General features: G+C 41.8%; 3 protein-coding genes, 1 long non-coding RNA gene and 1 pseudogene across 9 annotated transcripts in view; 2 read left to right on the forward strand and 3 right to left on the reverse strand.

Moving 5' to 3' along the window:
* Positions 1-64562: 64562 nt before the first annotated feature.
* Positions 64563-66267, reverse strand: LOC141995223 (uncharacterized). The gene is made up of 2 exons (XM_074966654.1): positions 65684-66267; positions 64563-65104 (listed from the first exon to the last, which is right to left on the reverse strand). The coding sequence occupies exons 1-2, from the start codon at positions 66264-66266 to the stop codon at positions 64563-64565; spliced, it is 1125 nt and encodes a 374-aa protein (XP_074822755.1). The 5' UTR covers position 66267.
* A 2290-nt stretch (positions 66268-68557) lies between these two features.
* On the reverse strand, positions 68558-420496 carry KLF12 (KLF transcription factor 12). Of its 5 annotated transcripts, XM_074961996.1 has the most exons (8): positions 419704-419785; positions 319001-319064; positions 267977-268066; positions 193970-194513; positions 175187-175322; positions 160148-160207; positions 97698-97855; positions 68558-77780 (listed from the first exon to the last, which is right to left on the reverse strand). In XM_074961996.1, exons 2-8 carry the CDS (start codon positions 319019-319021, stop codon positions 77599-77601), a joined length of 1191 nt encoding a protein of 396 aa, XP_074818097.1. In that variant the 5' UTR covers positions 319022-319064; positions 419704-419785; the 3' UTR covers positions 68558-77598. The 5 variants fall into 5 exon arrangements, with proteins under 5 accessions (XP_074818097.1, XP_074818109.1, XP_074818114.1 ...); XM_074962008.1 differs by lacking the exons at positions 319001-319064; positions 419704-419785 and adding an exon at positions 420378-420496; XM_074962013.1 differs by lacking the exons at positions 319001-319064; positions 419704-419785 and adding an exon at positions 419933-419951.
* Positions 83042-83376, reverse strand: LOC141992695 (calmodulin-like; annotated as a pseudogene).
* A 67323-nt stretch (positions 420497-487819) lies between the features above and the next one.
* Positions 487820-496086, forward strand: LOC141982268 (uncharacterized). Of its 2 annotated transcripts, none has more exons than XR_012638002.1 (6): positions 487820-488854; positions 490652-490760; positions 492184-492269; positions 493019-493170; positions 493700-493730; positions 495740-496086. It is a non-coding gene; the product is annotated as an uncharacterized LOC141982268 (long non-coding RNA). The 2 variants fall into 2 exon arrangements; XR_012638001.1 differs by having other exon boundaries at positions 487821-488854; positions 490649-490760.
* Positions 496087-572508: 76422 nt separating this feature from the next.
* LOC141982264 (endogenous retrovirus group K member 5 Gag polyprotein-like) overlaps positions 572509-576716 on the forward strand; it is a 12118-nt gene continuing 7910 nt past the window's right edge. Inside the window, exon 1 of the mRNA XM_074944179.1 lies at positions 572509-572591. The gene's annotated coding sequence lies outside the window, so the exon portion shown is untranslated. The remainder of the gene's footprint in view (positions 572592-576716) is intronic.

The raw sequence follows: 576716 nt of genomic DNA on the forward strand, positions 1-576716 counted from the left end.
TACCGGAAGCTGGGAATGGGGACGGATCACAGTGATGACTGTCCTAGAAATAGCTACACAGTTATATTAGCAGGCACATAGGTAGGCAGATAGAGATAACAGCAAGCTCCAAACAGCCAAAACCGTAGATCATGTTTTCTTCAATTATAGAAGTTTCTCACAACAATTAGAGTATCAAAGGGTTATCTCCTTAACTGTATGTGCATAAAACAGGATCAAGAGCAGATTCTTCTGTCTGCAATCAATAAACATTAGCTCAGATGTGATCTTTTGGCTGCATAGGATGTAATAGGATAGCATTATTTGGTCGGCCCATCTGACTAGAGCCTAGGTGCCAAGGATCAGGAGTTTAGATGAGCAGCCTGGTCCAAGAGGCAGTGGGATTCAGTGGGTTGGGCAGTGCAGTAGAAGCCAGGATATGCGGGTTCTTTTCCTAGCTCTGCAATTGACCCAGGCAAGTCACTTCAATTCTCTGCACCTCTGCTTCCTCATCCACCCTTTGCTTTTTTGTTTATTTAGATCATGGGGATTGTCTCGTACTATGTGTTTGTTTAGGGCCTAGCACAATGGAGACTCAGTCTTAGCTGGCGCCTTACTGGCCTGACAGTAATACAAATAGTAAATAGCAACAAGAACACTGCAATTGCCATTTCTCCTGAAGGAAGTTCATACCTTGCTGCAGTTTCTAACACAGTGATGCCTTCTAGCACCGTCCCTTGATGCCAGACATCCTTGAGCAAACTATGCAATATTTGTGCAATACATATTGAAGACAGAACATAGAGCCTGATTTATTGTCAAGTAGCTTGTAAAAACCAGCCTATAAATAGCTGTGCAATAGCTGATTGTACAACAGAGGTGGGAAAACTACGGTCCGTGGGCCACATCCGGCCTGCGGAACCCTCCTGCCCAGCCCCTGAGCTCCTGGCCCGGGAGGCTAGCGCCCAGCCCCTCCCCTGCTGTTCCCCCTCCCCCACAGACTCAGTGCTCCACACCACCGGCGCAATGCTCTGGGCGACCGGGCAGTGCAGATGCACAGCCGCGGCCTGACCCGGTGTTCTGGGTGGTGCAGCTGTAGCACCACTAGCCACCGGTGCTCCAGGCAGCGCGGTAAGGGGGCAGGGAGCAGTGGGGGTGGGATAGAGGTCAGGGGCTGGGGGTGTGGATTGGGGTCAGGGTGGTCAGAGGGCAGAGAACAGGGAGGTTGGATGGGGCAGGGGTCCTGGGGGGCAAGTCAGGAATGAGGGGGGTGGTGGATGGGGTGGCAGGGGGCAGTCAGGTGTGCGGGGTGGTGGATGGGGTAAGAGTTCTGGGGGGGGGGGGGCAGGCCACGCCTGGCTGTCTGGGGAGACACAGCCTTCCCTAACCAGCCCTCCATACAATTTTGGAAACCCAATGTGGCCCTCAGGCCAAAAAGTTTGCCCGCCCCTGTTGTACAAGATAAGCAGTGATACATACAGTGCATCTGAAATCAGACTGATCCAATGTTGTTCGTGATCCAATAACCTGTGTCTACCTGAAAAATTGAGATTATACAGAGTATCCAGGAAATTCATAAAGACAACCAGGACTGTCAGCTTTATTTAGTCAAGTGCTTTGCTATAGGCAAGCACATAACTTTGTTGATTGGAGGCTAGGGTTAGGAAGTGTTCCTTCAAAATGAGTTAATTCATCTTTACTTAATTTCTGTCGCAGAAGTAAGACTGTTCATAATCTAAAGGAAGAGGGGAGATTTTTAGCAGCAATTTAACCCCTTGGATCTGAAAGGCTCTCTTGCAGATACTGGCTTTCAGCATAGACCTGTGCTAGTAGTCCAATGTTCCATTCTGGCCTTAAACGCTGTAACAGTAGAGTTAACCTAAGAGCAAACAAAAGTAATTTTCATAGTTTTCTTTGCAAATTAAAAACCAAACTTCTGTTAAATGTCTAAATTCCACCGTCAGAGATTTTCAGTATGCTTAATGTGTCACCTACTGAAAAGTGCATTAAGTAGGTTGTTTGCAAAGTAGCACCCAAACAGCTGCTGTACTTCCTTCCACCATAAAAACAGATCTTCAGAACCTCACATTAGATAAGAAGAGACGATTGAAAAAGCTTTTCAGCTCAAGTATCCCAGACAACTCTGAATCTGTTTCATATTCAGAGAGATCTGGACATTGGGCTGGACTTGGAACATTTGTTACTGAACAAAGTCTGGTTTATGAATTCATGTAACTCTGATTCTTTTAATCTAATTAGAGCCAAATGGCCTTTAGAAAGAAAAGGCATCTCCCATATTTATTGCTTGTATCTCATGGGACATTTTTCCTTTCTCTCTTTGCCATTTCTGGCCTTTCCCACTCCTACTCAAGATTCTGGAGAAGGGAGACTAATCTCTCACTAGGTTTCTGAAACTCTTCGGCCACATTCTCGTGTGGATTACAACATATTACAGTGTCAGCTTTAGTAGGGCTGCACTGGCGTAACTGACAGCAGAATTTGGGCTAGATTGTGAATGCCTTACTCACAATGAGTTAGGACCTTACTCCACAAGGAATAAGATGCTACTCACAGTGAATAAATGTATCAGAATCTGACCCTAAAGAGAAATAATATTGGTAATGACAGGCTAATGCAGTTCAAGATTTTATTTGAGACACAAAATGAAGCTTGGAAAATTGGAGAACCTCAGTGGTTTCAGATACTTAGCAGGTCTAAACAGATTTGTGTAGTAGTCATGGGCATTTTAAATTAGAAATCATGGTTTATTTAAATCCTAATAAATATCTTCTGCTGAACTATGTCAAAACAAAGTGCCAAATACCTTTACTGGATTCTTTAAACAAATAACATTAAACTTACTTAAATAATGCCCTCCAGGTATTGTACTGAAACACCTGTTTTCTTGAGCAACATCTACTCCCATGGGAAATAAGTTCAAAGCAAGTATGGTAACATGCGAAGTGTTTTTGCCAAGATACTGCAAGCCAAATCCCAGAGTCAGTACTGCAAATGGGGGGGAAATGCCATACTCACTTTTTCCTTAATAACTCAAGGTCAATTATACAATATGGCGACTTTTGTTTCCAAAGAAAGATCATCAGCTGGAACTTTTAACTTTAAACCTGATTTTTTAAAGGACTGAATTTAAAATAAAGAAAGAAAAACAAGCAAACCCTCATCCAGATATTTAAAAATGTTTAATGTGAATTGAGACAGGAAAATGTATATGTAGATTTCTCTTTGGTATTCAGTAAGAATTTGACCCAAAGCCCATTGAAGTCAATGAAAATATTCCCACTGTCTGCTCCTTCTCCCATTGATTTATATGATGCAGGATCTGGCTCCACCGAAAGAAACACTCCTCATTCTGATCTGTACCTCAAATGTAATGCCACAGAAATCAAGAGTAGGTGTAAAACTGATGAAGGTGCGATTATATTCAAGTTGTGTTAATTCAGTATCACTATTACTTCAGAATTATATTTTCATTTACAATGTGCATTAGTCCTGGGACAGGAGGAAGTAAGACCTTGTCTACACTGGAATGTTTCTGCACAGTAAAGCAGCTTTCTGCGTTGTAACTCCCGAAGTGTACACACTGCCAAGCCACTTAGTGCACAGAAACTGCACGGTTGCAGCGCTGCAAAACAAAAAAAAAAAAAAAAACCCCACCCTGACAAGACGTGTACAGCTTTCTGGACCTGCTGGACCTCATCAGCATTTGCAGAGAGAAGGCTGTCCAGTCCCAGCTGCGCTCCAGCCATACGAATTATGATACCTATGGACAGATGTCACAATGCATGACAGAAAGAGGCCATGACCGAGACCCACTGCAGTGCAGGGTCAAAGTGAAGGAGCTGCGGAATGCCTACCACAAGGCGCAGGAGGCAAACCGCTGCTCCGGTGCTGTGCCCACAAGCTGCTGGTTCTACAAAGAGCTGGACGCGATACTCTGTGGTGACCCCACCTCCACTGCGAAGGCCACTGTGGCTACTTCAGTGGCTCACATGCCAGTCGAGGGTGGACCAAGCCAGAAGGAGGAAATCTTGGATGAGGATGTGGAGGGGGACCCAGAGGCAGAGGATGACTCAGAGGCCAGAGATGCAAGCAGCCAGGAGCTCTTCTCTACCCCGGAGGAGTCTAGCCAGTCACAGCTGTTGGAGCTTGGCAAAGTGCAAACAGGAGAGGAGGCCCCTGATAAGTACCTTTAATTTTGGGAATCATTGCAGCGAGTTGTTGGGGGCAGGAGGGTTGCAGAAAGCATGCTTGCGTCTGTATGATGCACGTACCATCACATGCCTAGTCTGAGTGGTGGAATAGGGTGTTGATTGATTCCCTCACTTCACAGGAATCTGCCTCAGAGATCTCCACAAAACTGCCCACGATACTGCCCATGATACTTGGCAATCCGCTGCCACAGGTTCTTTGGCAGAGTTGCTTTGTTTCTTGCCCCATTAAGGGTAACTTTCCCTCGCCAATCTGCTGTCATGGGGGGAGGGAACCATTGCTGCACAGAGGCAAGCTGCATAAGGGCCAGGGCAGAAGCTGCAGTCTTAGAGAAGACCCTCCCTTGATTCCCTGATCACTCTCAGCAGCGAGGTATCTTCCAGAATGAACACAGCCTGTGGAAAATGTGGGGACAGTAATGATTATAAGGCCCCCGCTACAGTGCCGGCTCTCCCAAGACCCACATGCCCAGTGTACTGTACAGTCCTGGAACACTGATTTCCCCTGCCCCTGCGGTTACTCACCATTTTGGGGGTCTTGTGGCTCATGACATCTGTAGTATGCAAGGTCTTGGAAAAAATTTTGAAGGAGAAGGTAGTTAAGGACATTGAAGTCAATGGTATATGGGACAAAATACAACATGGTTTTACAAAAGGTAGATCGTGCCAAACCAACCTGATCTCCTTCTTTGAGAAAGTAACAGATTTTTTTAGACAAAGGAAACGCAGTGCATCTAATTTACCTAGATTTTAGTAAGGCATTTGATACCGTGCCACATGGGGAATTAGTTAAATTGGAAAAGATGGGGAGCAATAGGAAAATTGAAACGTGGATAAGGAATTGGTCAAAGGGGAGACTACAACGGGTCCTACTGAAAGGTGAATTGTCAGGCTGGAGGGGGGTTACCAGTGGAGTTCCTCAAGGATCGGTTTTGGGACCAATCTTTTCATTACTGACCTTGGCACAAAAAGTGGGAGTGTGCTAATAAAGTTTGTGGATGATACAAAGCTGGGAGGTATTGCCAATTTAGAGAAGGACAGAGATACAAGGTCATCCAGATCCTCCTGTAGGGTAAACTGGAGTAATAGGATGAAATTTAATAGTGAGAAGTGTAAGGTCATGCATTTAGGGATTAATAACAAGAATTTTAGTTATAAGCTAGGGGAGCATCAATTAGAAGTAACGGAGGAGGAAAGGGACCTTGGAGTATTGGTTGATCATAGGATGACTATGAGCCGCCAATGTGATATGGCTGTGAAAAAAGCTAATGCAGTCTTGGGATGCATCAGGAGAGGTATTTCCAGTAGGGATATGGAGGTTTTAGTACCGTTATACAAGGCACTGGTGAGACCTCACCTGGAATACTGTGTGCAGTTCTGGTCTCCCATGTTTAAGAAGGATGAATTCAAACTGGAACAGGTCCAGAGAAGGGCTACTAGGATGATCCAAGGAATGGAAAACTTGTCTTATGAAAGGAGACTCAGGGAGCTTGGCTTGTTTAGCCTAACTAAAAGAAGGTTGAGGGGAGATAGGATTGCTCTCTATAAATATATCAGAGGGATAAATATCAGAGAGGGAGAGGAATTATTTAAGCTCAGTACCAATGTGGACACAAGAACAAATGGATATAAACTGGCCACTAGGAAATTTAGACTAGAAATCAGACGAAGGTTTTTAACCATCAGAGGAGTGAAGTTTTGGAATAGCCTTCCAAGGGAAGCAGTGGGGGCAAAAGATCTATCTGGCTTTAAGATTAAACTCGATAAGTTTATGGAGGAGATGGTATGATGGGATAACATGGTTTTGGTAATTAAATATTCATGGTAAATAGGCCCAATGGCCTGTGATGGGCTATTAGATGGGGTGAGATCCGAGTTACCCAGGAAAGAATTTTCTGTAGTATCTGGCTGATGAATCTTGCCCATATGCTCAGGGTTTAGCTGATCGCCATATTTGGGATCGGGAAGGAATTTTCCTCCAGGGCAGATTGGAAGAGGCCCTGGAGGTTTTTCGCCTTCCTCTGTAGTATGGGGCACGGGTCACTTGCTGGAGGATTCTCTGCTCCTTGAAGTCTTTAAACTACGATTTGAGGACTTCAATAGCACAGATATAGGTGTGAGGTTTTGTAGGAGTGGTGGGTGAAGTTCTGTGGCCTGCATTGTGCAGGAGGTCGGACTAGATGATCATAATGGTCCCGTCTGACCTAAATATCTATAAATCTATGAATCATGTGTGCTTGCCTGGGGTTGGCCATTTAGTGGCTATGTGAATAGTGGCTGTGTTTTAAATCACTGAATCAGTGGTCTCTGTCTTGCAAACAATACTGCTTTTGTAAATTGTTGCATGTTGTCTTCTCAGATATGACCTTGGAAGCTCAGCCTTCCTCTTCGTTATCACCGGCTGAACAGCTGCGCAGAATTAGAAAGCAGCCACGAAGAACTAAAGAGGACTTTCTGCATGAAGTCATGACGCACTCCGCAGCTGAAAAACAAGAATTGAAGGAGTGGCGGGACAGCGAGAAGAGGGACCGAAAGGAGAACACGGCACCCCAGAATGAAGCCACGGAGTGGCTCTTAAACGTTATGGAGAGCCAAGTGGATACGTTCCAGACGCTACTAGCACTGCAAACCAAGCAGCTCCACGCCTGCCCTCCCCTGCAGCCGCTGTCGCAAAACACTTTCTCATGAACCCCCCCACACACTCTTATCAACTCCCTGGCTCCAGTCTGTACCCGCTGCATTCCAGTTCTCCCTCGTCACAGTCCAGCCCTGCGGACTCCCAGTACCCACTGCACTCAATACACATCCCTCTGCAGTTTACCCCTGCTGAAGTACAGTACCCACGGCACTATACTCCAAAGGAGAAGGTTAGATAGGATACCTGGCCATACACAAATATTTACACCGCTTCCTGGCACCCTCCCTTCCCCCATCCCACTCAGTGCTGATGTGTTTTTTTGTTTGTCTCTCTCCTCCGGTTGTTGTTTTTTAATAAAATAATTGTTTAGGTTTGAAAGCGATCTTCATTCTATTAATTGAAAGCTAAATGAGCCCTGCAAAGCAACAGGCAATTTTCTTAAACTTTCATACCGCATCGTCTGCACCAATCACAATCACCTCCCAGCATTACAAGCACTGCGCTCCCAAGCATAGCAACAAATATTCGTGGCTTTCAGCTTCATATTTCTTCCTCAAGGCATCCCTGATCCTTATGGCCCCCTGCTGCACACCTCTAATAGCCCTGGTCTCTGGCTGTTCAAATTCAGCCTCCAGGTGCTGAGCCTCAGCAGTCCAGCCCTGAGTGAAGCTTTCACCCTTCCCTTCACAAATTTATGGAGCGCACAGCATGCGGCTATAAGCATAGGAATATCATCATCAGCCAGGTCCAGCCTCCCATCTAGGCAATGCCAGCGGGGCTTTAAATGGCGAAAAGCACAGTCATTCTGCACTTGCTCAGCCTGTTGTTGAACCACTCCTTGCTGCTGTCAAGTTGCCCTGTGTATGGCTTCATAAGCCATGGTATTAAGGGGTAGGCAGGGTCTCCCAGGATCACAGTGGTCATTTCGACTTCCCCTACGGTGATCTTCTGGTCCATGAAGAAAGTCCCTGCTTGCAGCTTCCTGATCAGGCCAGTGTTCTGAAAGATGCGTGTGTCATGCACCTTTCCAGACCAGCCAGCGTTAAAGTCTGTGAAACGCCCCTGGTGATCCACATGCACCTGGAGAACCACTGAGAAATTCCCCTTGCGATTAATGTACTCAGTGGCTAGGTGGTCTGGTCCCAGAATTGGAATATGCGTCCCATCTATCGCCCCTCCGCAGTTAGGGAAGCCCATTTGTGCAAAGCCATCCAAATGTCACTCACGTTGCCCAGAGTCACGGTATTTCGGAGCTGGATGCGATTAATGGCCCTGCACACTTCCATCAACACGAGTCCAACGATTGACTTTCCCACTCCGAACTGGTTAGTGACTGATTGGTAGCAGCCTGGAGTAGCCAGCTTCCACAGTGCAATCGCCACCATAGCTGCTGACTCCGTGGGTGCTCCGGGGCTGGAGCACCCACAGGGAAAAATTAGCGGGTGCTTTGCACCCACTGGCAGCCAAGTTCCCCCCACCCTCACCTCCCCCTCCCTCCCGGAAAGTCCTAAGTGCCGCCAAACAGCTGTTAGGCAGTGGGGGGGGGGGGCGGGAAGCACAACAGCTGTTTGGCGGCACTTAGGACTTTCCGGGAGGGAGGGGGAGGAGTGGGGACATGGCGCACTCAGGGGAGGAGGCGGAGAAGAGGTAGGGCAGGGGTGTGGACTTGGGGGAAGGGGGCTGAATGGGGGCAGGAAGGCAGCAGGGCTGGGGTGGGAAAAGGCAGGGTGGGGCGGGGACTTTGAGGAAGGGGTGGAATGGGAGTGGGGCGAGGGCGGTGCAGGGGCGGGAAGAGGCGGTGCAGGGCCAGGAGAGGGGGGTTGAGCAGCCACCGGACAGAGGGGAAGTCGGTGCCTATGATGGCCATGCACTTATCCAATGGCATGGCAGCTCTCATTCTCGTGTCCTTGCGCCACAGGGCGGGGGCGAGCTCACCACACGGTCCCATGAATGCGGTTTTCCTCATCTGAAAGTTCTGCAGCCAGTGCTCATCATCCTAGACATGCACGGTGATGTGATCCCACCACTCAGTGCTTGTTTCCCAAGCCCAAAAGTGGCATTCCACTGTGGTCAGCACCTCTGTAAATACCATAAGCAACCTCGTGTCATAGCTACTACGCATGGTGAGATCAATATTGAACTCCTCTTGACTTTATAGTTTAGGGAATAACTCCACTACCACTCGTGACGTGTTAGTGAGAGCGAGCAGCATATTGGTCAACAGTGCGGGATCCATTCCAGCAGACCGTAGAGGCAGAGCATGCAGTACACAAACTGTTGAAAGATGGCGCCAAACGCGGACAGAAGCACTGGGATTGCTGGGATGCAAAACAATGCATCACTGGGCATTGGGACAGGACCCAGGATGCCCCGTGACCCCCTCCGCCTTCCCACAACTCTTAGCAGCAGAAGAGATAGAGCTGCTCTGTGGGTTAGCTGCCCAGACTGCACCACTCTGAATACCTCTGCAAGTGCCACAACTGTGACCATGCTATTGCACAGGCAGCTGGCAGTGTGATCACACAACAGCAGTTTCCCTTCAGCGCTCTCTGAGCGGCGCTGTAACTCTGCCAGTGTAGACATATCCTAAGAGAAAAAGGTAATTGGGGCCAGGGAAAGATATGTGGCATATTTTAATTTATGCCCTTTAGGTGAAATCCTTATCTTATTAAAGTCAATGACAAAGCACCTTTAGTTTGTGCTTCATCTTGAGAATATTACAGTCAGCCCTCTGAGCACCTAAGAAAGCACAGTGCACATTCAAGGAGGACACATTTTATTATGCTGGGGAAAGACTACTCTAATTAGCCCAGATTTTTCATCTTCAGTGGGAGTTAGATTAAGTCCTTTGTGAACACGGCAACCTCCTGAGGGCTGAGTGATAACATTTCCAGCATTAATGGCAGAGTACAGGTTTGCAAAACCACTATACTCACAAAAGACAATTTCCTAGTAAAGTATGTAATCTGACTTTTGCAAAATAACCTAATCACTAATTACATTTTACAGCCAACTGGAAAAAAGCAGCCTAAGTTTCGGAACATCTTTTAAAAAGAAATCCCCCTACATTCTAAGCAAAGAGTCTTTCCTCCTCCAGGAATGAGTCTTGCTTGGCAGCTATCAGTTCAATTTGCATTTCTCCAAAAACAGGATGGAATGGGAATGTGCACGTTTGACTGTAGATGATGATCTCACAGGAACTAAACTGTGAAATGCTACCATAAGCACAACAGCAGCAAAGAAGTGAAATCTCTTGCCTGGCTGACTTTGCATAAAGAAAAGCAAATTGTCAGAAGAGGGCAGCCATTTTTAAAGGACAATCTCTCAAGCTTCCTACTGACCAGGGCTTTCACTTTAAATACAAGTGAGAGAAGTGACTGTTTGGGATGGGGTTTGGATCTCTGTCGACAGCAATTTATGGCCCAATATCTGTCACCCCATTTGAGAGTGGAGCTGGCAAAGGAGGACACGAGTCCCCTTCCAGAAGGGAGACTGCCAGAAGAGACATATGCTTTTGGGGTCCTATGTTCACTTTATTGCTTGTGGCTAAAACTATGTAAAACCCAGGGGTTTTTTGCCTGCCATGCTACAGGGTAGGCCCAAAGGAACTGAAACATTCCGGGTGCATCTACACTGCAATAAAAGACCCACGGCATGGCAGTGGCTACATTGAATGTTTCGGTTCATTTGGGCCTACCCTGAAGAGTGGCAGCCCTGGGCTCTGAGACTCAGTGCCGCAGGTTGTTTTTAATCACAGTGTAGACATACCCTTAAAGTAAACCTCAGCTGAAACTAGCGAGTTTCACCTGGGTTTCCAATGAAACCACATAAAATGATTGGTTCCATACAGCACACACTAGAGCTTGATTGTCATAGCCATTACTGAAGTGCACAGTGGGGTAAGTATGACCTCCCCCCCCCCCATATTTTGACTGGTTGTGGTGGGGAGAATGAAGGCAACACACTGACTCTGCCTGCCCCTGTTCTCGTCCTGCTAAATAGAGTAACTGGCTCAGTGCACAGGAAGGATAAATCTCTCCTTTAAATGAAGTGAAATAACTTATACCTTCCCAGGGCAAGTAGGAAGCAGAAGAATTGCAATTCTCAGATGAGTTAGCATTCATCCTTTTGGTCTGTACCTAGGGTGAAGAAAAGCAATAAGCTGAACTTGACTCAGGACAGACTGTGAAGTTACAATCTAGACAGAGGAGCCTTTATTTCTGCAATTTAAAGAAGAAGTCAGAGAGAATCCTTACACCAGTTTGTAGCATAATATGATGAGTATGTTTCTTGCGAGTTTCAGGAAAGGCTGAAAACTTGATAGCATCCAGACTCAAAGAATACGGATGGAAAAAGAAAATAGAATGGGGGGGGAGGGAAGCAGGAGGAGGAGGATAGCTCCAGCCAGCCCTACAGCAGTTTGACCCCAAGATAGCCCTAGAAGCAGTTCCAGAGCCACCAATGCAGCTGTTGGTAGAGTCTTCAATAGCCAGATGTTGTTGCTGAAAATTACATTCCAGCATTCATCCGTGTAACTTATAGTCCTGACCCCGTTTAACCAAGGGAGCTGGTCTGTTGCTAAAACAGGTAAAAGAGAACAAAGCAGAATGTCAAACTATGGAATGATATGGTATTTTACTACCAAGAATGTACTATCTGGACATATAGATCTGCCCATTTACTTTGTAACAGCAACTTTCTAAAAAGCATTAGGAGTGGTGTGCTACACAACAAGCCAATCTTATCCCCCAAACAATGGGCAGCATTCGTATCTTTTCACATTGTCTCAGCATTATACTCATTTGCAGACTTGCCCCTTTAAAATTCCCTGTCCTGTGAGAAATTACTTGTCCTGCTGGGTGAGTTCTGTAGGAGAACTGTACAAATTTTTCTGCATAAAAATATACACTCAGTTTCTGCAGGATAAGAGGAATTTTAAAGGGCTGGGAATATACTTGCTCCGAAGCCACCCACAGGATAAGTGGCAAAATTAAATACATCTTTCCTGTTACAGTACATTCTGTCATGTCCACTGATGTGATCCAGTGCATTACTGAGTATGCAAGACTCTTGGAAATTTAAAAGAAGCTATTGACTTATAGTATTATTTTTATTTTTGGCATAAGAATGTATTGAATTTTGAAATGGGTAAATAACTGCCCCTAAAATGCCGAGTATTTTCTCTGCTTGCTGTGTGTAAAATAAAGTTTTATTACTGGCTGTCTTGACCCCAGGTTTCCTGCAAAACTAGTCTTGGTTACTTGCTGCTACCACCAAGATTCACTCTTGGAAATTTTACCTCAGGGCACCCCTCTCTGCTCCCTTGTTAAAATGACCTTGGCCCCAGGAGTGGGCGTCCTTTGATAAGTATGGTAAGTGATTTTGATGGATGCTCCAGAAATCCCTATTTATCACAGCTCCATTCCGAATTGAATTAACTAACTTGTAATTTATTTTTGAAAATTAAAAGCTATGAATGAACTCCATTGCCAATCATCTGATCGCTGTCCTTTTCAAGCCTCAGACAATTTTATTTCCTGCCCCAGTTCAGGCTTCTTTTTCATAAGCCCCAGAGTCTGATGTTCTCCTATCTGGTCTCATGCTACCCTTTCTGCAGCCCAGGCTTCTATCACCCCTGATGGACCAGTCTCTGGAGAGACCTTTTTTAGCAACTTCAGCCAACCCCGGCCAAACCAACTCCAACTGGCAAGTCTCCGGACTCCCTCTCCCAAGGGTCTTCCTCCCACTGCTGATTTTTAAGTAAACATTCGAGGGTGGCTCTTAGCAACCCAATGGGCTGTCACTGAGTCCTTAGGTTTCAAACCTCGATCTCACTTCTACCCATATCCGTCTCCCTCAGACCGAACATAACAGAGACAACACATACCCTCAGATTCTCCACACTGGGACTTAGTTTTCAATGCATTGAATATGCTCATAGGCACTTGAAGTTACAGTGGTTTGTAGAACTACCCCCTCTTATTTGATTCTGAACCAATACCTCAGAACAACAGTAGGAGAGCTGTGCCTATAATGTATGCTGTCTTTTGGATAAGCCATAAAAATGAGACCCCTACTACTTGCTAGCATTAAAAAAATCAGTAGTAAATTTTACTAATAGGGTTGTTCAGCCAATGTCACCTCTGATTTCCAACACAGGTAATTGTAATCTATGAAAACTCCCCACCTTGTTTCAGTTAGATAAGACCGTATTCTTCAATTCCTGTTTTAAGCTGTTGGATAACATTGTTGTGGGCTGTTAATAAAATAATAGCTCTTATACAGCACTTATCAGTATATCTGAAAGTACTTTACAAAGGCAGATAGAATCATCATCCCCCATTTTACACATGGGGAAACAAAGGCACAGAACGTTGAAGTAGCTTTTCTAAGATCATCCTGCAGTCTAGTAGCAGAGCTGGGAATAAAACCTAGTTCTCCTGAATCCCAGTCCAGTGCTCTGTTCTCTAGGCATGTTAAACATTTGCCATCTTCTACCTCAGCAGTGGCTGTACTGTGGTGATGGCCAAAGTGATTCCCACATAGCATCTACATTTTATAGTTTTTAAACAGCATTTGTAAAGCACCAGAAGATTCATTTAGATGAAAGGTGATATCATCAAGAGAATCTTTTAAGGAGCAATATGCCAAAGATTCAGATTTGCATTTTCTAATTACTTACAGAAAACGTTTTCCATTATCTAGGACATCTGATAAGATCAAGTGTTAAGTAAAGAGAAGAGGAATGGTAAGTAGGAGAAAGAAGAAAATTGTTCTATGTCATGGAAAATTATCTTCTCTCATTGCATAATGCAGATATTCTTCACAAGAAACCTCTTTTTTGACTGACTGTATCTAGTTATTATTAGCAGTAATCATTTCACCAGTTGTTCATCGAGAGAACAAAAACAAATTTATGGATCATCCAGCCTAAAAAGAACTTTCATTTGACTCTGCAATTAGTTCCAAGAGCTAATTCTGGACCTATATATATTTTTCACATTTTGAAAATATACTGTAGATTAAATATGTACTGCTTGCGACGTCTTTGAAATTCAACAAGCTCTGTCTAAATCAAATGGCCAGGGGTAAGGCTGGGAACTGGAAAGGTGGGTTTTCTGGAGACAATATTGTTTAAAAAAAAAAAAAAAAAAAAAAGAGAACTGTGATGGCTCTGTATTTTTTTCGTAGACTTTGCTTACCTTGCAGAATCCTGTATGACAGTTAGGGACTGAGTTTGTGAAATTACCTGTCCATATAAGATCTCCTCTACATACCTGAGGTGAACAACATGCAGGGGGCATCAGCCATTATAGGAACCCACAGTTACATAGGTATAAACATGTGCAGGACTGTTAAAATTGCATTTGAAAAGTAATTTGTTGGAAATGGTGGATTACTGGATTTAAAAAGTAATCATTTAGTACTATGGGACTCTATAGCAGAAAAGGGATTGAAGTTAGTGGGAGTTCACGGTGCTGGGCACCCATCAACAGTGGACAGATAGGATTCAATCCTAATAGATTAATAATTACTTTTCATCATGTATGCAAGCAGAACTGTTGCTGTATTGGGCAGCTAGACTTCTGCTTGGGATAGGAATGGCAAGATTGCTAAACCAGGAGCTTAACACATGTTAATGGACAGTAACCAGATTTCTTCTCAAGACAAAAGTTTTATTTTATAAAATTATTGAAGCCACTTATTTTAATATATGTTCTCTTGGGAATGAAGCAAACACCCAGATACCTTCCAACTTTTGGGCAGCATGAGAATTCATACCCAGTTCTAGATCTAAATTTCATAGCTGACCCTTCTTTATATGATGGACCAGTTAAAAAACACTGGATAGGAGCATTCCCATCATGGGTATCATTTTAGGAAGGGATGGGGGGCAGCAGAGAGCCATACTTCCCCAACTTTCAGATGGGACAACAGGGAAACAACATGTCCCATCCCACCCCCTCTCCACACTCAACTTTCAGCCCCCACCTGGGCGGGGGGAGTGGGAAGACAACAAAGTGAGCAGGAAATGGTGTATATGGAGTGAAGAAAGATGTACCGTGTGGACAGCATACTTGCTGCATGAATGCTACCTACTGAACTTACATTTCTATAAGGGTGTTAGAATATAATAGCAACTGCTCTCTATCTCTCCCCACCATGCTGAGTTGTGCCTTACTGAACTCACATTTGTATAATGTAAGATATGAATAATATTCAGAATTTCCTCTTCTTTTGCCCCTTGCTCAGCATAGGGATTGCCATGATTTTCTTTGTCTTTTTTTCTTACTTCACACGTTTAATTATTTTCAGAAATGAAAAAATAAAACAGTAACATGGGAGAGGGAATCTAATGCAGCTACTATAGTACAATGAATATATGTATGAATGAGGTAGGAAGGAAGGAAATCAAAATAAATTCACAAGCAACCATGGAACCTATTGATATACATTGAGAGGGGAAAAAAGTACTTGAAACAAAGAGAAGCAGTCATGTTCATCAAGTATCCTGACTGATTCCTTACTCTTTACTTCATAATCTAAGAAGGGAAACCAGACCATCTGGAAGTCACTTGGGTGCTTTAAAATTATTTTCAATAATAAATGTATCCTTCTAAACATGTCTCTATCAAAGACAATCACTACGCTACCGTGTTCTAATGACAACATTCCTACTATTTTAAGTAGTTCTAATGCTCGTTGGAAGGAGCATGGAAGAAAAGGTACGTTCTTGCACAGCTGGCAAGAATTCTGGTTTATCTTAGATTTCATTTTTTAACTTACGGAAGCCAAACGGCCCTTAGACCTTTTGCTGATACTTTTAGACTATGCTATGAAAGGAGCCTACCAGCTGAAAAATTCAGGACTTTTTCCTCATCTTGCTGCCACCAGGATATAGGGGCAGCCCAAAATTCATTTTCTCTCTCTCTCTCTAGGTACTTATACAGTCTTCCATCACCATAGTATTCTGCCATCTTGAGACATTTCTGCCAGATGTGCTAACAGCTACGTCTTCCTCCAACCTCCACCATGCATCTGAAGTACTTATAAAACCTGCTAACTATGTAAAAGATATGATTGTCTATCTCAACCACTTAGCTCTTTGGTGAATGGACTCTGATTTTGTTTTGTTTGTATAGTGCCTAATGGAATGGGGATTTGCTCTATGACTGGAGTTCCCAGGCACTGCAATAATGCAAATAAATAAATAAAAGAATAAAAACAAGTGTCTAGCTAGAAGCAGGAATCTTTGGTGAAATCCTATGGCCTGTGTTGTACAGCTCAAACTAGAGGATCATAATGGCCCTTTCTGATCTTAAAAAAAAATCTGTTCAATCATTGAAAAATAATAGTACGTGAGAGAGGAAGGGAGGTACCCCTGGAACAATATCTTTGATGTAGGCATCCAAATGGTTATCTGATCAGGCACTATACAAAATCGAGGGACATTCTCTTTGTCTGGTCCTCAGGGGCAGAGAGCAACTTTGTTCTTCCTGATTTTATTTATTTTTAGCTTTTTTATGAACATCGATACAGGGGTGAGGCTTTATTAAAAGGTGTGTTTTACATCTTGACCATAAGGCTTTCAGGGTTGGCTCCTTTTACTTCTCTGATGGTTAGAAACCTTCATCAAATTTCTAGCCTAAACTTGTTGATGGCCAGTTTGTATCCTTTTGTACTTGTGCCAACATTGGCCCTTAATGTAAATAACTCCTCTTTCTCCATGATATTTAGCCCTCTGGTGTATTTATATGTAACCCTTCTGCCAGTCAGTCAGTGTTGGCAGGAACAACGGCCAGGTTCAGTATCTAGGAGTTCCTTTTCAACTATACAACATAAAACCAGTTCAAGGCCCCACCCAGTGACCTGGGACAATTACACACCACCCCTCAGTCACCTCTAAGAGGCAATATTTCCCCTCTCCCAAGCACAGAGTCTGAGTGTAGCAAAGAACTTTTAATAAAATAACACAGCTCTCAGTGATTTCAGCTGTTAGTGGGAGAGTCTCACCACTGGTGCACACTGGGCAGTCTCTTGCATCAGAGCAGGTCTTGTCCCAAAGCAGGGCTAATGCTTCGACCTACGTATCAGTGATTTCAGCTCTGCAGTGTGTACCAAGACTCTCAGTTGAGTCTAAATTAGCTCCTTTATTACACAGTGGAAAAAGGAAGGGTCAAATGGTGTCTAAGACCCTTAAGCAGGGCCCACCAGATACGGTGATATGTCCTCAGGTTATAGCAAAAATTCTTGTTGTCAGTCCCTAAGTGCATGACCTTACACCTTGCACTATTAAATTTAATCTAATTTAAGACCATAAGAATGGCCCTCCTGGGTCAGACCAAAGGTCCATCTAGCCCAGTATTCTGTCTTCTGACAGTGACCAATGCCAGGTGCCCCAAAGGGAATGAACAGAACAGGTAATCATCAAGTGATCCATCCCTTGTTGCTCATTCCCAGCTTCTGGCAAACAGAGGCTAGGGGCACCATTCCTGCCCATCTTGGCTAACAGCCATTGATGGACCTACCCTCCATGAATTTATCTAGTTATTTTTTTGAACCCTGTTATGGTCTTGGCCTTCACAACATCTTCTGCCAAGGAGTTCCACAGTTGACTGTGCATCGTGTGAAGAAATAGTTCCTTTTATTTGTTTTAAACCTGCTGCCTATTAATTTAATTTGGTGTCCCCTAGTTCTTGTGTTACGAGAAGTAGTAAACAACACTTCCTTATCTATTTTCTCTACACCAGTCATGATTTTATAGACCTCTATCATATCCCCCCTAAGATGTTTCCTTTCCAAGCTGAAAAGTCCCAGTCTTATTAACCTCTCCTCATACGGAAGCCATTCCATACCCTAATCATTTTTGTTGCCCTTTTCTATTTCTATTATTCCAGTTTTCAAGGTCCTCCAAATCTTCTTATATCACATTCTGGTCCTCCCTTCTATTGGCAATAGCTCCCAACTTTGTGTCATCCAGAAATATTATTAGCACACTCCCACTTTTTGTGCCAAGATCATTAAGGTAAAATATTAAATAAGATTGGCCCCAAGACCGATCCTTGAGGAACTCCACAAGTAACCTCCCTCCAGCCTGACAGTTCACCTTTCAGCATGACCCTGTTGTAGTCTCCCCTTTTACCAGTTCCTTATCAACCTTTTGATTCTCAAATTAATTGCCATCTTATCCAATTTAACAAATAATTTTCCATATGAAACCAAAATGTTTTACTGAAATTCAACTAGATTATCTCAACTACATTTGCAAAAAGAAAAGGAGTACTTGTGGCACCTTAGAGTAACCAATTTATTTGAGCATAAGCTAAATTAGTTAGTCTCTAAGGTGCCACAAGTACTCCTTTTCTTTTTGTGAATACAGACTAACGCGGCTGTTACTCTGAAGCCTGTCAACTACATTTGCTTTGTCTAGAAAATTGATTATCTTCTCAAAGACAGAGATCAGGTTTGTCTGGCACAATCTACCTTTTGTGAACCGTGCTGTATTTTATCCCATCACTTAATGGGTTTTGCTCATTTCCTACACAGAGCATTTTCAGAGCATGAGCACATTGAATAGTGTTCAGATCCACATCCAGATCAAGGCAAACTAACAACTGGGATCTGAGTTCAGGTTTGACAGCTTGGAAATCTTGGGGGCAGATTTGTTGGGAGATATTTGCCATGTGGGACTGAAATTTCATGAGGACAGATGTAGCCCTGAGGTTCTGGGATCATTCAAAACAGAACTGGAAAACAGGACCCTGCTGGTTTTGAATCCAGTCTGGAACCAAAACAAAAATTTATGATGCCAGTGTCGGTTCATTTATTGTCCTCCACTACAAAATAGTATATACATAAAACAACAACAACACATCATACCATATATATACTAAGGATGCTAGGTATCTCAAAACAGTCTTAATATTTGGATATCACTTCTACTAATTTTTGGAGAGAGAAAAACCTTGAAGGCGAGCTAGTTCACCTGAAAGCAACCTAGAAAAGGATTCTTTATTATGTGATAGCTTCAATAGCACTGACACACTTTGAATAAACTCCGGCACAATGAAAACACATGTAATTGTCATTCATTGTATTGCAAACCATCTCCCCATCAAAATGTACAAATTCGTCTGCCAGAAGATTATGCTCTTATGGCAAAGATGAGCAGTTTTTCCATCTTTTTCAGACTGAAAGTGTACTTCTCAGTCTTCCCCTTTCATCCCCTGCCCCTAGTACTTTTTGTAGTCTTGAAAAAATGATGAGCAACCCTTTGCACTGAAAATTCCTGCACAATGTTGAAATGCAAAACAAGAGAACTTTTCTCTGAACAAATATAAACACATTCCACTTGAAGGTACAATTATAAAATAGCAAAGATGTGATTAATGAATTCCACAGGGATTCATTACAAGCTTTCATTTCTGGTAAACTAATAAATGTTTCCAGCTCATTTAAAAAAAATCTCCCAACATTAAAGAAAATATTACTGTTTGGGTCTCTGATAGGATATCACCAGAGAGGCAAACTATCATCTATGCCAGATATGCAAGCCAACATAGTAGAGAAACCCATAAAGTATATCAATTCCAGGCAAAAATATAACAAGGAAAAGAAGAAAATCACTTGAACTATAGCAAACCAATGGTACACCCATAAATATAACTGCTGTGCTACAAGCCAAGGCAAAAACCTCAAACACATTTTCAGAGATCTACTATTAAGATTGAAAAAAAAAAAAAGAAAAGAAAATTAACAATAAACCAGAAAGCTTTTTACAGAACCCTAATGAAGAAAGAAAGAAAAAAAAGAACAGAAGGGCACAGTAAAAAGTCAGATGAGGTAACACTGTAATTTTAAAAAATGGGCAGAATCATCCCTGGTGCAATTCAATATATAGTAAAAACATCTAATGTACATATTTCACCAATCTTTAAGAGAATGTTAACCAGTGTGTGTGTGTGTGTGTGCACGCACACGCACGAGAAAGAGAGAGGGAGAGAGATTGAACCTTGCCTCTGACAAAAAAAAAGTCTTGCACCTGTCCAGGACACTTGAATTTGTCCATTACACTCTGATGCTGTGTTTCAGTATGTGACAGGATAAGGAAGTGCTTTTGTTGGTTGAGAATTTCCATAACTATTTAGAAAAGGGAACCAATTCCCGTCATACTATGTGAATTTGTAATTGTTGATGTTGTGGGAGCATATTGCAATCATGGATACTTTATATGCAACTATAGCATATGTAGGTATCAGTAATTTAACTAATTTAATGCACAGGTCTTAATCTCAAAGAAAACACAAGCTAGCATTTCAGGGAATGCATTTGAAACTCCTGAGATGTTTCAAGTTGTGTCCAAAAAGTTGCTTTTGAAATCAGTGCCTACTATATTATGATTATTTTTGCTCCTATTTGCATTAATAGAGCAAGACTGAACCTTTAAGATTAAAAGACAAAAACCAAAGGGTTCCCAGAGCAGGAGAAGAAAAGCATCTTTTTCCATGGGTTTATTTTCAAATAAGTCAGAAATCTGGAAGCCACTGGAGGAGTGTTTACATTTGGGGGGGATTTTTAGGTTGCAGCTCTGCCTTTTGTCTCACCATTCTAAGAGGAAAATTATATCATGTTCTCCAGGATGAACGCAAGGCCATTCAGTGACATCCCAGCCCCAGGAGCATGGTGGCTCTCTGCTCACTTGTAAAATTGTCCCTGGCATAATTCTTGGCATGTTGGCCACTATGTGTTTTTCTTGTTTTCTTCCATTGCAAGTTACAATTTTGATTCCTAAAGTTTTTGAAATGTGCATTGTTAAAATTAGTACCAGAAAAATAAATGGTTTTAAGCTTCTCTTTGTACTATTTTCCTTGTTTCCCTCCTTTAGGGTCTGTAATGAAGTGCACTCACCTCTCCTGATCACCCCATCTCAGTGCATGTGCTTGCACTCTCTCTCTGTTTGTGGTGGGTCTTCGCTGATTCAGCCTTCCGGCCAAGTCACACACAGTCTGTCTGTGAGGTAAAAGCAAAGTGAACCCCTTTCAGGGTACAAGTCCAACAGGTGCCTCTCTCAGTGCCCTCTGTAACAGCTCTCTCAAGCTGTCCCTGCTCTGATATAGAGTGGTGCCTCAGGGCTCCCTCCCTGGAGGCAACATCTTCGCCTTCTCAGGGCCTTTCTGGCCGCAGCTCTGCCTCTGGGCCACTACAGTTCCATTCCCCTTCTGGGGTGCCTCAACTTCCAGGCCACTTTCCCAGTGGCTGGTGCAGGGGACCCAAGCCCACCCTCTACTCCAGGTTGCAGCCCAGGGACCCTATAGATAGCAGCCATCTGCCATGTCCCTTTAAATAAATGGTGTTGCTGCTACAAATTCCCTGGGCCACTTCCCTGTGGCTCCAGCACATTCTTTACTCTTATCTCAGGGGCTTGTCCTGGTGGAGCCCAAGCAGGCAGCCTGGAGTTCCTTCACATTCCCTGCAATGCAATGCAATAGTTGAGGTCTTGTAGGTCCCTCAACCAGCCAAGCTCACCCTCCAAGCTCCTCCAGGTCTAGCAAGGAACTGAACTCACTCTGGCCTGCAGTTCTTCTTTTACTAGCCTGCTGATTGGCTACTTCCCATATAGCCACTCTAGGCAGCTTGGAGGACCTCTCTACTGCCCTTTTCTACAGTGGTGTGTGGCAGGGCTATGAGGCCTCCAGCAGGGGGCCTCCTGACCTAGTCCACCCCGTCACAAGGTCTTTGACTCTTATTATTCTCCACAGTGGGTCTAAAGGAGATAGATTCACTTGGTGGGACACTAGATAATAAAGTATTACACAATACACTGTAATTTTGTGGAGAAACCATTGGGGATAAGGCACTTCGTGGTAACCAGACTGAAAGATTCAACTTTGTAGAAAGAGAGTTATGTTTGTAGCCTTTGTAATCCTAGAAGAGTGGTGGGCAACCTGCGGGCAAACTGTGGCCACTGGGAGTTGTGGAGGGGCGTGCCTGCGGATGATCAACGGCAGCAAAATGTCTCGCAGCCTGCAATCAGATTATCCTGATGGGCCGCAGGTTGCCCACCACTGTCTTAGAATGTTCCCTAGTCTCTGAAGTTTCCAGCTGTCATCTTCCTTCACACTTGTTTTTTGCTTTGTTTATTCTTCCATATGATATGGGTAGGGGATACATTCTGATATGCTGTAATGCTATGCAGCTGATGTTTGTGTTGTTTTAAAATCCCACGTAATCTACTGCCCAATTTGAATTTGTGTGTTTGTCATTCCACTGCCCTAAGTGTACACACTTCCTGTTCTTGAGTATGCACTAGAGCAAAGCTCATTCAACACACAACCCTGTCCCAAATTAAAATAGGAGTTGTGCTGAGAGATCCTTGGTCATTAAGGCTCTCCTCAGAACTGCTTCTCCCTTTCTGAGATTGAGAAAATAGAGGCTGCTCAAGGTGCCTTCATTTCCTGTGGTTGGGAGTCAGTCTAATATGGGCCATCAGATTCATTATTGAAGTCAACTCTCTGCTGTTAGCATAGGGAAGGAGAGCTGGGCTATCAGAGGCTCACTCTGAGTAACTTAATACCACTCTAAGAGGGTTTGGGCAATGGAGGGTGCTTGAAACTGTTTCACCCTCATTGCAGATGATGGGTGGGGCCATGGAATGCTGCCTTTGGATGATCTTGCTACCAGTGGAGGAAAAGTCATAGATTTTAAGGACAGAAGGGACCACTTTTGTCTGATCGCCTGTATAACACAGGCCAAAGAATTCCACCCAAACAGAGTCGCAGAAAAACAAAGAGACTTGCCCAAAGTTGAACAGTAGATTAGTCGCCCAGCCAGGACTAGGTCACAGGTCTTATGAGTTCTAGTCCACTGGACTATGTAGCTGTCACAGCTGATAAAATGTATCTGTTTATGTCTTGTGTTGGACTAAACTTTAATTCTGGTTCCTAACTTTAAGCACCCAAATGTGAACATGTTAGTCAATGTTGATTAATTTGGGAATATTTAGGTATGAGATTCTGGTATGGTTCCATTGCTGTTTATGAAAATTGACATACATTCCAGCAGCCTTGTGCTCATGCGCCAGCTGACAAGTCTGTGTGGAGATAGGAAAACATCCATTTTCATCTTTCAAGGATTCATTTTTTATACACAAGAAAACAGATTTTTGTAAGTTAAGGAAATACCAGTCACTGTGTCACATCTCAATTTACTTTTGCCTCAAGATGTAAGAAAATAAATACTCCTTAAAAAGTAAATGCTACAACACACCCTTATGGCCATCCTGGAAAACATGCTGATAGATGGAACTTTAATCAATCTACTTAAAGACCAACCCCTAGTAACTACAATGACTGCAATTCCAGCTATGAGTGTTTTTTCTTTAGGACATTCTCCACTGTTTTCATATCTATTTGCTTAACAGACACATCTCTCATTTCACTTCCTGGAACATATCTGATAGATTGATGTACACTTTCATAGAGAGAAACTCTGCTTTCCTCCTGTTGACTTAGTCTCTGATGAAAAACAATATGAAGGTGCAGATATGCCACATGACACCAGTGAAGGATATGGCCCAAACTGAAGACCATTTTAAAGATGGTATTGAATTTATCTGTACTATTTTTAGTTCAGTGTCCTGTATCATGCTATTAAAAATTATCTAGATAGTCAGAGCTGGGTAAATATTGCCAAAAATATATTCTGCAAATATGTAAAACAAAATGTAAATTTTAATCTGCGTCCATGCCCCTTTCTGCAAATATTCTAGTGAATGAATTTACTGAAAGAAGTGGTCAACAAAACAGTACATTTTCAGTGATCTTGAAGAATATTAATGGCAAGTGAATTTTGAATTCATAAATGTGAATAACTGCTGGCAATCTCTTATGATCATCCAAACAGTCCACAGAAATTTACCATGTGAAATAGCCAATGAAAACTAATGAGCGCTGTCCACAAATTGACTATTTAATGTGTATAATCACATTTTTTGTATGAATTGACAGATTTTCAAAGGGGCAGAGCACATGCCGTTCCAACTGACTTGGGCTGGAGCTGGAGTAGATCAGCACCTTTTGCTATCAGGCTGTTATACTGCAAAAATCTCTGGTCAAATAATTTTGATTAAATTAATACATTTGAGAAAATCGTAAATTGCTCATGAACAATTTGAATAAAAGAAAAAGAGGCAACATTCATTGGTTAAATTATTCAGAGGAAATTATTTAGTTAGTCTATAGGTAAGGTACAGGCACAGAAGCTTTATTAGAAGGAAAACCATATTCTCCCGAAATCTATACATTCACTCCTTTCTTCACTGCAAAGCTTCTTCCTGGAACATTACTTAGTACAACCCCTGTTTGGTTTCCTGATAAAAGTGTAAAGAAACAGTACGCATGCTTACAGCCATCTCAACAGACGTTGGGTCGATGAGTTGTGGTAAGATTATATGCTGGCATAATAGGGGAAGATTATATGTCTAAACTTAGTATGATAACTAAGAGGAAAGAAACAGTTATGGGAGTAAATCAGTGGGAGGGTTTATAATGGTTGAGGAAATAGGTGCTGTAAAAATACGTAAATAAAAGTAGAAATCAGGACAGCATAAAAAAAATGAAGAGGAGTTAAGATAGCTTTTTCCATCATCACCCTAACTGCCTGGCTTGTACGTTTTATTCCTTTCCCCCTTCTTTGTGTGTATTTTATCTGTTAGGTCAATATCCCGCATTGGCTTCAATGGGGCTCAGCAAGGGCAAAAAAGTCTGCATGAGCAGACCACAGTTCAGATCAGGGACTTAGATTGTAAATGCTGTGAATCAAGATCCATGTTTTAGTGTTCAGGCTCCATGTTCTGTGTGTACATTTTCAGCACGAGTGCAATCTAAAATAATAATACTAAGAATTATAATAATAGGCAGATCATTGTTGGGGAAATTAAAAACCTTATTCACCGTTAAGAAATTGACAAAAATGACTATGTTCAGAATGAATTGTCTGCATCTGTGGAGGTAGGACAGTATGAGAAGGGTGATGGACAGCGGCACGAAACCTTGATATGCACTCTGCTAGATTTTCTACCCAGATAGAGTAGTAATTAAAAACACTGGAGGCTGAAAATCACATTCACTGCTCTTAATACCTTCTCTTTTGCTAAATGTATGCTCTTTAGACCATATCTATGCTGATAAGATGTATCATGTTAGAAAACACATTAAGTAGCACAACCACTTAGCAATGAGCGTAGAAAGGGCAAATTTGTTTTATAAAAATGCATCATAGTCAAACATCATATTAGATAGAAACCATGTTAATTAACATACGGTCATAAAGTATTTTCCCTAGTTTAAACACGGTTTTAGAGAAAAAGTGTGTTCCCCTTATGATGTGGTCTCAGATGAGTTCGGATAGATGAGAGGCTGTTGTTGAAGGGCCAGAGGTCTCAGTTCATTGTGTAAGAGTGTCGATCCAAAAACATGCCCAGAAGAGTAGAGGAAATTAGATTGCACCTGAAATCTGAAGGAGTTTTAGCAATTCAAGAATGGCTCTATAAATCTATAAATATAAGGTGGGTGAGGTAATATCTTTTACTGGACCAACTTCTGTTGGTGAGAGAGACAAGATTTTGAACCACACAGAACTCTTCTTCAGGTCTTCTTCAAAAGCTTGCCTCAATCACCAACAGAAGTTGGTTCACTAAAAGATATTTACTCGACCACTTTGTCTAACAGATAATCCCCATCCTTTCTGTTAGTAACCAGGCTACATCACAACCGGGTACTATAATCTACAGCATATTGCAGCTGCATGAACAACTTTTGACCTAAAAGAGAGATTAATGATCAAATGCACAGTCTTGCATTGCCAGCAGACAAGGGCTAGATGATCTAGTAGAACTCTCCTGTCTTTAACCTTTGTGATAATTATAATATTTAATATTAATAGAGATACATAAATGCAGCAAACTTGGTGTGGTCCAGTGCAAAACCAAAAAACCAAATTCTGAGTTCGATCCTTCACCCTTTTTAAGTGAGCTTCATGTTACTCCAGCAGCTGTAGAGTCCCCCTGGAGCACAAAGGATCTTCTCCAGGCTGCTGCTTCTGTTTGTTTTTGATCCATTTGTAGTCAAGATCTACTGAGTGTCCAACCACTGGCATCATCCTCTGCCAAAGACACATGAAAGTAATTAAATAGTGAGGCTGACTTTCTACCTGCAAATGTAAAGACAAATTACCTGGGGCTTCAAAACAAGTGAATCTATCTAATTAGTCAATCATGGGTTTTTTAAAGTCATCTCATGCCTTGGTATCTAAGGGCTAAATTACTATTAAAACAATGCTTTTAAAAATGACAAAGATTGGTCATTAGCAAGGTATTTAAGCACCTGCCTAACTTTAGGCCATTCCATTGAAGTCACATGCTTAAGTACCTTGCTTGATTGAGGCTTTACTCACTCTGAACCTCTCTTTTATGAGTAATAAGATTGGGGAGTATAGCAGCTCCTTAGACACAAGGAAAAATTAGGGTGCCTATCAAGAAAATATGTTTATGGAAAGAGAAATCAGGTTCCCCAAAGACTGCCATTACAGAAGGAACTTTAGTAGACCACAAAGGGAAAAATCCTTTTTTGACATGTGGGTGGACAAAATGGCCGAATACAGTAGATCTTTTTCATCTCTAATGTTAGCAATTCTGTGCCCTCCTTAGCAAGCAGTATTTCTAGGAATGGCATTGCAGCTGTACTACTGGAATGGCATTTCCAGATGCATTCTTTTCTGGAGGGGTACTTTTCAGGAATGATATCTGAGAACATGACAGCACCCACCATGGAGGCAAAAGCCGGCATATCGAATGACCCCGAACTGTTAGTCAACAGCTAAGCAGTTGCCCCAGGGTTCACAGGTGTCCAAATATTTACAGGATTAAGTGCATCTATTGTCTGAAAGCATCAGGACACTGTAATAGGAGTGATTAGATATGCAGAGCACACTTGCACATTTTAAATAAAGGTTCTTAACCAATTGTTTTGACGGGTGCAGAACCTTGTTATGACCTGAAGCACCCTTTGCTTCCTGGAAGTCAGTGCACTCTGATTACAAGCCTGTGTAAATAATAACCAGGCTCTTCTATGGTTCTTTTAATCTGTATCTCTCAAAGAGCTTTACAAAGGGGTGTAAGTATCATTATTCACAGCAGGGACATTACTTGCCCCAGGTAATCAGCAGGCCTGTGGTAGAGGTGGGAATACAATCCAGTTCTCCCAAATCCCAGTCCAGTGAGCTGTGCATTAGGGACTAAATCCACAAAGGTACTTTGGTGTTGTATCACCTAATCCCTTGGAATCCTGCCATCTAGTGGAATTCTCAGCCCTGAGGAGAGATTAATAAAACTGGGACTTTTCAGTTCGGAAAAGAGATGACTAAGGGGGGATATGATAGAGGCCTATAAAATCATGTGGAGAAAGTAAACAAGGAAGTGTTATTTACTCCTTCTCATAACACAAGAACTAAGGGTAACCAAATGCAATTAATAGGCAGCAGGTTTAAAACAAATAAAAGGAAGTATTTTTTCACACAACACATAGTCAACCTGTGGAACTATTTGCCAGAGGATGCTGTGAAGGCCAAGACTATAACAGGGTTAAAAAAAGAACTAGATTAGTTTATGGAGGATAGGTCCACCAATGGCTATTAGCCAGAATGGGCAAGGATGGTGTCCCTAGCCTCTGTTTGCCAGAAACTGGGAATGGGTGACAGGGGATGGATCACTTGATGCGTACCTGTTCTGCTCATTCCTTTTGAAGCACCTGGCACTGGCCACTGTCAGAAGACAGGATACTGGACTAGATCGCCCTTTGGTCTGACCCAGTATGGTCGTTCTGATGTTCTTATGAGTTAGGCACTAGCTGTGGAGTGTTTCTGAGTGAGTCTTATTGGTGCCTAACTGTTGGATTTAGGAACCTAAGTACCTGTGTGAATCTAGTCCTCGATCACATATACTTCAAGATGGTTCTAGTTTATGGTCTGGAATATCGAAAGCAACTCTTCAGTAAGACTGCTACCTGAGATTTTAGGAGGGATGTTAATGAAGTAGTGCAGCAAACAGATGCTATGGTGATGTCATCCATATAAATCTGGAGGGAGAGAAAAAGTTAGAGAAAGAACAAACAGGTTTGGGCATTCCAAACGCAAGGGGAATGGAAGGAGGAAGAGGACAGAAGGAGAGAGAGAAGTTGAAAGTCACAGGCCTGGATGGGAGGCAGAATAGTTATGTTACCTGTTCATCCACCCATCACCATAGTACCTGAGCATCTTGATACAGACTTAAGGTAGGGAAGAGGTTTTGGGAGGAGTGAGGGCAAGCTCTAGTTTGGCCATGTGGAGACTGAGATGCTGTTCTTCTATTAACCCCTTTACAGTTCCTCTTCAGGCCAGAGCATGTTTCTGGAGAATAGCCAGATGTCCAATTATCAATGTAAACAGAAGAGTAAATATGGCAGTCCCACCTAACCCAAAGAAAGACAAAATTTGTGATTCATCCTAATAATCATAGTGTCTTGGAAAATATTTTATAAAGAAATATATTCAGCACTTTGGAAATAAATATATTGCATGCATTTTCATTTTTAAGCTGCCACGGAATGCTAATGGTGACAAAATATTTGTGTTATACAGCCAATATGTGAATACAAATATTTTCTTAGTGACTTTATACAGTTTTATGGTATTTGGGAACTTTTACATGAAATTAAATATATGTTTAGTTCTGGTCTTCAGAAATCCTAATAAAAAGTGTTTTCTGAAATGGAAAAATCAAAACACACTAATTCTAAAAGATCATTTTGACATGTAAACATTGCTGAATAAGCACATTTTGATGCTACTGATGTTGAAAAGTGAAATATAGTAAAGCACATGTAAGTTCAGAAGAATTTTGCTTACCCAGTCAAGCAAGAAGCCCTCTGGTGAATTTGGTATCCCTTTTCATGAAACATTTACATATAAAGGTACAATTTTACACCAATATAATAATGATACTGTGATGATTAAAAAAAAAACCCTAAAAAGATGTTGGCTAAAAACAACAACCTCTTACTTGGTCCTTTTCATCCTAATGTATCCCAAAACACCTTACAAAGGTAGGACCCAATCCTATGAACACTTACACCTGGGTGTAATTTTGCTCATGGGATTATTCCCATTTAATTTAATGGGACTACTCATACAGGTAAAATTGCATACGTATGTAAGTATTGGCAGGATCAAGAACTTCTAGCAGAGACTCTGTACAGGTGTAGAACCTGATAAAAGACTGGAACATTAACTGTTAAGTAGATGAGAGATCGCTTCGGCCCAGATCTTCAAAGGCACATAAGCACCTATCTCCCATTGATTTCAATTTTTTACAACTAAGCCCAACTTCCTGCCCACACACAATTTTTCACCTGCAATTAAATACAGGCACAGTTTTGTACTCTCAGATAATTGCCAGTGAAAATATTAGCTTTTAGACATCTAACCAATCAGGAAGTGAGATATTTAAATGCCATCATTTACACGCACAGTTATTTGAAGCTGCAAAATTAAAGGTACAAAATTGGAAGCCGGTTTGATGACCCTTTTTAAAATTATCCCTTAATGTCCAAAAACAGTCAGAGCTTTACTTTTTAAATGAGATGCAAAACCAACACATTATCATAGATCTATTTGTTATATTATTTCTGCTTTGCATTTGTGCTGTATGCTATCTGGGTAGGTTTGTTTGAGTCAGTTCTCACTGAGGTCAGAATTTTTAAGAGCAATGAATTGATTTTACAATGTAGTGGACATTTGATTTGAAGAGGTTCACATATTTTGACAAAAATAAATGCACTTTATGTTGGTGTTTGAGAAAGATTTGAAAATCTCAAGCCCTTGCACACGTCATTAGTGTCCTTGTGTGATTATCTAGGAGCTATGGAGAATTTCCACCTCCTGATTTTTTGTGGGGGTTGCAGACCTTCCGCTAAATGTTGGGGTTCATCACTTTGATGAGGAGTTATACTTTGAGCAGTGGAAAAACGGTGCTCCGATATCTAGTAAAGGCCTCTGACAGAAAACTACCGTGTGTATGTGGTGGGAACGGGTGGAGGAATCCTTCTCAAATCATAGAATCATAGAATCTCAGGGTTGGAAGGGACCTAAGGAAGTCACCTAGGCCAACCCCCTGCTCAAAGCAGGACCAATCCCCAACTAAATCATCCCAGACAGGGCTTTGTCAAGCCGAGCCTTAAAAACCTCTAAGGAAGGAGATTCCACCACCTCCCTAGGTAACCCATTCCAGTGCTTCACCACCCTCCTAGTGAAAAAGTTTTTCCTAATATCCAGCCTAAACCTCCCACACTGCAACTTGAGACCATTACTTCTCGTTCTGTCAACTGCTACCACTGAGAACAGTCTAGATCCATCCTCTTTGGAACCCCTTTCAGGTAGTTAAAAGCAGCTATCAAATCCCCCCTCATTCTTCTTCTTTTCTGCAGACTAAACAATCCCAGTTCCCTCAGCCTCTCCTCCTAAGTCATGTGTTCCAGTCCCCTAATCATTTTTGTTGCCCTCCGCTGGACTCTCTCCAATTTTTTCACATCCTTCTTGTAGTGTGGGGCCCAAAACTGGACACAGTACTCCAGATGAGGCCTCACCAATGTTGAATAGAGGGGAACGATCACGTCCCTCGATCTGCTGGCAATGCCCCTACTTATACATCCCAAAATGCCATTGGCCTTCTTGGCAACAAGGGCACACTGTTGACTCATATCCAGCTTCTTGTCCACTGTAACCCCTAGGTCCTTTTCTGCAGAACTGCTGCCGAGCCATTCGATCCCTAGTCTGTAGCAGCTCATGGGATTTTTCTGTCTAAAGTGCAGGACTCTGCACTTGTCCTTGTTAAACCTCATCAGATTTCTTTTGGCCCAATCCTCTAATTTGTCTAGGTCCCTCTATATCCTATCCCTACCCTCCAGCGTATCTACCTCTCCTCCCAGTTTAGTGTCATCTGCAAACTTGCTGAGGGGTGCAATCCATGGGAGCCAAGGTGGATTCATAACCAGGGCCAGGCTTAGGGGGCGGATGATCAAGGCAGGTGCCCGCACATTAACACAGGGATGGGGAAACTTTTTGGTTTGAGGGCCACATCGGATTTCTAAAATTGTATGGAGAGCCTGTTAGGGGAGGCTGTGTCTCCCCAAACAGCCAGGCGTGGCCCTACCCCCATCTCCTATCTGAACCCCCGCCCCCCACTTCTCACCCCCTGACGGCTCCCCTGGGACTCCTGCCCCATCCAACTCACCTGTTCCCTGACGGCCCCCTGCCACCCCATCCAACTCCCCTGTTAGCCGATGGCCAGGGATGTTTGGTGAGGTGCCAGCTATGCCCGTTTATACCATCCGTGACTTTAACCGCTAGGACGCACTGTCCCTTCGCGGCGGGCAGCCCGGGCTAGGCTGACGGATGCCCCAAGGTCCTAACCACCAGTGACTTTAACTGCTAGAGCTCAGAGCTCCTTCGCAGCGGGCAGTCAACACTGACTGACAGGTGCCCCAATGGCAGCACTAAGAGCCTCTCCACACCCGTGACTTTAACTGCTAGAGCTCAGAGCTCCTTCGCAGCGGGCAGTCAGGATTGACTGACAGGTGCCCCAAGAGTTTGCCCCGTGGAGGCGGCACAACTCAACGCTAGGCTCTTAGTACTCTCACCTAATGGCCAGGCTTTATAGCCAAAACGGCTGAGGTTCTTTAATTGTGTTGGCTGCTTTACAGTAAACCAGAGAAACAAGTCAGGCTTATGCACAAATGGTTACCAAAATTTATTAAACTAGATTCTAATCATGTGGTTACAAAATTGCTAGTGCCTACTTATTTAAATGTAGAGATGTTACACACACAAACAAGTTACAAAACTGAAGCTACAATCCCAAAGAAAGAAAACAAAGTATAGAGCTCTATTTCAAAATATGTGTACACTAAAGATAGGAGATCAGGTGTGGGTGCTTCTTACCCTCCTTGCATCTCTCGATTCCAGCGGTGCCAAGCCAGGCTCGGTCACTCAATTCCGCGGAAAGACGAATAAGGGACAAGGCTCAGGGACCCTCTTAGCTGCAGAAGCCTTGGGAGGCTGTCACTTATCTGACCAGCAGATAGATAGTGAAAAGCACTCAAAAATCATGGTGCAGTAGGTCCCCTAATTATACCTCTGTACTCCTTTATTCTTTTTCTCCTTTCTATGCTAAATTGGGGCTGGTCTGTCAGGGTGACGCCAGCTCTCGCAAGAGTAGTTCACACTTGCAAGGGAGAAACAATAAGTTTCGACTACTGGACATTTCTTTTATCAGGGTAAATATTTTCCCACCTAGGATGTTGGTGTGTGTGCATCATGCTGTTTTAGTAGGGGCTAAGAGCCATGTCTGTCACAGCGCCTCTGCCTGCTGTGAGCCCAATTGCTGTATATGTTCCCAGTGGCACATTGTAGCAGCACACCTGTGCTTCTCTCAGCTTCAAAGGCTGTGCTGGAATTCATGTTAAGTGCCCTGTGGTTTTTGGCTCCCGTGTGTTTCCAGCAATGCTGGTCTGAGGGGGGGGGCTGGCTGTCTGGCTACACCCCCCCATTCCTGACTTGACCCCTGGGACCCCTGCTCTATTCAACCTCCCTGTTCCCCACCCTCTGACCGCCCCGACCCCTATCCACACCCCTGGCCCCTGACCTCTATCCAACCCCCCCTGCTCCCTGCCCCCTGCCCCCTTACCGCGCTGCCTGGAGCACTGGGTCATGCCACGGCTCTGGAACTGCGCTGCCTGGTCACCCAGAGCGTTGCACCCGTGGCGCGGCACGCTGAGGCTCCGGGGGAGGGGGAACAGCAGGGGAGAGGCCAGGGCTTAGCCTCCTGGGCCAGGAGCTCGGGGGCTGGGCAGGAGGGTCCCGTGGGCCGGATGTGGCCCGTGTGCCATAGTTTGCCCACCTCTGCACACAAACCCATTGCATCCATGGGTGCTAAATTGCTCCCCAGTTTTTTGCTTGCACCTTTTGGGGGGATGGGAGTGGGAGGTGGAGGGTGTTTTCCATCCTGGCTGACAAAACTCCAAGTGCTGGCCCTGTCCATAACACTTAAGGCCTCCGGGTATCTCGCAGTTTCAAAAACCTATGACGTTTCACACTTGTATCTACACCAGGGATGGTATGATTGACCATTCTACATATGTGCTTGGAGCATACAGCACCAAGGAATTAGTTATATGAATACTGATGGGTGAATCTGAAAAGGATCTATTTAGATAAGCATCTTAAAATCCTTTGGCCAGAGCCTCAGAAGGTATACACTGGTGCAGCTCCATGGACTTCAGGAGAACTTCTCTGTCACAGTAGCTGTGGATCTGCCCCTTGATTCTTTTCTGACTGCTTTGCTCTGGAAATTTGGCTGAAAGCATCACCAATACAGATTTTGTAAAAAGAGATTTCCAGTACTTCAGGATGTCAGTGAAACAGCTTCTTAGCTAGGGTCATAGAGAAAATTAGATAAATACTAAATACTAGAAGGGCCTGTACTAAAATCTCGGATCTGAATTCATGTAAATTTTGGTATGTTTGATCTCTGTGTCTCAATTTCACAGAACCTGCCCATCTCTAATAATGGCTAACAACAGAAGTGTATGTAGTTTAAACAATACAGCATTTAGATGTGCCAGGAGGAGAGGAAAGAAATTAAATTATGAGGAATTCAGGGAATAGATTCTTTGGGCTTGTGGAATGGGTAATCAAGTTGCAAATGATAACCTTCTGATTGCAAGAATGATTCAGACCTACTCAGGTGTATGAAGTGGGTGAGATAAACTAATGCTGACATACGGGTCATGCAGTATAGCGTGACAAATGGAGTATTAGCCTTCAGTCATGATTAGTAATGTTTAACCATTACACAGAGACTTACATCAGAATCCCTGGTGAGCCAAAATATTCAAAATGACACAACGTATTTATCAAAGTGACACCCAGGGGATTCCAACAGTAGTAGCTTGAATTCAGATTATTTGACCCTCCAAAAACTGTAATTGAAATGGCTAACTTTAAAAATATATATATTTCAATAGGCTCTTACACTTAAGAAGCAGCTTTGCATTCTGGCAGTTATGTCAGGTTGCTCCTGTTTTCTGCAGCTTTCCTTAAACAAGTAAGCCTTTATGGAAAAAGTCCTATAAAATGTAATAGAGATAAATCCAAAAGTTATAAAGAAATTAATCTCTCAGTCCAGGGAGTTTAACAGAGAATGATATTCTTTCTATGGGTTTTCTGAATCCTACAATAAAATTTAATAAAAAGGATACAATTCTCTATACAATGGTTCAAAATATACCTGTAGAAAAATGATAATTTTCTATTAAATTCCATAGGAACTTTCCGATAAAGGAGACTGCAGAACTGGGGCCAAATTGAGCACATTCATTGGCCTCACTCTATTTCTCAGGGTAAAACTGAATAAGGGAGCTGCATGAGACAGCTTAATATGGAAAACACAAATGCAGTAATCTGATATTTCCTGGTTAATCTTATTTACTTTCATCAGGCCTTTTCTAGAAAATCCCCATTTAAATGCTCAATCAGAAACACTATATAGCACTAGAGCTGCGCAAAACTATTCTGACTGCCAGTGAGTGGGTGTTGTCTTCCAGTTGACACATTAAATTAAGGTCCCTTCTTCCCAATCTCATGTGGCTGATGAGCTGGACATCAAAGATCTCATGGCCCATTTTAAGCGAACAGCGGGTAATTTCATGGTTCTAACAAATATTCCCCCTCTCAATAAAATGGATCAAATGTACAGAGTTGGGGGTGAGCTACTGTGGGATGGAATAATGAGACTTCTGCAGTTACCTATGTAGTCAATGCATGACCAGTTAGGGAAGAACAAACTGCTTTGGAACAATTAAGAAACAGTCCATTCTTTTGACCAGTACTTGAACAAAACCTTTATTGACATTAAAAGAATATAATAATACAATATATTACAATCACAGAGTCCAATACTGCAAACTCTTAACCCTTTTATAACATCAGGAAGCCTTACTCACACAGGTGGTCCCACTGGAAATCAGTAAGACTCTTTGTATGGCAAAGGTCTACTCACAGAAACAAGAGTTTGCAGGCTCAGTGCCCTCATTTCATATACCAACTTTAATTACAAAAATTATGCACCAAAACACTTCAAAGCACTTGGCTGCTTTGTTTAAACAAAAATTGGCCCACATTAGGTGCACTACCCTTGCTTCCTGGTCTTGGATAAAATACCTGGAAAAGGAGCAATCTTGTGTGGTTTTTGACCTGGATTAAACCAGGAAGTGCTGGAAATGTCAGGGAAAAGCAAGTTAATGTACTATAGCAAAGGACACTTATTCAAATCTCTAATTATTATAATTAATAATAGGGCTATTGACAAAAGGCCTTTTTCTGGCAAGTGCTTGGGGCATTCATCAGGTAATTAAAACAAATCACAATAATTACATAGGAAAAACAGATGAAACGATGCAGTCTCAGTGAAATCTTAGTTGGAGGATAGCTATTATAGCTATCCTGCTTCCACCATCACAGAGTTGTCATGTTAATTAAAAATTCACCTTGAAATATCTGGGAATGGGTTTTAAACTGCTAAAACTGCTAAACCTGTTGGCTGCCTGGACCACAGTCTGAGGGTTGGTCCAGGAGGCCAAACTTTTATAGTCTCTTCTGTAGTTCAATAAAACCGCTTCGATTTCTATTTTTCCTGTTGCATTTGCTCCCTAGCCAGTAGTCCCGTACAAGGGATAGAATTTTGCCTACTGTGTTGCAAAATGTTGAATCTTTATATTATCCAGCAAACTTATTTTAACGTGTAATTAGACAAAACTTTAGATTTTCTCACTTCAGCTCCTGGCAAGTTGTCTGAATGAACCATCAGTACAGACCATTTGTCTAAATATGACATTTTCTAATTTCATAGACATTTTATAAGTGATGCTCTTTTGGCCAAATTCTCCTTCCATTTACAGTGGCTCAAAGTCACTGAAGTGACCAGGGTAGTGATGGTATAACTAGGAAGAGAATATGGCCATTCTAAGCAGTCAGTTCTCAGTAGTCAGGAAAGAGAGGCAGGCAGTGGAATTCTCTGGTAGGTTGAATGCCAATAGCAGACTGCAGGCTGGATCCAGTTAATGTGGAAGAAGGTGAAGGAATAGAAGTCTGCTCCAAATGTCTTTTAAAAGAGGTTTCTTTCTTCTCTGTCCCCTCCCAACATTGGCATAGTTCACCTCTATTGCACAGATAATTCTCATAAAACCTTTCAATCCCCAGAGCACAGTTCTAAATCACTTCCAGTTTGTTTGATTTGGAAGGTACCACAGAGGCCCAATTTGCTGATGGGCATAAGCTTATGTGTCACTTTATTTGGTTCTTGTTTTTGTTGTCTTGTTAAAAAACATCTCACTGTGCCACAAGTCTTCTCCAGAGACTCTGTGTGAGTGTGCGTCACTTCCATCAGACATTCAGCTTTCAACTGCCAAACCCTTAAGATCCTTTCTCCATTCCTGTACTTGTACAGTCATGCAATATCCTCTGTCAAAAAGAGAGAGAATAGGATTCAACTACAACCATCATAGGAGCTGATATTGATCTAAGCTGACTACAAAGGAAAGTGATTAAAAGCCTATTTATTGCTCCACTCATGCAATTATTAATCACCAGCACAATAAATTCTCCACCCTGATTATATGTCTACATTCAAATAAATGAACTTCAGAGGCTTTTGGAGTTGTTTAGTTCTGAGTTTCATGCAGCATAAAGCTTTTGAATTAGCTCATGTGTGTAAGGTTTGTAAGAACCAGTTTGTAAGGTTTTTGCTTTTGCAATTTTTGCCCTTATTCATGAGGTTTGCCCTGCCCGCTGCAGCGGCTCACAAACTAAAAAAACCACCACACTATTCAAATCACTCTCACAGGTAAAGAGGTGAATGCAGCACCACAAGATAAATTGCAGAAACAACTTTCAGTCATTTTCTATTAAGACTCCGGACAGAAAAAAGTCAGTACTTAAAACAGGACATATTTAAAGATCTTCTGATTTTAACATAATGCAGTGTGATTATTTTAATTCCAGTTATAGAGAATTGGCCTACTTCTGCTTCCACCAAAGTCAACGGTGAAACTCCAACTGACTTTAATGGAAGCATTTAGGTCAACCATGAGCACTTCTGAAAATCCCACTCTAAATATCCTATCACACATTTTCTATGAGTAGTGGTTTACTCTCTACACAACCATAACCCCACAACAGTTCCTCTCCACACACTGACAAACAGCAGGCTGTAACTCAGTTATTTCCTCTGTCTGCTGCATTTCGGTAGTGCTGGAATCATGCACCCCAATCCTACACATAAGCACCTACACATATGGCGGACTTTAAACACACATGTAGTCCCCATTCAATGGATCACCAACATGCTTAAGATTACATATGGGCTTAAAGTTACACACATGCCAAGTGCTTTGCTGAATCAGGGTCGTGCTTTGTAAAACATGCTATAAATGTAAGATATTGTTATTGTTAAAAAGTGAAGATTTTATCTAAGTTTTTAACACCAGGAACTGAATTAAAGTTATGTGCAAATCTCTGCTTTATTTTCACTCCTTTCTTACGACACGTTATTGCACATACCTGTAAAAGATTTTTAAAAATACAAATAAGCTATAAGAAAATTACTATGTAAGTATATGAATTCTTATAGCTACTTTACATCACACCTGAGGGCCTCCGTCGAGTTTTACTGGCTCTGAGACATGATAGCACCATACTGTTTTGGTTATGCACGGTGACCAGTGCAATTTACTGTACATATTGTAACCTGCCTCAGGACTCCTTCCTATAAAATAGTTCCACGTAAAAAACAACCTCCCCCTCCCAAAACTGCCAAAATCTAACACTCCTGGCCACAGCATTTTATAATATGCGTCAAATTGTTACCTGGGGTTCTTTCAACCCAAAGCTCTTGGTCACTTTTACTCTGTGTGAGGTGGTGTCAGTAAATAAATCAAGGGGAGACACGGCCGTCTGACCGATAGATGGCTGGCACAAACAGGACAACGCAAAAGTGCTTTCACTTAAAGCTAAACTTTACTTAGTCTCAAGCACTTACACACATCCGCAAAAGGTTAGTAAAACACCCCCAACCCTTGATAATTACCAAAGTTGAGTAGGGCTCTCGAGTGGCACAGCGGGCAGGCTTCCGGTGGCCAAATCTTCCGTCTGCCGGTGGGGACTGCAAGATGTATCCAGAGGGAGAGTCCAAAAGGAGTCCAACTACCTCAGACTTTTCCCCCTTATTTATACATTAGACATGTCCCTTAAAGAAAGCTTGTTACAAGCAGTTTCAGCGATCCAGCAAAATGTTCCTTCTGATTATTGATTAACCAGGCGTGGGTGTTTCCAGAGTTTGCAGCCTTGAGGCCCCCAATCGACATTCCTGGGGCACATCCTGCTCTTCTAAAATGCATGTATCAGCCACTTCAACACAATTCTTAACAGGAAGGACGTGGGGTCAAGCTGCCCTCTCTGTGGCACCCAAAGACCCCCTTTCCCCTCCTGCCCTGGTTAAGCTAAGCCTGCTGACTGGGCTAATTTACAGCCTGCTGACTTGGCTGCTTTTAGCAAGAAGCCATAGTGGTTTCAGGCACTTTACTGGTTTGCCAAAGTCTCCCCGTACAAAATCCCAGACACCGAGATGAAACATTGAGCCAAAGTTTCCTTATTATTTGCTTCATATTCGTTTTTAAATTGATTCCAAATCAGAATGAGGCTGACAGTGAGAGGCCTGTCCTATGATGTGGAAAGAAGAAAGTCCTGTCAGGAGAGTGATCTGGAAGGTTCTGTTATTAATGTGTGTATGGAGGGACAGGGAGAAAGAGTTAGTGGGTCATAAATCACCTCCTCTCATTAGAAATCCTGCTGGCTTTGGAAAGAGAAGTGGATTGTCATAAGGTTTGTCTCACGATACCTGCACTCATACCAGTCTTTTTTTTTACTGTAACTCTTTCTCACCTCTTTTCCCAATTGCAGCATCTTGCAACCCTATACCTCTGTGCATTTCCCTCCTTAAAATCTAACTCATGAAGAAATACTTCCAAACTTCCTCAAGTCAATAACCCCACAACTATCTTCTCCTGAATTCAGTCCTGGCTTTGCCTCGTTCTATTTAAACCATAAGCTCTCCAGGACAGGGAATTTTGCAAAGCCCTGTATAAATTAACAGTATAATTTTAATAATAATTAGCTCTTGCATCTGTGGAGGTTAAGCTAGCTGCAGCAACCTTCTCCCAAAGGTTTCATGACTGTCTTGCACTTGAAGTTACATTTTTGTGATACTCTAAAGACAAATCTTCATGGTCTATTACATTTAGCTATCCTGTAGTAAAATGGATTTAGATGTTTGTAGGATAATGGAATTTCCAGTATTTGATGCTCAGATGCTATGGTGATTAGTGCCTGTTATCTGCTTTAAAGTGTTATTGTGCCATTCATCACTGTAGTTTCTGAGGGCAGGGGGCATGAGATGATGCCATCATATATGGTCTTACAAGGTCTTTTTCATAGCAAGTGAGCGGTTCTTGAGGCAGAGAGTTTTGTGGGAATTATGCTGCGCTAAGTGTTGCGCTAAGATCCCTGAAAGAAGGATGCATGCTGCATGCTGTTTGTGAACACCTCTGTTCTGGGAGTGATAAAGAAAACAAGTTACTCTCAAAATATACCCAGATTCTGCATCACTGATTTCTCCTCCAAAGGGAAGCTGACATACAAGGTCCCAATCTCTGTTACTTCTTGTCGGAGGAGCAATAATACCTAAAATAATAAGTCTGGGAAAGAAGCTAGGTCAATAAGCAAGGACATGTCTTACAGCTATTTTAGCTCCTCGGAAAAATGTTGAAAAACAGTGCAAGGTGGAAACGGTAGGATTTACAGTTAGCTTTGAAACCCTCAGTTTTTAGTCCTGTATGCGCACACACAACAAGGCCTCACATTAACTTTATCACAAACAACTTCTATTATTTCATAACTTTACATTAAGTCATGTATGAAGACTCAAGTAGCAGTGAAGAGCCTTTTGGCAAAAAAAAAAAACCCTTAAAGTGTTTACCTACTCATAATTAATGGTTTCAGATTGTTCCTTACTAAGCTAGGCAGCCAATTAAAGCACAATTAAAAGAGTCTTGACATTTGCTATGAGTTCCAATTCACCTTTACTAATGGATACAGTTCAGTCTCCTTTTTGTGTCTTACAATGCCACAAATGCAGTTCAGAATAATGAAGACTTCCAAGAGTGGACATGGAATAATTACACAAAAGGTCAAAAGCCTCTTGCTCTGCAATAAGTACCATTTCTGATGGACCTGCTAGTTTGTTTAGAAAGACTGTTGCTACCTAAAGGCTGTAGGAAAAGATTCTTCTCCCAGACCCTGAGAGAGTTATGTCCACACAAAATGTAGACACTCTCACAAAGGAAAATATGTCGTATATCTCAGCTCTTTTATTTCCCAACGTAAATTATCCTTCAAAAGCTCATACAAATGTTCACCATGAGATACAGGGCCCTTTGAGTCATAGGCACACCTCCAGATGAAGTCACTGGGAGTTGCACCCCTGCATCCAAAAGCAGAATCCAAAGTATTGTAGCACTCGCTATAATCCTTGCAGTTCAACAATAGGCTCAAAGCCAGGCTTAGGGCAAGCAGGTTGCATGGCACAGCAATTAATTCAACTAGACTTGTATACGTAAAGAGTGATCCATTTGTAAATGAAGCAGTAGGACTGGCCAGGCAGAAGCACAGACTCTTTTCCTGCCATTGCCCTAGAGAGAAAGGAGGGGAAATGGAATGCTGAGTAGAGCTGGGCAAACCATACAGACTGTGATTCTTTTGTGTGTACAGACTGGCCCCCTCCAGTTTGTTGGTTCATTAAGATACAGAAAACCTAGACCCCTACATTCCCCCAATAGCATCTTTCAGTGGCATATTACTACCAGTCTGTCCAGACAGGGCTGTACTAACCTCATTATATGGACAGGTAATAGCTTTTGAACCAGAACCCAAGAGCATAATGAAATGTTTACTTAATTCCAAGAAAAGCTGGAGAGTCGGTACCAGTTTAGTGTGAACATACACCTGGATTCTCCAACAGGACCCTCTAGGGCTGATGCCAGGCCTGAACAGAGCCTTGTTGCAGGACAAGGGCCTTAGAGCTTTATGCCACATAATGCAGATGAGCACTAAACACCTAGGGTATTGAGGTATCTGGGAGAGAATTTTTGGACAAAAGCAACTTTTCTCAATACAGTGAGTGGCATTTCTATTCCCTTATATTAGGCACCAGTCACCATAGTATCTGGGAATACTTCACATAGCTTACATTAAAAGCAGTATAATTCCCAGATTCAGGAAATAAGTACCCCATTAACTTCTGCAGCACTGTACCTTTAAAGAAACCACATGAGGAAAATGTTGCCAATATGCTGTATACTACGAAAGTGTTAAGTATTACGTTTACTATTAGTTGTTATTATTATCAGAGCTGGAAGTTGGCAAAAAGCCTGGACAATGGGCTGGGTCTACAGAGCTTTCTGAATGTATCAAGGCTCGGGCTTAGATATATTTCTAGCAGGAGTGAGAATTCCAGAGGTGAAGACCTGCCACCAAAAACACCACACCTTACGCCTTGTCCAGTTCAGCATTCTGGATGAATACTGATGGCATAGCAGATCTAAAAGGGAGGGGCAATCCTGGAGTAGCTGGGCCATAGGCCATATGACAGCATCTTAAATTTCAGCTGGCAGTTGACTGGCAGCTAGTGCAGAGTGTGGAACACTGTTAAATATGCTCTCATTGCTCCTCTGTGCTCAGAAGACAGGTAGTCACTGGCCAGAGCTTCCAGTGACTTTGATGTTTAGTCCCAGATGGAGCATGTAGAAGTAGTCCAACCAAGAGATAAAGACTTGGATGACAGTGGTTATATCTGCACATGAGTGGTTAGATCTGCACAACCTCTCGATCACAAGACCAGATCCACTCCAACAAGATATTCTTCCATTCTTCCATGTGTCATATCTGTGAACTGTGTAGCCCGAGAATCAACAGGTTTGGTCTTGTCTGTATCTATTCATGAGCCGTCTGCTGAAAGGCTGTCAAAACTTCCTCCACCTCTTTTGTCTAAACAGACTCCACCTCTTTTGTTCACAATGGATTATGAGGAAGTTTCTACACTTTTATTTGCTCCTTAAAGTGGCCTTTTAAAGATCATAAATGCATTTTGTACATTAGATAAATAAGGAGTTTTCCTTTCGATTCTCACAAACCATGAACTGTTTCCTGGCATGCATGCTGTATATGTATGATCTATCAGACACGGGCTGAAGTGGTAGTGTTCAGATCCTGATCTGACCAGGGTTCAGCATTTGCTTACAATACCAAATCAGAGCTAGGGTTTAGTTTGGATCTAATGATGCTGGACTTTTAAAATACTGTTCTCAGTAAGTTTTGGCCCCACATGCTAGAAATCTTACCAAATCAACTGTTCTTGTCATTCTGTCCACTTTGGAACTTGAATGAGAACCAGAAAATAGGCCCTTTTCAGTTTTGGATCCAACACAGACCCAAAATCTTAAAGGTGGGTAGATAGTTACCAGGCATATCTAGGGGCAGGTGGGATCTTCCCTCTTCAGAAGAAACCCTTACTTACTGTAACTGGTTCTTCAAGATGTGATGCAGAGGTGTATTCCACTTACGAGTGTGCACACCCAGTGCACAGGAGCTGGAGAAATTTTCCTAACAGTACCTGTAGAGGGGCAGTGTTTGTGCTTTGTGGCCATAACCCCTCACTTTGCCACCCCAATCCTCCTAAGTTCCTTCACACTGAACACTCTGAAATGAGACTCAGATGCAGAGGGGACGGAGGGTGGATTGTGGAATATGTGTCTGTGTCTCATCTCAAAGAACCACAGTTACTGTAAGTAACCATTTTTCTTCTTCAAGGACTCCAGCTGAGAAACCACTTTAGACCAAAATTCTGTATGGGGCCATAAAGTTACTTTGCCTTTGGAGACTTGTGTAGGAGGAGAATCTGCCAACAGAGCCCGCAACTCACACACTGTCCTTGAAGATATTATCACTACAAAGAGTGCAGTTTTCTGAGACAAAAGTACAAAGAGACAAGATGCCAGGGTCTCAGAGATCCCATAAAGGCTGATAGACTGCTTTAAGGTCCCACAGGGGAACCAGCTCTCAGACCGGAGGATGCACACATAAGAACATAAGAACAGCCATACTGGGTCAGACCAAAGGTCCATCTAGCCCCCTATTCTGTCTTCCAACAGTGGCCAATGCCAGGTGCTTCAGAGGGAACGAACAGACGAGGTAATCATCAAGTGATCTGCTCCCTGTTGTCCATTCCGGAAAACGGAGGCTAGGGACATTCAGAGCATGGTACTGCATCCCTGCCCATCGTGGCTAATAGCCATTGATGGACCTATCCTCCAGGAACTTACCTAGTTCTTTTTTTAACCCTGTTATGGTGTTGCCCTTCACAACATTCCCTGGCAAAGAGTTCTACCGGTTGACTGTGCATTGGGTGAAGAAGTACTTCCATTTGTTTGTTTTAAACCTGCTGCCTATTAATTTCATTGGGTGACCCCTGGTTCTTGTGTTATGTGAAGGAATAAATAACACTTTCCTATTACCTCTCTCCACACCAGTCAATATTTTATAGATCTCTATCATATCCCCCTTACTCATCTCTTTTCCAAGCTGAAAAGTCTTTTTAATCTCTCCTCATACAGAAGCTGTTCTATATCCCTAATCATTTTGTTGTCCTTTGTACCTTTTCCAATTCGCATATATCTTTTTTGAGATGGGGCAACCATATCTGCATATGGTATTGAGGATGTGGGCATACCATGTATTTAGATAGCGGCATTATGATAGTTTCAGTCTTACTATCTATCCCTTTCCTAATGGTTCCTAACATTCTCTTAGCTTTTTTGACTGCCATTTTACATTGAGTGTATGTTTTCAGAGAACTATTACAATGACTCCAACATCTCTTTCTTGAGTAGTAATAGCTAATTTAAACCCCAACATTTTGTATGTATAGTTGGGATTATGTTTTCCAATCTGCATTACTTTGCATTTATCAACATTGAAATTCATATGCCATTTTATTGCCCACTCACCCAGTTTGCTACCATGGGATTGGAGAAGACTGATTTCCTGGTGCAAGTGCTGGAGGAACCAACTAGGGGCAGAGCTCTTCTTGACCTGCTGCTCATAAACCGGGAAGAATTAGTAGGGGAAGCAAAAGTGGATGGGAACCTGGGAGGCAGTGACCATGAGATGGTCGAGTTCAGGATTCTGACACAAGGAGGAAAGGAAAAGCAGCAGAATACAGACCCTGGACTTCAGAAAAGCAGACTTTGACTCCCTTAGGGAACTGATGGGCAAGATCCCCTGCGAGAATAACATGAGGGGGAAAGGAGTCCAGGAGAGCTGGCTTTATTTTAAAGAATCCTTATTGAGGTTACAGGGACAAACCATCCCTATGTGTAGAAAGAATAGTAAATATGGCAGGTGACCAGCTTGGCTTAACAGTGAAATCCTTGCTGATCTTAAACACAAAAAAGAAGCTTACAAGAAATGGAAGATTGGACAAATGACCAGGGATGAGTATAAAAATATTGTTCGGGCATGCAGGAGTGAAATCAGGAAGGCCAAATCACATCTGGAGTTGCAGCTAGCAAGAGACGTTAAGAGTAACAAGAAGGGTTTCTTCAGGTATGTTGGCAACAAGAAGAAAGTCAAGGAAAGTGTGAATGAGGGAAGCAACCTTACTGAATGAGGCAGGCAAAACCTAGTGACAGAGGATGTGGAAAAAATGAATGTACTCAATACTTTTTTTGCCTCTGTCTTCAAGAACAAGGTCAGCTCCCAGACTACTGCACTGGGCAGCACAGCATGGGGAGGAGGTGACCAGCCCTCTGTGGAGAAAGAAGTGGTTCGGGACTATTTAGAAAAGCTGGACGTGCACAAGTCCATGGGGCCGGATGCGTTGCATCCGAGAGTGCTAAAGGAGTTGGCGGATGTGATTGCAGAGCCATTGTCCATTATCTTTGAAAACTCATGGCGATTGGGGGAAGTCCCGGACGACTGGAAAAAGGCTAATGTAGTGCCCATCTTTAAAAAAGGGAAGAAGGAGGATCCTGGGAACTACAGGCCAGTCAGCCTCACCTCAGTCCCTGGAAAAATCATGGAGCAGGTCCTCAAGGAATCAATTCTGAAGCACGTAGAGGAGAGGAAAGTGATCAGGAACAGTCAGCATGGATTCACCAAGGGCAAGTCATGCCTGACTAATCTAATTGCCTTCTATGACGAGATAACTGGTTCTGTGGATGAAGGGAAAGCAGTGGACGGGTTGTTCCTTGACTTTAGCAAAGCTTTTGACACTGTCTCCCACAGTATTCTTGTCAGCAAGTTAAAGAAGTATGCACTATAGTAAAGAAGAATGCACTATAAGGTGGGTAGAAAGTTGGCTAGATTGTCGGGCTCAACGGGTAGTGATCAATGGCTCCATGTCTAGTTGGCAGCCAGTATCAAGCAGAGTGCCCCAAGGTTGGGTCCTGGGGCCGGTTTTGTTCAATATCTTCAATATCTGGAGGATGGTGTGGATTGCACCCTCAGCAAGTTTGCAGATGACACTAAACTGGGAGGAGAGGTAGATACGCTGGAGGGTAGGGATAGGATATAGAGGGACCTAGACAAATTGGAGGATTGGGCCAAAAGAAATCTGATGAGGTTCAACAAGGACAAGTGCAGAGTCCTGCACTTAGGACGGAGGAATCCAATGCACCGCTACAGACTAGGGACCGAATGGCTCTGCAGCAGTTCTGCTGAAAAGGACCTAGGGGTTACAGTGGACGAGAAGCTGGATATGAGTCAACAGTGTGCCCTTGTTGCCAAGAAGGCCAATGGCATTTTGGAATGTATAAGTAGGGGCATTGCCGGCAGATCAAGGGACGTGATCGTTCCCCTCTATTCGGCATTGGAGAGGCCTCATCTGGAGTACTGTGTCCAGTTTTGGGCCCCACAGTGGGGGAGATTTAGGTTGGATATTAGGAAAAACTTTTTCACTAGGAGGGTGGTGAAACACTGGAATGCGTTACCTAGGGTGGTGGTGGAATCTCCTTCCTTAGAAGTTTTTAAGGTCAGGCTTGACAAAGCCCTGTCTGGGATGATTTAATTGGGGTTCGGTCCTGCTTTGAGCAGGGGGTTGGACTAGATGACCTCCTGAGGTCCTTTCCAACCCTAGTATTCTATGATATTCTATGATCTTCTCTGAATGGGAATGTGACAGGGTGCAACTCACCACACTAGCGCATCCTGCTGGTCATCTTGCAGATCATCTCCACAGGTCAGTACGCCCACTCTCAGTGGTGTCTTGCCTGCTGTCACTTCTACCCCTTGGCTCATGCCATTCCAAGGACCGCAGCATCCTCTTCAGTACACAGCCCTCTGGCTGTGCCACACTCTGTGCTCCCCCATTCTGGGGAACAGTATTACAGTCCAATGGCCCAGCCACTTCCTCAGTGGTAAGTGGCGGGGGGTGGAGGGAAACCAGAGCCCACCCACTAATATGGGTCCCAGCCCAGGGACCCTGTAGATGGCAACCCCGTGCTGCGACCCTTCCAAACTCTCAGTCTAAATCCTTGGGCCACTTCCCTGCCGCTTCAGTACCTTCTTCCCCCTTGCCTCAGAGCCTCAGCCTTGCCTCAGCGCCTTAGCCATGCCTCAGAGCCTCAGCCACTATCCAGGAGCTCTTCCCTAGCTCCCCTGGTTCCCACTAGAATCACTGCTCTGCCCCGGAGTGCCAGCTTTCTTCCACCTGCAAGGCAGCCAGTTCTCCGTCCTTGAGCTCCAGGGAGCAACTGAACCTGCTCTGCCCTGCAGCTCTTCTTATATGGGCCTGCCAGGCCCTGACTGCTCCTCACAGCCCTTCTCCTATTGGCTGCTTTCTGCACAACCTCCCAAGGGCTCCATTAATCCCTTAGAGGCCAATATGAAGCAGACGCCGCATCACAGGGGGGATGAAATGCCAATATAGCTGCCAGATGCACTTTCAATGAACTAAATGAAGCCCCAGCTACTGAAGGTGCATCAGGTACTTCAAAATGTCCTGGGTTGTATTCCATGGGCTACACCAAAAATTGCTTCCATTTTGCTGAATAGGTCATACTAGTGGAAGGTTTTCTACTGTTTGTGACAAAGTTCCTGCTCTACCTTGGTGGGTCTTGGGCTTATTGGCGGATTTGCTCACCTTGGAGCTTCACGACAGCCCTCAGCTTGGCCATTTTTCTGAATTCACAGTCCAGGTCGACTCCTCCTGTGTCTGACCAGGAGCTGGGATGATTTGGGGGGAACCCGGGCCCGCCCTCTACTCCGGGTTCCAGCCAAGGGCCCTGTGGAATGCAGCTGTCTAGAGTGCCTCTTGAACAGCTGTGCGACAGCTACAACTCCCTGGGCTATTTCCCCATGGCGCCCTCCCAACACCTTCTTTATCCTCACCATAGGACCTTCCTCCTGGTGTCTGATAATGCTTGTACACCTCAGTCCTCCAACAGTATGCATTCTCACTCTCAGCTCCTAGTGTTTCTTGCTCCCAGCTCCTCACACGCACACCACAAACTGAAGTGAGCTCCTTTTTAAAAAACAGGTGCCCTGCTTAGCCTGCCTTAATTGATTCTAGCAGCTTCTTGATTGGCTGCAGGTGTTCTTATCAGTCTGTGTTAATTGTCTCCAGAAGGTTCCTGATTGTTCTGGAACCTTCCCTGTTACCTTATCCAGGGAAAAGGGACCTACTTAGCCTGGGGCTAATATATCTGCCTTCTATTACTCTCCTATAGCCATCTGGCCCGACCCTGTCACATGTTAAAGAGGACTTGTTGGACAGCCATTGAACACTGCTCTTCCTCTTCATTCAGCCATGCAGCAGCCACACCCTGAGATGCATGGAGCTGAGCACAGGATGCAAGGTGGGTCTTGGTTCTGAGTAAGTCAGGATAGGGAGGCAGCAGTATGGGAGGCTGAATAGACTGTGAGAGAAGGTCAGAGAACCAGCACTGTCTTGGCCATGCCAAGAATGAGCTTATCCACCTTGAGCTTGAGGATGAGCTGAAGGATGATTGGGATCGGGGGGGCAATCTCCAACCCGAGAAGGGCCTCGGTGCCAAAGCAGGCCACATGGCCTGTACGAGAAGCTGCTGTTTCAGGTGACGGTCCTGACCCACTTGAGTCCATTTCTCAATGATCTGCAGATCACACAACACTCTCTAATATGGACGTCACCAATACAGAGCATGCACTGCATGTGGGGATCACTGTTGCGACTCTCTCCTCCACATGAAACCTAGGAGAGGGCATCACCGAGGAAAGTAAACTAATACAACTAACACGACTCTAACTAACACTAAGGGTACTGCTAACTATATACAATAAGAGAAAAACTAAACTACTTGAGGGGTTGTGAGGTTAAGACCACACAGAGCTCTGACTCCAGCCACTGGCGGTCAGAAGGAACTGAGGGAGAATCAAGGTGGTGCAGCCTCATGTAGCCAAAGGAGAGGCTCTGGCAACGAGCTGTGAACATTGCCTGCTAGGCAAACTTCTCTGGCTCTAGTGTGCTGGGCGTACACACACTTAAGTGGAATACATGGCTGCATCTAGTCGAAGATGTCGTACACAAACTACTGTACTGTACGTCAAACAAATATGTCAAACCCTTTTAGCACCCTTCTAGTGCTACAATGCAGCGGCCTTTGTACTAAATAGGAGACAAAATAGATGCCCCTTTATTATGGTGTTTTATTTAGTGGGTGTTTAGGTGGGCTGGGTGTGCATCTGCTTAGAGGGCAAGATTTTGTTTCGGTTCTGCTCCAGTTTTAATATTTAATTACATACTAAGGCATTGCTATTGATTTTTGCAATATTTGTTTTTTTGTTATATGTGTAGGCTCTCGGAAGCCCTTGGCTATGCGGCACTTTGTCAGTACTATTCTGTATTATTACTAAGAAGAATGCTCCATCAGTCTGTGAACTGTAAATAGCAAATATGTGTCAGTCAAGCATACATCAGTAGGGAAATAGTTATAGTTATTCCTTGAATGTTTGTTTTATAAAATCCAACTACTGGAAAACCAAATACTCTTTGTCATTACAGTGTATACATTGTAAAAATCAAGAAAAAGAACACGGAATAAGTACATTGTCATACAACTGACTTATGTGAGTGCAATTTTTACCACTGTCATAAACAGTTATCTGGATAGAGTCATAAGAGAAATATTTACAGAAATCGTTCTCTGTAACATGTTAACATACAGACTGAAAACGGAACAAATTAGAACAATGGAAGAATGCAAACTAACTCACACATCCCATGTAGCCCTTGACATATTGCATTGTACTAATGTTTCTGGATTTGGGGTCAGGAAGGAATTTCCCCCCAGGTCAGATTGGCAGAAGGGAGATTTTTCACTTTCCTCTGTAGCATAAGAAATGGGTCACTTGCAAGTTTAAACTAGAGTAAACTGTGGATTCTCTGTAATTTGAAGTCTTTAAATCATGATTTGAGGACTTTAGTAACTCAGTCAGAGGTTGTCGGTCTATTACAGGAGTGGGTGGATGAGGTTCTGTAGCTGCAATGTGCAGGAGGTCAGACTAGATGATTGTGATGGTCTCTTCTGGCCTTAAAGTCTCCGAGTCTATGAGAAGCTGCAGGAGAAAATGTATTTAATACAGTTTGAAGAAGAAACTGTAAACTTCTGGCCCAGCTAGGCCTTAATCTCTGTGTAATATGTACACAGAAGTCCTATTAGCATTAATGGAAGACGATCTGTGGAAGTAAATATCTTCTCTAATGTAAAGGACAGAAATCATAGCTGCTTTAGTATGTCATTTAACAAGGCATTCACTGTTCTCCCGTCTCATATAATCATGGAAATATCATTGCCTCCCTCTGGATTTTTCCCCTTTACATGCTTATGCAGACAGTTTGCTTGGCTTTACTCACTAATGTGGTTAAATTTGTAGCCTTCTTGATGACTGCCACTGTTACAGAGCACATCTCTTTCAATGTGTTCCTTTTTCCTGGCAATAATACAATGTCTCTGATTCAGAGACTGCAGGATAGTGGTTGTAAAGTTGCTGGAGCTTACTGCCTCTTGGCACGAGGGATCAAGTTCAGCCACCATGTAAGCATTGCTATTGAGGAGAACACACCAAGCTTCAATTTGGCCCTTGGGGTCTAGGTCCTCTCACTATTTTTCTCTTTCACTACATTTCAGGGCTAGAAGAAAAATGCAAGTGTTTCCGTATCACACTGTATAATTTAACAGAAGCAGGAAGACTAATATTTTGCCTAGCAGGTTTTGTAGCTTGTATAGATGGATTTTTTATACTCACTCTCCTCCCACTGCCTCCGCTACTGCAATGTGGAACGTTTTGAAAAGCCAGGATTACAGGCCTTTTTGCTACAGGGACACTGCTAATCTTTTATAAATTAGAGCTGGATGAATCCTGCCAAGATCTTCTCTAAACATTCTTCCCTTGTTTTCACTATAAAGCAAATATGATTCAATTCTGTTTTCACCCTTTTTGTGTTCATTAAGGCTGGCTGAATATTTTCTCTTGAAACTGATTTTCAGGGGGAAATTTGTTCTTTTGACTAAATAACATCTTTTGTGAAAAGGGTCTGGTTTCTGCAGAAAATTTTGACTTTTCATCAAAAAATACAAACACCTAAAAGAACTTTTTTTTTCAGTTTTCAGTCAAAAATTCTGCTGTGGTGCCTCATTCCCCAGATTTTATCGGTGGGCTGGGTTCCATAGCCTGATTACAGCTCTCCTCATGTGCCATGGCCAGGGAGTCCCATGATGCATTGCAGCAGTTTGGCAAGAGGAGAGACTGTGTTGGCTCATGGGAGATGTAGTTCAGCCAGGGAGCCAGGCTCATAGATGAGAATGAGCTTACAAGGTTCCCAAATTACAACTCCTATGAGATACTGCAGTGGCATTTCAAATAGCAATCTTCAGTTTCTGGCCAAAAGATTTTGGTTTATTAAATGTTGCTGAAATTTCAATTTTTTGTGTGGAAAATTTCAATGAATACTTAATTTTTTTTCTTTTCCTAAGAAATGTCCATGGGAAAAAAAACTCCACTTTCTAACCAGCTTTAGGGTTCACATTACAATGAACAAGCTTATTGGCAGGAAAGTTCACAGAAAAGATGTATTTTAAGTGAATATGGAAGAATCTGAGCATTCATACTAGAAATTTGCTTCTAGGAATTCTGTTAATCAAATCAATGAACAGACGCATACCATGTGGCCTGTGTGTTTTTTCAAACTTTAGCAGCAGAGCTCCAATTTTGAATACTGAATACTTGCAGCTAATTGCTCTAGCACAATCTACAGAATTAACTTGGTTTTGCCATACAGTACCATAATCCTATTGGTTTTAAAGTCATATTCAGATTATGGTCTCTTTGTTTCTATGCCATAGCCAAAACTTCCATTGGCTTAAAATATCAGATGGGAATGAAAATGGTGCTGCCATGGGACAGATGTTTAATATGTGTACTGCACTGTTCTGTTCTTACCTCTTTGTGTTTATCACTGCATTATTTTTTCTGTTGTGCCGGTGTATTTAAAAGAAATGCACAAATTATCGCATGTGAGCTCCATAATATAATTATTTTTCATTGGCTGGCAGTTGGTCATATCCTTTAAATAAGGAATGCACGGCAGTCAGCTATGAATTACAAGGGTGAAATGCCCCGATGGGTTTTAATGATGACATTATAAATCCTAAGATGCTTTTATTGGTCTGGATGCAGAAACTACTATGTACTATTGCCAATACATGGCATAATGGCACAAACCAAAATGTCTCTCTTGGCATGATGCCATATAAACTGAAGTCACTGTGAAATAAAACATCAGCTATGTAAATTTCAATTCAGTTTAAAATACAGGAATAAAATCTGTTTGTTAAATGGGGGAAATATGCCTATATAAAAAAAGAAGAGATTTTTTCATACACATAAAGTGCATTGCAAACCACAATCAGTTGAATGAAAGCTAAAGGATAAAAAATATTTTTAAAGGGCTTGGCAATGTCTTTTTAGTTATTTCATCTTGGATAAAAAGATTATAAAAGAGCATTGGGCCAGAACCTAAGTTCAGAGAACCCCTCACAGTGGGATGAAGGTCTGCATGACAGCTGCTCCTCCCAAGTTCAGCAGAGGGTATTCTGGGATGTGCTGGAAACATGGTGTATCAGGCTGACAGCGCATCAGCGGTTGCTCCATGAGGTGCACTGGCTGCCTATGAGTGTCAGGATGTAATTCAAAGTGGGTGATACTCTACGTAGCAAGAGAACTGGCACATTCTACACTAGCCTGAATTTTCTTTTAGAATGTAGCCCCACCTGCAGCACATTGCACTAGTCTAGTGTGGATGTGACAAAGACACTGATAAGCATAGCATGGTCTGGATCCAAAATAAAACGTTGCACACTCACCTTGTCAGGCATAGGTTGAATAAACCTTTGAGAGTCACAGTTGCCATTTGAGCATCCATCAGAAACCTTAGCTCTAATCAAACTCATTCTGAACCTAAATTGCTAAGGACAGTGAACGCCCTCAATCAGAGCCACCACCATGACATTGACTTAAAAGTCATGCAATTAAAAAAAAATTAAGTGAATGTTATTTTAATTTCTCTTCTGGGTTCTGAGCCTTTAGGATTCAAGTTTTCACATGTTTCTCTGCAACCACGAGGGCTGGAAACTTACCTTTTTTTTTTTTCAAATGAAAGTTAAGATTCTCTCATAATCACGTAACTCCAGGAGCTGTGGCTTTAAAAAAACACCCAAATATCATGAGACTCACAAAAAAAAATCCCTTCCATTTACAAAACACAGTCACTATTCAAGTCTCTGTATATAAAATAAGCTTTATACTGTATTTGCAAGAAATACATCTGTGCATTGTAACCAGGTACAGTTTTGACTTCCTTATTCTGTAATATGCTATAATTATGCCAGTTAGTGTGGTTTTCATATAATTTACATGAAAAAATATAACTTATGCATCTGACATTCTGACCTATATCCCAGGAAATGTAATGCCTAATCCTACCTGTACTAAGTGTACCACATATATTTGTATTTACTTCAAGCTTGCTGGGACCTTTCAGCACTTCCATTCTTCTTAGCTGGCAAAGCACAGATCTGATATTTGTGAATGTTGCCAAATCACTCAGGGGGCTGGGGTGTCTGGATCTGATGCATAATTCAAACATTAAAACATTCAAGCTCTTTGAAGTAGTAGCAGGATTTGTAGTCCAGAATTAACATAATTCATGTATTAATTTATGTCAGTAGTTGAGCCTACTTTATACATCCTGTCACTGAAAGTATATTTATACCTTTAGCGATTTACAAATACCCTTGCTGGAACTGATCAAACAAGACAAGATTCCTTTTGGCTATTGCCTCTGAAATGAACTACACAACACAAATATTCCTTTTCATAGTGGAAATTGCATTTCTTCTCAATTAAATAATAAACCTTCTGTTCCTCTGCCACTGACAGAGGTAAATATTCCGAGGAATCTTTTCATCTGCTTGAAATACCAGATGGGTTTCAAAATTATGGTGCCAAGAGGCAATGCATTTGATGCACTGGATTGCATTGCTGTTCTTACTGCTTTATATTTAGATTATCAGTGAACTAACCTCACTGGTCTTCCATAAGTTAAAAGTAGATCACCCTTTCTTTTATTTCTGATCCCAACAGCTAAGATCTGAAATAAACTGATGGAAGCTTGAACCTTTTGAATAAACATAGTATGCCAAATTCAGACCTGAAATAAATCCATCAAGTCAACAGAATTACTCCAGCAATGAATTTGGTCCACAGTGTATTGGTTAGCAAAAAAGTCAAAGCTAATGTCAGTTAGGGGAATCATTTAACCTGCTTAGATTAAGCCTTATTACAAAACCTTCTTTGCATATTGTAAAGAGCACATGCAGCTCCAGGTATGGAGTGCATTTGTGGTCATAATAAAATCATGGCGAATTGAACGGAAAAATATGTGTTTGAGCACTTAGAGCTAGACTTGTAGACCACAAAACAGACTTCACAAGTAGAGGTCAAGGTGGCACTAATTGAGACAAGATTATACTTAATGGAGAGTCACCTGGATTGAATTAAGTGCATTTTCTTGGACACAGCAGGCTGAAATCAGGATAAACAAACTATTACAGAATTCCTAGGTGACCTCCTACTAATTATGACCAAATTTGAATTTTAAGCCTTCAGAACCCCAAAATTAGATGTTATATAACAGTGCTCATTGCTACTCGGGAGGTCTGTTTGTTATGATGAACAGAACATAAAGTAAATCCCTCACACACAATACTGCAGGTGGAGACTGCGTTAGCAATTTCTCCACCCAATACAGCTAATGAGCCTCCACCGTAAAAACATTTCTGTAACTCTCCGTTTTCAGACGTTCTTCTCTTGTGAAGAATTTGATACCAAAAGAAGCCTAACTGTCTTGTTTTCAGTTCCATAAACTGCTGACATGCCACTTGTGCTTTGGTTAGCCACATATGGTAAGTCCACTCGTGAGTTCATTCCCACTCTGCACGTAAACTTTTGGGGCCACCAATTTTGTTTTCCTTGTAAACTTTCTTTTCATTGCATTTTAACCATGAAAGTATATCTCTGCCTGAAAATACTGTCTAAGCTACTGACGATAGTGTGCGCACAGCTCACTGTCTATAGCTCCATCTAGAGTGTAGAATGTATGCCCTGTATGCTGGGGTGATATCCAAGAGATAAACTAATAGTCATGTAATAAATTTCATTTAATCTTGCACAGTTGACTGTCTCTACTGAACTACAATTTCTAATTATTTTCCCTCAGGACTTTGTCTGAGATTCCAACTCTCTCAGCAGCTTTGAACAGCTGCCATTTAAAAATAATCAGCCTGCCAGTGTTTACCTTTATTTCACTGGGTGTTGGAACAGGCCCCTAAAATCCAATATTTCACAATATAGCCTAGTAGGGCTAGACATAGATATTTCATGCCGCTAAAAATGGGAGAATCTAGATTTTCAGGGGGACACAAAACACTTGCTTTATAGGTCTGGTAAATTCTGAAATACTGTACCTGCTATTATTCTGGATAAAAGTATTTTAGGTAAGTTTGAAACGTTTCTAAAATGTTAATTATATTTTTCCTTTCCCTCCCAGGCTTGTGCCGTTGGACTTGTGAGACTAAGAGATGCACAAGCTCAATCACACAAAAGGAAAGAGTGCCAGCCAGTGTATTATTAGCATACTAATAAATAAGCAAACTAATACTTTGCTTTTCTGGAGTGCCTTCTAGCCAAGGATCTCCAAGTGCTTTACACACATTAATTAAACCTTACAACATCCCACCCAGCTGGCAGTGAGTACATTTACATGCCAATATCACATCAGATAGAGGATACACAGAGAAAGCACAGCCCACCCTGGGGCCCTCTAAACACAGTTTGGCTGCTGGCATGAATGGGGCCAAATTGTGTTTAGTACCTGATGCTTGAAGTGGACTGATCCTTTTAGAGTGAGGAGCGGAGCTCACTTTCAGCGGGAGGTTCTTGAGACAAGTTGGTCCTATTTATGTCAGCAGACAAACCTGAGTGTTCAGCCATGGTTGATGGAAGGTGGGCAGGTATGTCTGATATTGGGCATCCTTTGTTTAATTTAATGCTAGTACTGACTAGCATTTAGAGTACACATCTGTATATAGAGTATACACTGTATACAGTCTGCCCATGCTATCTCTTCCTATGCACACGCATAACCTTCTCTGCAAGGAATAAAGGCTTGATCTTACACGATTGAAATCAATGGGAGCTTTGATATAGTCTTCAATGAGAGCAGGAGCAGGCCTCAGAAGAGACACACTCAACATGGGCAGTGCGTGAGCCCCCACTTCAGGGAGGCTAGCTCCGTGGACCTGCCCCTTCTGCCCGAGGCCCCGCCCCTACCATCCCGCCCTCGTCCACTGGAGACCTGAGCACCCCCTCGTCCACAGCCAGAGGACCCCTATTTGAACTGCTCCGGGTTGCCCAGCCCCAGCGCCAGCCCCAATGCCGGGCCGCCTGCCAGCCCCAATGCCGGCCTGCAGATCACTGCATCCTTCCTTCCCCCTCCCCGCTCTGCCCAGACCCCCCTTTCCTCTACACCTCCTTTCCCCTGAGCCAAGCACTCTCACACCCATCGCAGAACTTGAACAAGTAAAAAAACTTGGGGGGAGCATTCGCTACCCTCCAGGTACCTCTAATTGCTGCTGAACGGCTGCTTACCTGGGTGGAGTGCTGGAGAGCGGCAGCCAGGAAGGGACGGGTGGAGGACACTGAGCTTTTATATGCACCATGCAGGTTCCCAGGTGGCTGAGGAGGCAGTAACTGCTAGTCAGCTTCCCAGGCTCATCAGTAATCTCCCTGGGAAGTCCAAGGGACCTGGGAAGCTGAACAGTGGATCTCACATCTTCAGCTGCCTGGGAACCTGGATGGCACAGAAATAATAAGCTAAGACTTCTGACGGAAGCCCACTTCCAGCAGGGAGGGGAAGAAAATGGGGCCACCATGTTCCAGCCATCTGGTGGAGGGTTGGCAGCAGCGGCGCTGGGAAGGCTTAACTTCCCCTGGCCTATTATACCCACTGCCCATGGTGCCCAAGTTCCATATTAGTTTTAAAGCTGTGGTCAAAAACAGAAAGAGAAAAGAAATGGCAAAGAGAGGCGTCATTTTTATTATTGACTCTTTGGTGCTGTTTCTAAGGCTGCCAGAGAAGTGGAGAGAAGACAACAGCAAAGATAGAAAATACAGTTCCAATCTTTGCTTTTGCCCCCATTTGCAGTCTCACCACTGAGAAAACACAGGCAGGGCACATGGTCTTATCAGCCACTTTGAGACATGGCAAACTTCTATCAGCACTGGGCAGATTAGGGCATTACTTTTAGCTGCCTTCTTTTGGTCACAGGCTCACAGCAGTGTTGCAAAATATACAAGCCAGACTCTTATTAAACAGAAGGCAAAAGGAGAGAGATAGGAGAGAAAAGGAATAAGGCAGTGAAGGAACAGAACACTCAAAGAGGGGGCGAGTGACAAAGTCTTACATCCCAGGTAGTGGTTAGTATTCAGCTGGATCCAGTGGAGGAGATGATGTCATCTGGGTCCCTCTCTTGTTCTGGTCTGGTGAGGATCCCTCAGCATCACGACAATAAGGGCCCCATGATGTTACGAGGTCCTAAGAGATGGTGGGGGTGGCAGCCATGACAGTGAAGCTTGCTCCTTCCTCTTCTTTTAGTCTGCCAGTGACCACTTGTCTCTGAAGACCTTTCTTTTAAGACTCCCAGAAGGGAGTGATAGGTGGAATTCTCTCATTGTTTTGTCCACCAATTAGGCTTAGTCACCGACATACTAATTTTGGTTCATTGATTGAACCACCCACTGCTGCGGTTCACCGTTCCAGGCCAATGGGGGCTGCGGGAAGTGGCGCGGGCCGAGAGATGTGCTGGCCGCCGCTTCCCACAGCCCCCATTGGCCTGGAACAGCAAACTGTGGCCAGTGGGAGCTGCAATTGGCCAAACCTGCAGATGCTTCAGGTAAACAAACCATCCCGGCCCGCCAGTGGATTTCCCTGATGGGCCACGTGCCAAAGGTTGCCGGTCCCTGTTATAGGTTATTGTGACATTTAATGAACTTTCACTCACTTTTTACAAGTAAGCTTACAATTAGGATAAATTTGTTGGCCCTAATTATTACAACAGTTCCCAACTGGTAAATTTACTTACAATTAGATTTTTCCCTAAAACATCAATGTAGCAACTCCAGCCCCCATTTTACTGTTTATTAATTGATTTTAATATGAAGTAACAGTGTCCGAGTTGCATTCATCTTTCAAAAATGTTTTGTAGATGATGGAAACTCAAGAAATCAGACTTTCCTCGTTTATGAACTAAATGGCAAACCAAATTTTGAGCCCCGGGCTCCCATTGTACCTTTCTTGTAGTTGCAGTACTGCCTTTGGATAAATGGCAGATTTCAGATTTACACCTAGTGTGGTACAAGACTGAGCATTTTGTTTGGGGAGTGGCCAAAGCTGGAGGCCAGAAACTTGTATCTCATATACACGTGCAATGCCCCATGTATTTTGTTTAACTAAAACAAAGGTGCTAAGGCTTTGATTTGCAGACATCAAATAAAACTAAAAACAGAGCAGCTTTAGAGAAAGAAAACAGCTGGCTCCCTACATTGCTGACTATTAGGGCTTGTCTACACTTGAAATGCTACAGCTGCGCCACTGTAGTGCTTCAGTGTAGACACTACTTAAACTGATGGGAGTGGTCCTCCTGTTTCTGTAGGTAATCTACCTCCAATGATTTTCTAGGTGCCTAAAAGTCAGGTGTGGTGAGACCGAACATCACTATGCCTCAGTTCCTTTGTGAATTTAGCCCAAAGTGATTTGTCCAAGTGGGATTCATAAAAGTGAAATCCATGGGAGTTAGGTATCTAAGTACCTTGGTGGGATTCACAAAGGTGAAGTCAATTGGAGGACCTAAGTATCTGAGTGAGGATCACAAAGTTATTTAGGCACCTAACTTCCATTGATTTCAATGGGGAGTTAGACACCAAAACATCTTTGTGAATCCCACCGGGCCAAGCTCACACAGAAATCTGTGGTGGAGAAGAGAATTGAACCTAGTTTGCGACTTAGCCACTGGACAATCATTCCTCTCAAAGGTCAAGCAGCAAGTCTGGAGCTGGAAACGTATGCCATTTCTCAGCTCCAGACATGCGATGATTTCGTGCAAGGACTGTACCAATGGCCCTTACTGACGCAGCTTGATATTTCTGAGCTGCATGGGACTCCGGGTGCCTATGACATAGAACCATATAGACTCGTAGGACGGAAGAAACTTCAAGAGGTCCAGTCCCCTGCACTCGTGGCAGGACATGGTTCTCATTTTGCAATGTAATGGTGTATTTTATGAAAACTTTCCTCAGAAAGAGGAAAATTAAGACAGAAAAGACAAGAAACCATTTTAACTCTTAATTGCCCTATAGTTGTGCAATCTATAGCCTGCAAAATGACATCTGAATGCCCCGACTCACATAATTAGAGCCCTGCACAAATACAAAATGTGTATCTGCATCCAACCTATGATCCGCAGACATGGTACATGGATATAAAGGAGATATTCACAATTTGCAGGACACAATTTGCAGGAGGATAACCCGTTTATCCTCCTCTTCCTTTCAGATAAAGGGGGCACAATGGCAACAGCATTCCCCCACTGCGCAATGGGAGTGTGCATTACAAAGTAAAAGGTGTTTTATCCTCCACCAGCACACTATTTACAACATATTAAACATGGGCAAAGATGGGGAGAAATTGAGTTATCTACCTACCCTCCTCTGGTTCCAGCTCCAGTCACAGGGAGCAGTGATGTTTGCAACAGAGTGCATGGGAGTGAGGCTGTTTGCAACAGAGTGCATGGGAGTTGGGCACACTGAGCAGGACCAGTGGTTGTGTGGGACCCTGCATGAAAAACAGCAGCAATATAAGGTACGTGAACATTAGAATTGGGCTGAAATGTCCTTTAATCTGTTTTTTTTTGGGGGGGGGGCAACACTCAGCTCTCAACCGTTTTATAAAGTGATGTTAAAAATATCATATGCTAATTACATTTAAGGGTGCCTCCACAAAATAGTGTTCAACCATCCCAAGACCCCAGTGTGGTACTGGAACCCAAAATTACAATATACTAGCAGTGAAGGAAGCATCAAATAATTTGAGAATAAGTTTTCTAAGCAAGGGTAACATTGGGTCTGACTTCCTAACAAATGAGATCCATCCACCTCAATAGGTTCTGCAGTGCTCAGCACCTCTTAGAGTCAGGCCCATTGCCTGACCCAGTATTTTTAATGTACATAATTGACAATAAGTAGAGAGAGAGAGAGAACAACAAATTAGTATCGGACAGAGCTCAGTCTGTGTCTAAAATGTGGCTGTCCCAAATTAAGGGGAACAATCCCGGTTCCTAGCATGTAAGTACTGGGCTGGCCTCTGGCTATCTTTTCACAGGGATGGGTGTAAAAGGAACTTCTCCTACCAGGCCAAGGAATAGCTATGGAGCAGTTCCACAGGCTATATCAGCCCAATGGCTGATGTCTCCTTCTGTGACTCCACCGTGTTCCCTCCATGAGGTAGAGGTAAGAGTGGAGGATGTGCTGCTGATGGATCCTCTGGCCTCTGCTGGGCTCTGACCTTTGTAGGTATGAGGTGAGTCCTGAGCACTCCTTGCAGAGGTACCCTGGCCTCTCAACCAGGGAACTCTCTGTTGCTGCAGGGCTGAGGTCTGGATTTGCCTCAGTTAGAATAAACCAATATAAGAACCGCTGTAGGATATTTAACGCTGTCTAGTGGAAGAGGCTGTTAATGCTGGTGTGGAAGGTTAACGTTGTTCTGGTTCAAAACACAGCACACCCAATGGATTGATTTTCCATAGTAGCACATATGAGCTTATGTTCTTCAATGTGCATTTTAGGGATGCTGTGTAATTTCTACAGTAACTTTTAGGGTTGACATATTTCACCAAAACCTTGTCTCCTAGTGACATGGGTTGCCAGGGGGGAAAAGAGCACACTTCTTTGGAGATGCAAATTTGGAGATGAGACAAAGTATTTCAGAAAATACAACACATACACAGTCTGTCAACCAGTGGCAGAGGCTACTTGTCAACTGTTGCATACATCCATTAAACTGAACATGACACATTTATGAACTGGTTGATCAAGAGCTAGATGGAAACATAATGACTCCTTCCATTCAGTGTAGGAGAATCCCATACCCACATAGCATTCATGAGAAACACATAATACAGATGACAATAAATGTTACAAGAGGAAATGCCTTTAACTGATAAGAAACGGGGCAGATGACAAGTCACAAAAGCCCCCAGTGAGCTTCACAGAAGTAGATGTACCTGATTATAAAGATTAAACATGAAACCTATGTTCAGCAGAGATTTGTAGAGCTTTGCAAATACCTTGGTTTCACTATTTGCATTTGTATCCATTTCTGCACTTTATTGTTAGTTTCTGTCTGTTAACATTTTGTACAGACACAGAAACATACACAATAAAAAAATCACCCCAGAAAAAAGTGGTTATTTGAAACGTTTTACAGGGGATTTTATATATCAATCTCCCCAGGGACCCAGAAAGGTAACGAAGAAAGGGCACAGTAAAGCCGCATATGGGGCTATGCAAAATTTAGAAACAAAAACATGAAGGATCAAAAACATTGATGTATTTGAGCTTATTGGCCAAATCTGGTTACTCATTACTTTGTAAGTGGCAGCCCTGACTATTGTGGGCTGGATACCCATGCTAAGACAAATATGTGAGACAATAAATGCCTTCTTTAGTCTGCCTCAAGAGCAAGGATAGGGGTTACTGTTGCAATCCAGGGCCCTCTAGGTCTCTGGGGAAAGTATCCAACAGGAGAATACATGGTCAGCAATTGAGTGGGTAAAAGCTTTAAGTGATGGAAGCCACGCAGACTAATGGCTTAAGCAGGGGAATGGAGGCCCAGAAATTTTAGGGTTAATTTCCAGCTTTACTGTTGTCTCTTTGTGTCAAGTTAAGACCACTCAAACTTCTGTTAATTGTCTTTATTTCTTCATATATAAAATGGGTAAAATACCTGATGCTGGTGTTCTGAGGGTTGGTTAACAAGGGAAAAAATTATTTTCCAGTGCAGAGCCTGAGTATCTGGACAATACAGTGGGAATTCCACCGTGCGTGGGAAAGGAATCCTACCTATCAAGTAGCAGTGTGCTCTGTGGCTCTAACTTCTTAGGGTATGTCTACACTACGGAATAAGGTCGAATTTATAGAAGTCGGTTTTTTAGAAATCGGTTTTATATATTCGAGTGTGTGTGTCCCCACAGAAGTGCATTAAGTGCATTAACTCGGCGGAGTGCTTCCACAGTACCGAGGCTAGAGTCGACTTCCGGAGCGTTGCACTGTGGGTAGCTATCCCACAGTTCCCGCAGTCTCCGCTGCCCATTGGAATTCTGGGTTGAGATCCCAATGCCTGATGGGGCTGAAACATTGTCGCGGGTGGTTCTGGGTACATATCGTCAGTCCCCCCCTTCCCTCCCTCCCTCCGTGAAAGCAAGGGCAGACAGTTGTTTCGCGCCTTTTTTCCTGAGTTACCTGTGCGGACGCCATACCACCGCAAGCATGGAGCCCGCTCAGGTAACCGTCACCGTATGTCTCCTGGGTGCTGGCAGACGCGGCACGGCATTGCTACACAGTAGCAGCAACCCATTGCCTTGTGGCAGCAGACGGTACAATACGACTGGTAGCCGTCCTCGTCATGTCCGAGGTACTCCTGGTCGCCTGTGTGAGGTCGATCAGGAGCGCCTGGGCAGACATGGGCGCAGGGACTAAATTTTTAGTGACTTGACCAGGTCATTTTTTTTAGTCCGGCAGTCAGTCCTATTGAACCGTCTTATGGTGAGCAGGCAGGCAATATGTCCTTCTGCACCGTCTGCTGCCAGCCAAAGATGTAAAAGATAGATGGAGTGGATCAAAACAAGAAATAGACCAGATTTGTTTGTACTCATTTGCCTCCTCCCCTGTCTAGGGGAATCATTCCTCTAGGTCACACTGCAGTCACTCACAGAGAAGGTGCAGCGAGGTAGATCTAGCCATGTATCAATCAGAGGCCAGGCTAACCTCCTTGTTCCAATAAGAACAATAACTTAGGTGCACCATTTCTTATTGGAACCCTCCCTGAAGTCCTGCCTGAACTACTTCTTGATGTAAAGCCACCCCCTTTGTGGATTTTAGCCTCCTGAAGCCAACCCTGTAAGCCGTGTCGTCAGTCGCCCCTCCCTCCGTCAGAGCAACAGCAGACAATCATTCCGCGCCTTTTTTCTGTGCGGACGCCATACCAAGGCAAGCATGGAGTCCGCTCAGCTCACTTTGGCAATTAGGAGCACATTAAACACCACACGCATTATCCAGCAGTATATGCAGCACCAGAACCTGGCAAAGCGCTACCGGGCGAGGAGGCGACGTCAGCGCGGTCACGTGAGTGATCAGGACATGGACACAGATTTCTCTGAAAGCATGGGCCCTGCCAATGCATGCATAATGGTGCTAATGGGGCAGGTTCATGCTGTGGAACGCCGATTCTGGGCTCGGGAAACAAGCACAGACTGGTGGGACCGCATAGTGTTGCAGGTCTGGGACGATTCCCAGTGGCTGCGAAACTTTCGCATGCATAAGGGCACTTTCATGGAACTTTGTGACTTGCTTTCCCCTGCCCTGAAGCGCATGAATACCAAGATGAGAGCAGCCCTCACAGTTGAGAAACGAGTGGCGATAGCCCTGTGGAAGCTTGCAACGCCAGACAGCTACCGGTCAGTTGGGAATCAATTTGGAGTGGGCAAATCTACTGTGGGGGCTGCTGTGATGCAAGTAGCCCACGCAATCAAAGATCTGCTGATATCAAGGGTAGTGACCTTGGGAAATGTGCAGGTCATAGTGGATGGCTTTGCTGCAATGGGATTCCCTAACTGTGGTGGGGCCATAGACGGAACCCATATCCCTATCTTGGCACCGGAGCACCAAGCCGGCGAGTACATAAACCGCAAGGGGTACTTTTCAATAGTGCTGCAAGCTCTGGTGGATCACAAGGGACGTTTCACCAACATCAACGTGGGATGGCCGGGAAAGGTACATGACGCTCGCATCTTCAGGAACTCTGGTCTGTTTCAAAAGCTTCAAGAAGGGACTTTATTCCCAGACCAGAAAATAACTGTTGGTGATGTTGAAATGCCTATATGTATCCTTGAGGACCCAGCCTACCCCTTAATGCCATGGCTCATGAAGCCGTACACAGGCAGCCTGGACAGCAGTCAGGAGCTGTTCAACTACAGGCTGAGCAAGTGCAGAATGGTGGTAGAATGTGCATTTGGACGTTTAAAGGCGCGCTGGCGCAGTTTACTGACTCGGTTAGACCTCAGCGAAACCAATATTCCCACTGTTATTACTGCTTGCTGTGTGCTCCACAATATCTGTGAGAGTAAGGGGGAGACGTTTATGGTGGGGTGGGAGGTTGAGGCAAATCGCCTGGCTGCTGGTTATGTGCAGCCAGACACCAGGGCGGTTAGAAGAGCACAGGAGGGTGTGGTACGCATCAGAGAGGCTTTGAAAACCAGTTTCATGACTGGCCAGGCTACGGTGTGAAAGTTCTGTTTGTTTCTCCTTGATGAAACCCCCCGCCCCTTGGTTCACTCTACTTCCTTGTAAGCTAACCACCCTCTCCTCCTCCCTTTGATCACCTCTTGCAGAGGCAATAAAGTCATTGTTGCTTCACATTCATGCATTCTTTATTCATTCATCACACAAATAGGGGGATGACTACCAAGGTAGCCCAGGAGGGGTGGTGGAGGAGGGAAGGAAAATGCCACACAGCACTTTAAAAGTTTACAACTTTAAAATTTATTGAATGACAGCCTTCTTTTTTTGGGGCAATCCTCTGTGGTGGAGTGGCTGGTTGGCCGGTGGCCACCCCACCGCGTTCTTGGGCGTCTGGGTGTGGAGGCTATGGAACTTGGGGAGGAGGGCGGTTGGTTACACAGGGGCTGTAGTGGCAGTCTGTGCTCCAGCTGCCTTTGCTGCAGCTCAACCATACACTGGAGCATACTGGTTTGGTCCTCCAGCAGCCTCAGCATTGAATCCTGCCTCCTCTCATCACGCTGTCGCCACATTCGAGCTTCAGCCCTCTCTTCAGCCCGCCACTTACTCTCTTCAGCCCGCCACTTACTCTCTTCAGCCCGCCACCTCTCCTCCTGGTCATTTTGTGCTTTCCTGCAGTCTGACATTATTTGCCTCCACGCATTCGTCTGTGCTCTGTCAGTGTGGGAGGACAGCATGAGCTCGGAGAACATTTCATCTCGAGTGCGTTTTTTTTTCTTTCTAATCTTCACTAGCCTCTGGGAAGGAGAAGATCCTGTGATCATTGAAACACATGCAGCTGGTGGAGAAAAGAAAAGGGACAGCGGTATTTAAAAAGACACATTTTATAAAACAGTGGCTACAGTCTTTCAGGGTAAACCTTGCTGTTAACATTACATACATAGCACATGTGCTTTCGTTACAAGGTCGCATTTTGCCTCCCCCCACCGCGTGGCTACCCCCTCAACCCTCCCCCCTCCCTGTGGCTAACAGCGGGGAACATTTCTGTTCAGCCGCAGGCAAACAGCCCAGCAGGAATGGGCTCCTCTGAGTGTCCCCTGAAGAAAAGCACCCTATTTCAACCAGGTGACCATGGATTATATCTCACTCTCCTGAGGATAACACATGAACGGATGTTGCTTGAACGCCAGCAAACATACACTGCAATGCTTTGTTGTACAATGATTCCCGAGTACGTGTTACTGGCCTGGAGTGGTATAGTGTCCTACCATGAAGGACGCAATAAGTCTGCCCTCCCCAGAAACCTTTTGCAAAGGCTTTGGGAGTATATCCAGGAGAGCCGCGAATGCCAGGGCAGAGTAATCCTTTCACATGCTTGCTTTTAAACCATGTATAGTATTTTAAAAGGTACACTCACCGGAGGTCCCTTCTCCGCCTGCTGGGTCCAGGAGGCAGCCTTGGGTGGGTTCAGGGGGTACTGGCTCCAGGTCCAGGGTGAGAAACAGTTCCTGGCTGTCGGGAAAACCGGTTTCTCCGCTTGCTTGCTGTGAGCTATCTACAACCTCCTCCTCCTCATCATCTTCTTCGTCCCCAAAACCTGCTTCCGTATTGCCTCCATCTCCATTGAAGGAGTCAAACAACACGGCTGGGGTAGTGGTGGCTGAACCCCCTAAAATGGCATGCAGCTCATCATAGAAGCGGCATGTTTGGGGCTCTGACCCGGAGCGGCCGTTCGCCTCTCTGGTTTTCTGGTAGGCTTGCCTCAGCTCCTTCAGTTTCACGCGGCACTGCTTCGGGTCCCTGTTATGGCCTCTGTCCTTCATGCCCTGGGAGATCTTGACAAAGGTTTTGGCATTTCGAAAACTGGAACGGAGTTCTGATAGCACGGATTCCTCTCCCCATACAGCGATCAGATCCCGTACCTCCCGTTCGGTCCATGCTGGAGCTCTTTTGCGATTCTGAGACTCCATCATGGTCACCTCTGCTGATGAGCTCTGCATGGTCACCTGCAGCTTGCCACGCTGGCCAAACAGGAAATGAGATTCAGAAGTTCGCGGTTCTTTTCCTGTCTACCTGGCCAGTGCATCTGAGTTGAGAGTGCTGTCCAGAGCGGTCAAAATGGAGCACTCTGGGATAGCTCCCGGAGGCCAATACCGTCGAATTGTGTCCACAGTACCCCAAATTCGACCCGGCAAGGCCGATTTAAGCGCTAATCCGCTTGTCAGGGGTGGAGTAAGGAAATCGATTTTAAGAGCCCTTTAAGTCGAAATAAAGGGCTTCATCGTGTGGACGGGTGCAGGTTTACATCGATTTAATGCTGCTAAATTCGACCTAAAGTCCTAGTGTAGACCAGGGCTTAGCTTTGTGGGGGGACAAAGGCTCGTAGATCTGCAGAGAGGTAGATGTAGTAACCCCGCTCTATTACTTCCCAGACCGCTACCACTTGCTCTGCAGCAACAGTGCATTGGGAGAGCATGCACCCTGGCTCAGTTTTCTCAAATCTACCCTGCACAGTGGAACCAGACCACACATCCACAAATACAGGTTTGAGTGAACAGACCTCTAGTTGTGATGTGTAATGAATCACAAGGATCAAGGATGCTGCCTTTCGAATCTATCGTCAGATAACAAATGGCTCACAGTTGTCTGATTAAGTTTCTATATGATCAGAGATGAATGTTGCTGCTCACATTAATGGAAAATCACTTTGCAGGAATATACTAATTAGTATAAACAGACTCAGCACTTCAAATAACACGTTGAGCCAAAAAAACAAAAGGGAAAAGTAGATGACAATTAGCCTATTGTTCATGCAAATGGAAGAAATAACTTCAGAATCAGACAATAGGTCAAGAGGGTGTATTGTGTAGGCGTTCATTGGAGAACAGACTAAACAGGAAGTGATGTATTTTATACTTATAGCCCTGCTGGGAGAGAAAGATATTAAATCCAGGCAGAGCACTAAAAGGGAACAAACAATATATTGTGTGGGAGACAACAGTAATAACTTTGAGCAGGGGGAGATACAGGACTATATGGTTCAAAATACGTCAGTGGTTTAAGAGACTGTAATTATGTTTTACTGGGTATGGCTTTGGTTTATGCACATTTTTTGATAAAGCCCAGAGGTCTCCAAATCTAAAGCACATTGTTTATTTGTTTCTGTGCCTTAATCACGTAAAGCTCTGGTTTCAATTAGAAAAATAATTATACCAGTTAAAAGTGAACAAATGGAAATGTGAAGGAAAGGGAAATGTTCATATTTAGGAACAAATTTCACCAAAGAATACAGAGTCCAGTTCAAGTCTCTGTCCTGTATTCACAGTCATCCTTGGGACTGGCCCAAATTGACGTAGAACTTGCCTGTCCACTGGAACCATGGAAAAGCCAGGCACTAGAGAGAGAGACTCATGAGTCCAGGAGACAGAACTTTCTCAGGGCCGGGCCCTGGACTACGGAATGATGCTGAAACCCACCAATTTCTAAACTAAATACAAAACCTAATTTTTTTGACTTACCACAGCTTTCCTTCAAGAATTGATTCTCTTTCCCCCACTCATGTCTGTGCACCCCTCTCCCCATACACACAATGCATCCATTCACATAGATACCTGTCACACACACACCTTTATTCAGAGAAACTATAAATTAGTCTATAAGCTATTTCCCCTACAGGCTAGAAGGGGAGAGACAGAGAGAGAGATAGAGAGAGACTGATATATTTGCATTTTTAAATACTTAGTAGGCACTCAGATACCATACAGTAGTGGTAACCCAGGAATAGATAGAAGATATTACGCTAACCTTTTTAAAGAAAAGTATTCAACTCGTTTTCATAGAATCATAGCATATCAGGTTTGGAAGGGATCTCAGGAGGTCATCTAGTCCAACCCCCTGCTCAAAGCAGGACCAATCCCCAATTTTTGCCCCTGATCCCTAAATGGCCCCCTCAAGGATTGAACTCACAACCCTGGGTTTAGCAGGCCAAGGCTCAAACCACTGAGCTATCCCTCCCCCCATAAGAACATTACTGGAAATGTGTGGAAAATTTGGCCTTAAATAATCATATTTAAGCAAATTATTTTTATCATCCTAGGACTTTCCCATTTATATCACTGAGTGCTACTCTGATTTGCCCCCGCACGTTACATAGATGCAAACATGTCTATACTTTGTATGGTAGCTTTTAGAGAAGCAAATAAAATCCATTTCTTAACAAATCTATTAAAAATCACTATATGTTTACAGAAAAGATTTTTGTAACAAAGGTTTAATTTAAAAAGTGAATAACTGTATTTCAGAAGATCTGAGTCACCCATAGTAAGAATTAGGGGGGTTGTTCTATACAAAATGCTTTATTTAACCTTCATGCCTCCATTCAGATAATTATACAAATGCATACATTTAAAGGTTTAAACTCTATTTCAGTTCACAGCTCAATTCATAGGAAAGTTGAATACAGAAAAGCAATGCACCAACAGAATATGTCTGAGACACCATTAAAAACAATAACACTTCTTCATTTAAATCTTTGAGAATAGACTGGAATAGTCATCCTCTGACAGAATTTCATGAGGGGACTCCCTTTACATTATCATAGGGCAAAAATCACCATTTTACAGTAAGAGGAAAAAAGCTCTGAGTATATTTACAGTACATACACTATACATAAATACAAGAACAACACTTACATAATATTAATAAACTTATAACATAGGTGTTGCCTAAACACTACATAGTATATAAATGCAGAGGAAACTATTGGGAAATTAGATCTTTAGATGATTTTTTTTTTAAAGAAATATTTTTCAGTTAAAACCCTTTGAAAAGAAAGCAAAAGAAAGATTTAAGGAATTAATACATCTGCTTGCTAGCACTGGTAGTTTTAATTCTTTTCAGTACAGGACTTTCTATTGACACACTTATCTCTGTCGGGTTATGGACTAGTGACCCTTTCACATCATATTCTAGGAAAGAGAATCAGATACTGTATGTACTATTCCACTGCTGTGAAGCTTCAGTCCCGAATCTGTAGTTTTGTAAATTAGGGATGTTTTTGTATTTTTACACAAGAGGATCATACAAACAATTACTGGCACTTACAAAAATAATGACCTAACTGAAGGGAAAAATATGGGGCCAAATTCAACCCTGGCCTCAATGTTACACCTAATATCATGGTGGAATTTGCTCCATCCATGTTTGGCTTGGCCAAGAATGATATTTTTTATTATTCTTTTGTTTCTTCACAAACACAGCTGACGGAACACTTCAAGTTAATATTATTTTTTACCTCACATGTAGATAGTGTCTCAACTCTTCAGTCACTTTGAGAGATTTTGTGTGTGTGTGTGTGGAGGGTGGGGAGTGGTGGTGGGGTGTGTTGAAGACCTGATGTCTGAAGTTTAATCAATTTAGCCATTTATAACTGTGTATGTACTCTTGTGGATGCAAATGGAAGATATAATTTTTCAGGAACAGACAACAGGTAAAGAGAATGTGTTGTGTAGGTGTTCGTTGGAGAGTTTACACTAAACAAGAAGTGAATTTATACTTACAGAACTATTGGGAGAGAAAGAAGTTGTCTTTAGAAGTATATATATATGGCAATTAGAAATGGGCTTGAATCAGAACCAAAGATACAACCTAGTCTGAATTTTGGACAAGTTCAGACACAATCGAAAGACTGTGTCTCAGACCTGTTTCTTTGATAAGGCCAACCTCAAATCTGACAGGCATGGATTTAGAGAATGTTGGTACCTAAATCTGATTCCAAACTGTATGGCTCAGGTCTTTGTCTCAATACAGTCCATAAAAATCACATCACATACCAGTGTGACGCAATGCTGAACACTACATATGTTTGTAAATGTATTTTAAAGGTAAAAATACAAAGATATATCTCATGAAACAAATCAATGTGTCCAACAATACACAAAGATCAAGCATTTTTACAGTCACTAGTATTTCAGCTTGCTAAAATTTTTTGACAGACTAAACTCTGGAAAACATTGAAGATCATGAATTCACACAACAGTGCCCCAGAGAATCCCTACCAGTAGGAGCTCTATCTTGTATTCTTATAGTAGCCAGAATTCCCACTGAATTTTTGCCTGTGCTGAGGAGCAAGAGTGTGTCCATAATATTCTACAATGACACTACAAGGCTAATATAGTTTATTTTATAGTCCAACGTCAATGAAAACAACAACTACTACAGAGATATGCTGGCAATCAGTTCAACTAAAAGCACGTATGTGTGTGTGTGTATTTCAGAATGAAGCAAGAAGAACTGCACATTTTTGCATAATGAAAACTATACTGCCTTTCTTATGAATGGCCAACTGACACATACTGCTGCAGCAAACCAATACCCCTAAAGGAGTTTTCTCTGGGGGCCAGTTTCCAGCAGTGTTCCATCAGGAAACACACACACACACACACACACACACACACACACACACAAAACAGGAGCCATTCAGCCTTCTGTTGACATATTCTGTGATGCTCTACTACCATCCCCAGTGTGCCCTGAGTTCTTTTATGTGCTTAATGTCTGGACATTAAATTCAGGATGACACAGAGTAAATATGTGCATGTCCTGATGTGATTATATCCACTAACGGCTGATATGATTTAAAAAACATGTGTTACTAAACTAGTGGTACTGAAACATGTTTAACTGACACGCATGAATGTCTGCAGTAGTTTTTGCACACATAGACCCATATTTTCAAAAGCAGTATCTACATTTGCACCTGCTGTTTTTCTCTGAACAACTATTTTTGCGTACACAGAATCCTGCCTCAGTTTGTGCAAATCAAGCAGATGATATACCATTCAAACAGCACACACAAATGTGGATTTTTGCATACACAAAATGTAGTATGGACAAAACTGCAGTTACAAATTGAGAAGCTATTTTTAAAATATGCTCTGCATTGTATTCTTTAAGCATAGAACGCAATGTTCTTCAGTTTAAATTCTGATCTTCAGGAGGTTCGTTTTAAGAAGCAGAAAAAGCCTGAGAAATGACACCACTGAGATATTTTAAAAGTCCATTAGTACATCAATTAATCAACTTTCTGTCAGAAACGTATAAGATTATATGTAAAAAGAGAGACAGCGTGAAAAAGCCCTGGTTGTCATGGCTGGCCATTTTCTATAATAAAATCAATTCGTTTATTAATGTAATTGTCAAGGACAGTTGATTAGTAAGATCATTTAACATAAAAAACTCTCTCTAGAGCATTTAAAAAATATCTGCAAATGTTATTTAAATATGCTCCAGGCTCCCATCCGCTTATCACAAAATGTAAAAAAGGGAGTGACCCATTCTTTGCCGACTGTTAAACTATTTCAGCTAGTTCCCTGGTGATTCTAAATTTTTCATAAAAGGGTTATTACACAAGAGGTCAAAAAAGGAGAGAGAAGTAATGCGTGAAATCTAAGTTTCAAGAGTTGAAAGCTGACGGAGAGGATTTTCAAAGGAATTTCCATTGAAAAACAATGCATTGCATTATTCTTCTAGAAACAGTTGCTAGGGTTAGACTGGTTTTATTGCTGTTTTCTGGATTATTTCACTTGGCAATACCGTGGATGCCCAGATGATTCTCAAGCAAATTGGACATAAATGGATCCCCAAAACAGTGCTGGGCAATGACCTCCACCTATAATTTAGACTAGGTGTGCGTGTCTGATTCACCTGTAAATTAGAATCCATTTCCTTCCTGCAGACTTGTGAAAAGACCAGACCAGAGAAAGAAGATAAAAGCTCTAGCACATCACCTCAATAAATGAAAAAACAAACGGCACTTTGTGTTTGTTTCTGTGTTGCATCATTGTAGTCCAAGTGTAATTTTATTTTTGTTTTATTGATAACAGGCTCCTAGTTATTGCTGTGTAAAAGTATAAGAACATCCCATCAGTTCTAATATTCATGAACAGGCACTTTCAGTTTCTGTTTCATGTCTGTAAATGGACTTTGGGTGGTCCTTGTTACAAGCATATGTACACTAGAAATGTCATAATCTTCCTATAGCGCTTCATCTTGACATGCAACTGTACCTAAAAGACTACATTCCCTGGAATCAGCAAAGAGTTGACCATCTGTTTAAATGTGCAATATTTCATTCAAAATGCATTTTTCTAGGGGAAGATAAACACAACAAATAAATTAAATGAGAGTCTGTTGCTACTGTATCTTTCGTCCACTTTAGTGACTAGAAAAAAAGCACCAATGCAGTTGCTCTTGTTTTTTGTTTGTTTTTCACCTTGTTCAGACTATGGCATTTTGAGTTTGGACTTTTTCAGCTTCCAAGGACTCAAAATGGCTTAATTGTCTCTAACACTGTTGGCAATAAACCAAGACAAATGGCCACTCCATTTTTGCACAGACTGAACATGCTCTGACAAAGTGTAACAATTTAGTTCCTATACTTTAACTGTGTGTAAGTTTTACAAGGCATATCTGTGCAGGTTTTAATTTTATTTTTTGTGATGAAAACTAAAAGTTTTTTTTAAACATACTTCATTTAAACTATTTACAACCTGTGTAAAATTGTAAGTTTGAAAATACTTTTCGACTATCACATATATTACAGAATATTTAAACTGTTACAAGTACAGTAAAATACCTTGATTCTATTATTTTTAAAGATGCAGTATCCTTATAGTTAGGTTTCATACTAAAAACTGAATTGCTACTGAAATTGATTAGGATTTTACATATTTAAAAGTACCAATGGGCATGACTTGCTAAGCATACATTGCACAGTTACTGTTACTCTGTAATGAAACTGTGAAAATATAGCAGTTTTGAAATTTCTTTATGTACATCTTCAGTTATAAAACACAGGCAAAGGCATAATACAGTAATACAAGCTGGTTTCTTAATAAGGTGAAGGTATTTTCTTTTACAGTACGAAACATTTCCAATTCTTCATCTGGTTTTGAAATCATGGTTAAATCTGTGTTTCTGATTACATATGTGATGAGGTATGTGAACCTGTGAGTGTTTGTATGCAGGTGTGGATGTGTGCGTGTATTGGGGCAGAGAGGACATGTTGAATGGGCTCTATTTTTCTATGCTGTAGAAGATGCACTTTACCTCACTGACCTCTTTAAAAAAAAGATTTTAAAGGTGGTAAACTCATTTCCATATTGAGGCAGCCACCCTCTATAAAGCAGAAAGAGAATTTTTCCATTAAAGAATATTTATTATCAGAAGATACATTTATCAATGACAACCTGGGGTACTTTTTCTATGCAGTTAATGGAAAATGAGATGTGTGGTTGTTATTATTCCATTATTATTTCTGGGTTGTTGCCCAGCTATTTGTCCATTCTCTGCATAGTGAATTTACCCCAAATACCGATATTACTGATGGCATTTTTAACACTGTTAATTTCATTATACATTATTTCAGCAAACAATTTCACACGCACCTTAGTTTAAACCTATTTTACTTTTAATGGTGCTAAGTATAAGAAAGTGGAGAATAAGGAATACTGCATCTTCATGTCCTTTATAAACTGCCATTGCAATGAGCTGATTTCAAAGTGCTGGATCGTACAGGTGTTTAAAAAAAGTAATGAAAATGTAAAGTTTAAAAAATCCTGTATCAAAGAGAACACTTGTTCAATATGTTTTCAGATACTATTGATGACTGGGCTTTAAGGTCCAGACCAAAAGCAGCCTTTTAAAATCACTTGGAGCGTAGCACTTTGTAGCATAGGTGCACATGCAAGCTGTAACGCATACAGTGTACTTCCTGTCTACTATTTATTCACACTGAGGAGGATAAAAATTTGCTCTTATTGCAAGAATGGGATGGTTCACATTTGTGTTTTACAACTGCATGTGTACAGATCTAGTGTGTTGTGCAAAGATGACACCAGATATTCCTGCATGCTGTTTATATTGTAAGCCATTCAAGTTGCACATTTGCAACAGAACTTGGCATTTTAGAGGAAATTATAATAGGCAATATCAGACTTTACATGAATGCAAAAGATTGGAGGTAGCTCTGAACCAAAACCCTTGGTTTGAGAACACTGCTGGAGTCAGAGGAAGTTCAGATCTGGATCTGAACATTGTGGGTTGCCGACATTCTCTCTTCAAAGATAACTTCTCTTAAATCATTTCAGACCAAGAACAGAAGCATTAAAAATGGTCTCACTAAACATACTGGGCCAAATTCTGTGCGCTCAAATACACATGTGAAGCTCCCCATTAATTTCAGTGGGCACCTACAAACCCCAAAAGCAGACATAGCTGATTGGAGAGGTTGTCTGCATAGAATAGCAATATGAAAGCTCTTTCACACACATATGTTTTATTTTAATCTTCCTAACTGGAGAATGCGTCAAGAGGGATTGTCTGAAAACTCCAGTATTTGATACTTCTGTCTCTGGACCTGTTTCTGATGTCCCTTATGCTAGCTTTACGCTGGTGTAACTCCACTGAATTTAATGGCTTTACCCATTTCACATTGCTCTAATCCAGAGTACAACCAGGCCCTTTCTGTTATCTGCTGCAGTGTTTTTAATATGTAAATGAATAGGTAACCAGATGAGAGAAATGATGACATCCCTTACTGCTGTTCCTGAAAACTACCCAGACTGGCTTATCAATCTCCTTCTGGACAATAAACTTTGTTTTCTAAAGATAAACTAGCTCCAAAAAAAAAAAAAAAAGAAAGAAAAAAGAGAAAAAAAAAGAAGAGACACCACATTATTTGCTGAAGGGAATTTTTTTGTGCACCAGTAAAGACCAGCCAAAAATAAATTCTGGTTCCTTATGTTTAATTACTGCTACTTGAGTAATTGCTGATTGTGCATTAAAGGAAATCTCATACATTGACTTGTGCTTGAACCCTGTTCCGAAGTTTTTAGAAGGAGTGGTACATTTAAGAGGACTCTGAAGTTAATACAGGTGGGTCCAAAATGTAACCTACAGACAATGCTAATGATATCTCACATACACTGAAAAAATCAATCCTTTATATGAGGGATGCAACACTGGTAGTAAAAGCTCAGCTGTATAGTCAGGAGACCCCATGACAACCCACCCACCTATTGTGTGCTCTAGGTTTGTTTCAGTCACAGCCTGTTACACTGTCCCTTTCACTCTCAATGCTGGGGTCTCCAGTGCTGGTTACGAGAAGGCTAGATATTGAAATTTTATTTTTTATTTGGATGACCTACCTGATCATGAGAGTAGGACAGGAAACGAGACATGGAAGAGGCAAGCTCATGAAGTGACAATAAAGACTTTTTTTTGGTGCTGCTCTTTTAGTTGGGGAGCTGGAGTTAAACACTCTTGAAGCCCTTATTTGGGAGAGCTGATCAATTGTTCAGTATAAGGAAAACATTTACAAATATATTTAGGGATGATCAAAGTTTGGGCCTGTCAATCTTTATACAGTTATTCTTCAATTATTTGCACTTGTTTTAGTGTTTACAGTTATGCCTTCCTCAGCTATTGGTTGAACTTTTCTTAAAGATTGTTTTGATTTAAGAAGCTCTGTAACATAATAATTGTTATTTCAGGAATCAGAAGTTAATTCAGACTGGTCAAACATCATGGCATCAAGTGGCATCATGAATTTGTGCCGTTCCTGGAACCAAGTGTTCATAATTAAATGTACTGCAGAAGATGTTATGTGTCTTTTGTCTTTTATGTGTTATGTATCTTTACTTTTTGTCTCTAAACTATAAACATCTCAACAAACACAACATCTCACCAAGCCTCTTTGTCACTTTGACCTGAACAACAGATCCTCACGAAGAAGAAAAAAAACCTGTTCTGTCTTAAAGAACAATTGCTTGCTAAGAGTTCCTCCTCTCTTTACCATATAATTTAATTAATACAGACTGGTTCACAATTATAGGGCTGCATGGGAATGATAAACAATTTGCTTTCATGTAAACTAAGGAGGTTTGGGTGGAACCTGCTGCGGCAACCTCTGGATCCCATGTGAAGGGCTATTTATAGCATACTGGAGGGTTGACTAATGTCTCCTTATCCTGTACTTCCAAGTGAGGAAACTAGCACCCTGTTGATCATCTCTTTCAGAGAACATCTCTTCTACTTTATTAACCCATTAACAGTGGGGGTTTCCCAACACCCTCACCTATCTCACCTTTCCAGCCACAAAATAACTATTACATTTGATGGGAATGAAAATATTTAACTGTGGTACCTAGCAGGCCAACAAACATCAGAAAGAATAGTTTAAGCTGTCAACATAACACAAAAAATCCAATGTGCTATTTCTTTACGACCACCTTAGTTGGTACAAAGATTGGGTTTTGGAAGTCCTCAATATGTTTTTGTCTGGAAAGCCATTTCATTCATTATTGCTTTCATCTGTTCGAGATTTGGCTGTTTCTTTTCTGCTTTTCCTCACTAGCAGTGGTACATTCAATTCCATTTTATGGACGGCCACGCCACTAATCTTGGTGCAAGTGGATATAAGATTTGTTTCACTGTTTCCTTGTAATCAAATACATGGATGTAGAAGGGGAGGATGCCTGGGTGACAAAAAACTGCACTTTGAGAACAGAGCAGTAGCTTGTAGATGGGGTCTTTCTATACAAACTGTTCTAAACAAATCCACAGCAGAGCACAGATGCTTATACTGTACTTCAGCTGAAATGCTGCTACCTCATTTCGTTTTACAGACTTCAACAACAAAAAAATCTAAGAAAAAGAAAAGGTTACATGTCCTTTAGGTCATAATGACAAACTGTGGTGAAATAGTAAAACACCACCATCATTATTGCAAAAGTTTGCTTAAGTGCCCCTACACTTCAGAAAGTGGAACCTCTCCAGCAAAATCTTCTCGCTGACGTTCATGCAGCGTGTTTGTAGCACAGATGAGGGATATTTTATATACTGATTAGACGGTACTCAAAAAAAAAGGGGAGACAATGGAATACTAAAGGTCTAGAGGTCTTGTTCTTGTCATTGGTTTCTGTTATCTGATCATCAAAATAGCAATAACTGTCAAGAATAAAATGTCCAACAGCTGAGAACATGTACAGGCCAAAAATGTTGTTAAAGGACACAGTATGGAAAATAATGCCCATTTTTGTAGCATTTAGGTTGCTATCTCCCAGGTGAACATGATGACATTTTGGGGGGTTGCCATGCTGGGGGGCTTTAACTTCAGATGGAAAGGAGAAGAGTGGCACTTCTTTTCCTGCTTTTTTGTATGGACATCATGGAATGTCCTTTGTGTCAACACTGTAGAAGAGGATTCAGCCCTGCTGAATGCACGTAGTTAAGAGACCCAGCTCTTATATTCTGCTTGACAAGTAGCGTTTCTCACACCAGCATGTGCCTACGGCGGTGCAGCGCCAAGTGATCTGAACGGGAAAAGCTGCGGTCACAGTCTGCACACTTGAATGGCTTCACTCCTGTGTGCTTGCGATAGTGCCTTGTCAGTTCATCTGAGCGAGCAAACTTCCAGGTGCACCCTTCCCAGGTACATTTGTATGGTTTTTCTCCTAGGATAGACAAGAGAGAGAAAAAAAACACGTAGTGACTTTCTATTCAGTTGATCCCAGCCACTTCAAGCCCATGCGTCCCACTCCCATGGCCTCTGGGCGGTTTAAGGAAAATTTTCAAAATTTGTACTTTCTGAATCTGTACCAAAAGATAAAATATTTTGGTCCAGATTTCTTCAGTCCTAGAGGAGTCACATGACTAAGAGAATCAACTGGATTAAGGCAACAGCAATCTGAGGACAGAGCTTTGTGCAAGCACTGCCATTATAATAGTGCAATCCTTTTAGCCTGCACTTCCTCAGTCCATGCCTGCTCTCAAAATAGCAGACTCTCCTCAGTTTTCATTCAAAGGCAGAATGCTACAGGGAAGTCTCTCGTTAGAAAGGCTCCATCATTTTTACAAACCACACAACAGAACATTTACTAGCACATTATAAAGTCTATAAAAATAAAATATATTTCTCAAAATAAACAGAAAAAGAGCAACCAGCGGGGCTCTTTCCTTGTTCTTGTTCAGTTAGGGTGAATTCAATGAGATCAGAGTGAGACCAATTCTGAATGCTCTGGAAAATGTTGTACTTAAAAAAGTAAAGTTGCACTGCATAATACAGGTTCTATATAAGTCAATACAATACCAGCAGAATAATTCAAAACAACCCTATTTTATTCATTTACAAATTAATAATTTTGTTATGCAAACCCATTTCTATTCCTCTTATAGGCCACAAAGTTAGGTAATTTCATCACCACCCCAGCACTCTGTGGTGACATGTTAACTGCTCTTGGGTATCTCCCATATTCAGCAGTCTAGTGTGCATCAAAAACTGATAAAGAAATCCATCTTGGGTGGTTTTGTGCACATAAATGTGTGCTTTAAGGAACTCCACTGGCAAATTGAATTAGAATTTTGAAACTCATCAGGTATACTGTGGTTGCAGTTGCTAAATCAGCCAGCCACAAGCAGTGTTATGAGGAAAAAAGCATCTCTACCTCAATGATTTCTTTATTAGAAACCATCTGCCACTCTTGTTCTGGTTCATATTTAGGCTCCCTGGAATCCTGAGCAAAATGAGTAGCAAAATACTACTTCAATTACATAAAACAGTGAGAGAACGCTTACCTTGGCCCCCTACACCACCTCCCTGCAGGTGTCTCTCCAAAAGTCAACAAACACTTGTTGAGCACATTATAATTTCAAAGGAAAAATCTCACTGATTTCCCAGTTTAGAAAATTGTTGCCATGTTTTAGAGGGATAAGACCTGAAACCTCTAGATGAAATGGCAGCATGTGACTTTATAAAGAATTCATATGCTGCACACATATATAGGTATAGCAGTAGCAACATTTGAGCTAATTAGAGTTTACCTATTGCAAACCATCTAGGATATACTATACCTATATGCCAGCTAACACACGACAATTTCACTGCTTCTTACGTCTGATGGTGAAGTAAAACAATTACTGCAAAGACAATCCAGTATTCTGCGTTTTGACTTGGTTACAATACATAGCTGGAAGCAACAATGAGGATACGAACTCTGTCAATCTAATTCTGTGATCCTCCATTGCATGCAAAATGCTGAATATTTACTGTCTTCTGGATGTCCATGGCATCTGACTCTGGAAATTCTGCACCAAAATGAGGTGTATGAGCATGAGCTAAATGGCAGATGGCTGGCTACTTGTTCTTGCCAATGACAAAGTGCTACAAAACGTACTCAGATTTGCCACGGAATTCTCTTAAACCCCCTTACCACAAACAGTTGGTGTGGAATGCTGTACAAATGTACAATATTCCATCTGACTTGGCAGATCTATACCAATGATCTCCTCATGTCATATGAATGATTTCTAACTACAGCATGTGTCACTCCATCACTGTGCCCCCATCCTCAACACATTGTACATCTCTTTTCATTCAGACTAACTGAAACAGACCTTTTTGGTTCCCGTGGTAGTAGAGGCTTCCAAGGCAAAGTGGGGATACAGTAGTCTAAGTGCAGTACATTAAGCCAGAGTGTGGGTGATTTTCTGAATCATATTCAGATTACCTGAAGCTCCTGAGAGCTCTGTAAGACTCAGGGCCTTCCCCCCATCACAGCCTCCCTCCCACAAAAGGGCCCCAATGTCTCTTGACTTGGACGAAGGAGGAAGGCCAGGGGAAGTGGCTTCTGCCCTCAACTAGGAAGGAGACATACCAGAGATAAGTAGTGAACCACTCCCACTGGGGCATTCCCTAAGGTGACAACCCTGCAGGTAAGAAGTATGTGGAAGATGTGGAAGGAGGTGGGTCTGTGGCACTGAGCTGGAGTACTCCGGCTGCAGCAGCCAGTCTTCCTTCCTGTTAAATTCGGCCTGCTCAGCCCTGGAAAAACAGGTACTGGGAATGAGCCTGGAATCACCCCGTTCCTCTTTGACTAACTGTGGGTAGGAATGGGAAAAAAAAGAGAGGATAGGAAAAGGAGGAAGAAACCTGAGCCACAGAGGGTATGTTGCTGCAACCCTGTGAATCAATGGAGTTTAAAAAAAACAATGAAGCTACAAAATTTTTCCCTTACTGGGCTGGGATGACCTGGCCCCTAATGTCCTGTTCCACCTTCGGGCTTCCTGGTTTTTGTATTGAAATCTGATAGGTAAGAAAATATGAGCAAAAGTAAGGCACCTCGATGAGAGTACACTTTTAGTCCTAGAGAAGTGGCTGGTGGAGTTCTGCAGCATGACTACTATCGTGCAATGCATGGTTTAAATGGATTAGGTAGGACTGAAAAAGGACCATTGTGGGAGGAGAAGCCTCTAGTCAGTAATGTCGATTTTCTTGTCCAAAATAACTCTACTGTTGTTTGGAAAGGTTAATTACGTTTAATAAGTTGCGGGTATGACTCAAAACCAAAATGGAATTAGTCATTTCTACTTTCTATTAATAACACAAATATTTTTAATATCTGTCCAAAACATCCCTTGCCCTAGTCCAGATGCTACCCTCCCAAGTACCTTAATTATTGTTATTAAATGATTTATCTCCCCACCCATCTTACCTCTCAGAGCAAAGCACTTCAGAACATACTTAACGTTAAGCACATGCTTAAGTCCCACTGACTTCATGTTAAGCATGTACTGAATAAGGACCACAATGCTCAATCAATTAGCCAAAATCTAGCTTTTACCTTTTCACAACCTATCTCCTATCCTCAGCTATTTCCCAGCCCCCGGAATTCCTAAACAATCACTTTCCTCCATCTAACCTGACCACTTCCATAAGATCAATCACCTAAGGAAAGTGCTCCCCCACTCTCCCCATTCACAGACACTCAGATACCCTAAAATAGTTATTTCATGAAATTCTGTAAACAGGGGAGAGCCCCTGGCATCAAAAGGGATCTCTTTGTCATATGGACTCTCCCCTGCAATACTGATGTGATTTTCTACTGAAGCGTTTCCCAGGAACAGGGATTGCTGTCAAATGTTTCAATTCCCCTGTAGATGATTATGGAATAACCTGCCTTTGGGGAAATTTCTTTCTACCCTCAGGCAGTTAGTGGTTGGCTTATGTCCTGTAAAAAGAGGTTTTATGTATTTTAATTGTGACTGTTCTAATAATCCCTATGAATTTATATATATTAGGGCTGACAATTGATCACCTGTGATTAACTGAAAACAAAATTAACGTGTTAATTACCTCTGGGTGGGGAGGGAGGCATCGGCGGCAAGGGGGCTGAAGCTCCAGCCTGGAGCTCCAAAGGTGGTGGTGTTGATGGAGGGGACATTGAAGTCCCAGCCCAGAGCTCCGTGGGCAGCCCGAAGCCCCAGCATGCAGCTCCAGAGGCAGCAGGGAGGCTGAAGCCCAAAGCCCAGAGCTCCATGGGCAGCAGGGGGCCTGAAGTCCTAGCTCTGGAGATGGTAGGAGGAGTGAAACCCCAGCCCGGAGCGCCATGAGGAGCTGAAGACCCAGCCCAGAGTGCCATGAGGAGCTGAAGACCCAGCCCAGAGCTCTGTGGGAAGGAGGGGGACTGAAGCCCCAACAGCTTTGTAGGTGGTAGGAGGGCTGAAACCCCAGCCTGGAGCGCTGCGGGCAGAGTGGGGGCTGAAGACTGGAGGCTGGTGCCCTGCGGGAGGCTGAAACCCCGAACAAGTCTGAAGCCCAGCACCAAGCTTATATTTGAAAATACAGAAAACATCAAAAATATTTAAGTAAATGGCATTCTATTATTATTTAACAATGAGATTAAAACTGCGATTAATCAAAATTAATTTTTAAATCACTTGACAGCCCTAATATATCAACTTCCTGTGCTTTTTGAATCAATGATAAACTGCGTCAATGAGTTCTACAGAGTAATTCCATTGTGGGGGGGAAAAGTCCCAATTTTCAATTTAAACATGTTGCCTTTCAGTGTCATTGGATTTCCTTTGTTCTTATATGATAAGAAAGGATAAGCCAGGATTCCTGGATGGAATTCTCTATCCTATTCATCGTTTTATACACTGGTCTCATGTCCTGTCTTATTTGCCTCTCTACACTAAACAGCCCCAATTTTTTCAATCTCTTGCCGCATGGAAATCTTCCCATGCTTCTCATCCTTTTCACCATTCTTCTGCGGACCCTTCTTACAACAGTAGTCATAATTTTGAAAGACTGATGATAGTGTACATTTTAAAAATTAGACTGAATGCACTAGAAAATATGCTGTAGGGAATAATATGAACTGGCAGTAAGATGGGCTGCATCACCTAGGTCTTTTCCACCTCTAACTTTTATGATTTGTGAAATAGCCAAATGATAAAATTCTGTTTTTGATAAGAAAAAAATAAATAATCAAAACACCTGAAAATTGAGTCTGATTTGAAAGAGAAGAGTTTTAAAACAGGGGACTAAATGCTGCCCTCCTATACCCACGTAACCTAACTGGCTTGAGTAGAGTTGCACAGATTTAATTGAGGCCTAAATTTACTGCAGAGAACATAATCTGTTGTGTAGAATGATGCAACTGAAGTAGGTCTACTACCAATTTATCTCAGAAGTGGTGGCAGAATCTCCACATGCCCAGTCCCACTAAACTAAAGCAATCTCTTGGAATATTTATGCAGTTCTTACTCAGACAGTACTTTAACAGCTATCAGCAGGAGTATTCCCTTGGTAAGAACCTAAGGATCTAGCCCCTAGAAAGTTAAAAAAAACCCCAGACAAACATGTACCTAAGTCCTACAAACATGCATATCTGTAACATTGCTGATCTATATATGCATGTTCTATATGATGTATTCACTTTGCTGTCATCATTTCTACAAATTGTTCATCATTTACTTGACCATCATCATCTATGTCGGCTTCCCTAATTATCTCATCATCTGCTAGCTTCTCTCCAAAATTTGTCATCACATGATGAAGTTTTGCAGCGGTAATATAACCATTGACATCCTTATCAAACACACAGAATGCTTCTCTAATGTCTTCTTCACACGCTGTATCTTTCATTTTTCTTGCCTTCGTTGTCAGAAATTCTGGAACATCAATTGTTGCATTGCCATCAGGGCATCTAATTCAAGGATCATATCCTGTAATTCAGCTTCTGTTAGGTTTTGACCAAATGACCACATCACTGCCACCAATTCCTTTGCTGTTATAGCACCATTGCCATTTTTGTCAAATAGTGAAAAGGCTTCTTTGAATTCTCAATCTGCTCTTCTGTCAGTTGATCAGCAAGCCCACAGGCCTCAGATGAGACAGCATCAAACATACGACTGCAGGAAGATTCCTCTTGGGAATGGTGGGAAGGGGCCAAATGCAGGATTGTTTCCCCTGGCTTACTCATGTGAATAAAGTTACACGTGTGTAAGTGTTTGCAGGATCGGGGCCATATTGAAAATCCATGGCAAAGGCTTACAATTACTTCTCACTGTTTAGGAAGTTATTGCTGCAGTGTAATTGTAACAAAATGCCCAGTGTGGAGTACCTGTGTCATCCAGCAGCAGTGCCTATATCACCATCAAATTAATTCCGAAAGGGAGAGTACAGTCCCACCACACCCACACTGATACAGCGGTTGGGCTGGGATTCACAAATTGACAGTGACAACAGATGACTAAGTTTGGGAGTGACCCCAACAAATGTAAAGTGTTTGAACAGTTCAAGAATCTCTTTACAACAAAATGGCCATTATAGAATTTGCTGCCTTAGGCACTCCCAGAGGACGACAACAGATTGTAGAAGCAGTATAAAGGCAAAAAAATGACATCGTTTAAGTTTTATTCAAATTAATTTTAAACAGCAGCGTCAAAAAGTTTTGAATTTTTAATGAAAAGCAACAGCACTTAAAGCATTTTCCCTCTTCAAAGTGCTTTATAAACCTATTTTTAAAAATGATTATTGCTTTACAATAATCAGGCTTCATCACAGACCTGGGAGGTCAGTATTATTAAGTGAGTGAGTATTATCTTTATTTTGCAGATAAGGAAACTGAGGCAGAGAGTGACTTTCTCAAGGCCCCAGAAAGAGTGAATGGTAGAATTAAACTTACAGATCTCAGATCCTGATTCCCTGTGCTCAGACCTTCACTCACTTACTCACTTTGATAAGGATTGGTAAGATCTAGGGTACCAATCTAGGGTAAGTGTCTGGTATCCTGCGACTGGAAGCAACCTGACCATTGTTTCAGAGTAGCAGCCATGTTAGTCTGTATCCGCAAAAAGAAAAGGAGGACTTGTGGCACCTTAGAGATTAACCAATTTATTTGAGCATAAGCTGTCGTGAGCTGTCGGGAGCATAAGCTGTCGTGAGAAAAAACAACAAACACCTTTTGTAGTGATAATCAAGGTGGGCCACATTGGTAGATGATATATGCCATCATGTGCCAGCAATGCCAGCAATGCCCCTCAGCCATGTACATTGGCCAAACCGGACAGTCTCTACATAAAAGAATAAATGGACACAAATCAGACGTCAAGAATTATAACATTCAAAAACCAGTCAGAGAACACTTCAATCTCTCTGGTCACTTGATTACAGACCTAAAAGTGGCAATTCTTCAACAAAAAAACTTCAAAAACAGACTCCAATGAGAGACTGTTGAACTGGAATTAATTTGCAAACTGGACACCATTAAATTAGGCTTGAATAAAGACTGGGAGTGGATGGGTCATTACACAAAGTCAAACTATTTCCCCATGTTTATTTCCGCCACCTACTATTCCTCACACGTTCTTATCAACTGCTGGAAACGGCCTATTTTAATTATCATTACAAAAGGTTTTTTTTTTTCTCTCTCCTGCTGGTAATAGCTCACCTTACCTGATCACTCTTGTTACAGTGTGTATGGTAACACTCATTGTTTCATGTTCTCTGTGTATATAAAATCTCCCCCCTGTATTTTCCACTGCATGCATCCGATGAAGTGAGCTGTAGCTCATGAAAGCTTATGCTCAAATAAATTTGTTAGTTTCTAAGGTGCCACAAGTACGACTTTTCTTTTTCCTGACCACTGTGTGATTTCAGAGTAAATAACCATTTATCACGAAGTCCGGTTTGTCCTGGTGGTAAGATAGACTGGAGAGTCTAAGGGGACTGTCTGTGACTTCATGGTAGGATTGTTATAGTGATTCGGGAGTTCACATTTTTTACTGGCTTGGTGAAATCTAATTACAGAACACACCACTAGTTTGGGGTATCTGTCCTGTTTTTGACAGTCTGCCCTGAGGTAGGCACTCATGGTTGTGAGCCACTCCAGACAGCATGACAACAGCATCTCTCTTGGACAAGGGGCGTGTGTTTTATATCAGCTGAGCAAGTTTGGGAAACTAAATTATAAGACTGAGATGGAGCATAATCTACCATAATTGATTGGGGCATACGACTTAGTATTCAGGGTTCTATTCCTTGTTCTGACACTAACTCAGTGTGTGACCTTGGGAAAGGGAATCAGTTTCTCCATGTGCAAATTGGGATAAAACAGTTTCCCCAATTAAAAGTAAGTATAAAATCTACATCCAATAGAACAGAGGGAATTTCATGATGCTTTTGACAATTCTTAATGCTATTATTTATATTCTCAGTCACTGATAATTCAATTCAAAGTCAATTACTTTTATGTTTCCTTATCTTTACATGTTCCCTCTACATATAGCTCTTGCTCTCACCTGTATTACTCTGCCCCGGTCTATAGCATGGCTCTTACTTGTTATTATATCCACTGTGTCCCCTCCACTTCACAATCATTCATATTTATTGCCTCCTGTCTTTGTGCATGGTTTCACACTATCCTCTATGCATACGATGACCAGCTTGTTCTCATTTGCCAACTCACCACCCTTCTCTCCTTCAAACTGTCCTAAAAAATCTCTTCTTCTGCCTTGCCCACAAGAAGCCATTAATAATGTGGGGAAATAAACGCACAAAGTTATACCCAACTTACTGTGTCTGTATCAGAAGAATGGAGAGGAGAATAAAACCAAAACCCTGCACCATCACTGCTTTACTTTGACTCTTCAGGTTTTTGACTCACTATGTTGATAGGACCTATATAATACTCTAAGACAGACAGATAGACTTAACTCTTTGGGACAGAGATTCTTTATCTTTTACCTATTGCACAGTGCCAATCACATTGCTGATGCTTAACACATAGTTAACACTAATGTGAGTGATAATAATTATTAAATCAAAGGTAATAATAAAGTTATAAAGGTTTCAAAAGTTTTGCAGAAGAAAATACACTTTTCTAGAGAATCCAAGGTGTTCACAGAATGGAAGTGGTACTTCTGCCTGGCAATAAATGCAATCTTGTAAAATTTACAAGGGCTTGATCTTGCAACACTCCCAGTAGTATTTGCAGGATCAGATCCCAGCCAGGCAAGTCTCTTCAAGATGTTAAACTACAATACTTATTATATATGTTGTGGTAGCACCTAGGAGCTCTAGCCATGGATCAGGACCCCACTTTGCTAGGTGCTGTACAAACACAGAACAATGAGATGGGCGCTGTCCCAAGTTATTCACAGTCTCATTAAATAGGCCAGTGGCAGACACCACCAATTTGAATGACTAAGTGTACTCACTCTACACACATGCACATCATGCATCATCTGAAAGCTTATTACATCTACTTCAAGATGAGGAATCCTGTGGAGCTGTCAAGTGGTGCCATTACCTTAGAAATGGGAATAAACAATGACACCACTAACACATTAAAATGACTACTTTGAAATATTTGCATTCATTTGTTATGTTAATGACCCTATGTATTATTTCAAGACATAAAAGTTAATTTCTCTGTGACCTCCATGCACCACAACAACAAACTCTAATAATAAATTTGTACAGGTATTACTGAAATGTAACAGCACCGGTGACATTTCTAGTCAACATCATTATCATCACTGTGTTCATCTTTATGATCTCTGTTGAGAGTTACCGTAGTCTTCATTGCCTTGGATGCACACTGTGTGCAGGGAAGATTGTTCCAACTACAGACTCAGTTTCTTGTGCAGTGACACTTACTGGTATAGGCCCAAATATGATCTTGTAGACGTTAAGGTACCATTGGACCCTAAAGGAACACAGGCGGTAATTCATCATCCACATTTTGCCATCCATATTGCAATGGTGATCCCATATCTGGTTCACCTGTGTGCAAAGGCATTTAAATCTTGGCTTGCTCATGATGCTCTTTTGACATGTTCTTCAACTGTCATCACATGGGGGGGAGTTTGGCCAGTGACTTGTCCCTTTTGATGGAGAGATTGAGAGGCAAGCAATTCTGGCCTCTGTGGGTCTCCTTTTCTTTCTCGCTCTTGTCATACAGCACGGCTACCAACTTCCTTGCTGCAGAAATTGCAGTTTGTCCATCACTCTCTCCCAATTTTGCAAGATCTCGGAAGTGGTAAGATACCTTTGTTTTGACAACATTAAACACACATTCCTTCCCCCTGCCCCCAAAATCCAATAGGGATGACACAGAGTCATATCCTGTTAATGTGTGTACAGCAGGAAGTAAGCTGCTGAAGTCACGAGTGCGCACATCACAAATTGCACACACAGATATAAAGCGACCCTTGTCAGTTGTGCTGGTAATAATGGTGCCTGTTTCAATCCACATGCTACCTATGTGTTCCATTTTTGGAAAGTAGTGAACAGCAAGGACCAAAATATCTCTATCAGGTGACCTAATTACTATGATTCCTTTGACACCAAAAGACCCAAAAGCCAGGTTGCACATACAACATTCAGAAGCATCCTTGTGTCCACTTCCTCCTGAGTACTATGCAAGTCTTGGGCTTCTTCAGCACCTCTACTGGTGATGGACTTTGCTATTTCCCCACTGGAAAAGCCTCCAGCAAGGAGTGTTTGTGTTGGGTGTGTTCCTACACTCTCAGGTGCATTTGGAATGATATATTCACAGAGGAATTTTACAAGTGACTTCTTGTTGGACACCACGTTTAGAAACTTTTTCCATGGAGGCACAAGGGCATCCACCAATCATCTAGTATTTCTTGCATCCAACCTTATATCCTGTCCGGCATTGTCTTTCTGCAGTTTTCACAGAGTTACTATTCTCATATCTGTCAAAGACTTCACTTACAGAATTAGCTTTATCAGGTCCTTTCAGGACCTGCCCCTAGTACATCAGAGGTTTGGAATTTGTCTCCAACCATCATTTGTATGACAGCCATGGCATCTCTGATGTACACTGTGTGAGGGGGAAGGGTTCCAGAGCCCGGGCTCCAGCTGGAGCTCAAATGTCTACATAACAATTAAACAGCCCTGTAGCCCAAGCCCAGTGAGTCAGAGTCAGCAGACATGTGTCAGCCGCAAGTGTTTAATTATAGTGTAGACATACCCATGGGTGTGTGTAAGAGTGGAGGGGTTTTACTGTCCTTTATGCTGCTTTGTGGCTGTGCATCCTGGACTACAATCTGTCCATAAGAATTTGTAAGAACTGTAGTTCTGGAAGGTAAAATATTAAGTGATAAATCAGAGAAGATTTTATTCTGCATAACAAAAATCAGTATTTCCTTGTGCCATGCACAGACAAAACCCCTATGCATTTCATATTTACAAAGTCAAGAGGCATTGCTGCAAATATTTTTCATAACCTAGAGACAAGAGCAATCACAGATAAAATTAGACTCACTTTCCTACATCATTCCCAACAAAGTGCTTTGGAGTAAGTGTGGGCACTTTTCCATGTTGGCACCGTATCAGACTTACAATGCAGAATAATTATTCCCTTGCTCTGTGTGTGCTTAAGGTGAATTTAGTGCTCACAAACAGCTCCAGATCAATGAAATAATTTAATTGTCTGCAGAGAGGTTGTATGATGAGAATTGGAAGTACTAGCTTTTTGTAATGTGGACTGCTGCCCATGAGGAACTGGACTAAGAGATCCATCTCATTACACCCAGGCTATGGGTATGTCTACGCTTCAGTAAAAGACCTACAGATGGCCTGGGTCAGCTGACTCAAGTTTGCGGGGCTCAGGCTGCAGGGCTATAAAGCTGCAGTGAAGATGTTCAGACTTGGGCTGAGCCCAGGTTCTGAGACCCTGCGTGGGGGGGAGGGTCCCAAAGCCGGAGTTCCCGCCTGAGCCTGAATGTCTACACTGCAATTTCATAGTCCAGCAGCCTGAGCCCTATCAGTACAAGTCAGCTGACCCAGGCCAGCCATGGCTGTCACATGAGTCTTTTATTGCAGTGTAGATGTACCCTATCAGGCTATTAGATGCTATCTACCCGGGATGCAGTAGAACTGGGAAGTCAATCCCCATAGCCCACTGTCAATTTCATGAGCTATCTGATGCCTAATTTTTAAATATTATGGGCCCTATCCTGTGACACTGAAGCCACTGACACCAATAGGAACAGGATCAGGCTCTAAGTTCAATAAAAGAATTTGGCTATCTTCCATGCTGCAGCAGCCTGAAGAAAGAACCAGAAGCCTACAAGTGGGGACTTCCATGAGATGCACTGGTTTCCACAGTGAAAAACTCTACTGATTATTGAATCTGGCACTAAATTTTAGAAAGTCTTTCTTAGAAAATAAAAGTGAACCCAAGACAAATATAACTTCCTATTTTATTTAAAATACAGTAATTTATAAATTGGTTTTGTTTATTTAAATTTCCAGTTTTCTAGCCCAGGATATGGGCCTGGTCTTGCAGCCCTTTAAACCCATTGTTATATTCACATGAAGGGCTGCAGGACTGGAGCTAAGGGAGCAGGCAAGACATGCATGGGGGAGGGAGTGGGAAAAGAGATGTGTTAATTTTAGACTAGGCCAAAACTATACAAAACTAAAACCAAATCCAAACGGATTATCTAAAGGATAATGCTTCCTCTTAATATTTGTCTAAAGAAGGGATTACAAGCCAATAAATATATTTCTGTCATGTACAGCTGGCAAAAGGCATTTACAATTCTTAAAAAAAAAAAAAGAAAGAAACAGGTAGTAAATGGAGTTTTAAAACCTACAGAGCAAAAATAACTTTTTTGGTACCTCCTATTTCTTAAGTCTGCTCTGAAACGCTGAAAGGAAAATCTGAACAAAGACTAATGACAGGTGTCCTTTCATATTAAAATAATATATGGAGCAACAGTGAGTGAGAGGAATGCAAAGTTTGAAAAAGCACAGACTAAACAAAACACCCATGTATTCACTAGCCCTCTCTCTACTTGGCTGGCATTTCAAACCAGCTGAAAAGGAACAACTTCTGTCACAGGAAATACTGGCACTTTCTCAGGTACACAAATGCATAGCTGAAAAGTTTAGTGTCTCCACATAACACTGGTGAAGAGCCCAACACTGAAAAATGGCCTTCATTATGTCTAAGGCTATAAGTATTTACTCTCAAATCTGAGTGATGCTATTGATCAATGACACACCCTCACCCCCCGCCCTCCAAGGTTCAGACACCTATTTGACCTTATTGCTCATTGCTATTATATTAATGAAAAATAAAAAAAATAAAAAATCTGTAAAGTTAAATATTAGCCAGTGTAAACTGAAAATTTCTCCATCAAAGTACTGTAAGATTTACCTGAAATGAAGGCAAAAATTATGAGCACAGTGTCTCTGACCCAGTGACTTCTTGATGACAACTGACAGAGGGCACAGAGGGTGCACAGGATTTTACAGAGGTCCCCTGTGTCAGATATATGTGTAATAACTCATGAAAGGGTGGCTTGTGAGATCTCTGCCAAGAGCCAGTAGCCTACTGCTCCTCACAGTCATTGTGAAATGTATGTACTGATAATATTTAATATTTATTTGTCTGTACTGATAATTACGTTCTTAAGGCAGGTAACCAGGAGGTGACATACCTTGGACAGGTTCCTTTCAAGCAGGGGGTAACAGATGCTTATCTACCTCTCTGGACAATGTAGTCTCATTTGCATAGCGAGCCAGCTGCTGACTAAGAGACTGAAATCTACAAGAAAGGAGTACTCAGGAAAAAACAACCAGCAGGGGGATGTCTTGCTTATGAATAAGGACAATGGACTGTTCTGATATATCTGGGGATGCAAAGACACCCGGGATCTTTCATCAAGGAGGCAAGCTGACATGAATGTCTCATGAATGGATCACAGCCAAGCCGGGCTGTAAATGGCTGGAAGAACTTTGGGTGAGCAGGGCTCTATAAAACAGGAAAGCATCTAGTTAAGTCAGTCTAGGTTCTAGAATGTGTGTTCTGATTTTATTTTATATGTAACCATTTGTTTCCAATACTTCTACTTGCTGTCACTTGTCTCTCTAAACTTGGTTAAATAAACTTTTACTTGCTTTCACTAGAAACCTATCTAAGTGCTGTGTGTCAAGCAGAACGGTGATCTGATGTGAAACTGTAAGCTGGGTGTACTGCTCCTTTGTAAGCAGCAAAGCTTTGTCCAGTAGACCTGAGGCTGGACACTCCAGGTCAACAGTCAGAGGGCTCAGCGTCTGGAGTGTGCCTATCGCTAACCTGTATGGAGAGTGGGGCCTGAACAGGCCTAGAAGGGAGTGCTCGTGTTGCCCGGGACTAGTGGACCCACAGCAGACACAGACAAGACTTCCTTGCGCTAAGGGCCAGTGGTAGCGAGGTGCCTCATAGGGTGACCAGGTGTCCGGTTTTCGACCAGAACACACGGTTGAAAAGGGATCCTGGCAGCTCTGGTCAGCAACTGGGCCGTTGACTGTCTGCTTGAGGTAAGCGCCGCTCAGAGCCTGCATCCCTCCCCAATCCCCTGCCCCAGCCCTAATCCCCCTCCCATCCTCCGAACCCCTTGGTTCCAGACCGGAGCATCCTCCCGCACCCCTGACCTCTCATACCCAGCCCCACCCCAGAACCCGCACCCCCAGCCAGAGCCCTCACACCCCCCGCACCTCAACCCCCTGCCCCAGCCCAGTGCCCCCTCCTGAACTCTGAACCCCTCATTTCTGGCCCCACCCCAGAACTGCACCCCCAGACCAGAGCCCATGCCTCCTCCCACACCCCAACCTGCTGCCTCAGCCCGGAGCCCCCTCCCATACTCTGAACTCCTCATTTCTGGCCTCACCCCAGAGCCTGCACCCCTAGCTGGAGCCTCACCCCCTCCAGCACCCCAGCCCCCTGAGCCAGCCCGGTGAAAATGAGCGAGTGAGGGTTGGGAGAGCGAGCAATGGGGGGAGGAATGGAGTGAGCAGGGGGTGGGGCCTTGGCGAAAGGGCAGGGCATGGGCAGGGCCTTGGAGGAGGGACAGGGCATGGGGTGGGGCAAGGGTGTTCGGTTTTGTGCAAGTAGAAAGTTGGCAACCCTAGTGCCTCACAACCCTGGGTACTCTCAGGAAGCATCAAAGGGCCATGCCTAAGACCTTACTTTGTGGGAAAAACCCACCAGCTCTGCATGGCTCACTCCACTTTATCCCTTGGTGTGTGGGGTGGGAAGCTGTGGCCATAAGCCGTGCTTTCATGGAACAGATGAGCCAAAGAATCATGGAAAAATCCAGTCTGAATCCTGTATTTTCTGGGCCATGTGTGAAAAAATCAGCTCCATTTCCTGAGCCGTTAGCACCTGTATCAGCCTTGCTGCCATTGGCTCCTCAGTGCACTGTTCCATATCCTGATTTTCACATGTACCCCCACATTTGGCCCATTTTGAGTCCTGAGGATTATTTGAGTCTTAAATTCATAAAATATATGAGATTTACATTCTCTCTCACTCTCTCTGTTTAATCAATGTTGCCTGTGAAGATTATAGGCCCTGATAAGCAAAGACCAACTTTGATATAGGTGGAGTGGCTGTTTAAATCAAGATGGAGCATTGTATGCTGGCAAGTGTAGTTTTTACAGATCACACCTCTCAGTTACAGGGGAGAGTAGTTGCCAGCCACATTGTAAACAGCAGTACACAAACTTTGTCCACATTTGAGATAAAGAGTCTACCAGTGCAGAAAGGCTGCTAAAGCACATTAGATTTCCAAAGATGCCAATATACAGGATTGCTCCCCTAGACTAGCACAACAACCAACCAGGAAAACCTGCAGCGATACGAACAGTGCCTCTTTTGATATTCCTATATTTCATTATTTATTCCATACATATTAAAACAAAATTAAGTGAAGCTGCTGTGGGTGAAAAAGAACCTCAGTGTTTCTTCATCTCACAACTCCCTCCATCCCAAAGGCCCCAATACATGTAACATCTCCTCTGCCATGCTATGGCAGCTAGCCTAAACAACCCTGAAGATACTTACATACTTATTTAAATTTGTAAATGGAGGATAATTTAAAGTCTTGGATTTGTCCTGACAAAAACAACCCTTCCCAAGTATATAGCTTTTGTCTTAACACTTTAAAAATATCAGCTTCATGTTCCTTGGGACACAGCTAGATTTTAGTTAGAGCTGTTTGGAAAAGAATGTGAAGATGGATGATACACTCTGAACATTTTTGCAATATTTTCCTGCTTTTCTCTGAAATTTCAAAATTTCCATCCTTCTACAGAGGAGATAAATACATACTCACACAAAAGTGAAACACTTTGCACAATTCCCCCCTCACACACAATTTTTTTGGTCAAAAATTTGTAACATTTGACATTTGCGCCCCGTTCTAGTTACAGAGAAAGATCTAAAAACTAGGGCTGACTGAAAAATGAAGCAAAATTTTCCTGAAAATATGTTTTTTCCTGAAAAATTTCATCAACATTTCTAATTTTGAAATGTCTAACCAACTCTGCGGAAGACTTTGAAGAAGTAAAGGAAATTTAATTCTGTAGGACCTATTAAAACGTTTTAAAAATAATGACTCCCCCCCCTCCTTCCCCATATCAAGTTACTTTATATCTCCAGGTGTTTGCCTCCTTAGGAGGTTCTAATAAAATAACACTACTACCACCACCACAGTTAACCACCCCTCACAACTTTATGTGATTAAATTCCACAGTAGGTATGAATGATGATGCTCAGTTATTGCACGGATTAGGACCATACAAGTACAAAGGTAGAATGCAATGAATACATACTTTGGGTATGAATACAATAGAGTGCTTTCACCCTTCTGATCTCCAAAGATTACTCATTTGAAGAGTCACATATTACCAGTTTTCTGTGAGTTCAGTGAGACAGAAACTAGCCTGAGAAAACCCAGGTCATCTGATTTCTCATAGTTTCTTCTTCTTCTTAAGGGAGATGATAAATCTGAGCACACGCTGACTGCAAGCCCTTCAGGCTCCCATCATACCTGATATTTTCTAACCTTTTTAGATGATTTGGCAAAATAACAATAAAAACCTGATACTGAAAAGATAAATTTGATGGCTGGTACTGGTGACTTATGAAATGTTCTAATTTAATAGCGAGATCAGTTTGAATGTTTTCTGGTTTTCTAATTGCAGAAACAATTTGTTATTCAAGCTCACCACCTAGTGGATTCAATAGCCAAGAATGAGAGTTAATTGTTTACACTAGCATTTGAAGTAACATTGGTGAACAGTACTTGCTACTGATGGCATCTTCAAGTATCCAGGTCACACAGGGAAAAGATGATATGATATTACTGTCTACAGTTCCTTTTTAAAAATTAAATTGAAAAGAACTATAGTTTAATGTCAAAATTCCTTAATAAAATATTTTTAAAAGTTTACTGTATCAAAATGATTATGTATCTATTTCATTTGCTGTAAATATATATCAACAGTACAAATAAATATTAAGGAGCTTTCACACCAATTCTGCTCAGCTAAATTATTTGTAGCAAGATCAAATGGCGCAACACATACAGCATGAAAAATTAAAATTATACAATGCCAAGTTTCTGTGATCTTTTATCAGAAAGAACTTGCTCACCCTTGTGTACATGGCTGTCAGAATTCATTTATACCTGTCCAATACTGCACACTAATTACTATGGGTCATACATAAATAATTGACTCAGCTTGCCTGAGGCAAAGGTAAAGACTAAGATATAAATGCAAGATGAGATTAATACCTACTGTAAATTCACAGTCAATGCTGCATTTAAGGAAGACTATGTGAGCTTCTCACAGAGACCGGAAAGGTGTTTTGTAAACCTGTTCAGTTTTAACAACACATTGCAGAATTTCTTATCTGATAAACTAGTTGCCTAAATTTGACACTCACCTTCTTTCTGTTTAATTTTTATTGTGTAAATGGAAGCAGAGATAGAAGCATAACAGTATAAAGCAGTCAACATGTGTACATGCTGTGAGTTTTTTTGTGGTACTTTTCTTTGAGATATTTTCAGAAGGAACAAACCAGCAAAAAAGATCACTACAAGATCCCCAAAGCAGTTGTCATTTGATATAGTTACAAAGACTCCATTACGCCCTAAACACTACTGAAAAGTAATTCTAGATACTAATGCCATTTTCAAACTTGGGGGCCTAGCTTTAGGTCCCTAAATATGTGATCAGCCTGACTTTCAGAAGTGCTGGCCACCTCCATCAACTTGGAATCAGATTGAAGGGGGATCAGAGTGTGTGTGTATGTGCGGAGGGGGAGGAGGGAGCGGAATTAAGAGAGGACAGCAAACAAGAGTAAACTGAGAGGGACGACAGTCAAACAATATATAAGGAATGTGGCTAGGGATGGGCAGTTACAGGAAGCTGAGAAGAGCACAGCCCGCCTAGAAGAAAAGCTGATTACAATTAACAGGCCACTGGAGCTTTTCTTCCATTTTGGGAGGGGATTCTTTCCTTAAGAAGTATTTTTTAGTAGGGGGGATAAGGATGGAGACTGATTCAGTATTGCTTTCAACAAAAGGTGGCAATCCCACCCACCAAATAGACCTATTGGGAAAACTGATGCAGACGTGTTAATGACTTCACTTCTCTAACAAGTTTGAACTGGTCCCCAGATTTTACCTGGAAAATGGAAATTTGTTATTCTTTTCCACAATAAATTTTTCCAACACATACAAATGCTGAGATAGTTTGTGCCAGATACATCAAGTCTAAATTAACACAAGACTTTTCCATGTCAAAAGTGTACTGTAGTATCATCTTATCATTAGATCATAACTTCCCATTTCCCAACTAGCTGCATCTGTCACAAGATGAACTGAAAGAAATATAAGTACTGAAAGTGGACATGGTCTAGTCGTCTGATCATGGGACTGTGAGCCAGAGATTCATAAGTTCTAACTAAGGAGTTGTATTTACTGCTAATTTAAGTAGTTACAATAACTTTATAATAACTGCTTGGCCCCTGAGCTCCTGGCCTGGGAAGCTTGCCCCCAGCCCCTCCCCTGCTGTTCCCCCTTCCCCGCAGCCATGCCACCGTGCAGGCAGGGGGCTGCAAGCTCCTGCTGCTCTGAGTGGCATGGTAAAGGGGTGGCGGCGGCGCGTGTGGCGGTGGAGGGGTTGGGTAGGGGGTTCCGGGGGGCAGTCAGGGGACAGGGGGCGGTTGGATGGGGCAGTCAGGGGTCGGGGAACAGGTGGGGTTGGATAGGCGTGGGAGTCCCCGGGGGCCTGTTAGGGGGCAGGGGTGTGGATGGGGTCAGGGCAGTCAGGGGACAGGGAGCAGGGGGGGTTGGATAGGGAGTGGGATCCCGGAGGGGGCGGTTTGGGGCGGGGGGTCCCAGGAGGGAGCAGTTAGGGGACAAGGAGCAGGGGGGGTTGGATGGGTTGGGGGTTCTGACGGGGACAGTCAGGGGGCAGGAAGTGAGAAGGGGAGGATAGGGGGCTGGGGCCAGGTTGTTTGGGGGGCACAGCCTTCCCTACCCGGTCTTCCATACAGTTTTGCACCCCAATGTGGCCCTCGGGCCAAAAAGTTTGCCCACCCCTGCCCTAGACACATTGAGAGATTAAACAGAAAAGAGCAGATGCTTTGGCAGTCAACTTCGTTTTAATGCTTAGATCTGAAGTTATAAGACATTAAAAATGTTGCTGAAAAAATTCTATCCCGAGTTCTTTAGTATCACAACATTCAGCTTTGACACTGACTACCTCCACGGCCTTTGCAAAGTCATTTCATTATTATTGTTATTACTGTATATTATGTTTTATCTATATTAAAGTAATGCCTACAACCCTCGACTGACATTGATGCCTCCCTGTACAAACACAGAGTAAAAGACACTCCCTACTCCTGAGAGCCTATAATCTGAAGAGACAAAAAAAACCCCAAAGGGTAGAAGGGAAACAAAGGCAGAGTCTCGTGCCCACTGGCAGAGCTGGGGGAACAGAAATCAGGTCTCCTGACTCCTAGCCTAATGCCCTATTCAACAGTCGACACTTCCCCTCTGTTTCTGTCTCTGGCCACTTCAGCAACCTGTTTCTGAGTGTACCTGTCCGTAAAATTATAACATTCACTTACTTCAAACCATTACATTCACTTACTGGTACTGTATCTTCCCTCACAACACTGTCATGAGGAACTCTGTAAAGAGTTTTGAGGATATAAAATGCTGTATAAGTACTAAGCATTATTATTATATTCTCCTCAAAGTACTACCTGTGTGTGTCCGCCGGTGAGCCTTCAGATGAGAACTTTTTGTGTATACTTTGTTGCATCCTTCAAAATCACACCTATGGATGCGCCGCTTCCTGGAGTCTGGGGACTCAGACCTTCTCTGGCGCCTTGTGCTCTCAATACTGAATGGTGAAATTGAACTGTAAAATACAACAGAAGCAAAAAATTAAGACAAAGGAATATCATGCAACTTAGACACAAACTTATGAAATAGCAGAATACAATAGTTTGGTATGCAATTTGGTTTGTTACTGACATGTAATTACAGGTCATAGAAAAGGAAATCAAATTCATTTATAAAAAGAAACCATCTAGAATATTTTGGAACTTAAGGAACCTAAAGTACTAAAAAAGGAATTGTTATGATCTGTAGTCATTCTCCACCAGAGTACCATTAAGACTACCTTTGAAAATCTTGTTACATAATATGTAATATAATAGGATAATAATATACAGAACAAGTATCATTTTTATTTCAACAGGTGTGGTGGTACTAGCACTTCCGAAACAAAGCATTTTTAGGGGTTTTAGAAATTTGGCTGTAAATAGTCTGGGTTAAAACTATGCATAAAAGTTTTCAGTCCATGATCATACTTTTATGGCTGCCTTAAACTGGGATTTTACCAGTTTTAAAGCCATAGTGGCCTGATCTATAGAGTTCTTTTTGTTTAAATATTATTTTTAAGCATTATCATAATTTAGAGTTTCCCAGTGTGTGTGTGACCTGCATCCATATTCTAGGGAGTTTGTGAAAATGGACAGAGTCCTTGAAATCAAAACCGAGTAACTATAAAACAATTCCTAGGAGAATACTGTCCATCAGTTACTGGATTATGTGACATGAATAGAAACAAATCTAGCTGGCAAGAAAATGGTTTAGGAATTGCATTTTGGTATCTGCAGCAGGTTAGAGAGTTGGGCTATGTAATTCATGGAGATAAATCATACTACCCCAGAAACTATTTAAAAAAAATTCCCAACAGCAAAGATAAAAGCTGAATGTGTAAAAAACAAAAACAAACCCAATCAAACACAAACCCCTAAAACCTAAACATTATATGTACAGAAGATACTCTGAGCAAAAGCCACAAGACCAGAAAATCTTGATCTTGAATGAAGCATTCAAGTTGCAGATAGTACAGCTTGTTTAAATGTCTGGTCGATGGAAGGAGGATCAAGCCCATTATACAGTTGTGATGTCTTAACAGTGAGAAAAATGAGTGGCAAGCATAATCAGCAGGTACCATTAAGTCATTTGTTACATCACGTGCAGACCAGTGACCTCAGTGCTACAAGCTGCCCTGTGTTTATAGCAACATTCATATAGGGGAGAAAGAAAGTGAAACGGTATTGCAACTGTGGCAGAGGACCTGATCCTGGTGCCCCACTGAAATACTCAGTAGCTTCAATGGGGTGAGAATCAGGCCCACACATCCAAAGCTAGAAACAGCAGTTGAGAAATGATGCAGTCACGGTACCTTGCCTTTTTGTGTTAGTAGGGAATCACACACAAGTAATAAATATTGTCATTCTGTTGAGCACACTGAGGTGGAGGTGTCAAAATAATGCTAAGCACGAATCACAAGTATCAATCCAAACCATTCTCTTTACTTCAGCAACATGAATTAAATAATCCACTAACCAACCCAAAAGCCACATAACACAGCTATTAACTAACCTCCCAGTAGGAGGTGATCTTCCTCTGTCCTTCACTTACTTGGTGGTGTAAGTTATTGCAACTATATAGATCCTGCAGTACTACGGCAGGAATTGGCTCAATTTTCTATAAGAAGGACCTCAGAGTAATGACCATTGTTCACCATGAGACCTAAAATATGGAGGTACCAAAGTAACAGTTAAAGACAGCATAAGGTCACATTACTGAGGTTCCTCTGATAGAGGCCACTCCTGTATTAATTTTAAATTCAGCTGTAAATGTGCTTTGAATCAGACCCTTAGAGGTGAACGGACAACACAACGTTCTGTTTACTTGAGCAAGTTGTATACAATATCCCACTAACCAGCCTATGACGAAATTACAAAGTAACCTACTCAAAACCTCTTTTTAGGGCCATAAAGGTCTCACTGCCTGGCTCTGCTCAGCTCTAATGCTCCAGGGGAAGCATAGTTTAGGGGTAACACATCATCCAAGGAAGCCCTGTTGGAGAAGGAAGCCAACTGGGTATTCATGTAAGTGGTATTTTTTTTTTTATGTAGAAAAGATTCGATTTTTTTTTAAACTAAGATTTGATAGTCACTGTCAAGGTTCCTTCCCCACTCTGAACTCTAGGGTACAGATGTGGGGACCTGCATGAAAACCTCCTAAGCTTACTTTTACCAGCTTAGGTTAAAACTTCCCCAAGGTACAAACTATTTTACCCTTTGCCCTTGGACTTCCACTTCTTTGTCCTTTGCCCCCATTTCCATCCGCATGAGTTCTATCTGTCTTTCATGTTCCTTTTGTTTTTCCTCAGCCTCAAATCTGGCTAATTCCAGCTTTTGTTGAGCCGTGGAGTCTGTCATCCTAACCTCTCTGTTTTTAACTAACTTTACACCCGAGAGTTAGACAGAAAACCAAAACAAACAAACAAAAAGACTTGGCTTGTAAAATTTTGCTGTGCTGAATACGATACCTATATTCTCTGATAGTGATTGTCAGCCTACAGAGAAATCCTAAAAAAAACCAAACAACCCATAACACCTTTGTCTCTAGGCAAATAGGCAGAAAACCCCTCAAGTTACTTTTAGGTAAAAAAAAACTTCAGGTCTGTGAAGACTTTTGAATTTCCCTGCAGGAGTTTAACTACCCTGCCTTTAGGTAGAGAAAACTGCAATTCACAAAAGATAATTCCTTTTTGTCTCTGCTCTGGCCCCAAAGCAAAGCAAAAAAAAACTTCCAGCTATTTCCAGTTGGAGACCTGCTTTCTAGCAGCCCAAAGGATTTTAAAAATTTCCTTTTAAAATCTGTTTTTCTGGTTCAAAAAATCTCAAATTAATCTCCAAATGATTTTAAGTTAATCCCACCGCTCTGCCACCATGTCAAAGTTCCCTCTCCACTCTGAACTCTAGGGTACAGATGTGGGGACCTGCATGAAAACCTCCTTTTTCCAGCTTAGGTTAAAACTTCAGGCAGAACACCACCAAGCGGCTGCTCACAGGAGAGCTATGGAGGCAAAGGAAAGAGAACTGGAGGCAAGGGTCAAAGAACTGGAGGAGAAGGAAAAAGAGAGGAAGCATGAAGTGGAGATGGAGAAAGCAAGGGCTCAGCAGAATATACCAACAAACCCTAGCAATCCTTCTCCAGGTACCACTTCCCATCCCAGAAAGTTCCCCACCTACAAGGCAGGCGATGATACCGAGGCCTTCTTAGAAAACTTCGAAAGGGCCTGCCTTGGGTACAGCATCTCTACAGACCAATACATGGTAGAGCTGAGGCCGCAGCTCAGTGGACCCTTAGCTGAGGTGGCGGCTGAAATGCCTAAGGCATAAATGAACCAGTATGAACTGTTTAAAACCAAGGCGAGAGTCATAATGGGGCTAACACCCGAGCATTCCCATCGGCAATTAAGAGCCCTAAGGTGGAAACCAGACGTGTCATTTACCCAACATGCCTACCACATTGTGAAACATTGGGATGCCTGGATATCAGGAGCAAGTGTTGAATCTCCAGTAGATTTGCCCTTCCTAATGCAAATGGAACAGTTCTTAGAGGGTGTTCCTGAGGAAATAGAAAGATACATCCTAGATGGGAAACCCAAAACTGTAATCGAGGCGGGGGAGATTGGAGCCAAATGGGTGGAGGTGGCAGAGAAGAAAAAAACTGGTCGCAGTTGGAGCGGAGACCAGAAGGGACAACCTCAGACCACACCCTATTACCGAGGGCCGCCCAAGGCCCCACCTACCCCCCAAGGAACCCTCCAGCCACCTTATCATCCCACCACCCCATTCTCCAGCAACCCACCTCGCCCCAGTGATCCGTCAGCTGGACGACGTTTTAAATGTAATGAGCCGGGGCATGTAAAGGCCAACTGCCCCAAGAACCCCAACAGATTACAGTTCATTGCACCGGAATCACACCAGAGGTCCTCAGGCCCAGATACCTCCCAGATACCCTTGGAGTGGAGGGAAACTGTGAGTGTGGGTAGGAAGAAGGTCACCGCGTGGAGGGACACCGGAGCACAAGTGTCAGCTATCCATGCTTCCTTAGTGGACCCCAATTTAAACAACCCAGAGATCCAAGTGACGATTCAACCCTTCAAGTCCAACTCTTTCAATTTGCCTACAGCCAAGTTGCCTGTCCAGTACAAGGGCTGGTCAGGAACGTGGACTTTTGCAGTCTATTATGATTATCCCATCCCCATGCTGTTGGGGGAAGACTTGGCCAATCATGTGAAGTCAGCCACGAGGGTGCGAATGGTCACCCGCAGCCAGACTAAACCAGCCGTCACGCCTAGCGCTGTTCCGGAAACTTCTACTAGGACCCGGTCAGAGGTGATGGACCCAGATCCCAGGCCAATGTCTGCAACAGCAGTAGTGGATCCAGTCCCAGAGACCCAGATGGAACCAGTCCCAGAACTGGAACCGGCGGAACAACCAGCACCAGACCCATTGCCAGCACTGAATCCATTACTTGCAACCCCAACACCAGAGGGCCCCACTGAACCTGAACCAATAGCAGCCCATAACCCTACACAAGAGGCTCAGCCGGAGCCTGAACCCCAACATAGTGCCCCAGCGGAGAGCAGTTCACAGTCAACGGAAACAGCCCCATCCCCTACATCGTTTCCAGAGGGACCAAGCATAGGTCCACAATCCAATGAGGAACTGATGTCTCCAGCATCAAGGGAACAGTTCCAGACCGAACAGGAAGCACATGAAAGCCTCCAGAGAGTTTGGACGGCGGCATGGAGCAACCCACCACCTCTCAGTTCTTCTAATCGATTCAGGTTTGTTGTAGAAAGAGGACTTTTATACAAGGAAACTCTTTCTGGTGGACACCAGGAAGACTGGCATCCTCAGAGACAGTTGGTAGTTCCAACTAAGTACTGGGTAAAGCTATTAAGCTTAGCCCACGATCATCCTAGTGGCCATGCTGGGGTGAACAGAACCAAAGATCATTTGGGGGGGTCATTCCATTGGGAGGGAATGGGCAAGGATGTTTCTACCTATGTCCGCTCTTTTGAGGTAAACCAAAAAGTGGGAAAACCCCAAGACCAGGTCAAAGCCCCTCTCCAGCCACTCCTCATCATTGAAGTTCCATTTCAGCGAGTAGCTGTGGATATTCTGGGTCCTTTTCCGAAAAAGACACCCAGAGGAAAGCAGTACATACTGACTTTCATGGATTTTGCCACCTGATGGCCGGAAGCAGTAGCTCTAAGCAACACCAGGGCTAAAAGCGTATGCCAGGCACTAGCGGACATTTTTGCCAGGGTCGGTTGGCCCTCCGACATCCTCACAGATGCAGGGACTAATTTCCTGGCAGGAACTATGGAAAACCTTTGGGAAGCTCATGAGGTAAATCACTTGGTTGCCACTCCTTACCACCATCAAACAAATGGCATGGTGGAGAAGTTTAATGGAACTTTGGGGGCCATGATACGTAAATTTGTAAATGAGCACTCCAATGATTGGGACCTAGTGTTGCAGCAGTTACTCTTTGCCTACAGAGCTGTACCACATCCCAGTTTAGGGTTTTCACCATTTGAACTTGTATATGACCGCGAGGTTAAGGGGCCATTACAGTTGGTGAAGCAGCAATGGGAGGGATTTACACCTTCTCCAGGAACTAACATTCTGGACTTTGTAACCAACCTACAAAACACCCTCCGAACCTCTTTAGCCCTTGCTAAAGAAAACCTAAAGGATGCTCAAAAAGAGCAAAAAGCCTGGTATGATAAACATGCCAGAGAGCGTTCCTTCAAAGTAGGAGACCAGGTCATGGTCTTAAAGGCGCTCCAGGCCCATAAAATGGAAGCATCATGGGAAGGGCCATTCACGGTCCAGGAGCGCCTGGGAGCTGTTAATTATCTAATAGCATTCCCCACCTCCAACCGAAAGCCTAAGGTGTACCACATTAATTCTCTAAAGCCCTTTTATTCCAGAGAGTTAAAAGTTTGTCAGTTTACAGCCCAGGGAGGAGATGAAGCTGAGTGGCCTGAAGGTGTCTACTATGAAGGGAAAAGTGCTGGTGGCGTGGAAGAGGTGAACCTCTCTATGACCCTTGGGCGTATGCAGCGACAGCCGATCAAGGAGCTGTGCCCTAGCTACGCACCGACGTTCTCAGCCACCCCAGGACTGACTGAACGGGCATACCACTCCATTGACACAGGTAATGCTCACCCAATGAAAGTCCAACCTTACCAGGTGTCTCCTCAAGCTAAAACTGCTAGAGAACACGAGATCCAGGATATGTTACAGATGGGTGTAATCCGCCCCCCTGGAAGTGCATGGGCATCTCCCTTGGTTCTAGTTCCCAAATCAGATGGGGAGATATGTTTTTGCGTGGACTACCGTAAGCTAAATGCTGTAACTCGCCCAGATAACTATCCAATGCCACGCACAGATGAACTATTGGAGAAACTGGGACGGGCCCAGTTCATCTCTACCTTGGTCTTAACCAAGGGGTACTGGCAGGTACCACTAGATGAATCCGCCAAGGAAAGGTCAGCCTTCACCACACATGTCGGGCTGTATGAATTTAATGTACTCCCTTTTGGGCTGCGAAATGCACCCGCCACCTTCCAAAGACTTGTAGATGGTCTCCTAGCGGGATTAGGAGAATATGCAGTCACCTACCTTGACGATGTGGCCATATTTTCGGATTCCTGGGCAGAACATCTGGAACATCTAAAAAAAGTCTTTGAGCGCATAAGGGAGGCAGGACTAACTGTTAAGGCTAAGAAGTGTCAAATAGGCCTAAACACAGTAACTTACCTTGGACACCAGGCAGGTCAAGGAACTATCAACCCCTTACAGGCCAAAGTGGATGCTATCCAAAAGTGGCCTGTCCCAAGGTCAAAGAAACAGGTTCAATCCTTCTTAGGATTGGCCGGTTATTACAGACGATTTGTACCGCAATACAGCCAAATCGCCGCCCCACTGACAGACCTAACCAAAAAGAAACAGCCAAATGCCGTTCAGTGGACCGAAGAGTGTCAGAAGGCCTTTAACCAGCTTAAAGCAACACTCAAGTCTGACCCTGTGCTAAGGGCCCCAGACTTTGACAAACCGTTCCTAGTAACCACAGATGCGTCCGAGCGTGGTGTGGGAGCAGTTTTAATGCAGGAAGGACCGGATCAAGAATTCCACCCTGTAGTGTTTCTCAGCAAAAAACTGTCTGAGAGGGAAAGCAACTGGTCAGTCAGTGAAAAAGAATGTTACGCCATTGTCTACTCTCTGGAAAAGCTACGCCCATATGTTTGGGGACGGCATTTCCATCTGCAAACTGCACCATGCTGCGCTACGGTGGCTTCATACCGCCATGGGAAATAACAAAAAACGTATTTGGTGGAGTTTAGCTCTCTAAGATTTTGATTTTGACATCCAACACATCTCAGGAGCTTCTAACAAAGTGGCTGATGCACTCTCCCGTGAAAGTTTCCCAGAATCTACTGGTTAAAATCTTCCTTGAGATGTGGAAAATATTGTTAGTCTCTATGTACTTGGTAGTATATTTAGAGGTGCATGTGTCTTAGTAAGTCTGTTTTTTCCTAGAGCTCCAGGAAGAAATCCCAGCCAGTGTTTCACCCTAGCTGTGATTTGGGGGGTGTGTCATAACTATAAAGGGAAGGGTAAATACCTTTACAATCCCTCCTGGCCAGAGGTAAAATCCTCTCACCTGTAAAGGGTTAAGAAGCTAGGATAACCTCGCTGGCACCTGACCAAAATGACCAATGAGTAGACAAGATACTTTAAAAAGCTGGGGGGAGAGAAAAACAAAGGGTCTGTCTGTGTGATGCTTTTGCCAGGGACAGAACAGGAATGGAGTCTTAGAACTTAGTAAGTAATCTAGCTAGATATGCGTTAGATTATGATTTCTTTAAATGGCTGAGAGAATAAGCTGTGCTGAATGGAATGGATATTCCGTTTTTTTTGTCTTTTTGTAACTTAAGGTTTTGCCTAGAGGGATTCTCTATGTTTTGAATCTAATTACCCTGTAAGGTATTTACCATCCTGATTTTACAGAGGTGATTCTTTTTATTGTTACTTCTTTTTTACTGTTACTTCTACTAAAATTCTTCTTTTCAAGAACTGAATGCTTTTTTTCATTGTTCTTAAGATCCAAGGGTTTGGGTCTGTGGTCACCTATGCAAAATGGTGAGGATTTTTATCAAACCTTCCCCAGGAAGTGGGGTGCAAGGGTTGAGAGGATTTTGGGGAGAAAGACGTTTCCAAACAACGCTTTCCTAATAAAATAAACCCAGATAAACGTTTGGTGGTGGCAGTGGAAGTCCAATGGCAAAAGATAAAATAGTTTGTACTTTGGGGAAGTTTGAACCTAAGCTGGTAAAAGTAAGCTTAGGAGGTTTTCATGCAGGTCCCCACATCTGTACCCTAGAGTTCAGAGTGGGGAAGGAACCTTGACAGACACGTAAAATGACTTTTTTTTTTGACGTTTGAGAACTGTGCCATATTCTAAAAACGTGCCAGTCATGACTCCCTTCCCCAAAATAGTACAACAGTTTGCTTGGTAGCAGTGATGGCTTAGAATGGGGAGTATGTGTGAACCAGGAAAGGGTTAAACCCCTTTCCCAGGCAACAAGGAGAAAACTGACTCTTACCTAAACTGCCAGACCTGGAGATTAAAACTGGTAGCTGTGACTTGTTAGGCTGCTAGAAGGCACAGCTGTGTGTGTGTTGCTCCAGGTCTATCAGCTCAGTCAGTCTTTAAGTGTCATTTTCCTCCGTTCTACCTAGTGAAGGGATTTAACTCCTTCCTGTTTCACACCAGGATGGGCACATACAACCCATCACAGATGGATTCTGGAGGAGCCCAGCTGAGCCAACCTGGCCTGCCCAGTGCAAACCCAACATAGTTATTCCATATTCAACCCTGTTTAAGAGCAGAATTTGGCTCTCAATGTCAATTTGACACATGCTTAATTTTAATTAATTATATTAACAGCTGTGTAATTTGTGTAAAAGTTATTTTACTGCTGTTCTTCTCAGATAAGCAGCAACAATAACTATATTCATTATTGCTTAATGAAACTTGAGGTAAAACAAACACAATCAAACATTGTTTAGACTTAAATGTTTTGAATAGTCTATAAACCTTCAGCCACAAAGTGACTTGAATGGCTAAAATCCATGTCCAGAATCCTGAACATTTCTCTCTTACACTAGAGGCAAAAAAAGACCTTTGCAATATAATGAAAATTTAGACTCAACCAGCAGATGGCCTTCTTGTTCTCTAAAATGGCCCATGCGCTTCAGCTCTCATTACAAAGGCATTAGAACAGCACTGCTAGTGCAATATTATCTTTTCTTTGCTGCCAAAGTACCTATTTTAATTCCCATGTGTTTTGCTTCCCACTCTTTGCATACACTGAAAAACACTTCTGCTTTTGGTCCATGCAGCAACAGACAACTTCAGACTATTAAGGACAAGCGTCATCTTACAGTAGCTACTTTATGTATTTGGTCTTCAGTTTTCTTTTTAAATAGGCAGAATTTAGGTGGTTGGAAATACAATTCACAGGAGTTGGACCTACACTGTGGAATTCACTATATAGTCAAAGGCCTCATCACATTCAGAACCAAATGTAAAACCCAACTCTTTAACATAGCTTTTCCTCAGCAAGGTCTTTTCTACCCCTGTTTCTACCTTCTCTCTCACACAACAAAATATATATAGGTAGACAGACAGATATCACAGATCCCATGCTGGTGAGTGAGCATGTGGAAATTCAGCTATTAAACACTGTGCTGCTTTTTAGAGGAAAGGAAATGGTTTTAAATCTTCTAATTATTAACAAAAGGAAACAATTATAAAATGATAAATCTATTACTGTAATTATAGCATGTTTCTGGGTGCTACATAGAAGGAATGGCACATGAATTTAGCAATGAGAATAGGTAATTTATGAAAAATGTACACCTTCTCGGCCAAATTCTCCCTTGTACGTGCACACATATGAAATAAAAGCAGAACCTTCTGACATAATAAGCCTGCATTTAGGATTCTAAATTACAGAAACTGAGAATGTGCAGTTGAAGAAAATCCTTGGGTCTCTGGAATACCTTCCTAGTTCAAAGTGATACCCGGGCCCCAGAGACATAGCTGCTTATGGGCGCTTAGCATTTACGAAAATCAGGCCAAGTACTTAACTGTCTAAATATAGATTTAAAATCCTAACTTTCAGTTGTTTGTTTTTTAAATCTTGGCCTTCGGGTCCAGTGATAAGTGACACCTCCAGAGCAGACTAACTCAGCATGACAGGACTGGAGGCCCTGTCCTCCCCTCGCTATGGTTCATGACTTCAACAAAGGGTCAGCCCAGAGTGGAGAAAAAGTGGCCCCACCATACATGCTGATTTATTCTAGTTTGTTTCTGAAAAAGTTCTGCCCGTGAGGATGTAATGTTTTTGCTGGTTTGTGAACTCAGCACTGATGGAGTTGGCCTGTGAGCATACCATGCATACTGCTCCAAAGATGAAAGACCCTTTCTCTTTTTGTGCTCCGAGGAGCCACAGATTACAGATTGATATAGGCATCCACTGGTTTTTCCTGCAGGGTGAACTGAAGTGTGCTTCCAGGTCTGAAAATATGCTCCTTTTCAATAAAACTTCACACACAGTCAAAATTTGGCCCCCTGAAAACAAAAGTATTTTTTCTACCCCTCTGATATATTGTTCTTAGCATGCTCTCATTTAGAGTAATGTCTAAAAGTACTCTAGTACACACCATACATTCAACTGCAACAATGAACGGTTATATAAGCTATGTATTAAATTTATTTCATTATAATTTATGTTACTTACAAAACTCTAACCATTGTCATATGGAGCCACCAAACTACTCATTGTACAGTAATGCAATGATTTTGATACCTTCAATTTGTTTTATAGGTTAGATTCAATCTCCTCTTTTAATTTAAAGTAAAACCTATAACTCTTATTTCTATTTTCTACAATCTTCTTAACAGTATCTTATTCATAGTGTGTATATATATATTATTATATTTCCCCCTCTGAGTCTTATCTATTAGGTACCGTTTTGTGCATGGTTAATATAAATGTTAGGAATATTAGATCCTAAAACATGTCAAACATGGTTTAAGATAATCAGAAAAGGAAGATGTGCATTACTCATTTTATTAGTGGTAATTACTGTAATTAATACATTTTTAAGGTGATTTTACACTGGGAATTTAAGAAGAGAAAATTTTTCAACAGAGAAAGAAGGCATCTGGCTGTATACACAAATGAAGCAAAAACTACATACATGCAGTATAGTATACAGAGATATGGATGATTTGATTACATTCATTGTAGCCAGCAAACAAAAGAACCTGCATATTTGTGACTATGGCTTTATCCATAACACTTTCTATCGGCAGAGACAAAATGCAGCTGACCTGAATTGTTGATTTGCCCTGTTGGAACATAGTGAATTACATAATTTTTCATGCTGTGATGTAACTGAACGTGCAACGATGTGCAAAACAAACTCTTTCCTGTCAGCTGGAAGGAAACTGGGTTCAGAAGGGAAGAGAGTGCAGCGTGACAATGTACAAGAACCATAAGATATGTCTTATCAAAACTACCATAAACTACATTATTAGACACATTTTATACATGTATGAGAACAATACAGTTAGTTAATGACACTGTATGTTCCCCCTAACTCAAGCATATAATGAAAGACCTTCAACTATTTTATGCTGATCATTAACCAGGAAGATTTTGCATTAGAGACTTGTTTTGTTAAAGAGCACAGAAATTTTATCAGTTAACTATCTTGCACTTAAGCATTGCATGAATTATTGAAATGCTTATACCTGGTTTAGGGAAACAATAACTTTAATGGAGCTATGACAATTTACATCAGCCAAGGATCTGGCCCCAGGAATCTATATCTGGATCAGCAGAGAAATGTTTCTTTTTTTAAAATTATATGTGGAAATCCTGCCCCCCATTCAAAAAAAATTCTACCACACCCCAACCCAGGATGGGCAATAATCAGTCCTGGAACAGTGACAGATTTAAAATCCAGCACTAGTGAACCATCAGAATAGGATTGTTGTACAACTGGAAAGGGCAGATTCCAATGGAATATACAGCATGTGCTTCTATCCCTGGGAGGTTCCAAAATATCAGACTTCACAATCATGACATTCTTATGTATAAAAAAGGTATCTTTAAGGCATTTGTACATGTTTTTAAAAATTCTGTATTTCTAATTCTCCTTCCTACCCACCTAACCCCCATTCTCCATGACCTGTGCAGCTGGACTCTTTGTAGCTAAGGCAGCTGGCGTCAAAGGTTGAGGGATATGACAAACAATTCCACTATAACGTTTTAAAACTCTGAAAACATTTCTAAAATAGTTTCTCTCTAATATATGTGCCCTATATAAAATGCATGACCGAGTGGTGTGATATAAACTCTTCGTTGGCATTCATTTAGAATGACTTGTATAACTCCTTCCTTGCTCTGCCACCCTGAGTATTGCAGGTCAGTCCAAACTCATTCAGTATAAACACTTATATTACATCACACTACCATGAAATCTCTTTCTAAATAGTGCAGATACAGACTTTTGATTATATATACTTCACAATTCAAAACAAGAAAGTGATCAGAAACCAATACGAGCTTGAATTAAATTTTTCTTTTCTATTCTTTTTTGAATTAACTTAGTTCACTTCAGGCAATGAAGTTCTTGCCTAATGTGTGTTAAAGAGTAAAATCCATGGAGAAAAGGAAACCTCTGCTAACTAACTTCATCACAATGAACTCACGCTTGCAGAAAAGTACATGAAGGCATTTCTTTAGATCTGAACTAAAGATAAGCAATTGAATGTTTTCCCAGTGGCAAGGAGTAGCTCCTTACATACATCATCTCATCCTCATCTGACCTTTGCTGGCTCAGCTATAATGAATGCACACAGCATGTGGCCCAGAAGAGGAAGTACAGCTACGTCATCTCTTCATTGGGCTGGTGGAAGAAGAGCAGGGGTCAAGCACAGGGCACTAGGTTTACTAAAAGCACTGAGATCCCCTGCAAAAGGAGATTATGCTGGATTAGTTTTTTTTCCTTTTGTGTTTCCTTCTAAATGGAACACAAAAAACTGGAAAAGTTAACCAATGTGCCTCAAACTCTACTTTGAGAGGCTGAGAATCTTCTCTTCATGGTCCCTGTTATCACAGAAGAATAGAAATGTAGGGCTACAGTCAGTCCCCTGTGCTGAGGCAGGATCAAGCACACTTAGACCATCTCTGACAGGTGATCTAACCTGTTCTTAAAAACCTCTACTGTTGGGGATTCCATAACCTCCCTTGGAAGCCTATTCCAATGCTTAACTACCCTTATAGTTAGAAAGTTTTTCTTCATATCTAACCTAAATCTCCCTTGCTGAAGATTAAGGCAATTATTTCTTGTCCTACCTTGGAGAACAACTGATCACTGTCCTCTTTGCAACACCCCTTAGTATATTTGAAGACTATCTGATCCCACCTCAGCCTCCTTTTCTCAGACTAACTGTCACCAGATTTTTTGACCTTTCCTCATTCATCAAGTTTTCTAAACCTTTTATCATTTTTGTTACTGTCCTCTGGAGACTGTCCAATTTGTCCACATATTTCTTAAAGGCTACATCTAAACTATGAGCTAGGGGTGTGATTCCCCTGTTTGTGTACACATACTCGTGCTATCATGGGTAGCAGCAGTGGAAGAATGGCTTAGCCCTGCTGAGTACAAACCCGCCTGAAACCAGTGGGCATGAACTCAGCATGGCTAATCTGTGCCTTCACTGTTGCTACCCGTGCTACACTGCCATTGGAAACCCCCCCCAGATCCTTTTCAGCAGTATTTCCCCATTTTGTAGCTGTGCTTTTGATTTTTCCTTCTTAAGTATAGTACTTTGCATTTCTCTTTATTGAATTTCATCTTGCTGATTTCAGACCAGTTCTCCATTTTGTCAAGGTCGTTTTGAATTCTAATCCTGTCCTTCAAAATGCTAGCAACCCCCATCCACCAGTTTGGTGTCATCTGCAAATTTTATCAGTATACTCTCCACTCCATTATGCAAGTCATAAACGAAAATATTGAATATTACAGGATCCAGGACAGACCCCTGCAGGACCCCAGTAGCTATGTCCTCCCAGTTGACAGCAAACTACTGATAACTACTCTTTGAGTAAAAAGAAAAGGAGTACTAGTGGCACCTTAGAGACTAACCAATTTATTTGAGCATGCATCCGATAAGTGAGCTGTAGCTCACGAAAGCTTATGCTCAAATAAATTGGTTAGTCTCTAAGGTGCCACTAGTACTCCTTTTCTTTTTGCGAATACAGACTAACACGGCTGCTACTCTGAAACCTACTCTTTGAGTAGGGTCTTTCAGCCAGTTCTGCACCCACTGAACAGTAATTTCATCTAGACCACATTTCTCTCGTTTGCTTACAAGAATGTCATGTATGACTGTGTCAAAAGCCTTACTAAAATCAAGATATACGATGTCTACAGCTTCCCTCCTATACACTTGGCCAGTAACACTGTCAAAGAAGGAAATAAGATTGGTTTGGCATGATTTGTTCTTGACAAATCCATGCTGGCTATTCCTTATAACCCTATTATCCACTAGGTGCTTAGAAACTAATTGTTTAATAATTTGTTCCAATATCTTTCCAGGTGTCAAAGCTAGGCAGGCTGATCTATAATTCCTCATGTACCTTTTTGTTTCTCCTTTTAAAGACAGGTGCTATATTTACCCTTTTCTAGTCTTCTGGGACTTCACCTATCCTCTCTGAACTCTCAAAGATAATCACTAACAGTTCCAAGATTGCTTCAGCTAGTTCCTTAAAATACCCTGTGGTAAATTTCAGCAGGCTCTGCTGACTTGAATATATCTAATTTATCTAAATATTCTTTAACCTGTTCTTTCCCTATTCTGTCTCATGTTCTTTTTTCCTTGTTGTTAATATTAGTTGTGTTAAGCATCTGGTCTCAATTTACTTTTTAGTGAAGATATAAGCAAAATAGCTATTAAATACCTCAGTCTTCTTGATGCCATCCATTTTTAGCTCTCCTTCCCCCTAAGTAGTGGACATACACCTTCCGTCATTCTTCTTGCTCCTAATATATTTCTAGAACCTCTTCTTATTGCCTTTTATGTCATTGGCTAGTTGTTACTTGTCTTGTGCTTTAACCTTTCCAGTTTTGTCCCTACATGCTTGTTATTCTGTTGTACTCCTTATCAATTTGTCCACGTTTCCATTTTTTGTAGATTCCTTTTTCTTTTCAGGTCATTAAAGTGCTTCTGGTGGAGGAGCTATATTGGCCTCCTACTATTCTTCCTATCTTTCCTTCACATCAGGATAGTTTGCTGTTCCACCTTTAATATTGTCTTTCAGAAACTGCTAGCTCTCCTGAACTCCTTTATCCCCTAGACTTCCCATAGAACCTTACCTACCAGTTCTCTGAGATGGTTGCAGTCTGCTTTTTGAAGTCCTGTTTCTCATTCTTCTGCTCTCACTCCTTCCCTTCCTAAGAATCAAGAAATCTATTGCTGTATATATTCATTTAATTTCTTATTTATCCATATTAATTTCTAATTCATATTTTCCTGGCATGCTAGTTGAGTCATCGTGGCAACATATATGAAAATAAATCATAGCTAGACCAGTACTCTCAAGGGCACAAAGGTAGGGCAAAGAACAGATGCATCTGAGACGTGAGCTTATGCGAGAATCTCAACGTGAAAATGAGGTGGTTAGCTACCTTATGCCTGAAATTACTATTTGATCTTACTCCTGCTGCTAGGAGGGTTATGAAATAGCACTCTTGTAAAAGAAGGGTCAAGGTCCCCTGCCCTCTGTGTTCTGCTCATGACATTGTGCTTACGCATCCAACACTTTGCACCCGTGAAAGTGTGAGACTCAGTCCAGATGCCTCATGGAATGGTAAAATGTTCAATTGTGCAGTCACTTAAATCCATCACTCAGTCCTTCCTTTCATTGTTTAGACCGGCAGAGATGTGGGATTGGACCCTTGGATCCTTACTGGTCATTCCAAAACACCTCCTAACACTAGTTATTTAAGACAAACTAACTTTTCATCTGAGGCTGTATATGTTAAGGTGACAACACTTTGTCACAATGTCTGGCTAGGTCAGGAACATTACTTTAGGCCATTGTCTCCACAGACACTGAAGTTCACAAGAATGACCCTTTCTTCGTTCCTGCTCAGAGGATTTATCATCAATATGCTAAATATTTGATTGCTTTAGATACCTATGTGTAATGCAATTCTTGGTGGCCATCTGTCATACTTTGTGTTGTCAATCAGATTTTGATAACAGGCTAAAGAGTCACTTATACCAGTTTCAATATGAATCTGTACTTCTCCCCCAATAGAGTCTGTTTCCTCAAAATATACCTCATAATCACCACAGGCCCCACACAATGCCACAGTCTGTGAGTGTATATACTGCAAAGAGTACATCTACTACTGTTACAAACTAATGGCCATATCCATTTGGCCTGTAAATGAACAAGGGATTAAATGTTTTTCTTGTTCTACTTTGAGTACATTTCATCCCTTATTCATTTTAAAGGAAAGTACCTACTGAAGAAGACCGTACATAATTGATTTTTTGAAATTCTCTCTCCAACACTCTTATCTAATCAATAAAGTTTCAGTTTTTTTCTCTGCCTTCGTCTCTCCCATTGAAAGGAAGTTCTTATCATTAGAGAATAAATCATAAAGCTGATATATTAATAAACCTAAGAAGTCAATATAAATACTGCTAAACTGTATGCATTATCAAGTAATGCTAGAAAATCCTGACATGTTTACGTTTGATCAGAATCTGGCCTTTGTTTTTTGTGTGGTAATTTTTATTTAGCTCTACATATTTTCAGTCTGATCATAGAATCATAGAATATCAGGGCTGGAAGGGATCTCAGGAGGTCATCTAGTCCAACCCCCTGCTCAAAGCAGGACCAATCCTCAATTTCTGCCCCAGATCCCTAAATTTCCCCCTCGAGGATTGAACTCATAACCCTGAGTTTAACAGGCCAATACTCAAACCACTGAGCTATCCCTCCCCACCTTGAGTATTTCTTTACTCAGATTGTATTACTTAGATTGTAAACTCTAAGGGAAAAGGACCATCTGTGTGTTCTGTGTTTGTACAATGAGATTCTGGACCATGACTAGGACTCCTAGATGCTACCACAATACAAATAAATAATAATACTTCAACTCTCCCCCCGACTTTCTCTAGATATTTATGCATCCAGCTTTTGCCATCTGGTAAGATGAATGTGTATATACATTTTAAATGGTAGTTTACTATCTGAAATATTCCTAACAGCCTGACTTGTGTACCCTTTAAAATTTGTGAGCCAGATGCTACTTCAAACTTAAAAGGACCATTCATAGGGCAATGCACAGATAAAAAACAACAGCTTTGAATAATGCTTGAATATGACCAGTGGCACAGCGGCCAGCAGAGCTGAAAACAGGGGGAGTCTGAGTGGGAGTTTGGTGGAGGGTGTGCGTAGTGTTTTTGTTTTGTTTTTGTTTCCTTCTTGATAGGCACTTAGGAGGGATGGCTATGACAGCTACAAAGGCAGTAGTATGGAAGACTGGAAGAGACAATGAAGACGACTGGATGCAGAAGCTATGGGATGTACATTATTCTGGAGAGGATACCTAAAAGATGCTTCATTTGTATGAAGTGCTGCCTGATAGATCTGATCATACTGCCTTATATTGAGAAAGAGGGACGATCAGCGAGTTATCTTAAGTGCCTATACACAAATGCACGAAGCCTGGGAAACAAGCAGGGAGAACTGGAAGTCATGGCACAGTCAAGGAATTATGATGTGATTGGAACAACAGAGACTTGGTGGGATAACTCACATGACTGGAGTACTGTCATGGACGGATATAAACTGTTCAGGAAGGACAGGCAGGGCAGAAAAGGTGGGGGAGTTGCACTGTATGTAAGGGAGCAGTATGACTGCTCAGAGCTCTGGTATGAAACTGCAGAAAAACCTGAGAGTCTCTGGATTAAGTTTAGAAGTTTGAGGAACAAGGGTGATGTCGTGATGGGAGTCTGCTATAGACCACCAGACCCGAGGGATGAGGTGGACAAGACTTTTTTCCGGCAACTAACAGAAGTTACAAGATCACAGACCCTGGTTCTCATGGGAGACTTCAATCACCCTGATATCTGCTGGGAGAGCAAGACAGCAGTGCACAGACAATCCAGGAAGTTTTTGGCAAGTGTAGGGGACAATTTCCTGGTGCAAGTGCTGGAGGAACCAACGAGGGGCAGAGTTCTTCTTGACCTGCTGCTCACAAACCGGGAAGAATTAGTAGGGGAAGCAAAAGTGGGTGGGAATCTGGGAGGCAGTGACCATAAGATGGTTGAGTTCAGGATCCTGAAACAAGGAAGAAAGGAGAGCAGCAGAATATGGACCCTGGACTTCAGAAAAGCAGACTTTGACTCCCTCAGGGAACTGATGGGCAGGATCCCCTGGGAGAATAACATGAGGGGGAAAGGAGTCCAGGATAGCTAGCTGTATTTTAAAGAATCCTTATTGAGGTTGCAGGAACAAACCATCCCTATGTGTAGAAAGAATAGTAAATATGGCAGGCGACCAGTCTGGCTTAACAGTGAAATCCTTGCTGATCTTAAACACAAAAAAGAAGCTTACAAGAAGTGGAAGATTGGACAAATGACCAGGGAAGAGTATAAAAATATTGCTCGGGCATGCAGGAGCGAAATCAGGAAGGCCAGATCACATTTGGAGTTGCAGCTAGCAAGAGATGTTAGGAGTAACAAGAAGGGTTTCTTCAGGTATGTGAGCAACAAGAAGAAAGTCAAGGAAAGTGTGGGCCCCTTACTGAATGAGGGAGGCAACCTAGTGACAGAGGATGTGGAAAAAGCTAATGTACTCAATGCTTTTTTTGCCTCTGTCTTCACAAACAAGGTCAGCTCCCACACTGCTGCACTAGGCAGCACAGCATAGGGAGGAGGTGACCAGCCCTCTGTGGAGAAAGAAGTGGTTTGGGACTATTTAGAAAAGCTGGACGAGCACAAGTCCATGGGACCGGATGCACTGCATCGAGGGTGCTAAAGGAGTTAGCGGATGTGATTGCAGAGCCACTGGCCATTATCTTTGAAAACTCATGGCGATCGGGGGAGGTCCCGGAAGACTGGAAAAAGGCTAAAGTAGTGCCCATCTTTTAAAAAGGGAAGGAGGAGGATCCGGGGAACTACAGGCCAGTCAGCCTCACCTCAGTCCCTGGAAAAATCATGAAGCAGGTCCTCAAGGAATCAATTCTGAAGCACTTAGAGGAGAGGAAAGTGATCAGAAACAGTCAGCATGGATTCACCAAGGGCAAGTCATGCCTGACTAACCTAATTGCCTTCTATGATGAGATAACTGGCTCTGTGGATGAGAGGAAAGCAGTGGATGTGTTATTCCTTGACTTTAGCAAAGCTTTTGACACGGTCTCCCACAGTATTCTTGTCAGCAAGTTAAAGAAATATGGGCTGGATGAATGGACTATACGGCGGACAGAAAGCTGGCTAGATCGTCGCGCTCAACGGGTAGTGATCAATGGCTCCATGTCTAGTTGGCAACCGGTATCAAGTGGAGTGCCCCAAGGGTCGGTCCTGGGGCCAGTTTTGTTTAATATCCTCATTAATGATCTGGAGGATGGCGTGGACTGCACCCTCAGCAAGTTTGCAGATGACACTAAACTGGGAGGAGTGGTAGATACACTGGAGGGTAGGGATAGGATACAGAGGGACCTAGACAAATTAGAGGATTGGGCTAAAAGAAATCTGATGAGGTTCAACAATGACAAGTGCAGAGTCCTGCAGTTAGGACGGAAGAATCCCATGCACTGTTACAGACTAGGGACCGAATGGCTAGGCAGCAGTTCTGCAGAAAAGGACCTAGGGGTTACAGTGGACGAGAAGCTGAATATGAGTCAACAGTGTGCCCTTGTTGCCAAGAAGGCCAATGGCATTTTGGGATGTATAAGTAGGGGCATTGCCAGCAGATCAAGGGATGTGATCATTCCCCTCTATTCGGCATTGGAGAGGCCTCATCTGGAGTACTGTGTCTAGTTTTGGACCCCACACTACAAGAAGGAAGTGGAAAAATTAGAGAGAGTCCAGCGGAGGGCAACAAAAATGATTAGGGGGCTGGAGCACATGACTTATGAGGAGAGTCTGAGGGAACTGGGATTGTTTAGTCTGCAGAAGAGAAGAATGAGGCGGGATTTGATAGTTGCTTTCAACTACCTAAAGGGGGTTCCAAAGAGGATAGATCTAGACTGTTCTCAGTGGTACCAGGAGGGTGTTCTCAGTGGTACCAGGAGGTACTAGGAGGGTGTTGAAGCACTGGAATGGGTTACCTAGGGAGGTGGTGGAATCTCCTTCCTTTGAGGTTTTCAAGGTCAGGCTTGACAAAGCCCTGGCTGGGATGATTTAGTTGGGGATTGGTTCAGTTTCAAAGATGATTTGAGCAGATGATGGAGCAGAGGAGAGAGGAGATGGTAGGGAAATTTCAAAACTTCCAGATGCAAGACCCAAGAACTGTGAGGGTAGACTGCTGGATGAAGAAAGTGGCCAGTGGAAGCATGTGACTATGAGGACAAGGTGGAGGAAAAGACCAGCTAGTGAAGGAGAAACAGAGCTGAGCAACAGGTTTGCTGAGGTGGAAATGGAGGGGGAGAGGCAGACAGTAACAGAAGATGGGAGAGCAGGGGAGAAGAAGAGCAGCTAGTCCTACAACAAGAGGGGAAGAGACAATGGAGATTGAGTTTGGAGCAACAGGAGGACAGAGGATGACTCGCAGAAGATTGAAAGGAAGAATAGAACATGAGAACACTTGCAGCCAGAAAGAACATAATTGCACCAACACCAGGGAAAGGCAAGCCTACATGATTGGAAATGCTCTACTATGAAGAATAGACAGGTCTACCATCAGAGCTGATCTGGAGGACAGAAGGGTGTTCGATCTGCTGGGAGCTAAGATACAGGATGTGGACATGAGGCTCGAGAGGATACTAATGTGAGCAGGAAAGAATCCACTCATTGTCCTTCACGTGGGAACAAATGATTCTCACTGGGATGCATCAAGGAATGATTCTCACTGGGATGCATCAAGGAAGACTATGCCAGGCTGGGGAAGACACTTAAAGAAATGGAGGCTCAAGGTTCTGTGGCCTGCGATGTGCAGGAGGTTGTCTGAGATGATCATGATGGTCCCTCAGGCCTTAAAGTCTAGAAGTCTATGAATGTGCTTTACAATTTCAAAGCAAAAGAAAATAATGCGACACATTCACATTCCTATTCAGGCAAAGATCCTATCTAAAAAAATCCTAAGGTGAAATCCTGGCCTCATGAAGTGAAGAAGAGCTTTGTCATTGGCTTCAATGGGGCCCTAGCTTACACCATGCTTCTTGAGACAAAAACTGAGTAAGGATCCAAGATTTGCCTCATTGCATTAACTATGATTTTCCAAGTGAGTTTATAAGTAGGTTCTCATGAGATGAGTTAATAAGATTCCCTCTTTATCTGCCTTGTTGAAATATAATGCAATGTGTTTTCACGATAAGCAGTTTCCCTCTAGCTCTAGAGCATATGTCTCCCTTTTGGACATGAACCATTCAGTTATTTGACTTATATTGTTCAACTATTTCCAACTGACACTGAGTACTTTGTGCAGAAAGAGGCAGAAATGTACCAAGTCCTGAAATCTTCATTTTAGTCCAAGCAAGCCAGACACTAAATGCTAGCAAAATATTATATTTATAAGCTTCTGGAAGTATTTTTTTTTGAAGATTTAACCCACAAGAATTAATTAGAGAAAATATTTAAAGGTAATGCTGCACTAAGGTGGCATTATATTCAGATAATTTAGTCTTTGATATATTGCTGTGGTACATGAACACCGTATTTCACAGCAGGGTTTAACAGTCACAGTTACCAGATTAGTGCACTTTCTTCTTTGATTTGAAAGTGTCAGGAGGAAAAAAAATCCATTTCTATAGACTCAGAAATGTAACCTGTTCCTAAACTGGATTCCCTTCTAGTGCTGCCTTTTGTCCTTAGAAATGAATATCAGGCTTTTCTTTCCTCCACACCTGTCATGCAATTAGTCCTCTTTTCAGAGTTAAAATACAGGATTTGTATGGCCTGGCTATTATTTTAGTGTTTATTCTTGCAACATCATTGCTAGTGTTCCTTTTCAAATATTCCACTACATAAGCATAATACAAAGAAGGATGTAAAAAAAAAGAAAAAAAGAGAAACCTCTATTTATCCATCCTACAGCATCCTTTTTTGTACCTGAGCTCCTATGATTCTATCCGAGGATCAAAGAAGGTAGAGATATGGCACAGACCTATTTGATCATCTAGCTTATCTCCTTGCTAGTTTAGGACTGTTGCCTTTAGTACATTTTCTAGCGCAGTTTTAATTATTCCAAGTGGTGGGCTGAGGACGGGTGTGATTCAGAGTGTTTTTGATGCTGAAAGCATCTTAATATTGTGGTTTCAGGGCACTGGATTGTGACTCAGAGGATCCTGACTTTGCCGCAGATATTCCGTGTAACTTTGGGCAAATAACCTAATCTCTCTCAATTCCCCATTTGCAAAGTGGGGATAACAACACTTCTCTCATAGGGGTATAGTGCAGACAAAATCCATTAATGATTGCAAAATCAGATACTACGGTGATGAGTGCCAGCTAAGTACTTATTGAGACTAATTGGGTGAAGTAATATCTTTTATTAGACCACCTTCTGTTGGTGAGAGATACAAGCTTTTGAGTTTACATAGAGCTCTTGTTCAGGTCTCGGAAACATACTCAGGCCATGTCTACAATTACCAGGGATCGACACTGCTGCGATCAATGCCTAGGGGGTTGATTTAGCAGGTCTAGTGAAGACCCGCTAAAATCAACTGCTGAGCACTCTTCAGTTGACTCCGGTACTCCACCAGAACGGGATGATTAAGGTAAGTCAATGGGAGAGCCTCTCCCATTTATGCAGCGCAGTGTAGACACCGCAGTAAGTTGACCTAAGCTACATCGACTCCAGATATGTTATTCGCGAAGCTGGAGTAGCGTAACTTAGGCCGACTTACCCCGGTAGTATAGACAAGGTCTCAGAGTAAAAGGCGGAACAGATTGTTTAGCATAAGCAGTTAACACATATTCCAAGGAACCGTTTAAGGGGAAGTGGCCAGTTAACACCCCTCCAGTCATGGGGGAGGAAGTGAAATTGGGGAAGGAGGAAGGTAAGTGTGGGGATGGGATTGTTCGTGGGTTATAGATGTTGTAATAAGCCACAAATCCAATGTTTCTATTCAGTCAATGATTTTTAGTGTATAGCAAAGTTATAAATTTAAGCTCCCAGGCTTATGTTTTGAAAGTGTTGTGCAGGTTTCCTTTGAGGATGAGGACCAATAGGTCAGATATAGAGTGATCGCTTTGTGAAAAGTCCCACAGGTTATAGGGTGTTTTTGTCTTTTATCACTTCCTGTGTGAGTTCATTTGAGAATGCAGTGATTGTCTGGTTTCACCCACATAGTCGTTGTTGTTGTTGGGGCATTTAGTGCACTGGAGGAGATATACCACATGTTGTGATAGGTATGTGTAGGATCCATGGATCTTGAAAGGTGTGTTGTGGGGGGGTGTTGATCATAGTAGCAGTGGAGACACGTCTGCAGGTTTTGCATCTGTCATTTTGGAAGGGTCTGGTGCTGCTTTGAGTTGGTGTGTCCTGGTCTGTTGGGAGTTTGCATCTGATGATGAACTTGGAGAGGTTGGGGGGTTGTTTGAAGGCCAGAAGAGGGGGTTCACAAAACATTCTTTAAGGATAAGGTACCCATCAAGTACGGGTGGAAGGTGTTTGATTATACCCAGTGCATAGATGGACTCTCAAGCACATAGATGGACATTATCCCTCACATCACTACACAGAAGCAATGCTGAGATTAAGGTATTTGTTGGCCTGCATTAGGGTAAAGAAGGAAGGAGATGATGATTGTTTGCCTGAACTGGAGGAAAAGGAGGTAAGAGGCCTGAAATAAAAATGATTTGTGCTGAGAGAGGGTATAGGGTGAGGCAGTGTGAACTGGGCAGAATATGTCATGTGGAAAAAAAGGTCAATGGAGTTTAATGGGGAGATCTATTCTGTGGAAGTGGGTGGTTGGGTATCTGCAATAATGGGGAGGATGAGGAGGAGACATATACTGTGTGGTATCTGTGCTTGTAGCAAAAGAACCTTGATCAGTCCACTTCCAACACCTCCCTTAAAAGTTTGTGCCACCACCCAACAGACCTGCTGACCGGATGTCTTCCCTGACAGCTTAAATTTCTATCTCATAATTTCATCAGATTTTCAGATTTATACCCCCTTTACATGTAACAACTATGGCCCTTGCTACTGGGAAATGTACTACAAAATTGAAGCGTTGACTAAAGAACCACCCAAAAAGGCCTGTAACACAGCATTCTGCCATGCAGAGAAAACAATGAGTGGGTCTTTTTATCATCAATATCAGACTTAAAACTTTTTGAAAAATAACTTTTCCAGTGAATCACAACAGGTACCTTAATAGTTGTACTCCTCTTCAAGATAACCATCATATCCCATAGGATAGATCAACACATTTCCTCTTCATTCCACCATAATGTTTACTTGCTTACTGTCTGGAATTTTACAAACTGTACCAGTCATTGACTACAGCAATCACTACTGCCACCAATGTATTTTTTCAAGAGCAGATACACATATCGACAACAGCTTTTCTAATGGACCCATATTTCTCCACTAATTATAGCATACAATCCTATATTTTTAAACACACACACACACACGATGGGGAACTGAGGAGAAAAAGAATGTACTGGACCTTAAAAGATGAGAAAATATATCATTTTGTAACATTTTGGGGCCTTAACAGTACAAAAGCACATAGTTACAGTTACCAAAGCACACTGGTGTCTGGGTAGATCACTGCAAAGGTGCATGGAAACAAAACCTTCAGCTGTGCAATACCACAGTAACTACAGTAAAAATGAAGGAAAATATTCAAAGTCAGGGGAATCACGTGAAGAAATCAGTCATACATTTCAAGGTCAGAAGGGACCATTATGATCATCTGGTGTGATCTCCTGCATAACACAGGCTACAAATTTAACGTGATGACAACTGCAACCCACGTATGAAATAGTGCACATCATGTAGAAAGTCATCCAGTCTTGATTTAAAGACTCTTGTTAAACGGCTTTCTCCAAGTGAGGATCAAACTCTCCACTAAATTTTTTTAATGGATCCTGTCATACTAGTCTTAACTATTTCTTCCACAGCAGTGTTTTCTGACCCTGTTATTTGCTAAGAGGATTTTATTTGTGTACACTATAAAGCTTCAAGCAGGTTTGGCATAGGTTGCTATTTAGAATGAGTGAAATTCTTCCAGGTGTGGAAGGTCTACTCAGGGTACTTTGAATCTCCTAAGCCTTGGAGAAGGACTGCGTTTGGGGGCTTCCACACCTTCTGCAGACTGCAGAATGGGTCTCCATGCAGGCTCCTAACAGGATAGAGTGAAAAGGCTGTTGGGTGCAGAATGGCTGAAGCTATAAAGCCATAAAATCCACAAGTAGGGGTGTGGTAGCTATTCCAATTCCTCAAACTGAAGCAGCAGCTGGAGAGTGGCTACAACTTGCTTAATGTTGCAGAGGGTGAGGGCTCCATCAGCTGCCCAGACAAAGCTCAATTACTCTGGCTTTGTGTGGAGAGAAGAGACTTTCACGCATTTGACTTTTTGCTTCCTGGTAGAAGAATTATTCCTAAAACAGCACGAGGAAAAGAGACACATCAGGAGTGCAGTGAGGACTACTACCTCCAACTGTTTGCAGTACAATGAGAATGGGCTAACATACCCTTAAATAACTTTAAGGGCACTAAAAGAAAAGGAGTACTTGTGGTTAGTCTCTAAGGTGCCACAAGTACTCCTTTTCTTTTTGCGAATACAGAATAACATGGCTGCTACTCTGAAACCTGTCTTTAAGGGCACTATGCTGCAATTGTATTTATTAAAGTAGTTGTCTTGTCTTATGATCTGAGGATCAAATCTCGGTCTCAGTGAAATCAATGACAAAAATTCCCATTGACTTTGATGCCATCACCAACTGGATCTAAGGAGAACTTCATATTTTAATATATGGCTTGCCAGGAGTTCAGTTCTTTTAGGAGTGTTTGCACACTTCAAACATTTCTCATACTACTACTTAGAAGTTCTGATTTCCAGTTCTAACATCTCCCCTAACATAAGAACAGCAGATTAACTATTTTATGTCACTGCTTTTACCACTGCTGCAGTAACCTGGGTATCCTGTCTCCAAGGTCTTTGTTATACTTTTGAAAATAAATTAAATCAAGTATCTCAGTTCTAAGTACCATGGATAGCATCTTCTCCTCCTCAAAAAAAGCTCTCCCTTATTTGAGCCTCATACCTTGGCTGCTCAAACATAGGGTGGTACTTGTTACAGAAAGGAAATGAAAGAAAACTTGAATATTGATATCATGGATTTTTTTGTAAAAAGATTAATTAAATGTCATGTAGAATTGTCATGTGGCCCGGTGAAGTCCCACTCCTGACATAATGGAGGTACAGCATATGAAGAGGGCCATCCAATAATATAGGTGTCAGACTGCAGTAAGAATTGAATAAGCATAGACTGCATCTGACACTGTATTCATTACAATCAGTGTCAAAAGACTGGGTTCTTGCTCCTGTTACAATCTTTTCTACAAAAATGAGATGTCAGAATTTCAGTGTTTCTTATACACAGTAAATTATAGTTGTTTTCAGTACATCGTTGACCTTTTCGGTGTTCTGTAGCTTGAGTGACAGACCATTCCCATTCCTTCATGTTAAAAGCCTGACTAACCTGTTTTGGAAAAGGTGCAGCAGGAAGATTATTGGTACCAAAGATCATAGAATACCAGTAAGGATAAAGAGGCCCAACATAGTATTCTACCCTTTATCCGACATATGAGGATTAAATTCTGCTATTTCATTTTTGTGAAAAAGATTCAAGTCAGAACAGAAAATGGCCCAACATTAATCTACTTCAGCAACAAATTGCTTTAGCTTCAGCCTCTGCTGTTCAAAGGGGAAAGATATTGATTCTGCATGTCCTGATATTCTTTATGCACTTTTGATTTGGCTCTTTTTTGATATGCCACAGCCTAGCTCTTCCCTACCAACAAGCGCTGCATTTAAGATCCATTTAAAAATATAGTACTACTTAGCAGATACAAACCAAGGGCAGCAAACACATTGAATTACAAAGCCTCACAGTATCTCAGATTCATCATAATACAATAAAACAAAAATGGGTGTTAGGAATGTTACTTAAATAAAACACACAATTTAATGACGTGTTAAGGTTGCATATTCAGTCACCACAAAAAGTCAGGAAAGGGTAGTCTTGTGGTTAAGACACTGGCTTGGAACTCAAGAGATCTGGGTCAGTTCCTGTATCTGCTAAGGACTTCCTATATGGCCTTGGGTAAATCACTTAATCTCTCTGTGCCTCAGTTCTTTAATTCTAAAACAGGGATACTACTCCGTCCTCTCTCCTACTTTTTGTCTACCTAGATTATAAACTTGTGTAGTGATTGAGGGCAGGTCTACACTAGGAGTACTACACTGGCACTGCTGTGCCACTGTAGTGGGTCTGGTGAAGGTGCTGCATGTCAACAGGACAGCGCTCTCCCACTCGCACTCTGCGAGAGGCAGAAGCTATGTCAGCGGGAAAGCATCTCCCGCCGACATAGTGCTGGTGTGGACAGCCCTTAGGTCGCCGTAACTTGTGTTACGGGGGGTCGTAGTGTCTTTTTCACACCCCTGAGGGATGTCAATTAGATCGACTTAAGCAGTAGTGTAGACCTGCCCTGACTCTTACTATGTTACTTGTACACTACCTAGTTCTACGAGGCTCCATTCTCATGTGGGACACCTAGGCATTAAAATAACACAAAAGCTTACGCCCCAAAAGCAATGCTAAATCTCACCTCTAAGCCCTGCATGTTCTCACAAGATGTGTACCACAGAACATGCAGAATACACCAGGCCAAGTTACACCTGGAAATGGAACTTGAAAATATGGCCAACTTATACACACTTATGTAGCTGGTAAGTGCTAGTGACCTAGACATTAGTGAATGCTACATGTTGCCTACAATAAGGTTTAGAGACAGATTTCATCTTTGCGTTAGATGCATATTTTCGGGTTTGCCATAGATTAATTTTTTAAAAAGTTTGAATTCCTTAATTGTGAGAGATGGTGAATTGATAGAGTGGAGACTGATGTCCTCGCTTTATCCACTGAACAGGAACAGCATGGGCACTGCTTCTGAAAGTTTCCCCACATTGCTCTGCCAATGCTCATCCAGATGTTAGAGGGCAGTTCAAGCACTGGGTGAAATCCTCACCCCACCGCAGGTAACTGCAAAACTCCCACAAATGTCAATGGGGCCAGGATTTCACCTTTGTTCTTTGGGCGGAGACTGCCAGAAAGGTGACGTTCAGTGCCAGATATGAGATTTTTTTTGTGAAGTGCACATCCACCTGTCCGGTGGGACCTGGGCTGAGACCAGCAAGCTCATTTCATACATGCCACTGAAAAAGCAGTGTAGCATATGTAGGCTCTGCAGGTTTGTGCTTGGCCCCATATCCTGCTGTTTTGCCTAGTAAAAAGCACACAATTGCAGATCCACTTCTCAGAGGTACAGAATCCAGTGCATTTCCTTCTGAAATCTCAATATGGTCAGGGAGAAACTCCTACTTATCCTATTACAGGGTCAGGGCTATAGTCTTGTTGCATGTTTTATATAAGCACATACCCTTCCTTCATGTCATAATCAAAGAGCTCCAGCAAAATGTTATGAATTTTATTTATTATTATACAAAGGAAAAAATAATAACAATAATAATAATCCTTGAGTAGAACAAGTGTGCAGTCAGGGTCTGCTTGAATACTACTGGCAGACCTACCAGCCACTAGAGGCCCCCAAACCTGGAACAAGGAAACCATTATTGACCAAGACTAGTAGGAAAGCCAAGCCTCTATTTTATATTCTGGCAAATATCCCTGCAAAAGGTGGTACTGTGATTTAAATGCCATTCATCGTTGTTTTCAAGACATCCACTGAGCTGAAGAAGAGCGATTACAATACATCAAGCACATGTCAAATCCCATCTAAATCAATTGGGGCTGCAAATACATCATTTGCTTGACATACAGTAATTGATATGTCATATTATATTTGACATTTCAAGGACAATAGCGGCCATTTAAATGGAGACATGTTAAATAAATAGTTTCTCCTGAGCTGAGCGAAATCAAGCAGGAATGCAACCATGAGCTTTTCAATGGTTATCTGAAAGGAATAAAACTTTGCAAAAGAAAAAAACTTCTTCTGCACACAAATATTAAAAGCAACAGAAGAGTCAACTCAATAAAGGGATAGATCTGCTAACCTGAAAAGAAGCGTGGTGTGAAATCCTGACCCCACTGATGTCAATAACCAAACTCCCATTGAGGTCAATGGGGTCAGGATTTCACCCTCAGAGTAAAAACATTTATGTAGCAAATTACAGTATACTTCCTAAGCAGAAAGCATGATCTTAATTTGATACGTGCAAAAGAAAGACAAGTATTAAGAGGAGAATAGTACAAGATTAACTATGAGAAGTCTTATTGTGTGTATTGTAACTTTTTAGGAATAAAATGACAACAACTTTGGCCTGGTAAGGACTCTCCTAGTGCAGAGCTGCCTGCTTCGAAGGAAAAGTGGGGAAATTATGTCTCTGTGAACCATCCTCTCTCCCCTTGGGACCACCTCTGCAGAACTCAGTGGGGTTAGGGATAACACAGGATAGCAACATTAAGGAGTCTTAGAAATATGACAGGCAGACAGATACATACAAACAGCTTAGAAGACAGAATATGGGTAGGAGTGAGCACACCAGGGGTCATACCACTTTCCCCACACAGAAATCCAGTAACAAATAGAGTCCTACAGGGCAGCTTCAGAGGGATCCAGCCAACAACAACAAGGGTCCTGCAAAAGCCATGCTGCCAGGAGGAAGGAAAAGCTAGTGTAGCCGCAGAGGAGCAGTAGCCTATGCAGGCTGCTCCTGCCTTGACTGAACTTCAAGGAGGGGCTGGGATGCCTCAACGCCAGCAAAGGCAGCTCACCAAATTCCAGAATACACAGCCCCACCCTCATGACAGCTGTGTTCTCCTGGCCCCACCCACAGGAGGAAGAATCTGACACTTCTTATTTTATGTGCATTTTAAATATGTTAACAGATTTTTCCTCTGTGCATTGTGGTGTGGGGTAGAGAGCAGGCTGGCAGAGTCTGTAAATGTAGAATCTGAGAGGCAAACCTAACCAAATCCATTTTCTTCTTGTGTTTCTAATTTCTACATCCATGCACGCTCCTGAATTATCCCTCCTTTGCCATCGTTGGTGCCTGTACATTTCAAATATTTATATGCTGTTTATATGCCCCTTAATTGTTGCTTTGCCAGGCTATACATATTTAACTCTGAATCTTTCCTTGTAGTCAATTCTTCCAGCCACCTATACAGTTTGCTACTCTTCTTGGAACTTTGCAAATTTGTAAATATCTTATTGGCACTGAAGTGCTCTGATCTAAATCTAATATTCCAAGGTTTGGTCACATGAGAGGCATATACAGCAGTGTTTTCAAGATTGTAATCTAAGAATAAGTTATAGCATTTAGATATAATGGTGATAAAAACCTAAGATATATAGGACAGATTGCCTTTATCTCAAGGAAATGAACTAGGAATTCAGAAAGTTATTGGCATAATACATTTCTTTGGTATAAAATGTTTTTTCCACCTGTGCTTCATTGTGAAAGCCCCTCTTTAAAGGATGCTGTGAAATTATTAATGATCAAGAGTTTCATCCAGCAAACATTTACACACATTACTGATGGTTAAGAACATGAAAGCACCACTGTATTTTTTGAAAATTTGGTTAACCGAGTTTTATACTTTACTACTGCAAAGTTATTAGAGTACAAATGAGTGAAACTACCTTATTCTCAGAACTATGCTGATATATCTGAAGGTAAACAAGAAGGTAAATAGAAATGCTGTGTTTGTTTCTAGCTTGTTAAACCAGAGGGAAAAATAAGGACATGAAAGTAGTAATCATATTAGACCAGCAGGCAGAGAATATTAATCCTCCAAAATCCCAAAAAGTTGTAGGTGACCCCTTCAATTGGAATAACTACAAAGAAAAATAATATGGATGAGCTTTCAAGAGCCCCAGTCTATCCTTGGTACGATGGAAAATTGAACAAGGTTGAAAAAGAGATACGGCGTCAGGGTTTTATTTTAAACCTCAGAATTAAATAGAGAGATCAAGTAAATCAAAGGAAATGAAGGAAAAAAGAACTCAGGTAAAGGTGTGAATTTAGGTGCTTAATAGCTCAGTCTGGACTGCAAGGACGAGAAGGGAGCATAGGTGAAAAACAGGGAAAAGAACAATATTGCTAACGAATGTGAAGTTATTTTTAAGGTTCCAACAGAATAATGCAAACCACAAAGAACAAAAAGAAAAATTAAAACTATAAAGCACGTCTTTGACGGCATTCTTTTAAAAATATGGCTGAGCAGATTTTGTCAAAATGTATAAAATGTTTTGATCCTGGGCTGAGATTTCCATGAAAATAGAACAGTGTTCCTCAGTTCTTTGAGAAGAAAGAGACATAGCAGAGCAACAGAAAGGGGTGAAGAAAACCATGCACCATTAAACAGAGAGGCCTGCGTGCGCATGCACAAATGTATGTACGTACGTGCATATGATGGAATTCACAGACTTGAATAATTTGTATCCATTTATTTCAGCATTTGACAAAGATGTTTTGGCAGCTCAGAATTAAACAGCATTTTGGTTGTTTTGTTTTTTAAAAAGTATATTGGAAATGCTGCCAGATATGTGAATGAAAAGATGTGAAACCTGCCACTACAATTAATAATTTTCATATTCAGAATGATAATATTGCCAAATCACTAACATTGCTGCAGGGAAGAGCCTAAAAAAAGCAGCTATATAACATGTTTTGCAAGTAAGTGAATTATTATTTCCAGATTTTGGAGGTAAATGTTCACACTCAGCATTAACAGGAGCAACACCCACATAATGAGTGTGAGAGTACATATACGTATCATATATTTGTCTGAATTCAAGATGATAGATAGATTTTGTCCAACTTTGAGAAAAAAAGCAGAGGGCGCTCCTCCAGACCCTGATCCTACAAGCACATATGCATATTCGTAAATGAGAATGAATATTTTCACTGAAATCAACGTGGCTACTTGCAAGGTATAGCTATGCATAAGTTCAAGTGTTTTCAAAATTGGAGTTCAAGTTTGTTAAACATGCCAGAAACTTGGTGAAAGATGCACGTCTAACCACAAAATATTTAATTAGTCAATGAATTGATTTTTGTGATGTACAAAATAAGTACACTTGGAAGGTATATCAAAGGACATTGTCAAGTTCAGAAAGCATATTTAAAAACACCATCTCCCTCCATGACTGGAACTGAGAATTTTAAAATATAATTTATTTTTACTCAATCTGCAATTTGTTTCCTTTTCTGCATTTTTCTCAGGTTCAAGCAATAAAACCAATTGGTTTCATTTTTGATTATACAGCTTCTAAACAACTATATTTTCAGGTTGCCTTTCGTGCTGCAATGTTTGTGCTTCAATACATTAATATTTTTAAAAGGACATTGAGAGGGCAAATTTGGTCCCTTGGTAATATTATGTTAAAAGGAAGATTTTATAAGACCAATTCAGTAAGTTGTTTCTTTAAATTCAGGTAAAAGCAGTTTTGAAAAATGTACAGACATTGCAGTGTTTCAACTGCAACACTGCAAAGAATGTCTACTTTTCATTCAATACCTATTATGAATAGCCAGCTTTGTTACAATTTTTATTATTATCTGAATATGACTACTTATTTGTACATCATTTTCTTTGTATTCTAGTTTTTTGTGTTTCAATTTCATATTTACTTCTGTATGATTGGAATACTAGCTTCTGTTTGCTATTTATCCATGACAATATTGTATTTAAAATACCCAAATGACCTTCACCAACTGTTCCCATTGGAATTAAAAACATCATGAAAGCATTTCTGTTAGGTTAAGATTCTGTCTGATACTGTTTTCACAATACATTGATTTGGAGCCAAATAGCCCACTTTAAAATATGACTAATATCAATTCTTGACTCTAGATGGCAGCATCCACCTTTAGTTCTTTTATGAATTTTAACCTGCCTTTCCAGGTCTTTGTTCTTTAACCCTCCAGATAATTCCATACTTCCTTCTTTCCCCCCAAAATAAAGACTTCACCTGCCCTGTGCAGTTTGGTGAAGATTACTGCAAGGCATTTTCACTAGAAGAAATCAGAGCATTCCTGTAGTTAAGCTACAGGGTTCTTCAACGAGTACAAAATAATTGAGGTCTGAAGTAAACATTAAGACAGAAAGGTGATATTTTTTCTGTTCCATATCAGTCAATTACAAGTGTTAGAGAAATGGTTCTTTTCCTCCAAAGACTCTCCCTCCCAAATAAAAAAAGAGGGGCAAAGACTATAGGAAGAAAGCGTGACAGAGGAAAAAGAATAGAAAGGATCCATTTCATAATGGAGGGAACAAATTTCATAATGATTTTGGTGTTAAAAACAATATCTTTCTTTAAAGAATATGGGTTTAAAGCACTGCACAGTTTTAAAATTCTCTCTTCAGGCATAGTGCACTGATAATACATTGTTTAGATTTATTAAATTATACATAACTACTTTATACGTATTGTTAAACTTAACAACACAGAAAGGAAATTTAAAGTTCAGGCTGAAATATTTTATTTGGGTTTCCAGACCTATTTTTCAAAATTTTTACATTTAGGTTCATTAATCTCTCACCATTGTTTGGCTCAGGTCTTGCGTTCTGATATTTCTGTTTCCTTCCTTTCCCCTTTGTATTCTGCCCACAAGCATCTCTTTATGTTGCTCTATGCTGCCTCCCTTACACCTGAAATCTCCTCCATCGTCACGTTCACCGTACAGTCTCCCTTACCTCCTCCAAATTCACTACTTAAGAACATAAGAACAGCTATACTGGGTCAGACCAAAGGTCCATCTAGCCCAGTATCCTGTCTTCTGACAGTGGCCAATGCCAGGTGCCCCAGAAGGAATGAACAGAACCAAGTGATCCATCCCCTGTCACCCATTCCCTGCTTCTGGCAAACAGAGGCTAGAGATACCATCCCTGCCCATCCTGGTTAATAGCCATTGATGGACCTATCCTCCATGAATTTATCTAGCTCTTTTTTTTAACCCTGTGATAGTCTTGGTCTTCACAACATCCTCTGGCAATGAGTTCCACAGGTTGACTGTGTGTTGTGTGAAAAAATACTTCCTTTTATTTGTTTTAAACCTGCTGCCAATTAATTTCATTTGCTGACCCCTAGTTCTTGTGTTATGGGAAGAAGTAAATAATACTTCCTTATTTACTTTCTGCACACCAGTCTGATTTTATAGATCTCTATCATATCCCCCCTTAGTCATCTCTTTTCCAAGCTGAAAAGTCCCAATCTTTTTAATCTCTCCTCATACAGAAGCTGTTTCTTTCCCTTAATCATTTTTGTTGCCCTTTCTGAACCTTTTTCCAATTCCAATATACCTTTTTTTGAGATGGGACGGCCACATCTACATGCAGTATTCAAGATGTGGCCATACCATGGATTTATATAGAGGAGATATGATATTTTCTGTCTTATTATCTATCCCGGGGTGGGCAAACTTTTTGGCCTGAGGGCCACATCGGGGTTCCGAAACTGTATGGAGGGCGGGGTAGGGAAGGCTGTGCCTCCCCAAACAGCCTGGCCCCCACCCCCTATCGGTCCCCTCCCACTTCCTACCCCCTAACAGCCCCCTTCAGAACCCACTACCCATCCAACCAACCCTCCCTGCTCCTTGTCCCCTGACCGCCCCCTCCCGGGACCCCTCGCCCCTAACCGCCACCCCGGGACCCCACCCCCAATCCAACCCCCCTTGATCCCTGTCCCCTGACTGCCCTGACCCCTATCCACACCCCTGCCCCCTGCAGGCCTCCCGGGACTCCCACGCCTATCCAAACCCCCCTGTTCCCTGTCCCCTGACCACCCCCGAACCTCCGCCATATCCAACCACCCCCTGTTCCCTGACTGCCCCCCAGGACCCTCTGCCCCTTATCCAACCCCCCTGCTCCCAGCTCCCTTACCATGCCACTCAGAGCAGCAGGACTGGCTGCCGCGCCGCCTGGCCAGAGCCAGCCACACTGCCATGCTGGCCGGCAGGAGCTCACAGCCCCACCACCCAGAACGTTGGCAGCACGGCGAGCTGAGGCTGCGGAGGAGGGGGGACAACGGGGGAGGGGCCGGGGGCTAGCCTCCCTGTCAGAGAGCTCAAGGGCCGGGCAGGACGGACCCGTGGGCCAGATGTGGCCCACAGGCTGTAGTTTGCCCACCTCTGATCTATCCCTTTCTTAATGATTCCTAACATTCTGTTAGCTTTTTTCACTGCTGCTGCAAATTAAGTGGATGTTTTCAGAGAACTATCCACAATGACTCCAAGATCTCTTTTGAGTGGTAACAGCTAATTTAGACCACATCATTTTATATGTATAGTTGGGATTATGTTTTCCAATGTGCATTACTTTGCATTTATCAACACTGAATTTCATTTGCCATTTTGTTGCCCAGGCACACAGTTTTGTGAGATCCCTTTATAGCTCTTTGCAGTCTGCTTTGGACTTAACTATCTACAGTAGTTTAGTATCATCTGCAAATTTTGCCCCCTCACCGTTTACTCCTTTTTCCAGATCATTTATGAATATGCTGAATAGTACTGGTCCCAATACAGACCCCTGGGGGACGCCACTATTTACCTCTCTCCATTCTGAAAACTGACCATTTATTCCTACCCTTTGTTTCCTATCTTTTAATCAGTTACCGATCCATGAGAGGACCTTCCTTCTTATCCCATGACAGCTTACTTTGCTTAAGAGCCTTTGGTGAGGGACCTTTTCATAGCCCCTTCAACACCGACCCCTCTTACACCAAACCAATCAAATGGAAAGACACAAATATCTTTTCACAGAAACATAAAAATGTAGGACTGGAAGGGACCTCAACAGATCATTTAGTCCAGTCCCCTACACTCAAGGCAGGACTAGACCATCCCTGACAGGTGATTGTCTAACCTGCTCTTAAAAACCTCCTATGATGGGGATTCCACAACCTCCTTAGGTAATTTGTTCCAGTGCTTAACTACCCTGACTGTTACTATGTCCCCCCTCAGTCTTATTTTCTTCAGACTAAACAAACCCAGTTTTTCTTCATACAGTAGAACCTCAGAGTTATGAACACCAGAGTTACGGACTGACTGGTCAACCGCACACCTCATTTGGAACCGGAAGTACACAATCAGGCAGCAGAGCCGCCCCCCCCCAAAACATAGTACAGTACTGTGTTAAACATAAACTACGAAAAAATTAAAAGGAAGGTTTAAAAAAAGATTTGACAAGGTAAGGAAGCAGTTTCTGAGCTTGTTTTGTTTAAATTAGACTGTTAAAAGAAGCATTTTTCTTCTCCATAATAAACTTTCAAAGCTGTATTAAGTCAATGCTCAGTTGTAAACTTTTGAAAGAACAACCACAACATTTTGTGTGGAGTTATCAACATTTCAGAATTATGAAAAACCTCCATTCCTGAGGTGTTTGTAACTCTGAGGTTCTACTGCAGATCATGTTTTCTAGACCTTTAATATTTTTTGTTGCTGTCCCTCTGGACTTTCTCCAATTTGTCCACATCTTTCCTGAAATGTGGTGCCCAGAACTGGACACAATACTCCAGTAGAGGCCTTATCAGCATGGAGTAGAGTGGAAGAATTACTGCTTGTGTCTTGCTTACAACACTCCTGCTAATACATCCCAGAACAATGTTTGCTTTTTTGCCACAGTGTTACACTGTGACTCATATTTAGTTTGTGATCCACTATAACCTCCAGATCCCCTTCCGCAGTACTCCTTCCTAGGAAGTCATTTCTCTGTGTGTGTGTGTGTGTGTGTGTGCGCGCGCGCGCATGCGCACACACACACGCAATTGATTCTTCCTTCCTAAGTAGAGTACTTTGCATTTGTCCTTATTGAATTTCATCCTATTTACTTCAGACCATTGCTCCAGTTTGTCCAGATAACTTTGAATTTTCATCCTGTCCTCCAAAGCACTTGCAACCCTTCCCAGCTTGGTATCATCTGCAAACTTTATAACTGTACTCTCTATGCCATTATCTAAATCATTTATAAAGAAATTAAACATAATCGGACCCAGGACCAACTGGTGTGGGACAGGACCCCACTCATTACGCCCTTCCAGCTTGATTGTGAACCACTGATAACTATTCTCTGGGAACAGTTTTCCAACCAGTTATGCACCTACCTTATAGTAGCTCCAGCTAGGCTATATTTCCCTAGTTAGTTTATGAGAAAACAAAACAGAAACAAAACAAAAAACCAAACAGACATAATGCAGGCTTTATAACCCCACAAACTTATTTTGTCCATCCCTGCAAATAGATCCTGATTCTCTGAGCACCTATACATGTCACTACCTTTATCCAGGTTCATAGTACCAACACTATGAAATGGCTGTGTGAAGTAGCTCACATCACATATGTGTTTTGGGCCTCACATTGTAAACATATCCAAACAGTAACACTGTCTTTGATTTTTCTGGGCATATATATCTGTATGGCTCTGGTAAATAATAGATAATGATATCTAGGCACAGTGGGACCTACTTCAGTATATAAGAACAACATACTGTCCTAAGATATTTAAAGGCAGGATTGTATTCTTGGAACATGTCACTCTTATAGCATTCCACCATTAGTGTCACAACTGTGCTGACTTAGCGCTTTATGGGTTTACTCGATCTCCTTCCCCAGCTGAGGGAGGAAACTTATATCCCTGCTCTGGCAGTTTGGGGATCCACAGATTGTAAAGCTGGTCAGGCTGATAGTAAGGCCTATCTAATCCTATGAAGCACAATCTACTTCAGTATCTAGTTGTGCAGTATATACATGATCTCCCGAAAAGATGTAGGGAATAAAAACACAGGTGGTCATTATAGGTCTCTTTCATCCTGGACTCTGCTCCTACTGTAAACAGAAAGTGTGTTTTGCGCATGCACAAGGTGCAAACTGATTATCTATGGGCTAGCTCTATATGCAGCATGGTGGCTAGAGAATGGACTGTGACAGCCTGTCACAAGTGTATAGTGAATTTCACATTTCAGTCTGGAATTTCTTCTTTCGTGGGCTATTTTAGATCAGAGGAAAACTGAATCGCTTAAGAGTCTGGAATACAGAGTTCACCATTAGTTTGAATCTAGTCCAGGTCACTAGCTACTACATGTTCTGACCATATCAGAGCTTCAAGAGCATTCTGATAAATTAACTATCAGGCAGTCCTTAGTGAACGGATGTCCACCTTATCAAAATCATTAATCACATCTAGCACTCAGATATGCAGCTTTGACAGACAGGAAAGAATTAGGACCAAAATTTCCAAAAGTGATTAATTTTGGGTGTCTCCATTTTTGGGTGTCTAACTTCAGGCAGAATAGACACAATTGAAAAATTTGGCCTTTGTGTGCATTGCAACTGAACTGCCTTTTCCCCCCTAGAATTGGTCTCCTGTCAGAGCTGAGGCATACTGGAGGGGGTGGTATTAGTAGTACTGTGTTGCCACTGGAGAGATGTCACTCAAGAAAGGGGCCTGGAGACCCAACATTCTTGCCTGTAGCTATGGTCTCTATGGTGTGCCTGGTGGTAGACTAGTGGTTGCCAACTCAATTCACAAGTGTATAAAACAGAAGTCTCTTCAGTACACGATGTAAAGTGCTCTCACTAATATTGTAGTTGCTGAAACAATCTCAAGTGAATCCTGTTAGATATCCTGACAGCTCAGATTCATAGATTCCAAGGTCAGGAGAAACCATTGTGATAATCTAGTCTGACCTCCTGTAAAACACAGGCCTTAGAACTTCCCAAAATTATTCCTAGGGCATATCTTTTACAAAAACATCCAATCTTGATTTAAAATTGTCAGTGATGGATGACCCTTGGTAAATTGTTCCAATGGTTAATTATCCTCACTGTTAAAAAAAAAAAAAAGACCCCTTGTTTCCAGTCTGAATTTTTTCTGCTTAAACTTCTAGCCATTGGATCAGATTATATCTTTTTTTGGCTAAATTGAAGAGCCCATTATTATATATTTGTTTCCCGTGTAGATACTTAAATATTTTAATGAAGTAACCTTTTAACCTTCTCTGTTTGGCTAAACAGATTGAGCTCTTTGAGTCTATCACTGTAAGGCATATTTTCTAACCCTTTAATCATTCTTATAGATACTCTATGAACCCTCTCTAATTTATCAACATCCTTCTTGAGTTTTGGATAGAGAACTGGATAGAGAATTCCAGCAGCTGTCCCACCAGTGCCAAATACAGAGGTAAAATAACCTTTAGTCCAACACAAGAGTCCCCTGTTTATGCATCCCAGATCTCACCAGCTCTTTTGGCCACATCACATTGGGATGTACACATTTACATTTAACTATATTCAAATGCATATTGTTTGCTTGTGCCTAGTTTACCAAGCGATCTAGATCACTCTAAATCAGTAACCTGTCCTTTTCATTATTTACCACTCCCCAAAGTTTTGTGTCATCTGCAAACTATATCAGTGATGATTTTATGCTTTCTTACAGGTCACTGATAAAAATGCTAAATAGCATAGGGCCAAGAAGTAATCCCTGAATGACCCCACTGGAAACACACCTGCTCGATGACAATTCCCTAAATTTTGAGAACTATCAATTAGCCAGGTTTTAATCCATTTAATATGTGCCATGATAATTTTATATCATTCTAGATTTTTAGTCAAAATGTGATGCAGTGCCATGTGATGCATGTGATCTCCTGAGATGTGATGTGATGCATGTGATGCAGTGATCTCCTGAGATCAGCTGAACTTTGGGTATGTCTACACTGCAATCAGGAGGTGTGATAGCAGTATGTGTAAGCACATCCAAACTAGCTTTCTTTGAGCTAGCTTGCTAAACATAGCAGTGCAGCTGCATCAGCACAGATAGGATTGTACTTGGGCACCTAGCCATGCCACCCCTGTGCCAATACGTCTACGCTGCCATTTTTAGCTTGATCAAAGCTAGCTTGGGTATGCCTACATGTGCTGCAATCACATCTCCTGATTGCTATGTGAACATACCCTAAAAACTAAATTCTGTACTGGATCCATGTTGGATTGTTGGACCTGTATCTGCATAAAACCTTACTGACATTACTGAAGTTATTGTTCATGCTACTAGACAGTGCAAAAAACAGAGTATCTGAAACAGTAAGCCGTTTTGCCCTTCTTTCCCCTGTCTCCTCAAATATTACCACCTGGATTTATCATTTATAGGCTTTACTATGAGGCTCAGCACAGTATCCGAGCAGAGTACAGATTAATTAATTTATCCTCATAATACCCCTAGAAGGTTGGTAGGTAGTAGTATTACCATTTTACAGACAAGGAATGACCCATAGAGTAAACAGACTAATTTTTACAAGAGCTCTTAACTTCAATGGAAATTGTGAGTACTCAACACTTCTAAAAACCAGGTTGGTTGTAAGTGACTTGTCCAAGGTAAGACAGGATGTCTGTGGCATAGCCAGGAACAGAACCAGAGTCCAGGACCAATGTCCCTCAGTTACAAAACCTATGCTGCCCAGTTTCCTCTCTTCCCCACCTACCAGTAAAAAACCTCAAAAACTGCTCAACTGTTTTTCTCACAACTTAGAAATATCCACATCTTGCATTAGACCTTGCATACCAAATTTCAAGCCAGAAGGAACTTTTCTCCACTGTGTTATCTTTCTCTCACCCTGCCCTCTGCACTTGGAATGGCTTCCCTTCCTGTATAACATTCAACCTTCTTCTCCTTCACAGCCATTTTCAGAGCCTATGGTTCCTCAGACCCTTGCCAATAATAACCCACACTGTCACCCCAAACCCAGGAAGATCTAAAGACAAAAATAAATACACAGAATTCACATTGTGTAATGTAAGCAACCCCATAATCATATTTGGTAAATCATATCTACTGTAGGCCTGGATCCTGCAAAGGCTTATGCAAGTGCTTAATGTGAAGCACAGGTAGCCTCACTGAGCTCAACGGGGCTACACACGTTCTTAGTATTAAGGATGTTCTTAAGTGTTTGTAGGATCAGAGCCTTAGACTGTAAACTCCTCAGACCAGGTACCATGTTTGAAGCTCTCTGTTCAGTGTATATATATCTCTATGGCCCTATACACAAACGTGAGTCTGCAAAATCAGGGGTAAAATGGGAAAAAGCAACGGAACCTTTTCTACATAAGAGACAAAGAGGAGCAGGCTCAGGAGATAAGGTAAATGACAGAGAAAAACAATTCGAGTTTTAGCTGTGCTGGCCCCATGGTATTAGAGAAACAAGGTGGGTGAGGTTATATGTTCTACTAGACCAAGTTCCGCTGGTGAGAGAGACCAAGCTCTCAAGCCACACAGAGATGAGCTCTAAGATATTACCTCATCCACCTTGTCTCTCTAGAGAAAAACCAGGCTTCCGCTTTTACAGATTGTTTGATTATTCAACTCTCCTCTGCTGGTTTTGTTATCTAATACATCCTCATGTTGATAAAACTGCAGTCTGAGTAAGGGTCCACGCAGGATGTCTAGAGACAACAAAGAGCATGTTGATACACCCTGGATATCAGACATGCCATGAGGAACTAATTTGGTTCAAAGTAGTAGTTTGGCAGAAACAACATACTTATAGACTATTAATAGAGAAAATTTTCACAGAAGCTGTGACCTTTATGCCTCGTCCTGGGCTTATAGTCCTGTCTCTGTTACATTTAAGCAAATCATTGCAGCAAGAGATCTTATTTGTATCTTTTTTAAAAAAATCACAATTATAAGGCTTGAACTCCTACTACAGAGCTATTGTCTATTACAAATATTGATGCAGCACAGAGGTCTACCATTGAAACATGACAGGGAAAAAGGCAGCCTTTATGGACAACTAAACCACAATGTCCCCCTGGCTCCACCACAAATATTCAGTCAACCTTAAGAACCACTGATTTTAGCTGCAGGCCTCAGGTAGATTTGGGGAAAGTCGGCACTCTAGATGTTATAAACTGTAAATGTGACCTGATAGGTATGAAGTAATTAATAGCAGAGAGACACACAAAACAAAGGAGGGGGTTAAAAACCCCAAACCAAAGGATTTTAGGATCTCTATGCTGCTTGGATTCTGGGGGCAAGGATTTTCTGGGCATAATCAAGAGATTCCCAGCAGATTAGCCTGAATTAGCCCTATAAAACATATAGAACTTGCTTATTATAGGAACTTCTATTATCTTTTGAAACTTAAGACTGTAACTCATTTGTGGATATATGTTTACCTGCTTTGACCTGGTAATAACTCTCGTTTCCTTTTTCTATGCAATTAATCTTCATATAGTTTATTATAGGATTAACTACAAGCATTGTCTTTGGTGCGAGATCTAAGGTGCAGCTGACCCGGGGTAAGGGACTGGGAGTAAACTGAATATTGCTGTGATTCTTGGAGTAAAGGACCATCTAACACAAAGGTACACTTACCTGGATGGCCAAACAGACCAGAGTCGCCAAGGAAATTGTCTGTGACTCCATGTTTAGGCTGTTACACTGTCTGAAGAATTTACACTTAATAAATGGTTGGTGAAATCTAAGTATAGAACTCACAGCTAATTCCAGCTTTGTGCTCTGGTTCCTAACACTATGCCCTGAGGTTTGTACTCATGCTCTTCAGTCACTGCAGGCAGTGTTACCCAGAGAAATCCAGAGGGGAAGATAATTTATGTTTACAATATTTGATAGTATAATCCCATTCTTTTTGACACTGGAGAATTAAGTTCATCTCAAGCAGAAGAACCAATTTGGATCATTTTGTGAGACTTCAGTTCAGTGTAACTCTGGGCTGACCTTTCAAAAAATTAGTCTTCTTACTAATTAGAAGCAACCATTGCATGTATGAAAGTCCATAGTATTTCAGCATGTCTGTGCTTCCAAAATGTTTGCACTGTGAAATAGTGATGTGCTGAATTTAAAATATGATAAACGGATTACATGTTTGAATAGAATGCAGTTAGTCTTAATGATGGGTGTCCCGCTGTCTGGAGTGGCTCACGACCATCATTGCCTATCCCAGGGCAGACTGTCAAAAACAGGGCAGAAACCCCAAACTGATGGTATGTTCTATAATTAGATTTCCCCAAGACAGTAAGAAATGTGAACTCCTGGATCACTATACATTGAATCACAGCCAGTCCTCTTAGACTCTCCTGTCAATCTTGCCACCCAGACAAACCGGACTTAGTGATAAATGGTCACTTATATCAAAATCACATTCAGGTTGGTCCCAGTCCCAGTCACGTGTCCCAGATCAACTGGTACCCTAGATCTTGCACCAAAGACAACACCTGTATCCAATCCTGTAATAAACCATCTAAAGGTTTATTAACTAGGAACTAGAAATAAAATAGTTATTTACAGGTTACAGCAAGCAAACATAGACACAAATGAATTATCATCTACGTTCTAAGAGTGACAGAGTTATAGTGATCTGTCAATTCGAAGTGTCTTTCAGGGTGGACCCAGGGGTAACCCCTAGGGATCTCTGCCTCAGTTTAGAGTCTCTGGCTCTGTCAGAGTAAAAACAGCAAAGAGAGAGATGGGGAAATTTTCCCGTAACTTTCCCCAGATCTACACTATAAACTTACATCAGTATAATTATGTAACTCAGGAGTGTGAAAAACCCACACCCCTGAGCGAAACAGTTATCCTGATCTAACCCCCAGTGCAGATAGCATTATGTCGATGGGAGGCCTTCGTCGGTGTAGTAGCGTCTTCACTGAAGTGCTATCGAGGTGCAGCTGCACCGCTGCAGCATTGTAAGTGTAGACCTGCCCTTTGTTTTATTTCCTTCATTCAGCTTCCAAGTCCACAGGATGAGGCTCCTTAAATATAGCATTTTCAAGGTGTGATAGGGCCATTAACCAATCCTTTGCGTTGTGATGCTCCTTAATGGCTCATGCAATTTTGATCATTCTGGATGGGCGGGAAGAGGGGACAATTCCTGTGCCTAGGTTCACAAGTTCAAAGCAAACATTTTCAAAGTTATAAAGCAAAACTTACATATTTCCTTATAGCATGGAATACAGACATTACAAATGAGATTAATGCATGGAGCAACTTACAAGCATTTCATAGAGTCTAAACATTAAATACATTCTTATAAGACTAATACCTATTTTGAGCAAAATTAACATACAGGTGAACTGGTCTGGTGTCCAGCTATGAGTTTGTCAGTTCTTAGAAAATGCCTGCAGCCTAGGCAAGAGCTGGCATCTGGCCTGCCAGCATCACAATAGGTTGGTATTAATGGACTCCTTGCCCACAAAAAAAGGGCAGAGTTACAGAACCCCTGGAAAATTATTAAATGACCATCCTTGACAGATATGACCTTGATGATTCCATATTTGTTTCTGCTTTTAGATCATTTATTGTTTCAGTGAAATATATACATTTACATGTACAAACATATGCGTGCCACAAAGTAAACCAACTGGTATAGGTGTGCTGTCTTCTACAACAGTATAGCTATAAAGACTTCCAAATTGGTGTACTGTATTTCAGACATTTAAAATATATATTGCATGTCATAAGAAAGGACAGCTTTAAAATGCAAAATTCATAGGATCACAGACATTAGAAATGGAAACGTCCTTTTGCGTCCTTTAGGCCATCTCCCTAACAATATACAGTTGTTCTCTGCAATATATTCCCCAGTGTCTTGTTGACTCCTATCTTAAATGGCTAGATAGTGGGGTTAGTGCCACTTCCTGTTGGAGACCATTCTCTAGCCGCATAGATCTCATGGTTAGGACATTATTCTTGAAAAACTCTTCACTTCACATTGTGTCACCTAGTAATAACCCTTTGTAATCATCATTGCCCCTGGTGGTGGAAGTTACATGGAGCCTATTTTATTTTAACTTCCATCATTGGCTTAAGCTCTAACTGCTTATGCCAATGGAGGATCAGCATAGTGCTCATCTCCAGCACACCTTCTGTCATCCCCGCCCTACCCATACCATGCCACCTTGACCCTCTTAGACTAAGGCTGGGACACCGCTATCATAAAACCATCTCCACCAAAACCCCTGGCCAGTCATTTACGTGACATGAAAAAGAATTCATACAATAGCTTTAAAAAAAAGCAGAATTACAGAATTATTGGCACTGTAACATAATGTAGAAAATATAAGCTAAGACATATACTTAGATGACCGGTAATGTCATAGCTTGTGGAAGGCAGTAGCAACTAAAAGCGAAATACTATAATGATTGTGAAATTAAATTATTTACATTTAACGCCCCCATACACAATCCCATATCTAGTGCTATCTGTAAAAGGTAGGGAAATTTCCAATGCTGTCTTGGATGGATATAAAACAAAACCAAGGAGCATGATCTGAACATAACCAGACTGTCAATGTATTTCTGAACTACTGTATACAACCTCAATATTCAGTGGTCTGCTAGAGAATTAAAGCCAGTTTTCACTTCCCTCAAGTTACTTCTGGTTCAAGTAAGGTTTCTTCCTCTAATGGTCATAGCAGCCAATCAATTTTCTTTGCATTGCCTTATGTACCTTTCAAACACTAGAGCCGGATGGCTGTCTATTGCCACATTAATCGTGGAGAAACAAGTGAAAAGTTAAACAACATTGAATTAACAACGAAAATGATGATCAGTGTAATGAGATCATATAATTACTTTGTGATGTAAGCAATGTAGGCTTGATTTTTACTGACCTCTGATGATTCTGAGCATAAGTGAAATGTACAATCCTAGAAAAAGCATATGTGTATTAAAAGTCACATGTTATTTATGTGCATAATCATAAATAATCAATTTACATTTCTCCTTTCCCTGCCTCAGTGGGTCTACTTTATGGCTCTGTCATAAATATAAAGGGAAGGGTAAGCACCTTTAAAATCCCTCCTGGCCAGAGGAAAACCCCTTTCACCTGTAAAGGGTTAAGAAGCTAGGATAACCTCGCTGGCACCTGACCACAATGATCAATGAGGAGACAAGATACTTTCAAAGCTGGAGGGGGGGAAAAACAAAGGGTCTGTCTGGGTGATGCTTTTGCCGGGGACAGAACAGGAATGGAGTCTTAGAACTTAGTAAGTAATCTAGTTAGATATGCGTTAGATTATGATTTCTTTAAATGGCTGAGGAAATAAGCTGTGCTGAAAGGAATGGATATTCCTGTCTTTGTGTCTTTTTGTAACTTAAGGTTTTGCCTTGAGGGATTCTCTATGTTTTGAATCTAATTACCCTGTAAGGTATTTACCATCCTGATTTTACAGAGGTGATTCTTTTTACTTCTATTAAAATTCTTCTTTTCAGAAACTGAATGCTTTTTCATTGTTCTTAAGATCCAAGGGTTTGGGTCTGTGGTCATCTATGCAAATTGGCGAGGATTTTTACCAAACCTTCCCCAGGAAGTGGGGTGCAAGGGTTGGGAGGATTTTGGGGGGGGAAAGACTTTTCCAAACGGCTCTTTCCCAATCATATACCCGGTTAGACGTTTGGTGGTGGCAATGAACGTCCAAGGGCAAAGTGTAAAATAGTTTGTACCTTGGGGAAGTTTTAACCTAAGCCGGTAAAAGTAAGCTTAGGAGGCTTTCATGCAGGTCCCCACATCTGTACCCTAGAGTTCAGAGTGGGGAAGAAACCTTGACAGGCTCAGTTATCAACATTTAGCAATCATCTTTATTTTGTCTCTGTGTACCAAAAGCAAGCAAACACAAAGTTTGACATAATGCACATGCCAAATTATTAATATCATCATTTTTATAGTACCTGAAAAGGGAATTGGTGCTTTACAGAACAATTATAAAGACAAATTCTGTACTCCAATGAGCCTGTCTAGTGTGAGACAAGACAACTAGTGGGGATTAATAAAAAACAGCAAGGAGGTTACAGAGAGAGAAAGGACATGGGTTATGGCAATAAGATTAGGCAATTACTCAGTTTAGGCATGTATACTTGTTGAGGCTTTAATTAAAGTTATCTATTATTATTATTATTATTAACTGACTTTTTCAAATGAGGCTCAGTGAGTATGGACATTCAGTAAGTATGCTTTCAGGAGCATAGTTTACTTGTACTCTAAAGGATATCTTATTTCACTTACGTTTTGCAGCCTACAGACAGAAGATATATTTGAAGGACTTGCAGATTCCAAAGTAAATATGACTATGAAGGATTTACAGTTCAGCAAATAACAGCCACAGATTTTGAAGCTTTCATTGATTTCACAATGATGGAATGATAAAATCTGTGACTGAGCCAAGATATACCACACTAAACAGCCTACCTCACTGTACTGAATGTAAAGCAGCATGGACAAGTAATACAGTGGCTCCCTGTTAAGATCACCTTTTATAACATTATGATAGTGAACTCGCTTTCAGCTGAGCTAGGAGAAGGTGTGATAGACTTGTTTCCCTTAATGACCCTTTTTTTTAATGGACTCATTATTCAGAAACTGAATAGCCTTCTCTTGTTAGTGTAGGCAACATGGTCTAGTGGACAGGGACTAGACTCAGAGCGAGGACTGGGCGTAGGTCCCAGCTCCCACACAATCTCTGACATTACTTCCTTTTCCTGTGCTGAAGGGATTATGAATAGGGCCCTACCAATTTCATGGCCCTGAAAAACATGCGACGAACTGTGAAATAAGCCCTTCCCTGTGAAATATGATATCCCCAAAATCAGCTGGGATGGGGAAGGACAGGACTTGTCCTTCCCCTGCACAGCTGTTATAGGGGGAGATCACACCCACCTCCAAAGGCAGCGCAGAAGCTCTCAGGGCACACAGGCTTGGGGCTGCCGCCCTCCCCCTGTGGCTCCTGCCCAGGTTCGGGGAACCCTAGTGCCAGGGCTTCTACCCACTGCTGCCACCCCCCTGCTGCCACTCCCCACAGTTCCTGCCGGGGCTCAGGGCTGCTGATGCCCCCACCCCTTGCAGCTCCTGACTGGGGGCTGCCATCCCCCACAGCTCCAGCCTCTGCAGCTCCTGCCTGGCTCGGGGCTGGGGGTGCCTGGCTTGGGGCTGCCCCGCCTTGGCTCCTGCCCTGGCTCAGGACATCCAAGCTCCAGGGCTGCCGCTGCCCTCCCTTGCAGTTACTGCTCAGGTTCTGGGCACTCGAGCTCCGGGGATTCTGTTCTCTTGCCCCTGTGGCTCCTGTCTGGGCTCTGGGCACCCAGCTCGGTGTTGCTGTCCCCACCCCCCATGGCTCCAGCTGAGACTTGAGGCTTCCACCCTCTGTGACTCCTGCCAAGGGTTCAATGGACCTGGGCTGGGAGCTGCCAACCCCCTCATAGCTCCAGCCAGGACAAGGGGTTCCACCCCCCCACCCCCCAGCTCTTGCTTGAACTCCAGGCTTCCCTCCCACTGTGGCTCCAATGAGGGCTCAGGGTGCCCAGCTCAGGGCTGCTGCCCCCCATGACTCCTGCCCGGGCTGCCCAGGCTCGGGGCTTCTGCCTCTCCTCCTGGCTCCTGCCTAGGCTCGGGGAGCCTGAGCTCAGGGCTTCAGCCCCAACAGCTCCTGCCAGTGCTGGGGCACCCGTTTTTCAAATTGTCCAGAGCCCTTGGGAAAAGGCCCCATAGGCCTATATATTAATCCACCACCGGCCCTGACTAGCAGCTTGGAGCTCCCATCTGGGGCACTCCCAGCAGCACTGGGGAGATCGGATCTACCTTCACCTCCGGGAACCTGCTCCAGATGCAGGAAACTCCACACCTGCTGCCTTCAGAACTGGGCTCTGAAGGCAGCACAGACATGAGTATGGCAATCCTGCAACCTCCATATAACAGCTTTGGGACCCCCACGCCCAATCCCCTTTTGGATCAGGAATCCTACTGTTGCAACACCTTGAAATTTCAGATGTAAACATCTGAAATTGTGAAACTGACCAATTTTAAGACCAGGAGGCTGTGAAATTGACCAAAGTGAATCATGAATTTCATAGGGTCCCAATTATGAAGCCTTTTCTAGGCTCTGTGTTGCACTGGTCATTAACAGAGTACCCAGTAAAGAGCCAGCAGTTCAGCAGAAAATACTTCCAACAGTACAAGAATCCTGGCCATCCTCTGCTCTTTGGGATAGGGACCCTTTGCATTTTGCGTATTATTCAGAGCCAAGTACATTGTTGACTCTTTAAATAAATAACCATAACAACAAAGCCAGGGTCTATATCAGTGGAGTACTGGTGCACTCCTTTGCTGGTGGAACTAAGCTGTGTGCTAGCAGCCTACTAATGCACAACCTGTTGTGGAGTATTGCTATAGTTACTGATCACCTTTTAACTTTAGAAAGAAAAGGAGGACTTGTGGCACCTTAGAGACTAACCAATTTATTAGAGCATAAGTTTCGTGAGCTACAGCTTACTTGATAGGATGCTTACAGTGGAAAATATAGTGGGGAGATTTTATATACACAGAGAACATGAAACAATGGGTGTTACTATACAGACTGTAACAAGAGTGATCAGGAAAGGTGAGATATTACCAGCAGAGAGCAGGGGGACGGGGGGGGGGGGGGAGGATGGGACCTTTTGTACTGATAATCAAGCTGGGCCATTTCCAGAAGTTTACAAGAACAGTAGGAGGGGAAATAAACAAGGGGAAAGAGTTTTACTTTGTGTAATGACACATCCACTACCCGTCTTTATTCAAGCCTAAGTTAATTGTATCCAGTTTGCAAATTAATTCCAATTCAGCAGTCTCTCGTTGGAGTCTGTTTTTGAAGTTTTTTTGTTGAAGAATTGCAACTTTTAGGTCTGTAATCGAGTGACCAGAGAGATTGAAGTGTTCTCCGACTGGTTTTTGAATGTTATAATTCTTGACGTCTGATTTGTGTCCATTTATTCTGTTATGTAGAGACTGTCCAGTTTGGCCAATGTACATGGCAGGGGGGCATTGCTGGCACATGATGGCATATATCACATTGGTAGATGTGCAGGTGAACGAGCCTTTGATGGTGTGGCTGATGTGATTTAGGCCCTATGATGGTGTCCTCTGAATAGATATGTGGACACAGTTGGCAATAGGCTTTGTTGCAAGGATAGGTTCCTGGGTTAGTGTTTTTGTTGTGTGGTTGCTGGCGAGTATTTGCTTCAGGTTGGGGGGTCCTCCCCCCGCTCTCCTGCTGGTAATAGCTCACCTTTCCTGATCACTCGTGTTACAGTGTGTATGGTAACACCCATTGTTTCATGTTCTCTGTTTATATAAAATCTCCCCACTATATTTTCCACTGTATGCATCCTATCAAGTGAGCTGTAGCTCACGGAACTTATGCTCTAATAAATTGGTTAGTCTCTAAGGTGCCACAAGTCCTCCTTTTCTTTTTATGGATACAGACTAACACGGCTCCTACTCTGAAACCTTTTAACTTTAGGTTTCTCCAGTTGCCTGACAAACTACAGAACTACATACCTTTCACAGGCAGATGGAGTTCCAAACTCCTGGCTTAGTTAATGAGGCTAGAGCCTGCTAAGCTGCACAATCATTACTAAATATGTTAATGTATCACATTCCACTTTACTCTCATTACTATGTGCATTCTTGGTTTCCGTACAGCAAGAGAATGTTCAGCCATTACAAATGCTTTGTTTGTGCAGCTCTGTTGCAACATTTCATTTCTACCGCATGAATTGATATAGGCTTCCCAGTCAATTTCTTCAGACAGCCAACTCTTGTTGAGGTGTGTTGCAAGGCTACACTACTGTCACAGAGTCCAGTTTTCAACAAAAGGTTAAATGGAAAAATCTACCTTCCAGTCACTTTAGTTGTCAAACTGGCAGCCTAGAGCCCCCAAGTCCAACCTGTACCTCATTGTGGTACGGGGTGTAACATCTGAAGTAGGGGATTGCTTGTGAGACCTATGCCATCAGTGATGAAGGCTGGTCCAAAATATCACTTTGGGCATTATGCAAGGTGAACAGGTCCAGTGAGAACCCTGAAAATGATTGCTAATACAGGCAGGGAAGACGCAGGGCACAAGCCGCACCTAACTATCTGAGGTGAAGGAAATTGCTGAGAAAGACTCAACAACTTGGATCGCATTGTGTGAAACCAGTACTGGTAGATCAGGAAAAGGTTTTCATTACTGGGCCTCCGTCTCAATACCTGGGGCGAGGTATTCTTTGGGACAATCGTTCACTATTGGTTTTGATCAGCATGAGTAACTCAGCACTCAGTACCAGGGTTAAAACCACTGCTCTACTCTCAGCTGCTAATGCCCTGTCGATGCCATCTTCCCCTAGTGCACTTGTGATGGGCTTGCAACAAAGCCCCCCTGGGGACATGTCCTGTGATGTCAGCAGGCGCATCTGCAGTATACCGTGACAACGTATTCAATTGTAGCTGGGATCGCCACCAATCCATCAAAATTGCAACCTGGAATATTGCAATTCTTTACAGGTGTGGTCATCAGGTCATTACCTCATGCAAAATGGACCATCTTGGCATATCAACTGCAGGCCTAACAGGAGCAAGGCTGATAGACCATGGACACCACAAGGTGGGAGATTCATTAATTCTGTATTTTGGCGGTCCTAACCACTTACAAGGGGTAGCATTACTACTGTGAGGCAAGGCCAAGTCCTTCTTGATAACGTGGATGCCCATGTCTTCTCAACTACTTATTGTACTACTTATTGTTCATCTTAAACATTGGCATGGTCACTTCACTGTCATAGTAACCCATACGTGGTTTAGTCAGAGATCACTTCTATGATCAATTGGAACCTCCAGTACGTACTGCCCCTCCACATGATAATCTCGTGATCCTGAGCGACCTAAATGCAGTTACTGGCACTCTCTGAATTGGGCTTGAACAGGTTATTGGCCATTAAGGTTCAGGTATACCCAACAATAACTCCTGCCACTTGCTCACGTTCTGTGCCTCCCAGAGTCTTTCCATTCTTGGGTCATGGTTCAAGTGGCAACGCATATACCGGATGTCCTGGATCTCGCATGGCGGCATCACTCAGAAGGAGTTGCACCACATCATCACACGTCACAGGTGCTCTTCACCTCTTGCAGAGTATATTGCGGTGTGGAATGTGCCGTGAACACGGATCACCACCTAGTGGTTGCCCGCATGGTGCTGCTGCTGTTTCAATGAGCAAATACATCCTCTGCAATGATGAAGAAGTTTGACTTCGATGCACTTCTCCACGTGCTGGGTTTAGCCAACAGGTTTTTTATTGACATCATCAATAGACTCTCAGTCCTAGCTGACCTGCCAGACAACGTCGAGGTCGCCTGTTCTCTTCCATCCTCGACCAATCTGCCAAGCAGATAATCAGCTACAGGAGCCCAGCACATCAACTATGGCCATCAAAGGAGTCTGCCAGACAATTAAATTGAAGGCAACAGCCCTCCAGCGTGGCGATAAGTGCACCCATAATCAGCTGAAGTGAAAGTTCAACACCCTGGCACTTCATGATCGCGAGGAATATTATAACCAAGTAGCAGATGATGTTGAACTCAGAGTAGCCAGGAGATACTTAAAGGCAGCATTCTGCACAATCCGCAGTTTCAGCGATCAAATAGTAGTTGCTATGAATGCCATCTTGAACGACAGACCATGTTTTGTGGTCAAAGACAAAGCTATAAAATCTAGGATCAGGTCCACCCACAACCCCAATCTCTTTGAATAATGAAACTGTCAAAGAAGTTCCAGATTTTGCTATTTGGGTTTTATACTCACCAGTTCCTCCAACTCTCACATAGAGGGTCTCCACCAGATTGCCATCGCAGCATCTGCCATGGGTTGTTGACAACACTGGTTCTCAAAGCCGGTCCGCCGCTTGTTCAGGGAAAGCCCCTGGTGCGCCGGACCGGTTTGTTTACCTGCCGCGTCCGCAGGTTCGGCTGATCGCGGCTCCCACTGGCTGCGGTTCACCGCTCCAGGCCAATAGGGGCTGTGGGAAGCGGCGCGGGCCAAGGGATGTGCTGGCCGCCCTTCCCACAGCCCCCATTGGCCTGGAGTGGTGAACAGCGGCCAGTGGGAGCCGCGATCGGCCGAACCTGTGGGCGTGGCAGGTAAACAAACCGGTCCGGCGCTCCAGGGGCTTTCCCTGAACAAGCAGCAGACCGGCTTTGAGAACCACTGGTTTACAACAGATATGGAATCATCATCATCTTGGCATGACAACCAAATTCAGGATCTATTCAAGCTGTACCCTGTCCATACTGCTGTTCAATTGTGAAACTTGGATACTATGTCGCTCAGACTGGGCAAACCTGGAGGTTTTCCACACAAAATGCCAACGTTATATATTGGACATAAAGTGAAATGATTTCATTTTGCATATGTTTACTGTCGCTCTGGTCTACAGTCTCCTGGGGCCATTGTCTGTAGACGGCATCTTATGCTTTTCAGACATATCGCGAGAATGCTACAAGACTTTCCAGTGAACGCCGTTCTCTGGGTGGCTTGTAACATCCGGGATAAAATTTCACTGACTGAGGGGTAGAGGCAGCTCAGAGGCAGACCCCATAGTACATGGATGAATCAAGTCTGTTCCGAAATTGGACTCTCGGTCCTTTGCAGCTGCACGGGAATGGATCAAATGGCGAATGCTCGCTACGGCCAACTGTTTGGCTAAGCACTGAAGAAGAGAAGAAGAAGAGCACAGAGTCTGTTGTCCATGAGAGGTAATGTAGCTTCCATTTTTATAAAGCACAAATGGAGTTTGGCATATCGTCAGTTTTGTAAAGGATTAAGGCTATCAAGTACCTAAACCAAGGACTCAGGCTGCACCCTAACATGCAGTTAGGGTTTCTGAGAACACAACATATCACAATAATGTGATATGCTGACAGGTATTAAGGGGTTAATCTAAGTCCTGGAGGTAATGATTTGGAACTGTCTTCCTTAAGCCATTGTGGTCTTTTAAATACAGCTTATTTTACATTAAAATATCTTTTTAAATTTGCCTCCTCCATTGAAACCTTTTTGAGGATTCCTGGAAGGTTTGTGTGTCTTCTAAAACTGCTTCTGCAATTATCTGTTCAGGCTGCACCTCTTGCTGCAATAGCTAGTTATGACAGTATTTTGCCTTGCTGCTGCAGCATCCGCCCCTTGTTCCAGAACTCCAGAAGATCCTAGTTCAAGGGAGCCACGTTACTTTCAGTCTGGCTAAGTACACCACTCTTTATGTCACAAATAAGCCCCTTATTTTAAAGAAAAAAGTTAAAATGAATTGCTATATTGCTGTAAACTAATCTTTAAGTATAAGAGACTTAGTGTGTTAGGTCAGCAATTTACTTAAATCCCTATTTTCCACAATGTTTAGACTGGATATTATTTTATAGCAGATAGTATAATTTTGTTCTAGCTCCTTAAAAGGACCAACCACGGTCTCCCTTTAAGACCAAAGTGCACCTTTGCACTTGTGCAGCCTGTATTCTTCTTGGACCCTTTATTAACATTCTTCCCCTTATATGCTGTTCAATGGCTGCCACAGCTGAGCTGTTCTGCACAGATTTTCAGCTCAGATGGGGGGAGGGTGTGTTAATTACAAAGAAAGATGGAGACAGGCCAGACAGCCCCTCTGGTGAACTGTCTCATACATGCGCAGCCTACTTCCTGCTGTTTTGCAGCTACAAAGATCACCTGTTGGTGTTGGCATTCACCCAAGCTGGGGCCTAGCGGAAATGACAGAATCAGCTAGAAATGAGAGCCAGCTCATATTCCAGCTACCCAAATGAGGGAAATACAAAAACAGATGATTGCAATGTGACCTAGCTGCTTCATATAGGAGCCAAGAGGGGAAAATGTAGAAAACAATCATTTAAAAGAAAGCTCTGCTTATACTGGGTCTCTGACTGCTGCTATTTTCTCTCTACATTAACAACAGAAAAACACATCTCCACAGAGAACTCACTCTCTCCCTTCTGCCCCTGCTTGAGATGTTGGATGCTCCCAACCCTAAATAAAGTATTATAAACAAAGATCCATATATTTTACTTAAATAATCAGCCAACTCCACTGGTTACACATGCCTGGTCACACATGCTTATTTAAAGAAAGCCTACAAAATGGAGTCTGGAAAAACAATATGCAAACCTACCTCTGACTGAAATTCACACCTGTACAGGAGAAAGACTATGCACCATTTAAGTTTCATTTCATCCTTCTAGTCAGAAAGGCAGATTAACAGTAATTAAATCAAAAAGATAACTGATAGAGGCTGTCTTTTAAAATATAGGAATGTTGCCTTTTAAATGATAAAATACTTCTATACAAGATTCTGGTCATATACTATACTTCCAGAAGATACAGACTTCAAATGAGGCATTGCAAGCTATTTACAATCTGTATTTACCCAAAGCAGCAACATTCGTGACATTCAAAATGTTTAGTGGAATATCTCTGACCCTGGGTTCAAACATGTTTTGACATAATAAATACACATTCTCTAGTATGGCTTAACTGTCTTTAAAAGAGTTCCAAAGAGGTTCTTTTTTTGCCCAGTAATTCTTTTTTTAAAAAAGTAAGTGAATATTAATTTTTGACAAGGCAGGTTTTTCTTTTCCAAGCAATGGAATGAGCCCCAGAGCCTATTTCTTGCTGAGAAAACACTTCATGAATAATCAAGGCATATTTCAGTTCCTCAATAAGCACCAATTCTTCAAACCCTCAGAGTATCAGGCAGCTCTTGTGACTTTGGCCTTTCAACTGTGACACTTCTTGCCACACCCTCCTCTATTTTCACACATAGCTTCTGGCAGCTAGACAGGTAACCAGAAACCAAACCCTAGTAGTGAGAGCAAGCATGGCCTAATTTGCACATTATGAATTATTCAGGAGTTCCTGATTCCTGCACCTGCACAGAGGCAGGAAACTTGCAAGGAATGAGCATTACTCTTCTCTTGGGTTTACACAAGCTCAGTTACTGCTCAGCCACTTTGTTCTGTAACTAAGGGGTTTGGGTCTTGTACTAACCAATGAAAATGGAAAAAAAATTCTCACAGAGTCAAAAAACAGGGCAATTATTCAACTCTGTGAGAATTTTTTTCCCATTTTCATTGGTTAGTACAAGACCCAAAACCAGCTTGTCTTTGGTCTGAGATCTGAGGTACAGATTGACTCAGGGTAAGTGACTGGTCTCTTGGGCCTGGGAGCAGCCTGAATCTTTTGTGATCTTTGGTGTAAGTGATCATTTATCACTTAGTCCAAACACACAGATGTAAAAGCATTAAGTCAATGCTAAGCAAAAACTTCTACACTGCATCTCCTGTTCCTACTCCCATTGCATATCTGTGTGTTTTGTTCTTTAATGCACCATCACCAACAGAGTCCTCAGTTAAAAGCTGTGCTCATTAATCACAGGCAGCTAAGCATCCTGCTTTGACTGGTTCAGTAAAAGAGATCTGCAGCAACTGATAACACAACCTTTTTAATCCTCTGTTTCAATGGAACAAGTCTAACAGAAGTGTTAAGTATTCAGGAAGGTACAGTCAATCTTTTCAAACCTTCACTCTTCTTCTTTCAGTGCCTAAATAAGTTAATTTAGACTTCTTTCAATGCAGAATGCATGATTGGTCCTACATTGCCACTATCTCATTCCTAGCCAATAACAGGTTCTCTGGGTCTTTTAAAAGTTATTTTAATTAGGCATGTAAACACGTTGTAGTCTTTGATGCTCTTTCATTCAGCATCATTAATCCCCAGCATGAAATCAATAGACTTAAAACATTTAATCATGTAGAAATGCAACCTACAAATCCACAAATGACTTTCATTCATCACGTGCATGGACAAATACCCTATAAGTTAGAGGCTATGCCTTCTTTTGCTGCCTTGGGGATCAGGCTAGTCTCTCATAGAAATAAATAAAAGGAGTACTTGTGGCACCTTAGAGACTAACCAATTTATTTGAGCATAAGGTTTCATGAGCTACAGCTTCCGATGAAGTGAGCTGTAGCTCACGAAAGCTTATGCTCAAATAAACTGGTTAGTCTCTAAGGTGCCACAAGTACTCCTTTTCTTTTTGTGAATACAGACTAACACGGCTGTTACTCTGAAACCTGTCATAGAAATAAATAGATCCTCTCTTTGTAGATATCTGTCAATAAGAAAGAATAGTCATTAATGAGGGGGAAATGTGATTGTTTGCTAAGTCATCATGTCCCCTGTCCTGGAGTAACGTTGGTCTGATGAGACGGTCCCCTACTTATACTAATGTAGATATTTTTTTAAAACTTTTTTTGTGGTAACTAGGTCACAGAGTCTACTACATGTGTAGTAAATGACAGTATCTTCCTCCCTACAGTGATTTAACCCTTAGCACATCACTAATTATACACATAAAAACAACACATATGGACAACAAGAACCGCTATTTTTGTTTTGTTTTGTTAAAAGAGAATTTGCCCCCAGGTCATTCCCGCTAACATGTGAAGTCCGGGGCAAAGGTGCGTTTTGCTGGGAAAATTTTGCCAATGTCTCAATGCGTACTACAACACAAAGAACCTTTAGAGGATTTCCTATGTGTAAGATCCTCCAAACCCATCAGGTTATAGAGAGCAACTAAAAATCTCACCAACAAGGCAGAAACCTATGGCTGGAGTGTAAACATGAAGAGCCATTGATTTCTATCTGTGGGGTGTTAAAAGGAATGGAAGATGTAAACAGGGAAGAAGGATAAAAGTAAGAGTAGTTGAATTTGGTCATATTAATCACAATTAAAAGATTAACATGAATAAGGTTTTTTAAAAAGTGCAGTATGAGACAGGCAGTGAGATGAATATCCTATGTCTCCAATGTAGTAAAACCCATTCTCCTACTGTAAGTGACTGAAGGAATGAAAACTTTATAACAAGTATGACTAATCTGTACTTTACTGTAGGTATTTTGAGCCTTAGTGAGCATTCTTGATTGGTTCTTTTGCAGTTATTCCCACTGACAAAAAGGTTTATGTGCTGAGCAGCATGGAGGGAAAGGCATAGTTTAGGGAATTACTTCAAATGCCTTGGCTGTCCCTAGCTGCATTAATTTTTCATTGCCTCATTTAGGCTAAAAAAATGAGCTAAGTCTAAACTATGTAATGAGGGCATTCAAAATTGGGCAAAAAGAAGATCAAGCATTTTCTTGTGGAGGCGCTTCAAATTATTATCAGTAGCACCCTGTATTGCTGTTTATTAACATTAGAAGGAACTATTTTTAAACTTTTTTAAAACACATGGTTCAGGCTAACTGAAAAAAAGTATTACTTTTCTACTTGACAGAGGCTGGGGCGGACTCTTGATTCAAAATGACAATTCAAATCCAGACATAGGGTCAGGTTTTCAAAAAGGGGTGCTCTGCCCTGAAGCTGAGCGGCTGGAGCAATCTGAGTCCTTGCACTTCTAACTACCTAACAGCATGAGTTAAGGGTGCAACGATATATCTCAAAACGCCGAATTTAATTAAAATGTGCTAGCTTATCACAATCACTGCTTTCAGTTAGCCCTGTAAATAGCTGAAACAAAAAAGAAAAGTGCAAGTTTTTGTCTTTGAATAGTCTATGAGTCAAAGCAAATCAAGGTGAAAATAGAGTCCAGCAGGATAATTCAGACCAAGGAAATCATCCAGCTCCACAGCAGTTTGACCCTAGCTTGGCCCCAGAGGCAGCTCTACAGCTGCCAGCTAGAGATCCTGCCAAGAAGCTAGCAGAGGTGCAAGCCAAAAAGCCAGCAACAAACCCTCATGCCAGTACAGGAAAGCTATATTCCAGAATTTGGCATCTGGGTCCTGCAGCTGCCAACCACTTCCCATCTGACCAAAGCTGTGCAGTGTGCTCCTAATAGAACAGCAAGAGTGAACTGTACAGGAGCAAAAGAAGTACTGTCTGTAGGACACAGAGGATGAAGGAGCATCCTGTACCTACCAACCTCTGAAGTATACAAATAATGCTGCTGTATCACCAATATAATAACCTGGACCGGGAGACATATTTTCAAGGATATAGTGGGAACTGATAAATGTTTTGCTGGAAAAGAAGCAGGAGCAACACTGTGGGTATTCACGTCAATGGGAGTTTTGTTACTGACTTCCCTAGGTACAGAATTTTTGTGTTACTAAATCTGAATAAATCCATCTTTTACACTGAAAGGGCAAATAAATTTGCCTGTGTTTGGCTGCAGAACCAGTGGATTGATTTGAGCACGAATGGCCTTCAGCAGATTTCCTGAGCATGATAAGCCAGAAAAGCTTCAAGGGGCACACAGAAAATGCTTTTCCTGTGCTCCCTGAGTTATTCTGCATGACTCTCCCTACACAGAGCTCTTCTGCAAACCCACTACAGCACTGTAACCATCCCACCTGTGCGCCTCATAGGAATGAACCCACAATTTATCCCTGTGTTTCAAAATTACAAAGACACAGTACACAGAGGGGAAAAATCTTGACCCCATTGAAATCAGTGGTAAAGATTCTCTTGGCTTGGGGCCAGAATTTTACTGGAAATATTTAGAAATCAGATGCTCTTTAATTAGTCGTCATGAGTTTAGTTCAGGGTTCTGGGCTTCCTCAGTGACAACTGACGATGGTACCACTTAGTCTTAAATGTAAAGAATGCATCTCTCTGAACAATTTAAAAATAAATAATACAGTGACTTTCAGTATTTAAAAGACAATGCCTCAGATATCAAAATACAAAACTTGAGCATCACAGAAAAGAAAGGCTCCATATTTTTAAATGATGGTGATGTTGTTTAAAAAAGAAATTAGATGAGATTTTAAAAAATGCGTAAGAGTAAGTGTTTAGCTGTCATTGAAACTGAACGAGCATGTAGAGCTCTTGGAAACTTTTAAAAAACTTCATCCGTTGCCCCTAATTTATATTTGTGCAACCCCACTATTTCAAAGTGGTTCTACCCTATTGGGCTTCATTAATCCTTATGACCTAAATGAAAGTGCAGAATGAAATGACAGTCAGGAAGTAGAAAATAACTGTGGAATGATTGCCTATAAGAAAACAAGGGAGTACTTTTTAAAAGCCACCTTAGACAGAAGCCACATTAAGCTCCATCTTAAGAATTAATGCTGGGAAACCCTGAAGTGATACGGAATGATTTCTGTCTCAAGTTACACATCTGTAAAATAATAATAATAATACAAATTACTTAAAAAGGGATGTTTGTTATATTACTTTACAGCTGTACAAAATTTTGTAAGCCCAAAACTTAATAGTAAGAGCAAGAATGTACTTTTATATTAAAATAATGAATATATTACAATTTTAAACATGATATGATGCAAATATACCAATTTCCCTGAAATTTCATGAAAAAAGCATAATTTCAGTGATATGAAATTGTCCAAAACAAAACAAACTTCTTGAATGAAATTTCATGAAAATAAATTATTTATACAAATAGTTGCATTTAATTTATAATAAAATTCATTGTTTCTGAAGACTGTTGGTATCCTGTTATTTTCCCTAACTGCAATAATCCATAACTCCAGTAAGCAAATTAAACCAACTGTGATGAGTTTTCCTTGCAGTATGATGAAGATTTAAGTGAACTGTAGGAGTTAACAATTTCATATGACATATTGAGATTATCCCATTATCCCAAATTATACCCTTGGTTACATCTGTGCAACCACATTGATGATTCCCCATTGCTTAAGTGAGGTTGCTCTTTCAACTGGCTCGAAGAAAGGTATTAGGGTTGGGGTTTTCATATGAGAGCAGATATGCCAGCGATCACTGATCAGGTTCAAATACTTACTTAAAATCAATGAGTTTATATAATTTTTTTCTTCCCAAGCAATTTTAGTGCCTTGAGCTGGCCTGAGAAGGTGAGTTACCACTGCCATTTTGTAAATGTTGGAGAAATGGGAGTTTGAAGTTTCTGTAATATAAATTTCTTTAACTGTATATTAATGGATTAGGAGAATCATTTATCTATTTGACTGTTAATTTATGAATGACAAAATATAATTTCTTTCAAATGTTCTCCCTCTCTTAATTTACTGATGAAACTGAGGTCTAATTATAAATTTGAGGAATGAGATTTTTCTATAACATATTTGTTTACACTAAACATATACTGCTATGATCTAAAATAATCTAGGACATTTCATTGTATATGTTTTAAAATTTGATAAAACAAAGACAAACCAACACAAACAGTTAATCCCCATGAACATGTTATACACAATATCAATGTCATATGCATACTGGACTGCACATATGTAAGTGCTCTTTGTGCAAGCCAGACATTTACTGGAGCTCCCAATGACTTCACACCATTTGCTGGAATATCCCACATTTTACTTCAGTGGAAATATCTAGGAGCTCAGCACTTGAAAAAGCAGGGTATTTATGTAGAGGCCAATATATGGAATTAGGAACCTAAGTTTAAACACACATTTTTGATCATTTTAGCCTCATTCCCCCCCCCCCACCCCCACCCCGAAAAAGGTATGTTGCTCTTTTGTGACAGTTGTTCTATCACACTATAACCTTGTGAACCTTGGGATCACTGGCAGTGATTAAAACCTATTTTCAATTGTGGAACCTTGTGTAAAATGACGTTGTTACTTAATTTCAAACAGTTTACTTTGGCTGTACTCTATATCTTATCAAGCATCAGAAGAGCCATGATTGTTTGTTCTATTTTCATATTTTATTTACCAGGAGTTGAAAATACTGAAACTTAACCCTTTCCCAACCCAAAACCTCTGTATCTAAGACTTGGCACAGCCCCACATGCTGTCTCTTACAAGAGCCAGCCAAAGAAAGACAGAAAGAAAGCTTAACATGAACTGCCACTAAACTTTGTCAAACACACAGAACATTATATAATACACAATAAAATACTTCATACCTGGAGTTGAAAAAACGAAAAGTGTTAACAGCTGACCTGGCACAGCCCCACATGCTCTCTCTGGAAATTGAACACAGACAATTAGGAATTTTAAGACACCCCAAACATTTCATGGGGCCTAGACAAACTGGAGGAATACCTACTGAAAAGGCAGATGGCTCAGAAATGGAAGGGAATTATAATTTTTCCCAAAACTCACTTAATACTTCTAAAAAGTCAAATGGGAGTTTTGCCATTGACTTAAATGGGAGCAGAGGCCAGCCTTAAGGTCCCAAATCTCAACAACTGATAATTCTTGTTCACTTTGACTATTTTCTCATTAAACAAGCTATCATCCGCAAAAGAATACAATGTTAATAGGAATTTACATGAGGCAACCATTGCAAAAAGAGGGAGAGAAATTGGAAGTGAATTTCCACTTCCAGAATTCTTGCTGCTAAAGTTATATAGTTCTCAATATGCCAAAAAGAAAATCTAGCTGTTAACCCTTTTTTATCAAAACTCTAACTCCAGGGACAATACATCATTTTCTACAATATTATTTGAAATTTAGCACCACTTATAAATAATAACTATATAAATTCTTATGCTGTAATTTGTAATGCATGGAATATTCCTTTACACCAGAAGTGGGCAAACTACGGCCCGTGGGACCCTCCTGCCCGGTCCCTGAGCTCCTGGCCCGGGAGGCTTGCTCCCGGCCCCTCCCCTGCTGTTCCCCCTCCCCTTCAGCCTCAGTGGGCCGCACCACGCTCTGGGCAGCTGGGCAGCACAGCTGCTGAGCCGCAGCCTAAGCCGGTGCTCTGGGCGGTGCGGCTGTAGCGCCGCCAGCCACCGGTGCTCCAGGCAGCGCAGTAAGGGGGGTTGGATAGAGGGCAGGGGAATTCGGAAGGGTGGTCAGGGGTTGGGGGTGTGGATAGGGGTCGGGGAGTCAGAGGGCAGGGAACAGGGGGGTTTGATGGGGATGGGTCCTGGGGGGACAGTCAGGAATGAGTGGAGGGGTTGGATAGGGCAGCAGGAGGCAGTCAGGGGTGGGAGGTCCGGAGGTGGTCAGGGGACAGAGAGCAGGGGGTGGTGGATGGGGCAGGAGTCCCGAGGGGGTGGGGGGCTGGCAGGGGACAGGGAACAGGGGAGGGTTGGATGGGGCAGGAGTCCCAGGAAGCCATCAGGGGGCGAGAAGCGGGGGGGGGAGGGTCGGATAGGACGCAGGGGCCGGGCCACACCTGGCTGTTTGGGAAGACACAGCCTCCCCTAACTGGCCCTCCATACAATCTTGGAAACCCGATGTTTGCCTGCCCCTGCTTTACACTAATGAATTCTGATCTATTACATATGCTTGAAAAAGGAGCACTATACAGCTGGATTTCTAAACAGTTTCACCACATAAAAAAAAAAGAATCTAAGGAAAGCAAAGTCCATGAATAACTCTCTTCAGTCTTGCTACCTGTGGTTCAGACCTCAAATGTTCCATGAAACTTGTCTGAGACCAACACCCAAAGAACTAGCAAAAATTAAGAAAAAAACCTTATTTCTCTAGCACACTAATAATTGAACAAAATTTCACTGGAAGCCTTAGAATGGGCCAGGCTACTGGAGGAGCTCCTTTATACAGATGTCATTGATAACATTAACATGTCCAGTGGGAGATTTTCAAAAGACACAGAGAGACACCTCCCATTGATTGTCATCATTTTCACCCCACTGATGTCCTTTTAGGCCTTTGAAAATCTCTCTCTTATTTCACACCTTAATATTTCCAAAATTGGGAAAAAAATCCAAAATATAAAAACCTCAAACATTTTTTTTCTGAGATATTGCAACACTCCTTTAAATTATCCTTAATTTGTTTGTCATAAGCACATAACAAACATTATTTATCTTTTCTATTGCATGTTTCTTTGGTTTTGCCTTAATCAAGTAATAAAGATTTCATAACAGGAAAAAATCTGCTAGAGTGATGAGACAGAAAAGAACGTAATGAATTTTAAGCACAAGTAAAAGACATTAGTTCCAATGTGCCTGCCATATTGGCTTTATCTTAATGACATCTACCTATTTTCTACCATAAATCCTCTTCTCCAATCCTTTTCTTCTACAGTAAACATCTCCTGATCTTATTAGTTGCTTATCAGGCACAAAGTGATGCATAATTTTTCTCAGAGTTGAATCAGCATATAATCAAAAGGCATTGGGATAAATACTCCTCTCAGAGGTACTCAAGTGGCTTTCATTTGAAATCCATGGAAGCTGCACACAAGCCTCCTACAGCAGAAACTGGATTCTAGTTTACACTGGCAAAATGAAACCTGGAAGTTATAATACAGAATGACACTCTCAAGCTGCACTCACCTTCCCATCTTATGCTTCACCCTGTTTCACCACTTTGGCCCAGATAACAGAAAAATAACTACTCATTAAAGATAATACAACAACGCAGGCAAAAAACAGGTTTGTGAGAAAGGAAAATATTTGTCATATTGAATTTTACACAAACACAAAAGGCAGTTTTTGCATGCAGCTAAAAACTACTATTTGCTCTCTCAAAAACATTTTTTTTTGCTGTGAAAATGGTGAATTTCCACTAGTGACTAATTCAATTAAAACAAAAAACAACCCCACAATTCTGCACAACATTGTGAAATTTGCCATTTTTATTGGAAAATGCTATCATTCTCTGACAGAAATGACATCATTTTGCCATGAGTTTAAATCTTAGAAATATGAGTATCTACATATGAATATTCACTAAGTGGTACTTATACCCTGCACCAGCAATTTAAATCAAGGCAGCAGGTACTAAGATACCACCTCCAGCTGCAGATAATGGAAACTCCACAAAGAACCAGCTAACAATGTTCTAGCCACTCAGCTCAATGAATTGGCTAAAAATTCGACCACCGTCTTTAATCAAAATGGAGGGATAGGATATTTACTTGCTGTGTAACAGCCACAGAATTATCACTGTGGTGATGGGGTATTTAAATAGCTCAACATTTTGACCAATGTTGACAAAATTTCAAATGTAAATTTCCTTGCCTTTAGTCTTCCCTTGCCTTTAGTCTTTTTTTTTTGCTCTTGCTGAAGTTAAATAGGTGATAGCACTTCAGTTCAAAGAATCCATCTGCTGTATGCATAACACAATAGTGGATTTACTCATAAGTACTATTCATTTTACAAAATGTTTCACAAATTACAAAAGAGCTGAGATCACGTTTCTAAGACAATATGGTTTGACTCCTATGTTTATATCCATGCTCAGAGGTCCAAACTGTGGTCTTAAACTGTAGTATATGAAATATGATGTTGGCATACAGAGACACTACACAATACGTTGGTGTGCTTATTCTGTATGGAAATTGCATATACATAGAACTTTATAAGCAATGTTACTAAGATTAAAATACATACTGTGGCAAGGGGAATACCACATTCTATTTTGAATATTAAAGGCTTAGAAAGCCAATGAATATATGTTGTAAACCAGGTAGCAATTGCAGGATATGAAAACTGCTTGGTAAAGAGGACAATCTCTGTCTCAATGAAGTGAACGATTGAGAACAGATAATTTATTTGACAATAGCCTGTTTATTTTTCTGATGCTGGAATGTTCATGAGGAGATTGCGATTTTCTTGAATTTATTCACTTTTCTAATTTTCTCTATGGATTTTGAAACAAAGTTTAACACTATGGATTGATCAGGTACAGTTCGGACTCAGTGGTGAGGCTGCACACAGCCCTGACACAGCACCAGGCCTGGGTAGGCTCAACCAGGCAGGATACAAATGTGGAGGGGCTTAGTGTGGAGGGATCCAGGTATGGGGTGAGAGGATTCTGTGTGGGACAATCTGGGTGCAGGCAGCTCAGTCAACGGTCTAGGTGTGGGGGGATCTGGATGCACAGAGGCTCGTTGGGGGGGATCCAAGTGCAGGGGCAATGGGACTCTGCAAGGGCTTCCAGATGAAAACGGTTGGGGCTCAGTTTAGAGGTCTGGGTGTGGGCGTCTCAGCGGGGGGGGAGTCTGGGTACTAGGGGAGTGGGGCTTTGTGGGGTGGGGATCTGGGTGCAGCTAGTTGGGGGTCAGTGGCATGGGAGGCTGGATGTCAGGGGCTCAGGGTGGTGCAGGGATGTGGGCCTCATCAGGGTGGGGGTTTCACTGCAGGGGGTTCAGTGGGGGTTGGTCTGGGCGCAGGGGTGGGGTTCCGGAGGCAGGGGTTATGGGTGCAGGGGGGCTCCAGATGCAAGGGTTGAGGTTCAGTGGGGTGGGGTTTGGGTATGGAGGGTTAAGAGCTAAGGGTGTATGGGGTGAGGCTTGGTGGGGGTGTCTGGGTAGGGGAGGTCCAGATGCCCAGGGGTTGGGTGGATGGGGCAGCAGCTCCTTGTACAGTAACCCCTGCCCCCACAGCTGAGGAGTGATGGGGGCAGGAAGCAGGGGAGGATGCTGAGCTTCCTGCAGCTGGGGGAGGTTTCTGGGGGTGAGCCTGACATAGCCCCTGCCACTCCTTGCAGGAGAAGAGGAAGTCCCATCCTCTCCTGCCTCCAGCCCAGCCGGGACTAGCAGCTGATTCTGGCTCAGGGTAGGAGCCACTGGTTGGGGTGTCCCAGCCCTAAAGTGATTTACCTCTCCACTGGCTGCTCCTGGTGCCTGAAAGGATGTACCTGTGCAGCTAGGGAGTGGTGTGTGAGTGCTCTTGCAGCTTCCCTGTCAGAAAGTCATTTTTTTGCAGGGAAGCAAAGAAATCTGCGGGGGACATGAATTCTATGCACACACAATGGCGCTGAATTCCCCCAGGAGTAGCTTCAGCCAAAACTTCAATCTTGACTCACCTATTTGTTCTTACTACAGAGATTCAGGTATTCCGTTTGACTCCAAAATCTTTGACTATTATCACCAGCCACATCTCTACTATTAGTCACTTTCTTAAACACTGCTCTGCTAAAATTCTTATTTCAGTCTTCAGCTCCTTTCATCATGACTATTGTAATTTCCTTCTGTGTGGTTTCTTTAAACACCAACTAGCCATATTTTAATGTGTCCAAAATTCTCATGTTCAACTCCACAGCCACACACCTCATCATCTTCTTGCAGGTTCACAACTGTATGTATCATCATCAGCCTGAGATAGGGTGACCATATTTCCGTATGCTGAATACGGGACATGAGTAAAATTACTCGTACTCAAGCAAGTTCAACAGCAATCAAGCTGAACTATGCAGTACAAACGTTCAAATTAACATCAAGTTGACTGAGCCCTAGGTTAAATATAAAGACTGTGTAGCTGGATTATTTTTATTTACCTTCTTATGTTTAAGGCTTTAGGGTTCACATGGCGAGGGGTGATACACACACCCCTACTCCCCCCACATACACACACAGGCAGACCTGACACACACCCACACCCACATACACACTGACCAACCCTCCCCTCCCTGCCCTGCCCTCTCTGCCCTCCATGCCTGGCTGGGCCCCTGGGATGGACCTGCTTCTCCTGCTACCTGGTGCCGTGTCCTCCTGAGGCAACACGTGTGTGTGCACGCAGGATCACATGCCCCTCCCCCCCAATTTCTGCCAGGGAACCTGACTGCAGAGACTTCAGCGAACCAAGCCAGAGAGGTAGCTCAGCAGGGGAGGGTGCCTAGGGGAAGAATCATAGAATATCAGGGTTGGAAGGGACCTCAGGGGTCATCTAGTCCAACCCCCTGCTCAAAGCAGGACCAATCCCCAACTAAATCATCCCCGTGCTCCCTGCGGGCAGGACCCAGGGTGGGGTGGAGTAGGGTGGGAGAAGAGGGTGCTAAGCCCCTACCCCTGGGGCTGCTGTGTACCCTGCAGGTTCGGGGTGTGAACAGTCTGGAAATTGCTCCCCTCTCCCGCCATTCCAGAGCTTAGCTGAGGGGCAGAGAGGCTTCCCTGTGCCAGGGCTGTGCAGGGCTTTGGCACATGCCGGGCTTGGCTCCTCCTGGCCAGCACCCCGCTCTGGAGGATCTTGGGCTTTCCTGGGGTGCCAGAGGCAGCGGGAGCAGGGGAAGGAAGGAGCCTGCCAGCCAGGCTGTTGGTGAGCTGAGCGCTCCCACCAGGGGCTGGCTCTCCGCACAGCGCTGGGAGTGGGGCGCACCACGCCAGGGGGGATATGGAGGAGCAGTGGGGCTGAGCGGGGTGGGGTGAAGGGGCTAAACAGGGAGAGGATAGCAGGAGGGGGAGCACATAAAGGGCAGATAGGTGGGCAGCAGGGGTGACACGTAACTGCCCACCACCTGCCCACACTCACCAGCCACCGCAGCTCACAGCACACAGCCAGGGCCCGGTGGAAAAAGGACGGGGATTGGGGCCCTGCTGGCCAAGAGCCGGCATGCAGCAGGGACTGCGCTGATGGACCACCGTGGGGAGTGGCTGGCCCCACCCGCTGCATCTTCACCCCACACCAGCCTTGCACATCCATCCCCATTGTCGGCCACTGGACCCCACCCCCCTCACCGCTGGTGGTGCGGGCGGCTGGTGAGCCGGGATCGGCCAGCAGCAGGACCCACCAGTACTGATGGTGGGGAGATAGAAAATATGGGACAATTTGCCCATTTTAAGAAACAGTTAGGACACCTGTAGAAGGGCTTAAATATGGGACTGTCCTTTTAAAAACGGGAGGTCTGGTCACCCTAGCCTGAGACTCCAGTTGGTAGGAACAGAAGCAGCCAAAGTCGGGATGGTTGCACCGGGGTTGAGCAGGTAAAATGGGGCCCAGCCAAGGCCACACCTCCCCCTAGCATCTGCCCTAGATCCAGTACTGTGGGAGGAGAGACCACCCTCGCTCTGGAGGCATTAAGACCCAGGTGGTCCCCACCTCCCACCACATGGGCTTGGGAGAATACTGCAAAGAGGAGCTAGCCAGACCCCAGCCAGTAGACGGGACCTTTGGTCCTTTGAACATCCAGAGAACTTTCCACAGTTTTGACTGGACTTTCTCTGACTTGTGCTGATTGACTGTTTGCTCCAGCTCTTCAAGTTCCGGCTGCTCTTTCTAACAATTTCTTCACCTCATTTTCACTCCACACCATCCTTCCTTGTGCTGTTCCACTCATCCTCTTCCTTTCAGCTTACTCCTTCCTAGCTACCCCTCCCTCAAAAACTGTAGAACTAACAAGTCGTTTGGTGCCATCACACTGTTCACTCTGCTTGTGTGTTGGCCCTCTTTCCCGATTCTGTGTCTGTCTTGTCTATGCTTATCTAAGCTCTTTGGGGCAGGGACTTTCTACTGCTTTGTTCAGGGGTAGAAGACAGGCATTCCTGATTCCAGCTCTTCTCTGATTTGTTCTGTGGCCTTGGGCAAGTCACTAACCTGAGGATAATAAGTCTTATTTTCCTACCACACCAGGGACCTATAAGCTTTAATTAGCTAAAGTTTGAAAATCACTTTGAAGAGGAAAACTGCTATGTAAATGCCTATTATATAAATTAATAAGCTACAAAATCAGTAGTGTGCAATAGTTTAAAAATGCAAATTTAGGTAAACATCTTTAGGAATATAAAATCCCAATATGCTATAGTTTAATGACTAACATAAAGTAACAGGCAATGCTTAGATCAAAACTAAAACCTTACAGGAGACAATTAAACGGTGACCCAAGATGTAGAACTTTATAGAGTCTAGGAAACAGGATCTTTAAAAGTTATTTTGTTTGTGGCGGGTGGAAGATATGAAAGGGAGTGAGACACACACACACAGAGAATCCTCATTAACTACACAGTATTTCTGCAGATTCTCTAAAAGTTGTTGTTCTTTTGTAAACATCCAAACTTTGATTAAAGTTTTGTGGTTGAATCCTGGCCCCAATAAATTCAGTGGCAAAACTTCCGTGGGCTTCAAGAGGCACAGGATTTAACCTATAACGGTTTTATTAAACTCAGTTCTTTCTCCCAACTTATTTAGCACACAATTTAAATATTTTCCTTTTAAAGAAAATATTACTACTTGTAATGGTATGGTATAAATATGTACTCAAGCTTAATGTCTAGCATTTGAAAGTGATGCAGAAGCAGAGAATACACACCTTAACGTCACTGTTCTTTGCTACATCCTAATTTATTCAACAGTTATGCGTCACTAACCCTTGTAGTGGAGACAGGAAAAAATAATTTATTGTAGACCAAGCTAAAAGGGTGTTTTTGTTTGTTTGCTTTTTCAAATTAGCTTTCTTCCAGGAACAATTTGACAGTATCTCAGTTTCCTAATATATCATCATTTAAACAATACTATATCCTTTCAAAACAGACAGTTATGTCAATTTTGCATGAACTTGCTTTTGATTTATAGCTTTTGATTTATAGCTTCAACCTGGCACTTGTTCAAGGAAATCACTGAGTGATGTGAAATCTGTTATCCTGGCAAGAGGTTCTTTCAGATACACTAGCAAATTTCCACACCAATGCCCCGAACCGATGTGCATGCGCCAAACAATACTGTTTGATTGTACTGACCAACCTGCAAATTAAACTAATTTTTTTGTTTTGCACAAATTGTCCAAAAGTATTGCAACGTGCAAGAGGTACTTTATCACCTTTATAAAGAGAACAGATGGGGTTAAATCATCAAGAAATCTATTCTTAAACAGCAGGCATGGTCATTTAGCATTGCTAGAGCCTATGAAGCATACCAAGTACACTAAGAGCTGTTCTATAAATATGTACAGGCCCTGAAAGTTCTGATGCTGTTGTGTTAGGATCCTTTAATATAGCTTTAGGAACACATATGATTATGAGAATTACAATTCTGTGATCTATTATGTGTTGTAAATGGCCACAGTAAATATACTGAATGAAATTAAATGACAGGCATATTAAATGCATATTAAATGATGAACAATCTTGTTCAGAGAAAGAATGGCCCAGAGTTAGGACACCAGCCTAAGATTTGAGAGACCCAGGGTCAGTTCCCTGCTCTGCTACAGACTTACTGTGTGAACCTAGATAAGTCACTTAGCCTCTCTATGCTTCACTTCCCCAACTATAAAATCATCCCATCAAATCTATGCAAATTTTCAAAGTGAGCAGCAACAAGTGGTTATGGTTTCACAGAGGATAGACGTACTGCCTGAGGAAGCAATGCTCCTGCAAATGTTGAAAAACACCTTCATTTACAGCGCCTGGAGACTCAAGACAAAGCCCTTTGTAACTAGAGCAACAAACTGAAGTGAAAGATCTCTAATATGCACAGGGCAGAAGTAGTAATGGCATTGGCTGAAGCAGGGAAAGAGACAGTACAAGTGTGAGAAATGAATGGATGACGGGAAGACAACTGTAAATCTCAGGATTAAAAAACATCCATATGTTTATTTAAGTTAGGGGGGAATAAGGAGACTCTGATCTGAACTTTACACACTATGTCTAACGGTGCTACACATACACTATTACTGGTCCCAGACCCAAGCTGCCTATTAGGTCTACAGTGGTATTCCTTTCCCATTGATATATTATTAGAAATACAGTGTGCATTGCAATCATAAACATTCAACAAAGCAGGATCATCATAATGATGGGACCCATCCAGAGAAGAATCTATAGTAGAGACAGTGCCTCTATACTCAGCTTCATACATCTGAGCACCTAACAACATCCAGCCCAATGCATCAAGCTCCCGCTATCTGGATAATCAGTATGCTACGATATCCCAAATGAGTCTCCTATTAAATTCACCACTGGTACATCCACAGGTATCCAGAGTCTCCTCCACCCCAAAGGCTCCACATCAGCACCAAAATTTTCTGTGATCCTAAGAGCCAGAAGGCAAAGGCGAAAAGCTTCCTTGTGCAGCATTACTTTGCTTACCTCTCCACTTTTTAATTATTTTAAAAAAATTCTTCCCTCAATGGTGATCTCTCACCTTAAACTCATTAAGCCAAGGGATCAGCCACATGGGGCAGGAATCTCACACCTACACAAACACCTTGGGGGTGTGGTCAGATAGGCTCTCCCACCTCTTGGGAGCCAGACATGGCCTCAGCTGCCTAAACTTCCCATAAAAGACCAAAGAGATGGTATAGGGGAAAAATTAAAATTCCAGTTTGCTTTTCCAAAATTTACAATTTTAACACTGCACTAACACAGACTTTGTACTAAGGACAAATCTGGCCTCCAACTTGTGCAGCAAAACCACTGTAATTTCACTGGAAAGGGGACGCAGGATTCCAGCACCTCATGCAATGATCTGCACCCCATGCACCACAGTAACCAATTCTTGGGGGCCACATGGGCATAAGCTGGTTGGGCCAGGGAAAGAGACCAGGCTGAGGGAGAGGGATGACACGCTGCATGAAATGGGGGGAGGGGAACAGTGGGCAATGCACTGTATCTTTAGGTGCTCTACTGCTTTTCTCTGGCCTGGTGCATGAGTCTTACCACAGGCCTCACAGAGATCCCTAGTGCACATCTAATATCCAGCTCTTAATAGAGGTTGCTGTCCTATGAAGCTCAGTGCTAAGCTATCAATGGTGATAAGATTCAGTGTCAAACTTCCTCTTTCTTATTAGAAATATTTATACATCAATACTAGGGCCCGGCCAAATTCAAGGTCCATTTTGGTCAATTCCATGGTCATAGGATTTAAAAAAACTTAAATTTCATGATTTCAGCCATTTCAATCTGACATTTCACGGTGTTGTAACTGTAGGGATCCTGTCCCAAAAAGGCGTTGTGGGGGGTCACAAAGTTATTGTGTGGGGGTTGAGGAACTGCTACCCTTACTTCTGCACTGCTGCTGGTGGCGGCCTTGACTTCAGAGCTGGGCAGCTGGAGAGCGGCGGCTCCTGGCCAGGATCCCAGCCGTGAAGGCAGAGCCACCGCCAGCAGCAGCACAGCAGTAAGGATGGCATGATATGGTATTGCCACTCTTACTTCTGCACTGCTGACTGGGCCCTCAGCCAGCAGCTGCCACTCTCCGGCCACCTAGCTCTGAAGGCAGCGCAGAAGTAAGGGTGGCAGTACCGTGGCCCCCCCCTAAAATAACCTTGTGACCTTCCTGCAACTCCCTTTTGGGAAGGACCCTCAATCTGGGAAACACTGGTCTCCTCTGTGAAATCTGTATAGTATAGGGTAAAAGCACACAAAAGACCAGATTTCACAGGGGGACATCAGATTTCACGGTCCGTGATGCATTATTCATGGCCATGAATTTGGTAGGGCCCTAATCAATACAAATATGCATGGGACTCTACCAACATAGATGTGACATGTTGCTCACAACCTAGAGACCTCTATCATCTACACACTTAAGGCAACTAAGCCCAACAACTGTTAGCAGCTGGAACAAATCTTCAAATTACACTGCCTTAATTTTGTAATATATATTATAACTATTGCCATAGGGCAGCAGAGACTAACATTAGAACCTTGTATACAGAAAACTCCTAAAATACTGCAATGTATTCTGTCAAATAATACACTGTACCTTTAGAGCTAGGCTATTTGGATTAGCTTTGCTGAATTAAACAATGGCTATGAAAAGTGTCAAAATAAGAGTGCCAAAAAGTTTCAACCTGTCTGTTTTTCAAACAAAACAGGCAGGCAGAAAAACAAGTTTTCTGGCAAAAATAACTACTTGACTGTTTTTAAAATATTATAAAAGCCCTCAGTGTGCTACATAATAGCAAACAAGTAGTTTTTAGCATTTAGATTAGTACCTGGTTTTTGGGTGGTCATTTTTTATTTTAGGATTAATATGGACATGGAACATAGCATCCACACAGGAAGATTAAATGCAGTATTTAATTAGTGGACAGATGAAGAACAAGGCTTTCATACCGACCTTCCAAATAGTTATGGAAGAGTAATTTCCAAAGATAACAATCTAAAAACACAGCTATTTGTAAAAAATACTTATTTAATTCTTAGATCATCAAAATGAAAGTCTAATAAAAAGCAAAGCCCCTTCTTACACATACTGTTTCTTTAGCTAGTGAATTTCCTTTCAAACTTTCATTGAATTTCCCCATAGTTAACTCCACCTGGTGGATTTAGTTACTCCAGGTGAGTTGGCAGCCATTCACTTCACGTCACTTGGGGTTAACATAGAGGACGGCTGTTTTCTATAATTCACTGTTTCATCAAAATTAATTCATGCCAAACAAATGTTTTGAGCAAATATGTTAAACTAAGCAACCATATTTTGCATACAAACTCACCAGCGATCACAATGAAAGACAAATTATGGTAGATATAGCAGCGAAAGACATATATATTCCTTATAAAGTTTAATTTCTGAAAGTGGAGTAGGAAAAGGCCCATTTCTGTCTAGCACCATGTACTATTCATAGTACCTGCTGGCCAATTTTTCTTTTCTTAAAAAAGTCAAGATTGCACAATATCAGACCCATAAAGCACAGAAAAATGTCATTGGCATGCAGATCCCACCATGCCTTTGGGGGTGTGGTCTGTCCTCTCAACGCCTGTCCCACAATCTGGCACTTACAGGCATGGCAGGATCCCCTTACTACTTTAGTCAAACACAAGTTATTGGCCTTGAAACACGGGAAATTGGGTGAAATTTAAGGGACTGTGACAGACTGGAGATCAGACTAGATGACCTAATGTTCCCTTCTGGCCTGAAACTCTATGACTATCTTAAATATTACATTAATTCTCTATTTAATTTTCAGAAGAAACTTAATATCTCACTTGTGAAACAACATGTTCTACAAGACCTATGGCACCAGGCAATCACCTGTATATCCAAGGATGGAAACAGATTGATTGAGATAGGTACAATATACTGACACTTCTTTCTAGATTTGTAGAATCTGCATATGTGGTGTATTTGACAAGAGATATATGAAGGAAATATGATAAATTTACAAATCACAGTCAAATTAGATTTCCTTAGTGTGGCTTTTGACGCAAACTAACAGATTACTATTTAAATAAAAACTGTAGCAAGAATGTGTTGATTTTAGGTAACTGAATGTCTTAATTCAATTCTTAATCTCGAGATCTGGTCAAACAATATTCAACACATTTCTCCCCTACATCCCCAAAAATAAATCATGGAATACATTATTAGCAAAAAAAAAAAAAAAAAAAAAGCTTTTCATTGTTTGACCAGTTTTATAGATGTTCAAATAACATTAATCAATTAAAATAACTAACATTTGCCTGCCAATCACACATTAAAATATTTGCAATCCAACCTCTCTTCCATCGGCACTATTTAGCACAAAATAGATTCATTTTGGGTTACTTTTATTTTTCTGTCTTACTACACGTTCTATAAACTGAAAGGCGCTTCTGGTCCTGGGATTTGTAACCAGTAAATCCAGAATGTTGTGCTAAATCATCAAGCAAACAGAGCCATCAACAGTGAGACATCTTTCCCCCACCTTGCCCTGCTGAGAACTTCCTCAGCGTATTGAAAGAGGCCAATTAAAGCAACAGAGAGAACACAATGTCCTCTCCATAATTTAATCCCTCTTTGCCTGAATGGGATATAAATTGGTGCTTGGTTGTTATTGTGGTTGACTGGAATCTGAGCGAATCAAAATCTTTCTCTCCACAATGAGCTAGGGGTGTGATTTCCCTGCTTGTGGACACATACTTGTGCTAGCTCTCATCAAGCTAGTGTGAATATCAATACCAGTGTAGCCACCACAAAGGCATGGCACGTACAGGTTTCAGGTAGGTTTGTACTCAGCACGGCTCTCCGGTGCTTCTGCTGCCAGTGCTACTGGGGCTATGCTGCTATCTATACTCGGGATAGCTAGAAGGGAGCTAGCTTGATATGTGTACACTAGCCGATGAATCACAATGCTAACTCATAGTGTAAACATAGCCAAAGTCTCATTGGTGAATCCCATGCTGGGTTATTCAGTTCTGAGAGGCAGGCCCGCCCTGGGATGTGATGACTTATGAGGTTAGCCATATCCTCACACACTATCAGCCATCAATTCTCCATGCAGGATAATCTATCCTGCCAATGCACAGACTCTCTTTTTTGGGTGGTATCAGGGACATAAAGTAAAAAAAAAAAATTCTGGGGTTGGATCAGATGCACCCCACCTGCCTAAATTATGCAAAAAATGCATTGACCCAATATGTAATGCCTCAGACTTGTTTGAGCAAATAACGTATCACTTTGCAACAACCAACTTTTTGGCTGATTCTAGTAAGTAAAAAAAGTCAGAGTTATCTAATTGTTCTAGTGCCTTTAAACCCAAAGTGAAGTTTCTCGATGCATTCACGACAAGCATTGTTTAGTATTTTAATCTCAATTCCAAAACTTCCATCCTTTGATTTATTCAGCTGAAAGAATATATTAATTTTGAGCCTGGAGACTCAAATTCTATTTCTGGCTCTGCTTCACACTTCCAGCTTGATCTTTATACTTTATCTCATTTTCCTCACCTATAAAATGGGGCTGGTAATACTTATTTACCTCACAGTGGGTTACCTTCTAGCTGCCTTGGTGATGGAGCAAGCTCATGCATCAATAAATTTAATAAATACAATTCAAGCAAACTTTTTATGAAAAAAACCCACAATAACGAAAGAAAAATTGAATTAAAGAGTTATAATTTGCCTAAAAATAAACAGAAAAATAAAAGTAATGGAAAAACCTGACTGGAGTCTTTTACTAATTTTCTTTCATATAAGATCTTCCTTCAGAAAACTGTAGATAGTTCTCTCTAGAAAGCAACCGTGAGAGACCTCCCAATTCTGCCATGAGCCAAGGAAATTTTTTTAGACAAACCGAATAATTTAACAAGGTATCCCCCTTAAACAAAAACACCAAAACTTTGCAGTTGTATAAAGGAGAAGAAAGAATTTCACTCTGAAATTTGTTCAAACAATGATTCAGGACCACCACCAAAAAAAAAAAATTAAAAAAAAGAGAGAGAGACAACAATCTCCTCCTGAAGGGACTGAAGCTGAACAGAAAGATGCTGCCATGTATGCTGGCTCAGAGCTCGGATGACATATCTGCAGAAAAGCTGATGACTGGTGTTTCCGTTAGCCCTTGAACACCTTGGCAATACTTATCTCATCCTGAGAACGTGATACTTACTCTTGTACAGCTCTGGCTATGGAGAGGGCCGTGGATCCAGTTTCATTAACACTATCTAAGGTCACATTTGGCAGGTCATCATCGTCACTGTCACTTTTAATTTGCCTGGGAGATATGCCTCGGGGGTCCATTTGTGCTGGAAAAGAGACATATAATGGATTAAAGTTAGTGTGATGACACGAATCTTGTCCCAGAACAGCATTAGGGTGCACCACACTTCCATACTGTTATACTGTATATAGCACCTTTCTCCTTTAGCTTCACAAGTCAGATGATGAATATATGAAATCAGGTAATGTATCTATAGCTTCTGTTAGCTACAGATACACACAAACATATTTGTAAATGCATACAATCATAGAATCATAGAATATCAGGGTTGGAAGGGACCTCAGGAGGTCATCTAGTCCAACCCCCTGCTCAAAGCAGGACCTAATCCCCAATGTCAATATATGTATTTTATATATATGGATACTGCATACCCAAGAACCATTAAAATGAAATAAAACTGCACACGTATTACTCTTTAAACATGCATTTTACCTTTAAGTCATTAATTGTTGTTGTCTTTTGGGGATGTTTTTTGGTTTCATTTGTATGATTCTTCCAGATGGAGATTTAGGGTAAAAATTTAGTGGTCACTTTTGCCAGTCTTGAGACATCTAAGACCTGATTTTTCAGAAAAGCAGAGCACTCGCAGCTAGGGTGACCAGATGTCCCGATTTTATAGGGACAGTCCCGATTTTTGGGTCTTTTTCTTATATAGGCTCCTATTACCCTCCACCCCATGTCCCGATTTTTCACATTTGCTGTCTGGTCACCCTACTTGTAGCTTTCACTCAAAATCAAACAGTGATCTCTCAAGTGCTCCTTGGAGAGGAAGAACGGCCCAGTGGTTAGGGTGCTATCCTGGGTCTGTGTAGAGACCCAAGTCCAATTCCCTGCTCTATTGCAGATTGTACATGTGACCCTGTATTTCAGTTCCCAACTTTAAAATGGGGACAAAGTACTTTACTACTTCACAATGGTATTATGATACATTAAAGATTGCGAGGCATTCAGATACTCCTGTGATATGGGCCCCATAAATAGATCGAATTCCCAAGAATCAGTTGCCACTTGAGAACGTCGGTCTTAATGTTTAGTTTATCAATGCACTGTGCACAGCCTTTGGGCACAGTTGTCATTTCTATTTTTTTGTTAAAGATCTTAATAAAGACGATATTTTAAAAAAAACATTCAGTAGGCTAACATAGTAAGTCAGATATTTACATATCAAGAAATACAGTAGTGGGTGCTCTTACAGAGGGATTGTTGACACTGACAACGATAACATCTATACCATATAACTGCACTGAGACATATATTGACTGTATTTCAATTTTTGAAAAGTCATTGGTAACATGCTTCATTGTTCCAAAACTACAAGCACCATATTCTAGTCACACGTTGCATACTGTAGTATACAACGTGTGTTTAAACAGCAGTTACCAACTTAAGCTGGCAACTTGATTTAAAAGTTATTGATTGCTCATCACATCTGACTTTACCAGAGAGAAAATCAATCAGAAAGAAATGTGATGTTTGAGAATTCCTGATCGCCAAATGGCTATGGGGTATTAGAAGCAATTGTAAAATGTGAAATAATTACCATCAACGTTAACTATTTTTGCTAATTTTTAAAAGTGAAACTTGTTGCTTGTTACACTAGTTATATAATTATAAGAAGCAGATAGTTACATCGTTACGTGTGCGAAAAATAAATATGTGAAGTTAATGAAGTTTAAATTAAAAAGAACAAAACATATTGCACTTGCTATTTTCAGCTAACAGCAGCTTAGTCTTTCTCCCCTGTAACATGAAGGCCAAATTAGAAGCCTCCTGGCTGTTTACACTCAAATGTAGCTTTGTGAAAGATGTTTAACTGTTAGTTTATGATGCAACTGCCATTATATATTAGTTTTGTACATTTAACTTTGCTTATTCTTAAATTAAAGGAGCTGGGTTAAATAAAGAAGAAAACTGTCTTAGGTATGTTTATTCATTACACAACATGCCGTCTAGTCATTTTATGATTTGGTATTGCCGACTCTTGAGATTTTGTCGCATGTCTCAATATTTGATGTTTTTTCTTAAAGCACCAGGTACTTGAGGCATGTGATGAGGTGAAAATCTCATTTAATTTTAAAAACTAAGTTTCTAGCCCTTATGGTTGCAGAAAAATGCTTGAAAATGTGACCCAAGTGTCCCTAAAGACTCAAATACCAGAAAGCAAATAAAAGAATCAAAATGTATTATCTTTCAAAAATCTCATTATTTTAAAGCCAATTTCATGATTTTGAGACTTGAATCGTGATTTTTTTTTAATGTTTGCGGTTGGCAATACTGATTATGTTGCATACTTAATAGGACAAATGCTCCTCCATGTTATGCTGCTGCAGCCTTGCTGAAGTTAAAGGGATTGCATTGTGGTAAGAGCATAATTTGGCCCACTGGGCACAGCTTGCATAACTGCGAGTCTATGATCATGACAACACCTGGTGTCTTGAGTTGCGTATTCTCGGCAAAGTGTAGGATCTTCCACGCTTTCAAAATAGTGGAAATCAAAATGCTGTGGTGGGGGAATTCAGAACTGTTAGCACAGAGGAGTGATTTTTCAATCTAATTTATGGTGATGGCTAATTGGATTGATGCCAAATTGTATAAAATCCACACTTTAGCATTAAGGAATTTATTTCTATTCCCTCTCATTTTTTTCTAATCTGTCAGACCCCATACCCATCATCTCAGCATTCTTCTTAGTTCCCCCTCTCCATATGTGGCCTCTGCTCCTCCCCGTTACCACATAACTGCAGATCTCTTATGTCTCCTTATAGCGGTCACCCCCTTTTTTGCTCTTCTCTCTCCCTTTGTGCCCACTTTCCTATTCCTAAACAGACGTGCAGCCACTAGGATGGCTTTCACAAGTCTCTGGAGAAGAAGCTGGCTCCTTGCCTTGTAAACTGTCACACAATGGCCTAATGTTTTCAAAGAACTCAGTGAGGCTCTCAGCAGGGTGGATTCTACCCCTCTTCTTCAGGTTTTATTACACAAGTTGGTGACAATTGGTTGAGAGCATGGTGAGCCCAGAAGGCTGAGCTCCGACTTTTCCATCCCATTGTTTCTCAGAGCAGCTGCAACTGCTGTGGGGAAATGCAGCAACTAAATCTATTCTTCTCCCCATAAGACTCTTACAGGTAACTGATTAGTTGACGCCCGTATAGAGAGATCTCCTGCTCACCTGTGACTACAGTGTCCAAGCTGCACAGCAGAATTCTTCTGCTTGGGGCTGTGGGTGGGAAGTAGATATGCAAGAGTACCTGCAAAGCGGCTCCACAGCCTGTGAATTTGGAATCCCATAAAACAATACAATTTTTGGCTCCACTCCAGCAATTAACTGCTGGGGTACAGTTAATTGAGGATTAAGGCCTTTTTCTTTATAGTTTCTTCCACATAAACTGTAACCAAAAATATTTTGCAGAGTTAAGAATACAGGCCAAATTGTTCAAATTCAGATGGCCTACAGTTAAATTTCAAAATCTGTATTTTGGAAAAAGTGGCCTGATTTTCAGTTGATGAGCATGTCCCACTGAAGTCAGCAGCTGTGAAAATAAGGCCACTTTCATTTAGAATTCTAAATATAGTTTTAAGAGATTTTTGCTTCCAGGTTTGTATATGCTGGCCACAGTTATTAAATAACTATTTGTAGTTATTATTGGAATAACAAACAACAGAATGTGAGAGAGAATAAAAAGATTTAGACAAGGGAGAAAAGATATGTTAGCAAATGGGATATGAAAAGCGATGAAGAGCCAGTGATGAAACTGGCAGACAACATGCAGCTTTATCCACACAGTGCATCTTAACCTTAACTTGTGTTGCACCTTTCCGGATCTCGCCCTCCTTTGAGCAGAGACTCTCGGTTGTGCTGAGCTATCTGGTGGTTTTGTAAAGTCCGAAGGAGGCTGGTGCTAGGCAGAGGGAATGAGTGAGTGTTAAGGGGACAACGTAAATGCTGAGGGTGAGTGTTGAGGGGACAACGTATATGCTGAGGGTGAGTGCTGAGGGGACAACACATATGCTGGTAAAGATCCAAGGAGAGTTATAAAAATAAGCATTTTGTACTGGAAGGAGAGGCAAGAGAGGAATTATGTGCCCCCATTACCAAAATTAATCAAAAAAGTGCTTCCTTTTAGAAGCCAATCTTTCAACAGAAGAACAACCCAGCAAAAGCCTGTTCCAACCACTCCAGCACTAGGGCTATTACTTCAAAACCACAATTCTAATATTTTGACCTTTCATTTAAAATATACAATTAAAACAATGGCACTGTAATCAAATAAAATTAAACATATAGACAAAATTAATTGTTATGTTTGCTCATATTAGAACAGCTATTGAAGTTTCATTTTCATAAAGACTCACACATACCACCATTCTCCCCATTTGTAGGAAAAGAATACAATCATCAAGTTTAACATAAGTTCCATTAATAAAAAATATAAATAATTAAACATTTAGAATAATATATGTTGACTAATATATATTACATGAAATTATATAGACAATTTTTAACCATGATCTTAAAAACATTTTATCGCTGTGCCGTTGGACAATCACTGACATTTAACCATTCTACCTCTCTGCACTAAATAGCATGCCCCACATTCCAATTATGTTAAAAAGAGACTAGGTGAGTTTGATATTCAGGAAACTGACAGATTAACAGCATTGCCTTGGAATCACATTATAGTGGAGGAACTGGCAGACATTACGCAAGCTTACTCAGTGCAGCTCTGCCAATGCACCTCAACCTTGACTCATGCTATACATTGCTTTTCAAGTCTTCGCCCTGCACAGAGATGAGACTCTTAATTGTGCTGAGCTGTCTAGTGGTTTAGTGATGTGCACAAACATAGGATGAGCCCACCAGACTCACTATGACCTAATATAAGATATGCAGAAAATCTTTAGAGAGGAAAAGTATGGTACACCAATGCACTGCTATTGCTCCTGACACTTTCCAATTATAACCTGATTTTTATTTTCTGATCAAGTTTTCTGGAAGCTGATGCGACAGACAGTCATCCCACCAATAGGAAGGCTGAGACCCACAAGAAGTAATTTCACATAAATACACTATTTTAGATTTAAATCAAATCCTGGCCCTGGAGGTTTAAGATGAACGCAATATTTAAGAGCAGTAGAAAGCTAGGTAATCATCAGGAGTTTTACCTCCCTTGTTAGTTAAGCCATACAGAGTTAGCTAAGGCTTAAATGACTTATTAGGGGACCAATGCTTGCCGGTGTGAAAATAAAGAGACAAAATAGAATATCAGCATTCTGAAATACTGAGGACTGTGGTACTGTATGTTTAACCTCAATACTTTCTTCTGAATTAAATAATCTCTTTGCTAATAGCCTTGAAAATATGTATATACACAGACATATGCTGAAGTATCATGATATAATACTAACTAAATCATGTTTTTAGTTGCACTCTTAGAATGATTAAAAATCAATTTCTGCCTTCTGAATGAGTGTATGATATTAGCAGACAGTTTATTTTTGTTTCATATGTGAACCTTCACACTGTGCTTTCTATGATGAATGTACAGTATCCTGCATGCTAATTTAACAAATAGAATCACTGTTCAATATAAAGTGATTGCTTTTAACAGGCATTGAAAATGTACCAGATACCTACTAGCTGTAGCATCGAACCTGCCAGCCAGAAAAATGAAGCTCTCTGCCCTTCCCTCATCAGTGAGATCCAGGAAAATGCACTGAGTGAGAAGTTTGATGCAGGAATCAATGAATGAAATCCTATGGCCTCCTACGCAGGAGGGTACTGGGATCTCTGTTAGTGTGCTGTCCAGAGTCCCTGCTTGGAGATCTAGTTTTCACATCAGTCTCTGGCCTGTAGGTTAATAAATTTGAAATTTCAACCCTCTATAGCTACCATAAGGGAGAAGCTTTGCTTCCGTTGCTTTCCTTGCAAATTTAATATGTAAAAGTTAAATATCAGCTAACAGAAAATTATTTCTAGTAGTAAACTTTATTTTTGCAGCCAGGAATCTCTTCCAGGAATAGGAAAACAATTCCCCTGAATACCAATGATTTCACATTCACAAGACTCTCAACAATACTGTTATTATTCTGGATGTGGGCTTGCTGCACTAACAATAAAGTACTGGAAAATATAATTTAATAAATTATTCAGCCTATAGGTCTTTAGATCAATGTTTTATGACTTGCCAGGGCACAGAAACATTGTCAGAACCCGCTCAAATACTAACAGGATCAGTGAACTGGTAAGCTCAGGTCCTGGACCATGTTAAAAAAAGAATATGTATTCCTGAATCCCAAAAACTCTACCTACACAGCAGCACCACCAACGTGCACACCTCATCCAATAGCCACAGCCCGCCACAACCCCTCATTTTATCACCCATTTGCCTGGGGACTAGAAGCATCAACTAATGTTCACATATGTCTGCCTTGGGAGGAGAAAGAGTATAGTTGTCTTCCTCCCACAAGGTGGAGAAGAATGTGGGTGTCTGCCTGAACTAGCATTAATGGCTGCCAATGTTTCAAAAACCCCTGAATAATCCCAAATCCAGGAAATTCAAATACTAAATAGAGGGACTTGTGCTCATCTCCCCATGAAGTTAATGCCAGGAAATAGGTTAGAATTACAAATGTCTGGTCACATGCCATAACTTGAAGTCTATTCCCAGAGTGAGGGTGGGCGTGACCGCTATATCAAGACTGGGCATTTCCTTTGAAGTTACGTCCCTCAAAGGCCTAGAGATCGTGGCTTAGGATAGCCAAGTGACACACTGGATGTTGGTCTCTAAAGTTCAGTGAACACCACCTTGACATATTTTTTATTATGCCTGGGCACACCATTGTCATAGAACTGGGTGCCGTCAGCTGTGGACACTGCAGAATGCTAGAGGGCAGGATGCCCTGCTGCAACATCCTGTCTTAGCTGAGAGGATCAAGCTCACCACCATGAATAATGACAGGAAGGGAAAAGTACACAAATATCAATATTGCTCTTTGTGATGAGAGTTATCTATTAGATTTCCAGCCACATAAGGTAAAAAGATAGTCTATCTATAATCCACACCCAACAATTTGATACTAACCATTTCTGAATATTGCCATCCATGACAGGTTTAGGAATCCAGCAGCCAGTCACTAGGGAGGGAAATACTGGAGCAGAATGTCATATATCCTGCTACATATTTCCAACAATGGAAGCAGCACCTCCAGATACAGATGCACACGAAGCATTTCAAAGAAAACCCTTTGAGACTGGATATTGTGCTCTAGTTTATGTAATATACTTTTGGACAGCTGTATTGGGAAACCAAATCCTTGCTTTATAGACATAACAAATGTACTCATTGTGGGAAAGATGTCATTTACTTCCCCCCGCCCCCCCACCTCACAAGCAGATAACTACTACATGGAACACATATCAGATATTGTCCCTCCTATTTAACGTTCATTATCTTCATTTTTTGCTTTTGAAAATACTCCGAGAACACTAATCAGATTTTAAATTAAAACAGCTTGCTGTCTGGTAGGGCCAACAGAACTGGTCGATGTATTTAATAAAACTTTATGTACAAAGCAGCAGTATCCATGAACTTAATGGTCAGAATATAGAGTCTACAGGGGTAATTTTTATTACAATTTATAGTGAGATTATCCATACTCTACAGTTTTCAGATTTTATTGAGATTTTTATGAGTCTATGTGGCTGCAGCAGTTAACTGCACTAGGCATAGCAATGGTTCATGGTGAATGGGAACTGGCATCCTCATACATATTATGTTACTAATCTACCATAAGATATTAATTGTCATTGTCCAATCTAAGGCATTATTTAAAATCATTTCACAAGTAAAATAATTTGCTGTAGCTTAATAGCGGTGTGTATATACAACTATGGATGGATGTAATGTATGCACATATTTATGTATCTCCGTCCATCTGTGTGTACATATATAAACATGAACATTGATTTTTCTTTAAACAACCGACTTCTTTTCACTTTAAACTGTCTGAATGTCATAAAACTCTCTCTCATGTATATGAAACCGAACTACTGAAGCTATTAAAATCTAAATCACACCAATCATCTAATATACAAATACTCCATCACCAACATAAAACAAACCAGGGAAAACAACAAGAAAAAATATATTCAGGGAATAACTTGAACAACATATGGCAGAGGAACTATAAGGCAGTAAGAGATTCAAGTTTACAACTAACACACTTCAAGAATCCATCGGTATATAAGTTACTTTGGCCCCCCCAGAAAATTTTCAGTAATTTGGCCCAAATGACACTAAAATTTAGAGGTGTATCAAACAAATAGGAGCTTAAGGGAGCAGAAGGCAGATCAATTGTACCAGGGCCCTCAGTCTGTAACATCTGTGTAAATAAAGTGAAATGGGAGAGGGTGGGACTCCAGCAAACATGAGGTACTGGGCCCCCAAATTTCTCTTGATGGGCCTGGTTACATATATGTTTTGTTCATATCCTAAACTGTATCACTTATATCAAAATAACAACTTTGGGGCTCAGTTCTAGCTTTTTTTACTATGATGTGCGCTGATGGGGATGCAAAGTTGTAGTAATTCTTTATGCACAAAGCAGGCAACGGCCAAATGCCTCAGGGCATACTCAGCAGCCCTCCTTATACTTGCTACAGAAAGATTTAGAGCAGAGATGGGCAAACTACAGCGGGCCTGATCCTCCTGCCCAGCCCCTGAGCTCCTGGCCCAGGAGGCTAGCCCCCGGCCCCTCCCCTGCTGTTCCCCCTTCCCCGCAGCCTCAGCTCACTGCCTCGGCGCAATGCTCTGGGCAGCGGGGCTACGAGCTCCTGGGGCAGCGCAGCTGCAGAGCCCGGCCTGATCCAGTGCTCTGTGCTGCGTGGTGGTGTGGCTGGCTCCAGCCGGGCGGCGTGGCTGTAGCGCTGCCAGCCACCGGTGCTCCAGGTAGCGTGGTAAGGGGGAAGTGGGTTTGGATAGAGGGGGCAGTTCAAGAGGGTGGTCTGGGCGGGGGTGTGGATAGGGGGCAGGGCGGTCAGAGAGTGGGGAACAGGGGGCTTGAGTGGGGGCAGGGGTCCCGGGGGGACAGTCAGGAAGGAGAGGGGGCATTGGAAGGGGTGGCGGGGGGCAGTCAGGGGCAGGGGTTCCGGGGGGTGGTCAGGGGACAGAGAGCAATGGATGGGCAGGAGTCTCGGGGGGGGGCATCAGGGGACAGGGAGCAGGAGGGGGTGGATGGGGCAGAGGTCCCAGGGGGGCTATCAGGGGGCGAGAAGCGGGGGGGTGGATAGGGGCTGTTTGGGGAGGCACAACCTCGCCTAACCGGTCCTCCATACAATTTTGGAAACCCGATGTGGCCCTCAGGCCAAAAAGTTTGCCCGTCCCTGATTTAGAGTGTATCCCTCCCTGCCACCCCCCCAAAACAGCAGCAACAAACTATCTCCAGGTGCTAGCAAATATGGTATAGGAAGGAATGAGATGTAGACATGTCTCCTCTCTTTCAGACGTGTGAGGAGGAACTGGAAAGCCAGGTGGGCTCAAGTAGGGAGAAGCATCCAGCATCTTCACTCCTCCTACTGAGATCTGTGTGTGGTTTGAACATTCTGGTGCCAGCCTCCCTGCAGGACTGGTGCAGCACCAAACACTCTATTGGTGCCAAACAAACAATACATTTAAGAATGAAATATAGTCTTTTAAGAGGTCAAAATGTTTTGAACAAATGAATCAGTAGTTCCAGATGGGACAAAACTGAATTAGACATTGGCAAGTCTTTAGTATTTATTTTAAAATTAAAATAAAAGTCTTGTTCTGTAGGAGTCATCATACATAAGCACTATTATTTTATTCTGCTTTCCTTAAAAACAGCCTCTGTCTCAAATGCATGATAAAACATTTTATCCTACCAATGTTTTAATTCCTTCATTCTAGAAGAATTGCTATTCCCCCAGATTCTTAAATAAATGAAGCGCCTACAGCAATGTGAATTCCACCCTAGGACGTAAGTCTCTTCTCTTTCTGTTTCACTCTCTGGCTACTCACTGCCATTCATTTGCTCCTTTCCCAGAACCACTGATGGTTCTGCAAAACAAAGCAGCGGGTGTATTCAGCTTGCAAATGTTTTAGATATCCAGTGAATGCATAGGAGGAAGCTTGGGTGGAGTGTGTTCAGCCTCAATGGATTTTTGTGCACACCCAAAAGAAAAAAAAATAGCAGAGAAACTCCACAGGTCAAAACTAACAGTGAATGGAGATGCAGAGGGATGGAAAAATCAACCTTTCCACATAAAACAACAAACACAGTTTATACAGACCCATATTACTAGACCTTTAGAGTCATGGTACAACTTAAATAGTCTTTATTGTTGAGTTTCTAACTTTATAGTATAAACTGCTACTTAAGACAAACGGTCTCCTATGGAGTGCATCCTTAACAGCTAAAAAGACTCTATTACCAACTTACGGGGGAGTAAAAATAGTCTAGTAATGGGGTATTTCCTACTGTAAATATTGGGAATACCTACCCAAACTAGTAATGTTTTTCTTACTGATTAATATCTTAGCTACTGGAGAACATATAAAAGAACTTTTTAAATATATGTGGAATATGATGTAATAGGATGCAACAGAGGTACTCCTGAGATGGGCCTAAAATACACTATACACACACACACACACAATTACATTAAAACAAGTATGTGATCATATGCTAAAGTGGTCTGAATTAAGGTTACATGAGCAACCTTAATTCAGGTATTTCCCAACTTTTGAGTGCTTACCTTTGTTACCTTAATGTTTTCTAAACATTGGTTTTTTGGGATGAAATTTCCTAAGTTTTAAAAAACTTTAAACACTGAAAAAACAAATATATCATTGTGTGAAACACCACCTCCCCACCACCACTTGAGTAATGGAGTGAGTGGTAGCATTAGAAGGCTGTTATCTTCCATGAGGACCTGCCACTAGAGGTGGATGGAGAGCCATAATTTGCCAGTGGGTTTCACATGTATTTTCTGACAGTAAATGAATGGTGATACAAATAATGGGATCAGTTTCAGGTTCTGTGAGGGAATGGTGCTCTGCTGGTTACCAACCCTTCTGCCCCTCTCTCCCAGAGCTTCTCCTCTGTCTTCTTCTGCTGCTGTCACCATCTCCTGTATGTCTCCTCTCTTCCCCCCCGCCCCCCAGCCCAACTCCTTCCTCCTTCCCATCCCCAGCTCTTATCCTCTCCAGTTCTTCTCCTGCACCTCCTGCTCCTGTCCAAAGCTCTTGCTTCTATCCTCCCCCTTCCCTGCCCCTTTACACTCCTATTCTCCTCCCCAGTTCCCACCTTGCGTCTCTTCCCCTTCTCCCACCCTCCATCCTTCCCTCCTCACACATCTGGATTTAAGCCAGGCTGTTTCCTCCTTTCCCTTTCATATTGCCTAGTTACCAGCAGGGGGATCATTGAGAGCAGAGGAGGAAGTCTCCCTATCCTGAGTTCTTGGGCTCAGCACCAGTTTCCCACCACAGCCAGGAAAAGCATTTTCAGTCCCAGATGGAGTCCCAGATGGAGCATGCTCAGTTGCTCTCCCGGGATGATGTGCACCAATCAGTTGACGTGTAGGAGCTAGGAGGGGTTGAAGCTCAGTGCAGATAGAATCTTCCGTGAATTTAGCTGTCTGACTATAACATGACCATCTATTTGAGCATGTGTGAACTGAGATTTTTTTCAGAGGCTCATAAGTTGGCTACATTTGTGCAAATTTCCACAGGGAGGGCAAAAGGCACATCCCTGATGAAAAGGTGACACCTTCAGCCATATTTCAAGTTCCTGAGCCAGGGTGGAGGTGCTAGAACTTCTCAACAAAACAGTTGTACAACTTTTTTAACATTACAAATCAATGTATTTTCCCTTAATCTTGCTTTCCTAAACTGCTGAACTGTTTTAGCTGAAACTCCCAAACACCAAAATCAGCCTGAAGCAAACACCTGGCATGGAAAATTTCAGCCCAAATGGTTAAAGTCTGACAAAGTGATGAGCAAGTGAATAAAATATCAGGCAAACTTAAGTATAGGTCAACTACAGGTGCTACCTGCACCTTTACTTATCTCTTATAGCAGGGGTGCCCAAACTTCCTGTCACAAGCCCCCTTACCAGTTATGGAATCTGTCTACGTCCCCCCTCCATTACTGCACAGTTGGCTCAGCAGAGGAGTTTCGGCTGAAGGCAGAGCTGGGGGCTACCCTGGGGATGGGGGAGGAGCTTGGGCTAGAGGCAGAGCTGGGTTGGGGGTGGAGAGGGAATGAGGGAGGAACTGGGCTGAGGCGGAGCAAGGGTGGAGTGGAGCTGGGGCTGGAGCTGGGTTGGGGGCGGAGTGGAGCTGGGGCTGGGGTTAGGGGGCACTCCACCTCTGCTTTCTGTGGGGGCTGTCCCAGGCCCCTCCACATAATCCCCCGAATGTTCCTCCTCTGTGCTCCTTAAGGGGTGTGCTCCACAGTTTGGGGACCACTGCCTTATATCAACGGTCATCATTGCTGAACAGAAATATTTTACTCAAGTCTCTCAGGAGTCTTTAACATGTTGGAATGCTTTATATACTCCTGAGGGAATTCTGCGCTAAAAAATTAAAAATTCAGCACCAAAATAATAACAATTCTGCACACAATATTTACAATTTTACAAAATTCTGCAAATTTTATATGTCAATAAATAAATATGGAGGCTCCAGCATGGCAGTGGGGAGCACAGGCCACTGGCTGCATGGAGGAGGGAGATCACCCTGCAGGCCCCTACCCCAGTATACAGACTTGATGGTGAGGCTGCACCTGACCCTGACATAGTGCAAGGGCTGAGCCTGCCCCAAAAACACCCTGGGGCCGTGCCCCTCCGTGCTAGGTGCACCAGATGTGGGCAGACAGGTTTAGTCAGGCAGGATCCATGTGTGGAGGGGCTTAGTGTGGGGGGATCCAGGTGTGTGGTGAGAGGGTTCCGTGTGGGGCAATCTGGGTACAAGTGGCTCAGTGGGGGATCTGGGGTGTGGGGGTGACTTGGATGCACAGGGGCTTATTCTGGGGGAGTTCCAGGTGCTGGGGCAATGGGACTCTGCAGCGGGGTTCAGGTGAAGGTGACTGGGGCTCAGCAGAGGGGCCTGGGTGCCGGGTGGGGGTCCAGATGCAAGGGGTGGAGCTCGGCAGGGGATCCAGATACAGGAGGATGGGGATCCGTAGGGGGGGTCCAGGTGTGGGGAGTCCAGCGGGTGAGTCCAGGTGTGTACAGGGTGGGGCTTTTCGGGATGGGGTTCAAGTGCGGGAGGCTCACTGGGGGGTAGTCTGGGTGCAGGGGTGGAGGTCTGGATGCAGGAGTGAGGGGCTTGGCAGGGGTCCGGAGGCAGGGGTGGTGGGGCTCGGCAAGGTGGTGGTTTGGGTGCGGGGAGCTTGTCGGGGGCATCTGGGTATGGGGGGCTCTGGATGCACAGGGGTTGGGCAAATGGGGGAGCAGCTCCCTGAGGCTGAGGAGTGATCAGGGAGGGAAGTAGAGGAGGGGGTGTGGAGCAAATGGGGGAGTAGCTCCCCATGGCTGAAGAGTGATGGAGGCTCGGCAGAGTGGGGGCTCAGGTGTGGGGCACTTGGTGGGGAGGGGTTCTGGGTGGAGGGGTGAGGCACATCGAGGGGTCTGGGTATGTGGGGAGTCCGGATACACTGGGGTTGGGTGGATGGGGGTGGATGTGATCCTGCACCATCTGGGGCATTGCCAGTCTCGCCCCCACCGCCCCAGCAGTGCTTTACCTCTCCGTTGGCTGCTCCAGATGTCCGAAATCTCATACCCATGCTACTGGGGAGGGGCACGTGACTGCTCTTGCGGCTTCCCTTTGCTCCCCCCATCATTTTCTGCAGGGACGCAAAGAAATCTGGGGGCGGGGGTAGAGGATGACATGAATTCTGCAAGAGCAGCGGTGCAGAATTCTCCCAGGAATATTTATTGCAGTAACCAGTAATAATGGTCACCACTTACCACACAAAAAGCATTTCCCAAAGTTGTTGATAAACCACAATGTAGTTGTCCTAATCCTGCAGCGCTTACTGCGGTAAAACACCAGTTGAAGTAAAGAGGAGCTTTGCCTGAGAAAGGACTGTGGGGTAGGACCCATTGGAAATAATATTCCTAACTCTATGTCTATACCTTCTTTTACTATATATAGAAAAATAGAAGTAAATTATTCAGACCTTTTAGCCAGGCCACTTCACTGTGAGTGGTCCCTTGAAATATGCGTTATGCTAAACAGTCTGTTCCACCTTGTATTTAGCTGTGACACTCCGAGTAAGTTTTCTTGACCTGAAAAAGAGCTCTGTGTAGCTCAAAAGCTTATCTCTCACCAACAGAAGCTGGTTCAATAAAAGATATTACCTCACCCACCTTGTCTTTCCCTGCATTAACATTGGAAGGTCGCTCCTTACCCCTCAGTTTATCCAGGTTCCATCAAATATTTTTATGCATCCTTATTAAGCCAACATTTTTGTTAAATAAGATTTTTTTCTGAAACTACCTATTAATAATAGTGTCGTTCCGTAACAGTCTGCAAAGTCCCACTGATGCCAACGGCAGGTGTTGATGCACAGCATGACTGGGTCTAAGTCAGTGTGGGTTTGATGGTGCTGAGCAGCCTCAACTCCCACTGACTGCAGTAAGAGCTCAGGGCTCTAAGCACCTCTCAGGCTCAGGCTCTGCTTGCAGACTGGGACTTTTCTTCTTTGTTATAGGTAATTACTCCATGTCCCCCCCCCCAAAAAGCATGTAAATGCATAAGATAAGAGCTGAAAGTTTAAAGGAGATATAGTCCTAAAATGCTATATTAACACTTTTGGTGTGACAGTCAGAATACGGCAGACACAGAAATGAGAATGCAACTTTGTTTGTATACTGTATACATTTTCAAATTTCTGTGTACTGGTCAGTAACCAGTAAAATGAATGAGTAAGTGTTGGAGCAGCTCCTGTATAATGAAAACGTAAAAAAAGTTTGAATTTTAAAATTGTTTTTCAAAGGGGAATTCACGAGTTTTGTACACACACACGCGCATGCGCGCTCACGCTCATTAAGTCTGTGGACAAACTATGTTTCTTTGCATTCACACCTGGCCCTCAGTTTTGGAGAAAGAGTTTGAAATAATGGAGGAACATGCAAATGGGGCATTTCAGACATGAGTTGAGATGGAAGATAGTCAAGATGACACTCAAACAGTAATCAGCAAGATAAGGAGGAGAATCAGGACAGTAAATAAGAGGAATAAAGCAGAGGAGGAGATCCTGAAGGTATTGAAGGGAAAAGAGAATTCAAGCAGAATAAGAACAGAGAAGTGTCCTCTTGACTTAGCTAGAAGGCAGCAATTAGGGATCAGGGAAGTTTTGTTGGAGAGAAGAGAATCCAGATTGTATGGTTCAAGGAAAGAGATAGGGGAAGAAATGTAGGTGGTAGGAGCAGAGAGCACATTTCAGTGCTTGGGCAAAAGGATCGTTTGGAGATGAGATTTTAGAGATCAAGGGAATGTTTTCTTAATATATGTTTTTAGTCAAAACAAAAGTAGCTGGATGGATGGCTGGGCAAGGAGACAGAAGAAGAGGAAAACACACTCAACAATAAAACCTATGGCACTGATAGAGAAAAGTATTTATTCTGCAAAGCACTTAAACAAGTGCTTAACTTTAAGCATATGCTTAAGTGTCAATGAAGTCAACAGGACTTAAGCATGTGCTTAAGCACTTTCCTGAATTGGGCCTACTAACACAAATACTACTTTTGACTTGGATAAAAGCAAGGCACAAAGAATGCACAGATTAAGAGCTAAATTCTGCCATTGACAATTGCTCATGTTAACTGAAGGCAGAACTGGTCTCTAAACATTTCTTTTTACATTTATATAAATTGTCAACCATCAGGTGAAAGTTGAAGGCACACACAGATTTACATAGTTCTGAATCTGCATGTGTCATTCATTTGACTGGAGGATATTGGCACCAGTTTAAATTTCAGAGCAATGCCCTTTTATTATCCGTATATATTTATTACTTACGGTATGTTAACCAAAAAAGCTCATCATTGAATTTAAACTGTGATGTGCATATATGAAATTAAGGTTTAGCTGTTAATTTATGCAAAATATTTGGTTTATTGCCTTTCTTATTTGTATTGGTTTACATAACAAAGAAAGAAAACACATGCCAGAAAGAGCTAACAAAGGATGGCTACCTATTGTGGATTGTTACCAGTATCAGGGGGTAGCCGTGTTAGTCTGTATCCACAGTTTTTGTGGATTGTTACCATTATCCTTTTATTATAATTATTCAGATTAACTTGTACATTTCTATCAGAAATATCAGTGACAGCAGAAAGGGTGCAGCTGAAGAGAAAAAATTAAAGGACAGCTTAATCCCTTCTTTTTCTCTAGCTGTACATTTAAGAGGTGCAGTGGTGCTGGGTAACGATCTCTGCCAATAATAGCACAAAGGAGAGGTTGTTTGGGTAGCTCAGTATGTCTGCATCTGAAGCTTGTGGGCTGAAATCCCTACAGTACACTAAATTCTGGAATTTTGCTGGTGAACGGGGGTAGTGAGTTTCCACTCTCACAAACTGGGAAAGTACTGACTACAGATGTAGTTGTAACCATTGCCAGTTATCACCTTTGAAAAGTAAACCAACAGTTTCTGTACCTCAGGACAATACTTGTCAAGCTCAAGGTCAGATTCAGCTCAATCCCAATGCAAAACTCCAAAACCAAACATCAAGTCAAGATTATTTATTTTACAACTGTTTGACAGTATGTTGCACCATGCTGCTTTCATTTATCATGTTTTACATAATGGCATAGGGCCCTAAAATTATGTCATTGTGTAAAGCGTAATAAAATGTCCTAAACCATCATCATTTCCAGTCTCAGAACAAAAACCAGATATATTCTGAGTTAGTTTTGCATGTTCTGAGCCTATAAAGAGGATAAGTTCCATTTTTAGAAGAGGCTTGGCTAGTTGACTTCCATACTAAAGCTAGGGGACTGAGGCAATGGGAGGGGAAAAGCAAAGATTTATGTACAACATGATGCTACTAAAAAACATAAAACCGCACTACTGCCATCAAACATAATAATATTACACCAGAAATAGACAGAAGAGTCAAAAGAAACAATCCTTTGGGACTGACTGCATGAATCTCTTAATTAAGCAATAAGAAACTCTAGGGATATTATAAAGCATAATGCTAAATGCTTTTCTGTCTCATGAGCCCTAAAAGTGAGATTAAACTATTAATACTCTCCCCTTCAGCTTGGAGCAACAGCTCATTTGGGGGGGGGGTGCGGAAATGTGTCCATGTTCTACTTAGCAACATTCAATGATCCTTGATTCTAGCCTCCCTCATGTTCCCACCATTACCACTAATACCTTATGAAGCACCAAACACCATAGTATCTAGACCAGAGGTGGGCAACCTGTGGCCTGCATGCAGCCCATCAGGGTAATCGGATTCCAGGCCGTGAGACATCTTGCTGACATTGACCGTCCACAGGCACGGCCCACCGTAGCTCCCAGTGGCCGCGGTTCGCCGTTCCTGGCCAATGGGAGCTGTGGGAAGCAGCAGCTAGCACTTCCCTGCGGCCCGCGCTGCTTCCCAAAGCTCCCATTGGCCAGGAACGGTGAACTGCGGCCACTGGGAGCTGCGGGGGGGCCATGCCTGAGGACAGTTAACGTCAGCAAAATGTTTCACGGCCTGCAAGCATATTACCCTGATGGGCCACCCTTCTCCTGTCTCCCTTCCTCCCCACATCTCATCAAAACTACTCCTCTTCTGCTCTTCCAATTCCTTACATTTCCACCTCACCTATAACTTCTGTGTCATTTTCTTGCTCTCTCCCTTTGCCCTTACAAATCTTCAGCTCTTCTCCACTCTCATTTTCCCCCTCTTTGGAGATCTTTCTCAGTGCAGGCCCACTGTTCAGCCCGCACTCTCCTCATGCATTCTCTCATACTTTCATGCATGCATCTTGGGTTCTATTTCCGTAAAACTGATTTGCACTATTCACATTCCCTGTTTTCTCCTTCCATTCTACTGTTCATTCTAACAGAAACAACCTGAGGCAGGGTCTCCCACTGGCCCTCCTTAAGCTGAATGAAACCTGGCTCTATACCTTCCACTCCGCATCTGTCACTGGTTTTTGCTTTGGAGACCTTTCCTTCTCATACTCCTGCAAAAGGGCTGTTCTCAAATTGAATCTCTCTTTGCCTCACTCCTTTGGTCCATTCCAACTATCTGTTTTCTCCCTGTCCTTCTGAGTGGCTTTTTACTACTTTCCCGTCCTCCTATTCCCTAATTTCAGTGCCAGGCACTCAAATACCAAAGTGATGATTATTAGTCATGATAGAAAAAATGTATCTCTGGTGCCACTCTATTGACTCCAATTAAGTTACACCTGGGATGAATCTGGCCCCATCTGTTCTTTAGTTTTAAGGTTTTTTAAATTTTGTGGTAAAATAAGCTTCAGCAGATGAAAAAAATAGGTTTATAAAGTTAACAATGTTTTAAAAAAGAATATTATTCAGCTCCCACAGGTTAATTTATGCTTTACAATGTTGACCAGCCAACTTTACATCTCCTGATATGCAAGTGGTTTCAAATGAGCCTGGGATATGCAAATCCAGTTTGTCTTACCTTTAACATGGCTTCTCCCATCCTCCAACAGCGGTACCACTATAGTGTTATTCATATTTCCCGGTGATCTCACAGCTGTGTAGACTACAGGTACCGACTGCACCACCACTGGAATGCGGTGCACGTGACTCATTTTGTTGGACTGTAAATTCATGGGGCTTGAAGGTGGTACTGGATGGATTATGTGCAAAAACTGCTGGCCTCCAACACCAGATGCAGAGGCCACAAGAGGGCCTGGAGTTAATACTGATGGCACAGATGCCGCTGAAGATACTGATGTTATTACCGTAGGGGAGGAAGCTGGCCGACTAGAAGAAGAAGAAGTTGAAGTAGAAGAAGGAGAGGAGGCTGATGCTGTCATGGAAACCGGTGAAGATGAGGCTGCTGTAGGGGATGACCTGGCTTTGTTTATTGACAAGTCCACTGGTTCAGTTTGTGTCTGGAAATGGTCTGTAGATAATGAATCCTCTGGGGGATCTGCCTTCATGTTATTGAGCAACAAGGGTACAGCTTCCATGTCTGGATAGTTGTGGACGTTTGGAGACTGTGGGGGGAAAAAAAGAAACATGTTTATATTTTTAGTCGCTGATATTAAATATTTGGCTAAGACAATTTAAACATTTAATTGACAATGCACATTTAACATGCAGTTCACACTTGGTTCTTAAGGCGACTGGAGTTTTGTTTCTGTTCAATGTGGCAGCTCATGGCTGAAGGGGCAAAACATCACAGTATAAGTTGAAAAATATGTGTACTTCATCAGCAATATAAAATCCAACTAATATTTCCACATCATTGAATCGGAACAACATTTCTCTACTGGCTTACCATTAATAGTAGACAGGATTTGATTCCAGATTGCAACACTGCAAAATAACCTGTAAAAAGCAATTGCTGGGCTTTTTCAGACCTCAGTTAATCTAATAAAACTCTTTCATACAAAGATACAATTAGTAACCTTTCTGTGTGTTTCTTCTACATCTAGGCAGCTCAGAATATAGCCTCATAATCTCTAGAATGCTAGATATCTCAGAATATCATTGCTGATGAGCTAATAAGAAATGCCCAAAATCCATTGCTTCAGACATACTAACTAAGCCATTTTTGGCTGTGACATATGTTTCTTGTTTGATTTTAACTTAGCCTCTAGGTGTCTGAATTCCCCATCCATAAAATGGGGATAACAATTCTTTTTTTTTTTTTTTTGCCCTCCCCATGCTCCCTTCACATATTTTTAAATGGTAAGATCTTTGGGTCAGGGATAGTCTCTCTATATATGTATGAATGATATGTACTTATGTATAAATGTACACCCATCTCTGTTGGGGCCTCCACATGCTATTGTAGTACAAATAATCAAAACAATATTATATGGATAATGAGAATAATGCACACTTCAACAGATAATTCTACACACACATACAGGATAGAAAATACCATGCTTCAGGGCATACACCAATCACTGACTAACGTGGTTATAAAGAAATATTCTTAATGAGAAAATTATTCCATAATTGTCCACTACTTACTCTTGTGCCTTCCTTTGAAGCATCATCTGAACTACGTGGACCACTGGTCTGAGAATTTCTATGTTGATTTTGCGGTAAAGTGGTAAGTAGTTATAAGAATGGGACAGAGGAAAATGTATCTTTTTGACCATACAATTTACCACATTGAATCAAACACTCATAGATTTTAAGGTCAGAAGGGACCATCATGATCATCTAGTCTGACCTCCTGTACATTGCAGGCCACAGAACCTCACCCATTCCTGACAGTGAACACTTTTTAGCTCTTTTACTTTAAAAAAAAAAATGAAAATTACATACATGATGTAGCGCAGATTGGTTGCTACCACAATCATGTCACACCATTTGGTTAATCTCAAGATCTTAATAAGATCATAATCTTAATGACAAGGTTAATCTCAGAACAGGGCTCTACATTTTATTGTGGTAGTTCTGACTAGTGTTTTGAAATAGCTGGCATGCTGAGACCCCTGCCTATCATATTGACCAGTACTGTCTCATTGTACTACCCCACTTGTCTCCACCTGTTATTTCTTGTCTTATACTTAGTCTGTAAATGCCTTTGGGCAGGTATTGTCCTTTTGTTCTGTGTTTATACAGTGCCTTGCACTAATGGGGTCCTAGTTCCTGTCTTTGTCTCCTAGTGCTACAGTAATACAAATAAGAAGTAACAATAGTAACAACAATAATTTCCACACAATTATACTGAACTAAGCTTCAACTGTGAAACTGCATTTGAAAATTTAACAAACCCCACAAGAATTTCCTAAAACAGAAATGAAAATCCTCAAAAATCAAGAGGGTTTAACCACATCTGTACTTCAGTCAATTCAGGATTCCGATAATTCATTTTAGCATTCATTGTAAGAGACAGCAGGATGCATTTGAAGCCACTGATGCTTTGGAAATCTTGTACGTAAAATAAAAATGGTACAGTCTCAAAAAGTACCCCCTATTTTGTTCGGGTGGATGGGACCACATAGTTCTGCACCACTGCTCCCTGCTTGACACTGACCTACTCCAGAAAGAATCTGCCATTTTGTATGGATCTCTGTCTGCCATCGAGGACATTAATTGAGGTTGCAAAAAGCTCATATATCAGTTGTGTTTGAATTCAAATTCTAAACATTAGATCATCATTATTTTCTGGAAATGTATGGTATGAACAAACATTTTCCACCAAGAAGTACTATTCTAGCCTTAAAAAAGCAGGAACTCTTTGAATGAGAAAATATATTAACCCACATTCTTAAACAAGGTGGGGGGATAGCTGAATTCTCAGCATGTTATTTTTTAGCATCGCCCTAGAAATGTAATTAACTATTGCCTTCCTGTCACTGAACAATGACTTTTACAGTTAAATTTAATTAATCTACCCACTTTTTATTCAGCAATGCAAACCGGAAGGGTCAGAATACCATCGCTAAAGGGATCAGAGGAAAATATAGTTTTAGCTGTCCATTCAGCTTATGAAGAATGTTGAATGAAAAGCCAATGGGGCTCTGTTCCAGCCCTGCCCTTAGCCACCTTTATCACATGAGCTGGTGATGTTGGGACCTAGCACTGAAAAACTGTTTGACATCTGGAAAGGACTTTTGCCATATGGCTACACTGCCAAATTGCTGGCTGGATTTTTTCACCTCTCATCAGGCATCCAGGGAGGTCTGGTTGGAGGGAGCGGGGAGTGTTCACTTAATGGTCACAACTGTGGCAGGTTCCAGTGCAGTTGGTGGGCTAAAAAAGGGTCTGATTACAGATCACTGTAACTCAGTGGGCTGCCTGGGTCTGACCCAGAGTACAGCATGACATGGTGATGGGTGTGCCTCTTTGTCTCACACAGCATTTGGCTGCGCTTATCTCATAGTTCCAGCCTCCAACGTGGGGGTTCTTGGGTATGCTTCATGGTGTAGAACGGGCATTTCTTTCATACTCACCATCAGGGTTTGTAGAGCTTGGGGCCTTGGTGCTCAGTTAACACTGGCACTGGAACAGTCCAGTTGGGTAGTTGGAGGAGTGGGTCCACATTGGTTAAGGGTTTTTACTAAAGTTACTGCCTCTGCATTTAACAATATTCTAATGTACGTCTTGTCTCCCTTTTAAAACTTGAAATCAATACTTCCTATAGTGCTCTGCTTATAAATTTGCCAGTAACAAATACTACCAGGATCTCTATATGTATCAGCCCACTGCTACTAGATTGGAAAAGAAAGTGAATCTGACACATCATAAAAACAAAACAAACAAAAACACCCAAAAATCAAAAACATTATTCTGCATTTCAAGACTATTGTATAAATATGCTGGATGACACCTCATATCATGCTTTTCAAGCCTATCTACACAGAGTTCTACTTTGTCACCTTCCCACTGTTTCCCTGAATTTCACCTTTCCTTGCCATACTTTAGTCTATATTCTAAAGCTGTCTCCCATGTCTATTCTGGTCATGTCACCACTCCTTTGAATCTTTTCCTTGGTTCTTGTCTATATCTAAATGATGTAGGGCTTATAATTTCTGCACACCAAAGACACCTAACAGATCTGGGGAACCAGCAGAGGCTATAAACTCTACAGGACCAGAGAGATTCTTGGCTTCAGCAACCCTTCTGGTGCTGTACAACTTACAAGCTTCACAGGTTACTCAGCCCCAGTAAGACTGTCTACTCTTGTGGAGTTTTTTTGCCCTGCCTGATGGAATTTATAAACTCCAGCAAAGAGCTGTCAGAATCTAAATTCCTCTTGCTCCCTGGCAATGTTCTCACCAGGACAAACGCGTTGTTATAATCTGCATCAAAAGTCCTTGATGAGGACAATGGAATAAACTAAGTTTAGAATTCACACACTGGCTTTGAGACAAGAAGTTAAAAAAAAAAACAAGTCAGAAAACCTCCAATGATTTAGAATAGAATATCAGGGTTGGAAGCATAGAATATCAGGGTTGGAAGGGACCTCAGGAGATCATCTAGTCCAACCCCCTGCTCAAAGCAGGACCAATCCCCAATTTTTGCCCCAATCCCTAAATGGCCCCCTCAAGGATTGAACTCACAACCCTGGGTTTAGCAGGCCAATGCTCAAACCACTGAGCTATTGAATGATCCCATATCACAAACACCTTGTCTGATTACCATCAAACTGTCCCATGTTATTTTCCACATGCAGTGGAACTTAGCAGTTTCAGATAAAATTACTTTGTTCTGGCAAAGTTAAAGGGGAGTAAAAATCAAACTTGTCCTGAAAAACAAGCCACAATCAACCACAATTGCTCCCTCAAAATGGGGCTCAGCCCTCTGTGCTGTCAGAATTAGGGTGGGCTTAAGTGCCATAGCTTTCACCTCTGATTTTCATGCTTGGTGAGCAAGATTTAAGTGACCAAGAATATCTTACTAAGGTTTTCCTAATGCTTCACTTTCAAAAGAAAAACATACTAGATTCCAAATAATGAAAATTACTTAGCATAGCACAAATAATTCTGCTTTAAGTAACACAATGATATACTTGGAACTCTTGTACAAGAAAAAAATGCATGTAGAAAGATTGGATTTAAGGATGTTTAATCTGATAGCTCCGTTTTCCCTCATTAAAATGGAAATTTTTCCTACTTCTTCATACCTTTGGCAACAGCTCAGACTTGGAAATGGGAGAAGTGGTTTAAAAGGAAAAGAGATCCCTTTCCAAATAGCATTAATTTTTAAACACAAGTTTAACAGTGGACACAAATACATTTCATTTTCAAATCACTTATGTTTAAATAATGTAGTTCCAAAGACTGAGTAAGCATTAAAGTTAGTTGTTAATTCCACCTCCATTCCCAAGACTCACAGAAGAAGTACAAAAGAACTTCTCCACTGGCACTGAAGGAAGGCTGGTGACTACTTCTTTCGAAAGCCAATGTTATTTACGGCTTGGCTACACTTGCAAGTTAGAGCGCATTAAAGCAGCCTCAGACACTCTAACTCCCGATGTGTCCACACTGGCAAGGTACAGAGAGCGCCTGGACTCTGCAGCTGGAGCGCTCCTGGTAATCCACTTCCACGAGAAGCATAAAGCTTGCTGTGCCCCAGTGAATAAGGTGTTGCATTACAGTGCTATGATTGGCCTCTGGAAACGTCCCATAATCCCCTGAAGTCAAGTGGCCACTCTTCTCATTGTTTTGAAATTGGCTACATGAATGTGAATACCCCTTTCAAAGCTCCGTTTCTGACAGCCGGCATGCTTATCTGCTCCAGGACAAAGCCAGCCACTAGTGTGGAATGCTGCTGTTGTGAGTGGGTGGGTGGGTGTGTGCGGGGTGAGAGGGGGGAAGGGAGGTCTGCTACTGTCTGAACTTACAAGACAGCATGCTGACATGCTCTCAGCTCCCCAAAACACACTCCCTGTCACACTCCACCCCACCCCCATTTGAAAAGCATGTTGCAGCCACTTGGACACTGGGATAGCTACCACAATGCACTGCTCTTTGTGGCACTGCAAGAGCTGCTAATGTGGCCACGCCAGTGCGCTTGCAGCTAACAGTGTAAACACACGGCAGCGCTTTCCCTGCTGCAGTCTCCAAAGACTGGTTTAACTCCCAGCGCTGTACATCTGCAAGTGTAGCCAGACCCTTAGACTAGGGGTTCTCAAACTGGGAGTCAGGACCCCTCGCGGGGTCACGAGGTTACATGGGGGGTGGGGGTTGCAAGCTGTCAGCCTCCACTCAAAACCCCGCTTTGCTTCCAGTGTTTATAATGGTGTTAAATATATAAAAAATTTTTTTTTTTAATTTATAAGGGGGGGTCACACTCAGAGACTTGCTATGTGAAAGGGCTCACCAGTACAAAAGTTTGAGAACCACTGCCTTAGACCATGGGTTGTCTGGCAGATGAAAGGCAAAAGTGATACATTTCTTGAATGTGAAGCCTAATTCTCTTTGGCATTACTAAGGTCATATCTACACTAGAAAGCTTACAGTGGCACAGCTGTACTGATGCAGCTGTGCTGCTGTAAAATCGCTTGTGTAGCTGCTCCATGCTGACTGGAGAGAGCTCTTCTGTCGATATACTGAAACCACCCCCAACGAGCTATGGTAGCTATGTCAATGGGAGAACTCTTCCGCTGACATAGCACTGTCCACACTGGCGCTTCTGTCACTGTATCTTACGTGGCTTAGAGGAGTGTTTTTTCCACACCCCTGAGTGACACAAGTTTTATACTGAGAAAAGTGCCAGTGTAGACATAGCCTAACTCTACCTGCTGTCATTAATCCTTCCCCCCAAACCTGAATCAATAATGTATTCAAAAAACTAGATGTATCATTTATGTTTTAGTAGTATTATTAGATTGCTCCATTAAAGGGAGAAGCTGAGAGAAATTCAATGCATGGCACAGTAATTTATAGGTAGGGAACAAGGCAATACTTCAAGAGAAACAAGAATCTACAAAAAGCATAAAACAATAATGGTGTTTGGCCTAGACTAGAATATTGTTTATCTACAGTACACAAAGCATATTTATAATATATTTCTGGACCCTGTACCTATACTTCAGTTTCAGGATAAAAGATAAAAACTTATAAATAAGTGGCAGAAAATATCATAGAATCATACCCATTACTTCAGTGGGATTATTTGTGTAAGTAAGTACTATTGACATGAATGAAAGCTGCAAGGCTGGACAGTTAGTTCTTTTAATATTTCCTCATTACTCAGTGCCTCCAGCTTCTGATCACCTTTGTTGTTCTTTTCTGAACTTCCTCGAACCTGTCTAGATCTGTCTAGTACTGCAGTGCCCACAAATGACAATAATATTCAATGTGAAGTTTTAGTTGTGCTATATAGAGGGAAAACAATTACCTCTTGCTCTATTTTGTAAAGACTCTGTAGGTAGTCCAAAACTTTGGGTTGTGGGTTTTTTGGTTTTTTTTGTACCACTGGAAACTCATGTGTTCCAGTCCATTTCCACCCCAACATCTCTTTCAGCATTACTGGTTTTCAAGTTTCTCTTTCCAATTATATATATTGATGTTTCAATTTATTTTCCAACAGGTGTATTCATTTTCCCAAGCTTAATCTGAGCCTATAATTTACTGCCCTTAATTCTAAACTCTCCAAGTTCCTTTTTATTTTTCGGACCTTAATGATATTTGCAAAACCTCCCAATTTAGAGCATTTCTGAAACTCAAAATGTTGTTTATCTTCTGAGAAAGAACTGCAATAAATATGTTGGACAGTAGTGGACCTAATGTTGATCCTTGGGGCACCTCACCAGAACCTCCCACAGTATCATACAGTGTCATTTATTGTTACCTTTATTTGAAATTTCCAGATATTTTTCAGTCCACATGAAAATGTTCCTAGACCAACCAATTCAAATTAATTCTGATGGCAAGATTTCATGATGCCTTCTATCAAATGGCATACTAAACTCCAAATAGTTTGCATCTACTACATTTTATCATCCACTACGTACAGGCAGGGCTGGTTGCAGCCCCTACTATGAAGGTTGTTCAACATTTCCCATTATATTATTATTTATGTTACTGTAACACCTAGAAGCTCCAGTCCTGGACCAGGACCCCATTAAATCTGGCTGAAATTTTCCAGGCTGCATTGTCTACCTCTGGCTGAATTTTATGGGAAAATTTCATCCAAAATTGGTGAGTCATTTCTGAGAATGAGGCTACTGAAAAATATCTTGTTCTGTCTATTAAAAAATTCTGGAAACCTTTACTTTGAGAAGCTCTGGTACTTCCATTATTTGGAGCAGGGACTTGAAAGTTGGCAGAATGATAGCCTTTGTGTCAAGCATGTGCCTTTTGACCTCCCCATGAAAATCTCCCCAGTTCTGGGAAACACGCAATATCTTGTGGTTGAACTACACAGAAAGGTTTTAAAAAACTCTGTTGTATTTCATATAATACAACCAATTCATTGTGTGACCTGAGAAAAGTCTCTTTGCCTCAGTTTTCAGTCAGCAAAACAGTATCACTAATATTCATCTACATTAAACATTACATGATTAATCCACATGAATCCCGTTTTATGTAGGTAAAGGCATATTCACCCCATTTCACACGTAGGCAAAGAATTTTAAGGAGTTTTCCCAAGATCACAAAGGGGATAAGTGTCAGAGCCAGAATCAGAACACCTTAATTCTTTGCTCTGTGCTCTTGTCATAAGACCATGCTTCTATTCTCTATTTTTTCCAGTTTTATTTTTGAATAGTCAGTTAAATAAAAACAATCTAAAACAAAATCAATCAACACTCATAATAAATATTTTAATATTAGAATCTGATTTTACATAATTGTAATCTAATTTTGATTGTATTAAAATATCACATTTATAATCTATGGTAGTCAGCAGTGAGTTCTTATTTCTTAGCATTTTCACTGCAAAGTATAATATCCAGCTAAGCAACGGAACTAAAATTATCCTAAATATAAATGTTTTAAAATATATGTTTAAAATATCCATCTTTATTACTGGGCGTGTTACAAAAGAGAGGACTAAAGTGGCTTGGGTCATTTATCTGTTTTGCTTCGAACAGAGTAGCAGGGAACTCAAATAATCACCATAATGCTAGTCATGGATGAGTTTTGTTTCAGAGGATTGCTTTTAAGACAGGAAACATCACTTTATAAGAAGCTCTTCTTAATATCAACAACTGTTCAATAACTTCTCATTTCCTAACCCTACCTTAGCCCACTGACCAGCTTCAAAGTAAATCAAATTTCCTAAAATTAATTTAAACTTCGCCAAAGAACTTGTCAATAACAAAGCATTACACATAAATACCAGATAAGCTGTCCAAAATTATAAGGGATATAAGATGATTGTCTGGTTGTATTCTGCGGCGTGCAAGTGTTAATTTAATAGTTAGTTCTTTTATACTCCCCCATGGTAACATGCCAGACTACTGCTAAGTCATATACAATAAGGTATCACTATCTGTCCCAAAGCTGAATATGCATAGGGTTACTAGATAGCAACTGTGAAAAAACGGGACGGGGGTGGGGGGTAATAGGCGCCTATATAAGAAAAGGTCCCAAAAAACGGGACTGTCCCTTTAAAAACAGGACATCTGGTCACCCTAAACATGCACATAGGCCCTGATTCAGCAAGGTACTTAATCACATATCTAACTTTAAGCATGAGTAATCCAGTGGGAATAAGCACATGCTTAACTTCCATGTAGATGCCAATCAGGAACATAGCACCTGATCCAAAGCGCATTGAAGATGGGAAAGGCTTTGGATCAGGCCCACCGACATCTTCTGCAAACATGGGGATATTGAAAGAAAAAGAGTTTATACTTTTGATCTTCAATAAATATTCTATAAAGTATTTATTTAGTTATTTAATAAAATATTTGACAAATAGATCCTATATTCTGAGACACGCATATATATGTAATGCCCATGTATAGTGCTAGGGCACAGTGAAATACAGGTAAATAGTTTTGCTTGCATGATTAGTATCTTGAGCTATTTACTAACTAGTGCACATAGAAGAGAAGTTCTGCAGCTTTACTGCAGTCATTCACCACACCCTAACCAAAATACTTTGCAGTATCATGTAATAGGTCAGAGAAAATGGGGCCTTTTATTCAGTGTTTATGCCATTTCTAGGAAACTAGGGCCAGATGGTCACAAGAGCCAAAGTTCCCACGTATGCATCAGCTGCAGCTCCCATTAGGGCCCTAAATGTGAGCAGCTGAAGTCTTTCAAAAGTTTGGCCCTTAAATGTTTAAGGAACATTCAAGTGTCAGATGTAAAGTTGGTCCAAACTCGCAGCTCTGCTGTTTTACTTACCTGTCTTGAGAGGATTCTATGTTATGCTAAAAGCCTTTATATGTTTGTTTAGTATTCTTGAGTATAATGTAGCTTCAAAAGAAGCAGAAAAGGCCAGTAAGTTATTATTATTATTTTAATTAATTATTAATAAATTATTATTATTATAAGGACAAAAAAATCAAGACAAGCACATCAAATACATCGGTCTCTGGACAGATTTAAGAGTGGTTCCCCTGAGATACAGCTACTGCTAGTCTTCTTGTTGACCTGTGGTTCCTGTTCCTAAGCTACTTTACAGCATTAATTAGTATAGGAAAATCAGACTATATTACGCATTAAATGGTAGAATTCATGCTTAGTTCTGCCCCCACTTGAGCTAAAAATAATATCTTTAGTTTTAGTATATATGTAACCTTGAAGTCTGAATGTGAAAACTAAAAGCTGTAGATTACAGCTGTTTTACAAACGATTTGCTGTCTCATGAATTTGATTCAATAAGTCGAGCTCTTTAAATTCTAACGAAACAGAGTAAGACTGTTGCTGACAAAAAACAATGTGTGAAAGCAGGCAAGGCTATGACTCCCCAGTGTTGCCACTTGGGGCAGGGCCACATGCAGATTGTGTCTATTAGGTCTTGCATTCATTTGAGAATTCTGATGTGATAATCACCCTTTGTTCCCTCTATCTTGCCTGTAACACACCTCACAACCATACGCAAATGTGCTCCCAATGGTGCACAGGTGTTATGACTGTTTGGATTACACTTGATTTCAAACAAGACTAATCGCCATCTCCCTCCCTGTAAATTACTATCAGCACAACAACAATGTGGATAGGAATTGCTCCTCAATGGTGCAAATAATCCTCCTAATATCATTCCACAGCACGGCTTGCTGCTTAGATGGTTCATTTGATCTACTTTCTGCACTCCACTGCACAGGGGCAAATTCAATAGGTGCCGCTTATCTGCACAAACAGTGGTGGGCACAGTGAGGAACTCATTTGTGTTATTTCCCAAGCAATCGATTTAGGAACACAGGAACTGCCACACGAGCAAAGAGCAGTGGTACATTATTTAGTATTCTGTCTCCAACAGTGACCAGTACCAGATGTTTCAGAGAAAGGTCAAAGTAACCACAAAATGGACAATTATGGTATAATCTGACTGTACGGGAAGTTTCATCCTAATCCCATTAGTTAGAAATTGGCTTTTACCCTGAGGCATGGAGGGTTTGTCTCCTCTTAATTTGAGGACTTTTTTTTAAAAAAATGTAACTGTGGATGCTCTCAATCATATGAATATCATATCTTCTTGAATCCTGGCAAGCTCTTGGCTTCAATAACATGTAGCAACGAATTCCAGGGGCTAATTGTGCATGGTTGAACAAAAAAGTATTTTCTTCTGTTTTGCTGCCTTTCACTTTCCTTTAATATCCCCTTATTATTGTAGTATGAGAAAAAGAAAACATGAATACTCTATCAAGCTTTTATTATTTTGTACACCTCTATCACATCACTTCTTACTCATCTCCTCTCTCACTAAACAATACAGATCTTCTCCTGGTCACTTCAGAGCAAAGCCTTTCCATGTCTCCAATCATTTTCATCACCCATCTCTATATTTTTTTATGAGATACAATGGTCAGCTTACCGACCTGGGTCTCTAAGCCTCTATTGTTTGAGCTAATACGTCTAAAGCCAGGGATATGGGGTTCATTCCTCACTGCTGACAGTCCAACAAGTGACCACAACTTCATACTGTTTCAGGCGGTAGCATGTCTCAGAGGAGACCGCCCTATGAGTGAAGTTCCAACTGGACTGAGGCAGATGTGCTGGTGAACATGAGCCTGGTCCTGCATCTACTGAAGCCAGTGGATAAATTCCCATTTTCTTCAATGCATACAAGATGTGGCCCCGTCTGAGGAGAGGAGGAGGTCTAGGCCCAACTGAATTCAGTCAGAAGGATCACTTGAGTATAACCAAGTGACCAAGTATCTAGCTGAAATGGAGCGACAAGCTGTGAAAAGATTGTTTGTAGTCCCTAACAAGACCTTAAATAGAATGGTTCATAGTTTATATATACTCTGGTGGTCTTCGCAGACAGAAGATGTACATCATCCTATTACATGGTAACAAGGTATTTGAAATACAAAGGCCTTTTCTTGGACTTCAATAAGTGGTTCTGAAAAAAACTTATTCCAGCTCAAACCAAATGATTTTGCAGCTTTAAACTGTAATTTATATTCAACTAATAACTAACTCATGAAATATAATAGATAGCTTTAGATTAGAATGTGATGGTGGGTTTATCACAATTCTCCTTCCATCCTTATTAATAAAATGACTTTGCCACATACAACATAGAACAATGGTGCCATTTTATTGGCCAAGGTCTATACCTTAGCTGGATATTACTATTTTATTATATTTAAAATCAGTTAAAAATCATGTAAAAATATCATTATCTGGACTCTACAAATCTAGTAACTGAATTCAGTGCTGGCCTAAGTGGATACAACTCTAATAAAGTAAATGGAAATGCACCCTCTTTCGTAGTAGTCAATTTTGCACAGTGGAGTCTAACTTCATGAAGTGAGAGTGTAACATTTTCTATAATTTGCTTATATTCTTTTATGAACACTTAAGGCCATATTCTCCAGGCTACCTGAGCTCAATGAAAGATCGAAGGGGGTGGTGATGGGGGGGGGGAGGGTGGAATATGCCTAAAAAGCTGTTCTAATATGTGCTACTGTCCTCGGCCCCCAGGGGTTATCAGCCAAGTTTAGGTGTGACCCTGCCATATCCCCTGCAACACGTGCTGAGAGAGATATTGCCGAGACATTATGGTGGCTCACTGGCACGTGATGACTCCCTACACAGGGAATGGATCTTCAAATAGTTGGTTAAGACAAAGCTGCCCCCTAATAAAAAGCTGTTCTAAGATAACTGACAGCTGAAATAGTGGGACAGTTTGAAGTTGTCAAAGATTACTGCACATATGAAATCTGGTGATGAATGGTTCGATTTTTGTCTCATAGGAAGTGCAAACAAAGGAAGATTATTTGTTTAAACCAAACTTTGCACCTTATACTAATTACCTATCACTGAAAACATTGTATGCAGGTATTTTATAAGCTATATAAACCTTAATTTGAAATAACAAGCAACTTGCATAACATAAGACATAAATTTAGGAGAAACCACAAATTTGGTATGTAAAACATAACTTGTGCTTTGCTTTCAGTTTACTTGAGTTCAAAGGGTTCACAGTGTATGTAACCATATTAATATTGTGATCATGGAAATACTGATTATACACTCAAAGCATGATATCTGCAATCATATCACATGCATTCCAAAGGAACAGAATGATTGTCAAAGATGGTCATGTTTATCATCGTGAGACGAAGCCAGTTATCCAGGGTATATGGGTTCACTCTATAGCTCTTCAAAGATATAGAATATGTCTCAAGAAATAAATGCAGGGCTTGCTATAGCAATCGTGTATCAAAATGACAACAAATATGATGACAGGGTCTTTTTGAAGTGGTGCTCTTAAGTTCAGTAAGCCTGTTGCTTGAAAGGTTATGAATGATGTGAGATTTTTCCAGTAAAGCCCTTTCCATATTAGTCCTTTCTAGTAAAAAAGCTAGCTCAGCAATTCTCAGTGGGCCAGAGCTCTTTGGGGATGGGTGTCTGTGACAATTGTTCTGGGGTCTGCAAATAACATGTTCTTATGTGGCAAAAAGGGCTAATGTAATCCTTGGATGTATAAACTAGTGAATAGTGAGTAGGAGTAGGGAGTGATTTTACCTTTGTACATGGCATTCATGAGACCAATACTGGAGTACTGCATACAGTTCTGGTGTCTGCATTTTAAGAGAGGATGTTGAAAAATAGGAGAGAGTGCAGAAAAGAGCCACAAATATTACTCAAGGGCTGAAGGAAATGCCTTACAGTGAGAGACAAAGAGCTCAATCTTTGTAGTTTATGACAAGGAATATTGAGAGGTGACTTGATTACAGTCTAAAAGCACCTTCACAGGGAGAAAACACCAGGTATTAAAGGGCTCTTTAATGTAGCGGAGAAAGGCTTCAGAAGAAGCAATGCATAGAATTGGAAGCCAGACAAATTCAAATCAGAAAATCAGACACAAATTTTTAAAAGCGAGGATGATTAACCATTGGATCAAACTATTAATGGAAGCAATGATTTTCTATCTCTTGAAGTCTTCGAATTGTGACTGGATGCCTTTCCAGAAGATATGTTTTAGCCAAATACAAATTATGCTATAGTTAAACACAAATTATTGAGCTCAGTACAGGGGTAACTGGGCAAAATTTAATGGCTTATGATATGCAGGAGGTCAGATTAGATGCAGGGGGAGGGATAGCTCAATGGTTTGAGCATTGGCCTGCTAAACCCAGGATTGTGAGTTCAATCCTTGAGGGGGCCATTTAGGGATCTGGGGCAAATATTGGGGCTTGGTCCTGCTTTGAGCAGGGGGTTGAACTAGATGACCTCCTGAGGTCCCTTCCAAACCTGATATTCTATGATCTACTGGTCCCTTCTGGCCTTAAACTCTATGTATCTATATATTTCTCCAAACAAAAATATTTATGTAAATAAGCTCACAATAACAAGTAAGAAAACAAAAGCCTAAAAGTCTTTATATGTCTGTGTTGCTCATCTGTTCAAAGTGCCATGAAACTATAGTATGTTACTATTATTTATTATCTATGAAATCAACACAGGCAAAAATAAAACCTGACTGAATTGAAAAGTGGCTAGTTTGAGAGCCACTTGACTCATGTCTTTCTACAAGATGGGTCAATGTGCTTCTGAATTATTATTGTGAGGTTTGAGAGAAGCCCTCAGTTTAACCTAATCTCATGTGGGATGCTCACAAATAAATAGGATAAAATACTACATCTGAAGCCACTGGACCATAATAGATGGTACTGTGCATATAAAACAAATCAGCCAGAAAATATACTGATCAGGAAAGGGCTATAGCTGTCAATATATTTATTTTAATAAATCAAAACAAATAAAATAGAAATAAAGGTTCCTGTCCCAGACTCTAAGCAGTTTTGGCAATTATTTAACAAAAAGCACAAACAATGCAACAAATCATATGACAACAAATATGACAACAAATCATCCACAAGATTTTCCATACACTGGCTGTAACTAGCCAATTAGTAAGAAAAAACCCACACAGCCTGCCCTCAAACAACAACCCTTCTTCAAAAGCTCTGGTGGGTTTGGCAAGATTTCCTGAAGGTGAACAAGCTATTTCCAACACAAATAGAGGTGAGCTCCAAAGCTGATGGGCTCTCACTGAGAATGCCCTACCAGCAGCCTCCTCTCTCATGAACAGAGAGGTCCAGTGGCTGGGCTTACAGCTCTGGCTTTATTGAACTGAGAGAAAAAAAGACCATCACTGTGGTAGGCAGGTGCCCAGCCATGTAGGTTTATAGGTCAAAATCAAGACAACTTACGTTCTACCTGGAAACCTACAAGCAACCAACACAAATCATAGAACCCTTGTATCATTTACTTGCAGTGAGATACCTCATTGAACACGTAGGCTGTCATATTCTGCATCAGTCTCCGAAAGGATTGAAGTATACGCCCAGTGTATAAGCACACCGAAGTGGACTAATCTTGAGGCACCAACGGCATACATGATGGAAGCGAAGTCAGCATCACATAAGAAACAGCCACAATCTCCAACCACAAATAAAGAAAGAAGGGCATCCTTGTTACTGCTGAAACCTGATCATCCAGCAACTGGGTTCTAACTCACCTAACTCATAAGCTGCACCACAAATAACAAATGAGGAGGGGGCAAACACCCTCAGTCAGGGGGACAGGCATAATCTTTGTCATATCTTTTGGTTGCTTCCCTAAATCCACCAACATCACCACTGTTTTGGTTGGATTAAGCTTCAGCCAACAGTGCAGAAAAGCAACTCAGAATATGGGTTTACTAAAAGATAAAGAAGGAGGGGGAAATTGCATGATCCTATCATTTAAAAGAGAGTAAGAACACACACCAAATGAAGGAATAGTAATGTGACAAGCACTACTTAGGAGCTTTTACAAGGCTCTAGAGTTAGAGCATATCAGGAATGCTGAATTTGAGCTTTAACTTGCTTTTTGCAGGAAAGATATATGGAGGTTACTTTGTGACCCTAAGAGCACCCAATCCCAGATGACAAAGTGTTTCCTTGTATGTAACAGTAAAACTCAGCTGACCTGACCTCACACACTGTTGTCATAGCTATTTAAAAGGAGTCTTGTAATGTATCATCTAAAAACTGGTAATACTAGGGTTATTAATATCACTGTGAAATGTACGTTACAATCCTGTATGTGAAATTAGGGATATTCTCTGGTATGTTTTTGAGAGGGTTAAAAAAGGAGGCAAAAGAGTTTTTTTCCAGACAAAGAGGAACACAAACACCTCTTTGGCTCAATGGCAAACTAAGCCAGGTGTAACCATAGACAAGGACAACAGGCTATTTATTTGCATCAGAGATTGCAGAAGATCATTTGCACTGTAAAATCATAGGAGACTGCAATATTAACATGACATCAGCTCCCTGGTGGCCACAGCAAGCTGAGCTGAGCTGAGCCGAGCCCCCAGGAGGGCTTCCTGACTTTGAAGTCAAAGACTTTGGGACTATGAGGAATTGTGAAAAAATGTTGAGGTATCCATCTCCCAAGGGAACAAAGAAACCAGCACTTTGTTTCTGTGAGAGTTGGATCCTGGTCTAAGTCCTTAAGAACTGCACATGAGGACTCACCCCGACTTGGACTAGTCGGAGAGGGATCTTTCTTCAGGGAGTAAATTTTGAAGAGGATCCGGTCCTTATGTTTGTGAGTGTCTCTCTTATTCTCACAAGAAGTCCTGGAAAAGAAACCTTTAGGCTCAAGTGTTGTAACCTTGGCTCCTGAGCTTGTGCTCAGAAAGGTTCTGCCCACCAACTGAATTCATTTTCTAAGGGCTGATAAATGAAGTGGGAGGAGCAACAGCATCCACTCCCAGTCTCTATTCAAGCCTAAGTTAATTGTATCCAGTTTGCAAATCACATCAGCCACACTATCAGAGGCTCATTCACCTGCACATGTACCAATGTGATATATGCCATCATGTGCCAGCAATGCCCCTCTGCCATGTCCCTGGAAAAATCATGGAGCAGGTCCTCAAGGAATCAATTCTGAAGCACTTAGAGGAGAGAAAAGTGATCAGGAACAGTCAGCATGGATTCACCAAGGGCAAGTCATGCCTGACTAATCTAATTGCCTTCTATGACGAGATAACTGGCACTGTGGATGAGGGGAAAGCAGTGGACGTGTTGTTCCTTGACTTTAGCAAAGCTTTTGATACGGTCTCCCACAGTATTCTTGCCAGCAAGTTAAAGAAGTATGGGCTGGATGAATGGACTATAAGGTGGATAGAAAGTTGGCTAGATTGTCGGGCTCAAGGGGTAGTGATCAATGGCTTCATATCTAGTTGGCAGCCGGTATCAGGTGGAGTGCCCCAAGGGTCGGTCCTGGGGCCGGTTTTGTTCAATATCGTCATAAATGATCTGGAGGATGGTGTGGATTGCACCCTCAGCAAGTTTGCAGATGACACTAAACTGGGAGGAGAGGTAGATATGATGGAGGGTAGGGATAGAATACAGAGGGACCTAGACAAATTAGAGGATTGGGCCAAAAGAAATCTGATGAGGTTCAATAAGGACAAGTGCAGAGTTCTGCACTTAGGACAGAAGAATCCCATGCACCGCTACAGACTAGGGACCAAATGGCTCGGCAGCAGTTCTGCAGAAAAGGACCTAGGGGTTACAGTGGACGAGAAGCTGGATATGAGTCAACAGTGTGCCCTTGTTGCCAAGAAGGCCAATGGCATTTTGGGATGTATATGTAGGGGCATTGCCAGCAGATTGAGGGACGTGATCATTCCCCTCTATTCGACATTGGTGAGGCCTCATCTGGAGTACTGTGTCCAGTTTTGGGCTCCACACTACAAGAAGGATGTGGAAAAATTGGAAAGAGTCCAGCGGAGGGCAACAAAAATGATTAGGGGACTGGAACATATGACTTATGAGGAGAGGCTGAGGGAACTGGGATTGTTTAGTCTGCGGAAGAGAAGAATGAGGGGGGATTTGATAGCGGCTTTCAATACCTGAAAGGGGGTTCCAAAGAGGATGGATCTAGACTGTTCTCAGTGGTAGCTGATGACAGAACAAGGAGTAATGGTCTCAAGTTGCAGTGGGAGAGGTTTAGGTTGGATATTAGGAAAAACTTTTTCACTAGGAGGGTGGTGAAACACTGGAATGCGTTACCTAGGGACGTGGTGGAATCTCCTTCCTTCGAAGTTTTTAAGGTCAGGCTTGACAAAGCCCTGGCTGGGATGATTTAGCTGGGGATTGGTCCTGCTTTGAGCAGGGGGTTGGACTAGATGACCTCCTGAGGTCCCTTCCAACCCTGATATTCTATGATTCTATGTACACTGGTCAAACTGGACAGTCTCTACGTAAAAGAATAAATGGACACAAATCAGATGTCAAGAATTATAACATTCAAAAACCAGTCGGAAAACACTTCAATCTCTTTGGTCACTCGATTACAGACCTAAAAGTTGCAATTCTTCAACAAAAAAACTTCAAAAACAGACTCCAATGAGAGACTGCTCACTTGGAATTAATTTGCAAACTGGATACAATTAACATAGGCTTGAATAGAGACTGGGAGTGGATGGGTCATTACACAAAGTAAAACTATTTCCCCATGTTTATTCCACCCCCCACCGTTCCTCAGATGTTCTTGTCAACTGCTGGAAATGGCCCACCTTGATTATCACTACAAAAGCTTCACCCGACCCCTGCTCTCCTGCTGGTAATATCTCACCTTAAGTGATCACTCTCGTTACAGTGTGTATGGTAACACCTATTGTTTCATGTTCTCTATGTATATAAATCTCCCCACTGTATTTTCCACTGAATGCATCTGATGAAGTGAGCTGTAGCTCACAAAAGCATATGCTCAAATAAATTTATTAGTTTCTAAGGTGCCACAAGTACTCCTTTTCTTTTTGCCAAGTATTGTATTCTATTCTGTTTTTATGTCTCACCCATCATTGTGGAATCTCAGAGCCTTCCAAAAGTGTGTTTAATGGTGTGATTAACATCTGACATATGTGGCTATTTCTCCCTTCCCTCTTCCTGAAGGGAAATTGTGATAGTTTAATTTTTTTTTTTTGAGGTCTGCTTTGCTATTTGTCCATGAAGGAACTAAGTCATAAAAAAGGAAAATTATGTAATTCATAATGTAACCCCAAGCCAGAATTGGGTGCTATCATCATATAAACAACAAAAAACTGAGAAAAACAACAACATTGGCATGGTTATGAAGTGAGCAGAGTGGATAATGTAATAATTCACAAAAATGGGATTGAGTGCAATGCAAAGGAGAAATGTATTGAGTCAAACATTAATTCCTGAACAATTCCTTATTTATGCATTATATTACATACATATTAAGGGCCAAATTCTGTTTTCAGTTACTTGTGCTTAAATTCATGCCAAGTTAAAACAAAAACTGAGAGCAGAATATGTCCCTAAGAAAGTATCACCACAACTTTTTGGACATGCTGGTGGTGCGTGTGTGTTTTCTTATTTAAGAGAACGTTACGGCTAATATACTTACGTGTTGCTTGCAGAGCTGCCCATGACATTATGAAAAAGTGAAGTTCTTTTCAGGAAAAACCTTCAAAAATGTTTAAATATGAAATGTAACAAAATATCCTTATTCCATAAAACACTATGGTTTTGCTCAATAACTGCTATTCATTTTAAATTGCAACATTAGAAAGGTTATCTGATCCATCTTTAATCCATGCAAAGTATGGCTAGAATCCACAATGATGGGAGCCCTGGAATTGTGTGTGATAAGACCAAACCAGTTAGCCGGGTTTTCTGTTTGTTTTGTGAATGCTCTGCCACAAAATGATCTCATGCTGTGTTTTGCCATTTAATTATGCTATGACCCATTGTTTAGTAATTGTTACTTACTGTACATTCTGTAAGATTATTTCCCCCAAAGCCTTTGTGGTACCACACTATAATTTTTAGTTTATTCATTCATTTCCATATGCTGTTGGCACTTGAAATATTAACTTCAGAGGTTCTTGCAGGGTTTTAGCAATTCTACTGAAACCATTAACAGTGAACTATGTACATAAGTGTTGATTCTGTGTCATAGATTTTCTAGTGGAGAGTTCAAGTAGGACATTGTGCCCTATACCTTCTTCCTCCCTATATCTTCCCCCCTCCCCCCTTCAGAATGACTGGGTGGTGTTTTGCCCCCTTTATCCTCACCCTACATCATGATGCTGCAAGAAAAGAATGATAATATGGCCCCCTGTCTGGAGCTACCTCATCCCTGGTCAGAGGGTATGCCACTTAACCACTGCAATGATTAACTCATCTCCTCTTTCTCTTGACACCAGCTGCTTTTTGAAGAGTGAGGGAAGCAGCAAATGCTTAATATGGGAGAAAACTAATGACTCAGTATTTGGCAGTTACAATAAGCACAGTACTTATGTGAATGATGAGTCACCACTTTTCATCCCTGCCACATAGTGCTGGTACATTCACTTTGCAGAAAATCTCTTTTCCAGATGGCACTGGTGGCAGGACAACAAACATCCTTTTTGCTAGAATCAAGTCAAGAGATTATTACAACTAAACTTGAAAATATTACGATAGAGGTGGGTGTCTCATGGTCATCCATGGGTGCATAACATCCATATAGTAAGAAGTATAGTATATAATATTCACATATTCAATAGTAAGAAGAATACTAAGCATATATATAGTGCTTTTCATCTGGAGATCTCAAAGTGTTTGATAATGAACTATATTTATCATTACTTCTATTTTACAGAGGGTGAAATTGAGAGACAGAGGTCCAGGGAACTGCCCAAAGTTATACAATGTGTCAATGATAGAACTACGAGTGGAACCCAGGTCTATCAAATACCAGTCCAGTCCCTTTCCCATTAGACCACACTGCCTCCCTTAGGGCTCCTCTTGATTACATCTTTTCTTCCTAGTTATGGTGTTATTCTGTAAGTACACAACAGTACAGTATGGTGGCTGCTGACCCCACGTTTCCTTTCCCACGTGTTATTCTGATCAAAGGATAGATTCCAAGCTCAGTCAAAAGCTTAAATGAACCATCCACTATTGCTTAAAAAAAATCAAACGTGTATGTTGTACAGAATATTTGGAGACTTGAATAAGCAAAAAGACATTTATACATACTTATGTAACCCATCTGAGCTTCAGCTGTCCATGACTTTCTTTGCACTTCCACAGGATACTATTTGAATGAAACAGGACTATGGGAGGTTACAGTACCAGAATGCGCTATATGCTACCATATATAAAACTTTCATTCAGATTAGCACCAGAGTCCAACAGAAAAGTTTCCATGGCTGCAGGCCACGCAGTTTTAGCGATAAACGTAAAAGAGCTTTTCGGTGGCGCTGGAGATTATTAGATTTTTCCTCCCTGTTCTTAAAAGTTCAGGTTTGTTTCAGAATCTAGGATTAGTTTAAGGTTTCAGCTAGCTCTTATTCGAGTCAATCTGAAAACAGATTTTTATTGCAGAGGTACCCACCATAAGAGCTACAATATAGTTATATGCAGGCCAGTAACTCTTTCCCATAGTATTTTAACTGTGTCACAAATGATATCCCAGTAAAATAGTGACAGTTCCATTGATATTTTATCTTGATCTTTAGAACTGCAAAAATGTCAATGGACACATCCTATACGCTTTAGGGTAGTTAATGGGTCATAACTGTTCTACTTGACTTTGCATTCAGTTTGAATGAACCAAGGATCCCATTCAAGGTCAATGGAAGATTCCCCTTCACCATGCCAAAAGAGACATCTCATATTTCAAACATCTGCTTTGAATCAGAACTGAACTGTTACAGTAACAATCAATTCAATATTTTCTTTTTCATTCTTCCTTTAAATGGGACACTACCAAGGTTAGTAGGCTTTAGTTTTAACTTCAGTCAACAGTGGTCCCATCTATACAGGAATATCTTTAGGATAGGTTACATGTGTTTCCAGCCTAAACCATTCATTCTAGGCTGCAAGGAATATTGAAGAAAAGTCCCTTTAGACCAGTGGTTCTTAACCTGGGGTGCATGCATCCCTTGGGGGTGTGAGATGCTCTTTCTGGGGGTGCGAGACATGCCAGATTTTTTGAGAAGGTAAATCACTGAAAACACAAATTAAGCACAGGCATGTAAGTACAACTACTTCATTTAATCAAACCTATATATTTATTAACATTATACATTTTGTAACAATTACTGTAATATACAAACAAAAAATATATCTAGGTTTAAAGAACTGACCTACTTCAGCGATTTTTGATAAGGGGTGTGAGAATATATTTTGATTTTTGATAAGGGGTGCGAGAACATATTTTGAGAACCAAAGGGGTGCAGGCTGCAGTAAAGATTAAGAACCACTGATTTAGACTAACAGTAAATAAACAAATAGCGCACATGACCCTGCTGTCAGGCTGCCATTGGGAGTCCCGTTGTTACTTGCAACCATGTGACCTCTGCATTGGAGTACATTAGGAGTGCAGGACACTTAATTTTCATTCTTGAACTTATGGATAGCCTGGGGATAGCCAAAGAACTAAATATGATACTTCATATCATGTGTGGTACAAAGATTAAGTAAGCTCTATGCGGCGGGAACTATCCTTTAGTATATGTTTGTATAGCATTAAGTACAATGGGGCGACAAGCTGGTTGCCTCTAGAGGTATGTCTACATTGCAGCTGAGAAGTGTGATTCCCAACAAGGGTAGACGGACTCACGCTAGTTCCTACAAATATCAGTGTGGATGTTGTGGCACAAGGGGCAGTTTGGGCTAGCCACCTGAGCTTGGATTCATAGCATCTGGAGGGCTTGGACCCAGGTGGCTAGCCCAAGCTGCCACCCAGGCCGCAATGTCCACACTGCTGTTTTTAGCATACTAGCTTAAATTGAGGTAGCGCAAGTCTGTCTACCTGCATTGGGAATCACACCTCCCAGCTTCAATGTAGACTTACCTAGGGAAACTGTAATATAAAGATTAAAGCACAATGATGCCTCAAAGTCTCCCCCCCGCCCCCGCCTTTTAAAACTAACTCTTCCTCTTACATTTTCAATGTGGTAGAAAAAGATTTAGTCACGGAACTCCTATTAAAATCCCCTCATCCCTTTCAAAATCTCTAATTGAAGAAGTTCCACTGCTTTCTTCTTGTCCTAGCTGGCAGCTAGGTTTTGAATCAGAGTAACTATTCTGTTGGTTTACTGGCTTTTGGAACTATCAGAAGAAACCAGTGGAAATTCTAATGGAATCAACGGGACTTTCCAGTAGCATTTCAAGCAATGCTTTCAATTTTACCTCTTAAGATAATTAAAATGCATTTCTGTGTGCCTATATACTGCATGTAGTATATTTTATTTTTGATTTACTTATGATTACCCTTACTTTTCATACCTTCTCTAGAAATTCAATAGCTCATCACGGTCTACAAAACATTCAGAAGTACTTATCATTCTTTATAGTTTATATTCAACATTCTGAAGTCATCATTGAGACAGTATTTGTGACTTGAAAAAACGTCTAATCCAATAATGTCTACGCAGTTGCTGATTTTAACTTGAAGCCCTTCAGTACTCAAAGCATATGTAAAGCCAGAAAACTATTTCTACACTTCTTTTTCATCACCACCTCCAGAGCAGGATTGTAATTGATCATTTGTAATTCATGCATTATTTAAAGGATGCCTCAGCATTGTGCCACATATCACTCCTCTGTAAAGTAATCATGTCTACATAGAATTCTGTTTTTCAATTATAATGAGCCTGCATTAAAGCTGTATTCTTATTTTTCAATTTATCATGGATAACAGTAGTAAATTTTTGTTTTCCAAAGAAATGAATAATGGGTTTTCCATGATGTCATGAGATGCACTGTTTTCTAGAGTAAACTAATATAGAATATCTTTACTTCAGACAGTATAAATAAGAAATGTCAGGTATTCCATACTGAAAACAATTGCTTAAACAACATAATATCACTTTCTGACAAAAGAACTTAATCAATATTCTTTTGCCACATTTTATTATTAGAGCAAGACAGTCACAATTAAAGTTGCATTATGGTGATGTATCAAGAGCCCTGAACAGGATTCAGCAGTCTTGCATATACGTACAACACCGTAGAAAACTTCTACAGTATTTAATAGGGATGAAACTAACCCTATGTTAAATCCTAAAGGACTTTTCTGTAAGTGTTGTAATTTTGCTTAGGGTAATTGATATAAAATTAACATATATGTTCATCCTTGAGTACATCACACTTAACTTACTATTTATTTATTTTTTACAAACCTTGCACACAAACCTGAGGGGTACTGGGCACCCTCAAATCTGGTTGGTAGGAATGATACCAACGTTGAAGGTGTTCAGCAACTTGTCCACTCAGCCCCAAGAACTTTCAAAAGAAGAGCAGGGCACAAGGTTAAGGTTGGCTGAACTGCAAGATTTGTTATTATAAAAAAATGCTGCCAGGAACAGCAGATTCTAAGTCTATTTCCATGAAGAAGAGTTTTTCCTTCACATTCTATCCATTTTTTTTCCTGTTCTTTCCCCCTACTTCTTTGCCCTCAGCTGTTATGATTGAACCAAAAGTGATCACTCCTCTGCAGATCTGATCATTTCTCAAACAACTCACCAAAAGCAACATTACACTAGAGCTGATTAATCAAATGCACCCCCTTTGAAATGTACACACTGGTATATTATCTACCATGGCAAATTAGCAAATTCAAAATATCAGGTCCATTTGCAAACCACAGATTGTCCCAATTCATTATCATATGACACTTGGTCAGCTGACAGATTGTAAATTAACATTTTATTTTCTGTTGTACCCTTCTTGTCATAGTAATTACTATAGGAACTCTAATCAGCAAAGTCATAAAATAACTAAGACTGATGTCTTTTATTTGAAAAAGACCTTGTAATACACATTATATTCCCAGCTGTAAAAAAAAAATATCTCAGGATTTGCTCAGCTTCCAAAAGCTACCAAGGCAGGAAACTTTCTTATATTCAAACAGTGATCAGCTATCCAAATTCCTTACTGATTCTTTGCTTCTTACTATTATTAAACTGGAGTAATCAAAGTGCTTTATATTTACGTACAATTGTAAGTGTTTTGTTAAAATGATCTCTGAAATACCTGCAGATGACCTTAAAAAGAAAGACACTTTCTGGTAACATCATTTTCCACAATGTTCCAGGCTGTATTTTCCGCAGGGCTTATAATTAAGAATGAGTTTGATTGCGAAATTGGGCCTCTGTTGTGTTGAGTGTAAGGGGACTGTTGCCCCCTTACTAACATTCAGTGGGGGTGTTTTGGTTGGCGAGCTCCCAGTACTAAAAGGGGAAGAGTCTACGGGAAACCAGGACCCTGAGACTGACAGTCCCCAGGAACAATGGGGAGAAGCCAATGCTCCAGGTCAGCCTGAATGACAGGGCGGGCAGGCTAATCAGGCAATCAGGAGGCCAGGGAGGTCCCATCCTCCGTGTGAGCTTGATTTGCCTGGGTCAGAAAGAGTGGGGCCGAACTAAGGAGAAAGCAGGGGCCCAAGGTAAGCTGGGGAGCAGAGCTGGGCCAGATCCAGAGAGAGCAGACCCTGTCCTGGGAGCAGAGCTGCAGCCCCAAAGCCAGAGGCACAGCCCAGAGAGAGCAGACTTGCCCTGGGAGCAGAGCTGCAGCAACCAGAGGCAGAGGGGCCAGAAAAGCAGCCCACGAAGCAGGTCAGTGCTGGGAGCAGAGTCACAGAAGCAGCCTGCAGAGCAGACCTGTCCTGGGAGCAGAGCTGGAGCAACCAGAGGCAGAGGGGCCAAAGAAGCAGCCCAGGGAGCTGGAGGCAGAGCAGCAGCAGTGCTGAGACAGTGGTGGAGCTGGGGCTGGAGCAGTCTGGAGCTGGGTGGGGTGAGCAGCTGGGGAGAGCGAGGGGGACCATGGGCAGCGGGCCCAGCACAGGGAGACACCTCAGCCAAGAGGCTCTGCAGGCCAGGCTTGGACTGTAACCCCGACAGGGCGGGGGCAACACTGGAAAGAAGGGTCCTACCACTTAGAGCCTGAGAGCGTGTGGCCACAACCAGAGCAAGTGTCCAACCCACAGCATCCCTGCAGCACAGCCAGGGCCTGAGAAAAAGGCCTGGGACTTACAAGGAACAGACTGTGAACTGCCCTGACATTCCAGAGACACTGTTTGTGATGTTCCCTGCCACAGAGCGGGCTGATGTGTTTCCTTTAACCTTTCCCATTTTTCCTTTTTAAAATTAATTGTTGTTTAAATAACTTACATTTGCTTTAACTTGTATGTAATGGTCAGTGGGTCAGAGAAGTGCCCAGTGCAGAGAGAGAGTATCCCGGAGTGGGGACACCCTAGCCCCTGTCCTAGGTGACCACAGCAGGGTTGGGGGTCGAGCCCCCCAGGAATCCTGGGCCCAGCCTTGTTGGGGTTACAAGGACTCTGCCAGACAGGAGAGTGGAAGGGGAGTCCTCAAGGGCAGGGAGGACTCTGGGTAAAGGAAGTGGGAGCGAGGACTCAGATCCTTTCGCTAGCCCACTTCACTGGGATAGTGCAGAAGCCAGGAAAGTTCCCCACAATAGCGGGACTATTCCCCCGCTTACATGAGTTAAGCTGCCAATGAATACACCTACTGGATCAGGCCCCATGGGCAAGATAGGAACAGGAGCACTTATCTACCCCTGGTTTTGGATAGCACTGGGGCATAGCATGAACTGGGTGTCTAGGTGCCTAGACTGAGGCAGCTGTACGCGTACCCAGAGACAGAAACTTGGGCACCTAGAGAGCTTTTATAGTGCAAGATTAGGTGCTCAGAGAGTTAGACTACAGCTGAGATATAGTCTACTTTTATTATCTGTATATTTCTCTCCATGGTCCAATTTGCTATTAAAAGCTGCCATATAGAAGTGACTGCCATATTTAATTTATTTTGAGGGAAGGTACATGAGGGTTCTGGAGAGAACGTTGCCCCTGTCTTCTTATCAGAGACAAGTCAAATTTGTGTGAGTGACAGCTTGGTTGTTGGTTGTGAGTTCAAAGAGAGGTTGCAGTTTCTGCTCATAGGAGATGCCACAGAAGATATAATAAGACAGTGTGTGCTTAGAGAGCAAAGTGACCTGGAGGTAACCAGTAATGTGTTACATATGATTTAAAATAACAGTAAATGGAGACGGTCATATTTAACAGGATCATTTTGCTTTTACCATGCAGTTTTGAACACCAGTTCTTAACACGGATACACTACAGAATGTACAATGGTTCATAGAAAGGCTGGCTCTAATCTTATAGATGTAAGTCAGATAACCAGATAAGGATGTTGTCCCAAAAGGCCATTCCCATGCACTAAACATTATCTTCTGCCTCCCACAGAGATCATGGGAGCATGGCCTTCCCAAGCTCTACTTTAGGCAGCATAACAGAGATCACCACAAAAAAAAGCACCCTCAAAATATACAAAAAACATACAACAAAAACCCACCCTGAGTTATAGTTATTATAGAATGTCTTCTTGCTTGCTTTGACATTCTGCCGAGTAACACCAAACAGTCCATCGACTAGAACTACAGGAAGAGATTAAATTTGATATCAGAATTTCTCCACAAAGCAGAATTCCTTTCTCTCAATTAGGGGTTGCTTTTTAATCACTACCAACACTCTGTGAGCAGAATGGTTTTATTCTGATCTTAGCTACATTCCTGGCTAGGAAAAAGAATGATCAGTTCACTAGAAAGCGGGTCTTTAAAAAAACTAAAAGTGATATGCATTCTTCATGTTTTCTTTCTATCCCTCACCTAATGTTCTCTCCTCACACCATGAACAGGGCTACAGCTAATAATTTTACACGTTAACACCTGTATTTATGCAATGTAAGTACTGAAGATGCAAGCACAAACAACTTCAGACTTGCCAACTTGTGGATGGATCTGACCAAGTTTACACACCGACAATCCAGATGTTTGACAGAAAAGACATCAAGTGAAGACAAAGATTTTCTTGGGCTATTTTTAGTTTAGTTTCTCACAATTTTGTCAGGGACATTGTGTGCTGAAAAAGAGGTAGAGATAGTTCATGCAACAGGAAGTGCAAGGGAATGGAACGGTTTAAAAACAGCCCACTTAAAAAGAAGGAGGACATAAAAAATCATGCATGCTATATCAAGTGATGTGTCTTTCAAAACCCAAACATTGTAACATCACTTGCCCCTCTAGTTGCAGGACATCAGCTAATTTTTGCACATGGTGTAAAGCAGTAAGGGAGTGCAAGATCAAACAGAGGATTCTACTTTAATTGCTGTATATGCCTATAATATTAGTAAAAAGCACAGGAGTACTTGTGGCACCTTAGAGACTAACACATTTATTTGAGCATAAGCTTTTGTGGGCTACAGCCCACTTCATCGGATGCATAGAATGGAACATATAGTAAGAAGATTATATATATATATATATATAAGTTGGAAGTTGCCATACAAACTGTGAGAGGCTAATTAGTTAAGATGAGCTATCATCAGCAGGAGAAAAAAACTTTTGTAGTGATAATCAAGATGGCCCATTTACACAGTTGACAAGAAGGTGCGAGGATACTTAACTTAGGGAAATAGATTCAATATGTGTAATGACCCAGCCACTCGCAGTCTCTATTCAAACCCAAGTTAATGGTATCTAGTTTGCATATTAATTCAAGCTCAGCAGTTTCTCCTTGGAGTCTGTTTTTGAAGCTTTTCTGTTCCAAAATTGCCACCCTTAAATCTTTTACTGAGTGGCCAGAGAGGTTGAAGTGTTCTCCTACCGGTTTTTGAATGTTATGATTCCTGAGGTCAGATTTGTGTCCATTTATTCTTTTGCTAAGCGTGCCACTGATTTTTTTCTAGACTTCACACAACCACTATTGCTAGAACAGCTCTCTCTTTAACAAGTGGGATAGGGAAAGTTTACTCATCCTCAGCATTCTCTATGGAGGACTGCTGACTACCAAACAGTAGGTGTGACCACTGTACTTAGGACAGGTTGCATTTTAGCACTCTGTTTTCCATCACTCGTAACTTTCTGAAATTTGCATCTTTCAGAACAAAATTTGCCTAGATTGGTCTCTGCCCAGTGGTGAGTGTCTCTGGACAGCTTGAGCAAACATAGTTTGACAGTTTTGAGAATAAAAGAATTAAAAACAAACAAACCAACCCCCATGCTCTCCCAAACAATAATTTCTTTCAAAGGGCAACTCCAGAGTTGAAATGATTATGTTTTGGGTCTTTTTATGTGTTTGTATGGAGCCTAGCACAAGGGGCTTCTATTCTATGATGAAGTCCCTCTATCTTAACACAGTAGAAATCTCAGATCCAAACAGACATAGCTAAGGAAAACTGAGTGTGCACACAGCTAAGAAAATCCAGACGGCAATTATGCCTGGCTATACTTACCTGCACAGTGAAATACTGGAGGTTTAACTGGAATCTTTCATCTACTTTATCTTGTAAAGAGAGCACTGACTGAGGCAAGGGCTCTCTTGCCTCATTCCCTGTATAGTTTAAAAGAAAACATGCCTGTGAAAAATTGGAAGGCCATTCAATAGCTAGGGAAAAGGTGAAATATACTGTACGTGGAATACTGCTAAATAAATAAGAACCTCAATTCTTCATCCAGTTCTGACACTGATTTGCTATGTGCCATGAACCGGTAACTTTGAACCTCTGTTTCTTCCATTTGTGTAACAGGGCAACAATATTTGCCTAATTTATACTGAAGGTTTTTGAAATGCCTATTTAAACAGCCTTTGTAAATTGCCATATAAATGTAAAGCATTATTAAGGTTTAGACACTGGCATACGTGAAATCAGACTCCAAAGCTCAAAGGAGTGAAAAACAGGAGCACTATTGGTGTCAATGCCACCACCTTTCTTCGGCTTTTAGGAACTCTACATCGTCCAGATCTTCTGAACCACGCATAACTACCTCATGCCTTTAGAAATGCCGCACAGTGCTTAAACGCTAACTGCATGGATAAATTATTGCAAAAGTCTGCACAAATTGGCATGTGCTGTTTGGACATTTGTGGGACTCAGAATGTACACAAACATGCTGTGACACTGCCAGACCAGGTGCTGCCTGCTCTTACCAAGGCTGCAGGTGTCAGTTGAGCACAGACAAATGTATAGCTTGAAACCAGACCAGCTCACCTGTATGTTAGTATTGTTCAAGGTAGGTATTAGACTTATAACAATGTGTTAGGGTTTAGACATTATGAAATTCTTGTAAGTTGCAACCATGTATTAATCCCACTTAGAATGTCCGTATCCAATGCTATACAGTAATACTTAAGTGTTTGCTTTATAACTGTAAAAATGCTTGTTCTGAACCTATGAACCCAGTCAGAAGGAATGGTCTCCTGACCATCAAGAAGGACTCTAAAAACTAAATGGACCATTGTGGAATATCACAATACAAAGACTTGGTTAATGGCCCTCTCACATGGAGGTGCTACATGCAAGAAAGCTCATCCCATCAGCTTGAATTCTGGAAGAAGGAAATAAAGATAGCCGACATGAAATTTTCTTCATTTCTTTTGCTATTGGGAGTCTCACAGGGCCGGAACTAGGAAACAGAAGGAGAGATCCCCAGGATCAACCTGGGTTAGCCCTAAAAGACATTCAGTGCTGACAGATTACAACAACTCTGTCACCTTTTGCAACCACAGACTGTAACTCATTTGTGTATTTATGTTGCTTGCTTTAACCTGTACATAACTCAGGACTGGTCTACAATACACAGTTAGGTTGATGTAAGGCAGCTGATTGCAGAGCCTGCTATTGCAGAGCCATTGGCCGTTATCTTTGAAAACTCATGGTGATCGCGGGAGGTTCTGGGTGACTGGAAAAAGGCTAATGTAGTGCCCATCTTTTAAAAAGGGAAGACGGAAGATCCGGGGAACTACAGGCCAGTCAGCCTCACCTCAGTCCCTGGAAAAATCATGGAATCAATTCTGAAGCACTTAGAGGAGAGGAAAGTGATCAGGAACAGTCGGCATGGATTCACCAAGGGCAAGTCATGCCTGACTAATCTAATTGCCTTCTATGATGAGATAACTGGCTCTGTGGATGAGGGGAAAGCAGTGGACGTGTTATTCCTTGACTTTAGCAAAGCTTTTGATATGATCTCCCACAGTATTCTTCCCAGCAAGTTAAAGAAGTATGGGCTGGATGAACGGACTATAAGGTGGATAGAAAGCTGGCTAGATCATCGGGCTCAAGAGGTAGTGATCAATGGCTCCATGTCTAGTTGGCAGCCGGTGTCAAGTGGAGTGCCCCAAGGGTCGGTCCTGGGGCCGGTTTTGTTCAATATCTTCATTAATGATCTGGAGGATGGCATGGAGTGCACACTCAGCAAGTTTGCAGATGACACTAAACTGGGAGGAGTGGTAGATACGCTGAAGGGTAGGGACAGGATACTGAGGGACCTAGACAAATTAGAGGATTGGGCCAAAAGAAATCTGATGAGGTTCAATAAGGACAAGTGCAGAGTCCTGCACTTAGGACGGAAGAATCCCATGCACTGCTACAGACTAGGGACCGAATGCCTAGGCAGCAGTTCTGCGGAAAAGGACCTACGGGTTACAGTGGACGAGAAGCTGGATATGAGTCAACAGTGTGCCCTTTTTGCAAAGAAGGCTAGCAGCATTTATAAGTAGGAGCATTGCCAGCAGATCAAGGGATGTGTCATTCCCCTCTATTTGGCATTGGTGAGGCCTCATCTGGAGTACTGTGTCCAGTTTTGGGCCCACACTACAAGAAGGATGTGGAAAAATTGGAAAGAGTCCAGCGGAGGGCAACAAAGATGATTAGGTGGCTGGAGCACATGACTTATGAGGAGAGGCTGAGGGAACTGGGATTATTTAGTCTGCAGAAGAGAAGAATTGGGGGGTGATTTGATAGCTGCTTTCAACTACCTGAAAGGGGGTTCCAAAGTGGATGGATCTAGACTGTTCTCAGAGGTAGCAGATGACAGAACGAGGAGTAACATGGTCTCAAGTTTCAGTGTAGGAGGTTTAGGTTGGATATTAGGAAAAACTTTTTCACTAGGAGGGTGCTGAAGCACTGGAATCAGTTACCTAGGGGTGGTGGTGGAATCTCCTTCCTTAGAGGTTTTTAAGGTCAGGCTTGACAAAGCCCTGGCTGGGATGATTTAGTTGGGGACTCGTCCTGCTTTGAGCAGGGGGTTGGACTAGGTGACCTCCTGAGGTCCCTTCCAACCCTGATAGTCTATGATTCTGTGAACCTATGTCAGGGGTTCCCAAACTTGGTTCGTGGCTTGTTCAGGGTAAGCCCCTAGTGGGCCGTGAGATGCTTTGTTTACCTGAGCGTGGAGCTGAGAGCGGTTGTACCTGCAGATGCTCAGGTAAACAGAGTGTCTCGCAGCCCGCCAGGGGCCTACCCTGAACAAGCCCTGAACCAAGTTTGGGAACCCCAGACTTATGCCAGTGTACACACTACAGCAGTGATGGGCAACGTGCGGCCCATCAGGGTAAGCTGATTGCGGGCCCGAGACATTTTACGGACATTAACCATCCACAGGCTCGGCCCCCCGCAGCTCCCAGTGGCCGTGGTTTGCCTGCACAGCTGTCTCCCCCCTGCTCCCAGCCAGGAGGCGAGAAGCCCAGGTGGCTGCCCTCCCTCTGGGATCAGGGAGCTGAGAGCCCCGGGGGATGGGGGGTGTCAAGGTTCCTCCCCCACTCTGAACTCTAGGGTACAGATGTGGGGACCTGCATGAAAAACCTCCTAAGCTTATCTTTACCAGCTTAGGTCAAAACTTCCCCAAGGTACAAAATATTCCACCCTTTTGTCCTTGGATTGGCCGCTACCACCACCAAACAAATACTGGTTACTGGGGAAGAGCTGTTTGGACACGTCTTTCCCCCCAAAATACTTCCCCAAAACCTTGCACCCTACTTCCTGGACAAGGTTTGGTAAAAAGCCTCACCAATTTGCCTAGGTGACTACAGACCCAGACCCTTGGATCTTAAGAACAATGAACAATCCTCCCAACACTTGCACCCTCCCTTTCCTGGGAAATGTTGGATAAAAAGCCTCACCAATTTGCATAGGTGACCACAGACCCAAACCCCTGGATCTGAGAACAATGAAAAAGCATTCAGTTTTCTTACAAGAAGACTTTTAATAAAAATAGAATTAGAAATAAGAAATCCCCCCTGTAAAATCAGGATGGTAAATACCTTACAGGGTAATTAGATTCAAAACATAGAGAACCCCTCTAGGCAAAAACCTTAAGTTACAAAAAAGATACACAGACAGAAATAGTTATTCTATTCAGCACAATTCTTTTCTCAGCCATTTAAAGAAATCATAATCTAACACGTACCTAGCTAGATTACTTACTAAAAGTTCTAAGGCTTCATTCCTGGTCTATCCCCGGCAAAGACAAAATGTAGACAGACACACAAACCCTTTGTTTCTCTCCCTCCTACCAGCTTTTGAAAGTATCTTGTCTCCTCATTGGTCATTTTGGTCAGGTGCCAGCGAGGTTACCTTTAGCTTCTTAACCCTTTACAGGTGAGAGGAGATTTCCTCTGGCCAGGAGGGATTTTAAAGGGGTTTACCCTTCCCTTTCTATTTATGACAGGGGGGCAGTTGGGCTCCTGGCAGGGAGTTGAGAGCCCGGGCTCTCAGCCCCCAGACTGCCCCTCTTCAGTCAGTGGAAGCCCTCCTGGTGAGGACGCAAAACACCGACAGAAGGAGGTAGCGTGGACATCAGCCATGCAGTAATTACCGCTGTGGCTGAAAGTCGATGTAACATAGGTCAACTTAGGGCTGTAGTGTAGACATGCCCTCACTCATTTCTTTTCCTAATTAATAACTCTCTAGTTAGTTTACTATAGGACTGGCTACAAGCATTGTCTTTGGTATGAGATCTGAGGTACAAACTGACCTGGGGTAAGAGACTGGTCTTTTGGGACTGGAAGCAATCTGAATATTTTGTGATCTTTGGTGCATGGCAACCAACTTTCACTAAGTCCAGCTTTACTGGGTAGCAATATAACTGGAGTGCCCAAAGGAACGGTTTGTGACTCCATGGTCAGACTGTTCTTGTGCTTCAAGTGTTCACATTTGTTACTGGGTTGGTGAAATCTAATCACAGAACATAGACATAGTTTGGGGTGTCTGTCCTGCTTTTTGACAGTCTGTCCTGAGATTGGCACTAATGCTCATAAACCATTCCGGACAGCATGACACATGCCTCAGAACTAAGGGATGCATTCTAAAAGGGGTAAACAATGAGGTGGCAAAATTTGCAGATGATACAAAACTACTCAAGATAGTTAAGTCCCAGGCAGACTGCAAAGGGCTACAAAAGGATCTCTCAAAACTGGGTGACTGGGCAACAAAATGGCAGATGAAATTCAATGTTGATAAATGCAAAGTAATGCACATTGGAAAACATAATCCCAACTATACATATAGAACGATGGGGTCTAAATTAGCTGTTATCACTCAAGAAAGATTTTGGCATCATTTTGGATAGTTCTCTGAAAACATCCACTCAATGTGCAGTGGCAGTCAAAAAAAGTGAACAGAATGTTGGGCATCATTAAGGGATAGATAATAAGACAGAAAATATCATATTTCCTCTATATAAATCCATGATATGCCCACATCTTGAATACTGCGTGCAGCTGTGGTTGCCCCATCTCAAAAAAGATATATTGGAACTGGAAAAGGTTCAGAAAAGGGCAACAAAAATGATTAAAGGTATGGAACGGCTTCCATATGAGGAGAGATGAATAAGACTGGGACTGCTTAGCTTGGAAAAGAGATGACTAAGGAGGGATATGATAGCTGTCTATAAAATCATGACTGGTGTGGATAAAGTAAATAAGGAAGTGTATTCCTTCTCCTAACACAAGAACTAGGGGTCACCAAATGAAATTAATAGGCAGCAGGTTTAAAACAAACAAAAGAAGTATTTCTGCACACAACGCACAGTCAACCTGTGGAACTCTTTGCCAGAGGATGTTGTGAAGGCCAAGGCGATAACAGGGTTCAAAAAATAACTATATAAATTCATGGAGGATAGGTCATCAATGGCTCTTAGCCAAGCTGGGCAGGGATGGTGTCCTTAGCTTCTGTTTGCCAGAAGCTGAGAATGACCGACAGGGAATGGATCACTGGATGATTACCTGTTCTGTTCATTCCCTCTGAGGCACCTGGCATTGGCCACTGTCAGAAGACAGGACACTGGGCTAGATGGAACTTTGATCTGACCCAGTATGCCCGTTCTTATGTTCTCCTAGCGTTAATTACACTAAACAGTACCATACTCTCCAATCTATTTTAGGATTTTATACTGCTGCCTATCTCTGTAGTATCTGAGCACCTTTCACATGAAATTGATAGCAATAATTAAGTCTCTAGGAGAGTCTTTGGCTCTCATCCCTCTCTGGGGTAAAAACTCAGATTTTGTTGTTGCTGTTCTTGGTTTGTCAATTGTATGGTTTGTTTAAAAAAATTCTAGGGGTATTAGGATGGACGGGGAATCAATGTTGTGAGTGTCAAAGTGAGTGGAAAGGATTTCTCAAAAAGACAGTAAAACCGCTTGTACATTAAAGTGCTGCTCAGTGTGAATAAGTTTATCTGATCTCTAGTAATTCCATCAGATAGTACAGTTACTCAAATCTAGAAAATGTCCCAGTCTACAGCAGGAACAACAGATTAAACCACATGTGACACTTCTACAGTAAGTCATTGTAAATTGGGATGCTTAAAAAAAAATTAGGAAAACATTCAAGAGAGGTTAGCTCACTTTGTAAAACCTTCCTGTTCCCTCCTAAACACATTTTCAGACCAGCATAACACATTCTAAAAAAATTCTACCATGGCTTAAAATCACATGTGTAATGATTGAGGCAGTTTGGCTATTTTTTGTCAAAGTTCTGAGAAAAGAGTTTAAAAAACTGGATTATAAGTGAAGGCTTGTTTTCTCTCAGCATATGGTACAGAGTAATACTTCTGACACGTCCTGGAGATATCCTGGGTTGTGAAGCACCTTACTACTACCTGGTCTTAGTGTCAGCTCCCTTAGTGGTCTTAGTGTCAGCTCCCTTAGTGGTCTTAGTGTCAGCTCCCTAACTCCTCCAGCCACAGGCAACACAAACACTCCCGTGTAGGCCTACGCAGGGCTTGCTCTCTCTCTTTCCAGGTTAGCAAAAGGCATAGTCCAACCCCTGAGCCTTCTGAGCATCTCCCTGGAGTGTTTAGCCCCTGGTCTACTGGACACTCACAGTATTTACAGATTCACTACTTCCAAAGAAGGAGTACACACCAGCTCACTAGTTTTACCTCAGATCACCACTCTGCTTGACTCACAGCATTTAGATATATTTATAGTGAAAACAAGTAAAAGTAAAGTATAGAGCAAGTACAAGTATAGGAAACAAATCATTACATATAAAATAAAATCAGACCATCCATGAAAGGAACCTGCCTATGACATGTTATCTCCTGGTTATCTCCCGTGAGAATGTAATTTTCAGTATAGACATAGCTCCTTAAACATTATCTGTACAAACATTTCACAGTGAGAATGACGGCCAGGGGGCTACTGGCTCTTGGTAAAGACTTCACATGCCACCCCTTAGTGAATTATTTTGCATATACTCAACCCAGGAGATCCTTGTAAAATCTTATGCAGCCCCTGTGTCCTCTGCCAGTAGGCAATAAGTGGTCCCTGGGTCACAACATCTCTTCATAATAACATTTTTATTAGACTCTCCATTATTAGGCTAATGTAGCCTGGCTCTTGTTTCAACGGAGATCATGTACAATGCTGTAACATGCAAAATGCTTAACTTCCAATATCAGCTTAACAAAAGAGGAGCACTGTACCATATTATTCATACAATATGTTATAAAGACATTATTTTCCAAATTCATTTGCCACATTTCTCTTCTACTCTTGCTAGTTGTTTGTTTAGCTGACAAAATCACTAAATTTCAAATGAATAAGTGGACTTAAATATGAACACTAACATCTTCTGACTGAACTACAATTTGAAATGTCAGTTCCAGACAAATAAACAAGTAAAACTCATAAGGGCATAATTTATTAACACTGCCAAATTCATTACTCCTGAATTGCTTCTTCTAATAATGACATAGAGTTGATCCTCAAAAGCTTAGACTAATCAGACACATACACTACTAAGAACAGAAGGATCACTCAAGCTCTGCCGACTGATTCTAGTTTTCACATCTGTTCTGAATTTGCTGCTGAAAGCCTAGTAAAACCTTGGAGAAACTGAAATCCTATTGTAAAGTATTTTCTTTGGTTTAGACTGTAATAAGCACAAGACTAAGGTAAAAAGAAAAGGAGTACTTGTGGCACCTTAGAGACTAACAAATTTATTTGAGCGTAAGCTTTCGTGAGCTACAGCTCACTTCATCGGATGCATGCATGCAGATCATATCCTCAGAGAGATTCACAGGACCTCCCTTTCTCCTAACATGGAAGAGAGGAGCTTTCTGTAAGGTCTTGGAGAGTTATGCTGAAATTACTTGAAAACAAATATTTTCCCCCACATTGTTGATGAGACATTTCACTCTTATTAGGCCACCAGTCTAGAATTAGAAGTAGATTCACCTATGGAGCGGAACAGCAACATGATCTCGGGTTCTTAATATTCCTTTGAAATTATATTTCAAAGCTGTGCTAAACAAATCAGTCAGCAAGCATCATCCAAGAAGTACACCCACGTTCACAACCTTCTTTACCTAATGATAATTATAGACTGACTACAGACAGCCTTTAATAAACACCATCAAGTTTAGAAGAAAGACAGCTGTAGGGACCATTCTGTTGCCATGGAAATATCTTCAAGCCACACTGTCCTCTGCTCTAAACATTACCTTCACATTAACCTATTATTACGCTTTTCTGTGTATATTAGTACAAATTATGGGCTAACTCACCCCAATCGGATTGTTATAAATGACATTGAATCCCAGGCTATAAAACATTCCAAAAAACAGTGAACACATATTTTACAGATAGCACTAGCTATTGACTAACACACTTTCCATAATCCCAGCTCAGCTGAGCTCTTCCCTCAATGTAGTATATGGGCTTGATTCTGCAAGCTGCTGCATGCTCTCAAATTCATTGGCATCAATGCTCTCAGCACCACACAGGATTAAGTCCCAGAAAGATTGTTTCAGAACTCTCCACCTGCATTTCCTTCAAGGTTAGTGAGCAATTTACTAAACACAAACAAACAAAACCAACCAAACAAAACACCCAGTTCATTCAGTGCACAGGATAAATGGCGATCAATGAATGAGACAGTGGTTCAATGTTTAGATATATTATCTTCACTGTTCAGTGCCTGATTCTGTTTCATTCATTACACATCATACAACTACTTCACGGAATGAGGCTTGGGTGTTTGAAATCTCTAACTCATTCACAACCTACACACTGAGGATCAGATGCTCAGCTGGTGTAAATTGGCATAGCTCCACTGAAGTCCATCACTCAGCATAGCACTATAGATGTCAATGGACCTATGCTGACTGACACCAACTGAGGATCTGGCCCTGAGTGAAGTAGCAGTTATGTGGGCTAAAAACATCAGGGGCACACTATATTGGGGCAGCCTGAACTCCATTTCCATTCCCTGCCAGGAGAGCTTAATGGAATTGCATTGCTATGGCTTATCCTTCTGGGCCCTGACCCTAGAAACTCTCCTTTCCTATGAAAGTTCCACATCCTGGTGCTCCATGGAAAACCTTTACAAAGACAGTCTGGATTACCAAATTAGCAAATTCTGCAATAATCTGAGAGACACCAAACCCCACTCTAACCCTGTCCTCTTCTCAGAAGTTTGCACCAGCAGACTGAATATAGAAGAAAGTCAGTTACAAAGTTTAATTTAAGTGTAAATTTGCTCAGCATCACTACCTAACAGTGATACCTGATAAGCAGCAGAAACAAGACGGTGAGGGGAGCTGTACACTAAAATATTATTTCTGAATTTAAAAAGAACAACAAAGTGCTCTCAATATCCCAACTTCAATCTAGTTAATTAACATCAATCTGATAAATGCAAAGAAACAATCCAGCAGCATCTGAATGTACCTCTGGTTGCATTTTTGGCCATCTCAAACTTAAATTGTATTTTGCCAAGAACAATGAACCTATTTAAGAAAACAACCATAGTTCCACTAGCACTATACATATATATGAAAAATATCCCTCTGATTTGTTAGGGTTTTTTATTTTAAAGTACACACAGAAGCAGAGTTTTAAAACAATATATTTTCCATGTAATCATACCTTGAGGCAATGAAAAACTTTGTAAATGGATAATGGCCAAAACAATAAATGTATAAAAATAATACACTTCCTAGGCTTGAGGGCTTCACATTCAGCATCTTACCACTGAAACAAAACTTGCTGCATGACATGCAATAAATGCATAACAAGGAAGACCTGTATTGATTACGTAAAGATGGTGATTATAGACAATGCCTTCATTTGATACCTAACATTCTTGGATCTTTGTTTTTAAAACATCTAGCATTTAAAATGTTTAAAAAATATTTAAAAAAATCAAATTTTTTTCCACTGTCCTTCCATGCTTTCTTGTCTATCCGTAATACAAGCACATAGGCTAACTTCAATTACGATCCACATAGACAACTTTAGAGCCACAAACCGCTCTACTTGCACAGTATCTTTCTCTGTACACCAAATGAGAAAAGCGTCAGTTCAGATATTCTGTCACACTGAGGATCATATCACATTAATATTACACCTGGGAATAAGGTACAGATTCCATTCCAGCACAAATCTAGTTAACAGACTGTATAAATATTAGAATGTTCATGTTTCAAGAGCTGGTTTGATCAAAGAAAGAAGAACATTTTTTGCTTTTATGCAAGTTTATATTTTTTTCTGATCAAAACAAAAGTTCTGCTCATCTTTGCTCCCATCAGGTAGGGGTTGGGCTTCGTACATTTTGTCAGCCCTCAACGATCATTACGCATCACCATCAGTATTAACAATATGCAGGTCATCCTCTCACTCCCACCTGTTCAGCCTCACAGTCTACAGATGAGGTAATTAGTTACATCTATACAACTTGAAGACCATTCCGAATACTTTGGCAGTAACCTGGGATTGTTCAAACTGATGATGATACTTGAAGAGAGGGCTTGCACAAGTGTGAGGACAAAAGGGGCATCCGCAATCTTTATAACTTGACATGATGTGTTAAAAGGAAAGAACTGTAGTCTAGGTTGAATGCACAGGGTTCATGGTTAGCAACTGAACATATTTCATTTGTAGATTGAACACGTTTGATATGACGTCAATAAGGCACTATAAATATGCACAATGCCATATTTAGTCACTTTTCAGAGCAGAACTGCATTAAGTCCACTTAAACTTCAGCTAGCGCAGCATGTGTCTTCCAGTTTATTTAACAGTTTCTCACAGGGAGCAAACACATGTCTGTGCTTTGTACAATGGAATGACTTCTAATTCAGTTCTGGATGCAATTTAAAGTGGTGTTTTCACTCTATACATTCTTCAATGAGTGGATGACTGGTTACTTTAGACAAACACTCTCCTCATGTTCTTCCAGGACAGTTAAGACCAGATAAGGTTCTCAGGCTAAAAACTGACCAGGTGACTGCTGGCAGCGTATTTGGGAGAAGGATCCTTTCACTGGTTAATAGAGCCCAAGATTTTTAGCCTTCAGGGCATGATGCAAAATTCTTCTATTTAGAGTGGGTTTGTGTGTGGGGGGGAAGGGGGGGAGAGAGAACCTGGATTTGTGCTGGAAATGGCCCAACTTGATTATCATACACATTGTAGGGAGAGTGATCACTTTAGATAAGCTATTACCAGCAGGAGAGTGGGGTGGGGGGAGGTATCTTTTCATGCTTTGTGTGTATAAAAAGATCTTCTACACTTTCCACAGTATGCATCCGATGATAGCTCTGTAGCTCACGAAAGCTTATGCTCAAATAAATTGGTTAGTCTCTAAGGTGCCACAAGTACTCCTTTTCTTTTTGCGAATACAGACTAACACGGCTGTTACTCTGAAACCTTTAGCATCTCAATCATCCAGTCACTCAACTGATTATTTGGCAGATTTCCTGCTTCTAGTGCTGTTAGTTTTTGTAGCTTTTGCTAGTTGCTCTTCAAATTCTTTTTTGGCCTGCCTAATTATACTTTTACACTTAACTTGCCAGAGTTTATGCTCCTTTCTATTTTATTCAGTAGGATTTGACTTCCAATTTTTAATGAATTCCTTTTTGCCTCTGACCTCCTCTTTTATTCTGTTGTTTAGCCATGGTGGCACTTTTTTGGTCCACTTACTACTTTTTTATTTTTGGGGTCTACATTAATTTGAGGCTCTATTATGGTGTTTTTAAAAAGTTTCCAGGGAACTTGCATGCATTTCACTCTTGTGACTGTTCCTTTTAATTTCTGTTTAATTAGCTTCCTCATTTTTGTATAGTTCCCTCTTTTCAAGTTAAATGCTACTGTGGTGGGCTTCTTTGGTATCCCCCCAACCCCACCCCCCAAGCATGTAAAATTTAATTGCATTATGGTCACTATTACCAAGCAGTTCCACTATATTCACCTCTTGGACCAGATCCTGTGTGATACACAGGCCTAACTCAAGAATTGCCTCTCCCCCTTGTTGGTTCCAGAACTAGCTGCTCCAAGAAGGTGTCCAGGAATTTTATATCTGCATCTCATCCTGAGGTGACATGTACCCAATCAATATGCATTATTTTTACTTTTGTTGTGATTTTTGTTTGTTTGTTTGTTTTTTGGTGTATCTGTGTAAGTGTTGGCCTAAAAGTTAGAGAATGTTAGGTATATCTCCCTCTCTAAACTCCCTCACAAAAGAAAAAAAGTTACCTACCTTCTGTAACTGTTGTTCTTCGAGATGTGTTGCTCATGTCCATTCCGTTCTAGGAGTGTACACACCTAGAATGAAATAATATGAGCAAGCACTCGAGGAACTCCCCTGCCTGTTTGCTGCGCCTGTTCGCTAGCTCCTCTGGTTGCTTAGGAGCTGGCTTTTTCAAACCCTGTTCTTCCTGAGTAGCCCCGCCCCCTAGTTAAGGGCTCCTAAAGGGATTAGGAATCAAAGCCTCATTAAATATTTTTCAGCCTTGCCTACCAGGTGACTAGGCTCAGCACACATCCCTCCAAACATAGCACATTATAAACTTCAATCAAGCAGGCACATGGCAAGCAGTAAACACACAAACTCACAGATAACACTCTCATGCCAAGGCTCACATGGTCCGTCTTTCTTCACCTGGAGAACTCCTCACAAAACAACCCTGCCTGTTTGCTGCTCACTTTGGCTAGCTGGAGACCTGATGCTGAGGAAATGCAGCCAGAGGACCAGATCTGTGCTGTGCACTGTACTACGCAGGTGCTAATGGAAGGAGAAATGGGGTAGGAGTGATGGTTTATGAAAAACTGAATAAAAGTGTTTGGGAAGTCATCAGGGTGAATCACTATTTAATGGCTGTCCGAACGCAAGTGAAGGAGTCAGTTATTTCTGTTATCTGTATATAACCCAAAACAAGGTTGCATTGCGGAATAGAAGGAAGATGTCAGGCAGCACCTGAACAACCTAGCAGATATGGTTAGAGCAGAGAAATTACTGCTCATCCTGGGAGATTTCAATGCTCATTTAGGCTCAATACAGAACGCAGAAGGTGCTGCATTGTTTAATTAGGGGTGATTGCCAAAACGTGGTTTAAGAAAAGAGAAAATAATCTTTATACATATCAAAGCAGCAGAGTAAGCATGCAAATAGATTTCTTGCTAACCTGAATGAACCAGAGGAAAATGGTTACGGATTGTAATGTTATCCTGAGAGAAACAGCTGCACCCCAACACACGCCATTTGTGGTGATGTCATGATTGGCAAATGGACCCAGAGTGAGCTTTGCTCCAACAAGACATGCATCAGGATGTGGCGACTGCTTGGCATGACTGCAGACAAGTTTAGGGAGACAGTTGCAAGGTTTGAGCCAAAAGATATACAAACTGAAACAGCAGAAGAGGAGTGGTGTATCTTCATGAACGTATTGATTTGAGAAGCTGAGATGCTATGTGAAAGTGCTAAGCTGGGTAGACATGATCTAGTGAAGAATGGTGGTAGAAGAAGGAGGTGCAGAAAGCAGTAAGAAATAAGAAACAAGATGGGGCAGTAAGAAACAAGCAGTAAGAAATAAGAAACAAGATGGGGCAGTAAGTAACAAGCAGTAAGAAATAAGAAACACCATTCATAAAGGATGCTGGGGGCAGACTGCTTGTGACAGAATACACGGTATGTAACCGATGGTGAGAATACTATGAGAGTCTGTTTAATGAGGAGAACTTTTATATACTACAGTACCGTCATATGAACCAATAATTACAAATGTTGATGAGCTTCCAAAGGCAGACATCGAGGCAGCACTGCTGAAGATGGCACCTGGAAAAGCAGCAGTTCTGAATGAAACCATAGCAGAAATCAGGGTAGATAAAAATCAATGATTTAAAAAAATGGATTTTTTTAATTTAAATCAGATTTTTTGGATAAAATAGTTTTTGAGGAAAAAACTTATCTAAAGATCATTTTAATTAAGATACGTTATAGCTCAAAGATATCTCATCATGCAATAGGGATTATAAATTCTAATTCTATAGTATGAGACAATATATTCATGTAACATTTAAAAAACGTTTTGTAAATGAGTTCCAATAGTTCATGGATTACGGACCCAAGCTTATAGGGTTCCAGGGGCTTCTGTATAGATTATTTAGGTTAATCTTTCTATCTACCCAACAGGACTCAGTGCTCAGTCTAGAAGATACCATCAGAGATGCTTAGTTTTTCAGTTCTCAAACTGTGGATAAATGCTTGTTAACAGCAAAAAATGTTTTTAAATTAATAAATAATAATAATATAGAGAGCTGAGAAATAACAGATCTCAACCCTATTGTCCCTCTGAAAATTTGTGTACACACAGTCAGTCTCTTACCTCTCTCTAAAAGTGGAAAGTTTCAAAAAGTTCAATGAATAAAAGATCGTTGGAGGCGGAATAGATCTGGACAAGGAGAAGAAGTCTGGGGATAAATGTGAGAAGGGAGGGACAGGAAGTAGAAACAAAAGTGAAACTGCTGGAGCAGCATATTCCAGAAGTCTTGAGGTCTCTCTGAGTATAGCCTTCATTGATCTGAGATCTACCATACCATTCTCCCACTAGAAGGGAAAACCTATAATGGCAGCAGGCCGTAAAAGAGACCAAGTTTGGGAATATTTTAATGAAGTTCCTCTACCTGTGGGTAAGACAGGCATGCGTGCAAAATGCAAACAGTGCAACAAAGAAATGCAAGGCCTGGTTGCCTGAATGAAACAACATCATGAGAAGTGTTCCTTCTCAGGAGGAAGATGATGAAAGGAACAAGTCTGAACATGGAGGATCTTCAGGTTGGTAAACTTTTTTATTTCATACTGCTTTCTTAAGGACTGCCTGTCTTCCTTCTGGACTATTCTTGAATTCTCATGTTTGAACAAAAAAATATAGTTGTTACTCTATGGTACTATCATTTTAGATGCAATTGTGATAAAAAATAAATAGCTGAAATAGGCAGATCTTCCTTTTACAATTTCATCTTTAAAATAGTATTGAGTGTCAGTGAATGCAATGAGTAATACTAAATGAGCAATATGGTAATAATAATTAGATAACTGCATTGACTTATTTTGTTTAGGAGAATCCAGCCTCAACATACAGGATTCTGAAAACTATCCACCTTCAAGATCATCATCATTTTCTATAGTTTCAGAGTTATCTGACAATGATAGTGTTTCAGTCACATCGTGTATGTCACATAGCCACAGTATATCACCTGCAGCAAAAAGAAAAAAAAATATCCATCATCCAGAAACAACCATAGATAAGTTTGTGATAAGAACCGGCAGACTACAAAAAGAGGTAATTGATGAAAATATTGCCCGGTTTGTTTATGCAAACAACTCTCCTTTCCGTATGATTGAGAACCCACACTTCCTTAACTTGGTTCAGTCATTAAGACCAGTATACAGTCCACCCAACAGAGCAGAGCAGATGTCACAGGCAAATTGCTGGATAAAGTGTATGAAAGAGAAACTGAGCAGTGTGCAAAAGATCTAGAGGGTGAAATTGTTAACCTGAGTCTTGATCTGTGGAACAAGGTCCACAATGATCCTGTTGTATGTGCTTGTGTGACAACAGAAGAAGGGAATGTATTCCTTACAGAAACAATTGATACATCAGGAAATGCACACACAGCAGAATACTTACAAGAAGTAGCAGTAAAAGCTATAACGAACTGAAAAAAAAATTCAAATGTCTAGTACGCAGCTTGGTCACAGACCATGCTGCAAATGTATCCAAGGTGAGAAGAAATTTAGAAGAGAGTCCCAAGCTAATAAAATATGGTTGCAGTGCTCATTTGATGCACCTCCTAGCCAAAGACTTCAGTGTTACAGAAATAAAGGTTAATGTTGAAATTGCAAAATACTTCTGTAACAATCACTTTGCAACAGCTGCTCTGAAAAAAGTGGGAGGAACCAAGCTAACTCTCCCTCAAGACATGTGATGGAACTCAGTAGTGGACTGTTTTGAGCAGTATATCAAGAACTGGCCTAATCTGATGAGAGTTTGTGAACAAAATCATGAAAAAATAGATCTCAACATTGGGCTTAAGAGAAATGTTGAACACATGCTGAGTACCCTGAAGCTTACTTCTGTAACCTTGAACAAAATGCAGAGAAATAGCTGTTTTATTGCTGACGCTGTTGAAATTTGGAAGGAACTGAGTGAGATCTTAAAAAAAGAAATATGCAATGACAGAGTTAAATTACAAGCATTAAAAAAACCGAATAGGACAAGCACTATCTCCAGCTCATTTTCTTGCAAATATTCTCAATACTCGGTACCAGGGTCAAACCTTAACTGCTGAAGAAGAGGAGTTGGCTATGACATGGACATCCAGCAATCATCCTTCCAAAATGCCAACTATAATAAACTTCAGAGCTAAGGGTGAACCATTCAAGAAATATGTTTGCTGATGATGTTTTGAAGAATGTCACACCAGTGAACTGGTGGAAGTCACTTAAGCACTTGGATTCAGAGACTGTTGAAGTATAGAAAGAATATTTTCTTCCCTTGGACTAATTCATTCCAAATTGAGAAATCGTTTGGGACCCGAAAAACCAGGAAATCTTGTTTTTCTTTTCCAGATTATGAACAAACAGGAAACTGATGGTGAACATGACTGAGTTAGCTGCAGAAGCCAATATTTTAAGTTTCTCATGTTGACCTGGCTGACATGGTCAATTTAATTTGTGTTTTTTTAAAAAAATATTTCATTTAACTATTTTAGTTAAAAACAATTTTAACAAAACCAAACCTGATTTTAAAAAACTTGAATGTTTAAATAAATTCAAAAATTCATATGGTTGTTTTGTTAAAATATTATATGTTTGCTGTTGAAGAAAAAAATCCTGAATATATAACGTTGTTGTTTTAGTTAAATAAAACCATTTAAATGTCTGTCTGGTGATGTTCTCCTCCTACTACAGCATGGCAAGAAAATCCTCCAAATATAAATGATTAACCTGTTGAATTGGAGATAGTTCACCTCCCAATGACTTCATAAATATCTGCTTCAGTTACCTTTGGTAAATGAAATAACCAAACAATCGTTCATTTTCTGATATAGCTGTAAACCTAATCTGAAAAGTTTTCAAAATAAATCAATTTGATTTAAATCAAATCCACCCTGTCTATGGGTATTAATTAGTATTACTAACATGTTGCTCCAATAAATGATCAAATATAATACATGTGACTATTTCGTTTATTGTTCATTTTTAGCCATATTCACTCATTGCACCTAACTGGGACCCTCTCAACTTACTAAACTTCAAGCAGATAGCTGTAGCAGCCCGGTACAATTTCTAAGAGTCTAGAAAATAGAATAAAATGGGATTTTGTTCCACATTTGTAATGAAAGGGATCAGACTCTTTTCTTCAGCAACTTTACTCAAGGTCACAGTTATGTTTCATGTTAGAAAACAGAGTTCAACAACAAAAGCCAGGTGAAGATTTAAATCATTCCTACCTACAGAATCACACTCACTCACATCTGAACATGTACTTCCAAACCACAGAACATATCAAAGAGAGATGGATTCTTTTTAAGTTAAGTCCCATTCCCTGCCCCCAGCAACACTATATTTGAAGCCATCTGATAAAAAAGATTATCCCCACTCCAAATGTTTCAGCTTACTGAAATTTCTAGAGATAATCAGTAGGGCATCAGAATAAATAATGTGCTCATACATTGTTTTTGCTCAGTCATGCCAGGATGATCTTAACTGTTTCATGTGAGATAACGATGCAATAAATCTTAACAGATCTGTACCACTGAACTCTTTTTTCCCATGGCATACTCTGAAGTTTCTAACATACAGATATATCATCCTCATAAACAAAGGCCTTGGTCATGCAAGTCCTTATATAGCATAAAAGGTTGACATACTCCATCACAAGTGAGAGTGGAGGCTATCCATAGATAACACCAGTAAGGTTAAGGACTTGGTATAGTACTTCATGCTGTTCATGACCCTTAAGCCTTAAAAATAAAAAAAAGAGGCATGCTGTTGATAGAGCATCAGGGTATCTGAGAGGACATGGGTTTTAGAGCCATAGAATCATAAAATATCAAGGTTGGAAGAGACCTCAGGAAGTCATCTAGTCCAACCCCCTGCTCAAAGCAGGACCAATCCCCACTTTTTGCCCCAAATCTCTAAATGGCCCCCTCAAGGATTGAACTTACAACCCTGGGTTTAGCAGGCCAATGCTCAAACCACTGAGCTATCCCTCCCCCCATCTTTATTATTAATGACGTCCTTACTTTTGCAGGCTGCCCTTTGGTCAGGCTTTACTATTAGACAAGAGTACCTTGTCAGACATGGCGCTTACAAATACAGGATTGGTTCCCTGTCCTGCTCACCAGTTTTTACCATTTAACATACAATACCCCGTGGTGCACAACCAAGCCCAGAGAGTAACTATTTAATGTATGCAGTTTTACCAGGATGACTCCACAGTTACTGCACCTGATCTACTGCCTGACTCAGCTCCCACTGAAATTAATGGCAAGATTACCATTGACTATACTGAGAGCTGAATCAGGCCCTTAACAATCCTCAACATACCACATTCTCTACAAGCTCAGCATCTAAAATCATTATCCCACTACCTAAAGTTTCTCATTTATTCATCAGATGAAACAAAAATCCAGTATTTCAGATTAACAAAATGTTAATATTTTTTAAACCTAGAGCTTTTTATAGAGAATACCAACAAATAGTACACCTCTTACTTTCAGGGCTCTTTTGTAATGTGGGCTTTAAAAAGTGTTAAAACTGGTTTGCATTTTAAAATCACTTCTTCTCAGAAACTTCTCATGTTGTACCACAACAGATACGAGAAAAAGAAAACACTGTAATAAATTATGTGTAGGAAATGTTCAAAATATTATGGAATAAAGAATTTTGACATTCTTTTTTTACTTTTCAGAGTAGCAGCCGTGTTAGCCTGTATTCGCAAAAAGAAAAGGAGTACTTGTGGCACCTTAGAGACTAACCAATTTATTTTAGCATAAGCTTTCATGAGCTACAGCTTACTTCATCGGATGCATAAAAGTGGAAACTGCAGTGAGGATGTTTTTATACACACAGACCATGAAAAAATGGGTGTTTATCACTTCAAAAGGTTTTCTCCCCCCACCCCACTCTCCTGCTGGTAATAGCTTATCTAAAGTGATCACTCTCCTTACAATATGTATGATAATCAAGGTGGGCCATTTCCAGCACAAATCCAGGTTTTCTCTCCCCCGACCCCACTCTCCTGCTGGTACTCAGCAGCTCTCCAACACCACTTTCTACAAGCCATTACCCTCTGATCCAACTGAGGGTTACCAAAAGAAACTACAGAATTTGCTCAAGAAACTCCCTGAAAAAGCACAAGATCAAATCCGCACAGACATACCCCTGGAACCCCGACCTGGGATATTCTATCTACTACCCAAGATCCATAAACCTGGAAATCCTGGGCGCCCCATCATCTCAGGCATTGGCACCCTGACAGCAGGATTGTCTGGCTATGTAGACTCCCTCCTCAAGCCCTATGCTACCTGCACTCCCAGCTATCTTCGAGACACCACTGACGTCCTCAGGAAACTACAATCCATCGGTGATCTTCCTGAAAATACCATCCTGGCCATTATGGATGTAGAAGCCCTCTATACCAACATTCCACACAAAGATGGAATACAAGCCGTCAAGAACACTATCCCCGATAATGTCACGGCAAACCTGGCTGGCTAAACTTTGTGACTTTGTCCTCACTGATAACTATTTCACATTTGGGGACAATGTATACCTTCAAATCAGCAGCACTGCTATGGGTACCCGCATGGCCCCACGGTATGCCAACATTTTTATGGCTGACTTAGAACAACGCTTCCTCAGCTCTCGTCCCCTAAAACCCCTACTCTACTTGCGCTATATTGATGACATCTTCATCATCTGGACCCATGGAAAAGAAGCCCTTGAGGAATTCCACCATGATTTCAACAATTTCCATCCCACCATCAACCTCAGCCTAGACCAGTCCACACAAGAGATCCACTTCCTGGACACTACGGTGCTAATAAGCAATGGTCACATAAACACCACCCTATACCGGAAACCTACTGACCGCTATACCTACCTACATGCCTCCAGCTTTCACCCAGACCACACCACATGGTCCATTGTCTACAGCCAAGCTCTACAATTCAACCGCATTTGCTCCAACCCCTCAGACAGAGACAAACACCTACAAGATCTCTATCAAGCATTCTTAAAACTACAATACCCACCTGCTGAAGTGAAGAAACAGATTGACAGAGCCAGAAGAGTACCCAGAAGTCACCTACTACAGGACAGGCCTAACAAAGAAAATAACAGAACGCCACTAGCTGTCACCTTCAGCCCCCAACTAAAACCTCTCCAACACATTATCAAGGATCTACAACCTATCCTGAAGGACGACCCATCACTCTCACAAATTTTGGGAGACAGGCCAGTCCTTGCCTACAGACAGCCCCCCAACCTGAAGCAAATACTCACCAGCAACCACACACCACACAACAGAACCACTAACCCAGGAACCTATCCTTGCAACAAAGCCCGTTGCCAACTGTGCCCACATATCTATTCAGGGTACACCATCACAGGGCCTAATAACATCAGCCACACTATCAGAGGCTCATTCACCTGCACATCCACCAATGTGATATATGCCACCATGTGCCAGCAATGCCCCTCTGCCATGTACATTGGTCAAACTGGACAGTCTCTACGTAAACGAATAAATGGACACAAATCAGATGTCAAGAATTATAACATTCATAAACCAGTCGGAGAACACTTCAATCTCTCTGGTCACGCAATTACAGACATGAAAGTTGCGATATTACAACAGAAAAACTTCAAAACCAGACTCCAGCGAGAGACTGCTGAATTGGAATTCATTTGCAAATTGGATACAATTAACTTAGGCTTGAATAGAGACTGGGAGTGGCTAAGTCACTATGAAAGGTAACCTATTTCCCCTTGTTTTTTCCTACCCCCTCCCCCCCCCGTTCCTCAGACGTTCTTGGTAAACCCTGGATTTGTGCTGGAAATGGCTCACCTTGATTATCATACACATTGTAAGGAGAGTGATCACTTTAGATAAGCTATTACCAGCAGGAGAGTGGGGTGGGGGGAGAAAACCTTTTGAAGTGATAAACACCCATTTTTTCATGGTCTGTGTGTATAAAAACATCCTCACTGCATTTTCCACTTTTATGCATCCGATGAAGTGAGCTGTAGCTCACAAAAGCTTATGCTCAAATAAATTGGTTAGTCTCTAAGGTGCCACAAGTACTCCTTTTCTTTTTTTTACTTTCTCAATTGCTCCTTAATTTGTGGTGTCCTCAATTAATTTTCTGTAGCTTTCATACCAACCTGAGGATTTTATACTGGCAGCCATTACCATAGTACGGGAGCATGGCAAGCTTCTGTAATGGATTGCATGGAGTATTCAGCTCCTACAGCAATATTCCAGGTTAACATATTCAAAGGGGAAGGGTGAGAGTAGATTATTAAAAATAATGTATCATTTCATTTTTACTGCATATTTCCCTTTAAAATTCCACTCAGCAGTTCTTCATTGCAGATTTTGTCGTTAGAGAAATTACTTTGTTGCCATGGCAACATATTCCCACCCTGAAGTTCTGTCCTGGTGCCTTTTCTTTCAGTTTCTGAAGACTGCAACTATCCCCATTCCCGTCCCACTTCTTCAAACTGCTACTGTCTGTACCTCATTACTCCACACAGGTTTTTAATTATTTTGCATCTGGCTTCAAACTTCAGTCATCTTGTTCTTAGGTGAAAGCACCCTATGTTATAGTTTGGAACTAGTTGCACTTCACTGAGAACATGTTCACATAAAGACCTATACCACCAAATATAAGGGTTTATAGTCAATACTGTTAATAAATATTATTGAAAATCAACAAAATAGCCCAAGAATCTATGTTGGAAAAAATATATTTTTTACATATTTATGACAGTAAGGTAAATCTATCTACTGACATTGCAGAAGTGATAGTTAGGTCTGTTGCTTTTAATTATATTGGCAAAATTATTTTGGCATAATATGTGCTTAAATACAGTAGATCTTCATCATAAACACCCTCATTGTAATTAGCATTCCTCTTTCTCTATCAGCACTAACTGTCTGAAAAGAAGAACATGCCTTCTCTTAGAGATTACTTAATTCAATAAAGAATTTAAATGGAACCAAGAAATACATTAATAAATATCCCCAACCCAATACATGCCCTCGTAGTCCAGGAAAGATTCTTAAAATCCACCCCCCCAAAAAAAATTTTTCTTTTTTTGCCGATTTCTATGGAAAGACATTAGTTTTAATAATAGGTTTGAAACTATTTAACAGTATGGTGACCAGACATCCCAATATTAATGGGAACATCCCAATATTAGAGGCTTTGTCTTATATAGGCAACTATAGCCCCCAACATGGAAAAAAAAAGTGTCCCAATTTTTCACACTTGCTATCTGGTCACCCTATTTACAGGCAACCATCTTCTTAGACATGCATCATATTGCTTTTGTTTTGGGAAGTCATGAAGTTTAAACAATTGGAAAAACTTGACCAGTTTGGACAATTTTATACACCTTCATGGATCTCTCCCTCACTCTTGATTTTAGTACTCTTTTGCAATTGATTTAGATTTAGTTCAGGTAAAATTTCATTCATTTACAATTCAATTGTGCGAACTGCTCTGGCCCCAATGCAAATGAAACTTGGATTTACTTCTTTGGGAGTTTAGCCCCTGTCAGGACAGCAGGTAGGGTATTACAGTGCCATTATTTGGAAAGAAACAAGTTATTTTCTATAATCTACTTAGACTATCAAATTTCCAGAGAAACCAGCTGTTTTCGTCTTAAATCCTCTGGGAAATGTGTGATTGTTTACTCCCAAGATTAATGTCCTAATCCAACTGCCCTTGAAGGAGGCTCAAACCCTAAGAACTCTCTTGGGCTGGTTAGAAAAAAATTAGGTAAGTTTAAACCAGAAGTAATTGAACACTTAAAAGACTGAGTACTAACAGCATACATGTTTATTTTATGATTACAACTGTCTTAAATTACAGTCACTTATCACATCAGTAGTCTAAATGATTACTCAGAAATACTTTCGAGTGCATTTCATGCTCCAAACAAGTCAGATTAAATCCATTTTGAAAAAATAAATCTGTACAGAAGAAGCAGAAATATGAACTCCAGTTTCACTGAACCACAAACTATGAATTGCTTCTTTAAAGCAAAGATGAATAACACACAGTTAAATGATCAATTTTTAGTTTACAGTTTCACTTAAAGTAAAATTCTACAGCAATCCATCAATAATATATTTTTGGCTCTTAATGTCTCTCTAAATACTACTTTTGGGGTTTCCTGCCACAAGTATAAGTAGAACTTTTGGTGTCACATTACATACTTTATTATTAACGTGCTGATTGCAATTTTTGGATATGCAGCATTTGTTCAGTAATATGGCACCTGCATCGTAGATTCATGGCTATTCAAGTTCTAGTATGTTATCCGGTCCATCACTCTGCCTGTGCAGGATTTTTCCTAAATATATTTTCTAGTGCTTTGTCCCTGACATGGCTGCCCCCAATGCTCTGTGGTGGAAACAGAACTATGGATATCCTTTTGCGGATCTAAACTACGAGTATCTCATCAATGAACTATGATGAGAGACATTACATATGAAAACACTATGACAGATATATGCTAGGTAAATAGCAATACTTACACTGTTTGAAAATGAGTAGGGGCAACAATAGTCAAATGGTTAATCACTCTGGGCCTGAACCTGAAAAACTTTATTCATGAGTGGCTCTTCTCCAGCAGAGAAATCCTGTTGAAGTTAACTTTGTCAATTTTGATTTAGCAATACAAAAGAGCCACCTATGTTCAAACTCTAGGTGTCCTAACAATCATTAGATTCATGGCCACATAATGATATCACGCAGCACCATAACACAATAAAGATAATCATACTAGCCAATAAATACTGCAACAAAACATACTTCCATTTCACTCTAACCAAAATTCCCCAGTTCGCTTTTGCAGTGCTCCCCAAAGGTCCATAAATCCAGGTTATTTTGGACTAAGCCAGGGGTCTCAAACACACGGCCTGCAGGCCTCCTGCGGCCCGCCATAGGCTGTTTGGCGGCGCTTAGGACTTTCCAGGATGGAGGTGGGAGGTGCAGGGATGCAGCACACTCAGGGGAGGAGGCGGAGAAGAGGTGGGGCTGGGGCGGGGATTTAGGGAAGGGGTTGGAATAGGGGCAGGGAGTGGGCGGAGTTGGGGCAGGGACTTTGGGGAAAGATTGGAATGGGGGCAGGGAAGGGGTGGGAAGAGAGGGTGGGGTAAGGGAGGGGCCTCATGGAAGGGGTGGAGTGGGAGTGGGGGTGGGGGCAGAGGGGTGGCTTTTGTATCTTGGTATGAAAAGGTTTCAGTGATGCGGCCCTCGGGCTAATGTACTAGTCCTCATGTGGCCCTCGTGGTGATTTGAGTTTGAGATCCCTGGACTAAGGTGAGCAGGAGTAAGTTTTGGAATTAAGGGGCCTCTACTCACTTCTTTTATAATGAGGGAAGTTGCCTCCTCCGAACTCAGTGTAGAACACGGATCTGTCAAGTAGGCAGGTACCAGATAATTTAAGGTTCTATAAGTCAAAATTAACAAGTTAACTCTACCAGAAGACCAACAGACAACCAGTGCAGATCCCAGAGAACTGGGGCCATGTGTTCCCAGGGAGCTACACTGCTTACCAAGCTGGATGTGGTACTCTGCAAAAGTCTATGAATGGATTTAAAATGCAGTCTCATGTAGATTAATTTTGAAATTCCAAAGGCACATAACAGTAGCGATTTCAAGTACAAATGGAATAAAGCCATCCATGTTGTACCAATAAATTAAAAACCAGCAGGATCTTATTAAAGGGAAAAAGGCAAAATACCACATTTATTGTGAATACAGAAAGAATCATAGTAAGCAGTTAGTTACAGCTGTAACATTCCATTCAATCTCATCTTTATTCACTCATTCATTCATACAAACACACACACACACACACACAGGTTCTGCAAGGTTGTTATCATAGTAAGCAGTTAGTTATAGCTATAACATTCCATTCAATCTCATATTTATTCACACATTCACACACACACACACACACACACACACAGGTTCTGCAAGGTTGTTATCATAGTTACCAGCCTTAGAGTTGCTCATGCCAAGCCACTGGCCAGGTGGCCTGGACATGAGGAGGGAGCAGGGCCTTGTCAGATGCTCATCTGATGCTCCTGGAAGTTGGTTTGCAGAATCAGACCCCAAAGTTCTCACTTTTTTAGAGTCTATTTTTATAGGAATTTCTTCCTATGCCAGTCTATGGGAATTGCTTCATCATGCTGTTGCTGAATCAATCAGCAGATAGCACATTCCTGACGGCTCCGTGCTGCTAGATGTTATCTTGTTCTTTGGTTCTCCCATTCTTGAGGCTGTTGGGTGGATTCCAGTCTGCCCTCCGGGGTCCTCTGGTTATTTCCACTTGACGCCTTCTTCAGCCGATGGACACTGGATTCTTAGGCTGGCACCTCCCTGATCATTCAGTTCTTATCCACACCAAGCATCCATCCACATCCATCCTCTATCTCTATTTTAATCACAGTTGTTAATACAACAAAAGGGCGGGGAGTCTCTGGGTGCTGTGTCTGTTGTTAGAGTATTGCTTTGAGTCTCTCTCTGTGAATTGCTTTGAGAACAGACTCTGTCTTAGAATGTACTAATGCAATTAGCAGCTTGCAAGTTTCACATACAGAGGGAGAGAAACAGTACCAAAAACCAAGAGACCTCTTAATTAGTAATACCCTGGAATTTAAACTATGGGGAATCAAACTCATTTGTGATTTTAATACAGAACTTCTTTAATATGATCCAACATAATCCCCCTTTTGACACTAAGATTTATAATCGTCAGTGTCACTTTCTATGTAGCCAATTCAAGAGAAGGTACTGTGAGGCAATTTGAGTTTGTGATTCCAATTCATGCCACATACATGATCCTAGTGATGTATCTTTACTACAAGGTTCTGGGGCAACAGGCAAGGTGAGGCACACCCACTTTTGAGGAGTCCATTCGGTACAACCTCTAGTGTCCAATAGCTTCCCTCCCTCCCCAGCCCACTGGCTCAAGGTCCAGGGTAGCCAGAAGGATCCCATGTGTAATATGGGGAGTGGGCTAACCTTCAATACCTTTGCCTCCAGGGACTGTTGGTGTGCAATTTTGACAACAATTTCTCCCATTAACAAGTCTGGTTTTACAATACTGGAAACATATTGAATCCATTCATATTGATAAGTGTCAAACAATGATCTCTTTCTTTTTTAACAAATGCATCAAACCTTAATATTTCCCAATATGACCCAGAACATTTTGTGTTCCAAAGTAGCTAGTGCAAGTTTCTGCATTTCAGTGCATCCCATAGCTATGGCTGTGTAGTTTCCTATTTCTAATTTTTTTTTTCTTATGCATAAGCCATGTGGTAGTATTAAGCCATTGCCAAAGATTCCATCGGGCTTTTAGGTTACCCAGACCAATTTGGACCAAGTCTACGTTGGCATGTACTTGTTTTTGTATCAGGCTGTCCTGTAGCTGGGACAGAAAGCTTAATTTATTTTTAAGTTCCTGCAGGTCTTCAGTATTTTTTTTTTTTTTTAAACACACAACAGTGCTAGCAACAAGACAAAACACAAGACAAAACATAGAACACAAAACACAATTTCTATTGTGACAGTAGATTCATGGTTTTGGGTTGCTTTTCAGCTGGCATTAGCTTTTCCTGATTTTCTGAAAGACAAAAAGAACATGTTTCTACCCCTTTTGGGGTGGCAGATTATTGCTTAAAATATTTCTTTTACAAATACCCTTGCTGATTGCAGGCAAAACAGAGGAATTGCCCCCACATTTTCCTGTTTTTGTTCTATAGGCAGGCCAGGTTTCAATGGCTTTTATCTTTTAAGGGTTATGGGGAAATTATCCCACTGTTTAGTCATTAAATCCCTGAGTTTTCCTTCTTATACTGCAGACCAAGTTTATAATGTTTTTCCTGCTGTGTTAAGCTTTAAGTTTTATTTACAGGTAATAACTGAGAAGCATCATTACCATACGACCTTAAAGGGTTTTTCCAAAAATCATACACACTATATGTTGTTACAGGGATACTTATTATCATTAAATTTATTAAAATTATCTTGTTATCCCATGTCTTTTATTTAGACAATTTGTTTGCTGACCAGGTGTGTCCTTTATCTGCAGCTCCTTTGTGCTGCTAGTTCTTTCCTTCCTTTATCATTTAGGTAATTTGCATTTTCACAGACACTTCCTGCTTTTGGATTTAAAGCCATCAGCAGCTCAGAGACTCTATCTTAAAAGGGACACAATCAACTTTCACCAGAGTTTTGATTACTTTTAACTTCTGCTTCCAAAACACACAGCAATCTGAAAAAGAAAACCCAACCTATTGTGGCTCCCTTTGGAGCCCTAATAGCATTTTAATTAAGTAGCATGGTACGTTTGCATTTCTTTTGCCCCTTCTACAATATACCCTGCGCATGTTCTGGGGCAAATGCACATTCCTTCCATAGTTTAACTTCTATAACATTATCCATATCAATTTTTACATAAGGTGTAACTATTTCTTTTTTTTGCTTACAGAGTTTTCATGTACCTTTATCAAAGTGACAGTCTGATTACTCAGAGCCATTTTAAGACTCAGTGTTTCTAACATTGCTTCTTTTTGTTTTGTGCACCTCACCCCTGCTGTTGCTTCAGAGGGCCACTGTTTTTTTTAAATTTCGTATTTATTTATTTTTTTTACTACAGCTCTCATCTGCTATTTTGTTACAAAATCAAACAAACAAACAAAAACCAACCAACCAAACAAAAATAATCCAATTTTTTTTCTATTCTCCAGATTTTGACTGCCCTGCTGCAGCCACAACTTAAAAACATTTTAAATTTTGTAAAGCATTGAGTTACCTTTTAAGGGTTAAATGCCAAATCCCAAAGCCAAACAGCACTAATTACCTGTGTCTAGCAAAAAGGTCTGTCAGTTTTGCAACTTTGAATTAAAGAGTCAAATGGATTTTTAGTGGCATTATTTAAAACAAAAACAAAACCAACTGGTCCTTAGAACTTTACATATTTACACACACACAGATAGATACATACACATTTTCTTTTCTTTAACATCCCTTTCACGTTGCTCTGTTTTTTTACATCTTACATTCCCTTTATACATTTGAGGCAGTTAAGTTCCAATAGAACCCCCTTATGTTCTTTTAGCAAATTTGACTAAATTGTCCAGTCAAATGATTTTAATCAGTTTCTTTTGCCTGGCTAATTTACAGACATTCCTTTGGAAAAGGGCCCATTTTTCCCTCAGAATGGCTGCAAAGAAACCAAGAATGCTCTTTCTCTAACACTTTTTTTTTTCCTTTTTAACATTTTCACAAAGTTTAGCTGCTTAATTCCCTCCAGCCTCTGCAGAGTTAACTTTTTTTTTTTACTCTTTCTCTTTGTAATTATGCCTGGGGGTGCCATACATAGGACCTTCTCCCCCTTTACCTGCCTCCCTCCAGCCTCTGCAGAGTTAACTTTTTCACTCTTTTTGTATTCCTGGAGTGCCTCTTTCACTATTTTCAGCTGGCTTTGGGTATTTGTAGCCAGCACCTTCCAATTGTCTGCTCCCTTTTCCGTTTGTGCCTTTTCCTCTTTACATGAAGACAAGCGGAGGGAAGAATCCTTACATGCCTCCCACAACAACCAAATTGCTGCTGCATCTCTTTTGGCAGCACTAGAAGGTTTGTATATGAGGATATACTGAGCCAATCTATCCTCTAGGTCCGAAATAGTGCAGAGATCAGCTAGGGCTTGTTTAGTCCAAGGACTGTGCCCAAATTTTTGAAGGTTTTGTTTAAAAGCTGTAATTTCTTTAACAAAAGGTGAGGTTGGAGTTCCTTCTGACTCCATTCCTCCCTCTGGTACTGGCTTACCCTGTTTTCTTTTAAACATCTTAACATGGATATTTCAATCTCTTTGTCACTGCTGGTATTACTTAGCAAGTGACACAGCCTAGATTCTGAAATCATAGCTTAATCTATGCGTTTTTCCCCTGCTACCTTCCCGGAGGCCAGCAGGTCCCCTGCTACCTTCCCGGAGGCCAGCAGGTCTGGTTAACCTATTTCTCCCTGCTACCTTCTCGGAGGCCAGCCGGTCCGGTTAACCTGTTCTTCCCTGCTACCTTCTCGGAGGCCAGCAGGTCCCCTGCTACCTTCTCGGAGGCCAGCAGGTCTGGTTTAATCTGTTTTCCCTGCTACCTTCTCGGAGGCCAGCAGGTCTAGTTTAATCTGTTCTTCCCTGCTACCTTCTCGGAGGCCAGCAGGTCCCCTGCTACCTTCTCGGAGGCCAGCAGGTCTAGTTTAATCTGTTCTTCCCTGCTACCTTCTTGGAGGCCAGCAGGTCCCCTGCTACCTTCTCGGAGGCCAGCAGGTCTGGTTTAATCTGTTTTTCCTGCTACCTTCTCGGAGGCCAGCAGGTCCCCTGCTACCTTCTCGGAGGCCAGCAGGTCTGGTTAACCTAATAGAAATGCCTAGCTCACTAGAGCTGGCGGTGTGCACACCAATATTTACAATAACTGAGGTTTTTTACCAATATTCCCCCTTTCGCAATTCTCCACCAAAATGTTATACCAATAAATTAAAAACCAGCAGGATCTTATTAAAGGGAAAAAGGCAAAATACCACATTTATTGTGAATACAGAAAGAATCATAGTAAGCAGTTAGTTACAGCTGTAACATTCCATTCAATCTCATCTTTATTCACTCATTCATTCATACAAACACACACACACACACACACAGGTTCTGCAAGGTTGTTATCATAGTAAGCAGTTAGTTATAGCTATAACATTCCATTCAATCTCATATTTATTCACACATTCACACACACACACACACACACACACACAGGTTCTGCAAGGTTGTTATCATAGTTACCAGCCTTAGAGTTGCTCATGCCAAGCCACTGGCCAGGTGGCCTGGACATGAGGAGGGAGCAGGGCCTTGTCAGATGCTCATCTGATGCTCCTGGAAGTTGGTTTGCAGAATCAGACCCCAAAGTTCTCACTTTTTTAGAGTCTATTTTTATAGGAATTTCTTCCTATGCCAGTCTATGGGAATTGCTTCATCATGCTGTTGCTGAATCAATCAGCAGATAGCACATTCCTGACGGCTCCGTGCTGCTAGATGTTATCTTGTTCTTTGGTTCTCCCATTCTTGAGGCTGTTGGGTGGATTCCAGTCTGCCCTCCGGGGTCCTCTGGTTATTTCCACTTGACGCCTTCTTCAGCCGATGGACACTGGATTCTTAGGCTGGCACCTCCCTGATCATTCAGTTCTTATCCACACCAAGCATCCATCCACATCCATCCTCTATCTCTATTTTAATCACAGTTGTTAATACAACAAAAGGGCGGGGAGTCTCTGGGTGCTGTGTCTGTTGTTAGAGTATTGCTTTGAGTCTCTCTCTGTGAATTGCTTTGAGAACAGACTCTGTCTTAGAATGTACTAATGCAATTAGCAGCTTGCAAGTTTCACATACAGAGGGAGAGAAACAGTACCAAAAACCAAGAGACCTCTTAATTAGTAATACCCTGGAATTTAAACTATGGGGAATCAAACTCATTTGTGATTTTAATACAGAACTTCTTTAATATGATCCAACATCCACAGCACTGGTGTAATATCAGCATCCAACAATAACTGGAAGTTCAAAACCACCCACAAGATGTGAACCTGAGTAACCAATTTTGTAGAATGGGTCAGTCTGATCACAGTTACACCAGTGTCAACCAGAAGAAACTGCATAGCCTTTAATAGAGTTCTGCTGGAGTGACTCTGAAATAACTGAAAACAGAATCTGGAATAGAAGAGGAAGAACCTAAAACAGCAGTAGCAGGAAGCAAAATTGTAATTTGTGTCACATTTCTTTTTCCTATCAGAGCAAGGTAAAATGCAAACATGTTTGGTAGTTTTTGAAAAGTCCATTGTTTAATTTAAGTAAAAGTTGCAGAATATTTTTAAGTCCCTTTGTTTTCAATTTAAGCAGATTTTTACCAAAAATTCCCATGTTTTACAAAAAGTATTATTTCTTAAACTCAGAGCTGTTTTGAGTTCTGTTTTAGTTTTGCAGCCAACCACACTGATGAACGGAATTCAAAGCATTAATCTACTGAATACCTTTCCCCCCGTCTTTCCGTCAACTAAAATAAATCCATCCCACCATCAACCTCAGCCTGGACCAGTCCACACAAGAGATCCACTTCCTGGACACTACGGTGCTAATAAGCGATAGTCACATAAACACCACCCTATACCGGAAACCTACTGACTGCTATTCCTACCTACATGCCTCCAACTTTCATCCAGACCACACCACACGATCCATTGTCTACAGCCAAGCTCTACACTTCAACCGCATTTGCTCCAACCCCTCAGACAGAGACAAACACCTATGAGATCTCTATCAAGCATTCTCACAACTACAATACCCACCTGCTGAAGTGAAGAAACAGATGGACAGAGCCAGAACAGTACCCAGAAGTTACCTACTACAGGACAGGCCCAACAAAGAAAATAGAGAATGCCACTAGCTGTCACCTTCAGCCCCCAACTAAAACCTCTCCAATGCATCATCAAGGATCTACAACCTATCCTGAAGGACGACCCATCACTCTCACAGATCTTGGGAGACAGGCCAGTCCTTGCTTACAGACAGCCCCCCAACCTGAAGCAAATACTCACCAGCAACCACACACCACACAACAGAACCACTAACCCAGGAACCTATCCTTGCAACAAAGCCCGTTCCCAACTGTGTCCACATATCTATTCACGGGACACCATCATAGGGCCTAATCACATCAGCCACACTATCAGAGGCTCGTTCACCTGCACATCTACCAATGTGATATATGCCATCGTGTGCCAGCAATGCCCCTCTGCCATGTATATTGGTCAAACTGTACAGGCTCTACATAAAAGAATAAATGGACACAAATCAGACATCAAAACTTATAACATTCAAAAACCAGTCGGAGAACACTTCAATCTCTCTGGTCACTTGATTACAGACCTAAAAGTTGCAATTCTTCAACAAAAAAAACTTCAAAAACAGACTCCAACGAGAGACTGCTGAATTGGAATTAATTTGCAAACTGGATACAATTAACTTAGGCTTGAATAGAGACTGGGAGCAGATGGGTCATTACACAAAGTAAAACTATTTCCCCATGTTTATTCCCCCCCCTCCACCCCCCACTGTTCCTCAGACGTTCTTGTTAACTGCTGGAAATGGCCCACCTTGATTATCACTACAAAAGGTTTTTTCCCCCTGTTCTCCTGCTGGTAATATCTCACCTTAAGTGATCACTCTCGTTACACTGTGTATGGTAACACCCATTGTTTCATGTTCTCTATGTATATAAATCTCCCCACTGTATTTTCCACTGAATCCATCCAATGAAGTGAGCTGTAGCTCATGAAAGCTTATGCTCAAATAAATTTGTTAGTCTCCTAAGGTGTCACAAGTACTCCTTTTCTTTTTTTAAAATAAACCCTGATATTTACCCAGAAAAAATAATAGGTTTTTTGCACTGATTTTCACCTGTGTTTGTTGTGGTGATAATAAACACTGATAAATTCTTGGGGAAAATTAAATAAAATAAAAACTGAAAACAAAGGGCCCTAAATATTTCAAATGCTACAGCAACTTTTCGTAACACTATACTTTAAAGTTCTGTATTGGCAACTTTTTAAATGTTCCAAAAACTATTCCTATACAACCCTTTTATCATTATTTACATAAAATTAACTATAAAACGATAATTTGGAAAACTGCCAATATTGCAAATTATTGATACTTTTTTTGTACCTGTTCCAACACTCCTCCCCCCCCCATCACTGCAGTTTCTGGGTTCCCTGGACTGCGTTAGGGGTTCCTAACTGGGTTCGTCTTCCACCTCTTGACATTTGGTTAAGAATCAAGATACTATATTATTATATTATATTGTAATATACTATATTATAATTGTATATAATATATTATATTATATTGTAATATAATATATTACAATATTAACATTATTGTAAGTGCTTTCCACCCGCGGAACTCATATGTTATTCTCCTGTGTTTAAAGAGGCTGTTTTCTCAATCATATACATCATGCATTCAGACCAGTTTCATCCTGGGCAAAAGTCTAAGAACATATCATTATAATTAATCTTATAATACAGGTATTTTAAGTAAAATGTACGGGGATGCATGCTCCATAATACAATCATATAACATTCCATGATCATATGAACAAGTCTAGCAGTGTAGATTCCCAGTCCTCTCACCATGCAGAAGAAAAAAAACTACACCAGAATTCTCTGCTCCACAGTACTAAATAGAGGCAATGTTCATATTAAACTCTTATCAGTGCACATCTAAATAATCAGGCATTGCTTTTCAGTACAAGAACAGCAAAACAGTATCAGATAACCTAAAGGAAAGGCACAAGGGAAACATGTGGAGCCATTCAACCTACACTAACAATAGATATTCAGACATTGTCAAGCCAGAGTGTGATGACACTGTGACAAAGCACAGGGCAGACAGCAAACAAATCAACCATCAAAAGCAATACAATGCAATGAACTCTCCAGAGAGGAAGAGGCAAGTGATCTCAAATGGTGACTCTGAAGTAAAAAATATCCAGGCCATTCATAATCCAAAGAACACTGCATAGTATGCTATCTTTTGGGAGAGAGGACAAATTTGGAAGAATGATAGGAAATTCTCAGTCATTGCAGTCTAGAACAATGACAAGAGTTCCATTTATATTGAGTAGATAAAATCAAGTATGAAGACTGAAGCTGAGGTCAATGTAGTCAGTTTTAGTTCTGATGTTTATCGTGAACAGAGAAATTAGGAGATTGATGTTGGAGACCAGCCAGTGAATGTAAGTGGTGTAGAGATGGGGGGTTTGGATTCATGTAAGAGTAAAACGCTTTCTAGAATGATGAAGTTGGTGACCACTAGAGGAAGTGGGAAACTATCAAACTCATGTGTTCAAAAAAGGCAAGATTTGTTATAGATGGACTTGAATCTACTCTAGAGAATGATGTGCTAATGGGGGCGGGGGATAGTCAAAGGTCTTTTTACTTCTCTAGTGTCTATGAAATCTCAGCCAAACAACAAGATGTACAGAAGAATGAATGTGAAAGCAGACTTCTTTAAATAATAGTTCATTAAATACTCATCCTCACAGCATGAAATAAAGGAAAAAATCCAGTAAAGCAGAATCCTTAAAATAATTTACGAAAGCACTCATCTCCACAGAGAGAGAGAAGGAAAAATGCCTATAATGCTAACACATACACACACACACATATATATACACACACATACAGAGAGAGAGAGAGAAAGAGAGAGAGAGTACTTTCAGTACTTCCCAGCAGGATAGAAAGTAAAATATTCATTAAAAATACTATTTATAAAACCACCTCAGACAGGGAAAAGAGAATTAAAGAACAGCAATAAACAAGAGAAAAATAAAAACGATCCCTTTCCTATAATAAACCAACAAGATTAAAATAATTTTAGCACTACTGCAAGATGGTGGAGTTTATATCACACTGCTGAGACACACTATAGTGCTATAAATTACTATATTGTATTGCTTAACATTTGTTTTATTTCTGTTAAGCTGCACTGTATATAATAAAACAATTTGTATTTGTAGAGCACTTTTCATCTGAAGATCTCAAAATGCTTTACAAAAGCGGGTAAGTATAATACCGCCAGTTTACAAAAGGTAAACAGACACAGAAACAAAAGAGTTTGTTTGTTTGTGACCACATTCACACAGCAAGTCAGTGGCAAGCACAGGAAAAGAACCACGGTGATTTGATTCACTATTCAATGTTCTAACTGCACTGCCATGTTTTCCTGCTCAAAATACAGACCTTCTATCTGATTCGTAATGCAGTGACTACCCTGAAGCATGGAAAACTGAGGATTTCACTTAACTGTGCATCTAATCTGCTTCCCCCAGTTTTCCCCTTTTCCTGGCTCTGCTTGTATCCCCAATTTCCTTAAGTATTAATCAACTTTTCCTCAGCCACTCTCCCCCCAGCCCACTTATACACAATCTATTTTTATTGAACATAAAGTTAGTACTCAAGAAATGGGCCAGAACTGCAACCATGGAAAGTGAAGTTTTCAGTTTATCCACAGAACACATACAGCATGGGCAGTAGCTGTGCAAGCCTCAAGCTTCCTCACACTGCCTCCGATCAACTTGATCCAACTTGACAGAGAGACCTCAACAAAGTGTGAGAGATCAGTTCCACCCGAATCAGGTTTGCTTGATTGTTGACCTCTCCTGGACCAGTTAATGCTGTTTTGGGCATACAAATACTTATTCTATAGGAGATGCACTCAGTCTGAATAAATTTTATTTTAAGTCACCTTGCTGTACACTGACCTAAAGTTGGGATGTCAACTGTAGCACAATACACACAACTAGGATGGTTTCAGAGTAGCAGCCGTGTTAGTCTGTATCCGCAAAAAGAAAAGGAGGACTTGTGGCACCTTAGAGACTAACCAATTTATCTGAGCATAAGCTTTCGTGAGCTACAGCTCACTTCATCAATGGAATGCATCCGATGAAGTGAGCTGTAGCTCACGAAAGCTTATGCTCAAATACATTTGTTAGTCTCTAAGGTGCCACAAGTCCTCCTTTTCTTTTTACAACTAGAATGGGTACCCAATTTTTAATTCCAATATGTAAAGGAATTACTGGCATCAAAAATTGGGAACTGCATTATATTATATCATGCCTGTGTTTACACTGAAGGTGGAACTGTAACAGATTATATTGCTATGTAGTAAGTTCAAATGGCTTAGTGAATGTACTACATTCATTATCGTATTATATAACCTCACATCAGACAGATACCAAAGTTCAGAAATAGGCAGATGTCAGGGCTGATCGACAATTTTCCATTTGAACTGTTTTGACAGAAAAGTCTTCAAATTAAATAATTTTTTGGGAGGTGTCTGCTTGCCACAGAAAATTTTTACGTTTCATACAAAAACCAGACACTCAAAAACCCAGAAGTTTTCAGTGAAAAACTGTGATTCAGAAATGCTGCCACAGTGCCCTATGGGAGTTGTAGTTTACATGCCTTATGCACCCATTCTCTTCTCTGGCTTGTGCTTCCCAGCCACACTACATCTCCCAGGATGCAATCTGGCAGCTCAGCAAGAAGGGAGACTGTGGTGCATCATGCAACATGTAGTCTGGTCAGGGACCCAAGCCCAGAGAGGAGAACTGAGATTCAAGTCACTTGAACTGAAACTTCCATGAGGGACTGCACTGACATTTATTTTAGGAGGAAATGTTTTGGTTTAGGTTTTTTTCTGTCCAGAAAGTCAAAATTAGTTCTAGTAGATGAGAATGCCACAGTCATTTTATGACAATATTGTGACACTAACTGGAAATCAACTGAACAGCTGTATAATGGCACCCTGAATGCGTGGAACAGCCCCCGCTCCCATGTATCAAACACTGTCCCTCTTCTCCTTCAGATCTATCCATAAAGCCCATTACTTATGCCAACTCTTCCTCCATTGAACCCCTCTCCGTTGATGCCATTTTGCTTTCTTACATTTGTACTGGTCATTTTTACCTGTCACACTAGTCCGCAAGTAAGACTGCAAGCTGCTTGGGGATCGGACCTTGCCTTTTTGTGTGTTTTATACTGTGCCATATGTGCCTAGTGCACACAATAAAATAAAATAAATAAAAATAATATTGCAGGTATTTGGAACAATCCCATCACAATGGCAGCTAAGCATACTTTTAGCCAGATAAAAACAGAACCAAACTCAATCACAGGAATGGAGATCAAGTTCTCCGCAATGCTTCACAACAGCTGATTCGGCTACCTTGGAAAGGTGAGCAATGGCAGATAACAGTCAATAAATTACATCTCAGAGGATCCCAGGTCCTTGTGTTAGCTGAAATTCTGGACAGCATGATGCATCTTACAGCATACAATATCCCACCTGCTTTTTTTTTTTTACCTGTAAACTTGGCTAACTTGACAAAGTGACTGTACGGTCATTGATATTATTGTCATTATAGACAGTTCAAACAGACCCATTCTACAATTAGGAAAGCAAAAATCTTATAATTAAAAGTTGTAAAAAGGCTGGGCATGTTTGAATATTAGGGGCCTGCATCTGATCCCTGAGAAATTCATGTAAAATCCCATTGGCTTCAAGACGAACAGGATCTGGCCATAGGCGGGGACATATCCAGCCTTTTTAGGCCATCACTTTAATATTAGTCTTGAATACATTACTTTTATAGACTATATTAGGGCCTGAACCTGCAAACCCTTAATACGACTGCTGTCCTGGATCAGGTCCGCAGTCTGACTGATTCCCACTGGAATCAGAAAAATGCTCAACAGTAAGGGTGTTCAGGTTCAGGATCAGGGTCAGGACCTTAAATGGGGGGAGAGATAGCTCAGTGGTTTGAGCATTGGCCTGCTAAACCCAGGGTTGTGAGTTCAATCCTTGAGGGGGCCATTTAGGGATCTGGGGCAAAAACTGGGGATTGATCCTGCTTTGAGCAGGGAGTTGGACTAGATGATCTCCTGAGGTCCCTGCCAACCCTGATATTCTATGAATGGCCTTTAGTGCAGGATTTGCTCTGTTTATGAGGGACCATGTAAATGTATGGTTCTGTATTAATGAATCATAATCATATCAGTATTTTAATAATACACAATAATATTTCCAGTATTTTAATGGTATTCCTGGAAGTACGGCAGAATGAAAATGACAAAGTAAACAGATGCAATTTTCTGTGCAGGATGGGAGGATACACACAACACCAATATGTTGGTGGATCCCTATTTGTGAAGTAGCCATATCACCATGCTAAACCTGCCATATCATTTCAAGAATAAAAAAGGAACACCATTCACTATCTGGCTGGAGGAAAGAGTGACAAATTATAAATAAAAAGTAGCAGTAATTTTTTTTTCTGTTACCAACACAGAGAACTCACAAACACTACACTAAAATCAGCTACATGGTATTAAAAAAGCTTTACCATATAATCAACTAAAGGAAATTTGATTGGAAAGTCAAACAGGATATCACAGTATTCAGTCACTTTGAACCTACCAGGTTGCTATTTGCAATAATTAATATTTCAGTCTATTTTCCCTCACTTTCAATATTAACTTACGTATATAGTTTACATGTTTTTGTTCCCAAAAGTCAGATATGCAGCAAAGGAAAAGACCCCACATGCTACTCCACCATCGGAATAAAGAGCTGGTGCTGCTATCAACTTTAAAATTTTGGAAATAAGATGGAATACCAGGCTGGTGGGGGTTGGGCTGGGTTATGAACAGATGGATTCCTCTTCTTTCTTTCTTAACAAGGGCAAGGGTCACGGTGGATTTTCCATCACTGACCATTTTTAAATCAAGATTTGATGTTTTCCTGAAAGATCTGCTCTAGGGATTTTTGCGAGGACGTTCTACAGCCTGTGGTATACAGAAGGACAGACTAGACCAGTGGTTCTCAAACTAGGGCTGCCGCTTGTTCAGGAAAAGCCCTTGGCGGGCTGGGCCGGCTTGTGTACCTGCCGCATCCGCAGGTTCAGCCGATCGCGGCTCCCACTGGCCACAGTTCACCGCTCCAGGCCAATGGGGGCTGCGGAAAGGGCGGCCAGCACATCCCTCGCCCCGCGCCGCTTCCCGCAGCCCCCATTGGCCTGGAGCGGCAAACCGCGGCCAGTGGGAGCTGCCATCGGCCGAACCTGCGGACGCGGCAGGTAAGCAAACCAGGGGCTTTGCCTGAACAAGCAGTGGCCCTAGTTTGAGAACCACTGGACTAGATGATAACAGTGCTCCCTTCTGGCCTTGGAATCTCTAAATCATATTAGAAGGCTAGATTGCAGGCTGCGTGATTCCCAAAGTAACCTAACAGCAGTCATTGCTATCAATACTATCCCGAACTATGATTCAATACACATTTTGGAGATCTATGAATTGAAAAGGGGCTGTTTTGTTTAAAGCATTATTGTCATCACAAAGGCCATGCCTCCAGAACTATATAGCACTTCAGTGAGGCAACTGTTGCAATTATCCTGGCTGTGGTAGAACTGTCACATTTGTTATTATGTATATAGCATCATAGCTGTGCATGATATTAGACACATAAGACGAGCAGATCATATGGAAAGAGGAGAAATAGACTTGGGAGAGCAATATTAGCCTTTTCGTAGGTTTTGTCATTGTAGTCATTCTTTTCAACATCCAGTCACTGTCAGCACCGGGAATGGAAATGGATGAAGCAGAAACTATGGGGTGAATTGAGGATGACAGAAATGATCTTTGAAGAGAGATTTGACGAAAGAGAGTGAAGTGGTGAGAATGGAGGAGATTAAAAGATTTGAAAGTTGATGAAAATTGAGAGTACTTTATTCTGTCTCTCTGAAAAACACTGATGTGGCCCTCCTTTACAGCTACTCCAGTAAGAAAGGACAAATAATATTTATTGCCCCCAATATTTTGCTTTGGGTTTTCAAATATACCCATATAAAACAGCTGCCATATGGGTACATGTGATACATATTACCAAAGTGATTCAGATCAATCAGATAATGATACATAGCTTTCAAGCATCATCTAATTTGCGATGCATTTGTTCCAATTTTGCATCTACAAATGCAAAAAAATAAAATCCTTTTAGCAAAACTAGGGCCTGCAAACACTTATGCAAATGTATAACTTAACTTATATGAATATAGTTATGCATGTTCTTAAATGTTTTCAGGATCTGAGCCTTATAAACCACAATTCGTATAGGGCTTTTATACTTCACATTCAAGCCACTTAGCACATTACATTTTAGTCCATTGTTTAACATTACTTCTGTTAATGAATTCATTGGCAATTCTCTGTCACTGAAAGGTATCTAACTTTTGCATGTCTCTTTAGTGCAGGGTTTGGGTTTTTTAAAACTACTTCCTGGTACAGCATGAACGTGAACATTTTTCCTGCTGAAATGCCTCATTTTCTCCTGTAAAGAAGCTGGGTTGCTTCTTATATGTTTCTCTCTGAAGCTGGGTACTGCCAGACAAAGATTTTACTGATGATCAAAAGATCTCAAACAGTAGAACACCAGAGAATATTAAATGATAAGCAAATTCAGATTTCTAAGGTAATTCTACCAAGTTATTAGTAATGCTAACTCTTGTTCCACAGTAGGAGAGGTAATAATGAATCTTTGTTAAAGGGCAATGCAGTAGCTTTTATGTAATGCCTTTTCTTCTCTTATGATAAAGTCATTAAAACAGCACTGTCTTCTTGAGACCTCAGACAATAGTCTGCACTAAATCTCCCATGCAAAATTAAGGATAGCATTTCACTGGAAAAATAAGTATCCACTCTCGCTAATGCTGATGCTTTCCAAAAATTATAAATTTACACTAAATCAGTAAAGCTTTTCAGAGTGCAACTGCTTAACATTTTTCAAAGCAAATAGAAAATCCATTCCCCTTGCAACTCCTCTATTCCATATTTGTCTAGTGATCTCCATCTCCCAGGTCTTGTCTTCATTGCAGTGTTAGCTCGAGATATCACTCAAGTGTTGTCCTTAACCTAACTCCCATCCACATATTTAACTCAAGTTAAATAGTGCTTTAAACTCAAGTAAGCTGGCCTGTTGGGGAGGGCTGGGGTAGGTTGACTTCAAGTGTTGCTAGAGCTAGTAATACAGTGGGGATACGCAACTCTGTGAGGCTAACACAATCACTCTGTGCAGCTCAAGTGTTGTTTTGCAGTGTGACCATTCATGCGAACTATGGTAACTCAAGAGGAATTAATTCACATGTAAACAACTCGACTTAACACTGCAATGAAGACAAGACCCCACAAAAACCTACTTCCAAAAGTGGAATTGAAGTCAAGATAGGAGTGGCAACTAAAATTGGGTGCATCTTAACTGATTCAAATATGATACATTTTCCAACACACAACTATCAGAAGGCACAGAAATTAATACATCACCAGAATTTTCCATGCTAATTTTGAGAGTCTTTTGTGCTCAGGTAATCTGTATTATCATTGCAGCTGGTATACTGGGGGAGAAATTTTTAGATTTGTGTTGTGCAAGTCTATGGCAAGCAATATCTTCAACAAATAGGATTACAGCCTTTTATGCTAACCAGTAGTCAGACACCATTATTTGATTCATGCAGTAATTCACAAATCTTGTTGTTGTTTAAAAAAAAAAAACCAACAATCTTCTGACTAAGTCTGGAACCTATCCTTCAAAACCCAAAGCAGATTGGAAAACTCTAGTGACTCTGTTGCAGTTTAAATTTAAAGCCCTCCTCCTCCCCCGCCCCGCCCCAGCTCTGCCTTCTTCAAATCTTCCCATTCCTTCAACTTCTATTCATCCATAGTTCATACTTGTACCACCCCTTTTCCCACCAGTTTTAATTTCAGTTAATTATATTAATACACTTCCTTTCATTATTTCCGCTCACCAGCAATGCAGGATTGTTTTTTATTGGTACAGTTTTCAGTGGTGTGTCTAGTCTAATCTAGTTTTCAACAGAGTGATCGAATTTCCACCATTCTTTTAGGTGACTTAGATGGTAAACTCTTTGGGGTAGAGACCATGTCTTTCTATGTGTTTCTACAGCATCTAACACAATGGTGCCCTGATCCTGACTGGGGCCTCTGGACACTATCGCAATAGAAATTAATTAATTAAAACTATTTCACTGTGTAACAGATTCCACTCATATGTTTTTCCTACTGTTCAGCCTAAATCATCACTTTCATGGCCTACTTATTGATTGCCCCTTAAAGATTCATAAAGGTGCTTTATTCTTCTGACTAGACACTACTTTCCTGCCCCAATTAGCAGTGAAGCACATAAACTTCCAAACTAAATTGTGGTCTTTGTCCAAAGCCTCAATCACTGGAAAAAGAGCAATGACGTCATTTTCTGAACATACAGAAGTCCATAAAACTTTATTTATAAAAGAACCAAGGAAATTAGGAAATCAAATAAATTGTTAATTTCCTTCTAGTTTCTAAGACCCCAAGTAGGTCTCCTGGTATCCGGTCACACTTTAGTAAAGTATGGAACCTTTTTTATTAAGGGGGCATGCGGTACTTTGCATAACTATTTGCTTTTCTCTATTAAAACACATTTTACTATATTTTCTTTCTAGTCAGTATTAAGAAAGGTTCATGGTGTACATGAGTTTCATGCCAACCCACCAGAAGATATTAGAAAGATTACCACTAAAGGACCAGTCTTTTCAGCACTATGGTTTATAAAAAGTGCCTAGTTTGGTTGCCTTCTCACGCTCCATACTTTATTGCATTATGCCATCTCCTTATGTGTGCTGAGGGTGCTCCTGTATCACCTTTAAGAAGTTGCACAGATGAATCAGAATTCCCTTAAATGGGGTCTCTCCTCTCAGAATGAAGCTGGGAGGACATTTTAGGCAACTGTTCTTCCACTTCAAAATCCCTCAAAGTGGGCCCCATAAAGCTCAGTCATCTCCCCCATATTGTTCAAAATCTAAATGAAGCCATTGGGAGAGGAGCTGGAAAAACACAGGCTGAAGTGTTAGCAGCTAACAGTCATCTCTAAATCAACAAAATTACCCTTCTATTATATCTGCTGCCTAATGAGGGCACCTGTCTGCAGAAGGTTACATCGTTCTGCAATATTTGAATCCTTTTGCACTCCTCAATGCTACTGGATACTCATATAAGGACTGCCATAATAAGACAGTATCCTATCACCATCATCAGTGTCTCCATGGTTATCCACACATTCCTGATTTCCAGGCTTAATTCTTACAACTCATATCCAAGAATGTAGCAACACATCCTAAAAAAGCTCCAACTAGTACAAAATGCAGTAGCCCTTATGCTTAGAAACATCGGCTGCTGTGATTGTAACACCCTAGCATTCAGCTCTTGCTCTCCACTGAATACAAAATCCAGTTCAAAGTCTCTGTCCCAATATTAAAAGTCTGCCATGAGGTCAGATTTAACTACCTGAGAGATCGCCTCCTCCTCCATGATCATAATCTCTCAAAGCAGCTGGGTTCCACCAGAACAAGGAAGCAGTTTTGCATGAAAAGCATGGAGTTCGCCAGGGGGGAGAGGAAGGAGTCATGGGACAGCTCCTACATAGCAAGGTCCCCAAAATACACTACAAGGTACAACATGATGTTCATAATAACATGGTGTGGCCTATTGTACTCATCACACAATTTTTATTTATTATTTTTTTGACAACACTTTCAAAACTTTTGCCAAGCTAAACCCAAATAACGATCAACATAGTTCCAGAAACTTTCAGTATATCTTCTTAGAGTACAGATTGCTCTCCACTCCCAGTGGATGAGTTTGGCAGTTGACAGAGAACTAGCCTCAGGAAGACAACAGAGAGAAGAGCACACCATGCAGGGGAGAAGCTGTCCACTGGAAAGTCTGGAAACAATTACCAAGACACTGAAGAGGAAAGGGGGGATTTGTCTGGAAACCCCTACTTACTCCTTGTTCAGATTCCAACAGTTCTGTTTTGACTCTGACTGCCGGCATCCCATCCAGCATTAACATTCTGTTCTCAAAGGCGTTGATGTCCTAAGGAAGAGGATAAAAAGAGAATCAAAGGTCAACTTAAATGAAAAAAATGTTTGGCTCAGTTCACCTACAATGCTGCTGATGCAGTACCAGTTAGCTGGTTTTTGCTATAAGTTCATTAAAATGAGAATGCTGGACCATCAATTTGCTAAATCCCTAACATGAACAATCACAAAAGTTTGGGAATTAATGTTATTTGGTACATAGTTACCATCAACTTGTTAATTATATTTAAAATACTGTCAACTATCCTATCAATTACCTATATGTACAGAAACTAAATCTCTGTGGTACAGCAGGTAATAATTTTCTGATTTCTTCATTTGAAGCAGAAAGATATATATGTATCATCTCTCATTCACTGCTAAACTATCAATGATCACCTCCAATCCACTACTCATGCCAGCCTCCCTCACCCACTTGTTACATTTTCAAACAAGCACCTTTGTGCTTTCTCCCATGCTGTCCCACATGCTTGAGAGGAACTCCCCATAAATATCCACAAAACTAACTCATTATCCAGCTTCAAAACCCCCCTCAAAACTCTCTTTTGCGATGATGCCTACAAAAAAATTTGATAATAGTAAGGCTGTTGGGCTGAGACTACTGCCTATCATACTGACCAATACTGTCTCGTTGTTTGCTTGTACTCCCCACCCGTCTGCCTGTACCCATCTGTTGTCTCTTGTCTTATACATTCCAAGGACCCTCTTTTTGTTCTGTGTTTATACAGCACCAAGCATAATGGGGCCCTGGTCATTAACTAGGTCTCCTAGGCCAGGGGTTCCCAAACTTGGTTTGTGGCTTTGTCATAAATATAAAGGGAAGGGTAAACCCCTTTGAAATCCCTCCTGGCCAGAGGAAATCTCCTCTCACCTGTAAAGGGTTAAGAAGCTAAAGGTAACCTCGCTGGCACCTGACCAAAATGACCAATGAGGAGACAAGATACTTTCAAAAGCTGGGAGGAGGGAGAGAAACAAAGGGTATGTGTGTCTGTCTATATTCTGTCTTTGCCGGGGATAGACCAGGAATGGAGTCTTAGAACTTTTAGTAAGTAATCTAGCTAGGTACGTGTTAGATTATGATTTCTTTAAATGGCTGAGAAAAGAATTGTGCTGAATAGAATAACTATTTCTGTCTGTGTATCTTTTTTGTAACTTAAGGTTTTTGCCTAGAGGGGTTCTCTATGTTTTGAATCTAATTACCCTGTAAGGTATCTACCATCCTGACTTTACAGGGGGGATTTTTTTTTATTTCTATTTACTTCTATTTCTATTAAAAGTCTTTTTGTAAGAAAACTGAATGCTTTTTCATTGTTCTCAGATCCAACGGTTTGGGTCTGTGGTCACCTATGCAAATTGGTGAGGCTTTTTATCCAACATTTCCCTGGAAAGGAGGGGTGCAAGTGTTGGGAGGATTGTTCATTGTTCTTAAGATCCAAGGGTCTGGGTCTGTAGTCACCTAGGCAAATTGGTGAGGCTTTTTACCAAACCTTGTCAAGGAAGTGGGGTGCAAGGTTTTGGGAAGTATTTTGGGGGGAAAGACGTGTCCAAACAGCTCTTCCCCAGTAACCAGTATTTGTTTGGTGGTGGTAGCGGCCAATCCAAGGACAAAAGGGTGGAATATTTTGTACCTTGGGGAAGTTTTGACCTAAGCTGGTAAAGATAAGCTTAGGAGGTTTTTCATGCAGGTCCCCACATCTGTACCCTAGAGTTCAGAGTGGGGGAGGAACCTTGACAGGCTTGCTCAGGGTAAGTCCCTGGCGGGCCGCGAGATGCTTTGTTTACCTGCATATCCGCAGGTAAGGCTGCTCGCAGCTCCCAGTGGCTGCAGTTCGCCGTTCCCGGCCAATGAGAGCTGCGAGCGGCCATACCTGCGGACGCTCAGGTAAACAGAGCGTCTTGCGGCCCGCTAGGGGCTTACCTTGAACAAGCCGTGAGCCAAATTTGGAAATCCCCGTCCTAGGCACTATGGTAAGTCAAATAATTACTACTTATATATATATACACACACACACACACACACACTTCCTCTTTGCTAATATTGAAAACTTTAGGGTTAGAATTGGCAGCCTTGTGTCCACACATGGAAGAGCAATTATTCAGGAAGAGCAATTTCTGAATAGCTATTTCAGAATAACTTCATGTGTAGACAAGCCCTAGATCTGATGGGAGGAGAGGGAGAGTCCACAAATAACCGAGTAACTGTATTCCCAAATACCTTGTTTTCATGCTAAGCTATTTTTAATGTAACAAAATAAAACAATGGTGTTCTTTGGAGTGACAGGACAGCAACGTTAAGTGAAAGCTCACAGATCATATTCAGGGACAAAGCTTCACGAGTAATACTCTGCACTTTTCAAATGGGTATCTCAACTACTTTTACAAATAGGCACTACACTGGCCTGTGGGTAAAAAAAGCAGTGGGTAAAAAAAGCTGTACCAATGAATACAACGGGGTGGATGAAGGCAATTCTTCCATCCTCTTCTATATCACTGAGGGTTAGGTACAATCCATCTCAGCTACAGAAACATAAATATTGCTACAACTATTTTACAAAGTGGACAACGAAGGCACACATAGGTGAAAAGTGACTTCTCAAGGTAACCCAACAAATAAGGGACAGACTCTGGAACAGAATCCTTAAGTCATGAATCCACGCCCCTACTGTAACCACTAGTCTTCCTCCTCAGTAACGACAAGCTAATGGGAAGTCTTCCTTATATTATTCGGCGGGCAGCACATCAGTATAATACTCTCCAGTGCATTTATTTATTTTGAAAGCATGTGTTCACTACCATATTTCTTCACACAATTTCTTTTCATTTTACAAATTGAAAGGTGTGAAAACTGGTGCTAACCCAAGTAGAGTATCCCTCCAGGATGGGCGGGGGTGTCGACAACTCGAGAAAGGCACAGCTACTTTGATCACATGATTACCTTTGTGAAGTTTTTTGGGAAATGGACCTGACTAGGAAACTGATCTTAAGAGATCACTATGAGCATGGAATTTGGTCAATTAAAAAAAAGCAAAAAATAAAAAACAGGAAAATATCTTTAAAAGTATTTTAAGGACTATACCTGCCCAAGAGTCTCAGTTTTCATGAGAATACTAGTAGTCGGGTCTTAAAAACATTTCTACCTCCCCTGTTGCTGCATAAATAACTCACAGTAAAAGAGGAAAACTCAGACTATCTGGTGAAGTGCTCTGTGCTGACGGGACAGCTCTCCTGCCAGCATAATAAAACCACCTCGGCAAAAGGCAGCAGCTATGTCATTATGCGAAGCTCCCTCTCTGACATAGCGCTGTCCACACTGGCGCTAAGGTCAGTATAACTTACGTCATCATCGCTTGGGGGGGTGGCTTATTCATACCCCTCAATGACATAAGCTATACCGACATAAGTGGTAATGTGTACAAGCCTGAAAACAGGAAAACTAACATCTCAGTTCTCAAGGTACTCCCCACGGGCAGACCAATTAGCCCATTTAGGGCCATACTGTCTTAAGTGGGGCTCTGTGTGTAGCAGCTTTCAGGAAAAGGGTGGTGGTGGGGGGGACACTGAAATTGATTATACATAAAATGCTGCCATGTGCACCTGTCAATGTTCCTTCCCCACTCTGAACTCTAGGGTACAGATGTGGGGGCCTGCATGAAAGACCCCCTAAGCTTATTCTTACCAGCTTAGGTTAAAAACTTCCCCAAGGTACAAACTTTGCATTGTCCTTGAACCCTATGCTGCCACCACCAAGCGTTTTAAACAAAGAACAGGGAAAGAGCCCACTTGGAGACGTCTTCCCCCAAAATATCCCCCCAAGCCCTACACCCCCTTTCCTGAGGAAGGCTTGATAAGAATCCTCACCAATTGGTACAAGTGAACACCTACCCAAACCCTTGGATCTTAAAAACAATGAAAAAGCAATCAGGTTCTTAAAAGAAGAATTTTAATTAAAGAAACGGTAAAAGAATCACCTCTGTAAAAACAGGATGGTAAATACCTTACAGGGTAATAAGATTCAAAACACAGAGAATCCCTCTAGGCAAAACCTTAAGTTACAAAAAGACACAAAAACAGGAATATACATTCCAGTTTTATATATATACATCCAGCACAGCTTATTTAGCAGCCATTAAATAAAAGGAAATCTAATGCATTTCTAGCTAGATTACTTACTAATTTAACAGGAGTTGTAAGGCTGCATTCCTGATGTGTTCCCAGCAAAAGCATCACAGACAGACAGACAAACCCTTTGTTCCACCCCCTCCAGATTTGAAAGTATCTTGTCCCCTCATTGGTCATTTTGGGTCAGGTGCCAGCGAGGTTATCTTAGCTTCTTAACCCTTTACAGGTGAAAGGATTTTGTCTCTGGCCAGGAGGGATTTTATAGCACTGTATACAGAACGGTGGTTACCCTTTCCATTATATTTATGACAGCACCAAAGTCAACAAGCTGAACAAAACTTCCTCTAATCTTTTAATAATAATCTTAGATACTACAATAAATTACAGTTTCAGACAAAATAACTGACTTTTAAAAGGCAAGCTAAGTTGTTCAGCTGTTCCCTAGTAAGATCTCTCTCCATAGCGTGGCAAGCTTAAAAATACTGGATACAATGAAGACCAAGAAAATTAAAAATATAATGCTTTAATTTAATTTCTTTTATTTGGATACCTTGATTTTTATCAGGGGTTGGGGGGAAGGGATTACCATACCAACAAAATAACTCAGTGAAATTGTTCCGACTTAAAATTCCTCTTCCCAGCAAGGGTGGTGTATTGTTTACTTATCAGGAATTGATCTCATGTGCTAGGGCGTCACTTAACTTCAGTGGTTTGGATGTGGTTTAGGGTGGAGCAGCAAAGGCAGCCAGCATGGCATTCCAAGCTCTCTAACGCTTTTATTCCACTAGCTAGGAAGTCCCTTCCCTTTCATGATTTATAAGAAGCATAGTTTTGAGTTTTACAGCAAGATCAGGAATATAGCATAATAAAGCATCCCTTAGGCTGTTTAGTTTGTAGACAAAGAAGGATGAGATGATATTACTTCACATCCCTAAGGAGGTCTAACCCAAATGAAAAGGGGAAGAGACTTTCTTGTGCAGGAGGCACAAGCAGAAGGGGGTGAAAAAAAGAGACAAAGAGCGATTCAGAAAAGGCAGGTTTAATGAACTGTTAGAATCTGATTAGAGGTTAATGTCCCTTTTAGTGCTTTGTACCAATTTACAGCTGATATACTTTAACCATTTTTCCCACTGGCTGTGATAAACTCATTAGTTTTAAAAATACAAGCTAACCAGAGTCTTCAAAGTTTAAAACTGATAAATCATGGAAACCTGACTAGTTCATGTATCATTTAACACATTTACATTTAACTAAATTTTCATGACTCCCCCCTCCATTTGTTGCCTAAAATCCTATTTCTTAAGATGTAAGTTCTCCCTTTTGAACTGTGGTCTGAAGAATGAGCATAGTGAACAGTTCTGGCTTTTGGATCATGTATAATTTGGACTGGGAATAATCACAGAAACAGACTTCTCCCAAATCATTTCTTTTTTCACTTAAAACTAACTGGTTAACTTGGGACATGGTCTGCTACCTCCCAAGCAGATCTAGTCTGTAAATCATAAGTAAAAATGAAATGTTTAGCCCAATATTCACATATACAGCTGATCTTTCAAACTTATGCTCTCCTGCTCTAACAAACATTAATTCTGCAGTATGTTCAAAACCATTCAGGAAATAGAATGTAATTGCCAAGGTTTGCATACAGTGTATAATCGTCTAAGGAGAATGGCCTTGATTCATCCCTACAGAGGTAGGGGGTGCAAATCATATTCCCTTTTGTTTCTCCATGGACAACCATGCCAGATGGAGCATTCACACCTGAGTGGGCCAGGATGCTGTACTGCCAACACATGAGGAGGACAGCCTTAATTTATTATGGTCAGTTTCAATAAGACCCCAACAAGAGGTCACCAAGGAGATGTACTGAACCAGCACATCTTTCAGGCCACACTCCTTCCCTGGCTGGCCTCACCCAGTTTGTGAGCTGTACCATCTGGCTTCAGTTCCCCCCTCCCCTCCCCCACTCCCCACATAGCACAGACTGCAAGTGACATGAGCTAATCTAACACCCCTTTTTGCTTCCCCACTCTCCGAGATGGATTCAGATAATCTACCTAGCTAAAAATGTTAATTTCAAAATGCAGCAGACGTGTAGTCCTAAATAGGGGATACTGTCAAACCTGACCCTACATGTTCCTATCAAAAGATCTGTTCTCTGGAATTGATAAACCAATTGATCCTAAAGAGAGACAGATTTATTTATCAGTGCCATCAGTTCAGGCCTCTCACTGCCCCTGATTTGATGTTCACTGTGTGGACAGCTTCGCAAATAAACAACAGACCCAGAGTTGCATTCTGTGCGGCTTCTTTCATCTATAATAATAAATGCTATTAACTACCACCTATCTTTTGTCTACTGATTTTCGTCAGTAGATCTCAAAAGGCTTTACAAAGGAGGGAAGTATCATTATTCCCATTTTACAGATGTGGAAACCGAAGCACAGGGAGGATTGTGACTTGCGTACAGTCACCCAGCAGATCAGGGCAGAGGCAGGAATTGAACCCTGGTCTTCTGAGGCCCAGTCTAGCACCCTACAGTGGGAGGGCGCACTTTCATTGAGCAAAAATGTTGCAATTCAACATATACCTTCTTCTTCTTGTATGTGCAGTCACACATCACCTGCTAAAGCTTTTACCCCTCATGCTGAATTTTTTTTATGTTTGATTTCCACACGAAGGTGACCTTTTTGTTGTTTAATCAAAATTTGCTTAACCATTTCTGAGCAAGAGAGAGAGAACAAATAAACAGAACACTTCTCTAAGTATAAAAAAAATCCCTCATGACTATTTTTGAAACAGCTGTGGAAGGAAATTTGACTGTTGCTGAGAAGAACCTTTGAGGGTAAATTGGTTTTAAATTTGATCGAGCTATGGTGCATACTTTTGAAAAATCATCCTCAATTTTTAACAACTAGAGCTGTAGACACGGTGAGTGTCAGGTCTTCTTTCCATGTATGAGAGGTAATTTTCTTGCATATTCAAGAACAAATAGAAAAATTATAATAAAGCAACATATTTTATAGTCTTTAATGAAGCAGGGCCCTTTAGAAATAATACCTATTTCTTAGATAGCATATTTTATTGGTAGATCTCAAAGCCCTTTACAAGGTGGTCACTATCTTTATTCTGACCTGAAACACAGAAAGGTGAAGTGACTTGTCCAGAGTAGCCCACCAGGCCAGTGGAAGAACTTAGGTCTCCCAAGTCCTGGTTCAGTGCTCCATCCCCGAGACCTCATTGCACTGAAGGTCTCTCATCTGCGATCTCCTTACTTGCATATTGGATGAGGCCAGATTCCATAGTCTTTATTTCACCATATTTGGAATATTGTATATACTTTTGAATGCCCTGATATAGGATTTTGATAAACTGGAGAGAATTGAGAACAGAATAAAAAGAATGAAAGGATTCAAGAGGAGTGACCAAGAAAAAACAAAAACCACAATGTACCTAAATATACATAGCTTGTGTGAAAAAACTTGAGGTGATTTGACAAACTTCAAATATCTGATTGGTTTTAAGAGTAAAACAAGGGAGGTGTTTATTGTAGTCCCATGAGAAATATGTGAAGAAAAGGTGATGAACATGAGCAACAGAAAATATACACTGAACATAAGCAACATTTTTAACAATAAATTTGATTCAACTATGTAATGGTATCCTAAGGTAGAATCCTGGTTGTAAGAGTCAGAGCTTGTCTAGACTACGGAGTCTTTGAAAGAATAGCTACACTGCTATAGCCACACCAACTGAAAGAGCCTTTTAGTGGAGATGCAGCGGAAGCCCACAGAAGGAGTTCTGTCTGTATAGCTAAACCACCTCCCCAAACATTATTATCTAAGCCAATGGTGCTCAAACTTTTCCTGTCATTACCAGTAGTGGAATCAGTCCATGTCCCCATTCAATTACTGCACAGTTGGCTCAGCAGAGGAGCTTGGGCTGACTGCAGAGCTGGGGACAGAACTGGGAATGCGGGAGGAGCTGGGACGAGAGGTGGAGCTGGCCTGGGGGTGGAGAGGAAATGAGGAAAGAGCTGGGCTGGCGGTGATGGAGCACAGAATGCGGCTGTGACTGGGGCCCAAGCTGGGCTGGGGGCAGAACAGGGGCCAGGGCAGAGCTGTGGCTGGAGCGGGGCGGGGACAGAGCAGGGCTGGGTGGTCCTTTTTCTCTACCCCCCGTGGGAGCTGGCCCAGGGCCCAGTGCATCCCCCCAAAACATTCCTCCAAGCCCAGTTAGGGGGGCATGCCCCACAGTTTGGGGACCACTGATCTAAGCCAACAGAAGCACTCTTATGTCTGTATAGTTGCATCGGCACCAGGGTTTTTGCTGGCATAGCTATGTTGGCCAGTGGTATGACTTTTTCCCACACACCTAGCCAGCACAGCTATTCTGGAAAAAACTTTGCAGTGTAGACTAAGCCTTACTGAGAAGTAGACTGACCAAGATACTTGTGAATGTGACACAAGAAGAAATTTTGCTCTGGCAGGGAAACGTACATGACCGAATAGAGCTTTCCATCTATGATTTCTATTATTCTAATTTGACTTCATTGTCTTCCTTAATAGATTCACCAGTCCAACCTACACGAAGTGTTTTACCATTAAGGCACATTCAGACTTCTACCCTAATCCGCTCATACAGAAGCCAATAGCTAAACTCAACTCCCATGGACTTCAGGGGGTACAGGATTGGATCCTTATCCGAGAATTTTCTGTATATGTTGTAATAATATGGCTTCCTGTGAGAGCAAAGATCTTTTAGCACAAATGCATACTCAGCATGTGTGTTCGAGCCTCCCTTTGAACTATATATGAGAATACCAAAGGCACTGTTTCATGGATAAGTAACAACTGGGTTTTGAAATATCTTTATGAAAAGGGCAAAATGGGATTGTATAAACTGAAAAGATAAAAGGAGATTTTCCCCCTAAAGATTTTCCTTCAAGCCACAGCAACAAATATTCTACCTGCATAACACAGAGAAAGCTCTAATTGAGACAGCTGTTACAAAGTCCTAAAGTATGTAGGATATCTATTTACAATGACACATTTTAAAAAACCCACTTTTTAGTACTTGCATACAATTTAAAATTTTTAAAAATCACGTTATAAAATAGTACACGTCAGAGTGAACAGTCAAGTATATATATACATATTTTCATGCCTCAAAATTAAAGGAAAATAGATACACCTCAGTTCCTTTTCATTGATTTCAATACTCTTTTCTCTTCCCATCCATTCAATTTTCCTGAAGAGCTCCAGCCAACCCCAGTAAAAGGTAAAGAATTTTTGATCAGACAGCAAGTCGTTGTCTAAACATATGCTTCAGTTTCTTCCTATCAAACTTAAATATCACATTACTAGTAATGCAGATCTGGTTTTTAAAATGCATATGGACTCTTCAGTTCTTAATTCACTGTTTGTGAGATATTTTAAAAATATTATTGTGCTTAATGTTATTCTGAGTCCTGTATGCTCATGACTGATTGAAATCCAAAGAATCTGCAGTTGGCTTCAAACTTTTGCAGCAATCTCGTACCAAAAGGACAATGTGTTTAATTAATCTTCACAGATTCAGATATTTGAATTTTAAATATGCCACTGTTACATTTTTTTAGCTTCATGGTACATTCTCCTTCTTTAATGTTTTGCACTTAATCCCACAGACAGCCCAATGGTGCTATAGTAAGTGCGTAAACCCAAGTAATTAGTGCTGAGTACTCAGGACTTAATCTCAACTACCTTGCAACTTGTTTAGTCTTTTAGTATGGATTCAGCAAGGTATGCAAATACTTTCATTGAAATCAATGTATATACCCACATGCTTTAAGTCTGGCACATAAATCATAGAATATCAGGGTTGGAAGGGACCTCAGAGATCATCTAGTCCAAACCCCTGCTCAAAGCAGGACCAATGCCCAACTAAATCATCCCAGACAGGGCTTTGTCAAGCCTGACCTTAAAAACCACAAAGGAAGGAGATTCCACCACCTTCCGAGGTAACGCATTCCAGTGCTTCAACACCCTCATAGTGAAAAAGTTTTTCCTAATATCCAACCGAAACCTCCCCCACTGCAACTTGAGACCACTACTCCTTGTTCTGTCATCTGCTACCACTGAGAACAGTCTAGCTCCATCCTCTTTGGAACCCCCTTTCAGGTAGTTGAAAGCAGCTATCAAATCCTCCCTCATTCTTCTTCTTTTCTGCAGACTAAACAATCCCAGTTCCCTCAGCCTCTCCTCATAAGTCATGTGTTCCAGTCCCCTAATCATTTTTGTTGCCCTCTGCTGGACGCTTTCCAATTTTTCCACATCCTTCTTGTAGCGTGGGCCCAAAACTGGACACAGTACTCCAGATGAGGCCTCACCAGTGTCAAATAGAGGGGAACGATCACGTCCCTCGATCTGCTGGCAATGCTCCTACTTATACAGCCCAAAATGCTGTTAGACTTCTTGGCAACAAAGGCACACTGCTGACTCATATCCAGCTTCTCATCCACTGTCACCCCTAGGTCCTTTTCTGCAGAACTGCTGCCGAGCCATTCATTCCCTAGTCCGTAGCAGTGCATGGGCTTCTTCCGTCCTAACTGCAGGACTCTGCACTTGTCCTTGTTGAACCTCATCAGATTTCTTTTGATCCAATCCTCTAATTTGTCTAGGTCCCTCTGTATTCTATCCCTACTCTCCAGCATATCTACTACTCCTCCCAGTTTAGAATCATCTGCAAACTTGCTGAGTGTGCAGTCCACGCCATTCTCCAGATCATTAATGAAGATATTGAAAAAAACTGGCCCCAGAACCGACCCTTGGGGCACTCCGCTTGATATCGGCTGCCCACTAGACATGGAGCCGTTGATCACTACCCGTTGAGCCCGACGATCTAGCCAGCTTTCTATCCACCTTATAGTCCATTCATCCAGCCCATACTTCTTTAACCTGCTGGCAAGAATACTATGGGAGACCGTGTCAAAAGCTTTGCTAAAGTCAAGGAATAACACGTCCACTGCTTTCCCCTCATGCACAGAGCCAGTTATCTCATCATAGAAGGCAATTAGATTAGTCAGGCATGACTTGCCCTTGATGAATCCATGCTGACTGTTCCTGATCACTTTCCTCTCCTCTAAGTGCTCCAGAACTGATTCCTTGAGGACCTGCTCCATGATTTTTCCAGGGACTGAGGTGAGGCTGACTTGCCTGTAGTTCCCCGGATCCTCCTTCTTCCCTTTTTTAAAGATGGGCACTACATTAGCCTTTTTCCAGTCATCCAGGACCTCTGCCAATCGCCATGGGTTTTCAAAGATAATGGCCAATGGCTCTGCAATCACATCCGCCAACTCCTTTAGCACTCTCGGATGCTGCGCATCCAGCCCCATGGACTTGTGCTCGTCCAGCTTTTCTAAATAGTCCCGAACCACTTCTTTCTCCACAGAGGGTTGGTTGCCTCCTCTCCATGCTGTTCTGCCCAGTGCAGCAGTCTGGGAGCTGACCTTGTTTGTGAAGACAGAGGCAAAAAAAGAATTGAGGACATTAGCTTTTTCCACATCCTCTGTCACTAGGTTGCCTCCCTCATTCAGTAAAGGGCCCACACTTTCCTTGGCTTTCTTCTTGTTGCTAACATACCTGAAGAAACCCTTCTTGTTACTCTTAACATCTCTTGCTAGCTGCAACTCCAAGTGTGATTTGGCCTTCCTGATTTCACTCCTGCATGCCTGAGCAATATTTTTATACTCCTCCCTGGTCTTTGTCCAATATTCCACTTCTTGTATGCTTCTTTTTTGTGTTTAAGATCAGCAAGGATTTCACTGTTAAGCCAAGCTGGTCGCCTGCCATATTTACTATTCTTTCTACACATCGGGATGGTTTGTTCCTGTAACCTCAATAAGGATTCTTTAAAATACAGACAGCTCTCCTGGACTCCTTTCCCCCTCATGTTATTCTCCCAGGGGATCTTGCCCATCAGTTCCCTGAGGGAGTCAAAGTCTGCTTTTCTGAAGTCCAGATTCCGTATTCTGCTGTTTTCCTTTCTTCCTTGTGTCAGGATCCTGAACTCAACCATATCATGGTCACTTTCTCCCAGGTTCCCATCCACTTTCGCTTCCCCTACTAATTCTTCCCAGTTGGTGAGCAGCAGGTCAAGAAGAGCTCTTCCCCTAGTTCTTTCCTCTAGCACTTGCACCAGGAAATTGCCCACTACACTTTCCAAAAACTTCTTGAATTGTCTGTGCACTGCTGTCTTGCTCTCCCAGCAGATATCAGGGTGATTGAAGTCTCCCATGAGAACTAGGGTCTGTGATCTAGTAACTTCTGTTAGTTGCCGAAAGAAAGCCTCGTCCACCTCATCCCCCTGATCTGGAGGTCTATAGCAGACTCCCACCATGATATCACCCTCGTTCCTCACACTTCTAAAGTTAATCCAGAGACTCTCAAGTTTTTCTGCAGTTTCATACCGGAGCTCTGAGCAGTCATGCTCTCTTACATACAATGCAACTCCCCAACCTTGTCTGCCCTGCCTGTCCTTCCTGAACAGTTTATATCCATCCATGACAGTACTCCAGTCATGTGAGTTATCCCACCAAGTCTCTGTTATTCCAATCACATTATAATTCCTTGACTGTGCCAGGACTTCCAGTTTTCCCTGCTTGTTTCCCAGGCTTCTTGCATTTGTGTATAGGCACTTAAGATAACTCACTGATCATCCCACTTTCTCAATATGAGGCAGGAGCCCTCCCCTCTTGTGCTCTCCTGCTCCTGCTTCCTCCTGGTATCCCACTTCCCCACTTTGGTCTCCTTCCCCTGGTGAACCTAGTTTAAAGCCCTCCTCACTAGGTTAGTCAGCCTGCTTGCGAAGATGCTCTTCCCTCTCTTCGTTAGGTGGAGCCCGTCTCTGCCTAGCACTCCTCCTTCTTGGAACACCATCCCATGGTCAAAGAATCCAAAGCCTTCTCTCTGACACCACCTGCATAGCCATTTGTTGACTTCCACGATTCGACGGTCTCTACCCGGGCTTTTTCCTTCCACAAGGAGGATGGACGAGAACACCACTTGCGCCTCAAACTCCTTTATCCTCCTTCCCAGAGCCACGTAGTCTGCAGTGATCCTCTCAAGGTCATTCTTGGCAGTACCATTGGTGCCCACGTGGAGAAGTAGGAAGGGGTAGCGATCTGAGGGCTTGATGAGTCTCGGTAGTCCCTCTGTCACATCGTGAATCCTGGCAATCAGGAGACTTCTCGGTTTTCCCTGTCAGGGCAGCAGATAGATGACTCAGCCCCTCTGAGGACCCTAATGGATTATAAATGTTAGAAAATTCTTCAATTTTCACATTATAATGTAGGTTTAGATGTGGGATGAAAAACCACTCATGTTTCCATTTTTGAAAAATGAAGCATCAGTTACTTGGGGGAGGAACAACATGAAATGTATCAGATTATTTGTATTTATACCTAAAGGAATGAATATCTTTTAAGAGAAGTAATTTTGGAGGCCTAATCAGCTTTCATGTCTGCAGAGCTTGCTTCTTTATTCCAGTCACTTTTAAGCAAATTTTCAGTGAAATATTATAATTTCTTGATGCATTCTTTGATTCTTCATTTAATTCTTCTTTCAAAGTTTTCAATCATCTTGAAAATCTTGATCTTGAATATTCAAACTTATCTCCAGATGAAAATTTCAACAAAATTCCTTTTACAGTTTTCTGCCCTTCTTCTTTGATGCTCATATTACAGACATCATTAGTCTATTCATAGCTGGGCCATTTTTCCTGCTGCACTGCAATCTTATATCAATTTTTCCAGATATGTATATTTATTATCATACTGAAAAGATCAATGGAACTTTAATATAATGAGACTTTTATAGGTTTTCCACTATTACAGGAAATATTGCCACTCTTCCCTCTTCATTTTGTCTCTTTGGAATACTCTACTAATCATATGCTCCATGACATTTTTTGCTGTGACACAGACATGCCCAAGCAGATAATATTACACCTATGTCAGACCATCTTCTCAGTATTTCATCAACGGGGTCATGTGTGGTCTCTGCTGAAAGCTAAGTAGTAGCGGATTGTCATGGTTATTACAAAATGTTTGTACAGGAAACTATTTTAGAGCTTTGTAAATTATAGCATATTATGTTCCAAGCCTGTTGAGAATAAAACCTATCGCATGAGGAGGCGGTGCTTAAGAATGAACATAAGAACAATGAACATCCGTGGAAACAGCCTATGTTTACTGCCTGGAGATTTACAAAGACAAATGAACACCAGGAGAGTTCTCAGAAGAAGGGCTAAGAGACAATAGCTTGTGATTGTAAAAGAGCAGATGGCGGCCCAAGTGGTTATCCAACACAGAGAAGTGACTTGGCCAGTAGAAACTGTCTTGTGAATTGGTGTACATTGTGGATGTCCAGAAGATAGGGGACTGGGCAGTCAAGTGTAACAAAGTGAGATAAATAAATTGCTAGCCTACAAAGGGAAAGAGCAGGCTTCGCGGAGCCCGTAGCAGAGTTCCTATGTTGCCAACCGCAGGTGGATGAGGAGAGTTTCTCATCATGGGCGCAGTCAGGGCTCCCTCCTGCTGTAATCAGGTGACAGTGATTCACCCTAGACACTGCAAAAAAGTATCACACTTGCACATGAAGTGAATATCACTTTTACTCATCTTCTGCTCCTTTGTAGCAATAAGGGGTTACTTCCAGCAGATATAAATTACATATCTATGTTGGGTATTTCTAAGACAGCTATCGCTGTGGTCTCAAAGCACTGTATAATATGGTGTGACACCCTGTATCCCATGTTCACCACTTTTATATGGTTACAATATATTTCGTACAAAGTATGCCTTTTGAGGTATCATTTGAAAACTCATAATATGCTGCATATTATTATCCTGTTGAGATTGTTGTATCAATATTATATGTGAAGTCATGAGATTCTACTGTATTATTCCTACTGAAATATACTGTAAGTCTGAGTAACACCCAAAAAACCCAGTTTTCAGAGACAAAAACACATGGGCAACTGCAGATAGGTATCAACAAAGTCAAGTGGGCTATCACTTACTTAAGCAGCCATTCTTCAGCAACAGAGAGGTTGAAAGGTGTAAAGAAGAAATTTACATTTCATCTCCAATACAGTTCAAATCTCATGTCCTCAAGGGACTGTTTGTATACATGCCAGTAGGGAGGCAATCTTCAAAGAAAGGAAGAGGGTATAAAAATAAGAGACAGTTGTGACGGGTTCGATCACAGAGACCCCCTTGGGACTGCCACCTCATGTGCTGAGATCACCTCTGAGCCCGTTTTCTCTGCCAGTTTGGGCTTCCAGAACCCTGCCTAGTTGAGCCAGACAGGCCAGTCTGCTTCAGTACAGACCCAGGGTCTAAACCATGCACCCCAAAGCTGCAGACTTAACTGAAAACAGCTTAGCTAGTGCTCCTGTCTCTAGCACCCAGATACCCAGCTCATAATGGGATCCAAACTCCAAATAAATCCATTTTACTCTGTATAAAGCTTATACAGGGTAAACGCATAAATTGTCCGCTCTCTATAACACTGATAGAGAGATTTGCACAGCTGTTTGCTTCCTTGGGTATTAATAACTTACTGTGTTAATTAATAAGCAAAATTGATTTTATTAATATAAAAGAGGGATTTAAGTGGTTCCAAGTAATAACAGACAGAACAAAGTAAGTTACCAAGCAAAATAAAACAACACACGCAAGTCTAAGGCTAATACATTAAGAAACTGATTACAGATGAAATCTCTCCCCCAGAGATGTTCCAATAAGCTTCTTTCACACACTGGACTCCTTCCTAGTCTGGGTTCAGCAATCACTCACACCCCCGTAGTTACTGTCCTTTGTTCCAGTTTCTTTCAGGCATCTCTTTGGGGTGGAGAGGCCATCTCTTGAGCCAGCTGAAGACAAAATGGAGAGGCTTCCAGGGTCTTTTATATTCTCTCTCTCGTGGGCAGAAACCCCTTTGTTCTTCTGTGCAAAGTCACAGTAACAAGATGGAGTTTGTAGCCACCTGGGCAAGTCACATGTCCATGAATGATTCAGCTTTTTGCAGGACGATGCCATTGTTTACATATTAGTTTGAACGTTTCCAAGAAAGCTCAAAAGTGGACTGGCGTCTCCCAATGTCCATGGTCAGTTAAGTGTTTCTTGATTGGGCTCTTACCGAGAATAGTCCTTTATCAAGAAGCTGACCAAATGCTTCACTGAGGCTACTTAGAATCAAACACATTGAGATAAAAGTACATAGCTAATATTCATAACTTCAAATACAAAAATGATACACACATACAGACAGCATAATCATAAACAGCAAACTACAACCTTTCCATAGACACTCCACTTGACCTCCTCTGTACAAGACCTGGTGCAACCATAGGACCCTGGTTGCAACAATGTCAATAACGTCACAACAGTGACCTCCACATCACCTCTCCTCCTTTCATCTCTCAGCTCATGACTACAAGGACTCTCAAAGAACTGAACAAATGGAGAAGTGGTCCCAGGCTGGCAAGGGTCACAGCCTGTGAAAAGTATTGCAGCTAACAGTGAGACAAATCTTTTGCATTTAAGGCTATCAGCTTGGTAAAGCTAGGAATTGGCTTGCATTTTTATCTTTTTTATTTCTTTTGTAACCTATCCTGACTTATATGCATATATACTTGTAATCACTTAAAATTTCTCTTTCTGTAGTTAATAAACTTATCTTACTTTTTTATCTTAAACAGTGTGTGTTTGTATTAAAGTGTGTGGGGAACATCTACCTGATAAACAAGGATGGTGCATAATCATTACCCAGTGTTGGAATGACGGACTTACTATGAGCTTACCCTGTCCCAGGACAATACTTAGCAGTACAAGACACACTTTTCCAGGGAAAGGATGGGACTGAGGATATGCAGGTATTGCCCTGTAAGTAATTTATGAGTGGCTAGCTAGTAGCTCTCAATACAGTGTAGCTGGGAGGAAGTTATACGCTGAAGGCTGTTTTTTATGAGCAGAACCTGGAGAGGTGGTTGTTCACTAGCAAAGCAGTGCAAGAGGCATTCAGGTTAGATTGTACCCTGGGGAATATCAAATATGGTAACTGCACCGAAACTAATGCTAACCCATTTGATGTTCAATTCTTTTCCTGCCACACCCAAATAGAGCCCAACTCTAGAAGGCACTGAGCATTGTCAGCTCTCAACAATTTTAATGAAAGTTGAAGCTGCCCAGAATCTTGTAGGAGCAAGCTAATATATTACATATCAAACGGATGCACTGACAGTGCAATACATAAATTACTTTAGGGCTACTGAGATACTCATGATAATTTTGCCAGTGTTGTACTAAAAGATCTAATGCAAATATTGTGGGCTTGATTCTGATTTCACAACATTTTTAGCTCCAGTGTATCTCAACTGGACCACCAGAATGCTCTAGATACAGTTCACCATTATAGCAACACAAAGCAGTTTTAAAAACAGCTTCTGGATGAAACTGGCCCAAAGACTTTAATGGAGTTACTCTTGATGTATATATGACGGAGATCAGAATGAAGCCCTCTCTTTATCTTGTAAGGAATAAATGTCAATTTGTTCAAATTCAAGTTATAACCATGGCCCATAACCCTTGCTGGAAAATGAATCTGATACAAATAACTCAAGTAAGTGTCCCTGCAAAAAAATTCTACCTTAGAATCTAGTTTGAGATAATATTTAGAACTGTTTGGTGATAAAGAATAAATGACAAGCATTTACAACAGAATTTTTGAACTGTAATTATTGCAAAATATAATTTACTTTCTATGATGCTGGCAGAATAAAATTTCACTTTGTTTTAGTATATTTCCAGACATCAGCAGTGTAGTAGTACATATTATTCCTCTTTTTTCTGTAGATTCATACCTAAAATAACTTTGAATTAGAATGTCCTACAGAAATGCCTGTTTACATAGAGAAACTTTTTTTAAAATGGCCTTACAATTAATATACAATTTTACCCTTCAACATTTTGAAAGTACCTTAAGAAATTAAACAGATAATAAAGCAGTGATTTTACAACTGTATAAAATTCTTATTCAACTTTAATGAAACTTGGGAATATATAAACAGATGGAAAAATTAGGAAAAAGCATTTGTATTTTCAAGACTGAAATAATATTTAGGGACCTAGAGAGAACAAGAATATGGGCAGACAAAATAAGATCCAACAAAAAGTACAAGTTAAGGCATATGGAAAAATACAATTAGAAAATCATATACTGAAAAGCTGTAATGCCCAAAGAGACTTGGAGGTGGTAGCGAACAACAAATTAGATACGAGTTTGCAATGCTATACTGCATAAAAAACATGCAAGGCCAGTGTGCAAATATACAACTCTGATGAGTCTGCACCTGAAATATAAGATTTAGTAGTAGCCAACTTATTACTAGACAATTGAAGACAAAGTAGGAGAGTCCAGAAGCATGTGGATCAAGGATCTGGAAGATGTGACTCATTGGGAAAGATTTTAAAATGTGAAATATGTAGCCTGGCTACATGAGGGCTCATGGAAGAAAAAACTCTATAAATATCTGATATCAAGAAAGAAAAAAAGAGTTATTTAGCATGGAACAAGATGGCAGAATCAGGAGTAAGGAAGCTAAGAAAAATTAAACTAATTATCAGAAAAGCTTCCTGACACTGAGATCTGTAATTCTGTGGAACAATTTTCCAGAGAAAGTGGGAGAAGCCCCCTCACTGAAGCTAACTAAAATTACACTGGAAAAAGCAATAGCAAGCTTATTGAAAAAAAGGCAATTCTGCATCAGAAAAGGGGATGGACTAGATGACCTAATCATTTTATGATTCTATTTATAACTCTATATGCCATTCCCCTGTTAATGCAGTATTGTTCCTTCTAATCTATTCCAATGTAATTTGTCCAGTTCAGTCTAGTTTTAAATGGTACCTTTATAACTGGGTCATCATCCCAACAAGCATGGCAATACGTAACTAACCTTGAAAAGAAACTGCATTTATAATCTGTATTTATTGTGGGAAAATATGCAAGGTAAGTTACAGGAAGAAAAACAGATGTTGGATTCATTCCCATTTTCACTGGCAAGAAAATCTTGAACTCCTTTATATACTGTAATTAATCTCAATTTCTTGTAATCAATATATTGTTAATTACTCATATTACTTGCCTGTAAATATGTACAAGCTTAATTATAGAATAACAATCATAAAATCATAGAATATCAGGGTTGGAAGGGACCTCAGGAGGTCATTTAGTCCAAACCCCTGCTCAAAGCAGGACCAATGCCCAACTAAATCATCCCAGACAGGGCTTTATCAAGCCTGACCTTAAAAACCACAAAGGAAGGAGATTCCACCACCTCCCGAAGTAACGCATTCCAGTGCTTCAACACCCTCCTAGTGAAAAAGTTTTTCCTAATATCCAACCGAAACCTCCCCCACTGCAACTTGAGACCATTACTCCTTGTTCTGTCATCTGCTACCACTGAGAACAGCCTAGCTCCATCCTCTTTGGAACCCCCTTTCAGGTAGTTGAAAGCAGCTATCAAATCCTCCCTCATTCTTCTTCTTTTCTGCAGACTAAACAATCCCAGTTCCCTCAGACTCTCCTCATAAGTCATGTGTTCCAGTCCTCTAATCATTTTTGTTGCTCTCTGCTGGACGCTTTCCAATTTTTCCACTTCCTTCTTGTAGTGTGGGGCCCAAAACTGGACACAGTACTCCAGATGAGGCTCACCAATGTCAAATAGAGGGGAACGATAGGGGAACGATCACTTCCCTTGATCTGCTCGCAATGCTCCCACTTATACAGCCCAAAATGCCATTGGCCTTCCTGGCAACAAGGACACACTGTTGACTCATATCCAGCTTCTCATCCACTGTAACCCCTAGGTCCTTTTCTGCAGAACTGCTGCCTAGCCATTCGTTCCCTAGTCCGTAGCAGTGCATGGGATTCTTTTGTCCTAAGTGCAGGACTCTGCACTTGTCTTTGTTGAACCTCATCAGATTTCTTTTGGCCCAATCCTCTAATTTGTCTAGGTCCCTCTGTATCCTATCCTATCCTATCATAGCTGTGGCAACAGAGAACAATCTGACAGGAAGAGACTTTCACCACTCTGAAACATATTAGACTAATATAACATCAATTTTCCATATACAAGTTTGCTTCGCTACATTTACTTAAAGTGGAAGGAACCCATTTGGGCGGAGTACAAACTCTATGAGTTTCCCAGACCTGATGAAGAGCTCTGTGTAAACTCAAAAGCTTGACTTTCTCCCAAAATAATTAATTGGTTGCTTAACCACTCCTCCAGATTCACAGAGCTGATGCCCAAATTCACATAGGTTATGTCCAAACAGTCCCCAAGGAAGGGGTTTTCAGAATTAGGAGAAAGGAGAGTGCATGCCTTAGATGAATGGTGGGCAACCTGTGGCCCACAGGCCACACGCGGCCCATCAGGGTAATCTGCTGGCTGGCCGCAAGACAGTGTTTACATTGACCATCTGCAGGCATGGCTGCCCACAGCTCCCAGTGGCCACGGTTCACCATACATATAAGGTAATTACCTAGTTTGAAAATGTTCTAGGAAAACAGGGTTAACAGCCCAAATTTTGCCAACAGATCTTAATCACATGTGGTTATGTCTATGGCTATGTGAAGTGTTGGTAACAAAACCCTAAACTATTCTAGTTTCAAGTTCTATTCCCAAACTGAAATTCAGATCAAGTTCACCAAACAAGAAAAAAAAAAGACCACTTCAATTTATTAACGTTTTGAGTGAATGTGGACCATGTGTGAAATGCAAAGCTGCATCTTATTTTGATATGAAACTATGTAGTTCTAGCTGAGTTTCACTTTGAGATTTTGGTTTCATTTCAAATCAAAACAAATCTCCAGGAGTGGGAATTTCATGGATCAGAAATGACTACAGTGTTCAGAAGAACCCAGGTGAACAAACAAACAACAAAACACAATCACATTATGTCTCATCTGAAAGGCAACACCTTCAAAACCACGCTGACTCCTGGAACCACAAGTTCAGCAGATGACTCAGAGGAATTACTCACACAGTATGATTAACATCACTGGGGCAAGGGATAGCTCAGTGGTTTGAGCATTGGTCTGCTAAACCCAAGGTTGTGAGTTTAATCCTTGAGGGGGGCCACTGTAGGGATCTGGGGCAAAAATTGGGGATTGGTCCTGCTTTGAGCAAGGGGTTGGACAAGATGACCTTCTGAGGTCCCTTCCAACCCTGATATTCTATGAACACCACACTTTTTGCAGTAGCCAAAATTTTCCTTATAGGTCTCTCATGCTAGCACTGACCATGCCATCTCCTGCTTGTGCTCCAAACTAAGCAACAACATAAGGATCTACAAATGCAAAAGCTTCTGAAATGTGACTCTAGGGGCCAGCTTTTTAAGGCAGTTAGACACCATTCTGCATCTGTAGGCATCTAAGTACCTTTAAAAATCTGGCCCTAAGGAACTTGGACAAGGGCTCATAACAATTCAGTGTCAGAGCTAGGTATAAAATCTAAATCTCTGTGCCTTACCTCCAGACCATACTCCCTCTCTGTACAGTCACTTGCTTAAATTATACTTGGACTTGGCACATGTAGTATCAAAGAAGAAAGGGGTTCTGATTTCAGGAGGGACCAAGTTGGGTGTGATATCAAGAGGCTTAGAAATGCAAGCAGAGGCCAAGCTGCTCCCTTTCAAACGGTAGAGCCTCAGAATGTACCTCTGTTTATTTAGCATACTTTAAGATCTCATTCCATCAACTCTGACTGCCTGCCACATTACTTATTGCTGATGAAACCACACGTCTCTACAAGGGATTATTGATAATTACGGTAGTGGTTGCTTCAGATATGCTATGAGTTATTTGAATCACATTCATTGTAACACGGCAATAAAATCTAACAACAAAATTATTGTCTTTTGATTGCTTATATTCATATTCCGTATTCACTGAATAATACTAGCTATTTGGTTGAAGACCAAAAAAGTATTTGCTACATATTTATGGAATTTCTCTGTTCCACATGCATGTACAAAGATTTGCTTAATAGAATGCTAACTATTTAGTAAAGGTTTGTATTTTTATGTATTTATCTATCCACAACCTAAAAAGGCAGTTTGAGTTGAAATTAAAAATAAAACCTATTCACAAGATTTTATGGCTGCCCTTTATGTGTCTCTGAAGTAAAGGCAAAAAAAGGAAGATTGTTAACAAGCGGTTAGTCACTTCTGTTTCACAAGAAGAAAGTGATGACTGACCTAGATCTCCATCCTTCCTTGACTACAGTTGCAAGTCAAGTGCCTCTCAGTTTTTATTGAATTCTCTACTCTCTATACTCCTGAAGCAGTGTTCACATACCTTATTTCATTCTCCCTCAAGAAATATACCCCAAATGGGTTGGAAAGAAAGTGGAGTGGGGTGAAGTAAAAGTTTGTTCATGATTCTACAGATAGTATTCTACAGAAAGTATTCACTGAAGAGTCTGTTTGCTGCTTGGAAGTGTGACAAAAGATTATAACAGAGACATTCAAATGTTATATGAAAAATGCTGTGTAAGCAATCCAATTCAGGTGATTCCTTTTCTTTAGCAGATAGCTGTTGCAGACAAGAAAGGAAGAGGTGTACAAATATGCCCCTCCCTCTGTATAGGGTTGAAGTGACAAGTATTTTGGTTGCTTGCCTCCATCTGTGGGTAGGAGGACATAATATTCACAGGTTATAGGAAAAACTATCTCTGACAAGCCATTCTCTGACGAAGATTATTTGAAACTATCACATGCACAGCCCTAATAGAGCTCCCCCTTTGGTGGGACACCCTCCAGGCTGTTAACTCTGGATCCCTCCTCACCGGGCCCTTTGTATTTTAAGCCTCCTTTCCAGGCAATGCCCCTGGCTTGGGGTCTCTAGGCACATGTTTGGGGTGCAAATCCTCTTTCTAGCACCCCTTTGAGAGCTGAGATCTTGCAGTCCAACTGCCGAGCCCCTGGGGTAGTACTGACAACTCAGGTTCTCCCCATAGATTAAACACACCTGCTCCCACAATTCCAGATGTGTCGGTGCTCTAGGTCTACAATTTAACTGTTCAGGAGCATGTGGCAGGGAAACCAGAACAGACACAGACTTTGCACAGAATTCTAAACACAAATATTCTTTACTTAGCACAAGAAGTACACAGATCTAGACAAAATAATAAACATGATTATACATGTTTCCCTGCTTCAGTTTCCTCACCACTCTCAAGAGCTCTTTGGGCTTAGGCAGAGTGCTCTGGGATGTCCAGGATTCTTCCCTGCAGCTTCTGGCATCTCTTCAGAATCATGGAGCCTCTCCCCATCTCTAAGGCAGCTATCCTTCTCTGACCTTGGTTGGTCCCACAGCTAAACCGAAGACCCTTGTTATGAAAGCTTGTCTGTCTCCACTCCTGCCAAAAGCTTCCTGTTTCTTGCTTTGCAAGTCCCTCAGGTTTATACTCATTATGCCTCTGGCATTTAGGGCAGCAATGAAGCTCTTCCACGCCTATCTGTTTCTAGCAAGTCTTTCAATGGTTCCCCAGCTGTGCCCCAGGTTTTTCAGTTCAGCTTTCACAGCTCTTCGCCATGTTGTTTTCAGGTGGCCTTGTTTTCATTTGCCTTCAGGTGTCCATGTTATTGCTATTCTGGTCATAGAATCAATTTTCATCCGAAGTACATGGTCAATCCATCTCCAACACTTCCTGGTAATGATGGTGCTCTTATCTTCCTGACTGCACTGTGTAAATAGACCTTGGTTTGAGATTGTTCTGGGCTAAAAGATATGGAAGATGTTTTTGAGGCAAGTTGTATGGAGTGAAGACAGTTTGGACATGTCATACATTCCCCAGCATTCTGCACTATAAAGCCGTGTTGAAAGTACACAGCTGTGATAAATCTTGAGTTTGGTTTTGGTGTTGTGTTTTGATGATTTACAGACTGTACTTAAGCTCCTGATGGTGTTCCTAGCTTTATTGATTCTGTTCTGGATGTCCTGGCTTGTTCCACTGTCCTGGCTGATGGTGCTGCCCAAGTATGTGAATGTTTCTACATTGGTGAGAACATGATCCTCTATCCATAGTGCTAATGGTGGGGCAATATTAAGGGTCATGATATCTGTCTTATTGCGGTTGATTTTCAGTCCGATTTGCTAGCTGAACGTATTGAGTCGGGTTGTTTTTTCTTGTATATGATGCTGGGTATGTGATAGGAAAGCGAGATCATCTGGAAAGCCCAGGTCTTCAAGGGATAAGAAGGGTGTCCACCTGATGTCTCTTGGCATGTCTTCTGTTGTACGCCACATTACCCAGTTGATGGCACTGCTGAAGAGCATTGCAGACATGACACATCCCTGATGTACTCCTGTTTTGACTTCACAGCTGAGCTCACTGATCAACTGATCAACACTGCAGTAAAGTTGGATTAGAAGATTTTGATGATGTTGATTATATGGAGAGGGATTCCATATGCCCGCAGAATGTGCCATAAGCTGCTCCTGTGAACGCTGTCAAAAGCCTTCTCAGAATCTATTAATCTTAATCTACCTATTAAGTTTATGTTGAGTTGCCATTGCCATTCTAAGCATTGTTCTATTATGTTTTGTAGAGTGAAGATCTGCTCTGTGCATCCATGCCCTTTCCAAAAACCGGCTTGCTCTTTTCTAAGAACGCTATCAACTGCCTTGGATATACACTGGATTATGATCTTACACAATAACTTGCTTTGAATAGATAAAAGTGTGTGCCACACCAGTTATTACAATCACTGAGAACCCCTTTCTTTGGTATCTTCACTTATAACCCCATTGGTCCACTATTCTGGCACTTTTTCCCTTTTCCAGACTGATGTGAATAGAGGGGTCAGGATAGATGCTGCTAACTCAGGATTTACCTTGAACAATTCTGCATTCAAGTTTTCTTGCCAGGAGCTTTCCCATTTTTAAAGGATTTGATGGCTTGGATGATCTCTTCCTTTGTTGAGGTGTCTGTGTTGATATCAAGATCTTCTTCTGCCTCCTGGATGTTTGCTTCCTCTTTAGGTGGATCCCTGTTCAACAATTCCTTGAAATGCTCTGTCCAGCACATTTCTTGTTCTTTTTCTGTTGTCAATAGGTGGCCTTGTTTGTCCCTGATGAGTGTGTTTGTTGGTGTCTGCCATTTGCCACTGATAAGCCGTGTCATTTTGTAGACGGTTCCTTATTCACCACGGGCAGCTGCATCCTCTGCTTGTGTTGCCAGATTATAGTGTTGTTTGTCTGCTCTCCCAAGGCGTTTTACCTCCTGGTGTGCCGTGCTATACGGCTCGTGATATTTGTCCCTTAGCTTCTGGGATTTTGTGTCTAAAACTTTCTTCTTCAGGGCTCATCTGGTTTCTATGGTGTTCCATGTACTGGATATAATCCACTCCTTTCTTTTCTTCTACCTGTAGTCTAAACAGGCTTCACTGCTCTGTTTATAGATTGTTGTTACTTTGTCCTACTTCTTGTTGATCTGCATTCCCCTCCTCTTCATAGAGGTCTGCAACTGCCTGGAACCTGTTCTTTAACTGCAGAACAAAGACTTTCTGTATTTCAGGGGACTTTAGCTTGTCAACGTCATGACGTCTATGTCCCTTGTTTGGTGGACCCACCCTTCTCAGTTTTAGCTTGATGGAGGCTGTCACAAGGTGATGATCGTTGCCAACATCTGCTTCCCTTCTCACTTTCACATCTGTCAATGAGTGTTGCCATTTGCCATCCATCATCATATGGTCAATCTGGATCTTATCTCTGTCATTTGGAGAACACCATGTCAGCTTGTGAATTTCACAATAATGAAATAGGGAAGTGAGCTGTAACTCACGAAAGCTCATGCTCAAATAAACTGGTTAGTCTCTAAGGTGCCACAAGTACTCCTTTTCTTTTTACTGATGACTAGGTCATTCATATTGCATAGATCAACAAGCCTCTCTCTGTTTTTATTCATGGTGCCACACCCATGTCTTCACATTGCTCTGTTGTTATTTGTGTTGTCCTTACTGACCTTGGCATTCAGGTCTCCCATGATGATAGTTACGTTGTGGCATAGTACTCTCTCTAGCTCCACCTGTAGTGTAATTTAGAATTTGTCGTTTGCTTCTTCATCACTGTCATTTGTTGGAGCATAGCACTGAATCAGGGTGATATTATTGTGTTTCCCTTTCAGTCTGGCTCTCATAAGTCTGATGATCATGGACTTCCACTCAAGCAGGGACCACTCCACTCCCTTCTTCAAAAGGATGACAACACCCTCAAGATGTTTATATATTCCCCTAAAAATACCTTGGTTATTTGTTATTCTGCTGCAGATTTTCTACTCCTCCTCCATGCATGAGGGATTAGCCTCTCCAAGCTTCAGCCAACACATTATCAAAAGATGTTTCCATCTGAACAGACAACCACTTAAGGTTTTTCTGACTGACTACTGTCCTTAGTTTGGCAGAGATATACTACAGCCCCTGTCAGCAAATGGTGGATTCCATATTCCCATAAACAGCATTCCAAGATACAACAATTTCATAATAACTTCATAACAACAACAAGAATTCACATACAGTACACCGAAAGATTCTCTAAAATCATTTTCAAATTGTCACAGAAGCAACAAGAAATTTTCCCTCTACCTATTAAGGCTAAACAGGGGCTTTTTCAGAAATGCAGAAATAGGGCCCACACTGCCCCAGGCATTGACCAGGAGTCAGCTTTTTAATCTGATCCTCAGTTCACTTCTGCTCTGAAAGGGAAATAATCCGCACAAGTCACTTTCCTGGTGCGCCAGCTCATCTGTGCTGGCCGATGCGCTCCTTCCCTAGCTTGCTGACATGCCTAAGTTGGAACTAGTAACCCCACAGAGGTGGCTGAATCTTTCCCCCATGCACTGCTACCCACAAAATGGTAGTAAATGGAGGGGAGAAGGGAACGTTTTATAACCCCTTCCTCTCATATGCACGCATGAAACAATGGTCACAATTTGGCCTTCGATTCCTCTGGGGTCTTCTATCCCAGGACAGATGCTTGAAGAGAATTCTGCTCTGCCAGCAGACAGACTGTTTGGTTATGCCATCCCTCATATCCTCACAGGCTTGCTATTTCAGAAATAGGCCTGAACTTTTCATGCTGAAAAATCCCAGGCTCTATCACGGCTGAAGAACCACACTGGAAGCGGTAAAACAACCATGGACAAGGGCTCAGCAATCTGGACACCACTACTTTCTCTTTAAAACAATCATCCTGAAGTTACACCAGCCCATGTATCCCTGGACAAAATAGAAGGAAAAGATCACGTTTTTGAGGCTGAAGGTTCCAGGTTCATTCCCCAGTGACAAATCATTATGCAGATTCTTACAAAGTGATTGCAACTGTAATCAATGTTCAGGATAATCTCATAAAAAGATTATTTATATCCAGTGACAGATGTATTTATCTGGATTTGTCTGACATCCCTCTGGTCTTTGTACCTTCTCATGTTTGTCTCTGTACTCGAGCTTTACTCCTTTGGGTTGGTACGGAAGACAAATTTTTAGTTGGAAGGCAGCCACAGGGAATTACAAAATTCTGATGAAGTGTCTTACTTGCACTTGCTCCTCTTTCAGGTTTTGCCTTACGCACAGGTTCCTCTCCTCTTCTTTATAGTAGAGAGAGCGAGAGACATAATCAGTATGTTCTAGGCCAGTTCATTATATAAACAAGGGGCTCAATGGTTCCTTCTCATTCATTTCCAGCTGAAGGACACCCTGCTGGACTGAGTGACATAGAAGACCTAAGAGTCAGCAAACTGCTTCCAGCTTTGAGAGCAGCAGTACATTGCTGTGGACAGCTGCATCCAGAGTGCCATGTATACCAGATCCCATTAGTCCAGCATGGCTGACTGCCATAGGAATCCCACGGCAGTACCAAAGGGATAAAGATGGGGAAGACTTGGCTCAACCACAAAGTGGACTTATGGAAGGTTCTGCATATAGTGGATGACATCATCCAAAAAATGTCTCAAATGTCCTGTCTCCACCTTCTGTCAATGAGGAATTACAGCTCTGACTTATACCCATGCATCTAGACTAGTGTAGAAGAGCTAAGAAATTTCAAATTTGTTTGTTAACAGTTATTTGTAATTATGAGTAAATACAGTTTAATTCATGGTTACATCACAAGAATAAGGGAATAATTAAATAAAATTGAGTGGCTGCAAATGGAACAGAGATAATTCCATAGAAACTAAACAATAGTTCACTGCCTTGCAATTTATCTTTTGCACTCTGCTTCACATCATGCACCAGAGTATAGTAATTGCTTGCATGCATTTTTTCTCTGAAGGAAGCAAATTGCTTATTTGAACACACCAGGAGACTGGATGTGTGAACTTATCATATTCAAGCTTCAAATGTTATCTTAGTGTAGGGAGTCTGATCATAATCCCACTAAGGTCAATAGTAGTTTTGCAATTGGTTTCAATTGGGGCATTATTGGACAAACATTTACTATAAGAGCTGATCAGATAGTATTCTTTAGATCAGAAATGTGACAACTGCAGGCTTTTTTCAGTTGGTGAATGAACTGCAAACCATTCAGGATTCCTGTGCATAAACCAGAATTTAAGTATTTGCTAAACAGTGTGGACAGATGATTTTCAAGTTATGAGTTGTTTCCAAATTGTTCACTTCAACTATTAGATACTCACTATTTGTGGTGTCTGATTCTTCACGTGTTATATATTCTGATTCCTGACTGGATGATTTGAAATTTTTAAATAGTGTAGAACAATGAGTGATGAATAGTAAATAAAGCAACCAATGGTGCAAGTGTTGTCAGGTGCCCAAATCTTTGCAGGATTGTGGCCTAATTTTGCATTAGATATAATTACTGTCAGAAGCATCATATACTGAGCATATGCCATGCCCACTGACTCCAACAGAAAATACTCAAAATCTTTTCCCAACAATTACAGCATTAAAAAACCATGCTCAAATAAAGAGATATATTTAAGCAGCTAGTCACACAAGCCAGGAGAAAATTGGTAAGTATAATCTGAACACTAGAAATCAAAAAAAGCAATCCTTTTACAAAAAATGTGCTAAGCCATTTATGAGCTATTGATTTGAAGCATGGAACACATTGTAACTGCTGAATTCCTTCTGGGAATGGACAATGTGATAGCCAACATCCTCCTTTGTATTTTGAGATGGAAATGTTCTTCAAATGGATCACACAGAGGAAACTCAACAGTTAAATCTGTTTTAATTAATTCACAAAATATGCAAATTCTTCACAAGATTCCCATCCAAGGCTGGAGAGTGAAACAGAGAGAACTGCCCAATTCAGGGTTTCCTGCTCCTGATAGTGACCCCAACACCTGGTACTGGTCACTATCAGAGAGAGGATACTGACTAGATGGACCACTCATCTGATCTGGTGTGGCAATTCCTCTGTTCCTGTAATGATTAGTTCCCTGTGAATTATTTCACAAGTGATTGAGGTCATCAGGATTCACCACTGGGGCTTATGCTGGACTCTAAGTGAATGCTTCACAAGCCTGTAGACCTTAGGTCCTTTGTTATCCTCTTCCATGACTTTGGGTACGTCTACAGTACGAAATTATATTGAATTTATAAAAGTCGATTTTTTGGAAGAGATTTTATACAGTTGATCGTGTGTGTCCCCACTAAGCACGTGAAGTCTGCAGAGCGTGTCCACAGTACCAAGGCTAGCATCGACTCTCAGAGCGGTGCACTGTGGGAAGCTATCCCACAGTTCCTGCAGTCTCCGCCACCCATTGGAATTCTGGGTTAAATTCCCAGTGCATGTTTGGGCAAAAACAGTCTCACAGGTGTTTCTGGGTGCATGTCGTCAGTCGCCCCTCCCTCCATGCAAGCTACGGCAGACAATCATTTCAAGCCTTTTTTCTGCCATCGTCAACCGTACACCACCGCTTCCACTGCCACTCTGCTCTCCTGCTTTCCTGCAGCAGATGGTGCAGTAGGTCTGCAAAACTCTGCTGTCCTGCAACTCATGCAGTATGCCATCGCTTCCACCACAACTCTGCTCTCCTGTTCTCCTTTGTTTCGCACCTTTTTTCCTAGATTACCCATGCAGGCGCCATAGCACGGCAAGCATGGAGCCCGTTCAGCTCAGCGCGGCAGTTGTGACCATTGTAAATACCTCGTGCATTATCCAGCAGTATGTGCAGAACCTGCAAAACCGGGCGAGAAAGCGACAGCACAATTACGATAGTGATGAGGACATGGACACAGACGTTCCTAGAAGCATGGCATGTGGTGATTGGGACATCATGGTGGTGTTGGGCCAAGTTCATGCCGTGGAATGGCGATTCTGGGCCCAGGAAACAAGCACAGACTGCTGGGACAGCATAGTGTTGCGGGTATGGGATGATTCCCAGAGGCTGCGAAACTTTCGCATGCATAAGGCCACTTTCATGGAACTTTGTGACTCGCTGTTCCCTGCCCTGAAGCACAAAGACACCAAAATGAGAGCAACCCTAACAGTTAAGAAGCAAGTGGCGACAGCCCTCTGGAAGCTTGAAATGCCTGACAGCTACCGATCAGTCGCGAATCAATTTGGGGTGGGCAAATCTACTGTGGGGGCTGCTGTGATCCAAATAGCCAACGCAATCATTGACCAGCTGCTATCAAGGGTAGTGACTCTGGGAAATCTGCAGGCCATTGTGGATGGCTTTGCTGTGATGGGGTTTCCTAACTGTGGTGGGGCGATAGACAAAACGCATATCCCTATCTTGGCACCGGACCACCAGGGCAGCCAGTACATAAACCACAAGGGGTACTTCTCGATGGTGCTGCAAGCACTGGTGGATCACAAGGGACGTTTCACCGACATCAACGTGGGATGGCTGAGAAAGGTGCATGACGCTCGCATCTTCAGGAACTCTGGTCTGTTCGAACAGCTGCAGGAAGGGACTTACTTCCCAGACCAGAAAATTACTGTTGGGGACGTTGAAATGCCTATAGTTATCCTTGGGGACCCAACCTACCCCTTAATGCCATGGCTCATGAAGCCGTACACAGGCAGGCTGGACAGTAGTAAGTAGTAAGGAGCAATTCAACTATAGGCTGAGCAAGTGCAGAATGGTGGTAGAGTGTGCATTTGGCTGTTTAAAAGAGCGCTGGCGCAGTTTACTGACTAGGTTAGATCTCAGCGAAACCAATATTCCCATTGTAATTGCCGCTTGCTGTGTGCTCCACAACATCTGTGAGAGTAAGGGGGAGATGTTTCTGGAGGGGTGGGAGGTAGAGGCAAATCGCCTGGCAGCCAATTTCACATAGCCAGACACCAGTGCAATTAGAAGAGCACAGCAGGGCGTGCTGCGCATCAGAGAAGCTTTGAAAACCAGTTCCATGACTGGCCAGGCTACGGTGTGACAGTTGTGTTTGTTTCTCCTTGATGTTACCCACCCCCTTTCTTGACTCTAATTGCCTGTAAGCCAACCGCCCTCACCCCCTTTGATCACAGCTTGCAGAGGAAATAAAGTCACTATTATTTCAAAACCATGCATTCTTTATTAGTTGATTAAAAACACAGGGAGATAAATCACAAGGTAGCCTGTTTGGGGTGGGGAGGGGGGGAAGGGGAGGAGGGAAGGGCAAGGCCACATGACAAATCAAAATGTAGGATATGCCAGCCTTCTGCTGCTTGGGCAATCCTCTGGGGTGGAGTGGGTGAATCCCCAGAGCCTCCCCCACTGTGTTCTTGGGCATCTGGGTGAGGAGGCTATTGAACCTGGGGAGGAGGGAGGGAGGTTATACAGGGGCTGCAGCAGCTGTCTGTGCTCTTGCTACCTTTCCCTCATAAGATCCACCAGACAGCGGAGCATGTCAGTTTGCTCCCCCATCAGCTTGAGCATGGCATCCTCCTTTCCTCTCATCGCGGTCACTGAATGCTTTCCGGGACTCTGCCATTGTTTCCTCCTCGCATTCAGCTGTGCCCTATCAGTGCAGGAGGACTGCATAAGCTTTGCAAACATGTCATCCCGAGTGCGTTTTTTTCTGCCTTCTAATCTGGGCATGCCTCGGGGACGGAATTGATAGGGGGCGCGTTGAAACATTTGCACCTGCGGGAGGACAAAAAGGGAGGATAGAAGTTTAAAAGATACATTTTAGAGAACAAAGGGGAGACTGTTTCTCTGTGAAACAAGCAATTCATAGTAACTTGCACATGTTATTTCTGTACAAGGTCGCATTTTTCTTTTTATACTGAGTGCCTGCCAGTTTGGTGTGACTGCATCACACACGGCTCGGCAACAGCATTCAGCTTGCTGGCAGCCATGGTAAGCCCGAGGGGTACGCGGGGTTCTGCTTCTTCCGCATTCATTACAATGCTTTCGAACTGCGGTGCCCCCCTTCTCCATACCAAGCAATGCCTGGTGGGTTGGCTATTTAAAAAGAGGGCCTGCGGTCTCTCTAGGATGATCGCTTCACTAACACACACACACACACACACACACACACCACCCCGCACCCTTTAGGCCAAATGCCAACTGGCCAGCGTGGACAGGTTTCCCCCCACCCCCACCACGGAGCTCTGACCCTTTAAGCCAAACACCAACAGACTTTTCCTGTAGCTGTACTGGACGTGAATCCATCCCAAGTCTTCAGGGCAAATGAATCAGTAAACACACTTTCTTTTAAACCCTGTGTCGTATTTACAAAGGTACACTCACCAGAAGTGGGAGGGGGTGGAGAGTATTGGCTCCAGGGTGATGAACAGTTCCTGGCTGCCGGGGAGAACAGATTCACCACTTGCTGCCTGTGCACTGTCCTCCGCCTCCTCCTCCTCAAAATCATCCTTCCCGCTCCTTGAGAGTCCCCCCTTGCAGGTGTCCACGGACGGTGGTGGGGTAGTGGTGGCATTGCCCCCCCAGAATTGCATGCAGCTCATTGTAGAAGCGGCATGTATGGGGCTGTGACCCGAAGCGCCCGTTTGCCTCTCTAATCTTTTGGTAGACTTGCCTGAGCTCCTTGATTTTCACACGGCATTGTTGTGTGTCCCTGAAGTAGCCTCTGTCCATCATGTCCCAGGAGATTTTCGCAAATATGTTTGCATTCCTTTTTTTGGAACGGAGTTCTGCCTGAACAGATTCTTCTCCCCAAACAGTGATGAGATCCAGTACCTCCCGATTGGTCCATGCTGGAGCTCGTTTGCGCATCTGGGACTGCATGGTCTCCTGTGCTGGTGGACTCTGCATGGTCACCTGTGCTAATCAGCTCGCCACGCTGGCCAAACAGGAAATGAAACTCAAAAGTTCCCGGGGCTTTTCCTGACTACCTGGCTAGTGCATCTGACTTGAAAGTGTTGTACTGAGCGGTCACAATGGAGCATTCTGGGATAGCTCCCGGAGGCCAATACCGTCGAATTGCGTCCACAGTACCTCAAATCCAGAACAGCGATGTCGATTTTAGCACTACTCCCCTTGCTGAGGTGGATTACAGAAACCGGTTTTAAGAGACCTTAAAGTCGACAAAACCGGGTTGGTTGTGTGGACGGATTTAGTTTTAATTCGATATAACGTGGCTAATTTTGATATAATCGCGTACTGTAGACCAGGCCTTTGTCTTTGAAAGCTCAGTGTTATGGCCTCTCCATGTACATAATTGTAATTTCATGCATACTGGATAAGAACCATAGTGATAATGACAGTTGCTGGCAAAGCACACAGTCCAAAGTACACAGCATTGTGTGTTGTTGTTATTATCATCATTGCAAATATAGAACAAATGCTACCACAACATATTCAAAGAGATACACATCCTGTATCCGGTATTTAGAACCAGTCAGCAACAATAGTTTTCTGTGTGATGTTCTGTGTGAGTTTGATATAATCATGAATTACTGCTAATTAGGTCCCACTGTGTTTTTAAATCCTCATTAATGAACTTTACTGCACTTGGTTGTACATCCCACAGCATGGAGATCTAACATAGCACTCTGTTATCTTTAAAACAGCATCACATTCCCATTAAAAATGAATAGTGACCTTACCCATGTGAAAGCTTTCAAGAAATAATGCACTGAGATAACTGGCTGTTTGGCATCATGCACTCTTAGCCCACGCTAAGACTGCTAAGACTCCAAGCTGTCTTCCAGCGCATAAGGGAGGCAGGATTAACCGTTAAGGCCAAAAAATGTCAAATAGGCCTAAACAGGGTATCGTACCTTGGACACCAAGTGGGTCAAGAAACTATCAACCCCCTACAGGCTGAAGTAAATGCTATTCAAAATTGGCCTGTCCCTAAGTCAAAGAAGCAGGTCCAATCCTTCTTGGACTTGGCCAGGTATTACAGATGATTTGTACCACACTACAGCCAAATTGCCACCCCACCAACAGACATAACCGGGAAAAAACAGCCAAATGCAGTTCAGTGGACTGAGAAGTGTCAGAAAGCCTTTAACCAGCTTAAGGCAGCCCTTATGCTTGACCCTGTACTAAGGGCCCCAGAATTCGACCAACCTTTCGTCGTAACCACAAATGCATCTGAGTGTGGTGCAGGAGCAGTTTTAATGCAGGAAGGACCAGATCAACAATTCCATCCTGTCACGTTTCTCAGCAAAAAACTTTCTGAGAGGGAAAGCCAATGGTCAGTCTCAGAAAAAATGTTTTACGCCATTGTGTATGCTCTGGAGAAGCTACGCCCATACATTTGGGTACAGCCCTTTCCATGTGCAGACTGACCAGGCTGCACTAAAGTGGTTTCACACAGTCAAAGAGACTAACAAAAAACTTCTTTGATGGAGTTTAGCTCTTCAAGACTTTAATTTTGAAATATAACACATTTCAGGAGCCTCTAACAAAGTGGCTAACGCACTCTCCTGGGAAGGTTTCCCAGAATCAGCCAGGTAAAAATATCCCTGTGTTCTAAGTCATTGTTGTCCTTAAAATGTGGAAAATACTGTTTTGTTCTTCATGTAATTAGTAGTAAAATTAGATGTGCGTGTATCTTATTATCTCTGTTTTCCTAAACCTCCAGAAAGAAATCCCAACCAATGTGGACCCGACCTGAACCAGGCTGGCCAATACCGTCTGTGATTTGGGGGGCATGTGATAAATGAAGGAAGGAGTGGTAGGTCCCTTTTATGGACATCCAGCCAGCCTGTTAACTATGAAATCCCTCTTACTAGCTGTTCTCTAATTGCTCTACCTGTAAAGGGTTAAAAAGTCTCACTGCTATGCATAGATAAAAGGAAGTGAGTGGACACCTGTCCAAAAGAGCCAATGAGAAGGCTAGAACTTTTTAAGATTGAAAAAAGATTCCCCTTTTGTTCTGTTTTTCTCCTGGGGAGAGGCAGACAGAGCAGCAGCTATGCTGTAAGAAGCTTGGGCCACGTATAAAAAAATCATCAGTATCATACCTAGAAACTACACATTTAAAACCCCAGATATGTAAGTAGATCAGGAAATGTCTAGGAAGACATGATTAGGTTTATCCCTTTTATTTTGTTATAGCTTGTGAATTCTTCTGTGCTAACCCCAGGTGCTTTTGTTTTGCTTGTAACCTTTAAGCTGGACCTCAAGAAAGTTATTCTTGATGCTTAATCCTTGTAGTTTTATTTTTTTTAAATCTAGCAATAGCCTGAGTTCCCAGATTTTTTTTTATTAATAAAATTTATGTTTTTTAAGAACAGAATTGGATTTTTGTGTCTTAAGAGGTTTATGCATATGTTGTCTAATTAGCTGGTGGCAACAGCTGATTTCCTTCTTCTTTCTCAGCTCTTCCCTGAAGGGGTGGGCGGGGTTAAAGGGCTTAAGGTTACCCCACAGGTAGGAATTCCCAAGTGCACCTTCCTGGGCTCTCAAAGGGGTTCTGCAGTTGGGTGGTGGCAATATCTACCAACCCAAGGTAGAAAAAAAAGCTGTAACCTTGGGAGTTTAATACAAGCCTGGAGTGGCCAGTATTAATTTTTAAAATCCTTGCGGGCTCCTACCTTCTGCACTGTAAGTGCCAGAGTGGGAAATTAGCCTTAACAGAGGCCTTTCCAAAAGAATAGAAACTTACTTGCAGATCTTCCTCAGATAAGGCTCTCTCTCTCACACACACACACACACACACTGTGACTCTAGGGACTTCAGTGGTGAATAGTTTCCATGATGCTTAGCATGCCAACTAGTGCAGGATTTTTACATATTGTCTGCAGCAACCTTGGTCAGCAACCCAAAGACTTAGATACAATGAGATGAAGACGGTACAAGTGGAGCATGTACTCCATATGGTTGAGATATATGTCTAGAGCTCTGGGAATGCTCATTTATGCCACTACTTTCCAAGAGTTAGAATAAAATGATGGGAGGACTAGACAGCCAAGAGCCTTTTAGTATCTGGAGGGGGAAGAGGGTATGACACTCTGGATTCTTTCATGGTTCCCCCCACTCCCCTCTTCAGGCCAGGTCTGAGCTGGCCAATAGCTTCCTCCTCATCCTTACACTCTCTCCCCAAAAGCTCAAAATCTCCTCACTAGGCTTTTCTGTGCTGAAGTCCCTGTTCCTTGTGTGGGGGGGGGGGGGGAGGGGAGAAACGGGACACCAGACATGGTAGTCTGACTCTGAGCCTGAGCCCTAGTAGTACAAGAGTCAGCGTTCTAGCCACAGGCAGGGCATAATTCATACTCTGTAGAGCCTGTAAGTGCTGCCTTATGTAGGGAACCCTAAGATTTACACCAGGAATTCTCAGGACTTCTCTGCCATGTCTGAGTCGGGGCAGAGAAGTCCAGCAGGGAGGCACTGCAGTGGCAGATCTAGGTAGCTGAAACTACTATGACACTATTGACCCGATCCAGGGGAAGAGGCGGAGGAGGAAGATTATAAATCGCATCTGCCTGAAACCAAGTAAAAATAAAGGTTTTAAAACAAAATGGTCAGGAGAAACTGAAAAGACAATTTGTTTCTTCACTGGAGGCAGAAAATCTGGTGGTCTGAACTGAAAGGCGAAGCCTAGTCCTGGACCAACAATACTGGACTGCGTCTGAATTCCACAGGTGGGGGGCTATGAGTAATGACTTCACAGTGAAGCTGTGCAACAGAACAGAATTTAACCCATAATATTTCTGAGACGTCAAAGTCAGCAAAGCAATTGTGCACCTTCAATCATCAATCATTTATTCTTCAAGACCAGAGAAACACAGACTAACCCAGCTATCTCCCTCAAGCACAGTGCTACATCTGGAGACACAGCTCCTGGTCTGACGGCAATGTCTTACTCTGTAGTACTGAGTGATTCCATAGCTACCAAACAATTTATGCTTTTTTATGTAATGCCTTGTCAGTAGGGCTTCTGGTTTTCGGGGTATATTAATTTCATTTTGGGGGTTTAGTTTTTAGCAATTTTTGCGTTTTATGTAGATGTCAAAGAATTGGGTTTTTTGACAGCTCTCTCTTTGTATATGCTGTAACGAGTAATTTTTTTGTAATGTTCCCTTTAGCATTAAACCTTTAGAACACACCAGTAGGATCTGCATGGGCTCATTAACGCACAATATATTAGAGTGCTATAGCAATCACACTACTGTAGTCTGTGTTACTGCTCCATGTAGCTAAGCCTTTCAGTAAAAGGTAACCATTTACAGTGTTTATTGGATATATATCAATTTTCTTTTCTTCCTCTTCCTTTTATTTATTTTTTTTTAATTGGGGGTGTTTTATCGGTTTTTTATCAGTTAAAACTTAATATCAGAAGCTCTACCTATCAGGAACGATTTATCTAAGAACATTTTGCCAAAATGAAGTTACAGGCCATTTCAGGAATTTTCAGTCTGCATGCCCATGTACAGTCACATATACACATGCACACACCAACAACAAAATAAGAAAGCACTCTCTATTTTGTATGTAGCCAATATCCTGAGGTAAACATTTTCATTTAGGCACAGGTGCCTGTAGAAGGTGAGCAACCCCCAACAGCGTCCCGAAGTGGTCAGGGGGTGGGGTGGCAGGTCATCTTGCTATTGAAAAACACAGTTCTTTCCTTCAGAACCCTCTGCCACCAAGGGTTTCTGGCACCGGGACTTTGAATTCTGGACCGTTGAACAGTCAAGGTCTTTTCGAGCTGGGCTCTCTCCTGAAGGCTCCTGTTGTTGCAACGTCCTCTTGGAATGGATAGGGGAGCCTAGGCCCACTCTGTCCACCAGGCCCCAGAGGGCAGCCCAATGCTAGGCTGCTACACTCTGAACCTTGGAGTGCTAAACAGCTATCCCCCAGATCACTTCCTACCTAGTCTCCTTTAGCTTCACAGAGTAATCTTCAACCAAGTCTCTGTCCTGCACATTCAGTCACCTGCCTATCCTTTGTACGTTTGCGCAAGTCTGCGTTGTCAGGTCTTACGCAATGAGCTCCGTGGTAGCACTTCCTGATCAGAGAAGCCAACTGCTCCCTTCCACTATCTGCATGCTTCTGAGCTGTTCTGCTTCACTTTTGAAGCCCCGCCTCCAATTTTTGCAGGCTTGGCAGGTGTGACTCGGTGGAGCTGACTGAGCCAAGAGCTGTTCCTTAACTCCTTGCTCTCCAGAGTGCGGTTTGTATACCCCATCACAGTGCTAAATACCCACATCAGCACAAACAGTTGGTTTGGATGAGAGAGCAATGGCAGATTAAGATTCAGGGCAAAGTAACAGCCTAAGGTCTTGTCTGAAGCTGAAAGAACAAACAAAAAATTTTTGCACTATTTCTATGCTTCTGATCCTCCAGTTTCCATCCTGCGGAGGAAACACACTTGATCAACTAATGCAGAAAAACTAGAGAGGCGTGAACTGGTTTGAATAAATTAAGGTCTGAATCTTCACCCATCACAAACCCCTTAATATTCAGCAACTCTCCCAACCTTACTCTACTTCAGGGAAGATACCAGGTCTTTCCATATATAATGTAGGGCACCTAATACTTTTGAGATTATACCTGTAATAAATAAAATTGGTAATTAACAATTTAGCCCAGTTAATGATTGTTTTGCATGATGTTTAAACACATACAATACATCTACACTGCAAGAAGAAACCTGCGGCACCAAGTCTAAGAGTCTCGGTCAGCTGACTCAGGCTCGCAGGATTTGGACTATGGGGTTAAAAATTGCATTCTAGACATTTTGTCTTGGGCTGGAGTTCAGGCTCTTAGACCCTCCTGTCTCACGGGTCAGCTGATCTGGGCCAGCCACAACTGTGTTGTAGGTCTTTTATCACAGTGTGGATGTACCCATAGGTGTCAAGACCACCACATCTGCTCCAGGGGTGCATGCAGCTCACCCACAGAACTACTACTAAATATGTCATTTTTACTTTGTAAAAGTCACACTATTAACACTGAGATACATGCCACTTTTTGACTTCTGAGAGCTTTACAGGCATCAACTAATTAAGTCAGAAACCATTGAAAGATCCAGCTGAAACAAAGAAAAGGTTTGGCTTCTTGTGTATTAATAGCCAAGATTATACAGACACTCTGTTGACTACTTTTTTCATATCAAATGATAATCTTTGCTTTTTACAGAGTTCACATGATTAAGGCCATACGTTCATTTACACACTGCAATAAAATAAACTGTCATGTCTCATACTTCCATATCTCATCCATTATGTAAACCTCTAAACCAGAGGTGGGCAAACTACAGCCCGCGGGCCACGTCCGGCCCGTGAGCCCATCCTGCCTAGCCCCTGAGCTCCTAGCCGGGATGGCTGTCCCCCAGCGCCTCCCCTGCTGTCCCCCATCCCTCCCAGCCTCAGCACGCCAAGCCGCCAGCGCTCTGGCCTGCCGCTCCTGCTGGGCAGCACGGGGGCATGGCTGGCTCTGGCCGGGCAGCAGGGCTGCGAGCTCCTGCTGCTCTGAGCAGCATGGTAAGGGAGCAGGGGAGTTGGACAAGAGGCAGGGGGTCCTGAGGCAGTCAGGGGACAAGGAGCAGGGGACGGAGATTCAGGGGGGGCGGTCAGGGGACGGGGAACATGGGGGGTTGGATAGGCATGGGAGTCCCGGGGGTTCTGTCTGGGGGCGGGAGTGTGGACAGGGGTCAGGGCAGTCAGGGGACAGGGAGCGGGGGGGCTGGATAGGGGGTGGAGTCCTGGGGGGTGGTTAGAGGCAGGGGTCCCGGGAGGGGGCAGTCAGGGGACAAGAAGCAGGGGGGTTGGATGAGTCGGGGGTTCTGAGGGGGGCAGTCAGGGGAAGGAAGTGGGAGGGAGTGGATAGGGGGCAGGAGCCAGGCTGCTTGGGGAGCCACAGCCTTCCCTACCTGGCCCTCCGCTCTGCAGAGGATGCCATCTGGAAGCTTCGCCAGGGACAAGGGCCAGCCACCTCCTACACGCCCATTTCTGGTGGAATGAGGCAGTCCACCTTTACCACTTCCAGTGGGGGCTCAATAACAAGGTAAAAGACAAGCTAGTCCACATCAAAAACCCCATCCATGTAGACGACTTTATTGAAATCATCCTGCACATTGACTTTTGGCTGCATGAACGGAAGGAGGAAAGGAGGGGTGACTGACACCCCATGCCCACCCTCCACACCAAGACCCATGCAGATCAACCTCGGTTGCAGACCACTGACCCCAGAGAAAAGAAAGCGTCAACAACAGCTGAACTATGTTTTCACTGTGGAGGACCTGGACACATCCTTGCCTCCTAGCCAGCTCAGAAGAACATGGGAAACAAACCAGCCCATACCAAGTAAAGGTGGTACAGCCTGGGCACCACCAAATCATGATGCTCCAGAACTACCCCCACCCCCACCCCAAGTAGAACCCGACCTAGGAACCATGGTGTCTTCCCACATTTCCTGCTACTGCAGTTGTAGGTCTTGGGGCAGGTGCAGCAGATCCCCCAACTAGCAATGACAGACTCTGGGGCTCTACAGAAGCCAAAAATCTCCAGATCCCCTTCCAGACAAAACCCACTCTGGACCTGGTGGAGATGATTGATGGCTCACCTTTATCGTCAGGACCAGTGATTCAAGAGACCATCCCCTTAAAGGCAGTAATGGAAGGGAACCGAAAAACAATACGCTTCAATGTGATCCGCTCCCCATTCTTCCTGATAATTCTTGGCATATCTCAGTTGGAGCGGCATGACCCATGTATCTCCTTGTGGCAGAGGAGCATTAGCTTCTCCTGCCAATACTGCCAGAAAGCACGCCTCCAATGAAGCAACCAACCCACAGGGTGCCAGGGGCCCCAGGATGAGAGGAGACCCTCGGAAACGGAAACATGGGCACCGAGGGCTAGCCAGAAGGGAGTGGCTCCAGACCAGAACGTCAGCCTTCCCGGACAAGTACCGCAAGTAACTGGATGTGTTTGAAAAGAAAAATGCAGACTCATTACCGTCACACCAGACTACAACTGCCCAACAGATCTACAGCTTGGGGCAAAGATGCCCTATGGATGGATATACTCTATATCTGAACCAGATCGGGAGGCGCTACGTGGATATATCCAGGAAAACTTTGCCAAGGGCTTCATTCAGTAATCTATCTGTCCAGCAGGGATACCAATCCTCTTTGTGAAGAAGGATGGGTCATTACGCCTCTACATAGACTATTGTGCATTGAACCAAGTGATTATTTGTAACCGGTACCCTTTGCCCCTTATTTTTAGAATTGCTGGACCACCTGAGGACTTCCAGGATCTTCATGAAACTAGATCTTTGGGAGGCATACAATCTAGTGCACGTAAGTCCTGTGGACGAATGGAAAACCACTTTTTGTACTTGATATTGGCACTTCAAATACCTGGTGATGCCATTTGGTTTAATCAATGCCCTTGCAACATTTCAACATTTCACAAGTGATGTCTTCAAGGATACCCTGGACCAGTACATGATTATCTACCTCAACGATAAACTAGTATTTTCCAAGAATGCAGAGCAGCACTACCACTATGTCTGATCAGTCCTGGAAAAACTACAGAAGCATGGGTTGTACATGAGTTTGGAAAAGTAAACCTTGAACTAGGCCACCATTGAATTTTTGGGGTACAATATCTTCCCAGAGGGAATCCACAAGGATCCACAGAAAGTGGAAGCCATCTGCAAATGCACAGCACCTTGAACCCTCCAGGAATTTCAACACTTCCTGGGCTTAAATTTTTTTTATAGGAGATTCATTGCAAATTTCTCTTAATTAATAACTCCCCTGACTTCACTCCTCTGCAAAGCTGTGCTATTCACTTGGTTGCCCAACTTGCTTTTGACCAGATAAATGCCTCCTTCACTATGGCCCTGATTCTGGCCCACCCTAACCCAACTCATCCATCTACAGTGGAAGCAGATGCATCCAATGTGGCCCTAGGGGCAGTACTCTTACGGTGATTGATATCCCACTCAGTTCTGCACCCTTCTCAAAAGCTTACTCCTGCCAAGATGATCTATAAAATACTGAACAGTGAGCTGCTCACCATAAAAACTGCATTTGAAGAATGGCATCACACTTTGAGGGAGCTCGGCACCCCCAGTATAGGTCTTCACCAACCATAAGAACCTCAAATACCTCCACAAGGCCCAGGAGTTGAACCAGAGGCAGTTAAAGTGGGCAGTGTTCTATTCTCGGTTCAAGTTTATGATATCTACCTCCCAGGAAAGCAAAATGGGAGAGCCGATTCACTATCACAGAAGGGGGAATACTACTGGGGAAGCGAAGAACCAAATTCTGAGTCCCCTACCTCCTCAAGCCTGGTAACTTTGCCAATGCCACAATTCAGTGAGGTGGGCATTCCCTCATCTGATCCTCCTTGAAAGAAGACCCACTTGCCCAAGGGACACAGTCCATGCCACTGGGGACTAAGATGCACCATTCCATGCAGAATGGCATAACTTACTTTGACAAACACATATATGTGGCACCAGAATGCCAGCAACTGAGGGTTTTACAGCTGTGCCATGATGCTCCACTGGTGGGTCCCTTGGCCACCGGACGACCTCCTGCATGGTTGCTCACATTTTCTGGTGGCTCTGCATGTGGGCTAAGAACCAAGCAAGCAAGGCACCAAGAAGTATCTGCTCATGGCTGTGTATTGAGATTCTCAGCTCTTTAATACTGGGATTGTGTTTTACCATCTTGTTTACCAGGGGACAGGCACATTGTTGACACTATACAAATAGTTAATAGACTTAATAGTATTTGTCATAAATATAAAGGGAAGGGTAGCCACCATTCTGTATACAGTGCTATAAAATCCCTCCTGGCCAGAGGCAAGACCCTTTCACCTGTAAAGGGTTAAGAAGCTAAGGTAACCTCGCTGGCACCTGACCCAAAATGACCAATGAGGGGACAAGATACTTTCAAATCTGGAGTGGCGGGGAACAAAGCGTTTGTCTGTCTGTATGTTGCTTTTGCCAGGAACAGATCAGGAATGCAGCCTTACAACTCCTGTTAAATTAGTAAGTAATCTAGCTAGAAATGCGTCAGATTTCCTTTTGTTTAATGGCTGGTAAAATAAGCTGTGCTGGATGGAATGTATATTCCTGTTTTTGTGTCTTTCTGTAACTTAAGGTTTTGCCTAGAGGGATTCTCTATGTTTTGAGTCTGATTACCCTGTAAGGTATTTACCATCCTGTTTTTACAGAGGTGATGCTTTTACCTTTTCTTTAATTAAAATTCTTCTTTTAAGAACCTGATTGATTTTTCATTATTCTTAAGATCAAAGGGTTTGGGTCTGTACCAATTGGTGAGGATTTTTACAAGCCTTCCCCAGGAAAGGGGGTGTAGGGCTTGTGGGGAAGACATCTCCAAGTGGGCTCTTTCCCTGTTCTTTGTTTAAAACGCTTGGTTGTGCAGCATAGGGTTAAAGGACAAGGCAAAGTTTGTAACTTGGGGAAGTTTTTAACCTAAGCTGGTAAGAATAAGCTTAGGGGGTCTTTCATGCAGGTCCCCACATCTGTACTCTAGAGTTTAGAGTGGGGAAGGAACCTTGACAGTATTACATGAAAAAAAATACCCCTCTGTTAACAGAATGTTAAGGTTGCAAAATCAAGCACCCAAAAGTTGGGAAATGCCAGGATTAAGGCTGTCTATGCAACCCTAAATCAGCCCCCTTGTGCGTATATATTATGATACAGTCTTTAATTACATGACCACATACTATTTTTTCCTAAACTCATTCTCAGCTGAACCATTTTAGGTAAAAACAACAAAGAGTCCGGTGGCACCTTAAAGACTAACAGGTTTATTTGGGCATAAGCTTTCGTGGGTAAAAAACCCACTTCTTCTCATCTGAAGAAGTGGGTTTTTTACCCACAAAAGCTTATGCCCAAATAAACCTGTTAGTCTTTATCCGCAAAAACAACAAGGAGTCTGGTGGCACCTTAAAGACTAACATGGCTACCCCGATACTTGACATTTTAGGTAAAACTTTCTCCAAACACCTCAGTTTGGGGCAGACATCAGCCAGAATGGTTTAAATTTGGCAAAGTTATAAGAAACTGAAAACAGAGAGTCTTGCAATGGGAAGTGGCAGGCAACCTTAACTATAGATGTCACTGTCTGTGCTGCCTATGATACTAAGAACACACCTATAAACTTTTAAAAACAGTTTAAGCACCAGGGTATTATTAATAAGTGTGCAGGTGTGAAGAGACAGATACTACTTTGCTCATCCAGGACTCATTACCATTAACAATTGTTTTTCATGGAGCAATGACCCCAACAAAAAAAAGCTATATCCATTTTACAATGACATTTTGTTTTTCAGCAGATTATATATTATTAAAAAGTTATCAAATATTAATCAGTAATCAATACTGCCAACTCTACATTAAATCTAAATGAGTCCCTTTTTTTGAAAGTTCCTATTGTAAAATGTGACCATATCATTTTTTTTTCTTTTCTGCAGCTTTCATCCAAAACAACAGTCAAGCTCCTGTAGGTTTCCGTGATTCTCAGTTCTTCCTCTTCCAAAGCACTTTTCAGTAAATGCAAGTTATATTTAAGAACTACTACAAAGTCTATGCACCAAAAATATCACGGCCTTTCCCATCTGAAAGGAACTCTTTTTAGATGCTTGCCCACATAAATTTGTCAGGCTACTCAGTCAAGAGGCCGCTCCCGATTCTGAAGAAATTCCCCTGGGCAGTTATATACCTCTCAGATGAGCAGCTTTTATTAAGCAGGGGTTGTATTTTTCTCAGTAGGCCAACCTTTAACTAGGGAAAGATCAATCTATCTTAGTGCCAGTCTCTACCCACTGCCTCCTAAAGTTTTGTCCAGAATGACCACGGATATCTAGAACTGCATGGACACTTTTATGCAATAGCCTTTCAACAAATATATTGGATATATTTGTTTCTAAGATGTGACTATTTTGAATACAATAGCTACAACCCTGTTTGGGAGCTCCCCAACAGAAAGAGTCAAATCACATAATTGTAACTCCACCTGGTCTAAAAGAGGTCAGTTCACAAACCAGCTACCAAATAAGACTCCAGGCCTAGGCTTTGATGAACTGTTCTTGTGTGTATCTAAGTATGTATACTTTGGAATCCCGCCCCCGGCCAGCTGCTGAGGAGCACTGAGTAAACACACCAAAATAGTTGCAAACTGAATGGAGCAGAGCCAAAACCAAGACCCATAAACAAAAAACCATTTAGGCTATGAAAGAACTGCAGAGCAGAAACTGAAAAAGTGGTATAGAATAGGTTTTACACTGCTGTTAGTCAGAAAGGCTAAAAGGAAGGCTGAATTCTTCCCAGAGAGCATTAATTAATTTTACAATGTCAAGGGGAAACGGAATCAGTTCAAATGCAATGAAAGTGTGTGAAGCAGAAAGGGCTCATTGCAGACATCTTAAAGGTCTTTACTATTTGGGGAACATCATTTTTGGACCTGCCCCCAGCAATTTTTCAGCAATCGGGATCAGTTCCAAATCCACCCTGCCCGCATCCGACCTGAGCTGGCTCAAAGCTGAATCCAATGATGATTGAGCACAGAGAAGCTGCACTATTCTGGATGTGCATCTGTCAGAGCATACACTATTCCAGCAGCCCAGAAGAAAGAGGCAGCAGCAGAAGATACAGCAGATAACCTATCCTTGACATACAATAAGAAAGAAAATCTCTACTGCTCTACTTTTTACTGAGGATCAGATTTTGGAAAATTCAGTTCCCCCTCATCCTCATGGGTTCCCCTGTATAAAGTTAATGAGCCGTATGCCTAAGGTTGTACTCCAGCAGCTAGTCAATATACGATCACAGTTGACAAACTGAATGTTAACTGTGCATTATTAATATTTTTAAATAAAGAGCAGCAGTTTTAAAATATTAAATTTTTGACCTTTAATGGACTAATCCTAATAAACACGGAGCACCAACAGAAATTAATAGGAGTTCTTGGTCTCAGTGTGCCATGAATCTGACTGTCAATCAATTTATGTGTTCATTTTTTAGCTGTTCTTTCCTGGATTTTTACATTCATAATGAATTATGACAAAGAAAACATCAAACTATTGTCTCTTTGCTTTAGCATGATGTAAACTTCAAGGAACACAACTAAAAAAGGATAGTGGATTGATGCCCAGCACTGTAATACACTCCTGAGATTCATATACTTTATCCTTTTTATATTTCTAGTCATAGTTATACTCCAGTGGATGAAGTTAAAGATGACAGAGACTATTTAGAGCAGTCACTTCCTTTCTAGGAAAACAGTGATTGTGGATGCAGGGAGGCCAGTGTGTGACAGTAATCAAACACCCCATCACACTGGTACTGGAATCCTGGTCAGAGGATGTGCTCTAAATTCAGTGAACACACAGTATGAAAATGTGAACCTTACAGGAACATCTCAGCAAAACTCAAATGCATTTATGACAATTGATTACTGAAAAAAAATTCTTTATCTTATAGTTTCGTTAGTTTTAGAGAGTATGTGTGTGCGTGTGTTTTGTGGACAACCAGACTTTAAGAAGTCAACTGGGTAGCAAAATTGAGTTGGCTTTATATAGTACCTCTCATTACAACTTTTGGAGATACTCAGATACCACAGTGATGGGATCATATAAGAATTTTGATAGATAAATCTGTACCTTTACGATTGTTTGTCCCAGGTCATATTGTGCCTATTCATTTTGATTTGTGTTTTTTCTCCAAAAGCTAAAAGTTAAAAATAATTAAGTTTTAAAACTCTGACGTCCATGTTCAAATCCTTAAGGAGACATCTGTTAAAGGATTATAGAGTAGGAAGGATCCCCTATGTTTCTGATGTAGACTTAGCCTTGCTGAAGCCATCCTCTTTACAAGGGAAATTAAGAGAAAGATGGAAAATTCCCTTCTCCTATGCAAAAATACAATGGCTATATTCATGAAATAAGGAAGGGAGATTACTTCCCTAAATATGATAACTTCCAGATTACTTATTTGTGACTACACAAAGCTATGTACAATTACTGTCATCTTGAGCATTGATTCTCCCAGACGAAAGAAATTCATACTCCTAAGGATTTTTCTTCACTGGGACTTTTAGGAGAGACAGACAGACTCCCAGACAGACCAACATAGGGATAAAGCATACCAATGTAACAAACAAATCCCTGATGATGCAAGAGAAGCTGTCTATGATGCTAATGATATACCAGAATATTAATGTTCCAAAGACAAGTCATATTTGGTCTTAAGTGGCCTTTAAACTGTCTGATGGCTTTACCTGTAGGGAAAAAAGAAGCCAAACCAGAGGCTTAAAATGAAATCCTAGCCCCACTGATCTCAATGGAGCCAAGACTTCACCCTTAGATGTTAATAGTGGCAGTAGAAGTACCACCTGCCTCTTTGTTGCTTAAATTGTCCAGAACCAGTCCGAGCTCCAGAAAGAGAATTTTTATTCCCAGGGATTGAATTTGTCCATACAACAAAGTCTCTGTGAAAACAATTGTATGATTTAGTCATTGCATTTTTCTAATCTGAAAGCAGATGTTTAGCAGTCTGGTTGTTTAATCCTTCATTTTGCATAGGTTCCCAGACAGAAAAAAAAACAATAATCATAATTCACTGTCTTCCTCTCTCATACATATCTATCTATCTATCTAGATCAGCTATCAACTACCCCAAGACTACTGGGGAGTGTAACCTGAATTGTATGAGAAAGAAAAACGATGCCTTGGATGCACCTAAACATCACCCTGCTCTGCAGTTCTTCATTACCTTTGCTAACACCTTGTAGAGAACCAGAAAGAAGAAAATAGGGACAGGAATTGGAGACACCACCAGGAGGATGAAAATGCATCTCTCCCCACTGCACTTTTATCCAGGAAACTTAGGAACATTTCAGTTTTATGATGGTAAGTGGTGGCAAGTTGTTTCTTGAGTTCACCACAGGAGACTCCAGCACTGAAAGAACCAGGTGGCCCTTCCCCCTCTCAGAATTTTGGCCATAACTTTCTCTGTCTCTGGGATGTGATAAGCAATTAGACTTTCTGCCCTGACAGAACTTCCTAATTCTAATGCCCATCATGGTCATCTAGTCTGACCTTGTTCTTCCTCTATTTCTATGGTAAGAGACACTACAGCACTGTTGTCTGAACAGACCTGGCAAAATAGGTGTGTAAGTATCCTGTTTCATCTGTAACCCATTAAGAACTTTCCAGCCCAACAGGAACTCCAGCTTGTTTACATATAAATAAAGGGGTCTTTGCTAGCTCTCTTGGCAATCAAGAGAGGCTCTCTTTAAGACATCTGTTTGCTGCATTTCAGGAATATATAAGTCTACCAAGAAGTGCCGTTTAATAGCATTAGTTTTTCCCTCCTCTACATCTGAGTTATCCAAGAGATTTGTAACATGCAAACACTGGTTCCCCAGCTGTGTGGGTTTCCTTCCATCCAACAGACACTGGTATCAGAGAAGAGTCGTCGAAAAGTCAGGAAGTTGAGCTCGGCGAGATCTCACGAGTCTTTTTAGTTTTCCCTAGATGATGATGGGAGCGCACATCACCTGCTGGTCCAGGTCTGCACAGCACCAAGCACAATGGGACCAAGGAGTACTGAAGCACTAATAACAATCTCTTGAATCACAAAATGTTTTGGATCAGAACCTTAATATCCATCAACTTCATGAAAAAAACTTGTGCAGATTCAGACAGACATCATCTTCCTTTCCAAATGTAAACAGATTAATATCCACTGTAATTACTAGAAAGTCTCAACAGAGGAGAAATTAGAGCAGACTTTTCTGTGCCTACTAAAAACTTCAAGTGAATTATTGCCAAAACATGAAGCTTTTGAGCCATTCTGTAGCTGTTACAATCAAAATACCATTTAAGTAAATAAGCAGTGTTGTTATTGCAGTATCAGACCCAGGATACTAGAGAGACAAAGTGGATGAGGTAATATCTTTTATTGGAGCAACTTCAGTTGGTGACAGAGTTGAGCTTTCAAGCTACACAGAACTCTTCTTCAGGTCAGGGAAAGGTACTCAGTGTCACAGCTAAATACAAGGTGGAGCATATAATTTAGCATAAGTAGTTAACGGGTATTCAAAGGGACCATTCAAGGTGAAGTGGCCACTTCACACTCTGCATACCTTTCCCGGACCTGAAAAAGAGTTCTGTGTAGCGCAAAAGCTTGTCTCTCTCACCAACCAAAGTTGTGCCAATAAAAGATATTATTCACCCACCATGTCCATCTAAGTAAATTAGCATCCTTATCCGAATGATCTCAGGAGATGACTAGTCTCATTGCCATGGTGAACCACTTTGGGACAATGCATAGAATGAAAACTCTTGTTTCCAACAGGTATTACGCTTCCAGGAAAAAGCTTAGTTTTGTTTCTGTAATTGGAATGCATGAGAATGATGAGGAAAGCTTTGCTTAAATCTGTTTTACACCAGCCGACAGTCATCATTAGATCTTTCAAAATGCCCCGCTTAAATGAGTGGCTGTACTCCAAATCTTGGTTCTGCCAATTGTATTCGCCATTACAATGTATTTACTTTATGCAGACAGGGAAGCAAAGACAGTTTCCTTTAAGCAGCCTTGAAGGGACACTGGTTCAAGTAGTATCACAGCTAAAGTCTAAGCATTAGTAGCCATTAGCTCGGAGGACAGAGGCAGATTTCAAAACATACAGAAATTAATCATTTTATAAAGCGTGCAAATTAAGGACAGTGAAATACCGAGGACCACCAGTGCCTGTTCCCTTATAACCACAGAAAATGGATGCTGCAGAAACATCCACCCCACTTTTAAAAGATGATACTCCAGAGAAAGATCAAAAAGCACCAAGTATCTAACTAAGATATCCTATTCTATTCAGTTTCTCATACTGCACTTATCAGTTTGGCATTCATCCAACCAATCATTGCACTCATCCAACAATGCATTAAGCTGCATAACTAGCATCTGTAATGGAAGACATCCTCCATTTAACAATTACTTCAACATTGTGCATGGCAAGAAGAAACACCCTGAAATCTCATGCCATTCAACCCTTCCGAAGTCAATGGAATTGCATGGGACTTAAGCCAGCACAGAATTTGTCCCAAAGCATACTTTTCAAATAAAAATAACCATTCCCACCTGAATACTTTCACTTAGCTTTCTGTTTTCTTTTGAAAACTTAGTTTTTTTAAAAGTATCAGAAAGTGTATCATTAAACCCCGTACAAATTATTTGTTAACAGAACCTCGTCTGACAGACAACGGGAACGTGAAGTTCAGAACATTTGTTACTTCACTTAATGTGCTTTTAAAGAAAATATATATTTCTGATGCCACCAGTAATGTTTATATATTGTATATTGTTATATAATGTATATTGTTGTAAAATTGTCAACAAACTTTTATGGCTTTCCTATTCATATGAGTACTCAGTCATCCATTCGTTCCTAGATCCACTTCAATCCTGAAAAAAAAATCAATAATTCTGAATTAATTAGGAAATGGGCACTGAGCAGACGTAACTTCTTCAATGTTTTATTTTTGTTTCTCAACTTTTATTGCCTATTTTTTCAAAAACAGAGGGATCTACTCTGTGGTGAAACATTGGAAAAGCACTGTGTTTTTCAATATTTTAAATAAAGCAGGCTGAATATTTCAAATATTAAGCTGTGTCTTGTGCTTTTCAATTAATTGATGTTTTTTCAATTAATTGATGTTCAATTTCTGAGCAGTTACTTGATTGTTCAAAATTTGAGCTTCTTTGTGTGGACAATAGGTCACATGATATATTTATACGGCATGATTGGATGGAGTAACCCTTTAGCAGATGTCAATTTCAAGTACTAACAATTTTGATTTCAAAATTTATTTGCTAGAAATATTCTGCAAGATCTGATTAATATTTGCTGTTTGAGGCAAACCTTTTTGCTAGTAAAACTCATTCACTAGAATATTCATAAAAAGGGAATATAACTAAGGGAATGTCTGCACTACCCACTTGATTGACGGGCATCGATCGATCCACTGGGGATCGATTTATTGCGTCTAGTCTAGATGCAATAAATCGACCCCCCAAGCGCTCTCCCGTCGACTTTTGTACTCCAGCTCCGCGAGAGGCGCAGGCTGAATTGACATGGGAGCGGCAGCAGTCGACTCACCATAGTGAAGATACCACGGTAAGTCGATCTAAGTACATCGACTTCAGCTATGTTATTCACATAACTGAAGTGCGTAACTTAGATCAATCCCCCCCGCTGTGTAGACCAGGGCTAAGTAAGACTGTAGCAGATCTAATAATCTAAATGAATATTTTTAAAGGTTTGCAGGTTATATGTGGCAAAAAATTTTCATAGTTCAGAATTAAGCCACGGGGAAAAAATTATATGACATTAAAAGAAACAGATAAACAAAATACTTTTATTTCCTTTGCTTCTTCAGATTAGATAAACTATAAAAATCCAGTAGATTTTGCAAAGTATATTCTAATTTCTGAAAGCCTTTAAAAAACCTAAAAAAACCAGAGGCCAAAACTGTGGCCTTTAATTTTTTGACACTGTGCCTTAAACCTCTTGCCAGAATGCATGCATATAACTGGAATGGACTTTTACTTTCATATGTCCCCTTTATTAAAGTAAGCTGTGTGAATTCAAGACTAACTCTGTTGTCAGAGAGCTATTATAAATAATCTGTTATAACTTGATTTTTTTTCAAACTGATGCTGTCTCTCCAATAGTGACGTGTATATAACCTATTCATTTTTAAGCCATAACCCAGTATTTCATTACTGCTGTACATACATTAACATAGCTATCACGTTTAAACATTCTGAACAGCCTTTTACCTTTAAAACAATATGAGACTCTGGAAAAGAAGCAAAGATAGTAAACATTAATGAAACCCACTAACATCCCAGTGATTAAGCACCAAATCTATATAACTTTTTATTAACTTTTAATCCAATTTTTTTTTAGAAATAAAATAAATGTAAGTTCCAATTAACATTGATATGAGTCACAAATGGTTGCAAATTACCTAGAAACAATGACCTTACTAACTTTAATTAAATTCTGTAGGCTTGGAATGTTCTAACTACTGTAGAGTATTTGTCCCATCTTTGATGTATCTTGGAGAGTGTCTTTTTTGTTTAATCTCCTTTGGCATTATTTGAATTGCTTCAGAATTTCCATTTCATGAGGCAAATTTTCTTTGGCTTACAACTGAGCCAGTGAGCACTGAGCGATGTCTACTTTTTTTTTTTTTTTTTGGAATTGCACACTGTAGGGAGATGTCTTTGACTTCCTAGCAGCCCCTTTCTGTGCCAACATCCAAATACTGAACACTTGAGCCAGGTTTTCTGTGTCCTAAATGTATACACATGGCATGGTTATCTAAATTGACTGTGAAAGGACTCAGTCACAAAACTGTTAAATTAAATGTACAGCGTTTCAAAGCTCCATAGGGTATCCCTCAAAAGGAAAGTTCGTTTGACCTGTAATTGTTTCCAGTTCTCATATTTTCTCATCAGTTATTTCTCTACACAAACATCCTACAGTGCAACTCAGCTTCATGTTACCAGTGAATGCTGGAAGTCCTATTAGCTCACTGTGGCTATGGTAATAATGAGAACAGGGATGTGTGTTTCAAAATGCTTAAGTGTAGCTATCTTACTAATCATAGCTGCATTTGTTTTACATTATTAAATCATGCACAATTCTCTCCCCCCACCCGCCCCACCGGTGAAAAGGTTCCTTCATTAACAATGATGAATGATTGGTGTTGTTTATATATTCCCCTATGCGTGTTTACTCAATTTACTGAGCACTGAATTGTTAGTTCCCTTTCACCTTTAGAATGCCAGTCTTTTTTCATTCTTTTTGTATGTGAGATTGAAGGCTCATGAAAATGTTCCTGGTTGGCCCAAATCCTCAACAGACAGTGTAAGCACATCACAAACCCCATGACCACAACACTGCCCCATGATTGCGCATCAACCCACACACTTTAAGGATGAGCAGGGAATTAATTCTCCAGGGCATACATTCAGTCCTTCGCCTGTCCAATGAGATGGGTGCCAATTAGGATTAGTTGCAATGTGGATACCTGCCACCACTTCAATTCACACAGGCCACCATAGAGATATCAAAAGGTAAAAATTTTGATTACTTATGACTTGGGTTGGATTTGAACTGGAAATAAAAAGCTACACATCAAATTGCAATTTCAAACTCAGACAGTAGATCTACACTGCACACTAAGCCTGGGCTCTCACCCAGGTTTAAGCCCAAACCCCTCTTCCATCTACACACAAATCACCTTGACTGAGGTTAGCAACCACTCGGGACCTGGCCTGTGGAGGAGGGGAGGAAGGGAAAGAGTCAGAGACTAAGTCCTGCTGCACCTCGGGTTCAAGCGCTGCCATATTGCAGTGTGGACACAGCTCAAGTCACAGACCTGAGTCAGAGTCTGCATAGTGTAGTATGGATGCTTTAGCATGGCTGAGACACCCAGGTCTAGCAATTGTAAACCCAGGTTTACAATGCAATGCAGATGCTCAAGCATGGGCTTGGAAACACTAAGTCTACAAGTCCAGGTCCCACAGACCCTGGCTTAGTGTGCAGTGTAAACATGCTCCTAGTAATCCTATCATAAAATGGCCTAATTTTCAGATGCGCTGAGAACATGCAACTCTCAATAAAAGTACCAACAAAAAAATCACTTCCTGGATTTTTGTGAAGATAATTTATTCTTCCAGGTTTAAATAAGGTTGCTATGAAATACTTGTTTTGTTTTAAGTAGTAAATGGAACATGATGTGAAAAGTCCAAATAGGAGTACTTACATCCAGTATCATTTTGCAATAATGGTTTTTAGTACCAGCAAAAAACCTACAGCACAAAATAAGAGGATTGGAAACGAGAACACCACATTTGTTTGATCCAAAACTCTTAAATGACCAAGGGTTTTCTCTGTAATCACAGAGCAAAGTCTCTTACAAACATGAACCATCAGTCTCAGGCCAGGTCTACACTACAAACTTTTGCTAATGCAAGTTACATAGGCACAAAGCTGCAGCAGTTAGCATATCACTTGCGCACATGTGTCGGCACTGCACATACTCACTAGGAGCGCTTGTTTCAATGCAGGTAACACAATGTTACCACAGTCCAGCACACTGTTTTTTGGGAAGTTTTGGCAATTCATGGTGGGGCAGAAACAAGTAGCAAAGGGGGTGACTGGGACAGCAGGGTTGCGTTCCCAACATGCAAATTTCTCCAATGCCATTTCGTACTTATTTTGAAAATTCCACCCAGGAAGGACTTGTCATGGTCCACCATCTCTGAGAGAAGCATGGACGCTATTGTCATGAGCATTGCAAGCACAGGCCACATGAGCCTACTGTCTGAGTTTGAAATATCTACAGAGCCCCAAGAAGAGTCATGGGGAACATGATGACTTCCTGGAGGGCAGATTGATGGTGGCATTCATAGAGCAGCTGCACATGGTGGAACACTGCTTCTGGACCAAAGAAATAAATACTGACTGGTGAGATCTCATTGTAATGCAGGCTTGAGATGAGGAGCAGTGGCTGCAGAACTTTCAGATGTGCAAGGCCACGTTCCCAGATCTGTGTGCTGAGGTCACCCAGCCCTACAGTGCAGAGACACCAGAATGAGAGCTGCACTGACAGCGGAGTGGCGATCACACTCTGGAAACTTGCAATGCCAGATTGGTACCCGTCAGTGGAAAATTGCTTGGGAGTTGGAAAATCCACTGGCGGGGCAACTGTCATGCAAGGGTGCAGGGCCATTAATCATCTCCTCCTATGCAGGACTATGACTCTCAACAATGTGCAGGACATAATGGATGGATTTGCAGCAATGGAGTTCCTGAACTGTGCTGGAGCAATAGATGGCACGAATATCCCCATTCTGGCACTAGACCACTTGCCACAGAGTACATCAAACAGAAAGGGCTATTTTTCTATGGTTATGCAAGCACTGACAGAACACCAGGAATGTTTCACCGACATCAGTGTTGGCCGGTCAGGAAAGGTGTATGACGCTCACATCTTTAAGAACACAGGACTGTTCAGAAAGTTACAAGCAGGTACTTTCTTTTCCAGTCAATGGATTAACATTGGTGTTGTTGAAATGCCAATAGTGAACCTGGGGGACCTAGCCTACCCCTTACTCCCCAGTTCATGAAGCTGCATGCCAACCACCTTGACAGCACCAAAGAAAGATTTGACTAATTGCTCAGCAGAACGACAGCTGGATGTTCTTTTGGTAGATTGAAGGTTCGCTGATGTTGTCTACCTACTAGACTGGATCTCAGTAACAAAAATATAACAACTGTTATAGCTGCCTGCTGCATCCTGCACAATACATGTGAAGAAAAGTGGGGGAAGTTGCCACTGAGGTGGAGGAGTTTGAACAGCCAGACACACGGGCTATCAAAAGAGCTCAACATGGAGCTATACAGCTTAGGGACGCTTTGAAAGAACACTAACAGCGAGCCACAGTACTGCATTGTGGTGTACTGTGCGTCACCTAGCCCTACAGTCTGGGGGCCTGTTAGGAATTGCATGGTGCTTGGTGCATATCTATAATACTGACAATGCACCGGTTAATGTTGTGGTGCTTCCTGTACATTTATCATTATTACACTGTTTGTCACTGATCCTATGAGTTGTGTCACAGTGTACAACAACAAGTAAATGGTGCTTTCACTACCGCCAGACATTATGCAGTATATGTTGGAAATCAATAAAGATGAACTATTTACCAAACTATACAGTTTTATTGACTAATGAAAACATCTTAAGAAATTCTGTGTAATTTAAAAGCAAATACATTAAAACCTTAATAAATTTATGGAACAGAGGTTAAATAAGAGGAAGAAACATTCATGTCCATTTTAGCTACACATACATCAACTGTGGTTCTCACAGGTTAGTGTATATGAAGCTGTCGTTGCCCTTAATGTCCCCCTGTGTAGAGTGGTAGGGAAGGGATGCGGCCCCTGATGCCATGTGGAATGTGGAGGGTGGTTGTAGGGAGGTGCTGTACTTTGTAGTACCCCATGGCCTGCAAATGGAGGCAAGCACAGGATTGTAGGTCCACTAGAGTCTGCAGCCAGAGAAGCCCCATCATGTCCTGATGCATCTCCCTCTCCTTTTCCTGGTGGGACCCCCGGGCCTTTCTGCTCTTTTCCTCTCCATGCAGTCTTCAATATTCATCCTCCAAGCCCTCTGCTTATGAAGGATAATGCAGCACTGGCTTGCAGGATCTCACTGAATAAGTCACTCCAAGTCCTCTTCTTTCTCCTCCTCTTCTGTGTCAGGCATTCCAATGGTGTGGAGGGAGAACCCCTCAAGACCACAACAGCCATAAATGCAGATAAAACACAAAGAGGTACCACTGTCTGTTTAGTCTCAACGGAAATCAAAAGTTAGATTTAGAACTCCCTTCCCATGCTCTCCTAAATTTTTAAACAAGACTTGATTACTGACACTTCTGCTTCAGAGTGATTGTGCACGGTGCCACTCACAGCACCAGCCACAGTGAATATGGCCTGCTAGGGGTGAGGGAAATGCATGAAACTATATGGGAGTATAGGTCAGTGTCACTGAATACAGCACCATTTTCCATAAGCTGTGGAGATTTTAGCTGATATCTCATTCCTGAAGGTAACAAAGGCACAGAGGGCACAGCTGCTGCTGGTGTCTCAAAGTTATCCGGGCCATTATGTGGCTAGACTGTTTACTGCAATGCTGCCAGCCACAGTTATAGCCAACTGGCATAGGGAAAAAAATGTCCTATGTGAAGAAATAAGGCCACCATCCAGAGAAACTTTTGGGAGAGGATGGTAGAGGAACTCGATGGAAGTTTCATCAAGAGCTCTCAGAAGGATTTCAGGGACATCTGTGTACATAAACTGCTCCGGGATGCCCCGGCCTAACTCTACAGGGGAAGAAAAAGCAGATAACTCTACCTCTCTTTGTTGTGAATTAATGAAAAGTTGATAGCTGTGTCCTGCTAAGTTGGGGATGCCATCACTGTAATGAGAAACAAACACACATGCTTACCAAATGTTCCTTCCCCTGCTTTGGGATCACCCATGCTCAACTGCCAGGACTGACTGGACTGCGGTGGAGTCTCAAACAGGCTCTGGCTCAAAGCACAATGGAGTCCCCAGGTCACATATGCCCCATCCTCTTGCTCCACCTCCGTCCTTGTTGTTCATGCCAGGGACCTTTGACTCAGGCTCCTCGGAGGTATCCATGGTATGTGCAAGTGGTGATGGGGTCTCCGCCAAATATCGCATACAGCTCTTTGTAAAAGAGAAAGGTCTGAGGCTTGACTCTGGATCAATTGTTGTCCTCTTTGGCTTTCTGATAGGCCTGTTGCAGTTCCTTTGCTTTCAGGAAGCACTTCTGCTGCTCCCCATTGTACCCCTTCTCCTGCATTCCCCGTGCAATGTGCTCATAGGTATCCAAATTTCTATAGCTGGCCTGTAACTGTGCTTGAACAGTCTCCTCTTCCCACTGGACCAGGAGATCCAAAATCTACTGTATACTCCATGCTTGAGTGCATCTGAATTGTGTAGCTGGTGTGATTAACTGGGCAGTTGCACATGACAATGGAGAGCTGCTATAAGTGGGCTTGCCAAGATGAACAACCAGGAAAAGGCATTTCAAAAATATGTTGGGTTTTAAAGGAGGGGAGTGGCTTCCAGTCTTCATTACCCCTAGGCAGTGGAGTTAACAATTGTGACCAGAGCGGTCACTGTCAGGCACTGTGGGACCGTTGCTGGAGGACTGTTAGAATCAACATAAGTAATGCAGCATCTACACTCACACTGTATTGACCTCAGTAATTCAACCATTGCTCAATACGGCTCACGGAGCTGGTGTTACCATAACAATGTAATGGAGAGTTTGCATTGGTTGGAGACAAATTTAAGTGTAAACACATGCACAAATAGGTTGACACAAGATGGTTTACATCAGCCTAACTTTGTAGTGTAGACCAGGCCTCAGACTGATGAGAACTGGCAAAAAGAAAACACAGTTGTGTCCCTTTCCAACCAAAAAATGGCTGTTTTCATAAAACTAGGGTTTCAGAATTTTAAAAACTTTAAACATTTACCAAAGCTACCACATATTTGCCATAGGCTCATTTTCTCACCAGCAGAAAACAATAAAGAATTGAAATGTCCAATCCATGTGAGATCTCATGGGTAACAGAGTAACTAAGGTATTTCCAGCATGTCTAACACCCTCACTGATTCGCAAAACATTACCATTGGGGGATGGAAAAATGTACGGGTCAGATTCAGAAATGAGATATCAGGTCCATCTTATTAATGTATAGACTTTGAATGAACATACTATATTTTTTATCTCTCTACTTTGAGAATATATATATATATATATTTAAATTATAAATAATACTTAATATTCATTCATCAAAATAGAATAGTTTGATGAGGCAGATAGGCCCCACAATGGCAACGAAAGTACAATGGCTCCCAACACCTTCAGCAGATGTCAGGAATAGAGAGAGGACTTAAAAGGAGGAGACCCCAGTTCTGGACTGACAAGGAAGGAGGGCAGAGCTCCACTTCTCCTGATGTGAAAGAAGCCTGGTTGCAACCCAGAGTGTTAGCAAGGCTGTCAATCAGACGAGCCTTCTGTTAGAAGGGAGGACAGGTTGCTAGGGGACCAAATAAAGTATGGACTACTTGAACACAAGCCCTGAACAGAACAGCAGGATCCCACAGAATATTCATTCAATGACCTGTTTTTTATCCAGATTTTTTTTTTTGTACCTTAATTCTCTCTGGGAGTGGTAGAACTGAAGTTTGATTTTACCCCTGAGCTAAAGCACCACTACCTCAGATGTAGCAAGAGATAGCGACCTACCAACAGAGACCTATACCTGGGTAAGTCATGCCCTGATGGGCATGAGGGGATGCTGCAGGGGCAAACTCAGTCACAAATAGTTAATATACTGGAAACATGAAAGTGATATTTATACAGAATTTATTTTTCATAAATTCATTGAGCAGTGCTCACTAGCACAATTAGAGGGTTATTCCTGTGTTAAATTCTTCTTTCCAAGATTTGGGCAAATAAGTCCAATCCTTACGTTGTGCAGGTGACACTCAATCTCTTCTTCATGCTAAATAACGCCACTGTCACAAAACTGACCCTCCTCTTGGCAGAGATCAACCCATGCCTGAAGCAGAGCTGGACGAAGCTGAACCTGAACAAGACTGGCAGGCAGAAGAAAACATGGGGAAGAGTTGGACGCCGCAGAGCAGTCTCTTTCAGCTGAAGGCACACAACCACAACGGATCAATACAGACACTGGTTTAGGAGTGCTCCTGCATTCCTTGTTGACACTAAGCTCTCACAGAGCAGCGGCCACGTTGAACACTTTCCATCATTTCTGGCAAGCAAAGAAACAAACCATCCTTGCAGAAGATGACCTAGCCTCAGTAGTACATGCCTCTGTCACCCCCAAGCTGGGCTATAGCAATGCTATATGCTGCTCACAGGCTTAAGTGCTTTGCTGAATCAGGACTTAAATCTATATTCTCTAGACAGCAAATCTCACCTTTGGAAATATCCAGGCTTATGAATCACTTTGTCAAATCATTTATTTTATTATAAAAAGGAAACATTTTGTCTTATTGGTTTCCCTTAAGTTTGCACTTACACTATCTTCACAATCTTCAAAAGCCCTGAGTCCCAGCAATCCCCCCTGAGGAGGAGGGCTGAATATGACTTCTTCAAAGCCCATCAATGCTGCTCTGAGCATTAGATTGAGAATTGGGTTGTCTGAGACCAAGACAAGGTGCTCTCTTCCTTTCTGGAAGTGAAAACTCTGTAGGAAGGGACTTCCCAATTCAAATCTCCAGCAGCACCATTAGCATTAGATACCCCCAGGCTTGCCCTCTTTACTGGATTTCTAATTCACAACTAAATTCAAAAGTTTCAGGGATAATACAGACTAGTGATTCTTCAGAGTCTGCAACTGTGTAGTAGCCGGGGGCTACTAAAAGATTGTATGTGTTGTGTAACTTCAAAAAAGGACTTCCAGACTGTTCTAATTCAAAGCAGTCAAAACTAAGAATGAACCCACTGTGCCATCAGGGCTTCTGTCAGAAAGGTATTTAAGATTATAATTCACATTGTGAACAACTGTTTTGTCTGCTGTGATTGCAATGTTTTGCCAGATGGAACAAAGAATAGGTTAAAATGCCAATATGTATTTATTAAATGTTAACATTCAAATGTATAGTCTTATATGGGACTGAAAGGACATTTTTCATATATACAGTACTAACCTGTTACAATGGGGTCAAGTGTTTAAGTTTGTTCTTACAAACAAAGCTGCTAGTTGCTTTTCATAGTATCTTCTCTTAAAATTCTTGGTTGGCGTTTATTTTCTTTGTGTCTAAGGGTGGGTTTATTATTTATTATTAATTATTATTATTATTAATATGGCTTTTTTGTATATTGCTGCAGTGAGTTTGTGATAAAAATTATCTGAAGTTTAGTCTAAATATTTCTGAAGATAAACTTAGTGCTTCATATTGTGATTTTCATTGTTATTTTGACTAAAAGTGAAAGAGAAGCAAGAGTCACAGAAAGTGGGATGCCAGTTGCCAGGCAACACGTGATACCTAGCTCTCAAATTCCTATAGCATGAAATATCTATAAAAGCTTCTACAGTGTATGACATCTAGTAAAGAGAGAAATCAGAGACACACGCTTATTGGAATGCGTCATAAGTCAAGGTAAGAAGCAGCAGCTGTGCCACCAATCCAGTTTGCAGGGTATACAGAAGTAAAAAGGGTACCCTGGACTTTAATTTGAGTGGGATGTGGGTCCATGGGGAGATATCTCCGAAATCAGTATTTACTTGTAACCCAAATGAGGTAACACTACCAGTAAGGGACCACAACACCACAAAGGTCTTGGCAGGGAGGGGAGCTCTATACTTTGCTCATCTGGTTGCAGAGTTTAGTTTTTACCATTTCATTATGATGTTATTTTTAGACAAGAAAGGAGTGCATTGAGTGACCTATTAGCTGGGAGTAGAGGATTCATTAACAAAACATACAATTTGCAAGAATTCTGTATATTTATCTCAGTCCTTTCAAAGCTTTATTCAAATTAGTAGTTCTTGTTTCAAAGCTTTATTCAAATTAGTAGTTCTTGTTCTAATAAGTATACCCAATATCACTTGAATAAAGGTTTGCAAGGTTGATCCCTTTTTCTTTATGAACTCTTAATATTTGAAACTAATGAATTATTTAAAAAGACACCTTATTGCTCATCTCTGCTTTCTTGCTTTCAGTTAGGAAGAAATTTGAAACAGGGAGTCTGCAAACTCTTAATTCTCAATGAAGACAGGGAAAAGTTCTCTTCTTAATTTTAAATGCACCAGTACTATTTTGATATTTTAAGACCTAGTTTGTCAAAAGCGGGTGTAGTATAAAACAATAGGGAATGCACTAACCTTTTAAAATTGTGTCCGTATGTACTTTAAAGAGTCCTTAATCTGGAAGTGTTGGCTCTTTCAGCCGTTATAGCTTATTTGTCAGCAAGAATTAGGAAACCAAAGTGCAGATATGAATGCACAAAAAACCTTCTGGTACACCAAATAAAAAAAAATAGTCAAAATGCATATGCAATACCTACATTTTAAAAGCTAAATAGTTTTTTTTCCATTTGTGAAATTTTAAATACAAAATAAATTCTCACCTCTTATGTGTCACCATCCTGAAAAGATTCATTTTAATAAGAAGTGGTGTTTAAATTACAAGAGGGCAATTAATTACATGGAGCAAAGAAAAACAGAATCATTCTGCCCTCTGCCAAACTCATACAAAATGCTGCCCTTTAATTTTGACATTTCCAGACATTTGACTGAACTGATTTTACTCCTGGGGGGATTCTGCGCCAAAAAAAATTAAAATTCTGCATATTTTATTTGTCAAAATAATGCAATATAATCACACCAGTTTCAATTGTTTTGGTAATTTATTTAAACTACAATCAAGAAAAAAAAGTCACAATAACTATTCAGCATTTCCTAAACACATTAAAGTTAAGTTACAAACACTTGGTAACATATACCCTGCATTCCAGTTACACATCCAGTTATGGATTTTCATTTAAATTACATCACAGAACACCAAACAGGAAAAAAAGTAGAATGTCATTTTAAATTGCTCAGATTTTCACACATGAAAGTCATACAGTTTTGCTAATCATTGTCCTGGACTGGACTGGGTACTTTAGGAAGTGCTTGCTTCTGATTGTCCTGACATATTATTGACTGCCTGGTAAATGTTTTATTTGCTCTCAAAATCTTTTTTTTAATGGGTAAGTAAAATAAATCCTGAGCTGTAATCTTACCCCACTGTGCCACTTTGGCACAGAAAAAGAGTGAGAAAGCACATAGATCTTCCTAGTTGATTCCCTTACAGTCATTTGTAAGGCTTTACATCACTCTGGCAATGTAGGGACTTTAAAACTTTTACAGGTTTTCTGCTCCTGGGGGAATTGACTGAGAATGGGAATAGTTAACTAATAATAGGAACATTAACAATGTTACTAGGATGCAGGCTGCTACCATTTCTGCATCAGGGAAAGAACCTTCCTCATGCATAATAAAAAGACCTACCCCTCCATGCCCCCAGCAAGCCACAATTGTTGGCAGGCACCCACCCTGCCCAGACCCACCCCTGATGGTGATCAACATCTCCCTCACAGGTACACATGCCCAGTCCCTTCCACAGTGATCTGAATTTCTGAGACTGCTCCAGGCACCCTGGAACATACCCACTGCCTGGGCTGCCAGGGAAAAGGCACATGTAACCCTGAAGATTTCTTTTGCATTTTTTTTTGCACGGGAGGGGCACAGAAATATGTGGGCCATATGAATTCTGCGCCTCTGTAGGGGTGCAGAATTCTGTCAGGAGTATGACTGCAACCATCATATTCTTTTAATTTCCTAGGTTTGGGCTTTAATAAAATGATTTTTAAAATGTAAAACTATTTCCAAGACACAAGAGAATGCTGGGCTGCACAATATACACACTCAGAACAAGAAGAATTCTTGTGGAATTCTGCCTTATTCCATACACCTTTATATAGTTCATATTCCAATTACTACATTGAATTAAAACAAAATTCCATGAGATTTCTTATACATCAACATCACATGAAAGTCAGCAGGATGTTAAGAAATCATACATTAAATGAGAACTTCCATACAACATATGGATACATATTGCCCATTTATTTTACTAATAACTGACCAACATTCCATTTTCATACAACAAAAAACAGGACCTGTGCACAGAGTTTTTAAGCCCACACTACTCTGTCAAATCAATAGAGATTTTCAACAGATTTCTGGAACATGTATCCATGAACTATGAACTGGTCTGACTAAACTTTTATCACCTCCCACCAAACTGCTTCTTCAAAAAAAAAAAACGCAACTTTTTCTTTTTTAATAATGGCCAAAATTATCTATTTTAAGACCTTTCATACTCAAAAATGGTAGAATCATTTTTGCTGAGACTTTCAACAACATCAACATACTACTCCCAGAATGAGAGCAAAGGTGCAAGATTCCAGCTTTCAGCATCTGAAAATAAACCTTTAGAATGGAAACACTCGTGCAACCTTAATTTCTTGTTGGACCTATGCTTGTTGTGGTTCAACAGCATACTTTAATTCCACATAAAATATCATAGAATATTAGGTTGGAAGGGACCTCAGGAGGTCATCTAGTCCAACCCCCTGCTCAAAGCAGGGCCAATCCCCAACTAAATCATCCCAGACAGGGCTTTGTCAAGCCTGACCTTAAAGACTTCTAAGGAAGGAGATTCCACCACCTCCCTAGGTAACGCATTCCAGTGTTTATGCTTAGTTAATTAGTGTAAAAATGGAAAATGAAAGTCAAAATGTGAAATCCAATTTGCAGAAAAGAAAGCACTCACATGTGAAATTCATGACACCATCAGCCCATTTCCCTATAGCCAGAAAGAGAGGGAAATCACAGAGCAGGATTAACCAATCCTAGTTTTTTACAGAGTAAAAGCTCCACTATAGGTAAAACATGCCATTTAAAGATACTCAGTTTGTTACCTATTCATCACTCCTCAACCTTTTATGTATGGCCAGCTTCAAAAAGGGGACTGAGGTGTTCATGCACAGCCACTTTTTTCATAAGTATATTCTCACTGTGACTTTTTCCAGAAATTTTTCCCATCTCTGCACCAGAGCGAGAGGAAGGAGCATCACACCCTTGTCTCCATAATTATAGAACTAACAATACTTCTGACATGTAATCTTGAACATAACATGTGTTTATTGCAGTTATGCAAAAGTAGCTTGAGGCATGCAAGTTTCATGTTCCAATTTCTCCGCCCCCTCTCCCATCTAATCCTGTATCAAGTGCCTTCATTCACCCACCACATGTAGATTTAGCATCCTTAGGGTGCATTCCAGGCTAGGTTCAGCACTGGATGAAAAACCTATTTGGTCCTTCTTGCAGTAGAAATGCAGTATTATCTGTCTTCATAATCTTGCTTGAAGTTACAAAATAACTTTGATTTATCTTCCTGCCCATTTTCAAAATGAAGACATTTTTTCCTATTAAGAAGTTGCTAAATTTCAGAAGCAACTGGAGGAACAAACGCAATATTTGCCCTCATACACATTTATGAAATGAAATACAACATAGTGCATTCAAGAAGACGAGGTAACTAGTTTTCTTATGATGGTTAACACTAATTCTACAGAGTATGTATGCATGATGGTTCCCGTGCTAATTGCTACTTTGACATACCAGAAATTCAAGGAACTAGGATTGACCTTTAGAGCCCTAAATGTACTGGGACTTAATGAAGTGAAATCATATCTCTCTGCAAGTGATACTTTGGCAGATGAGATCAACTGATCAACAGATGAGGTGCTCAAATCGACAGTCCTCTGGATTTATAAATTTGAGGCTGCTGGCAAGATCACATTAGTTGAGGATGCATCTACATCCAATCTGTTGACTTTCAGGGGGCATGCTGCAAGGCATATTTACTTTCCCAGGAGGAGACAGTGGGATAGAAAGAATTAAAGGGGATAAATGGTACCAGTTTGTTTAAAATTTAATTTGAATCATGATCATTTAGGGGCGATTTTAAATTATTTTCATCCTTTTTTGTACAAGACCAGGAGCACTGGATAGGTGCATTTAAAAGAAATGCAAAGCAAATAAATGGCCTGCCACTTTCTTACTATACACAAACAATTCAATGGAAATAGCACAAAATCTCTGTATGGAATCAGACTGCTTTCCTGTGTTCCACACAAAAATATGCTGTACAATGCATCCTCTTTTACAATGAAAAAATAACTGGTAAAAAAATTCATTTATAAGAACGTTCATCTCACAGAAATGCGAAACTGCCTAGAAAGATGGCCCATACAAGGAGCAGACTTGATGAATGAATTCATTTTCCATGCAGTAAGCCACTTACCTCCAATTTCCACTGCTTGACAGAGCCTCCTTACATGAAGGTCTGTTAAAGGAATAAATGTCTTTCAAAAATGCCTTTTTTGGTAATGAACAAATGTGCTTAAGATGCTACTTGTGAGAAAGGATGAGACTCATATTGCAAATATCATACTAATTTTTTCCAAATCTTAGTAGAGAGTCACTCTCAGAATTGCCCCGAGGAAGAATAAAGAAACATCAGCACAGCAGAAAAATCTGAACAGAGAGAAAATCTTTAACAGTGTGTTTATATCCAGTAGTTTATGTAAACTCTGGCATGTCTTTTCCTTTTATGCTTTGCAAGATATTGTAAAGAAGTTAAAGATCAACACTGAAGATCAAAACAGCGTTCACAAAATGTTATGCCGCTGCCCCTGTACAGTAGTTCAGGACCGAGTTTGCCCAATTACAGAAAAGAAAACTATTCAGAGGGTAAACAAAACACAAGCTACATTAATTAAATATATTTAGGGAAAAAAGTGGATCATTCCTACAAATGAGGAAGGTGAATATACAACCTAGAGCTCATTAAAGAGTTAAATGTAACCAAAAGAGGCTTGTGAAATCTTTCATTAAGTTGCAGTCACAACCCAAAAAGCAAAGGCAAACGTCCAATTTTAGAAAGAGATGGACTCAACATGGGCCTTACCTACAGTGCAAAATGGCAGCAGTTTAGTTATTGTGGTGGTTTGATGACCCAGTAATACAGAATGTTGAAAGCATTTCACTCCAAATTTCCAATCATTATACCAGGTTCCCATCAAATCCTACATCAAATTCAAAATTCTATGGGTAAGTCCTTAGGTATGCTGGAGCAGTGCTCAGTGCAGCCTGGCAGAGGCATGGGGGAGGAAGATGGGCTAGGAGGTCTGTGACCAGAACATACCGAGTTCCCATGATTCCCAGCCAGCCTAACAGCCCTGGGGGAAAATCCTCAGATGGCTGCTTAAGGCAGCTGTCAGCTCTCTTGAATTACTGGAAGAAAGCAAAAGGATCCAAACACAGACAAAGTCCTGGCTCCCACATTGGATTTCTAAGGCCCCGCCAGGGTGGGGCCAAGCTTCCAAGGTGTGCCTCTCTCTGAAAGGATCTACCATAATGACCGTGGACAAAATCAGGAAAAAAATCAACTGTCAACAACAACAATGGAGCAGGAGAGAAGTCTTCTCTGCAGCTGACCCACGGCTACGGCATTCTCTCCTGTGAGAGACTGGAACTACCATAAATCTTAGTGCCTTCGGGACCATATGTATTTAAATACTCAGAGGGTCCTGTTGTCCTGATTTAAAGCCAAAATCTACTCACTGTTACTTCAATGCAATTCCAATGAAGTCAGTAACAGAGGTCGGGGGTGGAGGAAGAAAAAGTGGAGACATAGACCACATTCCAGTTTAAGGTAAACAATAAAGGGATCCCACTTACATCTATACCAGAAGAGCACGGTAGCCCCAACTCACCAACCTGCATGCACATCTAAAGTCAGAACATGACCACATATTTTTGTGGTACTTTAATGAAACACAGAAGCACCTTGAAAGAAGAAAATAAAAACTGAATCTACAATGATCCATGTGATATTAGTTATGTTTTAGCATCCAATTCCTGGTCTCCTTAAACCCAATAAAAGTTTCACCAGTGAGCTCAAGAGAATTGGGTTCGAATCCTTTGTCTGCATTTAGAAATAACATTCATACTAGTAATATTAGAAATAGTGCTTTTTACAGGAGGAGCACATGGGAAGTATGTACATAAAAGGAGAATTTTAAAGTTTAATTAGTTTGATGGGTTTTATAAATATCTATAGGCTCCAGTCTGGGGTCACTACATGACAGCAATGTTGTTATTAATCAGCTAAACTAGCCTATTCAATAGGAATGATATAACAGACACTGATAAGTGTCTATTTTAATAGGAGTGTATACACTCTAAAATTGATCAATTGATCACTAGTGTTGTCATTCATCATTTTTATGACATTTTACATAAAATGTACTTACTTGAAAGTAGTACAGATTAGCTGTATTACTCTTAATGATCATGCACATTACAGACAAAAGAGCTCTGAAAAGGGAGAAAATAGATGTCTCTGCATGCAGGTTTCCAAGCAAGCGCCTCATCAGGAAGGCTCCACTTCTTTTTGTTTTAATTGTGGGGAGGGTTTTCTTTTGGGTGCGGTTGTAACTAATAGCATACAATAATATGTATAAGTAGCTGAAATTCCTCCTTCCAGTGTGCATTACTTTGCATTGTCTGCACTTGAATTTCATCTACAATCATGCTGATTAGCTATCTGGAGCTAGACTGTGCCATTTAGGCATAGCTGAAATAAGGGTTGACACAGCACCATCCCATTCCATGGGAGCTCTAGAAGCTACTACGCTGGCCAGTGCACAGGTACCTTCTGTCCCCAAGGAAGTAGGAAAGAGGAAATCCCTATAACCCTCACCAGCAATTCTGCCTGGTCCATATGTAGGCCACACAGGAAAAGAAGGTAATGGGATGGGAATTTTTATGTCTGCACATCCACATAAGGGCCAGCAAGAATCTGGCCACTAGTTTGGTCAGGTCCTGGACTTCCTGCCAATTCTTACTAATCAGAATTCTTTTGTGTCATCAACATTGAAGTCCACCAAATTTCTCTACCATTCCTACCCCAAAGCCATACAGCATCCCAGACCCACTCAGGCTCTCAACTGTCATGTCACAGGAGTCTCCTGTGTGATAAGCCAAATGTGTAAGCAAAAGCTATCTCACCAGAATATACCCTCCTCCAAATGAAACAAATAGATGCCACAAGAAAGAATTGATAGTTGGTGAAGACGGGATCTGAGCATATAACTACATACCGCTGGTGTAAAATAAATACATTTTTTAAAAAAAATTTAAATGCATGTCCACGTAATTTTATGAGCAGCTCTACAGCAACAACTGGAGCTGAAGGATATTAAAAATGTTCAGGGGGGGGAACCCACAAAACCTAAATGATTTAGAGTTACAAGTGTGATTTTAAGAAATAAGGGTGAGTTCTGAAAGTCAGTGTTGTTTTTTAAAGTCCAAAAAAAATTAGTAAGACATTTTTATTGAGCAGATGAGTCTTAAATTTTCAAATAAAGATAAAAACCACAAGCTGAAGATCTGGAAAAATGATAATTTGGGATTTTATATACTGAAATGGTTCCAGTATTGTAACTATTGTAAGTTACCTTAATGCAGTTCCTTGGTGACTCTCTGAGAATTTTAAATTACTATTTTTTTTAGTGCTTTTCATCTGATGATACCAACGGGCTTTATGTACATTAAGCATCACATACCTTTTGGGATATACTGTATACAAGTATTACATTCATATTACAGAAACTGGAGCACAGAGAAGTGAAGGCCCAAGTTTTCAAACTTGGGTGACTGACATTAGATATCTTATTCCATATTCAGGTGCATCAATAAAAGTGTCCCAATTTCATACATGCTGAGAGCTTGCTGTTCCCACTGGCCTCAGTGGGAGGAGGACTGCGCACAACATACACAGTCAGCAGGTACGATTTTATTGTGTGAACAAACATTTAAAAGCAGCCCTTTTAACTGGTGCCCATCACAGTACTCAAAACTGCAGATGACTTATTCACATTTGCAGCCTTCTGGACAGCAGCTCTGCTCAGATGCAGCAGACAAGTGTGCAGTCCTCAGCTTTCATGTGCTCATGCTGTTGCCACAAGTTAATAAGGACAGAAACTGGAAAGAGGACTGGAAGACAGAGAAACTCCCTAGGCAAGGAGGCCTGGGAGAGACCCTGCTCAGACAGACAACCCAAGATGGAGATGGGACTGAGTGGGAAGCAGCCGGGAGGAGGCGGCAGCAAATATTAAAAGAAAGCAGTTCAGGGCTGCTGTTTATAGGGTCCCTAGGTTAAGATCTGAAGTAGTGGGTGGGTCCTGGTCCCCCCACTGGCCACTGGGGAAGTGGCTTGAGTCCTGACAAGAGGATAAGGCTGGTTGAGAAGCCCAAATGAAGGGCAGGACTTAAAAGGGACACCAGAGAGCTACTGAGAACAAAGCCTCCAGGGAGAAAGTCCTGGGCTCTAAAACAGGGCACAGACAGACTTAAAGCTTACCCAGAAGGGGCCGAAACTGAGCTCAGAAACAGGGGAGCAGATACCAACAAGGGCACAGTGATAGGCCCTGTTGGACTTTTGTTACCCTAGAGGGGTAACTTCTTTCATGCAGTTTGACAGTGTGTGACTTAGCCAGAGGGCTGATGCACTGCAGACCCGCCTGATGAGGACAAGAGCCAACAGGAGCAGAGAAAGGGAAGAGTGCAGGATCGCACCCACCCAACAGGAGGCACTCACAAGAGGTCAGTGTGCCCTGTCATGGGCATAATAAATCCCAAACACTTTCACTAGTGGATTCGAGTCCAGCTCTAGAATGCTGCATAAGAGGATTTCAATGAACAGTACAGTACATTTGTGAGAGGAGGACCAGCTTCTTGGAAGTGAATGGGGTCAAGGCATTTGTCAGCAGAGGTTAAGGGAGGGAGGAAAGCCCTTGTCATTGGAGGCCTAAATACAATATATCTTTCCAAATTAAACAGTTTGGGGCAGGAGAAAGGATCTTGGTGAGGCAGCAGACTAGGAGCGAATGACAAAGTTGCCCCCCCACACTTAAAAAAATGCAGAGCCCCATACAGCTACATTACACGTTACGAGATGGTCCTGGTTGGACTTCCTCCCTTCCTCAGCCTTACCCATTTGTAACCCCCTGTCTGGAGTTGGTTGTTCCTGACACGTTACTCTACGCCTCTAGGGGACTTGTCCCTGTATTACAGCAGCAACGGCTACAAAGGCTCAAGACTCCATTTCCCAGACACCATGAGTCCAGGGCAGAGACAGAACAAGCTGGAAGCTACTACCAGAATGAACCAGAAGCCTGGTCAGAAGGAAGAAGCTGCTCCAAGCTGCTGGCAACAGAGAGAAGCTTAAACCACACCTCAGAGCTGGGCTTACACACTTTTGTGCCATTGTTCTACACTGCAGTACTTTTTGGAGATGCCTTGAGATTAATCTCTTCAGGGCAGGAATACTTTTATTTGTTTATACTTCTACTCACACTGATGAAAATAATGTACTAATAAAGAACTAGAATTAACAAAGATATGGCAGGTAAAACTGGATAATTTTTTAAACAAAGTTCTAATGCTGATTATTAGCAAAAAGTGGAATTCATCCTCTCTTTAAAATTGAATTGGTAGGAAAGCAAAAGTTCAGTATAATCACAGTCAGATTAATGCTTTTCTCATTGTTCTAATATATGAGAGTTGCAAGAATCTGGGTGTTTTGGATCAAGACATACCAATAGTGAGACGCATTTCAGTCATCCTCATAAACATTCCTAAGTGAAAGTCATTGTTTGGGTGATTTGGGACAAAAACTGAACCCAGCACCCTGAAGAGTGCAGAGTGGGACTGTAAAAGTTGTCTGGAGCTCTTAGCCTCTCCAAAGTGGGAAAGAAGAGATCAATGAGATGAAAACCATCATGCCTCCCCTCACTGCATCACACAGCAGCATAGGGGTGCAGACTCTGCCCCCTCTTGATTGTGTCTCGGTGGCCATGCTCCCGTTGTTTTCCCCAAAGCACCAGAAGGTGTTGTGCCCACTCCCACGCTCCCATTAGGCAGTGCTCCTTCACACTGCCCTCATCAAATTAATGAAATGATATTATTCTGTTTAAACTAGCTGACTTTTAAAGTGGAACAGGAGAGAGCTTACTTGTATTCCTGCATCAACACAAGTAGTCTCATATTTTCAGACGGTATCCGGCTAACAGCTTAAGACTCAGGGAGCAAATGCCATCTAAGAACCAGTAGTATTTAAGTATATTTTAACAATTGTCCATTTAATTATATGGTAAATATCCTGTAATTACTAAATAAGTGTAAAAATATATCTGATCTCCTATGAACCATAGTTTCATATTAATTACATTACAGTACTAACTGGAATTACCTAGTAAATTACAGCAATACATGATCAGCTAATAAGTATATAACAGTTACCAATTAAACTAGATGGAGTTAGTACATAATTGAATGATTCATACTTACGCCCCAGCCCAGCATTGTACATGTGTAATACTGCCAACCCCAAGTGACCTAAAAAATCATAAGTCAGGCCTCAGAAAAGTCATGAAAGTGGCTTACATAAACATGAAATTAAAAAAAACCCCAACATTTTGGATTATTGTTATTTGCCTTCTGGTTTTTTAGCCTCTAAGGTTCACATGTTCAAGCTTTACTCTACAACAATGAGGGCTAGAAACTTTTTTTTTAAGTTCTTTTAAAAAAAAGCATGATTCATATAAAGCCCAGCACCTGCAGTCAAGTTAAAGAAAAGATCAAATATTGCAATAAAAATGCAAGAGTTGACAATGCTGCATGTGCTTAAAACTTTACACACAGTGAGTAGTCCTTTCAGAGTCAATAGGATTACTCATAGTGCATAAAGTTACACAGCGGGGACCTTATTTGTTTACCTAAAAAAATTAACACTGAAAATAATGCTGGGTTGGAAGTCACATTGCCTGGGTTGTTAAACTAGACTGTAAAATACACTGACCTGTATGAAACAATCCTGGATAACTGATAGTTTAAAATGTCTTTTCATCTGTAACTTCTGTAATTCGGTCATGTAGACCCTTCTTGAATAACAGAGAACTTAGATTTTTATATTATATACAATTCCATTGTGCCCTACACCGTAGTATCTAACTTACACGCAGTATTCAGAATTAATGGCCACATTACCATATTTCTTCTGTAGTACTAGCAGTAGCTGGACTACTGACACTGGTTAAAATTTTATTTCATGAGAGCAGAATACCGCCTTTACTTCTGTGGTAGAATGTTCCATCTGAATTCTACACATGGCACCCTGCATTTTCAAATGTTTGAACTAAGAGGGAGAATTATAACCAACTCATCACGAGCCAAATTTTGCTCTCAATTAAACCGGAGTAAATCAAGAATAACTTTCACCTATGTAACAGAGACAAAAACTGCCCCTAAAGCCCTAGTGTTCCAAATTCCTGATGTTTTTTTTTAATCTACACATTATTTGTCATAAAACACTGAAAGCACTTTTTGCTTACAGAAAATCCACTGTACGTAATGGCAATCATAGACCAGGCCTTATTTGATGGTAACACTATTTTTTCTTCTTTGACATTGTTTTCATACATAAAACATGCACACACACACACAAAAAAAGTATATCGTAGCGAAAGTAAGGTAGGGTAGGTGGGAGACACATTTGCAGAGAGATCCGGTGTGGAATGGTTTGTAAAATTTTGAGGAAGTAGCTAGACTGCATGAGTCATGTTGCAAAGGACAAGGGTGAGTTTCTTTAGTGCAAGTAGATCTATGGTATGCCCAAGATAGTAAAATAGTGTTCAATCTGACCTCCAGAGAGCACGTGGACCACACAAAATTCATCTTTATTATGTTAAGAATGTCTACTGTATAGGGATTCTCAAAAATAAAATTGATTAGATTACTTTAAACTAGTTTGTAAAATGATGGTATAATTTGTGAAGGATGGTTTTGGTATAGCTGCTGCTGCTCATAGTCATCCCAAAATCTCACTGAACAACTTGACTCATGAGACATTCTTCTTTCAAAATATATTAATAAAGATTCAGTAAGGATGTTGATAGCAATGAAGGCCCAAAATTTCACTTTATAGTAAAACAGACCATCTAAGTATTTGGTGGATATGAGGTAAAGAAAGCTTGCCTGATACATAGCATCAATCAAAAAAAAATTCTCTATATAGTATATGCCACACTGAAAATTAATATTTCATTAATGTGGAAGGGGAGATTGTATCCAAATAAAAAACTATCACTGGTAAAATTGTGATATGGCCAGATGTATGTTGCAACATTAAGGCATTCTAAAATTCACATTGGCAACTCTCAATCTATTAATAGAGACCCCTATACAGCTGAATACCGAAGAGTTACCACAGTAGAAGTTCTATTGGAATTTCCATTATTAAATCATTATATTTAATAAATTGTAACTCCGTCTTAAAATTTGCTACAGGTTGTAATTTGTTTATATTTTACAAGAAAATGGACTTGATTGAAAACACAGAAAACATTTAAAGAAACCAATTTAACTCATTTTAAGATGTTGGGGAGAGAAGAATTAAGAATAAGGTTTTCCAATTTTTTTTAAAAAATTGAAACTAATCATTGTTTTGCTTTGCTTTAAACCAAGTTTAACAGTCAATCAGTCTTAATCATTTCTACTATTTATTTACTTTAAGAAACAATGCAAAAGCATAATCGCTACAATCCTGAGATTGTAAGAAACACTGACAAAAATGTTTCATTTTACACCAGGAGTCAGATTTTCCCAGCATGAATGTTCACAGATCTTTGAATGATTAGCCCTAGAGAAATGTCAATATATAAATAAATGAACCAACAATGCTAACAATGGACCCACTAAAAATATTCAATCAAAGGGTTAAAGTTTAACCTTCCACCACTAAGGCTATATTAAGCATCCCCTTATTAACAGCTTACTGTGGCCTGTTGTGTGTTGGTAGTGAATTGAAACCTTAATTGTGGGGTTTGGTTCCCCCCTTGCATCCGCCCCCACACCCACACTTTCTTTCATGGGTTTGGTTTTACATTTGATGGTAATTTTGACTGGATGAATCATTTCTATTTTTAGACCACTTAGGTATTGTGGCCAGATAATAATGACTTTTAGCTGTATTTTCCAATCAACAAACTACTGTAGAGTGGAAGTTACTTTTTTGTCTCACTTCTCTTGTCGACTGATCACGTGACAATAATGCAAGTTCAGTCCAGGGATTCATTGTCTGCTTTCATGTCTCAGTGGTCACAGCAGCATGTTAAAATACAAGCAGTCAGAAAATCCTGACAGTTCCTTAATCTTTAGGGTATCAAATATGAGAAGGCATCCTCTTGTGTGGAAAATTTCTTGGACCAAAGCCAATACTTTAAACAGTTTGACACATTGGGGAGGATTAGAAAAAAAAAGTACAGTTTCACACTGAGAAGGTAGCTATTCATCAGGTTTGCAAGGACCAAATTTACTAGGAGTCCCATAGATTAACCGATTACAGTTTTGCTGTGCAGTATTTAGTAAACACAAAACATGCTTCTCAAACAAACATCCCAAGAGGCTACTTCAGATTTTTATTTTTTGTTGCTGTTACTGTAGTTTGGAAGAAGAAGAAAAAGAAACGCTTCAGTGAATGAGCTTAAAAATATCATCTTATATGATCAGAATCACTGGCCAAAGTGGCGTATTTTTAGTGAAGTGCACAAGTGACATTCATAGACACTTTCATACTTGGCACCCAACACTACTAAAAATGCCAATAAATAAAATAAACATTTCCAAAATACATCAGAAACACAGAGGTTTAAATATGATGAATCCTACTGACTGGCACACAAATCATGACAACTAGAGTATTAGAAATAGTTCTTCTGTGCTTTTTCATATACTTGCTACTCAATGTTCTTGAAAGAACTACATTTTTAGTCTTGGCAACAAAGCCGAACAGAACCGGTATAGATGTATGGGCATGGGCAGGCCAGTGTATTGTTTCACATTCAACTTAACACTCATAGGCAAAAACAACAGATTTGGAATTAATTCTGAACACAAAAGACTGAAAAGAAAATAAGGAATAAACCCTTCTCTTCCCCAAGAAGTCTAAAGAACAAAATGGACCACTGCCATGTACCATCCCCCACTAAAATGCTTACAGGAGAGGCATGGGGCCATACAAAATTCCATGCACTTGATCTCAGTTTCCTATACATCAGTGGTTCTCAAAGCCGGTCTGCCACTTGTTCAGGGAAATGCCCTGGCACGCTGGACCGGTTTGTTTACCTGCCGCGTCCGTGAGTTCGGCCGATCGCAGCTTCCACTGGCCGTGGTTTGCCGCTCCAGGCCAATGGGGGCTGCGGGAAGGGCAGCCAGCACGTCCCTCGGCCCGCACCACTTCTCGCATCCCCCATTGGCCTGGAGCGGCGAACCGTGGCCAGTGGGAGCCGTGATCGGCCGAACCCGTGGATGCAGCAGGTAAACAAACCGGTGCGGTGCGCCAGGGGCTTTCCCTGAACAAGTGGCGGACCAGCTTTGAGAACCTCTGCTACAGATCTTCTCAATGTGGAGGGATTAGTAAACTGCAGCTTCAGCTTTGCAGAATACAGAGCTAGAAATCGCTCATTTAGTTCCATGGCAAGCCTTTACCTCCATATTCCCGCTCTGGATACTGCTTCCCATAACTCCACACCTTCGCAGAAAAAAATTCTATAGCAGTAGCAGGCATGAAGCCCAAGTTAATGCTGCTTTAAGCAGTATAAGCATAGTTTTGCTACTCATGGAGGGGAAGGACACCATAGACAACGCCTCCATACATATAGCATAAGTCTGTACAGGAAAGATGCTACTGTAACGCCGACAGACCCCGGTCGTCGGCGGGCAGGATCCAACCTGGGACCTCTGGAGCTTAGTGCATGGGCCTCTACGCAATGAAGTAAAAGCTATCTGCTTGTTAGCTAAGACTGTAGAGCAGACTCATTTAACTCTAAGTGGTCTCGGTGCCACTAGATGGGACAGAAACCACACCCAGAAGGTGTGTAGGTTACACTATGGTAGGCACCCCCATGGTAGCATTAATCTGGCTAAGGCAGATAACAATACTAGTGAAGATTCGGCAGCATAGGCTTTAGCACAGACTAGCAATCTAAGTACATGCCCAGGATGCCCGGCAAGCGCTGAAGCCTGTGCCACCATATCTTCACAACTACTGTTACCCATGCTAGCTAGTTTAAAGCTAGCACAGGTATATCCATGTTACAATTACTCCTTCACTTAGCGTGTAAATATGTAACATGGAAGGTCCACCTTTGAGGAAAACTGTCTTGCCCTGATCACAGAAAAACACCAGAAAAGAAAGGAAAGACAACTGTCACGCAGCAATCATGGCCCAACCCCATCTTCCAGCACCACCTGCAACGTCTGCCAGCAAGCCTGTGGCTCAAGAATCGAACTCCTCAGTCACCAAGGGACCCATGAAAAATAAAACCTGTGAAAGAGACCATCCTCGACCTTGAGGGATCACTGATGAGATATACCGTACAGGACTTTTATGAGGCTGGATGCACGGAATGATGAAACACTCCTACCCTATCTCATCTCCCAAGAGACATATGCCCAGTCCAGGCCTTAATCATGTTCTATCACAACATAGTTAACATTAGATTGCAGTTCGTCTGCTCCCATATCTTTGATTCACATCTTGCAACTAAAGGCTTCTTTAGAACAGGGAATTACTAATGCAATATATCAATGTAGTTAGCTAATGCAAACCCCTAATATAGACACACTGCACCAGTGCAAAACAGGACTTGCACCACTGTGACTTATCCTTTTGCAACTTTCGTTTCAAGACCAAGCATTTCTCCCAATTACCTCAAATACTGACACCAAGTAAACAAAATTCTCTACTACATGTACAGCAGGGAAAAAAATTGCCTGAAATACTGATATTTACCTGAGGTGTTTCGAGAGCAATCTAAGTTAGACAAAGTTTTAAAGTGGGGAGAGGGAATCCCCTCCTTTTTCAATAAGCAAAGTTTCAGAGTTCATGATAACTTCTTCACCTTCCAAGGTGCTTTGAGAGTTTATTACTGTAGATGTTTGTAAAACACTTTAAAGATCAAAAAGTGGTACAGAGGAGTGGTGTATTATTATTGTATAACAAACATTGATAGCCAGGAGCAAGAGAAAAACTAAAAAAAAAAAAAAGACTTTTTTCCCCTCCCTACTTTTTTTTTTTTTTTTTTTTTACTGTCACAGAGCCTGCAGAGAAACCTGATTCAAAACAAGCTTCCCGATACACAAGTAAGGCTAAACCAGTCTCCTAAAAGTGTCAAAAGGAAGTTCCTTTATGCAGATATGCCATGTCCCCTAGCTAAATCTATTTTCTGACAAGAGAAAACTCTATTGCTAATCCCAGTCAGATGAAGTTTCTGGATACTGTTGAACTCTATAATACTGGCACATCTAGGTCATTACAAAGGTCCTTGCAGTTGGTGATCTAATCGGTTGCGATCCCTGTTGAAATACAGAAGTCAGTACAGGTTTCAGAGTAGCAGCCGTGTTAGTCTGTATTCGCAAAAAGAAAGGGAGTACTTGTGACACCTTAGAGACTAACAAATTTATTTGAGCATCCGATGAAGTGAGCTGTAGCTCACGAAAGCTTATGCTCAAATAAACTGGTTAGTCTCTAAGGTGCCACAAGTACTCCTTTTCTTTTTGAGAAGTCAGAACATGGTTTACTTTTTTTTTTTTAGATCAGCCAATATATCGTGTGTCACAGCAGGTCAAGACAAAGAGTAAATCTGTAACACGGAACAGGGTATGTGTTATCAAAGAATATTTGTGAACACAAACAATGTTCTCACCATTATAATAAAAACCAAAGCAGTAGGACACAATAGAAAACAGAGAGCTCCTTAAGGTAACTACAAGACGCAAGGTGTTATTACAAGGCACAGGTGGTGTTAAATACCTTTAATCTCTCAGGGTTTGATTACTGAAGGAAAATTATACCCACAGAGTTACAATAACACAATTACACTAACACACAAAAAGACCTACTAGTTACTTTAAATAGAAGAAATTGATCATTTAAATGTTAGAATTTTTTAGCTAGCTGGATATGATGGGAGTTCTTAGGGTCACAGAAGATCACAGGAATTAAAATCTACCTTAACTGGCAGCTGCTAATCTGAATAAATCTATCCTCTAAAATACTTCCGAGTTTTTAAATTATTGTACCACAGTAATTTAAAGTTTGAAAACAAAATATTCCTGAACACATTTTCAGAAGTTTGCGCCCATGTAGCTACTATATCAGAAGTCCTGGACCTACAAGGAAAAAGCACTTCTAAAAACAGCTATCAAATCTTTGTCCCAAATACTAATATGTTTTTTTGAAAGACCAGAGGGGACTAGGGGACTGCAGAGACAGGGAGGAAGTAAGGTGACACAGGAAAATGGAGATGAGAAATGTATACACATGTACTGTAATTCACACTGTCCCAACCATACGTTCTTTGCTGCCCAGGAATGGAAATGCCCGGGTATTAATTCCAGTGATGCCTATAGCTTGAAAAGTCAAAGTCCACCCTGAGCTGCTTTTGGCTTATTGGGTTAAGGCATGTTGGTTTCCATAACCAAAGGTGCACAAGGGAGTGATGTGGCTAGCACCATGTCCAACTGCCTTAGACTCCTCTAACCTAATGGATCAGATACCTATTGGCACGGGGTAGACTAGAAGCAGCCTTTCTGTGTGAGATCAAGCAAAACTCAAATCCACGATTTCTAGGATAGCAGCCAAACCACTCAGCCACCGCACCAAGAAGTTCATAGTTTACCTAATTTCTCATGCAAGAAATCACTGAACTCTATAGCAGGGCAAGAAATCACTGAACTCACATCAGATCTGGCCCACGGGATCGCCAGCCCTGCGCCGCTCCGGGAAGTGGCCGGCACCACGTCCCTGTGGCCCCTGGGGGAGGAGGGGCAGAGGGCTCCACACGCTGCTCTTGCCTGTTGGTACCTCCCCCGAAGCTCCCATTGGCCGTGGTTCCCTGCTCCCAGAGAATGGGAGCTTCGGGGGACGTATACACAGGCAAGAGCAGCGTACGGAGTACCCCCCCTTAAGGGCCGCAGGGACTTGGTGCCAGCTGCTTCCCAGAAAGGAGCGGCGCTGGGGCCTTCCTGCCCTGGCCCCAGTGCATGCCGCTGCCACCCAGAGCCGCTCCAGGTAAGTGGCGCCGGGCCAGAGCCTGCACCCTGAATCCCTCCTGCAACCCACACTGCAACTCCCTGCCCTGAGCCCCCTGCCACACCCCACACCCTACCCCCTTCCTTGAGCCCCCTGTTGCACCCCTCCTGCACTGTGCACCCCCTCCTGAACCCCAACCCCCTTCCCTGAGCCTCCTCGTACACTCTACACCCCTCCTCTGCCCCAACCCCTTGCCCTGAGCCCCTTCCTGCACACCGCACTCCCTCCCACAACCCACACTCCCTCCTGAACCTCAACCCCCTGCCCCAGCCCTACATTCATGGCCCTGCATGCAATTTCCCCACCCAGATGTGGCCCTCGGGCCAAAAAGTTTGCCCACCCCTGCTCTATAGCATACTTTGTGTAATCCTAGGTTGTATCACTTTAAAGAAATCTAAGAGCTAGTGTAGGTTATCCGAAGGAGAAAAATATGCATAAAACTGTTGATCTTGTTTTTTGCCAATATTTGTCTTCTAATTTATTGTACCAGATTTTAAAATTATTTAGACATATGTCAGGGAAGAGGTGACAGTACCTTGAGACTGACCTGGTCTGTCATAAAAATAAAGGGAAAGGTAACCACCTTTCTGTATACAATGCTATAAAATCCCTCCTGGCCAGAGGCAAAACCCTTTCACCTGTAAAGGGTTAAGAAGCTAAGATAACCTCGCTGGCACCTGACCAAAATGACCAATGAGGAGACAAGATACTTTCAAATCGGGAGTTGGGAGAAACAAAGGGTTCATCTGTCTGGGTGATGCTTTTGCCGGGAACAGATCAGGAATGCAGTTTCAGAACTTCTGTTAGTTAGTAAGTAATATAGCTAGAAATACGTTAGATTTCCTTTTGTTTAATGGCTGGTAAAATAAGCTGTGCTGGATGGAATGTATATTCCTGGTTTTGTGTCTTTTTGTAACTTAAGGTTTTGCCCAGAGGGATTCTCTGTGTTTTGAATCTGATTACCCTGTAAGGTAGTTACCATCCTGATTTTACAGAGGTGATTCTTTTACCTTTTCTTTAATTAAAATTCTTCTTTTAAGAACCTGATTGCTTTTTCATTGTTCTTAAGATCCAAGGGTTTGGGTCTCTGTTCACCTGTACAAATTGGTGAGGATTTTTACAAGCCTTCCCCAGGAAAGGGGGTGTAGGGCTTGGGGGGATATTTTGGGGGAAGACATCTCCAAGTGGGCTCTTTCCCTGTTCTTTGTTTAACACGCTTGGTGGTGGCAGCATAGGGTTCAAGGACAAGGCAAAGTTTGTATCTTGGGGAAGTTTTTAACCTAAGCTGGTAAGAATAAACTTAGGGGATCCTTCGTGCAGGTCCCCACATCTGTACCCTAGAGTTCAGAATGGGGAAGGAACCTTGACACCCACAAAAGCTTATGCCCAAATAAATTTGTTAGTCTCTAAGGTGCCACAAGGACTCCTCGCTCTTTTTGCTTATGCTCTGTGCACTGTAGCTGATAACATTTGAAAAAAAAAAAAACATTTCAGGGAACAGTTCTTCAAATAATGCGGAAGTGTGGGTCCTTTTAGGCCCCTATCTGATGGATGCTTTTGTGAGCATTCTAGCAAAGTGCAGATTTTGGTTTTTGGTCTCTTTATCTACAGCATTTTATCTGTAGAGTTCAGACTAGCCCGTGATATTAATATAATGTAGTCATGCAAAATAGTCATGTCATCTTTTCCCCCATCTAAACAGATATAGGAAATCTGCCGGATAAATATATTGTTAAAATAAAGAAACCACAAAAATTACCGCTGACTGGCTTGAAGGATGTCTCTTCCACTGCCCCCCCACCGCACCCCCGGTTCTCTTGTTTCTTTATACATTTTTCCTCTCCTTCCATCTCTGACTCATTCTGTCCATCTCCATTCCAATATCTTTCACATTTGTCTGCTGTTTTCTGTTTGTTATTCTTTCACTTTTTGTGTCTTTCCTTTTCTTTCCTCCCATTGTTGTCTCTTTCCTGTGTGCCCTGGGGGAAGTATGGTCATGTGATTTTAAATAATGAGAGTCAGAAGATCTGTTCCTGAGTCTAACAGACTTTCTGTGTGACATTGAGCAGCTCACTTAACCTCCCTGTGCTGCTGTTTCTACAAACCAGATACACTACTGCCTTATCTCGCAAATATGTTGTGAAAGTTATTTCATTAATTAGAATGATTTAAAATACTCGTTTGTAAGGTACTATAGAAAAGTGCATCATTATTATTCTCTCCTCTGCACCTCTCTTAGCTCTCTCATGTTATGTTTCTCTTTCCCTTTGCTCCCCTTTTCTGTTCTCTCTGAACATTTCCTCTCCATAGACTCGCCATTTCTTCATCACTTCACTCTTGCTATCTCTCCCTTCCCTGCTATTCCTTCCTTTTTGTCGTCATCTCTTTCCCATTATGATGACTGCCCTTGTTGTTCTTCCTTGTCCTTTCAAGGCAACTGTTGATGCCAAGGTTGGCTGGGCCCTTCTTTCTCTTCCCCAGGAGGCTTTGGGAGAGGCCACGTTCTCCTCCTGTGCAGCCCAGTACCAGAGCCTACAGCTGAGTTGTTTGACCTATTGAACTGCCTCTTCTTGAGGAGGAAAAAAAATTTTCAATGCATTGGTGATTTTCAAAATCCACAGATTAATTGGAGATTCCTTCCAAACATTAGAGTTGACCCATATCCTTTGGTTCATGGCTCAAAATGCTGATGTTCAGAAGTAGTGGGGACTGAGTAGCCAGTGGCTCTAAGAAAAACTCATTGTGACAAAGTTTAAACCCTAGCACTTGGCCTATAGTTTAGAGGCTACCTTCATAACAAAGGCTAGAAACCTTTTAAAATGCAAGCGGGCATTAGCACTATCAATTAAAGGGTTCTGAAAAACCCAAGACTAATAGGATTGCAAAAGGTATACATCCCAGTAATCAGCTGATCATGGAAAGACTTATTGGCAGAGGATAACATTGTGCTCTTGATTGGGGTTAAAATTACTGCCCATGCTTCCCATGAACAGCAGTTACTTTGAAACCAGCACAAGAGGCCAACCTTCTTAAATAACTTTCCTGTCTTTAAAGAGCCCCCAAATATTCCTGAATGTATGCATGAATATCTGCTATACCATTGTTAACTCCTCCAAAAAGAAGCTCTCTTTCAGTCCCTTTAGTAGTCAGTAAAGGAAGTTTCACAGTAATTTTTGTTTTTTGTTTTTTTTACTACACTGTTACCTCTATAGGTAAATATATATTACTACTACTACTATAGTCACTGGGTTGCTTGCTGTGAAGCAGCATGAAGATAAAAAGATACAAAGAAGCTAACCACCTTTCCTATTATGGAGCTAGAATACAGACTGTATTTAACCATTAATCTGTTCACAGCATATCCCACAGTTACTGTGTATCTTGGATATTTCCAGAGCCTGCATTGGCACAGTAGCTAAACATTCAATGGAGCACCCAGGTTGTGCACATCTATAATGTAAAGAGTAAGTGTTGAAAAATAAAAAAATACACATCATGCTCTCCCCATCCTCATTTCACTTAGCAGAGTCCTCCTCATGCATCATTTCCTGTTTTAGCAGAGGTCTAATTACCATTAAGGCTTGATCCTGCTCTAATTGAAGTTTAATGGCAAAATTCACTTGGGCTTCAATGATAGCTTGATGAGGCCCTAAGGGGACCCCAAAGACCTGGAAAAAAAACCAAGTCCCTTTAAGTGTGCAGAAGTCCATCCTGGCAATATCTGCTCACTAATTTTCTGTTTGTTGTATTCTTGTAGCCATGCTGATCCCAGGATATTAGAGAGGCAAGGTGGGTGAGGTAATATCTTTTATTGTACCAGCTTCTGTTGGTGAGAGAGACAAGTTTTCAAGTGTACAGAGAGCTCTTATTGCAGTCTGGGTCTCTGACAACCCAATGTGTTCACACACCAACCAAAAATATAAGTCTTGCATCGTATAATATTTAAAAATATCTTACAAAGCTATGAAAGACCTTCAATCCACATAATACTTAGCACTTAATACACCTTCCCAGAGCTTTACATCTCTGTGAGGCAGAAGTATTAAAGATGGGAAACTGAGGCAGGGAGGGGCGACAGATTAACCACATCCCACAGAGGGGGCAAAACCAAGATTATAATTTGGGACTTCCTGGTTTGGGCCTATACGACACCTCAAAAATAAGGGTATAACTTCCTAACTCCCTTGTTGTGGTTAAGTTTTACAGAGGGTTCTGAATGATGAGTGTGGCTGGGTCCCATGACATCGTGTTTGTGACCTCCTAGTTGTTGATAAAGCATGTCTTGAACTACCTAGTCAAAAGATGGTAAATTAGGGATGCCATTTCCATACTCCCTGAATGCAGGATTGGGTGGTGTAAAATAGTTCCTTCATGCTATGTAAACTTACTTTTCTGCATGTTCTGTCCAGATTGAGAATGTAGAAAAGATTAAAACTATTCACTGCCACAATCATAACCTTTTGTTGGTCAAAGTATTGCAGGAATGATCTTAATAATATAGGGGCCAGCCTCACAAGATGCTATGTCCCCTCTTGCCAGGTTCTAAACACCTTAGACTCCCACTGACATCAGTATGAGACCAGGGTTCTCGGCACCTTGCCGAATCAGGGCAGATGTTTATATACAGGAAAAACAAACATTAACAATACTCTACCTTGAAGGATTAGCTAAAATGTATACTAAAAACATGAGGGTTTCAATTTAAAACCACAGAGATTTTCCTCTCTCCAGTCATGTTTATACAATGTAATCCTAATTAAATGTGCTACAAAGCTGTATTTTGCTATTATTTTCAGTGAAAACTAATATATAAAACTGTAGCTGCCACACCTTTGGTTATACTTGTATGTATTACCATTATAATAATTTATTGTAATAATCCCCTGATGGCGGCCACTTCAAAATCCACTGGGGTGAAACTTGATTTGTACTCAGTACAATTCTGTTCTTTTCATTTTAAGAAAAATGGCTTAAATAGTGAATCATTTATTACTAACCTTCTTAAAAGTTTATTACCATTTTGTTTATTTTTTAATATTCTAGAATGGATAAAATGTTTAAACAATGAAATCTCACATACAGTTACATTCTAAAAGATCAGATGTTTTGCTTTGTTTTTTTGAGACTAGAATTTGCATATTCCTTTCTGAATATATGGGTTAACAACTTAAAAAGAAAATCTGGTGATTCCACTGTGCATTGAAATGAATGAAATAGCAGCAGTGACTGCAAGGAGGGGGGGGTCTTTGAGGTGAACCCACATTCCATTTTTATTATCCACCTATTACTTTGTGGATCTGATGGGCCCTACCTTGGCTCTTTCTTAAAATGTTTAGGTTCGGACAGGTGTTTGGTGCTGTACAGGACGTAGAGGAAGCCATGGTCCTGATGTTGCAATTCCTGGGCGGCTATGTCTCTGTGGAGCCTGACTGAAATCAATAGGGACTCTGCATACGTGCAGTGAATTGCAGGAGTTGGGTGTAGGTAAAATCCTCTTGAGTTTTCCCAGTTATATCCTAAGGGCAGATTGGCTATACAACCAAAAATGATCTCCATGTTTTATGGCAGAAGGGCAGTCATGATTTTCTAGGGTAGGACTTTATGTAAGAAATTAATTACACTTTTATGAAGAATAATAACAACCTTTAACCTAGAAAATGTTAAAACTGTACCTTATTTTAGTGCTGGGACACAGTTCTAATATTTTAAAATACTATATGTAAAATAAGATACCCACGACCACACAGGAGGAGCAGGGAATTGAACCTGTTTTCCTGAACCTCAATCTCACTAACCCCAAGTTCCCTAACCACAGACCCATCCTTCTTCTCAATCTAATGTTAACTATATAAGGTCTAATATACTATAGATATTAAAATTATTATTCTACATGTAATTCCTCTGTTAAGCTTTGTAGATGCATGAACAATTATCATTTCTTAGTGTTTCGTTTATAACTGATTAGAATTTGCTTCTGTTTTATAAGATTCATATTTTTAGTTCGTACAAAAAATTCTGTAACTCATAACTTTCTTGCCCAAGAACACTTTTTTTCAGTTGTCTAAAATTGATGTTGACAAGCTCAATGTTAACATTTTGTGTGTGTGTGAGAGAGAGAGAGAGAGAGAGAGAGACAGACAGACTCTACTGGAAATTTTTTTTACAATTCTGCATATTCACCCCTTTTTTCTGAATACCCCACATGAACGCTTGAGCTGTACACGATCCCCAAATGTAGCCAAACAGCACCTGCTGGTGTTCTGGGGGAACTGGCATGATACTGGCTCTTCTTTACTTCGAGCTGAAAACATGCTGAGTACTTTTGTAGTGTTACTTTCCCATGTAAGCAATTGCTGTTGTTGTTACACCATTATGATATGATCATGAACGGGAAAGACAGGGATTCACGACGCAATCTCTGTATTAAAATATGGTCCACAGTATGAAAAAGTTTGGGAATCCTAGACATAGGTCCTGAACTACAAGAACGGACTACTACATTCTAATCTTTAACGATGCAGATTCTTTTGGCTGTTTTTTCTAGAGCAGTGTGGAAAAACCTCAAAACTTTCACATATTTTGGCAAAAAATAAAAGATCTGGTTTTTTTGTCGCAATTACAAATTTCAATGAAAAATATCATCTAAATTTCTAGCTGACTCTTTAGCAAGTCTACATATGAAAGTGCGTTTTTCTCCCCTAGGGTCCTGGAAATTAAGGGCCACTGGGAGTTCTCCTCTCCTGATTTTTCTCCCCAAGGCCAATTCTCACCAATTTACCTTCCTTTTTGAACTATCTGAAGCCCTCTGAGATTATCTGTGATTTTCATCAGTGATACTGTCCTCTGACAAGTCACAGGGTGCTTTTACATGAGAGCAGTGTTTTCCTCCCATTCCCACAAAACCCCCACCCACCAGAGACCTAATACTGGAAGAAGAAGGAACGCAGGGGAGCAGCTCTGTGCGGAAGGACAGTCCATGACAGCTCCATTTTATGAACCTCCTGGGGTTCAAAGAAGTGGGACTGCCTGTCTGGTAAATCATGGGCAGTTCCTAGGATGGAGCCAGGCAGAGACATGCTAGCAATTCCAGTCCTGCCTTCTCTAACACCCTGGAGCTTTTCCTGAGCAGCCTACTTGAATCCCTCTGCTCCTGATAACCTCAGTGATGCCATCTGCAAAACACCAATTCAATTCATGTCCTAGTGCCCCTCCATAAACCTTGCTTTCCCTCTATGTTCCATCCAGAGGAATCCTGCTGCTCCGAGCCTCAGGAGGCGAGCCTGCTGTAGAAGCTAGTGCTCTCTCTTCTGACCTATTGCCGTATCATTTACTAGTTATTTTATATGCTGAAACCTTTTCCTCTCTAATGTTATCTCTTTTCCCCCCTTCTGGTTGCTTTTGTTCAAATCCTTTCCCTTTCAGTCTCCATCTTTCTTTTTATCTTATATTTTCTTTCTTTATACATTTATTTTAAAAAGGCTCCTCTCCTAGTGCTGCTGCCTTGTATGTCTCACCATTGTGTAGATTGGCACTTCAGTTAGTGCCAAAGCTTCCTGTCTGTGACTGATAGGAGGCCTGATTCTCATACATGCTGAATCACACAGGAAAGAACTTGCAAAACAGTAGCTTCAGGGTCTGAGACTTCTACAAACCTTAAGTTGACCACCAAACAACTACCTTGTAAAGCTGGTGTAATGAAGAGGGAAGGACCATGTCAAGGTTCCTTCCCCATTCTGAACTCTAGGGTACAGATGTGGGCACCTGCACAAAGGACCCCCTAAGTTTATTCTTACCAGCTTAGGTTAAAAACTTCCCCAAGGTACAAACTTTGCCTTGTCCTTGAACCCTATGCTGCCACCACCAAGCGTGTTAAACAAAGGACAGGGAAAGAGCCCACTTGGAGATGTCTTCCCCCAAAATATCCCCCCATCCCCTACACCCCCTTTCCTGAGGAAGGCTTGTAAAAATCCTCACCAATTTGTACAGGTGAACAGAGACCCAAACCCTTGGATCTTAAGAACAATGAAAAAGCAATCAGGTTCTTAAAAGAAGAATTTTAATTAAAGAAAAGGTAAAAGAATCACCTCTGTAAAATCAGGATGGTAACTACCTTACAGGGTAATCAGATTCAAAACACAGAGAATCCCTCTGGGCAAAACCTTAAGTTACAAAAAGACACAAAAACAGGAATATACATTCCATCCAGCACAGCTTATTTTACCAGCCATTAAACAAAAGGAAATCTAACGTATTTCTAGCTATATTACTTACTAACTAACAGAAGTTCTGAAACTGCATTCCTGATCTGTTCCCGGCAAAAGCATCACCCAGACAGATGAACCCTTTGTTTCTCCCAACTCCCGATTTGAAAGTATCTTGTCTCCTCATTGGTCATTTTGGTCAGGTGCCAGCGAGGTTATCTTAGCTTCTTAACCCTTTACAGGTGAAAGGGTTTTGCCTCTGGCCAGGAGGGATTTTATAGCACTGTGGACAGAAAGGTGGTTACCCTTCCCTTTATATTTATGACAGTGGGTTAGAACCCACTTCATCAGATGCATGGAGTGAAAATACAGGAGCAGGTATAAATACATGAAAGGATGGGGGTTGCTTTACCAAGTGTGAGGTCAGTCTAATGAGATAAATCAATTAACAGAAGAATACAAAGGGAGGAAAAATAACTTCTGAAGTGGTAAGAGAGTGGCCCATTACAGACAGTTGACAAGAAGGTGTGAGTAACAGTAGGAAGAAATTAGTATTGGGGAAATTAAGTTTAGGTTTTTTAATGACCCAGTCTGTTGAAGTTTTCGTTGTTGAAGAATTGCCACTTTTAGGTCTGTTGTTGAGTGGCACCCACAACTATTTCAGATTTGGGGACAATTTGTACCTTCAAGTCAGCGGGACTGCTATGGGTACCCACATGGCCCCACAGTATGCCAACATTTTTATGGCTGACTTAGAACAACGCTTCCTCAGCTCTCGTCCCCTACGGCCCCCAGCTAAAACCTCTCCAGCGCATCATCAAGAATCTACAGCCTATCCTGAAGGACGATCCCCACATGTACATTGGCCAAACCGGACAGTCTCTATGCAAAAGAATAAATGGACACAAATCTGACATCAGGAATCATAACATTGAAAAACCAGTAGAAGAACATTTCAATCTCTCTGGTCACTCAATAACAGACCTAAAAGTGGCAATTCTTCAATAACAAAAACTTCAAAAACAGACTCCAACGTGAAGCTGCAGAACTGGAATTAATTTGCAAACTGGATACCATCAGATTAGGCCTGAACAGAGACAGGGAGTGGTTGGATCATTACAAAACCTAAACTTAATTTCCCCAATACTAATTTCTCCCTACTATTACTCACACCTGTTACTGTTCTAACCCACGAAAGTTTATGCCCAAATAAATTTGTTAGTCTCTAAGGTGCCACAAAGACTCCTCGTTATTTTTGCTCATACAGACTAACACGGCTACCACTCTAGAGCCTAAGCTGCCAGGCTCCAGTTCAGCTACCTCCAGCAAAGGAGGCGTGTTTTATCCTAACATTATCTCACTTTCCCAATCCCTACAAGAGTATTTTAAATAATCATTTAAGGGGGGTGGAGGGGATTGGAGCAAAGTTTGGCCTTGCTCTGAAAGCCTAAGATCCATATGAATGACCCTCCATCTCAGTGTACACATTCACCAAGGTATGAGGACATCTGAATTTTCCAGGCAGTTACACAAACCTAACACTACCTCAGTGACAGTAACAGTAGTTAACAGCAGCTGAATAGACTATAGGAGCTGCGAGCTCCATCTCGCAGTGGAGCCACAGCAATACCCAGGTACTGGGAATTTTTCTGAAACTGTGATGAGAAGAACAGGGTACTTTTCTGCTACCCTATAATCTTTCCATACACTTCAGTTGCCAAACAGCATTTAGATACATGCTAGAAAAATTGAACAAAGCAACAAACATCATTTGGTTCACCTACAACATGAGACGCATTCAGCAAGGAGATATCTGCTACACTACCAATTTTCTCCTTATAATCTTCAAGCAGTGAATTTCTCTGATTCTTGCAGCACTTTTGGCTATTTTTTCCAAACAAACAGACACATACATGCATATAATAAAACAATTCCCCACAATGCCAGTCTCCATGGAGCCATGAAGAATTTGTCTTTTATGCTTTCTGGCAATTTCTCCAAAAAAATTCGAACAAATAACTCAGCCTTTTCTGAAACCATATAGAAAGGATTCCTTTTGCTAGAAACCTCTCCTCTTATAATGTGCCAGTTTAATTTCACAAGCTGCAGTAACAAGGAAGTCACATAGCCTTAGAAACAATACAGAGAAGAATAAAAAGAAGAAATGGAATTCCTGTTTTAAAATCTCTCTCTAAGCACTGGCACACTGGGCACAGAATCCATTAATTTATTATTTTAATGTTTATTGATTTAATTTTTACAATTTATAATTGCATGTTAATTATTGGTAAATTTTCAGTAGTGCTTAAGTGACAGACACCTCTGTCCCAGGGAAAGTCAAAAGGATTTAGGTGCCTCTGTCACTTAAGGACTTTTGAAAAGGTTTCCGTGTCTTACTTTTGTTGTCATCCTCTCTTTGTTGTACTACTTGCTGTACAGCCGCCTTGGGATTCCTCCACAGGGCTTCTATTAATGTTCCTCTATTTGTGCAACATGCTACTTTCATCAGGGAATTAAATAGACACAATCGAGGCAAATTCTCATGTACATTAAGGCCCTTTACACCACTAATGACAGTGTAATAAAGCCTTACAGTACGTGCAACTGTAACTTACTTCTAGGGCAAGGCTCCTTTACCTTACCAAAGCAGGGGGGCCTTACTGTAATAGAGAATATGACACAGCTTATTTAAAAATTACACTCCTGTCGATTTTTTTAACCTATTACTATTATTGTTGGAAGCAACACCCAATATTATTATAACTGAAAGGACACAGATGAGACAGTCTCTGATTTTGCAGTTTTCTTTTGAAAATGATAGCACGTTGCTGTAGGTCAGGTTTCAGAGTAGCAGCCGTGTTAGTCTGTATTCGCAAAAAGAAAAGGAGTACTTGTGGCACCTTAGAGACTAACCAATTTATTTGAGCATAAGCTTCCGTGAGCTATAGCTGACTTGTAGCTCACGAAAGCTTATGCTCAAATAAATTGGTTAGTCTCTAAGGTGCCACTAGTACTCCTTTTCTTTTTGCTGTAGGTCAGTTTCCCTGTTTGCCCCTGCAGTCAGCAAGGCCAAACTCCTGCAACCGCCCATCTGCAGAAGGGCCCCTGCACTCATGTGCAGTCCCAAATGAGGCAGAGGCGCTTCACATACGGCATGTGGTTCTACTTGTTATAGGACCAGGCTGAGTCTCCCAATGCGTTAGACTGGGGGTGGGCAAACTACGGCCTGCAAGCCACATCCAGCCCACCAACCGATTTAATCTGGCCCTTGAGCTCCTGCCGGGGAGCGGCGTTGGGAGCCACTCCACACGCGCATGCCGCAACTCCGCACGGTTCCCAGAAGCAGCGGTATGTCCCCACTCTGGCTCCTACGTTTGTGGGCAGCCAGGGGGCACCATGCGCTACCCCTGCCCCAAGCACCGCCCTCGCAGCTCCCATTGGCTGGGAACTGCTGCGAATGGGAGCTGCAGGGCGGTGCCTGTGGATGGGACAGCGTGCAGAGCAGGCTGGCAGCGCCTCTGCATAAGAGCTTGAGAGGAGACATGCCGCTGCTTCCGGGGGCTGCTTGAGGTAAGCACCGCCCAGAGCCTGTACCCGAGCCCCTCCCATGCCCCAACCCCCTACCCCAGCCCTGATCCCCCTCCTGCCCTCCGAACCCCTCAGTCCCAGCCCGGAGCATCCTCCTATTCCCTGAACTCCTCATCCCCAGCCCCACCCCAGAGCCTGCACCCCCTAGCCAGAGCCCTCACCCCCACCCCACACCACAACCCCCTGCCCCAGCTTGGAGCTGCCTGGAGCCCCCTTCCGCACCTTGAACTCCTCATTTCTGCCCCACCCCCAGCCAGAGCCCTCAGCCCCTTCTGCAACCCAACCTCAATTTCAATACCCAAATGTGGCCCTTGGGCCAAAATGTTTGCCCACCCCTGCATTAGACAGAAATAGACTAGAAAAGTAGCACAGTGCAACTGGAGTTATCTCCATTACAGGAATGGTATCATAGTTTTGGCAATACTACTCTTGTGATCAGATTTGACAAAGTACTGAATTTTGAAGTGAAAATATGGCACTGTGCCCAACAGGGTGCTGTATTCAAGGAAAGAGTGGCTGAATGCCCTTTGATTATATCACCCACGCAGGTACCCTTTAGGGAGCACATACCACATTGCAGAGCAGAGTGCCGTAATTTCATTTTAAACATGGGTAATGCTATATAAGGGCATTCTTACCATCAGGTGGCCAGATGGAACCACAGTCTGTTGAAAAGAAACAAACACAGATCAATAACTACAGTTTGATTCGTATGCTTTAAATATTGTCAAAACATGTTCTAGGAGAAGGCTGGTGCACTTCCTGGTCAAAACTTAATAAATACAAATACTTCTATATGAAGAACTAAACATCAGTTTAATTAAACTGACTTAAATAAGAATGATTAGGTGTTCTCAACCAGAGAAGAAAAAAAACCCAGTGAGAAAAGCCTTTATATTTAAAGAGCCAATGGAATATCAGATGTTCTTTGCAGTATGCAGGCTATATTTCTTCAACAGTAGGAACTTGTGAAACACTCAAATGAAAACAGAAAAGCATGAATTCATGAGGGATCCTAATCCAAACTCTTACAGTTTTAAACTGAAAATAACTCTTTCCGTATTGATTTTTTTTTTCCTTTTCCATTTGTGAAACACTAATTTTTGTCCTCTCCATTTGTTAAAGAACCCAGGCCCACATCTCTTACTTCTATCTTTGTGTCTGTACTGCCGTCCTTCCAAATAAGCAGTGTAAATGACCATTTCAGAGCCCTGTGTCCTGTGCTGACTTGTCATCGCAAAGGATGGTAAATCTCACCCTTCTCACTCATGACCAAAGATGGAGGAAGCTCCCTAGCATTCCCTAAAGAAACTCAGAGCATTGCTCTTGCTTGAGGCCCTCAGAGCATATAACCAACTCTGTGTACTTATGAATCAGCATCACAGATATCAGTATAGCTCTCAGAAAGACACTTGTTAGTTAACTTAGTTTCCCTCTGATGGATACACGGCTGCCTCTAAAAAAGCAGAGCATAAATTACATCCTTGCCAATCAATACATGAAAGCCATAAATAATTTTGAATGAAAATAACCCTGAAACACACTGGAATAGGAAACAATTCTGGAGAGGTAAAATGAAAAAGCGGAAAATTATGCAATAAAAAGTGATTAGCCCTACCACTGGCTACTGGTTATTTCTTTACTTCTGAGCACCAGATTGATGCATATAACAAAAGAGGTTCTACTCACCTTACTTGTACAGTCTGATTGGCTTTAATAGTACCACACAAGTGAGTAACACCAGCAGATTTTCTCCCTATATGTTTAGAATCTAGTGGTTTTGGCCACCAGGTTTTAAAGACCAAATACAATGGCTGAAAGATGATGTACAGTAAAACTAAACAGGAAAAAAAATCCCTTTGGGGATTAATCTGAATGAAAAAATAATTGGGGATAAATTTGTGATTCTTATGAAAGACTAATATTTTAGCACTGAATCCCTCCTACTAAATAGGAACTGTTAATTCTCAAACTGAGCCAGATTGTGGGGAAATATTTATGATGCACACACACATATCCACTCTGAACAAGAATGGCTTATTTTGTTTCTGATCTGAATTGCAGACGTAAAAGGCACTAGTCCACTTTAGCAGCCAGTCTCCTTCCCACAAAATATTCCTGGAAAACTAAAAGGCAGACAATGCACTGAATAGAAACTTCTCTCTTATTGCGTGTAGCTCTTATAATATACTGGTGAAAATCTCAAAACTGCATGTAGCAATTACCTCACACAAAGTAAGGAAACTAGTTGTAAACTATAATTAATTAAAGTAATTGAGCATGCTGTAGACCTATATATTTTTGAAATGTAGAGTACACTGGTCCAAGTATACTGAAAAACATGTCATCAGTGCCCATTTGAGGTATTTATTTAAATAAAATTATTTTAATCCTTTAGTGATCACGGGCTTCCATACCTCCCTCTTCCTGTTGTCCAATAAGATAGAAGCACAAACCTGAATAACATCGAGATCATGCTATTAAACCTCTAATCATTCAAATATCTATGTTTCACCTATCAGGAAAATGTAAGAGAGGAGAGACAGATTATGATGTAAACAGCACAACAGGGATAGGGTTGCTAGGTGTCCGATTTTTTACTGGAATGCACAGTCGAAAAGGGATCCTGGCAGCTTCGGTCAGCATAGCTGACCGGGCCACTAAAAGTCCAATTGGCTGCAGCAGGTGGCTCCGCACGGCTCCCAGAAAGGGCCAACATGTCCCTCCAGCTCCTAGGTGCATGGGCAGCCAGGAGGGCTCAGCACACTGGCCTTGCCAATGGCGCAGACGCCACTCCGAGCATCAGCTCCACAGCTCCCGTTGGCTGGGCCCGTGGATGGAGCAGCACATGGAGCCCCCTGGCTGCCCCTGCACCTAGGAGCCAGAGGGACATGTTGCTGCTTCCCAGGAGCCACCAGAGATAAAAGTACCACCTAGAGCCCGCATCCCAAACCTCCTCCCGGACCCCAAGTCCCTGCCCCAGCCCTGAGCCCCTTCCGCACCCCAAACCCTACAGCCCACACCCCCAGCCAGAGCCCTCACCCCTCCTGCACCCCAATCCCTACCCCAGCCCGATGAAAATGAGCAAGTGAGCAAGGGTGGGGGAGAGCGAGCAGTGGAGGGAGGGGGGATGGAGTGAGTGGGGGCAGGGCCTTGGAGAAGGGGCAGGGCAAGGGTGTTCAGTTTTCTGCAGCCAGAAAGTAGGCAACCCTAAACAGGGATGACACTATAAAACTTCATGGTAAGAAGGATGTATATATTTGTTTAATATCCATTAAGACAAAACATTTTATTTCAGGAGTGACTTATTCCGCAGAAAGATGGTAAAAGCATTTGGAGTTTCATTTAAATTTTCTACAGCACAGTAGTAAAGAGAACTCCATCCACAGCAGAGACTGGGTCTCTCAGAAATTGGGGAGTAGGTGTAACAGAGAACATTCTAGATGGACTCTTACCTCATGGCACCTTCTAGTGGGAACTTTTATGCGTAGAAATTTCATCTACCCTGTAATGTGCAGGGGAGGACAATTTGTTAAATTACATTATATTTCTGCAGTTTTTCTGTGTAATATAAATACATACCCAGCAGAAATAGCCAAATTATGAGTACATACTGCAATTATATTATTCATGAAAACCTTCTTACCCTGTGCACAGATGGATGACTCGTCATTGTGCCCAGAGGGCTCTTGAAGCCAAAAGAGGATGCCAGATAAAGGGACAACCACTCAAGCCCACAAACCAAGCGTATTATAAAAAATAAATAAATAGTGAAGCCTTTTGGATTTTTTGAGAAGATACAGGAGAGCTCTAACTTGCATTCAGGACAGTTCTGGGAGACCTACAAATTTAAATATGCAGTATGCTACCTTCAGATTATTCTTGTGGTAGTACTTCAAAACGAGGAGTCATAAACATGAGGTCACAGACTCTGCAGCAAGCTTGATTTAACTTCTGCTGGATTCTGCTGCACTGACACGCTTCAGATTCTGTGGCAACTTCAAATAAATTTTTTAAAGGAAGTTAAGTTTTGACTGAATTAAATGTCAAAGAGCCTAGTACAATCACTTCCTTGATATTTATTTGATATTAAATGACTCCATTTCCTCTGCCCTTATATTTTTTTCTGTTTTCAATGCACTATTGAACTTTATACTGAAAATGTGCAAGTGTAATGATGAAGCTGATTAAGAAGGAGCTGGTTTTGAAAACAGTTGCTGCTCTTTGCACCTGGGAGGAAGAGATGGTTTGGGAGTACAAGGAGGAAATTGGTAGTATGTTCTGGTCAGACAATCAGCAGCCAAGTTGTTAAACAATTATGAGTTTGTTTCACGGTTAAAATCCAAATAGGATGAATGGGGGGCAGGGCATACCTCTCCAAGCTAGCTTTCAAATTGTTGATACAGACCACTCATATCACTTTACATTCTTTATTCAAATTTGGAAGGTTTTCTTTGCAAACATAAGGCTATCTTTTTATAAATGAAAACTCAGATCCTGTAGCACAATTCTGTCGCGAAGAGGTGAATTCAACACAAATCCCCATGGCCACAGATTACAGGAGGCTCTAGATATAAACATCACCCACATGATAAAAAGCCAGGATAAGGGTGCTGTATGTAAGTGGCTGTCAGAAAATCTGCACCCAACAGGGGTAGAAGTTAGTTGCTCCTACAGTATTATGTTTCCTACAGAAATGCTACACCACTTGCCCTCTCGCCAGGAGCAGAGCAGGGCAATTCCTGGGCATGGTTCTCATAACCTCAGCAAAAGCAATCTACAGAGCCAACAAGACACTGCAGCCAGAAGGAATATGGGCACACATCAACACTGCCTTTGCAGGGAACAGGTGTGCTGATTTGGCAGATGGTTAGGCCATTTTCAAAGCACTGACCAAAATTTGACCTATTGCAGCCTTGCAAAATTATCATGGAAATTTTACAAGCCCTGACACAAAGTCTCCTCTCTGCTCCTTACCATGGTGATAATGAAAAGGAAATATTATTTTCCCTGTCTTTTCTAAAGAAAAAAAAGAGGGGTTACTCAGCCTGAATGAGCAGAATTTCTCAAGTACCAAAGGACAACCTTAAAGGAAATCTTGAATTATTGTGCACAAGATTTATACTCTAATAATAATCTTTGTTTTATGTCTATTGCACTGATGTATACTGTTTTGCTACAAATTTAACTATTTTATTTAAAAGGACAAAATCCCCATATTTGTTTTGTTACACAAAATCTTCTTTTAATGTATTTCTCTTTATTTTACATTCATTATGGAGTTTCATCTTCCAGTATATACTGAGTTTATATAGATTGTAACAAAGTGAATGTATCCCTTTTTCAAATATTTATTTTCCAATTTCAAATATTTATTTATTTATTTTGTAGGTTTCACTAGAGAGAATTAAATATTGAAAATGAGTCTGGAGAGGCTGGTTCCTTTAACCCTTTTCATGTGTTCAACAGGCATAACAAGATAGAGCCCACAGTATGTTCTGAGCAAAGCTATTTATGCATTTTGACAAGTGTTAAGAACAGACTTCTGATTTGGTACAGTCTCACCAACTCTTATGGGGGAAAAAAGATCCATTAATAAAAGCTTAACATGGAAATAGCAGCACCTAGCTTGCCTCAAATTCTGAATCCCAGAAATAGGAAATATATCAAAAGTCTGATTACTCATGAATAAATTAAAAAATGTTTTTCACTTCTTTACAGCAGCTTCCATTCTTGAAGGTAGTGGTAGGTGTTTTAAAGAAGAACAGTGTTTTTATCATCATCATTAGCAACAAATATTTCCTTCTATCCAAGGATCGATCTTCAAGCATCTTACAAAGTTTAATTTAGCTCACCGTTGCCTCTGAAACAATTATCATCATTCCCAATTACAGATGTGGAAACTGAGGTGCAGAAAAGCTAAGTAACTTTCCCAATATAGTATAAGTCAGTTACAGAGATAGGAATAAGAAAAGGAGTACTTGTGGCACCTTAGAGACTAACCAATTTATTTGAGCATGAGCTTTCGTGAGCCACAGCTCACTTCATCGGATGCATCCGATGAAGTGAGCTGTGGCTCACGAAAGCTCATGCTCAAATAAATTGGTTAGTCTCTAAGGTGCCACAAGTACTCCTTTTCTTTTTGCGAATACAGACTAACACGGCTGTTACTCTGAAACCAGAGATAGGAATAGATCACAACTCTCCCAATTCCTAGCCTGGTGTTACAAACACAAATTCATGCTTCTTCCCGTGTTAAAGTTTACCTCAAGTTCAAATCAAAACAAGTCTCAGTGTCTGCATGGCATACTGATAGAGAGTAGCCATGAGCTGAGAACAAAAGATTTCGAGATTCAATTTAGCACTACAGAGCCCAGATCTTTATCTCAATCTTTTTAGCTAGATATAAGAACATTAATTGAGCCACAGAAACAGCCTCTCAACATGGTATATTGGCCCTTCTGTTTGGGCAGAGGTGTGAAATGCTTTTAGATAAACTTATTTATAGCTCAAAAAGGTTTGGATCAAGTTCTTACTTGATCTAAATCACATTGCCCATTGATAGAAAAAGGTAAAAAAAAAAATCAGAAATAATTAAAAAGCAGCCTTGGAGTCTGTCAACCACAGGGTTTATCTCAGTGGAAGCATGCAAGATCCAGAGAGGATTGGAGATATCTAATCAAGAGGTATTAATTCTATTCTCTATAGTTTCTTATACAGTCCACACCGTCATAGTATCTGAGTGCCTTCCAGTAGTGCAGTAAATGACGTGACTAACATCAGCCACATATGGTTTGTTTTCTCTCTTAACCTCTCCCTAAGAGGAGAACTGCATGTGCAATGTAGTGTTTTGGTTTAGTAGGTTTACAGGATTTTTATATGTGCGCTGCTATGTATTTATATGCCCTTAGTAGTGGGAATATGGGTGATCAAAGGAGGATTAGGGCCTCAGGGCAGAAGGAATGGCCTCCATGGTAGTGGTGAAATCTGGATAATTTGGAGGATCATTAAACAGGAGGCAGGAGGGATTGTCTATGGCAGCACATCCAGAAGCTCCTAAAGAAGAGAGGAGCAGGATCTATGTGGTATATACCACCTCTTTTTCACTTGGAGTACACTGGAAGTAAATTTTGTTACATGAATATTACCAAATGCTGTACAATTATTTATTTAAGTTCACACTCAGATTGTTAACTAAAAAAGACAAGGCATCTAGTGAGCTCCAACATATTTCAAAGTTTCTCCCAAAGCGCTAAACATATGGTATCCTAAACATAATTCCATATTTCTACATCCACCCCCTACATTCTCTACTTTCAAAGGTAGTTCCCTCCACATGTACATTATATTCTAAGGTAACATCAAAATAAGTAGCTCAAAATATAATTTTAAAAAAAAATCTCCATTATTGCTATACTAACCCCCCCGGCTTACAGCCACTTAATTTTCAGAAACTCTCACCATTCGGTATGAAATTTTCCAGGCTTGGTCTCTGCCTGAATTGGAGGGTTTGTTTTGGAAAGTTAGAGAATAAAACTTTTCAGCCATTTTGAAGCATGAGGAGAGTGGAAAGATACACTTTGCCAAATATAAACACAGCTGTGGATAGAAAAGGAGCTTTGCCTGCCTCATTCCATGTGCATCTCATGAAATGAAAGCAACATAGTTCCTAAGGCTTGGACATGTAGGGATCTCTAATACAGACTTCCTGAAATGTAGTGAAGAAGGGCCTTGTCAGGTTCTTGGGATTGGATGTTCTGTTGGCACCAAGACAAATATATCCATATCATGGAATTTATTTATTTTTTTAATAAAGTAAACACACACACACACACACACACACACACACCAAAAACTATGAAACTCAAAAAAAAAAAAAAAAAAAAGAAAGAAAAGAAATCACATGCCTTGGTGATACTGAGGCAATATACTTAACTCTGTAGCTTACAAGCTTTCTGGTATTACTACTCCCATGCCCCAAATCTTCTGTACTGACACTTCAATTTTTCTACAGTAATAAGCATGAAAACTTCCATCTACTATTTGATATGGCCTGTGGACTGTGCTTTCCTTCCTTTACACGGTATGCAGGAAGATATGCTCCATCAAACTGCCGTATGTTTGAGTTGTCATACTAACACCAAAGAGGTTGTCAATGTGCTCTTCCAGGTTACGTTCATTCATAGAAACAATATTTGTCCACCTCTCCCTAAATTCTGGATTTCTGATCCTAAATATCAAAAAAGCCCTCGGGGATTATTAAAGATTATCTACATAACAGTGTGTGGACCTAAATTCCCTCTAATCTGCATGGCCGCTTACACTCAGGGCTGCAGTTGTGTGTGGGGGGGAGGAGAGATGCCTCTCCCCCAGCCACGGCACCCCTCCCCCAGCCCGGAACCTGCCACAACCAGAAACGGGTTTCAGAGTAACAGCCGTGTTAGTCTGTATTCAGGCACTCCTCCCCCGGCCCAGCCCAGCCCCCGACCTGCCGCGGCCAGAGAACAGGCGCCCCTCCCCCAGCCCAGCCCAGGTTTCTCTCTCCCCATGTAGCCCCGGTGGAGCCCCACAGCACCCCAAACCCTTCATCCCCAGCCCCATCTCAGAGCCCGCACTCCTGGCCAGAGACCTCACCCCCAGCACCCCAATCCTCTTCCCCAACCCTGAGCCCCCTCCCAGACTCTGAACTCCTCAGCCCCACTCTGCCACATGAATTTTGTTATGTGCACCAATATGAAGGTGATGTGTCACACACTGTGACGTTATTGACAAACTGTGACAGTATAGATCATTGTTGCAACCAGGGTCCTATGGCTGCACCAGTTCTTATACAGAGGAGGCCAAGTGGGATGTCTATGGGAAGGTTGTAGTTTGCTGGTTATGATTATACTGTCTATATGTGTGTATCATTTTTGTATTCGAAGTTATGAATATTGGCTATGTCCTTGTTTGATTCTAAGTAGCCTCAGTGAAGCACTTGGTCAGCTTCTTGAGAAAGGACTATTTTCAGTAAGTGCCCAAATCAAGAAACACTTTAACTGACAATGGACTTTGGGAGATGCCAATCCACATCAGAGCTTTCCTGGGGACGTTCAAACTAATGTGTAAACAATGGCGTCAGCCTGCAAAAAGCTGTATCATTCATAGACATGTGACTTGCCCAGGTGACTCTAAACTCCATCTTGTTGAAGGGATTTTACACAGGAGAACAAAGGGGTTTCCACCCACAAGAGAAAGACTATATAAGGCCCTGGAAACCCCTCCATTTTGTCTTCAAAGATGCCTGAAAGAAACTGGAACAAAGGACAGTAACTACAGGGCTGTGGGTGATTGCTGGACCCAGACTAGGAAGGAGTCTAGTCTGTCAAAGAAGAAGCTTACTGGAACATCTCTGAGGGTGAGATTTACCTGGAATTAGTTTCCTACTGTATTAGGCTTAGACTTGCATGTTTTTGTTTTATTTTGCTTGGTAATTTACTTTGTTCTGGTATTACTTGGAACCACTTAAATTCTACTTTTTATATTTAATAAAATCACTTTTTCCTTATTAATTAACCCAGCGCGAGTAATTAATTCCTGGGTGAGCAAACAGCTGTGCATATCTCTCTATTAGTCTTATAGAGGGTGAACAATTTATGAGTTTACCCTATATATAAGCTTTATACAGAGTAAAACGGATTTATTTGGGGTTTGGATCCCATTTGGAACTGGGAAGCTGGGTGCTGGAGACAGGAGCACTTCTCAAGCTGTTTTCAGTTAAGCCTGCAGCTTTTGAGGGACGGAGTTCAGACTTGGGGCTGTGTTTGCAGCAGGCAAGCGTGTCTGGCTCAACCAGGCAGGGTTCTGAAGTCCCAAGGTGCCAGGGAAAACGGGCTCAGAGATTGTCTCAGCACATCAGGTGGCAGTCCCAAAGGGGTTTCTGTGACCCAACCCATCACACACATCACCTCCATATTGGTACACATAACAAAATTCATTCCGCACATGGATGGGAAAAATTAGAGGGAACACTGGGGTGGACAGCTTGTTAAGAGTATCCAGGAAAGCAGACAGCTTTACTTCTTCTCTTTGGTTTCTTAAGTGAAATATATATCTCTCAGTTATGTGGTTTGGGGCACCTTGTTCTTTTCAAAGTACTTCATTCATGTCTTTATACTCCATCTCATCTGCTCCTTGAATGGAACACAACTATTCAACAACTTCAAACTCCTATATTCCAACCAGAGTTAGGAAAATAAATCTGTTCTTGCAACCACTTCTCATGTCACTGTGACAAATATTGCAGCAGTCTTTGTACACACATTTAAAAGGCTTCAGTTTTGCATCAAAGTAGACACTGGCCATTTTCCCATAGAAAACAGCAGCCCATGAATTTGTTGTGCAAACCATGACTTTTAACGCATACCACAACTTTTTATAGTTGCTGAAAATTTGAATGACACTGTAACCCCATGTGCAAGGTCACGTCATCAATCGGGGCAGGGCAGGGAACTTACATCAGCACAGCTACATCTCTCAGGGGAGTGAAAAATCCACACCCCTGAGAGAGACAGCTAAAACAACCTAATCCTTCATGTGCACAGCACTAGGCTGACAGAAGAATTCTTCCGTTGACATAGAAACCGCTTCTTGAGGACGTGGATTACCTACGCCAACAGGAGCAGCTATACCATTGTAGCATTTCAAGTGCAGACAAGCACTCACTAAAATTTGGCCCAACTGCCCTTCCATCATTCAAATTTGGCCCAGCTGCATCTCCATCATGCTTGCCCTCGAGAGCCAAGCAGGTCTCGCAGGATCTCTTCTGTGCCGCTGCTCTGCTTTGCCAGGCAGGCTGCATACCCTGGAATACTGCACCAAAACCACATGTTTAAAAACTGTGGCTATAACTTTTAAACCAAAAAAAAAATCACAACTTCCTTACAGCCTTATCTATATACAACCACTTTTACCTTGTTTATTTTTCTTCCTTTCTTTTTAGAAACACTCTGATCCCCTTGATATTTCAGAAGTATGCCATCCTTATGACCAGTGATTTTCTTATCTCTCCAGATGCAAATAATTCAATTTATGCCTTTTAAATCAACTATAATAACTTTACTTAGATGACAACAAGAAATCCAACCAACAAAGCACCGAAGCCAAATAGCTGTGCTGGGTTCTTAGGAAGATGCTTTGACCTCACTCCCCAGGATCACACAGCAGCTTACAGAGCTACTCCACGAATGACCATGTGTGTCCCTAATCCTCTGGCCCTAAATCTTACCAATCACCCTTTCACTGGCCCACCCATCGTCCGACTCCCATTGCCTTGGCTCTGGGCCATACAGGAGTTTGTGCCTCCCAAATTCAGCTCCTCTGTTCCCTAGCAGAACCACGTGCAGAGGCACCAGAAGTGAGGGGTCCATTCATCCCAAAGCGGATATTAATAGCTACATGATTTAACAAAGACTTAAGAAATGTCACTTCTGACAAACTGGTGCCAACTGATGATTTTAGATTACTCAGTTTTTGGGTGCCCAACTTGAGATACCTTAAAGGGGCCTGATTTCAAGAGAGTATTAAGCACCCTCTTTCAAGGTCCCCAAAATAGGGCATCTAAAAACTGAGGCAGACACCTTAAAGGGGCCTGATTTCCAGGAAGTGCTCAGCACCTACCTCTTTCAATTTTTGGGTGCTCATCTTCAGACACCTTGAAAGGGAGGCTGAGTACTTTCTTAAAATCTGGCCTTTTTAAGGTCTGATGCTGGGCACCAAAAAATCACTATGCACTTTTGAAAGTCTTGGCTGTCAATGTGAAGGTTGCACTCCCAGCCTTAGCGCTGCCTCCTCCCCCCCAAGAGCAGGCTTTACAATAGAGCATTTAACGGCATAATGGCCTAAAATTTTTCAATTACTATCTAATATCACTTTTCCCCCACCATCTTATAAATGCTTTTGTATTTACCTCAATTGTACAGAGCAGAGCCCCCTCCCAGAGTTCCAGGCACCTTCACCACAAATTAAAAACAGCAATACAACAGCATACCCACCAACTTCCCCAAAACCCAAAGAACAACATTTACACCTACAATATAGTGTAAACAACAGGCAGGTCGAGGGTTGGGCCTACCTGTTTAAACTACCAATGTTTAGTGTCCGTTTTAAACATCTGCTGAAATGCAACTAACAAAGACACTCACCCGCACCTAAAGAGTAACAAGATAAGGAGTGTAAAATCTAAGGAATGAAAAGCCAGCAAAATAGCAGTGAAACAACAGATTTTTCAGAAGTTGATTAATGCAAGTATTTCCAACAAGAAAAATAGCAAGTCAAAGGCCAACTTCATCTTTCTTGCAGCTTCATTGAAACTAACAGATTTGCGGGGGGAGGGAGGGGTCAGAATTCTTAGCACACCCTTTGCAACCTAAGTAATTCTCATGTTAATTAGGCTAAGGATGAGTACCAGTAGTTGATTGACACTTACTATTTCACAATAGTATGCTAGCCAGAAAGTTTGGTTTGTATGTCTGTCTAATTTGTTGTTATAGACAAAGATTAATAACTGCTTGCATATGGTGCTTTATGCATAAATATAGACTACTTATATAGGAGCAGATGCATCACTTGAGGGCTTATTCTCCCCATGACCCACGTCTGGAACTCCCATGGATCTCCAGCACATTGAGGGGAGAATGTGCTCCTTATAATTAAACTGTAATCCTGAGAGTTTCTTTACAGGTCAGTACTCTCAGTCTGAACACCAAGACATTTTGTGATTGAAAGAAACGGATTTACTTGGCATTCAAATCATAATAAGAACACAGAGTTTCAACAAAAGTCAGACTAGTGAGGCCTATCTTTTTTTGGCATGTATTTTAGTTACTGAAAAAGTATTTTAATTTCTGTAATGGAGCAAAGATATTGACTGGAGTTGTCTTTTAACCCAGTCAAGCGAGAAATTCCCAAACAGATTTCACAGAGCTCACACTATATATTTCTAATCTCAGATTCAAATAGCTCCAGGGGAATGAGAGTTGCCCCTTTCTTTCCCTCCCCACCCTAACAGCAGCAAGTTCATATTATATTTACTTCAGCATATTACAGCAGTTCTGACAGATGTAGCAATACAATCATGTACTTTTTTCATTTGGAGACTTTGAGAGGAATATTTTCATCTTTCCAGTGTCTCACCATTGGTATTTAGTTTTAAAAACACTAATTCTCAGCACTCTTGCTTGCTATTCATAATGAAAGCCACAATGGAATCTTTCAGGTTTGTTTGCAACTGTGGTTTCTCTACTTCTTGTAAACAAGGCAACTTCCTGTCTCAGGGTTCCCACTGCTATATCAGGTTGAATCATGGCACCCTTCACAGTCATGACCCCTGAATGCAAGCATGCTACAATTCTGTCTAGTTCTATTAACTATGCATTACAGCATGAGATAGCATTTCGGAAGCAGCCATTCAAAGCAGGCTACCCCTCCCCAAAACCAACTAAGAATCTGCCACCATGTTCATTTAGACTGAATACGGTTAACTTGAATCCTTAGCATTTCAATGCTTGAGAAATAATATTGTTTTGCATTAAATGATGTGTGATATGAAACCTGTTGTATACCTTTAAATAGTTGCTACAGCAAACAGAGCAGCTTCTCATTTCAGGGTCCCAGAATCAAATTATGAATCATCTTCCATTCTAAACATATGGATACGGACACACAAAATGGGGCTCTTAATCAAGGAAATTAAAAATATCTTTTTTACTAGATGAAGGGAGGATTCTTTTAGGGGTGATGAATTTTGGAAAACAGCATCTTATCGCTATTTCCTGATCCTGTAGTGGATACTTGATTGCACAGCATGATCTTAGATGTGTTTTCCTATACACTGATAAATTATATATGATGTGTGTCCTACTTCTTATAATAATACTTTTCTCATCATTTCTTGCTGGATTGTGTCAGTTAATGATAGGCTTGGCATTTCTGACCTTTATTTAGTCAAAAAATTTCCGTCCTGTTTAAACAAAGGGTTCTGTCTGCAGCTTTTGACCGTCACCATTTTGCTTACCCATGGCAACCTATTCTGTTCAATAGCAGCGTCATAGTAGCTTGATACAGAGCCATGTGCATGTGATGTTGTGACCATTTCAGACAACAAATAGATAGATACCCCTCAAGCCCTTTTTGCTAAGACCCTTGTGCAAACTTCCTCAAATCTCTCTGATCTATCAGAACCTCAGTAGAGTTGAAATTGTGATGCTGTCAGTTACTACAGAACATTTCTGCTGGAGGAAAAACATCTCTCTCTTGCTTGCTCTTTCTGTGAGCCTGTACCTCCAGCTGCCTCACTGCACTGTGTCAGTGTATTAAAATAGAACTGGCTTGATGACTTCACTAGTTCTCTCAAATAGGCCAGTTGGCAGACCTCTAACAGTCTGCTCCTGTGTAGAAGAGGTTGGGTTTTTTTTCCCCCATATGAAAATTCACTTTCATTCTGACTACGGAAAAAAAAAAAATCTTGCTTTTGAACACAACCTGAAAAATTCACTCACCTACCCACGCATGGTGAGTAGGAAGCCTGAGTGAGAGTCATCTGCTTCTATAGAATCTAACTTTCCTTAAAAAATTCTAGCCTTTATGATTGCAAAGATAACCTTCCAAACACAAACTAAGTTAAACTAATGCAATGCTATCTTCTCAAGTCTGCAGACACACCTCCAGTACTGCAGACTGCTGCTCTGAGCTTTGCCAGGCTACAGCAGAGCAAACTCTACTGCTGTCCACAAGGCTGTGGGACAGCAATGAAACTGACAAGAAATCAGATCAAATTTCACTGTGCTACTACTTAGGCTATGAGCAATGGTGGAGGAAGGCTCTGAAGATATTCACTAGATTCAAAAAGGGGGAGAGAGTGCCACAGAGATATAAATGTCTCTAAGAGCAGCTGGAGAGCTGATGGAAGGATAGAGAACTGGAGTTTTTCCACTCCCCTTTGATGCGTGTAGGTCCGTGGTTCCCAAACTTGTTCCACCGCTTGTTCAGGGAAAGCCCCTGGCGGGCCGGGCTGGTTTGTTTACCTGCCGTGTCCGCAGGTTCAGCCGATCGCGCTCTCACTGGCCACGGTTCGCTGCTCCAGGCCAATGGGGGCTGCTGGAAGCGGCGGCCAGTACGTCCCTCAGCCTGCGCCGCTTCCAGCAGCCCCCACTGGCCTGGAGCAGCAAACTGCAGCCACTGGGAGCTGCGATCGGCCGAACCTGCAGACGCGGCAGGTAAACAAACCAGCCCGGCCCGCCAGGGGCTTTCCCTGCACAAGCGGCGGAACAAGTTTGGGAACCACTGATGTAGGTGAATCGAGTGGCGGCAAAGAAGGGGAAAAAGAGTGAGACGGTTAAAAAAACATAAAATATTGCAGAAGACTAGGTGGTTCTGTTAAATACATAATCCTTTTCAAACACATATTGACATTTTCTCATTAAAATGCTGTCACTCCACTTTGGATTCACTATATCATATTTTGAGGATATTTTGCTATCAAGGCTGTAAATCTTCATGTACAAAAATCAGCACACATATGTCAGAACCTCATGGAACAACTTCTGGGCACAGCCAGAGGGGAAACAGTGCAAATGCTATACCATGATCCAGAGTCCCTCAAATCTGCAGGATTGGCATTTTGTAAAATCTCAATGGGTACTTTATACATCGAGCTAGAGAAGAGAATTCTGGAACTCTGTTTAAGGATCAGGCGGCATTGTCAATACATTTTCTTGCTGACATTTAGATTAACTCGAGGCCACTATATACCTGCTCATACTCAAAAAGAACCCAAGTACTTGTGGCACCTTAGAGACTAACACATTTATTAGAGGTTTCAGAGTAACAGCCGTGTTAGTCTGTATTCGCAAAAAGAAAAGGAGTACTTGTGGCACCTTAGAGACTAACCAATTTATTTGAGCATAAGCTTTCGTGAGCTACAGCTCACTTCATCGGACGCATACTGTGGAAAGTGTAGAAGATCTTTTTATATACACACAAAGCATGAAAAAATACCTCCTCCCACCCCACTCTCCTGCTGGTAATAGCTTATCTAAAGTGACCACTCTCCTTACAATGTGTATGATAATCAAGGTGGGCCATTTCCAGCACAAATCCAGGGTTTAACAAGAACGCCCGGGGGGGTGGGGGGGTAGGAAAAAACAAGGGGAAATAGGTTACCTTGCATAATGACTTAGCCACTCCCAGTCTCTATTCAAGCCTAAGTTAATTGTATCCAATTTGCCAGTGAATTCCAATTCAACAGTTTCTCGCTGGAGTCTGGGTTTGAAGTTTTTTTGTTGTAATATAGCAACTTTCATGTCTGTAATCGCGTGACCAGAGAGATTGAAGTGTTCTCCGACTGGTTTATTAATGTTATAATTCTTGACATCTGATTTGTATCCATTTATTCTTTTACGTAGAGACTGTCCAGTTTGACCAATGTACATGGCAGAGGGGCATTGCTGGCACATGATGGCATATATCACATTGGTGGATGTGCAGGTGAACGAGCCTCTGATAGTGTGGCTGATGTTATTAGGCCCTGTGATGGTGTCCCCTGAATAGATATGTGGGCACAGTTGGCAACGGGCTTTGTTGCAAGGATAGGTTCCTGGGTTAGTGGTTCTGTTGTGTGGTATGTGGTTGCTGGTGAGTATTTGCTCTGGTCATACTGTGTGTATGGGGGTGAGAAAACCTGTATTTGTGCTGGAAATGGCCCACCTTGATTTTCATGCACGTTGTAAGGAGAGTTTGTGTGTGTGGTTTTTGGAGGGGGGTGAGAGAACCTGGATTCCTGCAGGAAATGGCCCACCTTGATTATCATACACATTGTGAAGAGAGTGCTCACTTTAGATGGGCTATTACCAGCAAGAGAGTGAGTTTGTCTGTGGGGGGGCGGAGGGTGAGAAGGCCCATCTTGATGATCACTTTAGATAAGCTATTACCAGCAGGAGAGTGGGGTGGGAGGAGGTATTGTTTCATGGTGTCTGTGTATATAATAATGTATTCTGCAATTTCCACAGTATGCATCCGATGAAGTGAGCTGTAGCTCACGAAAGCTCATGCTCAAATAAATTGGTTAGTCTCTAAGGTGCCACAAGTACTCCTTTTCTTTTTGCGAATACAGACTAACACGGCTGTTACTCTGAAATAGATCTTTTGATCACACTCCATCTGTTTATTTAAAATGACCCTCTCTAAACCGCTCTAAAGCTGATCATATAATTGAACATAATCACTTGGTACACAGGTTCTTACATTTGAGATCATAGGGAACTTCTTCTGACCAATCTGTTTCCCCCAAAATGGATATTTCCTAGCATTTTAGTAAGAGTATTATGATCTTAGTCCATTGCCTCTACAGTAGGTACTGAGTTTGTGAACTGCCACAGTGCAGGAACTTGGTCCTGCTTTTTTACAGATGATGGCTTGAAGTTGCAAAGGAGTAGAGAGCAGAAGAGGAAACTGACTGAAAGAAGGAATAAAAGATGGCGATGGATAGACCAGGAAAGGGAGGAAGGGGAAGAGAGGATGAAGTCAACAGTGCTAGCCCCACAGTATTTGATCCCTTATTTTGTTCTTTGTTCATTTTTAAATTAACAATAATTTGGATTACAAATATTTAGAGGGGGCTGACCAAAATCTATCCTGAGACTTCAAATTGTGATTTCGGACAATTTTATTCAGCAGAGAATGCTGACTATATGGCCCGGCGACTAGTGCCACCAAGTCTCACCGCCTGCACAGTCTTTGGCCTGCTGCAGATTGATGGCAATGCAACTCATTGGGATAAGATACTTCTGACCATTCCCCTTGACTGAGACAGAGAGGGCAGGGTGCAGCCTCCAGAAATTCTTTACCTTTCAGTCCTTTTTCTTAGAGAAGATTGCATAAGATTTATTAAAAAACAAAAAATAAATGGAATTAAAACCTAAAACAGTTTGCTTTATATATGCTGATTTATGCTTAGCATCAGCTACACTAGATAAGTTTCTCTCAGCTTAGTTACCATGGGGGGAACAGTGTTCGTCCTCTCTCTGATCATTCTTCGGTCAGTCTGTCAGTCTTGCATTCTAGAGAGAGATTCTTTGCTATGTTCAGAGCTCTCTCTTATCAACTCCCTTCCGCTAAATCAACATAGTTGTCCAGACAAACCTCACTTGATCTAGGGCAGCCATCCCCTTTTCCAAAACAGTTTTCTCCAGTTACCCATGCATATCTAATAAGGTTTAGTGGGAAATGAGCATTCGCTGAGGAGTAGGAGCAGTATACAAAAAGCCTTTAATGAGGATTAAGAGCCACCTTTCAAAGGCTTAGCGACCAAGCTCAGAGACCATATTTCACAGACGAGTCTGAATATCTCCACTCCAGACAGTTTCTCTGAAGTCTTTTCAAGTAGGCAGGTTGGCATTTTCCTCAATATTAAAACCCTCCATCAATCATTTGCTTCATTTTGAACTATGAACTAGGGACACAGGTACAGACCTTCTGTCACAGCCCCAGACCAGAAACACTGAGGAATTTCTAACTGAGGAAGTTCTGGTATACCCAGGAGTTGCCAGTGCCCAGATTCAAGGTTAGCTGAGTCCAGTACTGTCAAAAGGAAGGTCAGTTTACAGCTTTATCATATGGCCTGTGGGCAATAAGCAGCTGAGTTTTCTAACCTGAGTTGTAATGCATAACTAGCCATGGATTTACTAGTGCTCTTCAGAACACTTGTCCAAAACACCGCCACTAGTGCTTGCTCAGAACCATTATCCTCTTACTGGTCAGCCCAGTGGCTCCCACTCACTCTCCATATAGTTTTGGTTGTATTTCCCTTTCTGTCCAAAGGGAAAGAGGAGCTGAAAGAATAACAATGCTCCTTGCACTCACCTCCCATTGGTTGTGGGAAGGAAAAAAAAATCTCTCTCTTCCACAAGTTGCTGTTGGGGGCAGAGGAATTCCTGGAAACTCCAGATGAACCCCCAAAGGGAGGTGGGAGATAATATTTGGGTGCCCCTTCCTGTATGAGAGCAAAGGGGAAGAGGTGGAATGGGTAAATGTGATTATGAAAGGAGTTGATGAAATGGTTTATTATTATCTATTATTTGGACAGGAAGGTCAGAGAGATAAACAATGTGCCCTAACTTAGTGACCTGGGCTCTTATAAAAATGTGATCCCTTATTTTGGATCCTAAATAGGAGCAGAAATCTTTTAAAAATCTGATTCTGATTGTAGGCATGGAACTTTTTGAACATGTAGCCCATAGTGCCCAGTAGACTAACAGTCTCTAATGGACATGTGTCTTATTTAGCAGTTGTCCCTGTTCAGCAGCAGCCCACAACAAATGTAGCAGGTTTCCAAAGGGCCCATGACTGAGGTATGTTGCTGAAGAGGTGAGTAGAGGATCACACAATGGGCAAATTTAGTTTTACTGCCTCTCAAAGCAACTCCATTTTCTTGTGGAGCTTTGCAAGTATCTTTTCCTTTGTGAGGAGATTTGAGGAGGATGGCTAATAGTCAACCCCGCAAAGTCATACCATTTGTCTTCAATCCTTTACCAATTTCTTCTTTGCTAATTGCCTCAGGCTCCCCTCCCAGCACAAACTCACACTCGCTCACATACTAAAAGAAACAGAGAGGATATTGAGGCACTGGCAACAGTTTGGGCTAGCCACCCAAGTCCAAGATACCCTGCCCCAAGTCCAAACGTGGGCAGTTAGCCTGAGGCGCTGCGGATGTGGATATCTGCGGACCATGTTTGCGGATTGCAGATGGATACGGATCCAAATTTTATATCTATAGCCCTGAAAAACTGCTGATATCCGAGGGCCATGTTTATGGATTGCAGATCGGATGCGGATACAAATTTTGTATCTGCACAGGTCTCTAGTGCTGGCAATCACACCTCCCAACTGTAGTGTAGACATAGCAGTGGAAACCCATAAAAAGTTTTAGTTTAAAAAAAACAAAATCAGTGTCAAAGAGCTGATCTCAAATTCTCCAAGCATGGCTACTATTATGCATAATTTTAACACTTAATTTCTACAGGGTATTTGGGGGAAGAAGGGCTGTTGACCTACAATTTCAAATCAGATGCTTAAAAAACAAATATGGGTTTCAATTATCATAGGTTGAAATTATCATAGGTGATCCCTGAAAAATATGCTGACCTTTGTAATTCCATAAATCTCTAGGGGGTGGGGCAGGGGAAGAGAAGAGATAATGCATTGAAAGTACTGAATCCTGTTCAGTGTTCCTTAAGAAAATTCTTTGTTCAGGATGTCTTTAGAAAAAAAACAAAACAGTCCACAACTGTATTTGTCCTTTGAACATTTCAGGTGCACCAGCTGCTGAGTGAATTACACTGAAAGCAGAAAGCTTTGTTTCAAGTGTGGCCACACTGAAGCTCCCTTGATGTACTCCAAGAGTTCATAAACATAGAAAATACCAACAAACCACCACAAAGACAAAATTATTACAGCAAATTACAGAAAATGCATTAACCATGGAACAAGTACCAAGCAAGTCAGTGTTGCTTGAAGATATTGTTACACAAGCAGTAAAAATGACAAAAGAAAGACAAACATTTTAACATCTTTAGTGGTCTTCCAGCCAAAACTGAGACTTCAAAAGTAGCCTACTTTTTACATTACTTATTCAGCAGTATACAGCATGACATAATTGTTAAGCTCCATGTCACCAGCTAACGTTACTTGATAGCCTACTAAGGCTTTGTTAAACATTCGGATTTGCATGCTATTATTAACAATGCCATAAACTTAAAGATTTATGTAATATCCTCCTTGTGGCCATTAAACTGTTAACACTATCTTTTTCCTTGTTTGATTTGTCAATTGACAAATAGAAGGCATCACATTTTGTCTTCCCCTGTCTACCCTGAACACATTGCTGATGCTGCAGTGCAGTGCTGCACTGCTAAGGATGCTGTCCTTCGGATGACATAATAATGCAAAATCTCTTTTGCCCACTGAGGTACAAAGAAAGAGTAGAAACTAATCCCTGTTTCCTGACCAAAAAACTCTCTCTCAATAAAGCAAGTTATACCAGCTAAGCCTGTGTGTCAACTATTACTGAATACTTAGTAGCTACCACGTTTACAGCTCACCTGTTCTATCAGTTTCTAACTCATTTCTGTAAAGTGCTTCAAGATAACCAGAGTATGAAAACCTTACCTTGATGGTTTTTGCCTCTCCTGCTACCGTCCCATCTTCCTCCTCCCCTTTACATCCGAGCTCTGAGTGTGCTGGCTATGCCTGCTTCCTCAGTGTTCTCTTCATTAACTTGCTCTCCCCTGGATCCTCTGCAATCTGGCTTCAGCCTACTCCACTCTACTCTACTGAGACCACTCTGACTAAAGGTCATTACTGATCTGCTTCCAGCCAAGTCCAAGGGCCTCTTTTCACTCCTCAGACTCCTTACTCCATTTTCTGCCTTTGGCAGAGTCAACCACTCCCTCCTCCTTGCACTTGATTGGTTCTCCTGCCTTTTGAATTGTTCTTTCACCACCTCCCTCAGCGAATCCTCCTCCCTTCTTCTCCCGAATCCCCTCACTTTCCCTTGGAGATCTGTCCTTTTCCCTCTGCACCCTCAGTAACACACACCGAAAAACCAAGAGGAAAAAATCTCCTCTTATATAATATAGAGTTTTATAGATTCATAGATATTAAGGTCAGAAGGGACCATTATGATCATCTAGTCTGACCTCCTGCACAACGCAGGCCACAGAATCTCACCCACCCACTCCTGCGAAAAACCTCACCTATGTCTGAGCTATTGAAGTCCTCAAATTGTGGTTTAAAGACTTCAAGGAGCAGAGAATCCTCCAGCAAGTGACCCGTGCCCCATGCTACAGAGGAAGGCGAAAAACCTCCAGGGCCTCTTCCAATCTGCCCTGGAGGAAAATTCCTTGCCGACCCCAAATATGGCGATCAGCTAAACCCTGAGCATATGGGCAAGATTCACCAGCCAGATACTACAGAAAATTCTTTCCTGGGTAACACAGATCCCACCGCATCTAACATCCCATCACAGGCCATTAGGCCTATTTACCATGAATATTTAAAGATCACTTAATTACCAAAATCGTGTTATCCCATCATACCATCTCCTCCATAAACTTATCGAGTTTAATCTTAAAGCCAGATAGCAGTGGGGGCAAAAGATCTTCCCTTGGAAGGCTATTCCAAAACTTCACTCCTCTGATGGTTAGAAACCTTCGTCTAATTTCAAGTCTAAACTTCCTGGTGGCCAGTTTATATCCATTTGTTCTTGTGTCCACATTGATACTCAGCTTAAATAATTCCTCTCCCTCTCCGGTATTTATCCCTCTGATATTTTTATAGAGAGCAATCATATCTCCCCTCAACCTTCTTTAAGTTAGGCTAAACAAGCCAAGCTCCCTGAGTCTCCTTTCATAAGACAAGTTTTCCATTCCTCGGATCATCCTAGTAGCTCTTCTCTGGACCTGTTCCAGTTTGAATTCATCCTTCTTAAACATGGGAGACCAGAACTGCACACACTATTCCAGGTGAGGTCTCACCAGTGCCTTGTATAACGGTACTAAAACCTCCTTATCCCTACTGGAAATACCTCTCCTGATGCATCCCAAGACTGCATTAGCTTTTTTCACAGCCATATCACATTGGTGGCTCATAGTCATCCTATGATCAACCAATACTCCAAGGTCCCTTTCCTCCTCCATTACTTCTAATTGATGCATCCCCAGCTTATAACTAAAATTCTTGTTATTAATCCCTAAATGCATGACCTTACACTTCTCACTATTAAATTTCATCCTATTACTATTACTCCAGTTTACAAGGTCATCCAGATCCTCCTGTATGATATCCCGGTCCTTCTCTAAATTGGCAAGACCTCCCAGCTTTGTATCATCCGCAAACTTTATTAGCACACTCCCACTTTTTGTGCCGAGGTCAGTAATAAAAAGATTAAATAAGATTGGTCCCAAAACTGATCCTTGAGGAACTCCACTGGTAACCTCCCTCCAGCCTGACAGTTCACCTTTCAGTAGGACCCGTTGTAGTCTCCCCTTTAACCAATTCCTTATCCACCTTTCAATGTTCATATTGATCCCCATCTTTTCCAATTTAACTAATAATTCCCCATGTGGCACGGTATCAAATGCCTTACTGAAATCTAGGTAAATTGGATCCACTGTGTTTCCTTTGTCTAAAAAATCTGTTACTTTTTCAAAGAAGGAGATCAGGTTGCTTTGGCACGATCTACCTTTTGTAAAACCATGTTGTATTTTGTCCCATTTACCATTGACTTCAATGTCCTTAACTACCTTCTCCTTCAAAATTTTTTCCAAGACCTTGCATACTACAGATGTCAAACTAACAGGCCTGTAGTTACCCGGATCACTTTTTTTCCCCTTTCTTAAAGATAGGAACTAGGTTAGCAATTCTCCAATCATATGGTACAACTTCTGAGTTTACAGATTCATTAAAAATTCTTGCTAATGGGCTTGCAATTTCGGGTGCCACTTCCTTTAATATTCTTGGATGAAGATTATCTGGGCCCCCCAATTAAGTCCCATTAAGCCGTTTAGTGAGGGTGACACACATCCTGATTCACTGGCACTGGGAGATTTTTCTATGCATAAAGAACATGGAGAAAGGTACAAAGACAGGCATAGGAGAAAAGATTGAAGCAAGCAGTGCACTGATATTGCTAAAAGAATGAAGAGGTAAGAGGGCAACAGAAAGAAACAGATCCAAGAGGGAGACGGGCAGGTTTGTGTAGATCCTTGAAGGCCTGGGTGGGAAACTGTAACTTGATACAGCTGGCAACTTGGAATGATATGGTCTAATCAACATGCAAGGAAGGTAATTTTAGCAGCTGCATTTTGAATAGAAAGGTCAGAAGAAGGAGAATCAAATGAGAAGGTCCACAAAAGCCAAGGAAGGACAATGTGAAGAAAGAACCATCTCTATTAATTATTAATTTAAACTGTGCTCAAAAGCACCATTGGGATTAAGGACGCATTGTAGTAGAGATTGTACAACTCAAAAGAAGACTCAGTCCCTGTCCTGAAGAGTTTACAATCTCAGAAACAAACCAAAAATTGTCAATACAAGTTCTGGATACCTTAATAAGATCACTAGGCACCCCCTGTTCAGTCCTGCATTGGCAACTGAACACCCAACATCTCTTCCTTCATGGCCAGCTGCCAACTCATGCATAACATGGTGAAAATTAATTTCTTATCTGTTCACTTCCCCTGAAGTCTTCCCTCTCTAGCACTATCAATTATTCCACCACCCTCCCAACCTGAGGATATCTCAGTCTTTTGCATCTTCTTTTTCTGCCTCAGCATCCATACTGTTATTAAATCCTGCTGGTTCTTCTTCTATAATACCTTCAAAAATCTGCCCCTTCCTAGTCATCCCCACCATCAAAGCCTCACTCCATGCCTTGATCATCTCATCTTGGCTACTGCAACCGCTTCCTCTCAGGCCTCTCCTGTTCTCACTTGCATAGCATTCATGTCTATCCAACATGTTGCTTCTGAAGTCAATCTTCCTTTCCTTCAGCCCCAATGGTGTTACCCCCTCCTCCTGCATGGACCTCTGGGCTCCTTCCACGCCAAGTTTCAGCAAGATGCATGCATAATGAGCACATCTCATCTTTCACCATCGTACCACTTATTCTCCCATACCATCTCTGGCATCTTTTGTTTACGACCATACTTCACTATAGTCTGTCTGTTTTAAATGGTAAGCTCCTCATTGTCCTTTTGTTGGGGGGTGGGGGGTGACCTTTAAAAGGGCCATGAGCTCTTACTGTATAAAAAAAAATCCGTAAATCAAATTCCATATTTTTCTTTAATATCACACAGATCAGTTTGATAAAATTTAGCACTAAAAAACCAGCATTTCAATACAGGAGGCATTCAAAACTATATTCTATTTCCTTGTTCAGTTAGTGCAATAGCACATGCAAATCATGCATTTACACATGCAAATAAGTATTTGTTGGGCTAAATGTGCACCCCATTCAAAGCAGGTATACACACAAATGAAACCGCACAACTGTACTCCTAGAGCTCTAGTCTCCTTTTTTCAAAACTTGGCCTGTCAGTGCACCAATACCAGGTATTTGTTGCAGTATATAACCAGAAATGCTTTAGACACAGTGTAACTGCATTATTAACTGTCCAAATTCATTTAGGTTTGTTTTTTTAATCTACATATTTCTTCCTCCAAAATGCTCCATCAGTACCCAAATATAAGAACTATTAGTGACATGCTCCAGACACGAGTAGAAGATAGAATTCATAGGTTGTGTGCTAGTTTAAGTTGTTTAAATGTACAAAATATTTTAATATTGAGCCAAGGAGACTACATCCTTGGATCAAGTTTCTACTTGCCAAAGTTCAATGCTTTTGTAGGTACCTGGTCTTTTCCTTCTCAACAACTACGGGATGTATATTTGTTGTTCAACTGCAGCTCCTGACCTTGTGTCTCCCTCTACCCCCAGCCCTGCCCAGATCCTCCCATTGGTGCAGCCCGGCCACCTTCCTTCCCCTCTCTGGGGCAACCCAATGTGGCTTCCTGACCTGGGGAGCTGCTACAAGCACCAGGGAGCCTTTCCTATCCTGGTGTCTCCCACACTAACCTTCACAGCATTTTTCAAATTGTGCCCCAGCAAAACTTGTCCATCTGCCACGGCTCTTCCCACATTCTCTGTCTGTATCCTAACACCTGTCCTCTTTCTTCCCCCTCATTGGCTCCATTTCCCCTTCCTTGTTACCATCATCTTCTACACTTCCCACCAGCTCTCAACTCCTGTCATCCACCATCCACCCAACTCCTTCCCATCAGGCTTCCTCTCTGATTTTGACTCCTGTCTTTCTCTCTCTCCTCAGTCTCCCACAGTCATCCTCCAACCCCTCACTCACAACTCTTTCTTTAACCTGCAGGCCTGGTTCAACTCTCCCAGTCACCAGAAGGACCATTCATTTGACCTGGGCTTCACCAAGCACTGCTCTCTGTCTCTCTGATCTCTCTCTTACTGAGTTCCTCTTTCAGGCCATCATCTGGGCTCTTTCAGGATCGCCCATCAACCCTCCTCCCTACACCCTGTTACCTGGCCTTTCTATAACTTCCAGTCCATCAACACTGATGACATCTCATCTGCTCTCAATCATCTCACACCTCTCTTTGAATCCCTCCACTGGCTTCTCCTTTTCTATCTTGTTAAACATAACATACTTGTCTTCACTTTCAAGGCCTTTCCTTCATGGCCTATTCCCACCCTTCCTATCATCTTATTCACTAGTGAGGTGTCAACCCCCACCTCCCATAGGCCCATGATAAGAGCCTCCATTACCCATTTGTTACATTTTCAAACAATCACCTTTGTGCTTTCTCCCATGCTGCCGTCATGCTGGGGAAGACTGCCCCATAAGCCTTTGCAAAGCTACCTCATTTTTCTCTTTCAAAACTCTCATTGGAATTCTACTGTTCTTTGATGCCTACAAAAAAAAAAAAAAACTTAACAGCTTGGCAGCTGAGATCAGAACCTAACATGATAACGGATAGTGTTCCCTTTGTTTCCTGGTACTCTATTTGTCTGCATCCATCCATTGTGTCATATTAGTTTATAAACTCTCTAGGATAGGAACAGTCTTTTTCTTTTATGTTTGTACAAGGCCCAGCGCAATGGGGTCTTGGTCCATGACTGAGGCTGCTAGGCACTATGGTAATACAAACACTAGTAAATATTTGAAGATGAAACATTTCTAATGATGGAAAATGTTATCATACTGAACAAGAAAAGCACAAGCCAGCTCTGTGATGATGCAAAATTGCTGATTAACACCAAGGAATCACTTCTGTGTGCCCCAGGCAGATTAAATCATTCACAGTCACAGAACCCTTTAGGACAGACAGCCCCAAATGATTACTGCTTCTGACAAGATCAGCTTCCCTTAGAGGGGACTTCCTATGCATGTAGTATTATTGCACATAGGCTTTGGCCAGGTACTGTTGTTAATGAAACTTAAGAGGGATTCGGGTTCTGATTTAATACTAACAAATTCAGATGAAAGACCTTTTGGGCAAATAGTGTGACCACAGTATTTATTTACTTTCTAGGATGTGTTGTACAGTAAAAATAATCCATTTGGAAGCATAGCAATATTGATACAATCTCAGAGAAAGAAAAGTAAAGTGTAGAACTATTTTTCCACTCTTTTTTCAATCTGACAGTTAATGCACTTAACTTGGCCAAAATGTGAAAATTCACGGCGTTCATAGATCTTTAAGCAAAGATCAAAATGATGTCTTTGGGTTTAATAGTTGGGGGATCATTTGTACAAATAGCATGTTCTCCTAAGTCAATCTTCTGTCACTTTGAAAATCTTGTCACTACTATCATATGATGCTACAACTTGCAAGAGTTAACTTCTCAGTCAACTAAGGACATTAGTATTATAATGGGATCTTTGTTTCTTCAGAATTTATGTACTCCTGCTGCTTTCTTCCTGCTTGAAATCATCATTATCCTATGAACAACCTTGCCAATACTCACATATTTCTCATAAGTGACATGAATTTTGGCATCTTTCATAATGTTTGCAATTGACATAGGCAGTATGAAAAAAAAAACCACACTTTTGCCAAAGCTACCTGATGTCTCTTGTGGCATCACCCTAGAGCTGATGCAAAATAGTATTGAGCCATGCTCTAACTCCTCTATCTAAAGTAAGGCACAAAAAAGCAAAGTGCTGATCACTGAAGCACTGCTCACTCTGATCATCAAACACTTCTTTGCTTTGTTCTCTGTTCATTCATGGCTCTGGAAGATCACTGGTGAGCAGCATGTTGAACAGAACACACCCAGCATTATGATGGGTTTATTCTACCCAGGGATGATGAAAAATTATAGTAGGGATGGTAACTCAGGTTATTATTAATTATTTGTATTATTGTTTAATCATATCTCACAGTTACGAGAAGCAACCTTATTTTTATTTATAGTGCTCTTCAAAGTCATTCGTGAACCTGCACAAATATTACAAAGAATTAAGTCAATTGTTTCAAAAGTAGCCACGCATTTTGGGAGCCCAACTTTTATAATCTTTGGGGATGATTTTCAGATGTCGTGAGTTCTCTCAGTTCCCACTGCCGTCAATGGGAGCTGTAAGTACTCAGCATCTCTTGAGATCAGGTCCAAGGTATCTAAGGTTGGGCACCAAAACTGGAGGTCAATTTCACATATCTGGTTATAAGCGTCACAGCAGCACTGTTAGCCAAATATTATTAAATTCCATTTTACAGATGGGAAAACTGAGGTACTTAAGGAACCTAAGGCACTTAACTTACGGTACTTGTCCAAGGTCCCACAGAAAATCTGTAGCACTGCTGGAAATAAGACCCACATTCCCCATCCCTGCCTTAACTACAAGAGAATCCTTCTACATTTTAATATACTGTGTATCTAATTTGTACTGGAGCAGTGTAAGAGGCAAGCCATCGAGCAACAAGTTTGCAGGAGGGTGTTGCCCACCTTTCAGGTTAATTTCAAAATGAATTTAAATAGAGAGGGTGTCTCTTGGGGTACATCTGTATCTGACTGGGAGGTATGATTCCCAACTGGCATAGACATATTTCCTCAAGCTAGCATGCTAAAAACAGCAGTATAGCCAGGGTAGCATGGGCAGTGGCTCAGGCTAGCCCCCCGAGTACAAAGCTCCCCCCCGCCCCAGCTCTTCTGAGTATGTATTAGGGCAGCTAGCCCAAGCCTTCACCCATGCTTCTTTTGCTATACTGCTATTTTTAGTGCCCTAGCTCGAGCAGATATGACTGTGCCAGGTGGGAATCAGACCTCGCAGTCAAATGTAGATGTACCCTTCGATTAACACAGGAAAATGTTATAGGGCCACGGAAAATAAAGAGAGAAATTATACACATAAATAACTAAAAGCAAGAAATTGGTAACAAGAGAGAAAGGACTGAAACACATGCTCGCTAGAAAAATTTAAGTATAAGATTTAACCAATAGCCTCTATAAAAGACTATAGCCGGGTAAACTAATCTATAGTAGAGTTCTATACTCAGCCAAGTTTACTCTGTTTAATTTCTTGTTTAATTAATTTTCTCCACTTTCTTTAAAAAAAAAAAAAAACGCATGATCTTTGTTCTGTTCCTTCTTTTGAATCATCAACAAATTGTTTCCTCAGGCAATGTATTTGCACAGATGTAAATGAGGGCCTAATTTGGCCTGCTGAATCTTTTTTACTGGGTGATGATGATGAGAGAAAAGGAACTAATTCACATGACTCTCAGAGTTTATGCTGAGCCTTTAGTGCTGGCAGACCAAAAAAAAAACCCCAGAACCCAACATCTCTTTACTCAAAAACTGAGCATATTTTACCTTAAGTCATAGACAGATGATAAACACAGAACCCCACAATGCCATGTTTACAATCACCTTCTGGAGTAGGGCTGCACTTCAAAGAATTGGTGTTTAACAAAAAAGATTTCTCTCTTTAGAAAATCTGGTAAGTGGCTTTGATTTCTGAACAAGAAGTAAGGAACATTGTTAGTAAATAAAGCATATTTAACATGTCTACAGAGTCTGGACTGTTAAGTGGTTAACTAATTTTTCACTATTATAAATCTCAAGATTCAGACAATACTTTGAACCAACAGTAATTGTACATCACTTATTTTATCTGCAATGATAACAACTGCCCAAACAATAAATCTAAGAAGGCTGAAATCCTCAAGATGCTATTACTTACAATTGTGAGCTTCAGTGAAATTTAAACACTGAAACCTTACTTTTGCAGTATCCCTGTTGCTCTAAACGTAAAGGGGCTTGTTTAATTTCCGAGACAGACTCATCTTCCCAACTTTCAAGTATCAGGGGGGTAGCCGTGTTGGTCTGGATCTGTAAAAGCAGCAAAGAGTCCTGTGGCACCTTATAGACTAACAGACGTATTGGAGCATAAGCTTTCGTGGGTGAATACCCACTTCATCAGATGCATGTAGTGGAAATTTCCAGAGGCAGGTATAAATATGCAAGCAAGATTCAGGCTAGGGATAATGAGGTTCATTCAATCAGGGAGGATGAGGCCCTCTTCTAGCAGTTGAGATGTGAACACCAAGGGAGGAGAAACTGCTTTTGTAGCTGGCTAGCCATTCACAGTCTTTGTTTAATCCTGAGCTGATGGTGTCAAATTTGCAAATGAATTGAAGCTCAGCAGTTTCTCTTTGAAGTCTGGTCCTGACAGTTTTTTGCTGCAGGATGGCTACCTTTAAATCTGCTATTGTTCATCCAGGGAGACTGAAGTGTTCTCCTACAGGTTTTTGTGTATTGCCATTCCTAATATCTGATTTGTGTCCATTTATCCTTTTACGTAGGGACTGTCCAGTTTGGCCGATGTACATAGCAGAGGGGCGTTGCTGGCACATGATGGCGTAGATTACATTGGTGGACGTGCAGGTGAATAAACTGGTGATGGTGTGGCTGATCTGGTTAGGTCCTGTGATGGTGTCGCTGGTGTAGATATGTGGGCAGAGTTGGCATCAAGGTTTGTGGCATGGATTGGTTCCTGAGTTAGAATTACTTTGGTGCGGTGTGTTGTTGCTGGTGAGAATATGCTTCAGGTTGGTGGGTTGTCTGTAGGCGAGGACTGGCCTGCCTCCCAAGGCCTGTGAAAGTGAGGGATCGTTGTCCAGGATGGGTTCTGGATCACTGATGATGCGTTGGAGAGGTTTTAGCTGTGGACTGTATGTGATGGCCAGTGGAGTTCTGTTGGTTTCTTTCTTGGGCTTGTCTCGCAGCAGGAGGCTTCTAGGTATACGTCTGGCTCTGTTGATCTGTTTCCTTATTTCCTGGACACGCAATAGCAGATTTAAAGGTAGCCATCCTGCAGCAAAAAAACTTCAGGACCAGACTTCAAAGAGAAACTGCTGAGCTTCAATTCATTTGCAAATTTGACACCATCATCAGCTCAGGATTAAACAAAGACTGGGAATGGCTAGCCAACTACAAAAGCAGTTTCTCCTCCCTTGGTGTTCACACCTCAACTGCTAGAAGAGGGCCTCATCCTCCCTGATTGAACGAACCTCTTTATCCCTAGCCTGAATCTTGCTTGCATATTTATACCTGCCTCTGGAAATTTCCACTACATGCATCTGATGAAGTGGGTATTCACCCATGAAAGCTTATGCTCCAATACGTCTGTTAGTCTATAAGGTGCCACAGGACTCTTTGCCGTTCTTCCTGACTTTGTTTTTTAAAAGGGTAACTGTTTCAAATAATTCCTGCTTATGCCACTTGGATTTTGCCACAGTGATATTACTTCCTTCAGTAAATAGTCTCCAGTGAGTTACGGGGTGTGGAGGTTGGAAAATATGAGAAGACTAATGTGTTTATTGTTTCTATGTCTACTTACATGGCCCCATCACTGAAGTACCTGAGAGCTTCACACTCATAAGTGCATTTATTCTCCATACTTCTGATCTATGGAAACATGATCCACATTTTGTAGACAGGGATGTAGAGTCTAAAGAGAACTAAAGGCTAGACTCTGATTTTAGGAGAAGCCCTAAGCAAGGGGCGGTGCTTAGACCAAACCAGGCCAGGAGTAGCCCCAAGAGGCATTATGAATTTGACTTGCCTCTCAGTCACAATTTTTCATCTGCAAGTTATAAAATCTGTCTACCATGATTCACAGTTTCAATATTCTAGACGCAAAGAGACAGGAAGTTGGTACTCTGGCATTTCTACAATAGCAAAGTAACTGTAGTTTGCCTTGCTTGAAAAGTGCAACTTTAACTCTGCATTTCCTGGTTTCTATAATTGGATTTCCTTTTTTAGATAACTTTACTGAAAGGCAATACATATCTCCAATCTTAACTCAACTCTTTTTTTTGCTGGAATTTTTTTAAGTTTTAAATACCCTTAACATAGAAACTTAAAGGACCTTCCCCACCTTTCTGTCTGCGACCCCTTTTCATCCTAACAACTTCTCATGTCGATCAGGAAGACACCCATTTCTTCCCTATGTTCTATACCCCCCTAGCCCCATCCTTTCATCAGCTCTAGCCAGAGACTCATTCCCCTTCAAGTCCTCTTGGATCTCATAGTCCTTATTTTCCTCTGACCTCCTTCCAGAGACTTGCTCCTCTCCTTCACTTCTCCCTCCACCTTGACCAAACGATTGCCCCAGGTCACAGTTACGTTGGCAATGAGCATGTGTTGTACCAACCAGACAAGGTACTAGCAAGCTTCAATAGGACTTTATTTTAAAAGTAGAAACCTCTTTACCAAGCTGCTGCTGCACCCTCTGTAACTCTCTCCCAGCCTCTCAGCTCCTCCCCCATCCTTCCTGTCCTTTCAGACTCCCAACAGCCAGTGCTCCCAATTCTAATAATTACAAGCAACATCTAAACACCACATTCCCTCCTCTCAAGAAATTCTCCCAATTAAAATAAACATTATTGTTCTAACCACAGGAACAAATATGAAACAAGACACTATACTGTTGGCAGAAATATTACACTGAAAACACTGTAGATACTACATAACATAGTCTCTAGTCCAGACAGGTGGTCGTCTGGGTCTGACAGGCCGTCTCTCAAACCCCGGTTCCAATGCAATGTCTTGTTGTGTTGGTACTACGGTGAAGTCATCCAATGCAGACTGGGTGTTGGTATAATCTCCACTTGGTGCATAGGCAGGTGCAAGATAAGAAGCATTCCATACCCGCCCATCAGAAAGTTGATAGGTGTAAGGTGCCTTCTTCTCTATGATTTTAAGAAGAGCTGTGAATTTATGGTCCCCTTTGCGTAAAATTCCAGGTTTTCGTATTCTAATGAAGGAACCACACTCAAACTTTGGTTCTTTAGCACCCCGCCGCTTGTCTGTGAAAGCCTTATACTTTGCTTGGTTCTGTTCAACTGTTTTTCCTCACATCATCCTCGGTTGGGGCCTCAGGTCATGCCTTTAACAATTCAGCAATGTTTAGTTTAGTATTCATCCATTTCCCATGCAGTAACTCTGCAGGTGATCTTTGCATTGTGGCATGTCGTGTAGTCCGGTATGCTTGAAAGAAATCAGTAGTGAAGGGTATCGTCCTTCCAGTTTAGCCGTTTGCAAACTCTCTTTCAAACTTCTGTTAAACCATTTGATTTCCCCATTGGCTTGAGGGTAATATAGAGATGACCTTCTGTGTAAAATGTTCCTCTGTGCTAGAAAAGTTTCAAACTCCAGGGAAATAAATTGACTACCATTATCTGAAACCAGTTCTTTGGGGTTACCTTCCCTGTTAAAAACTGAAGAGAGGAACTTAATTACTGTAGCAGAAGAGATTTGCAATGTAAACGCTACCTCAGGCCATTTACTGAAATAGGCTATTAAGGTGATGGCATAATGACAGTCAATTGGAGCAGTATCAAAGGGTCCTACAATGTCAATCACCACTTTTTCCCATGCAGATTCAGGAAGAGGAACAGGCTGTAATGGAGGGGTACATGTCACTGCTGTCTTATCATGCATTTGGCAAGTGACACAGGTTTTTATGAGTGCTTCAGTTTGAGAGTCCATCCCTGGCCACCAATACAGATCCCATAGTTGCTGTTTGGTTCGGACAATTCCTTGATGAGTATCGTGTGCCAGGTGTATGAGTTTTGACACGAATTCTTCTGGCACAAGGAGCTGGTGTGTACCTCATAGCACACAGCCATCAAACAAAGAAAGTTCATCCCGAACTCTAAAATAAGGCAGCAAAACTGGGTCAAGGTTTTTAGGGTGACTGGGCCATCTCTTTGTCAGAAATTCACGTAGTTTTTGTTGAATTGGACACGCTGAACAAGCAGCTTGAAATTGTTCTCTTGTAACTGCAGTGAGTGCTTGTAATAAGCACAACCACTACATCCTCATCCTCCGGTAGACCATCTGGGTTAAGGCAAAGGCAGGCGAGAAGGGCATTCAGGCTTATATTCCAGTTCATAATTGAAAGAAAGTAGTCTTGCAGACCATCTAGCAAGACGATGTCCTGCTCTTCCCAGTCCTTTCGTGGTGAGCTACATCAAAGGTCTGTGGTCTGTGCGCAACTTGAACGTGCGGCCCCACAGGTAAGTTCTCCATTTTTCAGTAGCCCAGACACAAGCAAGTGCTTCTTTTTCAACTGTACGCTATTTTCTCTCAGAATTACTTAGTGTCCTTGAAGCAAATGCAACAGTCCTCTCTGTGTTGTCCTCACGCAGTTGTGTGAGAACAGCCCCAAGTCCATAATCAGAAGCATCAGTACTTGCAATTGTGGACAATGCAGGACTGAATAGTGCAAGTATTGGACTATGTACAATCAAGTCTTTCACCGTTTCGAAGCTAGCTTGTGCATCCGTTGTCCACACTAAGGTTGAACTTCCCCGTAGTAATTCTCGTAACGGTTCAATGACAGAAGCATAATTGGGAATGAATTTTGCATACCAGGAGGTAAGACCCAAGAAGGAACGTAAGGTTTGCAAATCTGATGGAGGAGGAGCATTTGAAATTGCCAGGATATGATCTGGATCAGAAAGTAGAGTTCAATTTGTCTAAATTTGCATTTGAACCTACTGAGCTGGAGGCCTGCTGTGCTGATGCAGTTTAGTATAGAATGCAGGTTATTGTCATGCTCCTCAGAAGTATTTCCAAACACGATAATATCATCCAGATAGCACTGAACTCCATGTTGATTCTTCAGAATCAATGACATTTTTTGAAAGGCACTTGGGGCAGATGGAAAACGTTTAAAACGAAATAGTCCCTCATGTGTAATAAATGCTGTGAGGTCTCTGCTATCTTCATGCAACATAACCTGGTGGTATGCGCTCTGCAAATCAAGAGTAGAAAACATTTTTGCTCCACAGAGTTCTGCAAATACTTCTTCTATGTGAGGAAGAGGATGGCTGTCAACCACAATAGCTTTATTTCGCTCTCTTAAGTCCACACAAAGGCGAATGCCTCTACCCTTCTTCTGCGTCAGCACTATACGTGAAACCCATTCAGAGGAGTCGATCTCTTCGATAATGTCCTCTTGAACAAGTTTTCTAAGTTCCTCTGAAACAGCTTCCCTGACTGAAAATGGTAAGCACCTAACTTCTGTCTTACAGGCATAACATTATTCCGCATTTTAACTTTATGCAGAAACCCATAAGCACAGCCGAGTTTCTCCTCAACCTGGTGTTGGGTCTCAGCTGAAACTGGTGTGTGTACCGCAAGAGTGCTTTGCTGAGGAAGATCAATTCGTCCGTTAACTACCCTGAGATTTAAAGCAGCCAATAAATCTCTGCCAAGTATAGGAGTGCCTTTGTGGACAATGTAGAACTCTGCAGTTACACAGCAATCACCAAAACTAACTACTACCAGGCAGCCATGTACTGGAATATGTTTTTTCAAATAGCACACCAAGTGAAGTTTGGGTTCAATAAGAGGCACATCTTTAAAGTAATGCAGATAGATGGAATCGGGTAGTATAGATACTACTGAGTCAGTGTCCAACATTAGCTGAATAGAGAGTGTGGTTTGCCTGAGGGTATGGCGGAAACATTACAGTGCACTTGATCTGTTCTGGAATATGTACAGTAGTGATTTTGTCCATGCTCAGCACAGTAACATCTGGTATTGTAACTGCATGCACCTGTTGATTGAACTGGCTACTGCAATGTACTTTAGCAAAATGTCCAATCTTTTTGCAATGATTGCACTGAGCTACTTTTGCCGGACATCCTGTGTAGCTTGCAAGGTGTTGTGGGGATCCACAGCGAAAACATGCTTTTACTGTATTTTGAATTTGCTGATTCGTTGGTTTTTCATTAGTTTTCCTCTTGCAATAGTGTGTCTGCAGTGGTAGTGAACATTTCTGCAAAGGAGAACATTTCTGCAAAACATTTCACAGCCTGGACTGTGCCTCCTGTATCCATGCTTATTAGTTTGGCTTCAGCTATAGCTGACTCAATCTGAATAGCAATGGTTATTGCTTTTTCTAGTGTAAGTTGTGGTTCTAGAAGTAAGCGTTCTCTTACATGAAGCATGGTTGTTTTCTCAATGAGCTGGTCTCTAATCATCTCATCTGCCATATTCCCAAAGTCACAAAATACAATCAGACTCCTCAGGGAAGCAATATACTGCATTATAGTTTCCCCTGGTTTCTGCTCACACTGGCAGTGGATTAGCAGAGCACGCTTTCTTACTTCAGGTTTCAGATTAGCAGCCGCGTTAGTCTGTATTCGCAAAAAGAAAAGGAGTACTTGTGGCACCTTAGAGACTAACCAATTATTCCACCATGATTTCAACAATTTCCATCCCACCATCAACCTCAGCCTGGGCCAGTCCACACAAGAGATCCACTTCCTGGACACTACCGTGCTAATAAGCGATGGTCACATAAACGCCACCCTATACTGGAAACCTACTGACCACTATACTTACCTACATGCCTCCAGCTTTCATCCAGACCACACCACATGATCCATTGTCTACAGCCAACCTCTAAAACAGAGCCACATTTGCTCCAATCCCTCAGACAGAGACAAACACCTACAGAATCTCTATCAACCATTCTTAAAACTGCAATACCCACCTGGGGAAGTGAAGAAATAGATTGACAGAGCCAGAAGGGTACCAAGAAGTCACCTACTACAAGACAGGCCCAACAAAGAAAGTAACAGAAAGCCACTAGCCATCACCTACAGCCCCCAACTAAAACCTCTCCAGCGCATCATCAAGGATCTACAACCTATCCTGAAGGACGATCCCTCACTCTCACAAATCTTGGGAGACAGGCCAGTCCTTGCCTACAGACAGCCCCGCAACCTGAAGCAAATACTCACCAGCAACTACACACCATACAACAAAAACACCAACCCAGGAACCAAACCCTGCTACAAACCCCAGTGCCATCTATGTCCACATATCTATTCAAGGGACACCATCATAGGACCTAACCACATCAGCCAGACCATCAAGGGCTCGTTCACCTGCACATCTACTGATGTGATATATGCCATCATGTACCAGCAACACCACTCTGCCATGTACATTGGCCAAACCGGATAGTCTCTATGCAAAAGAATAAATGGACACAAATCTGACATCAGGAATCATAACATTCAAAAACCAGTAGGAGAACACTTCAGTCTCTCTGGTCACTCAATAACAGACCTAAAAGTGGCAATTCTGCAACAAAAAAAACTTCAAACACAGACTGGGTCATTACAAAACCTAAACTTAAATTTCCCCAATACTAATTTCTCCCTACTGTTACTCACACCTTCTTGTCAACTGTCCGTAATGGGCCACTCTCTTACCACTTCAAAAGTTATTTTTCCTCCCTTGGTATCCTGCTGTTAATTGATTTATCTCATTAGAGTGACCTCACACTTGGTAAAGCAACCCACATCCTTTCATGTATTTATACCTGCTCCTGTATTTTCACTCCATGCATCAGATGAAGTGGGTTATATCCCACAAAAGCTTATGCCTAAATAAATTTGTTAGTCTCTAAGGTGCCACAAGGACTCCTCGTTATTTTAATATAATCAAAGGGATCTATGAATCATCCCAGAAAATTCCAAAACATTGACAGCTGAGATGGACTCTGGTATTTCCCATCTGACTGATGCTATATCATCAACTGACAAAGGAGAAACTGTCAAGGAACAAGAGAACAACTCAGACTCTAATGAAAGGCTGAAACAGAGAAACAGAAGATTAAATATCCTGAAAGACTCATAGAGACTTGCTAATTTGCCTTGACAAGGGGTATCTGCGTGGTAAAGATATACTCAAGAGTGATGTGCTTGCTGGTCACCTCTCCTCTCTAGGTAGCTGACACACTGGATTTATGGAAACGTACTAGATGGGTTGAGAATTTAATGTATGTGTTATTAGATAGTTAACTTATATATATAAAGAGTTAATTCATTTTTCTTTAAGAGGGAAGATGTAGAGATATGTTTATGAAAGATTGTGATTTGGAGACGCTCCCTCATCAGGGACAGTGTTGTGACTATGGGAATTTGGAAGTATACACTGGAAGCCGAGGTTGGGAACACCACATCGCTGTGTGCAGCAGCTCACTATAGAAACTCTCCAGTTTGTTTTATTGAAGTTTTATTCCTTTCTCATTTACTGGTTTGTTATTTAATGAACCCCAGATCGTTACAGGTATTGCTTAAACCTGGTTGGATGGTTCGCATGATTAAAATGTTAAAATCAACTATTATAAGTTATTTAGGAAGGAGTAAGTAGGCAAAAGGGGAAGGGGATTGGCACTCTGTCAGAAAGGGCATTACCTATTTCCTAGTCACACTCAGCTCAGAAAAAAATTATCTTGAATGTTTATGGATCAATGTCCTCACACAACGAACGGTCCTCAAACTTCAGCAACCCAAAGACCACCATTTTGATTTTAAAAAATTTTGCGAACCCCAAATCCCCAGCTCAGCCCCAGGCCTCACCCCCACTCCACCGCTTCCCCCAAGGCCTCACCCCCACTCCACGTCTTCCCGCCCCGCTCCGCTCCATCCCTGCCCCTCCTCTTCCCCACCCCTTTCCACCCCCTGCCCCTCCTCTTCCCCACCTCTTTCCACCCCTGCCCCAAGTGTGCTCCATCCCCACTCCTCCACGTCCCTCCCAGCGCCTCCTGCACACTGGGGAACAGCAGTTCCACATTGTGCAGGAGGCGCTGGGAGGGAGGGAGGGAAAGGAATTGAGGGAGGGAGGGAGGGGGAGGAGTTGATCAGCAGGGTCCGTGGAGACCCTAGTTTGAGAAACGCTGTCCTAACAGATAAAGCACAAGATGGCCATGGGCGGTGGGTACCATAGGCTGGGGGAGACTGGGCCTCCCCAAACAGCCAGAGGTGGCCCCACCCACGGTCTGCCCCCCCCCCCCCCGACTCACCCTCCTGCTTGAACTTCCCGCTCTGCCCTTGCTCCAGTCTCCCTGTACAGTGGCCTTGGCTCAGACTGGGGCTGCGCCATCCGCCCTCCCGGCGCTTCGGGGCTGGAGCTGCGCTGCCCGCCCTCCAGGCACTGGGGGAGCTGGAGCTGCACCGCCCACCCTCCTGGCGCTCCAGGGTTGGGGGTGGGGCTGCAGCCGTGCGCCACCCACCTTCCCAGTTCTCCGGGGCTGGTGGGGAGGGCTACGGCTGCTCCAGGGCTGAGAGAAGCTAAGCTGGGGTGGGGCAAGTGGCCGCAGCAGCCCCTGGGGCGGGGGAGCATGGAAGGGCGGGGCTGGGGGCTAGCCTCTCCCACCCTGCTCCTGGCCGGGGTGGCTCCCCCAGCCCCTCGCCTGCCTTCCCCCCTCTTGCAGAGCCTCAGTGCCACACCGCTGGCGCCAGCACTCTGGACTGCTCCTGGGCAGCTCTGCAGCTCCTGCCGCTTTGAGCCGCATAGTAAGGGGGTGGGGCTGCAAGCTCCAGCGGGCTGCGCGGCATCTATACACGCTGCTCTGAGCGGCATGGTAAGGGGGCCAGGCCGGGGCTGGGAGGAGAGGTTGGATAAGGGGCAGGGAGCGGTTGGAGGGGGCAGAGGTTCTGTGGGGGCAGTCAGGGGATGGGGAACAGGGAGGGTTGGGTAGGCTTGGGAGTTCTGGGGGGTCTGTCGGGCAGGGCCGGTGCAACCACTCGGCGGACTAGGCAGCCGCCTAGGGCGCCAAGTGGTTGGGGGCGCCAAAAAGCAGTGCCCCCCCAATTTTTGTTTAAACAGTGGAGCACAAGGCTGCTGTGCTCCCCGTCTCCCGGCTCCAGAAGGGCCACCTGCAGCACGGCCAGTCCCTCCCCCCAAGGGAGCAGCTGCGCCTTCTTCCCCGCATCGCGGGCCGAGCTGAGCTCCCTGCCACCCTTGGGGCTCTCAGCAGCAGCTGCCGCCGCCACTACTGAGAGCCCTGGGGGCGGTGGGGAGCCAGACTCGGGGGGAATGGCTGCCTGCACAGCCACTGACAGCCCCGGGGGCAGCGGGGAGCCCGGCTCAGCCCACGGTGCAGGAATGACGACGCAGCTGCGCTCTGCTCTTCGGGCAGAGAAGCTGGGTGTCTACTCCACCTGCAAGGTACCTAGCTGGGCCACGGGGAGCCGCTCGGGCCCGCAGAGCACCAGAGGGTGGGCAGGTCCAGTTCCTGGCCTGGGGAATGGTGTATGTGGGAGAAACCCGGGCACACCTCCCCCAGCCAGTGCCACCCCCTCCAACATCCACCGACCAGCTACCTTTTCCCCTGTGCACCTACGACCCCAACAACCCACCCTGTCCTGCCACTTTTGCCTCTGGGCAACCTCCACCCAGCAACCCCCCCCAGCCAGCCACAGTCACCTTCACCCCTTCATCGAACTTGGGACTCCCCGCCTGCCATCTCCCTCTTGCCCACTCCTCCCTTGTGCAAACCCATCCCTGCCACCTTCCCTCCCCTGCAACGCCCCGGGCACATACACACCCCCACCTGCCAGCCCCTTGCAACAACCTGCTCCTGCCCACTTCTCCCTTGTGCCACTCCCTCCCTGCCACTGCACCCCCTGCAATGAGCCCCTTTTGCCTCTGTGCAATCTCTTCCCTGCCACTACACTTCTACCCCCTCCACCTCTTGGCACATCCCTTAAATCAGAACTTTTTATAGGGAACCAGTTGTTAAGATTTTGGCAGCTCATCACTGAATGTAATCAGAAAAATATAAATGGTAATTGGGAATTATTTAAGAACACTTTATTAGATGTTCAAAAAGCCACAATCAAGGAAGGAGCGCATACTGGTTAAAAAACCAAGTAGGTGTAGAAGGGAAGTGAAGGAAGCTATAAATATATACATAACAAATGGAAGAAAGGGGAAGTTGACTGTAATGAATATGAAATCAGAAGTTAGAAATTGTAGAAAATTGATAGGGGAAGCAAAGAGACAAGGAGAAATCTGTGGCAGCAGAGTTAAGGACAGTAAGAATGAGTTTAAGTATGTCTGGAACAAAAATAATCTTAACAATGGTATTGGTCCATTACTAAATGGAAATGGTAAAATAATCAATAATAATGCAGAAAAGACAGACGTGTCCAGTAGATATTTCTGTTCTATATTTAGGAAAAAACAGATGATGTAGTCTTACCATACGATGATGACAATCTTGACATTTCACTAGTATTTCAGGAGGATATTCAATAGTAGCTACTGAAGTTGGAGATTTTTAAATCATCTGATTTAGATAACTTGCATCCAAGTGTTTTTAAAGAGCTAGTTGAGGAGCTTGCAGCACCATTAATGCGGATTTTCAATAAGTCTTGGAGCAGAAGGGAAATTCCAGAACACTAGAACAAAGCTAATGTTGGACCAATATTTAAAAAAGGTAAACAGGATAACCCGGATAATTATAAACCTGCCAGTATGATATCGAATCCAGGCAAGATAATGGAGCAATTAACATGGGAGTTGATTAATAAAGAATTAAAGGAAAGTAATATAATTAATACCAAGCAACATGTATTTATGGAAAACAGATCTTCTCAAACTAAACATGATTTTTTTTGTACTAAACTATAAATTTGGTTGATAAAGGAATTTGGGTTGGTACCACGCAACATTTTGATTAAAAACCTACAGTAATAAAAAAATTAATATGGCACATGTTAAATGGTTTAAAAACTGACTAACTGATAGATCTCAAAATGCAAATTGTAAATGGGGAATCATCTCTGTGTGTGTAGTTTCTAGTGGGATCCTGCAAGGACTGGTTCTTGGCTCTACACTAAAACATTTTTACCAGTGTCCTGGAAGAAAACATAAAATCATCACCGATAAACATTGCAGATGAGACAAAAACTGGAAGCATGGTAAATAATGAAGAGGAAAGGTCTTTGATAGAAATATCTGGATATCTTGGTAAGCTGGGTGCAAGCAAAATCTATGCATTTTAAATATGGCTAAATGTAAATGTATACATCCAGGAACAAAGTCTGTAGGCCATACTTACAGAATGGGAGACTGTATCCAGGGAAGCAGTGACTCTGAAAAAGACTTTGGAGACATGGTGGATAATCAGCTGAATATGAGCTCCCAGTGCAACACTGTGGCCAAAAGAGCAAATGTGATCTTGGAATATATAAACAGGGGAATCTCAAGTTGGAAAAGAGAGGTTATTTTACCTCTAAATTTGGCACTAGAATGACCACTGCTGGAATACTGTGGCCAGTTCTGGTGTCCATAATTCAAGAAGGATGTTGACAAATTGGAGAAGATTCAAAGAAGAGCGATGAGAATTATTAAAGGATTACAAAACTTTACTTATACTGACAAACTCAGAGTTCAATCTATTTATCTAACAAAAATATTTATGGGATGACTTGATCACAGTTTATCAGTATTTGGAGAGAAAATAAACAGTTCATAATGGGCTCTTCAATCTAGCAGACAAATGTATAACACAGTCCATTGGCTGGACGTAGAAGATAGACAAATTCAGACTGGAAATAAGGAGGGTTTTTTGACAGTGAAGGTATTTAACCATTGGAACAATTTAACAAGGCCATGGTGAATTCTCCACTACTGGAGAATCAATACTTGAAACAATCAAGACTGGATGTTTTTCTAAGAAGTATACTCTAGGCCTGTGATATATAGGAGGTCAGACTAGATGATCACAGTAGTCCCTTCTGAGTTTGGAAGAATTTTCAGAGGCTGCCGAGTACTGTTCACGCACAAAGAACTCATCCCAAGTGGTGAAGTGGATGTTGCATTGGTGTGGGTCTCCCTTTGTGGCAGCCCTCTACCTACATGCCCATGGACTGAAATTTTCTCCCTGCATGTGACAAGGAAGATGATAGGAGTTACTCCACCTACGAGGATATCTGCAGGCTGGAGGGGAATCCATGTTTCTGTTTGTGAACACTATCAAACTATCAGAGTGGTACCCGTGTTAGTCTCGAAGGTGCCACAAGGACTCCTCATTGTTTTTGCTGATACAGACTAACACATTTATTTGAACATAAGCTTTCGTGGGCTATAACCCACTTCATCAGATGCATGAAGTGGAAAATACAGAGGCAGGTATAAATACACAGCACATGAAAAGATGGGAGTTGCCTTACCAAGTGGGAGGTCAGTGCTAACAAGCCAATTCAATTAAGGTGGAAGTGGGCTGTTCTCAACAGTTGACAAGAAGGGGTGAATACCAAGGGAGGAAAAATCACTTTTGTAGTGCTAATGAGGCCAATGTAATCAAGGTGGTCCATTTCAAACAGTTGACAAGAAGGTGTGAGTATCAGCAGGGGGAAATTAGTTTTTGTAGTGGATGGGTCACTACCCCAGCCTCCGACTTCTGTCTCTGACTCTGGCTTGACCCTTGGTTCTAGCGTTTGGTATCTGACCTCAGCTCCAACCCTCAGCTTCAATTCCTGACTCTGACTCAATGCCTGGCTCTGGTAATTAGCAGTTGCTTATGGTGCTAAAGGTCTGGTGCTGACCCTCTGCTTTGTTCCCCAATGTGGATACCTGCTCTGCCCATTAGACCTGACTCCTGCTCTGACTAGCAGGCCAGATGGCCTACATCTCAGTCCACAACAGTCCTCTGTGGGGAGTAGGAAAAATGTGGTGAGAAGTGGAGCGCTGCTGGGAAACAGATGAGCCATTTTTTCATGCAGCAAGAGAAGCATGGGCAATGCACAAAGGGTAGCCTTTACCTGAAGATCAAGATGGCAAGAAAAGGCCCAAGGAAAATCATTCTGGAAAGGAAACCGTTTGTCAGGGTTAGCCCAATGAACTTTAAGAAGCCCTAATTATAAACAGCAGGGTGTGTAATGAAAATGACAGCCTGACCTTAAACAGCAGAAGTAAGTGAAATTTCTTTCCATGCAGCATTTTGTGAGATATCACAAGTTTTCCCAAAGGTAGCTGCATACAGTCACATAGAGATGCCACATGAAATCTATCTCATGCAGTAACTCATAATAACTCTGGTTACTACTTTACAGCCGTGCTTCTGGGAGCTGCAGTAATACATTTTCACTAGAGTTTTCAGTTCTAGGACTCTGTGGACCTATATACTGGCACATCCATAACATGCAAATCTATATAAAAATAACTATTTTCCACACATAGAAACGTGTGCTATAAAAATTAATTTTGTTACAGACATCAGTACTCAAAAAGACATGAACACTGAAGGAGACGACAAGAGGGGTGTAAACAACAAAAACTACTATACAACTCATCCATGATAAAGTGATTCTTAAGTTAATGATTGAAACTACTTTTTTGTCTTCATTTTTTTCCCCCGTAAAGACCTACTCCCAGAGGACAAAGTTCAAAAGCTCCACTGAGAGTTGTTTACAAACCTCAAACACCATTGCTTGACCGTAAAAGGCTCCTTTTTATTGGTAGTCTGTAAAGAATACAAGCTTCATGAATAGTAGCAAGTCACCATTACAGTATAGACCCTTTTCAAGTACCCCAGTGGAAGCCTAAATCAAGATGCTGCACAGTGAAATGAAAGAGGGTTTGTTAGAAGGACGAATTGGAGCAAAAGCTGGGATTGTAATATATCAGAGAAGTGATAAGCGCTTTCCCAATGGACTAATTAGCTTTGTCGTAGTGATGTATAAAATTTGTTTTATGCTGTATTTCTTTTTTTTAAATGGATGAATATACACTGATTTAAGCCTCCCTCAAGGCATGGTGAGAATTTTTTTTGACACAGAGTCTCCATTATGCCTGAATGCATTTCTAGTGCTCTTTACTGGGTGATTTGTGCATGTTCTTCCAGGACTGTTTGGAGTATCATTACAGTCCTCCTTCCAAATGACAAAAATGAGATTTCAGACTGCTACATTTAAAGGAGTCTATTGCACTAATTCTCCTTGTTCCTTTTCTTAATCCTGATCTAGATTCAGAGCCAACCCTAATACAATTTATAGTGAGTACACTCACCTATTTAAAAAAGAGGAAGAGAAATAGAGTCAACAAAATGGAATTTTACCCAGGAATAGGGGAATTACATTTCCAGTTCAGAAAGTTAGTCTGCAAAGGACACTTTTGGAGACTTCATAACATATTTTTTGTTTACTTCCAAAGAGATTCAAGGAGGAATGGGTGCAGGACATTCAACAAAGTGTTGTTGTATGGTAGAAAAAGTCGACAGGAATCATGTGTCAGTCTTCAGTTGCCACTTGAACACTTCAGGGAGGGGAGGGAAGGGAAGGGAAGGGGTTGGTTTTGGTTTTTTGTTTTAAAAAACAAGCTTATCTTTTCAGCAACCACAATTTGAAAAGAAAACAAAAACACAGAAAATGTAGAAATGAAGGGATCATTGAAATAAGTTATAATGTTGTAGGCAGATTGAGAAAACACATCAGGAAATACATATGGGCTTCAGCATGGTCTATAAGAGGGCTAGAACAATTATTAGGAGGTGATTTCAATTATCCTAGTATTGACTAAAATAGCAATTGCAGAATTCCCGATAAAGAACATAGGTTCCTGGAAGGGGTTTTGAGGTGTTTCCTCAAACAGATTTTTGAGTAACTACCAAGATCACAGGCTAGTCTAATTTACTCCTAAAACAGGTCTAATTAATGATCTAGAATAGGGGTTCTCAAACTTGAGGTTGGGACCCTTCAGAGGGTCGTGAGGTTATTACATGGGGTGGTCACAAGCTGTCAGCCTCCACCCCAAGCCCCCCTTTGCTTCCAGCATTTATAAGGGTGTTAAATATATTTAAAAGCGCTTTTAATTTATAAGGGAAGGGGGTTGCACTCAGAGGCTTGCTATGTGAAAGGGGTCACCAGTACAAAAGTTTGAGAACCACTGATCTAGAAGTTGCTGGAAAATCTAGTGTCTGAATAATCACAGCATTCTCATATCTAAAGTGATCCTCAGTGCATAAAAGAAAAAAAAAATCTAAAATATACTCCACATTAAAACAAATATGAATGTACAGTAAACTGAAGATGGACTTAAAAACTATTATTTAGGGATTGATCTAAAGCCAATTCAAGTCAAGGTAAGTTTTTTCCATTGGCTCCAATAGCTATTGGTTAATTCCTGTAGTTATATGGCTCCTGTGGGCACCACAGGAGGTGTACTTCTTCTTCAGGCCAAGACCATCTCCTTAGGACCCACAGCAATGGCATGAGCAGAGGGCACAATGCTGTGTGTGTGCATATTCAAAGCATAAGTAAGAAAGCAGCAACTCAGGCATGGCAAGGGAGGTAGGAGGGCAGCAGAGGGAAAGGGGAACTATTTACATTTTTGTCAAGAGAAGCATCATTCCCAGTTTAAAAATAAGAGGAGAGGATAGTTCTTTTCAGCCACATAACTTAACAATTGTTTACCTGTTGTCCCTCAATTTATGTAATTCAGTTTGCATTTACTATAATAACAAATGTCTGATGTCTGCTTAAATGTTGATATCACCATCGCCAAAGGAGATTTTAGATACAGCTAGGTATAATCTAAGTAACAGGTCAAAGAAACATCTATACTTTAAAATAGCTCCAAGCTTACCTTGCGCTTCAAATCACTGCAGAACTACTAGCTTGTAAATGGCTGTATTTTTTCTGTTGTTGGTTATTATGGATTATTAAATGAATAAATGATTAATTTTCAACAACTTAATAATTGTAATTAATTAATTCTATTAAATAATATTAATTCTATTAAGCAATTCAGCTCTACAAATAGAGGATATGAATAGGAACAGAAAAACTACACGAGGGGCCCAGTCTTCCTCCTGCTGAAATCAATGGTAAAGATGGGAGTAGGACAGGGATCAAAGTAAGGTAAAAAGAGCAGGTTTTTGCATAGGTAACTTCATTGCTCTTTATTGTTCTCCTGTTCTTCCATTGTGTTGGTTAGACCTCTTCACTTTAACTGTACTTCTGCATTTTTAAGAAAGTACACTTTTTTAGTTTGTTCTATCTTTCATGATGCCCCAAAGAATTGAACCCAAACAAAAACACTAAAAATATTAAGACCCAAAAATGTCCATTAATTTTGGGTGCCCAATCCTTTAAACATTTACGCATGTGAGTAGTCCCACAGAGTTAAACAGAATTATTCACACGAGCAAAGGTACAACCACAATGAGAGTTGGCAGAATCAGGCCCATAGTCTATTAAGTCATATTTACAACTACTGCCTCTCCTCCTCTAGTTTTCAAGGATCTAAAAATCAATTAGGCTGCAGAGAACAAGTGAGAAGTCGCACTTAAAGAGGTTAAAAATCTGGTTCTACCGAAAAACAATATTACCCGAGGCACAAATGGTAAGAGGTCTTTGTATGACAAAGTGCTTGAAGTGCCCCCTGCTGTACCCACCAAATTAAAAGTTCAGTTTCAAAAAAGAAGCCACATATTCTGGGACGCAAACTAGCTAGCTAATAGCTTTCTCACCAGGGACCCATATCAATTTGGGAGGTAGAGAAATAAAGCGACTTCAAGACTCAAGGCCAAATTCAGCCTGTGTAATGAGGAACAACACCTTTCACGTTAATGGACTTGCATCCAGGCTGAATTTGGCTTGACTTTTACTATAGCGTTCTCATTGTTGTCAGTATGTTTTAGGGCATTTTAGCTGGTCCAAACATAACATATTACTGTTCACATCTATTCCCTTTCATAGAAAATATTTGTACAAATGTGAAATATTCATTTCTGATTGATTACTACAGAATTTCAGAAAAATTGAAGTGATAAGAAACTGGCTAGATGCTGTTACAGAAGATTGAAGAAAGACTGCGATGGTTTGGACACATGTCAAGAATAGGTCTGTAAAGGAAACCATACATGGTGATATATACCAGAGTGCAAGGAACTAGAAACAGAGGAAGACGGAGGACGCATTGGCCAGCTACAGTGAAGAATGACATTGAACTAAAAGGTTTAAAAAGATGATGAACAAAGCCATGAAGCTGGTACAAAACAGAATGTGATGGAAAGACTAAATTCAGCTCCATCATCACTGCCGAACTGAGGGACAGGAATCAAAGAAGAACATAAGGAATGGAGAACAACTGAGGTGAAAGCATTTTTGTATTTCTGGATTTTTTTCAAGTTGACATGAAATTAGGCATTTTGTGTTATATTTTTCTTCTTTCTACTTGACTCATTATGTTTAGGCAAAAAAAATTTTTTGCTTAGTTCTATGTTCATTCGTATCTGAGAGACAGTTCTGTAGTCTAGGTCCAGCACCTGTGAAAGTTCTCACTCAAGTACTCATGAGCATCACCACACTAGTCAACAGTTACACTGTTTGGGTGGAAAGTAGTCATCATGGAAGGTCTGGGTCCAGGTAAGAAGAGCCACTCACTCGGGTAGACAGCCTTCTCATGGAGGGCTTATGATATTAAGACAGAAACCTTGGACTAGTCTCTCAGTATGCTTGAAATACCTCCCTGGCCTGCTCAGACAGGGCAAGGAGTCATTCTGATCAGGTGAGTGGGTTAAAGAGACACTGGCTTCTTCTTGGAGAACAGGAAAGGAACAGAGTAGCCCAACTGCCACTAATCCTTTTTGTGGCCCTGCTCCTTTGAGGGAAGGGATAGCAAGAAATGAAGCAGCATAGCTAGGCTTGCTACATTTTTTTCCACAGAATGAGAGGAGGGAATACAGGGTGTATAATGGCCAAACCACTGATGCTAGTTCCTCAATATGGGGGTGGGGTGGGAAGGGACTAAAGATCAAAGCAGCTTTTGAGTTACTAGACAGTGCTTTAGGAGTGGGGAGGAGAAGGCTAAGGTACAGGAGGAAGAGCCAAGAGGCCCACAGATTCCTGCGTGGCCAAAAGAACAACAAGAGACTGTTTGACCCTGTGGCTGTTTGAAAAGTGTGAATTGGGAGTGTTCCCAGTAGACCTTGAGTGGTTGATTGGAGGAAAGGCTTTGAGCCGGGCCAACTGCTTCAAGACAGGAGCCTTATAAAAAAAGCAGTCAGTTGAGAACCGAGTGAGAGGCAAACAGGGGACAGGCAAACAGAGGGAGTTTGCCTGGGAGTTCACTTGGGGGAAGTTCCCACAATAGTTTTGGGGGGTTTTTTTGTTTTTCAAGCTTCTGTGAGCAGTAAATACAATATCTGAAGAAACTCTTAAAAGAACGACATTATGGATAGTGAGCGATCAGCTGTTGTGACCTGCACAGGATGTGCCATGTTTGTCTTTCTCCCAGAGGACAGAAGCGACTTTGTCTGTATGAAGTGCAAGCTGGTCTCCATATTGGAAGAGAAGGTTAAAGGACTAGAAACCCAAGTATCAACCCTGCATTGCATCAGAGAAAATGAAGATTTTTCTGGATAGAAGTCAGCATTTGGTACTGCATGCTGAAGAATCAGAGAGGGCAGTGCAGAATGGGGAAGAAAATTGGCAGCATGTGACCTCCAGAAGAAGAAAGAGGAGAACCCATGTACCCCCCAAATGCAGGTAGAGGTAAGAAAACGTTTTCAGGCTCTCTCCACAGGTACTACAGTGGAAAATGGTTTGGAAGAGTTATCTGAGGGAAGGGATCAGAAGGAGACCCCATCAACCAGACTGCATTGTCCTAGAGATGGGGGTTCCATGACCATCACTCCCAAGAGGAGGAGACGGGTGGTGGTGGTCGGGGACTCCCTCCTAAGGGGGACGGAGTCTTCCATCTGCCTTCCAGACTGGGAAACTCGAAAAGTGTGCTGCTTGCCGGCAGCTAGAACTCAGGATGTGACGGAATGTCTGCCGAGACTGATCAAACCCTCAGACCACTACCCCTTCCTACTTCTCCACATGGGCACCAATGATACTGCCAAGAATGTCTTTGAGCAGGTCACTGCAGATTACGTGGCTCTGGGAAGAGGATATAGGAGTTTGAGGCACAAGTCGTGTTCTCGGCCATCCTCCCTATTGAAGGACCATCGAATTGGGGAGGTAAAGGCTTGGTTACACAGGTGGTGTCAGAGAGAGGGTTTTGGATTCTTCAACCATGGGACGCTGTTCTAGGAAGAAGGATTGTTAGGAAGAGATGGAATCCACCTAATGAAGAGAGGGAAGAGCATCTTTGCAGGCAGGCTTGCTAACCTAGTGAGGAGGGCTTTAAACTAGGTTCACCAGGGGATGGTGACCTAAGCCCGGAGCTAAGTGGGGAAGTGGGATACTGGGAGGAAACACAAGGAGGAGGGTGCAACAGGGGAGGCCTCCTGATTCATACTGAGAAAGAAGGGCAATCGGCTAGTTATCTTAGCTGCCTATACATGAATGCAAGAAGCCTGGGAAACAAGGAGTACTGTCATGGATGAGTTTTATCTGTTCAGGAAGGACAGGTGGGGGAGAAAAGCTGGCAGAGTTGCACTGTATGTAAGGGAGCAGCATGATTGCTCAGAGCTCCAGTATGAAACTGGAGAAAAGCCTGTTGAGAGCCTTTGGGTTCAGTTTATAGACGAGAGCAACAAGGGTGATGTCGTGGTGGGCGTCTGCTATAGACCACGAGACCGGGAGGATGACATAGATGAGGCTTTCTTTAGACAATTAACAGACGTTTCCAGATCACAGGCCCTGGTTCTCACAGGGGACTTCAATCACCCTGACATCTGCTGGGAGAGCAATACAGCAGTGCACAGACAATCCAGGAAGTTTTTGGAGAATGTTGGGAACAACTTCCTGGTGCAAGTGCTGGAGGAACCAACTAGGGGCTGTGCTCCTCTTGACCTGCTGCTCACAAACAGGGAAGAATTGGTAGGGAAAGTAGAAGTGGGTGGCAACCTGGGCAGCAGTGATCATGACACAGTTGAGTTCAGGATCCTGACAAAAGGAAGAAAGGACAGCAAACAGAATATGGACCCTGGACTTCAGAAAAGCAGACTTTGACTCCCTCAGGGAACTGATGGGCAGTATACCCTGGGCTAATATGAGAGGGGAAAGGAGTCCAGGAGAGCTGGCTGTATTTTAAAGAAGCCTTATTGAGGGCGCAGGAATAAATCATCCTGATGTGTAGAAAGAATAGCAAATATGGCAGGTGACCAGCTTGGCTTAACAGAGAAATCTTTGGCGAGCTTAAACACAAAAAGGAAGCTTACAAGAAGTTGAAACTTGGATAGATGACTAGGGAGGAGTACAAAAATATTGCTTGAGCATGCAGGGGTGTAATCAGGAAGGGAATGTAATTAGGGGACTGTGGCACATGACTTCTGAGGAGAGGCTGAGGGAACTGGGCTTGGTTAGTCTGCAGAAGAGAAGAGTGAGGGGGGATTTGATAGCAGCCTTCAACTACCTGAAGGGGGGTTCCAAAGAGGATGGAGTTTGGTTGTTCTCAGTGGTGGCAGATGACAAAACAAGGAGTAATGGTCTCAAGTTGCAGTGGGGGAGGTCTAGATTGGATATTAGGAAACACTATTTCACTAGGTGGGTGGTGAAGCACTGGAATGGGTTACCTAGTGAGGTGGTGGAATCTCCATCCTTAGAAGTTTTTAAGGCCCAGCTTGACAAAGCCCTGGCTGGGATGATTTAGTTGGGGTTGGTCCTGCTTTGAGCAGGGGGTTGGACTAGATGACCTCCTGAGGTCCCTTTCAACCCTAATCTGCTATGATTCTAAGAGCAGCAGAGCAGCACTGGAAAAGGGGGCAAAGGGCAATCAAATTGATGGACATGGGGTGGAGGGCAGAACTGCCTGGAAGGAGAACAGACTATTTTATTTGAGAAAAAATGTAGGTGATTTCATGGCCTTTGACTGTTCTCCTGTCCTTCCCCACAGAAATTACATATTCACAGATCTGCAAATTAACATTTGGAGGCCACGGAAGCACGTAGTTGCCCCTGTGCTAGTAGGCTTAGTCCTCAGATGAGAGCCTAACTAGCAATTGAGACCTGTACAATCACCAGTCCTTGAAGATGACCTGCAAACCTTCTTCCATAGAATGTGAGTCGCGGTCCTGACTGACCCCTATTACAAGAGGCAGAGGGGCATTAGTAAATACAATAACCGATTGAATTTTAAAGCCCAGCTCAACCTGAACCACGCCCTGTCCAAGATACTTTGTCATATAACATGTCAGGTGTTTTGCAATTTGGTTATAGATTATTTTCATGACACTTATGTGTGTGTCCTCTTTGCTAGGAGGACTGTGGCCTCATTTTGTAGTTGACTCCTTTGAAAGCACTGGGGCCTCATAAAAGAAAGACACCACTCGCTGTGCCTGATGATCAGAGTTTCTTTGACATTAATTTTATTATTTCCAAGGTTACGTCTAACACACTTCAACAATTTGGGCTGAAATTTTCCATGCCAGATATGTTTCAGGTTGAATTGTTTTGAAAGATTTCAACAAAAATTGTTCAGCTATTTCTGACCATGGGTGGGGGGGCGTAGGGGACCTCTCAATATGAATATTTTTTCCAACCATTTCTTTAAAGACCTCTAGGTTTGGAACAAGGAATTTATATTTGGCAGAGGAAATAATCCTAGGGTCAGTGATGTGCCTTTTGCTATCCCAGTGAAAACCTAAACAGATCTGGACAAAATGTAAGCATGTTAGAATCACCACTGCCACATGCTCAATAGAGCTTCTTAGAGGCCTGCTTCTAAAAATCTCTGGATATACTAGCTACACTGCACATGCTCCCAGCCTCAGAGCTCCCTACATGCACCTACAATGATCTTGTTCCCAGCCCCCAACGAGCCTTCTAGATTGTAGGCATAAAGCTAAAGTTCCAGAAGGTACACAGGCCAAGCAGGAGAAGCACCACCAAAATACCTTTTGGCCTTAGGGCAGGTGTAGTGGGAACCAGGAAGAGATCATAAATTAGAATCTTAACTCTTCCACTCATTTGTGTTGGTAAGTCTGTGCACTTCACAGCTCTGACTATTGAGTGAGACAACACATTCATTAGGAAGCAGGCAAACATCATTATCCCATTTTACATATGGGACAACTGAATTATTATTTAAGGTCACCCCTCGCAGAATTCGGAATAGAACTCGGTCTCCAAATAAACAGATCTAAGTCTCATCTACTTCAATGCACTGTTTTGCAGAATCTAGATGCTTGCTTGTGTTGCATTTACGGACTAGTCCATGCTCACCTCCAGAGCCAGGAATAGAACCCAGGATTCCCAGAATTGCTCTGCTACCTACCAACTGGTTGTGTAAGCCACTCGCAAAAAATGTATCTGAGCCCTCTCTAGTAGTTAGTTCACATAAAGGAGAACAGCCTGCATTTGGGTTCGAGTGGTAGTGCTTGGAGCAGTGAAGCTAAAGCTCCTGGGTTGCAATACTACTGATGACTCAACGGGGGATAAATATGGTACCTCATGATAGAATTCTCATTTTTAGTTCTCTTTTTCAAGACGTAAGAGGTTACATTTAAAAAAACCATTAAAATGTTTATGGTCACATAGTCATGTGCTAAGAAGTTATAAAATACCAAATTAGGGTTGCCTGTGCCACCTTATTTCAGCCTCCTTGTATCAAAATGCATACGCACAGTCTTTAATTACATGATCACACATTCCTTCTTACAGGACCCTATACAAGCAGCCTTAATTCTGGCATTTCATAACGTTTCAGTTCTTGACTTTGCAATCTTAATGTTTTTTTAAATGTTTTAATGTATATAATAATAATCAGCAACAGCATTTACATTGGCAAATCCAGCTCTTGTCTCTGCAGCTGTAGAGGCTCCCATGACAAGTCAACCAATACAGTTATATATATGGGTGTTGGAAACGTGATTCAGGGGTAATCAATATGAAGCCTGAGGACAAGCATTGGGACTCCCTACAGAACAGTGTACAGAGGCAAGGAGGGGCAGTGCCAAAGGATCCAGTGCTACCCAGATTCTAGTATTTTGCTTGGCAGCAGGGATACAATGCATCCATAAAAGCTACTTCAAACAGTAGGCTGAAGTAGAAGGAGATTTCCTTGAGTGGGCTGTATTCTGGGGACTGGAGGTAGATACCAGTAGACAAGAGAGACACCCAGCACCCAAGTCTACTACTTTGGCTGGTTCTGATCCCTAGATTTGGCCTGTCTTTATCTTACCTCTTCAAAAACAATTTACAAGCACCAATAAATTAGTTCTTCCCTGTGAGCTAAGTATTACCACATATATTTCTATGTTCCATTAGCCCCAAGTCACAGATAGAGAAAATGAGATGGGGTAGTTATTCATGCAAGGCCATAAAGTGGTGCAGCCAGGATTAAAACTAAAGAGTTCCAGACTCCAGTTCTTGCATTAGGCCAAATTCTCTGTCATACACAAACAAGATACAGACAACAACTGTTCCATGAAAATGCAATACTTACTTTGTGCATTTCTCATAGCTTGATTCTGGCTCAACCAGTCCAAGTTTGTGGCACTTACCATAAACCATGGTAAATACAAACAGAGCCTATAGTGGAATGCAAGGTAGTAACACACCCTGTATGTTTCCATTATGGCCCAGTATGTTTTCATTATGCAGAGTACTCAAAGTTGACTTCATAGCAAAGTTAATTTTATGCTTGTCTTGTCTCACCTCAAAAAATTCTTTTAACAATTTTTTGTAAGCAAATGATTTACTCTGTATAATAATAAAAGACTTAAGAATAGACAACCAGAGGGAAAACACACACTTATACTGACTTTGCTGCTTGGAAACAAACCCTGAAGTACACACACAGAATGAATTAACTGGAAAACACTGCAAAATCTTCATTCTGAAAAGAAGTTGTCCCAGTTTGTCCACTTTTCCAATGGTCACTGACAAGTACTACAACCAGAGTCAACGCTCTTGCCAAGATTTTCAATAGAGTTATTTTTAGAAATATTAAAACTAAAACAGTCATTTTGACATTGTGATTCTTCAAACATTACTCTTTTGCTTAATTTCTCATCTAATATGGCCTTCAAACAAAAAAAAAATCCCTTTCGATATTATTCAGTTGAGCAAAGAGGATTGTGTAATGTTCGCTTTCTGAACCCTGGGTTCAGTCTCGCTGGGTAAAGTTACACAGTGCTCTTGATTGACTGAACAACTCTGACCTATATTAAAATGTTTTTAGTACTGGGGTAAAATATTTTGTTTCTTTTTTCCTAACATCAAGCCTGTATTTCATCTTTAAAAAAGCAAATATTTTCTTCAGTGCATGAGACATTTAGCCATTTCATGCTTTCACATTTGCACTTTCAAGACTTAGTCTATCTTACAGATATAACCTAGCATATTCTGTTTAGGAATATAGGAAAAGCCCCAATATGACTGTTTAACTCTGTCTCACTAATGCTTGCTATGAAATGTAATGGCTTTTTAATATGTTTTCATCTTAGTTGGAGAAAGTGAGCATGTTTGTGTTTGAGCTCCTCCCCTTCCAAGCAGACACAGACTGCAGCTGTAGTAAACAACCACCAGCCAAGAGTTGAGAAGGTCAAGGCCTCAGTGCTACACCAATATCAGTTTTTCCAAAAATGAAACCTAATTTCTTGGAAGGGGAAATTATTATTTTTTGTATATCGGAGAAAGGTAAACCACAGTCATTTCCATTCAAATGGGGGGAGGGAACAACCTTGATGAGCCACAGATAAAACATTTGACAAAAATAAAGTTAATTATTTTTCCATTCCTCTAATACAAAAGTATCTTATCCGTGGGTGCACACACAGCTGATTTGACAAATATAAATATTCCCTCAAACATAATTGTGTCCTCAGGAAACAATGTTTGACCTAAATGCAACAGTATCAGATACATTTTTAAGATATATTTTCCAGCATTCCACCAGCAAAATGCTACCCCTTTCTGTAAGGAGCAGACCAGGAGGTTGGGTAGCAATGTGAAGAGCAGTGCCAGCCACACAACCTTCACAAACGCAATCCTGCAGCTTCAGGGCATGATGGCTCATCTCAGGTTATCACAGTGGATGTACATTGTTTCCTCTCTGCTCAGGAGCTGTACCCTCATTTTCATAACTACTGGATGTGACTTGGCACACCCAAACCCTAACCACACCACAAGGATTGAATATTCCCCCCTAGTGCTTTTTTGGGGCCCAGTCCTACTCCCACTGAATTAAATTAGTGTTTTGTCCATTGACACTAGTATAATAAAAGGCCCTTGAGTGTTTGGGAGCACTCCTACCTGGTATACTCAAAGGAAAAAGACTCCATCTATTATTACTTGTATTGTGGTTTTACCTAGGCACTGCAGTCGTCGACCAAGACCCCCATGTGCTAGGCGTTGTACAAAGAACAAAAAGATGGTCCCTATCTCAAACAGCTTACAATCTAAGCCCCTTACCACGCCCATTCCAGTGCATCACCATAGCAGAGGGCAGAATCAAGCCCAAAATATTAGAGGACCTCTCTTTTAAGGTGACAGCCAACTTGAGTATTTTCTGATCTGACTAGTTTCAACAAAAATTCTAACAGAGCAGCCTTTGAATTGTACTAAATCTTAACAAAATTCCTTAAAAAATATTTACAAGGATTTTTCTACTTAGGTCAATTAAGAATCTTTACAAGGGACAATATGCAGGCCTGAGAACACCACCAGCAAAAGTGGTTGAACACAACCCTCATCCCTGCACATGTCAACCAGCTTCTACAATAACAGCAGCAGCATCTAGACAAGTAAAGTAGAAAAGGGAATCAAGAATCCTTCCTCCTGCTTCCACCCCACCTCCTAGGCATTGTGGGGGAAGGGATGGCTCAGTGGTTTGAGCACTGGCCTGCTAAACCCAGGGTTGTGAGTTCAATCCTTGAGGGGGCCATTTAGGGATCTGGGGCAAATATTGGGGATTGGTCCTGCTTTGAGCAAGGGGGTTGGACTAGATGACCTCCTGAGGTCCCTTCCAACCCTGATATTCTATGATAGGCACCCATTGCTCCTGGATTGCAGGTAGGGGCCTGGGAAAGGAGAGAGCTCTCTGACCTCCACATCAACCTTCAATTTCTCCCCAGCCTCTACAGTGTTCCAGGAAGGAGAAAATGGAGGCTTTCACAGCACTTAAGGTCAGGTTTCATCACTCCCTGCCCAACCCATCTCCTAAAGCTTCATTTCCATGAAAGGCCCAGGGAAAGATGGGTGTTCCTGTGGCTACCCACTCCCTCCTGGCCCTTTTTGGCTCCAAGTAGGAGTCCTTGGAAAAGCAGATACCCTCCTTGCCCCAAACTCAGAAACTGCACCAGCTCTGCTGCTTCTGGTAAGCCCCACACGCTCCAGCACCTGGGGAACATATGTGCATGTGAGCTCCTCCAGAGCAGTGAAAGAGGGATGCCAACATGCTAGCGCATGATAAAAAGACAAGACAAAATGACCATCAGCAAAACAGTGAAAATGACTGTACATAAATGTAGCCAAAGCCACAATGAAGAAAAAAAAAAGAGAACATTGTATTTGCTAACTTCTTTCAGCAATGGTGGTCACAGGATTCATTTGGGACTCTAGATCAGTGATTCTCAACCAGGAGTACACAGAGGTCTTCCAGGAGGTACATCAACTCATCTAGATATTTACCTATTTTATAAACAGGCTACATAAAAAGCACTACTAAAGTCAGTACAAACTAAAATTTCATACAGAAAAAATGAAAAAGTAATTTTTCAGCAATAGTGTGCTGTGACACTTTTGTATTTTTAAGACTGATTTTGTAAGCAAGTAGTTTTGAAGTAAGGTAAAACTTGGGGTATGCAAGACAAATCAGACATCTGAAAGGGTTAAATAGTCTGGAAAGGTTGAGAACCACTGCCTAGACGGTACAACATTTTCAGACAGTAATGAGATTTTTAAGTTGACTGTGTCCTGTTAAGAAGCTTTTTTTAAAAAAAAGCAACACAGAGAGAAAAAACCAAGCATTCAGTCTAGATTTAGTATAGCTTTATATGATCAATAAAATGCCCATATCACCCCGTCTCCAATCTCCAGCAAAGTTACTAATTCTACACTCAAGGCTACTCTGCTGTTCCTTTAACATTTTAGAGTTGGAGATCAACCAGAAAATGGAGGTCATGCACCAGTACTATATAAAGCACCCTTGCAAAGTTGCCATGAATATCTGCCTGCCATAGCAAAAAATAAAATAAAATAAAATAAAAATTTATACCATGACTGACAATGAAAAAAAAAAAGCTGGTTAACCACTTATGCAGGAAAAAAATTGCCACAAACATTTAGAATTTTACAAAGCTGACATAAATCATAAAATCAAACTAAACTGTTTATCTTCAATATATTTTATAATATCTACTCATTTTTGTTCTGCTTTTAAATGCATAAAATACATATCTTAACATATCTGGCAATAGGTGGTGACAACACCGAATAACCCAGCTACTGCTTCTTGAAACTGAATTAAAATTATGTTTCTGTAAATGACAGTTTAAAAAAAAATCTAACAGGAATACACCCAGTGTTTAAAAGTGACCACTCCTATTCACATTGCAAACTCCTGCACCACCCTGCCTGTCATCAGCAAAATTTTATGTCAGACCATTTACGTTGCCAAACAACTCTATCCTCCAGTAAGAAAAGGGAATGGAATGGTTTAGGTGGATTTACAGGGTGACGTTTGTTTGACTGGCACTCGTCTGCTGTAGCAGTTCTATGCACATGTTTTAATGTAAATATGAGTGTTTGTTTCCCCAGCGTTGGAGAGTAACTGGTACAACAGTCCTTACTTATCTTTTTAACTGTTTGATTAAAAAAACATTACTCAATGGAATTTCTTAAAATTATCTGTACAGAACAGTTCTTTAACAATCTGAATAGTTAAATTAGTAAAAGTGACAATACCAACTACATAGACTATTTATCCAGATTATACATTCCACTGTACTTAGACTTTAACTGAGCACAATCAGCTTTTATCAGTTGAATTAAAGTTATTATTACTGTTAAGATACGCAGAACTGTAAGCTTTTTGTGAGGGGAGAGAATAGAGTGGGAGAGATGGAGGGAACACATAGCACAAAGGATTTGGTACTTCCCCCCCAAACGTTCAGTTTAAATACACTATTAATCAGCTCTCGCAAGTTCTTTTTTGCCCTCAATATAAACGGTCACAGAAAGTTCCAATAATAAGCTCTATTATGAATAAAATCAGAATTGATTCCTCTTGCATAGAAGCCTCTTGCTTTAACACAAACTAATGTCACTGAGGTCAACACTCACTCGTCAGGTTACAGCAAGCTTATAACAGACAAGCTGCGGTGGCTCCCAAGCTGACGCTCAACACTCTTCATGACTGGTCTCGATGTAAAGTTCTCCCTTGTCAACTCTAGCTAGGTCCACCTTAATTGAAAATAACGGCCATAGGCCATCCCCCAGCTACTGCCATGAACTATGCACTGTGGCAAGTGACAGTTACACATCATTACTACTGGAGACAATAATGACTGTAGCACAATGACCACTATTAATGCCAACAGTGTCATCCCCACCTTAACCCGTTACCCTCCTCCTCCAAATAACATGCACACAAACAGATTTTTTGAATGACAAACTAGAGCAGCAACCCCAAATTCAACATGACATTGATCTGTTTCCTTGCCACTGTCACTTACATGACCAAACAGTCCCACTCCGTGTAAACTACACGTTAGCATGCATTATTTGACAAAGGTTTTGGGGGTTTTTTTTTAGTTTTTTTAAACATCTTTTTTACAGGTAATTTAATAAAAGCCTTGCACATAGCCTTGGTTTGCAAAAGCTTCTCCCTCCTGCCCTCCAGTGCTTGCCCCATTCGAGAGATCAGCCTTCCAACATTTTACAATAATGTAATGACAGGAAAATAAAATGTTATCTGAAAGCTGATTGATTGGGACAGCAAGAGAAAAAAAGAAAAGGTATGTTTATTCTGATAAGAAATGGAATAGGCACAGACCTGAACAGAAGCTGCAGAGCAGGAGAAACTGTTTTCTTTCCCTTATACAGAGTCCCCTCTCTCCCTCTCTCTCCTCCCCCCTCACACACACACACACACACACACACACACACACACGTTCTCTCTCACACACGCATTCACTCACACGGTCTCCCTCTGCTGCTCTATGCAGTTCTCAGGAAATGAATGGGGGCAACACAGAGAACTGTTGTACTTGCAAATGACTTACCCGGATCACATGATGTGCTAAATGTAGGGTGGGCCAGTGGGTGGAGGCTTCAGAAACAAGAGAGGACACAATATAGCGCGGGGGAGCCTTACCAGGGACGCATCGAATTGCACTGGGGGCCCGCTCGAGAAGGGGGGAAAGGGGTTGCGAGGCAGCCTTTTCTCCCACTCTCTTTGCCCTCCTCAGAGCAGGGGACCAGAGGGGAGGGAGGGGATGGGAGGGCGGAGCAGAAGGGCGCAGGCAACCCAAACAAAAGGGGCCCCCTTTTCTCTCCCCCAGCAACAAACCAAGCCCCGCGCGCGGGCAAGTCCCTTTTCTGTACGTGTGATGGATCAGCAGGAACTAAACTGCTTTGCTGGCATGTAATGTATCCCCCCTCCCTCCCCTTCCGCCCGCCCCCCAAAACAATCAGTCGGGGGAGGAGCAAGAGGAGGAGGGACCGTACAGCTGCGGCTCTGGTCGCTGAAATCCCCGGTGCGCGGCCGGCCCCGCCCCATCCTGAGAGGTGGGCTGGGAACACCCACCGCCCGGCCGGCGCGCTAGTGCCTCTTGCTGCTGCTGCTGCGCCGGGACCGGCTCCGAACGTGCCCTGGCCGCTCGTGCACACGCTCGCGCTCCGCCTCAGGCGGCCCCGCGAGCGTGTGTGAACGGGCTGCACGTGCCCGTCTGCCTGGGGAAGCCGCCGGCTCCGGGGGGGAGCCGTACCTGGGCTCCGCTCTCCCCGAGTCTCAGGGGGGACACTACGGGAGGCTGGGCAGGGGAGCCGGGGGCGGGGGGCAGATGGAGATCTGCCGGGGGGGATAAGGAGCTAAGCGGGAGCGAGGCCAAGGGGTGGAGGAGCCAGGCGGGGAGGGGAGATGGGATGGTGAAGGAGATGTGGGGGGGGAAGGAGTGATAACAGCTCAGCCTTTGGGGGGCATGGGGAGCTGAGGAACAGATGGGAAGGCGTTTAGGAATGAGAAAAGATTACTGGGGCGAGGGGGTTGGTGGAGCAGACTGGGGATTGTGGAGGCACGGAGGGGTAGTTGAGGAATGTGTGTGTGTGTGAAAGGAGGGGGGACTGAGGGGAAGGGCAGGGAAGAGTGGGTTGGATGTACTGCTGTGTGTTGCTTATAACAATGGCAGGTTAAAAAGAATCAGACCTAGGTGTGATTTTTTTATATATACTAATAGTGTCTCTTTAAAAGAAGAAGTGAAATTATGACACATGCAGAACAGTAACCAAACTGAAAATGCAAGATTTGATTTCTCTGAGTCACCCGGATGGTCAAAGTTTGAAACACAAAACAATGAAATAGGCATAAACCAATGATCCTTTTAGCAATACTAACAATTTGGTCTCTGGGCTTGACAAACGAAAACTGAGAAAAGCGACCCACTGGCAGAGTACTTGAATTAAAAAGACATGAGGATATTTACTGAACTGTATTATTTACGTAACCCAGGAAAGCTTATGCCCAAATAAATTTGTTAGTCTCTAAGGTGCCACAAGGACTCCTCATTATTTGTACAGAACACGGTTGGTCAACATGTTTTTAACCATTGACCTGTTTTGGATTTATGTCAACACAATAGTTCCTATAAATACACCCCTGCTTTAAAAGAGATGTAATTAAATAAAATAATTAGTTTTCCTGAAAGATGTAAAATATTCTTTGGCAAAATCCGAGTGTCATCTCTGTAGTTCTGTCTCAGTCAGAACATCCTATAATGTGAGATTTGTATGTGTAAGGACTGCAGGATCAGGCTCTCCATGTATCAAAGATACACAGACAGATAAATTGATTCTAAACATTTAAAATAATGCTAGGACAATAAATTAACTAATACTAAAAACTTAGGTAAATATTGTATATATTTCAACTGATTAAAAAGCAAGAATAATCTCTGGTATTTTGTGAAATAAAAATATTACCTCCAAGATGTTAAATTTTTGAGAAGCAGTAACTGTAAAAGTGCAGGAAATACTTTAAAAAGAGATCTTATAAGGTTTTGTTTTAAAAAAAAATAAAACATGTACCTAAATATGTATTTGCACAATAGAGTGTTCTGAGCCAAATCCTGGTTCTTTTATGACCTATTTACAACACGTCAGTAGCAGTGGTTTTAAGCTGGTTAAATGGGAATCCCCCAGTGTAGGTGAATCCTTGGGTGATATAGAGCTAGTGTAGCTGTTCTGTGCTACCTACTGTTTACCTTAAGGCTGCTCTAAAATCCTCTGGGGGCTCAACTGGCCCCTGGATAGCCCCAGTATCAAGGGGATATACAAATGGCATAAAGCCACCTCCCTCCTTTCTCATCCCCACATCAGTTCTGCAGCAAGTGCAGGTCAGCTGGTCCAGAAGATCCAACCCATAATTTTTAAAGCAGTTATTACAATCCTTTTGGTGAATAACACGTTAAAACAAATAGGGCAGATCATCTTCCAATAGATTTAATAGGTTATTACCTGGCTTGTTAGGTAAAATATATAACTACATTTAACCAATCCTGTTTATATGCCTATTTACACAGTAAACCAGACTGGCTTCCTGTTGTTCTTGGGTAATTTATAGAAACTTACCAAAATATAATTACTTGTAGCATATATAATGTAATGTTTCTTTGCCTACACAGTATTTACCTAAGAGGCCAAAATAACCACAAACAGCTTCCACTTCCTTATACTGTGATGTATTTGTTGCTAAATCCAGCTCTCTAATATACAACTGTGTGTCTTTTCATACAATTTGTCATTAACTGTTATAACATGAACCACTTCCATATGGCTTCTTTTGGCAAGAAAGAGCTAGTTACCGTCACCAGCTACTGGTCTCTGGTTCTGAACTCCATTTTCTTCAGAGCTAAGGAAAGGAGAGATAACAAGTGTGCAAAGTTAAGCATATACAAATATACATTTACACAGACGTGCAACAGAGAGAGAGAGAGAGAGAGATTAGGCTTAATTTTCCATAGCCTCATATCTTGTGTAGTCATTTACTCTTGTGCAAAGTCAGTACACAATGCTAACAAATCAGAATTAGTAGTGTTTTCACCAACTTTCAACAATGGCAGCTTTCCTTCATAATACTATTTTTATATAGAACACATTCCAAAAATCTCATCAGATATTATCATTCATTAAATTCAATAAGATAATATTTTACCATTGTCAAAATTTAGAGTTGTAACACAATATTTTAAATATCAGCCTTTTAAAAGATAAAGTGCAGATTACCATATTTAGTGGACTATTATAGAACTCCATTGGAAACACTCCCCTGATAGACTTGTATCACGTACTCACAATTATCAATAAAAAGCATAAGCATTTAAATTCATTCTTCTTAACCAGTTGGAACTAACAGCAGTGATTTCCCAGTGTTGGATGTCCTATAAGGAAAAATCATAGCACTGGCTTTCACTCACTGGGGTTAAAGGGTTAATGAGCACTTGACACATGAAAAATGAATAGTGATAGTAGGAAGATGATTGCATGTAGACATTGTGATGAGGAACATAACAGAGAAACATGTTATACACATTGCTGTGCAGTGAGAGGCAGGTGAAGCTCATTTCTACTGAATTTCATATAAAATATTAAAACCATCAATATTTATTTTATCACACTGAGAATATTTTATCCATTTATCTAATTTATCTAAGGAAATCATCTAGAGGAAAGGTTGGTGGAGCTGACATTTTGTGGTTACAAAATTTGTTCTCTGTGAACTTCATTATGTGCTATGTTGGCTGTTTATGTGGTCTGTTGCCTGCTTCTAGGAACTATTACCCATATACCTGAATTTGCAGGACTATATCCAAGGTAAAAATATGACTGCATTTGCAGTAGAAATCCAAATGTGTTACATGCTTATATATCAATACACTGATCTAGAAATAGGGATAATGTACATTAATATTTGCTATATACTATTGATATATAGAGAAATATAGTTCTCAGTCACACACTTTTACTAAGTCTGTCCCCTATTAAATCACAATCCTGGCTCACTCCTTATACCCAGTTCCTTTATTTTCATTCTTGTGCCACTGAGCAGAGCTGGACACACATCTTTTGTTAGAAAATTTTCAAAAAAAATGACAATTTTTCAAAGCCAAATACCCATGAAAACATTTTGATTACCTCCAAATTTTCCATTCTTGCCCATTTTAGTTGTTGTTTTCGGGGGTTGGAGGATTTCGTCGTTTTTCTTAGTAATTGGTGAAGGTTTTTAAAAAACAGTTTTTTAAAAAAATTGAAATTTTGAATTTTGAAACAACACATTTAGCTTTTGAAAACTAAATAAATCCATAAAATATTTCTACATAAAACTCTGAGAATAGAAAATTGGCCCTTTTTGAAACCCAGTAGAACAAACTAGTCTCTGAAATATTCATTTTTTAAAACTTTATGTTTATACCAGCTCTACCACTGAACACCTCTAGGGACCATGTGTGCTTCGTCCACTGCAAATACATTATCTCCTCATTCAGTTCTGCCATATTCCTTGCAAAGAAGTACTGCTATGCCACTCTCATTCACTCTCACACTCCCACTTACTTCCAGCCTTTTGCTCCTTCCTAAAACCTTTCTCCTCTCTGCATAAGAACTTGCCGATTTTTTCAAAAACAAGATCAACTGAAATCTCCATCCTCATCCCCTTTGTCTCGCACCTCCCAGGCTTCTCCCCTGCCACTGATAGGGAAATTTATTTCCTGCTATCCTCCTCTAACCTCTGCACTCTGTTGCACCTTAATTATGCTGTCTTTTAGATCCTGATCCCACAAGGATTTACCCAAATGAGTAGTTCTGTTGAACTCAGTTTAGCTTCTTCCATGTTTAAAGTTAAGTACATGCTTAAGTCATGGCAGGATCAGGTCTCAGTATGCTCCAGGCTTCTTCCACACGGAACGTTGCTTTCTCCGAAAGGACTTACCTCAGTAGGCTATGTGCAGTCAGGTTCTTATGTGTGTTGTCACCAGCAGAGAGCACACTGTAGCATCAGTAGAGCCCTGCACAGATACAAAATTTGGATCCACATCCAGATGTGGATATCCACAGATATAAAGTAAATAGCTGCAGATTTGCAGGGCTTTAGATAACAAAATTTGGATCTGCATCCATCTGCGGTCCACAAACATGGTCCGTGAATATCGGCATCCACATCTGCGGATGAGGATATCTGCAGATATAAACAGATATCTGCAGATTTGCAGGGCTCTAAGCATCAGGACAAGTCAGAACAGGAAATCAATAACATATTTTGACAATGTAGGCCTGAGACAAATAAAGATATATTTAAAATAAAGCAGTATGTGCTGAATTTTCCTCTTTCCTACTTGTTTGAGACATCCAATATTTAATTTGGCATTCTTTAATTTTTTAAAAGTGCATTTTCAGTTCACTTTTAGTTTTTTCCATTCTACTCAGATTTCACTTCCTAACTGAAAATTAAACAAAACCAACCAACCAACCAAACAAACAAAAAAAGCTTCATTTGGGATGCATGATTAAACAAAAGCCTTAACAAATTACATGATATATGTTGTAAGACAGATTGTATTCATTTGCTGAACCTGAGGAAACCTTTGGTTAATCAGTTAAAATACTTACAGTGGAGGGACTGTGTTACTAATTCCTTTTGCAATCCTTTCACAACTCTTCTGAATAAAGGCAAAGAAATAAATGTTTTTGCTGAGGAACTGATCACATCAGCAAATATGGGCTCTCTGATGTAGGCCCCTGTCCTGAAATCTGATCTATGATCATCTTTCAGAACCTCAAACAATTCAATGGGACTGCATATGGGTACAAGGGTCTGGCCACTTTGATCCAATAGCAGTATCTGGACCTCAGACTGTAAGCTCTACAGGGAAGAGACATCATCCTTTATCTGTTTGTATGGCTCCATGCTAGAGTTGCCAATTTTGGTTGGACATATTCCTGGAGGTTTCATCATATGACAATCTTTAATTAAAGATTAATTTTTAATTCCTGGAGACTCCAGGACAATCCTGGGGGGTTGGCAACCATACTACATGCATATTATGACCCTGTATAATGAAATGGCTATTAATCATACTGGTTGACCAAAAGCTTATGAATGTGACTACTAGATAATAGTGGTAGAGTATTCTCTATGAGCCATAGCACCATTTTACTTATGAATGATCTGAGCTTTTTAGGGTATTCCACATTTGTTTTCCTGCACTTTGAATAAACCATTGTTCATTTTTGAATGCCAAGAAGTTAAGCTTCTTTTCCTCCATCCACTCTGCTTAAAACAACAGCAACTGAGCGCACGCCTTGTAATCTCAGTGTGTATAATAGAGCCCTTTTGATACTATAATGCTTTTTAACTGAGAAAGAGTTCAGTTACAATGAGTGGAAAAAAATATGATGTAATATGTGCTTGTTTTTCTCCAGGGATAGAGATAAAAATATGCAATTTTCCAGATTTAAATAGGCAAATATATTGCTGAGGTACATATTTTAGGAAACTAGGCCTGCATAGTATTAATTGCATTGCTTCGTTTGCTGGATTTCTGAGGTTGCCATGCTTCTGTAGTTGATTCAGATGAAGGATATGCAAGATCAGTTTGAAACCCTATCTTCTTTTTCTAAGCCAAAGGCCTCAGCCTACTTCTTGAGTCAAATGGCCCTTACAGATGCCATTGCTCAGTCTAGTTATTCCTTCTTGAATGCTAATTTTAAAAAATGATCACACCTTTACTCCCTGTCTCCAGTGAGAGTCACTTGCTCTGAGAGCTTGCCATCTCCTCTACAATATGAAAGGGAAAGCATACCAGGTAGAAGAGCAAAATATGCAGCAACTTCTAGAGCGGCCATTTCAGGGAGGCCACCGCTTGATTTTACCAGAGTTAAAGGTCCAGCCCCAGAAAGGGTGGGGGAGGGGAGAGGAAATTTCCAGAACAAGAAAATCATGCACTGGGGAGAGTTAACAGGGAGCAGGAAGTGACCAATGAAGGGAAAGGGGCTGCTTCTGTGTTATTCATATCACCAATATACCATGCTGGTTTTAATTGTTTTTTAAAAATGGCAGGAAAGGTCATCTCATGACCCAAGAGACAACAACAATTAGAGTATCACTAATAAAATGGGATGTTCTGGACTTGCACTTGCAAATAACTTATAGCTGGAAGGTATAGCTTTGTGTCTAGGCCTAAGAATCACTTTGGGAATGCTTAGAGGTTTTAGAACTTCAGGTTCAAATCTCACTAGGACTAGCTCTCTGCATTCTTTCTAGGTACATATATGGTGCCTTAAAAGCTGAGTTCCTGTCTATTCTATGTAGACATTGAAGATCTCATGGCACCTTTTGTAAGAGAAGGGGTTTGAGCCAGTGTCCTCAAGGTTTCCCTCTCTCCCCTGTCGTTCTGTGTGATGCACACTACTTGGTTATCACATTCCATCCAGAGTTTCTCTGTATAATCCTACTATGGATATAGGTTCCAATCTTGCCTGTTCTCCATGCACTGATCTCATAGACTATAAAGGAAGTTCTGTATGTGGAGGGCTTATAGGATCAGGCCCAATGTTTATAAAGTGTTAAGTGAAAAAATATGCTATATAAATGTCTGGGGGGGGGGTGTTTTGTTTTTTTAATAAGGCATGTAGCAGAGAATATTTGGAGATTAATTATGGAATATTTTCAGCTTGGCATATATGAGACTGCTGGCTGATTTTGTATTTACTAGCTGACCAAAAACATCTGGGGTCTTCTCTCTGCTGATATTATCACAACAAATGTTTTACATTCTTCCTGACAAGTATTAGGTAAAATAACAAATATTTAGAATAATAAGAAGTGCTGTTTTTCCCTTTTCATTTTGACTCAGCAAAGACTTTTGCTCTTCATGAGGGTGCTAAATATATTACAGCAGAATCAATCTCCAAGAAAATAAGTACCTTCGTGCTGGTTTCTTCCTTTCCCATCTTCTGTTTTATCTTACAGATGCTTTCTTATATTACTACAGAAAGCTTTATGTTGTTAACTACTGCTTGGATGTTCAGTCTGCACTATTTCTCCTTTCTTCCTGCCGCCAGAATCTCTTTAACAGATTCTGCTGCAGTCTCAAGAATGCAGCAAAAGAAAAAGAAAAGGTTTTAAATAATGTTCATTTTCAGAAAGAGATCCAGACATACTGGAAATGTTTTTCGTGTAGCATTTGTGTTGTTTCACTAGCTTGCTTTGAAAAGTTTGATCTGCTCTCTGGATATAATGGGCATATCCAAACTTGTGATGAATAATAGGCTTTCTGTATGTTACAAACTTACAAGCATTTAGAGGCTGCATCCTTGCTAGATTATGTGTGTCACATTTCAGATCTGCGTGAATACTTTTTGACTGAGTTAGAATTTTTTAAAATGGGGTTTAGAAAGGAAACATCACAGGTCGTGAACAACAGTGGAACCACTGGGCATCAATCCAATTACAACAGGTATAAATAACAGCTGTAAATCCCAAGCATATAACAGAATTGTACTAATTTCTTAAATAATTGTTGCCCCTTTTTACTAAGAAAATTAAGTTATTTTTTAACTGCAAAGATCAGAAAATACCTGTGATACAACCGAGGACATGATTTCTATGAATAAGAAAAGTTCCAATCTTGCAATTGAAAGCATGTGGGCAGACTGCTGTGCCTGCACAGTCCTCTTAATATAGTCTATCAATTTCAGGATCAGACCCTGAAGTAGTAGTCTGGCAGTGGTAGTACAAAGTCAGCTCTTGCCATTCTTCCTCAACCTTAATTTCTCAGGGAAAACACCCATGAGAGATTTGTCTTGGTGAGAATTAAGCACAGTGGGATTTGGATTCCAGCTTCCAGGTTTTTAGGCACAAATATGATATAGAAGTGGTGCAGTTCATTCAGCAAAATCAGAACCTTGCCCTGAATTATCTACTTAACATCAACGTTGGACCCAACCCTGCTGCTGTTGAAGTCAATGGCCAAGCTCCTATTAAATTCAGTAATACGCAACTTTTAACCTGCAAAGTGCCTTACAAAAATCCTCATGACTCCTTTCATGTAATTAATTAAGTTATATTATCTCCCATTTACAGATCAGACTGAGGCAGAAAAGTTGAGGTCAGTGTTTTCAGAAGCTTGGCCAGATGCCATCATTTCTCACCCCAAATTATGAAGGTTTGGCCATTCTATAGTAGTGTGTTAAAATAGCCTGTTTTTGTATTGCTCGCATAGGCTACCCAGACATCACTGGCAATTTGCACCTCATGGGCTCTCCTCTTCTTGTCCCTGAGCACCCAGGAAGTATGCATGGATCCTTATAAAAAATGTTGTTACATGCTGAGTGTGCAGGCAACTTAGGTGCAGGCGAACATCAGCCTGGATATCTCCTGGGTGCCCAAATCCTATTTGAGCTTCTAGACAAGTACCCAAGTGGATATTTGCACTTACCCAATCTTTGGTAAAATTTATCCATAATCCACTTCTTATTCCACTTCTGTTAACATTTGTTGCAGAATGTGAATGTGAAAAGCTTGTTTTGATAGCACTTATTAAAAAGTACACAATTTCCCACATCTACTGACAACTAATTCTTTCTGAGGGTTTTCTATCAATCTGGGTATGGGTGAAGTTGTAGTAGTGTCCCAGCAGCCCACAGGCACACCATGAAAGGATCGTGGAAGTGCTTTGAATGGGAGAAGAGTCTGTGATTCTTATAACCAGGGATAACAGTAGTGCTTGGAAAGGATAGCACCATATAGCATTCAGTGGCTATTACCCAGCTGAGCCTAAGCACCCAGATGCTAGCACCCAATGCTGACAGCAGATTTTCAAAGAACAAGCACCACTCACATTATGCTTTAAAATTTCCCCTTGATATCAGAGCCCCTCAAAGTGGGTAGCCAAATTCTCCACAGAACACATGAAGAAGGCCCTTAGAAAATTCCCCTACATCTGATTTGCCAAAGGCTTGTCAGAGCTGGGATAAGAACTTGAGAGTTTTTGGCACCAAAGCCTATGATCAGATCAGTAGGCCATGCCCCCCCTAACTATCGAAAGTTTAACCTTCAGCATTTTTTGTTTGGTTTTGGTTTTTTTAAGAAAGTGACCTGCAAAGTTAAAGCACAAACCTAGCCAGCACATATTGGTAGCCAGACTGAGAAGAACATTTAGCACATTACCTCTTAAAAACTCACTTCATTTTTCATGCATCCGATGAAGTGAGCGGTAGCTCATGAAAGCTTATGCTCAAATAAATTTGTTAGTCTCTAAGGTGCCACAAATACTCCTGTTCTTTTTGCAGATACAGACTAACACGATTGCTACTCTGAAACCTTTATTTTTCTTGTTGAGCTGGCTCCTATCCAATGTGATACTCTAGCATGAGCCATGCAGTGACAGTAACACCCACCATGGAAACCAGCTGGAGCATCAGGCTGATCATGGGATGGGGAAAGGAGGCAGCTAAGTAATTTTGTTGCTTTAAATGTATATATATATATATATATATATACTGCATGTTTTCTCAAAAATTTTCCTTCTTTCGATTTTAAAACACAGTTGGAGTGCCCCTCCCACACTGAGTTCCTCTTTCAACATTTAAAACACACTAATCCACAATTATATTGAACCTACAAAAATCTGTTGCTGACTACAAGTTATTCCCACCTCACAGTCAAATAACTAAACAGCCCCACCCTCCTTCCAATCCCTGTCCAAATACTGGAGCAATAAGGAGAGCCTTGGAGTATGTCCAAAAGGTTAACAAATCCAGGCTCTTGTGGGCAGAGGCTGGGAAAAAAATACCAGAGTCAATGGGGTCCTCATTGAGAGTGCCCTGCCAGCAGCTTCTTCATGGCAACCTCAAGCACGCAGTTTGGGCATGTGAGGTAGAATGAAACAAGGAGATGTAATGAGTAATGGGCTCCCAAATCTATCAGGTTGCAAGGGTCTGCACATCTCCCTTCAACCACACTGAAGAATCTCACTCCCTTCAGATTGCAGTAGCCACCCACAAATACCACTAATACAAAGATGACATTCCCTTTAAATAGTCTTATTCCCTAATTCCCTTATTCCTGTCGCCTGCATCTCTCAACCTCTCTTGAAGTGATTCTCTCAACTTGACTGTCTCCTTATTACTATTGACTATGGCTCAGATTTTTAAACATATTTGTCCACAGTGGAACAGCTTCAACAGAAGATAATTGCACACATTGGAATTCCATATTGCATAAGTCAACAGCTAGAGCATTCTCCTGAGAGGAGGGAAGCCCCTCTTCAAATCATTTCTCCCCCTGTGGGGAGAGGTGGACAGGAATTGGACTTGGGTCTCCTACATCTCAGCTGAGTGCTCTAACCACCAGCTATGTAAGATGGACACCATCATCTCCTTCTCTGGCTCATTTGTATGGTGTGAGGCAGGCACCTAACTCATTCCCTCCGGAACATCTCAGATGCCTAAGCTGCCCGATTCCAGGCAGTGGGTTCCCATTTGTGAATCACTAAGCAGAGGTAGGAGTCTCCCCGCAGCGTAGATTTAGGCAACTATGTCTGAGAGGGGTGGGGATTAGCACCTCCCCACTTTGTTGATATCTTCCATAGGGTAATTTAGGCAACCCCCACCTAGTGTGCTGAATTTTGTGGATTGCATTCTTTGGTGCCTATCTCTCCCCATTCATTGTATAAGGAGTCTAGGTGCCTAACACAGGGTTTGTGGATCACAGTGGTGTTCCTATGATTTCCTTGATGCCTAAAAGTTAGGTGCTGACATGCTCAGTGTTTACAGAGTAAATTACAGAGTAAATCACAAGGGAAAATAAACTCCCAATTCCCAAATGATGCTCTGTCGGCCTAGTTACTAAAATTAATTCCCCAAATGACAAGGTACTCCAATCCCAAAACCAGATTAGGCATCCCTCACATTCTCTTTTTCTCTCATTAGAGTGGCATAAAAGAACACAAACATATGAGACCAGGACCTCAGCTGATGTAGACTGACATCTATTCATTGACTTCTGTGGAGCTATCCTCATTTACACAAGCTGAGGATCTGGCCCATGCATATGGGAGAGAATTGTTTCTTCCTACTCCTTTCCATCTTCCACCAGCTCCACCCACTACATAAAATGTATACACATCTAATTCCTTAGATATCCTGCCCATTGCAATATCTTTATTGTGGAAAACCCTGCAAAGAAACATTGCTGGTTACCTTTAAATCACTTTAGAACCTCACTTCACTAGCACAGCAATATTGCAAAGAAACCATCTAATTTACATAGTCACCCAGAGGTTAATTAGTATAGGAAGGTAAATTTCCAGAAGAGTGCAGAGGAAAATAGCAGCTAAAAGCAATTCTTTCCTTAATTGGTTTTGTACACACACCTCTCACTCCAAGTTTTACAAATGGACTTGGTTACTTCTGTCTTCATTTTCAGAGGAGACCTCATGCAAAGCAGAAAGGAAGTCAGTCATTGTGCTTGCCTGAGTGGTTACTACTTCTTGACCTTTTGTTGTAGGATGGGATATTTGGAAACATTACCATTACAATAACATCACGGTGGGTACTGCAATGCTGATAATAATGCTCTGCTTCTCTCTTGTGCATGCACAGGTTATAATTGAACAAAAAAAAAGTTCTTCCACTTCGAATAACTGATGGTTATTAACACTAGAATCACCAGACTGGAGATCACAATGCCACCATGTTGCAGGTGACACTCAGGTTTGTCTTTCTCACTGAGAACAGACAGCATGCTTGCCTTGCTGTCCCTAGTGTCTGGGTGAAATAGGGACCTGAATGAAGAGAAGAAGCTCACGTTCAGTCTGGGCAAAGCTGAAGTTACCGTGGTTGGAAGAAGGAAGCACTTTAAGGAACCGTCAGAGACTGTCCTTGAACTATCAAGGGGGAGCACAATCTCAGAGTCTTGTTGGATTCTTCTCTGATTCTGGAAACCCAGATCTTCAGGCACTACATTGGTGACCCACCCAGTACTGGATCCAGTTCAAGAACAGAAACGGATTGCTCTTTTCTACTGGGGCTAAATGGGATGGGTGTAGGTTATCTCCAAGACCACATCTTTCTCAGCAATAAGAGTTGTTGTGATCAGCAGACATTTCAGCTATCAAAGCCCAGAATACACTTTGGTCTAGGACCAGAGAATTCTTAGTGGGTGTGTGACATTAAGATGGTGCCTCTTCCTGGTCACTCTGGAGAATAGCTCACAAGGTCAACACCCCTTCCCCCAGTCACATGCCATCTCTTCACTTCTCTCTCCAGGTCTGCAGCCCCTTTCTTGCTCCCTGAGTTGCTGCTGTCTCTAAATGACTCAGCCCTCCGGCCAGATCACTGTTTGCATTTTCCCCTTCCAGGGTACCAAAGGGTTTCTTCCTCAATCCTAGGCAGACTTTCCATTCGCTGCCGCATAGTGCCACTCCCTCAGTGGCTGACAGGCCCTCCCTCTACTCTGGATTCCAGCTCAGGGACCCTCTAGCCAGCAGTGAAGGTCTGTTCCCTTTTAGACCTTACTGCCTTTTCCTGAGCCCTCTCCTTACTGTCTGGCACTCCCTTCTCTGAGTTTGCCAATCACCACTCTCTCCTCCCAGGGAGCAGCTGCAGGCACACGTCTCTGCAGCCTCCAAATACTCCTCCATGGGAGTGACTGCAGCCTCATTTCCCAGCAGCCCGCAAGTCATCATTTAGCAAAGATAAGCATATTTAGTTATTTTAATCTTTCCTCTTAAGTCAATCCCTTAATTAGAATCTATGGCTGTGGAGTTTCACAGAGCATCTGCAGGCTAGAAACCACTAAGGCTAGTTTCTATTAATTGTGCCCACAGACAGTACATTTATTAACGTTGTTGATGACATTTGTTTAAAACATGAATCTGTTTGTTTAGGTGAGAGAGGAAAGGCAGATCTCATTAAATCTCTAGAAGTGAGAGATTGACGCCTACAGCACATACAAGGGAATAGTTTCCCTAGCTGGGATTTTCGGCCAAACTAAGCAGAGGCAAACCTAAAAGCCAGGGGTTTGGAGACTGAACCTAGTGAAGCCCTTCTCTAAAATGCAGAGATTTTAAGATTACTGGGGTGAAAGAAACCTGTCAAATTTTGATCCATTTTTACTCCTATCAGCTGCTAATGAGCATCAAAAATTGTGAAAGCAGATTCAGTTAAGTCCTGCAGTACTCACCTAATGAATATGTTTTGATAAAAAGACATTGTGAGACTCAGAAGGAACAACATTAATGCCAAAACAAATCCTTTACTCTCCCCTTCTGCTCTCTTTCGCCCCTTTCCTTTCTTGTCTCTATCTTTACTTACTAATCAATCAGTGCTTAAATTTTCAGACTGGATTGTGACTGGCTCTTTCATGAGTGCTCTGTGGAAGAAGGCCCAAAGAAACTCCTCCCTTGCACCACAATAGCTTGTTAAAAATAAGTTACTCTGGGATTCCCACTGTGTCATGGCTTTTCTGTATGTGTCTTCTAAGTTTGTAAATTCTTTATATGGGCAAGAGAATGTCTCATTGCTGTGTCTTCTACAGCACCAGGCACACTATTGTAAGTAATAAATACAATAATAATCCACATAAGGGATCTTTTTCCTATATAAAGGGACAGGCTAGGTTCATAAAAGGATTTAGGTGCCTAATTGCCAAAGGGAGTACTGGTGCAGGAGTAGTGGATCATGTGTCACCCACTTCTCAGGTGAGTGCTCTAGCCCCCAGGGTACAGAGTCATTCTCATGCATTCTCTTGCCTAATGACTTGGGGGATTGGTAAGAATTCCCCAAAGTTCACACAATACCGTAATTGAACCAGAGCACAAATAAGCTGATGGGACTTATTAGTACTGTGTTGGTCTTCTGATGCTATGGCAAAGAATAGCTGGGTGGAACACAAACCAGGAAGGTGCTGCCAGCAAATATTTTTCCGTTTGAAGCACTGGACGAAGCCCAAAGAGAACCTATATTTACATTTAGGAAAAAGTCTCCCATGGTGTACCTTTATTTTTCATCTTCACTACCTCTGCTCATTAAGGTTTTGGTTAGAAGTTCAAGTGTAAAAGCTGTTCATCATAGTATTTGCATATTGACTGGAAGCTTGTTCAAGATTAACTGTCTAGTCTTGTAGACCCAAGAGCTTTGGATAGTTTGACTCAGACTTAGACACACATCTTTATTGTATTCCTAATGTTTGTGTATATATCCAACCCAAACTGAGGTTCCAAACCTTCTGAGGTTCAGCTATCTTGATGTAATTAAAGGCCAATAACTCTTTTTTCTACAATTAACAAAGACTAAACGTAGTTTTTAAACACATAATGTCTATATGGAAAACATATCAGCTTTCTTTGTGGGAAACATATCAAACTGTAAAGGAGGATTTCCCCCCAAATATGCTGAAAAGCATCGTTAGATGGAAACACAGAACTAAGAACAACCATTTATTATGAAAGAATTTCTTATCCGAGAACAATATATTTAGAAATCACATAACATGAAACAATTACTGTCACCCCTACTGAAACATGACTCTTTGTTGTCTATGTTGATACAGCCCCACAGTTTGGATTACAGGGGTGTGAATTGCAGCACACACTATTGTGGATGCTGAAGGTGTGAATTAAAAGATACCTAGTTTGAGTTAACATAGTCCTCTTTAAACAAACAAAGTTAACATGAAGTAGGTACCTTTTAGTTTGCGTCTGCAGCATCCACATGGGGGAGTTACAGCGCAGTATGCTGTCATGCCCTGCAATTCACACCTGTACGCTTCTACATGGACAAATAATCTGCATTTGAATTACAAGATCCAGCCATCTGTCTGATTTGAAAATGAAAAGCTTGAAGTCATAGCTATCACCTTGTGATTCTGCTATTGGATTTTTTTCCTTCCATTCAGCCACTGTAATGCGCTGTGGTATATTTCTAGGATAAATTCCCTTCCTATTGAATAATATAGAAATATCTCCAGTGCCCATTTCAGAGCCAAGCATTCTTTTTTCCCCAAAAGAAAAGTATCAAATCTCTGGCTGAAATGGCTTTTGACTAATATTCTGTAGTTATTTAATTTGTAACAGCCTGTCAGTTTGGCTCATAAAACTTTCTTTAAGTTTTGGCCTGTGAAGTATTGGTAAATGGCATTTTTAAGATTAGAAAAGGCTAAATCACTGACGCACGAAGAGGCTACTGTGTGTATGTGTGTGCGCGCACACATGGACACACGACCAGGTGTGATGAAGAAGGGGAAACTATTTTTCCCTATAACTCAAATTAGGTTGAGATTTTTTCCACTTGGCATTACTTAGTGTTTGCTACTATTTCACAATAGGAAAAAGAATCCTAGGGTACCTGCAAGTCAAAATAGCAACTTCTTAGTTTTTAGCCAGTGGATATATTCCATAATGGCCTGAATTTTATTTGTTTTAGACTTGACCAAACAATTACCAACCATATTCCCCAGGAATCAAGTTCCATGTTCCCAAAAACACTGACTTGGCAGTTAATTCACTTTTTTGTTATTTGAAGAAAAAAATAACCTCTATAAGGGTCTAGTTCTCTGAAATATGCAGCCAAATTCTACACTTCAGAAGGCCTCACAGGGATGCCTAAGCCTGCTGTACTTTTTATTGAATCAGAATCTAAAAGAATTCGAAGAATCTAGTCCATTAATCTTGTTAGAAACCCTGATCTCACAAGAGTTCCAGTCCTGTCCAGTTTCAAGAGCACAGATTTTCATATGTTAGAATAGGATCCAACCTAGTGTGGAGATGCGGGGGGCAGACTAGATGAAGAAAAGAAGAGAAGAAGAAATAACCAGTTAAGGGGTGCAGGAATAAGATAGATAAAAGACACATACTGTATCAAGAATGGCAGGAGAATTTGAGAATATTGATTTTTCTAGGGATGCTAAATGCTGTCTCCAGCTGTTCACTAGCACTTAGATACCACAGTGATAGGTTGATAGGGCCAAACCTTTCAATGCCCATCTGAATCAAACTTCCCCTTTGAGCCTTTTGAGGTTAGTTCATCATCAGTAATAATTCCACCTGCCCAAGCTTTCATTCCTGGGCCATTGGGGTATCTCTACACTGCAATTAGACACCCACGGCAGGCCCATGACAGCTGACATGGGCTTGTGCGGCTTGGGCCGCCAGGCTGTTTAATGGCAGGATAGACTTCTGGGCTCAGACTGGAGCCTGACCTTTAGGACCCTGCAATGTATTGGAGTCCGCAAACGTGGGCTGCAGCCCGAGCCCAGAGGAGCGCACGGCAATTAAACAACTTCTCAGCCCGAGCCCCGTGAGCCCGAGTCAGCTGGCATGGGCCAGCCACAGGTATCTAATTGCAGGTAGAGATACTCTGTGTCATGTCACTGTTTCTGAAACCTCAGTAGTTTTGTTGAATTTTATTTTGCATACTCTTTAGCCAGGGCCAGATTAATGCAGGGGCTTTAGGAGCTGCAGCCAAAAGCCCCGGGCTAAGGGGGGCCCTGGTGCAGCAGGGCTCAGGCAGGCTGCCTGCATGCAGTGGCCCCACACCACTCCCAGAAGCGGACAGCTGCTGCCACATCTCTGCGGCCCCTGGTGCAGGCCCTCCGTGTTCTGCCCCCACTCCAGCACCGTCCCTGCAGCTCCCATTCGGCACTTGCACGTGTGTGCAGTGCCCAGAGACACACTGTCCCCCTCCCCCTAGGGGTGCACAGAGACGTGCCAGCAGCCAGCCACTTCTAGGAGTGGCGTGGGGCTAGGGCAGGCAGGCAGGCAGCCTGCCTGAGCCCTGCCGCTGTGGAAAGTGCCTCCTGGATGGAGCCTGCACCTCAAACCCCCTTCTGCACCCCAATCCCCTGCCCCAGGTCAGAATCCCCTCGTGCACCCAAACTCCCTCCCAGACCCCGCACCCCTCGCCCTTTCCTGCACCCCAACGCTCTGCCCCAGCCTGGAGCCCCCTCCTGCACCCAAACTCCCTCCCAGAAAGAAACTAATGTAACAGTTGTTCTAAGGTAAGACATAGGCTATTTTGAATTATCTTAACTTTATTCTACGTTTTAAGATTGAAATGTAACCACAGAATGGCTTTATGTTAATTAAAAGGCAAGTTTACTATAGCATTAACAGCCTCAATGTCATAATGGTGATAATTTTGTTTTACTTTAGGAAAAAGACTTGTATACAGAGGCCCCTTGAAATCTAATAGGCCCGGCCCCACAGGAGAGTTAATCCGGCTCTGTCTTTAGCTATGGGCAACCTCCTATTTGTGCACACCCCATCTCAGGCTCTATTCCCAAATTAATTGTAATACGTTTTGCAGAAATTCTTTCAAATGTCAAGGGAACCCTTCACCTGTCAAGTCAAGACAAATTCTAAAAAGGGAAGGTCTAGCAGATTGCCAAAATAAATGGGCTCAAGGTATTGCCATCCCTTCATTCCTACCTTGATGTGGCAGATCCAGAGAACTCACGGCCACAGCAAACCACAAGCCCAAGAGACGAGCAATGCCTCACACATCTGACATACAGGGTCGCTGTCAGAACTTACCACAAGCATACACAGCAACAACAGAGTACCCCTGTCCTGTGCCTCACTAGTTGTATTACTAATCAGTAAATGGATACAGAGCAGGTTGGTGGTAGTAGTTTAGGGATTGCGCACAAAACCTCAGGGGGTGTAGACAACGCAGCAGACTCATGCACTTTGCCGGTTAATCCAGGTCAATACCTGCAGTAGTTTTCCCAGTAGACATCACCAACTGTGCACACCAGTACTGTTGTGTGCCATGTGTTGGTAAATATAAAAGTTAGTGGGAGTGTTGGGTGCTTGGTACTTTATAGGACTGTGTAACTGGCTTGATCAGTACTTGGATGGGGTACCTCTAAGGAAAACCCAGAATACTGTTACCATGGTTCTTGATATTCATGACTTGCAGTATTTATTATGGTTTCAGGTTCATTCTTTTAGTAATAGAATGCTGAGTTACTCAGAATATTTTTTTGACTGTGTGATGGGAAGGGAGGTGGAAGAGTAAGATTTAAGGATTTTATGTCTATTAATAAGGGAGTGTGATTAGAGCAACTGCTTGGGACCTATACTACCTTAAATATAAACATGTGTATTTCACCTGGAAACAAATAATCAGTTAAGAAAAAAGATTTATGTACATGGGACTAACAGGAAAATGGTCTCTTAAAGATCAGTTTTAAATTCAGACACGCTTCTTCCTTTGCAAATTTGCATAGGAATCTGTTATTTAGGTCTCTTATTACAGAAAATGATTTTAGACAGGGGACAATTAAACTGCCAGCTTTTTAAAATGGGAGACAATATGATTAATGGAGAGGGCACGTGACTTGGAGTCAGGAAATCTATGCTCCAATCCTAGTTTTGTAATTTAGCTACTGTGTGATTTTGGTACTTTTCTGTACCTCTATTCCCCCTTCCTTTCTTTGTTATTCTTGTTCATTTAGACTGCAAGTTCTTCAGAGCAGGGACTCTCTCTCAGTACGTGTTTCTAAAGTACTTAGCATAATTAATAATATGTAAAAGTATTTGGGGGAATGTACTGGGGTTAAATATAATTATTTCCCATGACTGGAACCCTGCATCAGATAGCACCATTCTGGGTCTATTTTTGCATTGGAAGGAATATTTTTTGTGAAAAATAATCACTGCACCATGAGTTAATTATGCTAGTTGTAATAAAGATTTCCAACCTATAGTTTCTTTAATGTATTAATATTTTCTCAGAGAAGTCAATTTATCTTCATAAATGTTATATGAACTTCCATGCTTTTGGTTGTCAAACACCCTAGTTCTTTTTATCAGTTTGATCACATATCAAACTTTCCCAGAACTGAAACACATCTTACGCACTTACTTCTTTCTACAGTGTATATATATATGGATGCACTCATTTGTTAGCTGTTTTTTTCAGCTGTTCCTCATTTCATTTTTATTTTTCAATTTCACAGATTCCAAGGAAAGAAGGGACCAGTATGGCCATCAACCTGACCTCCTGTATAATACAGGCCATAGAACTTCCCCAAAATAATTCCTAGAGCATATCCTTTAGCAAAACACCAGTCTTGATTTAAACATGTCAGTGATGGATAATCCACCATGACCCTTGGTAAATTGTTTCAATGAATAATTAGTCTCACTGCTAAAAATGTATGCCTTATTTCCAGTCTGATTTTGGCTGGAAGTTGCAGCTAGGCATTCTCTGCTGACTGCAGAGCACATTATTATATATTTGTTCCCCATGTAGATAGACTGTAATCAAGTCACCCTTTAACCTTCTCTTTGTTAAGTTAAATAGATAGAGCTCCTTGAGTCCCTCACTATTGGGAATGTTTTCTAATCCTTTAATTATTCCCGTGGCTCTGCTTTGAACCCTCTCCAATTTGTCAACATTCTCCTTGAACTGTGGGCACCAGAACTGGATACAGAATTCCAGCAGCGGTCACACCAGTGTCAAATATGGAAGTAAAATAACCTCTCTACTCCTACTCAAGATTCCCCTATTCATGCATCTAGAATCATATTAGTTCTTTTTTTTGCCACAGCATCACACTGGGAGCTCATCTTCATCGGACTATCCATCATGATCTTGACATTTTTTTTTTTGGCATTGCTGCTTTTCAGCATAGAGTCTCGCATCATGTATGTAAGGCCTACATTTTGGGTCCTGGATGTATACATTTATATTTAACCATATTAAACTGCCTACTGTTTGCTTGTGCCCACTTTGCAAAGTCATCTAGATGTCTCTGAATCAGTGACCTGTCCTCTTTGTTATTTTCTGCTCCCCCAATTTGTGTCATCTGGAAACTTTATCAGTAACAATTGTATATTTTCTTCCAGGTCACTGATAAAAATGTAAATTAGCGTAAGGCCAAGAACTGATTCCTGTGGGACTCTACTGGAGACAGACCCCGTTGATGATGATTCTTCGTTGACAAATACATTTTGAGATCTGTCCATTAGCCTTTTAAAAATCCATTTAATGTGTGCCCTGTTAATTTTATATTATTCTAGTTTTTTCAATTAAAGTGTTATACAGTACCAAGTCAAACACCTTACAGAAGTCTAAATATATTACTTCTACACTATTACCTTTATCAGTCAGACTTGTAATCTCTTTTAAAAAAGATATCAAGTTAGTGTGACAGGATCTATTTTCTATAAAGCCATGCTGATTTGCATTAATTACATTTCCCTCCTTTAATTCTTTATTAATCAAGTTCCATATCAGCCGTTCAGTTATCTTTCCCAGGATCGATGTGAGGCTGCCCATTTATCCTTTTTAAAAATTGGCACAACACTGGCTTTCTTCCAGTCTTCTGGAATTTCCCCAATGCTCCAAGACTGAAAATCATCATTAATAGTCCAGCAAGCTCCTCAGCCAGATTTTAGAACTCTTGGATACAAGTTACTTGGACCTGCTGATTTAAAAATTCCTTCCACCTAAAACAATAGAAGGAAAGGGTGCTTAGCAGCTCTCAAAGGAGGTGGGTTTCAAAAAAGGTTGTGCACAACTATGTTAGATAGCCTAACACAGGAACAATGCTTAAAAGTGATTTGATTAAGGTTACCCTGTAAGAGTGGTACATGACTAGGATCTAGAAATCTTGACTTCTAGTCACTACATTATGTGCCCTGGAAATTTGCTCACACAAATCAGACACACAACATGCAGGGCTGGCCAGAAAAGAAGAATTCCAGTTAACAAAAATTTTGAGGTTTCAACTTTTGTTTTAGTTCTGCATCAAGAAAAAAATGAGATCTTTCTATTTCCTCCCCAAAATAACACAAGAGACACCTACCACAGAACAGCCAATTGGTTAGGGCACTCACATGTGACGTGAGAAACCCAAGGTTCAAGGTGCTGAATCAGAGCAGGGATGAACCTAGGTTTTCCACATTAAAAGTGAGTGCTCTAATCCCTGAGCTATTAACTATTCTGGGGTGTGTCTGTTTATCTCTCTCTGGTTTTGACCAGAAATTCCATGCTGGACCCTAGAAACCTTCTTGACTAAAGTTTTATTGAAATCAATATGTTTCTGACAAATAAAAGGCATTTTGTTTAAAAATTTCCAACCAGCTCTAGCCACATGACATTAGATATAATGAAAGAAGACATTGCTTATAACATCACTGTTAAAGGTCTGGCATTGTTACCATTATAGACTCTATGTTTCAGCGGTTTATAATTCAGTCAGAACAGTTTTTAACTACACATACAAGGGGCCAAATTCAACCCCATGCCCACACTTTACATTTACAAGGGCAGATGCTCTAGATAAGAAATTCATCCCACAGGCGAGCAGGAGGTGACACCATTGCAACATTCCCCCAGGGGTGCATCTGGTGAAGGCAGCTTCAGATGTACATCAAAAGCAGCTCTGCTGTGGAGCATCTGCTACACACCCAGTCTCCACCCTTGCCATGGCTGGCCTCCCCACACTTTGTGGGCTTTGCCAGACGCCTTCAGGTTCCCCCTAGCAGAAGAGGGCTTGGGGCATGTGCCACAGTGCTGCCATCTGTAGTTGGACTTTCTGCTACTGGAGACTGCAGCTGGGGTTCTGCTGGCACAAGCCAACAAATTAAAAAACCTTAAATCCAGCTCTTGCTATAGATCGGATTCTTTTTGTTGTTTTTTTATCATCTTAAAAAAAAGATTCCATTTGACCATTAAGTTAGACAAAGTTTAAAACAATAAAACAGGGAGATGCTTGTGAATTGAACTCAGAGTTATTTTCCTGAGTTTGGGTTCTTTGTTTATGAAAAATTTAAGAAATTAATGACTAAAACAGAACACTGACGTTTCATTTTCAGATATTTTACCTCAGGTTGTCTCCAATTAAAAAGTAAATGTTGCAAGTAATTACATAATATAGTTTAATTTCTTTTGATCGCGTCAAAACATTTTTTAAAGGCCTTGATATTGAGGTTGATAAATCAGCTAACTGATTGTGCATGGAAACTTGTAACGTCTATTCTTATACACATTTGTACAATACATAGCCTGTGTCCTAAATGTGTATTCACAAGATAGACCAGGAAGGCTTTATGAAAGATACACTGTCTTATAGGACAAAGAATATGTCATCTACAAAATATTATAGTTATCTGTTTAATGTAAGACAGAGCAGGACAACCCTCTTAGAGCCATCAAGTCTATCTGATACATATTATGCATGTTAACAACAATTGCTTAATGGGTACGTTGATGCCAAAGGAACCACTCGGGTCTCTGTAAATAATACATATATTATATAAACTTCCATGAAGTATTTAATCCCTTTCATTCTTTTATATCAAGGAAATAATGACACAAAACTATGTTTAAATAACTTTAAGGATGTGATTTAAACCAACAATAGTCAGGAAATTTAAGAAAGCCAAAGGCCGACACTCCATTCTTATTGAAAGTCATTCCAGCTCCACTACATCCTTGTTTTCCTTCCATGTGAATTAAAAAAAAAACCCTCCATCTAACTTTTAACTTTTGTTTTATGTTAGACCCTGATGGACAAGGGCCTGTAAATAGAGAAACTCAAGCTCCTGTCTTGTGCAAGAAGATTTGAAATGAAACCATAAAAAATTACAAGTGTTTTACATAAAATATAAGGGTGTTCATGGCTTTAAATGTCACACACCTTGTAGGGGGAGGAGGGGCTTCACATTACCAGCCAAGTCCCTAAGGCACCCTGGGTTCTTGAAGGCTGAGCCAGATACAGTGCCTCCAAGAGTGCTGGAGGAACACATGTCCGAGAAGCAGCAACTAGACCCTCAGAGGATTAGAAGCAGCTAATTGGCAGGCCTAAATCACTCCCTAAAAGCCTCCACCTCTTCTTTCCTTCCTGTTCCAGTGGGACCTGCTTAGAGGGGGCAAATCCACAATCCAGCCCAAGTAGCTAGTCTGGGCCTGGGGAGAAACATGGCATGGGGAGTGGGAATGAAAAGGGAGGCAACTTTAGCCCCATGGATGAAGTAACCTGTCACATCTCTAATATAGGTAATCATGGGTGTATGAACTTGAGTGTCTGTGCAGAAGCAGAGTCTCTGGTCCTGCCCTTGCCTTGGCTCACAAGTCTTCCATGGGCCCTTGGAATCCCTCCTCCACCTTTGTGCAGAAGTAACACTGTTCTTCCTGCCAAGGGGACCTCCGCAGAAAGAGGGAGGTGGATGGGCCTCGCAGTGAGACATTTCAATACATTGCGGGTTTGGTTGTAACCTTGACTCAATGAAATTGTTTAGAGAAGAAACTGACTTCCCTATAAGAAAGTTTTGTTTTGTTTTCAACTTTCACAGTCTGAGGAAGAAATTCCCTTGACAATTAGAGCTTCTAAAATTACAGGCACAGGGTTTGTTTTGAGGGAAGAAACACATCAGCATTTTTTAGGTTATTTTTTCAACCTTTAGACATGTTGGCAAGGCATTCATTCAGGGCTTTTTTTTCATATGAAGGCATATAGATAGCAAAGCACAGTGCCAGCTGTGAGTGCAATATACCCCTAGTCTGTCAATGATCAGGAGCAACAGTAGAAAGGAACTACCAAATAGACAAAAGCAAGAGAAATAAATGGACGTACACAGAGGGAGTGCGCAAGGCTACTAATTACTGGAAATTTTGACGGTACTGATATTTACGTCACTAGTGTAAAAACAGTGTCACTTAGGACCATCTGCACAGTTGAGAGTGTCAGTTTTCATGAGTCCTATTTTCCACAAAGGAAACTGTCAAAATAAATTTATATTAAAATTTGTTTACCATGAATTGGATAAACACAGAATAGTAATGTCCACACTCTACAGCCCTCTCCTTTGTGCCATATATCTGACATATGCCCAGAATTTGCTCAATATAATCCCAGAGGTAACAGTTAAAAGAAAACACTTGTAGGATAAAATTCTACTCTATTTATACTTGTGCAACCCCAGAGACTTCACCCTTTTTGCTACAGTGGGATGGGGTTGCATGAATTCTGCCCTTGCAGCAATCAGACTGGAAAAGTAAGACATATGTTCATGGGAGCTGTTATTCAGCTTTTGTAAATAGATTGGTAGTGGGGCACATTCTCGGAAACTCACTGAGTTTAATATGAAATTCCAGTCAACCTATACAAAATTCACTTAATAGTCATACCAAACTGAGAACTGGGGCAGTTTCAGTTTCTAAATCAGAAGAAATATCAAAAATGGAACTTTGTAGATATATGCTGCAGCCAGATACCTTCTTTTATGTACAGGTCAGTTTTTTCAAGTGAAGCATATCTATAATATGAACAGTTACCAATAAGTTATTAAAGGCATATGGTATAATATAGAGTCATAGCATCATAGAAATGTAGGGCTGGAAGGGACCTTGAGAAATCATCAAGTCCAACCCTCTGTGCTGGGGCAGGACCAGGTACCAAGACCATCCCTGACAGGTGTTTGTCCAACCTGTTCCTAAAAACTTCCATTGATGCGGATTCCACAATCTCCTTTGGAAGCCAATTCCAGAGCTTAACTACCTTAACTACCTCTTAACTATATCTTGATTTTAGTAAAGCTTTTGATACTGCCCCGCATGATCTTCTCATAAATAAACTAGGGAAATGAAGCCTCGATCGAGCTACTATAAGGTGGGTGCAAAACTGATTGGAAAACCGTTCCCAGAGAGTAGTTATCAGTGGTTCAGAGTCATGCTGGAAGGGCATAACGAGTGGGGCCCCTCAGAGATCAGTTCTGGGTCTGGTTCTGTGCAATATCTTCATCAATGTCTTAGATAATGGCATACAGAGTACACTTATAAAGTTTGCGGACGATACCAAGCTGGGAGGGGTTGCAAGTGCTTTAGAGGATAGGATTAAAATTCAAAATGATCTGGACAAACTGGAGAAATGGTCTGAAATAAACAGGATGAGATTCAATAAGGGGACAAATGCAAAGTACTCCATTTAGGAAGGGACAATCAGTTGCACACATACAAAATGGGAAATGACTGCCTAGGGAGGAATACTGAGGAAAGGAATCTGGGGGTCATAGTGGAGCACAAGCAAATTATGAGTCAACAGTATAATCCTGTTGCAAAAAAAGTGAACATCCTTCTGGGATGTATTAGCAGGAGTATTGTAAGCAAGACATGAGAAGTAATTCTTCTGCTCTACTCCGCTCTGATTAGGCCTCAACTTGAGTATTGTGTCCAGTTCTGGGTGCCACATTTCAGGAAGGATGTGGACAAATTGGAGAGAGTCCTGAGAAGAGCAACAAAAATGATTAAAGGTCTAGAAAACATGACCTATGAGGTAAGATTAAAAAAATTAGGTTTGTTTAGTCTGGAAACGAGAAGACTAAGAGGGGACATGATAACAGTTTTCAAGTATATAAAAGGCTGTTACAAGGAGGAGAAAGAAAATTTTTCTTAACCTCTGAGGATTAGGACAAGAAGTAATGGGCTTAAATTGCAGCAAGGGAGGTTTAGGTTGGACATTAGCAAAAACTTCCTAACTGTCAGGGTGGTTAAGCACTGAAATAAATTGCCTAGGGTGGTTGTGGAATCTCCATCTTCAGAGATTTTTAAAAGCAAGGTTAGACAAATACTTGTCAGGGATGGCCTAGATAATTAGTCCTGCCACGAGTGCCATGGACTGGACTATATGACCTGTTGAGGTCCCTTCCAGTTCTATGATTCTACCTTTATAGTTAGAAAGGTTTTCCTAATCTCCCTTGCTGCAGAGTAAACCCATTACTTCCTGTCCTACCTTCACTGGACAAGGAGAACAACTGATCACAGTCCTCTTTATAACAGCTCTTAACATATTAGAAGACTAATATTATGCATTAGTTTTATTTTAAAAGAGAAAGCCATTTATTTACAAGGTGTTTTACAAATGTAGGCCCTGATTCTGCATCTGGAGCTATGTGGGCAGACCCATGCACTTTCAAGGAAACCCACTGAAGCCAATTTAACTTCACAAAGGATTAGGCATCAAGTTACACAGATCTGATAGCTGTAGCAAAGTCTTGGATACGATTTGTCCCCTGACATCAAGAGCTGACAATCTTTAAGGGCACAATGCCTCAGTCATTCCATGCAAGGAACTTCCATTGACTTTGGTAGAAGTTCTATATGGCACAGGAATAGGATCAGAGCCCTAGTTTAGACTGGAGAAAGAAAGGCAGCTATTTGGAACAGCTGTTACCCAATGGCAGCTATATGAACACTTGAGGGACAATTAACTCAGGAAAAATACAAACAGATGTAAATCTTCTGTAATATAAATCATTTCAATTATGATCATGATTTTAACTTCTCTGAAACTTAAAAAAAATCACTGAGTATAAATCAAAGTGAGAGAGCTACAGGGAAAGGGCAAGGGAAAGAAAGTAATTAGCTTGATTGGCAATGAAAGATTATTCAGAATCTATAACTGTATTTACTTAACTCAGCTCTGTGATCTAAGTCCACTGTATCAAAAACCTTGAAAGAGACCCATGTTTAAAAAAAAGGAATTGTACACACCCAAATCACTTATTTAAGTGTATTAGGGTTTGGCTTCTGCCACCAGCATCTCAATTGATATATTTCTCTCACTTTAAATGCAGACTTAATTTTGTTAAATTTTTGTCTTCTGTTTAGAAAAAGTTTATAGAGCTTTATAGAGTTTATAGAGTTTATAAGTCAAAAATGATGAGCATAAAGCTTGGTATCTAATTTTTTCCAGGTTAGCGTTCTTGAGTAATTGCTTAGCATAGCCTAATTTATAGTATAAAACTGGAAATTTAGGGCTAGGCATGCAGTTACAGTAACAACTGTTCTCACTTGCTCACTGTAAGCTCCCTATTTCCTTATTAAAGTTGTTTTCAAAAGGATCTGCTTGTGTAATTCTGCAGCAGCAAATGCTTGTAGCCTCAATCCCCAAGAATGTTTTCGATGACCTCTTCCTGCCCAGTTTTTCCATGAGAGAACGGTTGGGAATGGGGGCTCTGACAACTTTAGAGGATAAATGAGTGTGTGGATGCACAACAGATATCACAGTTTTATAAAAAGGTATTTTTCCCCTCTTTTTTCCCGGTCATGCAATCACTTTTTAAAAAGCTCATTTAAACATTTAATGTCTTTTTTCTGGACGTGGGCCCTTTGGCTGCAAAGTACAAGCTTTAAAGGTGGGAATGTTAAAATAGAGGTATGGATGGTAGCACTCCATCCACATAATGGCTAAGGGCCTCAAAACAGAATGTGGGTCAGGCTTTGCTATGAACAGGTTCTGTAGCTTTGTAGTGACAGTATGAGTCAACATTGCTATTTGGACTATAGATAAGAAAATGCAAACAGAGGGTGGGAGGGCAGTAGATAAAGCATTAAGATGAAATGTCTGTTTCTAAATGGATCTGAGTTTACTGACACAAAACACATACTGCTACCACAATTGTAGCAAATCTAGATTTCTTTATGGATATAGTGTGAACTTTTAGAAACCCTAAGGGCAAAATGACCTTGAGAACTTCATACTATTAATAATTAATAATTACCCTTTGACAGACTCCATTTGTCACCTTGAAAACTAAAAACCAGATACATTAATTAGAGAACTTCTGGCATTAGAGCTAACCCTTCTCCTGTCCTATTAGGTTTGGTTTTAGGTTTTGCTCCTAGAGAAGGCACAGGAATTCTTAAATGCACTAAAGAGCATTTCAGAGATTTTCCACTACAACGAATTCAAAAGTAATTTTTTGATCTGCGAATCAAGTTGCTCAATAACATCCATAAACAAAGAATTAGCTTTGTTAATGACAGGCAAAGTTAATAATCATAGCTATAGTTTCAGTTTTGTATCCCTCTTCTCTCTCTTTAGGCTGACACTGAAGACCACAGGGTGGATTATTCAGTAATTAACATTAATTAATGATGCTGAATGCAGCATATTTCCTATAGACTAAAAGCATTCCATTCTTGGGTGATGCAGAGTAGGCAGCTTGTTCAAGGCTTGTTCAACTACTGCCATTGCTTTATAAATTGGTGATAATGGTGTAATCAAAATTAGGGATGTAAAAGAACAAGAACATAAATCATTCCTCTAGATTTATGAAAATTGGCTCATTGCCCATGTGTCAAGAGGACAGAGATGATAGCTATTCTGCAACTATTTAATCCTGAGGGCATTCTGCTCCAAAAAAATTAAAAATTCTGCATCAAAAAAGTAAAAATTCTGTGCACAATATTTTAATATTCTGTAAAATTCTGCAACTTTTATTTGTCAATAAATAAATGTCGAGGCTCCAGCACGGCAGTGGGGAGCACAGGCCACGGGCTGTACAAAGGTGAGATATCACCCTGCACCCACCCTCACCCCAAGGACATGGACTCAATGGTGAGGCTGCACCCGACCCTGACACAGCACAAGGCCTGGGCCTGCCCCAGAAATACCATAGGGCACTACCCCTCTGCGCCAGGCACACCAGGCTCAAGCAGGCAGGATCCAAGTCTGATGGGCTCAGTGTGGGGGGGATCCAGGTGTGACGTGAGAGGATTTTGTGTGGGACAATCTGGGTGCAGGCAGCTCAGTGTGGGGTCTAGGTGTGGGGGGATCTGGATGCACAGAGGCTCGTTGGCGGGGGAGGTTTCCAGGTGCTGGGGCAATGGGACTCTGCAGGGGCTTCCAGGTGAAAGTGGTTGGGGCTCAGCAGAAGGGTCCGGGTGTGGGGGTCTCAGCAGGGGATCTGAGTGCTGGGGGAGTGGGGCTTGGTGGGGTGGGAGTCTGGGAGTCAGTGGCATGGGGGTCTGGATGTGGTGGCTCAGGGTGGAGCAGGGGGTGGGGCTCATCAGGGTGGAGGTTTGAGTGCAGGGAGCTTAGTGGGGGTTGGTCTGAGTGCAGGAGTGGAAGTCCAGAGGCAGGGGGTCTGGGTGCAGGGGGCTCCAGATGCAGGGATTGAGGTTCAGTGAGGTGGAGTTCAGGAATGAAGGGCTGGGGGGGGTTCTGGATGTATGGGTTGAGGCTTGGCAGGGGTGTCTGGGGATGGGAGGTCCAGATGCATGGGGGTTGGGTGGATGGGGGAGCAGCTCCCCATACAGTGATCCCTCCCCCCACAGCTGAGGAGCAATGGGGGGCAGGAAGCAGGGGAGGATTCTGAGCTTTCTGCAGCTGGGGGAAGTTTCTGGGGGTGGGTCTGACACAGTCCCAGCCATTCCTTTCAGGGGAAAAGGGAGTTCTGTCCTCTCCTGCTTCCAGACCAGCTGGGACTAGCAAATGATCCCAGCTCAGGGTAGGAGCCACTGGCTGGGGTGTCCCCAGTCCTGTGGTGATTTACCTCTCCACTGGCTGCTCCAGGTGTCTGAAACCATGTTCCTGCACTGCTAGGGAGTAGTGCGTGACTGCTCTTGCAGCTTCCCTTTGCTTCCCTGTCAGAAAGTCATTTTTCTGCAGGGAAGCAAAGAAATCTGGGGGGACATGAATTCTGTGCACACATAGTGGCACAGAATTTCCCCAGGAGTAGCAATTTCCTGGCCTGCTCCAACTGGTATTGCAGGGAGAAACCTTCACACACTTGACCAAAACCTGTAGTTCTTACTCTGACAAAACTCCCATCAGTGAGAGAAAACTGCAAGATTTGAACCTCTAAATTCTGCAGGAGGAAAAGAGCAGTATCTCAGTAACACATTGAGGAGACAATGTTTTAACAATGTTACGTCTTTAGCCTCAGTTCCAGAGTCCAGAATATTTCACTGGTTGCAGTTTTCCGTTGATGGAAAACAAGCCAGGAAAATATGATGTGCTATGCTCCATATTCTTTAAAATTCACTCAAAGCAGTGTCTGCCTCTTTAAATAAAGCACAGACTGGAACACACTATCTGCTTCTCAGAAAGCTGAAGGTGGCCACTTGCCAAGGGGTTTGTGCAGCTTCCTGGCTTTGCCGATAAAAAAACGCTACTGTGAGGTAAACCTCTGCTCTTTCTCCAACACGTTTCCTCTGTGACAACCCAGACATGTAGGACCCAAGAAGACAAGAAAAACAGGGGGACCACAGCACTGTCATTGTCAGAAGTCTAACTTCATTTGCAGAGAACGTTCAGCTGTGGAGGAGGCCGTTGAAGAGTTCATGCACTTCCACATTTAGAAATGTGAGCTTCAAGCCTGGGCATTTGCATCAGCACATGGAAAGTATGAGAAGGCACATCTCAGGCTGAAAGTTAACGACAGCATTTGGCCATGTCAGCTAGTGAATGACGCGGCAGACTCAGAGGAGTTAATTGTTCAAGTCAGAGAACGTTAAAAGCAATGTTTAAAAAGTGCTGGTAGTTTGCACCGTGTGACTGAAATAGAAAGTAACTAATTGTTTGAAAGTTGAGCCTTGACAACACTAAGGAGATGGTTGGTTTGCTGGTAGTATTTGTTAAAATCATTACTGAATAATTGTTCTTTGCTAACAGGCAAAATGTTTACAATGCTCTGCAGCAGAAAGCAGAATTCTGAAGACTTACATGTTCTAAAAAGACAGAAAATAAGCATAAGCGGGAGAGGCAGTGTGGCTCACTGAACACTCCTGTGGCCTGAGACTCGGGATAACTTGGGGTCTAATCCCAGCTCTGTCACTGCCTTACTGTGGGGAAGTCTCTGCACCTCTGTTTCTTCTTTTGTCTGTCTTGATTAGTTAGATTGTACACTGTTGAGCACAGGGGCCCTCTGACTATGTATTTATACAGTGCGTGGACACAATCCTCACGGGCACTACTGTAATACAAACACTGCCGCAATATAAACAATAACTGTTACCAGATTTTCCCATTACTTTGGGGGTACGCTCATTTATTAGGGTTACTCTTCTGAGGTGGGGGTTCTGTAATTCTATCAATGTACTGCTTGTGTCACTTGTGTTCTCATACGGAGCTCTACTGGTTCATTCTGCAAGTTCCCTCCCAATGGAGCTGTCCTGCAGGTCCTAGGCTCCCCAGGGCTGGGTTCTTCCAGCCCCAGAATCAGATGAAAACACACACACACACACACACACACATATTAAAGAGTGTGTCTGAGTGGACCGGGTCAATCAGCACTCCCAAGCTGTCACTCTTACATGCCCTTGGACTCAGCAGGCTGGACTGAACAGCACTTCCAAGCTCGAATCCTCATATGCCACGGGCACCGCTCTGGTATGAGTACACCTGATCAGGCTGGGTTGAGCAGCACTTTCAAGCTGCCGCCCTTATATGCCCCTGGACTCAGCAGGCTGGATCGAGCAGCACTTCCAAGCTGCCACCCTCCTATGTCACAGGTTCAGCACGTCCCTATCTCCACTTTCACATTACAATTGTTCTGGTAGTAACCCACTTGATAAGCAAACCCCACAGGATTTTTGGATCTACAGAGATCTTTAGATTAGGTAAGAGGAGCGTTACTGCAGAGCAAATGGGGAAGCCAAAAACGAGAGAGAGAGAGAGAGAGAGAGAGAGAGAGAAGGCGGGGAGAGGGGAGGAGGGAAGCAACCAGCTTAACCATAAATGTTATTTATTGTCAGGTAATAACCATACAAGGAGAGCCAAACAAAGAAAACAGTTATAATATTAAATCTAACTTAAATTTGATTATAAAAGTCAGGTTTAAAAAACTATACCTGATCACAAGTCAGGGTTAGAAAGCTACACCTAGAGTAGAAAAAAAAACCAGAGAGAGACAGTGAGAGAGAGTTGGGTTCTTTATCGGGGGTCCCAGGTGGTGGTGGTAGCTGAGGGTCTGGAGCGCTGGAGACAGGAAGAGCTCCCAGCATGATCAGTCAGGAGAAGATGAAGTCCCAATGGAACTGATGCAGATTTTGGATCCAGGCATCAGAATATTTGCTTGAGTGTGGGTAGGGGTTTTTTTTTTGGGAAACAGCAATGGTTCAAGGGAGAACACTAGATTTGTTTATGGTAAACTGATGGCTCAAGGGAAGCTCACAATGCAATTAGGCAGCTTCAGTATTTTGGATACCAGTAAAGGATTTATTACTAGAATTGGTCTGATAACTACTGAGCTGGGTGTGTGGTGTAAACCATATACCTTCTGGGTGTGGTGTTCTGTCCCATCTAGTGGCATCAAGACCACTTAGAGAGAGAGAAAATGAGTCTGCTCTACAGCCTTAGCTAACAGCCAGTTGGCTTTTAGCTCATACAGTATAGGCTCATGCACTAAGCTCCAGAGGTCCCAGGTTCGATCCTGCTTGCTGACAACCAGGGTCTGTCAGTGTTACAAAGGTGTGGGTTCATTAACATCTGGAACAGAGATTCCCCCATCATGCAGTGCTTCCCTACTTTTCTGGTCCCAGAGTTCAGTGTGGTTCTTGCCTTGGAATTTCTGTTCTCCATTCTGTATGCTAATGGAGATACCTCCCTGTCCCATCTTTGATGCAAATTGAGGCTAGGGGAGTTGCCTTAGTCCTGTCACCCTTATCTGGAGGGGTTTAGGTGTGTCTCCCATGGCCTTTTCATTGTTTTTTGTAAGTCTTTCTTCAGATCAGTTTTGGTTCAACCAGAGGCTGTGGGGGGAGAGGGGGAAGGTGTCCTTCATGAATCAGACAGGCTGGATACTGTGCCCTGGTTCCCCAAGAACACAGAGCTGACAGGTAACATAATGGAGAGACAGATCTGATTACACCTGGGTAGTAATACTTGAATACACAATGCACACTATCTTGTTTAGTCCTTAGATGATATAAAAAAGAAGAAAAACCCAGGACAAAATGTAATCACTGAACTGCTGAAAACTCTAGGCTTCTGTGGAACACAGCAGTGTAATTTGAAGGACCAACATTCTCCTGGAATGCTGGCTCTTTAACAGGCAAATACCCGTGGCAGGAGGCAGTGCTGGAAGGGTATTTTGCTCCATATGTACTTTATGTTAAACCACTTCACAGCTGCTTATATTGAACCACTGACCTGGTAACAAAATAACCAAAATATAAACTATCAATTATTTTATAACAGCATGCATTTATACAGCATTTTGCATCCAATAGGATCCCAAATCATACATACAAGAATCGCCTGAGTTCCCAGTCAAATGCAGGCACTTCTAGGGTGGGATGCAGTATATATTTACTATTGCAGAACAGCGTAACAACATTTTAGGATAAGAAATGAAGAAGAATTAACTGTGTCTGGCTGAAACTTCAGTGAGGAGTAAGAGAAAACAATTAGAAACATATTTACATTGCATCCACCAATAAAAGAATGGACCAAAAGAAGAAAAAAAAAGGAAGTTGTGGAGGAATTTCGGTAGGCAAAAGATAGTATGATAGGCCATAAATGAAATTTGGGCAGGACACTTCATATTTTTTCAAAAAATAAAATGCCATGGGTGTTTTAATTTTAATGTATAGGAGCTTGGTTTTACATCTCATCTCAACTTCTGGCACCACAATGCTATACTAGCTAGGGCATTAATTCAATAATGCCTCAGAGGGAAGAATCATAGAATATCAGGGTTGGAAGGGACCTCAGGAGGTCATCTAGTCCAACCCCCTGCTCAAAGCAGGACCAACCCCCAATTTTTGCCCCAGATCCCTAAATGGCCCCCTCAAGGATTGAGCTCACAACCCTGGATTTAGTAGGCCAATGCTCAAATCACTGAGCTATCCCTCACCCCAAAGTGCCATGTACTGAAACATCAACACCACTTCCTGCAGAGGAAAATTGGTTCTTGCTGAAAGGAAAAGGAATTCATTCTCTACTGTCATCATAAGGTTGTAAAGTTTGTGGGAGCTCATTGCTTTTCCTGCTTGGGTTTGTGGGTTTTGTACATGATTGTGATGGGAGTATTATGAACCTACCATTTAAGACTTTGGAGCAAAAATAAAATATGAATGCTGCTCAGTTCTGAGTTTACTTCTCCAAACATTATGTTTATGGCTGGCCCAGCTCCCATTGACTTGAATGGCAGCAGGCTCAGGCCCAGTCGTCACTAGGATAAAGAACAATATGCTGACAAATATCTTCAGTTGCAATTTCTCTCAGAAATGATCATTTATTGCACCATTTTCAAACACAATAAAGGGCAGGGAGAATGGGCAAAATATTTGGAGATACAGCCTAGAAAGTGCGTAAACTGGAAATGTTGGACCAAATTCTGAGAGGTGCTGAATCTTGTCTTTTCTTTGATGGTTGGGAGGGGCAGTTGCTCCACATCTTGCAGTATCGAATCTGTGGTTAGCACCATGTTTCTCAAACCCATTTCAACTTGTAAGACCTAGTATGGGGACCTGACTTTGACTCCAAGGACGTACCCTAGGTCTGTCAAGCAACTAAAAAAATTAATCACAATTAATCACGTGATTAAAAAAAATTATCGCAATTAGATTAATCGTGGTGTTAATAATATAATGCAATTTATTTAAATATTTTTGGATGTTTTCTACATTTTCAAATATATTGATTTCAATTACAACACAGAATACAAAGTGTACAGTGCTCACTTTATATTTATTTTGATTAAAAATATTTGCACTGTAAAAATAAAATAGTATTTTTCAATTCACCTAATACAAGTACTGTAGTGCAATCTCTTTATCCTGAAAATTGAACTTGCAGCTGTAGAATTATGTCCAAAAAAAACTTCATTCAAAAATAAAACAATGTAAAACTTTAGAGACTACAAGTCCACTCAGTCCTATATCTTGTTCAGCCAATCGTTCAAACGAGTTTGGTTACAATTTTCAGGAGATAATGCTGCCCGCTTCTTGTTTACAGTGTCACCTGTAAAGTGAGAACAGGCACTCACATGGCACTGTTGTAGCCAGCGTCGCAAGATATTTACATACCAGATGTGCTAAATATTCATATGTCCCTTCATGCTTCAACCACCATACCAGAAGACATGCTGGTGACAGGTTCTGCTTGACAACGATGAAAAGCAGAGCAGACTGAGTCATGTTCATTTTCGTCATCTGAGTCAGATGCTACCAGCAGAAGGTTGATTTTCTTTTTTGGTGGTTCAGGTTCTGTAGTTTCCACATCGGAGTGTTGCTCTTTTAAGACTTCCAAAAACATGCTCCAGACCTTGTCCCTCTCAGATTTTGGAAGGCACTTCAGATTTTTAAACCTTGAGCTGAGTGCTGTATCTATCCTTAGAAATCTCACATTGGTACCTTCTTTGCATTTTGTCAAATCTGCTGTGAAAATGTTCTTAAAAAGAATATGTGCTGGGTCATCATCCGAGACTGCTATAACATGAAATATATGGCAGAATGTTGGTAAAACAGAACAGGAGACATACAATTCTCCCCCAAGCAGTTTACTCACAAATTTAATTAATGCACACTTTTTTTAAAGAGCATCATCAGCATGCAAGCATGTCCTCTGGAATGGTGGCCAAAGCATGAAGGAGCATACTAATGTTTAGCATATCTGGCACGTAAATATCTTGCAGCGCTGGCTACAAAAGTGCCATTCAAATGCTTGTTCTCACTTTCAGATGACATTGTAAATAAGAAGCAGGCAGCAGTATCTCCCATAAATGTAAACAAACTTGTTTGTCTTAGCGATTGGCTGAACAAGAAGTAGGACTGAATAGACTTGTAGGCTCTAAAGTTTTACATTGTTTTGTTTTAGAGTGCAGTTATGTATAAAAAAAATCTGCATTTGTAAGTTCAACTTTCACGACAAAGAGATTGCACTACAGTACTTTTATGAGGTGAACTGAAAAATACTATATCTTTTGGTTATCTTTTTTACAGTGCAAATATTTGTAATAAAAATAATAATATAAAGTGAGCACTGTACACTTTGTACTCTGTGTTGTAATAGAAATCAATAGATGTGAAAATGTAGAAAAACATCCAAAATGTTTAATAAATTTCAATTGGTATTCTATTGTTTAGCTGTGCAATTAATCACAATTCATTTTTTTAATCACGATTAATTATTTTGAGTTAATCATGTGAGTTAACTGACAGCCTTAACATACCCATTTACATCTCTGTCTTGGGATGTGTTTATTCACATGAAAAAGAAAAAGATTCTCTAAAAAATATCCATATCCCTCTATCAAAATCTGAAGATGAAGAATATGCTGTTTGAAAGCACCTACGCTATTCATAGGCCAGGAAAATGCTGGTCTTCCCTTGCTTCTCAATAATGAAGCAGTAAGATTGTTTCACGGTAACAATAATAGGTGCTGTATCAAATTCAATCCAGTACTCTACATACAACAATAATTGACATCTGACTGTATTTGTGACCAATTATTATAGCCCTCCATCAAAGTATAGTAAAATTTCAAGGCTGCAGTAAAAATTAATCTGGCAATGAAACTGGCCTATAGTTTTCTCCTCCAACTACTGTTACACTGATGAATAAAAGTAATCAAATGTGACTTTGTGAGGATGTGATACTTACATAAAACTTGCTGAAGGAAACATTTTAGGATAAAAAGTATTTAGAAGCCAGTTACTTAAAAGCAGATCTATTGACATCACTGTGTCATTAAACCCAACACTGAACAAGTGACATAGCAATATACATCTGTCTACAATGTTTTGAGAAAGCACGTGCCAGTGGACTGGTAATGAAATAAATCTTTCATCTGTGGGCTAGTGATTGAAAATCTGACTCAAGTCAATATTGATCAAAAGTCATGGTCATTGAATGGAAGATAGATTTTGGCCTACATGAAATCAGTTGGCAGTCTTATTTCAGGTCCTAGTGGACCAGTGTCCATGTTACAAAAGCCTCCACGCTATCTACCATCCTCTTTTGGCATCTTAGCAGAAAGCCCAAGAACTGAATAGGCCTAAAGAGTAAACATACTCCTATCTCTGGGCTCCCTGTAAGAGGTGGAGACACATGGAGGGGGAGGGGCAGAGGGAGAAGGGATGGGCAGGGAATGTAAAGAGATGCTTCTTCTAAGTATGAAAGATTTATCTCCCCAAGCCAATCAACTAAATGCACTCAATAAAAATTATTAAAGCAAAGAGGGAAAAGAGCTGACTGAAAATATTTTTTGGCGGAATCCGCATGTTACAGTGTCCTCAGAACAAGAGAATAGTTTCTGTCATTGTTATTTGTTGCCCTATTATTTGAATCTTTCTTAGGTTACTTTCACATTGTCAGTTTTTGGAGCATGTGTGTAACCCATGCACCAACAGGAATAAGTAATATTTTTATGCACTCAAGTTTGCTTGAATAGCACTATGTAGTTCAGGAAATCTCTTTCTACCTCAGAACACAGAGAAGTCTGTTGGAAAAATATTTCTTTTGCTACATGCACTAATTACAAACAGAGAGGTCTAGCTGCCCACATATTTTCATGGTTAGTAGTGTGAAATATGCTCCAGAATATATGTTGTTTTGTGGGCTTGTATCACAGCATGGCATATTACCATCTTTAACCTTCCATAACCATAGCATCTTTAAACTTCCATGACCAATGAAAAAAATTGGGTGTTTTATTTAAAACTGCAGTGAGAAAATGAGAGACAGCTATTCTATGTGGTTGGAATTCATCTGTTTTATTAAGAAAAAACAGGTATGAGAGGTGTCTGAAACTTATGAGAAGGGAAACAATGGTCCACGCTTTTTGGTGTTGTTTTCTTCACTTTTAACTGACAGCATCATGCCATTATGTAATTTGATAATAGCTTTTTCAAAACAATTTTTGAATGTGCTTGTATGATATAATTTGAGCTGAGCAAATAATTTTTTGGTTTTGTGGCTGAACTGAAAAATCTTTTAAAAAATTGGATTTTGTTTTTTCTCACTGAAATGAAAAACCCAAACAATGTCAAGTGGGTTGAATGAAACATTTTTAACATAATTTCAAAATGACATTCCCAAGAAAATGATTACTTTTGATGAGACTTTCTTTCTGCCGGAAATGCTATGACCAGTTGATCATAGTGATTGCTGCTGAATCATGGGGGACATTCCTACCTAGGACTGAAGATGATGTCAATTTTTGCTGGCTGAAGAAGCAAGAGACTAGAACTGGATATCAAACCTGGGACTCCTGCATAACCATGCAGAACCTTAGCATTCAGAAATAAGATTTGCTGGTAAAAATGTGATTATTTTTAGTTACATGAACCTGCCTCTGCTAATTGCATTTTTAATTAATGGATTTTACAGCACATTTCTCATACAGTAATGCAGATGAAAGTTTGTCAAATGTATAAGTTTGTTAGGTAGTTAGGAGAGTTAGTCAGATCCTAGGCCTAATACAATTTGCTGGGAAGTAGGTTAAAAGGGTTAACTACTATTGGTACATTGGGAAGGAGACCTTGGTGAATTGGCATGTCAGTAATTGACCAAATTGTCTTAGGCTTTAGCTTTGGATTGTTTTTTCTCTGTTGTGTTAGCAACATCAGAATTGATAAGCAATTCACAAGAGTGATTATTCTGAAGAACTCAATAAAAAAATTTAAACATCACCTTCCTAGGACAGTGATTAAGTATAAGTACTATTTTCTATTGTGATTGTGTTATTTGATTCTGAAAATCTGGATGGTTATTGTATTGACCAATTTTCTAGTTTATGTTAACAAAATCATAGTTCAGTACTACTTTGCCTTCTTATATCTTAGCCAATTAGATGCTACTGTTAACGATAGTTAATAAAACTATAACATTAAATTCTCTTTTGAGTCCCTTTTCTTTAGTTAAGCAATCAAAAATCAAAGAATCCTAAGAAAGGTGGTAAAGGTAATCAGTTAAGCAGTTTGTTTAACTAAGGTTTTTTTATACACCCTGTCTCTATTAGAACAGACATGTAGACCTAAAAGATCCAGTAAGCTGTTCAAGATGTTCAAGAATTGTGAGGTTGAGTTAATCATCTATCAGTGACCAGGACATGGGTGAACATGCCCAGCGGTTAGAGCAAGAGTCAGCCCTAGTAGTTAGAGCAGGAGTCAAGCTTAGCAGTTTGAGCAGGAATTAGAGGCCAGATGCCAGAGCCAAGGGTCAGAGCTGAAGTCAGGGATTGGAGTGAAGGTTCCCTGGAATGAGGCAAGGCTGTAGCCAAGGCAGGAGCAGGACTAGAACAAGGCTGGAGCAAGGCTGAAAACAAGCAGACACAAAGGCTATTGGAAGCCATGGGTGAATGTTTTGAGCAGCCAGCACCCTGCTGCTGCTGCTGCTGGTTTTAAGTGCAAGTCTGCTGATGTCCTCAGCCAATCAGGCAGTTTAGCCAACCAGGCAACTCAACTGGGGCAAAGCAGCACTTGTTAGACTGCTTGTGGGATAAGCTAGCAGGTAAACAGACTAGCTGTGGGCCTTTAATTCTGACACTGTATCATCTCACCATATCATCTTAGACAATTAATTTCATATAGATTTCTAAGCCCTGTACATTAAGATAAGATGGTAATTGAAAGAAAAAATGTTACAATACTCAGATCTTATCGCAGAAAAGCCAAGGTAGAAGTCATGGGTGAGATCTTCAAAGCACAGAAAGGAGTTAGGTGCTCACCTCCCATTGACTTTCAATGAGAGATGGGCTCTTAAGTCTCCTGCCTTTGAAAATCTTTGAGTTTTGTTTTCAACTGTATTTGGCTGAGCGAAGCCAAAGTACAACTCAATGACATTTCTCTCTATTTGTCCAGATGTAACATTTGTATTTGTAGCCCATTTCATGACTTTCATGCACGATTTGCATGCATGATTTATCCTTGTCATATAAAATAATAAATTTGTATGCTAGGATCTGTAAACCTGTATTTATTCATGCCATACATAAGCAAATAAACAAATTGTTTCTTCTAAGCTTATAGAAACTTTTTAATTTTAAGAATAACTGAAATGTACTAACATCAAGAAATTGAACTGTGCACCAACATTCAGTGGACCAGTATTAAATAGTGTTACAGTAGATGAGAGCCTTAGAACGTTAAATCTAGTCCTTCAGTTCAAAAGGTTGCTTTTCTCTCCTTTGGCCTCGTGAACATAAGCACAGCGTCAGAGAGATCCAAAGACTGGCCAATGGCATTTTCAGGTGATAAAATAGTAAGCAATGTCAGTCTCTTGTCGGCCATCATCAATTAAAGGTATGTTTTAATGCACTTGAGCTTCGAAAAGCTGCACTCACCTCTTGCAACTGTGCCCTGCAATGTGAGCAGAATCCTCAAAGTTTTACACACATTAGGAAAATTGTCCTCAGGTCTGCATCATGAATGAATTGGAGAACTTAGGGAGGAGAGTCCTTCCTGTATTGCAAAATGTAATGGATGTTGTCCAGTTCAACATAGAGGTCTTTATCATTGATGTCTGAACATTCCCCATGTGTCAGCATCTGGTGGAGGTCTGTACAATTGTTCAAGAGTGTTTCCCTGCCTGCCAGCAGCTTACAAAGGTCATACAAAAACATCCATGTCTTTTTGTAGTGCTTCATTTGTCCAAACTTTTCTTTGATGGACACGTGAGTAGTGTCAATGAGCGAGCAAAAAAACTCCCTCTTTAATTTTTCTTCTCAGCTTCCTTTCACCTTATCTCTGCCCTCGTAACCAAACTGTCTCTTCTTCCAATGAATAAACATTTTTTTGAAGATAGGCTCAACTTCTAAGTTTTCCACCATTTCTTCGACAGGAGTGATGGCCTCTTCAAATCTGTTGTCTCTGTAGGCCACAACAAAATCAAGATAGCTTCTCATGAAAGTAGTAAGGGTCACAATTTTTATTGACTGTGTTTGTAATGCCTTGCTTACAATGTTTACTTGGAACAGGATATTGTGCCAAACTACAATTGAGACCAGAAATTTGACGTCAGTGATCTGGTCTGCCAGGCTTTGCGCCTCATGTCAGATTCCATCCTCAGCTTTGCTCAACTGTGCCAGTTCCACTGGGCAGTTGTAAACCTCAGTCACTTGGTACCTCACTGGCCTTACGCTGTAAATGCGGCTCTCCCAGTAAGTGTCACTTAGCAGCTTCACGGTCAGATTTGTAACATTGTCTGTGAGGATCTTTGACCTGATAGTTGATGCTGAAAACAGGACATATCTCCTTTGCAGTACTCCAAAGAGAGATACTGAATCTAAAGAAGATGCTGCTGCATCTGACACAACCAGGTTGAGGGAACGGCAGCTGCAAGGCACAAAGAAAGCTCTTGGATTCAGCGCAAGGATCCTGGCCTGGACGCAACTGTTTCTTCCCTTCAAGTCTGCACCATTGTCATAGCCCTGGCCGCGGCAGTCCTGAAGCTTTATTTTATTCTCATTCAAAATGTTCATAAACAGTTCTGTTTGGCCTTTTCCAGTAGAGCTGTTCACAGACCAGAAACAGATAAGGTGTTCCTTTAGTTGGATACAGCCATCCTTGTTGTCAATACATCTTACTGTAAATGACAGCTTTTCACTGTGACTAATGTCGGAGATGCACTCCATTATTAAGACGTAGTACTTCGCTTTGCTAAGTCGCATCAATATGTTATCAAGCACCTTCCTTGCCATACAATCAATCAATTTGTTTTCAATTGTTTTGCTGCACTAATGGTCCATAGCTTCTTTACGAACTACTTGATGTAGGTGCTCACACATGACATTGTCATATTTCCCAAGAAGCTTTACCAAACTGAGGAAATTACCCTTACGTTCAGTGAACAACTTATCCGATGAGCCCCAGAAAGCCAAATTATTTTTTGCAAGGACTAGGGTAATTGAGATCAGATGCTTGAGCACGTTCCTCCAATACAGGGGTTCTACATTAATAATGCACTGGTTTTCTGCGTCTATGCATTTATTCAGCTTAAGCCTGGACTCAACCTCCATATATTTGGAGTAGGCCATAAAATGGCCACAAAATGACCTTTTACATTGCTTCTGAGCATCAATTAACTTATGCCAGTAATTGTACCCGGAAAGCCCAAGCAACGATTTGGCATTCTTGTCAAATATTTTGCAACAAAAACAGAACACTTTGTCAGTTGATTTCAATTAAACTAGCCAACACCGACTCAGTTTCTCACCATTCTTGAGCACTATTTCACAATGTGACTTTGAGAAGTGTTGCTTCTGCTCATATACTGGCAACGTCATATCCTCAATTTTGCCCCGTTTGTTCAAAATTGTACAATCAATATCGGCAGAGTTTAGGATTGCCGGCCATAAAGCAGGATATGATGTATCTATTGGTGGTGTGCTATTTTTCTCACTGCTGTTTCTGTCATCATGCGAGGTGGATTCTTCTATATTGTTTCTCCCCTTCTCACGTAAACCAGATTTTTCTTTGTCATTACTCCCCTTTTCATGTGAGCCACATTCTTCTTTATCATCACTCTCCTTTACACAGCCAGGAAAATTGGATGATTCTCCATCACTTTCCTCACATTTCCATTCCTTAACTTCAGGTAAATCTGTTAATTCCTTACTAATAGAATTTCCATCATTTAAGTTTCGCTGCTCAATTTCTTCTGCACTGGTACGATTGCTACTACTTAAAGCCTGGTCTATGTTGTTCTGTTTCAGATATTTTCCTATCAAATTTGTCCCCTACTTCAAACTAGATTTCAATTGAGCTTTTCACTTCCTATACTGAGCTCTTAAAGGCTTCTTTGGGGGCATTTTTTATTTTCTATGGGGGAAAACAGACTGTATTAGGGAGAGCAAAAGTCTATTATTCTGCAGTATTAGAAAGTCACCAAACATTATGCATTAAGCATGGCAAAAGAAGCAACAGTATTTCTTTTATATTGTTGTGTAGATAGATATTTCTGGTATCTCATTAAATATGTCCTTTATCAGTCACTACTTACCCTCTTCAAGTCTTAAAACACAAGTACACTTTCACAATTACACAATAAAACAAGGTTCACAATATTGTTGCTGGGCTCTCACTTCACTTCATTTTGTTCTTATATCTCACTGACTGACTGGTAACACCTCGTTCCTTATCTAACTGCGAGGGCATGGCTGACAACATTCTAGGACGTTCAAGGAAAATGTAGTTCTCAGAAAGTCTGGAAGGTTCCATGAGTTTCTACTAAGGTCCAGAACATTCTAGGGGGTTAGTGAAAAATGAATGTACACGGAATACCTGAAACATTTTACTTCAAACATTATATGTTCCCTTTTGTCACTAACAATGAAACCAGTGCCCGGAGCCTGACACCCCTCAGTTGCCTGTTGCCTGCCCCTGAATCTGGCCCTGAACTAGACTGTGGACCCTACCTATAGCAGTAAATCTAGTCTCAGAGCCCAGCTTGAGCTGCAATGCTATGTCATAGGAATTTTAGTATAGAACCATTCAAAGAAACAAAAATGGGGGCAAAGCCATAAAACTTATAAAATGTTCATGCATATATTAAAATATCAAGGCCCCACTACAGCAAAGCACATGAATAATTCCTTTCACTAAGCAGTTACTGCACATCCATGCAACCCAGCTGAAATCCACTGGACTACAATAGTGAAATTGAGGGCAATATTTCACCCATCACTTTTCTGAGGTACCTTGTACTGGTTACAGTAATGAAGGTTTTCCTTTATCTCAGTTGGTAGTGGCTTGTACATCGGGAGGAGAGAAAGCTGAGTTCCAGTCACTGTCACTGTGAAAATCTCTAAGTGACCATAGTTTTGCAGCATGGTGATATCCATGAAGTTCCTATATGTTCACTGATTTAATATACTGATATTATTCATGTTGTTAAATACATACTACAAAATATAAAAGGGTGCACAATGTGATTGTGTTAAAGAGCTGTAACTCCACTTACTTCAATGGAGTTTATCGACTGTGCTTGAAAGGTGAAATTAGTCCCTTAATTTTGTATGTCTGAAAGTGAGTCACTAACACTGAAACACATTTTTTTCCCGTTTAAGGGTACCCAGGTTGTTGGTTTGCCACCCTTAAGGAAAATCAGTGAAAGGAACAGTTTGATTTACGTTTTAGCTGTGTTTCTGGTTTCCTGCATTGCCGGCACAACCTGCAAAATTCCTTAGCAATTGCAGGCCAGTGAAATTGTGGAACAGCATCACTTGAACTGCTTGTTCGTACAGAATTGAATTAGCATGCATCATCCACACTGTGCATGGAATTATGGGCTTTGAGACTTCCCCAGCATATTTCTGTTGAGCTTACCTTTTAAATTTCTTACACTCATGTAAGATACACCCTAGTTGTGAGAGATAGCACACCTTTCTGTCTTAGGCCTGGTCTACACTGCGGGGGGTGGGCGGGTGGGGGGGTGGTAATCGATCTAAGTTATGCAACTTCAACTATGTGAATAACCTGATCCTCTTGCTCTTATCCACCAGAACATTATTCCATTTGTCCCTATCACAGCCAACATACATAACAAACTCTCCCTCCATAACATATCATCTAATGTCCATAAAACCAGTTATCATATATTCTTTTCCCCCATACTTTTTGTATATCTTTGTCTAACCTTACAATGTGATCAGTTGCACATTATTTAGGGTTTCATTTTTTTCTAAGTACACAACTGTCCACTTATCACTCTTTCCATAATTTTACTCACACAAAATGTGAGGGCAATTGGTCTACCTGCATCAGTTCTCATAAGTAACTTGCCTGGTTTCCCTGTTGGTACTATCACCACATGCTTCCATTCCCCCACATGCTATTATATAATTTTAATAAAATCCTTAAACTCCCTTTGGGTAAGTTTTGAAGAATTATATTACATATGCTATCTTTACCTGGAGCTGTATTTTTGCTTTTATCTGTAGCTTTTTTGAGTCCTACATACTGAAATTTACATTTAGTACATTATCGTCATTTCCCCAGCCATTTAGGACCTCACAATTTTTTTCAACAAATTTGCTTCCCCCCCAAAAAAAATCATTACTAAAACTTTCTGGAACACTTATGCTTGGATTTCTGCTTTTCTTTTGTTTGAACTTATAACTTTATCCTCTTCAATAAGACTAGGAAATGCTCCATGTTCCATTCATTCTCCTAACTTGCCACTATACTTCTTCTAACTCTTTTTTTAGTCCTCTTAATAGATCTTTGTACCACTGCCTTCTATTTGATCCAATCCTTGCTGTTCATTGTCATTTTAGCTTTTCTATATACCTTATTTCTTTTTTAAATTGCAATCTCACATTCTTTGTTCCACGACAGAATTGCGTTTCTGATTTTAGGGCAATTCAGTACCTTATGAATAGCTATTTTGGTTGCTGCCACCATTCCCTTTATTACATCATATTAAATTCCTCCATATTATCACTTGCACATTTGCTGTTCTAGCACTCACCACACTTACTCCTGAAGAGCTCCCAATCAGCCCTCTTAAAATTTCAAGTAGGAGTTCCTCCAGTTTTTCAACATCATCTTTTCCTTGGTACATAATAAGTGTAGGGAAATGATCACTTTCCATTCCCTCTTCTTTGTAAATTTCCTAGCTACATTTACTAGCTATATTGTGGGGTTCTTTTGCAATTCCTTTTTAGTTAAACCTTGTTGGTGCTCTGTTATTTTGTATTACCAGATTGTGCTCATCAATAAACTATTCCAAACATTTAACATTTCTATCAGATTTCCCACTTCCCCATAACTTTATGGCTATTCAAATCTACACATATAGTATATGGACCTTTTACATCTTTAAATAGCTCTTTGAATTCCAAGCTCTCCAAATCCTTTACAGGGTTGTAAACATTTATCAGTGGTTCTCAACCTGTGGCCCATGGGCCACTTCCAACCCAATCAGCACACAGCTGCAGCCCATGTGACATCCTCAGGACCATACAGGTAATACATATTTTGTGTGGATGCGGCGCACATAACACATAGAGAGCTGCATATGTGTCCCACTGGCTCCTTAAAGAGGTATTTTTATTCATCATTGGAATGTCAATAGCAGTATGCTCGCAACTCAGTTTCCTTACATTCATTTCAACATAACTTAGATTTTCCTTTATAAATGTACAACCCCCTCCCCTTCGTATTTCTCTATCATTTCTGCCTATACGATATCCTGGGACTTTAAAAGACAACTTTTCCATTAACCACATTTCCTGTATACAGATAACATCAGGTTTGACCTCCATTTCAAAAATAGGCTTTTATAGTTCCTGATCACGTGCTTATTTTTTAGCACCATATGAGTTAAACCACAGTATTGTCCCCACCCAAAATTGCATGAATGCGCTCTGTTAGATATGTTTCCACTGCTGTATTATACTCCTTATTCTTTCTATTCTCTTTCCTGTTTGTGAAGTGCAGTTTATTACTACTACCATAAATGCTACAATTTTCTCTTTTTCTACAAGTAATATGTCTTCCCCTATTTCTCTTATATTATATATCTTTGTAAAACTATTTTGTAGAAACAGTACCTTCCCCTTACTGTTTTTACCTCCTTCCCCACTTGTCACATTGAATGTCTTTTAGCAGCTTCTGCATAAGATATCTTGTTGATAATTCTTGTTCTTTGTATCTCATTAGCCTGTTTAGCAATCATGAATCCTCCATAAGCTGTACTATGCTTATCCCCACAGTGGCTATATTTTTAGCTCTGCTTCTTCTACACAGTTTTCATACTAATGCTCCCCTCCACATTTGCCACACCTTCTTTTTCCTTTACACACATTTGCCACTGTGACGTGGATGCCAGCTCTGATCAAAACTGTAGGCTCTGAAAACTGACAAACTCACAGCTGAAAGTCAGGCCAATTCACTTGTATATTAGTACAGATCAAAGTGATTGTTAAATGTGTAAAAACACATTTAGTGTTTAAACTTCATGAAAACTAATGGGATGTTACATGAATTGTTTTCACTTATCTGTATCATGTTATCATTTCACTTATCTGTATCATATCATCTATTATAATGTAATAGCAAATATTTACATTGTATGTACCCCTGTAACTAAATAACCTATCAAATGAGAAAGAACATGCAATGCAAATGAAGAACTTTAGCAGGAAAATATTAAGTCTTGCATATTGGAAAGCAAGTGGTCATTGCATGTGATGATCAGAGATTCTAAATGTGCTCCTCTCTCTCTTCACCGATCAAAGAAAAAGACCACTTGGGTGGTATCCCTGTCATCTTGTTTTCTGTGAAAGGAAGCTATAAGTATGGATTCAGGGAAAGATCCTGCGTCTCTGGACTGTTTGAATTCTAAGAAGGCAGGAGAACTGAACAAGAAGACGAAGATCCCCAGAGTTACTCTGGGTAGCCCTGAGACACTTTTGGGAAACTGGCAGATTACTACATCTTTGCTACCATTTGGAATTATAGACCATGTCTCACCTGTACATATATTTTATCTGCTTTAACCTCTCAATAACTCTCATTTCTTTTTCTTAGCTAACAAACCTTTAATTAGTTTACTATAGAATTGGCTGTAAGTGTTACCTTTGATGTGAGATCTAAGACACAACTCAACCTGGGTGAGTGACTGGACTCTTGGGACTAGGAGTAACCTGGAATATTTGTGATTTTTGATGTATTTTTGATTTTGTCACATAGTCCAGCTTGCCTGGGTGGCAAGAGAGACTGCAGTATCTAAGGGGACTGTCCGTGGGTATGTTCCTGACCCTGCAGGGTCCTAGAGCTTGGGCTCCAGCCAAAGCCTGGAAGTCCACACACCCACACCCGAAATCCTGAGTCGGCTGGCATGGGCCAGCCATGGGTTTTTTCTTTGCTGTGTAGACATACTCTCTGACTACATTATAAGACTATTTTAGTATTTTGGGAGATCACATTTGGTACAGATCTAATTATAGAATCTGCTCTGCTTTTGACAGTCTGCCCTGAGGTAGGCACTCACGGTCATGAGCCATTCCAGACAGCATGACAGTCATATCTCCAAACTCTTGGTACTTATAATATCTCAAAGGGGGCAAAATATACGGTTTAGTCCAAAACATCTGATATCTTAGGTTGACCCTGCCAGGTAAATTCCTTGCTTGAAATGTTATTTGCACAGCTGTGGGTGGTTTGCTCTCTCCCCCTCTCCTACTACTAAATTGTTTAGTGAATAGCACCTGGTTCTCACCTGTACCTTTTAAAATTTCATCCTCAGTGATTTCCAGTGGGACCCCATACATTGCCCCACTTGTTTCCATCATAAATTTGAGTGGCTGGCAATCTACTTTTATTTTCCCCAGATTTTTAATGTTAAGCAGTTTTTCAGCCAGTTCTTTACCGGTGCACACCACCAACAAATCTCCACTCTAATCTCCTAGCTCCTGAGATATCCGCAATACTTTCCCTAATCCATTCAGCTATTTTCAGGGGATTAATGTCTCCTATCTTTACTTCCTTACTCAGCAATTTGACAATTACAGTATTTTGGTTCTCCACCTACTTGTTGTTCCCTTTCAGCCTAGTTCTTCTTCCTCTCAGTCTAATATATCTGTTCTTTTCTCTAATTTGCACCCATTCTTCATTCCTAGCTCCTTTCCCCTCATTTAGCAGAGTGGCCTATGTACTGTTCACTCTACTTTCCCTTCCAACTGACTCTCCCTCCCTCTAACTCAGGCCGCTCCAGGCCTCCACCAGCCCAGCCCCAGCAGCTCTGCCCAGGCAACCAGTGTCCCTCAAAGTGCAGCACAAACTGAGCTGCTACTGTTTGAATTGGCCAGATTTCAAGAGGCAGCCCCAGAAAGGCATGCAAAAAAGTCTCAAAGCAGGGAACTGCTTTGGTGTTACAGCTTCTATTGTTATCATATCATAATTGTTCACTGGTTAAGAGAGGTAATTGCAGAGATTAAATTTATACATATGCTATTACGGAAAGAGAAAATTCAATCAAGTGGCTATTTTAAATTTATTTATTTATTTTACTTACAATAAACTTACCAGGCCTGAGTTTCCCCTGTAATTGTTGACACCACTTACCTATATACTATAGCACTATCTTGATTATAGCTGCTGCTATAAGTAACGAGTAATAACATCAATCATTGCAGGACAAACAGAACTCTAAATTTGGTTTTTGATAGGTCACTTTTAATGTATTTATAAGAGTAATTATGTGTTCAGTTAATTATGTAGTTCTTGGTCAGCCTTTTCATTTAGGTCAGTGCACAGGGTTCAGTATGGCGCATCTCACTCTGGGCTGACTCAGGACCAAACCTGGATCTGTCACGTAGATCTCTCAGGTTTCAGAGTAACAGCCGTGTTAGTCTGTATTCGTAAAAAGAAAAAAGAAAAGGAGTACTTGTGGCACCTTAGAGACTAACCAGTTTATTTGAGCATGAGCTTTCGTGAGCTACAGCTCACTTCATCGGATGCATAGCATATCGTGGAAACTACAGAAGACATTATATACACACAGAGACCATGAAACAAAACTTCCTCCCACCCCACTGTCCTGCTGCTAACAGCTTATCTAAAGTGATCATCAAGTGATCATCAAGGAAGGCCATTTCCAGCACAAATCAAGGTTTTCTCACTCTTCCCCCCCCCCCCCCCACACACACACAGACACACATACAAACTCACTCTCCTGCTGGTAATAGCCCATCCCTCTTTGAAACCTCTCTTTATAATGCGCATGATAATCAAGGTGGGTCATTTCCAGCACTAATCCAGGTTTTCTCACCCCCCCCCACACACCCCCCCTCCAAAAACCACACACACAAACTCACTCTCCTGCTGGCAATAGCTCATCTTACAATGTGCACAGCAATAATCCAAGTTTAACCAGAACGTCTTGGGGGGGGGGAGGGGGGTTTGTAGGAAAAAAACAAGGGGAGATAGGCTACCTTGCATAATGACTTAGCCACTCCCAGTCTCTATTCAAGCCCAAATTAATAGTATCCAATTTGCAAATGAATTCCAATTCAGCAGTTTCTCGCTGGAGTCTGGATTTGAAGTTTTTTTGCTGTAAGATAGCGACCCTCATGTCTGTGATTGCGTGACCAGAGAGATTGAAGTGTTCTCCGACTGGTTTATGAATGTTATAATTCTTAACATCTGATTTGTGTCCATTTATTCTTTTACGTAGAGACTGTCCAGTTTGACCAATGTACATGGCAGAGGGGCATTGCTGGCACATGATGGCATATATCACATTGGTGGATGTGCAGGTGAACGAGCCTCTGATAGTGTGGCTGATGTTGTTAGGCCCTGTGATGGTGTTCTCTGAATAGATATGTGGGCACAGTTGGCAACGGGCTTTGTTGCAAGGATAGGTTCCTGGGTTAGTGGTTCTGTTGTGTGGTATGTGGTTGTTGGTGAGTATTCGCTTCAGGTTGGGGGGCTGTCTGTAGGCAAGGACTGGCCTTTCTCCCAAGATTTGTGAGAGTGTTGGGTCATCCTTCAGGATAGGTTGTAGATCCTTAATAATGCGTTGGAGGGGTTTTAGTTGGGGGCTGAAGGTGACGGCTAGTGGCGTTCTGTTATTTTCTTTGTTAGGCCTGTCCTGTAGTAGGTGACTTCTGGGAACTCTTCTGGCTCTATCAATCTGTTTCTTCACTTCCGCAGGTGGGTATTGTAGTTGTAAGAATGCTTGATAGAGATCTTGTAGGTGTTTGTCTCTGTCTGAGGGGTTGGAGCAAATGCGGTTGTATCGCAGAGCTTGGCTGTAGACGATGGATCGTGTGGTGTGGTCAGGGTGAAAGCTGGAGACATGTAGGTAGGAATAGCGGTCAGCAGGTTTCCGGTATAGGGTGGTGTTGATGTGACCATCGTTTATTAGCACTGTAGTGTCCAGGAAGTGGATCTCATGTGTGGACTGGACCAGGCTGAGGTTGATGGTGGGATGGAAATTGTTGAAATCATGGTGGAATTCCTCAAGGGCTTCTTTTCCATGGGTCCAGATGATGAAGATGTCATCAATATAGCACAAGTAAAGTAGGGGCGTCAGGGGACGAGAGCTGAGGAAGCGTTGTTCTAAATCAGCCATAAAAATGTTGGCATACTGTGGGGCCATGCGGGTAGATCTCTCAGTTTCTCTATCTCAGGCTGTTCTGGGTTCTTTCTTCCTCTCTGCTCTCCAGCTCCTGCTTCAGCTTTTCTTGTACTTTCTTCTGCCTCACACATCTCCCTATTGTGTAAGATACCAGCCAGAACAGTTCTTCACTGTTCTTCACTACTCTGCTCCATTTCAGTCTGGGGTTCTTCCTTTTTCAGCAGTGCCATCCATTGTAACTGCAGCTCAAACTAAGGTGCATATCTTTTCACTTTAACTCTTACAGAATCTGTTCAAATTCCCTTTGTGTACCCAGTTCATGGCCCTGCCTTTCTAGCTTCTTCTTTCCACAGACATACTGGCTGCTTTATTTCACAAAACTATTTCACTAAACTCATGAGATCTGATCACAGCTTATCAAAGGTGATTAAATGCTTTTTTCTCTCCCTACAAGATATTCTATTCTATTCAGCTCTGATACTGTTCTTCTATTATCACCCTAGTATCTGAGTGCCTTCCGGTAGTGCATCAAGCTATGTGACTACACATCTGTCACATGTGTTGGCTGGTCACTTATTTAGACCTGTGTGAATTTTTTTCAGCAAATAGTAAATTCACTGAAAAATGCATTTTTCATGGACCAAAACACAAATTCATCAAATAGTTTCAGTCTTTTTTTTTTCAGGACTGAGGTTCCATTCACAAAATGGCTGGAGGAGGAGGAGGTGGTGGAGGTGATGCATCCCTTTATAAGCTTTAGCCCGGTGGTTAGGGCACTCACCTGGAGATAAGTTCCTGAGAGATTGCATTCACCAGTCTCAGACCGGCCCCCGGGAAAATTCTCTGTCCCACACAGATGAGATTTCTATTGTGTCAGTGATGAATCCTGGTCACGTGCCACCTGTGGCATGGTGTGCATACGCTACGAAGAAGTGGAGCACAGTGGCCAATTATGCTCTTCATCCAGGAGCTTTAGGAGGTCTTTTAGATACTCTGGCCCTGGCCAGCATCTTGAAGACCTTGAGGATTGAGACCTTGAACTTGATTTAAAATTCTAGGGAAAGCAGATGTTGAAAAGGACTGGAGAGAGAATTAATCCTTGTGGGACTCCACAAGTGAGGGGTCTAGTGGTAGAGATGCAGTTGTCATCACTGTTTGGTGGATGCATCCCATGAGGAAAGACTCAACCATTTCAGCACATTTTCCTACCCTTGCCACCTTTTAGGCAAGACAGCAATATCTTATGGTCAGCAGTGCTGAATGATTCAGAGAAGTCCAGGAAGATAAGAATGCATGTCTGTGTTCTACCCATTGACAGAAGGAGATCATCCCTCAGTTTCAGTTCCGTGTCCTGGTATGAAGTTGTGTCAGTTAGATGAGCTTGTAGCTGGCCTTCTTTGTGAGCTAGCTCAGGAATGGAAGGTTTGACCCTGGGGGTAGTTGGCTAAGACTGATGTATCTTGGGTAGGTTTCTTCAGCATTAGTAGGATTACTGCATGTTTGAAGTAGAAAGGGAAGATTCCTTCTTTGAATGATGCATTGGCTATTTTGGTCAGTGGCACCAGTTCATGACTCTGTTTCACAAGCCAGGGAAGAACATGGACAGAATCACAAGTCTTGGGTTAAGATGACTGTGGTGTCCAGAACTTCTTGATCAGTGCACATAATGAACTCTGGGAATGCAGGTGGATTGTTGGCTGGGTATAGGTGGAGTGAACCCATGCCGTTAGAGAAGGTTTCCCAAATGTGTGTGATTTTTTTCAGTGAGGTAGGCTGATGGTTCCTAGTTGTGCTTGGTTCTCATTTTAGATGTAGGTTGTAGGCATTCAGAATTGATGAAGTTGTTTACTACCCTGGATAGCTCCTAGGAACAACGTTTAGTAGCTTCAATGAAACCTGATAGGAAAGTTCTTTGGACCTGTAATATAACCTCAATATAGGCGTTGAGGAATTTGTTATGTATCATCCTGACTGTATCAGCTTCTGTTTTCCACCATCGACACTCTACAGTCCATCCCTCTCTCTTCATCTGATGCCAGGTGTCAGAAAACCAGGGAAATCTCTGTGGGTGACAGGGAGAAAGGGACCATTTAGGGGCCAGTGCATCAATGGTTGAAGCTAGTGTATAATGATAATGAATCCCTAGATCTTCAGCACGTCATCCTGTGGGTGGGGTGCTGTTGTCCTTTTGGTTGATCTCCTTCTGTGAATAGATAGAGGGTAGACATGCGTTCTTATCCTCCTGGACTTCTCTATGTCATTCAAAACTGCTGACCGTAAAATATTGCTGTCTACATAAGAGGCAACCTTTGGCAAGTGGCCTGTCAGGGAAATCCGATGGCAGGCCTGGACGGTTTGTTTACCTGCAGTGTCCACAGGTTCAGCCGATTGCAGCTTCCACTGGCCAGGGTTTGCCATTCCAGGCCAATGGGGGCTGCGGGAAGCGTTGTGGGCCAAAGGATGTGCTGGCCACCACTTCCCACAGCCTCCAATGGCCTGGAACACCGAACCCCAGCCAGTGGGAGCTGCGATCAGCCGAACCTGCAGATGCTGCAGGTAAACAAACTGACCTAGCCCGCCAGCACATTTCCCTGATGGGCCACGTGCCAAAGGTTGCTGATCCCTGCTCTAGATTATTACAAAAGCATGTGACTTTTTTCAATAATAATATAATTTCTTTAATGAACATTTGCAAAATGCAGTGCAAGTCCAGTGCATCTTAATTACTGTGAATAAACATAGAATGCCAAGCTGTTGCACAAGAGACCACTACATTGCCTAACTACATTCCATCTACTGCACGTATCATTGTCCTTGAGCAGGGATGTATTATGGGAAAGTTTTTGGGTTCCCAGGAAGGGACCACTATGAAAGGTGGTGGTAGAAAGAGATGCTCTATGGGAACAAGCCATGACACCATGGGGGAGTTGAAGGCTACAGGAATTGACACGCAGGTAGAGAAGTTGGCTCTAATGCCAAAACTGGTAAGGAGAGAAGTAATAGTAAAGTCATCCAAACAAGGGTACATAAGAAAAGGAAAAGAGACCTGCTGGAAAGGTTGGAGTGTGTGTGTCTATCCCTGTCGGTAAAATGCAGAGAGATCAAAAAAGAGAGGGAGAAAGGAAGGAAAACATTTGGCTAGGGAAGGCCAAGGTGTGTTTAAGAAAAGTAGGGAGGGATATATCATAGGGTAGCTGGCCCTTTGAAAAGATCAGAGGTACAGCCTGCCACTGACAGGCTCTGCAAGGAGGTTGAGCCAGCCCAGGTCCACCTGGGGATAGGTAACTGCCTAGATAAGTGGCAGGCAGTTAATTAAATGAGGCTGCATCTGGGACGAATAAAAGGCTTATGACAGCTCAGTTGGAGTAGAGTCTGGAAGAGGAAGAAAGCTCTGGAGGAGGGGAGTTTCCAGAGAGTCTGAACTACGCAGAAGCTGTACTCTTAATGGGAGATGTTGGGATGAATGACCCTGTTAGATTCCCACTGGAATGGATCAAGTATGACTATGCTTGGCTGAATAAGATGCTTAAGGAAGTGGAAGTTTGAGTGATTTTCAGTGGAATACTTCCAGTCCCTCGAGAAAGAGGGTAAAGGTGTGACAAGATAATGAAGATCAACAGATGGCTCAATGGTTGGTGCTATGAGGAAGGTTGGGAGGATCAACCATTGGGAAGCACGTACTGAAAGAAAACTCCTCTCAACTGATGGACTCCACTTGAGTATCTGGCCTTATTAATCTTCTGGGATCAAGGCTGGCATGATTGATAAAAAGGGCTTTAAACTAGGAGATGGGTGGAGACAGTCAGGAGAGCCAAGTGAAATCTCCATGCCTAGCTTCAATACACAGGAGCAGGAAAATCAGGTAAATGAAGATATAGTAAGGGATAATGGAACATTGCAAGGTAGAAAACTTGATGAAGGCCAATGGAAACTACTGAAATCCTTGTACACAAATGCAAGGAGAATAAAATGGAGAACTAGTACTGGTGCAGGAAGTCAAACTGGATATTTTAGGGATTAGAGCAATGTGGTGGAATAGTACTCATGACTGTAATACAGGTATTGAAGGGTAGATGCTGTTTAGGAGAGATAGAAATAAACAGTGCCGCCCAGCAGATTCAGGGGGCCTGGGGCAAAGCAATTTCGGGGGCCCCTTCCATAAAAAAAAGTTAGTTTTGCCACCCCAAGCGGCGAAGAAAAAAAAAAGAAAAACCCAAGTTGTGCGGCCGAAGAAAGAAGAGGACAGGAGGTCCTGCTGCCGAATTGACGGGGGGCCCTGGAAATAAAGGTAAAGGTAATGGTGTAGTGTTGTACATCAATTCAGTGATAAAAGGTAAAGAAATACAAAATGACAGTATGGACAAAACAAAATCTGTTTGGGTCAAAATCACTTTGGGGAAGGACTGTAAAACACATTCTGTTGGGATAGTGTTAGATGTCTGCCATAGACCCTTAGGGTCAGACTTGGATAGGGATAGTGATCTCTTCAATATTATTCCAGAAATAAATACTAGTGGGAATTGTGTCATAATGGGAGACTTTAACTTCCCAGATATAGATTGGAGAATGAATGCTTCTAATACTGGGTCCAGTTATTCCTGGATGTGATAGAGTTTTCTTTATCAAATCATCAAGAACCAACAAGAGGGGATGCCATTTTAGACTTTGTTTTCACAAGTTGTGAGGACATCCTAGAAGAGCTGGTCATAGGAAATAGCCATGGATCAAGTTATCATGAGCTGATTCAGTTTAAATTAAAAGAAGGATAATCAAAAGCATGTCGATGATTATGATTTTTTATTTCAAATGGGCAGACACTGGGAAATTAAGGGAATTAACTGGATTGAAGAGCTTGAGGACTTAAGTGTGGAGGAAACTTGGAATATCTTCAAATCAACTTTTCAAAAACTCTGAAAGTTGCATCCCAAGAAAGAGGAAAAAACTTGTAGGGAAAGGTTCCAGACTAAGCTGGATGAATAAGCACCTCGAAAAGGTTATTAGGAGAAAGCAGAGAGCCTACAGGGAATGGGAAATGGAACTGATCAACAGAGAGATTAGAAAATCTGGAATAAAGTGAGTATTGCTAAAAAGCAAACTGAATTAGCTCTTGTGAAGTAAGTTTTAAAGTAAGTAATAGACTTTTTAGTTATACATATAACCCTTCTGCCAGGTGGAGCCAGCAGCAACCTGGGCCGGGTTCAATATCTAGCGGTTCCTTTCCATCAATACAATACAGAACCGGCTTCAGCCCCCACCCAGTAACCTGGGAAAATGACACCACCCCTGGGCACCTCTGAGAGGCAATACTTTCCCACTCCCAAGCACAGAGTCTGAGTGTAGAAAAGAAACATTTAATAAAAGAAGGGAAGTAACTCAGCATTAATTTGGGAAAACACCACAAACAGGGTTTATAAACATAAGCCATGAGTAAAAGACCCACTCCTAAGTAGGTTAGGCAGTGTCCTTTTCCCCTCAGGTTCTTAAGTCCAGCAACCCCAAAGCCCCTTTCATGTGTCCAGCCCTTCTCTACACCCCACTCACAGTTGCTGTCCTTGGTCAGTGCAAACCCAGAGTTCAGAGGTGCATCTGCAGAGTTCACCTCCCTCACCCCGCCCCGGGTGGGGTAAAGAGACACTTTACTCACTTCGCTGCTCGGGGACTCATTTGCCACCCCTGTCTGCCAGCCACCCTGCAGGCCGCTCACCAGCCGCTCCTGCTGGCCGCCTGCTCACCACTGTTGCTGCGCCTCTCCACCAGCCACGCTCTGCTGGCCGCTTGTCACGCCTCTCTGCCTCACCAGCCACGCGTTCACCAGCTGACTGACAGTCACCTTCTGCTGCCACCTGCCTCTCTGCTGTGAGATATATTATAACAGCTTTCTATAAGTCTTTTAATGGGTGTCCTTTGATGCAGTCACCGTCTAACGTCTCTATTTGCTGTATTATTGAAGTTCTTATTAATTAGAAGAATGATGTCATTTTCATTTTCTTGCTGCTCTTGTTGGTGTACTATATCATTTCTTCTTTCAGCTGAGTCTGGTGTTGCAGGTAACAATTGCAAATGTCTCTGATTTTGTCTATACATTTGACCACTATTAAACCTGATATCATAGGACTGAAGTGCTACCTCTTATGTTACAGTGGTTTTCGGAGCCCAGTTTTTACCATTATAGATATGTACTCTGTCATTTGGTTTCAAATAAGGTAGCTTATGTGATTATCATAATAATTTTTTTGATACAAACTTGACTGTGAAATTGAGGTCCATTATCAGTCATTACTGAATTGGGAATGCCATGGCTTGCAAAAATTGATTAAATTTGATTCATGCCTTATTTGACTCGTGTTTTCAAATATAGATATTTCAAGAAAATGTGAAAAATAATCAAGAACTATAACATATACATGTCTTTTATATTCTACAAGGTCAAAACCTACTTTACACCACATTCTTAAGTTTTCTTGAGTAAATATCATAGGTTGTTTAGACTGAGCATTTCAATATTTTTGCTATATATTTTTGCATTTGTATATTTTGCTATATTTTTGCTATATGTCATATTCTTTCATATAATCCTCTATGTTTTGGTTCATTTGTGGCCAATGCAGTACCTCTCTTACTCTACTTTTACATTTTTCTATGCCTAAATGTCCCTCATGTATATGTTTCAACATCTCTGCTGTTAACCCTAATGAAATTACTACTCTATTACCTTTAAACAGAATTCCTTCAATTACTGACAAGTCTTGAATAAATTGATTACATGATCAGTATCATTTTTTAATTATATCCTTTTTCAATAGGGTTTTTAAATATTTAAATTCTCATCCTGTATGGGTGCTCATTCAATTTCTTTCCATTCTTTCTGATATAGAAAACAATTTTAAGTACTCTACACATCCCACATCATCTTTTTCAGTTACATTGATTACATCATAAGCTCCAAAAAGAGTATCAGCAACAATTAATGTTTTGCCTGGCTGATATTCTAATTTTAAATCATATAAATACAATTGAAAAATATTTTTTGTAACTGAGGTGGCATGTCTATAGTATTCCTTTTTGAAATATTAACTAATGGTTTATGATCTGTTCTTTCAGTTCAGGTCTCTCATATATAAATATGTGAAATTTTTTGCATGCAAAAACCAGTGCCCAAACCTCTTTTTCTATTTGAGCATACTGTCATTCCATTTTTGACACAGCTCTAGATGCATAAGCAACTGGTTTTTACAGATCACCATATTTTAAAATAAGAACTGCCCCGAGGCCTTGTTTGGGTGCATCTAAAGACAATTTTGTAAGTCTTTTGCTATCAAATAGTTTTAATATAGGAGCGTAAACTGTTTACATTCTTGTTGTTGTTGACAGTCCCATTTCCAATTATTATGTTTACAAAGTAAAGCCCTTAAATGTATTGGTTTTTTTCTGCTTGGTTAATTATGTATCTTCCTACAAAATGAATCATACCCAAACATTTCTGTAATGACTCTTTATCTTTGGGTAGGCAATATTATCAATGGCTTATATTCATTGTGGATCAATGTGATCCCTGACTGGTCAGTTTTTCTCCAAGAAATGTTAATTCTTGCACTCTAAATTTACAATAATTTTTGTTCAGCTTCAATCCTGTTTCTTTTCTTTAGACAATGCTTTAGTTAATCTTATATCATGCTCTTCTAAAGCTTATCTCCATATCATAATATCATTTATGCACAATTGTGTGCCATCTATATTTTCAAAAATCTTTTGAATTGCTCTGTGAAGTACCTCTGGAGCAAAAAATAATTCAAAAGGTAATTTTTTAAATCAGTAACTTCCAAAAGGTGTTTTAAACGTACACAGCGATTGACTTTTTTGCTCCAATGGTATTTGCCAAAATCCATTCAAAGCATCTAAAGAAGAAAAGTATTTTGCTCCTGACATTTGTTCAAATATTTCTTCCCTAGTAGGTATTTTAAAATGTTCCCTTTTAACATACTTATTTAAGTCTTTTGGATCTAAACATAAATGTAACTATTCATCTTACTTTTCTAATATTACTAATGAATTCATCCAGTTAGTCGGTTCTTCCACTCTTTTAATTATATCTAATTAATCAACCTTCCAAAATTCTTTTGTATCCTAAAGGTTAGGGTATTTTTCTAGTTGCATGTATAACTGGTTTCTTTGTTTCATTTAACTCTATTTTACACATTGTATCCAATTTACCAATGTCAATGAATAATTCTTATGTTCTATTTCCTGTGTTTCATAATCCTGAATAGTCTAAATTCTACCAATTAGATTTAGTGCTAAACATGCTTCTAAACCTAAAATAGAAATACCTTGTCCCCTTAATTACTACAAATCTTATATCTTCTAAATTATTTTTAAATGTGATCTGTAATTCACAAATACCCATAACAGAATTTTTTTCAGCACTATAAGATTGTAAATTAACATGCATTTGTTCTCTGAATACAAGTTTTACTTTTAGATTTTTTTCCCCAGAAATTACATTAGCTTGTGTACCTGTATCTAGTACATACAAAATAAACGTTCCATTAGTAGAAAGTATAACTGTCCTATCCTCCTTGCAGTTTATGTAGTACCTGTTTCAAAATACCCAGAAACAATGTTTCTTCATCTGTAATGTCAACTCTCCACTCCTTATTCGGTATCTTCTCTGAGACTTTTGAATTTTGAATTAAATATTTATTTCTAAGTTTTTTCAGACTTTTCTGTTTACAAACTTTTGTGAAATGATTCTGTTTCTTTCAGATATGACAGGTTGCTAGACATTGTTTAGGTTGGTACTTCCTTCCATATCTAGAACCGTCTTTAATACTTTCACTTTGTTTTCCTCCATAGACTTGTTTGTTTGTTTTTTTACTTATTTCTTATTTTTTACTTTTTCTCCCAGGTCCGACTGGCACATCAGTTTGTTTTTCTTCTAAAATGTGCAACTGTTGATTAAGTTCAGCAGTTTGGCAAATACTCACTGTTTTTTCCAGATTTAGATCCTACTCTTCTAACAGTCTTTTTCTTACGCTAATATCTTTTATACCCATCACAATTTCATCTCTTAGCATTGACTCAGATAGATTCTGGAAATTACATGTCTGACTTCTTATCTTTAGATCTATTAACATGATTCAGAAGTCTCTCCCTCCATTTGATTACTTGAGTGAAACTGAAATCTTTCAAATGTTTCATTTCTTTTTGGTAAATAGCATTCCTCAATTTTTTTTTAAGATAAACTCGTAGCTCATTTTCTAGCATTAAGCTCATATGAATTAAATAACCAAATTGCTTCATTATCTGCAATATTCAAAAAGATGGCAACCTTTTGTTCATTTTCCTTAAGAGTACATCCCAATGCCCTCAAAAAGAAAATAATTCTTCTTTAAACTTTTTTCCAATTTTCTACAGCATTTCCTGATATTTTTAGAAATGTGGGAACTCTTAATTGATCCATCTAATTTCATTCAAAATTGTTTTTCACTGCTGAGTAACTTTTATCTCACTTTTTAAAATAACTTCTGCTGGTTTTTTACCACTTTCTTCACTCCTAGTATCATGTATTTGTTTTTTATTCAAGTAATCCACTACTCTTAATAATAATTCATTGCTAGTAACTCAACAACAGTCTTTATGAGATACCTAGTTAACATATATACAGAGTCTCTTAACTCAGGTCAATCTGTCAGTCTAACCTAATACTCACTGTATGCGCACACTGTCAGCTCCCACACCCTGGAGATTCTATCAGTTCCCTTAAAGCCACACTTGTGATGGTTGGGAGCAGGGCTCACTTCCAGTTTACGTATTATGTTCCTAAAGCTCATGCATCAGGGTTTCAGCCAACCACCTGCAGGGGTCAGGAAGGGATTTCCCTCTCCCACCCCCTACAGCTGGAGATGGGACATTGGGGAGAGTGGGCCAGAGCTCTGAGCTGGCACACTGAGCTTTCTCTTTCAGATGCTTAGCTGGCTGATTCTTGCTCACATAGTCAGGGTCTAACTGATTGCCATATGTGGAGTCGGTAAGGAATTTTTCTCCCAGGTCCAATTGGCAGTTTTTGCCTTCCCTGCAGCATGTGGGTGTGAATGTAGGTTACCTGCCAGGATTAGCTGGGGATAGCTCATTTAAATATGGTGCACCTCTGCCCCTCCTGTTTTCTGCCTGTGGAATGTAATAGTTTAGTCTCTTATGTGCCTCATTTGCTTTGGTCTCATTTCCATTGTAGGTTTTAGTGTGTGGGTCGGCTTGGTGGGCTTTGATATACTGGAGGTCAGATTAGGTGATCGAGTGGTCCCTTCTGGCCTTAAACTCTATGACTCCTAAAGGAGGGGAGCCCAAGCTAAGCAGAAACTATGTTCCTGGAGCAGGGGAGCCCAAGCTGAACAGAAGCTGCGCTGCTAGGATGGGAAAACTAGAAGGAGCCTGGACCAAGGTAAATAGTGCATGCAAGTGATGGCAAACAGATTGAGTCTCTCACAGAAGGAAGCAGAGATAAATGGTTTTCTTTGTACTTTGTGTGGGTTTTCTGTTAAATAAATGATACTCTCGGTGGAAGGTGCTCCTTAATACATGAAGCTTAATTATACCCCAGGCTGCAGGGAAATTGATCCAGATCTCTTCAGGTGCACCACATCCAGCTACGGGGCACATACAGAGGACAGGCCTGCACTACAGTATGAAAATGTTAACTTTCTTATTCTTTTTTGACATCTTGAATACCACCATGGATCACATCAATGGATATTTCAGCATCTCTGTAAGACAGTTCTTTTCAAACCTGACCTTTAAATGCTGCTGCATATACTTACTTCAGGTAGCCTTAAAATAGCTTTATTTTGAATGTTTTGTTTACAGATTTTTTAAAAAACAGCTATTTTTGTCAATCAGCATTTCTTCTGATTTTCTCAAATATGACATTTGAATTCATACATTTTCTCTTAAATTTTGGTTTTACAATTGATGTTAAAAACAAAACAAAAGAGGAAAACCGCAGTCCTCTCACACTGATTTAGGAGTGAGTAAACTTTTAACTAAAACACTTTTCCCCATACTGTTCCTACCTTACACACCCAACCCACTCAGATCCAGTGGCTCTGTAGGCACTGTAGTATAGAATTAGTTCTTGATTCAGAACCTAAGTATTTGCTGAAGTTCCATTGACTGACATGCTTAAACTGGAGAATGTGCTAATAAGCTTTCCTGAACAGGGATGGGCTTAAGCATATGCTTTGTTGAACTGGGGCCCTAGTGTTATGGGGATGAAGATTTAAAAGCCCTCTTCCCTTCTTTCAAGTGTCAGAACTGGAGTCTCCCTAACAAAAGGAGGTGAGCTAACGACTGTGCTAGCTTGTGGACTACAATACCAAGGAAGCATGGTATGCTGGCTAGGGGATATGTCTAGTCCCGAGGAGAGCTAACATGTGTCAGTATCCTGGAGGGAGAGATTTTCAAATTATTGAAATTTAGTGGGAGTTAGGCACCTGACTGCTATTTGTGCCTTCGAAAATTTCCCCTGTGGTCTGTGTTATGGGCACCCCTAAGGTGCAAACTGCTCTGTTTCAGAGCAATAGCAAAGCATGCTACTAGGCCCACCTAATGGAATCCTGGTTGGTGGGAATGCTAATCCCTCTCAGCTGATCCACAAGCACAGAGTTTGGCCCACAGATGATGAAATTAGAATTGGCTAAGATCCTTAGGTCAGTGCTGCCAACGCAGTATTGACCTCTGCAGAACATTTTCCAGACCTTTGCCCACCTTCCATTGACCCTTCCCTCATTGGTCCACATACCTGTTACTATTCTGCTGTGTATCAATAATACCAGAAGTAGTGCCTCTAGTAAGTCTCTGTGATGAAGAACGGCTTCCATATGAACTAATTCAAGTCCTGATCCTGCAAAGAGTTGAGCACCTTCCCCTCCCAACTTGGGAGAGGCTTAATATCACACAGGATCAGGCCCTCTGTGTCAGTGAATATAGTGCCAGGCTGACAATATCCTGGACACACCTTGTGGAATTAAAATAAACTTTGTTGAACTAAGTTAAACCTTAACGAATTAGGCTAATGCCTTCGGGTTCATTGCATTAAGAACGCAACTGTGTTTGTGTTCTTGTGGTATTGTATGTAACTCCTCTAGGAGGAGGGGGTTGCTAATGTAATCCCCCTGGTTATCCAGCTGCTCTGGTTCCACCCTCTGAAGAGGCTGGCATATACTACTTCAAACTGGATACTCCATGGAGCAAATAACAAAGAAAGGTTTTTTTGATAAATAGCCTGGTTTTAAACAGGCTAAGGGCCTCCTTCCTGATCCAGCAAATGGACACGGCCTTTGGTACATTGAGGGACCCAATCCTTTGGTTAGGGTTGGAAGGACTGGGCCTACAAGGTCTTATAAGACTGCGGGCTTCTTCTGAGCTAAAGCTGTGATGAACTTGAAACCACAAGGATGGGTGGGGTTTGGAAGGACTGCTCCTGCCAGAGCCAAGGATAGGTCGGGATGATCTCTGGTAAGCTTATTAGCACATGCACAGGTTTTTATTGTTTTTAATCTGTTTTCTCTGTAGTGCTTTACCATAAGAATAAAATAGGCTTGCATCAAAAACTGTGGTAACTTACAACTGTGGGAAGTAACCCTGTTAACTATCTCTGAAGAGAAAGCAACCAGTGTGCTTGGGCAACATGTCTCTTCCGTGAATAACAGTATGGTAGGAAACTGTGTAGCCTGGAAATATCCCAGTCAGAAGGGAGTGAGATGCAGATCTCCACCCAGGAGAGGAAACAGCTAGGGAGCAGCAAGCCCGGGAGTGGTTGCTCTTGCTGGACCACAGAGGAGAAATACAGGTGCAGTTGCCTTGAACTGTGACAGACACATAGGAGACCTGTTCCCATTGAAGAAAATGAGAAAGCTTCAGTTGACTTCACTGTTGAAGGATCAGACCCCTACCTGGGAAGTGGAGGAAACTAACATGGGGTAGGCTTGGCAAAATCTGATTTTTAAAAACTGACAGATAATATCAATGTTTATTTTTAAGCGTTTTTTTTTCAATGTATGTGTTCACAGTTGTGCAAAATTATGGGTTTTAAGCTTTTTTTATTTTTATCAATTCACTTTTCACAGGCGTGGGAAATTATCGCAAGGGAGGTCAGACAATAGTGACAGGAGATGCTGAGATTCAAAAAATTAAAGCATTGTAAAAATTCATATAGTCAACATTACATGTCAAAATATAGAAAGTAAACATTCTTAAAACAAACAAGTTCTCAAGTACCATTATTTTTATTTACTTATCTGCACATTTCAATGATCACTGATGGATTTTTTTTTTTTGTGTGTGTGTGTACGGTGAAATCAACATTTACTGACATTTACCAATAAAAATCTAAGCCTTCCAAGCCTAAAAATGGGGCTTTACACTCAAGATTTCTCACCATCACAATATAATGCAAACTTTCGCAGGAAAAATTTCATCAGGCTCACATACACAATCATTTTCTCATACATAAAGAACACGATGTTGATGGCTAATACACCATATTGTTGAGCTCTAATATACTATATAAAATATCTAATGTTGAGCACAATTGCTAATACAAAACACTCAAGTGACGGTTCAAAGAAAGCATACTATTAAAATTATAGTGTGTGAATTTGGTAACAAAAATTGTCAGCTTCTGACTGATGTAATCACCTCCCTGTCTGGGTGTCAAAATAGGTCAACAGAGCATTCTCTTCACAATAGCCTGAAGTAAATGCTGTATTCCAATCTAAATCAGCTGCAGAAGAGGCATTCCCTCTTTCATATAGATTTATTATTTGTTATGTTCCTCCTGGATAATATTAAATCAAACAAAGATTGGTTTGATTGGACAGCTCTTCAGCTGAGGAAAACGCCTGCCCATAACTTGGCACCACCCTTCTGTATGCTCACACCTTCAGCACTGTAGCTCAGTAACGTAAAACACTCTGCAGAGCCTCAAAGTTCAGCTCAGCCAACCATGGCAAGGTCAGTCAATTAAGCAGGAGGAGCGTGTTGAGGGGAAGGTGGGGGTGGGGACTGCAGCATGACCACAGCCCTAGCGACCATGGCTCAGTTTCTAATGGCAACCATCTCAAAAGCTCCTCTGTGTGCAGCTTCATAACAAAGTGTTGAAAGTGCTGTTCTGTGAACAGTGCATCCTCCCTTACCAATCCTGATTCAATATTTATCTTCAAAGCTGACAGCTTATTGGAGAATTCAGTATGAAGATTCTACACACTTAGGCAGGTAGTGAGAGATTAAAATACCGTTTTGGTCCCACTACTTTTAAATCCTGTGTTCCCCAGTGCCAAGTATCACATGCAGTCAGTGTGTATCTATTACTTGGAGCCACTTCCCTTCTCCATGTTAATATACTACTAACTGTGTTCTAAAGGTGCTTGCAGATTCATGGCTGGGGTAAGCCTGATTTCAATCATTTTCTCAGAGCTGAACATAGGAAAATTAGATTAATTCAGTCATACCAATAGACAATAGTTATGGGGTTTAATAATTGAAGGAATAGGAATCATGAAATATAAGTGAAAAATCTAAAAACATCTAAGACAGTATAACATTTTTAAAGAACTTGCAGACTACCTTCCCCTGTATGGAACAAATAACCCTCGTCAAAGACACAGACTACATTTATATCGCACCCAATCTGAAACAAATCTGTGTGCTGTAAACATACAGAACTCAGGGCTGTCAGCTAAACCACATATTTGCCCCAGGGGAATAGGACTCAGGACCTTAATACTTGGATAAAACATCAAAGCACTGAACAAGTCAAAGCAACATTTATATTTTTTCACTGTAACAATTTCATGATTATATACAGTATAATATATACTAGTACAAACAAGTTTACTTTGCTTATTAAAACCAATCAGAATGTTGATACATTTCTATCAACAAACCAATAATCCAATTTAATCTCTCTTCCAGCTAGCAAATAATTGTTTTGAGAACACTAAAAAGACAGGAAACATGGAGCAGGTATGCCAGAAAAAGAGGATGAACCAGTACACAGATATTGACATCTCTCCATTGAAATACCACCCCCTCGCCGCTGCCCCCACACCCTGTACTTTTTCAAACATCTCGTTCTGACATCACAAATTTAAGCATAGCTGTTCTTTGCATGTTCTGTACAGGATGAGTAGGTGAACTGATTGATTGGTGGAGTAAATGGGTGGTTCAGTAAATGTGTATAGCAAATGCTATCTACCCATGGTTTGATTTCCTTAGAGTGCAGCTGTACCAACCAAATCAACATTATAATATTGTATGAAATCTCTCAGATAATCACTGAGATTTTGCCATGATTCCCCCTTGCCTCTGTATATTTCTCCCCCCATTTTTTTTTGGAAGGGAGGGGCTCAATATGTCTTTCATGTCTCTGATAGCTCTGAGGCTTCTCCAGACCTACAATATTTTGCACACTTCTCTTCAGGCTTGGGGGAAAGGGCCAGTATTAATTAACTGAGCCAGCTTTTCCCAGTTAGCAAGAAGCATTCACTAGAACAGTTTGGCTTCTAGCCACCCACCGAAGAAACCCCTCCCAACAACTTATTTTTAAATTCAGTATTGTTAATACTCTTATTTTAGCTTTCTTTTGAATTGTGTCCTCTAAGCCCAGAAGGTATGCAATGCCCTAAAGCCCCAGTGACACCTGCCGGTGAGGACAGAGTTCATTTCCTGCAGACTTTCAGATAAGTCTCTTTGCAGTGCAGAGCTAATGGCAATTATGCAAGAGGTTGGTTATCCTTTCCTCCCCAGGGTAAATGGCCTTCTCATTTCCAAGGCAGGTGAATGCTGTCAACACACAGACCCCTGTTCTCTGCGGAATCAATTTCCAACCTGACCAGGCCCCAAGAAGTGGATTTCATTGTTTGCACCATTTTGCTGTCCCTTTGTTCAGTGAAAGATGCTTACTGAGCCTTATGATTTGTATAAATACAAGCCACATTATACATTACACTCATTCACATTAGAACATATTGGTTTGTCATACATGAAGTTTAATTGATGCAAACTTGAACTTCAGGGTGTTGAGTCTTCTGGGCAAACGCTGTCACTGTGATTCAGTGCTGTATGTTCCTTTGAACAGAACAAAGATAGAAAGATAGAAATCTGGATTTAACTGCCCTATTTCTTTCTCTCCATAGTGTCAATAGGCAATTACAAAAATACAGTTGTACTACTGAATGCACTCAGTATTACTTCTTGTGTCTCCTGCAGTCTTATTGCAAAATATCTCATTGAGCCAATCATTTGCATCCCTGGACAGAGCAACTTGTGTGTAAAGTCCATGTTAGCAGATCAAGCATAGCTTTGTTTGCACTTATTCACTGCTCATCCAGCACTGCAGTAAGTGGTTTTGCATATTAAATAAGTGCACAGTAACCTTCCTTTACCTCCTCAGAGCCCCACCCCCTCCCACCCAGCCTCAGGAATCAACACTGTTGCTCAGTCTGAGACACACTGTGAGGAAGCTGCCAGGAGGTTGCTATAGTAACTGTTCTGCTTTCAAGAGCTATTTTCCTGGTTTGAGGGGAGATGGAGAAGGCCAAAAAAAAAAAAAAAAACCCAACCTGGAGAAAACTAGGCAGCCTCTGACGAGAGTTCAGATAAAGAAGGTCACAGTAATTTTCTGGCACTGACTAAAATAACCAAGCGGATGTGGGAGTTACAAAGCAACAAAAGAGAAATAGGTGAAGTAGAAGGGCAATAATTAAATTATTTGGTAATGTTCCTAAATTGGAGCATTTCAGATTTATATCAGCGCAGATCATCTGGATAATATTTTATGAATCTTTTCATTTTTCATCCTGAGTTACAGTAATTTAAACACAAAAGGCTAGATTCTGAGCTCAACTTTGCCAGTTTAAATCTGGAGTAATTCCAACAATGCCTATTAAGCTTCCCTGGATTTGCACTGGTGTAACGGAGAGAAGAAGTGGTCCAGAATACCTAATTTTACGAAAGCATGGAACAAAGGTGGAGGCTAAAGGCTGTAATTCTAACATCTGCAAACCATTTTCTGAAACGGTCTTTCAACAATCAAGAGTATGTTGGAAACAAGGAACAATCTGTCTCTCTCCGCAGGCTTCGGCCACTTCTGAGTAGTGGGCCTAAAGAGGTAAGTCAAGTCGCATGCTAACCAGACTTCCACTGAGTGAGTTGACAGCTATTATTTGAATACAATCACTTGTAGAAGTACAAGCAATGCAACCACTAATTCCAGGACTGACAGGGAAAGACACTGAGGGTTGAATGCTCAAATGGAGTTAGGTTCCTAACTTCTATTTAGGCTCCTAAATTCAACTGATTTCAATGGCAATTGAACAATTCAAACTCCTTTCGAGCATTCATTCCTGTCTGATGTCATGGCATTATTGCCAGTGTAGCCCAAGAGTATACATCCAGGAATGACATAAATATATGATAGGTCTATAGTGATTTTGTAAAACCATGAGGGCAGGGGTGGGCAAACGACAGCCCCTGGGCCGCACCTAGCCTGTCAGGGCTTTGGATCTGGCCTGTGGGATTGCCTGCCCTGTGGTGCTGTGGGTTCCGTGCCACTGCTGGAAGCGGCTGGCACCAAGTCCCTGCGGCCCCTGGGGGAGGGAGGGCAGAGGGCCCTGTGCGCTGCCCTCGCCTGCTGGCACCCCCTCCACCCCCGCAGCTCCCATTGGACGGGAACAGGGAACTGCGGCCAATGGGAGCTTCAGGGGAGGTACCTGCAGGTGAGGACAGTGCACAGAGCCCTCTGCTCCCCCAGGAGCCGCAGGGACGAGGTGCCAGCTGCTTCCGGGAGTGGCGCGGGGCCAGAGCAGGCAGGGAGACTGTCTTAGCCCCGTTGCGCGCCACTGCCACCCCAGAGCCGCTCCAGGTAATTGGTGCCGGGTCAGAACCCACACCCCGAACCTCTCCTGCACCCCAGCCCCCTGCCACACCGACCCCACACCCCTTCTGCACCTCAACCCCCTGCCCTAAGCCCTTTCCAGCACCCCATACCCCAACCCCCCTCCTGCATCCCGCACCCCCTCCTGCACCCCAATGCCCTGCCTTGAGCCCCCTGCTGCACCCCAACCCCCTTCCCTGAGCCCACTAACCCCTGCCTTGAGCCCCCCTGCTGCACCCTGCATCCCCTCCTGTGCCCCAACCCTTTGCCCTGGGCCCCTTCCTGCACACCGCCCCCCCTCCCACACTCCGCACTCCATCCTGCATCCCAACCCCCTGTCCCAGCCCTACGTTCATGGCCCTGCATGCAATTTCCCCACCCAGATGTGGCCCTCGGGCCAAAAAGTTTGCTCACCCCTGCATTAGGGTATCTATGGAACAGGTTTGTTAAGGTCCTCGAGTGGCTGGTCCATATAAGGGATAAGAGCCTAGTGATAGAATTATTTTTCACCTCAAACGGTAGATAGCTGTGCTTTGGTGCTGACAGTGGTAGGTTCAGTTTCTACTGATCACCCCTTGTGCTCGTATGTATCTGGTCAGGGAGTTGTTACACCCATAGCAAGTAAGTACTGGAGCTGGATTTTACAGTGGGAGTCAAGTATTTCAGTTGTAGCCACGCTGTATTTAAGAGATGGAATATTATGTGTGGAAAAAATGAGTTTTAACTTGTCAGCTTTCTGTAATTATATATTTGTTATTTTCTATGGTTAAGATTTGCCATAATAAAACAAAAATAAAATCAAACAGCGAGAAGGGAGAAGAAAACCGACTGGGTTGAATTGTGCTTCAGGACTGGGTTCTAATGTCCCATGTGATGATTTGTCTGAAACGTTTTTGATACAGCTAGGTAACACAAGACAGGAGCAAGAGGGAGTTAGGGGATTAAATAATATTATTTTAAAAGTGGAGAGCTAGGAAAACATAAGAAGTTTGGAACTGAATCTAATCCCTTGGGCACCCCTCTTCATAGCAGGTGTGACATCACACACGCTTTACACTTTTCCTGTGTCCATCGGCTGGAAAGAAAAGTTGTACTTGGATGGGTGGATATAATAAGACATGTGGAGAAACCAAATTAGCAGGTAAGAAATTCTTCAAATTCATTTTTTTCCTTTCCCAGTAAGAGGCACTAAGATAAGTGGCAGCACATGGTTTATAGTTGCATTATTATAGCAGCCTTCCCAGGTGGCCAGTTCAAATGCTAACTAATAGTTCTGGTGCTAACTAATCTGGCAAGAAGATTCCAGTGGGTGGAGGAGAGGATAACAGCTGCCTTTCAAATCTTACACTTGCCAACATAGGCATATGAGGCTTTTTGTTGTTCCAGGAACCTCTCAAGCACAGAGAAGGTAGAAGTCCTATGAATTGGAACCACCTGCTTGAACTAATGTTTTGGCAAGCTCCTGTTTGCCTGGAGTTAGTTCAGAATATTCTGGGCTTTGTGGAATGGGAAGCATCCACAGAAATTATTTGCTGCCCCTCATATATTTTCAATACCATTGTTGTCAGACAGAAAACACGTAGTGAACAAGCCTAATCAGTGTGAATCGTACAGAGTGTGCCACTACTCTGTACTGCCATATTCCATTGTATTCTTGACTGACACAGTAAATCAAGTGCTCAGAGATTTGGTGGTAAGCCACATTCAAAACTGATGCTCCAAATAATCCTGCGGTTTCATTCATTGTGTTCTGTCACTCTCAAACCCTTTAACACACTGTATTGCAGGTTTTGTGACATTTGTTTTGGAGAGGCTAGTCTGGACAATGCTGATAGTCTCAAACAGTCCCCAGAGTGTAAACATGCAATCCAATATTTGTCCATACCAAAGATTTGAGCAGGGTGCCTTAAGCTTTCCTCAAATCACACTCATTTACTCCACGGAGCTAAAGACAAAAGCTAAAGCCAAAGAGCATAATTTTCAGTGTTGCTTAGCACTGACAGCTCCCATTGACTTCTAATGGTGTTTTGGTTGCTCAGCATTTCTGAAAAACCAGGCCATTATGGTTCTAGAGATAAATAGGTGAAAGAGAACATTGTAACATAGGTCAGCTGCAGCCATTTGATCTATATGCCTATCCATCTCATGCTCATCACTGTAGTATTGAATACCTAAGAAATGACATGGTATCTGAGTCACATATTACATGAGAGGTTTGCTGGCTTGAATTGGCATCATCAATCCAGATTTCTATAGTTCCTAATCCAAACATGGGCAGATCTGTTTCATTGTGTGCTATGTATGATGTTCATGTAGCCATTTCCTGCAGTGTTTTCCTAGACTAGGTGTTAATATGTATAATAATGGTGCTGAAATCTATGTTGTTGATCTTTGATAGTTCATAGCAGCTTTTTTACTTTAACAATACAATAAAACAAACTCTTAAGTTGTGTACTTACTTGCCTTACTGAGTGATGGATTGTGCCCACCCAACTCCCCACTGTTTATGATGCTCACGTGTTGTGTCACTGAGGCAGAACTATTTCTTTTCTTCTTTTGTGGAGAGCTGACAGCTGCAGAGGCCACAGGGAAAGGAGCTGCAATATTCAAGGCAAGATGAGATGAAGTATTGGAAGAGGATTCCAGCAAGGTTAGAGTTGATGAAATGGCTTACAGAGTTGCAGGGGTGGTAACAGGCAAATTTATAGATGGAAGAGATGTGAGAAGAGAAAAAAGTGAGTTGAATGTCTGAGATGATATTAAAATTATAGATAAAAGAGATAAAGCAGAGGATCTGGTTTGAAAAGGGGAACAAAGTTTGATGACGCTTCTCTTCACCAAGATGTCAGGAATGCAGCTGCCTCTGGGCTCGGTTGCCGAGCAAACCAATGAGCTCATCTGAGTGTTATAAACCCTCACTACGTTTTCAATACATTAAAACACCCACAGCTGGTCCATGCCAGCTGACTCAGGCTGCAGGGCTATAAAACTGCAGTATAGACATTGAGGGTCAGGATAGAACCCTTCCCCTTCGCAGAGCCCCAGAGCCCAAGGCCCAGCCTGAGCAGCCTTACACTGCAATTGGATAGCCTCAAAGCCTGATTCCGAGCCAGCTGACATGGGCCAGATATGTGTCTTTTATTGTGCTTCCTAGTGGGTCAGAAGAGCCAACAGATCACCATTTATTTTTTGTAGCAACACCAGCACAGTGGCTGCTCAATGCATTCCACACCTTCAGACCTGCTTCCTGCCCAGCCCTTGCTCCAACCCTGGCAAGCTCTGCTTCAGCCCTAGTTCCTGCCTACTTCTGATTCCAGACTTATGGGTCTGACCACTGGCTTGTCTCCTGACCATAACTCCAATTCTGCCCTTTGGTTCTGTTCTGGTTCCTGGTTCTAGATCACAGGCTTGCCTCCTGACCGTGCCTCTGATTCTGCTCTGACCACTAGATCAGACTCCTGCTCTGATCCCTAGGTTGCACTGGTTACACCTTGGTGTGTGACACAAAAGAAGTATTTGTGCTTCTGAAACATCTAGAGAAGGAAATTCAGGTAAGTGTGTACCGTTTTTTGTTTAGTTTTCACAGTGAAGCCTCAGTCAGACAGGTAAATCACCATACAAATGTCCTGATAATCATTTCATACATTATACGATGTTTTCCTTTATCAACATTCAGAAACATTTATGTTTAAAAATGCAGATTGTTTTTCATCAATTACATAACAGAATGTTGACACTATATTGATAATTTAGACAATAAGAGTAAAAAAGAAGAATGTAATAAAACTACAACTTGTGTGGCATTTGAAATCATTTTATCTAATATATAAAGTAAATACTTTGTCATCTTAGCCATAAAATCTTTGCTTAATATCCCTGGACATTTATGGGTAGCATTTTGGCAACTTGTGGGAGCCCATATTCATGAAAGAAATAGAAATATATTGAGAACAAAAATAAATGCAAAACTGAATAACTATTCTAAAGGACAACCAAAAGGCATTTCCTAATCCGTGTTATGATAAACATGCATGAAAATTCCATGAAAATCAAACTAATTTACTGTTTCTTTTTCTTCAGACAAAAGAAGTCTGATGAAGAAGAAAAACATGTATGTTCCTACATTTCTGCTATAAATTTCTCCATATCTCTCCTTAGTGCTCACAAAAATGATTCTTTGTATAGAACTGTAGAATCATTGGATCCATGCAAAAACAAAGGAAGAATAAAGCTTCTGTAGTTGGGCATTATCAGAAGGAAATACTCTGTATTCTCCTATCTAAGTTTAGTTTTGCATAAATGTGGTAGAAACCTAAAAAAACCAACAACCACTCATTAGATGGAGTTTTCAAATGTAAATAAGTCAGTATAGTTAAACCAATTTACGTTATTCCAATTGTATATATTCACACTGTTGCGGCTGCACTGTTACAAGCTTCCTTGCATTTGTGCCATGTACGTACACTGTGCTGTACTAGATCAATTGTTGTCCATCTTTTGGATGGGTACCCCAGGGTACTGGCACTGCTCCCAGGCCTGCTGCATTCCTACCAATTTTCATACTAGAATGTGGGATAAATCCAGGAAGCTAGAGGAACTGTGGGAAGAGTGGTGAATCTCTTATAATTCTCCCTGCTGTGTCTCAGAACTCACTTGGGTGCCTCTGCCATTACCAAACTGTGCCCATATTTTACATAAGCCCAGACCGTCAGGCTTTGTGTGCACACGTAAATACAATGAGCAAACTTTTGGTCTGATCCAAATACCACTGGTGTTAACGGGAGTCTTTCAGACCCTTAAAAGTGAATTCAGTTTTTAGATACTTCAAAGGTCTCCTTTATACTAACAATGGAGAATACCACTAGAATCAGTAATCTGGAACTGCTGTGAACTTTTTAAGTGTACCCACTGCATGTGTGTGCACATTTAGGAATTTTTGTACCTAAACTGGCCTTATAAAAGATGTGCACAGATATTTTTAACATATAGTTCTCCTGTTACTGGAGTGCAGCCCTTAAGAATTATTGAAGGTAAGAGCACATGCAGCCAGCTAGAATCACCATGGAACCAAAGGATTTTGTTTCCTTCTGCTAAATAAACCAGGCCTGAGAAATCTACACTCTTAACTTCCTTATTTTATACCTTTTGGTAGGGGGTGAAAATTCTAAGCTCGATGGCTGACATTGCTAGCTCAGCAAAGGGAGTCATCAGAAATGTCATGGTGGTAGGCATGTGAGGAGTCAAGTCAGTTGCAATAAGCTTAACTCAGCTGGAACTTGTTCTTTGCATAACATATATTTCACCTTGATATCCGTGCAATGAAACAAGATATCCATTTATACCAGCGGTTCTCAACCCATGGCCCGCTGGTATAAAGGGCCCGGCTGACCCCAAGCTCCCCTCAGTTCCTTCTTAACCCCCCATGAGAGTCGCTGGAACTGATCTTCTTGCTCTTGCAACTGCAAGTACTCTCAGTGGACTGTGTTTTCTATTTTATTATAAATAGTTTAGTTAGCTAGGTTTTTACCCCATCTGAGGGTTTTATTCCATTCCCAGAGTTGAGGGATGACTCTGGCACTGGGCTTCAAGGCCTGCATTTCCTGCAATAATGCTAGGCCCCTGAGCGACCCACACTCAAGTTACTTGAAATGCCTCAGGATAGCTCATATCAGAGCTTTGCCAAATTTTCAGGGACTTTGAGCCTTGTACAAGGAAAGATAATGAAGCCAAGCTAAAGTTTCTACTCACGGAGGTGGCCTGGAGACCTCCATCTGAGCTAGATCGTTCAGACTCGGCACCGAGTGCTTCAGTATCAGCATGGAGCATGCCTCCTACTGTGCCTGAATCCCGGCACCGTTCACCATCCTCGGTGCCTAGGAAGAGGCATAAGAAGCAGACTGCTGAGAGGGGGAGATCCCCAGCACCCAAGTTGGCTAGTCATGGGTTAAGAGTAGACTACAGTCTACGTTTAAGCAGTCCTTTGCTTCAGAAAATGGTGATTAAACATCCACCACCCTCATGTGAAAAAACTTTAACCAATTTGTCAGGCTCATTGGGGAACTTTCTTAGATGGAAAAGATTTTAACACATCTGCACTTTCATTTGTTTCCTTCACTGCAGAGCTCACTAACAGATCCGCACTGTGAAGCACACTAACCAGACGAAGAAGTTGTTTTCTAAGTTCCGCTACAGCATCAGAAAAGGTTTATCCCTCTTCACCAATCTCTCCCAGGACAATATTCTGCCACCAACTTTTATGCAATGCCCCTATGGGCTCTGATAGGAGTTTCAGATGTCTGGAACTATAAGCAGGACATAGCTCTCACTGATACATTAACAGTTTCAAATGCAGCATCCCTTGATTACAGCTACTCAGAGTAATCGATAAAACAATCAATTTTTTTTGTAACGAGTCCATCTGAAAATAGTTTTCTCACAGATCACCAGTGCCATGATTTCCACACTAACGGGCTTGATCTTGTTGGTTTTGTTATTATTTATTTCAGATAATTGGAATTAGTTGCCCATTGCATCGCATGTCTTGTAATTGCAATGTTCAAACAAATGATGTTAAATAAATATTTACATACCTCTGACTTTGTTTTGTTGTTTTTTACAGGGACTTTTTTAAAAAGCAAAGCCACATTGAAAATTTACTCCCTGAAAGTTTAGCAAATTAACTAGGCAGCACACAGGTGTGCAGTACTTGAGGCTTGCAGCACTACAGGAAGAAATACAAAGAGTGGTGTGGGAGGTTGGGGAGGAGGAAGCTCTCAATCTGATGCAATTTTTCACTATATGCAGCAGTGAGGTTGCTTGTATTTATAAAATCCACTTTAAAAATGTCACAGTCTGTCAAACACTGCATCGGTGGATATTTGTGTATTTCCTAGAACATTGTGTTTTATGCTGAATCAACATCGAGCCAATCACATTGTTTACTCTAATCCATATTTCCATTTGTTTTTCAAACCTACATTAACTGAGTGCCAGTATCAACTCATTATCACCCAAATGCAGCAGGAGGAGCATCACTGGTCTGCCCTGAGTTAAATGAAGTCCTACTACTTTGTTCTGCACCCCTTCCTTTCTTAAGGATGGCTCAAACCATGCAAAATATTGTGCCTGCTCCTCAGCTGATGGTGGCTTCATTGGTTTCAGATGAACTGCACTAATCTACATCAGCTAACACTGGCAAGCACGGCATGTGTCATCTTGCCTAGTAGTTGGAGCAAGACTCCAGCCCACCAGTTGGAGATAAATCTAGATGAGGCAGGTCCAGGAGCAACGCCAAGGGTCATCAGAAACCAAAACCTACGCCAAAAAGTTAACCAGAGTTGCAGTCAGAAGGTGGAGCCAGCAGTCAGAAAGAATTAAGGGCCTGGAGCAGGATCAGGTACAGACTGGGGATCAAGCAGGATCAGGCACTAGCTGGAGGTGGAGCAAAGCTAGAGGCAGTGGCAGCAGAGAAAGGGCCAAGCACAGCTGCAGGCTGGGAATGCATTGAGCAGCCCCTGGACTGCTGCTGCTACTGAACTTAAGTCTCAGCCAGAGGACTCCTTCAACCAACCAAGCAGATGGCACAGTCACACAGCTTCTATCACAGATGGCTGCACTTGTTAGGTTGCCAGTAGATTGGCTCTGCTGTAGGCTAGGCCCCTGGCAGCTAAGGACCTAGCCCAGTATGTGCAGAGTAAATTGTGTTTATAAAAACTTACATTTATGGTTATGAAATGATCAAAAATAACCTCTAAATTTACAAACCCCTCTGTTGTCCCATGCATCCGAACCCTGACGAAATCCTGCCATTTCTTTTTCTCTACTGTCAATGCTTTTTGTTCCATTCCTAGAGCTAAATCTCAGTTTCATAGATTCTAAGGCCAGAACGGATGATTGTGACCATCTGATCTAATCACTTGCAAAATATGAGCCATAGGGCTTCCCTGAAGTTATTCTTGTCTGAACTAGAGCATCTCTTTTTGATATCATTTTAGCATTCTGCAAAGCAGTGAATCAATCAAAGGTTGGACAAGCAAAAGTCTTGGAAAGAAGAGGTTGAGCATCTAGAGGAGGCATCAGGAAAACAAGATGTGAAAATAATATACATAAAGGTTAAGTTGTATGGAAGCATAAATCAGGGTAATGATGCAAGCGGTAAGAAAGGCTACCAGTAAACTTACAACAAATGCCAAAAGAGGTGCTAGAAGTATGGAAGGAGCAGTTTGACCAAGTGCTGAACCCCGTAGTTGCATCCAGATGCAAGCATTCTAGACAGCTAGATGAGTGGCAGCTTGCAAGGCAGAATGGATATCAGCACTGAACCACCATCAGAAGAAGAAGAAGAAGAAATAAAAAAATGCAGTGAAGCAATTAACAATGGGAGAGCTGAAAGAATAGAATCATAGAATATCAGGGTTGGAAGGGACCTCAGGAGGTCATCTAGTCCAACCCCCTGCTCAAAGCAGAACCAATCCCCAACTAAATCATCTATAGACAATGTAAATAGACAATGTAACAGTTGAGCTGCTAAAAGCTTGCAGGACAAGTGCTATCAAAGCATTAGAAAAAATATTCAAGAAGGTAGGAGAGCAAGAGGAGGTACCAGATGACTGGCTAAAGGCAATAGTTGTACCAATATTGAAGAAAGGAAATCCTGCCAATCCAAATAATTACAGAGGTATAAGCTTATTGTCAGTACTGGGAAATATCATGATGAAAGTAATTGTCAGATTACACTTTTAGAGGAAGTAGTAGTAGTGAGGAACAGTGTGGTTTCAGATTAGGCCTAAATTGCCTCAAATATGCACACTGCAACAGTTAAGAGAGGAAAAAAAACAAGAAAGGAGATTAAAGGTGTTTGCTGTTTGCATCTGCTTCACAAAGGCATTTGATTTGGTTTGGAGGGAAGCATTATGCAAAGCGACAAAATCATATGGCGTTCCAGATAAGATAATTGCAATTATCAAAGCTTTGTATGAAGACTCCTGCAGTGCCATGAGAGTCGGTGGAAAATTAAGCACCCAGTTCAATTCCAAGTTTGGTGTAAAACAAGGGAGGATGAAATCACCATCACTTTTCCCCATGTTCTTAAGCTGGAGATGAAGAATGTTAGACAAGTTGGAGGGCATGACATTGAGTGATCTAGAGTTAAACTCCTTAGTTTATGTAGATGACATCGTTACAACTGACAGACACATTTGAATTAATGATGATACCCTTTGCTACATTGAACAATCGGTATAGTTAACGTGGACTTACAATAAATACCAAATGAGGAAGCGGTTGCATCTTGGAAAAGAGACTATAGGCAGTATTGAAATGCAGCAGCGGCGAAGTCATAGAAAAAGTAAAATCTTGTGTGTTCCTAGGAAGCTGGATCAGCACGGATGGTTCAATCAAAGATGAGGTTAAATGGAAATGTGCTTTTGCTACAAGTGCTGCACAGAAATTGACAAAGTTATGGACAGATGAAAACATTAAGTTTGGTACCAAAGTAAAAAAGTATCATTTGATGCTAACAGTGTACTAACAGCATTACTATATGGTCTGGAAGCAGCTGCATTAAATGAAACAGGCATCAGAGATGATAGCTCTTTGAAAGATGGCAGGTGTAAAAAGGGAATGATTTTAAAAACAAGTGAAGTTAGATGGAGAGTAGGATGTGAAATCAGGATACAGGATTGGGTCCAATCAAAAAGATTACAATTGTGGTTACTCTTCAGAAGACAAACAAATGATAGGATGTCAAAGAAAATAATGCAAACAGGTAAATTGGACTTAGGCCTGGTCTACACTGGGGGGGAGGGAATCGATCTAAGTTACGCAACTTCAGCTATGTGAATAACGTATCTGAAGTCTACGCACGTAGATCTGCTCACCGTGGTGTCTTCACTCTGGTGAGTCAACTGCTGCTGCTGCTCCCCTGTCGACTCCGCCTGTGCCTCTCATAGAATATCCGGGTTGGAAGGGTCCTCAGGAGGTCATCTAGTCCAACCCCCTGCTCAAAGCAGGACCAATCCCCAATTTTTGCCCCAGATCCCTAAATGGCCCCCTCAAGGATTGAGCTCACAACCCTGGGTTTAGCAGGCCAATGCTCAAACCACTGAACTATCCTTCCCCGCCCTAAAGAGAAGGGGCTTGGAGAATGCAGGCAACGATCCTGCTACCTCTCACAGCGGTGGACTACAGGAGTCGATGGGATAGTGCTTGGAGGTCAATTTATTATGTGTAGACTAGACACAATAAATCGACCCCTGCTGGATCAATCACTGCCTGCCGATCCAGCGGGTAGTATAGACATACCCTTAGACGCCGACCACTGACTAGATGGTGCAACATCGTATGCAGGGACATCACCAGGCTGGGCTTAATGAAGGAACACACCATGGACAGGAATGAATGGTGATAATGTACTGCTCCCTGTGTCTGCAAAGATGCTCAGGAATGAAAATAAGAATATCTTTTAAGAAAATATACAATCTTGATATAAAAATTACCAGTGATGGAGTATGTACCACGATCCTTTTTAGTTTTTTCCAAAGGTTAATTACCCTCACTGTATTTAAAAAAAATGCTTTATTTTTAGTGCACATTTGTCTAGCTTCAACTTCCAGCCATGGAATCTTGTTATATCTTTGGCTGCTAGACTGAAGAGCCCTCTATTTTCTGCTCCACATGTAGGTACTTAGACTGATTAAGTCACTCCTCAACCTTCTCTTGGATAAACTAAATAGACAGAGCTCCTTGTGTGTCTCATAAAAGGCATATTTTTCAATCCTTCAGTCATTGTTGGGGCTTTTCTCTGAACCGTCTCCAATTTATAAATAGCCTTCTTGAAGTATGGACACCAGAACTGGACCCAGTATTCCAGTAGTGGTCACACCAGTGTCAAATACAGAGGCAATACTGTGACACTGTACCCCATATTCTTCATAGTGCTATTATTATTATACGATTATGGCATAATTATGATGCATTTTGTACAAGATGGAGCATGTAAGGTGTCATTGGAAAAGTTATGATTTCCTGAATATTGGTGCACATGTATCATTTTTGTGTATGAAGTTATGAATATTGACTATGTATCTGTATTTCTCACATAATGACACCTGGGTGACACTCCCTAGGCAGGTTTCAGAGTAACAGCCGTGTCAGTCTGTATTCGCAAAAAGAAAAGGAGGACTTGTGGCACCTTAGAGACTAACCAATTTATTTGAGCATAAGCTTTCGTGAGCTACAGCTCATTTCATCGGATGCATAAAGTGGAAAATACAGTGTGGATATTCTTATACACACAGACCATGAAAAAAAGTGAGGATGTTTTTATACACACAGACCATGAAAAAATGGGTGTTTATCACTACAAAAGATTTTCTCTCCCCCCACCCCACTCTCCTGCTGGTAATAGCTTATCTAAAGTGATCACTCTCCTTACAATGTGTATGATAATCAAGGTGGGCCATTTCCAGCACAAATCCAGGGTTTAACAAGAACGTCTGAGGAACAGTGCTGGGGGGGAAGGAATAAACAAGGGGAAATAGGTTACTTTTTATAATGACTCAACCACTCCCAGTCTCTATTCAAGCCAAAATTAATTGTATCCAATTTGCAAATTAATTCCAATTCAGCAGTCTTGGAATATGAACAAGAAGCTGCTCGGCAGCTCTCCAACACCACTTTCTACAAACCATTACCCTCTGATCCCACTGAGGGTTACCAAAAGAAACTACAGCATTTGCTCAAGAAACTCCCTGAAAAAGCACAAGATCAAATCCGCACAGACACACCCCTGGAACCCCAACCTGGGATATTCTGTCTACTACCCAAGATCCATAAACCTGGAAATCCTGGACACCCCATCATCTCAGGCATTGGCACCCTGACAGCAGGATTGTCTGGCTATGTAGTCTCCTTCCTCAGGCCCTACGCTACCAGCACTCCCAGCTACCTTCAAGACACCACTGATTTCCTGAGGAAACTACAATCCATCGGTGATCTTCCTGAAAACACCATCCTGGCCACTATGGATGTAGAAGCCCTCTACACCAACATTCCACACAAAGATGGACTACAAGCCATCAGGAACACTATCCCTGATAATGTCACGGCTAACCTGGTGGCTGAACTTTGTGACTTTGTCCTCACCCATTACTATTTCACATTTGGGGACAATGTATACCTTCAAATCAGCGGCACGGCTATGGGCCCCACAGTATGCCAACATTTTTATGGCTGACTTAGAACAATGCTTCCTCAGCTCTCGTCCCCTAATGCCCCTACTCTACTTGTGCTATATTGATGACATCTTCATCATCTGGACCCATGGAAAAGAAGCCCTTGAGGAATTCCACCATGATTTCAACAATTTCCATCCCACCATCAACCTCAGCCTGGACCAGTCCACACAAGAGATCCACTTCCTGGACACTACAGTGCTAATAAGCGATGGTCACATAAACACCACCCTATACCGGAAACCTAGTGACCGCTATTCCTACCTACATGCCTCCAGCTTTCACCCTGACCACACCACACGATCCATTGTCTACAGCCAAGCTCTACGATACAACCGCATTTGCTCCAACCCCTCAGACAGAGACAAACACCTACAAGATCTCTATCAAGCATTCTTACAACTACAATACCCACCTGCTGAAGTGAAGAAACAAATTGACAGAGCCAGAAGAGTACCCAGAAGTCACCTACTACAGGACAGGCCCAACAAAGAAAATAACAGAACGCCACTAGCTGTCACCTTCAGCCCCCAACTAAAACCTCTCCAACACATTATCAAGGATCTACAACCTATCCTGAAGGACAACCCATCACTCTCACAAATCTTGGGAGACAGGCCAGTCCTTGCCTACAGACAGCCCCCCAACCTGAGGCAAATACTCACCAGCAACCACATACCACACAACAGAACCACTAACCCAGGAACCTATCCTTGCAACAAAGCCCGTTGCCAACTGTGCCCACATATCTATTCAGGGGACACCATCACAGGGCCTAATCGCATCAGCCACACTATCAGAGGCTCGTTCACCTGCCAGCAATGCCCCTTTGCCATGTACATTGGTCAAACTGGACAGTCTCTACGTAAAAGAATAAATGGACACAAATCAGATGTCAAGAATTATAACATTCATAAACCAGTCGGAGAACACTTCAATCTCTCTGGTCACGCGATTACAGACATGAAAGTTGTGATATTATAACAGAAAAACTTCAGAAACAGACTCCAACTAGAGACTGCTGAATTGGAATTAATTTGCAAATTGGATACAATTAACTTAGGCTTGAATAGAGACTGGGAGTGGTTGAGTCATTATAAAAAGTAACCTATTTCCCCTTGTTTATTCCTTCCCCCCCAGCACTGTTCCTCAGACGTTCTTGTTAAACCCTGGATTTGTGCTGGAAATGGCCCACCTTGATTATCATACACATTGTAAGGAGAGTGATCACTTTAGATAAGCTATTACCAGCAGGAGAGTGGGGTGGGGGGAGAGAAAACCTTTTGTAGTGATAAACACCCACTTTTTCATGGTCTGTGTGTATAAAAACATCCTCACTTTTTTTCATGGTCTGTGTGTATAAAAACATCCTCACTGTATTTTCCACTTTATGCATCCAGTGAAGTGAGCTGTAGCTCACGAAAGCTTATGCTCAAATAAATTGATTAGTCGCTAAGGTGCCACAAGTACTCCTTTTCTTTTTACTCCCTAGGCAAAATCAGTCTAGATAGCCGGCTGTAAAGGGCCTATTCAAAGGAATTGGCCATTAGCAAAAACAATAGGCCTTAGGAGAAGCTTATCCCCCACCTGGTGAGCCTTCCTGAGAGTGCTCCAGACAGCCTGGCTGCTATGACTCAGCAAGATATGCAAGGGCATGTGACCAGGCCACATGACACGGAACATCTTGGATACCAGTATTTTCCCAAAAACTGAGTTTGGGACAAAGGGTTCCCGCCATATGCTAAAGCTATATAAGTCAGGGAGTGACATCATCAGTTGTTCTTCACTCCCCCACAACTGAACACCTCAGAGAAGCTCCAAAAGAAAAGGACTTGTAACTGGGGTGGGAATCCCAAGCTGCAAAGCAAGTGCGGCTTGTGCCTTGAGAATCTGTGTGATGGGTTCCCCTGGGGATAACCACCAGCTCCCCAGCCTAAGACCCCAGAGCTGTATTGTCCTGCCCTGGTCAAAACCTGACCAGTATGAATTTATTGCCTAGTCCTCCACTTCTGCAAAGGAAAGTGGACATGCACCAACTCTTGTTCATGAGCTGAGATTCATCCCCTTTGAACTTCAAACAACACAGTGTTTTAGGTAAAATATAAAATAGATTAACTATAGAAAGATCACTTATAATCACTTAAAGCTATAATCTACTTTGATCTGTATGCTAACAAAAGAAATAGAACAAAAACACAACTGAGCCTACAATACTAGATAGGATCTGAATCAGTAATCTCTCACTCTGACTAATGATACAAGCAGTCCACCAAGTTTCCATACACAGGCTAGAAATCCCTTTAGCCTGGGACCAGCACTTCCCTCGCCCCCGTTCAGTCTTTTTCCTCCAGTACTTTCAGGTGTGTTGTTGTAGGGAGAGTGAGGTCCCCTCATGATGTCATTTCCTCCTTTTATATCTTCTTCCAACTTGCTGGAAAGCTGTTTTGCTCTGACCTGAGTCAAACAGTAACCATTGTGTAGTGCTATCTCTGAGAGGTTTCTATTGTACACAGTTCCTGGAGTAATCCTCGTGTTTATACGTATTTCCTCAATAAGCCATTAACATTGTTTGGCCTTTCTATTGTTGTCCCTGAAAGGTGGCTTGTGGATGTGCTCAACATGTTTCAGTAGCACATACATAGCCAAACTTAACTTCACATACAATGATAGCACATACAATCTAACCAGATATTAATGTCTAGCAGATCAAGACTTTTAGAACGATACCTCACAAGGCATACTTTGTACAAAACATATCCTAATTATATGACGGTGGTGAATAAGGCCAATCTGCAAGCCTGCTTGTATCGTCAGTGTGAGAGATTGTTAATTCAAATCCTATCCTTCTAGTATGTTAAGATTAGTTTGCGTTTTTGTTTATTTACTAGGTCATCTGCTTTGATCTGTTTGTTATCACTGATAAAGCAAAAACAAGTTTTAGTGATTATCTGTGTTTGAATGAAGTGCTTGGAAATCTTAGCTCAAGGGGCAAAGACTGTTGCATCTCCACACTGAAGGAGGGGCAAACTCTATGAGCTTAAGCTGTACAGTTCCCTGTGCAGCGCAAGATGGTATAATTTTGGGTTTATACTCCAGTAGGAGCTGGGGGAGGGAGGGCATGCCTGGGGAGCTGGGGGTTATCTTGGCTGTAGCCTCTCTCTTGTTGGTTCATGCAGTGGCTGCTCAGAGAGCCTGCATGTAACTGCAGCTATGTGTGTCCCTACTTGTGTGAATGCTGGCGGAGGTGTAGGACTGGGAATGGGTCTGCAACTTGTCACAGCAGCACAGTGTGAGAGGGAGCCCAGGCTGGGGAGTCAGAGGGCTCGGTGGTACCCCAGTTCCAGGTGGCACCCCGGGGGGAGCCAGTCACAAATACAACCTTCCCCTACTCAGTATTCCCCTGTTAATAAATCCAAGCATTGCATTAGTTCTTTTGGCCACAGCACCGCAGTGGAAGTTCACTTAAATTCTCTGTACCACAGCCCCTCAGTTTGGGCTTGCAAATCTAAGATTTTTGGCACCCAAAATTGAGCAGGCTTGAGGTCCCATAGAAAAATTGGCCTCTTAAATTTCATATATACCGAAATAGCCTTCTATACTGGCCCTACTTTTACCAGTATGTAGCCTGAGGACTTTAAACTTAGAGAAGGAGCTTAAACAATACATACTGTATCAACTTCCAAATCTAAGTAAACAGATTTGTATCAGTTGTAAATATAACACCTTTTCCACATTTTATATAAAACAATTGACTGTTTTCTCTGAGTCTCTCTATTTCTTATTCACTGAATTTTTTTTAAAAGATGATTTTTTTCTACCAGCTGGTCCACAAAGTCACTTTGCTGCTGACTCTTACAGTCTATTTTCTGTTCACCTTTTACTGCACTTCATCTAAGAAGAAGAATGGATATATTGATCCATCTACTCAGTCCCTGTTCACCACTGACAGAGGTGCTTAGAAATTCACAAGTAAGAGATATCCCGGCAGAATTTGACGGCTCTGTTTCTTTTTCTTTCTTTGACAAACCCTAATCTCTGACACCAAAGAATACTTTTAAAATTTGTGTTTGGAACCCAGTGGCGTCCCTCGATAAACACAACATGTTTCACTAATATTTGAGGATCTGTCTACAACATAAGAAAGAAAATGCTCTACCATACTTAAGGTCATCATAATTAATTTTAATGCCAAGCGAGTTTTTACAGGTCTTTGGCACTATGGTGGAATATATCTTTGACTAAATATTAAGTACTAAAGCGAGGTACTCTGAAAAGGCAGGCCTTAGAGATCTCAGATTGCAAACCCAAAATAAGTGGACACCACTGACCTTAATCTTTCTGTGCCTCTGTTCCCTGTCTGTTAAATGGGAATAATATTATCATATCACTTCACAGGGGTGTTGTGAAAATAATTTCATTAATATAAGTGAAGCACGAAGATACTATCATGACAAATGCCGTAGTAAATCTCAGAAAAGGAGTTGTGTGAGAATTTCTGTTTTGAAGGGAACTCCAAGAGTTCAAAAATTTGTTTGAATTCTGAATTCTGAATTTTAAACACCAACAAACAACAAATTTCAACATTTTCCCTTAAATTTCATTTTGGATGAAACAAAACCTTTTATTTCAACAACATTAAAGGTTTTGTGATTCTTTTTACATTCTCTATTCTACATAAGTTTAGAAATTAAGTGATTTTTTTTAAACAAAAAATCAAAATGTTCTGTTTCAAAAATGTCAATGAATGTTTCAATCTTATCAAAATGCTCCCCCCCTCCAACTTTTATCTCTATTGATGCATACTTGTGGAAAATTCTGGTTTCATCAAAACCACATTTTCCAGTTGAAAAATATTCTGCTGGAAAATTTTTGACCAGGTCTACAATGAAAGAAGATAATAATTCTGTATTCAGACCAGGGTTTGAGTAGTGTGCATTAAATAAGGCATAGGGACACACATGGAACTAGGATTAAACACGATATTGAATAGCTGCTTGTTAAGTGAGCACCATTCATCCTGTGACTGAATGAAGCATGGGAAATAATATGTTATCATGTAATTAAAAACTGTATCATAATGCGTAGGTACAATGGGGCCACATTAAGACGGCACAGGTTATTTCTGTCATTTCCTAACTTTTAAGGGCTTGACATTGCAATCTTAACATTATTTTCACACTTGTTAGGAGTCTGCAGTTGTGAATACTTCTCTGAACTGAGCCTCTGAGGTTAGGATTTTGATTAGTGTGTGCTGGCAGCCATAGCATACATGGTAATGCGTAGAAATTGGCACACTAAGAAATTGGAAGAGATGCTGGATTGAAAATAAAGAGCTGTTTGTGTGGTATAACAGAGAAAAGAATATGTACAAGAGATAGTGAATGAAAGACGCAGAAAGCAAGTGACAATGGATATAGTTCAAGAAAAAAAATGCTACATTCAAAATACACAACATATGTTACAGATAGGCCTGGACTGGAATACCAGATCCAAAACCCCTTGAACTTTTGAGAAGCTCAGATCTGGATCCATTCTTCCTGGCTTGGCCATCTCTACTGTGGAGATGGTTTTGTGATTCTTTACTTCCAGTAACCTATATGAAGATGCCCTGTGAGCAAAATCTTAAATATATGACACTGAACACTGGCAGCTGCAGACACAAATATATTTCCATCTCACCTTCCTGCCTAGTGTAGGCAAGTGCCATTTGCATGCATGCTAAAATATGCATAGACATGGACTGTATTGTGTGTCCAAATTTTCAAATGGATTTATGCTCCCAAAACATTGCTTTAAATATACAAACTGGGCACACATTTAAAAACATTTAAGCCTTGTCAATTAACCCAAGATTGAAGAGGAAGATTTAGTATTTGTTGATTCATATATCTATTTTAATTGTGAAATGAAAGTTAATTCTTAACCAAGGCCTTGTCCATTCCAGTTATAGACACTGGGGTAGCTGCACCAGAGTAAACCACTCTAAACTGGATGGCCCGGTACAGCTTGCCACAGTTTCAAGCAGTGGCAAGCTCCACTGGCACAAAATAGCTGCTTTGCCTGTCTACTTGAGGAATTGTGATCAATCCAGCACACAAATGGCTGGTCACCTATGGCTGTACTTGGGTAAATCCAGAATGGAGATAAAACCTTAGAGTTCTTTCCACATGGATTCATTTTCTGTAGAGACCAAGAATTTCTTTGTGATTAAGATGCTGTACTGGGACTCAGAAGATTGTGGTTCAGTTCCATCTTGGCAATAGACTCTGATGGTTTATATCTTATGTTCCTGAAGCTCATGCTTCTGGGTTTCAGCTGGCCACCTGCAGGGGTCAGGAAGGGATTCTTCCCCCCACCACCACCACCACCCCAGTGTATTCTGGGATGCTTTTTTATCTTCTTCCTTTGAAGTATCAAGACCAGCCATGAATGGGGATGGAACACTGGATGGGGTCAGTCCAGGCTCTGAGGTGGCACCGAGCATTCTCTCTCTCTTTCTTGCTCATATGGTCAGGGCCTAACTGATCACCATATGTGTGGTCAGGAAGGAATGTTCCTCCAGGTCCGATTGGCAGTGACTGTTAGGATATAGATATTCAGGCCTGTCTGTAAAGGCCTATACTCTAAGAATTTAGGTGTATTCTTATCACTTGGCTAGTTATAGAGGTATAAAAGAAAGAATCAAAATCACTGTCTGCTGGTGTAAGGTCCTTCTCTTACTGTGACAGTCTGAGGCCCTGTTCTTAGGCTAAGGCCTTTGGCTAAGCAGCAGAGGCAGCCATAAGCTGGGAAGTGAACGGTCACATCCTCACATTTCAAACTAGTCACATTGAAATAAGGTGCTATTGGGCTGTTAGGAATACAATCCTGTCCTGATAATGCCTGTCACCTCCAGAGAAAGGGAAGTGCCTAGAAAATATAAAAGGAAACTTAGTTTGATAGCATCCTGTTTGGCAAGAACTCACTTATCAATAGCTGGGATGTGAAATCCTCGCTTCTGTATTGTCTTGTCATTATAGTTCCCACTTTGCTATTGTTTGTCTGTATAATCTCTGTCTGGTTCTGTGATTGTTCCTGTCTGCGGTATAATTAATTTTGCTGGGTGTAAACTAATTAAGGTGGTGGGATATAATTGGTTACATAATCATGTTAGGATTGGTTAGTTAAATTTCAGAAAAATGATTGGTTAAGGTATAGCTAAGCAGAACTCAAGTTTTACTGTATAGTCTGCAGTCAATCAGGAAGTGGGTGTGTGTGTGGGGGGGGGGGGAGATGGGAACAGGGAATGGGGGTGGGGAAATTAGAATCATGTTTTGCTAAAGGGGGAAATGGGAACAGGGACACAGGTGTAAGGCTCTGTGGTGTCAGAGCTGGGAAGGAGGATACTAAGGAAGGAAACTGGAATCATGCTTGCTGGAAGTTCACCCCAATAAACATCGAATTGTTTGCACCTTTGGACTTTGGGTATTGTTGCTCTCTGTTCATGCGAGAAGGACCAGGGAAGTAAGTGGGTGAAGGAATAGGCCCCCTAACAGTGACATTGGGGGTTTTTCACCTTCCTCTGTAGCATGTGGGTCACTTGCCAGGATTATCTGAGTCTCTCTCATTTAATCATTTCCCTGACACTGCAGAAAGCTCAAGCACTGCACTTCAGTCCCTCCTATTGTCTGCCTGTGACCCCTAATAGTCCAGTCTCCTGTAGGTCTCATTGATTTTAGTCTTATTTCTGTTGCTGGGTTTAGTGTGTGGGTGATGTTGACAGCCTGTGAGACACGAGGTTAGACTAGATGATCTAGTGGTCCCTTCTGGCCTTAAGCTCTGACTCATTCAATTTCTGTGCCTCAGTTTCCCTTGTGAAAATGAAGATACCACTCCCAGCATTTGTCTGTCTTACCTACTGAGACCATTATGCGTTTGGGGCAGGCATTATCTCTTGTGTGTGTTTTTAGAGTGTCCAGCACAACAAGGCCCTGGTAGTGGGGCCTCCAGCTACCGCAGTAATAATACCAACTAATCTTTCTGTCGTTGCAGAAATCGAGGTGCTACCTTTGCGTTACAGCATCTTGAAGCAGCATTACTATCCGAGATCATTACCAGTGCTGAGGGTGGTTGTGTTAGAAAGGAATTTCTATCTCTGACTGAAGCAGCATCACTTTTTTCATCTCTCCTCTCAACCACCACATCTTCGCTCACGCAGTCCCTATCAAACAGAGAGTCACTAAGGGGAGAAAAGATTTCCCCAGACAAAACCAACTCCTGCATGAAATAACATCAGAGCTGTCTATGCAGACAAAGCTTCTGCTGCTCCAACCTGTCCTATGATTAGAGACATTCTTCTGGCAAGCAGCGGGGAAGCAGAAATACTCCCCACTTTGTTTTCCTTTTAACAACTGATAATACAACGATACATAAATAATAGTAATAAAATAGCCAGAATAAATGGCTGAGCTAAGACGAGTCATTGTACTGACTGATCTCTGCGGGTATGATCCTGCAAGGTGCTGAGCACTTTCGGTTCCCATGAAGAGCATCTTGCAAGCTCGAAACCTGCATCATTGCTATGGATTTCAAATGAACACTTACATTCTAAAATACTTGAAGGAAACTCATTATGTAAATTGCTTGAAGATAAACTCCACAGGAGGCATGTGAGCTTGTTCAACTAAGGACATCTTCCTTTTTCACTTAATTATTAAAAAAATAATGATTCTACAATGTGCAGTAAGATGATAGAGCCAAGGAAGGCATTTCTACAAATCATTAAAAGAAGCCTGGATCTATGAAGTTTAAAAGCACTTTAGCACATACATTTTGAATACTACAGCTATAAGGTTCAGAGTACAATCCAAATACCTTTATTCGGAAATTAAATTTTTATCAAAGGCAAATGCCTCAGTTCCCCTTGTAATAATTACAGTCATGGATTCATTGCAATATGCAGTACTGTAGAGAACAGTATATTAAATACCACTGACTTGGAGAAAAGGCAGTGATTTTCAATTTAATGCTATAGTGTATATTTACACACAGCACGTAACATGACGTGTGTATTATTGCCTTGTGCTATAATTTTAGTTGTAAGGTACTTAGTTGCATAGTATTCTGTAACAGTGTCTACCTGTCAGTAACAGTGAAACTTTGTAAATAAGAGCATGAGCCCACACTATGTTCTTAAAAATTATTAAATGCCTTGAACAAATTGACAGAGTCTTTAATGTTAAAAAAAAAGTTAGGTTCAGGGCTCGATACTGCATGTACTTAAAATGTACATTCTCTGGGTCATATCCACCCTCTGAGTGGAGCTGAGTGGGAAACAATTTTTTCATCTCATGAGAACTTTGATTTAAAAAAAAACTTTCCCGTCCTGAATCAGGACAAAAAGCCAATCTCAAATTTTTTTGTGAGCCAAAAATCCCAAAGCAATCCAGATTAGATTAGTCATTGTTTTGTTTTGATAAAACCAAAACATTTAGCAAATTAGCCATTTAATTTACTTTTTTTCCTATAAGTTAAATTTCAAAACAAAGTTCAAAAATCCAAACTTTTCATTTTGAAACTATCAAAATGAGATATTTTGACAAACTTTTTTCAATTTCTTTTCAAAACCAGAAGCTTGTCATAACCAACCCTTCCCTGCAGTTTTGCTTTTGATGAATCAGCATTTTCTGATAGAAAAATTGTCAAAAATATCCCAACCAGCTCTACCCCAGATTCAGCTGGCTTAGAACAAACAGGTTACTTTGTGGTTGGGAAGAGAAGGAATCCTGCCATTCTGTGGCAGCTAGGTTGACCAACCATATTTCTAATAGAGTGTCCAAAATTGGTAAGAAAATATTTGATGTGCCTAAATTTCTGAGAATTTGGGCAACATATTGTGTGCTAATACTCTGGGCATGTGGACAATTACAGGAGGTCTTACTGAATGCTGGGAGACTAGAGAGAAGAGCATTGGTCTCTAACATCACTGTCTGCTTTAAAAGTAGTCTGCAGTTTCATTTTGGCATCTATGCAGAGAAGATGAGGTCACATGGCAAAGGACAAACGAAAGCACTCTTTCTATAAAACTAACTTCTATAGATAAGCCCTCTGGCTACATCTGTGCATTATTGATCAGCAGCTAAATACATTTTCTCTGTATGCTGTAGCCAAGAACACTTTCTCAACATGTCACTTGCCAATGCACACCGTGTTCTGAGTCTGCTTACTACACTTACCGTTATCCACTCCCTGAGCCAGTCCAAGTTTCACATTTATATTCTCTTCCCTTGTCCTCTTTGCCCAGTCTGGGCTTTGTACCTCTTTATACCTCCTACATTAAAAAATACACCTTTCCAATTAATGTTCATGGAGGCTTGATTTAAGCTCTTTGAAACCAAAAGAAAGACACCCCCCCCATCAGCTTCAGTGGGCTTTGAATCAGGCTGTAAGTACCTGCCTGCTATTCCCTCAAACATTTAAAGACCCATTTATTTCATGAAACATCCTGCTCTGTTCTGTTTTATATAGCACTCACTGGTTCCTTGCCACCTCCACACTAAATAATTACAATGGGCTCTACCTTTGTTGAATGTTACAAGAGATCCAGATACTATATTTATTGGGTGTTTTACTATATTAAGTAGAGTGGTGGCGTGACTGGGGACTTGAGAGATGTGTTGATCTGGATCGCAGAACATACCATTGGGGAGATTCCAGCGCAGCTGCAGCCCAAAGGGAGGATGCCTTAACTCAGATCTCTCTGGGGGATGATGTCTAAAATACTCCAGAGGTGGTTTCCCCTGAAGCAGCCCAGGATTGGGAAGGCACAAATGTGTCTTATAGCCTCCCCTCCCCTTGGGCTGCAAGTTGAGCATGGTACCTCCTAGAGGCACAGCACAGAATTTCACCCCTAGAATGCAAGCTGCTTGAGGCAGGGGATTCTAATAGGTGTTTAGCATCTTGCAGCAAATACACCTACAGCACTTTACAGATCCAATTGCTGCTATGTGATCATGTAATGCATACATACAAGGTAGTGAAATTAAGGTTTAGCTGCCAGCTTTAACACGGGCATTCCATGACTTTTTTCAGTTCGCTATCTGTGCTTTTCATGTTGTTTTTGTATAGACTGTAATCATTGAAAGACATTTGAGGAACAAGTTTGGTTTTAAGTAACAAAATAAATATGGAAATAAAATTAAGCTTTAAGGGCCCAGTTCAGCAAACAATTCAGAAGACTTCCATACATGAAAGCTGATCTAAAACTTCAGGGACTTTGGGAAATCAGTTTTAGTGGTGTCACCCAAATTTCTATTGTATAGAAGCCAGATATACATTTACTGAACTGGAGTGTTAACTCTGGCTTCATGTCAAATAGGCATTAATCTCTTGCGTACCACATAGACTGCACACTCAGGGACCCAGCCAGCTCCATCATAAGCCATCCATTTGACTGAAACACAAGGACATACACTGTGTCCCCACAGGAACAACAGCTACCACTTCCTTGGAAATGCATTCTATGCCACTGAAGAGGTTAAATGAGGTGTGAAAAAAGCATAATGCTAGAAATTGTAACATGATTTCCAGGAGTTGAATGAAAAAGTAGTGGGGGAGTATCTAACAGAAAAATACTTGTCAATATAGTTGTTTAGACTTAAAAAGGACAATAAAGTGTGTATCACTGACATGACAGTATAAGAATCATGGCATACTAAAAATGGTAATAAGGTGCATTTTTTTCCTGACATTAGGGGATTGAACTGTGGACCAATATAATGTCTTGCTTATCAGTTTCTCTCTGTATCAGAGTTCATAGATTTTTATGAATTATACCACGTTACTTTGCATTGCAAGATTAATTTTCATTACAATTATATGTGTCGATATATATGGTACATTAGAGAATTGTTTAGTACACATCATATGATATACTGGAGTTAAACAATATCCTCTTTGCGGGCTACTGAAATCTGCTCTTTGCATTTCAACAGCAGAGTTTTCTTGGATGTCCCTTACAGCCATCTTCTATGGTCCGTCATCTGGTAGCAGTGCCCAGGACTGGCATGATCAGTGCTACTCTTCTTTCCCTGCTGCTGGTTCTCATCTCCCTTTATTGCTGCACTCTGAACCACTGTCACAAACCCACTTCTCAACATCAGAAGTAACTCCCTCTCCTCCCTTCTCTTTCTTGAGAAGAGCAATCCCTTGGTAACAAATGAAATGAATCAATAAAATGTAAGGCTAGATTCTTCACTTCTACACATGGGCTTTCTAGTGTGGGGAATAAAATAATCCAGGGCTGAGTGCAGCCAGGCAGGTTCTCTCTGGCCCCTCTTTTACGGGGATTTTGAACAATTAATCTAAATTCTGAAACTGACTGGTCACAAGATCATTCCTCCCAGTCCACTCCCATCCCTCCTAACACTGCACAGCCCATGAGTAAACCACAATAGAGCAGTGTTCTTTGGAATACAGAACCCCCTTAAGCAGGCTCCCCATAACGCTACCCCAGTACAGCAGGTGCTCATTGGTTCTGCTATTTTTCAGGCCTCAGTTGCTTGGGCAAAGGAAGCAGGAGTTGACTTTCAGCCCTATGGATTCTTGTTGAATTGGTGTCACAGACACAGGCTCTCTACCACATAATCCAGTCTCAGCTCACCTTTAAATGAGGAATATATTGAATAAAATAAAAGGAAAAGCCTTTCCATGCACAGAACTCCCATGTGCTGAACAACTGAGCAAGCTCCAGAATTTGAACTCAAGTCTTTAAACTTGTCAGAGAAACACTGCTATAGAAAAATTAACGCCTGCACTCATGAGAGCAAAACCATAATTTAAAATACTTCTCGTTTAGCAGCATCAGGAAAATGGTTCTTCAGTTTCTCTCAAGTGTATTTAGTGACCTAAAAACTGGGGTTTGGATCAAAAATTCAGTCAAAACTCTTTTCCATGGAAAACTGAGTTGTTGGTTAATAAAGATTGAGTCTTAATTTTTCAGCTGAAAAATTCTGATTGATGGTGGAATTTTTTTTGTTTGTTTTGAAAAGTCAATGTTTTCTATGGAAAAAAACACCCTTCCTTTTCTGACCAGGTCAACTCAAAATTGCTACTAAACAACACTGGATTTAATGTATGATCGGGCAGTACAGAGATGGACAAACACTGTCCCCACCTCCCTACTCCTCAAGGTACCAAAAGTTCTCAGAGTAGTGGAACCAGTGTGTTTCCTCTGCAAGTGTGAGGGTGTCCAGGTGTGGAATCTGAACAAGCAGCCTGCACCCCAGGGCAACATGGCAGGGGGGTTTCTGGAGATGGTGTGAGGGCAGGCCAGCAAAAGGAGAAGGGCTTGGCAGTTGAGGCTGCAACACTGACCAAACTCTGTTCTGAAAGCAACTGAGCTCTAAGCTTCTACAACTCTGAGGCTGCAGCGGGAGTGGTTCTACTTGGACTCTGCAGCCTGGAATAGGGAGGAGTCCTCACCTGACCCTGGTACATCCATACACCTAAGCCTATGGCATGGGGAGCAGCATTTGGCCCAATGAAAGGCCAAGCTATAGTCTAAAATTTACTTTATAAAAGTGGTGTTCTATTTGCGTGTAATTAGCACTGAAGAGTAGATGACAAAAGGGACAAAAATAGCCAGCATACAACCAAAAAAGCATCTCAGAGAAAAATTAAATTTTATAATGAAAAATGTCAATACATTTTTCATGGGCAAGCTATTACATTGTAATGCACAAAAATATAATAAAACAGTATAAAGCTGTTTTGACAGTAGTAAATTCAGTAGTGTGTATATAACAGCTACAGCCATTTTTTGTAATTACATGACATATGTATAATGTCTACACAGGAAATAAGTCTAATGTAAAACATGTAGACAGGACTTAGGAAGATTAAATATTTAGAGTGGAAATCACATCATTTCAGATATCAAGGGGAAAAAGCAATTGTCTATAGCCCTTCCTGAAACTTGCCTTAGGAGTATAATTTGTTCACATGCCCCCCCCCCCACACTTTTGCTTACAGACTAAGTACATTAAAAGACTTCTGGGTGTACAGGGGATGCCACCAGTGAGCCAAATGAGATCAGTGAAAAAATAAGATTCTACTGTCATTTTCATTCGCTACATCTGTATACAATTTGGGAAATATAATTGAAATTAAAAGCTCTAAAGGCACACACACAAAAGAATCGAGAACTGTCAGAAAGACATGACAACTTCACATGTTATCCTTGGCATCCAAACTCCAGTAAAGATGACTTGCCAACACTTTTCTTTTTTTTTTTAAAAAAAAGCAAAGGTCAGAGGTCCCACGGAATGCATGAGCAAGTATGATGTGCAGAAACTGCTTGAAAGCATCAAACCTCACTTTAAGATGTCTGTTTCATACATTCAGTCAGTTATGAACAGTTCAGCTCAGAAAGAAAGAAAGAAAGAAAGAAAGAAAGAAAGAAAGAAAGAAAGAAAGAAAGAAAGAAAGAAAGAAAGAAAGAAAGAAAGACCAAAACAAAAAGCACAAAATGGTTGTCACAGTGAGGAACCCAGAAGATCATGTTGGAGAGAACCACAAACCTGATGATTGGTTCTTCTGTTTTAGCAATCATTTAGGTTTTCATGTCAAACCATCACCATTGTTTCTGAATTTTGAAAAAATGGGCTGAACTACTGAGGTAGAGATTTTCACCACGAAAGTATGGTATTGTCCTGAAACATGGAGGAACTCACACAGAGACTTTTCTGACCTGAAGAATAATACCAAAGAGACACGTGAGATTTGAGCCTTATTGCTAGCAACTCTATGAAAGAAAATCTTGAGGATCTGAAGAAATGGGACAGACAAGAGTGTATTTACATTGTGGGCCTAATAGCAGGGGAGTAACATGCCCCACTATTTCAAAGCTATCTCTGTGAAATACTGTGGGTGGAAGTGAAAATTGTTAGTACTAAAATATAACATGAACATCATGTCAGAAACTCCAGAACTAATAGTTCCAGAGTGATTACCAAAATATTTTCTCTAACATTTACTGCACAATTGCAACTGGGGGGAAATAGACAACCACCCCACAGCTAGATTGGGGGTTAGCTGCCTCTGCAGTAGCCTGAGGGCTGGGACTGCAATTTTGCCCAGGTTGTGAAAAGAGGCGGGACCTTCCTCAGCCACTTCCTCCCCCACTCAGCCCAGCCACAACAAGGCTACACAGTATTGGGCTCAAAACAGAGTAATTTCTTATTTACTTTATGGAGAAAGGAAAATTCCCCAACTGGAACATTTCTTCAGTGCCTTCAGGGTACTGAAATGAGAACATGCCCCATTCACAGGGATGCTGAACATTCAAGCATTTTGCTGGATTAGGCTGATTAAAATATGACCATGCAAAAATTATTGTTGCTACCACTGTTATACAATTGCAACAAATCTTGTACAAAGTGTGATGCATGGCCAGAAAGGGTTAAGCAGCTTGCAGGATAAGTGACCAGAGTCAACCATTAGAGACATGTTAGAAAAGTATGTGAATGGTAATTAGGGCCACTCCATGCTAGATAGGCTAGAACTTTGAAATGCAAACCTATGTTAGAAATTAAAGGTAATGCTAATTGTATGTGTGTACTTATATCTTGTTAAATGTTAGCCAGGTAAACAGACAGTTCCTGTCTGTCACTATAGCTATTGATTCAGAGAATAAAAGGAAATATTAACATTTGAATGAACTGTAAACATAGTAATATCAGTGTATTCATCTCTTTGAAATGTATAGCAAATCACCTAAGAATGGTGGAAAATGGGCAATTACCTTATGTTAATCCATATAGATAATTACTGGTGATGCTTAGGAAATAGGCAATTATGGAGACTTTGAAATAGACCTATTGTTCACCTGAGGACTCTGAGCTGTCGAAGACGACCTGGAACCATATAAGAATGACTGGGGTTCTGATCCTTTTTATCTCAGATCTTGGTACTTCTTGATGCTTCATGCAGGGGAAGCTTAAGACAAAAGGCTGAGACCTCCAGTCCTAATCTGCAATCACCCTAAATATAAACAACATTGGACTATAACCTAAGTACAAAGCTCACCATCTCTACTATGAATCTAAATCTCAAGAACTGTACACATGGCTGTATGTATACTGATCTTTTAACTAATACTCTTTTCTTTTTAAAGACATTCTAGTTAGTTAATAAGAATTGGCTGTAAGCGTGTATTTGGGTAAGATCTGGAATATTCATTAACCTGGGAAGTAATGTGTCTGATCCTCTGGGATTGGTAGAACTTTCTTATATGATGAATAAGATTTTCAGTAATCCTCATCATATTTGACTCAGGTTTCTGGGTGGAGGCCTAAGGCTGGTTTGCTTTAAGAGAACTGTGTTGGCGGCTTCTGGGTAACCAGTAAGGTGTTATAGAAGCTGTTTTGTGCTGGTTTGGTAAATCTAAGTATAGTAATATCCACCAGCTTTGGGGATTGTCTGCCCCATTCTTTGCAGTTCACCCTAATTGAGTAACTCCAGTCTGGCCCCCTGGGGCTCCGGTCACAGGGCTAAAGCACAGGCTTCTGGTCATGATTTAGGAAAACACTTAAGCACATGCTTAAGTGCTTTGCTTAAGAAGGATAGACCTGAGTGCTTAAAGTTAGGCACATGTTTAGGCCCCAATTCAGCAAAGTACTTGGCTAGGTCAGTCTTAGCATGCTCAGCCCATTGCAGATTTGAGCCCGTGAAGTACTAGAAACCTGGACACTGTAAAAACATACACAGTTCTCTACAGATGTGTATTCATGTTCATCCATAGTCCATCCTCTTTGTGAGGAGGTGAGAAGAGACCCACATGTGGAGAACAGGGTCAGTTGAACAAGTTGAACAAAAATACTATAAAAAGCCATATAGATGCTTCTAATGCCAGAGCCAAAATTGTCTAGCATTATTAAATGATGAACAAGTCCACTGCCATTTCATAGCAACCAAAACATTCTTTTATGAAAACAAAAACCCTACCACAACTCTTGCCATTGTTCTTTACATATCTTAACCATTTCTTAGCATTAAGAGTCCTTGGGTTAACCTTTGTCCTCTCACATAGGTCTTATATTGTATGCTATTAATGGAAACTTGTAATTCTATTACATTTTTACATACTGAATTTAAATATATCGGAGTTTATTTAACAGTTCCTACTTAATATCATATTTAAAGAGGCACTCACTCTATTCAGACTGACCGTGGAAAATACCTTTTATGGCATAATGCAGTGTGCACATAATCCTTCGTCCTTATGCCTCTCAGCTATTACTTTGATAGTTTGTGATTATATAATTAGCTGACCTCATTTTATTTGATTTATTTGTTATTGAATCAGAAAGATTATAATGACAGTGATGGAAAATGAGCATTTATTTCTATTTCTTTGCAGATCAACTCAAAGTATCTTTCCAATAACAGAGTTTAGTGCACCCTAAGAAACTGGGGGAGATAGTGGGGGAGAGATGCTATTATGTAGTTTAAGCATGAAATGTTTATAATCTGATTAAACCCAGGAGACTTCAGGTGAAATCCTGGCACCACTGAAGGCAACAGGAGTTTTCACGTTGATATTGTTTAGGCTCGGGATTTCTCTGGTTTACATTTAAAACGCTGCATCAATGCAGCTGCAGCACACCATTGTAGCATTTAAGTGAAGACTCTCCCACACTGAAAGGGGAGAGCTCTCCCATTGACACAGCACTCCCTGCCCAGAGGGCTAGGGCAGTATAACTACATTGCTCAGGGGTGTGGATTTTTCCCACCCCTGAGCGATGTACTGACATAGGTCTATAGTGTAGGCTTGGCCTAAAAGTGTCACAGCTAAATACAAAATCAAACAGATGTAAGTAGCTAACACATATTCTACTATACTAAGGGACCATTCAAGGTGATGTGACCTATTGGATTTCAGTAGATCACACCGGGAAACAGGCTATCTTACTACTCTGACAGAACCTGTTTAAATACAGAAATAAAACCCCATCCGACTGCACACCCCTACTTGTCACCTACCACCTCACTGTAACCCATACAGAGTATAAACAACTGCAACCCATACTCAATGAAGACCCCATTCTGAAAGAAATCTTTCCTGGACCCCCACTTCTGACCTTCAAACAATCCCCATCATCATCAGAAGCAAGCTCCCCACGGACCAGCACACACCAACTCAAAGCAGCACCAGACCCTGCCAGAACAGATGCAAAACCTGCAGACATATCTCTACTGCTAATTTGATCAATACCCCCCCACAACACACCATTGAAGATCCATGGATCCTACACAGGCCGTGTACCTCATCCAGCGCACTAAATGCCCCCACAACTTTGTGGGTGAAACTAAACAATCACTATGCTCAAATGAACTCATATAGGAAGTGATAAAAGACAAAACACCTGCACAATACTTCCAAAAGACAAGTCTGGAATCTTAAATTCATAGCTTTTCTAGACACTAAAAATCATGGACTGAACAGAGACACTGGATTTATGGCTTATTATAACAATCTGTAACTCGCTAACCCCCTTTTTTGTCCTGTGACTACAGAAGTGTTAACAAGCTTCTTCACCTTAAATGGTCTGTTAGAATATTTGCTAACTAGTTGTGCTAAACAAACTCTTCCACCTTGTATTTTGCTGACACACTCTGAATAAGTTTCCCAGACCTGAAGAAGAGCTCTGTGTAAACTTGAAAGCTTGTCTCTCTCGCCAACAGAAGTTGGTCCAGCGAAAAAGATATTACCTCACCCACCGTGTCTCTAATTTCCTGGGATACAGCTACAACACTGCATACAACCTAGCTGTTGTCCATGTAGTCCAATAGCTAGCTATTTGAGCAGGGACTGCCGTTATCTATGTTTGTATAGCACCCTAATACCTCTAGATGTTACCAATGTGAAAGAGGAAGAAACCACCCCATAACAGACAATCATGGAATAACCTGTCCATTCTTCCTAATGCCTCTTTGACTAGTGACTACTACTACCACCAATTGGGCCCAGCAATACTCCAAGATGTCGGTAGGCTTCCATCCCTTCCTAACAGAGCATCTCTGTACACAGTCCTTTTCCTCCGGCTTTGCACTGGGTCCAGGATTTAGGGCTAATGTAATACAGGTGTAGATTTAAAAACACACCCACAAATGGAAAGGTTCTACATAATGACACAGAAAATGATAACCTTGTTATAGGATTTTTGCACCATTCAAGATTAGATAAATTTATCCTGTCTAGAGACTTCAATAGGATGGTTACTTTAAACACACTTCTTGCCCCAGCAAAGCCTATGGAAAGGAAATTCTCTTTTATATTCTGTTGGATTTTAGGATAACTTCTGTAGAATTTTATTGGCTTCACCTCTATTAAAATTCTACAGTAAGTTTTTGTAAAGGAGGTGACCAGCCCTCTGTGGAGAAAGAAGTGGTTCGGGACTATTTAGAAAAGCTGGACGTGCACAAGTCCATGGGGCCGGATGCATTGCATCCGAGAGTGCTAAAGGAGTTGGCGGATGTGATTGCAGCGCCATTGGCCATTATCTTTGAAAACTCATGGCGATCGGGGGAAGTCCCGGACGACTGGAAAAAGGCCAATGTAGTGCCCATCTTTAAAAAAGGGAAGAAGGAGAATCCTGGGAACTACAGGCCAGTCAGCCTCACCTCAGTCCCTGGAAAAATCATGGAGCAGGTCCTCAAGGAAGCAATTCTGAAGCACTTAGAGGAGAGGAAAGTGATCAGGACCAGTCAGCATGGATTCACCAAGGGCAAGTCATGCCTGACTAATCTAATTGCCTTCTATGATGAGATAACTGGCTCTGTGGATGAAGGGAAAGCAGTGGATGTGTTGTTCCTTGACTTTAGCAAAGCTTTTGACACGGTCTCCCACAGTATTCTTGCCAGCAGGTTAAAGAAGTATGGGCTGGATGAATGGACTATAAGGTGGATAGAAAGCTGGCTAGATTGTCGGGCTCAACGGGTAGTGATCAATGGCTCCATGTCTAGCTGGCAGCTGGTATCAAGTGGAGTGCCCCAAGGGTGGGTCCTGGGGCCGGTTTTGTTCAATATCTTCATAAATGATCTGCAGGATGGTGTGGATTGCACCCTCAGCAAGTTTGCAGATGACCCTAAACTGGGAGGAGAGGTAGATACGCTGGAGGGTAGGGATAGGATACAGAGGGACCTAGACAGATTGGAGGATTGGGCCAAAAGAAATCTGATGTGGTTCAACAAGGACAAGTGCAGAGTCCTGCACTTAGGACGGAAGAATCCAATGCACCGCTACAGACTAGGGACTGAATGGCTCGGCAGCAGTTCTGCAGAAAAGGACCTAGGGGTTACAGTGGACGAGAAGCTGGATATGAGTCAACAGTGTGCCCTTGTTGCCAAGAAGGACAATGGCATTTTGGGATGTATAAGTAGGGGCATAGCCAGCAGATCGAGGGACGTGATCGTTCCCCTCTACTCGACACTGGTGAGGCCTCATCTGGAGTACTGTGTCCAGTTTTGGGCCCCACGCTACAAGAAGGATGTGGAAAAATTGGAAAGAGTCCAGCGGCGGGCAACAAAAATGATTAGGGGACTGGAACACATGACTTATGAGGAGAGGCTGAGGGAACTGGGGATGTTTAGTCTTCAGAAGAGAAGAATGAGGGGGGATTTGATAGCTGCTTTCAACTACCTGAAAGGGGGTTCCAAAGAGGATGGCTCTAGACTGTTCTCAGTGGTAGCAGATGACAGAACAAGGAGTAATGGTCTCAAGTTGCAGTGGAGGAGATTTAGGTTGGATATTAGGAAAAACTTTTTCACTAGGAGGGTGGTGAAACACTGGAATGCGTTACCTAGGGAGGTGGTGGAATCTCCTTCCTTAGAAGTTTTTAAGGTCAGGCTTGACAAAGCCCTGGCTGGGATGATTTAATTGGGGATCAGTCCTGCTTTGAGCAGGGGGTTGGACTAGATGACCTCCTGAGGTCCCTTCCAACCCTGATATTCTATGATTCTATGATTCTAAAGGGATATTTTAAAGACAACATTTTAAAGCGTTATTTTAATAGTTACTTTCTTTTGTGCTAAAATCTGATTTCAGAAAGGCATTTTCTCTGAAAATATTGATGCTGTTGCTAACATTGCAGGAACCTGATTCCTCAGATTCCTTACAGGCTTTGGGATGTTACTGATGTCATCAATATAGACAGGGAAAAACAAATAACCTTGAATTCAGGTCTTGACAGATAAATTAAGGAACAACTGATTTCATTTTAAAGGGCACATATTTGTAATTTTAAAGTTTGAAATGCATTCTGTTAAGTGTCTAGGACCACGGGACAAACAGCACAGACTGGAACTTTATAGCCAAATACATTCCCCTTGAAGCCAAAAATGAGGTGAAAATGAGCTGTTAGGGCATACTATACAAGTTTGTATGCTTTTAGGCTTCTTTAAAATAATAAAATACCTAGCCCTAGAGGCCAAGGGATCCTAAGATCTCTGCTGCCTTTGTTCAAAGTGTTAACCCAAGCCATTCCTCATCCACACACTGACCCTTTGAAGCTGGTGTCTCTTTCGCTGAAGCTCTTTCAAAGTGAGAAACAGAATTTTTTTTAATAAAAGCTGAAAATCTTTTTTTAGACTTAAACACAGCCCTAAGCAGAAATAAAAACCCTTTTGCACATATTTTGTACATGCTATCATGCTTAGAAGTCACTGCTGAAAAGCACTTGTAGTTACTATGCTGGAGTGCAGGAAAGCAAAGAAACTACTTCAGAGATAAATTAAATCTGGGTTTCATCAGAGCAGCAGAAGAGATATTTTTTGAAGATCATACATATAAATACTTCAGATAGGCAGTATGTGATTGAAACATACTAAGGAATTATCAGGAAAGTGGTGTGAGACAAGTGAGAAATATACAGTACACGATTAGGAGACTATGATGAACTCCTAGCTCTTGGTTACTATGTAGCACAAAAACGTCAATCTGCTATAGCAAGCTGTGCTGCAACAATACAAGGAGTTGTTTGAAACTAGATGTTTTATTTTTTATTTTTCTATATGCATATAATTAGGATGTATTTATATTTTAGGGTCCTGGTGTCAGGTACAAACCAATTATGCTTTACACATGGGATTCAGATGTATAAACCCATCGTACCCATTGTACGATGTACAAACTTGTTATCTAAAACTCTTTCATCTTCTCAATTATCTCTTTATCTGCTGTATATTTAGATAAGATCTTCTGACAGCTTTGGTCTTTCTGTGTCAGTAAAGTAACTAGTACATTTTGGGTGTTAAATTAATAAATGATTAATGAATAAATAATAATGTGCAAACATCATGTTCATATGTCTAAGCCTTTGGCTTACTTTTATGTTATAAAATGTAAAGCACCAAGGTAGATTAAAGAGTACTAATGAATCGATACAATTGCATGACATTTTTACAGACCCCACAGACTTAAGGGGGCAGATCTTCTGCTAGTGGAAATCGTTACAGATCATTTGAAGTCACTTGAACTATGACAATTTACATCAACTGAGGAGCTACCCCAAAAGGTGGCTAACAATACCTGATAATCGAAAGAATGTCCCACAAGAAAATATTGGTCTAACACAGGAGCAATCAAGTTTGAGATGTGGTGGATTCTCCATCACTTTAAATCAAGAGAGGATTTCTTTCTCAAAGATACAGTAGAACCTCAGAGTTACGAACACCAGAGTTACAAACTGACTAGTCAATCAGACACCTCATTTGGAACCAGAAGGATGCAATCAGGCATCAGCAGAGATGACCAAAAAAAAAAAAGAAATACAGTACTGTTTTAAATGTAAACTACTAAAAAAAATATAAAGGGAAAGTTTAAAATTTTTTTTGACAGGGTAAGGAAACTCTGTGCTTGCTTCATTTATACTAAGATGGTTAAAAGCAGCATTTTTGTTCTGCATAGTAAAGTTTCAAAGCTGCATTAAGTCAATGTTCAGTTGGAAACTTTTGAAAGAACTATAATGTTTTGCTCAGAGTTACAACTAACCTCCTTTCCCGAGGTGTTCGTAATTCTGATGTTCTACTGTAGTTTGAACAGCAGTTATGGCCTTGATGCAGAAATCACTGGGTGAAGTTCTATGGCCTGTGTTATGCAGGTCAGACTAGATCATCATAATTGTCCACTGTGGTCTTAAAAAAAATCTATGAATCTTTGAGAGCAACAAAAATTTATACCAAACTCTCCCTATGGTATACAAAGCCATGAATGTAAGGTCATTTGTTTTTCCTTGGAATCTTTCTAGAACAAACAAAAGAACATGTGCAAGACTTTAGTTACCTTAAATACAACTTTCCCTTTGCTGCTGAGCAGTAAACAGTGTTTTAGAGAAGAATTTGTCTGTGGCCACTTCAAAGGCCTATTTAATGTCCCCCTCCCCTTTCTTTTCCTAGAACAGCAGAGGACTAGAGTTTCTCAGAGATAAATCACTTTCTTCTACCTCAGAACAAAATGAAAGAAGCATGTATACCCTAGGTGCTTCTTAATTGTTACAATTAACTCAGCTATTTTCTGCAGTCAATGCTGAATATACAGTTTAATTTGTCTCATAAACTGTACTTGCCACTTGGTTCCCCATCCACTTTTCAATGGGAAAACAACTGTTCTTGAACTGAACTGTAATGTACCCACTGAGCATCTGTAGTAATATCATGCATGTATCATTGGTAGTAGAAGATGGATCTGCCAGGGTGCACAGTTGTGGCAGTGATCAGTGGAGTTGTCATAGATTGAATTCTCTGTCAAGTAATCTCATCATGGGAGCCTTTCAGAGGTGTTGGGCATCCACACCTCCCATTTACTGCAACTGGAGCTTCTGGTGCTCAGCACTTCTGAAAAATCAGGCCCCAAAATCCAAACCAGTTTTTAAACTAGTTTAACCATTTAGCACTGCAGTGTAGACAATGCTGGTGGCTGGAAGTGGTCTTAGAACTGGTTTACATAAACTAGTTATCAAAACATTTCCAGTGACTTTAGCCTTGCCCATACTGCAGCTCTAACTGGTTTTAAAACTAGTTCACTCAAGAGTTTGAAGTTTTTTAAAATACTTCCCCAGGGTAGGGAAGGTGTACGGAGATATAGCCTCAGTATATATGGCTAATATTATTAGAGAAAGAATGCTATGAATATATAATTTTAGAACAAATATACTTTTCATCTAGTCTTACGTTGGGAGTTTACTGGCAGATAATCTTTGGTGCTCTCATACTGTTGGACAATCAATACTTAGTAAAGCCAGTTAAGGGAAGGAAATTAAAGTCACAAGTAATTGAATGGCAGCACATTAGGAGCTCTGAATTATATTAATAGCATGAAGGCTTCTGTCCTACAGGGGAGTGCTAATGATGACACAGCCACCCATTTACATACCCCTGTACTGGAACAAACACCTTGGAAATCAACACCTTGTCTACACGGAGGTCTGAGCCACTGGTGTTATTGACATAGCTACACTGGGGCAAATTCCTAATGTAGAGGCAATGTACCAATGTAAACCACGACTTGTATGGTGTACCCTTATGAGCACAGAAAGGGTTTGCACCCGTGCAGTTACATCAATGTAGCAACACCGCTGGCTAAAAACCCCAACATACAGAAGATCCTGAAGGTTGCTAACATTGGTTAAATTGCTTAGATATGGCTTTGGCTCTTGACATTGTTCTCAGCACTGTTTCAATCAGACTCTATCCCAGCAGGGTTAGATGACATCATCTTGCAAATGAGGTCAGAGTTACTAATATTGTAACTTTGAAATCTACAGGCCTGGATCTTTTCTATTGCAACCATTGTTAAGAGCTCCCTGGGATTAAGTGCTATCTAGAGTGTGTAATAGGGCCATGCCTGGGGTAGGCAAATTCCACGCCTGCCCGAGGCTTCCAGTTTTTTTTTTTGGGGTGGTGGGGGGGAACAACGCCCACTGCCTCCCAAAGTATGCTCATGCAGAAGGTCTATAAAGAGTCACCTCCCCTTCTTGGGGTACATTTCCTGAAAACCCTGCTATTGAATTAACTCAATCTTGGTGTTAACTCAATCTAGGTGTTAACTCAATCTACACACCAATAATAATCAAGATACACTATTCATAAATTGTTACCAGCAGCTCCAAATCTGTCATATCCACTTATTAAGTAGTGGGATTAATTCCCTCAGCCTTCCTACAATTCTTTAAATCATTTGATATTTTTAGTAGGGCTATTGATTAATCGCAGTTAACTCTTGCAATTAATTGCAGTTTTGAAATTAAATATTTTGATTGTTTTTCTGCATTTTAAAATATATTGATTTCAATTACAAATATTTGCATTGTAAAAATGGCAAAGTATTTTTCAATTCACCTCATACAATTACTGTAGTGCAATCTGTCATGTAAGTGCAATTTACAAATGTAGATTTTTTTGTTATATAACTGCACTCCAAAATAAAGTAAAACTTTAGAGCCCATACATCCACTCAGTCCTACTTCTTGTTCAGCCAATCACTCAGAAAAACAAGTTTGGTTACATTTACAGGAGATAATGCTGCCTGCTTCTTTGTCACCTGAAAGTGAGAAAAGGCATTTGCTTAGCACTTTTGTAGCCAGCATTGCAAGATAGGTGCCAGTTATGCTAATATTTGCATGCCTCTTCATGCTTTGGCTACAATTCTAGAGGATATAATTTAATGCTGATGATGCTCATTAAAAATGCATAATTAAATTTGAAGCTGAACTCCTTGGGGGAGAATTGTATGTCTCCTACTCTGTTTCACTGTATTCTTCCATATATTTCATGTTATAGCAATCTCAGATGATGACCCTGCACATGTTGTTCATATTAAGAACAATTTCACTGCAGATTTGACAAAACACAGATTTCTAAAGATAGCTACAGCACTTGACCCAAGGTTTAAGAATCTGAAACCTCTTCCAAAATCTGAGAGGGATAAGGTGTGGAGCATGCTTTCAGAAGTCTTAAAAGAGCAACACTCCAATGTGGAAACTACAGAACCTGAACCACCAAAAAAGGGCAGGGTGGGGGGGGGGCAGGAAGCTTCTGCTGGTGGTATCTGACTCAGATGAAAATGAACATCCATTGGTCTGCTCTGCTTTGGATCATTCTCAAGCAGAACCCATCATCAGCCTGAACTCATGTCCTCTGGAATGGTGGAAGGGACATATGAATCTTTAGTGCAGCTGGCACATGAATATCTTGCAATGCCAGCTATAACAGTGCCATGTGAATGCCTGTTCTCACTTTCAGGTGACATTGTCCACAAGAAGCGGGCAGCATTATCTCCTGTAATGTAAACAAACTTGTTTTTCTGAAGAAGGACGACTAAGTGGATGCATGGGCTCTAAAGTTTTAGATTGTACCCCCCAAAAAAGCCTGTTTTATTTTTGAATGCATAGTTCTACATTTGCAATTTCAACTTATATAAGAGATTGCACTACTGGACTTACTAGATGAATTGACAAATACTTTGTTTTTACAGTGCAAATATTTGTAATAAAAATATAGTGATCACTGTACACTTTGTATTCTGTGTTGTACTTGAAATACAGAGATTTGAAAATGTAGAAAACATCCAAAACTAAATAGTATTCTTGTTTAACAGTGTGATTAACTTTTTATTTGCTTAACCGTCCTAATTTTTAGAAAAATATTTGGAGCCCCATACATGTTACTGTTAATAACAATTCATATTATTCCTACTTCTGCCTTTCCCACCACCTACAGTTCTTGAGAATTCACTGTGATCTGTTCACAAAACAGAAGGAAAAAATACATACACTTCTGGTGGGAGGCAAAAGTGGGACCAAACAAAAAAAAGTGTACCTGATCTTGGGAACTTGGTCAAAGGCATAGCAGCTAGTAAGGAGCCCAAGGAAAGCTTGGTTACCAACAGAGGTGCAAGAGGAGACGATTTCATTCCATACCTAAAATTGCTTACAAACTGTTTCTTCCAAATAGAGGGAGGAAAAGGGATTTGGCTAATTCTTGGAGCTGTTTCTGATGTCATGTTAGTAACTAAAGTCTCAGTCTAGATGCGACAAATCGAACCCTGAATCGACTCCTGTACTCCACCTCGGCAGGAGGAGTAAGCGGAGTCGACGGGGTAGCCGCTGCGGTCGACTTGCCGCCATGAGGACAGCCAGGTAACTTGAACTAAGAAACTTCGACTTCAGCTACGTGAATAGCGTAGCGGAAGTTGAGTATCTTAGTTCAACCCCCCGCCCCCCCAGTGTAGCCCAGGCCTTTGTAAACACCAAATCAAAGGCATTTCCCTCTGTGTGCGCACGTGTCTCTTCTATAGCAGAAGACATCTGCTCACAAAATTACAGCTTTCTACCCCAGTGTGGAGGACTCCACCCCTTTAAAAGGAGTGGAGTCCTCCACACTGGTGCAGAACTCCACTCCTTTTAAAGGGGCAGTGCACAGAAAATGAGTCAGAACAGATCCAAGCTATATACATGACAGTGTTCAAAAGCAGTTGTGCAAACAAACAGGTACAGAAAATGGATAAGGTCTTTCTTCCTTACCAAGAAAAATACTGACATTTGTCATGCAAGTATCAGAAGTGGAGTGCATGAATCAGTTTGCTTTGTGGATAAAAATCTGTATTGTTATACAGTTTGTTGACAAGCTTAATACTAGTTAAAATAATTGATTAGGGGCTTATCTTCACTAGAGTGTGATCTCAGGGTATAACTTCAGTGTTGCCACTAACTCTGATTCCCATGTGCATGCACAAATCTCTAGTTTGAGTTAAGTGGTGCTTTAAGCCTGAGCAAGCTGGGCCATGAGCTTCAACTCTCACCACCCCAAGTGTTACTGATGCTGGAGCTAGTGCTGCAGTGGGGATGCAGCTATTCAGTGCTGCTAATATAATCACTCTGGCTGCTCCAGTATTGCTTTGCAGTGTGACCTGGAGCTAGGCTAACTCACTTGCGTGTACATATATCACACCAACATTGCAGTTAAGACAAGCCCTAAGGCTAGCTAGTTGGTGTCAAACATAGAATTCTTTCAGTGTGGTGTTTCTGTAGAGTGCCTGTCACTTTGAAACAGGTCTGGGAAAATAGCCCACTTAAGAATGGCCAAAGGGAACCAGAGCTGCTGGAGCATCTAGACTTGTTACCCCAAAATTTGGACCCAAGGCACTTCAGTATTGGTCTGCCTATAATTATAAATTGATTTGTTAATTTAATCTGTCCAAATGGGGATAAAGGTAGTGACCCACCCTAAGATAATTGCCAGGAAGTTGGTCTCTGACCTGCAGAGGACTCCCCAGAGCAGACTAATCCTGCTATCTCTTAGAAAGCCACAGATATAGCCCTCTGCTCAAAGGATTGTCATACAAGCAGTAGTTCTTTGAGTACAAAGTCTTATTTATTGAGATAATTATGTGATTACTGTTTTGTCTTGCTTTAGTGATATATATACCCAGATATGCTAACAGTCCCTAGATCAGTGGTGGGCAACCTACGGCCCGCGTGCCGCACGCAGCCCATCAGGGTAATCTGCTGGCGGGCTGCAAGACAGTTTGTTTACTTTGACCGTCCACAGGCACGGCCGCCCACAGCTCCCAGTGGCTGCGGTTTGCTATTCCCGGCCACTGGGAGCTACACCAGGTTGCCCACCACTGCCCTAGATGCTCATCAGTTCCAGTTTCTCATGCTTGTTCCTTCAACTACTTCCCCTGGCAGCCTTATTTCCTAATAACTTCTTAAATAAAAGAGGTCTTCCTAATCTTCAGTCTACATTAGGGATGGATAAACTAGCTCAGAGCAGGGGCAGGAAGAGGCGGGGCATGGGTAGGGGTTTGGGGGAAGGGGTGGAGTGGGGGCGGGGCCTGGGGCAGAGCTGGAGCAGGAAGATGCTCCTCTTCTGTTATAAGAAAGGGTGAATTGAAATGCCTGCTCTTCCTTCTCTATGGCATTTATTATTTCTAGGGCCCTACCAATTTCATGGCTGTGAAAAATATCATGGACCCATGAATTAAGACCTCCCATGTGAAATCCGATCTCCCCTGTGCTGCTGGGAGTTCCCCTGTCGGATGCTCCTAGCTGCTAATCCTGGTTGGGCTAGGGAGGGACAGGACTTGCTCTTCCACTGCATGACTGCTCTCGGGGGGAGATCAAACCCACCTCTAGATACCTCCCTCTGCTGCAGGAAGCTCCGGGCTGGGCTCTGAAAGCACCACATAAATGAGGGTGGCAATCCCAGGACTTCCCTACAACAGGTTTGCAACCCCCCCACAATTTGCTCTTGGGTCGGGACCCACACGGTTATCACACCATAACATTTCAGATGTAAATGTGAAATTGACTAATTTTCAAATCCTATGGCCGTGAAATTGACCAGAATGGACTATGAATTTTGTAGGTCCCTAATTATTTTTATACCTTTATTGTCTCATCAAGTATTAATCCCCTCTCTAAGATAAATAGCCTTCAGTTTCTCTTCATATGGAAGTTTTTTCTACAATATGCCTCTAATCATACTCATCACTGAACCCTTTAATTTCAGCTACATCTGTAACCATATTTTGTTTCCAGCAAAAAAATTGACAAGTGATTTCCCCATCACCATCCTATTTTAGTCAATCTTTTTTTTCAATTCCATCAATTTTTTTCAGGTTTTTATTTTTAAAAAACCCCAAAACTCAATTTCAGTTTTTAAGCAATTGTTTTGAAATGTTTTGATTTAAACAGAAACATTTCTATTTTAAATCAAATGTTCTGAGTTGCCAAAAACAGCTTTTTTTTTTTTTTGCTATTCAACAACAAAAAAAAAATCCTCACCAAAAATTTCTGTTTTGACAGAAGTTTTCTACAGACTCATAACAGTGGGAAATGCTGGGGCACACCAGTGTAGAGCTTTTGGAAGGATGAAACTTTACCACTTATTTCTATTCTTTGCTTTCTGTCTCTTTGCCAGTTTCTGATCCATGGCAGCACTTTGCATCTCACCTTATGATTCTTTAGTGTCCTTAATAGGGGAGAAACCCAGATTCCACATCCACCTTCAGAAATGCCTCCCACCCGCATCAAAGGGTGGAGGAATTGATGGGCCAGCAGTGAGAGGGGGACAGTCCCAGTAGCAAGGGAGGGATACACTTGCCAAGGGCCAATAGGTAGCTCCTCCCCCTGGGAGTCTCTAGCAGCAATTGGTCAGCTAGGGGAGAGGGGTGCTGATTGGCCAGTATTCCCCAGTTTCCAGGATTTAGACCAGCACAGGGGCCATGTGGAGCCTCTTTTGGCTGTGTTCCAGCCGCCCACCATACCCACCTGACCTAGGAATGGGAACCTAGCCTGACAGATACTGCAGGTCCAGCTGATCAACTGTTTAACGGTCAGGAGGGAATTTTTTCTCCCATGGATCAGTTAGCAGAGGACCAGGGAGTTTTTTGCCTTCCTCTTAGCACCTTCAAGCCACGGTGGTTTAGGTATTAAGCACATTCCTACTTAATGGAGGTACTGGGGTGCAGTTGTTTATTCATCGTAACTTGCGGACGGTTTCTAGTGCATTTAAGATAATAAAATGAACAGTTCCCAAAGGTAAAAGGAGTGCTTAATTTGTGCTGGGGCTTGCCAGGGCTGAGCGCCGGCACCTCTCGGCTTGGCAGTTCATAGCCCCAGCACCTCTGGGCTTCCCACATCAGTTATGAAAGTAAAAAAATTACTTGAGCCCTGCCAACTCTTTAATTACAAATTAAGCACTGCGTAAAAGACTTGTGATTTTGATGTTGGGACTTGGACTCGTGATAGGGTGAGACTTTATGGCCCTCTCAGGCTGAGGTCAGACCTTGTGGCCCACGTGGGCCAATGTCCCCACCCTGCTGTGTCCCCCTCATGGGGATCCTGTGCTAGGACTCAAAGAGCTGAGACTTGGGGTATAGGCTGAGGAGAGCCACTCCACAAGCTATGGTGTATGGTAAGGAGCCCTGTAATCACACTGGAATCAATTAAATGCCTGGTATAGGATAGTATGGGCGATAGGTGGGTAGCGCCCGTCCCCTGTATTAAAATATAATAAAAATTGTTGCCCGCCTCTTCATTCCATGTCCTCATTTTGCCGTTGCAACCACCTCATGAGGTTCTTGAAATAAAAAAGAGTTACAGTCATTGGTAGAGCTAAGTTAGCCATCTTGCTTTAATGATGGCTTAGCAATACATATTAGTGTACTTTTTAATATTTAAACAAAATATTTAAGTAGTTTGCCCTCAGGTATTCCTCATCCTATTGATCTCATCACATGCAGTACCTCACACTCTCAACACCAAAGTGTTTAGTATTATTCATACTGCCACTAAAATAGTACCCAAGCATTTTCGGTCATATACAAATGTGATGCAGTTTATTGATATAGAATCTGGAAAACTATACAGTCCTCTGCATGTTGATAATGACCCAGTTATGTTATTCAAGAGCTCAAACAGAAATTAGACATCCAAGACATGGCTTTGCTATTGGTCTTGCAAGAGATTTGTCATCAATCTGGCAATCTCAGTATCCCTCCTCTGGATACATGGTGCTTTAAAGAAAGGTGAAAAACTTCAATAATGCATCAGGCCAAACATAAAAACCTGTATGTGGCAGAAAAATTCCTTCCTGCTCTGAGCAGCAACAAATTGACTGAAGCATGAGATTTGATTACCCTTATATTAGCATGCATATCAATAGTGTTATTAGGCACAACATTACCTGGCTTCTTTTAAAACCTGTCTGAGATCTACAGGGATACTCAGTTCTACAGGATGACTACTTGCAGCAGGCTGAAACACTGGGCTAGCTTTTTCCAGCTCATCCTTTAAATTACTTCCACCCAGCTCCACCCAGACTGGCAGCCAAGCCACTCCAATAAACAAAACCTGAACAAAATCTTCACAATCAAACATCTGTCTCTTCCATCCCTTCTGTGAGGGGAGTTTCCCAGTGCTCCTCCATAATTTTGCAAGCAGAGTCGATCTGTTATATTCCAGTATCTCTACTTCAGTTATGAGGGAAGAGGGAGATTATATGCTGCCCTTCTTCCCAGAATTTATCCTAATTTGCTTAGAAATAGGGATAGACTCCTGACCCCAGGCCTAAGGGGATGAGTTTTTCAAGACACCAACTGATTCTCTGGGGCCACTTCCTCTCTTCTGCAGCATATGCCTCTGTCATTCCTTGGCTCTCTGTCTGACCTCTAATGGGGTAGCCTGGTCTTCAAGACTTCCCCCTCTGCCCTTACAGGGCCACTATAACTCATTACACGACTATAAATAAGAGGGTAGTATTTCCTTTTATTTGTTTCGCATTTATCTTCATTTAATATAACCGAGTAACTAGAACTGGGTTCAGTTGCCAGTATGCTGTGATACTTTCCTCACCGTTAACTTTTTTGCAAGTAAAAACATCAGAATAAACAGGTTTCATGTCTTAAACAGGGAAACTACTGTATGCCAGCAAGCGTGGGAGAAAGATAGTCAATATAGTTCTAGTTGTTAATGGCTACGTAGAGATGTGGTACCATTTTCAAAAGTGCCTAAATGACTTAGGGACCTAAGTGCCTAGTTCCCTTTTGAAAATGGGATTTAGGAGCCCAGGTCTTAATGAAAGTGAACAGGATGTCAAAGCCTAACTACCTAAGGCCCTTTTGAAAATGTTACCCCTAACTGTTAGTAGAAATATGGTCAGGGAGAGATTCTTCTGTTTCCAGCAGTGATGCAAATGAGTGTGCTGCTTACACTGAGACTGAAAAAAATGAATCTCTCCCTGACCATGTTTCTACTAACAGTTAGGGGTAACATTTTTCAGCACCGTATTGTGCTGCCTGCTCATGAGTTCAGCAGTAAGTAGTGGGGAAGGAAGACTCGGGCCCCTGAAGCAGCAGCAAAGTACTCCAGAGCTGCCACGGCAGCCTCAGAGAGGAAGAACCTTCTATTTTTGCTGGATTTCCACATCCCATGGTGGGGAATAGCTGGTGTTAAACAAGTAATCACCCCATTCTTCCCCATCCCTGCCAGCAAACTGTTCCTCATGATGCAGAGTCAATCCACATTGCACACAAGGTGGTATGCAAACCCTGGGTGTTGGGTGTGACGGTGTCCCCCATAAGGCTTTATGGCAGTGGTTCCCAAACTTATTCTAGTTATGTCATATGTACATTCATGTGTTTTATGCTACATATGCCATGTAACATATTGCTGTAAAGGTTATGATCTACTGAATCTATTAATCCTGTTTGTATGCATGTATCATTTTTGTATTCGACGTTATGAATATTAGCTGCATACTTGTTTGATTCTAAGTAGGTTTTAGTGAAGCAGTTGGTCAGCTTCCTGAGAAAAGACTATTCTCAGTAAGTGCCCAATCAAGAAGCCCTTAAGCCAGCAATGAACTTGGAGACACCAATCCACATCTGGGCTTTCCCAGGAATGTGGCTTTGCTGGTAAGGAACTCAGGCATGCATGGACATGTGACTTGCCCAGGTGAGTCCAAAACTCCATTTTGTAGCTGGACTTTGCATAGAAGAGAGGAGGGGGTCTCCACCCACAAGAGAAAGTCTATTTAACCCCCTAGGAGATCCCTCCATTTTGTCATCAGCTGGCTAAGGAGATAGCCTCTCCACCCCCAAGGATACCTGAAAGAAACTGGAACAAGGGACAGTAGCTACAGGGGGTGTGAGTGCTTGCTGGACCCAGACTAGAAGGAGGCTAGTCTGTAAAAGAGGCTCATTGGAACATCTGTGAGGGTGATATTTTATCTGTATTCAGCTTCTTACTGTATTAGCATAGATTTGCAGGTTTTATTTTATTTTGCTTGGTAATTCACTTTGTTCTGTCTGTTACTACTTGGAAACACTTAAATCCTACTTTCTGTATTTAATATAATCACATTTTACTTATTAATTAACCCAGAGTATGTATTAATACTTGGGGGTGGGTGGGCAAACAGCTGTGCATATCTCTCTATCAGTATTACAGAGGGCGAACAATTTATAAGTTTACCCTGTATAAACTTTATACAGGGTAAAACAGATTTATTTAGGGTTTGAACCCCACTGGGAGTTGGGCATATGAGTGTTAAAGACAGGAGCACTTCTGTAAGCTGCTTTCAGTAAAGCCTACAGCTGTTAGGGGATGTCGTTCAGACCTGGGTCTAGGTTTGCAGCAGGCTAGTGGGTCTGGCTCAAACCAGGCAGGGCACTGAAGTCCTAAGCTGCCAGGGCAGGAAAGCAGGAGCAGAAGTAGTCTGGGCACATTGGGTGGCAGCTCCCAGGGGGTTTCTGTGATCCAACCTGGCACATTGGGTTCCTGGTTATACCCCCAGCTCAGTACAACTGCACTGGTTGCCACAGAAAAGGAGCTGGAGTTGGACCTGGTATTTTTAGACTCTGAAGTCTGAACTGAAGTCCATGATAAAAATGTCCAAGTTAAGTTTTTTTTAAAAAAGGAAGAATCCCGGTTCTCTTTAGGCTTTAGACCTGGACTTGGCCTTGTGTGTAGTAAACTTATGAAGAATTTTAGGCTTGGAATTCTGGAGTTTGGCAAACGGGTCACATTCCAGAGTTCCCCCTAGTTACAAAACAGTGTGTGTCGCCAGAATCCCTAAATGAAATTGGATGAATGATCCGCTAGATTTTGCTACTGAGGATACTCAGTCGCAAAGCTCTCACTTTAAAAGCTTGAAGTGTACTTTTAGCTACAGCAGTATCTTTTCTTCTCACTGCAAAGAATAAACTTTGCTTGCACGGCAGTCAACTGGAGGAAATAACATTTTCTGTCTTACAAAAAACAAAGACTATCGTACACAATGTCATCTAGAAAATAATATGTGTGAAGCCAAACTGCAGCCTCAACTTGGAGCTCTTTGAGTGTGATGATTAAACTCCGTATTAGCATGCAGGGAAAAACAAGAGAATTAAAGGAATTCTTTGGTTAATTGGTTAATCAGGAAAGTCTGTGTTACCTCAAGTGGAATTGCTCCTTTGGTTTAGTGGCTGAACATCCTTAGGGGAATGTATATCGATCCTTATTCTTGTCCCTGCAATGCCCTCTACTGTAATGAATTCCTTCTATGTATATGGGGGCCTAACTGGCAGGTTCAAAATAGTCTCTAGGAACCCTGGGCCTTGGCATATGAGTCATACTGTGCACCACTCAAAATATGTAAGTATATTTAGTTTAAATGTGTGTATATATATATTATTATTGAACGTTTCAGTGGTAACACATCTTCCTTAGTTTTGAGGAATGTAATTTGCAATACACAAGTTAAAAATAGAGTTCTAGAACATGCTGCGTTTAGTGAAAAACAGACACTGAAAGTGAGCCAGGAAGGTCTGACTGTCCAGAATATCAAGTATTGCCATCTCTTTAATATCCTGGGACCAACAGAGCTACAAGGTGGACGTGGTAATATCTTTTATTGGACCAACTTGGTCGAGTAAAAAATATTACCTCATTCACCTTGTCTCAGAATATCAAGAGTAGTCTAATTTTTAAACTATTCTTTGGAATTTGTCAATGGATATAGTGCCCATGGAAGTAAAGGGCTAACAGCGCATCTGGGAGTTCTTACGCATTGTACATAGGACAGGAGGGATCCACATGCGCACTATAACTTGCAAGATTGCAATGTTGTACAGTAGAACCTCAGAGTTACAAAAACCAAAGTTATGAACTGACCAGTCAACCACACACCTCATTTAGAACCAGGAGTACACAATCAGGCAGCAGCACAGATGAAAAAAAAAAAAAAAGCAAATACAATACAGTGCTGTGTTAAATATAAACTCCTAAAAAACTACAGGGAAAGCAGCATTTTTCTTCTTCATAGTAAACTTTCAAAGCTGTATTAAGTCAATGTTCAGCTGTAAACTTTTGAAAGAACAACCATAACATTTTGTTCAGTGTTACGAACAACCTCCATTCCTGAGGTGTTCGTAACTCTAAGGTTCTACTGTGCCGTCTCTCTTTTTAATGTCATGAATAAAACATGTGAATTATTCACAACAATCCATCCATCACATTTTGCACTTTTTTGGCGTATGTATTTTTGAGCAGAATAATTTCTCCCAATTCATTCATTATTCAAATGATCCCATATTATTTTCTGAAGTATCCAATACTCCCCGTTTGAGCTATTTTAGTTAGTGTGATTGGTAAAATCAGAGACATGGTATTATTTCAGTTCTCCAGTTGCGGGCCAGATCCTAATCCTACTGGAATCCGTGGAAATCTTTCCATTTTCTTCAGTGGCAATGAGACCAGGTCGTTATGGAACTAATACTCATCACTGAGGCTCTGAATTCCCTTTCTGTAAACATACTTGCCAGTAAAACTTGACTCCATGAATGCATACTGGAAGTGTAGACAAAACATGGTGTGAACATCACAGAAGTGGATTTATTTAAAAATGTGAGCAAATATTCACAGAAACCGTTCTCCTCCCCACCCCCAGTATTCATTCAGCTCCAGTCAAGAACTTTGGCTGACAAGTTAATTTATTTTTAGCACTTGACAGGAAGATCTGTCTTTCCCTAAAATACCTTTTCCAATTATTTAACAAATGATTATTTTTATTTCAGTAAACAAGTGTTCCTTCAACCAAATTGTAGACCTTTCTTTGAAGAAAAAAGGTTACTCTTGAAATGAGCAGAAAATGTTTGCAACTGTACAGATCCTTCAAAAAAAATGTGGAAAGGTACATTTGATAATGCAATAGCATTTTTAATTAGACTGACATATGTGAGAACTCTCAAGATAACAACAAGGGGATTTTTTTCCCTTTATGAATGCAGATATGAAACTATATGGGCAGAGCATTTAGTAGCACATTCTGCTAAAGAAAATGCCTTACAGTGTTGACAGATTGTCAGTACTAAAGTTTTGCTACATTTGAGTGAATTCTGTAGTGGGTTTATTAAAGTGATTTAGTGCAGTGCAGGCAAGTGCAGCATGTGTTCCACCCATTTTGATTAAAAACAAGGCAGAGCATTGGAAAGAAGCCAGAAAGAACAATGTTAAAGTAATCCATTCATATCTTTTTATAAGGCTTCCACAAATAGCCTGTTTGGTGAGTGACAGAACACACTGAGAACAACAAAAAATCAATAAGCAAAACACACAGAAAAAGAAATCCTGACTGGATTCAAGAGTCACGAAGTAGGTATATGGGAATCGCTTCAGATGAACAGTTCCCTGAGGGACCAGATAATATTGTATTAGGTCAGTTGAGCAGAGACAGAACTGTATGCCCACGTAAGGGTCTATCAGGGTGGGCAGTGGCAACAGTCAACTTCGGTGCCAAAGCAACTCTACTTACGTTAGCAAAAAATTAAAATGTAACAGTATTAAAGAGAGTCTTCACCCACGCTAGCAAATAACATTGACAACTAAATCCTGTTAATGGGAACCTGATTTTATTTCAGGTATTTGGATGATTTATTTGTAGCTAGTGGTCCAGGGGCATCAGTTAGGTTAGTTAGCTAACAGGATGTCTGAGGAACAGTATGATTCCATTGTCTAAATATCATTCAAATTACCATTGCCTCAGTAGGTCTCTTGCAAAGCATGAGTGGTAAGAAAACAGCCTGGGGACTGTAACTCTATAACATCTAGCTTCTTGGAGCGTGTCGGTCCCACTAGCAAGAGCTTTAGCTTTTTTATTTTATTTTTGTCATGCACTGTTGGTATGTCTTGATTTATTGTATCTACCTTTGTCAGATATGCAAAGTTTCTATCGTTATCCTTTGGCGACACATCTATACTTTGATATGTCAATACAATATTTTGCATTCAATGTATATACTAGACAACAGAGGGTTTGTAAATGAGCATGAAGGGCCCCACTTTGGTCTAAAGGTTTCTGTGTATTGAAGTTCTCTGTATGCTCCTGCCAGAAGAAGTAGTACTGTAGGAATTTGCCACATATTAGTTGAGCTATATAAACATTTTTCCATTTGGGTTTTAAAGTCAAATATAGAAAACATGCACTCCCTAGACAATGGTAGGCTGCAATACAGGCAGACTTGTGGTTTGCTTTTTATTATTGTTTTACATCAGCAAGTGGAGGTAAAGTTGTATGGGATTGCTAGCTTCCTGAGTATATTAGGAGAACCATGTTATGTTGTGGCTTTAGGAGACAATACACATATGTTTGTTCAACAAGCTGGCATATTTTGCCTGCAATGCCTGTCTAAATGGCCCAGGGAGGGCTATTGCAATATCAAGCTGTAACGACTGGCCTGCCCCTTTAGGGCCTGGAGTTAGGCCAGCCCCACACAATTAACTTTGCCTGCTATACCTTGGATGGGGTGTGGGATATGTTTAGTAGAAGCAGCTGGGTATGGAGGAGCTGATTCTCCTATTAAGAACAGTAGGAAGCTACACTGAAGGAGGGGTGTGAGGGCTCAGGGAGATAGATAATCACAGGAACTACTGAGCATGAGTTGTTCCAGCCAGAATTTTCAGCTAAAATGCTCCAGGTAGGGAAGGCCTGGGAGAGTCTCTGGGGGAAAGATGTGAAGTATGGACTTGATGGGAATTGGAGACCTTTATATGGGGATGATGTTATGTTAACAAATCCAGCCTGTATGAGGGGTGTGATGCACTAGAGAAGAGTTTGTTCGGTAGCTTAATTTAAAGGGCCCTGAGCTGAAGAGGGAAACTGTGGCAGGGTGCCTGCAGAGTGATTTGTGGCTATGAGAGGGCACTTGGGGGGTGGCTAGCCTGTTTACATAAGGGGATGCAGAAATGGCAAACAGCTGACTTTGAGGTTTGTATGAAACATTCTCCTGATGGGGGGGGGGTGCCATGATGCCCCTTTACTACATCAATTCTGAGCTAAATTTTTGGCTCCTAGTGCCCATTACATGTCAGCCTAGAGCAGGGGTGGTTCGCGGTTTCCTGGCGGGCCCGGAGATGTTTTGTTTACCTGAGCGTCCACAGGTATGGCCGCTTGCAGCTCCCAGTGGCTACGGTTCGCAGCTCAGCCGGCCAGAGGATCGGGCTGGCTGCTGGAGCAGCATTCAGCTGCGTAAGGCACCAGGAAATTTGGGGCAATTTGGTTCCCCAAATTCCTGGTGCCCTACGCAGCTGTGTAGTTTGCATATGGGTAAGGACGGCCCTGCAGGGAAATGTATGATAGAGCTTTACGCTTTGCATGCACCACCTGATTTGTACTCTGTGTTTTGGCCATACTGCCGGATTTGGCTTAATACACATTTAGACATGTGCCATGCAGCTTGGCCCATCCCTCTGCTGGGGCTACTTCAACACTCCAAAACAGTTTCTGTAAAATACATAGTATAAACAGAGTACATACGGTATAGAACAGAGATGTTCAGACATTTTTCTGTCTCTATAATAGTGGAGGGCTCTCTTGTTGTAAAAGGGATTCAGTACGTCTGAGTTCCTATTCTTATTCTGATACTGTCTTACTATGTGACTTTGAGCAAACTACGCAGCCTCTCAGGGGCTTCGTTTCCCCATCAATGGGCGGGGATAATATTACTTACCCCCCCTTTGTGAAGCACTTTGAAGGCCTTAAATGAAATGCAAATACATCTTAACTCACAGGGGTCAAGTGATGAGCACAAGAGAAATGTAGATAAATTAGGGCCAAATTCTGCTACCTTTATTCATACTGATTAGTACCTTACTCTGAGTAGTCCTATTGATTTTAATGGTACTTGGCATAAGTAAGAGTGACAGAACATGGCCATTTATGTTATAAAAATGCAAAATATTGTTGTAAAAGCAAGAAAAGTCATGTCCAAAGCCCTGAACAACAGGATCAGTGTGTGAGACAGCAAAATATACAAGCAGGAGAGTGTGCTGCAAACACTGAAATATACCATAAGGCCTCTGAGACCTAAGCAAAATGGGGCTCTACTATAACACCGTAGTTTATGCCCCTATTACCCATAGGTTTAGGAGCTTAGATAGTACATTTTACTCTCTGCTATGACTATCCTTGGGTTTTTTCCTGTCAGCCATTATGTTTTGTTGGGATTTTTTTAAACATAAATTACTAGAATATAGACATAGTACAATAAACTGCCAGCTCAGTTCAAGTCAGCTAATGCCCTCAGTTACTTTTATTTCCCAGTATGTCGCAACTGTCCACTCATTTCTTGATAGAGGTGTCTAGGTTGGAATACACCCAGCTCCCTGCAGGCAGCAATTACAATTATCTACCACCAATGAGTAGAATTAAATTAAAAGTATCAGCAGAAATGAATCCCCTTGCCAGCTAGGTCATGCTCCTATAGCGCCTTGTGGTATAAGTAGAGGTGCCTTTAGAAGGAGAATTACATTTTCCAGAAAGGGGGAGGGGAAGGGCGGGGAGGAAAGAGAAATCTGACCTCACTGTCAGTTGAATACAGGAAAAACCATGACCAGTGGCATCAGATTAGGCTATTTCCATGCTAGAGGACAAGTGCTACAATGGCAGTGACATCTGGGAAAAGGGATACAAGAACAAAATAAAATATTGGTGACAATGGTGGGATAATTGCTCGCTTTCAGAACGAGGAGGGAACTTATAGATTCAAAGGCCAGAAGGGACCATTGTAACCATCTAGTCCAGGGGTGGGCAAACTTTTTGGTCCCGGGGCCACATCAGGGTTGCAAAACTATATGGAGGGCCAGGTAGGGAAGGCTGTGCCTCCCCAAACAGTCTGTCCCCCGCCCCCTATCTGTCCTCTCCACTTCCCGCTCCGTGACTGCCCCCCTCAGAATCCCTGACCCATCCAACCAACTCGCTCCTTGTCCACTGACCACCCCCTCCTGGGACTCCCACCTCTAACTGCCTCCCAGAACCCCACCCCCTATTGAACCCCCCCTGCTCCCTGTCCCCTGAGTGCCCCAACCCCTATCCACACCCCTGACAGGCACCTTGGGACTACCACGCCCTATCCAACCCCCCCTGCTCCTTGTCCCCTGACCGCCCCCCCAAAAAAACCTCCGCCCCATCCAACCGCCCCCTATCCCCTGACTGCCGCCCTGGGACCCCTCGCTCCCCGCCCCCTTACCATGCCGGAGCCAGCCACGCTGCCGACTGCCCAGCAAGAACGGCGGGCCAGAGTGCTGTCAGAACGGCATGGCACGCTCAGGCTGTGGGGAATGGGGGCTGAGGGGGAGAGACCGAGGGCTAGCCTCCCCCCTGGGAGCTCAGGGGCCGGGCAGGACAGTCCTGCAGGTGGGATGTGGCCCACGGGCCATAGTTTGCCCACCTCTGATCTAGTCTGACCTCCTGTATAAGACAGGCCATAGAATCTCCTCCAAATAATTCCTACAGAAGAGCTTTTAGAAAAACATCTAATCTTGATTTAAAAATTGTCATAGAGACAATCCACCATGACCCCTGGAAAATTGTTCCAATGATTAATTACTCACTGTTAAAAATGTATGCTTTATTTCCAGTTTGAATTTGTGTAGCTTCAACTTCCAGACATTGGATCATATTATACCTTTCTCTGCTAGATTGAAGAACCCATTATTAAATATTAAATATTTGTCTACACTATGAAGTTGGTGGGGGACAAGAAGACCCCAGCTATGGTGGATTACAAGATAGACAACGCTTACGGGCCCCATTCTGCCTTCAGTTGTTCTAGTAGGTTTTCGTGGGTGACATTGAGGGCAAAATTTCATGCCTGCCACGGTGAGATAATACTGGGTTACTTTCCCCCTTTTTATTAAAAGTTTCTTTTCTATATCCAGACTCTGTGCTTGCAAGAGGGGCAGTATTGCCTCTTAGGGGTGCCCAAAGGGTCGTGTGTAATTGTCCCAGGTTACTGAGTAGGGGCTTGAGCCGGTTCTGTGTTGTATTGTTGAAAAGGAATCCCGAGGTTCGTGGTCCCCAAATTTTGTACCTCATGACCCCCCCTTAACCCTGTCCATGTCTCTGGAGCTAGAGCCGGGAGCTTGGCCAAGGCTCCAGGAGGGAGGGATGCAGATAGGGGTAAGGGGGCTGGGGCTGAGGCCGTAGCTGGGGGTGGGGGCGGGAAGAGAGCCTCATCCAGGGGCTGAGGCTGGCAGCCAGGGCCCTGGGCACAGGACCAGTGGCTGGGGCCAGGAGTGGAGCTAGTGGTGCTCCCTTCCCAGCCTCCGTGGAGGCTGGCCCAGGCTCCATCTGTGTCCCCCTAAACTGTCTACCACACTCCCATAGGGGGTGTGCCCCACAGTTTGGGGACCTCTGACATAGATATTGGACCTGGCCCTTTTTGCTGCCAACTCCAACTGGCAGAAGGGTTACAAACATAAGCACGGCCATGCTGGGTCAGATCAATGGGTCAGACCAATGGTCCATCTAGTCCAGTGTTCTGTCTTCTGACAGTGGCTAACGCCAGGTCCTTCAGAGGGAAAGAACAGAACAGGCAATCATCAAATGATCCGTCCCCTGTCATCCACTCCCAGCTTCTGGCAAACAGAGGCTAGGGATACTCATTGCATGGGGTTGCATCCCTGCCCATCCTGGCTAATAGCCATTGATGGACCTATCCTCCAGGAACTGATGTAGTTCTTTTTTGAGGCCTGCAATAGTTTTGGCCTTCACAACATCCCCTGGCAACAAGTTCCACAAATTAATTTTAGAACATACCACCAGTTTGGGTTTTCTGGCCTGCTTCTTGACAGTCTGCCCTGGGGTTGGCACTCGCAGTTGGGGGCCATTTCAGACAGCATGACATTCGCCACCCGAACAGACAAAGGTTCAGTAATGGCAAACAAGAATAGAGAATGACTCAGTAGCCTGTGTGCTCCAGCTCCCAGCAGTCATGCTCTTACCACCCAGTGAAGTGACCTGGCAGAGTGCAATGAGTAGGCAATCACATGTGCACAGGTGTGCACAGAAGCAGTAGGAGGACATGACCAGAAGATGATCACATCATTCCCTTTCTATACAGATGAACCTGATGTTAAGCCACTGATTGGTTGAATTATTTCAGCCAAAGAGAGGTCACTGGAAACTCCAATAAGTCAACAGCACAGGCCTTTCAAAACTTCCTGAGGCAAAAAAAATAAAATAAAATGTGACTTCAGCATTTAATCACCTACCAGATTTATTGCCTCGTACACTCTTCTCCCACTGAGCATTATACCCTTAAATAAAACATGTCCCATGCAGAGAATGTACAGGGTTGTCAATAGTAGTCCAGATGTTAGACATGCTAATGATGGATTAACAATAAGAATTTGGCAGTTTCATTCAGGTAAGAATCTCTGATCTCCAAAACTCGGACAGAAAAGATGGAAATCTCAAAAGAATCGATTCTCTTATGGGATTTATGGTAGTTCTTGTTTCCAGACAGGTCAGAGAGACTATTTCTTCCTGCCCTGGCAAGAACCATGAAATATCAAGACGTGACTTGGTTCAAACTTTATGCAAAATTTAATGACTTATTTTGTAGTGACTAGTTTGTCAACCACTGAGCATTTCAACTCCTTTTACTGAGCTCAATTCAGCGAAGTACAAAAGTCAATGGTTCTGCTCAGGCACTTAAAGTTAAGCACATACTATGCTGAAACAGGAGCATAGTTCAGAATACCTTGTGCACCTAAACTGACATTCACATTTAGTGCTAAAAAAAATAGGCAGAGTGAGGATGGCATAGCACCAGCTAGATATATGGTCGTGGATGGAATGTGGGCAGAAACGTTAGCAACTAAAAGGGAATATAGCTGCCTTAAGAATGTTAATGGTTTTATCTTTTTACATTTCTTCTTGCTTGGTAATGTGGTTTGTGGCAGGATCTGTGTAATCTTTGAGGCCTTAATTCATGAACCATTGAATTATTTTTTTACAAGATTTATCCAGGTGGCAGCCCAGCATAGTAACTACACAGAATGTAATTTTAAAAATCCAGTCCATGTAGCCATGCACCATTATCTCGGCAAGATGTTGCTGAGTATGGATTGGACAGAAACGGATGTTGCCCGGCGGTTTTAAAAAAAATCAGATAGTGTCATGGGATTCTGCCCTCCCACATGCCCCTCTTGTGTCCCAGCAGGTGCACTGAAAGAACCCAAAGGGACCGTGAGTGCAGTTACCCAGACTAACTTGGTTCAAGACATGTACCCGCTTTGTGGGATCTGATCTATTAAGTCTCTCTCTTAAGTGCAACTCACTTTGTTACTTGCCCTAGGTCATCCCAAGCTGGGTCCATATAAGAGTCCTGGTCAGTTCTTCTGTCCTGAGAGAGTGGGAGGGGGGACTGTTCTGCTTACTCCCCACAAGCAGCTGTGGCCGCAGCAGGGAAGCAGACCTGCGGAAGCTCACACAACCTTGCCCTCCCTAGAATTTTTCTGAAATGACACCCCTGGAAGACATCCTTAGTGCTGTTCATTATTCACCTGACACTTAAGTTTTATATACTGATATAATACATTGAGTAAATTTACCCCTTGCTGTGTTCAGTTTTATACTCTATAGCTTTTGTATAACTGTGATTGCTTGGCACAATTGTGCATTTCAGCCGGGGAGTGCCTCAGGCACAAGGCTGGGAAATATCACTTTTCCCCCTTTTTTCAGAATTTTGTTCACCCAGACTGATTACTCAGATGGCTTTGCCACATTTCCTAGAAAATAGCTATTGCAATTCCCATGCAATGCACAACTTTTCTATTGCTATGTTGTTGACTTCTACTGAAGACAGATTGCATATGGACCATACATTTTATTATACCTACATTGGAAGCCTGACTTAATAATCACATTTATCACTTTTCATATTTAACACCCTTTACAAAATTATGTTGTCCTCACCCCAGCTCTGTTAAGATACAGATGGCGAAATTGAGTCAAGTTAAAGTCAACATTTGCGAACTTACATTATCAACTTTAAGTACCTTAAATCCACATTAGAGGCACCTGCATAAGTGGATTAGTTTTTCTGAGGAACTGTGCACTCAGAGCTCTCACTGAACTATTAGAAGTTAGGGCTAAATGATTTGCCCAACAAACACAAAGGTAGTCAATATTAGAGATGGGGTTAGAATCTAGGAATTCCTGAATTGCTGTCTGTGATAGGGTAGCGTAATCTTTAAGGGTAGAGGTGCCTAAATTTTGGCAAGATCCAATTGTGTGTACATATGTGTATACACACCCCACCACCAGCTCCCCAGGAGATATTGGTACAGAGGAAGCAGTCCCGGGAATAAGTGATGCTTGGGAGGCAATCCCATCACTGTGTCTTTAAGGGACTGGGGCGAGAAGCCGTGCAGGGTGGATGAGGGCAAGGCTCTTCTCTTGCCCAGCCGATTATGGGTGAGCTGGATAAATGCTGCCTAGTGCCTCCTCCCTCATATCAAGACAGACATTAAACAGCAGAAGGCGGCTGGCTGAACCCTCTGAACCTGAAGACTAAGGGTAAGTCTACACTACGAAATTAGGTCGATTTTATAGAAGTTGATTTTTAGAAACTGGTTTTATAAAATTGATTGTGTATGTCCACACTAAGCGCATTAAGTCGGCGTAGTGTGTCCTCACTACCGTGGCTAGCATCGACTTACAGAGCGGTGCACTGTGGGCAGTTATCCCACAGTTCCCGCAGTCTCTGCTGCCCATTGGAATTCTGGGTTAAGTTCCCAATGCCTGATGGGGCAAAAACTTTGTCGCAGGTGGTTTTGGGTACATGTTGTCAGGCCCCCTTCCCTCCCTCTGTGAAAGCAACGGCAGACAATCGTTTTGTGCCTTTTTTCCTGGGTTACCCGTGCAGATGCCATACCACGGCAAGCATGGAGCCTGCTCAGCTCACTGTCACCGTACGTCTCCTGGGTGCTGCTGACAGACGCGGTACTGCATTGCTACAAAGCAGCAGCTCCTTGCCTTTGCGGCAGACAGTGCAGTAGGACTGATAGCCATCGTACGTCTCCTGGGTGCTCCTGGCAGACCTCGGGTGAGGTCGATCAGGGGCGCCTGGACAGACATGGCTGTCTTCCTCTTAGAGCACTGAATGGGAGCCAGAGACTCCAGGTCATTCTCTTCTTTAAGTTTCGTCTCATGGAGATTCAGTCCTGCCTGGAATATCATGAGAGCTGGAGGCTTCTGCCTCAGGCTGCTCTCCCAGCCGGTAGCACCGCACGGTCGCACCTACCTCAGCCTACCCCTTGCTCCCATGGCTCATGAAGCCTGGACAGTAGTAAGGAGCAGTTCCATGGTGGTAGAATGTGCCTTTGGACATTTAAAAACTCGCTGGCACTGTTTACTGACTAGGTCAGACCTCAACACAATCAACATTCCCATTGTTATTGCTGCTTGCTCTGTGCTCCATAATATCTGTGAGAGTAAGGGGGAAGACGTTTGTGGCGGGGTGGGAGGTTGAGGCAAATCGCCTGGTGTCTGATTTTGAGCAGCCAGACACCAGGGTAATTAGAAGAGCACAGCAAGGCGTGCTGCGCATCAGAGAGGCTTTGAAAATCAGTTTCATGACTGGCCAGGCTTCAGTGTGACAGTTGTGTGTGTTCCTCCTTGATGCAAACCTGACCCCTTTGTTGATTTTAATTCCCTGTAAGCCAACTACCTTCCCCCCCTTCGAAATAAAGTAACTATTGTTTTGAAACCATGCATTCTTTCTTTATTAATTAAGAAAAAATGAGAATGGACAAGGTAGCCCGGGTGGGGTGGAGGAGGAGGGAAGGACAAGGCCACATGGCTTATTGTAGCCATGTTAAAAATCAAATTGTTTGAATGACAGCCTTCTGTTGCTTGGGCCATCCCTGGAGTGGAGTGGCTCGGTGCCCGGAGCCTCCCCGCCCCCCCCCACCCCACACACGCTCTTCAGCGTCTCGGTGAGGAGACTATGGAACATGGGGAAGAGGGTAAGCGGTTATACAGTGGATGCAGCGGGGGGCTGGGCTCTTGTTGGCTTTCCTGCAGCTCCAACAGATGCTTCATCGTGTTCGTTTGCTCCCCCATTAGCCTAAGCATCTCATCCTGCCTCCACTCTTTGTGTTCACTTAGTTCTTTCCTGGCCTCTGCCGCTGAATGCCTCCATGCATTAAGCTGTGCCCTATCAGTGCAGGAGGACTGCATGAGCTTGGAAATCATGTCATTGCGAGTGTGGTTTTTTCCGTCTTCTAATCTGCGATAACTCCAGGGACGGAGATGATAGGGGGAGCGTAGAAACATTCTACACTCTACAATTCTGAGCGGACAGCATGGTCACCTGTGCTGCTGCGTTCGCCACGCTGACCAAACCGGAAATGAAATTCAGAAGTTCCTGGGGCTTTTCCTATGTACCTGGCTAGTGCATCGGAGTTCAAAGTGCTGTCCAGAGCGGTCACATTGGAGCACTCTGGGATAGCTCCTGGAAGCCAATACCGTCGATTTGCGTCCACGCTACCCCAAATTTGACCCAGCAAGGTCGATTTTAGCACTACTCCTCTCGCCAGGAAGGAGTACAGAAGTCAATTTTAAGAGTCCTTTAAGTCAACGGAATGGGGTTGGTTGTGTGGACGCATCCATTTTAAAATCGACCTAACACGGGTCAATTTGACCTAACCCCGTAGTGTAGACAAGAGCTAATTGGGGGAAAGGGACAGCTGAGTGAGAAGCTGGCTAAGGCCCTATAGCTGGGCTAACTTACCATCCAGCTTCAATGAGGAGAGCTGGGGACTACGGAGAGGGAATAGGAGGGGTCTCCCTGATGGTTGGCCACAGGGGATCAGGACCCGGCTCATTTTCTGCACTCAGCTCCAGATCAGGTTGCTGCTGCTGCTGCTTTTTGTCTGGTCAGCAGGGAGATAGGGGTGGTACTGACAATGAGGTAATAAGGAGCTCTACCCCAGCCCACCCCATAGTATTTCCTGCAGGCTTAGGGGAGACATTGCAGCACCGGCTGGTGATTCGCTATGAAAAATCGGGGGAGGAGGGTGGCAGTTGACCCTCTGCCCCATAGCAAGTGATGCTCTGATGCCTTTTGTTTGGACTCAATATATCAAACACTCCTTATCAATAAAGGAAGGGAAAGTAAAGTGAGTGGGTCAAAGTAAGTAAGGGTATCCTAAAACTGGGACTACTGCCAACTATATTCATTGGTCTCTGAGGTCAGCAACATTCATGTTTTTATGGACTCCAATATCACAGCCATGGAACTACTGCTGGGAATTTTCTCTCAGCCTGCCCTTAGAAGAATACACTATGTAGCCCTTAACCTTCTGACCCAGCCGCATTCCATTCCAGGGTCTGATATCTGAAATGCAGAAAGATAGATCTGGTGGCTGTTGGTACTTGAATTTTTAACCAGACCCTAGACAAAGCGAGCAGCTACATTTTATTGAAGAATCAGATGCAATCTCTTGTCTGAATTGTGTGAGAATTCACTATACTGCTAAAAGCAACATGTTAAAGAGCTCCAATAAATTATTGGAGATTAAGAGATTTTTATTCATGTCCTAAATAAAAAATACCCTAGGGATATAAACCTAATATTGAAAGGAAAAACGGTACTGTTTTACTATTGCTTACTGAGATAAGCAGTGTATACATTTATTAGGTATGGAAAATATATAAATGAAGTTATCCATAGAGAAACCAAGTTATAACTGTACACTGGCTACTGAAGAAAAAACAAGTTCCTACTTCCATTTTTCTGAATTCATTAGCAGATGCTGAAGGTCATGACAATATCACTGAACAATTGCTTTTAAAAAGGTAGGAGGAAGCCTTATATTAATCCTGGTGTCCTCGGATCTCTGTTCCATGCCTGGCAATGCAGCCAACACTATGATCCCAAGATTACTAATTGTTAAAACTGGTCAGAAAATATATTTGTCCTGTGAAAAATGTCGAGGTTCAAGTGTCACAAATCAGGCCTGAATATTAATATTTTGACATATTTCATGAAATGAAATTCCACATTTTTCACTTTGGATCAAAATATTTTGTTTTGATGAATTTGAAACATTTCATTTAACTTGAGACCCTCTACATTTTTAGTATATATAAAAAATTTTCTAAACAAAATTGTTTCAAAGCAAAAAAATTCAAAACTTCTGTTCCAAAAATGTCAACACAGGAAACTGGAAAAATGCTTTGACAATACCATTACCCACCCCCGCCTCCCATGTCTAAAATCAGTACATTGACTAAACCAATTTTTTCCCCACAAAATGGTATTTTTGAGAGAAACTTGTTTGTTAGAATTTTACAATCAGCTCTACCAGTAATTCAGCTAGAACTTCTATGAATGGCATACATCCACCTGTAGGAAGCTGAGATTTGAGCTTGCACCGCCTTCATCAGATAGTGGTATAAGTTAACAGGCAGAAGGATTATGAGCCAAATTCTGCCATCAGTGCAAGCTCATCGATTTCAGTTAGGTTTCAGAGTAGCAGCCGTGTTAGTCTGTATCCGCAAAAAGAAAAGGAGTACTTGTGGCACCTTAGAGACTAACAAATTTATTTGAGCATAAGCTTTCGTGAGCTACATGCTCAAATAAATTTGTTAGTCTCTAAGGTGCCACAAGTACTCCTTTTCTTTTTGCGGATACAGACTAACACGGCTGCTACTCTGAAAGTTATACAAGTATTTCGTCAGGAAATGGTATAATTTTTGCATTGTGTGAAGTGATTCTCCCAAGCAAGTTCCTGGCAAAGATACTTGCTTTGTAAGAGCTTCAGTATTACTCTGGAGCCATATAAAGGCAGCTGGAATAAAGCAAGTCCAAGGAGCAACATGTGTTTCCAGACAGTGTGCCTAAACAAACCATCATAACAGTCATCTGTAAGGAAGGGTAGAAGAGCTAATGTGACTCAGAGGCAGAATAAATGAGAGCACCACATGAGCACTGAGCTCTGGAGGAAGAGCTCTCTCTATCCATCTACACAATAATTGAGGAAGCTTGCTGAAAAGCTCTAGTTGACTCTCTGGCAAATACAAACGAACACCTGCCTACCCAAATTAACGGATACGGAGGGTAAGGTGAGCTGACTGTCCATTTGCATTACTGGTGACTCCTCCGATTTTGGCTTGTGCCCAACTCATGCAAAGTAGATTGAAAACAAGCTGGGGCAGTGAAAATGGAGAATCCACTAGTTCAGCAGGAACTTCAGACAATCACCAAGCTAGTGTAGCAACAGGACAGACAGGTCTCTTTCAGTGTGTCCTTCAAAGGAGCCTTCTCATTCCCCCTTCCAGCTTTCTGTGGGGGTTCCATAAGGCTGGGTCCTTGGTCCCCTTCTCTTCATTGAAACTTCATCTCTGCAGAGTCTCATCCACAGACACAAATTCAACTACTGACTCACAGCTCAGTCTCTCTACTCCAGACTTGTCTCTTTCTGTCCAAACTATAATCTCAAACTCCCTGGTTGTCTAGTCATCAGCTCAACCTCAATGTGGCTAGCACTGAGTTCATAATCTCCCCCACCCAAAAGCCCTACCTGCTACTTCTTTTCTCGATCATGGTGAACAATGCCACCATCCTGCCCATCCCTCAAGCCTGCAATCTGATCATCATCTTTGACTCAAATCTCTTTGTAGATCCTCACATCCAGGTTATATCTATATCTTGCTGATTCTTTGTGCATTACATCTCTAAGAAATGGCATTTCCACCCAGCTAAAACTCTCATCATTCAGGTTCTCATCACCTCGTGTGATGATTACTGGCCTCAACAAATGTAATCTGCCCTTCTTGTAGCCATTCAGAATGCTGCCGCAAAGATCATTGCTTTGACCACATCATCTGTCTCTTTGAATGCCTCCACTGGCTCCCTCTTTTTTTTTATTGCATCAAACCTAAGCTACTTGTCTCTGTTTTTAAGGTCCTTCATGACCTATCTCCACCCTACTTTTTATCTCTCATTCAGTATCAAAAGATCAACTCTCACCACTGATCATCCCGACTCTAGCCACCATTGCCCACTTGTTACATTTTCAAACAAGCACTTTCAGGCTCTCTCCTGCTTCCCCTTCATTGTTCTTCTTCAAATCCCCCTTAGGCTCTCCTTTGACATGATGCCTACAAAAAAAAGTAACAAAAAAAAGTAACAATGGTTAGGCTGCTGGTGTGTTGAGATCAGAGCCCATCATACTGACCAAGTTTGTCTCATTGTTTTCTTGTACTCCCAGTCTTTCTGTATCTATGTATTCCCTCTTGTCTTATACTTAGGTGGTAAGCTCTTTTTGGTTTTTTTGGTCTGTGTTTGCACAGTGCCAAGCACAATGGGGTCTTGGTCCATGACTAAGAGCTCCTGGGCATTACAATAATATAAAATAATAATAATAATGATAAAGGTCTGTTCCTTGGTACAGTCTGGAGAAAACTCAGGTGGGCCATGCAACTCATAAAATATAAGAGCTACTTATGTTACCTTCCTACTATTCCTTCCTATGACCCTATCCAAGACACTAGGTATGTAGATTGCAGCATCGTTGTGATCCAACTGAAGTAAGCTGGCTATCCTCAGGCTTCCATAAGAAATGGAAAGGAATTTTTAGGAATAAAGCTTTAGGCTCTGATTCCACAACTGGATCCATTAGGGCAGACTTTTTGAATTCAGTGGGGCTCTGCTTGACAATCCAGGAGTTTGGGGAACCCAAGGAAAGCAGGATCAGCCCCCAAATTAGTAATGCACTGAAAATGAGCATAACATAATATTTAGGAAGATCGTCCCAATGACTGATTTTATAATTATTCATGCCACCCAGCATGAATTCTTTTGGTTTTTACTGATGGAATTTATTAATGTATTAATTTTTAAAGTGTGCTCTGAAAGAGAGTATAACGTGGATAGGGAATGCAGAAAGGGGGATAGAAATCCTTCAAAAGTGGCTGGAGAAATAATGATTTTTGTACATGAAAATGGTACTTGGTAGCACATAGTGTTGTGTAAGGGTTTTAACTTTAGACTCTGCTCTAATGATTTGCTCCAGGATGAAATTGTTACACCACATCTTTGGATCTAGTTCAGTGTAATCAGTCAATGCACACTAATAAACCTCTAATGACATTTTCCAGACGAGAAATAGCCAATACCTGCTAAAAATCCCCTTGCTCCCTCTGCCTTGCTGCTTTTTCCATTCAATATCCTGTGAGATTGTATTTACAGAAAGACTCCTCTCTTAAAAGATCTGAGGGTGCCATCATCCCTGTGAGCCTCATGTGCCTCCTGCCCAAGGAGACGCTGGAAAGATCAGTTGTAACAGAGGTCTTCTGCCACCCCTACTCCCCTGCCTCTGCAGCCTGAAGCTGGTGCAACTGGGGCCCCTAGCGAGTGGCACTGCATCCCAGACTGGGAATGCACACTCCTGCAGCAACACTGGGCTGGTTCCACTGCAAGGCAGTAGGATTTGCACTATGTAGCACAATGGGAACCAAATTTATCCCAATGTATTTGGTGTACAGGCATACAGAATGTCAGAGTTGACCCTAGTTTCATCAGATATGAATGTGGCCCGTACTGTACACATGTCACGGGAATGATACTAGTATGTATCTAAGACCAGATTCTGAGAGGCACTGAGCTCCCTTGGCTCCCACGGCCAACAACGGGAGTTGAGAGAACTCACCACCTCCCAGGTGGAACTTAGCATCTTTCAGGCTAAGGACCATACTTACACAGAACAATCTTTCAGAGTGTGATGCAAATACACGATTAATCTTCATTACAACAAAAAAGGCAATATGTGACTACAACAGATCTATAATAATAAAGCATTTGCCATATGGGTGAACTCTAGTTTTCATTGTCATTCCAGACAGTGGGAAATATAATTTCAAATGATCTTCTAGCACCCTGCGAGACTGATAGTGTTTGTGATAAGTGAAGTGGCAGAATAATTTCCTCTACACTCTAATGAATACCTAAGTTCCTCTTTGTTCTCCAGTAACGCATTGACAGATCTGTCTTTAAGGTGCAAAGGAATCTTGAAAAAACCCTTGTGCTAAGCATTATTTCTTATAAATTAAAGGAATTTCTTTTCCACTTTGCATCTACTACACCTCTATGGAGTGATACAATTTAAAATATTCCTGTCCCACAGATAGGCCACAGTATAATCTGTAAAATCTTTACAAACCAGATTTTAGGGGCCATAAATCCTAATTATTAGTCCAGATGTTTCATCAGAGCAGAGGTCTGTGAAATGTAAATGACTCAGTTTAATCATTTATGATTTTATGAAGCTTCCATGCAAATGCACCATTTTCTGCAAAAATGTGACATTTTGAACAATGCATCAAAGTTAGGCACAGCATTGTGTTTCACTACATGGATGCCAGAAAACTTGTCAGTGCTTTTGCTGGAGCATTTTTTAATTTCAAGTTTTGCTGGTCGAATTTCATCACATTCAGCTCTGGCTAAGCTGAAGTCACATGCTGTTTCTTCACAATTCTGGATTGAAATCCATCCTGAATCCTCTTCTGGTTCCTGACACCCTGACCTCCCTCCTCTGCCCTGCTGCCCTGACTCACCCTGCTTCTCATGCAGAGCACCAACCCCTACATCCTCCCTTAGGCCCACTGCCATATTACCCGAATTCCCCTGTTTCCCATGCAGACTCCCCTTCCTATTCCTGACACTCAGACTTCTCCCTTCTGCACCACTGCCTCAACTCTCCCTGTGAGCATGGGGCTCCCAAGCAGCATGATGGCTGTGTTGCACAGCAGCTCCCCATGACTGTAGTGGTTAGGATCAGATGGGGCAACAGGGCCCCATCTGAGGAGGGCAAGATTCTCTCCCTCCTCCTGGGCTTGCACTCAGACCAATTTGGGGTGGGGGTGGTTCATGAGCCCAGGTGTCAGGACCAGGCCAAGCAGCAGTCCCAGCAAGCGTCCACAGTGATGCCACCATTACAGTTGTGCATTCTGCAAGATGTTTTGCTTCCATGGAGTTAGAGCATCAGTGTAAGGATCTGAGGTTAGGGTCAGACTTAAATCAAAAGGCCTAAAGAGGGCCTGATCCTGACACAAGCAGTGCTTACTCACCCAAGCCAGAGCATTGAAGTTAGTGGGAATACTGAGGTGAGTCAGAGTTTTCAGGATTAGGCTCAGGAACAGTAAAATGGACATATATGTATATAGATCAGGGATCGGCAACCTTTGGCACGTGGCCCGTCAGGGAAATCTGCTGGCGGGCTGGGATGGTTTGTTTACCTGCAGCATCCACAAGTTCGCCTGATCACAGCTCCCACTGGCCACAGTTCACTGCTCCAGGCCAACGGGGGCTGTGGGAAGCAGTGGCCAGCACATCTCACGGTCCACGTCACTTCCCGCAGCCCCCATTGGCCTGGAATGGTGAACCCTGGTTAGTGGGAGCTGCGGTTGGCCGAACCTGCAGACGCTGCAGGTAAACAAACCATCCCGGCCTGCCAACAGATTTCCCTGATGGGCCACATGCCAAAGGTTGCCGATCCCTGATATAGATATTCAGGGGTCATGTGGGTGTAAATGAGGGAAGAGCTTGGACCACAATGGGCCAGATTTTTCTAAAAAGATACGGTCCTACATGAAGTGGCCAAACTCCCACTGGAGAGCTGCTGGTTTCTGAGCTTTTTTGAAAATCTGGCCACTCTATTTCGGTGCTTCAATGGGAGTGGTTGGGCTCTGTTGAAAATCTGGCCCAGTATGTCCCCAGAGCCTTCTGGATGGGGGAAGTCAGTTACAAATGTTTCTGAAAGCTGAGATATGAAATAGAAGTTAGTTAACTATTAATTACAAGTCAGGTTTGACAAAAGACAGAAAGTAACATGATTTCTTTTCTGACGCCTACTCCCTCTGCAATTTAAAACTACTAGATTTGACTTTACTGCTGGAGGTATGTCAAAGGGTACAAAGGATTGTCAGAAAGAAATATGCTCCACATCACAAATACTGCGGAAATTAACCACTGACTGTTGCTCTGCCTGCAGTCCAGCCTGGGACAGTTTTAACTGTTTATTTTCTTAATGAATTTAGAATAGATTAATTTGAAAAATAGGACAGACTCAGCTTCAAAATTAGACATGGAAGTGTTGAGAAAAAGAAAAATGCCAAGATTAGACTTTTTGGCTGACTGCTCCCAATGCCCAGATCAAGAGGAGCAGTGAACACAAAATTAATTTAAAAAACTTCCTTAGTTTCATTCATACATGGCATGACCATCTGTAGATTGCTGAGCTTGCTCTGAGATTTTTTTAGGACCACCCTAATTTGAGCACTAGCCAACAATCCAAATTCCCAACAGACACATTCCCTTGTCCCAAATCTATTTTATATGTCTCAATAACAGATGTATTTGGATGCTGCTTTGTATGTACAAATAGTCTTCTTAAGAGCAGGTGAGCGTGGCACCATTTTCCTTTTGGCGCCCCTATTTTAATTTTCCATGATAGAAATGCTTCTGTGGGGTATGTTACTAAACAAGTTAATCTTTGAAACCTCTGTGGAAGCCTGCTCTAGAGAAGGGCAACCTCACTTCTGCGGCTCCCACAACATAATATTTAACTAAGGGCTTGTGTACACTGGCAATTTACAGAGCTGCAACTTTCTTGCTCAGGGGTGTGAAAACACCCCACCCCCCCATCTGAGCGCAGAGAGTTTCAGCGCTGTAAAGCACCAGTGTAGACAGTGCACCAGCGCTGGGAGCTGTGCTATGCCCCTCATGGGGGTGGGTTTCTTAGAGCGCTGGGAGAGCTCACTCCCAGCACTCTGCTGTGACCACACAAGGCACATTAAAGTGCTGCCATGGCAGCGCTTTAACGTTGCCAGTGTAGACTAGCCCTAATCTTTCATTTGCAAAGCTTCAATCCTGCACAGTGCACAAGTTACAATTAGTGATGCTCTGGCTAATGATTACATACTTATCTACAATGGGAAGTGATCCTAATTGGGGACCAGACTGGGAGGTCCGTCTGTTGCCCCTGGGCCTAGAACCCTTCTTCCACATCCACATTTCCTGCTGTGGGGAGAGCTGCCACTAAATATCACTATGCAGCACTCCTCACCAGAAAAACTGGGGCAGTCCTATTGCTTTTAAGATCTCCTGTAATTGTGTACCCTGGAGTAGGATTTCCTCTAGAGTTCTTAACTTTTAAAATAGTTTGAAGAAATGAGCTGCCGCTGCCTTGAAGCAGTTAAGGAAGACCCCTAGCTAATTCAATGGGCACCCAGTGTTCCAAGCCCCTTTTCAATATTTCCCCTTTGAACATGCATACTTTGGAATCTACTGAACTGTTTTTCTTCACATGTGGATTGTTGGTCTATCTAAAGTTTCTGGCTTCATGATTTTATTAGTGAAGTGAACACAAAACATTTATTTTGGAACATATAAGCAAAGTATAGTTTTTCCTCCCATATACACAACCAAAGAGTGGCTGAGCAGATGCAGCTCAATCCTTTACAACAATCCCTTTTGAGCAGAGACCACATATAAAAAAGAATTCCTCTCAACATGATTTTATTTCAGAAAGTTATTAGCAATTGAAAATGGGGGATTGGAATGGAAACCTGAACACAGGCCTAATTGGGACGTTTGCTAGCTGTGAACAGTGTATATATATATAAAAAATACAATAGTACAATTGTTTTGGAAGCTGAGAATGCCTCTCGTGAAACTATGTAGTGGTACATTCCACACAGAGGAATTAATTTCCTCAGAAGTGCTCCCTGCCCCTGTTGGCCTAAGCACTGAAGAAGAAAGTTCTGGTCAGGACTCTCATCCACCACATTGCAATATATTGTACTACTGCTAAATTGCCATGCCCAAGGATTGAAAAATCCACTCTCATCTAATCTCCACTAGTGAACTGGACACTTTTTCTGATAAACAAAGAGCCGCCCTAGCAGAGAAAGGTATAACAAGATCCAACGGCTGGAAGTTGCAGCTAAACAAATTCAAACTGGAAATAAAGCTACATTTTTAACAGTCAGAGTAATTAATCATTGGAACAATTTACCCAAGGTCATGGTGTATTCTTCATCATGGACAATTTTAAATTAAGATAGGATGCTTTCCTAAAGGATCTGCTCTAGCAATTATTTTTTGGGGAAGTTCTACGGCTTGTGTTATACAGGAGTCAGATTAGATGATCACAATGGTCCCTTCTGATATTGGACTATGAATAAATCATCAATTTCCAAAGAATCTAAGTTTATGCGTAGCCCTTTTTGTTGGAAAGAAAAAACTTTCCAAATTTAAGCTGATTGAGTATTGTGTTCCTGAGTCTACAGACAGCTCCAGTGCCTGTGCTGCTGAAAAAACATTGGTGAGTTTCTCTTCTGATATTCAGATTCCTGTGGGCAATAGACAGAGTGTTATGAATCATGACAGTTTCATTCTGCTGTTGCTGAGCAAGTCTGAGAAGTGGCCCAGGAACTGTGGTTATTGTATCAGACTTCACTGTTGGCCCAACCTCTCTCCCAACTTTTATATCATCCTCAGTTGATAAATTTAGACTTCTGGCTAGTGGATTTCCAATATTTATTTAAAGCTCTGGCCATGCCCATCAAGTATTAACATGCACCATGAAAGCATGTTTCATGCAAGCAGTGCAGTTGATTTCACAATATTAGGAAACTATCAGGATAGTACAACTTACTCATTTGTAGTTTGGTTTCTTGTAACATTGTCTAAAAGACATGTTTTCTCAGTGTACAGTATATATCTACAAGGGAACTATCTAGTTTCTTCCTAGTTGATCTCATCTCTATCTATTCCACAGTTCCCCCTGGATTAAGCAAAGCAGCAGTCTGCATGCCAAATTAGAAGTCATCTGTAACCCAAGTATGCTGTGATTAAAAATTACAGCACTGATATCCAAAACTAGATTTTAATAGCTGTTGTGATAAGAAGAGTGGTGTTATTGGATTACCAGCTTTGAATTAATTTTCATTATCTTTCTTTATTTTAATTAATTGTATTTCCCGTTCCTCCCTTCCTGTGCAGAGAGTCCAACAAGATGAAAAGGGCATTGAAAAGGGAAAAGAGAGAGAGAAAGGATAAATGGAATATAAGGCTGTAGAAGCAACAATTTGCTTAGCTAAATGGTGCCATACAAAGCTCTAAATTGAAGGAAGGAATTTGTCTTCTAAATAAATTGGACACACTAGAAGAGAGAGAATAAAAGGGCTGGACAATGCACCTTTGTGATCAGGCTGGAATTAATTTTTGGAATTACACCCTACAAAATTAAAATGCCATCCACCCGCCTCAATGGGTGGGAGATCATGATGGGGTCAGGGGTGAAAGGGGACAGTCCCAGCAGCGAGGGAGGGAGACATTCACTGAGGGACACTAGGAAGCTCCTTTCTCGCCCTGGAGTCTCTGGCACCTATTGGCCATTTGGTGGGGAGGGGTGCTGATTGGCCAGTGTCCCCCAGCTCCAGGGCTTCAACCCAGATTAGGGGCCACGTGGACCCTCTTTCAGCTCCTTTCCAGCAGCCACACCCTATCCATCTCACACTATGAATGGGAATCACGTCTGACAGATGCTGTAGGTCTAGTCAATCACCCATTTGGGGGTCAGAAAGGAATTTTTGCTCCCACGGGCCAGTTGGCAGAGGACCAGGGAGTTTTTTCACTTCCTCACAGCACCTTCAAGCAGGAATGTGCTTAGTACATGACTGAGGTATTTGGTAATTCATTGCAACTAGCTTCCAGTTTTCAGTGTGGTTAAAAGGATAAAATGAACCATTCCCAAAGGTAAAGATTTTGCTGATGGTCCTTGGGCTTGTGGGATAGGGTGAGACCTTGTGGCCCTCGCTAGTCAAGGTTTCCACCCTTCTGGCCCCTCTGCCCCCCTTCTGGGGTGGGGTTGGGGTTGAAGAGGTAGGACTCAAAGAGAGCTGACTTCTGTGGGTAAGCTGAGGAGAATCTACCTGAGTTATGGGTTATATGGTGGCAGTTCAATAATCTCCACATTGGAATCACTTAAATGCCGGATATTGGAGAATATGGGTGATGGGTGGGTCATGCCCTTCCCCTGTGTTTAGGTTTAATAAAAGATGTGGCCTGCTGTTTAAAATCCATCCAGGTAGCTGTTCTTACTTTGCAGCTGTATGTGGATCAATGTTACTTTGTATCCAGAACAGCTATGCACAATGTGGGGTTGTAGTGCAAATGCTGTGTTTAAAAATATATTGGCAGAAAAATCTTTAAAGGAAAAATGAAAGAACATAAGAGGAGGCAAGTGGAAAATGTGAAAACAAAGCTCAGTGAGTTATTGAGGGCATGTAAGAGAGTAAATGCCAAGGTAAAAATGCAAAAAAGTGTATATCTGAAGCCATTAGATAAAGCTATGTTCCTTTTGAATGTGTTAGAGACATGGGGGAGTGCAGGGTAGGGTAATGGTTAGTGCAAGCCCATTGAAAAATAAAATAGATGAGATCTTGAGAGAAGATATGCAAAAAGGTTAGGCACTAAATCAATCACATTACTTAAATGAAGGATGCAAAACCAAAAAGCAGACCCAGGTTTCATAGCAATTTGTTCTCTCCAAGACTGGACAGAAAGATGCTGGAATTTCCCGTCTCTAGAACCTCTTCTTGGCGAGCTACTGCAGTACCATTCTTTAGTACTCTCTTCTACATCTAAGCTTCCTGTAGTGTGCTCACCCAGTAAGACCAATTATATTATTTTTCTCTTCAAAACTTCAGTTCATCTATACTAGTTGAAATGTATTTAATAAGTTACCTGTTACTAGTGTACGTAGGAAGTGCATCTCATACTTCAGATTAAGGAGTGTCTGATGCAAGAGAAGTTTAATATTTTTTCTCTATGCTAGTACCTAGGAACAGCAGACAAGTATCAAATCTGGTTGTGCTGGCAACTGTATAGGCAAGTATCATAAATATAAAGGGAAGGGTAACCACCTTTCTGTATACAGTGCTATAAAATCCCTCCTGGTCAGAGGCAACATACTGTTACCTGTAAAGGGTTAAGAAGCTCAGCTAACCTGGCTGGCACCTGACCCAAACGACAATAGGGAACAAGATACTTTCAAATCTTGGGGGTGCGGGGTGGGGGAAGGCTTTTGTTTGTGCTCTTTGTTTACATGTTTGTTCTCTCTTGGGACTGAGAGAGGCCAGACAGAAATCCATCTTCTCCAACTCATCCTAATCCAAGTCTCCAATATTGCAACCAGTATAGGTAAGCCAGGCAAGGCGGATAAGTTTATCTTTTGTTTTATGTGATTTTTCCCTGTGTTAAGAGAGAGGTTTATTCCTCTTTTCTGTAATATTAAGGTTTTGCCCAGAGGGGGATCCTTTGTGTTTTGAATCTGAATACCCTGTGAAGTATTTTCCATCCTGATTTTACAGAGGTGATTCTTTTTACCTTTTCTTTAATTCACATTCTTCTTTTAAGAACCTGATTGATTTTTCATTGTTCTTAAGATCCAAGGGTTTGTTTGTGTTCACCTGTACAAATTGGTGAGGATTATCATCAAGCCTTCCACAGGAAAGGGGATGTAGGGCTTGGGGGGATATTTTGGGGAAAGACGTCTCCAAGTGGTCTCTTTCCCTGCTTTGTTTAAAACGCTTGGTGGTGGCAGCATACTGTTCAAGGCCAAGGCAAAGTTTGTACCTTGGGGAAGGTTTTAACCTAAGCTGGTAAGAATAAGCTTAGGGGGTCTTTCATGCCGGTCTCCCCATCTGTACCCTAGAGTTCAGAGTGGGGAAGGAACCCTGACAGCAAATAACAAAGAAGGCTGTCCCTTAATTCGGATTGGTTAGGGTCTAGGGGATGAAATCCTGGCCCCACTGAAATCAAGGGGAAAATTCCCAAAGACTTTAATGGAGCTGGGATTTCACCCTAGGTGTCAGTCCAGATACAACAGTTGAAAAAAGCAAATGTGTGAGGGATATTCATAGATTCTAAGGTCAGAAGGGATCATTCTGATCATCTAATCTGACCTCCTATATAGCACAGCCCATAGAACTTCCTCCAAAATAATTCCTAGAGCAGAGCTTTTAGAAAAACATCCAATCTTAATTTAAAAATTGTCAGTGGTGGAGAATCCACCATGGTCCTTGGTAAATGGTTCCAATGATTAATTACTCTCACTGTTAAAAATATAGCTTTATTTCCAGTCTGAATTTGTCTAGCTTCAATTTCCAGCCATTGGATCTTGTTAAACCCATCTCTGCTAGACAGAAGAGCCCATTTTCAAATATTTGTTCCCCATGTAGGTTCTTATTGGCTGTAATCGAGTCACCCCTTAGCCTTCTCTTTGTAAGATAAATAGATTGAGCTTCTTGAGACTATCATTATAAGGCATGTTTTCTAATCTTCAGTCATTCTTGTGGCTCTTCTCTAAACTCTCTCCAATTTATCAAGACTCTTCTTGAATTGTAGGCACCAGAACCAGACACAATATTCCAGCAGCAGTCACACCAGTTCAAATACACAGGCAAAAGAACCTCTGTACTTCTACTCAAAATCCCCCAGTTTATGCATCCCAGAATTGCATTAGCTCTTTTGGCCAGTGTCACATTGGGAGCTCATGTTCAGCTGATGATCCACCATGACCCCCAAATCTTTTTCAGAATCACTGCGTCCCAGGATAGAGTCCTCCATCCTGTAAGTATGGCCCATATTCCTTGTTCCCAGATATACACTTTTAGCCTTATTAAAACAAATATTGTTTACTTGTGCCCAGTTTACCAAGTGATTTAGATCGCTCCAAATCAGTGACCTGTCCTCTTCTTTATTTAATACTCCCCCAATTTGTGTCATCTGTCAACTTTATCAGTGATAATTTTATGTTTTCTTCTAGGGCACTGATAAAGATGTTAAATAGAACAGGGCTTAGAAATGATCCCTGCAAGACCCCACTGGAAACAGGCCCTCTCTATGATGATCCCCCTTTACAGTTACATTTTGAGACCTCCCAGTAAACCAGTTTTTAATCCATTTAATGTGTGCCATGTTAATTTTTCATTGTGCTAGTTTATTAATTAAAATGTTGTGCAATAACAAGTCAAATGCCTTACAGAAACCAAATAATGTTAACACTATTATCTTGATCAACCAAACTTGCAATCTCATCACAAAAATATCCAATTAGTTTGACACGATCTATTTCTCATAAAACCAAGTTGATATGCATTAATTATATTACCCTCCTTTAGTTCTTTATTAATTGAGTCTCATATCAGCATCTCCATTATCTTGCCTGGTTCAATGTCAGGCTGACAGGCCTATAATTAACCAGGTCATCCTGTTTAACCTTTTAAAAAATTGGCACAATGTTAGCTTTCTTCCAGTTTTCTGGAACTTCCCTAGTACACCAAGACTTATTGAAAATCAACATTAAATGGTCCAGCAAGCTCCTCAGCCAGCTCTTTAAAAACTCTTGGATGAAAGTTATCAGTACCTGGTACTTTTAAAATGTCTAACTTTAGTAGCTTCTGTTTAACATCCTGCAGAGATACTAGTAGAATAGAAAAGTATGTTATAACCATATGAGGAGACTACATCATCTGTTTTTTCTCCTAATACAGAATAGAAATATTTATTGGACACTTTTGGCTTTTCTTCATTATTATTGATAGTTCTACCATTTCCATCTAGTAATGGACCAATACCATTGTCAGGATTCTTTTAGTTCCTAATATATTTTTAAGCTCCATCTTATTGGTCTTAACTCTGCAGGCCATAGATTTAAACTTGTGTTCCTTAACTTTTTATAAATTTTCTACAGTTCCTAATTTCTGATTCATATTCATTACTATCAATTTCCCATTTCTTCCATTTGTTCATACACACACACACACTCTCTGCCTTTGCTTCCATTCTATATCAGAGTGGTTTTTTAAACAACACAGCCATCTTCCACAATTGTGGGGTTATGACTTTTCAGGCATCTAGAAAGGTGCCATATACCCAAATACCATTCACACTTTTCCTGATTAAATTCTTCCTCCCAACTCATTTGTCCCATAATTATTTTCATCTTTGTGAGATGGAGAGTGGAGTAACAAAATGAACAGAGTTTAGCAGAAAGATAGAAGTCTCAACTCTCCAGTTGCCTCACCATTACCAGTTAAAGTTAGGAGATCATCATACACTTTATTGTTCTCCTTCTCCCCCAGTCCTCCCACCCCTGCAGCTTAAAGTTGGCAAATGTAAGTATAATGATGCTTGGGTCAGCTGTGGACCAAAACCCAAATCTTAGAGCTGAACACTTATGATCTCTGGGGGATTCACATATAGTTCCTAATTCTGTGAATATAGCCCGTGAATAGTAAGTTAATGAAGGGGAGATTTACAGGCAAAAGTATTGTGTCTTCACCAACATTAATTCAGGGAAGTCTTATGGCCTGTGTTATACAGCAGGTCAAACTAGATGACCACAATAGTCCCTTCTGGCCTTATAATCTATAAATCTATGAAACACTAGCCCAAATCCTGCAAGCTCTGAGCATTTTTAACTCCCATTGACTTAAATGGGAAGTTTTTCATCAACATCTTACAGGTGGCTTCCAGCATCTCATGGAATCAGACACATGTTGCCAGATATTAGGCACAAATTCACCTTTGTCACATAAAACCCAAGCACTGTGACTATATGCCAGTGTAGCTGTGAGGAATCCACCTCTGCAATCGAGGGCCAAGACAAAGAGCTGCAGTGCAGATTCTTGTAGCTACTTCTCTAGCCCATAAGCACAGAGAGTAGCTGCAACTCCACTGCCTGTGGCACTAAAAGCATTTGGATCCATGCCATTTATAACCTATTACCTGAACTGGGGTCATCCCAACACCACCTTGCAGAGAATCATAGAATATCAGGGTTGGAAGGGACCTCAGGAGGTCACCTAGTCCAACCCCCTGCTCAAAGCAGGGCCAATCCCCAACTAAATCATCCCAGCCACGGCTTTGTCAAGCCTGACCTTAAAAACTTCTAAGGAAGGAGATTCCACCACCTCCCTAGGGAACCCATTCCAGTGCTTCACCACCCTCCTAGTGAAAAAGCTTTTCCTAAAATCCAACCTAACCCCCCCCCACTGCAACTTGAGACCATTACTCCTTGTTCTGTCATCTGCTACCACTGAGAACAGTCTGAATGCATCCTCTTTGGAACCCCCTTTCAGGTAGTTGAAAGCAGCTATTAAATCCCCCCTCATTCTTCTCTTCCGAAGACTAAACAATCCCAGTTCCCTCAGCCCCTCCTCATAAGTCATGTGTTCCAGTCCCCTAATCATTTTTGTTGCCCTCTGCTGGACGCTTTCCAATTTTTCCACATCCTTCTTGTAGTGTGGGGCCCAAAACTGGACACAGTACTCCAGATGAGGCCTCACCAATGTCGAATAGAGGGGAACGATCACGTCCCTCGATCTGCTGGCAATGCCCCTACATATACATCCCAAAATGCCATTGTCCTTCTTGGCAGCAAGGGCACTCTGTTGACTCATATCCAGCTTCTCGTCCACTGTAACCCCTAGGTCCTTTTCTGCAGAACTGCTGCCGAGCCATTTGGTCCCTAGTCTGTAGCGGTGCATTGGATTCTTCCGTCCTAAGTGCAGGACACTGCACTTGTCCTTGTTGAACCTCATCAGATTTCTTTTGGCCCAATCCTCTAATTTGTCTAGGGCCCTCCGTATCCTGTCCCTACCCTGCAGCGTATCTACCTCTCCTCCCAGTTTAGTGTCATCTGCAAACTTGCTGAGGGTGCAATCCACACCATCCTCCAGATCATTTATGAAGATATTGAACAAAACCGGCCCCAGGACCGACCCTTGGGGCACTCCACTTGATACTGGCTGCCAACTAGACATGGAGCCATTGATCACTACCTGTTGAGCCCGACAATCTAGCCAACTTTCTATCCACCTTATAATCCATTCATCCAGCCCATATTTCTTTAACATAGGAGCCTGTGCAAAGCCATCATAGAGGTATGCAGAGAAATGTGGAGGACCACCTATGTGACTGCTCTGGCGATAGCTCTTCCCATACAGCCCTGACACTGGGCTTGAGCAGGGAACCTTCCAGAGGCCCTCTGCACCGGGGTCAATTTCCCCCAAATAGCAAAACTGGGGAATTCAGTTCAGTTTAAGTACTGCAGGGATCAATGATAAGGTAAGAACAGAACCAATGACTGCAGAAGGAGTCTCAATCAGCCAACTCAGTAGGAAGGATGGCCACCCTGATACAAGACCTTGGTGCGAATTGAGTGTTGTTAATATTCTGTAATACAGCTCCACAGACATGTAAATAACTAACAGGAGACTTCCTGGGAAACTGAGAGGCATGCAGAGTCCTCATCCTCTCTAAAGGTCTGTAAGTTGGCACAGAAGGAATTGTGACGAAAGCAGTCACATGTCTTAGCAACAGGGGACTGAGCAGTGGACCAGAATATTGTGGGGCAGGGATTTTTACAATGCAGATGACCCGTGGGGCTGTGTGTTATTCACCTGAGTTTAAAAGTTGCTTCAACTTACTCGATTGACTTGCATTAGAAAAAATGAAAAGAGAGCTGGAAACAGCTGTGCGCTTCCTTGTTTCTACATCTATTATAATTATTTCCTGGGTTGGATGAACACAACTATGTTATGACTTGAAACTAGGGATGTGACAAATCACTGATTTGGATTCAGGTTGTGCAAGAGTCCACTGACTCAAAAGATATTTGTTTTCATTGACTATTGCTCCAAGAAATGATGTGAATAAAAAAATCCTAGCTCTATATAATAGGCCTGATTTTCCAAGTGTGTTGAATACCCATAGCCCCCCCGGTGCGACTCCAGCTGGAGATGTGGACGGTCAATACTTCTAAAAATCAGGCCCTCCATGTTTAGACAATACATTGCTAAAGAAAAACATTGCTAATATGGTAAACACCAATATACCAAAGTGAAAATCAATCCTTGAAATAGCACAAAAAATGCTACCTAGACACTATATACAAATTAAGGCCTCAAGTAAGGCTCAGCCCTGCACTGAGGGCGATGTGGAGACCTGTGGCTCCAGTGGAATCCTAGATGGCCCCCATTCCCAGCAGGGACGTCCCTGTACAGTGATGAGTGAGCCTCAAAGGTGTCACTGGCCTAGTTCAGATGGGCACCCTATGTTTTTGATAGCTTGTCTGAACCAACTGGTACCATAGCTGCTGAAACTAGGGATGCTGGGGGTGCAACACCCCTTGGCTTGAAGTGGTTTCCATTTTATATAGGGCTTACAGTTTGGTTCAATGGCTCTCAGTCCCCCTCCTTCCCGCTAAACAAATTATTCCCCCCGTCTGGGAGTGCAAAGCTGTGCATGAAATCCAACATTAGGCTTTTTGTGAGGTTCCCAGTACTCTCAACTTCTGATAAGGACAAAAGTAGTTGGACAGCAGGCCCTCTAGCAGTATTTCAACATTTCTGCTGCCAGGGGAATCTTGCAGTTCAGATGCAAACAAAACAATCATAAAAATAAAAAAGAGACCACAACATTTTTTGAACCTAAGCGAAGGTTCAGTGTGAGTCTGAGTTCGTGCAAAGCATTGAGGGGTGAGGCTACTTCTTATTTTGTCTTAATGGATGCTTACAAATATTCTACTGTGGGGGTCAGATCCTCAGCTAGTGTAAATAGGCATATCTACAATGAAATAAATAGAAGTGTGACTATTTACACCAGCCAAGACCTGGCCCAAGGACTTGTCTTCAGCTAAATCTATGCAATCTAATATTATATGTGAGTCTTTATAGCCACAATGACTCAGATTTACCCCAACATTAACTGAGGACACCATACTGATCATGAACTTATTACAAGCAGATGGGTGAGGTAAGGGTAAAAGGCAACACTCTAATTACAATTACTTTGAATTCTCAGCTTTGTTAGACAGAAAACTTACATAATGACTTCACATCCATCAGCCAGGGGATTCAAAGTCACTTGCTGATGGATGTGAAGTCATTATGTAAGATGTCATTAAAAGACATGTAATCCGTATGGACTGAAGCTATCAAGGGTTGGGAGCTCACCCCTGACATCTGTTCATGAATAGAGGAAAGAGTGGATACAAGCTCTCGAGGGAAAGGAGATTTCTGCCACCATCTATTGGTGAACAGGGGAAAGAACAGAGAAAAGGTTCATTTGCATAAGCTTTCTACCCAGAAATCCTCCAAGTGACACACTGGGGAGTCACAATAGGATAGACTCCAAATGTGTGGGGTATGGGACTGAACTGCCAGAGAAAAATGGAAGGAAAAGGGGCTTCTACCTTGTGACAAGGACTCTTCTCAAAGGTCCTATATGCCACTGATCTGCCTCCACTGAAGACTCTGTGAGGAGACAACGCACAGCTGACTCTATAATGGAAGATGATGTTGCAGAAGCTGAAGAGGGTAGTAGCAGAATTGAGTGAACTCTGGTGACGCCCTCTCTACCCAACACCAATTAAACTGAAATCAGTACTGGTGGGTTAAGTAGCGGCACCTCAGAAATGGACCATTTCCTCTAGGGGTTGGAGACAGGCCTGTCCAAGTGCACTTGCAGACTCTGGGACTGTGCTACTCACTGACACCAAACCGTAAGTGGGGTGTAGCAGACGGGAAAAGGTGGAAGTGACAAGTTAAAGGACATTTGTGTATCAGACATTCACATCATCAGGTGGGAGACTGAATTAAAGGAATACTGCCAAAGATACCATGAAGGAGGGTGTTTTTCAAGTTGATGCTCTGTTCCGTTTCCCCCCATAAAGTCTTTGCTTGTTTCTTACACAGACTCAGTGCTTATGAGAGGGCAAAGTAGTACCTGTTAAGGGCACCCAGGAGAGATTTAGTTTTATCCATGTGTCTGAGAGTGGGCTTGAGCCAGCATTGTGTGTTAATTTTAAGAAGAACCCCTACATATTTGAATGCAGCCTTTGTTGCTCCTGACAGAACATGGGTGGCCAAAGGGCTCCAGAAAACTGAGCCTTTCCTAACACTGAAATATTTTTTGTGTTGAAGCTCTTGGTTTCATTAGATTTATTCTTCAAGGTAGTGACTCTGCTATTCAGTATAGCATTGAGCATGTTGTTAGCATGCACCAAATAAGAATAATAATTAACAAGTGGGCATATGCTTTACTGAGGCTGGATGGGTATTGTCTCCTTTGTATGTTAAATCCTGCCCTCTGAGGAGTGGGGAGAGAAAGGAACAAGTGGTTCTAAAGTGGAACAAGAGACAGAATTCTGCAAAGAATGAATTCCTTTCTACTTTAGAGCTAGATTCTGACTTTAGGCGCAGCTTGCACCAGCCTAGGAATAGTCCTGGGTCAGGCACTGTGTCCTGAGAGTCAGGCCTTGTGGCTGGAGCAGAGGTCAAGCCAATGTGGGGTCGGGACTGGGCAGAGGGAACTGCTGGAATTGAGATGTGGGGACAGGTCAGAGTCAGAACTGAGATCACAGTTCATGGACAAGCCAAAGCAGTAGGAGCCCAGGACTCTATCAGGAGTCCAGATAGAGGCCAAAGGTTGAAGTTGTGTGGTCAGAGTCCATGGGGGCCAGGAGGCAGAGACAAGGCTAGAGCTGGTCAGTAACAGGGATGGAGCAAAGTCAGAGTAGGGCAAGGACAAGACTAGAACAGGGCCTGGGCAAGGAACAGGGACTGGGTCAAGCGCAGGCTGGGAGTCTAGAGAGTCAGCTACCCTGCGAGGCAGCAGAAATGTCTTTGAATGGGTTGCATAGACTGATCTTGCAGCTTTGGAGGGGTTGGGGAAATACCTGGGCCTGGGGGTCAGCTGACCCAGTCTCTGTTCAGGGATAGGATGTTGTCATTTGCCTGAAGGCTGAGTCACTACCTACTCTTTGATAAGGGCAAGTCAGTGCAGCTGAGTTGTGGTCACTTGTCTGACGAATGACTCACTGCAGCTCTGTCGGAGGGGCAGATGAGCAAGCAGCCCTGGTTTGTCTGTGCGTTTGCCTCACATCAGGTGGCATTACATCTAAGACACACATCTCTGAGTCACAAATTCTTCCCTGCTTCCTCTTTGCTTCTAGGGGTCAGGAGTTATAATTTACTGCTGGCCTAGACCACCAAAAAACGACTATTCCTTTCTAATGGCTCAGCTATATTGGTCAGCAAGTATAGGAGGTGGGTAGGTGTGGAGACAATGCTGCATCCATTCTCTGCCCCTCTACATACATCCACTTACTCCCTTCCTGGAGCAGGTATTACCCCTCTTACTCCAGCTCATCGGGGCGCCATGTTTCGATGGCCTATGTACAGCTGTAAAGAGGTTCTTACTCCTTTGCATGGGTATGGATTCCATGCCACAATCCAGCTTTTTAATGTTTTAAATACTTTATTGGGTTAAATGGAGAGAACCTGCTAATAAAAGAGGTTTCTTGGCTTTAGAACTGCATGTACTATTAAGCTTTTTTTGGTGAGATCCTGATCCTTGTGGGGAGGAGATGAAACACCAACACCACCTTGAACTCTCTATAGCAAATAGAAGGGTTTTTTTGCACTTCAGAGGTCTGTTGTTGTTTGCATGTCTCTCTCAGAAAACATTCATGTTAATACAGAACATTTCCCCTTTTAAGCACCCTGAAGCTCATTTCTCATCTATGAGGCTGTAAATTACTTTTAGAGGTTAATTGTAATGCAAATCTGCTCATCATGGGGTTCCAGCAGCCAGAAAAACGTGAAAATATTCCCTTCTCCAGAAGCAGAGGCACATAGGACAACTTTCCATTTCTAAAACCACTTTGAGAGGATTATATGCCATATGCTTTCTCAGACGTAGCACATTAAATGTAAGAAACCTCCATTAAATGCAGCGTTAAGGTTGCACAATTACAATGTAAAAATGTCAAGAAACGTAAATGTTAAAGCACTCACAGCAACGTTAATGGGCCCATTTTGCATCTCCTCTATATTGGATGCTATGCATTTAAAAATGTAGTGTCCAATTCTGCAACCCTTTTTCTTATGAATAGTTCTTACCCCTGCAGTAGCCCTGTTGACTCATATGTGTAAGATTTTCAGTATCAGCACCAAAACCAACAATATTCAGTCGCAAGGCATTCATTTAATAAGAAAAACAGGGACAGCAAATACTACGTGCTGTGGGCCAGATTGTGATGAAAATAGCAGATTTCAATGAATACATCTTGCAGTCTTCAATATATGTTTGCTATTAACAAACGTAATAGTTATTTCTTATGAGCTTTATTCAGAACAGATTCAGTTTATGCTAGATTCAATTTACGCTGCACCACTGATACTTCCTTCATCTCCTTGCTATTTCCAGGTGCATCGCTACTGAAAATATCCTACTCAACTCACTCTGGTCCCTCAATGCATGGCTTTAGTTGTACGGGGAGACTTTGGCAAACCAGTAAAGTGCCTGAAACCACTATGGCTTATTGCTAAAAGCAGCCAAGTCAGCAGGCTGTAAATTAGCCAAGACAGCAGGCTTAGCTTAACCAAGGCGAGTGGTGGTGGTGGGGGGTCTTTGGGTGCCACAAAGAGGGCAGCTTGACGCCACGTCCTTCCTGGTAAGAATTGTGTTGAAGTGGCTGATACATGCATTTTAGAAGAGCAGTTTGTGCCCCAGGAATGTCTATTGGGGGCCTCAAGGCTGCAAACTCTGGAAAAACCCACACCTGGTTAATCAATAATCAGAAGGAACCTTTTGCTGGACCACTGAAACTGCTTGTAACAAGCTTTCTTTAAGGGACTTGTCTAATGTATAAATAAGGGGGGAAGTTTGAGGTAGTTGGACTCTTTTTGGACTCTCCCTCTGGATACATCTTGCAGTCCCCACCGGCAGACGGAAGATTTGGCCACTGGAACCCTGCCGTTGTGCCACTCAAGAGCCCTACTCAACTTTGGTAATTATCAAGGGTTGGGGGTGTTTTACTAACCTTTTGCGGACGTGTGTAAGTAAAGTTTAGCTTTAAGTGAAAGCACTTTTGCGTTGTCCTGTTTATGCCAGCCATCTATCGGTCGGATGGCCTTGTCTCCCCTGATTGATTTCCTGACACCACCTCGCAGAGAGTAAAAGTGACCAAGAGCTTTGGGTTGAAAGAACCTCGGGTAACAGTCACCAATAGCACTACCCCTGTGAACCACAGTGGGATGGACTGGCTCTGGCAAGCACTCACTCCTGCTAAGCTGTGCCTCACTGGGGTGGGGTGGGGGAGGCGGCGTGTGTCTGCAGGAGGCATTGTGCCCCAGTCAAAGGAGTACCACTCTTTTCATCTTTCAGAGTAACAGCCGTGTTAGTCTGTATTCGCAAAAAGAAAAGGAGTACTTGTGGCACCTTAGAGACTAACCAATTTATTTGAGCATAAGCTTTCGTGAGCTACAGCTCACTTCATCGGATGCATACTGTGGAAAGTATAGGTTTCCACAGTATGCATCCGATGAAGTGAGCTGTAGCTCACGAAAGCTTATGCTCAAATAAATTGGTTAGTCTCTAAGGTGCCACAAGTACTCCTTTTCTTTTCATCTTTGTAGAGGCTAATGCCACAATTGAATCTAACCTTGTGGAGTCCTTGCACTTGGAGGAGCCTAGAGGAGTGTGTAAGGACTGCCATTTTGGCTAGACTCTGGGTAGTGTTTAGAGGGCAGGTCTTTCTGCTCGCTACTTTTCCTCATGCAACTAGTAATAAAGAGTCTTTCTTAAGACAGCAGGACCAAGGTTAGTTGAGGGGCCTTGCATTACATTGGCTGTCAACATTCCATCATGTTGCATATTCCTACAAACAGTTGATACTATAGTGAAGGGATGTAAAAACTCTGCTGGAATAGGAAGAGGACAGATTGGTTTTGGCTGTGTGGTTTTCTGCTTCTATGTTCTTATAAAAGTATTCTCAAAAGTCTTTAAACTTCAAGGTCAATATGAAATCAAGGTCCAACCGAGGGCCATGAGATGAGAAGCAGCAGAGCTGTCTTTTCATGTGAACTAGTGTAGCTAGTTTAGGGAGACAGTTCAAAAGATTTCAGCTGTGGTCATGAGCAAGCAGGGGACTATTAACATGCAAGCGTATGGTATTTAGATGAAACTAAGCGATTTAGTATAGTACCTTGAAACTATAAAGAGCAACAAATTTCAGTGAGGTAACCACAAAATTTAAAGTGACAAAGGATTAGTTTGTATACTATTATTACCCTTCACTAGAACATAATTTCTATCTTTTCTAATTTTGTAAGCAAGTGTAACCCGTCTCCTAGGCATTCCTCTTAACACTACAAAACAGAACTGGTTTGAGCCCCCACCCAGTAATCTGGGAAACCTTAACACCACCCTGGGCACATCTAAGAGGCAATACTTCACCACTCGCAAGCACTGAGTCTGTGTATAACAAAGGATAACTTTTATTAAAAGGGAAAGATAACCCAGCATTAATTTGGGAAAACGCCACAACCACATTCAAAAGCATACAACTATAAAGACATCTGACCTCAGAGTGTGTTGGGCAGAGTCTATTTCCCACCTGGTGGTGGAAAAGTCCAGTGACCAAATATCCCTTTAACACATCACTCCCCCTCTCCCTACGCTGCACCCTACTCACAATTGGGGATCATGGGCTAGTGAAGACCTGAGGTTCGGAGATGCATTTATAGGGGTTCACCTCCCACCCTTGTGTGTGGGAGGCATTAAGCAATGCCTCTGCTGCTGCCACTGTTTCTCTCTCTGCCATGTTCTCAGGTTTCATCACTAACCATGGGCGGCAGGTGAACCCTAGGCCCCAGAGGTTAGTTCCTGGCCCAGCTTCTGCCCGAGGCCCACCCCTCCCGGCAGACCCCAGAGCCTGCCCCTGCATCCGCCCCACCCCCAGGCCAACCGAGCACCCCCAGTCCACGAGCACCAGGTGGGCGGCATTCCCCCTCCCTGTCCCAAAGTGCCAGGCAGGTGGTGCACCCTGCCCAACCCCAGAGTGCCCCCCCCCAGCCCCAGAGTACAGGCCGGTCCCCATTACCCCCAGCCTGGGGCCCCAGCCACAGGGGGAAGAATCCTCCCCAGCACACTACTGGGAAGGGGCCTGGAGGCAGAGCCTGGGCAGGGACATACAAGGCTGTTTGAGGAGGTTCAGCCTTCCATGGCCTTTGATACCTGCTACTCACATCACTAACCCAGCTCTTAGTGACTTCAGCAAGTAGACGGGAACCTCATTTCCAGTGCAATTGCTGTGTTACCTTTCACTGTAACACTGTCCCCATAAAAAGTGTAAGGCTGAATCCCTAGACCTGCTAAGCAGTCACATCAGCTCCAGGAACCATCAGCCAGTAATAAGGACTCTGAACTGAGTCTAATTAACTCTGTTTTTAAGCACTAGAGAGGAGCAGATAAAATGATGTCTAGAACTCTTTAGGCAAAGTCCACAGCACCACACAGAAACACTTTTCATCCACTTTTCATTTCGTTTGGATTTGGCATCCTTATCCCTGCTTAGCAAGTGAGATTCAGTTTAGGGTGACCCCTCTCTCAGTCAGGGCATGTTAAGAACAGTTCTGCTACCCTTTACTCATACAATAAGGATAACACATCATTAACCCTGCATTCAAATAACTAGAGTGATTTGTAACCCAAAACCAGCCAAAATTGATCATTTTGGCAAAGCAGCTCCATGAGTCTGTGCACCTAGGCAGAGTAGGTGTGTCTATGCAAACATGGACTACTCCTGAAGTCTTTCACCCCCCTGTGCTTCACTAGAAGTCATGGGAGAGCTCATTCAGACCCTGCTTACACAAGCAATATGAACCCATTGTTAATCTTCAGGTATTAATACACAGAATTTTTGAGTGCTCATAGCAATGGAAGATTCAAATAACTGAATTATAGGAAGGTAGCTTATCTACCAACTTATGGTCCCGTCAGATAATGATACCATCTAGGGCTCATGTGGAAATGCTGGGTTTGTAATATGGAAGTTGTGCAGAGCATTGTATTTTCAGTGAAGTGAAGTGCCTAGAGCAACTGACAGATCATTTTTTATTTTTCCAATGTAAGAGGGTGCCTGTGTGTGGACATTATGGGAATTTCATCACCCCGACTGGCTCTCACCCACCAGCACTCAGGTCTTTTTTTCCAGAGTTGGGTATATACGCCACATTTTTGAAAGTGTCCACCAAATATGGTTGCCCAACAGCAGAGAGCAAGGGTCAGATTTTCTGAGGTGTTGAGTACCCAGAATTTCTGTTGAAGTCAATGGGCACTACGGTGCTTGGCACCTCTGAAAAATTGGGGTTTTAAGGGTATCTAAACTAATTCACTGTTTTCACTGCAGCCTCCAACTCCAAATTACACCTCAGTATTAACCTGCCTGAACAGGACGTCAAGCAGGTAACAACTGTCAAATACTTGGGAAACATCACAGACAGCGCCAGAGATGTCTCAGGCCCTTCGGTGGCCTCTGTGAAGATGTCATGACATCAAACTTGCTACAAAGCTGCAGATCTGCAGAACCCAGAGTGACAAAGCTCTGTCCTTGCCTCCGTGGGTCCCGCATTTCCTGGCAGATTTTGCTAGCCTCAGAGGCTCACTGTGACCCTCCACATAACCCTTCTCTCTCTAGGGAGAAGGGTCACAGTCTACTGAGCCATTTTCATCATAAGCCAATGAGGGCGGTGAGGAGAAACTATCCTCCCTTGCACAGTCTCTGTTGTCTCCCAGTCTCAGTGATTAATCAGGGGGCAAGGGGCGGGGGGGGAGGGGGAAGAGCCCAGGCCCACCCTCTACTCCAGGCTCCAGCCCAGGGACCCTAATAGTATCAGCTACGGTAGCTGACCTTTTAGAAACATGACATGTACAATTCCCTGGGCTACTTCCCCCACAGTAGCCCTCACTTCCTCAAGCACCACTTCACCCTTACCTCAGGGCCTCCTTCCTTGTGCCTGATATGGTGTGTACTACTCAGCCTCTCCAACAGCACAACTTCCTCCCACAGCTCCTGACATGCACACCCACCTGACTAACTGGGAGGCTTTTAACTAGTTTCAGCCAGCCCCTG

This window comes from Natator depressus, chromosome 1 (assembly GCF_965152275.1).
Source record: "Natator depressus isolate rNatDep1 chromosome 1, rNatDep2.hap1, whole genome shotgun sequence".
Taxonomy (NCBI): Eukaryota; Metazoa; Chordata; order Testudines; family Cheloniidae; genus Natator; species Natator depressus.

Bases quoted from the DNA above. Each gene is read 5' to 3' on its own strand.
- KLF12 (XM_074961996.1), bottom strand. From the start codon at position 319,021: ATGAATAGGAAAGCCATAAAA. The intron at 268,067-319,000 runs GTTTGTTGACAA...CCTCTTCCTTAG, and splicing joins TGAATAGGAAAGCCATAAAA to GACATCAACGCCTTTGAGAA. The intron at 97,856-160,147 runs GTATGAAGTATT...TGTATTTTACAG, and splicing joins TTTCGTTTTTTCAACTCCAG to TTCAATTTCACCATTCAGTA.
- LOC141995223 (XM_074966654.1), bottom strand. From the start codon at position 66,266: ATGCAGAGCTCATCAGCAGAGGTGACCATGATGGAGTCTCAGAATCGC. The intron at 65,105-65,683 runs GTGAGTGTACCT...TTTCTCCACCAG, and splicing joins AGGCGGAGAAGGGACCTCCG to CTGCATGTGTTTCAATGATC.